This window comes from Corvus cornix, chromosome 2 (assembly GCF_000738735.6).
Source record: "Corvus cornix cornix isolate S_Up_H32 chromosome 2, ASM73873v5, whole genome shotgun sequence".
NCBI lineage: Eukaryota > Metazoa > Chordata > Aves > Passeriformes > Corvidae > Corvus > Corvus cornix.
In genome coordinates this window covers 45,125,990-45,668,222 of record NC_046333.1, presented here as the reverse complement: position 1 = coordinate 45,668,222, position 542,233 = coordinate 45,125,990, and the positions used below count along the sequence as shown (strand labels likewise).

The window sequence follows — 542,233 nt, the reverse complement described above, 5'->3', positions numbered from 1 at the left end:
CTCCCTCTCTCTCTTGGTCTCCTTCTCTCTTTTTCTTTTCATGTCTTCTCAACAGTTTAATCCGAAATCTTATAGAGGTCCTATTTTAACACCGCTGTCTCCCACATTCAAAATTACAAAGGCCCATAATGAAACTATTATCCCCCATTAGAGTTCGAAAATTGTGGATCAGTTGCAAGATCTCAATAAACAAGGGGCCCGTTATTTTCTAACAATTTTAAAAATGCAAATAAAGCTCTCTCGGGTTTTTTTCCCCCCATTGTATAGACGCTCCGTAATAGAAAAAAATAATTGTATGTCTTTCCTGGAAAGACGGAACTCCACGTCATTTGTATTTATTATTAAGAGTCAGCTGTGGTGAAATGTGATTGTAGAACTTCCTTTTTCCATTCAGAAAAAATAATCTTAGCTGCAGGAGTCCTGGATGTTTATATTCGAATTTGGATTCTCAACTTCAGCAGCGGGTTTTATTTTTTTGGTTCCTCACCAAAACTAATAGCAAATGAATAACAATAACAATAGCGTTTAAAAGAACGTGACTGCATTTTTATTTCCCCTGTAAAATTCCGCATTTGTTCACTGCCAGCATCCAAGTGGCAGGAGAGGTTGTACAGAAAGCAAGAGGTGAAATATAGCAAAAAATTAGACATTTTTCACGCGGTCACGTTGCTGATAATAACGCTGGGATATTCGACTCTTTTATCGCTGTTTTAGATCCATTTTCACCCAAAATACCTTTTTCATACGAGCCACGAAGGCGATTTCGCTTCGTCAATTTACTTTGCAAATGACTTAGGGTTTTGGTGACTTACATCTTCGGGGGCAAAAGACCCCAAACAGGGCAGAAACAGACATTCACTTAAAAATGCTGTATGAAACCAGAATTCCCAGGAACGAAGCACTGCTGGAGCGATCATGTCCCAATAAAAATGCTCTCTCTCCTCCATCCCAACATAACTGAATAAGCAGAGCTCCCATTCCGCTAGCTCCGACCCCCGGCTGCATCAGGAAGAATCCCGTCGGTTTTTAAGCGGGGGGGCATCTGCAAGCCCTGCTTCATTAGCCACGCACCACGGAGGCGGAGGAGCGGAGCCTACGCGGGAGCGGGGCAGGAATTCGCGGGTGTTGGCGATCTCTCCCGAACGGGAAGTTCAGGATCGCCTTTCCCCAGGGTTTCCTGCCGCTGTAGACCTCTCTCACGGAACCGGTGGTGGTACGAAGGCACGGAGGGGTTTTAGCACAGCGAAGAGAAAAAATTATTCAGACTTTAAAAGAAATCGTCCAAAATCAGGATGAGGCGATTCAACTGGGAATCAAAAGGGCAGAGGCAAAAGACGCCATACAGGCACGCACAGACATAGGCACTGTAAATACACTCCCCGAAATGTACACAGACCCTGCAGATAGCCCGTCAGGCCTCGTGTGTAGAGGCAAACACAAGCTCTTAAATTTGACTGCAATGCAGAGCTCTGCTCCTGCCCCAGCCGGGGATGTCTGCTTTTCTAAGGATGGCTGAAATCCGCTATCCAAACTCATCCGAGCTCCTGCTGCCCAGCCCGAAGTTTCGAAAAAGTTTTTAGGTTTTACTATTATTTTTTTAAGACAAAATTAATCATGACCGCTAAAAAATAAATAGAAATAAATGAGCAACGAGTGCGTTTTCTGTCCTTTTCCCCGCCCTGCTTTCCTCCGCCAAAGGTGCCCCGTTCCGCGGCCGCGCCGGCGCTGGCTGCCGGCGGAGGGCCCGGCGGGAGCCCGCCCATTGCCCGCGGTCGCGCTGCGAACACAAAAGGCGGCGGTGGCGGCGACTGCAGCGGGCCCGGAGAGGTCGCTGTTGCCCGTTCCGCCGCCGCGGAGAGACCGCACGGCAATCGTGATCGTAACCGAGGCCTTGCGGGCCGCGGGGCAGCCGGCGCCCCGGGCTGCCCCGGGGTAGCGGGCCCGACGGCGGAGGCACGGAGCCAGCGGAGCCCTGCGCCAGGCTCCGGCAGCCCCAGCCACCCCACCAGGGGAGCCGAGAGCCGCCGGCGGGGCTGGGCACCCCCGCCGCGAGTGGGTTCACCCGGCCGCGGGCGCTGTGCTCCGGGCCCTTGTTTTTGATGACGCCTGGAGCGGGGCAGGCAGATTTGATCTCTCCCCACCCCCTCCCCCAGGCACGCTTTCAGGTCTCTTGGTTTTTAATAAATCCAGATTGAAAAATAAAACAGCCACCCACCTCCCCCCGGCCCCCCGAGCTCGACCCACGCCGAGCGGAATGCAGAAACGCACCTGACCTTGAATGCAGCCAACGAGATATATTAAAAACCCGCAAGCAGGCAGGGACTCGCTTAGGAGCTAGCTAACCTTGAAGAACTTGTCAAGCTTCCCCCCTCGGCTGCCGTGTTTATCTGAGGAATCAAAGGAGGCTCCGCTGCAGATGGGAAACAATGGCATTGGGACTTGACGCCTACAGTTCACTTCGCGCTAAGATTTCTTCGGGCAGAAAGGACCCTCGCACCAAGCATACCTGGTGATGATATCAACTGAAGTAATTAAGGCAGTTTCGTGCTGTAGAGAGAAAGGTGGAGCCCCAACAACATGAAACTACCTAAACCACAGAGCAGTTCTCAGGCGCTAATTTTTACTTTCCCCATTGCCGTGGTCCTTAACGCAAGGATCCCGCTACGAAAATAAAACCAGAAACGTGACTAAAACATCCCTCTCGCCCTCCCGCCCACCCCGCCGGCGCCCCTCCGCGCCCCCCGGCCAGCCTCGGGTGGGTTAATGAAAACAAGAGTAAAATATAATAACAACCACCCACACACGCGCGCGCGGGCAGCTTTCGCCTTTCCATGCAGATGTAATCGGGGAAAAAAGGGCCGTGCACGACAATGTTACATCACGAAAAGCTAACGGCTCCCAAGAAGCCCGGGTTCAAAGTCTGTCCCCCCCCTCCTCCCGGCATACATATACCCTTGCAAGGAAGCATTAGCTGTCCCTTTTCTTCCAGCCTTCCTTTTGCCTTCCCTTTGTGCAAGACTCTATTAGCTAAACATGCAGCAGGGAAGAGAGGATGCGGGGAAAAAGAAAAAAAAAAAAAGGCAGCCTGTGTGAAATAAGCTCTTCCACATGCAGCCAGGTAGGGAATAGTCTTGTCTGGAGGGGCCCGCTAGCAGGGAGGCGAGGCTGGGTTCCCCCCCCTCCCCATGAGCTCACCTTTACGATTTCTTCTCGGCCCTGAGATAAAGCTAGAATTTTGTCAACGTCCTCTGGAGTTAAAGATCTCTGCACACTTGTAGGTGTTCGATTAAAAAAAAAAAAAAAAAAAAAAAAAAAGAAGAAATATATCTTTTCCCTACTCTCAAGAAATAGTAATTTGCTTCCTCAGTCTATGCAGTTCCTCAGTCAACTGAAACCACTCGTTCAAGACAGCAACAATCCAGATATACTAGCAAGTCATAAAACTGAACAAAAGCCGACAAACCTTAGAGCACCATCGCTATATGGCCCAGACAAATTACGACCGTCTAGGTAATATTTAAATAGATTCCTAAAGTAATTGCAGGGGGTTTAGGCAACTATTCCTGTTGTAAAAGTTCTCGAAGACATAAAGTAGAACCTGAGGATAAACAGTCACAAAAAGAGGTAAAATTAAAAGGATTCATTCCACGTTTTTTTTATTCTTCTATGAGAACATAAACATCGTCTTTTTCACGCACAGCAGCATTACAACAATATTAATTTATTCCGATTTAAGGTAAGAACTAGATATAGCTAGAACTAACATTTATAATAACGATAAAATGCATTTGCTTAAAACAGTATCGGCATTTTAATAATAATAGACATTTATTCATATCTGTATTTATAGCTTTTCCCCTTCTTTCTTTTTTTTAAACTTTTTAAATTTTTTCACCTATATGTTTGACCCTTTAATGCATGTAACTTCACAGTATAAAGGAAGGCGAACATATTCTCCCTCGCAATCTCAGACTCTGGCTCAGAAAGTCCATCTGATGTTCAGGATATATACTTTTCAGTGAAATTAGTGAGGAAAAAAGTGACTATTTTCTTCTCAAGGGGGAATTTCTGTGTGCTTGTCATGCGTTACCAATGGTAACGTTATATATAGACACAAAAGAAAATCACCAAATTCACATATTTAAGCAAAACTACATTAAGTAAATATCTACAACCAGCGAGAGGAATTCAGAGGTAAGTGTAATAATTTAGTCCATGAGTAAAACGAAATCTTTTATACCTTTAAAGAGAAGATATTTCATTTTCCTGGCCAAATTTAAAGCTGTAATATTGGCTTCTATGGTAAAGTGTAAAAAAAAAACCAAAAAAAGAAAAAAAGAAAAGAAAATCACTCCTAACACCCGTTCCCGAGAAACTCCTTTAAAGGATGCCTGCATTTCATTATTTTAAGTCCTGCTTTTCGAAGGAAAAAAGGGGGAGGGGGAGAAACGGCAAACAGAGAAGGGGAAAGCTTCCAATATATAGAAATATGGCAACGCTTAAATTCTTCATTGTGCAGCTACATACAGTCCAAGTTACAGCACTTATATTTTAAAAGAATGTACCTTTAGCCGAGATTGTTTACTTTTCAGAGAGACAGATGGGGGAAAACATATTTTCAGGTTCTGAAATGGTATTTTTGTGTTTCAAAGCTTAGAGGAACAAATTAGCCCCGGGAAAGGCTGAAGGAAGAGGGGAGGTTCACACACGGCATTTTGTGCTTTAGCTTGACTTTAGTCAGCCCACCCTCCAAAGTAGCTCTTAAGAGGTTAAGGACATATTGAGAGCGCCTAAAATCGTTAATCCATACAGGTGCGGATGAATACAGCCTAGGAAAATGATACTGGCTCTTTAAACCATAAAGATGTGTTTATAGGTTCATCAAGAGAAATTAAAGTTGGCTGTGAGCTCCCGAATCCTATTCTCTCTGTTCATTTTCTTCAGTTTCATTCTGCGGTTCTGAAACCAGATTTTAACTTGTCTGTCTGTGAGGTGGACTGTGCGGCTGATCTCTAGGCGACGCTCACGAGTCAGGTACATATTGAATAGAAACTCCTTTTCCAGCTCGAGAGTTTGATGCTTGGTATAGGGGCATCGTTTCTTTCTGCCACTTTTTGCCGTGAGCCAGTTTGCTGCATTTTCTCCTTTTGAATTGCCTAGTTTTGAGAAAGTAAAAAATGGACGTTACCATCGGGTAGGAGGCAAAGAGCTGTGGGGGAGAGGGTGGAAGGAGCATCTGTGCGTGTGTCTGTGTCTGTGTGCGCGGTGGGCTCGCTCCGCCAGCTGCAGAGAGTTGGAATGTGGGGTATCCTTGAGAGAACCGAGAGCTTCAAAACGGTTTCCCAAAGATTTTGGGTATGTCCGGGTAAGAACTGCCACTGCTCAAAAAACCTCCGGACAGCCTCTGGCGGGGCAGCGTGCCCCAGATTGTAGTTCATCTCCTACCCTCTCCCTGTCGGCCATTCCGAGCCCTCTGGTACTGGTGGCAGCTGGTGAAGGGCCTGCAGTCTTATTTCCTTCCCCCCAAGCACCTGCTTCCAAAAAAACAAAGCCTCCGGATCCGGACTTTGTGAGTGTGCTACGGAGGTGGAAAACAAGGTGAGCTGGGGAGCTGGAGCCTCCCTGCCTTCACCCCTGCCTTTCCGGAGAGTTTCGCCATGGCCTTCTCTTTTCCAACCATTTTGGGGAAGAAAAAATAGAGTCATAACAATAATAAAAAAGTTTCGAGGTGATTTCTATCAGTGGAACTGGCTGGGAAAGAGGTAACACCAATCCCTTGATGGCTCAGAGTGGTTAGTGGTTTGGGGTTGGCTCTCTAATGGCTTTTCGCTGACCCTTTTTTCCCCCCCTTTTCTTTAAATACTATTTTCCAACGGGTCGCCTGAAAGGAATAACAGGGCGTCTGAAATGCGGACGGAGAGAAGCTCCTGAAAAATCTGCCGTCCGAAGAAGGGGAGTTATTTTTTGCCATGGGTGCCCGAAAGGGAAATATGTAAGGAAATGTATAAATAACATCTCTGTTATCTAGTGTAGATGCTGAAGGATATTCGCTGTGCATTCATCAGTCTAATTTGATAGCAGCTCATAGATGGCACATTTCAGCGCGGCTGTTATTCCGAAAAGCATTCTGGATCGTAAAATATAACTTACCGCGTTAATAGGTTTATTTATTGGCACTGCCTATTGCTTATTTTGGATGCTTTACAAATATCTCTGTTATCTGGTAGGCACCTTCACATCACGGGGGAGAGATTGATCTTGTTTTTCTCTATGTTTAAGCAGCATGCAGGCTAAAGTTGCCCATAGCAGAGGCTCTAAGGGTTTTAAACTACAGGACGGACATTAATTTTTACGGCAACCCCATGCCCGAATATTACAAAGTTCAGAAGGTCAGTCTGAGCAGCGCTTCTTGGCAGCCCCGCGGGGCAGCTGGGATCCTCCTTTCGCATCTCAATGCCGCTATGATCCTCAACGACTATTTTTTTTCTTTCTTTTTTTTTTTTCTTTCTCTTTAATCATCACTACCACCATCACCATCATCATTCGCTTACCTACAGGCTCTTTCTCGGGAGAAGCTTTGCTGCTCTCTGACGGAGCTGGAGAGAGCTCCTCTGCGGTGGAAGATGAAGCCTGAGTCTCGTCCTCCCTCTGGGAGACGCACGCCAAGGGGCTTGGGGAGCGTTCCTCATCCTCCTTCCTCCCCGCGTCCGGGACGGGAGGCAAAGATGGAGGCGTCTGGAAGCGGCCGGGGGGCTGCGGAGGGAAAGGGGCAGCCCCGGCTGGCCCCGCGCCGTAGTTCTTGGAAGTGCCATAAGCCTGGGAGAGGCGGAAGTAGCCCGGGACGGGGACCCCGCCGCCGCTGCTGGCTGGGCTGACCTCGGCATTCAGCCGGGGGAAGGGAGCGAGGTCTGTGGCGGCCGAGCTCTTGGGGCATTTCTCTGAGTCATAGAGGCAGTAGGAACTCTCCTCCTTAATGCTTGGAGCGAAGGAGCACGAGGTGGCCTGCTGGCTCTCCGGCTCTTCCATGCGACAGGACCGGGGGGGATCTAGCCACACTTCCATCCCTGACACGTAGGAGTGCGAGCTGGGGACCATGCTTTGAGAAGTACCTTCATTGCGTTTGCTCAGAACGGGGAAAAGTCCGCAGCTTTGCAGCCCGTAGGACAGATCGGACGCCTGTGGCAGGTAGATACCACTGTTGGGATAGTAGCCGCCTCCGCCTCCGCCTCCGCCTCCTGCTCCCGCCGCTTCCCCTCTGCCCGAGCTGATCAGGGAGTCTACCAAAAAAGAGTTTGCAGCCGGGCTCTCGGAGCATGACATTGTTGTGGAATAATTTGGCGAAGGGAGCAGATAGCCCTTTCTGGCTGACATTTCTTGTGCAAAACATGCTGAATATGATGAGAGATACCCCCGCACCACGGCAGGCGCCTGCAGCCAATGGAAGCCCGGGCCTCCCCAGCAACCCCTCCCCGTCTGGTTTCGTATGCACAGAGCTGCTCTCAGGTCGACCTCTGAATTTGGAAGATAGATGTATATTAATGTGTAATATGGATTTCCATACACACAGGCGCGCGCTTCGACCACATGGACGAGCGCCTGCGTCCAGGCGGGAGCCGCGCTCCCGGGAAGGGGAAGGGGAAAGGAAAGGAGAGGGCTGTGCTGGTACTGGCTCCAAGTTTTGCTCCCCTCTTATCACACGCACCGCTATAAAATAGCCCGGCGGTCCTGATGTTTATTATACCTAGGCTGAAGCAGTGTCCAGATGAAGCTTTTACTATCGCTCCTCTCTCCCCGTGGTTGGGCTTTCCAGCAGCAATGCCTGCTCACCTCCCTGTACAGCCTATGTGTCACACGAAATTAATAAAGCCACGGCTCGCCCGGTGTTTTATGCTCAGCCTTTGCTCATTTTATTTGATTGTCTCGTTTTTTTAAGAAATAAAAGACGTGTTATTGTTTATCACGGATCATTGGAAACCGTAAAGGGGCCTGGTGCCTTCCGCGTTAAACTACCGAGGAAGGGGGCTGCTTGCAGCCTAACATCACCGCCACGACGCCAGGCTGGGCTTAATTTTCCTGGAGATAAAATGCTCGCCGCTGCGCTGAGGAATCTCTTAGGGAGCAATGCCACTCTGGGAGGATTGATTGTGCGGTTGCAGCTTCTAATGCTTTAGTTAACGCTAGATTCTTCCTGAGGTCTGATTACCATTTAAAATATAAAGCCAGACATATGTCACAGAAAGAATCCAGACTCGAGCAGTTCAAATGGATCCTCGCAGGATGCTGTGCACCGTGTTTATTGATGTGTTTATATTTGGACGATCATTTTTATATCTCCCCTCCCTCCCGCTCCATTTGGGTCTTTTCACTTTTTGCCTCTTCAAAAGCATCGTCTCCGTTAAGCAATGTACTAAATAATAGAAATAAGAGTAGCTAGATAAATACCGAGCTACTAGACAGTCCAGCCCAGTCAATATGTAATTGTGGCGGAGGTAGCAGACAGATAGCAGACAGGCAGGGACGCAGACAGAGAGACAGATAGATTTCGTAATGAAATGCTTAATGAGGACTTGCTTTCACTTCCATCATCTCCCGCTTATGCCATTTTGAAGTCGCCTTACTGCCTGGCCCGCGGAACTAAGGGCACTTTAGTTCAAGGGAAGCCTGAGGCTGCCCAGTTCACGCTGCCCACCCCTGAGGAGCATCACTCGCTCCTCTCCACGCACACCGCCTGGAGAAGCAGCCGTCGACCGCTTTCCGCTTCCAGCTGGCCGGGCGGGTGAGAGCGGCTGCCGACCGGGCGTCATCACTGCCCGGGACGAGAGGTGCTGCCGGGCACACGGCTGCCGTGTCCGGGAGGGCACTGGCGGCGGTGATGGGGCCGCTGCCTGCCGGGAAGGGTGGTGCCGGGGCGGGCGCGGCGCCCCGAATTCCCCGGGCCCTCTCCTCGGCCTTCAAAACCCCCAGGGAGCACTTTTTCCCCCTCACCCCACGGATCTGTCAAGACCCACGTGGTCTTGTCCGGCAGTGTTTGCCTGCCACGGGGTAAAGTTTTTTTTCCACAGAGTGACATTCCCTTGGAGAAATCCCTCCTTGCGGCAGGAGGGCAGTGTCCCTTGCCGCGGGGCCCTCCCCAGACTCCCTCAGCGCTCCGGGAAGCACTAGGGCAGGCAGGGGATGCTGCAACTTTGAAACACCCATAAAATCTCTGTGGAAAGGCGCCTCATTTTTTCCAACGTGATGGGGCGAGCATCACAGTACGATTTCTTTCTGACAGGCCCGTGGGATGCGGTGGCAGGGGCAGATCTCCCACCCTATAGAAACCCTTCGAGGTTTTTTTCCTTCCCACATTTTCTCCTGTAACATTGTATTTTCCCAACCCGACTAACTTCGGATGTGTTAATGTGCGATGGCCGAAGTCTTATCAGATTCCTATGAGGGCCATATCATTACTAACAAAATTAATACCGCATAAGGAACCGGTTTATTGGCTGGTATACAGGAAGGCTATTATCAATAGGCTTAGCTTCATAAATACAGATCTAAATGAAAAGAAACGTGAGCCCCAGCGCCGCCTTCCAAATACATTTCTCTACACAAGTCAGGTATAAAAATTACTCCGGGGAAGTCCGCTCTTGCGGTATGTTTATTTTGCATTTGCCAAATTAAATAGAAACGGATTGCAAATCTAAAAGCCATACGGAACCGAGGAGAAATGCTTGAAATCCTTCCAAAGCTGTTTTTAAAATAAGCAGCTCCCTTTTAAAAATTGGATTAAAGTGAAGGAAAGTACTATAAAAAGTATGCTGCAATTCTCGTCAGCCGGAATAAAATGTCTGGAAGTGCATCGAAGAGGCTTCTCCTCCCTGTGCGATCTAATGCAAGGGAATCAGACAAAAGGCACAGAGGCCGGTGAGAATTTCAGGAGGTTTTCTTTAGCTTCCCTGTTTAGGTTTTGTAGCAGTGGGCTACCCCAGCCCCGTGTCAGGTCCTGCGGGAGCTGCCGTGGGGTGCTGTGTTGACCGCAGGAAACGGTGCCGGTTTGATGGTCAAGGCACCGACTCCGTCTAGATCATGAACTCAGCTCGGCGTTGCATTATCTCTGCTTTCTTTAATCGCTAACAAGGCCAAGGCAAATAGTAACCAGCATCATCAAACCCAGTGAAGTAAAACTAATAATGTTCACTTGATTCGTAACTATAAAAGATAATGGTCAATTCTGACTGAACTGAGCTAATTTGGCATGCGCTGAGTGTAGCTACTGCATTACCAGTGCTTAACAATGTGTCCCTTGGAACTTAACCCCTATTTAAAAGAAATTTTAAAGAATATTGTAGACGCCAGGGGACGAGAATTACTTTCTTTTTAATTCTACTTCTGTAAGTAAAGCTATCCGAGGGTCTATAAAACCGAGCAAATAAAATTCTGATAAATATCAAAGCCGGCGAGAAGGTGCTTTCGTGGAGAATCTAAATTCATGGCGTACATAGACAATACTATGAAAATAAAATTTTATTGATCTAAGAAAAATATAATAGATGCATTAATAGCGTCGTTAAGACGTTTTATTGGTTGAACTAAAATTAAAAACAAAAAGGGAATAAATAAAAACCGACAGCTCAGCCTAAGCAAACTCTGACTGGAAATCTCAAAACGTATCGTGTTAAACCGTGATTTATCTTTTTATTATTGGCCCGTATAACCCAAAAGATCAGCGCTGTTAATCCAGAGACGCATTTTGCGAGCTAATTAAAATATGCTTTTATTTGTAGACACGGGCAAGCTGCAATTTGTGAAAACGTAAACGGCCTTGCAGTCTGTGCAGGAGTGCATGCGCCGCCTATCTGAGAATACAGCCGTGGACTGCATTTTATACAGCTCCAAAAATTAATGCGATCAGACTATAGTTATTTAATATTGGAACTGTCAGTTGCCTGGAACGTGTGTGTGTGCCAGACTCCTCTTTTCTCTTTTTTTTTTTTTCCCTTTTTTTCTGGATTTGCTCCAAAGAAGGCGGATTTCAGACAGGAGGTTTAGAAACTGCATCTGTGCCAAGTTAGGTGACAAATGACGGCCCCACTAATTTTATCTTTACTAGAAATTCTTTCACGCTGGTGGTGGTGCTGGGGAGGTTGGCTTGTTTTGGCGGATTATCTTGTTAAAAACTAGGCTGAGATTTAATTTTATTCCAGCCATCCAGAGGCTTGCTCTCCTAACTGTGTTTCATATTATACATGTATCGTTTTACTTATTTGGATTAGGAACATATTTTGCAAGTAATTCTGACAAGCTTCAAATTCTAGTGTGCGGCAGGACAAAATACACCCAAACCAATTCATTAGGGCTTTATTTCCTCGCCATTTTCCGGCACTGACGAAAGCAACGGGGCTTTCCATTGTTCGGAGAGCCCCAAACACCGTGCAGAAGTAACAACGGTATCGGGTTATATATGTGTGGGGAAAATATTGCACACCCAAGTCTGTCTTTTAAGTGTACCCCTTCTATTGCGAGAGATGGGCCGCACAGCTCTATTAAGCATTTGAAACTGCAGCCCTTCTCCCTTTTTGTAGCTGTTTTCCCTTTAAAGAAGATCTGGATGCATAAACAAATATCTTTTTTTGTTGTTGTTGTGGTATAGCTTGGCTCTCAGACACACACGTTGGCCAGAAGTTTCGATTTCAGAGCATTTAATGAAAAGATTGTGAGACACACCCCCCCCCAAAAAAAAAAAAAAAAAAAAAAAAAAAGACAACAAAACACAAACCCAGTGAGCTTATGAAAAAGCCTCCCAGGGGTTTGGATGTGGTATGTGAGCTGAAGTTGAGTAAACGATTAATTAAACACAGTGTAGACACTGAGCTGGCTTCCCCTCTTCCCTCCAAAACATGCAAACCCAAATAATGTGAAATAATAAACAGTTATTGTAAGAAACAAGCTTGTTTTTTTAAAATATTATGCTATGACCGCGGCCGTCAGTAAACAATTCGTAACCAGAGGGCGCTTTAACTGCTGCTGGGGTCCCTTTGATTTATTCAGCCAAGTATTGAATGGGACAGGGAAACAACAAGGGGGAAAATAAATATTTGATCAAATATGCGGAGTTAAACTTGACTGGTGTAAAATGAAATGTTGCAAAGGGACCCTCAAATCTCCCTGCTTCTCACGTGGCTTCTCGCGTCCTGGCATTGCTGAGGGGAAGTCAAAAGGGATCAACATCCCTGAGCTTTTAATGGAGCGTCTTTGATGAAATCGATAGGTTCCGATAATCATCTGAAAACTGCTCTCTGTCGACTGAGCATGTGCTTTTAACTACACTTGCAACAGTTTCCTGGAAGCACAGTTAAAAAAATACTGCAGGCAAATGGCATTATATACATAGAAGAGAAAGGACAAAATAATACTTTTCATTTTTCCGGACAGATATTTAAAACTCTGTCCTAAGAGACACGTGTATTAAAATATGTAGCCAAGCCAGTATCTCCTCCATATAATACCACCTTCCCTCCCGCCCTTCTCAAATGGAGACATAAGAAAAACATGTGAAAATTTTATGGGCATGAAAAGTAACCTGGAGTTAGGGATACTCGTAGAGAGGATAGAGTTTCAAAGCTACAATCCAGAGCAGCCCTGAGCACACGGGAATGAGTGACTATTGTTTGTTTACAGCACATGTGCAAAGAAAGAAAGAAAGAGAAAGAAAGAGAGAAAGAGAGAAAGAGAGAAAGAAAGAAAGAGAGAAAGAAAGAAAGAAAGAAAGAGAGAGAGAAAGAAAGAAGAGAGAAAGAAAGAAAGAGAGAAAGAAAGAAAGAAAGAAGAAAGAAAGAAAGAAAGAGAGAAAGAAAGAGAGAAAGAGAGAAAGAAAGAGAGAAAGAAAGAGAGAAAGAGAGAAAGAAAGAAAGAAAGAGAGAAAGAAAGAAAGAGAGAAAGAGAGAAAGAGAGAAAGAGAGAAAGAAAGAAAGGAAAGAAAGGAAGAAAGGAAGAAAGGAAGGAAGAAAGGAAGAAAGGAAGAAAGAAAGAAAGAAAGGAAGAAAGAAAGAAAGAAAGAAATAGAAAATCGAAATCTAAATCTGGTCTTGCATGAACACTGACTTAATATGCAACCACATGAACAGTTTTTAGCATAAGTATGTCAAAAGTTGTTTACCACAATCTGTGTCCAGCTGCAAGGAAGCAGACTACCCTTTAAAGTTACCAAACGACCCTAACTAAACTACAGTTCAAGACTAATAAGATCGTCAGAATTGTCTGTCATTTGCAGACTGTGTTGCCATAGATCTATTTGATTGAAGACACCTACTGTTCCACACATAAATGTCAAGTTTCATAATATTTCCAATGCTACATTTTTTTTACTTTTTTTTTTTTTAATAAGTGGAAGAAAGCTACAAGTTATTCTGAAAAAATATTTCCAGATAACGTGGATTTTCCACGCGGCTGGCCAAAACGAAGAGAAAATAAAAGGTCAACTGCAACTTAGAAAGTCCCTTCTATATTATTTCACATCCAAATCACCAACTTTTTGCATCCCTTCCCCTCCTTACAGTTCTTTTCCGCGGTGCTCAGCGGTCGGGGCAAGGGCCACCCCAGATCACAGGGTACCATTCCAGTCCCTGCACACTCCTCGCCGTTGTCCATGCCGGTAGACGTATAAAACACTTACCTTCACGCATTTCCTAACCCAAAACCCAGAGGCTTTAACTCCACCGAGAAGCCCCAGCGTCTCCCCCCTCCCCCGGCATCCCGAGCGGCTTTTTGTACAGCGGAGCCCGGTAAGTGCAATAATTACCCGTGTGGCTCCAGGGATGCAAAGTGAACAAAGGCCAAGATTTTCCTTTTTTTTTTTTTTTTTTTTTTTTTTCCCTTTTGCAGAGCTGCTCCCTTGCCCTGGGCGGCTTTGACATTGATCTGAAGATCGCCATCTTGTGGCAAAGCAGCCCCTAAACCGCGGCCGACGTCCGTCCGTCCGTCCGCCCGCCCGCCGGGGCCCCGCGGCAGGACGGCGGGAGGGCCGGCGGACAGACAGACGGCGGCGGCGGTGGCGGCGGAGAGCAATGGTCGCTCACCTCCCGGTGTAAAAACCTCTGGAAGAGCCTCCACTGCCTTTATAGCGATGCATTTGGTACAGGCGAGCGGACAAGTCACGGACAGTTTTTATGGCCGCAATGTCACAGCAACACAGAGGATGCGATTTTATTGGGCTAGGAAATCCAAACCCCGACCACAGAAACTCCATGTTTTTACTGTCTCTTGGATTGGCTCTGAATACCAGTTAATTTTTAACCAGGAAAGGAAGCTTTCAGGCTTAACTTTCATTGCCATTCAGCTCTCCATCCGTACCTCTATCCCTCTCTCACCGTCTGTCGGTCCATCTGCCTGTCTCCTTTTAACTGGCTTTCCCCCTTGCATACTAGACAAACAAACAAACAAAGTCCCCTCTTTTCCCCCTCATTTTTCAAGATTCACTTTGGGTAAACGTTGTCTGGCTGGGTGGCAGTGGTCAACAAAGGCCCAAGTCAGTAAGTCCTTCACCTCAAGGTTATGGGTGATGTCCAAGCAATACAGAAGTTCAAAGCCAGTAAACAATGCAAAAACAGAATGCACTTTCTTCTCCTGATTAGGGTTAGGGTCAACATTAAAGATTCAAACACTCTTCTCAAAACACATTCCTATCTCAGCTATTGTTTGGAGTTTGGGGTTTTCTCCCCCCTGCCCCCTCCAACTTTCTCCCTCCTGCCCTCCTCCCCCCGCTGTCCACCTCAGTCCACCCCCTCCCTGCGTTGGAGATCAAGGACAATTTCAAACAGTCCATTTCCACCACACTGCCATGCGGATTTTTTCCCGAAAGACAACAGTTTTCTTAAGGCTCCTAAATTCTGGCCACATCCATCAAACGGCTTGAACCTTCCCTTTGGTGCCAGCTTATAAAATGTGTCCCAAATGCTACTGACAAACATTTCTCCTGGACACATGTTGGTGGGGAGCAAACAGCAATGGCACATCCAACCCTCGAGCATAGGACCTTGCCCCGCCGATATTGGCAGGATAAGAAGGCCTAACATGTAGCGAGCTATGAACACACTTAATTTTCCTTTTCCTGTGACCTGCTGAAACTGTGCCCAAACAAGCCCAGGTCCACTTGTTAACTCCAGAGTAGAAGATTTAACGACGAAGTTCACAAAAGAAGAGTAATTCGCCCCAAATGGCCGAACAAGGTCATGAGGAATTTCGGGTCCCAGAGTTACGTTGGATAAAAGAACATGCAGTAACGTAACACCAGAGTAAAAATATAAAGTTTCCTTTTTTTTTTTTATTTTCCTTGTGCGCTGTTCCACTGTATACATGCAACCAAATACTTTCGCATATTAAAAGAAAACTGTATATACATATAGATGATACATACTGAAAACAGTGACGTCATATAAAGATATTGCATTTTGTGAATTGTGACAAAGAAATTACATCCATTTGGTAAAATTTATTAATCAAAAACATTCTTATCACCACTTTGTTGCACATGTAAAGAAATCCCACACCCCTTAGCCCCAAAGGAACAATTAAAAAAAAACCAAAATAAACCACCAACAAAAAAAATCAATCAGGGGAAAAAAAAAGGCATTCGAACAGAATAGGTCATGGGTTCTTTTTCTTCTTATTATTTACAAGTCTTGTAAAACACCGTTCCTGTATGAAATATACATTCAGATATTCTCAACAGCAAATTACCTCAACGATAGAACACCGTATCCTTTGTAAACTGATATAGAATTTTAAATATTTTCCTTTTTTTTCTCTTTTTTTTTTTTTAATTGCATTTTTTCACGCTTTGGTTCCTGCAGGGAAATATATATATTTATAGATATTTAAAATAAGTCCAAACAACTCTCCATTCTTTGCATATGTCGACTGGGCGACAAAGTAGCACTCGTGACATTTAAAGTAGACAACAACAAAATTACCATATTTACACTGTTTGGCTTCTGTTTAAACTCCTCACTAGTCACCTTTAAACGAACATGCAATAGAGTTATTTTAATGATCCAATGTTAGTGCATTGCACAACTCCAAGTTTCAATTAAGTGTTGTGTGGTATTTGCTAAACTGTCGTTCTCCACAGGTATTTCCTGAAGAAAGTTTGTGAGCCAGAAGCCAGAAGGTTAGTTTCCTTTATGGAGTTGTTTCTGTTAAAATGCTGAAATTCACACTTTTTTGCCGATTTATTTTTAGTATTTGTGTATGATTTGTCTCCAAAAAGATGGCAACGCATAGTCTGTTGTCATAAATAAAACAAGAGCTAATTAAATTTTTCTAATTTTATTTTTAGTGATTGTTTCTTTACGACATATGGCGAATTTATACCTGATCTTTTAAAGTAAATAATTAAGTCTTTCATTTAGGTCTTTTTTCCCTCGCCCCCATACCTTCCCACACCCCCAAAGGAAACTTTATTATAACCATCACTACATCCATATTACAGCTATTCGCGGTTGGCCCCGGGAAAGTGTAGACATGACATCCCCCCTTCCTTTAATTCTCTGTGTGTGTGTGCATGTGTGTGTGTGTGTGTGTCTCCGTCCTTCAATTCTTATTTCAAACCCATGAGCAATGGAACACTGCCTCTAACCCAGATATTTTTCTAAGGAAGAGCAAAAGATTATTTCACAGACTTTATATTCTGCAGTGGTCCTGGTTGGGTGAGCCCGACCTGGCAATCTCCAGACAGCTGTTCCACAGCAGCACAGGGGCGAGAAAGGGCCGAGGGTGGGCGAGTCCGGGGATAGAGGAGGACCGTCCCCGCCTGTGCCTGCCGAAAGCGGTGGCAGGGTGAGCCGCAGTGCCTGGAAAGGTAAGAGGTATGAATTTTGCACTCAGAGGTGACGTGCACGTTTAGAAATGGATCCCATGTGTGTCAAAATCAAATCGATTCCAGTTGATATGTAAATATATATATATAAAATTATCCTCGCAGTTCCAGAGTAGGTTTACATGTGTGTAAAACCTTAGATTCTTCTAGTCCCGTCAGATACACACCTCCTTCCTCCACGTAACCCCGTGGCTTGACCTTGTCAAGGGCGAAATCTGAATTTAATCTCATCTTGAAAAACGCTATGAGTTTTAAAGTAGCGGATTAGCTGAGTAATATTGTAATCGGTCCCTGTTAATTTTTTTTTCTTTCATTCTTCTGTTCTGAAACCATATTTTGACTTGACGGTCGGTCAGATTGAGCATTCGGGAGAGCTGGAGGCGTTTCTCTTTGTTTATGTAGACACTGAAGAAGAATTCCCTTTCTAACTCTCTAATCTGGTATTTGGTGTAAGGGCATCTCTTTTTACGCGTACGTTGTCCACCTGTGGAGCGAAAAAATGCAGAAACATTTGAGACCCGGCGGTGGCCGGCGGCGGGGGCTGAAATGGAATGGGGGGACTCTCCGGCAAAGCACGTTAACATGCAAAAGACGCGTTTTGCCCGCTCCGAGGTCGGCGTTGGTAGGTCCGGGGCTTGGCGCCAGCCCTCTGCCTTGGCGGGTGCGTGCAGCCGGGCCCGGGACCCGCCGGCACACCCCGGCTCCTGCAGCGCCGCGGCCCCGGGCAGCGTGCAGGGCGAAACCCCCGCCGAGACGCGGGGATCCGTCCTCGCTTCCTCCGCGGGGAGGGCAGCTGGAGGAAAGAGTGGTGGCGGGGGGTTCTTGCGGATTTCACGAGCCGGAGGAAAGCCTTTGTAGGCTGCTCCGCCGGGCGCCCCCACGCACGCGGAGCTGCCCAGGGAGCAGCCATCACCTGGCTGCCTGCAGCGGGCAGCGCTGCAGCGGGCGGGGGGGCCCGCGCCCAACCCTCCCCGAGCCCGTACCCGCTTGGATCTCGCCCTCATTCCCTGGCCTAATCCCGTCTCTACGTCCCGAGCAGAGGAAAAGCCCCTAAGCCCAAGGCTGAGGCGTCTCCTTCTTCCCCTAGCCGGCTATTTTCAAGCACGCTCTCCACCGCATCGAGGTATTCTCCTCTCGATTAGCCATTACGGTTTTAAAGTTCATTAAGCAGAATATAAAAGGTTTCAAGGTTCAGGAGCTCTTTACATTAAACGTAGTTGCTATCCCTTTAAAAACTTCCTTTTCTGGTACAGTTCATTGTCGAGGTATTTTTTCCCCCGGCCGTATACTAGCTTTGCCTTTTAAAAAGCCCACATAAAAAAATCAGACTTTGACAGATTGAATAACAATTGTAAGTAACAAACTGTTGGACAGAAGGCAACACGTAATTGCCACAGTGCCTTAGTAAAATGGCTTCCTTTAGACAAAAAGGCCAGCTTTAGGTTAATTTGCTTCTTTTAATATATTGCTACAGTTCAGGCGGCTACTTTATCTGTTAAACGCTATTCTAGTGCAATCGTTAAAACGGCGAAGGCTTTGAATTCAGCTCCTAACAAGACTTCTGGTGCAACACATGGCTTTTATAAAATCACTGGATTACATTGATATCAAAGGAGTCAGGATCTCCTTTTTTTGCCGAATTTACAGGCACAGAACTAACGTTATTATATTTTCAAGAGCTGACCACGGAACTCTTTTTTTATTATTATTTTTCTTTAAAAAGCAGAAAAAAGAAAAAAGGAGCAAAAAAAAGAAAAAAATTTTTTTAGGCATTCATTGCCCGGTGGGTATTTCACGGCCAATTTCAGCACTAAACACGTGATCTCGCCTTTTATAACAAAGTTTTGTTGGGGGAAATCTAAAGGCCCTTCATAAACCTTATATGCTTATAAAACAGCATATAAAAATTTAACAGCGGCGGTGCGCTAGGTTTCAAGCTGCCTTTCCTAAAAGCGCTCCGGCGCTGCCTTTATACGTACTGGAACTGCCGGATTTCTCCTCATTGTTGCCGGAAGATGACTCGGGGCTGCTGCTGCTCTCCGGCCGCCTCCTCCTCTCCTTCTCCGCCGCCGTCGCCGCCGCCCTGCTGCAGCCGCCCTCCGAACTTGAAGTTGCCGCCGCCGCCGCCCCGGCGGCCGCGGGCGCCTTCTCGCCACTCTTGTCTACCGGGTAGTCCGCCGAGGCCAGGTTTTCCGCCGTGCCATAAGCCGTCTCGAAAAATTGGTCGAAAGCCTGGGGCAGGACCCCGTTCCTGCCCACCGTGCTATAGAAATTGGAGGAGACGTTGGTGCTGGGGTGGTAGACGTTAGCTGTGTTTTTGCCGAACATCTCGCCCATGCTAGCAGTGTTGGTGGCAGGCAGGCAGTCTCTGTGCATGATCTCCTCTGCGGAGTAGCAGTGGGGCAGATTGTTCCTGGGGTGCCATTTACTGGAGGGATCAATGGCATATTCCCTGAAGGTAACTTCTCTCACAGGTTGGACCTGGGGTAGGTTGGAGGAGTAGGAGTATGTCATAGGGCGAGAAGACGGGGTTTGGGGCAAAAAAGAAGGGAGGCTGGAAAAATCAGGACCCGAGACGTAGTAAGTACAACTTGGCAAATACATGTTAGAGGAACAAGGAACACGCTCATCAAAATCCATCATTAGGGCTACCTCGGCTTCTCCGCATTAGCTGAGCTTAACATGATTCTCTAACGCAGCTGCCCCTTTGAAGCGGATCCGTGAAGTAAGAGATGGGGAGACGTAGGCTGACGTGGAGAGCTCTCCCGGCGGCGGCAGGGAGGTGCGGTCACGTGGCCCGACGTTGACATTGACGAGCGGCGGGCCCGGGCCCCGCTCCCTTTGTGGCCGTCGCGGGGGAAAGCAACAGCTCGTCGCCAGCGCCCAGGGGCGAGCCGAGCGCAGGTTGGCCGGGGGGGAGCCCTGGGGGACACACAGCCGCCCTGCCACTGCCCCAGACTTAGCCGCCCGGTCCCTGGCACCCTCTGGCTCTGGAGCAGAGAGGCTTATCAATTCCCCTCAGGGTTAGGTGAGACCTTTCTGTTTGTTTGTGGGCTTGCTGGGGCGTTCGGCGGCTCGCTGGCAGGCTACGAGAAGGAGGGCACCGTAGAGATGGACGCACGCTTTCTTCTGGAAAGCTGCTTCCGAGGAGGAAACGCTCCTGAAGAAAACGTCTTTTTTTTTCCTTTTTTTTTTTTTTTTTTTTTTTTTGGTTTGGTTTGGTTTGGGCTTTCCCTCCTCCCCCCTAAAAGAGAAAAAAGCCCTCACCATTAAGGGTTTTTTCTGGAAACCTTACTAGGAAGAATGTGCCAGGGTCAAGTCTTTACTGATTTTCATGGTGAATAGATTACATGCTTGCATTCATGTTCACTTCCGAAGCGCTTAGTGTCTTCCTTCCCTTACTTACATATTAACCTCAAATACCCCGCGCGGCTTCAGCCAAGCTTTACTGGAGGTAGTTAACAATGTCGGGTTCCCAGGACGCAGGTTTCCCTTCCTTACCCCCTCCAAATCGTCCCTTGCCTCATTCGCAACGCCAGAAAGCCAGCAAGCCCTTTAAAGTGCAGACCACGGAGCTAAAGACCGTTTGCTGATCTCTCCGCCTCAACACTGCGGCTAAATGCTTGGAAAACCAGTGGATATTTGGCTACCCCGGCTTGACAAATACTCCGAGTTTAATTGCCAGAAGCCTAGTTAAAATTACTTGACATACTGTTAACCCGTAGGAACAAACTCGCCGTACCGAGATACTTTCCTTTTAGCTTTGTGTCGTCGCTGAAGGCTGAGACCCAGGGAGACCTATTTTAAAAACCTGGTTAAACTTTCACTATTGTTGCATGAAAGGGATGATATAGAAAGCGGATTGTACAGGGCAGAGAATAAAAAGTGCTTTTCTGCCAATAAAAATGCACACCCCACCGAATGAGCAGAGCCAAAGAAAACAGAGAAATACGCCAAAGAATACAGCACCTTTTGAGGCACGGACATCCCTAAGTTCTCGGAAAAGTATTTTTTTGCTATTCTGATGCTCGATTTCAGAAAAGAAATATTTGAATTCCGGCTGGATTTCATCAAAATAGAAAAGCAGAATGGCAAAAGGCTAATTGTGAAGTCGGTACTCTGAGGAAATCAGACGTAGTTCAAGATCCGTGCCCCCGTGGACTTGGGAGGGTAGTGAAAGGGAAACGAAAATGTTAGGGAAATAATATTTGGATTTCCCCCCCTCTTCCTCTGCAGTGCTGTGGAAGTATTTATACATCCGGAGAAAGTTCTCTAGTAAATTCTGGAGATCTTCGGTATTTAAATGTCAACATCGATTTGTTTATTTATTGCTTAGCTTATCGTAACCGACCCAATAACAAATCTAATCATGTTGTGCAGAGAGAAAATATTCTCATTATGTATTTCCCCTACATTATAGTTAACTATTGCGTTTGAATTCAAGCTGTAAATTCAATATTATCAAGTAATTACTTTGTAGTGGAGTAAACTAATTTATTAGCATTAATGTTTATATGCCTTTTTCTTATTTTACAAGGGTTACCGTTCACAAATCAAATGCTCTGGACGTATCCCTGTAATGAACTCTTTATTTTGGTTTGCTGCAAGAACTTCTTATGCTTACCGCACGTCTGTGAGCTGAACTTGAAATTAATGAATTAATCTTCCAGCTTGACATATTTGCTAGAAAGTGGATGGAAAGAGATTGCATGTCGTCAAAATTGCTAGCAGAAGACTGCAATGTCGTTTAGGGATTGTAAAATGGTTGGGGGGCTTTCCTTCTCTCTCCCTCTCTTTTCTTTTCTTTTCTTTTCTTTTCTTTTCTTTTCTTTTCTTTTCTTTTCTCTTTTCTTTTCTCTTTTCTTTTTTTTTCTTTTTTCTTTTTTTTTTTTTTTTTTTTTTTTTTTTACTTGAGGTGGGGAGGGGTGTACAAGAGCTCTGGTTGGCTTTTTCCTTAACGCTGTAATTTTGCTCACATTTACTTTCCTCCTAGGTGTTTTACGGGGGGTGGTCGTGGTGGTGGTGGTGGGTGGAGTGGGCTGGGGGGTCGGAAGCCCTCTTTTGGTGTCCGAACATTGGTTATTTTCCCTGTATACCCGCACCGTTCAGTTCCGTCGATGAAAAACCTCTCCCCACACCCTGCACACACGCAGACACTCCTCCCTTCGAACAAAAAGGAATGTATAAGGATTTCAGTGACTTTGAGATAACAAAGGCGCCACCATTGCCGAGCCTCGCCCCGCCTCTGTGTGATGGCAAACAAATTCTTGCACTTGTATTAGGGCTTTTAAGGCTATAATTGAACACGGCGCGTCTAGGGGAACCGAAAACAGTTCTAGACTGACCTGCGGTTTTATAGCACTTTGGCAGTCAACTTCAGCTTGTGTCAGAGCAGACATGACAGAGCTGCCCAACACTTAATCGCGGGACGCCACCTCCTCGGACTCACTGCAGCCGCCCTCTTGCATTTCAATAAATTTCAAACCTTGGGGCTAGAAATGGGGAGCAGAGCTGGCGCAGGTTTGTATGGGGCTCTTTGCCGCTCCTCTCTGCAGCCGGGGCTGCGGCGCCGTGCGAGGCTCCGCCGTGCCAGAGGTCGGGGCTGCCTCTGCGAAACAAAGGGAAATTAAGGCAAGAAGGGCGAGAAGGCAACTGGAAATAGGAGTGTGTGTGCGTGGGTGTGCGTGTGTCTGGGCATATATGTGCTTGCACAGCATGCACACGTGCAGCCCCGATGCCTGCTTTTGAATCGCTCGAGCTCTCTCCCCCACCTCTCCCAACCAAGCAGCCTATTTCTTCAAGCGGGTTTGTAACGCAGGGGGACCCCAAAATGCCTCCGGGTGCCGCCTGCACAACAAGGGGGAAGGGTGATGCGGAAAACCGAGGGGGGCACAGTTCGTCTGGGAGCGAGTAGACACCCAAGGCACAGGCTGTTCTCTGCTTTATTTGCTGTTAAGTGAAACAAGAGATAATGTACGCTTAAAGTCCCGGAATGTGTGGGTAATTGCAGGCAGCCTGCTGTTAAGTTGCTGTGTTCAGCACAATTATCAATGTTGATTATTTGGTCTAATGTTGAATTGCTCTTTTAATACAGTAATTGGGACTTCCGCGTTGAGGAATGGGGAAAACCGAGCCTTCCCCTCGCTAACCTCACTGAGAACAACATAAACAAAGGCAGGCATTTCGTTTGGAGAAGCAAAATGCATTCGTTACGCCTTCCCATGTATTTCGACCGGATTAGAGAGGGTAAAACCGCTCTGAATTTGGAACCTCTGCTGCAAGACGGTTTTGCAAAGGAGAAGCGTGGCCAAGAGGTGGGGAGACTGTTACCCATAGCTAAGCTAAACAAAGGGAGGAGAAAAAGTTACATCTCTTCTTTGGAGGAATATAAACAGAACTAGGACGCCTCGATAGTCTAGCTCTTACATATACAGATGGCGTGCAAAGGAAAGTGTTTAACTCACTACTGCTTCTTCAAAAGGTCAAGTTCTATTGTATCTAAATTGTCTTTTTGTACCGGGCTTTGCTTGAAAAATATTTGAAGCCAACCATTTACCTTGCCAGCAGGGTGGGTGCCTCTAATTAACAGGAGAAACGTGTGCTAGAAGGAATTTGCGTCAAGAGGAGCTAATTAAAATATTACAGGATTGCTGGCTTCAATCTCTGCTGCTTCTCTCTCATAGGGAGGGTGGCCGGTATTAGGACTCGAGCAGGAGAAAATATCTAAGGAATTAGGACAGTGTTTTGTAAAATTGAGGGTTGATTACAGTCTACAAAGGCTTATTAGAAAAACGCAGCATTAGGGAATTTGAAATGTTGCTGCCAACGAAAAGCGCACCGTCTTCCCACCTTTACCAGTGCAAATAGGGGCACAAGGCGATAATTCGTCGCAAAATTTGCCAGGAGTGCAGCTTTAGAAAAGCCTGCTTATTATTTGGATTTTAAATACCTCGGGCTCAGAAATTCTCAAAAGGCGTTTCTTTTCTATTTGCCGTTTTGTCTGCTATGGAAAGAAGCTATACATACACTTCTTTTTATTTATTTATTTTTTGAAACTAAATATGTTTCCATAAGATTGAAATAGAATGAGGTGCTACAATAGCTATCTAAAAATTTTAAATAATAGATGGTTTTAATTATATATATATTTGTTTGTGTGTATATAACGGTGAGATAGAAGCCCCGTACTGTGACAACGGACAGCTACTTATTGTCCAAAACGTGAAACGGTGTGGTTGTGATTTTGCTAGGAAATTTGAGAACACATTTAAATAGAACGAGAAAATGTAAACAGGATTTAAGTCAATGTAATTCTGACTTTTTTTTTTTTTAACCACATTACATTATTTTAGAGGCTTGAACACCTCAAAAGGCTGCACTCGTCTGGGCTAGAATATGTTAGATTATTTTTTAATATCACTAGCAAAATCCTTTCCTTTCCTCTGTCACCCTCTGTGCCTTTTTCAGTTGCTGAAATTAAGAAGGTGGTTGGTTTTTTCCTTTCAAGCCTCCCGTCTAGTTTGAATATCAGGATTAAACGGCTACGGACCTACAGATGTATACCCGTTGTTGGCGACCAATCATGATATTTTGCATCCCTTTGCGCTGATGAACATCCGAGGGCTCTCTGACTCTGGTAGCTGCAAGAAGCCGAAATATTGCGGGCTTTTTTTCAGGAGAGGAAGCTACTTCCAGATAGATAACTTCATGTTTTCGGCAGCTATTCTCTTGCTCTCTAGCAGACAAACGATTTGTTGTTCTGACAGCCTCCCGGCGCCTTCCCAACGCGCGGGGAGTCTCTCACGACGTTGTGTCTCCTCACCCCCCTGTTCCCCAGCCCTGAGCTCCCAGGTCCCGGGGCGCTGAACCCCTCTAAATTGTTTATATTTACTGCTTGGAGCCTGCCCCTGAAAGACAATGCTGGCAATAAGACGGACGTAAGAAGATCTTTTCTCAGACCAACTAGTATATCAAAAATTGATTGACTGACGATGCTTCTATAAATGTCTCTTTTTCTCCCCTTGAACACCCTCGGAGGCTTTCCTGGCACATGAAAACATACACACAGTCGCTCATTTTTTTCCCCCGTCTATCCAGATACAGGTGCAAGAGGCTTCTAGCAAACTTAGTCTGCGGGAGAGGGGTGTCTAGAGCCAGCGGAGGGCTCTAAACTGCAAAAATTTCCTTCGTTATAATGCACCAGTACAGAAAAGCAGGCACTTTCCACCGACTCCCACCCAGACCCACAAAGCACCATGTGGTTAGCACCGTTTGTAGTAAGTAGGTACCAATCCCCTTTCGTGTCAGCGTATTTTATGAAGAATTAAGCACAGCGATTTAGGGGAACATCCCCAGTGGTCCCTTGAAAGCGAGGTGCTAGTAATCGACAGTTATCCCTGCGGACGGCCATATCCCAGGCGATGTTCCCGTGCAAAGTTCACCCGCAACCGGGAGTGCCGCTTTACTCTATACATTACAAAAAAAAAAAAAAAAAAAAAAAAAAAAAAGAAAGAAAAAGGAAAAAAATAAAGAAAAAGGAAAAAAAAGTCCGCCAAAACGTTCCCATGTCGACTTACATTTGAAAGTATTGCTAGAATCGATGCCTTGAACTTGACCTTAGATTTGTTAATCAAGGAAATATATTCAGTGAGAAGAAGAAGAAAAACAATCCTATCATGTTGCCTCTGGCAAACGAGCATTTTCTGCCTACCAATTCGGGATATAAACAACACACGAGAGTTGTGAGATATATAATGTGCCCTCTAGATTAAGCCCAGAACACTACAGAAAGTGAAATGCCTCAACGCCGAGACCAGCCTGTCATAGTCAGACTGTTTCTGAGATGCTGAGAGCCACACTATGCCACAGAAATTCACGTCAAGGTAATTGACTGGGATTCTAAGCTAAATTGAATTTTATAGGATATAAGATTCTCTCTAATGCACATTAAATTTTAACAATGATTTATAAAGGTATTCCAATTTTTTATTTAATTATTTTGCCCAACTCGCCAAGAAACACATCAGATTTTACTGTACCACTGCTAACTTTATAGGAGAGCCTTATTCACATATCGTGAACTAAAGACATTTCTTCATCAATGGTTTTTTTAGGGGGCGGGTACAGGAAGTATCGCTATACCGAGACTGTCAAATCAACGACTTCAAAGCTCCAACTTCATATTTTGATGGACTCTCAGAATTGTATTATAATTAAGGTACCTGTACTTGTGTAACATTTACAGGAAGCCATTTGTACAACACGCGTTTAAAGTACGTGCTGCACTTTAGGATGCAATCATATGCCCATGTACAGCTCAGCCAGCTGGTAAGGATCGTTTCTTGTCTCTTCTCTCATATGTAAAGCAAAGATACCCATTAAAAGAGCTCTTCCTCTAAGCCTAATATGGCTGCTCTTGCCTATGCCGGGGAGGAAGCCCGCTCATTGTCCCGTTTGTTTCCCTTTCCCGACTTTTCAACAAATGCTGATACTAATATCACATCTTCCAGAAATCGAGATGCATAAGCATGACAGATCCACACCGCAGAACCCGGGGGAATTTGGGTAAAACATCCCGAATGGGACCAGGCAATGTGGGGGGGTTACTCGTTCTTTCTCTTTCGGTTTTATTTGCCCATCAAGAGTTCATACAGCACGGTATTTAGAAGTCCTCACATATTTAAATGTAAACCAGCCACTAGCTGGAGACGAAACGCATCCAAGATTGCTTTGTATTAAAAAAAACCTCTTATTTTTTCTTTTTTTTTTTTTTGCCTACCCGAAGCCATCTCGAAAGCTAAAGCCAGGCTTGAAATAACCCGATCTTCCATTACTCCTCACCCAAGCCAACTACATAGGTCGTTTTATACGATCAGGAATAAATGAAAGCAATTTGCTTAGTGCGTTCGAATCAAGGCGATTACGACGAAATTCAGATTAATTAAAACTGACAGGTTACAATGCCCGGCTGGCATTTTTCTCTCTAGATACGCACAAACAATGGCGAAAAGCAGACAGGTTAAACATCCTTCCCCGTATTTCTTCCCCACACAGCCGTCCACCCTCCTCCCTGGCACTTGAATGATTAAAATGATTTCAGAGGCAAGTACACGGGAATAAAACAACCGGGGATGAAAACCAGGAGACACTTTTCCATGCAGCCTGACCCAGCTCTGCAATACAGCACGGCGCTGCACAAAGCCAAACAACCAGCAGCTCTAAGCTCTATCTGCAAGTTTGCTCTGACCCCAGCCTCTCCTGGCGCACCTTCCTGCCAAGAGCCCTCTTTGCTTCCCACCTATGCTAGAGCGGAAAGCAGCATCCCTGGGAATGGTGGAGCCGGCACCCAAGCTGGGAGAAACAGTCTTACTTTTCTCAACCGGCTCTTCGGCTCTACCAGCATCAGCTCAGGCAGCCGCCTTCCCCCAGGTCCCCGCAGGAGAAGTGGCACTTCGGCCTCACACACCGTGGGAGAAAGGGAGTGGGGTGGGTGGGTGGGCTGGAGGGGAGAGCAGGGGCCTGGGAAACTCTCCACAAAGGCTTCCCGAATGACTTTGCTCCAGTCATGCAGGGGGCTTTTTGCGAGGGTACCGGGTGGGTGTTTGCTGTTGGCTTGTTTGCTTAGTTCACCACCGAGCAGGGGGAGAGGAGAAACATTGAGCCGCTTCCAGGAAGAGCACGAAAATCTTACCCCAGCATCCAGAAGTCTCTCGCCTGTGCAAGAATATATCCCCACGGAGACTGACAGTTAGGGTCCCGCGCTGGGCTGTAGATCTCCAGATCAGTGAGGATGGATCGCATATTTTTTGGTTTCCTCTCTTACAGATTAAATATACACGGTCCACCAAATATTTCTTCTCGATTTTTCAGTGTCTTGGGTTGCTGTTGATTTGGGGGTTTATATATTTTTTTTTGTTCTAGTTGGTTTTCCTTTAGATGGAGAGAAATCTAACCACTGGGGCACATTGTCCTTCCTGCCAGCTTCAGGCAAAATGCGGCGATATCACAGGCTAATGACGATTATTGCTGTTATTATTATTATTACTGTTATAGCTATTTGTTTTGTCCTCTCTCTCTCTTCTCCCCCGCCCTCTCTGTCTCTCCCCCTCTCTCTGTTTCTCTCCTGGTCCCTTAGGATTTCCGATGGCGATTTGCACACAAGGTGATTGCAGGAGGCTAAAATGCTGTCTAATTCCACGGATTCCCGTCGCACGAGTAGGAGAAATGAAAAAAAAAAAAAAAAGAAAGAAGTCCCTGTGTTTTTGATCACGAGACACCCGGCCGTTCCTCCCCAGTACACCCCGGGTCACAGTACAGTAATGACCGTGGGTTGTGCGTTGTAGGACTTGACCTTTCCTACGTAGAAGAGGGCGCTTTACGCTAAGGGGAGGGAAGGGAGGGGAAGCGGAGGGAGGAAGAGAGATGCTCTCTTTGGGGATGTTTAATCACAGTTCAGATCTAGGAATGGGCAAAGCTTCTGCCTTGCAGTACGCCATGTTGAAGCTATTCACTGGAGAGAAAAAAAAAATTCTTTTTGGGGGTGCGGGGGCGGGAAGGAGGCCGAAGGAAGGAGGGAGGAGGATAAGACTTAATGAACGCTAGCATTTCGTACCCTAGTTCATGAATCAACTGCATTCAAGGGGGAGGGGCCCAGGGGGCAGGGAAAGGCTCACGGCGTGGCCAGAACACCCGCGGCCGGACCCCCGCAGAAGCGGCCGGGGCGCATGGGCCCGTCCCGGCACCCACCGCCCCACATTGCCCCCGTCCCGGGCGGAAAACCACCCCCTGGTTCCCTCCCCTTCTTCTTTTTGGACTCCTTTACCGGCCGAGAGCGTGCAAGGACATCTCTTCAAATCCTCATGAAAGTGCATTGAAACGCATCTAAATGTTATGAATGGCGACAAACGGCCTTTTAGCGCCTGCCAATATTTTTTTTTGTATTAAACGCTGTCTTGATTTTATTGCTAATGCTGCCCACGGAGAATGCTGAAATGCACCAGGAATGGGGTTTTATTTAGGCCGTAGATATTTTTTAAATAGCTTTAATTTATAGGCTAAAGGCCGAGATTCTTACCCGTTCTCTCAGAATTATATATATAGGTACATATATAAAGTTGTTCTAGAAGCAATGGGCGATTTTCTGAATATTTCAATATTGCGGACCACATTCTTTTCCTTTTTGCTTTAGAGGCCATTCCGGATTTTTTAGACGGGAATCTTTCTGAGCAAAAGGCAGTGGAAAAAAAAAAAAAAAAGATATAGCTTTAGAGTTATACTTGTTCTTTTTCGGAAATATGCTCCTGTCAAGGTTTATTTCCCATAGCAAACCACCTTTGCTACTGCCAAGTGCTCTAGGCGGGGATAGATTAAATACCAGATTATTCACTGGGTGGGAAAAAGTGTAACATTTGTTATACCTGTCTGTCTGCATCAAAGACATAAGGACACTTTCTGCCCATGGGAAAACGGAGGGACCCACGACGCCAAGAATTAGGCTATTATAAACTAACATTTCCAGACATTAGGAATTATAATTAAAGTCTCTGAATCCAAGACTGAAAGTGAACTACGTGGAGATTGAAGTGAAACTGATTTTTTTTTTTTTGTCTTTAATTATATTGTGCGTTTCACGCAAGGAATGAACTGCTACTCTGATATTAGTGTTCCAATAAATACAATAAATATACAGCAATAACTTGCTCCCTCTGTCTTTCGCAGCTCTCTTCACATCTGTTAAAATATTATACCTAACCTTTGATTCAAGGGAAGCTGAGAAAATAAAGACTGTACTATGTTTACATGAGTTTTGTTTTCTAATTTTGTGTTTGTTTTCCTTCCAAATCCTTCTTCCGGTGCATTTTCTTAACGTTTGCAAATTAAACTCCTTGCACATGTAACTCTACACAGCAATCCAGGCACAGTAAGTTGCCCTCCACCATTTTAAAACATTCTCTGTAACGCGGGGAATACAAATAATAATTCTCTCTGAATCGTGTGCAAGGACGGACGTCGTGAATTAATGTATCACGTTGCTTAATTATTTTCTTTGGTGATATATTCACTTGTAAAACGTATTAGGGATGTATTTTAGGACTCTGGCGGCAGATTGGTGAGAGGGGAATATGTAGTACAACAGCAATTTGTACTTGAAAATGTATGTGCCAACAGCTTTTGGACGGCAAATGAAGGCAATAAATAACATGAACACACACACACCTACATGCCCGCTCTCCCCCACGCTCCGAGGCCACATCTACCCGGCAAAGGGATGGAGGGATGGAGGCGCGGAGGCCTGCATGGCTGCAGCCGTGGGTGGGCAGACACGCGGGACGACCGAAGCGAGGGCGGGAGTGCACGCAAGGCCCGCGGAGAGGGAATCTTCCGTGACTCGGAAAACCGCAGACACCACCGTCTTGGTGCCCTGAGTCGCCGCACGGCCGCGGAGTGCTCAGCCAGGCACCTCCGCTCCCCTCACTTCCCTCTTCACTCTGCTCTGGAGAGCAAGGCACGGAGCTCCCTGTCTTTACTCACCTGACCCAGCCACTCTCGCCGCGGGATGTTTCTCGAGAGGCGCCTCGAGCCGTGCCCGACGAGGAGGCAGCGGCTCGGCGAGGAGCGGCCTCCCCGCGGGACCGGGCGCGAAGCCTCCGCCGCGGCCGCCGCACGCCCGAGGGTTTGGGAGAGACATCCCGGTGGGGTGGGGGGATCCGCCGCTGGCCTGGGATCCCGCGTCCCTGACGGGGACTCTCCACTGCAGGCCCGGAAACATGACCTGCTCGTCCTGCTAAAGCCTACGAGAGCCTCGGAGCCTCGACGCTGACTTACATGGTAACAGGGGTCGGATCCAAAATGTTACCTTACTCCTGCCAGCGATCGCGAGTCAAATGCTCCCCTTTTTACCCTGTGAAATATATATGCGGCTGAGCTATTTGAACAGTAGTGGGAATTTAAATTCGCTAATCCACAGTCAGTCTTGAAATGCTTAGCAGATTTGAACTGTAGGAACGTTCAGTATGAAAACATAATCTTCAAATGCTAGCTCCGATTAAAAGTTACCTTAAAAAAAAAAAAGTTACAGTTATACTAATGTCGGCCATGTTCTCATTGTGGGTTTCTTTCAAGACGTCCCTGAATTATATCGCTCGAGGGCATGGTCTGAAAATAGAAGGTATTCTGACTAAGGTAGGCAGGATTCAGTCCTCTGTATCACCCCCAACTCCGACCTGCAGTACATATAATTTGCCGCGTCTCATGCAATAATTACACAGGCTGAGAAATTATACAGGTTGCGAAATACAACGGAATAAACAAAATTATTCACTCGGAGCAAGAACAAGTGTAATTCACTAGTAGCCTTCTTCAGGTAATTTCTCTCCTTCGGGAGAAAGCGTCGCAGGGAGACGGTGGAAAGGCGGCTGTCCCGTGCCTGTAGCCGAGGCAGACAGCCCATGGACAGCAGGTACGGCCGGTGGGAGACAGGTCCCCGGCGCCAGCTCACAGCACCAGGCCTCCGAGCAGGGTACAGGGCTTCCCGCAGCTAGAACAGCTCCAGCACGGGAGTTTTCCGCCCGCTCCAGCTCCGCTGAAATTGACAGGCCGTGGGGCTACCGCAGAGGTCGTGGAGACTACCGGCTCCCCAGTGGCTTCCCTCGGCTGTGGGTAGCCCAAGGCCCTGCCCGCCATGGACAGGGGGTGTTGCGCCCGTGGATCTTTGCCCGTGGTCCCTCGTACGGTACCGCAGGCCACTGGAAGGCCGGGTGCTTGTCACAGGGGGCCGACAGCCTGTCACCCCAAAGCACAACCAAACTGCGTGGTCTGGAAACCGCCTGCCAATAATGTGACACTCCCAGGCTATTTTCGCAGCAGGACGGGATTTCTCGCTCAGAAATTCCCTGACCGGCCTCCGAAGGGATGCATCCGAAATTCCCACGCTCCGCGGCCGCGGGTTTCCCGCGGCCTGAGAAACCACAGCGCTTCGGAGCCCGAGAAACCACAGCGGTTCACAGCCCCTGAGCGGCCGCACACGGCGGGAAGGCTAAAATCCCGAACGTAGGGCAAAGCCCCCGACACGAAAACCTCCTGGAAAATAAATCCTGCTCCTGCAGGTAGTTTTCATGTCAGTTATTGCACGAATGTGTTACAGTCAGATCTGAGGGACGGAAATCGCTCTGCGCTGATCCCTGCAGAGGTGGGTCCTTTTGAATTTCAGAAATGTAAGGCTAGAAGCGCACAGCGAGCGCGGTATATGATACCCTCTAAATGTACCGTAAAGTTTCCCCGATAATTCTAATTAGAGCTACAGACCACCGCAGGAGACAGGCGGCTAAAGCAAACTTCTCTTTGTGCCCGACCAAAGTCGCCCGCCACTCGCTATCCGGGCCGGCCGGCGGCTCCTCGCACAGCACCAGGCACCCTTCAGCCGGGCACCGGCTGAGCACCGAGTGTCCGTCACCGCCAGAGAGAGAGAGAGAGAGAGAGCACGAGAAGCATAACCTGCTCCGCACTCTGCCTTGCAAGCCCAGACGCATTTTACCCAAATGTGCCCATTTCGGGCGGTGCGGCGGGCTCGGCGCGGGGCGCGGGCAGGATGCTGCGCGGGCGCGGCCAGGTGCGGACGCGACCCGGGGCTGGCCACGAGGTGGCGCTGTCGGCCCGCGGATGCTGCCGGCGCCAGGAGCTGTCAAAAGTCAAGGTCACAAATCGGCTTTTTCCCCTCAAGGTCAAGGTTTCGGGCCTTCCCCGTCATGTCATCGCCACGCAGCCCCCCCACCTCCCCGTCGAGGCACCGGCAGGCTGGGCAGCGTGCCCCCATCCCAAGGGTCGGCCGCCGGCCTCCATTTCCCGGCGAGGGCTGTAGCGCTGCGCTCGTATCATCCTGCTCTTCCACCCCCCGGCCCCCAGTGCGGCTGCAAAACCACTGTTTAACATTACCGAAACATTTATAGTTTAGGAACGCTGGTTATCAGGCGTGCCTGCCCGCAGATAAACACCGCCAAGAAAAATAAAACAAAATCCACCATATATACACAAGCTACATACTGAAAGACAACAGTATTACAATTATAAGACTGATACATTATATTTTTCCATGAAATGCACGTAGAAATGGAAAAAGTAAAGAGTATTTCTTTCAGATTTTATTACAGTGACTATTTTATTAACAGTATTAATACTACTATACTTCTACACGTCTTGGGTTTTCATTTTTTCAGTAGAAATATATAAAAAAAAGGGTGCATAAGTACATTTTCACAGTGCGCTGATTTTTTTTTATTTACAAGATAGCTTCTTATAGTGAATAAAAACAAAATAATGTGCTGGTTGAAATAACTGATTGGATTAAAAGGTGCTGTAAAAAGAATCCCTAAACATTCTACTGCGGCCTCATAACAGACAATAAACAAGGAGAAACGACTAATTACTTATAGATCAAATATAGATTACATAAATCAAAATACTTCTGGGAAAAAAATGTATTTCAGTTCAAAGTTCTTGGGTATTTTTTCCCAGGACATTTTTTTTTTCTACTGTAAAGAAATGCCAATGTTCAAATATTAAAAATTTCTGAGGACCTAGAATATTAATTCTTGAAGATTGTTTCAGGTTTAAAATAGGCAGAGTCCTTTAAAATGTATCTATTTTATGGTCTGTAGGAGAAAAAATAAAATTAAAATCCGTAAACAAACAAAAAACCCCAGTTTAGATGACAAGAATTCATCTGTGGAAAATAAAAAATAAAACCGAAAGACATCTCCAAGCAAATATTTTCCTTTCTATCCTCACTAATTTGCGATGTTTAAATTTACTATCAAGATAGATCCTCCACAGAGCTTTCCTTCATTACTGATGTCTCTGAAATCCTTATTCAGTACCTTCGAGGTTTATTATTACTTTTTCACAACAAATGCATTGCTTAAAAACATACAGTAATTGTAATTTTTTCACTATGGTTTACCTGAGCAGTCATTCAACATACAGTTTGGATTGCAATGGAAGAAAACCAGATCATGTGTCCACATCGACCTCCTCACGTTAACCAGCTCTCGCATCGTGGCCACGAAGTCTTCTTTCAAATAGTAAGGTCGTGGAAGTATTTACAAGTTTCTCAGAAAACCGTGTCTTAATTGAAAGTGTATCTCTCCGAGCTGGCCGTGTGGGCTTTACAGTCTGTCAGTGATACTGGCTGGCTGTTTGGGATTTCAGAACTGTCAGTTTTCACCATTTTGCTACAGCAATATTAAAAAAAAAAAAAAAAAAAAAGGAAGAAGAAAAAGAAAGAAAGGCTATAATTCCAAAGATACAGCTCTCTTGTTCTGAAAGAAGAGGTTCATTGTCTTTTCGCTTTTTAATTATTATTAATAATTACTTTAATCTGAACACACACACACAAAAAGTTCTGAAACTCTTGAATTGCTGCTTCTCCATTTTTAATCCATTAACTGGTAGTCTTCAATTTGTTGATCACTTTTTTCTCTTTGACCCTTCTGTTTTGGAACCAGATTGTGACCTGTCTCTCTGATAGATTTGTAGTCGCCGATATCCTCCTCCGCTTGTCTTTGGTTATGAATTTATTTGTAGCATATTCCCTTTCGAGTTCTTTTAACTGGACCTTTGTGTAAGGAACTCTTTTCTTTCTTCCACGTCTGTACGAGTTCGCATCCGAGGGATGAGAAACGACGTCTGGAACAGAAAAACCATGCAGGGAAGTGTTAGAAATTCGCTCGAACCAGTTAGGACATCTTCAAGTGGTACAAGGGTTAGGGTGCGAGCCCACTCCTCCTGCCCCACTCTGGTTTAGCTACTAAAGCCCGGCTCAGCACTGGGGATTCCTCTTTCCTGGCCGCCTCAGACAGCTTTTAGGCAGGGAAAGGCTCACTTCTGTCAGACAGACAAATAATAATAATCCCCATGTAGCCCGGCCAGGGACTCTGGGAAGGATCGAGAGGGGTTGCAGGGATTTACCCAGCTTGCGTGCTTCATGGTCTATGGAAAATAATACCACAGACCTTCCCGCGGCCCGTTTCAGCTGTTTCCTCTCCCGGGGCCGGCGCCGGGGCCGGCCAGGCGAGGCGGGATGTGCCGTGCGCCGGCGGGGGGCAGGGGGCGGCACCGGTGCCGTTCCAAGCGGCGCTGGGGCATGTGTGGACCGGGGCGGGATGGGACCGGGGAGAGCGGGCGGGATGGCGAAGGGTCGGCCCCGGGGGATTATCCCGGATACCCGGGAGAGTCGAGCGGGGCAGGATGAAAAGAAGGGACAGGGAGAGCCATGCAGGTGTATTACCCGGGAGGGTGGATTTCCAGAGGTGAGGCGGCTGGCTCTGCTCCTTGGGGCAGTACACTTGCCCATTCCACCCGTTCGTGATGGCCCAAGGCTGGTAGCTGTCCATGGGGAGAAGGGGGTCGTGGCGCGGCTCGCCGGGGCCGCCGATGGCGGGCACCACGGGCATATCCAGATACCCGGGCACCGGCTGGTAGGGCCCGGTGGCGTAGCCCTGGTAAAAGGCGAACTCCTTGGCCCGCGACGTGAACTCCTCGCCGGAGACCGAGGTGTCCATGTACTTGTCGGCGAAGGTGGAGGCGGGCTGGGCGCAGGACTTGATGGCGTTGTGGTGGGTCATGCGACAGGGGTAGTAGCCGCTGCCGAAGTAGCCGTAGGGCAGCGCGGCGCCAGAGGAGCTCTGCACGGCGGCCGAGCAGGGCTGCACTGCTTGACAGTGGGCTCGGCCATGCCGGCGGCGGGGGCCTCGCTGGAGGTGTAGGCGGCGGCGCTGGGGGCGGCCAGGGGCGCGGGTGAGCCATCAGGTTGGCGGCAGGGGTTGGCCGCCGCCGCCGCGCGAAGTTGCTGCCGGCGTGAAAACCCGTCCATGTTCTTATTGATCTATCCAGGCTGTTGTCGTAGAGGAACATGACGGGCTCGATCCAGCGGGGGTGGAGGAGCACGGAGGCTGTCATAGCCCGCTCCGCATTGAGACTAGTGGCTCTTTTTTAAAAGCCCCAAAGACTGAAAAAGAGATACTCATCTCCGGGACTTGACCAGGGCTGACGCGCCAGCGTCGCGCCAGGCCGGTCCTCATTGGCCCGCCCGCCCCCACGTGATATGCAAAGCAGCTGATAAACATCTGAGGGAATAAAGTGGAGATAATTAAATAACGCAATCAGCGCGCGGGGCTGGGTCCCGGGCCGGGGCGCGGGTATGGGTGCGGGCACGGCGCGGTGCCGCCGCCGCGCGGGACGAGGGCGCCGGAGGGGGGCCGCCCGTCCCTCCTCCCTCCCTCTCTCCCTCCTTCCTCCCTCTGGCCCTCCCTCGCCACCGAGGCGTGAGCTTTTTGGCCCCGTTGTTGCCTCGGCGCACCCCCCGAGGTGCGGGGCTCCCCCTGGCACCTCGCCTGATTTCTCCTTGCGCCGCTTTCCTTGAGCCCTCCCCGCCCCGAGCGCCGCGGAACCCCGGAGGCCTCCCCTCGTCTCGGGGGGAAGATGAGCCGCACCCCTTCTACCCCCTTCCTCCGCCGGTCTGAGCCACCGCCTCTCCCTGGGGAGCGCTGGCGGGGCCCCGGCCGGGTGACGCGGAGAGCCCACCGCAAGCTGCGGGAGGAGAATCGTTCCCCGGGCGCAACGCTGGGACACATAAGGCTATCGAAACGGAGCCTCCCGGGGTCTTTTTTGGGTGTTTTCCTCCTTCCTTCCCTCCCGTCGAAAGCCCAAGACCCATCTCTCCTCTCGCCACAAAGTCTCAGAAGTCAGATAAGAGGAACAGACCTGGAAATCCCTATTTTATTTATTATTATCTTTTAGGAAGGGCTTGGGAAGCGGGAGAGTTAACTGGATATTCATCGCGATACCGCTGTGTTATTTGTTGCCGTAATAATAAAACCCTGGGCCTACGATTCGACTTGAATCTTTCTCGGCTGTAAAATATCACGTCGGCTTGCATGGTGTGTGCACGGACCCACGGCGTTTTTTGTGTGTATGCGTGTGCTGGGAAAACAAAATGGATTATCGGCTGAAAAACAATTTTTTTTGGAAGGCCGTACCACTTCGCAAGTGAATGCTAGAAAAAAAGCCCCAAACAACTCCGTTCTCTTTTCGGGAATAATTTTTCATAGGGTGAAATAATTTCAATTTTTAATCCTTAACCGGCGCGGATGCTGTTCTCCCCCAAGCTTTTCGCGCACAACCTTGAACCCAGAACCCTCCATCACTGAGCTATCAATAAACTTGACCTAAAGGAGTGTTCATCTCATCGTTAACAGCTCTCAGCCCTCACGCGTGTGCACAAAACAGCCACAAATACTCCCATCCTGAAAACTAATTTTTTTCTCCCAATTGCGTGCTGCTTTGTTTTGAGTCTGACAGCTCGGCGTATTTATTATCCTATTGTGCTTTCCATTGACGTTGTAGCATTGTTTTGCCCTCATGTCTACAAGCGCAGAGCAATCCCGGGACGTACATTGTTACCGAGCAGACTTTTCCTTGCCTAGCGCAGAGCTGCCAGCCATGAGAAATAGCTCTTTGGCGCCCAAGGATATTTTTTCAAGGTGCTTTTTCCGTGCTATGAGTTGGGATACCTGAAGTCTCTGTCACCCCCTTGCTAATTTGGCAGCATTTAGCCGCTTTTTTTCTTCATTGTAGCCAGTAAAGTGTTCCCATTTTAACTTCGCACACTCTTTTCCGCATTTTTCCTCATGGCCAAAAGCAAATATTTATTCCATGCATATTTTCCCTTTTCTTTCAGGCTCCAGTTTTGAAACCTGTGGATTCCCCCGGCCAAACATTGCTTGTCTGTCTTGAATTGGGTCGGTTTGTTTCCCTCTGTTTTCTCTAGAGTGCCTCTGAAAATCGCGTTGCAGGTCGAGGGAGAAGAGGGAAGGGGAGGCAGCTCTGTGGGGCAGCGCTGTTTTACATACGGGTTAGACACGGCTAGAGGCCAAGGTCAAGTTGAAAGTTGCAGTCTAGCCAATGTGAGAACTGTCATTCACAGCCCGAAGATCTGTCTGATTTGTTAAAAAGCGGGTAGCCATGAGAACACTAATCTCTGCAGCTCCCTTCTACCCCCCCCCCACCCCCAGCCCACCCCCACTCTCCAAACTCCCCTCTCCCTCAGCCGCAGAGAGTTTTCTCGCTTATCTGCCTCGCTTTTCAAGCTCCTTTCCGTAAGGAGGGAGAAGTCATGGGAAACCGTAGCTTTCAGCCCCGGCGCTTTTCAGCCCCGGAGTAGTGTGTGTATGTGGGGTGTCAGGGCGGGGGGCAAGGGGAACCATCCGGTCTGCTGAGTTTTGGTGGTCGTTGTTTTGTTTTGTTTACCCTCCTGGGGCTGTTCCAGCTTTGTGTGCTAAAAGAAGAAGGGAGATTAGATTAGAGAGCTTACTTCTCTCCCTTCTCCGCATCTCTTACTCACTCTAGAAGTCTATTTAATAATTATGGAAGAAGGCCATGCTTTACACTGATCATAGGAGCAGTAACACAACAGTCCTCTTTCCCTGTTTGCCATGATGTGAGGAGGATTTCGGGAACGAGACTGTTTCCTCAATATAGGCAAAAATGACATCTGCAGGGTGCGTATGCACCATCAGAAAAATAGTGTTGTCGGACACGGGACTCCACGCTTTGTTTTGCCTTCCTAATTTAGATGACTTTTAGTAAATTATTGACACCGGGAGAGGAGAAAAGCCTCGTCAATTATTTTTGATGCCCTCAATACCCAATTTTCAGCTATAATTTCTTCCTGCCTTAATGGGTATCTGCCATTAAGTATTAGAAAGGAACCGTGAGGACTGAAGGCACCGGGAAGAACAGATGTTCTTCGAAAATCATGGACCTTGTAATGAACACCAGGGGTAAAAATATTCCCGAGCCTACCCCCCTTGCCTTGAACATATAGCATTCCCTACCACTTGTGGAAGAGCTTTTACTTTTCACAGTGTAAGTCTTGAGATGAGCTGGATAAATTAACCAAAACTAAGGAGTTTACTTGAAGCCACTGACTGCTTTGAACGTCTTTGGAAAACTTACTTGATGATTAAATGCTTCCATACATGCAACCGACAGACCAATCAAGGCTTCTTCCAAAATTTATTTTTTGTCTTTTTCCTGTGAAATAATGTCAGAATACAGCACATACAAGCGTATGGTAGAACCATAGCATTTCCAAGAGAACCGATGCAAACCTCCGAACTGCTTTGCATTTATATAGAGTGTGAAACAACTTGGAGAGAAATGCATCTGTTGAATCGTTTCCTCTAAAACGAGTATTAATTCCTTGGGGAGCGGGATGATGAACAACCATGATCAGCAGGAGGATTTTAGAAGGTCCTGAATATTTTCGTAGGCAGGCAAATTCTAACTGATGGTAGTCACCCATCGCGGTACACGGCCATGCTCATCTCAGGTATTACAAAATGCTTAAGAGGCATTTTTTCCCCTCGTTGCATCGAGAGTGGTCAGAAGCATTTCACCCACTTCGCAGGTGTAAGCAAGAGTGGAATTTGGCCCTTACAAGTGCTTTAAAGCAGGTCACTGTGTGTGTTCCTGACGCCGCGAAGCTAAAGATAGTCTGGCCAGTGAGGACTGCAGCAATTTGGCCTTAAACGTGAAAATATAAATTATTTTAAAACCTCTCTATGTGATAGGAATATGGCCGCTCATTCACTTCCAAAGAGAAGATTTCACCTAAGACTTATCTTAGAGAAACCAGAAGTCCTTTCAGTTGAAAGACAAGTTTTGAAAATACAGAGTTTGTCTGCTTAGTATCTAAAAAGCCTTTTTTTTCCCCCTAGACCCGTCTTTGTGTGATAACACACATGCGCACCCTCCGCAGCCCTGCCGCGGGAATGGCCGGCTGAGGGGAACGCTGATTTCTTGTAGGTTAATCACAACCTATGAATACAGAAAAAAAAAAAAAACCAAACCAAAAAAACCCAACCCCAAACTGTTGCCCAAAGAAATCCACTCTTACTTCTCCATCCACTGCTTAGAGCTAACTAATAAGCATGAAGGGGAAAAATCGTGTCTGATAGTTTAAAATATATGTTTGTCACGGAGTTAAATCCCTCTAAACCGGCTAAAATATCTTAGCTGATAATGGAAGAGCTAGAGGGTGATCTTAGCCACTAATAACAACCTCCGTCTTGCAGAACTCAGGATTCTTAGAAGAAGCGGGAGTAAAGTGATAGCGGGAGCAAGAGCCTTAATCGAATTTGATTTTCACGAGCAAATTAAATTTACCTGCCAGAAGAGTAATTTGGAGCAGTACTGTCACCGCTTGTTTCTTCCACAATTTCTAAAACATCAAGGATTGAGATAAACATTCCTGAGTCCGTTTTAAATACACTTTGTGTTTCAGGATATTCATGTGTTTCTAATGGAAGTAAGCAGCTTTACGAGCGGGTTTCGCAGGACATCTTAACTCTCTCCCTCCCACTGCGTGCTAAGGGGGGTGCTGTGATAATTACAAAAAAAGAAGAATTTGTAACAGCAAATGCAAAAGGAGAAGAGTTCGAGAAAATTTGCGAAGGCGTCCTAAAAATCCCAGGCGCACACTAGATAAGGACCTACCTATTTCAGTCGACCCAAACATTCAAACGGCACCACCTATGAAAAAGGTGTGCTCGAAAACAATGTCACTGATTTCACACGAAGTGTGGGACACGGTTAATGGAGCCGGGTCTCAGAAGATCGTTTCACTCAGTGTTTTTTTGCGGTTTGGTGTTTTGTTGTGTTTTTGTGGGTTTTTTTTTCGTATTTCAGCTTCAGAAAACATGCTGGAGGTATTTCATGTGCTTAGAAATTAAAATGGGAATGATCCTGAAATCTGTCTCGTGGACAAGGTCTCTTTTCTGATTTGTTTTCTTTGCTTTACATTTTTTTCCGTAGTATTTTCAGGGGGAGGAGGGGTGTGCGATAGTTTTCTGTTTATATTTGGCGGGTGAAAGCAGCTGAAGCCTGGCATTAGATGTTAGTAGTCCACAGAAAATATTTTACTTTAACAACCGTGTAAATGCAGTGATGAGGAGAAGCCTTTGCCGGCTCTCTGTCAGCCGCAGGCTGCTTGAACACAGTGATAAAGCCCCCCCTTACAATTTCAATTAATTTTGCCATGCAAACTGAGACGGATTTATTTGCCATCAGGTCTGGTCTCTCGCACCAAGGGTGCCGAGAAAGTCTTATTTTTCTCTTAGCAAATTCTGATAAGTGAGGAGGCCTGGCTGGCCATGTAGTAGTTTATCTGGTCGACTTCATCTTCTAGTTGAAATGTTCTGAACGTGTAACAGCAACAGATGAAAAAATTATACTCAGATTACTCTTCCTTGGTTTTCTACGGCTTATCCTTCGATTTTCGAGATTTACCATTTTGAGGATAAATTAATTTCTCCCCTTATCTACCAGTAGGTCACGAAAGAGAAAAGAAAAGAAAAAGGAAAGGAAAAGAAAAGAAAAGAAAAGAAAAGAAAAGAAAAGAAAAGAGAGAAAAAAGAAAAAAGAAAAGAAAGGTACAGTAAGCTACAATAACATATCCTCTCTATTTCTGCTGTGAGGTTGTAATAATTGCTACCACATGATCACATGGTGTATTGTTGCAGCCTGATTACAATTAAACTTATCCCTCCACCTTTTTCATTAGAGGAAGGAAAAAAAAGTTCTTCCTGAGCTTCAGGCCTACTCTGTGCTGTTTTATTTCCCTTTGAAAAGCTGTCGGAGAGAAACCGAAGTCTCTCTTCCCTTTACAATGAGAGAGAAAGCATTTCCAAAAAGCCCTGTGCACCACAACTTTCTTGTAATAGCGTGACATTTACACATTACGTTCGACCAGGGGGGCTCAGGGGCAGGAGTGGACGCTTCTCTGCAAGAAGTTGCACAGTCTTTATTTTATTTACTTTTTCTTTCCACTCTGAGCCCAAAGTCGTATCTTCACCTAGGGAGGGAAACAATGAGGATCACAGTGTTAAAGACGACTGTGCGCGGTATCTATTTAAAAAAAAAAAAAAAAAAAGGGGGGGGGGGAAGAGAGAGAAAAAATGATACAGGAAACATTGGACATGTTTGCCTTTACTGGAAGACAGCTGTTTGAGTACATTCTTCAAGACAGTTTTTGGTTCCCTTTTCAGAAGTGGTTTGAGAGATTAAAACATTGACTTGATGGAGGCAGTTTATCTCTAATGTCCGGCTCTGTCTAACAGCTCTTTTTCCTCACTTTTTCGGCCTTTTGCTCCGTTGAGAGTGTACTTACCCGGGGCTGTAATCGCGGCTCTTAAGAGACGTCTTAAGAGGTATGGGAACTCACTGCACTGACGGGAGGGAAGAATGCCTCTAGCTGGAAGGTACCTGAGCCACGAGTGGAAATCTCGCCCGCGGAGAGGGGGAAAGAAACCCCCAACACCAACAACCAAAGCCAAAACACATTGGATCTGGCAAATCCCTGGAACTCTGTCAAATGTGGTGGAGAGGGGCGGGAGCGGGGCGCTGGAGAAGTCCCGCGGGCTGCCGTCCCATTTCCCTCTGGCTCCTCCAGCAGGCCGGGTGGTTGTAGGGCCCGCCTCGGGGCTGGCCCTGCCCGCAGCCCGCGGCCCCGCAGGGAAGGCCCGTGCCGGTCTGCACACCCGCCCGGCGCTGGGCCGCGGTTCGGCGGCCGCCCAGAGGCAACACAAACACCTGTGCCGGCCACCCGGCCGGCCTGCCGGCTCCTGCCTGTGGGCAGCCCCGCGGTCCCTCCTCGGGACCTCTTCATGACTCCTTCCACCCTCTCGGGCACGGGCGGGCTGTTTTTTGGCTTTCTCTGCTCTGCGGGCGCATGGAGGGGCTTCTGCCGGCAGTGGGTGAGGAGGGAGGTGCGTGGGCCGCCAGCGCCATGGGGAACGCGCAACCCACAGGCAGCTGGCGAGCACACCTGAAACGAGTGCTGTGTCCCCTCGCCCCGGCTGGTGTGTCCGTGTGACCGCACACGTGCCTCTTGCCTTGTCACACCCTATGCTCATCCCTCCGCTCGGACTCCTGCTGGAGCAAGGAGGGGAGAGGGGTGTCCTCTCCCACCCCTAAGCGCAACCCACCTCTGGCTTGGCTACAGCCTCCTTCTTGCGTGGGTGGGACCCCGCAGGGACAGCCCTGGGGACACGTTTCACAAAAAGCAACGCACCATCTGCACGGATCTGTGATCACTGTCGAGCAGAAAGAGGCAGCTGGATTCGGCTGAGTCCTCAGCGCTGCTTAAATGACCTTCGTCCATGTCGTGGGTGCTCCCCGTACCAACCAACCACCCCCCAGCAGAACGCTACTCGATACCGTGATGTGATCCCGCCTTCTCTGATTAGCTTTACATTTCACCAAGCACACGCATTTTTGTTAAAACTTTATTTGGTAAAATCCCAGTAAACCCGGGGTCTAGAAAATGCATTCTAGTGCCTAGAATACATTTCTCAGGTATATATAATACGTGCTGTCTTTAATGACCAGAGACATTTGCTACTCTTCATGTTAGATGGAACTAATGTCTTTCTATCCATACCGTGAACACATTTTCTAAATAGGAATTATACAGTGTTTTCCTTTAAACATAACACCAGCCAAATGCAGACTAGTCGATAACTTGCATCTCTGGGTAAGCATATTACTCCCTTTTTGCTGAATCATGAATTTCCCCAAAGCTTATTGTATTTTACGTCTTCTTTAGATAAGCAGTTACATATGTGACTCTGTTGAAGGCTAAACTCCATTCTTACAAACGCGACAGCTGACTATACTTCCATGATGTTATTTACTCTGGAATCAGCTAAAAACTGAGACTCGTGGCTCACCAGGAAAGGCGGGAGGGGATTAACCCACACACAGCGGACTCCAGTGGTTCACATCTGCCCACGCCTGGACTTAGATCTTCTCATCTGGGGTTCGGACTTCATCTGAGTGCACCGGCTTGGAGCCTTGAGGATGGCCGTCAGCCAGACCACCGGCACCGTCTGGCATTACCACCCTGTCCCCCACATCCACGCGTGGGAGTGGACGTGGGGGTAAAAACTCTTCCACCCTCGCCATGGACAGAGGGACGGGGGAAGCGCGGGGATGGTTTCAGCCCAGCAGAAGCAACCCTGTTGCAGTCCTGGGAGCCCTTGGAGAGATACCCAGGGAGAAGAAGCCAGGCTGGTGCCAAGGGACTGGAGTGGAGCTGAGGGCACACGCCAAGGTTCCCACGCTCCGAAGACAATTCGCAAAGTCCCGGGAGCCAAAGTATATTTAGTCCAATAATGGCACAGAGAAAAGGGAGTGGTTTCATAGCAACCTCTCTGACATGCAAAATAATGAGCGGCTGAACAATAAAGGTTCGTTTCTGGCCAAGCATGCCCCCTGGTCTTCTAGGGCAGATACCTAAAGGAAGAAATTCCCCCGTCCCCTCGCACGCAACCCGAGGCCATTTTCCTGCAGATGTAGCTGCCCTGGTGCCAGTGAGCCAACATCCTCGCTCAGAGCCGCTTCCTTCCCATTGTGGGGAAGATACTCGCTGCCTGCCAGCAATTACCAATTGTCATGCACTTTCACAAGACCATATTTCTTCGCAATTTCTCTTGATGCGTGTGGGGACTATGTCAAACTCTCTGTCATCTCCGGTGTGGCCCGCTGCCACACCGCCCTCCTAAAAAGAAAAAGAAGAAAATAAAAAAGAGAAAATAAGAAGCCGAACACCCCCCCCCACAAACAGCTGGGTGTAACATAAAGCTACATATGATAGGTCGTGTTGCAAAGGAAACATAAAGGCTGGTGTGCCTTTGCTCACAGAAGTATCTATATCCGCCAAACGCTGTTTCTCGCTGTTGCCAGGTCAACAAATTCTCAGCCCAGGGGCTCTCCCCCAAGAAGTCCATCACGCCGTGTGGACGTGGATCCATATCTGAAACTTGTGTGTGCAGACGTGAGAAGCTGGACAGGTTGAGCGGATCAGACCATTGGTGTAGGGTCCAGAGGAACTGGGGGACATCCCACTGCCCCGGCCCGGCAGCCCACCTGCTGCTGGGGGAACACTCCACTCCAGTTCCCAAATCCGTCAGGAGGTTTTACCACAGGAGTAATGTCACTGTGAACTCATGAAGGCTTGAACAGACACGTCATCACCACTTTTTTGATGTAAGTATTTGGCAAATAAAGGAGAGGGAGCCTTTTTAATCTATTAATTTTAGTGGGATTCTAGAAGGAGGGGGGATCCGGGTCTGTGACTACTATGGGAGTCGCTAAAAGAGAGGTCAGAAGTTTATGCCGAGGTTCCTACCAAGTTTGGACAGTGTCTAGCCAATCAAGTAATCGTAATTTCATAATTACCTTTCAATCAAAGACTTATTTTCGGTAGATGGCACGACCATGGCAAGTGAAAAAAAAAATCCCCCTTAGATGGAAAGGCGAAATTATGTATGCAAGTATGCCGACCAAAGAATTAAGATTAAATTGCATTTATCGGGGGGTTGTGTGTGTTGTGGATTGTACTACTTTTTTTTAACAATAACCACAGGATCAAAACCTTAAAAACTGTGAGCAAGAATATCCTAGCTGACATAAAAGTTGCCTGTATATAAAAAGAGAATCCCATATAACTCCACAGCGGAAATCGGTTAGCAAGTATCTTCTGCCCGTTTTCAAACATCAAATGTTCTTGCCATATGTCCGTTCTTATTTGTATACCAGCTAAGAAACCTGAAACGTATATATGCGATATTAAAACAAAACATGAAAGATTTTCTCAGAAATCTGTGAGAGGAGAATGTAGGTCTGAGGCGGGGGTTGAAGGAAGTAAAAAACCCAAGCAATACTATTGCCAAAAACTTTAATATTGAACAACACAGCTGAAGCTTTTATCACGGTACGAAATTTACAGCCTAATAATTCAAACCTGTGTGTGCATTGCAAGATGTCTCTTTGCCTGGCTGGGTATCCAGAGACAGTTTTGCTTCCGAGGTGAGGAATATTCCTGTAAGCCAGGGAAGTCCTTGGGAACTGCAGGTGACTGGCAACTTGAGGGAGAGAAAGGGTAGAAAATAAGGTTATGGAAGATGATGGCTTTTTAGGATCAGAAGAGATTTCTGATATCTAGTGTGGAAATAAAAGTGTGGCATCTGTAGTCACTAAAGGAACAAAACTACGAGAAAAACCTTATCTGGTGAAAGAAAGCGTGTGGGCTGGAAGAAAACAGTTCAAGCATTCACAAGTTGGAGATCTCCGAGCATCCTCATCATTTGGGCAAATGATGGGGCTTCCCACATCTCAGCTGCAACATGATTAGGTACCAGCTGAGATGCTGGAGCGATCTGAACTCCTTAGAAGAAGAGGGAAGGTGGGATAGAAGGAGAACACCCAGTTAATAAAATATTCACCCAACTTTCCGCAAAATAGAAACAATCCTGGCACTAGGTCTCAGTGTAGATTGGAAGCGCCTGTCGTGCCCAAAGAGAAGCCACCTGTTAGACAGGGACAGCCAGGGACCTCTGGTCACGGAACGATAGGTCGCTAGTGCCAGTACATGTTCTAAACTCAAGGTCAACGCCTCTCTCTCGCCTCTCCCACCTTCCCCGGATACTCCGTCCTCTCCCCGCGGCGTAAATGAAAACATGAATTTCTGCCATGGCATTGGGGAAGCCTGGAGCCGAGATCTACGTGTGGTTTACCCATCCCCTCCCTCCTGTCTTTCCTGCGTACTCCTGCTGAGATCTGTGACCCAGAAAAGAGCAAAAAGTGTTTCGGGTAAGCTCGGGTGTTGGCCGTCCCGTCGGAGCCGCAGGTCTCAGTGCCCCGCGTGTCCCGGCTTGTTCGGGTGGCCCCGCCGGGGGCCAGGGCAGGCTCCCGTCCCCTGCTGACGATAACCATCAGGGATTTGCGAGTGTAAACAGAACCCCAGAGGCTGCGGGGGGTGGGTATCCTTGCTTGTGTTTCGAGCACCGCCCGTGCCAAAGGGAGCGAGGCACCGGGCGGAACAGCACGGCAGGTTGTGGGGTCGCCCTGTGGGGCTGAAATCGTTCAGGGGCCGGTCTCGCCGGAGCAGAACTCGGGCGGGGCCGGACTGGCACTGGGAGCCTCCAATAGGGGCGAGCGGGGGCCGCGCCGCGGGGCCGCGCCGTGGCCACTCGGCGCTCCGGTGCGGCGGCCCGGCGGACGGCACGGCGGGGCCGCGGCAGCAGCGCTCCGCGGCGGCCCGAGGACAGGAGGGGAGAGGAGAGGAGGGCAGCGGTGAGTCCGAGGAGCCGGGGTAAGCTCCTTCCCGCGGAGCGGAGCGGTCGGGCTGCAATAGCGAGGCTTTCCCACTAGGTGTCTGCGCAGCTAATGATAGGAGAAAGCTCTGTGTTTTACCGGGGTATCCCCCAGAGCCCGACCCTCCCGCCTCTTTCAAGTCTGCCACCCCCTTGAGAAATTAAATCCCTTTCCCCGCTACCAACCCGGGTTTTCTTTCTCCTCTTTGTTTCTTTTTTCTTTCAAGAGTGTACTGAAGTTTTGCCTAGAATAAAATACAGATTTCTCCACAAAGGAAGCTCTCTGGTCTGCAACTCATGCTATTGGAATCCTTTTATGACCTTTGATGTGTTTAAATAACACGGTAAAACTGTGCACACACCTCGGATTGAACTTTAATCGTCCCAAGTCAAGGACATCCAGGTGGTAAATTACTTTACTTTGACATTTCTACTTTAGAACAATATATAATCCCAGTCGCAGGTCAGAGAGACGTTTCCAGTCTTCTTATCCTTAGAAGCGCAAATATACTTTACCTACAGATATCAGAAACTCGTCTCTCCTGTTACCTTACTAAAAAAAAAAAAAAAAAAAAAAAAAAAAAAAAAAAAAAAAGTAAAAACCAGATCCAAAAATCAAGGCTCCTGGGATTCGAGTTCTATCAGATACCTCCAGACTTCCCACAGGACTGGGAAAATGTTCATCACTGTTAAGCACCGCTCTACCTCTCCTGGAATATGTTTGTGCATCATGTGCCATACAGGCATTTAGGCAAGTTTTATATATACATCTATTTATACGTATGTTCCCTTTCTGTGAACAGTGATGCTGTAACAGACTGCTTTAAAAAAATTAAAGTAATCTGCAGATTTTCTCTTTGGTCTCGGTGTGGTGTGAAAACCCAAAATAAGTTTGGTTCATCATGAACAAAATATTCTAACAAATAATGCAAATACCTTCAAGAGAAATCCAGAAAGCTAATTTTGTTCGCTGCTAGCACCTGGTTTTAAATCAGATAAATTTGGGTGAACACGTACGAAAGAGAGGAATTTGTGGGCCTTTTAATTGTCAATAAAAATTAGTGACAACTGAATTTTGCCTTGATTTTTACCAAGGGATCCCTGGTCAGCCTCATCTTATGCTTGTCTTGGAAGCTGTGGAGCACAGGGACCTAAAGCCAAGCCTTTCGCATGGAGTTTTAGGTCCTGTACTCAATCATAGGAAAGGCCTAAGCACGGGAAATCCCATCCGCCTTTGCTATTCCCTTTCATCTCCGCTTTGACCCGCTGAGACTTTACACCCACTCCTAAGAAAATTAAAATATGGTTAAATACGAGATAAATTTTAAGGGAAAACTAGCAGGAGGGAGGTGGGTTCATGCAGTTCGTTTTGAGGGGGGTGTTTTGAAACACACGAGTCCAGCTAGGTAGCACAGTATCATGGGGGAAGAGGTGAGATTTCGGCTCCACTCGGGAGCCGGGGCAAGTTCAATTCCTCGCCAACGAAGTTTTCGCGACCTTTATAGCACAAAAAAACATGAGGGTGAACGGACAGTCAGCCCTGGAGGAACGGCAGGAGGGAACCGAAAAGAGTATCGATGCTTTCCTCCTGGGGTCTGCCCCAGCCCTTTGACGGTGGAGGTTGCCACCCTCCCCACGACTCCCCGCGGGAGGAACGGCAGAGCGGAGGGCGCCGAGGGGTGGAGAGGGGCAAGGCTGCTGGCACAGAGATCTGGGGTCATGCACGGACCTTGTGACACTCCTGAGACTTTATTCTGACTATTCCAGAAGTCTGAGAGCGAAAGCAGCATTTCCGCAAAATTTTTCGGGATTTCGTGAATTTTAGGAGAGGAAGCCTCTGCTTCCATGAGTGGGCTGTGCCAGGCGGTGTTATTGCCTTATGTACTGTTGCTGTTGAGTAGAGATAAATAGGAGGGAAGGAGACACGGTCGCCATAATCGCAGCTCCCCGAAAGACAAAAGACTGTTCTTTTGTTTCATTCACTTTTTTTTTTTTAAGTCTCCGAGATTCCCGAGTCTAATTATTTAACTGTCCGTTCTCTCCTCTGCTTCTCGTTATGAGCTCAAGATGTTTAATGCTGGAGAAATACATCAGTTGTTTTATACCCGGACAGAGCCTTTACTTGTGAAACTCACTTCTGAAAAAAAAAAATCTGGAAATAATTAACTCGTACAGTTGAGAACATTATGTTGCTTTTACTGTAAACGTGTCCTTACACCTTTACAAGACGTTACAGAGGACTTACTCAACTAATTGAAACTGTTATATAGCAGCGTTATGTATTCAACATACTTGTTACATTTCATCTTTATGGACTTAAGAGTTTTATTCCTTTCACAGTGTTGTGATTTTTTTTCCCCAGCAGCCACTCGTTTAATCTGCAAGAAGGAGAGATGTTCAAAAAGCTATGAAAAGAGAAGCAATTTAGTATTATTTTCTCTATAGCAGGGTAAGACGGATCACACTGTCACGGACAGAGTATTGAAAAAAGAGAAAGCTCGGAAAACGTAATAGCCAAACATTTCTGCCTCATCCCAACACCTCTGGAAGAATTACATATATATGTACCAGCTAGTTTCTATGCTAACTGGATCGGGTGGTGGGACCTCCTGCTTCTCCTCTCCCACTTTAGCTGCACCCTTGAGGTGGGGAAGCGGGGCAGAGCCAAGCCTGGTTGGCAGCGAGATGCGCTGATCCCACTGAACACCTGCCTGGGGTGGCGGTGGGCAACTCCGCCGGCCGACCCCGAGGGTATCCCTCGCGTAGGTCTTGGGAGCAGGCACTGCAGCACGGACCGTCTGCGTGTGTGTGTGTGTCTGTGTCTGCGTCTGTGTGTATGTCTCTGTGTGTGTGCGTGTGTGCACCCGCAATGACCAGCGAGATATCGGCTGCGCGGTGTTCCACGCGCGATCCTTGCTCCCGTGTCTCCTGCCCATCCTTCCCGTCTCTCTGTCCCTTTCCCGGCGAAGGCGACTTGCTACGTTAGACAATTTACCCTTCATGCGAGTAACGAGGGAGCCCACAAGGAAGCGTTTTCATTGCTCCCACCAGTGTCCCACCTTCAGGAGCTGATGGAGACTTTTGTCCAGCCCGGAATAACCAGCACTCACATAGGCCAACACAAACGCCCGATTCACGGGGCACTGGAATACGGACCAGGATGTGGGCTGCGCTCTGAGCTCGGATTTGTGCTGAAGCCACAGTCCTGCAATTATTACGTTGCGTTATTTTCAGTGCAGAGGGCAGGGACTGCTTCAGACGCATAAATTCATCTCACGCAGAGTTCGCCCCAAAAAATTGTGTCGCGGCTGATACTTAAAGGCAGAGCCTGTCATATCAAAGAGAAGGGCAAACTGAAGAAGGGAAATCTCTGGTAGCAGAAGTTCACTTACATGAGGAAGAGATGTGCATATTATGGAGCTTATGTGTACAAGCCAACACGCTTATACACCCACAGATGTGTTTGTAGATGACAGGGGCTCTGTGTGTCTTTGAAAAGATGTCTTATGAAGAAGTGTTCTCAGGAAAATGTTGAAGTTTCAACTCTACAAGCGAGCCTTTCCGCCCAGAAACCAGTCTGCATCCCTTACTTTCCCTTGGCTGCTCGAGCCAGGAACCGCCCCGGCGAGCCGGAGGTAAACCTGCATCTATAGGCTTATCCTGGACTGTAATCCCGCGTGTTACTCGACTCCGGCGACGGGAGGGACGCGGAGCCGCTCAGGTGCCGGCAGCTCCGCCGCTCCCCGCGCAGGGCCCGGCCGCAGTGATGCGGGGACCGCGGCCGCCGAAACATGCGCGCCGCACGCATCGGCACTGTCTCCTCCTGACCAAGTGGATGTGTGATTAATGCCGACCGACGGCTGCCCCCAGCCCTGCTCCCCCTCCCATTTTCTCCTCCCTCCCGCCCCCTCCTCCCAAGGTCCTCCGCTGGTTTCAATAAAACGCAGGATCTAAGCTTTCTCTCCTTCAAATCAAAGAGGTGTTACGATTGGCGAAACGAGGGGCAGATGGGGTAATTTCAAAGATATTTCCAAGCAATATGCAGCCGAGACGCCCGGTTTCTCGGGAAGCGAATGTTGTCCAGTAAAACAATGGCAGTGAATAAATCAGTGATCGGGGTCCCTGTCGGGATCCTGGGGTGGTTTAAGCCGGGTAGGTGACTCTCCTTCCCCCATCCTTCTCCTTAGAAAGTTGATAGGAGGCGCCGGCGATTTATGCCGGGGTGGCGGAGGGGGAATAGGATGGCCAAGGCCGAGGCACCAGGGAGAGCTCTGCTTTTAGCAGAGCCGTTGTGGCAAGCGAGGCTACGGGTGGCCGGAGCGCCCGTGGGCACCGCGCCAGGCCGCGTCCACGCCGCGCCCGCCAGCTCGGAGCACGGGCAGCATCGCGGGGCTCTCCCGGCCCATCGCAGCCGCGTCAGGGCTGTGCGGGCTGGGCGGGCTGTGTTCATCCGGCTGTTTTACTGTGGCCGACGCTGCTTTTTTTTCTTTTTCTTTTTCTTTTTCTTTTTCTTTTCTTTTCTTTTTCTTTTTCTTTTTCTTTTTCTTTTTCTTTTTCTTTTTCTTTTTCTTTTTCTTTTTCTTTTTCTTTTTCTTTTTCTTTTTCTTTTTCTTTTTCTTTTTCTTTTTCTTTTTCTCTTTCTTTTTCTTTTTTTTTTCTTTTTTTTTATTTTCTTCCCCAGAAAGTTAAGAGGGTGAAAAGTAAGATTTATAGGCCTCTGTGAAAATGTGAAAATGTGAAAATTAAAACTAGTCTTTCAGGTGTAAAATGCACTCCTGAAATACAGTTTCGAGATTTATTTGCTCAGTTTTTAGTTGATAAACTCCATATTACTCCAAAGGGAAAACCTCCTCTCGCTTACTGAGTGCACAAGGCAGGATTTGCACTCGCTTGGAGGAATCATACTCTGAAAGAAGTTGTAAAGTCCTTCTGAATGCGACTTTTTTCAGCCTCGCGGCTGACTGTCCCCCTAGAACAGCATGAATTTTCTGCTGCCTTGGTTCAAGGGAAGCAATAGTTTTTACGGCCTGCACCGCGGCTGCAGCTGAAAAGTTTTTCATGAAAGACGGAGAGATTAGTGCCCCAGAGCTAGATTTTCTGCCGGAGAGCTTGGAGTTGTGAACAGTCGCGACGTTTTACTAGTCAGTATGCTTTTTACTGCAGAGCTCGACTGCTCTACCGATAGCGATTCCTGGAGGGGTATTTTTGCACTGGGTTTCATTTTTACGTGGTCACTCATTTTAAATCTTGAGGTGCTCAAAATCAGGGTATAACCGTTCAGTGAAAAATAACCCTCCTCAGCTCTCTACTGCTAATGAACAGAAATTATTCCACTTTCATCTCTCCCCTCAGAAATATTTTTACTTAGAAAGGGCTGGCTGCTAATTGGGGTGTGCAGTTGCCTTTAATCTCTAACACAGTGCTTGGAACATGCCCAGAATGAATTAAAGTAAGTCTGATACACAAGAAGAAAACATGGCTTCCCAGTAAAACTTGTTTTATGATCACAGCTTGTGTGCTACGTCAAAATGTTAAGTTTAGGCATTTAGGGCATAAAGAATAAAAACCCCTTCTGAAAGTCACTAATGCTCACATTTGGTACAGTTTTAATCTTTTCTATTAGAAGTACAAGTAAGGAATTTATTTTTTTCTAATAAACTGTGGATGAAGTATAAATTTGCATATTTACATGTAGTTTGTATGCTGAAATCATCCACTGAACCTAAGGATAAATATATGTATTTCTCCTGAACGCAGACTGTGGGAGATTTTCAGACCACCATCCCCACAGAAGTGCTCTCTCCTCTTCTACAGTACTGCTAGGAAGCAGAAAAGGCAAGTGGTGTGCATGCGTGCGTGTGTACACAAGTGTGTGTAAAGGAGGGATCTCTGCCACCCTGTTGTGCAGCTTTGGTTGAGTGAGCCGTAAATCACAGTTTCATGGTAGCTCAGCAAACTGCCAAAAAAACCCCCAAAGCCAAAAAACCCCAGAGGTGGAAGTGACTCTGATAAAGCCTGTGTCATATGGCTTGCCGTGCAAAAGTAAACACTGCACTGAAGCCCCAAAATTGCCAAACCCTGTTCTCACCAAAGAAATTTAGTTGAATTTCTATGGTAGGGAGGGCCATTGGCTAGTTTGTTTGCTTGTTTGTTCTATTTATAAACATTCCTATGGAGCTTATCCACAGAGCATCTGCATGCCCACTGGAGTCAGATCTGGTTTCCTGAGTGAAGTTGCATCCTTATTCAGTAGCAGCTTGTTGGAAATGTCTGCTAAAGAAGGAATCAACCCTCCTGCAGCGTGTGGCCCTCCTGTTAGGGACTGGAGTCTGCACTCTTCCTAGGATACTTCCACACAACAACACAAAATAGTTAAATGATCCTGAAAGCCACTCAAAATAACAAGAGCGAGGTGAAATATCTTGTGTTTGTCAAAGGATTTCAGAAAACAGGTGAAGAATTAAGATAGGACTTAATGCTATGCGTATCACATGTAAATGAAATATTCAATCTGCCATTTCATCTCTCCTGTGTGCTCAAACACCTTCAACAGTTCTTTGAACAAATATTTAGTTTCCAAGCTATAAATTCATCTTATGCAAAGAGAAAGCTTTTAGGATCTCCAGTTTAAACTCGTTTGTACCACTTGTTGTGGTGCTGAGAATTATCAAACTGGTCAGCTTACCTTTCCCACGAGTAGTAATTAAAGGAGAGTGAGGGGCTGTGAGGCGTGGAGTAAAAGAAAGAATAATAGCATTCTCAAAATTGTGAGCTCACAAGCTGCAGTTAGCATTCTTCCTAGTTTATTTCTTTCTTTAGTTATCTCCTGATTTCCTCTTTTTCCAATACCTTGGCATCAGCTCTGTCTTTACAGTAACCCTGGAACATATTAAGAGCCCTTATTAATGTAATTGTCAAAACTGTTAAGGAGAAGAGCTCTTACAGTATTCTCCAGTCTGCCAGAGGAATTATCTAAAATGAGAGCATCTGTGCCATATTCTGACATCCAAGGAAATCCCACAGAAATTGACTGGTATTTTACTACACTGCATTTGGATGAGATATGACAGGGAGAGAGTGAAGGAAGATCCTTCTGAAAGACTTCCACAGAGGTAAGTTCTCTCTGCTTCCAGACAGGAGAAAACCAGCCACGATGACAGTGAATTAGTGGCTTTTGACAGGCAGGTGAGGGGCCCCTTTCCCAGTCACAGTCTTCAGATGCGGGGGTTGAAGGGGGAACAGGAACCTTTCCCAGCGACCCTACACTACTTAGCATTTATGGATGGATAAAGCTGAACATTGGACAGGACTCCCCAAAGGAAAAGAACCTTTCAGTGTAGCCATCAACCTGTCATCACTGCAATAAAGGTGTAATGCACAGGAGTGCTGGTAAGAGCCCGGGGTTTATTTCCTGGCCCTGTCACATGACATGGGGCCAGGGTTACCAAAGGTTACCCCCTCACATGGAAAGGATCAGTGGTCATCGGCTCCAGCAGCTGCTTCTCTCTTCTCCTGTCTCAATTTTATATTCAGCTCATGCATGTGCCTTGTTAGAAATGCAAACCTGGCAACCCTGATCAGCTATAGCCATAGAGATGATGGATGAATTGCATGTTTGCCCACAGCCTGTAACACCAGCCGGGTCACGGCTGAAGTCTTGAACACCTTTCTGCATGCACCTCATGTCCCTGGAAGGGTTCCTTTTCCCAGCTGATGGAGACTTATCAGTGGGTCACTTCCCAACACTGCAATGCTTTTTCCAAACAAGTTATTTGTTGCCTTCCAAGACAGTCCCTCTGCAGTGATCTGCTTGCATTTGTGTGAAATTGAATATTTTTTGGGTGGGTGTTGCAGGGTCAGACCTTCCATGCATGTGGTACTGTGAAACCAGTGCCAGGAGTTCTGTGGGAAAGCTAGACAAAGACTTGGGCTGTATCATTCCTTGTCATGAAGTTCCTTGTTACATGAGATGTGCAAGCTCTGTTACAGCCTCTTGGCTAGCATGGCTCATGGCAGCAATGACAGGGAAGGCCTGGAATCAGGAAAATGGAGTGGGAGTAACCAGAGACTACAGAATTAATAAGAAAGTCTGTTTTCCACAAAGTGTTGGTTACGATGGCTTTGCTGTGGCTTCCTCCAGACAGACACTTGTCAGACAACACTGTCCTACCCAGGAAGTGGGTGTAGGTAAACGGCTTTCTGTGAAGCCTTGCAATAAAATCTACCACAGAACATTAGAGAGTGCAAAGCATTGGTTAGAGATCTTGGAGGTTTACATTACTTTTATAGGGAGTTTGGGTTATATTTTAGATTTACTTAGTGTTACAGAGCCAAGCAGTGGTGTCGCAGACAGAAAGTATTTGCTGCCTCTAAAGAATCAGAACTATGGCTGAGCCCTTTGATTCAGATTCCCACCCAACTGTACAAAATACCAGAAGTAGGGTGGCCAGGAATGCCTGCACTGACCATGTTCCAAGATGGGCCTGATCCTCCATATGGATCAGGAAAATCCAGACTGGCTTTGTGCAGGGGGCTAGTAGGCGGTTTCCAGTCACTCCCTCGATGTTGAGGATTATTAGGGCTAGTGATCACTTAATCATACCTTTTCATCTTTACTGTTTCTCCTTAGCACTATAAACAGGACTATGTGGAGTGTGGATAAAGCAGAGAACACCAAGATGTCCACTGCCCGGGAGAGTTTTCCAGTTACAAGCAGGAAAAGAAGAGCTAGGTGAACACTGAAAGACTTGGAAACACAAGACGGTATCTTACCTGAACAATGTCTGCTTGAGGGCTTGGAACAGAGCTGACAGCAAGACTTTTTCATGAGAAAGTCTTAAACAGATGTTTAAGCTGTAATGTTTTGGGATTTTAATTTTGATTTCCTGAGAGGGAGAAAGAAGTTGTTTCAACAAGATCAAAACAGGGGAGAAAAAAAAATTGTTACAAAATAGTAGTGCAAGAGAAAAACATGAAGCTTGCAATTAAAAAATTATTTGTTCTTCCAGTTAAAATCTGCTGTAATGAAACTGGGTTGTCTTCATTTCAGATGTTGTACAGCAGCTGTATAATTCTTGGGATGTCCCTAAGCAGATGAATTGGATTACAAACTGGATTTGTCCCTTTTCCAGACTTTTGGAGAAGTAAAGCAATCCTGATGGACAGGATAAAGGAATGGGTTGTTCTTATAATACTCAAATATCAATATGAATAACAAAGACATTGTTCTTCTTTAAAATACTACAGGCAATAGTATTCAAAGCTGGTGTTTTTGCCATAAAAAACTGATAACTGATCACTACTGCAGTCATCACCATGAAGTAACTAATATTAGCCCAATTTTATAGGCTAGGAAGTGGAGTCAGAAAGATTAGGTCTTGCCCAAGGCCACAGAGCTAGCAGCCAGGCAGGAAGAAAACTCCAGATTTCCTGGCTCCCACTCTCCTCCTAAATTTATCATCTACACTCCAATGATGTTACAACAGTGGGCTTTTTTCACTGAGATAAAAAAAATCCATTTTTCAAATGGTTAAAATATGTCATGAAGTTCCACCCAAAATCCGCATCACAGAATTGGGCACTGCTGGAATGTGATTTAGCATGTTTTAGAACAGCTTTGCAACACCCTGCACTACAGGATACAATGTGTGAATGTCTGAAGCCACAGCCTCTGCTCCCTGAACTAACCAGAACGGGCTATGTGGAAGAGATGCACTGTGAGACTGTGCAAGTCAGAAATGGTGGGAGAACAAGGGCTGCCAGAGCATGCACAACATTGAAGCAGATTTTGGGTCAAGGGATCCCTGCCTTGACTGAAGCAAAACCCCCCGTCACTTCAGCTACGGTTTTGCCCATCCAACTTCATAGGCAAAGTGACAAGTAATGGTTGGCTAAACCGTTCAATGTGTGACATGCCCATTCCTGGGCCGTTAGAAACCCAGTATATTTATTATCCTCTAGGTGATTAAACCCCTGTTTATACAGAAATGAGATACATAAGTGGGCATGAGTATATAAGCAGGAGCATGCACAGTAGGCAGCATTTCACTGAGAGATGTGTTGATAATTCGTCTTGGATTTAGTTGATGTACATGTTGTAGTAGGTTACCACTGTTTTCATTCCAGCTGTAAAAAAGGGGGATGCCCATTCCTCAGCCTGGTGTGTTAATTTAAACTGAAATCATGTTAGGTTAATTAATAACAGTAGCTGTGAGTGAAGCAGCTGAAGGTAGCTAGCTCTTCTGCCTTGTCAGCAAAGCTGTCAGAGAATTAGAGAGACTAATTAGTGTGTTCTAACAGCGGTTTCTATAATCCTATTTTCCATTTCATTGCAATGGACTAAGAGGTGCTGTGTCCATCAGTTGTGCTGTCACAGATGAGTGGTGGTAGCTTACAGCTGATCACACTATCACTGCTGAAACTTCCTGTCAGGAACACTGGGGGTGACCTGCTCTTTCCTGCTCAGGTGAGACCTCCTCGATTGCAAAAGAAATTAGTTTCAACTCTTTATATCCAGCCTCTGTGCAGAAGTGGTCTGGGTTGAGGTTTGAGATGAGAATCTACATGTAGACTTATGGTAGTCCTTTAGCTCAGCTTAGTTTCATTTAATTACATTTAGATTTAGATTAGATGAACTCAGTGCAAACCAGCAGAAGACACTCACACTGAACTAGGAAGTTGTTGAAAGGATCACACTGTGCTAATGAACATCTACTCTTGAAAGCTCATGCAAATTAAGATAGGATCTGAGTTTAAAACGCAATGGCCCTCCCAGAGTATCTCCAAATGTGAACATTCTTGTTCTGAACAAGTTTCTGTGTTCTTCCTTTGGCAGCTCAGGTTTGTCTAATCAGGAAATTAACCTTGGGCTGAGATGGGGTGTGGAACTGAGGTGAAACAACGAGTCCTGTGTGGACGTTCTTAAGCATTCCCATGTGTGAACAAGTCTTTACCCTCCAGTCATCCAAAACAGTCTGTATGTTGAGCTCTGTCACCCAAGTTCCACATATTTCAAAATGCAAATTACTCTGTGAACTTGCCTGGTTCGTAGGTCAGCTCTGTTTTGTCATGGGTAGACACCTGACAGGCAGTGCTCTGGTGTCATTATGTATGCCAACCCTCTGAAAGGTGTTGGTTAGCCCAATACATAAGGCCGTGTTGACTGGGAGGTGTACAAATCATGGGAATCGCTTTGATTAATTCCTACTATACTAAGGGTGGGCAAAGACTTCCAGATGGGATTCAGAGAGAGAAGGAAGGCTTAATCCTTTAATTAGTCCACCCAAAGTGCATCTAAAGGCTGGTACTTTCACATCGGAAACTCCAGTTCTGCAGTATTGATAAGACATTACTGGGCTTTAGGAACGATCTCTTACTAGTGTGAAGGCTTGATGCCATGGAAAATACAGCCTGTGGACAGTGCATCTGACATTCCTGTAACATTGGTGCTTCTCATCTCCCTTCATGGCTTGGAAGACACCACATTTCCATTTGGAGCATCCCTATCTCATGCATATGCTCCTACCTCAGAAATTAGGAACTGGCTTGTGTTTCAGATTGCTTTCACTGTGACACATGCAGACCTCCCTTTATCTGTCAGACATCTGAGGAAGACCCACTTGATATCTTTTGTGACATTTACCCCATGAAGATCTGTTTCGGAGATATTTCTTGTGGGGGAGGTAGAGACAGGTAATCTCTAAATGTTGTACTATCAGCAGGAAAATACTTGACATACACACAGCTAAGGAGTAAAGAGAGTAACATTCCTGTTGAAAGAGATGAGCTGAGGATTCACCCCTCCTCAAAGAACTATCAAGTTTAGGGCACTTCTTTCATGATTCTCTGTCATCATCATGATACGCATTGGTTTACCTTCAGCTCCTGATGGCTGGATTAGGACCTAAACTTTGGAAAATCAGACTCTTTGGTCCTTTTACCAGCTGCTCTTCCACTGTCCAATTTTCATGCTGATAAACCCAATTGGTTTCATCCTAATCCACACAAAGTTATAATTTCTTAGAGCTGGAACAGTTTTGACCTATGAGACTCTGGAGTGGTTATTAGATGGGATTAATGCATCTGCCATGCAAAGATTCTTTCAAGAGTGTTCAGATTTTTTTGGTTTTGAAGGTCTTTGGGTCTTTTTTACTTTTTTCTTTTTCCAGCATTCACTTTAATAGATTTTAACCCTTCATAAGATATTACTTTGTATGCACATGTGTGCATGTGAGTGTGTGCCTAACCCCCTAACCTGTGTGCAGTAATTTAAGGGGTTGGTTTACAAACCCACATTTCCAAAGCCCTCAGTCTTGCACGGATCTGGCATGGAAATCTCAGCAAGCAGCCAGAAATCAAGTCCTCTCCACTCCCACCCTTTTTATTTCTGTGAATGAGTATGTAAGAGACCAATAAATCTAGAACTGTGCAGGCGTGGAGGAAATCATAAGAGTCAGCCTGGTGATGTTACCATGGGGAGCTGTGAAATCACTGAGGATTTATACAAGCACACACGGTGATGCTGTCATTAAAAAAAAAATTAAATGGGAGGTTGGCAGTTCTGCTCTGTGCTGCATGTGGCAGCCACCTCGGACACATGGTTTGGTACCTCCCCTCTGTGCTCTGCTTGGCAATGCCAGCCCAAGGGCAGAAATTTTTCCAGCCCTACCAGTCTTCTGGAAATCAGCTTTTGCTTGGGCAGTGTAAAGAAAACATTTCTGGCTTGGTGTCTTTGGCATTTGGGGAAGGACTTATAGGAGAGAGAAGTAATTTCTGCTGCTACACCGAAATCTCATGGAGACCATAGAGGCCAGATTCTGGGCAAATGGGTACTGGGACCAGTTGCACAGCCTGGGCCTTGGACTATTGCCCTTGGTGCTCCTGGGCCAAGAGGATGCTGCTGACCAGCCAGGCAGGCCATGCATCTTGTTGAGGGTTTTGAATCCTGTCTACCTGCCCAGGGCTTCTCCCATAGCTTCAGGGGAATAGGACCTTCATATGTTTCTTTGTATTTACAGCACCAGTTGTTGTATTTTCTGCACGGGGAGTACTAGGTATCTGGACAGATATGGCCCTGGGCAGCCAGGAACATCCTCCCCTGGATGCCAGGATGGGGGACTGGTGCAGGAAATAGCTCCAGAAATGGCTGGGTGAGACAGAGACAAGGGTTGAGGAGAGAGATTTCTCTCTACCATTCCCCATCCAAAGGCCACTGCAGAGCTGGTTCTCCTCCTTCCGTGCAAGAGGGCCCCTTATGGAGGGTGAGGCCCTGGGTTCAAAGAGGATGGCTCACGCTGTAGCGCTGTGCCCGAGGCCGGGGAGGAAAGGGCCGGGAGATGCTGTGGGCTCTGGACCTCGCCCGCTCCTTCCTGGCCGGGGCCAGCAGCGCTGCCTTCAGCCCGCCTCGCCCGCCAGAGCCGCTTTCCCAGGGCGCTTCGTGAGGTGCCCGGGGGAAAAAAAACACGGCAGGGGCTTCACTGCACCCTCCGGCCTACACCCCACCAGTTTCGGGGCCGAGGGCAGGATCCGAACGATCTGGTTGTCTCTGCTGGGAGAACGGGTGAGATAATAATCTCCACGCAGTTAACATTACCTCGTCTCCCGCAAAGCCGGGCGGCTCCTTCCCGCTGCTCCGCGAGAGGTTTTCCTGCGGAGCACAGCGAGCAGCGAGCTCAACCCACTCTGCCTGGAGCCCGTTGCTGCTCGGTCGGAGTGGATTTGCGGTTTGATCTCTTAGTCCAAAATCCACGCGCGATGGGATAAGACCGCCCGTGAGGGGCAAGCTGCGAGCTCCCACCTCTCGCTTCTCCCCTCTGTAGCCCCCAGGCATGTTCCTTCCCCGCTCTGGGGGGTGATCTGGAGCACACGCTCTCAGTTTTAATCCAGTTTCCAGTGACTTTCCTGCACCCAGCCTGGATGCCAGGAAACGTTTCCCTTGCAACTTTTCGTTCTGCTTCTTCTCTCCGAGTTGTGAGGGGTCTTTTCTTTTCTTTTCTTTTCTTTTCTTTTCTTTTCTTTTCTTTTCTTTTCTTTTCTTTTCTTTTCTTTTCTTTTCTTTTCTTTTCTTTTCTTTTCTTTTCTTTTCTTTTCTTTTCTTTCTTTTCTTTTCTTTTCTTTTCTTTTCTTTTCTTTTCTTTTCTTTTCTTTTCTTTTCTTTTCTTTTCTTTTCTTTTCTTTTCTTTTCTTTCTTTTCTTTTCTTTTCTTTTTTCTTTTCTTTTTTCTTTTCTTTTCTTTTTTCTTTTCTTTTTTCTTTTCTTTTTTCTTTTCCTCTCCTCTCCTCTCCTCTCCTCTCCTCTCCTCTCCTCTCCTCTCCTCTCCTCTCCTCTCCTCTCCTCTCCTCTCCTCTCCTCTCCTCTCCTCTCCTCTCCTCTCCTCTCTCCTCTCTCCTCTCTCCTCTCTCCTCTCTCCTCTCTCCTCTCTCCTCTCTCCTCTCTCCTCTCTCCTCTCTCCTCTCTCCTCTCTCCTCTCTCCTTTCCTTTTTTTTTTCATTTTTTCCTTTTTCTCGAGAAAAACACCGATTCCGTAGGATAGGTTGAGCTTTTGCTGAAGAATTGCAGTGCCTGAAATGTCACCGCCACCCCTGAGGGTGGGCGTTGGCGACGGCGGGTCCCGTCGCCCTTCCTCCCTCGGATCGTCCCCAGCGCCCGGGGGAGCGTCCCGCTTCCTAAGGGCTCCGGGTTTGCCGTTCGCTCTCCCAAAACATGGATGCGGGCTGAATCCCGTGGTCCTCTTCTAGAGGGAAGAGGTATAGGGGGAGAATAACCGCCTTTATATTTGAGAATAACCCTCAAATATAAAGGTGTTTCAAATATAAAGGCGTTTGAAAGTTTTCCCTACGGAATCATCCCGTCACAGTGCTGTCCAGGGAAGGACGTTAATCCAGCAAAGTCATTCGTGTTTCCTACGGGGTTAGAAATATTGTAAGAAAGATGCTAAACAAGAAAGGAGCAGCTCGTGGGATTTCTTCCACATGCTTTGATTAGTAATTATACCTTACTTTTTTTTTTTTTTTTTTGGACTGCCGGTTGGCAGCAAGACCAAAAGCATTCAAAACGAGTTTTGTAGACTGGAAATGGTTACCGTGTATCCATAGTAAAAGGCATGTATGTACTGGCGCACAGATGTAGTCTTTCTGGATTTCAGCAGTTTTTTCGAAGCTGGGTTTTAATGGAAGAGCAAGAGTGGGAAGAACATAAGCAGATATGCCATAAATATGTGTTCGTGTATATATATGTATGTACATACGGGATAAGATGTACCTTATGGCATGCACCACGGATCTAAATGGGGGGAGCTTATCATGTCCTGCAAGAAGCCAACGAACGCGATTAAAGCAAAGAGGCATATTTATTTCGTTGTATTCCTCACACCTAAATCCTTGACTGCCTGTAAGAAACCTTGGTTTTCCAGAGACCATCCGAGAGCAGCAGAGAATACCAAGCTGCTCCGGCCAAGCTGCTCCCATGTGCCGCGACTTCCGCGGGTACCGCCCTAGAAGGAACTGTTTGAGTTTCTTTCTCGCCTGTTTTACCTGCAACGGTGGTTTCTCTCCCTGGGCGTGTTTTCCGAGAGTTTTAAGTTAGTCTGGGCAAAATGTTCTTGACCTCGAGGGAGGCTGATGGTGAGAATGACGTAATTTCTGAAAGCGAATTAGCCGCGGGCTGCGGAGCTGCGGAGCCGTGCCCCCGGCAGGGTAGGAGCGGGGCGGTGCTGATGCCACCCGGCCGCCTGGGAGGCCGCTGCTCCCGTGGGTTCCTCTCTGCCCGCGGGAGGCAGGCGGGGGTAATCTCCCGCAGCTCGGCACCCCTGGCAGGAGCCATCGGAAGAGCCGCCTGGTCTTCTTGCTCCTTCTCGTATACTCATTCCTGGCACAAAGGGGAAAAAAAAAAAAGGAAAAAAAACCACCGGAGGCGAAAGGGCGAGCGGTCTGGCTTGTCTCCTTTCATCTCTGCGGCCCATCAGCAGTGGGGGGCGCAAGAAGACAGCAGTTAGTGTAGGGCCGCGGTGATCACAGCCAGGGACCGCCGTCTGGGAGGGTGGGAGGGAGGGGAGATGCCGCGACTGGCGTTGCGGGGAGGATGGATGCGGCCGGCGGCGCGGACGGGAACAGGAGGCCATGCGCAGGCCTGAGCTGGCTGGGGAAGGCAGGACGCCGTCCTGCCCCGAGCCCGCACTCTCCCAGTGCTGTGTCGTGTTCCCTTCTCGTCTTTGTTGACGAGACTTGTCTGGGACTTCGGGATCAGCTCCTGAAGGAGCGTGCAGCAAGCCGGCAGAGAAACAGAGCCATAGAGCGCGGGACAGGCAGCGCAGAAAAGCGCTGGATTGAGCAGCTGGTCCCGTCTGTGTGCCATGGCTACCTGCTGCAGCCTTCACGGTACTTACGCCGTGCCCTGCGCGCTGCTGCCCTGCCCGAGAAACCAGCTCCTGCCTTTCTCTGCCGGGACTTCCCAGTACGCGCTCGTTTCCTCTTTTGGAAACAGCTAAGCCCGGACACTTGGGCTTCGCTTCTAACATTATCTTTTCTCACGCCAGTTCTCAGGCAACACTACAGGCAATCACACGAACATGTCCAGATTTTCCTCTCCACGCAATATTGATACACCCCCTATTCCCAGCAGAAACGTGATGATCTCTCAGCCTCCCTGCTGCTGCAGCGCCTTTTCCCGCTGACCAGCACACCCACCCTGCATGCCGGGCATCCCGTGCGACCAGCTGGGGAGAAATCCATCGCGCTGGGCACCCCTGCGGGCCGCGATTTTCTCTGCGATTCTGGGACCAACATGGTCAAGGTCGGGCCCACCTCGGGATCCGTGTGAAGGCACATTTTTCCTCCTTGAGCTCAGCCTTGCTAGCAGGAGGCCGGAAAGACCAGTCCTCCCAGGCAAAGAGTGTAAACAGCCCCCGTCACTGTGCCTCTGTGCCTGGGCATAGAGGGGACAGGTGAGGTGACATTGGGCATTGCTTGTATACATGTATCAAGGGGTTAATGCAGTTCTGTTACAGCGGTGGGTAACTCAGGTTGCCTCATTTCCCACTTAATCCTTTCACCATTTCTGGTCCTCAGTGACTGAAAAACTCAGCTGAAGTGTTTATCGGAAACTATTGATACTGATAGATAGGATCAGAAGTCGGTCAGCAGTTCCAGCAATATTTCTGTGTTCTTCTTAAATATGCCTCAGCTAGGAAGGGGAGGAAGAGGATAATAAAGTAATCTGCTTCCAAGGATTTTATTTGCTTTGGTATAAGTTTTTTAGACAAACTCAGAATTTTCTACATGTTCCTGGGCTGAATTCTCTGGCAGAAGCCTATGACTTGCTGTGAAAGTTTTCTACATCTGTGCTTTTGCCCTGATTGCTATCTCCCAGCCATCTGAGACATGGTACACATAGTGTGCCCAGAGCTGTGCTCTGAGAGCACGGAGGGGAACAAGGGGCCAAAGGAGAAGGATCCCCATCAGCGCAATTCATCGACTTCACTGGCTTTGCTCAGTGAGCATTGCCTGCTGCTCCATGCTCACCTTGTCTCTGTCCTTGTCCAGGGGATCATGGATTTCACAGATGGGGGATGGACAGACAGACAAACAGATGGTCAGGCACTGGGGATCCAGTACCCAGAGTGCATAGCTGGGCATTTCTGTCAGGCAGTGGTGCTGAAGCACTTGGCCACTGCTCAGGGAATCAGGGTAGAGATTTTGTTTTTGTGGGACAGATCCAGCCTGTGGATTAATGTCCTCATCCATGGGGGCCATGCACAGAGGTACAAGACAAAAATAAACTAGGCAGCCAAACCTGCTATTAGGATGCACTGTGAGAACAGATGATGCCATCTCATCTTGGCTAGCTGTAGATGAAGATTTTTGAAAGTAGGACTGGAAGTTAAGGGGTTAATATTCCACTCTTCATTCTTAAAACTACGTAAATTTTTCATTCAACCTGTCTTCCATGTCCCTATTTGAGGTTTTATATGTGTTTGTTTAGGGGAGAGTTTGAATGAGGCAGTGATGTACAGTAATTGAACCAGCATTTTGCATCAGTGCAACTGCTATTTTTAAGGACACTCAGATTCAGTGAGGAGTGAGAGAATTACCATTGAGATGCCTGTTCTGGGTGGCTGGGGTTTCCTTTTTCTTCCCTTCCCCCTTCCCCCTTCCCCTTCCCCGACCTCTTCCCCCTTTACTTCCCTTTCCCCTTTCTCTTCCCCTTCTCTTTGTGTTCCCTTCCCATTCCTCCCCTTTATTTTTTGTTCTTCTTTTCCTCCTTTTCATTTGTCTCATATACAGCTTTCTGTTCCTTGTAATTCTAGACGGAGTCTCACGACATGTGTAAAGAGAAAACAAGAGGCAACATGCCTGTTCCCATGGGGTCAAATCTGCTCCTTTTCAAATCGAAGAGGAAATCACCCTTTCATTACAAGAGACACGCTGTTGGGTCTCTGGAGTAAGAGACCCACTTCTGGCATTTCCCTAATGGCGAGAGGTCCCAGAAGATCCTGTACCCCTTGGGCACCCTTATCTCCAAAGGAACTTTCCTTAGGGATTTCTCACACCCTCCCCAGGGATGAAAAGGGCTCCCAGGATCCAGTATACAAGCTAGGACTTTTCCAACCATTTTCTCTAGGCAGAATTTCCACCTCTTAGCATCAGTCTCCAATGCTCTGAAGCACTGCTCTGCCCCTCTCCACACTTGTTCATGATGCTCCATGTAAAAATATCTTCATCCTCGTGAAAATACCAGGGTTTGGCCTATCTGGAGCAGAACCAGGCCTAACGCTGGAAAGCGACGAGGCTGCAAGAGGGCGCAGAGAGCCGCTGGTTCTGGCCGTGCGCCTCTTGCTTACGGCAGACACAGTGCACTGCAAACGCCCCTCGTTTCAACCATTTTCTTCAGGGAAGGGCCGGGAGACCTCTCTCTCGGGATATTGGCGCCTACCTGGGAGAGACAGTGGAGGAAATAGCTGGGTGTCCCGGCGTGCGGCCAGCCGTAGGGCCGGGGCGGGTACCGGCGCCCCGACGGGAGGGCGGGCAGCCTGCGGGGCGGCGTCCCGGCCAGCAGCACCGCTTCTCTCGGCCCCTTCTGGGCCTCCAGTTTGTTTTAATAAAGCAGGACACCAAAATACTAAATGCGGGGAAAGAATGTGTGTTCGCCTCTGGCATTCCTGCGATTTTCTCCTGGTAATGCCACATCCCCCCTTATGGCTCTTCTTTTGGGCACCCCCTGAAACTCCTCAGTGTTTCTGTAAGAGGTGCTTCGGCGCACCAGGTCTCAGAAGAAGCGGGGGGAAATGGCGAAAATGCACAGCACGAAGGGCTCCTAGTTCGGTTCTTGTTAAAAAGATCTTTAAGAAAAAAGTCTAGTCGTGGGAGCCACTGAAACACTGTCGATTTTCATTTACCTGAGCCTTCCTCCGAATTAAATTCACGCCATAAATACCTTTTTGTTTTCAAATCAGGGAGTTTGCTACGCAGATCGTGTTTCTACTGCTCATTTTAGCATTAAAAGATTGCCGCAGTTTTATGGCTCTCGACCAGTCTGGAAGAGATAGCAATTGAAATCGAAAGCCCGAATTCCTCACTATTTACTACTGACATAGTAAAGCAGCAGATTTAGTTTCTACGGACAAACTTGTCTTGAATGTCCTGGGAGAGGGAATCGTGCCCTTATTCGCACCTCCACACCCCCCACCCCTCCACCCCCCACCACCTCTTCCCCTACGTTTTGGTGTAACAAAGTAAAAATCTCCAGAACCTCATGCGGTGAAAATGAGGCTTTGCTTCAGACAGCCAATAGGTGAAAAAAAAAACCCAAACCAACAAACCCAACCCAAAAGAATCCGGAACAGACAGATGCCCTCCGCAGAGGTGCCGGGATCCGGAATTCAGAGGTACAGGGAGGCAGAAATGTGTCCTGGATCGGATCCTGTAAATACCATTACATGCCCTCCTAGGCACATCCCACTCACGGTTCTTGTCCTCTCTCTCCTCAACGCCACTTACGTGTTACGTGCTGTCATTGTACTAGCTTGTCTTCACGCACAAGAATAATGCGCCTATTATTCTCTTCTCTCCAAAGCTTCCACCTCTAATCATGTCGTAAAAAATAGCCTTAATAAAACAGTGATAATTACGCCATTATTGTTAACACTACTCATTAAAAATTTAAAAATAGATTTTCTGCTTTGGTCACCCATTTGAACCAGGTATCAGTTTTTGTGGCACTAAATCGTTCAACGGTATGTCAAAACCTCCTTCCTTTTTTAAAAGACAACAAGGCTTCACGGTTTTTTAGAGAAACTGATCATGGGTTCCCAGTCTTAACTGGACAGTATCGGTCAAAAGTTACTGACACCCTGTTGACCGGCTAAGCAGAATAAATATCCCGCGGGGAAGGAAAGTGTGATGTGCCTTTCTTCTGCAGGCTTAGCACTTTTAAGGAAAATGCCTGATTTATGAGCATATCCCTCTAGCAATGTTTTAATGTCCTCCTATTACTTCCTTGTTTTGGGAAGGGTGTATATGTGCTTCGTTTGTTTTTCGCGTGCGGGGCTACCTTTCAGTCAGCGTTAAGGTGGGATTCAGTGTCCTGATCTCTCCTCGGCCATATATCAGCAAAGAAAGCTGCAAACTCGGAAAAATAAATAAGCTTGAAAAGTTTTGAGCATATTTATGGCATGCTGGCTGTGACCTAGCGAGTGAGAGAGAATAGGTTTTAAATCTCGGTCTGGAACATGCAGCAAAAAACCCCTCCCACACCCATGGAGATATACTTTCCAATCTGCCTGGAAATTAATCCCAAATGAGGTAGTCTCCTTCCAAATAGGGCATGACAGATCTGAGAGAAACACTAGACAGAAGGCAGTGCGCCGGACCCCGCATTCCCGGCGAGGCAAAACTCCGCGGCGGCAGAGAGCGGGATGGGGCTCCTCGCTCCACCACACCGCGTCACCGGCTGGTTGACGTGCGAGGGACTCTTACGGCGGTACTCTTCCTGGGGAACGGAAGAAACAGACATTTGAAGAATCCTTTACTAATCGAATCTAAATCGACCCCAAAACTTCCAGTACTTTTTCTTTTCCAGTCTTAGATTCCACTCGGGCCTTTAACTCTCTGTGTTTACCCTTGGCAAATTAAAGCATGTGTATGTGTGGGGGGCGTGCGTCTGTCCATGCAGGGGTGTTCCGCAGCCAGTGCTGCTGCAGGCTGCATCAAGCCTTCCGTGGCAATGACCATCGTCTCGGGCTCAACAAAACCTCCGACCCGAGGTACAAGATGGGTGGCTTCTTGGTGGGAACGAATTAAGAATGGGGTGAGGAAGGAGGCAGCGGTGACTCGTAAACGAAGGTGATAAAACTGGGGATGGACCAGCATAATCTACAGGAATCATCCCTAAGGCTTCAGTCTGCCAGGAAGAGGATCTCCCATTAACTTCCCCACAATCGTTTCCATCGCCCACTCTGGGACCACTCCCTTGCATTCAGAATTCAGGTCCCGATTACAGTCCTATTTAAAAACAGACATGAATATCCCTCTTCTTCCTACCACCAAACTCGTTGTGATGCGGAAATCCTCCCTGTCCGCCACAGATACCGGCCAGCCTATTCCCACAGGGCTGCTTGGCCAAGCTAGGAAGGAGGCTGGAGGTGAACTTCCTCGGGAGGCTGGGGCTACCGTGGGCCCGGGGGGAGGCTGAACCTTCACACAACCCCCCGGAGGTGCCAGGAACACTAACACAGCTCCCCTACTTACTCCAACAAAGCGCAAAAACGACGCCACCAGCCGTGGGAAGCGGCACCAGCGCGACGCGGTGACAGCGCTGCCCGAGCACCCCCGCCTCGCCCTGTCTGGCCCGGCCCCAGAGTTCCGGTCCGCACCGCTCCGCGCAGCGGGATCAGCGCTGCCCTTCTGCGCTGCTCAGCACTGAAGACGGACTGCCTTACCCATCCATCCATCCATCCATCCATCCATCCATCCATCCATCCATCCTGACGTGGTCCTGCTTCCCCGACTCCGAGCTCACACAGCCAGCAGAGCCGAGACCGGCTGCGACAGGGATGGGCGGCCGGTCCTCACAGGGCACACGCCGGTCTAGAAGCTGTCAAGGAAGAGAAGGGAAAAGGAATTTAACAGTGAGTTTTCAAGAATTTCGCAAGCTGACGGAAAGCAGCACAGTCCAGAGAGTGTTACGTGCATGATGTACGTTTTCATGGAAAAATACATGCGTGTATATACAGACAGAAAGGGAGAATGGTGGCCAGAGCCCTGGAAAAATTCGTGGTTTTTCACCCTGAAAACAGTTTGCTTATTGCTAGGAGCACTCCTTAATCCATGCATCCAGCAGACCGGGAATCTTGTTTGCTTGTTTGTTTGTTTGTTTGTCTCTCTGCATCCTGCTCGCAGGGCTAGACGGAAAATCACAGCATGTTTCCTATTGCGCTGCCTGTTCCCCACCGAAGCAACGTCACCTCAGATATGCCAGTAAATTCCTTACCGGGTTGGGATTGTAATTGGTTGAATGTTTTCTGTATCCTGACCAGCCAATAACACTCTGAGAAAAAAATTTAGAACAACCTAGTTACGACAGATGGCGAAAAATGACTTGACACTACACATGTGAGGCAATATTAACTAAAGATGAGATCCTTACCGCATTCATTAGAAATATCATAATACGCCAAAAAGATTACATGTGCCGCTGTATTTATGGTACAAGGTCCCTTATTTTCAGGCAAGTGCCATCCAAATGGTTGCCCTTGTCATGTCTGTTTTAACAACATCTGCTAGCTAGCATAAGCTCTGGCCTTGATAACTTGCATTTTTCTGAGCCTGAATTATTCTTGGCAGACCTTCTTCTTGCAGTCGTCCCCCCCTCCCCCCGCCCCAAAAGCAGATAATAATTTGTGCAAAACCATTAGTTAAAAAGAAGAAAGGAGAGGAGACAAAAAACCTTCATAAAAGAACAAGAATAGTGGAAAAACGGAAACAGCAAAGGAATAAATAAGAACAAACGATAAACGGCAGATAGTCAGAATAACTACAGTTACAAGTGAAGTAGTTGTACCTTTTCATATGTAAAAAGCAACAAATATATAACCGCATTTCCAAATTTTAGACTAACATTTTAATCTCAGTAAGCAGAAAACAATGACAGTTATACCGATAGGAACCGATAATTGACCCAGAGCAAGAAATCAAATCTATTTTCACATTCAAATGACAGCAACGCATTTATCCTCAAGTTTGCAAAGGATTCTTAGAAGCCTTATATATGCAGTTAGGCGGAAGCTGATTGCCAGCAATAAATAATGCATCCAAGGAAGAGGCTTCAGTACGTATCTTCTCACTTCCAGGATGCAGCTAGGGATCTTCGCCTCAATTCTACATCAAGGTTGTGGCTTAAAGCAGTCAAAGGGCTATTTAATTGTCAGGCAAGGCTTCCCCCTGCGGAACTCTCTCCGCATGTTACAACCTCTTTGCAGCTCCATATGCATCTCTTTTTCACACTTCCCTCTCCATCTCAGGCTCCTACACCTGGTGCATCACGCATTTAGCCCATTCGCTCCGGCTCTTCCTTTCATCTTCCCAATGGCAGACGTTTCTATTTATCCACTGGCAATCAATGTGTGGCGTCACCGGTGGTACTGTAATGACGACTGCACCACTGAGGATGACAGCTTAGAAAGAAGAGGGCAATGGTGATCCCTCCCAGAGCAGCACAGCAGAGTGTAGCGCTCGCATCACAAGGTCACCCTATCTCACCGCTGGCTCCTCTGCATTGGCAGGAGAGGGTTGCTGGGTTTGTACAAGGCTGGGGCGGGAGCAGGAGGGAGGGGGGGAAGAGATCTGGATTTTTTTTCTCCCCTCCCTTAAGCAAAGCCACAATGGAAACCAGGAAGGAGATGGTGATGTTTCTGGAGGGGACTACTCTTGGCGCTCTAGTTGGCAAGAGGGTGCCTAATTTGTCCGAAGCAGTGGGGAGCCCCGCTGCGGAGTCGCAGGAGAAGATGATCCATCGGAACTGCATCAGCCCCAGACCTGGCCCCTTGTCGTCCCGGGAGAGAGGAGGAGGAGGAGGTGGCGGAGGAGAAGACGAAGAGGAGGTGGAGGTGCTGCCAGGGACAGGGACGGTGCCGGAGAGCCGCTCGGCGGCGGCAGCACTGCTTTCGGCCGGACAGCAGCCCCTCGCCCCGGAGCTCCCCTCCAGCAAAAGGGCAGCAGAGCAGCTCGGACACCGAGTCGGATTCTATGAGGAAATCGACGGTGAGCTGCACCCCGGACTGCGCCACGGGAGCGCCGAGTACCCAGCACAGCAAAGGTACCCAACTCCTTCCCATGCCTGCAGCCCCCACGCCCGCTCCGGGGCTGGGTGGCAGCACTGGTGGGGCGGGGGGCTGCCGGAGGGGGTTTTCCCCCTCGCCAGCTGAGCGAGGGGCAACCAAATCGGGTATGTGTGTGTCTGCGTGTGTGTGATTTCTTTCCTGACTGATTCCTCACCTCCCTGCCACCGGGAGACTTGTTTGGGGAGTCAGGACACGACGCCGGGCGGCCCCCGCGTCCCTGGAGGGGAGCCAGGCTTCCCGTCGTGGATGCGTCAGGTCTGCAGCTTGTCCCGTAGGATCTTTTCGGCCAAGACAACCACGCACTCTCCTCTTCAATCTATTCTATTTTGGTTTTATTCTTCCCCGTCGCCTAGACAGTGCATGCTCCAGGAAATCCCATACGATCCTCCACAGCGGCGGGTTTTTTTGTATGTGTGTCTGGGGGGGTAAGATCAAACGGGTTTTCTGGCCAAGAGCTGTTTGTGGTTTTGCAGGGTGAAATGTGCCCGGGCGAGTGCGGAAGCGCCCATAAAGACCGTAAAATCGCTCGCCGACTCATGCCAGCCCCAAGTGCGGCAGCGAGGGCCTTGTTTGCACGTTGGCTTAAAAAAAAAAAAAAAAAAAAAAAAAAAAAAGGTCCGAATTACCTTGTCACTTCTATGTCTCGGTGGCGCCAGCTCGGAAATGGTCCCAATGAATTAATTGCCTTTGGTCTCGGGGACAATGAGGGAGAGTTGCATTTGAAAGCAAATGCAGCGGACAGGCCCCTTTTCCCCCTGCCCCCACTCCCCACTCACTATTCTCACCTTCCCAGCTCGGCAAAGACGCCCCTACCCTGACAACAACCCACCTCTCCCTCCTCCCCGTCCCTCAGTCACTTCAAGAAGCCGGGAAGCGCAGAGAGCGCTGCCTGTCCTCTCTCGTCCCTTAGAGGCTCGTTGAAAATATCCCATCCTGGGCTTTGGAGGCTGAGTGGAGATCCCTAAGGCCTCGCCTTCCCCTCAGAGAGAACAGTCCCTGCCTGCTGGCTGCTCCACTCTTGGGTCCTTGCTGGCGTGGAGGAAGGGACAGCGGAGCCGTGCTATGTGGACGGCGGGCACACCTGCCTTTTCCAGGCGCTCAGGGTCGGGGATGCTGCGGCCCTCCGGTTTCCCAGTGAAGGAAGCGAGTGGGGGGCTCAGCGAGCAGACACCGCCAGTGCGGGGGGGGTGCGTCGGGAAGGGCGGGGGACAGGTGACCTCCCAGCCAGAGTGAATAAGTACCCCTCAAATCCCCTTCTCGCTGCCCTCCTCCCCGGTCCTTCTTGGATGTCAGTACCCGAGTACCCTCAATACACCGGGGCAGGCACGGAAACGCCGAATGAGGGTGGGACGGGGGCAGAAAGGCGTTCGCTGGGAGGAGGACGGCGAGCATCCCTCCATGCCCGTCCGCCTCCGAGCGTGTGTCGTTGCTCCGGACTCCCCACGCAGGGCCGTGCTCCGAGGCGTTGGCCGGCAGCCCCAGCGGCGGGGGGATCACCCCAAGGGCAGCGGAGGCAGCGGCGGCTCCCAGGGCTCGCTGGCCTGCAGCGCCAGCGACCAGATGCGCCGCTACCGCACCGCCTTCACCCGCGAGCAGATCGCCCGGCTGGAGAAGGAGTTTTACCGGGAGAATTACGTGTCCAGGCCCCGGAGATGTGAGCTGGCGGCTGCTCTAAATCTGCCAGAAACCACCATCAAGGTACACGCAGCTCGGACATGTTTCCAATTAGCACGATATAAATCTATATGGCCAAACTTCCTTGCAAAACTCGGGAAAGCACTTCGCCAACATAACCCTCCCTCTCAGCTCCCCCCGCCTCCCGCCCCTTTCCTGGCCCTGCCCGCACCCTACAGCAATGCGGGAGACGGGACACGGCTCCCGGAGCCATCCCGGCCAGCGCCGCTAATCTGACCTCTCCCTAGCAGATTATTTTTAATCCTCCCTTCGGTTCAGTCCAAATCTCACTCAGCTCTTGGGGGAGGGAAGAGGAAGCCAGTAGCAGATCTTGTTTCCATCTCGCTTTGCTTTGCCTTCTCAAAAACATTTGCACATGAAAATAAACCCGATAGCAACAATCCCAGGTAGTTTTGGATGCGAAAGGGCAGCAATGAGGCAGATCCGCCTGCTTGGCCGGGACCCAGGGACGGGGGGTGGGGGGCAGCAGGACAAGCCCTAGCAAGCAGAAAGGAAAACAAGCACCCTAAAAGGGCTGCTCCTCTGGGTCTCCCTACAGATTTTTATAGGGGCTTAACTGATCCCTCCGTACGTGATGACAACTCCCTCTGGGAGGGAGAGCTGGCGCCGGTCTCCGCTCTCCGGCAGACAGATCCGCGCCCGCCGCACCGGCCTGGGACTGGGGCCGGCGGCCAGGCGGAGCGGGGCGGCGGCGGATGACGGCTCTCGCCTCTCCTCTACCCGCAGGTTTGGTTCCAGAACCGCAGGATGAAGGACAAGAGGCAGCGCCTGGCCATGACCTGGCCTCACCCGGCCGATCCGGCGTTTTATACGTACATGATGAGCCACGCGGCAGCCACCGGGAATCTGCCGTATCCATTCCCGTCCCACCTGCCCCTGCCCTACTACTCCCACATGGGCATCGGCGCCACGTCGGCCTCTGGCGCCACCCCCTTCAGTACCCCCCTGAGGCCTCTGGACACCTTCAGGGTTCTCTCCCACCCGTACCCGAGACCAGAACTGCTGTGCGCCTTCAGACATCCCTCTCTCTACCCTGCCCCAACTCATGGACTCAGCAGCGCCGGGGGCAACCCCTGCTCTTGCCTGGCTTGCCACAGCGGCCAGTCCAACGGGCTGGCGCAGAGACCCTCCGGATCAGACTTTACCTGTTCGGCCACAACCAGGACTGACTCCTTCCTCACTTTCACGCCCTCTGTGCTGAGCAAAGCCACCTCAGTTTCCATGGACCAGAGGGAAGAAGTACCTTTAACGAGATAAACCTTTGTCTCAGGGTTATTAAACACTCGTCCCTTTCCAGGACTTCTCTTCGAGTTAATGTACCTAAGAGCCCGTGTTTATTTAATCGTGTTCTCTCCTCAGCCGTGGATACCCACAGCAGGAAAAAAAAAAAAAAAAAAAAAAGAAAAAGAAAAAAAAGAAAAAGAAAAAGAAAAAGAAAAAAAAAGAAAAAAAGAAAAAAAGAAAAAAATTTAAAAAGACTAAAAATAGCTCAGTCTTAAAAGGATTTACATTCCAAGGGGGGAAAAATAAAAGAATGAAGAAGGAAAGAAATTACTAGTGATTTATCTCTGAGAAGGAATTCAGGCACGAAGGAGGAAGAAAATCAACTCGAATGAAATATGCTCCAGCCACCTATAGAAATGTGCTGGGACATTCTTTTCCGTGGATAGACTTCTTCCCAAGGGCTGGGGCTTCTGCAGATCACAACAAACCCTATGCACAAACCTACAAGATGGAGAGGGAATATCTGAAATACTTGAAAGAAACACTATCTTGATAACAAAATGGCTTGTGCACATGAAGAAAGCAAAGATGTAATCTCTCAGTGTTCAGAAAATAAAAACAACAGGCAAACAGCAAAAAAACCCAAACAAACAAACCACCCCAAAATGTTTCCGGTTTGCACCTCGGCAGTATTATCCAGTTGTCTCTATAGAAAATAACAATGCTTTACCATAAAGAAAACCTGCCATTCTGTACATCACTTTCGTGGTTTAATTGCATTCTTTACCCTCCCTTGTCTCGTCCTTCGTTGTGAGCAGAAATCCGGCATTTCATTTCCTCTTTCATTCCAACTTTTATTTTTAAGAGGCATACTGGAACTGGCAGGGGAAAAATGCGAGCTCCTGCCTCTTTATGGGTCAGAGCTATTTGTCCTTTAAATAACAATGTCCTATTATCAGTCTCTGAAATGTGTACACACTGACGAAATTAGCAAGTGATGTATATGTAAAGAGGGTTTTTGAATATCGAATGTACAATGCTCTGTGAGCAAAGACCCCGTGCCAAACGCTAACAAGCCGCCAAGGGAAGAGATTAGGTGACAGGGAGCACAGCTCCTTCAGACAATCACCAGTCTGTAAATTAGAGCAAAGGCGATTTCCCTTCCTTTGTACCTCAGCCTTCAGTTCTCTCATTGCCTTTTCCTTGCTGAGTATTTTTTATGTTTTTATTTTATTTTTAATTAATTATTTCACGTGTTGGGTTTTGTGCTTCCTTCCCCATCCCTAATCTTTGCATTTGTGTGTGTCCTTCACACTGATTACTCTTCCTTCTTGAGGAGTATTTCTTTCACAAACTCACCCGCCGGTCTCCTATTCAAAAGGTATTTTGGAAGAAGGTAGCATCATTGCTTTTGCTTGGATTTCTGTAACTTAAAATTTAAAAAACGCGGGCACGGAGCTGGGTAGTGATTTCTTCCAAACCCGAAATTATTTATCTCATTCTGTTTTAAAATAGCCCAAAGAATACACCGCCATAATTTGTTACCATGTCGGAATAAAACTTAGTAACAACAAAAATAACAACACTAAAACCGATAATAACGACGCGTTTTAACAACCTCTCACCCATATTTTTATCGTGCTTGTTAAAAGAAAAAAAAAAAAAAAAGGTTAAAGTGTTGCTTAAGACGAATTTCACCGCGCAGTTTCTAATAGTTACAGTTCAACAAGCAGGAAAATAAATGCTGGACAGAACAAAGACGTGTTGACACCTCTGTATCTACTTTGTACTAAATTGCTGAGAAGCCTCTGGTTTATTGTCACACCGGAGACTTTTTGTCCTTAGGAGAGGGAGTGAATAGCAGCGTTTCCCTACAGCGGATGGAAAGCAGGGAAGAGACACGGGCGTGCCAGGATATATTAAAAAAAAAAAAAAATTGTTTATTACAGCTTTTAAAAACCTGATCCAAAGCCACCGTCTTTAAATCATTAAGAGCAGGTTGTTCCACCCTTTATAAATGAGATCTCCTCATGGACATGGGAAGCGATGGCCCTTTTTGGACACTCACAAGTAGATTCTCCTTTCCCGTCCCCCCACCCCCCGGAAATAACAATTGTAAACAGCGTCCAAGGGCAGAGCCGAACAACATCCGAGCTTTGCAAGCCTTTCCCCCTCCTTTACTTTGCCTTTTATCAGACAGAGGAACCAGTCCTATAAAATAGGAGCTGCCGAGCCAGTGCTTGATACAATCCCCCCAGCGACTCCGGGAGAAGGGAGCGCTGAAGAGGTCGGGGGAGGGGAGGCACAGCAGATGAGCGCTATCCGCCAAAAATGGGGTGTCCTAGATAGCTCACGACCCTTCGTTCCTCAGCCAGGCACAGTCACCTGCTGGGCCGAGAACACAGGCCAAGATCCGGCCGAGGCTGCTGCTGCGATCGCGGCACCAGTTTGCTCTTGCAAAATGACCAGTTCAGAAAATGCCATCGGCTGACGCGCAGGACAATAAATATATACATACATATATATTTTCAAATACATATATTTTATACACCTAGAAGTGTGAGAGGAAAAAAGAACATTTAAGCCTCTGATTACCACCCGTGACTGGGATATCCCCGCTTAACGAACGGGGAGCGGGGAGGCAGGGACAGGGAGCGCCCGCAGCCGGCACGGTCCCCGCTCTCCCCGCGGCTCCAGTGCCGCCACCCCGATCGCCCACTCTTGAAGGATGGTGCGGCAAAGGGAGGCTGTGAATTTCTCTGCGGTTCGGTCACAGGGCAGAGATTGCCTGCGACAGGTAAATAGGCTGCGGGTCGCAGTAATGCCAAGAGTATTTTCAGTTAATAGGGGAGGGAAAATGAGGTGTCTGGAGCGATATTGGAAAGTACAAGATCGATGATCCGTCCTCGTGTCCAATCAGCAGCCTTTAATTGACTGTATTTTCTAGGTAATTGAGCCGCTGTGCTCCTAAATTGAAGTGGAAGATATAACAATACATCTCAGTGGGAGGAATTACTCATTACTTCATAATGAAATTTTCCATTTGCTCCGTGGGGCCGATGCCCTTAACGCCTTCGCCGCCGGTGGTGGTGTCCGCGGCCCTGCGCGGGGTGTCGGCTCCGGGCACGCGTGGGGCATCGGCGGCGCGGGCAGACACAGGGCACCCAGCCGGCAGCAGGTTCTGCTTTTAGCCCCGAGGCACTGCCACCAGGCAGGCAGGTTTCCACGGCGCCGCCCTGGTCGGGGATGAGACCCTTCGAGGAATTAGGGTGAGATCCCGGGGGAGCCGGCAGTGGGCACCTGGACCCTTGTCACCAGCGGGAGCGGAGTTGTCTTCGGGTACCCCATGTGCCACATCGGGTTCGCTCCCTAGCCAGCCAAATTCAGTTCCTAAAGGCCGTCCCTCCCACACCCCCCTTGTTAGCGTTTGATTGATTGCCTTATTAAAGCGTGTTCTTGTAAGTGTGACCGAGCTGATTGCACTGCATATGTTTGGGATAATGCTCATTTTAAACAACTGAATAATAATACTACTAATAAAAAAAGGACCAGAAGAGGAGGAAGATGAGCTCTAGAGAACGGGTTAAGCCTAAACGATCCCGGGGAGCAGCGCTGTAACTCGCGCATTAAATTGTTCCTTTACTATCAAATCACTCAGTCCATCTTTGTTGTGTTTTATCTGTCACCTCCTGTACCATTAAGTGAAATAGCAACGAGACTGATGCTTACTTTCCCGTCTCAGACTATATGTTTTTATTAAGGTTGTATGATTAAACTGGATCGGATCTGCTTTCCCAGCACTATGTTTTACTTCTGCACCTAAATCATTGACAAATCGTCTCTCCATATTTCACGTTTTCTGCTGGGTTTTTCGGTCATTTGCCGGCACCTGCAGAAAAGCATGCGGCTCCTTTAGCTTTTTGGCTTGTCTATCTGAAAGACCCTTTTGTTTTCTATTATTCTGCTGCTCGCCTGGCTACTTTATTTTACTACTGAGTTTAGCCCCTGAAAACACCCTCCACCATATGTCACCCCAAGGCCCGCTGTCCTGCCTCTTACAATAGTGTCACCCTGGGGTAAAGCCCACGTCAGGATGAGCTGAAGTCTCGTTAACACAAATGGCTTCATTTAGGCGCATCAGGTTCCTGGGTGGATGTAAAGGGGGAGAGGAAAGCAGTCCCACACGCTTTTTGCTTCATCCTTCTACCCGGAGCCCCTTACATGTTGCCTGTTCCATTCAGATCTTCTTGCTTTTCCTTTTGTAAGGCGGGAGGGTCCCGTCCTGACCCTGGAGAGCTGGTACTACGGAAGGGATGCGGTTACAGTAGATCAGGGTAGATCCTCGCTGGAACTGGTCCCTGTTTTAGAAAGTTTTTCTTCTCTCTCTCAAGTAGGAGGAAGAAGAGATAGCTAGTTCAGGATCTTCTAACAAGAAAACAAATAGATCACAACCTCTGGCCTCCAGTCCACCGTTTGCTTTCCTCCCCTTCCTTTTTTGAAAAAAAACCTGAGTGTATCTACGACCAAGAATGTAGTGCAGGTTTACACTAATATTTACAAACCTCATTTTAAAGAATCTCCGTCGGTGTATTGCATGCACATATACAAGCAAAGCAAACACATAAAGTGATTTTCCCTGCTGCCCTCTCTGCAAAGAAGTGCCTGGGACTTCAGAGACAGAAATTGCCACTTAAGAACATCACATGAAAGTATTAAGTAATTATTTAAAACAAGGCTGTTTAGAAAAATATTTGTGTTTATTGCAGCTGCTCGATTGGCCTCGTTAAATCTGGGGAGCATTTAAATTGTGTTACAGTCTCATTTAAATCCAGTTTCGTTCCAGCAGGCTGCAAAGCCTGAATAGAACCAATCACTCCATAATGATGATGAATGAGAAATTAATTCAGATACAAGCAAGACAATTTAGGCCTTCATCTGTTTAAATAGCCTTCCAAGATTATTCGCAATTGCAGGTCACAGATTTAATCAATTGTCCAATCTTGTGAAAGTCATATCCTTGCATCTTCATCGAGATTATTTATAGCGCGGCAAAGCCCAGTGAAAGGTATACGCTCTTAACAGGAACAATTACTTAAAGAGAAGCGTTTGCAAAATGAAAAACAAATGCCTCCGTGGGCAGTAAATGATCAAACACTTCCTCGCTCTCCCGGCACATCCTCCCGGGCTGAGGAAGGGAACGGAGCTGCAGGTGGGGGGTAAAGAGGACCATCACCAAACTTCATCCCTGCCGTATCGGCTCTTATGCTCTTCAGCGCAACCACCCGCGCCCCTTCGTGGGCCACCCAGTCTAGTCTTCTGAGGGCGATGGCCGCAGAAAGGAGATGTTAAAAAGCAGTTTTTAATCACGCAAGAATAAGCAAACCGCGCCGCTGCTCAGCCCGGGGATGCCGAGGTCTCCTGCGGGGAGAACTGTCATTTTCTGCCTCTGACTTGCTCCTATTCGAGATATATAAATATATATGTACCAGCAGCCCTGTTTTAGGTCGAGCCCTGTGAATCCCCCAGCCCAGACTTACACACAACCGGCCTCCCCCTGGCGCGGTGCTCGCCTGGCTCGGGATGAAGCCGGCAGAGAATCACTGCACCTCTCCTGGAAACGCCGGCTCTTCTTTCGGGCTTGGACCAGCCCCACCGGGGATAACCCGAGGTCCAGAATAACTCAGGGTTAATAAAGCCTCTACGAAAGTTGAAACAGACCATTTTGGTAAAGGGGAGAATTGTTTAATTTCTTGAAAAAGAGGTGTAAAGCAGGGAAGAGACCAGACTTGTTTGTCACGGTCCCGGTGTCTAATTGCCTCTTTCCGCTTCTCACCCTTTCTCCAAACACCTCCCATGTACCTGGAGCCCTCATCCCCCTGGCACTGAAGCTCTGTCTGGGACGGCCGCTGCAGGCTCCTGCCCAGACTCCAGGGGCGATCCCGGGCTCGGAAAAACACCTGCTGCCCCGAAGAGGCTTACCCCAATGCACAGGGAATGCAGTTTGAAGGGAAAACCTGGGGCATGTTAGGGGTGGAATTCAGCCCCACGTCCTCTGTTCAAGGGACCCTGAAGGTGGGAGCTCCGAGGACTCCTGGACAGCGCGGATCCGCCGGCCCCGTGTCACTCCCGGGGACGAAGGGCTCACCGAAGAGCCCCTGGGAGCCACCACAGTTTGATCGCAGAGACGGGTGGGTTTCATGGGTGGGAGTGTGCGAGGGTCAGCACGGGTGGGTCAACACGAGGTGAGACGTCCTCCCAGTGAAGCGGGAGCCCCGAACCAATGTAGTTTTTCCGCAGGCAAAGAGCAGCGTGGGGCGCACTCGCCCACGGGCACTGGAATGCGGAAACGCGAGGGTTTTGGGCAGCGGAGGGGGCCAGAGGAGTCGTGTGGGTGCGCAGCCCGGCACGGGAACCTGGAGCAACGCCGGTGCCTAAAACAAAAGCCTGCCTACAGGACCCCCAGAGCTCCAAGGAGCCGGTCTCAGCGACAGACTTTGATGTATCGCTGTCCAATTAGTGCCTTTAATTGGTGTCCTCTGGGACAGGCAACCCGGGAGCTGAGGTGGCGAGAGCTCTCTCGGCAAGCCCTGCCCCGCCCGCTCGCAAGGTAGCAGATAAATAACGCGGCCGGGCAGTAGGAATCCTGCAACCCTCTCCCTCCGAGGAGGAGCAGGGAAACGACCAAGCAAACCCGAGGCCAGCTGCTTGCAGACCGCCCCGCGGGGCTCCGTGCCCGAGGACCCCGGTGTGCCCAGACAGGGAGCGATGTGGGGTGTAGCTGCTCCCACATTTATCCCGGCCCCGGCGATCAACGCCCCCCTCCCCGCCCGCTGCGGAGGGGGGTCACCAGCGTGGAAACGACGCTGCTTAACACATACCGCACGTTCCTTCCAATTTGGCTAATGAAGGTCGCCTGTTAAGCGTAATTTTAGAGGTTAAATGAGGCTGACTGAAGTTTTAAAGACGCTTGATAAAACGTCTTATTTGAGTGACACCAATTGTATATAAAGATGCCATTACAGCGGTCTAGATTTACCTTGGGGGAGGAGGAGGAGGAAACAAAGCAAACACTAACAGGGAGGGAGGAAAACGCTCCGCCAATTTATTCTAAACCAAAAACGCTCGGTCGAAAAAGAAATTGATCACTTCATTCATCAAATGTATAAAATACATTTCTGAGATCAGAAGGTGCTCGAAGAGGGAGAGGGAGAAAGACAGGGGGGAAAGTTCGTAGTTGACAAGAACTGTCAAAAGGAGCAAGAAGTCATTGGAAGCTCACCTTGAAGTAATTCTGGTTCTCTTCTATTTTATTCTCCTTTTTCCTTGTTTTTCTCTTTTCATTTTTTCTTTTTCTTCGGGTAGTCATAAAATGTTTTAAGAAAAAAAAAATCACCTGAAGCCAGAGGAAGATGAGATTTTTTGATTAATAAGGAAATCAATTTGGCAGAACAGAAAGGATGCTGACTTCTCAAACTCGCTCTTAGCAGAGGCGTCTCCGGGGAAGGCAAGCAGTTCGAGGCTGTTTCGGGAGCCATCAATCCCTAATACCCGGGTACACTTCAAAACTAAGCCACCAGAATTTTTACAAGAAAGCATCTCTGATCGATATTTGTAAGCTGAACTATTTTATTTGCTCTTCTGCAGTTGTGTTTTCAGTGTTAAAATATTGTCATTTCACTACATTCTTCCCAAGCAGCAATACAGGGTTACATTAGAGGCATCTTTTATGTGCAGTCCCCAGAAGCTGTGTGTATGCGGGTCATGCACTGCCACCAAAAGTCACAGACTGAAAATCCCACTTCCCCACTCCCTTTCGACTTTAGAGAGACCTTTATTTGCAACGGGATGGGTAGTCTCTATTCCTTATTTAAGGGAAAATACCCTAACAGTCTGGTCAGACAGTTTTCTCAATAGCTTGATTTCACCTTGCTAAATTTGTATTAAAGAAACATTTAGCTCTCTCTATCTTGCCTGCCTGGGAACAGATTCCAAAGGTCCTAACTTGTCTCAAAATGCATTTTTGCCTACTTAGGGGAAGTTTGCTTACTGCTGTTGCAGTGCAGGATGAAAAATGAGTTTCAAAACAAATAAAGCAACTACTGTTACTAAACCCACACAATTAATACAAATCACTCCTGGGAATTATCCTGCAATTATTCTAACGTTTACTTAAGCTTGTGTACTTCAGGGAGGGAAGTTTTCTCTAATGTGGAGAGACTGAGTCATAGGTTCCAAAATCACTTTCCATAAATGACCTGAAGTAAAATTTAATCCAAACTCAAAAGGTCTGATTTACCATATAGTAGCTATATAGTAGCACAGTCTTGCCTCCTCTTGAAACTACAAATGAAGCAGAAAATCATACAGGAAAGAGAAGAAAGGAAAAAAAAAGAGGGGGAAACCCCTAACTTTGCCAATGTTTATGCTCCCCTTTCAGCCAGGTGAAATGTGGAGTGGGATCTGTTCTAGAGGCAGCCTGTTGATCAGTGTTGGTTTGGCTCCAAAAGACGTTCTAAACTTGCTCCTGTTTCAGCGGAGATGTGGATTTGGGCAAGTGGACAAGCTTGAGTATCTGAGACATTTTCAGCCCCAAGCAGTGAATTTCAGCCCATTAACTCTGGCTCTCGAGGTACAACAAAATAGAGGCTGCATGACCCTATACGCCTCTCCCTCTTCTTTGGCAGCCACAGCTTCCCACCTGAAAGCCTGAGTGTCATTTGGGTCACGAAGGCAGGTTTTTACAGAAGAGCTGTACTGAAGCATTGAGCAAGTGAATTGTGTGTTGATGGTAAGGAGACAGCTATTCATGCATCTCTTTAGTCCCCATTTAATCTAATCTAACTTCAGATCATTACACCAGGTCCTCCTAGAAAAAAAAAAAAGCTGTAGCATCACTAATTACGATTCCTTTCTTTTGATGTCATTAGGTCAGTTGTAATCCACGTGTCTGATCCATCTACTGACTTTTTGTATTATATTCCAGCTGGCCAATTGTATCTCAAGGGCCGTGTGCGAGCATTTGTAAAATAATAGCACAAGACAGGATAAAGAACATCATGATCTCCATTTTCTGATGCTGCTCCACAGAAAGAAAGAAAGCCATGTTCACTAGTGGGAGTTTGATGTGGGTTCTCCAGATCCAAATCCAGGAATCAGAGATGCTGGCACTCTCTTTGCTGGCTCCCAGTGCTGATTCCCCTGGCATGGTCCCAGAGGGTATTCCCCACATCAACATTCCCCAGCCAAACCCAAATTGCACTTAACACCACAAAGGGGCAGTCACCAGAGGTTTGGAGGAAGTGATGATCAGCCGTATCACGAAGTTTTAGTGTGTTCAGAATCTTAAGCAATTCCTACAGCCGAGACCAATTTTTGTATTTACTCTGTCTTCAGTGACAGCCTCTTTAGCCAAAAGAAAGATATTCCAAGGTCTGACTTTAAACTTCTCAAAGCCCCGGTACGCAGTTAGAGTGACATTTCTACACTGGAATGCATGGCTTCATGGTGCTATGGCAACAACGTATCACGGGTATATAACTCCACCAAGGGCAAAATCATCTACCCTGATAGCCCCCATCACTTTTTTATGCAGGAGCATAATTCTCACAACAGCCTTTCCTTGAAAAAGTGGTTGTAAATTTGAGCAGCTGTGTGCATGTTTTTTCAGTTTGTCATAACCACCCCTTCAGCAAGGGATGGTACTTGATGTCTCCTGTAACCTGGCACAACAGTAGATATTATTAGAGTGTTGCTCTTACATCATCATATTGTAAGTGTACAAATAGTTATTCCCTAGACTTGTTAAACTTTTGCTTTATAAATGGAAAGGTTTTATCTAGAGGAACCTCAGGCTTGATCTGTACATCACAGACCATTAGATTTCTTCCAGTTAATTTTTACTGAGTGCAATATGATACATTTGACTTTCAAAGGAGGTGCTTAATGTGACCTGACTTACCAGCTTATGGAGAATCTTGGTAGTATATGCTAGCCATGATTCATTGGTTAAAACAAACAGAATAGACCTGAAAAATAAAAAAGCCTCCGTGTTTCTTTATTTCTAATAAAAATTGTTCAGTAATTTATCCTTCTGTTCTTCTCAGCTAAGTTGCTGAACTTTTATTATCCAGCATTTTCTATTCAAGAAGTTTACATATTGTAGTAAAGTACCTCTCTATCTTCACTCTGACAGCTTAAGCAAACGAAATTTGTGTGACCTGTCTGTGTGAGGCACTTTCTTCAGTTATTGAGCTCTGAGTGAGGCTTTCTCTTACACTGTCACCAATTTTACAGCCTCCTTTCTCAAAGCATGAAAGCCATAACTACCTACGCAGTATCGGGCTATTTTGCATTTGTTCCCTCAGCAGCCTGTCTTTTTATTTCTGTTTAATATTTCTTGTCCAGGCAACCAAGAACTGCAGTAGCCCAAATGCAGTTCTGCAGCACTGCCACAGGTCTGCATGTTCACACATTTCTTCACTATAACATTACTTTTTTCCACCTCTGTCTTCTAGCACATGTTCCTCGATATGTAAGGACTGGGTTCCTAAAAGTCTTATTTTGTACTTTGCAATATTTAGAATAGTTTTTTTTGTCAGCTCAAATTTCTCTGTGACATTCATGCACCTTAGCTGCAGGACTGACCTGATACCTAGAAAAAACAGATTTACTGGAGGAAAATAAAATAATAATAATTGAATAATAAAATAAAAGCCATCTGATAGTTCTGCTCTATGAACAGTCTTCCACAGACATGGTAGTAGCTATGCAGGTGCCACATACACAATATGGCAAGTGCATCTTTGACACAAATTTGATTAACATTAGGTATGTACATATTTCTGACCACCTGATTACAGCAGCCAGTAGTGCTGAACATCCCAGTCTGTGCAGAATCTTGTTAGCTACAATCCCATTTCATGGTGATGTCTATACTATTGACACTCTTTTGTGCTCTTCAAATTAGCCCATTTTTAACTTGCTTTAAACAGCTGCTGGCACCTACCTATTGAGAATACTGTAGGGATAACCTATAATACGTTAAGATTAGAATGTCTAGGGGTAAATCCCTTACAAAAGCTTAGGTTGGGACATTTATAAAGTAACCCCATAATCGCATTAAAATAAATCAGATGTGCAATGCCAAGATCTATTTTTCATAAAAACTATGTTGATTGACATATTTGGGAGAGGAATGCAAGTTATTAAATTAATATTTTGTCAGTTTCACTGTTATTTTCTCTTATTTTTAAAAGAATTTACAAATTCACTGATTATTTCTCTAACCCAGTAGATATTGCTTAATATCTTCTTTAGTTAATAATCTTCTAAAAAGTGCTTTATCTTCCTAATTTGTTATGATTACATCACCCTGATTTTCAAGTGAAGATTAAAACACTGATTTTGCCCTTCCAGCTAATATTAGATTCACACTGTTGAGAGGATTTCTTTTGGTTTTGCTATACTTCAGAATTTTCACTGCTTTTTACCCCTTTTACTGCATATTACTCCTGTATTTTTCCTGTTGTCCGTAGATTCCCTTGCCATCTTCCTGTGTTTTATAACATGTAATGTAGGCTGCTATGTAATACAGTTCCCTCTGCATGTTGTATGGCAATTTTTTACTTCAGATATTTGCCTTCATTTCACTCTCTCTGAGGACTGTTTGGAGTCAGAAACTTGCCCTCCATGTAGATATTTCTCATATGCAATGTATTTCCGGCCTCCAGCCGCCCACCAGTTTCCAGTCTAAAAATTGATACACCATAGCAAGATCCAAAAAATAATTTTTTTTCCATGCTGGACATCATGCCTTTCAAGATGTGGACTTACCCATGATTTTTAGAAATTATCAGCTGTGGTTTATTGCTAGCTGCAAGAGATAAAACAGCACACATGCTGAACTAAGTTTGTCCAGATGCTACTATTTTTATGCCTAGATATTGCAGACAAATGTTTAAGAGGTAATGCATCCCATTCTTGGGTTTGATTTGGCAGTTTTTGACACACACCTGTCAGCATCCCTGTCTTTGTTAGTTAGTACATCAATCCATATGCTTTTGAGACCAGTTGGTTGTGAGTTAGAATTACCAAGTTGGTATTCCCTCCTTCCTTTCACTGTTCACATGACTATTTCCATGTGCTGATGACTATCCTCTCACCAATAAGACTTTCCTGTTCCCTGACTGTGCTATCCATACACCTTACCACTTTTGTAAAAGAATCCAATGAATTAATTTTCTTCATATTCTTTGTTACATTGATTTAAACTTTGTTGTTTTTTGTATATTTGCAACCGGAAACATGATTGTATCTTGCAGCTGTCTACCCTGGAGTCACTGTACTATAACCCCTTTGCTGTTCTAGCTAATTCCCAGACACTCCCTCACCCATGAACAAGACACACTATTCATGCAACTTCTCTCCTATTACTACATGTTCCATTCTTCCGCTGAAGCAAAAGTTCAGCTTCAGACCAGAAGGTAAGTCCTGAGAACAATCTTTGTAACTTTTAAGTGTGGAAGAGTCTCTAAAAGGTTGGTATGGATATTCATCTAGCCATGCCTCTTTCTTTCTTCTCAAATCCCCTAAGCCTTTCTTTAACCCTCTATCACCAGTTGCAGTGAGTAACAGAGGATGATACTCACAGGATGATTTCACAAAATTTCTGCTTATGTAGTGCATTGATTCTCATTTTTTAACATGATCATCTTGGTCACTTCAATGTCTTTTTGGTTGTTTGCAACTTGACAGATAACCAATTGTGGCATTTTTACCTCTACATCCAGTTTGATACCATGCTTTGGAAAGCCTATGACATTAAGCATTTGATTTAGCAAAGGATAGCTACATCTCATAGCCCTTAGTCAATAGCTTAGGGATTTGTTGATATCACGATATTTCATGTCAGTCCTTTTCTGGCAACTTTACGTTCCCTAAAGATTTCAGTAATCTCATGTGATTTTATGCCACCATGGAGATCTTCAATGTAACATTCAGTGGTGACAAATTAGAAGTGAAGGTACATGGATGTGCTAAAATAAATCTTAAGTTGTATCTTTGAATCTGGATAGTTATTCCAGCACTTTTCTGAATATTTTCCCAATAAGTCTGCAATGTTTTCAAAGTGAAGATTGAATTCTAATGATGGATTTATGCTACATATGGTTAAAAAACCTCACTGCTTGTTACGTTCATTTGAATTACCACTATGAGCTACCACATCTCCTTGGGAATTCATGTTCAGTTATTCTCAATCTTTCAGAGATTTCAGCTGTTTCAACCACATGCTACTCCAGATCCACATCCTGTGATAAAGTCACATGTGGAAGCAAACATGGGATCATTTACCACGTGATCCAGGTAATTTAGTTAAAGTGAAAAGTCCTTAAAATATATTTATGTCCAAAGAAACCCACATTCTTTTCCAGCAATTCCTCCCCTGAAAACATTGATAAAATTAATGAGCAGTGGTGACTCATAGGAGAACTGCTGGAGGATCTGTGATAGTTCTCCCTTAGGTGAGGACTGTCTCTTCTGTTGATCTATTAGTTATCTGGCTTTCAACTTATTAAATGAGTGTTACACTCAAATAGTTTACTTTTTATATCAGAATCTGGATTAAATCAAAAGGCATTCAGAGTCTGCTAGAAAAACGCAGACATCATTGCCAGCAAAATATATTATAAAAAGAAAAAAAATGGCAAACCCTATTAAGAAGATTCCTCCTTAATAAAACAGACAAACATACTTTTTGTGACAATTAATTGTCTTGCTGTCTTGTCATTCTCTGTTGATTGCATCTTACATTACTTTTTCTATGGCTTTGCCTGGGAGCAACTATTAATTTTGACTTTGATATGCTGATTTTTTTTCCCCACCCTCTTTGAAATTGCCTCAGACTTATGAGATTTGCTACACGCTTTTATTGCACCCTGTATTCTTCCATGTCCCATGGCATTCTTTGAAAGGAAGTCTAGAATTCAATTCCATAGATAGGTTATCTACTCAATTTGATCATCTGTGTTTGCAGACTGCTCTTCAATCAAGCACACTTGGGACTTTCTATTCCACAATTTCAAACACTTCTATCTGTTAGCAGGCAGGCCAGAACAGCTTTGCCAAATGGACTAATTTTGATCTTGCTATTTGAAATGTGCAGAGCTTTGAATTTTAACTTTGGGCACAGCGTTTGCTGTGATAATGTTGCATTCAGCTCCACTGTCTATTTGGAATTCACTTTTTATCCATTTCTGTGCAGTGTTAGAAGCCAACCTGCTATAGAATATACCAGAGCAGATTCAATTAAAAGACTTCGTAAAACCTTTGTTTCATTAACACAGCTTCATCCTCCAGCTGCATTTTCCTATCAGAGACTGGTGCCAACACCTTTGCATGGCGTCAATTCTCTCCAGGGGTATTGGAAACACAGCCGGTCTTTACACCATGCTTCCCCTTGCAGTCACACATCGTTTGGGCATGTGTTTCCAATTGTATGCTTCATTCCTTCAGCGCTTATTAGATACTTGGATTAAGAAAACATGCTTTCTGCTGTGTTTCAAATACCTTTGCAACTTTGAATTTGTCTCTTGCATTAAAGTTGTGGTGGCCTAGTTATCCTTTATTTTGTCACAGATAGTTTTGTTTAGTCTGTTAGTCTGTTAACATTCAAGTGTTTTGGCTTTACCACACAGACTGACGACTTAATGGGACAGACATTTCAACAAGGAGGTAGTTTCTGCTAAACATAATTTATTTCCTTGAAAGAGCTGTTTTGTTCATGGGTTTTATTTTTGATGCTTTGTATAACACATCTAATTCCTCTTGCATTTATCTGCTTCACTTAAAATACCTACATTAAACTTTTCTGTGCTCCTAATCATTCACTAGTTCTGCATCCTTCTTTCTTCTCTTTGCAGTAGGACTTTATAGGTAAGAGAACACTACTTCTTCTCTCTCCTGTTGTATTTCCAGTGGTGTAATTTTAAAATCCCTTCTGCCCCTCATGCTAGGCCTATCTACATATCAGTAAAGGTATCTCAGGCTTAACTCTAGCGGAGCCAGTGTATCTATCCCCCAAAGAAGCTCTGTCCAGCAATTGCCTAATCCCAGAAACACTTTATTCGGCTGCTGCCAGACCCCAAACATTAACACAAAGAGAATCAAGGCAACAAAGACTAGGAATTAAGGATCCAAACAGTTTGAGAGACTAGGCTGTACAAAAATAACTATTTTTTTTCCTAAAGGAAACCCTCACACACAGGCAGAAAGAGTATATGGTGTAATCCAGTTGCTCCCCAATGGAAGACATGACTGCACAGCAGTCCGCTCCCAGGATGCAGGTTCCACTTCAGGAAGGGATGTCTCTCTGTGCTTGTGCCTTCTCCTCTGTGCCCTTGGAGAGGAAGTTGTGGTACCTAATGCCAGCTTCTGGATTCACTGCTGGGACCTGAGGTACTTCTAAATCTCCCGCTACCTTTTTTTACAGCAGCTTTGGTATGCCGTTAGTATTTGTAACAAAGCCTATGATACTAGATCTCCCTGTTCTGTCAGATGCTTGAGGTAGTTTTTTCAAAAGTGTAGTGAGGAGGTACACACCTTGAAATCACTCTTATGCCCTTCTCAGTAGATACATACTTTAGAATTTAGCAATGATTTTTTCATCCTAATCAGATTCAGTTCTCTGCAATACTCATTCATTTCCCTTAAGGAAGCCTTGAGTTTTTAGTCCAAACATTTGGGTCTAGTACAACTTTCTTCCTGTTTCTGACATTTTCATTTTAAATGGTATGCTTTTATTCATCTATCTGTAAACCTCAACATTGCACAAAACAAGGTCTGAAGTACTATTAATAAGTGCACTACCTTTCAGATCATCCCTGGAGCTTGCAGAGAATAGCAGCAACAAAGAATTTAAACCAGAGGTGGATAAAACAGAACTTGTAAGTGCACCATTTTCTGCTGCAGACACAGGTCTTCTATCATGGTAATTAGTAATAGTTGTTAATAGCAAGACCTAATTTTTAAAGAAGCAACTTCAGACAATCATGAGGAAATGAGATAAATAATCAGCTGAAACAATACAGATCAGTTGTAGCATAATTACAGAACAGCATTTAAGGACTCAGGAGATCTAATGCTTTTCTCTTCATTAATCAGAGTAAATGCAACACTACAGATTTTACTTATTCAAGGACTGTTGTGTGTGCATACACAGCACATCTCCAAGAGCAGAAGCCAAATTGTCTATGTGTAGAAGAGTCTGATTTTTTTTTTTTTTTCAGAATTCACAAGGACTTAAAAGTTCAGACAAGCTGTTTTAAAGCTACTATATAGCTTTGGTGAAATAAATAAACCTCACCTTTCAAATGTTGAGGAAGAACACTTTCAGTTCTCAAAAATCTCACCCAAACCACAAATTACACCAGAAAGAATTTCTGTAACAACATTTGCTTGTGGTACTCCCATCTGGGGAAATTCTGTATGGAAATGATGCAGCCCAGCCTGGAGACACTTAAGCAATGTAACACTTACCTGCAGTTTTGGAGCAAGAGCTGTTCTGTTGCTCATAACTGAATCAGTTGCCATCTCTGTGTATGTCAATAAAACCCTAAATATGTTTTCCTCTAAACTGTGAGCAGTTAAGCGACTGCAGGATTTGCAAGCAGCCATTAGCTGTAACATGTCCCTGAAAGACCAACCCTGCCTCCTTGAACTAGCATGGTGCAAACAGTGGTTTTCCTTGCAAGCAACTTTCACAACTGCCAGCATTTTACTTAATGGTGTCTCTGCATACCTTTTATATAGGATTTCAGCTTGATCTTATCATCTTGCAAGCACCAGAATTTAAGCGTTTTCTGCTCCCCTCCCACTTACTATAAGGGGTCTTTCACCTGTTGTGTCATAGCTGAGAAAGGCATAAGGGTCACCACAGGGGTAAACCTAACCATTCCACATTATTTGTTCCCACTTTTGACATCCCGTCCCAGCTCACAGCTTAAGCTCAGGAAAAAATGCTCCTCTCTTTTTTGGAAATCAAGTTGCTGGCCCACAGATCATATATTCTTGCAGGTAGCAGTACAATATATTTTCTAAGGAACAGATATATGCTACATATTCCCCTTTCCCACACTTACTTTTTCTCACTAGCTCCTTGCTGAAATATGTGGTCACTGATGTGAAACAGAAAATCTATGAGTGCATGATGCTCTCTAGCCATGTGTTTTATTGTAGGCTGGATGGGTCACCCTGCCTGTTACTGTGGTTGCCCAATATTTCCCATGATATGAACTTCCTTAGAGTAACTTTCAACTTTGCCAAACACCATAGAAATTTTCTATGTTGGGTGTACAGTGCATGGTGAATTTATATATACACACATATTTATGCAGAAAATAACTGTCACTTCCAAGAAGGAATATGGAGAAAAACATGGTGTTCTTCCCATGCTAAAAATTTCAGCTGACCTTTTATTTGGAAAAACATAGGTCATCTCTCCCCTATCTTGAAATCTGACAGCCTTTATTAATTTGTGGCCTTTATTCAAGGTTGCACCTTTTATCATCCCTTTGAGATGCTCCCCAAACTTGCCATCCTGCAAGTCATTGAAAAATTATGGCTCTCAAGAGGTCTGTAGGAGTATTTTAAGGCTGAGTGGGCTACAAAGCCATCATCTCTTGTTTTCTCAGTCTTTGACCCATTGAATCATGACTTCTTCCTTGGGCTGTGACACAAGAAAGTCCCTCTACCTCAGAACATTCCACAGCTTGGGAACAAAGGCACTAGCCTGAGAAGAATGAGATGGGGGGTGTAAATCTACTTAGGAGAGTAAAGCACAGGCACACACACACACACACACACACACACATATATATATATATGAAAACAGGCACTTATTTCTCAGATAAATTTTGAAATGAACTATGGCATTTTAGATTGAGACAGATCCTCTTGGTGATGGCAGAATACAACTACAACACTTTCCTGACTGAGCCTCTTAGAGGATGTGGGGACAGACAGCAGGTCCTGTTCTACTGTAGGAGTCACGTGTGATGAATTTTCAGAACTGCTGACTTGTGACAGTTCTGGGATGGAAGATGCAACTCTTGGCACTTGGGAAACTGTACAATAAAAAAAGGAAAGAACATACGGAGTTTAGAGGTTGTGCTTGGCTTCTGCCTAACTTTTACTTCAAGAAACAGTCTTTGGATGTGGCTGTAAATTTCCTGAAGATTGTTCTTGCATGGAGTTGATGCCAGACCGCTTTCCCATCTTGTAGGCCTTTCTACTGCTCAGTCTTCTGTGACACAAAACACCAACTCCACTCTTCCACCAAAGCCATCTTCAGAAGAAGACTGGCAGTCTTTCATATTGCAGGAATGTGTTCCCAAGGTCATGACCATTCCCCTGCCTCACCAGTAGGCTGAAGCAAGCTCTCACAGGGCATCTGCTTCATGACCAGGGATCTATCCCAGATGTTAGCAAGAACCATCCCAGGGTCTTCTTAATATCTATGATGGATTTCTACCATCAGATCAAAAAGTGACAGACTTTTTTGTAAGCTCTACAAGAAGGGCTACCAAGAACTTGGCTAGATGAGGTCATTGCTTGGTTATCATAATGGGCTGCTGCAGCTGTTGTGAAACTGTGGATCCTGAAGTGAGAAATATGACGGCAAAGTTCATGAATAATTCCTTCTTCATGGCAAATATTTGAATGACATGCAGTAAGTGCACTCTGAGAGCACACAGTGAGCAGTGCAAAGAAACAAAATAGTAAGTACTTGCCTTAGGTCAACAACCTCTTACCTGAATGACAAAATATTTCTGCTGAGAAAACCAGCACACAGTCACATAAGAAAGGGTAGAGTGAAACAGTGTAATATTTTGTGTTTCCTGACTTTGGTTATTTAGCCTTGCAACTTCTAAGGTGTTTCTTTAATATTCTTTAGTTCTCTTAGTTTCCAAACACTGCTTTATGCTTCTTTTGTCTTCTGTTGTTCCCACTTCCTAGGTTCTGATTTCCGTCCTCAATTGCTGTACTGAAGCTTCTTGGAGTGTGTGCTGTCTTTTCAATTAGCGTCTGTGTGGCATTTAGCACAGTGGGCAACTGAATCTGATCCCAAACACATCATTTATGTACCTTGTTTGGGTCACCTCACATCTGCTCATGTGATTTGTCTGGCCAAATGTGTAGGTGGTTCCCGTGCAGTTACAGACTGATTTGAAAATCAGTCAAGGGGCTAGACAGCACATCAGATATGATGGATCAAGAGTTCAAAGAAGGCCATAACCCAGAATCACTGCTGCTGAACCACTTTTGGAAAGCTGATCCATTCATTGCTCCATGAAAGACTGTTCCTTGTCAGAGGTTAAAGAGATAGTAAGTTTGTTTACTGGGAGAGATCAGGGAAAAGAAAAAAAAAGAAAAAAAAGAGGAACCAGTATATTGTGTCTCATATTGACAGAAAGGTAGTGAAAATGAAGTGCAGTATAAGAAAACTACCAACATGCTTCACTGCTTGTCAGAGTGAATTAAGTATACCAATAGGCCTGTGGCTGAGAAAACGAACAAACAAAATTTCCTGGGAGAAACAACTGTGAAGGCTCTGGCCTGGGATGTGAGAATTTCTTACATGTTTGTTAGAAACTGCATCTTTAGCAATAGGCAAACTCAAAAATAATGCCGAAGAAGAGAAAAAACCAGAGCCACAATCAGCTACTGAAAGATTGAAATTTGAGACAAAGTAGCACTATTTTACAACATGTATTATTTTGAGAATGTGTTCTGAAATGCTTTTGGTCTCGGTTAGACAACATTGGAAAACATGTTGGTAATGAAAGGAAGAAGAAAAGGTGCAGTAAGGTTTACAGTGGTCTACCACTTCAAGATATGCTAATAAGATGCTGGTAAGCATTAGTATTTACATGTGGTGTCTGCTATGAAGGTCAAGACAAAGAACAACAACTGAGGAATGACTGAGTGAGCAGGATTTCAAGGAGAGAAGTGAAGATGTGGGACATGTAGGGTTTGGGACTACAGGGGAAGTAAGATCTATTTTTGAAAAGAAATGATAAGTTTGACCTAGCACCCACTGAAGTCAGTGGTATAATAAAGGTGGTCAGCAGGAGTTGCAAGCCTAGTGCATAATCAAACCCAGAGAAGAGTGAACAAGAGTTGAGGAAATACTAGCAGCTCCATGGAAGGTTTCGTTATTGGTATGTACTGCTGCTAAATAAGGCAAGGATTTTATCCCCGCACTTTCCATGCATGTAGAGATGAGTTTAGGTGTATAGCTCTTCTAGTTATTGCTGACACACACTATGAACCACACAGATGAGCTCTTGGAAGCTTTTTTGGCTTTCACATAGTGATGTGATCGTCATTTTTAACAGCAAGAGTAATGCACTTCAGCATGAAAGGAGACTGACATCTGACTATGAAGTGATGATCTTTTATCTTACGATTATTTAATCAAACAAGAGAACTGAGAGTGTCAAACAAGTACCAGCAATTTATCAAGAGACAGTTGTAGAAGCAAGCATTCTCTGAATCATCAGTGTGATAATTACCACTGACATTTTCCCAAGGGGAACTGCATTTTTAATTGTTACAAATATAATCACACTTCTACAGAAAAGTGGGAACAGAATCCTTTTGAGGCCTTTTCTGGAAATAGAAATGTCTAAAGTTTCCATATGGAAAAAATTTGTGATAAGAAATTATTGTGTGCACCAGAATAAATATGTCATCACAAAGGTTAACTAAAATATCGGCTAGTGTACTCTAATTTCCAGAAGAAAATATATTTAATAAGATTCTCTGAGTTAAGTCCTGGCCCTGCTGCAGCTGCAGCTTTTTTAGCTGGGCTCCAGTTGGCTTGAGTTTTGATGATGAGGAAAACAAAATCTCTGATCCTGCTGGGTGAGCAGGAGCAGTCTCCATCCCGTGTGCACAGAGGACATAATCTTCATGGCAGCCTAGGGAAGGACTGCTTGAGTGAGAGTCCAAACACCTCTCAGGGCAAAACTCAACTCAGGCACTCACCGTGGCTGTGGGCAGCACCTCTCTGGCTGGCCCAGAACACATAACCAAAGGGACCTCCAAGGCTGGTCCTCTCCCTCAGCAACCATTACTATGACCATTCACAATGCAACCACTCTAAGCCGTTTTTTTTTTTCAAGGGGCAGATCAGAACGAATTCTTCTAGTTTTTGCTTCCCTCAGCATCTTGTTGCAGACAAAAGCCCTTAGTTACTCATGTTCCCCATTTCATTATGTCAGGTGTATAAACGGTGGGATTTTTCCTGCCAGGATGCTAGGAGAGTGAAGGTCTTCAGCATAGACATTACCTCTTCAGGTGATAAGGCTGGTCACTTTTAGCCTGCTGAAATGAACTGAGTTAATAAAGCATTTGGCCACTACTTGCCAACTACAGCATTGCCTTTATTAGTTTAGGTAGCAGTGCTGGCCTGAGGATAAGTTTTATAGGAATAGATTATCTTTCAACTGTAACAGCTGATATGGATGGAAAAAACCTGAATTTTCATCAGAGCAGCAAAACCTTTGTTTGGTCAGCTGAAATAATTTGCAAAAATCTATTTACAAAAAATTAAATCAGGTGTTTTAGGTGTTTTTATGTTCTCTGACCATAAGGGACAGAACAGCAGGGTAGAGGAAGGCTATTTAGTCCCTCCCTAGTAGCAGGTACTCCATCATATGACACAATCACCATCTTGGGCTTCCCAGCCCTTCCACTTCCCGTTCCACTCACTCAGGAGCTGTGCCTCTCCCTGTATCATGCAGGTAACAGGCTATTTTAACTAAACTGTGATTTATAGAAAGTTGCAGTCTTGCTGTTCAGAGTTGTTGATTTAGGTAACAGATGCTGAACATCAGCAGATAATACAATCTGATAAGTGATCTACACGATTTAGGATTTCAGCCTGCAAATTTATGAGGGAACAATACAAATCCAAAACTGTTCAGTTAAGAACTATTTGGTTCTACTCCTTTTTCATTAAGGACCTTAGCCCTTCTTCAATTGAAATCAATGGAAATTCAACTCTAGGTTAAGCAGACACCACTCAGTAACACTGACAGAGCAATGCCAATTTAGCTTGGGCTGCATTTATTCTCTTAGATTGCCCTTCATAGCTAAAACCAAAAGGGATGTTTATGTGCTGTGTTAAAAAAAAAAAAAGGGATTACACAGAGAAGACAGCCAACAGTAAAAATACACTAGCTAATCACTTTCTTAGGTGGTTTAAAATGGAAGAAATGGTATAACCAGAGTTTTGAATAGTTTAAAAACCCAGTTAGCTGATGAAAGCAAGATTAAAAAAAAGTTTTATATTATTGAACATGATATAAAATTTAAAATAATGCTGAATTTGCATACATTTTTACTCTAATTTTACAATTAGAGAGGGCATGTGCAAATATTTGATTAGCTATGATTTTTGCATGTATACTTTTTGCACACAACCATCTTGGAAGCTGTAGGAAAGATTTAGGTACATGGGAAAAAACCCAGCAAAATAAACCGAACCAAAGCAAACTCTAAACCAACCCCCCCAAAAACCCCAAACCCAAACAAACAAACCGCTAACCCCCTCTGCCCCAAACCAGCTATTTCTTTTTATGTGTGTGAATAGGACTTAACATTCTTGCAGGTCTGTTTTATGATGTTGATTATCACCAGGGTCACTTCAGTGTTGAACTATACCTGTACTGAAGGCTTCTTTTCCATCATCTCAGTCATTGCTGTGAAGCCATATGGATCTTTCCAAGTCCAACTTCAGCTTCTGTGACCTTGTGTTTGCTGTGGCTCTACAGCAGGCATTGGCTTGTGCTAGCAGTAACAGGGCTTTCCAGTCCAAGCAATTCACAGGTCCAAGTCTTCTGACCAGGTGAATTCATCCTGTTATCACCAAGTCCTCCTGCTAACGGAAAAGTTACAGCTTGCAAAATAGGTATTCAGAATGAGGTCAGTATTTCAAAGGGCTCACTCTATGCAAAGGTATACAGGTGATGTTAACTCTCTGCAGTAATGCATGCTACTTACATTTCACAGACTACTAAAAGCACAAAGTACTTTTAATTATGAAAATACTCTTACAATGATAAAGCCTTAAAAAAAAAAATTTAAAAACCACGAGGCCCTGAAGAATTTATCAGGAATTTTCTCACTTCAGATGAAAAGATATATTCCAACTTCATACAACCACTTCCCCTCCGTTTCTCAAGATCTTGCTTTCAGTGTAAAGTTGGAGAGATATGAGATCATTTTCCTAAAGAAAAAGAAAAATTCACTAAGCACTTCATGATGTCAGTTAATTTGACTGATTGCTCTTGATGTGATTTGACATATCAGAGCAGTGTGATTCATGAGCTAAGAGGGAAAGACTTGTTAGCAATTTGTTCCCAACTTATAATGTGACATCAGCACTTCTTGAAAGCTAATCCCACATACAGTAGGCAACCCATTTTCTAAAGATCCATCTCCATTTATATTGTTCCAGCTAATACTCTTTAGTAAGCCTTTAGACTTTGCTCTGCTTAAAATTAAAACTTTCTTTTTTTTAAAATTATGAACATTTATCTCTCATCAGAGAAGATAAGTGCCCCTTAGGAAAGACATGAGAGAAAGATTTGTGAGACCTAACAGATTTGTACAAGAGAATCATGACAGGTATTTCATAATGGAAAGATCCTCAGAAAGATAATTCTTTTGCATACAGATGAGTTTGCTACCTTAGCAGATGTTCACCTTTTAAATAAAAATAAGCATTTAAGAGATCCTCTGAAATGTCACAGTTATCCCCATTACTAAAAGATATCTTGATTTACACTATTACAGTTGTTGAAACATTCCTAAGCAATAGGTTCTGGAAGCTGTACCTTACCTGACCCGCAAGACATTTAATTATTTCCATATTTTCACTGTAGACACTGCAATTAAAATAATTCTTGACTACCTCATGGAATTTTAAACATTTTCAAGAAATGAATTCAATACAAGATCGTGTGTGTGCAATTCTGCAACTTGGTCTCCCAGCTGTGCAATAAATTGCTGGGAGGAACAATTAGTGTAGAGTCATTTGTTAGAGAATGAACCAAAAATGTATCTAAAAATGCCAGTACTAAATGTGCTGACAATTAAGAGCAAATTACTTAGCAAAGATGCCATGTGTTCATATGTTGCTTCAGCTACATGCATTTGATGTCTAGCACCACACTTTTGTTTAAGACATAATTGCACATTTTGTTCAATTTTCTATCTGTACTGAAATAAGGTGATATGGTGCCAACACTTTTTAGGCAGGACTCCCCAGTGACTCCAGTTATCACCATACCTTTTCATTCCAAGGGTGGAAATATTTTTAATTAAATGTGACGTGGGCCTTTTCCATTCATGTTGATTATTTTTCCCTTGCCCCACAGAAAGTTTTATAGGGCAACAGAATGAGAAACAGAAATGACTTAATGTGGAATTGATGTTACATGAAAAGATCTCTCAGGGGAAACTGTAAGGCTGTCATTGCCCAATCAACTAAAAACTAGATGAGACAAAGCGTTTAGTAACCCTTTGCAGAAGACATTCCTGCGTTGGTTAGGACTTTTAGGATGACCTACAGGCTCTCAAGCCCACACAATCTACTCAGGAGAATAATTTGTAGTGGGTCATTACACGTTTCAATAAAAGCACCTAGACAGACACAGAAAATTTGCTTCACAGTACACAAAAATCACTTTCCCCCTCCCCCCCCACCATACAAAGGTAATTTGATAGTATTTAAGTTCACATTTTTCAGATGTGTTTGAGTAATCAGGAACTGATTCCTTCCCCTTAAATAAGGACATAATGTATCTCTATAACTGAAATTGCTTCTTTCTTTGAATACTTGAGAACAGATAGCTCACTGAGAGAGGCCATCGACAATGTTTCACCATCAGCGTTTTACAAGATACAGCTTGATTCTTCCACAGGCTGCTAAGCGCAATGTGTTCCCATTTACCTGCACTATGGTATGAATTAACTGCATTTCAGAATGAAGCTGAAATCAAGATAGAATATGGAGATGCAAAGGAAGAACAAAAGTAAAACACACCATTCATACAAAGTCAATACAAATCCGAAACTGTGACCTAACTTTCCAAACAATACTACACTAGAAATATATCCTTCAAATCAAGAAAACTATTTGAAGAACAATACATCTGTTGCACTTTATTCACATTTCAGTCTTCTTTCAAGATAGCTTAATTCACTCCTTCCAAATCAGTTTTGGATTTGCTTGTTCTTGAGTCTGGTATTCTGCTTCCCTTGGCCAAGAAGGATTGGGTTAGAGAACACCCAGGTGAACCTGACATCCACAAGTCCATGGGCCCTGATGGGATGCATCCAAGAGTGCCAAGAGAGCTGACAGACACCACAGCTAGGCTGCTCACGGTCATCTTTGGAAGGTCATGATGATCTGGAGAGGTGCCTGAGGACTGGAAGAAAGCAAATGTTACCCCAGTCTTCCAAAAGGGCAAGAATGAGGACTCAGGAAACTACTGTCCAGTCAGCCTCACCTCAATCCCTGGAAAGGTGGTGGAGTGCCTCAGCCTGGAGTCCATCTCTATCCACATGAATGACAAGAGGATGATCAGGAGTAGTCAGCATGGATTCACTGAAGAAGGTAAATCATGCTTGATCAACCTGATTACCTTCTATGATGAAGCCAGTCCATGGATGGATGAAGGGAGAGCAGTGGATACTGTCTACCTTGACTTCAGCAAGGCTAGGATGACCCTGCTTAAGCAGGGTGCTTGGACCCGATGACCCACAGTGGTCCCTTCCAACCTTACCACTTCTGTGATTCTCTGTGATTCTGTTTTGGATAACAATAAATGGAAACTACTGCATCATACACATAAGACTGTTGTGACTTAATCACACTTCACAGTTAAAAAAGCAGGGAAGAGATCTTTTTTAGCACTTATAGCAAAGAAGCAACTTCTCTTTGTCAATCATTTTGTTGTACATTCTAAATGCTTGGGTTTTTTTAAGGTAAATTTGGACAATGGGCTGGGAATTCATTAAAAAGGATACAGAAGAACAGCCCTGGTGACAAATCTCTACAGCTTATTACTTCAAGTTATGTCCAAGTAAAAACATTTGTATTGTTCATATTGAGTAAGTATATTGCCTATAGATCTATCTAATAATTTGTAAATATCATGCATTTATAGAGAACATCAAGAATATTCTTACCTGCTGTTGTTAATTTAATCCATATTGGTAGGTCATACCATATCTTCAGATAAGATTGATTGGTAACATAATCCATAGGAGAGTTGAACCTGTTCATCACTAAATAGATTCATTTCTTCCCGCTTCCAGTTTTTTATTTCAGTTTTTAGAAGCTTCAAAGCTTTTTACCACCCTGAAAGAAATATAAGTGTCATTATCCTTATCTTCACAGGGTCTGAAATTTCCAGAAATCTTGGCAGAATAAGGAATATTGTCTTGTAGATATGTTAGTTCACACCAGTCCTCTTTCCTAATAGACTTGCATTTTGGACAGTGAAACAGAGGAATGTGGTGGGGAAATGGGATAACTAAACTTCCTTTATCTCTGAAAATTTTTTTCTGGCTAAGAAGTTGGCAATTTTAATGAATAGAGTTAGCCTTAGTCTGCCAATTGCATAAACTTCTTCTGTCCTGTTAATCCCCTCCAACCAACACTGTAACCTGCTTTTCTGCAAGGAAGTAATCTAATCCAAGTTTTTCTTTTCCCATGTAATGGGGACTTCTTTGACTTCTTGATTTTTTTCTTGCCACCCTTTCCCTTTCAACTTACTAACTTCAAGAGCACCCATCTTTCTTGGATTTTATCTTATTGTCCTTTTGTTATCTCCTTTGATCAGTTCTCATTTTCCCATTTCCCTTTCCCTGAGGACATAAGCATGCTCAGGGACAGTACTATTCCTGAAACTATAGCTGCAGCTGTCTGTGTGGATGATTTCTACTCCAGAAGTTCCCCTTCTTCTAAGCAGCCTTATGACCACTCCATGTCTTTAAACCCTTGCTTATTCTGAAGTCTTCCTTTCTTACTGTTTCCAAAGCTACCTGTTTTTCACCCTCTCCTGTCCTAGTTAATTTTGTATTCAGCCTTACTAGTCTTTTCGTTTTTCTTTTCTCCATTCTGTCTAAAATATTGCAATACAATGCAATAATCTTCTTCTGGTAATCTGCAGCAGGCAAGTAATTTCTTCTTTCTGTTGTCTATTGTCTTCCTTTCAAACCCCAAGTACATGTCAAACTCCTCATTCAAGTTTAGAGACCCTATCCCCATCTTCAGTCATGTTTCATTTCACACTCTTCTTTTCTCAACTTCTCCCATTGCAGTTCCTGTTAGCAGAGGAGGACTTGACAAAGACTTCTTTATTTTTCTTTCTTTGTGAATGCAAGTATTACGACACATTTTCTAATGCAAGGGAACACCTTCCTCTTGCCAGACTTCTCATTCTCTATTCTCCTTCAAGTTTTTTTTTTTTCTTTGAAGGATCATTTATTTCTTCTGGGCCAGCAGCCTATGGATTCTGTCTTCCCTGGGCAATTGTCTTAGATATTTTTTCTCCATTTTATTACATCTTGAAAATAGTGCTATAATTCTTTCAACAGTGCAAGACTCTGTGCCATCTTACTGTCAGGACAATACAGTGGTACCTGTTTAAATATATAATGCAATTATATTAACACACATGTTAAAATAAATCCATTTTGCCATGACTATATTCAAATTTGATCCAAATTTGCTACTTATTCCTTTTCCATTTAAAAATATTTTTCTGTGATAGCTGGCCAATAAACTTTTTCTCCTGTCAAAAATTGTGTAAATTTCAGTTTCCTCAGTTTATTGGAGAAAATATTAAGAGCTGTTTTGATTGTGATCTATAAATGGGTATGGGTATTTTAATAGAAGTGAGTTCTTTAGACCATGGCGGTATCCAACATCTGGAAGCTGAATATATACAAATTAAGACAGGAAGTAAGATTCAGTCTTTAAAGAGTGAGAGTAATTAGCCTTTGGAATAACTTTAATAGGTATACAATGAATGCTCCTCTATTTAAAACCTCTAAACCAACATTGCATATGTTCCTAAAGTACCTAGTTCAGACACAAGTTCTGAGTTTAACACAGGGTTTCCTGGATGGGTCATAATAGACCAGTCAAGATGACTGTCATCCTTAAAGTCTATGGGGAAAGGACTGCTCCCATCCAAGTAATCAAAAACATCCTTTGTTTCAGTGGGGCCAAGAGTTTAACCTGGGCATGTATGAAAAACAGGACGAGTGGTGGGCAGACAACACCCAGACCTCCTGCTGCCCTTCAGTTCTCGTGGGCTTGTGGTGGAGGCCTCAATGCCATTAACAGTTTCACATGGTTCTCACTAGAACTGATTTATCAAGTGAAACGATGGCTGTAAATGTTTTAAGTTGCACACCCTATTTTCTTGCCTTGCAGAATAGGAATGGGGTTTGAAACATGTTTTAAGATAAGCAGGTACTTTGCAGAGCTGAGGTAAAACATATTACACTCTCAGTTGGTTAACAAGGTGGTTATTTTCTTGTTAATGAAGGAGAGGAGAGGGTATTTTTATTTTGTTTGTCAGGTTAGATTTCCTGAGAGGTTACATCATGTGAAAGAAACCTTTCAACTCTTTCATGCTGCAGCAGAATTTTATGTAGTGTGTTTCTTCCCACGAGGCCAGAAACATATTTGTGAGTGCAATAACCCTGCATTGAAAGGCTCCCACCTGCCAACTCTGAAAACTAAAATTCTCTACATAGCAGCCCAGGCTTCTTGCCACAATCTCGCCTTGAAGTGTTCACTTCAAGAGGTGTTTGTTTTTCACCACATCATTGAGTAGAACACTGTTGAGCTTTTGGCCTCTTTGCTTGTACCTACCAAAGTCAAAACAGGTTGGATTTTGGGAGTGGACGCATGCAAGTCCTGATGAGTGCTGAGGAGGAGTTATTTTTATTTTAGAAACTAAAATACCTCTGAGGACCTGTGCCTTTGATTGTGGGAACTAAGCTGAAAACACTGGCCAACTAATTTAATGTACATCTCTTTGAATAGCCATCAGATGGTAGCATTATGGACGGTTATCATTAAAAAGAAAAGTAGACAATGAATGCTCTACTGAGAAATGTGTTTGAATTATTTTAATAAATTATGCAGGGTTTTTTAATGTAGGTGATCATCTGGCAAAGGTTAGGTTGAGCCCATCACTCATCTCACTTGTGACCTGTCAGGCACATTAAAATACAAACATCTACTAGTAAGAAGCTAATGCTTTAGACTAGAGCATCTCCTTACCTTCCTGCTACTCTGAGGTTCCCAAATGAAATACCAGGTCATTTTCAATAATGACCACACAATCAAATGATCAACTATAATTAAAACAAGAATTTAATAATTTTTGCCTGTGTCTGCACTCCTGCTTGCACGCTGTCCACATGCCACTATATAATTAAGCACCTAACCGCCAAACTCTCTTTCTGAGCCCAGTATTTCTCTCTTTATATTTCCCTCTCACCCATCCTGACTTGCATGTTAATATCAGATTGGAAAATGGCAGAGAACCAGGGTCTGCTCCCACAGAAGCCAACAGCAAAACTCACACTGGCTCCAAAGCTTACTTCCCCCATGTGTGCATGTTTACCTGCTCATGGCTTCATAGTATAGATAAATATTTTCCCTAAAAACTTGATTATGTCTAATTTAAAGGATAAATCCCACAATCCACAAAATGGTCTTTGTTGCATATCAGCACATTCTCTTCTCTTTAATAAAAGATTAAGGACCCATTAACCCCCAAACTCTCAAATTGCATCCAGAATAACAGCGCCTAATGCTAAAGCTGGCTTATAAAATGTGGGAGGACAGATAAACTGTCTTTTCCCCTGGGTTGTCTCTTTTTCTTTCCCTTTCCTTTTCAAATGACCCTCCCCAAATAATAGAACAGTGGTTTATGTTTCAAATGTACCATATGGCATGACGTGAGTGCAGTTTAATTACACATTAGCATATTCTTACAACAAGGGTTGGCTGTTTAAAGCAGCTTGACAAAACAGGAATTAAAAAATTTGAATCAACACTTTTGGAGTAAATCTGTTTTCGTTATTATGATCATTTATTAAAACTGTAACTGTGTGATGATCTCACTAAACTTTGACAGTGTGAGATAGTGAAACAGCAAGAAAAACTAGATCATCCTTTTTCTGGTTGGGATTTTAACTATTATATTAAGGATCACTGAAATATATGAATGACCGCAACTCACAGCTCCCTATGATTACCTGATTTTCACTCTTCCTTCAAATTTTGAGGTAAAAAATAAGTAAAACTAATGATAAGGTCAATATTCCTTTAAATTGGAAAGTGGTGAAGTTTGCTGGTCAAGATTTACCCTGCTTTTTGTCTCATTAAGAATGTTTCTTTACTGATACATTTAACCATCCTTGTGCTGTCCTCAGCACTTGTGGATGATCAATGACATCATTTGGTGTCTTAAGAAGAAGGAAGCAATTAGCAGCAAATTTATATGAAAGATTTCTCTGAACATGAACCCTCTCATACACTCTGCCTTCTCTCCTATTATTTCCTCTACTGTTGCCAAAGCATCACATTTTAAAATACCTTTTAAGCAGAACAAACTAAAAAATACCTACGCAGACTGTGTATATCGCCTACTGCCCTCAGATGGTGCTGGGAACATGCTTGTATTTGCTGAGTAAAAAACCAGTTTTGGACATTTTTGCAAATGTTTAGACATGAATTTCATGGAATTACTTGTGCTGATAATCACTCACACAAGTAATTGTTTACAGGCTCAGACCCAACATTTGTTAAGTGGTTCAGGTCTTCCCTGTACTGACATTTCAACTCCCCAGTGTTCAACAAAGTAGGGGCATTCTTCAAACACGCTCTTGCAATACTTTATCAGTGATATTTTCCTCACAGTTTGTCTTGAATTGTTTTTATTTTACTTCCCATGGGTAAAATTCTTGGTTCTCTATGGTCTGGATAAAGCCTATGTACCCCTGAAGCCTATAGAAGATGTATTATTTGGAATTCATACCGTGCATTGGCCGGGTGCTGGCTCCATGCACATGGATGAATGGCATCCATGTCAAATTGTTAATCTCCCCAGAATGCTCTCTATAGTGATAAAGACGACTCACGTTTCATGGAGATTGGTAGACCAGCAACATCTGATCAGACTTTTCCCATCATTTGTTTCAGCCACTGTAGGGCTGAATGTTATCTCTGGAGAATTTTTAAAAAATATAAAAGGAGCATTCAAGAGTTTGTCAGTTAAATGTATATCTAATCCAATTTGTGGGATAATTTCTATTTTAAGCCTGATTTTAGCCTTGGCTAATTTTCTGTAAGCAAAATAAAGGCTGCATTTTTGCATGAGATGTACAAAAATAATACACTTTCCACTGGTAAGCTGTGTGGGAAGAGGAGCACTTCTGCTGGAAGGAGTTGTGAGGTCAAGAACAGTCAGCCATTTTATCATGATCTCTTTGACAGACAATCTTGGCCCTAGTTACAGAACTTTACCATTCAAAAATCATTCTTCTCCCAATCCTGCACGTGAATGGAAATGTACAGTGCATAGTAAAGTGCATTTTTTTCCCCAAACCAAAGTGCAAATCATGTGCAGAAGTCTCCTTGAGAGTGATCTTCTCTTCTTGCCGTATGTGCTTGGGGGTACCATCCTTTCACATGATCCATGCATGGCATAATGAGCAGGGCAGAGGCAGTTTGTTAGGCAGGGATGGAGCTGATCTGTAACCACAGGACCAAGGCTCAGCCTGTGCTAGTAGAGAAAACAGAGAAGGAGGAAGAGCCTGCCTGAGGGCTGAGAAGGCACGAGGACAAAGCTTGCAGCCCTCAAGGCAGAGGTGCTGTGTTTCTCAGTAGTCTCAGTCTCACTCCTGTCCCATGGGCAGCATTCAGCCTGGGCTCTGGCATTAATCACAGACAGTAGGGCTGTTGCATTGGTCTCTGCTATTTGCTGTCCGCCTTTCCTGGTGTCTGGAGACAAATCTAGTTAAGATGTTTATCCCCACTCAACCAAAAAGTTACCCATAAAAAGTGCAAGTAAAATCCTCCATTTACATGTTTCCCCTTCGGTAGCATGACTTTGTCTCTTGCACTCTCCCTCAGAGGACAATGGCAGGAAGCACAGGGAGGATGAGCGGGTGAGGGAAGGATGGTGTTTCCCCCACCCTCTGAGAGTGGGGCAGTGCATTGCCAGATGGGGCCATATGACAGTGTGGTAGAATGGGTAGGATTTTCTGGGAGACTTTGGGAAAGGACTGTATGCTTTGGGTTATATTAGGAACAGAGCTAGAAAGGTGGTGGCAGCAAATAGTGTAGGAAAAAAATGATGGAAAGAACTTCCTGAGAGGCAAAGAAACAAAGATGGGCAACAAGACAGAGGGAGTGTGACTGTAAGTAATGTAAGAAAAGGAAGAAAAAGTGCAGGGAGGTGAAAAAGGGAAAGCTATCTTTGGATTGGGAAGATCTGTTCTCATACGGGATTAAGAACAGCTGCACAAACAAGAAGTGATGCCAGCCTTCAGTCCCATCCTCTGGCCACGTCTGCATGGCATTGACAAACCTCCCTATTCTTTTAGGTGTTCATCACCAAAATTGCTAAGATTTATGAGAAAACAGGTGTATTCGCTCTCCTTCACACCAGAGAAGAGGAAACTATTTCATACACTTGATTTATTCAGGTAGGCCAAGGTGTTGAGATCAACCAGCTGCATTACTAGTAGTTCAACTAAATGAACTCTTCTATTAGGACAGCTTTGAAAACAGACTGTGCAGCTTGGCATATTCAAAGTTTAAAGTGGGATTTCAGTTTTGCACCATACTTGTGAGAGTTTTGCTTACAACAGCAGAAATCTCACAAGGTCTGTTTTTACTGAAGGACATTAGAGGAAGTTAAATCTGAACCAGAAAATAAAATTCAGAACTGTCCAGCACCAGTTGATGCATGTCTGAATATTTGCAGAAGAAATGTCTTTGCTCCCTAAAACACAGACAAATTAAGGGTTGAAGATTTGGCTTCATCCAGTTTCTTTTAAATGTCTCTTTTGGTAAGTTATTTGGGGAGTACAGGGTTATGGACTGTATTTATAAATTCTGAGCTCTCAAACAAAGCCATAAATGTGCATTCCATAGTTCCCAGACAAAAATAAACAGAGCCTGCTATTTCTAATCCATTCCTCCTCTCCCTTGGTGCTGATTAGATTGCATATCCTGAAAGGGATGAATTCAGGCTTTTCCAAAGTTATTTCTTAGAGGTCCACTTGTGATTTAACACAAATGTTTTGTAGATTTGAAAGATATATGGCACAGCTGCTACTTCTGTGTATGACAACGTTTTTCTGAGCTCTTCAGAAGGAAAAAAATCAATGCACAGCTATCTGTTTGCCATGGGGTTCTGTGGCCTTCTTAAAGCCTGAAGAACATCTCATTCCAGAGTCTCAAATAGGGGATGATTTTGACTACACTTATCTGACACTAATTCCATGTTTAGAATATTGAGGGTTGGTATGTTTTTATCTTCTCTTTTAAAAAAGAAAACACATTTCCTGGGTCAAAATGAAATATATTGTAATGAATTCTGATAAGCCTAGAGAAGTTAAATAAATTTCAAGACTTTACAAGTAATTCAAGTATCAGTGTTTCAAATAAAATAACGTGTAAGAATTTGTTTCCGCAAAAATAAATTCCTCGTGTGACTTAGCTGAACCCATTCTACTGGCAACTGTCCATGTTTTCCCCTTAGATGTTACATTTGTGCTTCAAAACCAAGTGGCTAACACCAAGCTCTCTGATTTCTCTTTGTATTGCTGTCAGTCAGCCTATTCACATGTAAAACAACACCCCACTGCTTAACCCCTAATCTGCACTGAAATCCAGAGTAGCCGTTTCGGGTTTGATGTTTATGGCTCATCTTCACCTTGGAAAGGCTGTGGGTGGTGCCTCCACAGCCTCCTTCCTCTCAGGAGACCACCCTAAAGGATTAGTACATTAATGACCAGAGGTTTTATAAAGGCCAGTGTTTCCGGCAACCTGAAGATAAACCAGTGTTCCTGTGCCATCAGTTATCTGCCTGACTCAAGGAAAACGTGGGCATTTTGGTTTTTCCTGTTGAGCACCAGTATAGGCTAGGTTGAAGGACAAAAGCATGTCATAGTAGCAAATCCCATTAAATAATATATGGGTTCAGATAATTGAATATGCTATGGAAGTGACAAAAGCCTGAGGCTAATATGTTATGTATACAAAGGCCTCCATCTCTGTTTATTCCACACTTCCTATCTGTGATTAGACCTTCAGGGCCAAAAAATGTCAGAATTCAGTGACATTTAAAAACATGCATTGATAATAGAAGAGCATCGCTGTTGTGCTGTAATCACACAACCCCCTGATCATTACAAGCACGGGAAATTCGTGGTTAAATTGTGCTTCAAAGCAATGCAAACACATAAAGGTGCGGAAATACAGGTCTAAGTAATAGCAGCTTTGCCCTTTCCTACCAGTAGCACGATGGAAAGAAGAGTTAGGAGGAAGACAGATTTGTGTTTTCAGCGTGAGATAGATTAAACTGATTTGCGATGACATTTTTTCAGACACCTCTCTTCTTGTTAAGAGATGAATGACAGGTTTTGGTATTTAACAGCCACATTCACAAGAATGACATAAAATATTAATCTGATGCTATTGTTCCTTCTGGATTTATAACAGTTAGGTGATGTAATCATTGGTAACAACAAGTTTCCTCCAAATGCAGCCTGTTCTGGTGATTTATATTAATTTGAATTGTATTAGAAGTTTAAGATTTAAGGTTTCTTCATTATTCTGTTATTATCACCTTTGAGTCTAGAAAAACCGTACAAGTGTTCCAGCATTTTCTGATCTATTTCACTAATTAGCAACTGATTAAAAGATCTGTAGAAAATGACAACAAAAACATCCCCTTGGTAGTCTGATGGTACTACAAATGGAGGGAGGTCAACATCTGAGCTTCACTGTGAACCTGAGTGAGTAGATTTTTTTGGATGATACAGCTGCATCCTGCCTTACTGAAGGCAGTAACTACTCCAGACTGTGGGGATATTTTTCCTCATTCTCTTAAGCCTTGTTGTATAGCAGGGAAATGTCACTTCTTCACAGAGTAAAGAGGTTTTTTTAATTCATTTTTTGTGTCAGGAAACTCAAAGCAGAGGGAGTATCATGTTGTATCAAGTATCATGTAAGTATCATGTTGATATTTTTGGTGAGGTCTCTACTGCGCCGACAGCCTGTAGCATTCTTTTTCTGATGTCTCCAGAAGTTTCTATTATTGAAATGCAAGTGTTAGAAAGAGAAGGATATCTGAGCTCACTTGCAAGGAAACAAAGTAGACCTGTCTTCATACTGTCTTCTTTCAGCAGCACAGAAGGGCACAGCTCTCGTGAACTTTACACTTCCTTGTGTCCAGTGGAAACAAAGAAAGGGAGGAAAGGTTCTGGCTAACATTAGGAAACACCTTTCCACTGTGAGGGTGATTGACCACTGGCACAGTTTGCCCAGGAAGGTTGTGGCATCCCCCCTCCTTGGAGATTTTAGAAAGCTGTCTGGACATGGATCTGGGCAAGTGGCTGTGCATGGCCCTGCTTGAGCAGGGGCTGGGCCAGATGAACTCCTGAGGTGCCTTCGAACCAATTATCTGAGAAGATTTTGGCTCAGGTGTACTTATTTAGTGTTGGTCTAAGTCAGTATTTCAATCCTGTCTTATGAAATCACCTTAATTTTGAGGATAAACAATAGTTTTCATCAGAAAGTTATGTTATTTTCTAAACTAGATGATAAGACTTTTTTCTTGTTTAAATGATCAATATCAAAATTAAAGAACGAATATGAAGTTACGGCAAATCTCTCCTACACAGAGAGAATGGATGCATGGGACCTTAAAAATTTTACACAAGCAATGACTTTGTCTTCCATCTTTGAGTGCTATTGGGTTAATGCTCATGAAATGCAATGGAATCATGCATATCATTCACACCAGGGTAGATGTTGGCAGCAAGATCCACTCCAATAAATCATCTGAATGGTTTTATGTCTCTGACGGTTCAAAAAGAGTCACTGTAGTGTTCCAAACAGTGAACTCACAGAAAATCAGATTCTGGATCTTAGGTCAGTTTTCTGGGTAAATAAATTAAGAAAACTCAAAGAAAAAAATTTAATCATTTATGTGGGACTAGAACATGAAAAAGTCTGGACTACATGTACACCAAGGGACTTGATTTCAGCTGCTCTTAGCTTGTTCCATCCTTTCTTTCAGGTGTTTTACTTCCTGCACTCTAATTGACCTAGCCAAATGCTGAAAGAAAGTTCACACAGCTCAAAAATGGTCTTGTTCTTTCTTCTTCACAAGCCAGAGGACAAACTGAATAATTGTAGAGGCTTAATCCTGTGGAACTGTACTCCATTACATTTCAGCATTAGGAAATAGCTGAGAAAAATTTCCATACTGACATGTTAATAGTTCAAGACCATGAGTTTTATTAATTCAACCTAATTACATTATTCACCCTTTATCTATGCAGCAAGTCAAAATCACTGTTATGCTCCACAAAGACAAGGGTCATAATAAAACCCAAATATTAGAGGCGTTGTTTGACAAGATGCAGCTTATGACAGAAAGCGGTTTCCTTTCCTTGAAAAGAATGTCATTGTGACCATGTTCACTGATGATTAATTGTAACCACTGTGTTTTGTTTCACTTAATCCCCACTAGATAGGTTCATTGGATTTCTGCTCTCTGCATTTCTGTGTGAATGTATTTTTTACTGGACTTCTCACTCAAATATGAATGCTGAAAATCTTGCATGGATCTGTTTGGAAATGGTAGCTAGCTTTGTTGAAATGCAGAACATCACCCAGCTGGCATGGTGAAAGCAAATGACACTCAAGCTCCAGAGCCTTTGAGAGTATGCTTGAAAACCATTTCCTTTACATTTTTTAATGCTTCACAGCATTGCCTCTAATCATAACTAATGCTTACTTTGTGCCTAATGGTGCAAATACCATGTATGATGGCATTTTATCTGAGGTGGCATAAAAACAGTGCAAGAAATCATTAGAGAAAATGCTAAGCAAATGTGAAAAATCAGCAAAGTTTAAAATGAAATGTTCTCTCTTGATTTCATACATTCCTGGCATAATAATACTGTAACATATCATTATCATTAGTTGTGCTGCTTGAATTAAGGCTATATAAACCAGTTGGGTATACTCTTGTGTTGTAAGGCGTTCTTGGCAGCCTGATTCCACCACAGCTGTTTTAGCCGCACTTTTATAAGAAGCCCTGAAATGAAAGACAATATATGTAACCACCAGTTTGACCCTTTCTTCATGTTGGGTATGGGTTTACTACATAAAAACATGGAGAGAAAACTTGCATTTCCCCAGCTCTCCAAACAGAGGCCAGAAACAGTGAGAAATACACAAGTAGCAAGAGATGATCCAGAGGCTGCCTGTAAGGAGATGAAACCAAGTTTCAAACCCTGTCTACAGTAGCTATGTTAGTGTTGCAGTCGAATCAGCAGTTCTAGCTGGGAAAGGAAATATTTCATCATGATGATTTTAATTTTATTTTTCCTAATTCCAAATAGTGCTGAACTCTTACTTGAGATCAATGCAGTTGCAGGGAGCAACTGGCAGGATTGTGGCTCTGTGCATCTATTTCAGCCTTTGAAAACCATGACTGAAAGAAAAATGTACAGGCTAAATTGTATTTTCCCATCTTCTCTTTCCCCTTTTCTCCCATCAAAATAATTAAGAATATTTGCTTGTGTTCACAATGCTGTTTCGTTTCATTCAGCCATTCCATAAAGCAGGCATAGATAGCTGAGCTACTTGGAGTTCAGAGCTAAAATTCGTATCTTCTGACTATAATGCATAGTCCATCCACATATAAGCATTACAAATTCAATCTCACTTGTTATATACAAATTTAATATAGTTATAAAGATAGAAAGGTGTATATTACCAGGAGCCCCTACACCCAACCAAATAATCCTAACACCCCAAGTGGTACCATGCTTTCAAAATTGCAGATGTTGCATCATAGGCATTGTCAACGTCACAAAGCCTCTCTTCTGTGGATTGCCACTGATTTGCATTCAGATAAAAATGGTTAGGACCCACTCAGGATACCAATATTTCCTATCACTCTCCCACACAGAGGGACTGGGCATGTGCATTAATGCTCACCATACATCGCATGTACTTTTACATCGCTCAAAATAACTCTAAGTTTGGTGCAGGAACTCTGAGAGAACACTGCATTATTATGTTTCAAAAGAGTTTGCTCCCTTTCAGTGCATCTGCTGCACTCACTGAACCTGCTGGCCTAAGCATGACGGGGCGGTGAGATGCTGATTGCGGCCTCTGCGAATCAGATTGACGAGACAGCCGTAATGATCAGCCTGCCAAGCCTCACAGCTACAGTGTCAACACAGGCACGGTGCAAGGAAGCGCTCGGGACACGAACTTCAAAGTCATTCATTCGATGTTTGTGCACACCGATACATTTCTGAGTTTCAATTTCTCTTTCACAGCGCAGGACTTCATGGAGGAGAGAGGATTAAGTAAACCCAATTGCAGGCATCCTTGAAAAGCAAGTTATGGTTTTAAATTGCAGCTGTAGTTTATGTGAGGCAAGAGGTTGTTCAGAAGAAGCAGGGCCCCATTAAAAACTTCTGTGTATTTTGCAGGGGAATTTTATATTGAACAACAAAACCATTTTTTTTTTTGTGCTGACAATATCCATTGCAAAGTTTTCAGGGAGTGGTGAAGAACAAGAAGACAGAGAGGAAACAGAATCTTCAAATACATTTCCTTACTGCACACTTTCTGCTGAATTGAATTTTAATTTTATATAGAAAATGCTAGCGCCATATCTATATTCTGTTATATTCCCAGGCATTCTCTCAAAAGGAAAACCAACAGCACAATGCAAATTTTTATGCACCTAAGTGATATGTGCTCAGAATAGTGATTGGCCCCCTGTGGTATTGGGAAAAAAATGAAAATCTTTGCTAATTAGATGCCTTCATAATAAGGAAATTTAATGGTTACTGTTATGCAATCAAGAATGAGAATTTCTTCCATTACAAAGAGCTATTCTTCACTACTATGCCAGAGAAACCACTAATTTTATTTTCAGATCAATAGTTTGTGTGTTGAGTTAATAAATGTGAAATGTTAATGCAGTATCAAGCAGCAATTTAGGCCTCCGGGTCCTAGTAACACCCCTTCTAATCAGCACACTCTGCAGTGATATATAGGGTTATCTATAGGGACAGATGAATCATACAATACAGAGAGCTACTGGTAGCTCTTGTAGTGATTCCAAGCTGGACAAGCCTCTCCAAAGAGGAACTGACCATACAAGCTTTCAAAAATCTTGTTTGTCAATAAAATCCGTATAATTGTGAAACTTGTTTTCTCAAGAGGTATAATGCATATTTATTCTCTGTCTCAGGCCAGTTGAGCTAATAATGATTGCAATCAATAAGAAAGTCTTTCATGAGTATAGTTTTCTAATAGACACTTTAAGGGTCTCCAGCTATCAGATGAACCTACTTACATCTTGTGGGTAATTTACCACAGACATCTTGCAAAAATTACTAAGGGGAGTTAACACTTATTTTCACTCAAAGCTTGTGAAAACCATGCAAGATCAAGGGAAAGAAAAATATTTTATCTCTGCATTAGAATTGTAACTAGCAGGTTCAACTTTCAAAGGCCCCTCTTCACAGACTCTGAAACTACACAAGGAATGGTTGAATGCCAGCTTTCACATGCAACTCAATGTGAAAACATGAGTTTTCCTATGAAAAACAGGCAAGCAACACTGCATTGAAATTTCAGAGAACACACTTGAAAAATTGCCCTTAATTGTCTAGTGTGCTGTGCTTGCAGATGGATTCACTGCCAAGGTATATTTATGGGACATGTGAAAGTCATTGTTATTCTCTGTTTGTTCCTCTTGCCTGATTTAGTTGTTTGGGTTCTCTAACACTTTCCATATGCAAGGGATGGCAGGAGAAGGCTTTGGCATGAGGCTGTGTGAATGCCTGTAGCTCTTCTTGATAACCAGGCCCATTCTGGGGGAAAACTCTTTGGCCTTGTGAAGCCTGGGCTAGCAAGTTGTATTCTAAAATGTAACTGTGGTGTTGTGTCATAGGGCTGACAAATTTCCTGACTATTCCATGACTCTGTAATGTTTTGTTTTTTCTTTGAAGCTGTGAGTCCTAGCACCAACAGGACCTGGCTTTCCTTTAAAAAAAAAAGTACTTTCCAAATGTCTTCTTTGTGAAGGAAAACTTGAAATTGCAACTGAAAGGCAGACATGAGGAATGGAGCTTAAGTCTTTAAGTTGTTTTTAAATACCCTGATTTCTAAAAAAATGTCCTTATTTTTGGGATTATATACAATAATAGTGCTGCAAGTTCTAGCAAGCACACTTTTATTATTAACTTGCTGTTTTTATGAATAATGGTGTTTCTATCTCAATGGTTATTTTAAACTCATGCTTCAAAGCCAGCCAAGCTGGCTGAAGTATGTTCACGTTAGATTTTGTTTAAACAGTTGAAAACAGTGGTCTGTCTCAAATGTGCTACAAAGATATTATCTAGGATTTCTTGTGTAATACCTCTGTCATTTTTTTACTGAAAGATGAAATTAAAAATGTTGATAAACTGAAACAAAGGTGTAGACGTTAAACCTTCATGTGTTGCTGCTGAATGTTTTCCCCCTTACTATATGGAAAGAAAGGTAAAAAACATGTTACTTCCTTAACACAGAGAACCTGTCTTTGCAGACCTAGAGTAATGGTAAATTCATTTGGCCATTTCCATTCAAATGTGTTGAAGATTCAGTGGGATGATGCACACTTTACTCTGTAGAGAATAGTATGTGACAGCTGAATTAGCATGGAAAGAAGTTTTATTGTTGTGGGACTTTGAAGTTTAGATACAAATGGGAAAGTATTACATCATGATGTAGACAAAATCAGATGAAAACATCATGATATAGAACAAATCAGATGAAAACATAGCCCTTCTGAATATTTGGCATTCTTTTCCTAACCTGGGTAGCCGGTAAAACAGGTGCTAAAGAGAGAGAATCTTCTATATTAAACACAGTGAATATAAAGCATGTGTATGCTCACATCAGTAAAGTATGTGCAGAGAGACAGCATCAGATAAATTAAAACAAATTATCTTCTAAGTACAAGGCACTACTGCAAATTCAGTGACAGCTTTGTAAATGAGTACAATTCTAGCATTGCTACCAAAGCGGTATTTGATTTGCCTGTGGGTTATCTATTGCAGAGATTGTTGAGACCTTTCAATAGCTATAATGGAAGATTCAGTCAGTGATGTAACTTTCCCATCTGATTGACTCTATGAGTAGTCATGCAGAGTTCAGAGGTCAAATTCAAGACTTTATGGAAAACCTGAGAAATATTACCTTTCAGTTTAAGAGTCCAGGAGGAATCCAGCCATTGCAATAGTAATTTAGCATGGCAACATAATATATGTGCCGGCAGATACATTGATGTTATGCTAAAATATAGACTAATGGCAAATATTAGAAGACAGCAAAGAAATCAGTAACAACTTCCGAACAGCAAAATGCTATTGCAAATTATCCACGGAGATCTGAGGCAAATACTGCCTCTAAGCATGGCTGTCCATGCAAGAGAAGTCTTCACATTAAGAAATTATTTTTGGTTACTTACCCACTTAAAACTAATTAACACTGATCTCCAGAAGGGCTATACAGGAAACTATTCTATTATGCAGTGCCTTAGACTACACCAATAGTCACTCTCGAGGTACTCCTTCTCCTTACACCCCTTAGACTCATAATTTAAGGTCTTTCCATACCTAACAGCTGAAATGGATGAAACCTTGTTTTCCCTCAAAACATATCTGCTTCTCACTGTTGACACAGTGATCTTGATCTAGACAATTTACACTCTCATTTTAGATTATCTGTATTTTTTTGTGTGTGAGAAAAATATTTGAATGCAAGTAAGATGCTAGTTAAGTGGACTCCAACCCAAAGTATTTTTCCTGCTTTTACATAAAGACCTAGGTACTCACAGAGCTAAATATCAATTAAGCACTGATGTATAATTACTTAGAAGAGTAATTGAAAAAAAGGGATTTATTATTTATGAATTATGTAATTTTAATTATACCTAGACAATTCCTAATAGTTCCTTTGAAAGCCCATGCACTTTACTCCTGAGGAAATGAGCCTTCAAAGATGACTTTCTATAGACCCGTATGTTTAATCATTTTAAATACTGGCAGAGTTTTTCATGTCAGTAATTTGCATTAAATTTTGCAATGTCTGGGTTCATTTGAGAACTCTTTGGACCTTGTTTGCATCCACTTTGAGAGCAAGACATTTGCAATTTGATTACTATAAGACTTAGTATTATAAGCTTGCTGCATGGTGAATATTCCTGAGTATCAGTTATAAGTCCTTTAGCAAAAAATATTCCAGAAAAAGAACATTTTATAAAAAAGAACATCAAGATGTCATTGGACTTGCAGAGCAAAGTTCACTTGCATGATGATTGATGAAAGCTGTGGATAACTTTTCAGACTATGAAATAATAGCAATCTTACAGGCCAATCCTCAGAAAACTTTAGCTGATTTTTAGATTGAAAGGGATGAAGTCTGGGGCCCGGCTGCTAAGGGATTATCACTTAAGGGGGTATCCAAAGATCTGCTTAATATTTTGCGAAGTAAGTAATTTTTTGACCACCTTGGGCAGGACTTCGGCATGCCAATTCTCCATACAGGGTTGCCAGTACTCTGAGTGGCTTCTCCAGCTTCACTGCGCTGTTTATGAAATTCCTCATCTGCCTCTGCCTATAAATATACAGTCAGAGAGCAGGGAGGAAAGAGCTTCCTGCCAGACTAGGGTCAGGAACAATTGCAAGACATAACTGGGGGCTAAAGCAGGACAAGCTAGCTCATATTCCTCATATATCGTGTTTTGCCGAGGGCAGACATTCCTTGTTTAGGAAACAAAAGGTGTCATTCAACACCCCACTCTCCTGATGCAGTCACATCTGGCAATCTGTAGCTGCATGCCCTTATCACCAACTTAAAGACAGTGCTGACGTTACAGTGCTAGACATAAAGTTTGAGCAAGAAAGGAAAAAGAAAATAGCTCTTTTTCTGCACCAGCTGGAAGGAAAAATAGACCAACCATTACAAGTTTTTTATGATAAAATGTAGTACTCCTTCTTGAGACACACACTAGCAAAAAATTTCTTCTGCCCTCTCTCCCTTGATATACTTGTAGGAAAATATTTACAATGAAAATATTGCCTACTCAGTAAACTGTAATTTCACAACAAGAGCAAAGCTTCAGCAATTACTTTCCTATCAAGTAATTCTGTGGATTTATATTATCATTTAGCAGGTGGCCTGGTGACCTTCAGCCACCGGATAGTTCTAGGTGTGCTAAAGTGGTCATCCTTAAAAATACACCTTTTACCTGCTGAGAACAATATTATACTATTTATGAAACCATATAATTTCAATAGCCAAACTCAGCAAGATTTTATTGCTCTCTCTACCTGTAATTGTGGAACAGCTGACTCGTCAGTCCGTAATCATCCCTTACCATTGAACAGATTTGCTAAAACTCTCAAAGTGACTTGTTTTCTCATCCTTCCTGTAAGCACCGCCACTCCCTCACAATTCCCTCACTTTTCTGATCAGTATAAGAGTCGTCTCAAAAGATTATAATTAACCACAGTTCAGATTAATAACAGGGAAACATTCATGCAACAAACTCTTCACTGCCTTGCTGAAAGATGTGTGTTTTTAGTAATATAAAGAAAAAATGAAATTAATGAATATCCTAAAAATTATGCACATCTTAGCAATCGGTTTACCTTTTTTCTATGATGTATTAAAGTAAATATTCCTTCCAGGATGGAGACAGTTTCCTCTGTTTTACCTCATTCACTACCATAGAATACTCCTTAACAAGCTTTCATCTACCTAATAACGTTCACCTTTAAATCTTTTGATAACAAACACCATTCACTGTGGTTTGCAGTATTTATTAAAGAATCAAACGTCTGTTAAGCCACAATTTTTCCCATTTATTCCCTCTCTCTCAGTCCAGGAGTAGGGGAGAAAACTTTGCTTTCATAGTACCTGAAGCTCTGTATTAGTACATGACTGTAGTCAAGTCATGCTTCAGGGTTTTAGTGAATTAGTTGCAAGGATCATGAAGAAATACCAGCACTTTGGTATGCAACTGGAATTTGAACTTGAATTTGGGTTTTTTCCTCCTGATTAGGCATGTGCTCTGGCAATGGCTGGGTTGGGGATAGTAGGCAGAAAGGCACAGCAGTCTGAGCCTCCTTTCTCAAGCGTTTCCCAATACGGGGTGTTATGACTTACACGGAATCAAACCACTCTCCAGAGTTGGAGTGAAGGAAGGTCGGGCAGGAACCCCATTTTTTGCAACATGGAATATGGGTCACCTATCAGAATAATCTGTTACTAACAAATTCCCTGCCCCCCAGCAAGATGAGCTGTTAAATTAAAGAGCGTGGTCACATGTGCAGAGCAGTAAATTAATGCTCTTCAAAGGATAGATGATTGCAGAGTTCACCATAAATATCTCAGACTACCCATTTTCTACTAATGGCTTTCAATCAACATATGGCCAAGGAACTGAAATGCTTCAGATTCACCTAAGTCATAGGTATCAATCTGTTGACAGCTGTACTGAGCTGCCTGGCTTGTGCTCTGCAAAGTGTCAGGCTGATCAATGTGAAGGATCCCCCATGGCAAGAGGCTCTGTGACTCTGGAGGATTTGCGCAATAGAATTTTAATCTCTGGCTTACACTTGCAAGGGAAGAAAAATAGCATCACAGGGACCCACAAATGCTGCAGTAGAACTCAGCATGGATCACTCAGTAAATCCAGGATCCAGACTACAGGAAGGACTCCCGAGTAGGTCAGAGTAGGTGGTCTCCTTCATGTTGTGTTTTTTTTTTTTCAGTAGAGCATGTAGCTGTTGTATAAAAATAGATGATCATGACAGGTATTTGCCAGGATCTTCGAAGTAAGGCTCAGTTTTTACTCTGAAAGAAAGATGTAACTTTTAGAATTGTTTCCCAAGCTGCTCCTACAACAATTACTTCAAGCCTTTCTATTCCTTTTTCAAAAGCATTGCTGAGAAAATTGTTTTTTTCAGATAAGCAACATCCTGCATTGGCAGAGCATTTGAAAGGGCAGGGCTGGCCAGAGCAAGCTCCTCTGTGAATTCCTTGGCACACCTTTGCCTCTGAATGGAGTGCTAAAATCACAGCATTTTCCCTATAGCTGTATTCTATGTCAAAGTAACATCCACAGTCATTATTGTATATTCCATGCTCCTGCATCCTCCATCCCCTACTTTCTTTTGCTAAGAGGAAGGTGACATTTGACTTTTATAATTGTCATGCCTATATTTGTTTGGAAAGCAAATATTTTTTGTTTTATTCCCTTTGCAAAGGGACTTACATTTCTGTGGTACTGGCTTGTGGCATGTGGTACAGATAAACCAAGAAGAATTTTATTTGATTCATAGCTATATCTGAAGTGCTAAGAGGTGCCTGAAGGGAAAAACAGGAAGATGGAAAATACAGAGAATGGGTCAGATTCTCAGCAATTAATAATGGTCATATCCTCACTGCTTTTGAGTGACTTTTCACCATCTGAAGATTAAAAATGTTGGGAAAGACAGTTTATTAGTTATCCAGGTAAATGGAAAGAATGTTCAGAAAAAAAGGAGGACACCATTTATTTGACTTCTTCAAAACATTTTTAGGCTTTATTGTTAATAAGATTAAAAAGGAGATGAGCAATAAAGATATTGGAGCTGGGTTTATTATGAGAAAATGTACACTTCAGAAAGAGTGCTCTCCCACCACTTAGACAGAAAGTTTGTGTACACATCCTTCCATTCACATTTTTTTATTGCTGTTTGCCTAGGAGGAAAAGAAGTCCCTAGTAAAAGAATGTGAGCAGAAGTGCATTGCCTCCCCTCTCCAGGTTACTTTTGATGCACTGATTCATGTATTTCCCATAATTATGTAATTTTCTGCCAGTCATGATTGTAGACCCTTCAGTGGGTGAAACATAATACTTCCCTCGAAAATAAAGCAAGTCATCTGACAAACTGTGTTCCTCCTCTTTTGTGGGTCATTCAGTGACTTTGTTTTACTGAGGGAACAAGGGGAAGTTTATAATAGGATCAGTTTTGTTTGCAATTTGTTTCTAATAGATGCCAATAAGCCGGTTAACTAGGCTCTAGTTAATGGAAATTTTATTGTGTTTCCCCCTGCAGTGCACATGACCTTTTCTTACAAGAGTTTGTGATTTCTTGAAAACATGTATCTGCTGCCTTGCCTCGGGGTCTGCTTACAAGAGCAGGGATATGACCATAGGCTCTTCTGAACTTGTACACCAGCCCTCTGCTCTGACTAGACCAAAATACTTTGATCATCCTGTCAGTGGCAAATTTACAGCAACGTACTGGCTTTAGTTCCATGTGTATTTCTCCAAATATAATATCTCCCTCAAGAAATCAATGATAAGCTGTTAAACTAAAGAGCATGGTAACATCCACAGAGCAGTAAATTAATGGTCTTTTGTGGATAGATGGTTACAGATTTCATCATAAAAAATGGATAAAAGATTACATATCACACAGAGCGAAACTTTTAATAACTCAACATGACTTTTCTTAATGGGTTTTATTCATTTTAATCATTATAGTGTCAATGATGATTATAGTCTTATTAGATTCTGGTGATTGAGGAGCCTGTTTATGAGATATTGAAAATCTTAGTCTGTTCGGAAGTGTAGTTGCAGTCTGCGTAGGTTTGATGTGTAACTTCATCTGCAGAAGTAGGGCTTGCCAGAGAGTTTCAATTAATACTTTTACTAAATTGCTCCTGTCTGTAGTGACCTAGGTCACAGATGACTTAAAGATTCCACAACATCAGGTTCTCAAAACAGTGGACCAGCAAGAGCGTAAATCAAAAAGAGTCAAGGAACTAAAAAGGAAAGGAAAAAAGGAGGGGGAGGAGAATCATATGGCAAAAGAAACGAATCTGCTTTCCTCTCTAGTAGCCACATAAGTGTCTAGCCTTAAGTTATCACTCTAGGCTAGGTCTTCCTTCCTAGTGATGGAGCTTTTCACATAGACTTAAGCATGTATGAACACTCACAATTAGAATAACTCTTCATATCACCTAGAATATGAACAGCATAAACAAAGCTGGCGCAACAATACTGTGTAATTATCTTTGCTTTCTGAGGGAGAATTATTATAGCACTTTTTAAGAACTGTTTTTAAAAATGTAAGTCTATGGTAATTAATTTTAATGTTAACAAGAATGCACTAGACCACCTTTTTTTTTTTTTTTGGCTCTTGTTTAAAGCTTGTTAAAAGAATCCTTTTCCTTGTGAGGCCACAGATACAATCTAAACACTACGAAATAAAAATGATGCCATAAGTTTGTTTACATTTAAAATGGAATATTTTAGTAATCACATGTAGCTCTCTCTCAAGAGTGCCAACTTCCCCTTGCAAATCAAGAGCATTATGAACTATAAAAGGTTTAGATTAGAGCCACAGAGATTTATCTAAATCATACTGAATGAATGAATCCTTTGGGTTCTGAAAATCCGAGGAGCACTTCAGATGCATCCTACTTCTTAGCCTCATTCTGCCCTGTGGGCTATCCCTGACCAGCAGACCAACAGGGCTTAGGCTAGCCAGATCCCTGGAGGTGCTAGCAGGATGCTTATCCCAGTCACTGCTGCTTGTCCTCAAGTGTTACTAGAGATGGGAACTCCTATTCTAGGAGAATTGGCAGGGTATCTTCAGAGCTCACCATGTCCTTCCTCCTTCCATCCTGCTTTGCTAGGTGTGTTCCTGGTATGGCAGTAGCCAAGTCTACAGCACCTTCATCTCCTTGTCTGGCAACAGCTTCTTGGCCATGTCATGCCTCTTTCAGATCCTGAAAAAAGATGTCAGGATTTGTACTACTAAGGATTAAATTTGACCTTGCAGTGCCAACGGATGCATTATTTTTTGCTTTTTTTTTTGCTCTAAAGCACAGTCAGCAGTTTTCAAAGATGTAAAAGGCACTTTAGACAGAAAGGAAATAAACTTTTCTGTGTCCACTGGTGACAAAACAGCGAGCGTTGGGTTTAAATTGTGGCAAAGGAGGTTTAGACTAGACATCAAGAAAAAAGCAATATAGATGGCTAACAACACAGGTAGCCAGGGATTAATGGTGGCCATGTAGGGAAGTTGTGGAAACATTGTGTCTGAAAGTTGTTTTAAACTGTCAGGAGAAGAGCTAGATAATTTTCAGTCTGGTTTAGCCCCCTTTTAAAAAATGATTTCTAAGATTCTCCTTCCGCTTCAGAAGTTTACACTAGTGTAAACTTGTTTGTTTGTTGTGGGGGTTTTATTGTTTGTTTTTGTTTTTGTTTTTGTTTTGTTTTGTTTTCCATGTGGGTGGTCAGACAGTTTCTAACTTACTTAAATTTCGATTAGGTTTGAATTTTTAAATGTGAGTATTTCAGGTACTGCATTTTCTTTTCTATCTCTCTAAATCGTATCAACCATCATGAACTAGCTATAAGTATTTACTTTCTTAAATCACTGTATGTGTTACTGAATCACCATATTTACGATAAAGGATTACAATAACAATCTGATCACTCTTACATAAATGGATGCCAGAGGAAACCAACATGAATAAAAAAGTCTGGCAAAAGTCCTTTGACTCAATCAATGTGAGTCACAGAGAATGACTGGAGCTGGAAGGAAGCTCTGGGTATCATCTAGTCCAACCCCCTGGATAAAGCAGGTTCACCTAGAGCAGGTTGCACAGGATCATGTCCAGGTGGGTTTTTAATATCTCTGGGAAAGGAGATTCCACAACCTCTCTGGGTGTCATGAAGTCATAGTTCCATACAATGACCACATGGATCTATTTGCTATTCTTGATTCAATCTTCCATTATTCCATTTGCATTGCAGAGAAAATGCTCCATGTGCAGACCAAGATGATAAGTGAATGAGCGTTTGCCATGTTCTTATAGATATAGCTAGCAGATGATAAAATACTGATTAAACCCCTACAGACTCTCAAATTCCTTTTCAGCGTGCCAGGTGTCATGTATTGCATCAGATGGTTTAGAAAATGTCATTCTTAAATTGCTGTATTAGGCAACATAACATGCACATAATTGAGGTAAGGAAACAGGCCTTCAGAATTAGCATTTCTACAGCTCATTCACTTTGTTACTCTTTCTGGCTAAGCCTATTGTAAATATCTAAAAGGAGGGGCAGAATGGACAAAACATGTTTGTTTTAAAAATGTCTGGGGATTTTTAAAATTAATGTGCCAATCATTTAGTAAGCTGCAGGGCAGACTCAGTAGCTGGGACAATCCAAATAAACCCCACATGCTTCTGTTTCAGTCACCTCCCTTTCCTCGGGGCACACTATTAACTCAGAAATAGGAGACCACGGTTTAAAATAGTGCTACTTGCTTAGAGGCAGAAAACTTTCCAGCTCCATGCAGATGAAAATTTGAGAATCAGCCTCTCTCCCTCTTGATGTCTTTACCTGGACCATCTTGTATGTAGCTTCTTAGCTAACCTCACGTCTTCCTTCCTCTCTCTTCTTTGCTATTTTGCAGGAAAACTGTTACATGTTTTTAGAAAGGAGCAATAAATCTGGCCTACAGTTTGCCATCCCCTCTAAGCCCCCCACAAACGGGGCAAACAGATTTTGAGCCTTGGAAGTGCTGCACAGCTTCACCTGGGTGGGTTTGGGTCTACCCTGGGGCTTGCCAGACAGCAAGCTCCTCCTAAAACACAGATGAGAGCTGGTCTCCACTGCCTAGCTCTGGGAGTCAGGGAATGATGCTTTCGTCTGTGGTTCTCCCATTAATCAGCAAAGCAGACTGCTCCTGGCCCAGATCACCAGTAAATTACTTCCCACTGGGGTGCTGGGCTAGGCGAGAGGCGGGCTGGGGCTCCACAGGCTCCCTGGCAGCCTGCTCTGCCCGTCAGGCACAGACAGTCAATGTGCAGGGGCCACCCAGAGAGTAAATTCCTTATTCCCTGGCATGGGTGCGTGGGGCAACCTTGCCCTGTATTAGCAGGAAACACTCGGCAAATATATCAAAAGCACCAAGGCAGAAACTTGCAAACCGCAACTTCTTTATCCTTTTGGGAAAGGCTGATAGCATTTAATAGAAAACACATACCTTTCCAAACTCTCATATCAAGTTTCACAGGGATTCTTACAGACCAGGCTTCACAGGCAAGCATGGAGGTGAACACGGCTACAGGACTCTCCAGAGCAGCATGAAGGACAGCTAAGCTCCCGGCTGGCTTTAATCAACTAATGAGCTCTCAGGGTTTTGTCTCTATCAAACATTATGAGACACTACAAACTTGATGTTGTTCCTTCAGAAGATTGACTAAATTTCTCTAATGTGGACAAACATTAGATGAGAATGTGCAGGATTTGCAGGTATGCTCAAGTCTGCATATGTTACCACCTAGTGACTATTTGGGGTACATTGCAGCACTTTCTTCACAATGTGGAAATGTATTAGGAGACTTGTAATGCAAGCAAATATACGATGATTTATCAGAGTGACTGATCAATGCCGTTAAATTAATATAGTGAAGTATCAGTAGTAGGTTGGGCAATCAAAAAGAGAAAAAAGCCCTGGTTTCTTTAGAGAGATACCAAAATTACCATCTCCAAATATTTGGGCTTTTTGCATTAAGGTCAAGAAGGCTATCCTGTTTCCTGGAACTGGGCTGATAAGTTCACAGTCCCATCTTTCCTTTTTTTATTGAGGCGATAACTAATTGTTTCTGCTACATAACTTTGTCATACCTAATTGCCATTTTATTGTTCCCTAAGGTAAATTTTACTAAGACTTTTAAGAAGCTGAATTTAAAATGACTATTGCTGATTAAAAGTAGGAATTCTAGGTTGCAAAGCCTATGACAGCCTTATGCTATTTCCTGTGGCTGTATTTTAAGATAATTAAGAGCAGATCTCCCTGTACTGCATCTTTGTAAAGTAACTGCAAGTGTATTAAGGAGCAGGCCTACCTGGTAAATATTCATACTTGTTTATGAGGTGGGAAAGCTTTTCCCAAATGTTTTGTAAATTCTTGTTCACTGTCAGGTGAAGGCCAGTGACAAGGGGGGTTCCTCAGGGGTTGACATCGGGATTGGCACTGTTTAACACCTTTGTTGTTGACATGGACAGTGGGATTTCATGCACCCTCAGCAAGCTTGTCAACAATACCAAGTGGTGTGGTTGTGGCATTGGAGAGAAGGGATGGCATCCAGAGGGACCCTGACAGGCATGAGAGGTGGGCCTTTGTGAACCTCATGAAGTCCAACAAGGCCAAGTGCAAGGTCCTGCACCTGGGCTGGGGCAATCCCAAGCACAAATACAGGCTGGGCAGGGAATGGTTCAAGAGCAACCCTATGGAGAAGGACCTGGGGTTGTTGATTGACGAGAAGTGCAACATGACCCAGCATGCCAATTGTATCCTGGGCTGCATCAAGAGCAGCATGACCAACAGGTCAGGGGAGGTGATTCTCCCCCTCTGCTCTCATGAGACCCCACCTGGAGTGCTGTGTCCAGCTCTGGGCTCCCCAGCATAAAAAAAATGTGGACCTGCTGGGGTGGGTCCAGAGGAGGGCCACAAAGATGATCAGAGGGCTGGGTCATCTCTCCTGTGAAGACAGACTGAAAGAGCTGGGGTTTTTCAGCCCGGAGAACTGTTCCAGGCCAGGCTGGATGAGGCTTTGAGCAACCTGGCCTAGTGGGAGGTGTCCCTGCCCATGCCAGGAGGGTTAGAACTAGATGATATGTAAGGTACCATTCAACCAAAACCATTCTATGGTTCTATGACTCTCTTATGTATACCAGTAAAAGTTCTTCCAGTTGGCTATCACCACAATTACTTTAAATTCCTTCCCACCAAAGTGTCAGATCCGGGGATGGTATCATATCATATAGCACGCTTAATCCTACCATCTCTTCTCACTCACCTGAGCAAGGCTGATACAACTTCTAGTGGGGCTGAAAATGGCTCAGAGTGGGATCACCAATCCAGACCTTCCTATCCAGCTGGTGAGCGTTACCTTCAAACTAAAATCTCAGGGCCTGACGGTGTTGGCATCTTTCAAAATCAGGGCCATTAGCTTATAAATATAATGAGAGATTTTGCATGTTTGAAATTCTTAAACCATGAAAAAGCAGAAAGTCAGTAAGTTGGATGAAGTTACTGAGCCTGGTCACTGGGCATGGAACTTTTAGCAAAGAGTCTTACCTTTCATCAGAGATTGCCATATTTAGTCTATTTCTGCTTTTAATACAAGTGGTTTGTTTTTCAACCTGGAATCCACAGCTGAGAAAAATAAAGGTACATGCTGAAAGTTTTTGGAAAGACACTACTCAGCCTGTGAAAGAAAGTTGGCTGAAGTATCATATAAAGGAAATATTTTTATCATAATTATTATGAATTTTTTTCATTTCTATGATGTCTCTTTTTAAAGGTACTACAAACATTATTCAAAACAGGTTCCCATTACTAGGAAAGGTCAAAAATTGCAGTAGACTCACAAAGTCAGGCTAGCCATTAGCAAATAAGGGTGTATGGAAAACCCATAAAGCACCTAAAGTGCCAGCTTATGTAATGTATCTAATATAATAAACACTCTGATGGGAGTCTAGGAGTGGAAAAAATGCATTTTCTTATTATAAAATATTTGAACATAGTCAGGACTAGAAATTGATCAAACTGTATGAGCCAGAAGGCTTTGTCATGAAGCCTGAAAATCCAGGAGACCTTCAGCTTGCTGGGAGAAAGCAGTTTAGCAAACTCTGCAGGGTGAATTGTTAATGCAAACTTATATTTAGTTATCTCAGAAGTTGTGTGGGAGAGTTATTTGGCACAGCCATTGTTAGATTCTTACACTACTGTACAAACAACTGTCTGGTTTTAGATTACAACAACTATACTGTACTGGCAGTGAGACCAAGTAATGCAGGAGGAACAGAGTATATCACTCATTTCTGTTGCTCAGATGCCTTTTAAACAGGGTCCCTGAGAAAGCCAGTCATTGATGGCTAGTTGGCACTGAGTTAGACTGTTTTCCTGAGCAAGGATATTCCCACAACAGCTATAGTCACCTGGTATTGTACAAACTACCTGCTCAGAGGCGTTTGATTTGACACCCAATCGTCGTGCTATTTTTGGCACACTCCTTCCTAATTTGTGATTAACAAGGTTAGGGTGTTTTCACTTTGTAAGGACTATTTATAGCTCAAGAGGAGATTTCCTCCCATCCCTTCCCACTCCTACAGTTCATCAATAGCATGATTTTAGTCTTAGCATGTGACCACAGTTACACAGTCATGTTAAGTAATTAGAAAGAGGAGAGCTGATTATGAAATACAGAGGACTAACTAGAAATGTATGAACAATGTACTGCATTTATGCAACAGAGGAGAAGCAGATCCTGACAAGACTTTGTATGATGCTGTCACAACTAACATGCCTCCTTCAAGTGGACTATGCTGTTTAGCAGTTCCAAAACAGACTAAAGTTACATGGGATAGAAACTGTAGAATAAACCAGAACTTGAAATAATAGTAGGACTCAGTGACCCAATCATTTTGGCCCTGAATGCAATGGGAGTTTTACAGCTGAATTCAGTGGGAGCAGGAGCAAGTCTGGAAAATAGTAATCTATGATGAATTTGTAAATTCCTAGGAGAGATCAGTGTGACATAACATAGCACCCATAACAAATTAGTTGGAAGGGTATTTTAAGTGGCTTGTATATAAACTTGATTTAGGATGAAGTTATTAAAAGGACTGAATGCTGGAACAATTGTGTGCCCACTAAATTCAGAAGCAAAAAATAAATTAAAAAAAATTAGATATTTTAGTATTTATCTTAAAAATCTTAACATTTGTAAATCTTCAAATAGGGACAGAAAAAAATGGATTTAGCCTGTTTTCAGCTATGTTGTGGACCCCCTCAAAACAACGCAGCAGAGGCAGAGAGGCAGCAAACAGCTCTAACGAGAAATTACTGCAATATACAGGGGGTCATCTATGCTGATTAATGTTAGCTGTACCTTCCAACAATCAACAGTTGTATTGGGCTGAGATAGATAGCAAGTGCACATGCAAACAGCAAAAGGAACAGCTGTGATTTCAAGAAGAGGTATTGTACTTTATGGAGCTGTAGAAGCACTGTAGTTTTCCCAACTAGGGCTTTTGAAGTAAGTCATCTGGGTGAATGCAAGGTGAGAAATACATGACAGAGATATCAGCCACAGGTCCAGGAGAGCGGTTTGTATCAGGCTGCTGATATCAGTGATCCTGACCTCCTTGACAGGTCAGTTACACGTACTAAGGGTGGGATTCAAATTCTATATTGTTGCCCATCTAAAAAAGAAATGAGGTTTCTAGTCTATGCCAGCAACTGAGAAAACGTCATGCCATTGTAAAACAAGTGTGAGAAGAGGGGTGATGAAATCTACTCTGGAGGAGCTTGTCGCCTTCCAGGGACAACTGTAGGAGTCTTGACAGCTGAAATGCCAAACTTTTGGACTGCTCCTGGTGCGTGAGGCGCATCTAATGACAATGGCTGCAAAATGCCTGCCTGGAAGCTCCCTTCTTCCCCACTATGCATGCTTGTCAATTCTCATGCAGCCTTGTATTGTTAGTGGGTAACTTGAGCCTGAATATCTAGAGAGCTGGATCTGTACTTGCATCCCCAGATCCCTGCTCTGCCTGCTTTGCCAGTTGTACTGTCTTCATGCCCTCTTAACAGGCTGCATCAACCCCTTATGCTTGTCCTACTGTGCCAAACCCGTGCTGTTCTGTTGCAATTCTCATTTCCTCTGATTGTCTATAGCAGACGGGTCCATCACCAAAGCTTTGTTCGTGCTGTAGTCGGATAGACTCTTTCCCCATCATTGCCCCATAGCAGGATGTAGCAAGCCTTGCTGCAGCTGTATGTCTTTGCTGAGCCCCGAGACTGCACTTAGAATAAGCACTGGGACATCAGAATGCAAAAACTTGGTGGACAGCCCTACATGCTATTGGTAGTTTCCAGGTCTCCATCTCCCCTGAGCATGCCTCTCAGATCAGAACTCCCTTTCTTCCTCTGGGCTTTCCTCCCACATTCCTCTGCCTTCCTGGCAGTCTTCAGTCCAGCCTTCTTTCTGCCGCAGGGTCTTCACTTTATGCTCTACAGAGTTGTGGCCCAGAAACATTGGTTGCAGACTGCAGCCAACAATAAGAAGGCCATCATTTTCAGCTCTTACAAACCTATCCAATACTTGCTCCCTCTCTGTTTTGTCCTCTTACTAGATACGCCCTTTGGTACAGAGATGCAAATCTCAGCTAGCTTTGATCTCATGAATACAAATGTTGTTTTTATTAACCTTCCAAATGACTCCTGTACTGGGCACATCCTGCTTTTAGTTAGTCAAATGAAAGTAATGTTTCTGCTTGATTTCTTTTCTGTTTTCCAGATACTTGTGTTGCTTTGATATAATTTTACACAACAATGTTCTTATTTTTACATTCCTTTTTGATTAGTAGGTCTCTTACATATTATTCTCCTCCACTGATAATTCTTCACCTTTGCTCCTAGGTATAGCTGCCTACCTTTACTAAAAAGTGAAACATGGATAAGAGACACAAGCATGACCAAATGTAATGCAATGTACTTCAGGAAGTCATTACACTTGTTCATTTGAATTCTTTACTGCTTGCTTTTCTTATGAAGTATCAGGAAACATGCAGATTACCATTTGGTTTTATTACTTAAGAGTTCCAGCTACCCTTACTTTAGATTAAAGTCATTGTTGTCACAATAGCTCTTCCACTTCATCGCAAAGGATTGAGATTGCAGCCAAACGCAATCTCAATGGGTATAAATGAGTTCTGCTACATCTCCAAGACCTCCTGCCTGGATTAGGATGGGTTTTTAAGCTGGGAAATGACATATCTGAGCTGTGATCAGTTGTGCTGTCCAGGCAAGTCTATTTAAAAGCACTTTCCATTTTAAATATAGCAATAAAATACCACACTAGCAAAACTTCTTGATAAGGGTAAGAGCAATACATCCAAATCCAATCTAAATTTGACATTGCCTAGAACAAGAATTCACATTGATAAGTCAGGACTCATTTACAGGGCCATAAATGGGTGGGTAGCTATAATTTGGGTATTAAACTTGTAAAATATATTGATGGCATGCAAGGGCTAAATAAATAATTTACTACAAGAAAATTGGAAATCTTTACACAGTACTTAATTGACCAGCCACTCTCTCATGTTCTTGACAGTTTCCTATTTTGCATTTTTTAAAAAATTTTCACATACTGAAATGTTTCCCATGTGTATTTTTTTCGAACTTCAGTGGATGTTCACAAGTCACTATATTTCTGCGTGCATAGCCTGTTTCCATCTTCGTTTCATCAGTCAATTACATTCTTTTTGGCATTTTCATTTGTTTGTTTAAAAGTGACAATGAATCAAATGCCTTTTCTGGGCACAGCTCAGCTGGTGTTTTTCTTAAGATTAAAATAAAATCACCTCAATGATCAGGCTAACTTTGAATGTTAGTTAAATCCATTTCCACTGTAAAGCAGACAGAGTTAATGGGTATTCCAGTGATCATAGTAAGAGTGGGATTGGCAGCTTTATGTAAGTTTATAAAAATTCTTGTGACCACCTCACTGGCCAGTGTAACTCGGGATAGCTGCAGTGAGGCCAATGAATTTTGGCCTTAAAGGGGTTTTTCCATCCACACATATTGAAAACCTGGTGTGAGATTACATATAAGGTCTTGATTGACCCTGCCCTTCAAAGCACCCCAATTAAACCTGCTAAAGGTGTAAGATTTTATTTTTAAAACATCACACTTGCTTTTTGTTAGATTTCTATTCTGAAACCAGACCTCCATGGTGCGCTCTCCCCACCTTTTCCTGTGACCCAATGAAGAGAAGTGGGGGCTTTCATCCATCTCCCCAGCTATTGCCATTTCCTTGGGTGGCTGTGGTGTTACTGTGCATGCTGATATCCCTTTGCTGCTCATGTGGACTCTCCATGTCTCTGCTGCAGCAGTGAGAGGAAAAAAACGTTCCTTTATTTACCCTGTTAGGGATACTGTGGGATCACTGTGCAGTGGCTTTTACTGGTTAAAAATTGCAACTTCTTTTTAGATGAATCATAGATTCATAGAATCTGGGCAACCTGATCTAGTGGCCCATGGTGGGATTCCATGATAGAACAGTTTGGGTTGTAAGGGGCATTTAAACATCATGTAGTTCAATCCCTGAAATGAGCAGGGACATCTTCAACTAGATCAGGTTGCTCAGAGCCCTGTCCAACCTGACCTTGAATGTTTCCAGGGATGGGGCATCTACCACCTCTCTGAGCAATCTGTTCCAGTGCTTCACCACTCTCATTGCAAAAAAGTTTCTTCCTTATGTCTAGTCTGACTCTATACTTTTTTAGTTTCAAACCATTACCCCTGGTCCTGTTGCTATAAGGAACTAAAAAAGTTTGTCCCCATCTGTCCCATAAGTAGCCTTTAAGTACCAAAAGGTCATAATAAGGTGTTCCTGAAGCCTTCTCTTCTCTGGGCTGAACAACCCCAACTGTCTCAGCCTGTTTTCATAGAAAGGGGGAGTTCAAATTCCTCTTGCTCTTTTATGGTTCATTCTCATCTTTAGTCATCTACAGCAACCTACTGTGCAAAGAATTATGCTCTTAGACAGGCAGCAGTGGTGCTTCCTCACACAGACATCCTTGGAATTCCAATTCCAATGGAAGCGCATGCAGCAGAGGTATTTTGCTAGTATAGTCTGTACAAGTTTCCCAGGAGATACAAGGTAGAGTGCCAGAGTACTTGCAGGCATTACTGCTTCTCTGTGAGGGATTTTTTCCAAGATCAAATGGCATGATGAAACACATCCCTTACCACGCCAACTCATATACCAGACCCCAGGTGAGAAACACAGAAGTAAAGAAGTAAATCCAGAGGGAGTGCAGAAAATTTGGGGTAAGCAAAGGGACAGCTTTGCTCCAGCTGCTCTGGGTCATGGCCATCAGCTTTGCTATTGTTACAGGCACACAGAGATTCCCTTCTAATTCTGCTTTCCACCTGCCCTCTCCAATAACTTCCTTTCAAATGGGAGTTATTTTTTCTCAAAATATTTCCATTGTTTTCTGAGGAATGTCACCCCCTTCCAGCTGGGACCCTGTGCCATGGGTCAGATTGACACCACTTTGCTTAGCAGCCACATGACCATTTTGGAGCCCAGACCTAGATTCAGAGTAAAATATTTTGGGATTGAGGGGAAAGTCCTGTATTCTTTGGATGGTGACAGGGTGGGATGGTTATGTTTTTTAAAAAGGGTACAATTCAGACATAAAAAAGCCTCTTGGCTGTAGGAGAAAGGGTACACAGTGGTTGAACTTGCATTCTAGGGAGCCAGAAGGAAGAACAGCTCAGTGCTTTGCTTTACATGTGTGCAGGACGCTGCTGCCTGAGGGAGTAAGAGCCCACTTACAACCCCACATGGATTGCCCAGGCTTTGTCCAGGTGCATGAAACAAGCAGGGCCACACATCTGCTTACTTCCTCCCTGGGGATTAGAAGTTGGAGGGTGGGAAATGAACAGAGCCTGGGGTCCTTTCTCTCTGGCCAGCTCAGCTGAGATGGTGAGTGCCTGGGGGGGTTGAGGGAGGAAGGGTGCAAGGTTATTTTATTTCTGATTTAGGCCAGAGGTAAATGACTGCCTGAGGGAATAGTAGAGGAGAAGGTGTGTCGCTGAGTTACAGTGCCTCAGGGGGTTCCTGCTGCAATGGCACAACTATGTAATATGCCCCCTGGGGGATTGCATCTGAAATAAAAATGTAGCCTGTTACTTATTGGCATTAATGTTCACTTACTAATGTCTTTTATTGCTTAACTCTTCTATTTTGGCACCTGGGTAACTGCTTAGGTTCTTTTAAATTCACTGGACCAAATTCAGAGATCACATATCAAGAGATCTACATAGAGTTCACAACTGGCAGACTAGTGTGGATTGAAAGTAGTAAATTTAAGAAAGACTAGGGAGAGAGCTGTAATGAATGAAAGGATCATGGTAGATAAGATTCCTGTTCCCTGAAAATTATTTCTGAAACTGAGTAGTCTCTCAGTGAAAAAGGATTTTGACTCGGAGTCAAGAATTGCTTGTGGGCTCCTAGCACTCAAGAATCCTTTGTGCTATCTTTATAGAACTTGATAGTATAACAACTTAACTCTGCACTAATATAAAGTTCACAGACAAAACAACATGATGATAGCCTTAGATGAAGCTTTCCATGAATAATCCCAACAGTAAACCTGTCCTCAACATGAAAAGGACACCCGATATTCAGTATATTTCCGTGATCAAACCTCTACCCTCTATTTCCTTATTTAAGTACCCTGAAGCAAGTCACCACCCTGTCTGCACTCTATTCCATAATTCAGACACTAGTTTTTTTACTGGGCGTTTCTCTGGCTACATGTGGGAAAATAACTAAGAATCAGTCTTCCTCACTCAGCTCATCTTGGTGGCAATGAGCTCAATGATAGTGGCACTGGCTCAACCCCAAACACTGCCCATGCACAGCATGGGCATGGATGTTGGGGGAGTGTACTGTTTAGTTTTCTGGCCTTGGCTAGCAGACTTGTGGCTAGTTGTTTGCTACTGAGAATGCTCCTGTCAGACTTCTTTTCTCAGCCCATCACTTGGTGCCCATCATGCTTTTCCGTGTCACCTCCCACTTGTGGAATGTCTGCATTTGCTTGCTCTCTCTCACATCCCTTTCTAGTACCTCCATGTCCCGCTTTTCATCAGAATACATCCTGAAAAAATATTTCGTGCTGTCTCATCTATTTTTCTTCAGCTATGGAAGGTACATCCCTAAATCCTTTCCAAACAACCTCATTATCTGCACTGAAATGCTGTCTTGACCTTCTGTGGCCCCAAAAAGGCCACTGGACCCAGTGCCTACAATGGGCACCCCTGCTCACTCATTAGCACCTACCCATCCGGTGTTTCCTGTCTTTTAAAAGAGAGGGAAAAACAATGTTTTTACTGTTTGTACAGCTCCTTGCACAGTGGGACTGACGTCATTGCTCTAGCCATACAAATACATGTAACAGTATCTTCCCCAAAAGCCACGGCCATCTTCCATAAGATTCGAAATTACATGCTAGCCCAAGGGTCCTCCCATGCTACTGAGCCATCACACAGCAGCTGTCAAGGAGCGGGGGAAAAGGGTATATACAGGACTCCTCAGTACGGCAGCAGGAGGAGAAGAACTAGCTCTGTGTATTTAGTTACAGTTAATTATAAGTTTATGACCTTATGATGCAACTGTTGTAACCCTTGCTCAATATACTTTTGAGGCAGAGCATGCTGAACATACAGAGGGGGTGTATTTTATGGCTGTAGTGTTTGCTTGAGCTGTGCAGATAAGAGAGCTGTAGAGAGGTCTCCGTGCAGGACCAAGTGGAGCCATTTTGGCTGTTTGGTATTGACAGGGGCTGAGTGTCTCTGCCAAAAGAGTTCGTGAATTGTAGGTGTAAGCCTCACTGACCTGCCACCCCCTGCTTTCTCTGGCAGCAGGGGTTGAAGTTGGTTCTTGCACTTTAAGAGGGGAGGAAAACTAAGGGAAGGAGTAGGTGTCATTAACACACAAGGGAAACCAGAATAGGATTTTTTCCCCCTTAATCAAGGCAGCTTTGGAATTTGACATTTGTTTCACCCAAAGATTTCCAAATGCTGTACATTTTTTTCCACCCAGTTCATATATATTATGCCCATTTTATGGGTAAGCAAACTGATTCAGAAAGAGTAAATAGAGTGCCATTTGCAGGTCTATGAATAGATTCAAAGACCCTTGAAATCTTAATCCACTTGATCCCACTTAATGCCTTCAAGATGCATTAACAGGACAAAAAGAAGTTTAATTGAAGTGCATCAAACTCAGTTTAGGCACTGTAACTCTTCTACTTACAAGGGTAGCCACATAAGCAAAAATAAGGAAGCATTAGCTTCCATTTCCCTGGAAAATAAGTGAGCAGGAATGCATGCCACATCCTGGCTGGCATTTTAATCTCATCAAAGCAGAGCTCTTTCCCTACTGTGCTTTCCAAGATGCACAACGCAAATGTGGTCTGAACACAACAGAACTAATTGAACAATCACAGCAAAGGAGGTCAAAACCCAACAAACAGCGTAGCATCTAAAATGACTCTGGAGGATTTTAACAGATGGACACTTGTAAATCTAACAGGATTTCCTACTGGTGAGAATGCCTTAGGTAAAATTCAGAATGTCTCATTAAATTGTCAGCCAGCTATGAGGCATTGCTTATGTGAATATGAACAGCTCTGCAGCTTTACTGTAAATACACACAACCATGTATTAACATAGGCCTGAAAAGCAACATTTGGATGTGAGTTCAATTAGAAAGCCCGACCAAAACTGAAGAAGGATCAGATGTAATGCTTCTGGCTGGGATCCATTAGAGAGATACAGCAGGGAAGTTAAGCCAGGGGTCAGGGTTTTTCTCTCCCTGTTCTCCAAGTTGTATGGCTTTGCCTGTGTGCAGTTCCATGTAAATTTGCAAATCAGTTTGGTCTAGACTTCTCTAAGTCGTTTTGCTATTGCTTTCTTGTAACCTCCTGTGTTCTTAGGCTGTTGATGAAATGCATCAACAGACCCAGAACAGGTATAATAGCGCTCTCTGTCTCCCAAGTAGATGCTCCCATGCCAAGAATTCAAATGTAGGCTAGCACAACAACACAACAGTTACACCCTTCCATTTTTACACATTTGTTTTACATAGTGCCAGTGATCTGGATAAGGGCAATTAGTCTGTTTCTCACCAGAGAAATTAGTCTGATTGCGCCCCTTTACCTCCTCCAGCAACCCTACTGCTTATGAGATCTGTGCGCCTGTTGCTCAAATCCACATTCCTGTAGAGTCCCACTTTCTCGGTAAGAAATAGTCTCTGCTGGGTTTATTGGCATTTCTCACAGTATCTGAGTTCAAAGAAAATGATTACAAGTTAAGGCAGAGCTCTGTTCTTTAAAACACCACAGCGTATAGATCTGTTGAGTGATATATAACATAGAACAACTTCCAACTGAGGAAAGCTTAACACAGCTCGGGCTAGCTTGCTGATAGCTGCTCAGCTCCTAGAATTACTGCTTACAAACCATAAAGACCCCAGCTTGAGTTTCATGGAGGGAGGGGGGAGATGTGTGTTGTGCACACCGCAAGTACAGCCACAGGGCGGGTAACCTGCCAACTTCCTAACCTCAGCCAAAAAATCTGGCCACTGCCTGACAGTCAGAGTATGTGTATTTGCTGTCTGTCAGTGGCAGCAAAACAGCCTAAAGTCAAAAAAGAATTGTGTGAAAACACTGAGTTCAGTCGTGGGACTATTAGCGTGCGAAATCAACGGGCTTGGTGTCTGTTAAAACTGCCCTTCACTTCTGTGATATTTTTGGCAAGGAAATGGGCTGTAAATATAAACAGATCACTTCTCTCCTTACTGAAAAGCAGTCACCTCAGAGGGAGGAAGCACACCGCATGTTTATGAGAGCCACAGATTCCACACAGGATCTTAGAACTGGCATGCAGGGGTAAATTCCTGGTCGAGCTAAGAGACTTAAGGAAGGACAAGCCAACCATGAGAGAAAAACATGTGCAGTGTATCCCCATAACCACAGAATACGTCTCTGTTGGGGACTGCTTGTACTACTGAGAGTGGGGTAATTGTGCCAGGACAGGACACATGGGTCTGTGATTATTGACCAAATCCTTCAGCGCAGAACACATGCAGCACTCCCGGGCTGGAATAATAACCATGGAGTTTTATTCCCATACAGCATCTGGCTAGCGAGCCCTCATCTCCCAAACACCCTCCTTCCTCTCCAAAGTCTCTTGCATTCCAGACTGGCACTGGAGAAAGACCATCAAATGCATAGGCATAAGAACGTGTTATGGTAAGATGCCCACACTGGTATAAAACTTGATCCTGGTGTCACTGTAATTCAAGAGTAAATAGTGCACACTGCATTGTTTCACTAAATGAAGCAAATGCAATCTTCAATACAGCTTTAACAAAAAAAAAAGTCAGGTAAAATCCCCCAATTCTATGTTATATGAACACTTTCTTTACTGCAGATGATCAGAAGTGCAAATTACTTTTAATGGAAAATTGTTGTGGGGCATGAGGAACTTATTAAAAATCCATTGTTTCAAGACTATCTTCTGTAGAGATTACTAAATTTTCTTCTTTTTTTCCCATACATTTTTTTCCCATACATTTTTACATATGGTCATCTTAACTGATCACTTTTGTCTGACTTCTCTGATCACCAAGCATACACCAGTACGTTATTACTTCATCAGAAACTTAAATGATCCACACCCCCCCCCTTTTATCTTTCAATATCCATCTTATTTCTTCATACTTGTTTATAAATTGAGCTTTAAGGAAAGAAGAAGGAAAATTACTAGAATATTAAGATATCCTAAACCTTCAAAACAAGGCGGCTATAAAAACAGACATGAAGTTGGAAATCCTATATTTATTTATCCACGCCCAGTGTATGTTAGAGTTCTTAAACAGAAAAAGTAACAAATGCCTGAGAGTGGTCCTGGTTGCTGTGGTTATGAAGTTGCACTGGTAAATCAGGGGAGAATCAGGTATCAAATCTGTGCAGTGGGAGAAACCCCACCAAGAGCCCTCAGAGCTGCGGTGGTATCCTGCCCTGACATGCTGCTTCCTGAGCCTCCTTGGCAAGTGACCACACAATGTGCCTTTCTTCTACACTTTGGCAAATCAAAGAACTCTAAAAGATTTGTGAGATGTGACTCGTTGGCAAAAACCTTGTTAAGTCTTCCCTCTTATTATACACATTTCTGTGAACAGCTACTAACATTCTTCTCTCCTATAACCTCTACCAGGGTGCATGGCAGACAAGTCAGATTTACTTCTGTAATTCCCATACTCCTCCCAAGAGCCCTTTTTGATATCATCTTTGTTACTTTATATTCATCTGGTGTCAGAGTATATTTGATCAGTAATTTACCTGTACCACAATTAATAAAACGCTTTTGTACTTCAGTTTGTTTAGATGTCATGTGTAAACATGATCTGATTTTGGAAATTTCTTATTGTTCCATTTACTGAGTTACCCTGCAGCTTGCATTATTACGAGTAAAATATGAAAATGATCCTTGGATTCCTAGAATCATAAAATCAGAGTCACAGAATGGTTTGGGTTGGAAGGGACTTTTAAAGGTCATCTTGTCCAACCCCGTGCAATGACCAGGGACATCTTCAATTAGGTAAGGTTGCTCAGAATCCCATCCAACCTGGCCTTGAATGTTGCCAGGGAGGGGGCAACTGCAACCTCTCTGTAGATTCATTTCATTAAAGAACAGCTCTATGTAAGATGAAGTCTTCCTGGTGAGCATAAATGCAAAAGATTGATTTAGATTACCAGTAACAGTTTTATCTTTCCTAACAGTTCCTTTTAGATTTTGTTAATATTTCCACCATGCCTGGTCTTTGGAAGGCACTCTGTTTCTGATAAATTTGTTATTATTAATTTTATGGCTGTAGCATAAAATCTGAATCCAGATTTGACTTTCTGAGATTTTAGAGGTTCAGATTTGGACTATTATAAAAATAGGAACAATATGTGGAGCCTGGGGCAAGGCGCTGAGCCTAACATTCCTTGCAAACAAGGCAGAGGCCTTGCAAGGTGACTGGGTGAATTAGCATGGTTCCAGGTATTCATTTTCAGCTCATTTATTCAACATTTGACTACTCACAAGAAAAAATACATTGTTCATGCTCTGCAAATGAGCCACGGGAGCTTGGTTATTTTCTCTTCAGTTGTAAACATCACCAGGCCTGCAGAAAACTCCCCCCAGAGTACAAGATAGTCTGGAAGTTCTTCACTGAACTTCTGATGATCCTACTGATGATCACGTAGGAGAAGAAAGGGAGCCACCTGTGAGACAAAGCCTTTATGTTTATCTCTAACCGGTCTGTTGGCCAACAGTTGTTGGATCATCTACAGGGAGAACCTACACATTTGCTGTTTTGTTGTGAGCCACTGCCAGCTTGCTGCAACCAACTTCTGATCTGACTACCAGCCACACAGCCTTAGGGAGGGTAATGCCCCAGAAAATTAGACTCTTCTGAGAGACAGGTCTATTACCACAAGCTGGGAAGACCCAGCTTTTAGCTATTTTGTGGTGTAGGCTTACATCTGTTGGTATTGCACCATCTAGGATCTTCTGCCCAACAGACAGATTTATGGCCCTGCTGTGAGGAACGCGGGTGACTGGCTGATTTCTGATTCTCTTCTCCAAACCAGCAACCTCACTGCTAAGAGTAAAATATGACTCTTCTGACAAGTGTCCATCTATTTTCTTTGCCATCTTCTCCTTCCCTGGTATATCCCATGTGTTTGCAGTATGTCAGCCCTCATTGTAACTTCATATTCTGTCATTGAAACAAGACACACAGGTGAACAGATATATTAAAATGATGGTGGTGCATTTGGGATGTGCTGGGATGGTTTTCTGTCATGCCATTTCACATAAGGCAGGTGAGTAAGGAGAAATTAGGTTTACTTCAATCAACTTTATTTGATAAAAATAAATGCTGTGGGCAAGGTTAAATTTTGATGAGCTGTTTTTTGATTCCTAACTACATACATCAGCTCTCTAAATACTAAATAAACTCAATGACAAACTCTCATTGTGTGATTTTTTACCTTACTTGTACTAAACTAAATTATTAGTTGTCAGAAAGATAAGAGCAAAGTAAAGAGACGAAGAGAGAAACCAGCCCAAGTGGCTCATTTAAGAAAAAAAAATTAAAAAATTCTAATTTGCAATTTCTGTTCATGCATTACATTTTCCCTGAAAACTCATGGCCTAATATTAAGTACAGCAGCACCAAGGACCTGATTTACCTTGCACACCAAATATCTTTCCCACGTAAAGAAAAGAAAGCTTTTCTATAATTGAGCTCTCCACACGAAGAAAATGGAGAAGGCAGGGGAAAATAACTCCTGATGTTATTCACTTCTTAGATGCAATTTTAAAAGATTATTCAGACAACTAAAAATGCTCTTTTTTTTCATGTTTTTTTCTTTCCTTTTTGTAGTAAAATAAGCCATTCTTCTGGTGGTAAAATTCATACATAAAAAGGTAAACTCTGAAGCAACTGACTGCACTTTCAGTAAGCATATTTCTGACAATTCATTAAATACAGAAAGCTTTATCTGCCAGGAGAAATAGAATGTGGAAGCAATTTGAAGACAGTTTGAAGCAAAAAAATGCTTGTATTGGAGGAGAAGGAGAAGTGTATAAAGAACCTCACTTATACTTGAATAACAACTATTAAAAAGTCATAAGACCCTAATAGACTTTGTCTGTCCTTTTTTTTTAATCCAGTCAAGCAGCATGTCTCTGTTGTCGTTACTCATACACTGCTTTGTCAGCTCTGAAGAGAAGGAGGTATTTAGGTTGCATTTCCAACACGAATGCAGTTGCAAGGAATACATACTATGTTCACAAACCAAAACCATCTCACTTAGCTCTCCTGGACTAGGGAGCATTCTGCTGAGGGTGCTGATCCTTACAGAGCTAGAAAGCCAAGAGCAGTACCAGGCATCCTGAACCTCCACACTACCATCTTTCTTGAACATGCTGAGAAAATGTTGCTGCAGAGAGGAGTTTCAACTCCCTGCCACACTTTTCAGTGAGTAAAAGCTTCTATCTGCTCTCAAGCCACTGCTAGTGTGCATGTTAAGCAGGTCCTGCATGGTGACAGCAGACCTATTTGCTCTGAGTGTTCCAGGAATTATCAAATCTCATTGAACTGAACACGTGAGCAAAGTGTCTCTCTGTGCTAATCATAAGGTATGTGGTGGAAATTTGTAGCAAAAATATTTTGGCAATCCATTCATGCTCGTAATAATCCTTCCAAATGGCACTACTGGGAGAAGACCTGATCCTTTCTTGATATGTAGACCAACTTGGCTCTCTGATTGAATCCAGGACCAGCAGAAAACAAAATGCAGTGAGACCATGTTGGCTCCATCAGTTTTTGAACCTTGAATTAGGTGAGCTCAGCTGGGACCCAGCCCAAAATCCTTGAGGCTACTAAGGGTCCCAAAGTAATGATTACTTGAAAGTTCTTGGAGAACTTTTAATTTTCCATGTGAATCCAGTGCACTGTCTCCAAATAGGTGGGTATTATAATGCCTAATGTTTAGGCACATACCTGCAGCACCTGAGCACATCTTGTGTGGCTGGCAAAGGTTGCCAATGCTGTACTTCTGCTTGGGAATCCAGAGATTAGGGCTTTCCTCTGAGATATGAAAGACCTGAGACCAAACCATTCTTCTGCCTGCTGGGACATGAATTCACATCCTCTTTGAAAAGCCCCATTGCCCCAGGCAATGTGGGAAATTAGATTCAACCACTTCTGCTGAAGCTGCTCTGCTACATGTAGGGTAGTTAAATACTTATGCTGAGGAAGAAAGGAGAAAGAACAGCCTATGGGTGGTTGGGGCCAAGCAAAAGTACTGTTACCTGCTCCTCACAAGGTCACCATGTTCTCCTCTTCCTGGAGGTCCTTGTCTGTGCTCTGACACTGAGTGATAATTGATGCTGGGATCTCCAGGGCATCACTGGAGAGAGGTGCAGGATGTGCTGCAGACAGGTGGGTGGAGCTGGGAGGAAGAAGAGTCTCCAGCTGCTCCAAGCCCTTTATTTTTGCCTTGGGTGGCCTCTCCATTCCAAGATCTCTACGGGGAGTAACAACATTTAATCTAAAGAATATTTAATTCTAACATACAGTGATTAAGCTTCACAGAAGAAAGAAAGGCTTTCCCACCCCAGAGCTCTGTGAGAGCAGGCATGCCCTTGTGCAGTAACTGTTCAGGTCCCCTTGGGCTTAAGGCAGCAAAGGCACTAAATGTGACAGTGGCACCGAAGTCCTCTAGCAGAACCAGCTGTAATTGCCTGCTAGCTGAAAACCACACCCATGTACAGTATTTATACATATGTTTACAGCTTCCAAAGGGAAAACAAATAAAACAATTAATGTAACTTACAGAAAAAATGTGACAAAAAAAAGTCACATAAAATATTTTCTGAAGTGATTGATTTTTTTAACAGTTCAAAAATCTTGGAGGTAAGGAAGTAATTAATGAATATTTTCTTTTAAAGAAATAATTGCTGAATTTTTATTTTAGAAAAAGATGTAAAATTACCCCATGACATTAAGATAACAAAAATTCGTCCAATAAAATGACATGGTTTCTACTGTAAGAAGATTTTGCCTGAAGTGATTTTGAAGACCCTGAAATGAATACACACCGTAGTATATCCTAGTTCTGTGGGCTGTGACACGTGCATCTACAATAGCTATTGCACACAATGCATGTTTAGAATCTTATGCAGCAATTTTGCATCAAAGGAAGCACTGTCTTTGACTTCAATGGGAATTGGAGAGGCCCTTAATGAGTAGAAGAGTATATCTATATATATATATATATATAAAAGAAACAAAGCTTAGTTTAGATGTGAATCACAAGGCTGCCATTGAGTTTATGCTCAGTTTAACCTATTAAACAATGTGAGATGAGCAAAAATTACTCATTTCCATACTGCTGATTTTGCAGACTTCAGAAACCCTGAGCATGAAATAAATAACTTGCTCTTAACAACTTTCTGTGTGGATAATATATTTAAATGTAGGAAGATGTAAATGATGTATTTTTATTGCATTGCTGGTTACCTCTCTGTATCAATCCAACTAAATGCAGAAGTTTAAATTTACAAGGAACTGCCTAAAAAGATTTGTCTGTTCTTCACAAATAAAGCTGGTTGACCATGCTGTTATGGAAGGCTCCGAAGATTAAGTCAACTCTACAAATATAATCAGTACTGTATTTCCTGCATGCCTGGCCTGATTGTCTAGCTCTGTTTGTATTATAAAAATGCAGTGATAAAACTGCACAGAAGAAAAGACTGGATGTCAATGTACACAAGTCTGTGTAATATTCCTTTATGCCATTCTTTATTAGATGGGTTTCCTGTGTCAATATACTGTGGTTATTCCTAAAGTCAGGACTCTGAAAACACGAGATCACTCTAAAGGGCTTTTAGCACTTGAGAAAGGTGTAGCTGCTGGGTGGTTGTTTTTCTTTTTTGGTTTGTTTCATTTTGGTTTTGTTTGGGGTTTTTTTGTTTGTTTATTGTTGGTTCTTTTTTAAATTTTTTAAATAAATAAAATGAACATTTCTTAGAAATAATGCTTTGGGAGTTTAAAAGAGAAATTATGCATATTGTGAGACATATTAGGCAATGGCAGGAAAATCGGTGATTATGAAATTTGTTTGCTTTTCTGATGGCTAATTTGCTGATAGGATAAATTTTTATGCAATTGTCCCCAGTCTTGATAGGTAAAGCTATGGTCACTTAATGCATAGCTGCTTACCTCTGTGAAGTCTTTCAACATTTTTCTATTGCACTTGGTCTATGACCCTTTTGAACTTGAAATCTTAATACCACACATAAACCTAAACAAATAATAGAATATGCAAAAACGTCTTACCTTTTCAAATTCCTACCATGAGCCTTAGTTTGTCCATTTTCTCCCTTTTACTGCCTTTCCCTTCCAGGTTTCTTTTCTTGTATCTCTTTTTTCCTGCCATGCCCACAAAGAATTGAGAAACAAAGCTATGCTCACTTCCTGCAGACAAATAATTTCTACAAAGAGCTGAGTCCCTTGTACACGTAACCATCTTGCTCTTTCCTTTGAAACATTCCCTGTAAATGTACCTTCCTTGAAGAGCAAAACTGGGTAATCAGATTCTAAGGAGGCACAAACTGTCCGGGGCATCAGGCGACTAAGAGTACTATTGGGGAGCATTAAAATGCATGAGATTATAACTCCATGTTCTTGTAAAGATCTCTCATGCTTAGAAATGAAGCCACAAGATTTGCACAAGTTTCCATGTAATTCCTTCTGAACTTTCACTTTCTGCTGGTCATATATTCCTTTCTCCTGAGCTCCTGCACCATGAGACCTCTCTCTGTTTTGAGGCTGGTTTTCTTTGGCTTTGCCTTACTGGAAAAATGAGTCATGTCCAAGAACAGGAGCTGAGCAAAGGGGATACCTACAACAGTGCTGTTTGCTCTGTGAGTGAAGACAAATTCAAACTTGATGGGTGCACAGTACTCATCCATTCATTCATCCATTCATCCATGAGACATTGGACACTAACCATTTCATGTGGGCCAAAAACCTTTTGAGTAAACTGTGACTTCCAGAACTTTGAAAGCATTTAACTTCTTCCTGAGGTTGGAGCATAGCAATCTCCTGAGCTGGACCTGTCCTTGGACACGACCTTCTGCAGTGCCCTGCAGTTGTGCAGCAGGTGAAAGCATACACAGCAACACATCCTGCATGACCTATTATTTCTGAAAAAGTCAATGTGCAGAGGGTTAAGCTAAAAATCACAATGGATAACCAGGAAAGGAAAAAAATACTTAACGAGTTTCTAGGAACTGGGATTCAAGTCTCACTGCAAATGAGGGAGGAAAAGGGAGAGAGGGAGGGAGGAGGCATTTGTCTAAGACTACAAGAATAAATGTCCTCCAGAGCTTTCAGAATCTCCTCTCTCAATATGAATTCATTACCTTACTTACAACAAAAATATTGTATTATGACATATACCAATCTAGAAATGTAATATATCATACATGGGCCACTTTACAACCCAATCCAGTTATCTGGATCAGTGCTACAATTCATTTGGGTAAGGGCTAAATTACTTGGGAAACAGATGTCAGTTTCTTTTTAGATAGTTTTTGGGTTATTGTTCCCTGCCTGTTTAAAAATATTAAATTAGATTTTAAGATATAGCACGCTTCATTGTGATTTTAATTGTAAATCCTGTTGAATACATGTTAACTTCCTGCCTTCTTCATAAGAGAAAGAAGGAAAATAAAAATTTTCAATACAGAATTTTTTTTCCCATGTGTGATTTTAAAGCAGTGTGTATGAACGAAACCACCTCTCAAAATAAGCTTGCAAACTTATAATTACAGATAACAACAAATTTGCAAGAATCTCTCTGAAGACATGTGCAGTTAGACTGCAAACTTTGTACAGTTCTTTTTAGTAGTGACTTATTTTTTTGGAATGGATGAAGATCAGATTTGCAGCAATGGAACTCATAACAGGTATACCTCATTAAGCAAGTTTGTGCACAAAGAACACTGTGCTTTAGCTGTTGCTTTCTTAAAGTTAATTTTGTTTTCCATTTGCTTCTTATCTGATCAGCAAGAATATAATGAAACTGGCTGTATGAAAGCTTTCTGAAGGCAGGGTGCCAAGAGGAAGGAGTCAGGTTCATTTTGGTTGTGCTGAGCAATAGGACGAGAGGCAATGGGCAGAAACTGTAACACAGGAAGTTCCACCTGAACATATGTGAAAGCTTTACTGTGAGGGTTAACCTGCTCTGGAACAAGCTGCCCAGACATTGTGGAGTCTTCCTCACTGGAGATACTCAAAAGCCATCTGGACACACTCCAGAGTAGTGTGCTCTAGGGGGCCCTGCGGGAGTGAAAAGCTTGGACTACATGACCTCCAGAGGTTCCTTCCAACCTTACCCATTGTGTGAATCTGTGTGAAAGGCATGTAGCAAAAGTTCCTCTACCCCAGTGAAAAGACACAGTAAACTGGGCCAAGTGTTAAGGGCTTACTATACAAGTTTTTATCATTCTACATTGTTACTTTCAAAATCACCAGTTCTAAATTCTATCTTCTATTAACCATTCTTCTTTACTAAATTGGGTTTTTTTGAGTGTCACAGCTCTAAGTTTTTACATTCTGATCACACTATGAAATTGATTTTGTCTCTAAGTTATTGCAATCTTCAACAGATCCACCAAATAATTTTGATTCTTCTTTCTTAAAATCCCAACAAATGTTTCCATAGACTTTTATATGTTCCTTTTAAACAGAGGTGATTCTGTTTAGCAAGAACAAATGAAGTTTTGTTCACAACATGTGTCAAGACATTCAAAACATAGTCTCATGTATTTCCCACTGGAGTGACTCCATTAATATTCCACCTTAATGGTCATGTGCATATTGATGCTCCTCTGGCCAGGATTAACAAGCCTTTCTTTCCACATGCCATTTGAAGCATGTTCCTGCCATGACCTATTTGTTAATGGGATGGGAGGGCTAGCTGCAAACTGAAGCACAAGACCATTCACCAGAGCCACTGTGGTCGTGGAGTAAGCCTGTGGTCTGTCTGCCAGCCAATTTCAGTCCTTGCTGACATCAAAAAGAGGACTCCTGTGGCCTGTTGGGTGCCAGAGGCTTACTGGAGAAAATGTCTCACCTTGTCATGCCTGTCAGACAAAGAAGTTCTTGTTTTGCTTTCTTTTAGGCTAAGCCCCAATGCTACATAGTGATGCTATTCTCAAATATAAAAGCTTGAACACATATGCTGAGCCACAGGGAGGACTGTGGTTAAAAGCTCCCATACTGTCATTAGCACAGGTGCTGCTAACCCCATGTAAAGCTCACAACAGCTCATAGGTGCTGACTTTAGTCATCACTAAAACATTTGTCTTAAGCCACCTGAGGAATGAAATAAAAAGGGTGAAAAGACCTACCAGAACAAAGATAGCACTCAGAGACAAATCCAGCATGTTCTGTAGTCTGAAGTAATGGTACTTTCAACTGGTGTTGATCTCTTACATAGAAGGGCTACATCTGAGATGGGAGGGACTAGACATCAGAGGGTTACCAGGTATACTAGTTCTTTACATTATTTTAATGTAACCCAATATGTACATTTGCACATTATACAAAAATCTGCTTTATTTATTAGATGTTTGATAATCTCTCCATGTTAACCATCATTAATTTTTTTCCTCTAGGTGAAGTAGATGAGATTTTGAAGAGGAAAGTTCCAGCAGCAGAAGATAGAGTTCTCTGAAGTAACAAACCCCCGTGGTTCCTGCTGCTGCCATAGAAACAGAAATGCCACTTATACTCCTCTCCCTGCTTTGTAATGAAATATTGCCACTTGAGGGGATTTAGAAGGTTGCATGCAAAGGCTTTGATCCTGCAGGGTGCTGAACATCCCTGGTGAGGTGCTGGAACCCTGGTTCCCAAGGTATTTACATATATCACATCTATTGATTTCAAGTCCAAAGAAAGCTTGAAGTAAAAAGTCTTCTGAGGATGTGAGCTTTTTAATTCTTGCTGAAAAGGCTGAGGGTTTAGGACTTAATTCATTTCCTCTTGCTACTGTCTGGGACTTCTGCTGTTTAAACAGTGATAGGTCTGGTCTCTTCATAAGTCTGCTTGGTGTTTATCTGAGGTTAGAACAGGTCACAGAAGGCAGCCACTAATGTGGCACAGACAGATGGCAATGCAGCCCTGCACACCTTGGTTTAACTTACTATTTTCATATGCTTATTTTAATGTTATCCAATCAGGTGGCTAAAGCATGATATGTTCCCTAATTACTGGTGAAGATACCAGAAACTATCCAGAGCAAGCGGCCAAATGACTGTCTACAACTTAAATAAAATTTGGGGATTTTTTAGATCCACAAAGGGATCTAATTTTTTACAGAGGAAGGAAACTAGGGTAATAATAATTAAAGTAACATTTACTCCTTAATAAATGCCTATTTTTATACTGGTGTTAGAGGTTAATAGCACTGTTATTTACTCCTCTGCCAGAAAGTACTGAGGGATATGAAATGTAGCAGCCAATAAAGCTGAGCCGTCAGATAAATAACATTCATATTACTCTCTGACAAATTCTTTTGCTACACGGGGATATAAATAACACTAAGAAAGCAGTTCCTACATTACAAGTTTACTGATGTGTAAAATGTAATTTTAAAAAGAGCCCAAAGCACCAGGAGTGTGACTTGCTGTAACATGATCTATAGGAAGAGATACGTGGCATATCTAACACCTGTAAGGAGATGAAGCTGGGGAAGTGAGACATCTTTGTGAAAGTGGGATGCAGCCCTGAAGTGGAAAAAATAGAAAGAGCAACTCTCATTCAGAGAAGCAATGATAGCTTTATGCTTTTTGAAGCCTTGAGCAAGGCTTCAAAATAATACTGGTTATGTTTCTGTTTCTGTGTCCACAGTTCTCAGAGGGATGGATTGGCCAGGAACTGCCTGGGTCTCATAGCAAAATTGCATTGCATTTATGTTCAGAAAACAGAGGGTGTGATGAGCTCCTGATGCAACACAGGAGATTTACCTCTGAGGGTTTTCCTTTCCATAAGCACCCAGGATGGACCAGGCTGCATCTTTTCAGCAGCAAACAGCCACAAAGAGGGACCCAAGAGCACCAAATTGCCTTACCTTAGGAAGATACTTTGTTGGTTTATGCCCTTGAAAGTGAAAATAAACACTTCTTTTTGTGTTGGATTTCGGAATGACTTAGTAAGAAGAGAGATACAGGCAGGTATGTAGGTAGCCAGATAGATAGATAGATAAATAGACAGATAGATAGGTAGGTAGATAGATAGATAAACAGGCAAACAGGAATGTGTTTCCTAAACTAAACATACTGGCACTAGAATAAAATACTGGCATTAGAAAAAATGCATGAGGAAAACGGCAGCATGCATGAAATGAATGTTGGGGACAAGAAATAAATGGGGAAATGTTCGGTGTGGTCAATGCTCATGCAGACATGTTCCTTTGCACCATGTGGGATGGAAAAAGAAGGAATTGCTTCATCCAGGGGAACTGTACAATTTCTTTTAATTGCTCTGTCTCCAGTTTCTCTGCAGTCCACTTTGGAAGCCTTTCTTTGCGATGCTTTGGATATGAAACTCTGTTGCCTGAACTACTTAACATGCAGAACACTGAAATTCAGTGAAATCTTCATCTTCTTCTAATACAGACCATTAGAACTAAATTCATACCATTATGATGCAGAGGCCCTGAAGGCCATCCTGTGCACTCCTTTGCCTTCAGTCCCTGTCTGGGGAGAGCCAGAACTGGGCAGGAGGCTGGAGACCCCCTCAGACCCACCTCTTCCCTGCTGCAGAGAGCTGAGCTGTTTGTCAATCCTATAGCTCCAGAGGAGCTCTGGGGGGGTGGCTGTGCACTCTGCTGGAAGGGCTATATAGGATGATCCTGTGGGTGACTATTTCTGGCAGGTATTATTTTGGAGCTTACTGAGTAATTGCATACACACAGTCTGAGGTGGGTATTTACAGCAACTCTTGTCCTGCAATTTGCCGTGTGCTGTATTTTTTGCTGTTTTGTGCCACCAGAGACAGTTTTTATATTGTGTTGCCTATCAATAAGTACAAAATATAAAATCTGCTGTTTCCTGAAAATCTGGTTTGGGAAATGTCAGTCTTGTCTAATGTTTGCTGCAATAAATGGTCCTCTCTGCTATCACCCACCAAAGACCCCAGCGACATCTGCTCAGTGCCTGCCTTTCGTAGGGAAGAGAGAGAGGTGAAAGAAGGACAGAGAGAAAAAAGAGGGGTGGACTGTCAGCTCAGCTATTATCTTACAGCTGAGCCTGGGTATTGCTGAGGTGGATGACTGTTTGTGAATAGTCCCTGATTTTTCTTTTTTTTATGAGAGATAATAAAATGTTAGTTTAGGATTACTGTCCATTATATTAATATTTCAAAACTTCTTCAAATGTTATGTTCGTATTTTAAGTTCTATGCGTCCGGAACAATTGTATATATATCCTTTTGCTGAACTCCAAATGAACATCCTCAGAGCATTAACAAGCACACAAAGAAATAAAAATAGGAAAGACATTTCTAAACTGCCAGAAATGTTTTGGTCCAGCTAAGAAAAATTGCAGCACAAAACAAAACAGGCAGAGTGTTTAATCTGTAGCAGGATAATGACAGGAATATGCAAGTGCACTGATATTTTGGACTAAATGCGTAAGTAATACATTTCAATCAAATCTTGACACCATGGGGTCATTTAGATGTGAGTGCAAATATGTCCCTTTGGACTTTTCCTTACTAAAGGCAAAAGCATTTTTGTAATTCAAACAATGTTATATTGTCTTCTTCCAATAAAATAAAGAACTTACTCAAATTAATACTAATTAAAGATATATGGGAAAGTATGTCTGCAGCAGAGTATTGAGACCTTTCTAATTTCTTTCAAAATGTGTTTCAAACTTGGTATCTGCCATAATTGAAAGGATAAATTTTGCCAACATTATGAACATATCCATTTGGAAAGTCAAAACAAGTATGATTTAGATCTGGTTTTTGTCATAGATAAATAGTTCTTTTTGTAGCGAGCCCTGGAGTACTTAGAGCAACCCAGCAAAGTCCAATGAAGTGTCAACTCAAGCCAGGAACATTATTATTTATTGTCAGTTAGGACCTTCATCGCTTACAGACATCACTGGAAATATTACTGGTGATTGATACTGATGGCAATGATGATTACTCTTGCAATAAGCTTAATTAAAATAATGAAGTACTGTTGCACAGAACTTGGTTGTTGCCCAGGCAGGATAATGTATAAGCAGCACAAGGAAGTCATCAGCTCAGAGTGCTTCATATTTCAAGTGTGACATTGCTAGGGAAGCAAAAAAGGCATTGTGTGCCATTTCTCCACTATTTCTGCTCCATCTCCTATGTGTATGCATATACAAATAATTGCTGGAATAGACACAGCAGAGATTGCCTTTCAGATATTAATCTTGACTCTCTCCCTTAATGAAGCGTAGATTGGTCATAGTGGGGGTATTGCTGCTTTTATAAGATGCTGCAAGTCTTTGAGAAATTCTTTTTTCCATTATTCTTCACAGAGCTCTTCTCTGACCATTTGGTTGTGGCAGTTTAATTGATCTTCACCTGCCACAGTGAGTAGCCCATGCAATCAAAGGTTATAAGGGACCTGGAGGGAGGAGAGCAATATCTGGCCTCTCTTGTTCTAGGTAGTAAATGCCAAAAAAACCCCCAAGCACTAAGGTGTAACATCATCTCATTATTCTGTTCTATTCTATTAGCTGTGTATTTAAGAGCCCAGAATATAGATGTAAACTCTGAACCATCCAGGCTAGCTGAGCTGATCTCAGGCCCAAGTCTCCCACAGTACAGGAAACAGCTATAAAGATCACAGGCAGCTCCAATTTCAGAGCAGGAAGATCTGCATTTATAAAGGATTTGCATTTATACGTCCCCCCATATTAAAGGCTTTTGGAATAAGTTTAATTAAGCTGGTATACTGTATAAACATTTAGGGGCAAGTTGATTATAAGGGGTTTTATATATTATTTGTATTTCTCTTTGGTGTGGCCTAAAAATTCAAAATTAAGCAGTGATCATTTAAAAATCATTTAAAGAGTAGCACATCTGTAATATTAGGTAAGACATGGATGCTCATTTAGGAGAATATTTCACAAGAGCTTAGGAAAAAGCCTTTTCCCAGCAGGTAAAATGCAACTGTGCAATCAAATTAGGAGCCAAGTGTAGAGTTACCACCACATTGTGCCATTGAGATGGTCTAATTTTGGATATTCTGTCTCTTGTCCTTCCCTATTTCTGGGTCAAAGATCGATGATGTTTAATGTTATTTTGCCTGGAAGCTTGTACCTTGTCCCTTTGCCTGTCCATAGCTTACAAAACATGCCAAGTATCTGTTTTTCTTCCTTGCCACTTTCCACTTACTTTAATTCACTGAGCACTTCGCTTCACACTCACACCAGTATTTTGAATATAACCTTTCTCTTGAATGAGAAAATACTGTAGAGCTAAGCAGTATCTTGTATAAATTACATACCCTGCAAGTGAAGAGACAGGTGATGTCCAGATGAAGCAGAAAGGGCACAGCTTAGGCACTTGTGTTACTCATACAGACCTGCAGACTCCTCCAGCACAGTTGAGGGTGCACCCTTACCATTCCAGTTGCTCCAGCCACCAGTACCGTTCCAGTACCACCAGTGTTCTCTTGATTTATGCCAATAAATTATTTTGCCTGAATCAATTATCCTTTCTCATTAGTTAAGCCTGTGTCCTGTCTCTGTTAAGAGGAAGGAAACCACTAAAGAGATATGCAATCAGCTCAATAGTGGTGGTTGTAAAACTAGTTTCACATAAGATGATATCAGGGTTTGAATTTTCTTGTGCATACCAAGAAGGTATATTTGCCTTTTCAATGAGATGTTTTGCCTGTTAAACATCCCATAAAATGCCAGTTGCAGAGTGGGAAACCATCTGAATCCTCTCTTACAGTCGTTACAGGCAATCACAGAGATTGAGGTCTAATATTTCTTAAAGAAGGAAGAAATAGTTTGACTGACACAGATGTGTTTGCTAAGTATCCTATTTTTGATAGAGGCCAACATTTTCAGAAGGTGCATTTGACCCAATTTTGCAGCATAATAAAACACTTGTGGCTTTATGTTTTTGTATACCACCAAGAAACTGAGAAAAGGTTGCCCCATTTAGGCCATTTGACAAACTTACAGAAAATGCATTCAACGATAGTTTCTAAAGAATTATATCATGAGTGGAACAGCAGAGAGAGACCAGAAGAGAAAGAGGATGGCGTGGGTGTGCTCTGAGAGAAGAGAATTACTCAGAGGACAGAGAGAGTTTGAGATAAGCAGGAATAAGAAATCTACTTGGTGACACTAAAGAAAATCAATTGAATCAACGAAAACTTGAAAGGTTTGAACTGATACGGGGAATAAGTGGAGAAAAAAACCCAAATCAATATAAAGCAATGCAGTGCTCAAGACTAGAAATCTGTGGGACACACAAAGCAACACAGAAATGGGTGCTCAATTTTAAGTGAATGGGCTTAAGTGTTCTATTGAAAAAGAAGAAAATAGGCAACATTTAAATGTATTTCTACAAAGGAAAGTGGTGCATGTTACAAAAACTAAGACTTCAAAGAGTTTCCACAGAGAAAGTAGTCCTTCCTTCAAAAAATTCAAACACAGAAAAACTGTAAATTTTCCTTTCAGACCCCAAATGTGTGTATGCAGACATGATATTCATAACCTGAATTCCTTTCTTTCAATGTTGATTCACCAGTTTTGTTTGTAACATAGTAAAGCAAGGAGTCTCAAAACGTGCCATCATTCCTCAGAGCGAGATCCTGGTGTAAGGTCAAATATGTGTACCAGTTAGGGAGTTAAGAAGAAAAATGAAAGCATTTCAACCTAGAAGGCACCTTTGCAGTGTTCTTGTTTAATTTTTCTTGAAGTGTAAATTTTCAGTTCTGCTGAAGGGTTTTTTGTGTGAAAAAGAAGACTCTTTAGCAGAAAACTTTGAGGACAACAACCACTTTTTCCTAGGTTTGTCATATTTTTGAAAGGATTAATTAAAATACCAGATTTTCTGTCCTAAGGTATTTTTTAACACCCAGATGCAGACCACTGACATTTCATGCACACAGGTCAGTAAGAACAATATCTTACTGTTAAAAACGAACAATCTGCTACGTCTCAAAACATAATTATAAATGAAAGAATGCGTGAGAACTATCTAATCATACCTGGTTCTAATCTCACTATAGCTGTTCTGCAATCACCTGTTAGCACCATCTGAAATAGGAAAAAGGGAAAAAAAAAAAGAAGAGAACAGGGACTAGTCCAGGGACTATTATAATGTCACAGTATAAATCTTGCCAGAATTCTTTTGTTTTTCTATCACAAAGATGACATAACAGATATTGGAGAGCTTGGAAATGGCTAGGAATGATAAGGAGTATGTAAATGCTTCTTATTTTGAGAGGATTTGCGTTAAGAAGACGAATTAAACAGCTTATAACAAGATACAGCATCATGTCTAGTGTAAAGATAGACCATGCACTTTTGGTTACCCTCTATCCTAATTGAAAAATGAAAGGCAGTCAATATAATTAAAGGGCAACTTGACTTTTTAGTTCAATTTTTTTTAACGGTGCCTAGCCAGTGTGACACAGACCCTTCTTTTAACCAGGTACTTAATGTGACTGAAAAAGGACAGACCGTTTAGCTAGAAGGGCTGGCATCATCCTAAATTAAATTTTAAAAAGATTTTTTTTCCTAGCATGCAAATAAACCCTCATGCCCCAGGACAAAAGCCAGCCACAAGACGACAGAGGGCTAACGAGCAGCTTCCCTAACAGAGCAGTTATTCCAGAAGGCCCCAGCTCAGCAGTTCTTCGCTGCCTAGGAAGGCATGTTGAGTGGAAATGTTCAAAGGGGTAGAAAACAATTAGGTGTGCAACTCCCATCCAAAGCTGGGGGAGGAGGAGAGGCGAATGCCAGACTTCCACCAGGCTGTTGAAAATCTTCCCATGCCTGAAGTTAAGCATGTGCTTAAATGCGTTGGACTTTCATGGCTGAGACAGGACCCTGGATTAGAGGACTCATGGAGTGGATCAAGCACGGGGAGCCCTATGCTGCTGTACAATAAAGCTGAAGTCTCCTTTCCTGTTGTTAATCTCTTTCCTGTCTGTTAGCCTCAAGGCACAGTGAAGAGTTAATTGATTTTCATCCAGGAAAAGAGGACTTCACTGAAAAGTGCAGTCATGGAATTTTTTTATTTTATTTTAAGCACCAGGCACACCTGCCAGGCCCCCAATTATTCCTCAGGAGGAGAAAGTCTACTGTTTTTCCTGTGAGGAAACCCTCTGATCCAAGCACTTGTTGGAGGTTTTTACCTCATCTATGCACTGCGTTAATCTGTATTTCCTTTTAAAACCTGGCTGCTGGTGGAGGTTTTGGGGTAGCCTGTCCTTTTGTATAGGTGTTTAGTGGTTAAGGTATTTAACCAGGGAAAGATAAAGCCAGGGCTAGTTTCCTCCTCAGCTGGGGGTGCTAAAAGTCCAAGGAAATGTACCCTGAAGCTCTGCTGGCTGTCCATCAATGAGAGAAGCTGGGATTTTGGGCCCCTTGGGCTGGGCATCCTTCCTGGGGACTAGCCCAGAAAAGGGGAGATTCCTCCACACAGTTCCTTTTAAAAAAAACATTTTGTGGGGGACCTGACCCTGCTGCTGAGTGCTGGGGCTCTGGAATTGCTCAGCTGCCTTAGGGAGTGGAGTTGGTGCAAACATCACACCGGGCCAGAGCTACCCTCAGAGATGCACTGCATTTCTGAGGAGATTTGGAATTTGATGATTAGGAAGCACCATGAGGAACCAGGAGCTGAAAGGCTGTGTTCCCACCATTTTGTGCAGCAGCATTAGATGTAAGGTTGAGCTCCTGCACAGCCTGTTGGAGCTGCATTGGGATGTTGCCTCACAGCAAAAGCTGGACTGTTTTGGGTAAAACTGAACTGCAAGATCTTCTTTGGGAGAGCACAGAATGCTCCAGTAACTCACAGAAACCTACCTGTGCTGGTCTGAAAACTCTTCAAGTTGCCCCCCAGCCCTGACACAGACAATGTGGACATGGGTCTTCAGTAGCAAAAATTTTCCTCTACTGATCCTCTCCTTTTGTATCTCTTTACATGTAGATGAAGTCTTAAATGTTCCAAATCAGTATAATTCTTACTAAGGTAGCTTGGTCTTTTTTAATACTTTTTTTTAAGTCATGTTGAGCCACTACTGCAGTACTCTGACAGAATAGTTTTTATAGCATTACATGGGGAAATGACGCTTGTGTTGCTGAGGCTTGAAATTACAACAACAACAAAAAAGCAAGACAGCAAAAAGTGAAAAATAATTGTGCCAAATTCAAAGTTGCATAGGAGGCTATAATGGCTTTACATTTTTTTAAATACCAGAACAGGTTCTGTTATGTGTCTTGTACCCACTAATGGATTTTAACTTTATTACTATTCAGTTTTATTGGAACTAATCAGAAGACTGTAGGAATGAAAGGACTCCCACATTACTGAAACAGTTAATTTTTTTAAAGCCAGGCTACTGAAGAGCAAGTTAAAAGGGAGGAGCAGATCAAATCCATGTGTGGGTCATTTAAGAGCTCAGTCTCATTTTTGAAATATAGATTATCAAGGATAACATGAATTCAGCATTTCTATGTAATGTTTCATTCATTGATCTCTTAGGCCAGCAGCACTTGGCTGTAAAGAGATATGTAAAAATGAGTTTTAAAACTTTACCCTCTTATAATATTTTATAACCTGTCAAAAGAATCAGTTAGAGGCTTTGCCTTCTCTCAAGTTCTGATATCATGGCAGCAGATCTTCAGCAGAAATGTGTTTTTTCATACAACTAAATGGTAGTTGCCATGAAAGCACATGGCGAGTCATGACTCTGAAGAAATTCCTGGGTGAACAGTAGCAAAGGTGAAACAAATGGCTAACACCTGCCAAAACCTGCATGGAGAGTGCTGATGTCATCAGCAGTGCCATCACTTCACAGGCAAAGCCTCCGCTCAGGTCTTGACAGGTAAGGGCAGGAGGCTATGACCTTCAAATAGTCTATTTTAAGATGCATTTTCTGTGTGGCCTTTATAAGTCTCACTGAAGCCTGGGCAGGACCCAGCCTTTTACTCATCAGGTCCTTATTTATGTTTATTTATAAGCTTTTCTATGGACGTCATCTTGTTACTGTGTGAGTGCATTATGTATATTAATGGCCTTGTCCTCAAGCTTTGCTAGGAGTGATGAAAGAGCAATCCCTTGCTCTGACAACAGGGAACAGGGATGCAAGGAGGGGCGAGGTGATGGGCCAAGGTCACACACAGTGTCTCTTGTCCCCCAGCCTCAGCTTTAACTGCTGCTCTCATTTTTGGATAAGTTGTAGCTATTTACTTCGGTGGGACCTGAAGTTTTCACGACTCTCTCAGGGTTAAGTCTAAAATGTTACTGGCATATCAGTAATGGGATAGACTGACAGGTACACATGTCCACAAACTTCAGGACTGAAGCTTCATGAGCTGTTTCACAGATCTCCCCAGAGCACTGCTTGGAACTTTCTGTGAGCAATATTGAGAAAATGTCATCCAATAGACAAAAAGCCAGAGGATGAATTTCTGGCTTTGCACCATAGGCTGAGCACTGTAGGCTCAGCATGGGAGTATTGGCAATGTATTTAATTTTTTTGCGGGGTACTGTAAAACAGACATCCCGATGCTAGAGGCTTCCTCACGAAGTTTTGAACAAAACACTTAGATCAAAAGAGGTTGTTCAGATATTTGTATCCTCCATGAAAAAATTGACTTTTCAAGGTGTGGTTACCCTAGGAATTCAATGATGAAACCATCCTCTGAAGCACTGGGAATACCCAGTCAGCAACACGAAGATGCTTAATACAGTTAAGTGTAGTATTTTCCTGTATGTCAAGGCCACTGTTTTGGACAAAACTGCACGTGGAAGTAGTTAACCCACATGACAGTAAAATACTAGCCATCTATATTATGTTGACATTTAATTATCAGTCAAGAAAGATCAGAAAACACAAAGCAAATCACTGGTAGGTTGAAAAGAAAAGCATATTGCTCTCATCTCTTACAAGACTACTATGCTGTAGAATCAGAACTGAGAGCCCATGCTGACTGGCAACTGATTCAAAGTTTCTGGACACACAGCAGCTGAAATTGAAAGTAAAGCGAATGAAGGTGATGTGTTTCGCCTCAGGAAGCATGGAATTAAATTGTCTGCTGGTAGGAGGTGAGAGGAGAAAAAACTGGAAATGGAGCAGTCCCTTGTTTTGTAACAGCAACCCACAGGAAAGTGGTAGGGGGAAGGAAAGGGGGATGAAACCACAGCAAGATTTCCCTTCAGTGTACCTAGCAGGAGATTAACAGAGAATATGCTTAATTATTGCTTCCTGCCCACCTGCCTTGTTCTTTCAAGAACCAGAGCGCACTCAAACAACATTCACTCCCTTGGCAAATGCACTCCTAATGGACTTGGTTACAAATTAACCAAGTCAGTTGCTTCTTTTACCTAGAAGGATTTGCAGTTAATTCTGTCCACCTTTTTTTTCAGACCGGCTGGTGAACTTTCAATTTCCAAGGATCAGAACCTGAATGTCATGCTGGGATAAATCAGCATAACTTCTGTTCAAGGCAGTGATATTGCTTGTATTTACACCAGTCAGTCATCCATCAGTTCTGGATGATCAAATTCGCTGCCCTATTTACTGCCTTCGGTAATTCTGTGTTATCCTAGTCAGTGCTAGATTTATTTTGTTAATAATTCATGGGTTGCCTTCAACTTATGACTCTCTGTGCTACACAAATGATATGGAGTAATTAAAATACCTTTAAAGCACCTTGAGTGCTGTTGGCAGGAACAACAGCAAGTATTTAAAAGAATGTTTAATATCGTGCACTGCCGGCATGCATGCTGGGAAACAAGCTCACATCCCAGACCCTACCCTGGGCCAATCACAGGAGAATGGCTTAATTGGTTAATCATATAAATTACAGTCACTTAATCATTTTAATCACCATCAGCCAATTAGCTCGGAGTTATGGGCTCTGAGGTAACAGTTATGCAAATGTTTGCTCCACTGCAAGCTATTAACAGCCATATTTTCTATATCAAGCTGACAGTGACTGATGCGAAAAGGGAAGTGAAGAAAGTGAGCATTTGTTTAGTATAAACTTCTTCTGATTAGAATGAAGCACATTATTGGAATGGACTGAAAATGCAGCAGTTGTCTTTTTTCATCACAGAAAAACCCTTCCATTGGTTATGCTGAAGTGCGCATGCTGAGGTGCTCTCCGAGGTGTTTTTGCAGAACACTACCATGATTGCCCCCGTGTTCCACCATCACTGTCACTTTTAATGAACCACTTCAATAGCAGGATCAGCAAAAATCTCACTGGAAGTCTGCAACAGTGAGTGAGGGCTAGTTGTTTCTTGCTTATCAATGGTGGATAATTTTCCAGAACAGAGGTGTTACTGCATAACATGGTCTCCCCTGCTCTGTCTCTGCCAAAATCATCCCAGTTTTACACCCATGAAAGTAGTGGCATCCTGCTGGCTTAAGTGGAGGTAGTTGCTACTCAGAGTGAGGATCAGAATTTATCCCAGCTCTTTCCTAAAGGTGAAAAAGTGCAGATAAGATTTTTCACTATTTTATTGCTCATTTGCATTGTTCGGGTGAAATGGGGCAGCATGATAAAAACCCAGACACAGGAAATGCAGAGCAGCAGAAGTATCTCTGACAGTGCACTGGGGCTGGAATATACAAGACTTCTGTGTGATCAGATGTCTATTGGCACAGGTTCTGTTGAGGAAATATATTATTCTGACCCATTGCCAACTTGGTCTCCCTTGATAGTCATGCAGAAGATTCCTATAGTAAAACTGATATAGGGGGGGAAGTTGGAGAGGAGTGAGATATTTGTTAGCATTACTATTTTATTTTTTATATTTATCAGCCAAAAGTACACTTAGAAGTCTAGCAGATAAAGAGGGTGCAGCTGACACGATTCTCTGCAGCATTCAGAAGCTTGTCACTGAAAGAGTGGCATGTACCTCAGAGAAACACTTAGGAGTTGCAAAGACTCTAACACACATAGAAAATGCTCTTGTTGTATTTGGTGTGAGAAGCCACAAGTCGTCCATTTTCAAAATGTCTCACTACCATCAAGAAGCTGACCTACAAGATATGGAGGAAGGCTTCCATGAAACTCTACCATATTTTGATTTTTGTGTTTGATTTTTGTGTGTGTTGTTGTTTTAAGACATTTGGGGTTGCAAAGTTCCATATTTGAAGCACTTAGAGGTGTAGCTACACAGACACACATATCATTGCCACCAAGGTGATGTATTATGGCTTAAATTAAACGTGCCTGCTAAGGACATTAGTAGAAAGTATGCTATGGTTATTTGAAGCCATTTAGCCTGTTGTACTCTAGAATATTCAATTAACAAATTATTACAACATCTATTAAAAATTTATTAGTCCTTTATCGGTTACTCACAGATAGGACCGTAATGTAAAGCATGATCATTTTGGCTATTTAGATTAACAGTCAGTTTGGGGAGATGGTGCATGAGTTATGAGTCCCGTATTTCAAGACAGAGGGGCTGATCTTGTCAGCTAGAACAAAAAACCAAAACCCACACTATATTCAGAATCACACAATATTCTGGGTTCGAAGGGACCCACACGAATCATCAAGTCCAGCCCTTAAGTGAATGGCCCATACAGGGATCAAACCTGCGTGAACCTGTGACCTAGGCATTATTAGCAACATGTTCTAATCAACTGAGCTAATTTCATGGTCAAATATTAATCAACAAAGAAACAGCTAGGAGCTGAAAAGACTGTTCTCCAAGTGTTTCCTCTTTGGTGCAGAGGAGGAGGAAATAGTGTTCCTGAGTTTCAGCTCAGGCTCAGTGACACTACGAGTAAATGAGCTATGTAGTTACTCTAAGAATCCAGTGAACCAAGTGCTACAAATAGGTTGCTACTAATGAAATGCAAAAATACCTGGCAAAGTTGGGGGGAAAATTGCTGCTACAACTGCAGATGGGTGTGTACATGAAAAGTGACTCTTGATGTCAACCAGTAAAATCTATAGTAAAGGCAGCCAAGCTGAATGGCAACCACCCAGAGGGCAATCCATTTCATAATAGGTCTGTGAGCTAGGAAAATATTTGCATACAAATTTTATGGGGGAAATTGAAATTGAGATTAAAGCCTTAATCTTATAAAAAGACGAGACCAACCAGGGTACTACAGTACCTACAGAGACAGGATCTGTCTGTGGCACACCACGTAAGCACAGTGCTGCGCCGGCATGGACAGCATGGCCCCAAACAGCTCGGTGATAAACCCAGATCTAAGGATCAAACCTCATGAAGAAGACCAGGCTAGGAATGACACATCCTCTCCCTGTAACGGAATGAAACGCCTCATTTCACAGTTCCAATGCCCCAGTACTATTTAATCTTTCAACGACCTTGTTTGAGAGAAATCCTGAAAAATACTGAAGTAATACTTTTAAATTTCTGCCTTTAAGCAATATCTTACCTTTCTGTAGCACCAAGGAAGCTCCTGTTGAGTAGCAGTATCTTTCAGCTGTGTTGACAGGATCCCCTGGCCTTTGCCATGCCCTCAGCAGAGATACTTATGCCTGGTAAGCACTGCTTGCTCTGTCAAGGTCGTTCCACAGCTTCAGAGACATGCTCTGCCTGAAATAAATTAATAACAAAGCACACCTATCAATATTTATTACAATTACTCAGGCAGAATGTAAAACATAGGCTTTATCCATCAGTAGAGTGCAGTCAGACCATTGCTATGACCCCAAGACTAAGCCCCCAAAACCTTCAACCCTTGTAAATGGTGTCATGTCCCGTCAGAAGCAAGTGTTGGAGCTGCTCATCTGGTTCTGCAAGGAAGACCGAGCCAGGTAAAGAGTTCAAACAGGAGGAGATCCTCCTGCAGAGAACAGAGTTGCTAGGGCTCTAATTAGCCTTCCATTAAAACATTTCCCAATACCAAAGAGGAAGTGTGTTTGTCTAGGATATTCATTTACCCTATCAGGCTGAAATCTTCTAAAATCTTTATATGACCCACATGCCAGAAGATATCTTTATGATGGTGGTTGCACAAAACCATTGACTTCTCTAGCCTGATGCCATTCAGCTTTCAAAAATGAATACAGCTGTGATTTTGTATGTGTCCATGCACTTTTCAAAAGTCTGTAGGAGAAGAAAAACATTATTTCCTTGCTAGTTTGTTAAATGATCATCAATTGTCATATTTTGTATCTGCTACTGGAAAAAAAAAAAGGTTTTATGGATGTGTAAAAATACTTTAATGACAGGTTTTCTTCATTCCTTTACTAGAGCTACGGTTCTCCTATTCCTACATTCACTTCAGCCAAGCAGTCACAAGGAATGCCAGATCAGGCTTCCTGAAAATTAGCCTCAATTAAGCCAGGTGGCCTTTGATTGTTAACAATTGATTAGAAAAGCAAAAGACAGATTTACAGCAAATTAGTTGATACCTGAACTTTCTTCTTCTTTATTGGTAAAAGAGATCTCCTTTCTGCCTGTTGTTATTTTTGATATTCCATTAAGGTGTCTGCATTTATGTCACCATGTCTCAATAGAAAGGCTTTTTTATTCTATTGACAAATCTGTCACTTAAGGAAGAACATAATACTGCTGCTGGTTTTACTGATTAATGATAAGTTTGACCATATTACATACGATAATGATCTTAATGTATTGTCATTTAGGTACACGATGGTGCTTGGTGTTTGCTTGCAGGGAGGTCACACTGTACCACACTGTTTTTTTTGATTAGTGTGTTGAGGGTGAAGAGGTACATTGGTGCACAACCCCAGAGCAGGAACAATCTCCATTCAGGAGCAGTGCTGCGCAAATGCCTTTCTCTCGGACGTTTCTAACTTTACAAAGAACATGATGAATCTTTGACTCACCTTAAGCAATAGTGTGCCTAAGGTGTGGCCTGCATCCCAAACTCGATCAATATTTGTTTCAGGCATTGTAGTCCAGACAGGCAAGTTATCTAAGGTTGTGAATATCAGCAAACACAGGTAGATGTCTAGAGTTAAATTCAAGAAAGAGTGGCAGCCCCAGTGAAAGTTTAGGCACCTCAGGGAACAGCGTCTGAACAGGAGCTTTCTGGATATAGCTTTTGGCCTGAATTCCTGTTTGAGTTGAAGTTTGGGTGTTGGTACATCCACTAGCTGTACTACTGGTTACAGCTCAGCAGCAAGGTAGCTCTGGAAAATATCCCAACCACTTCTCATTTTAGAGGCCTTAAATATTTTTGGAAATCTGGCTCCATAATCAACCGCATAAAGAAGGATCTTAGAGCCCATCACCAAAGCGCAGGCAGTCGACACGAACAAGATTTTCTGTTGTTCTTCCTCCCCATCTCCTTGTCTCTGACATCTTCACTAGGCTGCTGAATGGCATCCAAACCTGAGAGATGAGTGCATGAAAGAAGGCTGGTCCTTGCATGGCCTGCAGTTTGAAATCAGATACCAAAATCAGGAAGGAAAACAGTCAAACCCTGTTCTTTGGTGAGAGTCAAGTACAAAAAGCCATGACCCTCCTTCAAGCACCGGTATAACCGGATGAGCCTTGTCTTGGGCTTGTCAAAGCATCAAGTGCACCCATTAGCTATTCCCCTTTTCTACAGGACATGTTTTCCCAACTGACAATGCAAAGTCAATGTATGACTGCAGATTTCTCGAAGGCACAGGGAACTGCAAACTCCGCTTTGACTGGCAGTGACTGCAGGTATGGATGTGAAAGATGTTTAAGGACCTTAGGGAAATTAAGACAAAATCACAGCTGTACTACTTAAGAAATGTAGCAATAGAAAGGACATGGTTAAATTAATAGGGGTGTTCTGTTGTTCAGATCTGGGAACATGGAATACAAGCCAGGTCTGGGCAGTGAATGTTAAAGCAGCAGTAAAATGGGCAACATTAAAAGTATAAAAGGACTATTATAAACTCCTGATTTAGCCTTCTTAATAAAAACTGAAAGCTTGCATTGCTTTCTGTAAGGGCTACTGAAAGTGTGACTGTGTTAGTACAGGTGGGGCCAGGGAGAGGGAAAGAAAGAGAAAACAGAGCATCAGGAGAAAGTGTGCTTTTATTGTCTGATTTTGGTTTTTATTAGCAAAGTTTGTAATGCAAAAAGGGTAGCTGGATTGCTCTACTTTACATAGTGAAGGAAAGCCTGAGGAGTCCGCAGAGAGAAAGAAGGAACTCATCTCTTTTAGCGTGCTCCATTTTTCATCTTTGAATTCAGAGATCTCAGGCCCCAGACAACATCTAAGGCAGAAGTTAAACTAAGGAGAGGACAGACTTTCTTCTTTTTGGTCTGGCCATAATGATGAGGTAATTTGATGTCTCTTAAAGCTTTTTGACTGTCCACTACTGTAAGCCAAATTACCTTGGACTGGTTATGGGCTAAAGAAAGCAAATTCTTAGTCCACAAGAAATATGTCTGATCCTCTGAAAGGTTCCCCATCTATGCTTCTGTTGATGGCACAAGAGCCTTCATCAGCTATTCTTCCTCATGGAAGTCCCTTAGCTATGTGCTGAACTAAGGTGCTGTGAACCTGGGGACACTGAGTGACCAAATGGGAACTTTTGGGATACTGTGAGTGGCTCTTGTCAGTGCCACTTTCACCAGAGACAGTAACCTGTTCCCCATGTGTGCTGGATTTCTAGCAGTGAGAAGCTCAAAGTGCTGAAGGCCTGACCCTACCCTGGACAGTGGCTAGAGACTTTATTATTAGCTTATGACTAAGAGAATTCTGTTCTATTTGCTTTTTTTCTCATACACCATATGTTGAATCCACTGATGAATTGTCCCCTGAAGAACTCTGCTTTTTTCCCATTGCTCTTTCTGCTTTGACTCTTTAGGATAGCTTCTAAAATAATAATGAACTAGAATTAAAATAGCTAAAAATTAAACAGATGTTGACCCTGATCTTTCAACTGTTCCTTTCAATTTTAGTTACTCTTGTTAAGACTTTTAATGAGGGACACAGACTATTTTTATTATCTTAACTAATTCCAGTAATTTTCTAATTTGTGTCATGCAACTGCTACTACTGATTAAAGCAGCTTTTTATTCTTAGAAAAAAGTAGGATAGATCTGTTTGTGACTGGCCAAGGCATTTGGTTTATTCTGGTGATCTCTGACAGAAACCAGGGTAAAATAGATCACTGAAAGACCATTTCCCACAGTTTTGAGTTAGCAATGGGTTTAGATTGACCTAAATCTTCAATAATGCAGGTGTGAATGAGGATCATTACGTATAATTAATTTTTCCTTCCTCAGTGAACGGTACAACATATTTGTCTGTATGAATGTCTGTATCTACAGGATAGGGCTTCATGAATAATTTGGCAGATCAGATTCAGAGAAATGGTGTGACTTGGTAAAGTGAAGAACAAGGTAGGAGGTATATTGAGCACCTGCCCTCCCTCACAGAGTGTTCAGCATCTTGCAGGATTAATCCCTTACTACGGGTTGTTATGATTCACATTTATAATGACTGGCTCACCCTAACAAGAAACAAGCTACGTTTCAAACTTTGATCCAAACGTAAATTGGCTGCTGGTCAATTGAACAGAAATTAGATCATCACTCACTAAGCCAAAGTCATCAACAATATGTTGATGTATTTCTCAATAGCAATTTCTCAAAATCATTCTGCAGCTGTAATCAGAGAAGGCAGCAGAGGTTTGTTTCTCTGCTGCCTTTTAGTTCTGTCCCTTTTGGGTCCAAGAGGAGACAGCTGTGGTCACGTTCTGGTGCACGATGAAAAGAATCAGGTGACAATTTGCAAAGTCTGGTTCCTGATGCTGCAATCCTTAACTTGAGCAGGGTGTCATGCCTCCTGTGCTCGGAGTAAAAGTCTGTTTTAGAGAACTAGACAAAAACACATTATCACCTGGAAGATAGACATGGACAAGGGTAGGAATTGCTGGAGAGTTAGACCCCCAGAGATTGTGAAAGAGTGGTAAGATGTTATAGGACAAAATGCCCTGATCAATCCTTGACTTTCAACAGAAGGAATTACAGACAGAAGGGGGGAATCGACATCAAGTGAGATACTAGTGCAGTAAATACAGTTAATTGTATGTCAGGAACACATTGTAAAAGGCAGGAAAAGCAGCTGTTTGATCCTGCATTCATGAGTAATACATGTCTTACAGGTCTGTGATTGTTTACTATGCATCATGTTCTCAGTATTTCCATTTTTATCTTATTCCAGATAGTTATAAATGGCTAATATTCCTACAAGTACAAAGATACAATGATGTACTTTCATCTCCTTCTGAGGAATTCATGTCATTTTAAGAATAAGAAAAATTCCTCTAACTAGATCATTTACTCCAAACCAAAAATATACCCACAACTGTAACAGACTACAAGAGTGTCAAGAGTGTCTCCCATTCCAAAGGGTGTCTGAAGATTCCTGTCAAAGATCAAAGCACTGTGCAAAGGGTTGTGTGCATGTGGGAATCTGTGTGCAGTTTATGCACTCTGCTGGATAAGAAATGCTGTGAGCATGGCTGCAAAAAAAAAAAAAATAGAGTCCCTTTCGACTGATTTGTACCACCACTGTCATCATTTAACCTTTATTTTGAACTGAAATATCAAGGATTATAGAAAGAAAAATAAATGGACAATTTTCCATAAAAGGCATTCATTTCCTGTGGTCTAGCAAAGGCTTGCACTTGAGAATGGGAAGATACTTTCAGAGCCATAAATGGTAACTGAAAACCCCAACCTGAATTTCACTGTTCCTCTGTCAACAGATAACTATGAAAACTGGTAAATATTTCTAGTAATAATCTTCAAAATTGATGATGGCTTAGTATTACTATTGGTTAGTTGATTAACTCACCTACTAGAGGTCCAAAGGTCCAACTCTGCTGATGACTCACAGAAGTGTCAGTGTGATGCCGTGTGATGCAGTTTGTTTTTCCATATGCTTTCCTGAAATCCCTAGGAAATTACTCTCACAAAAGCATATTAAAAGGTCTTTATTAATATAGCAGAGTTAATCAGAGTATAATCTAGGAAATGCCAGAAGTGCCACAACCAGTCGACTGTTATTCCTCTGAGGTGTCGCAGCCTCCACTAATAAAATATCACAACCAAAATTATAATAAAAAAGCAAACAGATTTTTTTTTGGGTCAGTCATGCTGTGCTCGCTTTGAAAATGACTGCATCGTAAGGTGAGATTTTAAAAGTTCCAAACAGAAGCAATTAAGTTGGTGAAAGAAAATATAGCTATTTGCAAATCTGCCTTCTCCTCCTTCACTCTCCAGCACAAGAGCACTCCTAAGGGACCAGTTAATTTCTGCATGAGTATGTACTGTTCTTTAGGTCACAGTACAGCAGACTGAGACACAGAAGTTCAAGCCAAAATTGTTTTGCAATTAAGAAAGTGTTGCAAGGTGAAGTTGTGAGGGGAAATAATAAAAAGGAGGTCTTTAGTATCATAATTTTTTTTTTCAGTGGGTCTGAAACATACGTTTTAAGCTAAGAGACATACTTGAGATATATAGTTTTGAATTAGGTCAGACTTAGATGTTTAAGAGAATTCATGAAAGAGGGGGAAAGCTATATACATTGCACATTGTGTAATGTTTTGGTTTAAGGGTCTCTAGTTATCAGTGAATGTCTGATGTAAATTGTTATTAGTGACATACATTAATAATAAAACCTGAGAAAACACCAATGTTTTTTAAGTAGCTCAGATTTTGAGCACTTTACAGCTAATGGAATCCCTGCCTTACAGCAAGGAATTACTCTCCAGCAGGCCAGTGAGATTTCTACACAAATTAAGACTTTTCCACTGTCATAGGGAACACTTTGGATTGAACTAGGGTCTCCTGAGTCTTAGCCCAACCTTCACAGCCCTAAGCAATTGTAGGTAAACCCCTTCACGCTAACTAAAAATAGGCTAAATACATTTTAAATGGCAAGCTTTTGAGAATTGTATTTTCTCAACAACCAGCCATGGAATACAGAACAAAGCAGAGCCCAAGTGTTAATTGCTCCCACCCCATAATTAAATGCAGACATACTGTACTCTGACTGTGATTCTTGAAAGCATGCCCACTTAGTTTTTTTCTGTGCAATAAAAAAGAACTCCATCAATATTTTGTTTGAGTAAATGCAGTTAGCAATAGCTGACGTGACAATAGGTTATTGGCATAGTTATGATCAGAAATGCCTTCATACATTAGCCACAAACTAAAAAAAAAAAGGCAGTAGTCAAGCCACTACAAATTATTCTGCTTATTAACATCCGGTATGCTCTAGAAAGCAGTGAATGCGCATGTGTTTATTTTGTTTTGGATCAGATTTAGTGCATGCCTGTCTGGATGAGCCCATGCACTTAGTTGGACAGATGCAAGCCTGTCTGGCCCAGAAGTTAAAACACGCACATCAGCACAGTACCAGGAGGAACCTCATGTGTGTTGCTTCTCTGCTGTTATGTCTTCATAGGTCTGGACCAAAGGCCAACCTCCGCACACCCGGACCTGCAGCTGAAGCCAGCGACACTCCTCCTCCACTCGTGTCCTGTGATCTGAGCTAGCACCAAAAGCTTTCTCAGTCAGGTGACTGAGCATGAGAGCCTTGTTATCCCTCTCCAAGTCTGACCTTCACTGTTGGCTTTATTTAGGAGCTAAATGAAAGTTGAATATTTATGATTTAGATGTGCCAAGATCGAGACTTTACTTTCCAATTAATTTCAAGTGGTTGGTTTAATAAACAAGAAATCCCTTCCAGAAATTGAATCAACGCGTTACATGCCTTCAGGGCTTGGACCCCCTAGGCTACCTTCTGCTTATGTTTTATTTGCATCCTGCACATTTGCTTTGTAGGTGAGTGTCTAGGTCTGCAAGGACAACCAAAGCTGAGATTTTGTATGATTACTTGTAGATGTTTAAGTCAAACATCAGATTTAATAGACTGCTGTTAAATATGGGCAATAATTTTCATTTCCTTTAGAGGGTGGGCAGCATTAGGGCATTACCCTCGTCACCACCTGTATGTTGGTAAGGTCCCCTCCTGTGGGTAGGAAGGCAGGGGTGTTGTTGCTCTCACTGGGGGGGGCACTCTGAGGAAGCCCTGGTCACATTCTTGCACTTTGGAAGTGCACTGAACCAAAATACAGATTACCTGAACCAAAATGCTCACAGTCCACCTCCTTCCCTCCCCCTTAGCACCACCTATCCTTTGGGCATTTACCATCTGTTTCCAGATTCCCATGCAGAAAGGGGTTAAAAGCATTGCTACACTTACAGCCTATGCTCAGTGGACTTCGTACCACAATGGTTTCTTCTGTGCCCCAGCAGTACTGGCTGGTAATTTGAAAGTTGCTTTATGGTCCCTGCAGAGTGAAATAAACTTGTAAGTGAGAGGTAAAGCCTTGTGCCTGAATAGTGCTATAAAGCTGTTTAACTCCAGCAAGTTATACAATCCCACATAACATCCCCTTGGGGGCTGAGTAAATTCTTGTGGGAGAGGAGGAGGAGGATCAAGATACTGTGAGGGAAATGCATGGTAGATGGTCTTCTGCCTGTGGTGTCAGGGCTTGTCCCTGTGACGCAGACCGTGCATCCATTGTTCCTCCTTCTGCAGGCCTCTTGGTTACACACCCCACTGGCAAAGCTGTTCTCTGAGATTGCAAAGAGGTCTTCTGACTTTCATTTGAACCTTCAGTGTCCGTCTAACTCTGATCTGATGACTTCCTGAGCAGGTATACCTGGGTTTTTTCCCGCCTTGGTACCCAAATATAATACAGCTAGTCAATTAATCAATGAACTTTTTCTTTCCATATCAGCACTGTACCCTACTGTCACATTTGCATTCTGTTTTACATATTTCCTTAGAAATAAGACACTAAGCCTGAGGAACCTGTGTGTGCTTTAGGGAGTCTCTGACACAATCCAAACATCTTCCTGGAAAAAAAAATAAATTGTTCCTTCCTAAATTTGTCCTGTGGTTTCAAACAAGAAATATAATTCTTTTGAAGATGTTAAATATGATGCCATTGTTAAAAGGCAGACGTGTGCTCAACCAAGAGGCAATAGCATCACTTTGAAGAGGTAAACCATCCCTGTAAACTACCTTAGAAATTTTTATTAATACCAGTAAATAATACTATTAGTTCTATATCCAAACTGTTTTAGGCCCATGGGAATACAGGGAGAGAGCTGACTTCACCAGTGAGAACTGCAGCCATTATTTTGGCAGCATTGAACCTAGATTTATGGTATTCCATTAAGAAGGAATGCATTAACTCTACAACTGTCACCACTGCATTGATGTCAAAGGAAGTGCTCTGCCTGGCTTTGCTGACTTGATTGATGGAAAATAGTATATCAGTCTGGTTGCTCTCTCTCTGATGAGAAAGGCAAGTATCCTGGACCCCTGAAGCTATAGCAGAACTCAATTTTTTTTTTTTCACTCTTGGCGAATTTTCCTGCATTCTTTGGCCCTGGCCATGGAAAAGGAAAAATAATACAGTTGACTTTTTTACATTGCCCAGAGAGGAAGCAACCCAACAGGCACAGCAACGCAGAAGAACCCGTCTTGCCTTCCAGTCTGGTTCAATTTCAAGCTTCAGCTTTGCACAAATGCAATCAAGAGTGGGCCAGACTTGAGCAGCAAACTCAAACAACTCAGCATACTTGGAGATCTCTGCAGATTGAAACTCAGACAGAATCTGGATTGCAGGACAAAGATTTCTTACCATGGATCCACTCTCCCAGCAGACTGAAAAAATATTGGCTTCATCTCTGGTGAATACTTAAAATAGCACCTATTCCTGTAGCACATTAAAAAGGCACTTATTTTTTGCAAAGCAGGGAAGTTCTTCTTTTGCTCTTGAAGAGACAGAGAATTGAGACACACAGGAAATGTCTAGTGAGTAAAATAACCAGGGACCATGCTCTGCCCCTGAGGCCAGGGAGCACAGCATGGCTCAGCTCTACATACCACACTCTCTTTTTTCCCTTCCCCACCCCCCAGACTTTGGGCGTTTGAGTTGAAATTGCCTGATGGGAATGGACCCTGGCACATGCTCTCCCCTGAAGCGTGTCTGTGTGTTGTTTGGAGGAAGGGCAATCAGCACAGCAATCCCTGTGCTTGGGAGCATGCGGGAATTACAGAGCATGGACAACTGCTGGCCTTCTGCTGCTGCCCTGCTCTGCCTGCCAGGGCAGGCACAGCAAAAGGAGCTGTGTGTCCTTTTATGGCCCCTTAAAGGATCTGGCAGAACCCCAGCATTCAAGTCCATGAATATGATCCTTGAAACTCTCATCTAAACCTATTGGCATTTCAACCTCTAGCAGCAAGCTGAACCTGGTGGGTAACATTCTGCATCTGTGAATGTATCCAGTCGCTTTGGTTGTGGAGACCCAAGATGTTCACCTTTCTGCTCTGAAAGTCTTCAACAAGATCATGGAGGGCACCACTGTCAGTCAAGTCAAAAAAGTAATGTAAAGAGAAGGTAGGATCCATTACCAGCTTGATTACATTTGCAAATAGGATCCCCAAGTGTATGCACATACATGTGCACGCACACACACACACACACACAGACAGAGGGTGTGCACATGTGCATGCACACTCCAAGAGACAGTGCCTAGTAAAGTGTCTCAGCACCATCTGCAGCAAACAGGTTCTGCAAAAACCAATGCCAACTGATGTTCCCACAGTGACACTGTGGGGGGAACTTCCCATGTCTGCCCACGTGCTCCCTTCTGTAGAAGGCTCAGTGGTTATGGTGCAGACCAAGGACTTGAAAAACCTGAATTCCTCAAACACCAAAAGGACAGGACCACAGCTAGATTATATTGCATACAGAAGAGAGAGAGGAAACAGTAAAACATATTTTTCAGAGTTTTGTTTTCACTTTGGATCAAGAAGTAAATTCATATTATGGAAGATAACATTTCATCAGCTTCTTGCCTATACACATTGATGGTTTTGATCCTATGGATGAAAAAAAATAATATAGGATGCTTTCTGTTAGATTTCTTTCTGTGTTATTATTAGAAATCCTCCCTGTAGACTTAGAACTGATGTTCTCTTTACAGAAATAATCTCTATTATTCATAATATTTTTGGCCTGAAATTAGTCCTTCCACAAAGCCTTCCCATCTCAGCTGGGAAAGATTAGTCTCTTTACTGTCTTCCCTCACTGCCCTCTTCTGTTACTCATCTGCTCGTACTTTATCTCATCCAAAAGCAAGAGGCTTACACTGAATTCATTAATCAGAGTTTCTGAAGTTAAGATGAGGGGAAATCTCACCCCTGCACATCCTCTCATCATTGCTGTGCTTATCATCCTCTTAAATTGGTTTGTCAGCCAGCCACTCACCTCAGCTGATGTTTCTTGCTATGCCAGCATTACAGTCACCAGAAGAAACAATAAATTATGGCATGTAGCGAGGTTCATATACTACTGAGCCAAAAAAATCACTCAGAATTTTGTTGCTGACATTTCCCTCACAGCATCTTGTAAAAATGGATGTTTCTAATTTAAGTTTTTACATTTTCCTTCCAATCGTTCTCATTCAAGTCTCATACTTTTATTAAACGTGAGCTATGGAGCTAACTCAGTTCACTGAGTTATTTCAGAAATTATTAACACAGATTATCCCAGAAACCATAGTATCGTGATTCTTTATCTTCTAAACTGTATTTACAAATCAGGTTTCTCTAAATAGCTCCCATGTAAGAAGTGATACTGCAGCAATTTGGTGGTGTTGCTCGAGGGCTACTTACATTCACTGCATGGGAAGTTCAATGTGAGCCATACAGAAAGGGTTATAAACATAACTGTGTACAACAAACAACGGTTTGAAAACAGATATTTTCCACAACAGGGACCAAATTTTTCCTCTATATTTGCTTGATCATCACCTTGCCCTTTCTAATACAATTAGTCATCACTGTTTTAGAGTACCAAGCAATGTGATTCAGCAACCTTCAGGCAAAACATAGCACAGATGTGTTTGGCCAATCTGCAGGCTAATTGATAATGTATCAGCTGACAGTCTGCAGGGGAACTGGCTGCAGATGTCTCTCCTTGAGGGTTGTGATGACCATTATGAGTGTATTAAGCTTTAAATTTTGTATGTTTATAAAGAACTCTGATAAGCTGATAGACATTTAAATATTCTGAAATAAATATGTTAAACACATTCCTGACTATCAGATTTTACTACCAAAATCTGCAGTTTCCAGGGCCTTCTTTTTTGCATATTCATAGAAGGTATAGATGGAAAGAAGCAGCATAAGCTTTATTTGATAATGCATGTTTTTAATTGTTTGCATAAACCCTGGTACGAAACCAAAAAACCCTGTGCAGTGACCTAACGCAGACACACTCATTTCTCTGATTTCAGACTTTCAAATAACCATTGGCAGGACTAGCAGAACACAACAAGCATCTGTGTCTCTGCTTTGGTTTCTATTGCTATGACAATTATCTGTGTGAAACTGGTTCATTACAGTAATGTGTGCTCCACCATAACAGACCTAGTCAGTTTGGTACAATGACTCTTCAGAGGATTTAGCTTTTTATTACAGTGAATCAAAACAAAAGAAGCAATCTGACTGTATGGCTGACTCTTGAGCTGAAACATGTTTTATCCATTCATTTTTCAACAGGCTTTCAAAACTGTATTGCATAAAGTTTGTTTTAGCTATCAAAAAAACTTATCGAGATGTGTTACTCATTTTAAACAAATGTTCCTATTGTAGTGTCAGATTTACATGTTTTTCTGGCTCTGACTCAGATGGATTCTTCATGGGGATCAAAGTGATAAAGTTCATTACACCAGAAAACGCACTTAGATCAACTTACAGTACTTCAATGAAAGTGAGTTTCCTTTGCTGGAACAACTTAGAGTGTATGCATATAGTCTGATGTTCCTGGTTGCAGTCTTCTGATTTTTCTCAGCCCAAATACTCTGCTTGTCTCCAGAGACACAGAAAAAGTCATGCAAATATTCCACATTTATGCCCATTATACATGGGAGGCAATGTTGCAAGTTGTAGCTTTAACAAAAATTGAAGTTATTTAGCACTCTACCAAGAGCTTGAATGCATCTTTGAGGAAGTTTTTGTTACTGTCTTCACTGGGTTCATGATTTTGGCAGCAGGCAGACACAGATTAGGTTGCATGTTTAATGAGCTATATAATTTTGGGTCTGACAGCTTTTCCTACAGAATATAGTCCTACTATTCAAACAGTACCATTCCTTTACATCTCCTCACCTACTCATAAGAATGAAAGTAAGATGGGGTAAAGAATGCTTTAAATCACTTTTAATGGGAAAATGCAGATCCATCCACTGGAACATTTTATGAGAAGATGTTATTTACGTAAATTTTAGAAAGGTTTGAGGGATCTAGAATGGAGCGGTTGGTCAGAGGGAATAGGGTAAATTGCGAACACACAGGATGAAATTCCCAAACAACCACATTTCCTGGGTTTGCCTCAGCTGTTAAAATGCGGGACCTTCTGAGCTGGCTTGAGGCCTCATTGCATTGCAAGACAAAAGCAAATGACAAACACCGGAATTTTTTTCCAGAACAGAATTGTTCTTTCTCAGCCACCCAACCCTGTATGAGTAAAACTCATCATCTTTCATTTGCACGAACTTTCTGATGTTATGCACATAATTTTGATGGACAGCATTTCTTCCTGAGTTGATTCCCATTGGTCATGATTACTAGTCAACCGTGTTTTCAAAGAGTTAAATATTTCTGCCAGCAGTTGCTTATCACAAATCTATGTATCACAAACTGTGATACAGCCATCTGAGTTATCCCCAAATTAGCTTTTTCCACCACTTTAATCTCTGGAGGGGAATTTCCTTTGACATGCCCACCTGGACAGAGCCCCTTTTACAATTGCCAGTTAGAAAGTACTTCCATTCTGTCCCCCGACAGATCCTACAGTAAATGGAAGAGATGAGGCAAAGACAAGACTTGAGGAATGCAGACTGGTCCATGCCATGATTACAGAGAGTATTGATCAACTACTATATTGCCCAGACAAGTGCCACCAGCCTGAAATGTGCTGACCTGTGCAAAGATAAGTAAAGTACTCAGCAAAATGGATTAACCCAGAGCTAGAAAGTGATGGGTTGAAGGCATGTGTTACCCTGCTAACTGTGAGTAATGGTAAATGATGCGTGGATAGTTTAGGTCTAGGCCTAAGTGCTGCCTAAGTACCTCCACAGTTTTGCTTACCAAGTGAGTCTTAAAAATCACCAGTGAGGACTTGCAGAGTTATGCTAAATATGGCTCAGTAAAGCTACAGGGTATATATCACTTTCCTCTCTCTTTCTCCTTCCAAACCGATTTCTATGTCTGGTATTAAAACAAAGCCCCAGAGAGACTACCAGGCATAAACCCCTGCTGTGCAGGGCTTACCATTAAGTCATATTGGAAAACTTAAATCCAACCCCTCTGCTCCCTCGTCTTTCACAAGCTGGGGAGAAGAAATGTATTTCAAAATGAAGGAAAATATGAGAACCTCAGGAAAACAGGTGATTTTATGAAATTTTTTACAGTGTTGAGATGAAATCTCACTGGAAATCCTTATGGAATTTCATTGCCACTAAGCCAGAATCTGAATCTTAGACAAGGTTCAGCCCTTAACTTAAAGCCCAAACCTTGACTTAAAGGTGACCTTGACTCACATCTGGTCAACAACTTCCAAATTTATGTATTAAAGAAGCCTTGAGCTGTATTTTTTTCCTTTTATTGCTGATGTGCTCCTGATTCTAAAGTTAAGAAGAGAGTGTTTTCATTTTATTATTATTATAGTACCTTACATTTATATGGTATTTTTTATCACCCAATTTCTTAAGTGCTTAGGAAACCAGACAAAATGATCTCTTAATCCACTTCTGAAAAACTAATGCACTATGGTACAACAGCTTAGTAGAGGATGTTCACAGTCTTTAATGACAACAAACAAACAAACAAACAAACAAGACCTGGGTTTTAAGTTTCACCCAAAACACAACAGCTCCACCAGTGTCCTAAACTCCAGATTGAGCTGGCAGTTCAGTTCTAACTCCAAAGAGAGACTGCCATCTACTAAATCACAGCTGCCACTCACAGCAGCACCAACACATTCCTCAGAGCCCTTCTCCTCAAGCCCTTGTCAGTCACAAATCCACTCCAACCCATGAGGTGCAATATGCCTGTGCTGGAAAGTGTACAAAAGGGTGGTAAAGGGGAGAAGAACATCAGAGAAAAGATACTTGCCACCAATCTACACTTTCTTCTTGCCAACATACAATCTACCTGTCATCTCTACTTTCAGTCATCATCCTGTTTATAAAACACACACAAAGGGACTTGCTTAAAACATAATACTACTGAGGCATAGAAGTCAAGCTGTTAATACATAAAGCTCAATCAATAAATTACATTAATTCATGTATTGATCACATAATCTATTTTAAAAATAAGCGTAACAGCCCCTCTGGCAATATAAAACATGAACAAACGTACATTTCAAATGATACCTGAGTTATCCCTTTCCCCAGAAATCCTAGGCTCATCCAATAACATTGGCAATTCACAGAGGCTGTCTATTTTTTAATGGAGTGCATCAGCAAAAATAAATTCCTGAATCGACCAGAATATTTTCATAACAAATTATCTAAAAAATATCTTTGGACTGTGCTAAAACTCAGACTTAGAACCTTAACTTTTTCAGTTACCAACCTTTTAAAAATATGCAGAGATGAAAAGCATTCCTTCAAATATTTGTATGGTATATGTGTATGGAAGTCAAATAATGTAGGAGCAGAAAGTCAAAAAAAAATTGTTATAAGGGCAGATGAAAAGACCAGCAAACAAAACCAGAACATGTTTTAAAGGACAAGTCTTGCAACTGCCAAAGCTGGAGGCTTTAACAAGGCTAACTATCAAGATGGGAAGCCTCACCTCTTATATGTCCAACTAGATGCACCTCTAGTTTTCACAAGAAGTCTTGAATTTGGCACTTCACATTGCATATGTTACTTGAATATTTTGTCTGAAAAGTGAAATCCAAGGAAAGACAGAATGAATTTTTTTTGTGCATTGTATCTGTGATGGAAAAGCAGCAGACAAAACGGAGTATTTGTTGCAAGTTTGAGACTCAGCCATTTTCCTTTTCCATGGAGGAGGCTGTAAGAACAATACAGGAACTGGGTCCACTTGCATGAACCTGGAAAGCCATGAACACTGTATCAGCCTAAGGCAGCTGCAGAGCAGGAATCCCAAGTGATAAGCAGCAGCAATGCTGGAATGCAAGAGCTAATGAATTGAGTCCATTGAGTCTCATTTAATTCCCTTCAACTTGTCATTCACTTCTCCTGTAAAGTAATTTCTTAAGAGCTTAGCTTGATCCAGAAAAATTAAAAATACAGCACTAAAATGGGAGAAAGAGTATCAAGTCAGCTTTTTCCTTAGTAAACTATGCAAAACCTTACTGTACCATTAAGGTACGCAGCCCAATTACTAAAATATGTAAAATTGAAATAATAAACATGTAGTTTGATTAGACAGGGATATAAAAGCTGTGGTAGTAAAATCAACATTTGAATCAATCAAGTTTATGAAAATTAAACTAGCAGAGCCTGCATATATTACTTAAGCATGCAAGCGTTACTAAAGCATTCAACATTTATTAGGGAAAATAGTGGAAGTTTTGTTTTCATCTAGAATGGTATCATACACAGGCATGACCCTTGTCACCTCTTCAGAGCTAAACAAGTGAGCTTATCATGCTGAGTAGTAAATGACCTTTCATTAATTTTCATTGTTGACTATTTCCCATTTAAGAGCCCCCAAACTTTCAGGACATTATTTCTGGTGCTGCATTGTATTAAAATAATCATAATTTTTACCCATGCGAACAATGACAAGCATTTTTTTCACTCACTTGGAAAGTGCAAAAGAAGGCCCACCCCGGCCAGACTGACTAATTTGGGCTGAACACAGAAATGTTGTTTCTGAGCTATGAATGCCTTTTTCTATGACAGAATGTTTCTGTAAGTGAAGTTATTCAGGTTGCTGCCCTGAAGCTTTCTCAGTTTTCAGACTTCAGCCTCTATAGGTTGCAATAGAAAAAGGAAATGCAAAATTAAAATTTTGGGTCAGTCTTTGTATTTAATTTGCAAAAATGCATTCAGAAAAATACTCATTTCGAATCTGAATGCACCAAAACAGATGGAATCTGGATAATTTCCCCCCATGTGCTCACATTTCTATCACAAGATTGTTTCATATACACAAAAGTGAAGGGTCATCTATTATGCAAATGGCAATAAGAAGAAATGCAGTATCAAGTCTGAGAACCCATCGTGTGTAACAACACCTTGAGGGCCACTGTCAATTGCTAAAAGAAAAAAAGGTGGATGCTGCCTAGGGATGCATATCTGCTCTGTTTATGGCCCTTCTGCTTCCTTTATTATCCCAAATTGACACATTTTCCTTGATCTCTTTCTGTTGCTCCAGAGATCCATTCAAAGGTTATTTTCCCAATGAGGAAGCAAAGCTTTAGGCTTTTTTTTAGGCTTTTAGACTTGTTATCCAGAGTTTAGCAACTGTAAGGCTAATTCATCCCTCTCCTTGGAGGGGAGGTATCTGCTCATCTTCTGACCACTTTAGTCTTTTTTTCAACCCTTCCCTGTGGCCCTTGGCAACAGATTTGAGTCTCTTGTCTTCATATCAGACAAGGTAGGCTATCTCCTCTCAACCCTGACAAGTGAAGTCCAATTGCTTGAGGGTTTAAAACAGTTAAAAGGGACATGGGATTTTTATTCCTTTTTTTTTTTTTTCCTTCTTAGTAGCTGCTATTAGCCTTACCCTCATGTTTCAGTGAGTTTTCTCCCAGCAGGGAAACTGCCTGCTGCAGGGTGCTTTGTTGCTTTCATAAATCTCTAATTAGGTCCCTATCTGATTTAACAAGAAGTCAATCCTGTCCCCAGTCATCTTGAAAGCTTTACAAATCTTTGCTTTTAGAAGATCCCAGTGAGGAAACAGCCTTCTACCTATCCCACAACTAATCTTTTTTACTTGCTTTGAAGGTGTTCCCTAATACCGCCTCTCTAAATAAAATTGGAGCAATTACAGAGGAAAACAATGTAACACACATTTGCTGCTCAAAGGACGTCTGTTGGGTTGTTAGGAATGGTTCCTGACTGAGGACAAGGCTTTTTAATGGCAACAACAGGGTTCATTACAATTCCACAATGCTTCAACAGTATCAGTATATTATTTGAATTTCAGAACCTTTGGGGATTTTCTTGGGATTTTTTGTTTGTCTTTAAAGGGTTAATTTACTTTAACGTTATCCAGCAACCACAATTCTAGAACTGATGAAAGAGGGACACCAGTGGAATTTGTTAACATTTTCTCCACTCAGGTGTTGGTTACTTCTTGCATAGCAGGTATACGAGAAAAATAAATGAAGCAGCCTTTCAAATGTTGGAAACAGTCTGGAAATCTAGACCAGTAGAGTACAAGCATTGATTGTGCGCCTGAGTTACACCCCTGGGCTTTTAAAAGGAAATGTAACATTTCCAGAGTCTGAAGACATTATTGCTGTACATGGAACACAGGTGGGATTAAGAACAGTTTCCCTGATAGCAAACACTGAAATAGTCATACTCACGTTACACTCCTCTACAACTTACATAGCACTTCTTTTGTAGCTTTTGACCCCAAGAGAAGCCCATCTTAACCCAGTGTTGCCTGTGAGGCCCACCTTTCTCTGCAGCTTTCAGGTCAAATGCCAGGGACCTGACTAGATTCATGCATCTATCATGAAGCCAGGCAAAGCAGGTTGTGAGAGGTGCTGAGCACCCTCCACTCACTGGACCAGGCCAGCAGAGAATGGGAAAAATGTGTACAAAACAGTGAGAGAGTATGAGAGGAGACTGCAGTAATTTCTTGGCTTGCTTTTCTTGTCATACTCTTCTGTCCACATCCATCACTTATTCCTGTGTATGACAGGAAGCAGAGCTACCTGGTGCACCTGACCCGGTACTTTTCAATTCTTACACTCTTCAAAGAGAACAATTTCATAGGAATTGTTTCACTCTAATTATATGAGCAGACATTAACATAGGAAATAAATCACAGCATTTATTTCCACGAGGTGCAAGCTTCAAACTTTTACAGATTTCTTCTCCAAGCAATTCCATAAGCACTCTTGAGTCTGATCAGCGAGGAAGGAAGAACTGGAGACACAGCTGAGAACATAATTAATGTCACTAAGAACTTCAGTTCTTGATATCATTAAGAAGATAGACCCAGAAATAATTTCTATTGCTATGACACAGCAGTAAGTGCCAAAATTCACCAGAAATGCACTTGTATCCCACATTTAGCTATCACTGGGTGTTAGTACCACAGATCATTAGTACAAAAGCTGAAAAAGCCACCCCAAATCCTAAAGGACAAATGTATTGAACAGTAATTACTGCATCTTAACAAGGCCAGAGCCTCTGTTTAATATTGAATGCAAAGAAGAAGACAAAGATCCAAAGGTGCTGTCATGCAGCCTGCAGCAATCCTGACTGTGAAACGCAGTAGCTGGGTGACTGAGCTAGCATTCTCAAGGATGAATTTGTCACTTTTTCTTGTGAACTGTTTGATGATAAATTACTGTTGCTCTCAGCAAACAGCACTTTTATTTCCCTCACTTGAATTTTTCAGGCTTCAATGTTGAAAGCTGGAGGGGAACTGGAGGTTGCATCTCTGTGGCACTACAGGACTGCCAGTCTTAAACTTGTTATAACAGGTCAGTTCTTCACCTCATCTTTTGAAAGCCAGCAGACTCACACTCCTCAGCACTGCTCTTCAGGACCTTTTTCCACACACCAAGACCATGTTTGTGCAGCAGAATGCCACTGGCATGGTTTCTCTAGGCAGGGTCAGGGAAAGAGGTGTCCTTGGCCATTGTAGCAGCACTGGCAGAAGCTCCAGAATAGGTGATGCTCCAGCAGTAAAATTACACATCTGCTGGTGTAATCTGTCTGCAGCTGCTCAAAGCACATCTTTGCCTATCATAGTGCATGCATGTTGTTGTTCTTACTGTATCACTAACATATGCCCTTGTGCATTTGGCCAAAACACTCCTGGAACTTTACCCAGGATCACATCCAGCTTTCTAATGTGCGCATATCTCTAAATATCAAAGCTAACCACCTTATCCTAAAAGTAACACTGGGACATCACCAGTGCTAAGGAGGAGCACTAAGATATTGATGTGTAAATGAGCAGACTCTCCGAAATCTCAGGTTAACTCTAATTTAAGAGCTACTTGGTAGAGAAATTATCAGACACAGCAGGTCACTTCTTTGGAGCTTGGTTTTGCATGTCAATACACAGCATGCTCCCTCCTTAAAGGTAGATGGTAACTGAAGGGGGAACATAAGGTAGCCAGGGGCTCTTTGAGGAGGGTCTTTATGAGAATAGAGACTTAATTTTTGGGGGGTATAGTGTCTGGAAAATGCCTACACATTGAACATGCAAACTAACTGTGGAATAAAAATGAGATTGTCACCTGGCACTGTTTTGGAAGTGGATCAAGTCTATTGCAAGGGGCTTTCCCGTAAGCAAGTTCTTTTGATCTAAATCAGAAGAAACAAAGTGAAAAAGCAGCTCATCAGCACACTAAAGGCTCTGGAATCCTGTGGAAAAAAACTATAGATACATTCACACGTTACAGCAATACTGATGTCATGTGTGACAGTGATGAGCTATAAAGCAGGGGGTGGAGGAATACACCCATTTGTGATCCCACATAAAACCCCCCTATGAGTGAAAGAAAACAAGCAATCTATTAAAGTATATTGGATCTATTAAAAAAATTGCATTCCACATTAAGAAAATAAAAGAAAACAGTAACATTTCTGCTGCCTGGCTCTTACCTCCTGTAGGTACACTGCATTGTTTCCAAGCAATGACAACCAAAATTGAACATTTCTCCAAAGGTCACATCTATCACAGTTTTTATTTTCTCATTTGATTCAGTGTATTAGGGTCTTGTTATTTTTTTCTATTTTACCTGTTTGGTGAAGTAAGTCATTCTTCCTCTGGAGAGAAACAAAACATTATTTATAGAGCTGAGTGAATATTTCACAGTAAATAGCTATCCAGTCAATTCAAATTTTCCCTCTGTTCGTTATTTGTTTATGATCAGTTTGCTATTTGTTATCTCAATTTAGGGATACTATTTCAGCCTACACTAATGGAAGATTTAGGCTGTCACACGCAAAATCATCGTACTTCATCAAATTACAGCAAATGAAATTATTGACAGTTAAGTTCTAAGTACATTCTTCTGCCATGAGCAGAAAAGTTTTCAGATAGGATATTACCACTACATTCAGTGTGGCCTGGCAAAGTTTGCCTTTCACCTTAATTAAGACTTTCACAAGTCACAGGGCCAACAAAAGGAAAAGATGAAATTACAGCACCCAGTAGAGGATCAGGCATAAAGTCTTTCCCTCAGTAATAAGCATTTACTTCACAGTTAAAGCTACTGCACATGAGGAAAAATTTCTGCCTTAGACCTCCATCTTCTTTTACACAGCTGGGTCGGGAACTAGCACAGTTCTTTCACCTAGAGCCTGTTTTTTGCTGGTTATTATAGCATGAATAGAACAAGTTAGTTTTATTTCAGAAGGGATAGTTTACTCTGTCATTGAGGCTTTGGAGATCTATAAAGTTGTGAAGTGGTCACTTTGTGGGCAGAATGCTACAGCGAAGCCACTACGAGGTTTCTAACCTACCATGGCGTAGAGGAGCACAAAGCCATCTCACTGCAGACTAATGTGCTTGGATGTCTGTGGGAAACACCTTGGCAGAGCATGTGCAGAGCACCAGAGCTTGGTCCCTCTTCCTCCCCAGAGAAGCTCTGCCCTTGGAAATTATGCTAATGTGTACTTTTGTACACGACAAAAAACATACTGAAAATAATCCAACAAAGAGCCATGAAGATGATGAAGAGACCTCAGTGAGAAAGGCTGAGCAAGATGGTTCAGCCTGGAGTGGGGCTAAGTGAGGGTCTTATAATGTATACAGGTACCTGAAGAGAGGGTGCAAAGAGGATGGAGCTTCTTGGCTCTTTTCAGTGGTGCCCAGTGACAGGACCAGAGGCAAGGACACAAACTGAAATACAGGAGGCTGTTTGAAATCAGGAAACATGTTTTTACTGATAACTGGCACAGGAGGTGGAGTGTCTCTCCTTGCAGATAATCAAAAGCCACCTGACATGGTCCTGGGCAACTTGCTGTAGATGGCTCTAACTGAGTAGGGGGGTAGGACAAGATGACCTGTAGAGGTTCCTTTCAACCTCAGCCATCCCGGAATTCTGTGATTCAACACAAGCCTGAAGCCACAGGGATGACAGACAGCTACTGAGCATAGCAGTGGCTGCAACTTTGAACAATGGGTAGTCCTTGTTTACCACTTGATCTATGAAAATGTTAAATAGCCCATGTTCCTAATTCTGACCCCCTGACTTCTAGATATTTAATATTTGGCTACCTTTCACCAACAAATTTGTTGATATTAACTTTCAAGTCCAGATAATTTTCCCCATTTTTGAGAGAACCTGTCATACAGTAATATAAATCAGGAGTCAGATTCACTCTTCATATACATAATTTCTTGCAAAATTATTTGATTAAATTATACAATTTGATCTTTATAAAATACCTGACACTTTTTAAAACTTGAAGATCCACAATTATATTTTAATTGTGCCCCCCCAAATTAATATGTGAGAAAAAGTCCTGTCCTACTGAAATATGTGGTAAAATTTCCGTTGACTTCAGAAACACTCAGAGTTTTGTACTTGCTTAAGGCAGAATCACATCCACGTGGCACAACAGAAGAAGGAAATAAAAATGTGTGCATGCATCAAAAGTATCTGTTACATTTTTTTCAGAAGAGCACAACAGTTCTCAGGTTTGCCATACAATGCAGCTGATGAACATGCCTAATACTATCATTTTTCCCAGAGAGGTAAGGAAGTCCACAGGAAGCAGAATTACTTTCAATATCATATGCTTTTTAGTAAATAGTTCTGTAATATTCTTTTAGTACAGTACAGTTTGGTCTTATGATATGCAGTAAATTAATAAGGCCTACACACTGATTTTTATTACTTTATGTAGAAATACCCCAGCCATCGCAATGTAATTGAGCAACTGTAAATTACTGTTAACAACTACACGAGAGAGAAGGAAGTGGAAAAGTCACCTCCACGTTGATGACTGTTTCCTATTCTTCCTTTGTGATTTCTGGAAAGAAAAGGTTTCATATAAAATAAATAAAGGTGGAGAATAATGTGTTGGAAACCCTGTATTACTATCAGGGCTACCAAAGACTTTGTAGCTCACCATCAAAGGAATTCCTTACAACTAGCAGGATTGTCAGCCTTTATGTTGTTAAAATACATTTTTCACGAATGCAAATGTATTTTGAAATCTTTTAAAATCCAGGGTCATAAAAACAATCCCCCACAGAGAACAGTTATAAAATGCAGTTAATATATCTTGTTTCCACAATAATAACCTGGCTAGCTCCATAAGAATACACAGCTGAGTGTTGCCACTCTTGTATTAGAAAAACAATTGTTGAGGCCAGAATGCTTCCCAGACTGAGTATTTATTTAAAAAAATGCAGAATATGGTCACAGACATGACATTTCACCAAGCAGAAGATACATTTCCATGTGGATCTCACTTTGGATGACATAAAGGGAATCCCTGCAGAAGCCCATAAATGTGCTTGGGTACAAAATCAATGTCAGTAAAATAGGATCAGCTCCATACTGCTGGAAGACTAAGGCTTGCAAACGTACATTGATCTGGTGAGGGACATATACTTCTCAAATGTTAAAATAATAAACTGAGGTTTACAGCTTCAGTGAAAAATCACATCTGCTGAAAGGATGCACAGGATCTGCCTACCCCAGCAGCACAGTAGGAGAAAATCTGGAAAACTACAGTTGTTTTTGAGGAGCCAGTGCTCACACTGTATGTGTTCTACATCTGGAGCTTTCCCCCAGCTGCAGTCCAGTCTGGTACTCAGAAGGCCCATGAGCAAGTCAAAGTGCCTGAGACAGACCTGGAGCACCCTCCTGCTCTTTTGCCTCATTCGAAAGGAAACCCACTCATGTACTCTGGGATCTCTCTGCAATGTGCATATAAGGATGGGAAATGGGTATGGGCAGAAAATATGCTGTAAAGCAAGTTCCTGCTCTGGACTACATCACTGCTTTAGGCACAGCCTTAGAGACTGCTATTGATGCAGCTGCTCTTGAAGGAGAGTTGAGAGGACACTTGATGCTAATTTAGTCGAAAAGCCAATTGAGGGAGCAGGAGTAAGATACCAGATGTGAAAACAACAGTGAACGTGGTGACATAAAATCCAACCTCCTTAATGACTTGAAGAGCGATTCGGGAATCACTCTTCAGATGGACTGTACAGTCTGCATAACACCTCTGTGAGCATTAAGGTTGCAAAGCTACAAGAGAAATAATGTGCTGTTCAAATGGAGCATGAGAGCCATGGTACACAAGCCACACTACTTAAAAAAGAAAAAAAAAGAAAGAAAAACTGGCTAGGGTGGATTCATACGCTGTCTTTAGGGATGAGAATGGCGATCTTCGTGGATGTTGTCTTGGGACAAAGACATGCACATTCAGATGTGACGGAATAAGTGAGGACAAGACCACATGACAGAGGGGCTGTGGGAGGAGGCAGGTGACAGACATGTTTTACAGACTGTCATCTGGAGGCAACAGTAAAAGAGAACTGTCAGAGAGGGAGAACTGAGAACCAGCAGCAAGAGCATCAACAGAAAGGTCGGGTTTATAGAGACTAAAACTGCAGGCATTCCTTCGTCCACCTTGGAGGTGACATGAAGCAGTATGAGCAGATGCAGGCATCTAAGAAGTGGCTGAAGGCAGGAGACAGTTCCAGAAAGTTCAGAAAAATGCAGGTACTGTTGGATTTGTGGGACACCTGAGGTATGAAGCCATGTGGGTCCCTGAGCCCATTGCTGCCCCTGGTTGGACACAGGGGGCTGACAGGAGTTGAAGGGAAGGCAGCAGTAGCTGTAGATCTCCAGGGTGAGGATGTCTCACCTTGGATCACAACTTTGTCCCTTCAGGTTCCACTCTTTGCCCGCAGCCATACTCAGCACTCAGGACATCAGAAAAGCAAGACCTACAGGGATTTGCAATGAATGTTGAATAGACATGGTCTAAAGTGGCTAGAGACAAAATAATTTTCTGCCAGCTATTTATATCCTTAAGCATAATGTTTTATTATGCCTTTTGGATAGCTAACTATTTTACCAAGACCTTTAAAATAATTCCAAGAATTTGACACACTGGTTTCCAAGAAGAGAGCAAAGAATTCCAAAAGGTGTTTTACATGCTGTGAAATTGCAGGTTCCTTCCTTTGTTCTAAATTTACTAGTAATTAATTTCCTCTAGCAATCCCATATTTGAATCTTGGCACTATAAACTGAGGGGCTGAACACAAGCCTTCAAAGGCAGACGGTTGATGGGCTAATGCAGAGTGCCCTGTAATAATTCAGATTTTATTTTTCTGAGGAAGTCTTTGGGTAATGTTCCTATCATAGCCTACATGAAATCTATCATCTGGCTGATGAAATAAATGATGAAAACCAAACTACAGGGAAGAATTTATAACTATATTTAGCTTGCCTGTGAAAATGATAAGTAGTTTCCTCAGTCCAGCCCTTCACCCTGTGTTGTCAGGCACAAAGGCACTGATCTATGTTTACTTTCCAATCCAAAGGGGAAACAAAACGGAAATAATGTAATCAGTGAAAAAACAGATCTGTAACATTTTTCACTGTTATTAGGGCAAGGTAGAACTACACAACTTACTTTTCTCTGTCTAATGCCAGTATTCTGTTTTAAAACACACACACCCCTACATTATGTCCTTATTTGTAGACCTGTCACCCCAAAGTTTGTGAGATCATTAATACAAAAAGAATCTAGTCTATAATTTTTAAGACCTTTACAGCTGCAGCAGGTTTGCACTGAAACTGCTTACAGTTGGTTTCAGGAATACTTTGTGTTTTCCTTCCCACTTTTCATAGATTTGTCTCCCCATGAGAAAAAATAGCAGTTTCACAACTTTCTTGATTCAAAGAAAAGCAAACTGCTAGCCAGGCTGCAATCAATTGAGAAGTAACGCACTTTAAAATGCAAAAGACACTGAAGGTAGTTGTAGCTTTGCTATACTCTAGGGTGAATCTCACCATCTGCTGCATTTGTGACTGAGACTGACCTCCCTTTGTATCAGACAAAAGTAATTGTGGGGATCAAATGAAGTTTAAACAGGGAAAAATGTGAGTGACAAATCTGCAGGCTGCACACAGTCTCTGCACACAAACCAACAAGCATCCACAAGGCATTTATTTTTATTCAAAGGTGATGAGAATTTTACAGCCTAGCGAAATCCTCTTGAGTGAACACTTCAGCTCTGGGATCCTTCTCCCGCAGAGACAAACGTCTGCTTCCCAATCCTCTCCCATGTACGCTCTTTATCCAGCCACAGCTGAAAGCCACCAATGAGCGGAGAGAAGTAACCGTTCTCCAAATTTCCAACTATGAGCTATTTTACTAATTCCCACAGCTGTTCACTAAAGGGGCTCAGCAAGCACACCAAACTGCCAGTCACCATGTGCCTATTAACATCCATGCAGAGGAACAGTGCTATTCCCAAATCGGGATCCTGCCCCTTCTCAGAAAGCAATTTTCTACTGAGATTTCTAACTAAAAGGAAACCAGTAGCCTTCCTGCAAGTAAATAGCTCGTTAAGGCTGGAAGTAGGGTTTGTGTGCAAAGACTGTCCTATGCAAATCGGAGTTGATGAGCACTTAACTAATCTGTTTACAGACCAGAGCTGCTGGGCAGGCCTCAGCGATTTTCTATCAAAGCAAAGAACCATTCTTTATGGGCATCTGGTTGTCCCTGAATTGGTAGTTTAAGCATATACCCTTGCTTCAAAGAAAGATCAAAGGATTTATTACTTCTAAATGAGTGCATTATTTCCACTTACTACTTTCTTGTTTGCAATGTGTTATTAACAGCACCATGGCAGGGTTACCTTAAGACTTGAGTTTCTCACAGATCCCTGAATGTGATTTTAGATGTTATATGTAGCCTATAATACCCAGGCTGTTACACAGATGGAGAAGGAAGTAAAATACTAGCAAACAGATTAGAGCATCCATTTGTAGAAAAGTGATTAAAAAAAATCCAACAAAGCAAACTAGCCGTATTTTAATACAAAAAAAAAGAGGCTATTTTTCGTTTTTACTGTACATTTAAACAATGAGTCTGTTTCAAAGTGACAGCCACAGGTCAGTGGACAGAGCCAGTTTTTGGCTCCTCTTCACATGAAAAGAAACCCACATTGCTCCTGCTCTCAGAAAAAAAGCAGAGATACCACAGACACGAAGTAGAACAATGATCAGTTCAATGAACAAATTCCTACTACCCCATAAATGCCTGCCATCCCCATCCTTTTGGCTTACTGTTTATGGCTTCGTTTACTTATTAAGTCTGGAAGAAACAAGGGAGACACATTCATTATGTGCTTTCTGGCACTATTGGGAGCACATGGAGAGCAAGTTAAGACCTAGCATCTTATTTGTAGGCACACTGAAGGCCTACAGTCAGCTCGGGCACAGAACTGGAAAAGGAATTTTTGGTAGGAAGTGCAGAAGTAGATTCCAGGCAGCCAGGGCCAAGGCAGACAAAGCTGCCAAAACTAGAGCCACAAGTGGCCCAGGGAGAGTTTGGAGAGGCTGGTGTGATGTTTATTGCTCAGAGAGCAGAGCTGGGTGGTGCAATGCGGGACAGGAACTGCATTCTGCAGGCCGTGACTTCAGTGGTAGTATCTATAGATGTCTGCAGACTCACTGTCTCCATCTTTATCATGGTGCCGGAGGGAGCAGATTGCAGTCCCCTTATCTGTTTTACAAGGAACCACCTTCCCCTGACAGACCCAGTAGGTCACACAGCACAGGATTCTGCTTACTTCTCTTCTTTTATAAAACACAGACTCTGCTTGCATCCACATAAACTAACACAGTTATCTACCCAGGGACAAGCAGAGGAAAAAAGTCATAGCAACAGGAGGTGGGGACAGGATCCAGTGGCTTTCCAGTGAGAGTAACGTGTTGGCATCAGGTCCTGTGACCTACCAATCTCCATTTGCTTAGTGGTGTTTTTTTTCCCCATCTCTTGACAAGGACCAGAAATCAGTTTTTCTTGAGCATGAATAGCAAATGTAGATTTAACGCAGTCAAACACAGGAAAAATATCCAACCAACTGACATACTGCAGGCTCTTGATGCCTTGCAATCACACAAGCTCTTGCTTGTATTTGAACTTTGCAAAGGTTCAAATAAAGTAGAGCTTGTATGAAAACCTTGTAAGTAGAAATGGAGAGGAATCCAAGCACATCTTAAAACCCAGTGCTGAAGCTTCAGCTTCAATCACCAGTGAGTGACTAACGTCAGTCTTTTTTGTGGACTGCAGCCCGGCTGATGCCTGACACAATTACACAACACCAAAGGGACCTCTAGGCATTGTACAAGCAGAGGAATGAGCAACAGGGCACAGACTGCCAGAAGGATGCTGTAAAACAGGTAACAGCTACCACACCCAATGCATTAACCTACTAAATACTGGTCAGTGAAAGCTTCCAGGTTCTACAGCCATGGAATAACATGACTAAAAAGCAAAAAGGGCCCACTATTGCTAGCCACAAACTAGACAGTTTGGGTACTGGAAACAGCACTGCTGGCCCAGTACTTACCCAGGAAAGCCTCTGGGATTAGGGAGCTGCAGATACCCAAACCAGCTAGCCTACAGCTGGCTCAGGTATGTCTGCAACCAGGGGTTACAGCCCAGGTGATGCAGTTAAATCAGTTGGAAGGAGACTCAGAGCAAAGCAAGCAGCTCAGAGAATCTAAGAACTATTCTTTAAGTTACTTCCCTACTGCTGTTGGTGCCCTAAGTTGCCTGCATAAATTTTTGTCATGCTCTCAAATTGGAGACAGACAGCAGCAACACTTGATTCTGGCCACATAAAGCTTACAGCTGGCCACATTTGAAGGCTACAACTTTTGTTTTACGTGTCTGGTTTCTCCTTTGAATTTCAACAAGACAAAAATACAACCAATTTATTTTCTAAAAATGCTGTAAGGACTGAAATGTATTGTAACAATATTTGCATTTCTTTCCAGAGTAGCTGCATTTCAGGTACAGGCAAACATCTTTTTATCAGTTGGATTTCAGTCAGTTTTGGCCAGTGTTCCAAGTCTTTTTGAAATCAATGAACTTCATAAAACATATGTCAGCACATTTATTATCTCCATATACAGCATTTACTCTAACAAACCAAACTCTGTGATCACTAATGGAGGCTCAGTAAAACTAGATGAAGAAACAGACTGAGTTATTTCTTACTTCAAATGAAAATCCCTCATCTTAGGGTCAAGGTCAAAAGGAAGAGCTAGGTATAAATGCAGACAGAGCCAGACGGCTTTTAATTAAACAATAGTTGTTACGAGACATTTAGTACTTCAGAAAGGTTTATCCACCTGTTCCAATTTACCCAAGTGCTCACAATCCATGATGAATGCCAAAGCCAAAAAAAATCACTGCCATATGGATGCCTAGTTCCATGTCATACAACTATTGAACATACCAGCCATAAAAATATTAATTTTCTGTCTACCCAAGAAAACTTTGTAACCATTGCTATTATTCTTATTGGAAAAAATTTAATGTGTAACTGTGCCAGCAGGCTGGACAGGTTGTGACAAAGCATATATAGAAAGCAACAAATCTTAAAAATACCAGCAGCCTTTAAAGACCGCACATCCATTATGGTGTTGCACAGAATGACAAAGACTTTCTTGCTACTGAGAGCTCCAGTTTTTCGAAAGCACCATTTATTCTAACTTAGATGTTGAACTAAACTTCTTCCACTCCTGAGTGTAATTTTTGAAGTGTCACTTTTGCAAGGCTTGCAGTAAGAGTTCTAAGAACTTGATACTGAAGTCAATGATGTCTGCAAGTCCCCCAAACTTTTAGAGGACCTTAGTAAACCTGAAGTCTAAAATAGCACAGAGAATTCTAACTCCACATGTTACATCACTGCACCAATGAAACACAACAGAAGTTTCCAGACCGCTTCAAAGTTTCCACAGCCTACTAGGTGTGGAAAAAAGGAGAAGATTATGATGATGTAAAAACAAATCAAAAGCAACAGGTATATCTACTGATGAAGTTGGTACCTTCAGACTTGTGCCTGGATAGATTTGATCTTACAAAGCAAGCTGGCAGACTAAAAGTATAGAAAGACATCTACTGCACAAATACAATAATGCTTATATGATGGCAGACCTTCTCTGCCTGCTGCAGGGGTGGCCCCAGTCCTTCAGTTCAGTAAGCCATTTGATAAAATCTCCTTGTGGTAAAGAGCTATAAGATTTAAACAACTGAAAAGACAGGCAGCTCTGTGCTCATGCAGGCAGGGACAGCAGCTATTTTATACTCCTCAGTATCTCTCTCTCTCATCCTGTGTGGGACAAGGCTGAGATGGAGACTGGCAATACAAACTTCAGCAGCTTGTGCTGGCTCCTTCCTCTCACAACCACCACCACAACTTCTCATAATCCTAATGCCAGTAATGTGGAACAGTCCCAGCCAGAGAGATGTGCTTGAGCTTCTCCACAGATGCATTACTGCAATGTAATCACGTGGGCCTTCAACACACACTGTGAAATTTTGGCAGTATTGTATTTAATGGCCAAATTCCCATTGATTAAAGCAGAGCCAGACTATCACATATAATACTTTTACTTGGTCAGAACACCTCCTCCTCCTCCTGAGGCTTGTAAGAGCCATAAATAAGGTTAAAGCAATATAGTACTCAGTGGTTTTAACAGAAGGCCTCCTCTGTTAAACAACCACCAAAAATAGTTGCTTAAGATGGGTTATACTGGATCATAAATGAGAGAAGGCTGTTGAGGACTTTTTTAAAAAAACATCACTACTTTTATTGGTTGTCAATGTTTTTCTATTAGTCAGTAAATGCATTTGATCTAGGTGAGTTTCCAAAGTAAGCATGATGGGAGGGCTAGTTTGAGATTCAAACTAATTTAAAAAGAAGTCACCTCAAGTTTCCCTTTGGGACATTTACAAAATATGCCATTAATTTGTTGCACCCAATTTGTGTGTATGTACTGGATGGTAATTAGCGTAGAAATGAAACCAATTTTACCATCTTTCTGTTCAACTCAACAAATTACAGTTTTCAACACCTGTCTCTGGCAGTGACAATCATTTTAGTATTTGCCTAATTTCCACAGAGCAGAGGTACACCCCAAGCAAAAGATACATTATAAACATATGCACATGCAAAATAGCCATAGCATGTACTATCATCACTATATGTAAACAGTCATACAAATTCCCCTGCAGAATTAGTAAAAAAAAAGTGTGTTCTAATATAAATCATATTACTGGCTTCAGGTATTGGACATCATTGAAGTTTGCAAGGCACTTTCTATAATAATATTTATTTAAAAAGTTGTTTCTGACTTTGCCAAACTAACTGCTTGTTCTAAAACTTTACATGCTGGCTGTCTGCCCTGAAGCTGGGGTTTTGTTTATTTGTTTGGTTTTTGTTTTGTTTTGTTTTGTTGTTGTTTTCTTTTGTTTGTTTGTTTTTAATTTCAGCCACAGTTCTCCTCCAAGAAGGAGACCACAGAACACTTTACTGGTTTGCCAAAATGGCATTCTGGCAGCCTTTCCTCCAACTTGAGTACCCTGTGCTTTGGAGTGAGAATTAAAAATTTGATGAGAGGTTGTGAGGGAGGAGAAATGAACCCCAGGAAGCCTAAGCTACAAGCCTTTGAGAGGAACATAAAAATAACAATGAGGTTTCCACATATTTAATAGAAGCTTTATGATTTCATAGGCTGAAAACTTCAAAAACTGTGTCTCACTGAGCATACTGTTTTCCCTCATGACTTCCAACAATTACATGTGCATATAATGTCTTCAGAAAAGAAATGATCACGCTTCCTGCAAGCCAGGCCTACAGGTAAACCCAGGGTTACCAGCAACACTTTCATAGCAAATGCTGCTACAGGCTGGGGTGAAGAGCAGAAGGAAGCGTCTCTCCGCAGTCCTGCGATGCCAGACGGATCTCCAAGCCAAATACAGAGGATACAAACTTAACCAGGACACTCCTACAATTCCTTACCTCATCCATTATAAAACCTCCAAACGAAAAAGGATCCCAATGGCGAAAACAGCCTTCACTATTTGACCCCAAACTCATAACAAGACTAGATCCACCCTTTGTATTATGTGGGGCAGGAGTCCCACAGGAAACAAACGTTGTAGCATGTGATCTTGTTGCCAAAGGTCAAACCACATTTCCAACTACAGTGCCATGTTGCACCCGAGCGGCTGTTTTTGCCGCACGTAGTTTTGTGTCTAACTTCTGAATGAATGCAATCCTGTAGACACAACACTGTTACCAAAAGAGAGAAACAATTTTTCAAAAGTACAGTTGCTCTCAGTAGTCCTGTAAACATATATGACAATAATGAATCCCAAATCCCTGAATCACCTGGAATATCAAACAGTTTTCAAAGAAAGCTGAAAGGAGAAGAGATCAACTAGTACGGTTTAATAATTTTGGCATGATGTTACTCATTTGTTGGAATATAGTGTCCAAGTTCTCTGATTATTCACAGAATTGAGCTAATTCAAGCACACAATTTTGATAACCTAATGTGCATATATAAAAGGATCCATCACACAACCAAAACAGGAATGTAGATGCATAATTAATTGATCATTAAGCCTAGAGTTTGAATGTGAGTAGTTCTAACAAAATCAGCATGAGTATTTATAAAGCCAAATATGTACCTGCACTTTGGCAAGACCAATGAGATATGAATGGTTAAGGTAATACATATGCAAATGTATTACTGTCTGCATTTCACAAGAGCTTTTGAAAGGCTTGGGTTTGCAAGATGATCTGATAATCTGTAGAAAACCCAGCAAATTAAAAAATAAGACCACTTAATACAAGTTTTGGTTAATACTGTTTTGTTAATACAAAACTGCACCAAAACAAAAAGGAAATAATCATACAGCAGGTATTTACCAGTATAGAGTTTATTTCTTTTCAAAATAATGGGGCTTGTTTAGATTTAAAATACTTTAGTAATTACCTAAAACAAATGTACTCTTTGTCAGAACTTCTGGTAAGTGCTGATCGTGAGTTCCGAAAATGCGTGACAGAATACAAGAAAATATAAAATTGTAAAATACAGTAACGGAGCTTTACAAGAGGGACACACATTCTATATTATTTGAACTAAGTCTATCAGGTAAACATGCTGTAACAGCTTTCCACTTAGAATGCGTGCCTATAAACTTAAGCTGCAACCTGAATCCCAGGAAAAATTCACTTCTGATCAACTCAAGGCTAGTAGGTTCAAAAAAAAAAAAAAAAAAAAAAAAAATCCATCTCAAAATGTGTTTTGTTTCTTCATTGAACATATATTCCCTTTTTCCATAAGGTATTAATTTAAAATTTTAATAGATCACTATATATGATAAAATTGCAATAAAACATTCTCTTATTATTCATGATTCAACTATGTTTATGGCCATAACATAAGTTATTTCATATGCAGTTGTTTAATAAAAAAAATATTTATTTATTGCATCTAGTGAAAAAAACTTTGATGGTTCTTAAAAAAAAAAACAAAACAAACGACTTGCTGTTGGCTAATTGCCAAAAAATCTCTTCCCCTGTGGCTTGCTTTTTCAAGAATTATAAAGAAACTCTGGAGTTCGTTGTGATCTAGACAGCCAAAGATGATTAGTCTGTATGGGAGCAGGATGCACACAGTACTTGATTAAACCCACAAACTTCTCAAATGAGCTATATGGATAAAAAAAAGTGATTTGTTATTGTGTCCATTTCCAAAGCACAGCTCACAAGCTTTCCTCCTCACGTAAAAACTGGAACACTGCTGAGAAGTCTTTCAGGGCATAGCCTTTGGCACACATCATCCTGTAGATCTGATGTGCCTGGGAGCCCAAAGGAACTGGTGTCTTCGTGTTGGTGGCAGAAATCTGGGCCAAGCCAAGATCCTGTGGGAGGCGAGAACAGAGAGTAAGAGGGCAGAGAGGAAGAATGGAAAGAAAGAGAAAGAGAAAGAGAAAAAGTCAGGGGAGAAACAACAAGGATATGTACAAGCCATGTACATAGAGGCTATTTGGCTTCCACTGAAACAAGATCTCTACTGCCAACAAGGACAATACTCCAGTCTTAAAATTTCAGACCTGAAAGAAGTAGGTTTTGTGTAGTTTTTATTTTTTAAGACAGTAATTCAATGTTATTCAACAGAAAAACCTCAAACTTTGCCAGGCAGACACCACCTTAAGAACAGGAGGAATTTTAAGATTCTAGATCACTATATAACCTGGTAGCAAGACTCAGACTCTTTCTCTTTTTCCTGATTGAGTATGTCATCTCTAGTAAGAAAATCTCCCAGGCTATTTGCTGCAGCATTTCATGTAGACTCTAGGAGTATAATTTAGTTCTTTTGGCAAGAGGAATTCTTTATTACTATAAACAGGTTAAAAATCAAGCAGAAGGAATTTCAAGAACAAGAAAATGGAAGCCACTTAGCAAACATACATTTACTATAATGTAAACAGTTAATAGCAAAATGAGAGGCATAGACCACTTTGTGAAAATAACTGATTAGCTGCCTAATTGGAAGGATGCATCAGAGAATTGCTTAGGGGGCAGTCCTGGGTCTGCTACAACTCAAAATTCTTCTTCACTGACTTTTTCTTTAATGACTTTCTTTAACAGAGGCATATAGAGAATAGTTCCGCTGTGTTTTTAAATACTATATTTGGGTCAACAAAAGGGAGGGAAGGTTCAAAGAGGATAAATTTGAAACATGCCCTCCAAGAGTCCTTGTTCAACTACAGTTCTTATCTGAAATAAATAGGACAGAACCCAAAGGTGAGTACCAAGTACTATGACTAACCATAGTTAGCCAGACATAGTCATCTGCCAGCCAGGCTGAAGGACATCTTGAACTCTAAGCTGAACCAGACATGAAACAACCCAGAGAAGGAAGCACTAACAAGGGCCTGGACATATATAAAAAGATCTCTTGACTACAGTAGGAAAGTAATGCCTGCACTCAAGATTGCCTTTAAGATCATGTTAATGAAATCAATGTCTGGGGTCCATATTTCAAGAAAATTGCAAAAGAACCTCTCAAGTGTTACTAGGAAATGCCTAGATTTCCTGTGCATTCAGAACTATGGTGGTTTATAGAATCTGCTGCGTGATTGATTTTTTCCTGTTTTAGTGGTTTGGGTCAGAAGGGGCCTTAAACATCACCTAGTTCCAAGCCCCTGACCATGGGCAGGGACATCTTCCACTTGACCAGGTTGCTCCAAACTCTATCCAACCTAGCCTTGAACACTTCCAGGGATGGAGCATCCACAACTTCTTTGGGCAACCTCTTCCAGTGCCTCACCACCCTCACAGTAAAGAGTTTCTTCCTAATATCTAATCTAAATCTACCCTTTTTCAGTTTGAAGCTGTTACCTCTTATCCTATCACTACATGTCCTTGCCAGAAGTCCCTCTCCAGGTCTCTTGTAGGTTTCCTATTAGTCTTGGAAGGTGCTATAAGATCTTCCCAGAGCCTTCTCTTCTCCAGGATGAACAACCCCAACTCTCTCAGCCTGTCTTCACAGGAGAGATGACCCAGCCCTCTGACAATCTTCATCACCCTCCTCTGCACTCACTCCAGCAAGTCCATGGCCTTCTTATGTGGGGGCTCCAGAGCAGGACACAGCACTCCATGTGGGGTCTCACAAGAGCAGGGCAGAGGTGGAGAATCACCTTCCTCAACCTGATGGTCATGCTGCTTTTGATGCATCCCAGGATGTGACTGGATTTCTGGGCTACAAGCACACATTGCCAGGTCACACTGAGCTTCTGGTCTTCCCACATCCCCAAGCCTTTTTCCCCAGGGCTGCTCTCAATCCATTCTTTGCCCAGCCTGTATTTGTGCTTGGGATTGCTCCAACCCAAGAGCAGCACCTTGCACTTGGCCTTGTTGAAACTCAGGAGGTTTGCAAGGACCCACCTCTCACACCTGTCAAAGTCTTTGAGTATCTCAACCTTCTCCAAATCCTGGGCAACCAAGTCCTAACCCTATATAAGGCCCTGTACCTATAGAAGCTTTTCTTGTTACCCTTGAAGTATCTGGTCAAGTTTAATTTTATCAGGGCTTTAGCTTTCCTAACCTGATTCCTGTCTGCTTGACAATTTGTCTGTATTCCTTCCAGCCTACCTGTCCTTCCTTCCAACCTCTGTAGGCTTCCTTTTTGTGACTGAATTTGTCCAGGAACTCCTTGTTCATCAGCACTGGCCTCCTGATGGTTTTGCCTGACTTCCTCCTTGTTGGGATGCATTGCTCCTGAGCTTTGAGGAGGTGATCCTTGAATATTAACCTGCTCTCTTGTTCCCCTCTTCCCTCCAGGGCCTTACCATGGTACTGTACCAAGCAGATTCTTGAAGAGGCCAAAGTTGGCTCTCCTGAAGTCCAGGATAGTGAGCTTGCTGTGCAGCCTCCTTGCTGCCCAAAGGATCTCAAACTACATCACTTCATGGTCACTGCAGCCCAGGCTGCTCTTGAGATTCACATTCCCCACCAGCCCCTCCTTGCTGATGTGAACAAGGTCCAACATAACAATCTCTCCTTGTTGGCTCCTCTATCATTTGGAGAAGGAGGTTCTCACCAACACATTCCAAGAATTTCCTAGATTGCTTATGCCCTGCTGTGTTGCCCCTCCAGCTGATACCAGTGTGGTTGAAGTCCCCCATGAGGACCAAGGCTTGTGGATGTGACATGGATCCTGTTTGTCTGTATTTGTCTCATCTGCTCAGTCTTCAGGTCAGATGGCCTGTAGAAGGTCTCCACTATAACGTCACCTGTCCCTGCCCTCCCTTTAATCCTGACCCATAAGATCTCAGTCAGCTCCTCATCCATCCCCAGGCGAAGCTCCATGCACTCCAGCTGGTCACTGACAGAGCCTGAATCCTTCCACTCCAATACCCCAGTCAGAGGAGTCATCCCACCATGTCTCTGTGATGTCAGTAAGATCACAGCCCTGCAGGCATGCACATGCAGCATTTGCACAGGCCACTTAAACTGGGCCCTGAGGAAGCCGACTTACTGGCTGGAATAGCTGTTACTCCTTTGTGCTGCTCTTCAGGTGCTCTCCTGCTGGACCTGCAGTCCTTCTCCAGGCTCTGGACAGTTATTGTTGTGACTAGCATCAAACTGGTAGGAGTGGGATGAATGCAGGTTCCCCCTCCCTCAGTAACTTCAGCTTAAAGCTCTCTTCACTGCAGCTCTGCAAGCCTGTAAACGAAGAGGCTCTTCCCCTACTCTGACAGATGGTCCCCACCTTTGATACAGAAGAACTGAGAGACTGTAGTACTGCTGAGAGCACCTTTGACTTCTCAGGGATGACTTACAAGACAGGTCTTTACTTTCTGTGTGTCTGGATTTGAATTAGCACAAGGAAATTCAAGATCTTACTCTACTCTCTAAATGTCACTTCGATCTGTAAATCGGCTCTATAAAGGTCATTCTGATACAAATCAGAATTATAGTTACTTTTCCTATTACCCTCGAATGACTTCAAGCTCTAGGAAAATGGGAAAAACACACATATCAGATGTCACAGGATCCAAAATAGTTTTCATCTGCATCAGGGCAGATAATTCCTTCTTGTCTAGCAACTCTGTTGAAAGACTGATGAGCTGACAAATCTAGGAACATTTACTTTATCCTTACATACAGTAAGACATTTCATGACATATATAAACCCTCTTTGAGAAATCTGTATCCATATTATTAATTTTATTCAAGAAAGCTTAACTCATGTAATGGAATATAAGAATGACAAAATCATCTAACTCCAAACTAGTGAAAAGTACTTGGTATTAGTAGTGGTGACTGTGATCTATTTCTCTCTGAAGGGACATTCACAGAAACAATCCCTGAAAATTCTGAATGGACTGCTAGCACAAATACAATTTTCATAGATGTCTTGCATTTTGCCAAGGACAGGGTTAATTTTTCACAGTAGCCGTGAGGGGGTGGAGCTTTGCACCATGTGGGCATGGTCAAGACCTCAAGGTTATTTGATACCATCCTATGTCATTGATGGGGTGGGGAAAGGGACTCTCTGGCTTCCTGGGAGAAAGGGGGCTCCTTTCTGGTTGTGGAAAAGTGTGGTGGGTGGGTCTGTTCACCATTGTTTTTCTTTGTCCTGGGCTTGGTGAGAATTTTGCATATAAATCACCCTCTCTTCATACACTTTTGTTATTAGCACTGTCGCTGTTACTGTTTGTGTTCTTTTCTCATGGCTGCTTCCCATAAATTGTTCTTATCTCAACCCATGATCTCTGCTTCTTGTGTCTGTGACTGGAGTGGAAGCAAGCGGCTGGCAGGGGTTTTTTTGTGGGAGTACTAAATTGGGGAATAGCATTCCTAAACCAGGGCAATAAAGTAGCTCTGTTCACTTCAGTAATGAACGTCTGGCTCCAAGATGGCTGAAACATTCAATAACATTTCAATAGTTAAATGGACAAGGACTTCTGAGTGAAGTGCAGGAAGGTTGTTTCGCTTTTTAAAAACTCCATTCTATAAATCAGAGCTTTGACAGAAAAAACCCAAGAAAATGTAAGTAAAGCTTATCTTCAGCTTCAGATCGTGAAGTATTGTGCACCTTTTCACTTGAGGTTGGAGATTCCGCAAGTGAAATAGTACAAAACACCTCTGAAAGAAATTTCCCTTTGCTGACTTACTTGGAAAAGGAAAAATGAGAGCATAGTTTATGGCTTCTCTCATACTCTTTGGAACTGACAACATCTTCCAGATGTCTCAGTGCACTGAATATTCTAACACTTTTCCTCAGCTTGGAACAGGGAAACAAATTCTCTTTCACAATTTGCTTCCACTTTGGAATTACCTGGTTCCTTACATTTATTTTGCAGTTGACGTAAATGAAACTGCCATTTGGAATAAAGCTCAAAGGCTGTCTTGACATGACTCGAGAGGAGTATGATATAAATCTAGCTCTTCTCAGGATCCAAAGTTGACATTTAATTAGCAACTGTGCTGTCAATGAAAGATGAAACTTCTGGCCTGCCAATGCCTTGAACACAAACATGGTGTGGTAAACTAAACTAGATTTTTTAAAATGCAAAATCTTTAGAGTAGGTTCACATTAAGTTGACTAAATTCTATGTTTCAGTATCAAATTTCAAGACCAAAGAGCTTTTTAGAGGTGTCTGGCAAACTTTTCTGACCTAGACACTTAAAATAAGGATCCTCTGGCTACGTTTGAGAGATCCATTGCTGACAAAATATTTTAAGAAAGCCTTTGACTTCCACCATCTCTGATATGTGAGCAAGAACTTGAAGTTCAGTAACTGTCTTTAGTGACTGTTACTGATGCGCTCCTAGATATTTTCACAGTGGAATATTTTCTCCTCAACCTCAGGATTTTACCTACCTCTTTCTCCTTTGGATACATCCTTTTTTATTTCTTAAGTGGCAAAATTGTGCTCTGCATTTCCCTTAAAAAAAGTCTCCATCTCAAACATTCACAAACTGCATAGTATGTCACACACCAGGATGAAACAGATAGTAGCAAACATCTTTCCGCAAACTAAAAAGCAGTGTCTTAGAAGGGGTCACCACTGTACCAAAGAATAGCCTGAAGATGATCAGCTGTCTTGGCTACTTATTCAAGAAATCTTCCATCTATATAGAGTAACATAGCATAGTTCAACAGGCATGGGAGAGATTTAATGTCTTTCCTTCATACTGAAGATTCTAGCCTAAAGAAGGCAGTCTTCAGGACTGTCAGGAGAGGCAAGTCAGAAGAGGTGAACAGCAATTACAAATCTCTCTGAGGAACTCTCTCTTGGTTATCATTGATGCTTTATAACCAAAAGTTGGCAGTTTCAACAGGCACAAGGCAGGGTGCTATTCCTCCAATTAAAGGAAGATCTTCCAGGGCAGTTTCCAGGGGAGATGAAGGTCCCTCTCAGAAGGAAAGATCAAAGGAAAAAACCAACCCTTTAGAAAGACACTTAAAAGTGAGGGAAGAAAATGTGTACCCCTATCACACTTATACTATGAGGTTATTCTGGACAAGATTAAGAACTATAAATCATGAGAATAGAGATTGCAGCGTGAAACATGGCCCAACAGGCAGAACAGATTCTGAAAACAGCACACAAGATGGAAACAAGCTTTGAGGCAGGGCCACGATCAGGTTGCTTATCTCTAATCAATAGCCCTGGCAAACTCTAAGCAATAACCTATCATGTTTTATAAATCTGTAATTTAAACAACAATTTATTGTCCCTGATGTTCAATGACACAAACACAATGTAAAAACTGCTACTTTTCAATATTTTAACACATCCCTCAAAGAAATTAAAGTTCCTGGTCATTGGTCCATAAACATAAAATGTAGCAGCTGTTGAGGGGTTTTGAGCCATGCGGCATTCGCAAAGTATTTTGGTGCCACCACATGCAAAATACTCTGGACCCACTCTGAAGAGAATTTGGCTAATTTCATTGAGTGTGCAAATGCACCAATTGCCCTAAACCAACTGCAAAATGAAATGAACAGTATTAGTAAGCAGCTATTATATACAGGAGCTCCAGCACTGTGGAGATTTGCATGGTAACATCTGAGTTTGTTCACCAGCTTTGAGAATGCTGTTTTAGTTTTAAATGCTACATTTCCACTGTACATGGAAGAGCTGAAAGTGGACAGAATGCCTAACCAGTTGGGAGCACTCAAAAAACTGGTATGCATAACACCTATCCTGTATGAACTCAAATGCCTCCCTCAGGATAGTATCTCCATGAAATGGATATTCAGTGTGAAATTATCTCCTGCACTTAGATGAGACATCTCTCCCAGAGCTAGTTTTATAATTTGCCTTAGGCAATCATTGTGCTCAGGGCAGAAGTAGTTCAAGAGTCAGAGTTCCATATCTCCTTCCTCCAACTGTGTGTCCTATCGGTGGGATGCAGAGCCCTGACCTCCTTGCCTACTTTCCTGTGGCCTCCAAGAGCTTTGCTCTCCTGACCACAGAGTGACTCAGGCCAGTGCTTTTCCTGGAAAAGCCAAGAACATGGCAGTAAGTGCATTCTCCTGGGACAGGGTAACAGTAGGTTTTCAACTTCCTAATACTGAGAAGGACCTAAACCCCCGATCTCCCACTTTGTGGACAAGCAATTTGGATTACTACATAATTACTCATGAGAAGCCCTTATTCTATCACCAGCTAAGACAATTCAGGAGAGCTCATAGAATGGTGCAGAAACCTGCAGGAGATCAGCCTGTGGTGTGGGTTGCTTTCTGCATTCCAGATGGCCTTAGGCAGAAGGACAAGCACACAAGCAACTAGCTTAGCAAGGAGGGGGTTGCTAGAGAGCATGTCCAGTAGCACAGTTAAAGGTATCTGGAAGAGAGTGGGCCTAAAATCTGAGATGCTTATGCCACTATCAGCACCTAATTAAGGCACCTGGATTTCCCTGAATTCTCTCTTGAACTTAGGCTCCTAAATTCTAGAGCAGTCATGCAAGAGGCACCTAAATGGCTTGCTGAATGCTCACAATAGACGCAAGTCCATTGGGATTCCTTTATTAAGGCAGAACTCAAAAAGACCATGCATATAATCTCATTGAGTGGCTCAGCAGTAATAGTGGCTAGAAAGAAGCTGAAGACCAAGGAAAAGCCCCCTGAACAACTCATTAATTCAGAGCTACAGGGGGAGCTCAGTTCCCCTCTATTCATGCCTATATATTATCCTGTAATCACAAATTTTCACTGAGAAGACCGTTTGCTAGAAGCCCAGAGAGAAGCAACTGCACATACTTGACATGCAAGTGTTATGTACCTTAGCCATGAGTGTTGTTCCAAAGCCACCTTGATAATTGTTAGCTGATGGTACTCCTTCCATCACTCCAGGAACGGGGTTGTATGTATCGCTTGACCAACAGCGACCTGAGCTCATATTTAGGATTTTGGCCAGCAGCTTTGGGTCAAGGCCTAATCTGTCAAAGGTCAAAGAAGAGAAGTGTTAATGTCAAAATGCACAAGACATGGGTGACTTGTTTTATATCTTAGGACCCTACCATCATTCCTCTCCCTTTATTATAAGTCATGAAAAATGACAGAGTATTGATATTGGGGGCAGGGATGCTGTATCTTAAATTAAAGAGCATCAATCCACCATTTAAGCAGTAGGTTTTCAGATCTTTTTTCCTTTTGCACTAAGCAAATCCTCTCCACCTAGCAATTTTAAAAGCACAAGCAAAATAAAGGTCCTCTGAGAACACCAGTTACCTTGTATTTCAATTACTAAGAGGCATTCTCTGTTCTGCTATCTACTAGGCCACATACTTGTTCTTCATATCAAAATCGTATTCTCTGAACAAAGCAAAAAATTCACAAGCAAGTGTGGCAATGTGAAAGTTGTTGTGTGGTGCATTTATATGGGAACATTAGTGCATTTCTGAAGTAAACAAGATAACACGATTCTGCTCTAATAATGTGAAAAATGCTGCTCTTCTCAAAAAAACCCACTACTGTTGTATACATCCGTGAATTCTTGTCTTTGCTATTATTAAATCTTCATTATATGCTCCTGCTTATGAGGCAAGTCTGCATTTCACTGTGACATACGTTATCTATTTGCAAACATATATTATAGTTCTGGGTCAGCTGCTGATAAGGTTACTGATCCTGATAAAACAAAGCTTGTCCAAGTAGAAACGTCATTTGTTCTACCATGGAGATGATGGCATAAACTGCTGCTCAGTGCAGACCCTGAAAATTCTTCAATATTATAAGAAATTAACCCTCTTATGAATTCAGATTTATGCTGCTAATAAGTTGTAAGTGTAATTTTACATCAATTGCATTAATACCAAGGACAACCAGCAGCAGTTTATCTGGCACTGTACAGATATTCAGCCACACTCAGGAAAAAAGAGAAAGCAAGGGAACTACCTCCAGTAACAATTCAAGATGAGAAAAGGACATTTTAAAAGGTATATATCACAACTTTCTACAAAGTTTATTTAAATAGATTTCAATGCTCTTTATGTTAGTTCTCACATCACAGACTTTTAGAGATCTTCATAGCCTAACACTGCTTTCAGGCACTATAGCACTCAAGGTTTTAATTTGTAGATGAGAAAAGCTCATTACCAATGGAACAGTTGCTAAAATGCATGTCTATCTATTCCAGTAGGCATTTTGGATTTGAAAAACTATGTTTAAGACAGTAGGCCCTACAACATGGCTCCTACTCCCACACTGTCACTGTGTCCTGCAAGTCTGCCTTCCTAATGCAAAGCAAGAACATTTCCTGTATCTCAGATATTTTTTAGCAGTACTGCTGTGCACTCTTATTTATGATTAGCTGCAGCAGCCCCTGGAATTCAGTAGAAAGTCTCCGCTGGCCTAAATGGGATCAAGCATTATGCTCCTCCCCATTTTTTTTCCAATCCTCTGATTCAACTGAATGCTTATAATGACCATGTATTTAAAAATATAAACTGTACTTTTCAGCACCAGTATGTTTTCACCATATTTGAATTGTATTTTTATTGTGCATAGTGCATTAAAATCTTCACCATAAAAGTCTTCATCAAGAGCCACTCCGAATAACGGCTTTAATTGTTGTAATAAAAAAAACCCGCACTGGGAGCATTCAAAGCCTGAGCTTTCAAATACACAGAGATTTGGGTTTTTTTCCCAAACAAATCTCTTGACTTGTCTGTTTCCTTATTATTACATCCAGGTCAATATTTTTACCAATGTAGTGCCTGCTTTTGCCATATCCAGCTGCATGTAGAGGCCTGCAATTACAGCTGTGAGTATACTGCAAGACATAGAACTTATTATTTTAAAACACATATAACCCTCCCAAAGAATGCTCTTCTTACAGTGTTCCAAACACCTCTCTGTGAAAGTCTACTTTAAAAGATATGCATGTACTATACAGATATGTAAAATACTGTCTTGCACAAGGTCTGACATATTTTTGCTCCTGGAAAAGAAAAAGGAAGATAGTGTCAGTTTGTATCCCTGCTTCTTCAAAATTCACTGCTCTTAAACACCATGCAGCTTCTCTTCAGGAGACCTGGACCTATTTTTTTTCTCCTTTGCAGCAAGTGTATCATTAATAAGAGCAAGTTAGAAGTGCTTTGCATTTCATCTTTCTGAAGATTCATCCACTGGTGCATATATAACTGACAGTTAAAATTAGACATATATTAAAATCAGTTACTGAAGAAGTCCTCTGTCTTCCACTGTGCCCAAAGCTTGTAATGGTCTGAAACCAGCCAGAATATAAAGTAATTGTCATTCAGCAAGAGTCTATCCTAGAAAGTCATGCTTCAGTGGAGAAGACTGAGTTTCCATTTGAAATCAACAAATTAATCCAAGACAGGTATCTGAAAGGGCAAGTTTAATAGGAAGCAGCTACTGGGCTCTCAACCATGATAAAATGTTATTGCTGTTTCCCTGTAAATTGGCTGGGAACATACGATACTCTCTGCATAAGAGCTCCATTGCTGTTCAGGAGATATACTGCTCAAGCTATCAAAATGATGACAGTCTGCCAGTCCCCATAACAACTTGCCATTGGACGTGGCAAGAGCTTGTGCCTGTGCGTGTGAATTTACAATTACCAAAATGTTCTTCTCCCTTATAAGCAGAAAAGAAGCCCATGTATTAACTGTACTTAGAACAAAAACAATTGCTCCCTCAAATCAATGCTTCTTCAATAACATTCCTAATGAACAGCAGAAACTAAGCAATAGATACACATACCAAAAAAAAAAAAAGGTTAAAATAGAATCCCTTCACACCACTGCTCAAAACTCAAGTTTTGCTGAGCTCTGATAAAGCCTCAGACTGAATTTTTCACACACTCCTCCAAAAGTTCAGTGTGGAAGAGACAGAAAAATTAAAATAGTGTCTCACAAGAAAGATACATCCTGGTCTCATTTTAAGGTGGAACAGCTGAAGTAGCTGAACTCTTGAGAGTTTCCCATCTCAAGGTGCTTTGGGTAAACACTATATAAAAGTACAAATATTCAAGCAGAACTTTACAGCCCTTCTACCACAGTTAAAAATGACTTTGCCATTGGTGTTTTAAACAAGGTAAGTGCTCTCCAGTGCCATTATTAACCTTCATGAGACTTAGCTATAGCCCTGTGCCAAGGACAGCAGAACTACAGTTCCTTGGAGTCCATTTTCAAGGTACTCTTTCTAAACTTTGCAATGGGGATGTGTCCAAGGCTAATTCCTCATCCTATCACACATGCACCTCTCTACACTGTCAACTCTCATTTCTGTTCCTGTCTTACATCCACAGTTCAGGGGTGCTCACAGAAAGCAGACCTAGAGACTGAGACTACGTTTAAACTCAGCATGAGAAGAAAAAGTTATTTTACCGTCTTGTCACTTTATGTAATGTAAAAAAGCAAGCAGGCACAAATCCATACAGTAAAATTACTTAGGAAGGAGATGTATTTGGAGCTTTTAGCATAAATTTGGGTGCATTCCCTCCTCATAGAAATGATTTTCTCTGCTACTGGAACTACAAAAGTGATTTTGCAGCAAGGTTATTGCCACAGAGCCCATACTGCTCTCCTGGTCCCTTATATCCCAACCACATTAAGCAACCTTGTCCTGTCTTGTGTCACCACATAAGCCCTTCCCTGAGTTTTTGCAGGCAGTTTCTGACTGGACTGCAAACTGTCTGTCAAGCAACAACTTCCATCTGACCTAAACACAAACCAGGTATCAGCAATATTTCATTTCTGAGCTTTATTTTGCTAGAAATTGTTTCACTGGAACTCAGGGCTCAGTAGAACAAAGCTACTGGCACTGAGATGATCAGCAAAATGAAAAAGAAAAATATCTTCTGTGGACAGTATCACTTAATGTTTCTATTTCTTATTTGTGCAGTTTACGTGTACTCTGTGTGTTGGTTTGACACAGTAACTCAGTATTTTGCAATATGCACGCTACAGAACTGTACAGCAAAATGTGCTCAATTCTTTTACTGACAAGTTGCACTAACATGCTAGAAAGAAAAGAAAATATAAATGACAATGTGAATTAATTTCCGCAGTGTCTGCTGCACCTTTTAACTTTTACTAGTAACATTCATAAATAATCAGGAAAGTTATGGAAAAACTGAACAGAACAAGCATTTCATTGGTCAGAACTAAGGATGGGAATTATTAAAAAATTATTTATGCATTTTAATCCAAATAACTTCCAGTGAAAATGGGCATCTTCATCAGTAAATAAAGATGATAGAGTAAAGCAAGTGAAATATAAATGCACAAATTACATGGCAATATAGCCTATTTTTCTGGGAGCTTATTGTGGAATTTTTGTTAACTAATGTTAGTTTTCTTTCCTCCTCACCACATGCTATTTGCTACTTATGTTGAAGTCTGGAAAACTATAATTTCAAATATAAAATAAATAAAACAATAGCAGATGTAATTTAAAAATCTGAAATTAGTAAAACAGTCACTCTAACTGCTTCAGAAAATGAAAATTTAGACTGCATGGTTTATGAAAACATTAGAGAAGAAGTTGGCTTATTAATAGAATTAGTATCACACTGTTTTGAAGACTTAAGTTCAGAGTCATACCAAACCATATTGGTTTATGGAAGGTGTTGTAATATGATTTTGTAGTTACATCTACTTCAGACAGGAGTATTTTGAATAATTAATTATTCAAAGTCCCTAGAACTCAATTTAAATGATGTAGCATATATACACAATGCATGACATAAAGACATTTTATATTCTTTCTAAAAGTTAAGAACACATCTAAGTTTCACAATTCCTATTCTGAATTTTTAGACTTTCAGTATCCTTTACTATTATTAAGTCGAAGTCAGACTTTCTTCACCAAATAAACATCAATCTAATAAATCAAGTTCAGTTTCCTACTCTCTTCAGAGTAGGCAGCCACACTATCCTTTGAGCTTTAGACTTGAAAAAAAAAATCCTAAATTTATTAATATAGCAAAACTTCTAGTATTTAGAATGACAACTGTAAACTTCTACATTAGAGATTTTTACACACTCCAAGTGGAAAGCTCTTACTCCAGTTATAAGCAGAAGTCATCTTCTTAAGATTTAAATCACATCAAATGAAAATCAATGCAAGGGTTCTAAATTACTTCATAAGGCTTTAAATAACCTCCTCTGCCTTAAACTTTATGCAGTTTTTGACTAAATGAGATTCTGCTTTTTCTATAATAAAAATCAGCAGCTTTCTTCTACAATAAATACAGTTCCTTCTTGATAACCTTAGGAAGTTTATATATTGTTACCTTCTCATAGGATTTTTGCTCACAAATGCTGAATATAGAGTCAGCCGAAATTTAAACTGGAAAAAGAAAAAATTCTAAACACCTTCAAGCTACAGTGACCACAGACATCAACTTGCTCTTCACAGGGCTTACATGCTCAGAATATCCCTCTTCTAAACCTCTTGATTTTTTTTTAATCATTCCTACAAATGTAGATAAAACTCTAACAAAAAATCAGTTGCATATGCTTTATTAAGTGAATCATGACTTAAAGCAGAACCCAGTGCAAGCTTTCTGGATTACACTGGATTACAAAAGTTGTAAACAATGCTACTGGTTTTATTATGGCTTGATGCAGACATGCTTCAGTATATTACAGACTCTCAATTTTAAAATGTAAATGGTACAGGATATTGATAAACCAATTAGCACTGATGCAAAGCAAATTCCTCTTTTATCTCAATTACAACATGACAACTTAATAGGTCAAGATAGTCTAACATCTGAGACAAGGGCAATTCAATAAAACAACTGCATCTTGATATGGTAATTAAGAGGAAATGTGAATCCATTACATTGTCTTGTGTATGTGTGCGTATGTAGGTGTTCTTTTTTATTTATTTAAGCATTTGATGCCCTCTTGCTGTTTTTATAGTGTATCAAATCCACATGAACACGGTTGAACCCAGTTGATACTCACCTACAATATCTGTAGTTTTAGCAGGCAAATTTTAAGGATGCAACTGTGCAGATAAATAATTCATGAAAAGCCCCTAAAAGATACACAATTGCAAGATAATCTCTTCAAACATGGGACTTCTCTGTCTATAAATTTGCAAATGATTTTGATCTGGCTAAAACAATTTATTAGAAGTTCAAATACCTTGATACTGAACTGGTACTTGCATGCACTCTATTGGAAAATAAAACAAAATGACAAAGACCACAGCAAAATAAATACATTACAATTGGAAAGTAAAAACAATTTTGCTTTAATATGATGTCACTTAAAAGTTAGATGTACCACATGCTAGAAAAGGAATGGTAGTCTCAGCATTGGCAAGAGTGTAGTGGAGCATACTGCAGCTTTTTGACGAACTAGGAGTTTTGGCAATTAGGACAAAGTGCTCTCATAAAGTCAAAGAAAGGTAGATGTTCTGTTTTATGCTTTGATCTTAATTTGATATACATACTGTAGTAGAAGTTTCACTTTACAAAATATCTTGGAACAATTTAAGAAAGTAAACAAAGCCAATCAAAGCCATATGGGAATATAATACATCAGTTTAGGATACAAACGAAAACTTACCTCTGTATTAGCTCTGGATGTTTATAATGAAAGACAAACATTATTGTACGCTGCACGACAGCAGAACAAATAAACTCTTAACTGCAGATGCAGAATGTAACAACCTATGCAGCCAATACAAGAGAATATTCCCATGCTGAAAACACCTCCTTTAGTTAAATAATCCCTTTAACCTGTTAATGGCTTTATAAGACAACTCCTGGCAAAAAGTTTACCTATGTCTTTCAATCATCATCTCAGCAGAAGTCAACCATAATACATAAAAACTGTAAACATGGAAAAAAATGCTTCAATCCACCACAAAAATCAAACAAACCTGATTCCAAGATTCATAGCCTCAGCAGTTCCAATCATACTGATGGCCAAGAGCATGTTGTTGCAGATCTTTGCAGCCTGGAAACACATAAAACCATCAATTAGTTTATGCATTTCATAGAACGAACATGTAAAAATCAACTAGGCCCAGGCCAATATGATCAAGTATGTTCTGGCAGCTCTCTTCTACAGTTAACAGAGATCTGTGATAGTACGAAGTTCATCAAAGCCGCTCTATGGCTCCTTCAGAGATTAAGAAGTACTTCTTAGTACAGTAGCACAGTTAGTACACATGGCATGCAGGGGTTCTTTGTCCTTCAGAACATACAGTAAATCTAAATTCAGATGAAACAAAATTAAAATGTCTGTGTCCTAAAAAGTATAATCTCAACAAGCCAATGTGGAGAAACACCAGTCAGATTCTGGTGCTCAGTGACACAACATACTGGAAAAAAGTGCCATGAAGTTACTTTATAAACACAAGGTTAGAAACAAGCAAACAAGTATGAAGATATAAAATCATGCATTTAGTTCTGGAGTAAAAGAGTAGGCATCAATAAATAAAAAGCCAGAAAAAGGAAAGACTGAGATAACTATTAGCCCTTCAGAAAGCGTTACCTGTCCGGTTCCAACCTCTCCACAGTAAACCACATTAGAACCCATGCATGTCAGCAACTCTTTGGCAGCATTAAATTCTTGTTCCACTCCACCAACCATGAAAGTAAGGTTCCCAGCTCGAGCAGCTCCAACACCTGAATCAAGATAACACTGGATTTAATAACACTATTAAAAAACCTCAAAACTTAGGCAGTTTCTCTTACCAGTAAGGGTCTGATGATGCAAAATTAGTATTTCACTTACAATGAAGCTCTCAAATTCTGTGTAAAAGTAAGCCTATACTCCCAGTACTCCCAGAATCAGTAATCTAAATTCTCAAACATCTGGTGGAGATAAAACCACCTTATCTTCCAGGCACACTAGCAGATAAGTCATAAGACTTGCATAAAACTGGCAGTGTAGCTTTTTGTAGTTTATACAAAGAAACAATCAACTTTTCCTGCAACTCTGCACTCAAAAAAAATTCACTGTATCTGAATTACTAAATAAAATTTCTCTTTTGTCAAACTACTCCTCACATATAACCATTAACAAACCACTGCTCAAAGTTAACTCTCTTTTATCAGGCTTTCCAAATCTAGGCTAATTTTTATCAATGCTTCCTGATTTTCACATGATTGAACAGCTAAAAGACACAGGCATATAAAATCAAGTCTTCTGAATTTCTGCAGTTTATTATGTTTCTAATCTGAAGCAAAATTCTCCTTAATCTGAGAAGCTTTAAGTTAGTTTCCCATACATAAACTTAATGCATATACAATGATGCAATTCCTATGTAAAGACAATGTAAAAATTATTCATACACATACACACACATAAATACACAAGTCCTGGTTTTATTCCTGTAGTCTGTCCTGTCTTTACCACAGTTCAGCAAGCACACAGCATTGTTCTTTGATTATACAGTTCCTAACCACAACATTGGCAAATTTTTCATGTGATATTTATTACCTCCACTCCATGAAATATTCTATTCCTTAAAAGAAGCCTAATTCTACTACGAATTACTCTTATGTCCCTAACCTCAGTATCCCCAGCATTTAATGGGTATTAACTGCTAGGAAAATTTGGCCTAAACTGATGAACAAATCAACTTCCTCACTAATTTTCACTCTGGCAAGAAGCACAGCCACTATAAATTTTCTGTGCTATGCATCAAACACTGGCTGGTTAGGGTGTACAGCTGCAGATAACAACTGACTTTCGAATTAAACATGCTCAATTAGGTACAGTGCTCTGAAGTGCTTTACCACAGCTAATGGTCAGTTTTGGACTTTGTTTACAACATCAAGGACAGTTACACTGAAGCTTCTCACACAGAAGATTTTGATGAATATTTTTTTGCTTTTCAATAAAAATTTCAATTGATGCTCTCTCTGTGTGCAACTGCTCTGTGTGGCTATGTCTACAAATGCCCCTTTCTGTATCTCCCAAGTGTTTTTCCCATCCTGTCTTTCAACATACACCATCTTTTGAAGTCACTGAAGAATTTCAGACAAATTTGACAGATCAGTCTCAAAAAGAGTAAATACCTACCAGTTATGCAAAATCAGGCAACAGTAAAGATGCTCCCAGTGATATTAGCCCAGCCTATATCAGAACTTAGAATTACAGGATTTCTGGGGTTAGAAGTGACCTCTCAAGATCATTCAACACCCATGCTCAAGGAGGGCCAGCTGAGACGTGTTGCCCAGGACCATGTCCAGTCAGCTTTCAAGTATCTCCAAGGATGGAGACTGCATAGCCTCTCTAGGCAACTTCTTCCACTGCCTACCCTCACAGTAAAAGTGTTTTCTTATGCTTCATATGGAATTTCATGGGTTTTGATTTGTGCCTCCTGTTCTGTCACTGGGCACTACTGAGAAGAGTGTAGCTCCCTCTTCTCCATTCTCTTCCATCAGGTTTTTATACACATTGATAAGATCCGCCCTGAGCCTTCCCTTCACGCTAAACAGTCGCAGTCTCTCCTCAATATGAAAGATGCTCCAGACCATTTGTTATCTTCATGGCCCTTAGCTGGACTCACTCCAGTAAATCTGTGTCTTTCTTGTGCTGTTAAGCCCAGAACTGGAGCATCCGGAAGAACTCAGACCCATAGCTTTAACAAAACCATTGGTCTATATACACACCACTTTTAAGGTACTGAAATACATACAGTGGTGAAGATCTTCCTGCCCAGGTTGAGAGATACCCAATTTGCAGCCAGTCCTTGATCTCACTTGAACAACTCCTCTCCAGGCACCTCACAGGAACTGGGCTAAGAGCAAAGCCCAAACTAACTAGCACAAACAGATCATTGTTGTCTTTTTGGCTACCAGTTCACTATGTACATGACCACAAAGATTGCTACATTAATAAACACAATGGTTTTCATTCCATTCCTCTAGCTATTTTTATTCAAACCACATAATGGCCTTTACCACTAATCCTGTGATCTGACCTGCAGCAAATTAAGTAGACAATTTAAGTCAAAGCTTACAAACAAAATCCAGTACTATCCATCACAGGTCAATAGCCTTATATCTAGATTACAGACTGCTAAATAGCTTCAGAGATTCATTTATTAGAGCAAAATTAATGCTGACAATAGTTTTCAGCTGGTTAATCTTCTGACAGCTGCACTCTCTCACTTGTTCAAACATTTCAAGAAGCAAAAATAAATTAGTTAAATAGAAAAAAAGAGCAATTTGTTGTATAATGCAGAAGGCTTGGAAAATTCTTGTTTTAAAAACAAAAACCTATTACTTCATGGTAGATTTTATCATCTAGGGTCCTTGCCAACTATCTGCTATTTTATCAGAATCAAACGAGCAACGCAACAAATTTATAAGACTTGAAATTTAAAAAAAATTGGCACGGAGTCTAGGAGTACAAGAACTGTAACTTCAGCTAAAATTAGAAATTAAAAAAAATCATTATACAAGAATGCACAGCATTATTTCACAATCACAGATTTCATACCAATCACACAAGCCAGTAAAGTATTATCAGTTTCTAACGCTAAAGAGAGCAGTGGAGATGCAGAGCAACTAATGCCATTTAAATAAGCTAATTATTATTTTTCATATTTTGATTTTTTTAAAGAAATCTTACCACCTAAGATAATGCTTTATGTACCGCTGCTGTGAGGGTCAAAGTCGTTTAGAATCTATCTGTTCTTTCTAAAATACAAAAAGTCTCTTCATGTCCTTGGGGAATGGTTTTCAGAGAAACTGCATCTATGATTAGTGTGTGTTAAGATTTCCTCCTCTGCTGCAAAGCAAGACTGCTGGAGTTTATGGCTGCGGTCTTATACTTGGCTTTTCTAGGATGATAACCCACACCTATGTGCAGAATCCCACAGAGCAGATCCCACAGAGCAGATCAGCTCCAAGTCTGTTGGTCACAACAGCACCAGAGTTTGTCCCAGCGATATAAACTGATAGGAACAGGATTGCAGAAAAATATAAGAGATCTAGCTAGTTGAGGGGACATGCAAGAAAATGACTGGGAAAAATATGGAGAGCAGTTACAGAGTAGCACTGCAGTATGGCATATCCACTTGGAGATGGGTTTCCCACTTGCCTACTAGCAGGTTTTGGATGAAGATCTGCAAAACTAAGTTTTTTTATCAAAAGAGGTATATAAAGAACTGCACTTCAAAGCATCCTGTCACATCTGGCTGTTACTGGTGGGGCAAGTTCAACCCAGGTGCTTCTCATTCAATTGCCAATGGACTGCTCAGTGAACCTGATGCAGAGCAGTTCTTAAGTTCAACATTTTAGACAAAAATAGGAATGGAGACTTAGAAGCTCTCACATGACAACAGCAACTGGTTGCAGGTACCCTGGAACAGTCTGAAGGTGACTTCAAGTTTTAGCATCCAGGCCAAGCAGCCTCATTTGATAGACACGCTGCCCTTCCATATTCACTTTCCCGTGCTTATTTAAACAGTATTTATCGTTGCTGCAAAAAGTCTTGAAATTTGCCACTGATGTTTCCAGTTCCAAAAAAAGCTCAGAAAGGTTCTGTAGCTACATCATTAAAACTGCTTCGTTTCTATCAGTTTCGTTATTATTAAGAACACAATTGGCTAGAAAAGAAATGTTAACGTTAAGGTGTTATATGAAAGTATCTGCTTTTGGTTTCAGCTTTATTATGCTTCTGTAAGAACAGAGGGCAGATGAGTTTAAAAGAAGTGATATTGTAAGGCTATGCATTACAGCACCATCACAGTGGCAATGCTGAAAACAGTAACACTGATGGAAACACAATGCACCCAAGCATATCCCTGTGCCAACATATTTAAACCACTGTTGCACTGCACCTGCAGATAAAAAAATTTATTGCTGACAAAGTTGAGACTCAAACAACACGAACTGAGCTGTTTCAGAGTCTCTAAAGGACAAGTAGGAGATGAAGGCTGTAATATCAAGAAGCTCCAGCAAAAAATAATCTATTTTGTTATTTTTCAACTCAACATTTAGTTGCAATTTTAACAACTAATTTTGTGATCTAAACTAGATTAAAAAAACCCAACCAAACAACAAGAATATTGCTAGAGTTTTAATCCTCCATCTTGTTTTACAATGTTGCACCCTCAAGCACAAGAGTTGAGGCTTTGCCTGTTACACTTTAGGAAGTGCAAGGGAACACTGGTCTTTTATTCTGATTTTTTTTTGAAAAAATGCAGTTTAAGCAACTGCAGCTGCCTCAAACAAGCAGCTTCTTGTCATGTTTGCTCTCTTTCAGATAGGCTGAGCTTGAGAGGCTGCATCTGTGTACCTTGTGTGAGTGTGTATTTTTAAGGACTAAGCATATTTTTTTAAGTACCTGCCAGCTCACACCAAATACTTTGTCTTTGCAACTCATGAAAAGTTAAAGCAAGATACACAAGGAAAGATTAACTGAAAAGGTTACTATTGTTTTGCTACACATATAAATCTAAAACCAATTAAAAGGCATGTATAGGCAAAATCAGCTATAAATCCCTACTGGAAATAAAAGGATATTTAAAACCATACTATAAATTTAAAATAACCATGAAGAGACTAGTTATTTTATAAAATATAAATAGGGTATCAGTTTTTTCTACTTGCTTCTTAGACAATGTCTGCCATCATCAATCTATTTCCAGGAAACATGTAAATGGAACAGACTCAAAAAAAACCCCACAGCACACCACCACTCCAAGAGCTTGTGTTTCTCTCTATTATAAAAATCAGCATCAAAGCTAGTGCTATGAAGCTATTCTACTGTCGTATAACTAAAACACAGTAAATCACTTAATTTGCTCAAAAGAACTTAAATGTTTTAACCAGTCTGCCATCAGCAGACATAAAGAAGAGGGCCGATGGGACCGGGCTGCAATGTGAGCCGTCTTTAAAATGCAATTGTTCTAATCATTTTCTACAGATGCAGCCTCACAAGGGGCTGCTGTCACAGGGACCATTTACGACTTGTTATGGTGTCTCTATTGTTTACCAGCGACATTCGCTAAAAAGGCGACAGCTGGGACAGAAAGCTGCTCCTCAACGAACAATATAATCCCGTGAAAGTAATCAACAAATTTAAGGGTGTTAATTAACTTTACACTTTATCATGTTCAATTAGTTGTCCTTTCTCGAAAAGATTGCCGTGCACAATCGGTTTAGAGCGTGCCATGTTTGATTTGTAAGTGATCACTGTTTCTGTTTCAAAGTCCATGTCAGATGTTCTCTTGGGTTTTGGTGACACAGATGAATGGCTCTGCACATGTTAGGGGGTGATCTGGTTTAACATAAACCAGCATAACATAACCCCTTGTTAACGTATCGCTGGCCTTTCCAAGCAGGCACAGAAACGCCCGTGCCCGCGGACGCATACATACGTGCACAAAACCCCTGCGGCAGCATGACAGTCAACGAGTCCAAGTTTCGTTTTTGCTGAAACGCAAAGACACAAATAAATGGGCAATTTTTCATCATTATATCTCAAAGCAAGACTTGTCTTTTAGGGGCACGCTTGGGATCATTTCTTCCCAGCAAGATCCCTAGTTCTGCCGCATTATGCACTAATGCACAAGTGCCTCCGTACATTTTACATAATGCACACTGCCTTTTCTAATGGCAGCTGAGCAAACGCTGGGTAGATGCACTAAGTTCTTCTGTATATCAAATTCTGAGTTTGTACTGCATTTATAATGCCAAGGATTCTAGAAGAAAGTTGAATTAATCTATTATTAAAATTTGCCATTTTACCTTTAAGGTACCATTCCTACTTGCTAATGGGACAAGGCAAAGCTCATGATGAAGCGAGAATGTACTTGGAAGTGCCCCTTAATGAAAGTCATTGCTGTTTCTCTCTTCTGACAAATAGAGCTTTGCATCACCGTACCTCATAAACTAGTGATTTTTGAGCAAAAATGGAAATGGAGGTTCAGGTCAGTGATTTCAAGATTTATACAACAAGCACTCAAATATTAATCCAGACAAAAGCACGCTTAAGGAAGTAGAAACATCTCCTTTACGGCATAATTGAATTATACAATTTGTGAGATTATGGCTGTACACAGAAAAAAACCGAGTGGATTTTTATTCTGCAGCAACAGGCAAATTAAACACACATGATCATCATTATATAAGCAGTTACATTGTACATAAAAACAAACTGCAAAAAACCCACCCACAAAACAAAACAAAATAAAAATGCAAAGAAAGCCCAATGGAAAAGTTGTTAACTCTGAAAGCTAATAATGGACTAGGTTAAATATTTAAGAGGAAATTATAGACTATATCAGAAATAGCTGAAACCACAAAACAAAGCAGTATAAAACATTAGTTTTCTGCTAGGAAGAAGATCTGCAGGGAAAAGGGAAGCGGTCGATAGATCCTTAAATTGGACGCAATAGCTGTTCTTCTATCCCAAGTTGGCAGCTGCTACATTTGCAGACCTAGTTCATTATTTACCCATAATGACCATCAAGCTCCAGTCAAAGTCAGATCACAACAACTGTCAGCAGCTCTTTTAATTAGCCTTGTTTGAATTCAGATAAATATCACAATGGCCCAGCTTCTGCTGAAAAAGCAACAAGAAGATTGCAAAGAATAAACTGCTCTGACTTCCTAACAAACAGTATTGTGAAAAAGTCCAGAGAACCGAAGTTTTTTGTTTGCTTGTTTGTTTTTTAATTAAGGAAGGGATGGTGATGTGCACATTATTATTTTTCCCTCACGTGATATTCATATTACTATCTGCAAGTCCTGTTTATAAGCAAATTCGTGCATCTCAAATGCCAACTCAAAACACTACTTCACAATCTGAAAGGTAAACTTGAAGAGATGGTTTACAGGTATTAATTAAATTTCTAACCTCTGTGAAATTATACAGTTTGAAAAACTGGATCAGAATTAAGGAATGCACATATTAACAGGATTATCCTCTCTCCTAATTTATCTCCTTCTGTTTGTTTATCCTCAGGGAACATAATCTTCTGTTGCATCAAGCCACTCTCATTCTCCCTGTGTCAGCAGCAGAATAATAATTCCCTCCTCCTCCTCCTCCACCCCCTCTCCCACAAGCACTGGCAAGAATGAAGACGAGTGGATCAGACTGTGTGCATCAGCATTAATGCTCCATGCAGCTATTTTCCTAGCAGTAGTAGACACTGAAAGAAAGATGCAAGAGAGGTGAGCAATATGCTACCTGTTCTGGGCAGCCCAGCATGAGAGGGCATAATTAAACAGATTTTGCCTCCTAGGATAATATGAAGGTAGAAGATGCAGGCAGAGACTGCTCCAAGAGCCTTTCTTCAGCACTTCACTTGCTGTCACAGTTGGGTCCCAATTTTGCTAGGTGCTGTCCAAAGACAAAGCCAGTACCAAACTCTCCAGTCCCACATGCCAGTCTGAGAAGTGCTGCTGGACATGCAAGGATCCTTGGGAGCCTCAAGGAAAACGTATTTGGGGATTTACATGAATCATAAGGATACATGCATATAAACAATAGGTACATACATGTGTTATATTAGAAGAGGATATCCCTTTTGGGAACAGAAAAAATTATGTAAACATAGTCAGAAATGGAAGGTAGAAAGTAGTGGAGGAGGAAGGATAAACAACCAATTAAACAAAATAGGCAAAATGGTCATGAGAAGCTTTATGTTTTCAAAAGAAGGCTTGAGTAGAATTGTATAGGGATTCGTACTTGAACTTGGCCATGGATGGTGAACAAAAATCTTCAGTTTGATTTAGATGTATTATAGAACGATGCCAAAACACAGAAAAGAATATGCCCTCTCAATAAATCATGCAAAAACTGACTAGAAGCTGTTGTTGAGGCAGTTTAATATGAGGGGGATGAACGAGGAAAATTTTACGAGATGGTATTAAGTAGCAACTGATGCCTCCCAAGGATCAGCCAAAGAAAATAGTTGCAAAAGGCAAATGCACACATAAGATACTTCAACTTCTTCAACAGAAATACAAGCTGAAAGGCCTGATGAAATTGTTCTGTCTGCAGCCTTTTTTTAAAAGCACTACATTTAGTTCAAGTCATTGTAATGTCAAAGAGAAATATCAAAGCACTTGAAAAGTTAGCAAGTAAAAAGGTTAACAGCACTGCAATAAGAAAGGAAATACAGTACGCTTGATTAACTTGTTTGCTTATTTTTAATACCCCAAATATTGCATTAAAAACATTTAAAAACAGTAGTTCATGACAGTTATCTTTCCCATTCTCTACCTTTAATCCATACTCCACCATAAAATCCCACACAACAGAAACACTCTTTTAGGTGTTGCTGGAGTACCAGATTTAGCTACTCCTTTACACATCCCTAACATATAGATATATGGTCCAAATCTCATCTGCAGACCTATACAGAAATATTAAAACTTAAAACCAACAGTTGCATGTATCTACAGTTGTGGACAGCGAAACTACCTGCACAGAGCTTAGCACAGCTCAAAACAAGTATTTAATTTTTTATCTGAACGTTAGCAAGAAGGCTGGATGACCAGTGACAAACAGAAGCAATACATTCCACATATACAAGATCCCAAAGTTTCAAAGCAGATTTCAGACAGTCCAAATGTAAATAAAGCACATGACACCGAGCTGTCTGATTAACTGCTGCTGGGTTCTGAGCAAGCAAGCACAGCATCAAATACATGTGAAACATCAAATAGAAAAGAAGCAAAGAAAATAGTCCTTCAAAGAAAATAAATCTTGTCCTGCACTATTGCTTGAAATTCTGGTCTTTTAGGAGAAGTCCAAAAATTAAACATGAACATGCGTGCAGCTCCTCCACTATGTGGGCCACTGTTAACCCTCCACGCGACTGAAATTCAGTAGGCATAATTCTTGTCTTCACCGATGAGGTTTCAAGTCCTAGAAATAAAACTTTATCCCAATCACATAGTGCAAAATCAAGAATAATTTTTGTCTGGTGTTAGAAAGAGGGAAGAGCTGCATTTCTAATATTATCACAACCTCGCTTTCTTGAAAAGCTTCTACTCTATGCAGAAGATCAGCAACCAGAAAATAGACTCTTGTGTGACTATGGAAGAAAAAACTCAAAGGGATAGATATTTATAATGTTCCCTTTGAAAAAGAGATGGCAAAATTCCAGAAAAGCTATTCTTATATTCATATAGTTAGTTGCTCTAACTCAAGTTCACAGACAATACCAAAGTGAACATCAAGCCTGCAGAAGCTTAATGTTTGCATGGAATATCCAAAAGCCACAAACAGATCCAACAATCCACCTTGTCATCACAGCTTTTCATCTCATCCATTCTGACTGAACAACATACATGTAAATGTATGGCCAACAAAACCAGATGCACAGCCAGTCTTGTTGATTTCTTTAAATCACAAGAAGCAGTCAGCTATAAGCCACCACGTTTGCAGATTTTGCTACTTGGACTTGAATGTCTCTGTCCGGAAAGTATAAAATACTTGCACATTCTACCTTAACTCCACAGCAAAATGCAGCTGTGCTTACATAGTGCTGTGGAATAGATATGTAAAAGATGGAAACTCTTTTATTGTAACAGCAAAACAAAAACCTTCAAGAAAAAATAAACCAGGGATATTTAATATTATTGTTTACCTGTTTCTCCAGTATTAGTACAACTTTAACAAGATATCAATCCCCTTTTACAAAAACAAATTACTTGAAACACTTTAGTACTTCATTATTTTATCATATTATTTTTCTATAGATCCTGAAAACCAACAAAACATGGCATGTTTTTTTTTTCTGAATAATGAAAGCATTAAGCACACTGCTAAAAAAGAAAAACACAGTCACACTGAGATGTACATTGAAACTGCATTACTCAACAGGTATGGGTTCATGTGCTCCTCTTGATAAAAGGTCTGCTTCTTAAAAAGCCAGCTGCAGAAGCAGGTAAATTTCTATCGATGCATTCATTAGTGTTTTCAATGTCATATAAGAAAATAAAGACAATAAACACAGAAAAATAAAACAAAAAGCATTTGAATGGGGTGGATAACATAGCATATATGTTCCTAAGCATTTCTGGTTTATCTTAAGTAGCATGTAGCAATGCCACAAGCCAATCCAAATCAGTGGGGGCATATTTACATTCACAACATTTAAAAAATATCTAGTATTTAATAGCAGGAATCTAACAAAATTTTAAAATAAAATAGAAATGTATAGCCGGAAAGAAGTGTCAGACAGGTAGTTTTAAAATAAATCAGTCTCCAGTATTTTCTCCTAGGGAGCTTCTCAGCTGAAAGTTTTAATTTTACCTGTTTTTGGTACAGTCTATGAGAGGACAACTGACAGAGGTTTACCAAATGAAATTGGAAAGAAATGCATAAATAATAGGAGTGAAGACTGCACTGAACATTTTTGAATGAACTTTTGAACTCTGTCCCTTCAAGTGTCATTGGTGGTATGAGACCAAGAATTTTTTTTACAATCTGAACCATCACCTGTGCATTGTTTCAGATATGTCTGCTCTTTTTTTCAAGCACTTTGGCATTGAATCTTGCCTCTGGATACAGTCAAGAGCCCACACAGTCTTATCTTTCAGCTGCTCCTTTAAAATATATGCTTATTTTAAAGCATGCCTAACTCTGTACCTACAAAGTAACAAATCACTTTCTGCTGCCTAATTTCAGCATAGTCAAAGTTAATTCTCAAAGCTTTAAGGCACTGAAAGGCAAAGCAATACAATAATGCAAGATTACGACAACTGCTAGAAAAACAGCCTAAATTGGAAAGATTCCATTTAAAGAATCCCTTTGTTTCAAGGCCTTTCCCAGTTCTATTTCCTGTTCAGGGATCCTCTACACATAATTCTATTATTACCTCTCTGCAAAACAGATAGTACATCTCTTTCAAAGAACTAGACTTAGCATTGCCCTTCAGCCTAAAATGCAATGTACTTTTCAGTGTTCTCAAATGTACTTGATGCCACTTATACAATGAGTTCAAACCTTGTAATTTAATTAAAAGTCATATCTCTTTATATATGAACTAATTCTGAGTTTAATATGGAAATATTTTTAAGAAGAGATACTATTTTTATTATTACATTTATTGTTTCAGGATGAGCCAATATGCAATCATATGGTTTAAATTTACAAATGTTGACATGCTCCAAATGCTGTACTTTCACAAAACAAAACACATTTTCATATTTAACTGTGCTGAACGACAACTTAAGGAGACCCACTGTAATATTTGTGAACCCCTTTTTTCTGTACTGCCTGGAAGTATTCCAACACTGCAACTTAGGCAATTTTACACAAAACCAATTTAACCTTTTTTCTGTAACGTAAAGGAATTGAAAGTCAGTACTTGGCCTGGCCTTCCATTTAAAAAACAAGAAAAGAGAAAGACTGCATTTTGCCAACGAACAGAATCAAGAGGGTAACAAAGTTAATTATTTCTCATAATCAGTAATTATGATTAGATAAGAGACTCTTTGGTAATGAACTGCTCTAATGATGGAGGACCTCCATCCTAAGAAATATAATAGTACATTAACATAACTGTGTATGCAAAGTACATAGAACTGCTGCCACAGTTAACTTGTCATTGAATGATTAAATAGGAATTCATAATTAGAAAAATCCACAGTGTAATTTATTGGCCTTCTCGACAGTTCTGGTTCATTAGAAGTTGATTACCAAATAGTGACCTCTAGCGGCCTACAGCTTTTTCATGTTACTCCGGTTCTCTTGGCACTCTTAGAAGCTATTTAACCTTAAAAAAAAAAAAAAAAAAAAAAAAAAAAAAAAAAAAAGGGCAGTTTGATGAATGTAAAATGCTTCCCTTCAAGATACCTTTTTTAAAACTTCTCTTAAAGTATAAAGTGTGCTAATTTCTTCACAAAATGGTTTCCTGTTCTGTAACCATTTATATAAATGTAAAAAAACATGCATCTATATGAAAATCCCACAACTTCTCAGTTTTAAAGTTAATACTGAGGTTAACACGGTTCTCATGGTAATTAATATTTATATACTAATTAAACATAATGTCTTCTAGGAAAAATATATAATATATTAAAACAAAATACTTTTTAGTGTCAATTATGAAGACCTTGAGAAGCTTATACTTCAAGCCAGCCTGCATATACCTTAAGGTGAAGTCCCCCTAAGCGTTGCCTTTCAACAACGGTCAGTTTTGCACTAAAATGAATTACACTGGCTCAGCTGGGGGAGGCAGAGGACAGGGAGGGAGAAAACTCCGCAGTTCTCTGCTCCAGGTAGGAGAAAAAAATCCCAACATTTCTTATTATTTGCTGGACACATACCTTGCAACACTCTTTACTCAAATGTAATTTAAGAAAAATGAAACTTAAAAGTAAGTAAGATTTGCATTTATCTGCAAAATCTTTTAAGCATTAGGGTGGAATTTTCCCTCATTCAACTTAGTTAATCCACTGTTAGGCTATTTAGACAGTGTTCTATTTTAAAATTTTCCATTATGATAGATACACTTTTTCTTGAACTAGGACAGTATCTAATTTGGTTTTTTTTAAGTATGAATGTTTCTAACAGGAAGTAGCACATCTGAAACTAATATAGAAGCCCCTGAAACACAGCATTAAATAAAAATTCATACCCAATGAACACAAGCAATTTGAATTTCCATTGTTTTCATTTTCCATCTTGCTCTTTTCCCAACACTAACACTGTAGAAATGATGCGCATGTATTTTTCTTTGTGTTTGTCTAACATGGAACTGGCTAAAAAAATTATCCCCCATTTTTGGACAGAAGCTAGGAAATAAACTGCATCGTCCTGTTTCATACATAAACAGATTTTTCAGAGAAAAGTATTCCAGTCTCCCAAATGGGGAGATGTCCATCATCCTTGCATGCTGGAAACAGCTTTAACAATTGCTATAAACAGAGAAATGGATAGCTACATGACAGAGATCTCCACCCGGATTTCCGTGTGTGTATGTGTGTGTGTACAGATGCGTGCATGCACACGCACAGGATTCTAGCTGTTTGTGGCGATGATTTAATATAGTGACTGGATAATGAGCTGTGCTCCCTGCAGCAAGTGAATCACCATTTAATGCTATTATCAACAGTTCATGACCCACCGGCATGAAATGTCAACCTGATTAATCTGAACACTACTGACCTCAGAGAGGAAAAGCTACCTTACTGTCAGAATTTAATATATAATAAAACCATACCCAGAATATAAATACCTGATCAAGCAAGGCTATTAACAGCAAATCTACTTTATTTTGCTCTACTGTTTCTTTTAAACTTGCTTGGGCATACATTAAAAAAAACCAAAAAAACCAAAAACTTTTGTCTAGTCAAGCAGGAAGCAATCCATTAGGACTTATTATTTTGATATACAGTGAAACATTTCAAAATGGCTGTCCAAATACAAACCCCATGTTGATACAAATAAGAAAAAAAATTAGCATATGCTATTATAGGACTTGCTACTGTCAATTCGTATCAGGAAATGATCAGAAATTGTTCTTGCTTTTCTAAGGTCACTGAGGCAATAAAAATACTGATTTGTAAACAGGAAACAGCTTGTATGAGTGGTGCTGCATAGGTCACAGAAGAAAGCTACCTTAGCTTTGTAAAATGAATACACTTCAAGAAGATTAGAAATTTGTGCCAGTTACATTCATGAACATAAGGCAACATCCCCCTCCCCCCACCCCCATTTTTTTACAGTTATAGCAAAGATTTTTCTTTTGTAATTCAGTTCCATGATAGGGCCCTACTCAGTAAAATTTTTATAATTTTTTTCAATTCTCATTGAAGAATAAACCAGAAAAACAAGAAAAAAGGACACGTTTTACCAGTCACAATGAGGTTAGTACAATCTTGCTATACACTCTCCATATCTTTTAAATTTAACTTAGCTAGGAGCCTTATTAAAAGATGTAAAACTTTTCAGCCAGCTTTTCAGGATTCTCTACATAACAGTATGTAAGTAATCCAGACTGAAGCTGGTAGGACTACATGGCATTTATCTGTCAAGTTATATTAACTGACGCGTAGTAACTAGTATGGTTTATCGTTAAAACATAGTACAGTTACTTTTAAAATGAAACCCACAATGGTTTCACCCCTCACTTTTTATTGTTGTCACCTGGTACTGAAAGGGCTAAGGGATTTTCAGGACAAGGGGCTGGAAGAAAACTGAGTGAAATCCCCAAAACTGCCCACATATGAATGGAATGACCGTGGGTGGGACGAGAATGAACACTCCAAGTATCGACTTATAAACACTAGCAGCCAAGGAAAGAGGAACATGTCAAACTGACTTGACTAAAACTTGGACAAAACCCTGATGTCTGAATTCCCAGTTGTGAGCTCTGCTGGAAATGTAAAGAAGGAATAAAGAAATTCTGGACACTTAGGCAGGAAAGTAATTCATGCTGCCAACACAGACACATGTTTAAGCTTTGCTTTTCCATTCAGAAATCAAACTGCTCTTGTATGCCAGTAGACTAGTAAGTGTTGGCCTGTTTTGCAAAGGCTGTCCTGTGTAGCTGCAAATACTGCTGGCTGCAGTGTGCCTGAAGGGGTAACATCTGACAGCTATTAAACCTCTTCTGCACCCCTCCTCTGAATTTCAAGGGAAAGAGGGGTTTGCCATACAGTAGCACAGCCATAGTGCTCTCACTCTTAGGAACTCCAGATATTACAGTAATAAGAAGAGTTAACACAGAGAGGCTGTATTTAGATCTCCATCAAGCACAAACTGTAAATCTGTCTGCTGGGATGTCAAAAGTATTTTCTGTTACCTGGAACTAATGACCACCTTCAAAATCTTGGTGCTCTCTTCGTCCATTGCAGATTAGCTCACTTCTGAGTCTTGCAGCTAGATTGCATCTTCTGCTCTCACAAAGCTATGCAGCCCTCTCCTGCTACAAAAAGCTGCTTTGACTCCATGATTCCTCACTGTACACTCGTTCTACGAGCCCTTTTAGAGGCTCTGTTTGCCATACACATTTTTGTTCTGTTTGAGTAAACCCCATTTCATCCCTTTTGCCTTCTGGAGAAGAATAGGAACAAAGGCATGGGAACTTGTTCTTCTCCTTTCTAAACAGCTCCTTGATACAACCAAAGCCCAGCAACTGTGCAGTCCCTTCAGACTAAGGTTGCAAGCCTCCACAGTCCTGACTGTGCTGAGTAGCTGCTCCAAGTCTCATCTTGAATCACATCGATTTCATATTTTTAAAATTTTTGATTTAGAAAAATCAGATTGCATTAGAAATGCAATGAGTCATATGCACTGAGGAAATGCAATTAATACTGAAGAAAGAAGACAAAGAACAGTCCAAACCCTCCCATTTTCAAGTATTCTCTAGAATATTTTGGCATGCATATAATTGGTTCAATAGATTCAGACTGGTTTTTCTTCCTCACTCACAAAAAAATAATGAGGAAGCAAGGACATAGAATAAAAAAATGCAATTTTCTTGCTTTCTACTGTGTTTATAGCGATCTATAAAATGCCCAAGATCATTCTGAAATGTTAGCAAAAGATAAAACAGTGGCTAGAATAATTTTTTCAAGTATGCTTTTAAAAGCTCTTAAATGAAAAGAAAAAAATAAATGTGCCTTCATAGGGAGATAACATTACAGTTTCAAATTAGCTTTTTAAGTACACAGGAATGTAGATGAAGAAAGAAGAGCACTTCCTTGACATAAAAACAGAAAATAAGGTTTTTAAGAGGTTATTCTGCAATCTTTCTGTGCTAACTCTGGTATTAAAATAGCTAATTAGGAAGCATTCTTTTTTTTGTCCCCAAATGTAACTCAGTCAGAGATTTGGGCTTTTATTCATAAAGAATGATAGGAAAACTGGGAAGGATAAGTGAACTGCAGCAGTTTATTTCAGAATACAGACTTGATTCTAATTAATTCTAATGAATTCTCCAACACCAAAGTTCTCCTAATTTTTGTATTGTGCCTATTCTCTGAGATTAATGGGGGGGATCATGTACCCAAAGTATATCTCTGGCTCCTTCTGTGTCCATTATTCAACAAACTACAGTTCCATGGGGACTTTAGTAAGGAAAAGAGAGAAAAATGATCAGGTCAGTACTTGGTATAAACTTTTTTGGCTACATATTCAGAGTATCAGCAGGAAGTCAATCTGTGCTTTCTGTACTGAGAAAGCACAAAGAAGTGGCTTTAATGGCACCGCATCTCCCTTTTCCTGGAGAGCAGGGAAAGAAGGAAGAGAGAAGATAGTTGTTTATTTAATTCTATGTAATTTCAGATAAATAACTGCTCCAAATTAGAATTTAATATTCAAAATCACGTAAGAAATTAAACTTCTGAACCAGCTACTGAGCAACTGGCATAAAAGTAAAGGCTCCACACCAGAAATTACTAAAATTGGCACAAACTACACACCAACAGTAATCAGATCTGCAAGACACAGCCTAACATTACACTCTTATCAGGGAAGGTAATTATACCTGCTACAACATCTGAAATACCAGCTCCTTAATCACTTTTGGCAAAATATATAAGGTGCACTTTGGCATTACAACAATTCATTTTGCTGTGTGCAGACTACAGTTTTTCAGACTATATTCCTTGTCTCTGTTTAGTCCCTACGGATGCGTATCTAGTACAACTCCTTGCTTTCTTTGTGTAAAATACACACACACAAAAAAAAAAAAAAAGGAAAGGAAGGGGTTCACAATCATCTACAGAAAACAAAGATACATCATTTACTTTTAAAAAGGCTATTTTCCATCTTGTGTCATGGGTTAGCTAGAACTCAACATAAGAAACAGTAAAATGATCATGCAAGCACCTCCAAAGGTTGCTAAATCTGTCTTCTTGAGGTAGCTGTTCAGTGTTTTGATTAAAGATTTGCCCTATTGTGTCAGGAGTGAACGGTCTATCAATGGTATTTCTCAGTAATATTACACTTAAATTAATGAAAAAAGTTGAATGACAAGTTGATGTCCTAAAAAGGATGTTTCTAGAATGAGATAGAAGTGCACTCAAAAGATTCCTGCTCATTTAGCTTATGGACTTACAGGGTCTATATACACATCAGAATTCAAGTACAATACCCCAAAACCATACATGTAACAAAAACTCAGGGTGGCAAGGGAAGACATTTTTGTTGCGTATGTTCTCTACGTGCCTTTTTTTTTTTTTTAATCTGATGGACACAAACCAATGACTTTCTCATTCATCACTGCTGTTAGAACAGAAATGCTTTGAGGTTCCCATTCTACAAGCCAAATCTTGTGAGGTTTATGTTGCAGCATCACAGGACTCAACAAAATTTATAACCTGTTATTTCAGCCTTCTTTGATGAACAGATATAAAAATTAATTAAAAGGTTTAATGGCATTTATTCCACTTCTTTCAAAGTAGAACCTTCTGTAAAATACTTATTTGCATGCTCAGCATTTATTACAGTCAACAAGAAAAAATACAAGTAAAAATGTCTAAAGCCTGTAAAACAGTCAAAGTGGTCTTTATTTTGACAATTTCTCTTATTCGTTTTCCATTCATGCAGAGCTCTTTTCAAAAAACAACCCTTTCTGGACAGTGCCTGAGGTGGTATCAAAATGCTCTTGATTAAAAAAACTAAACATACCTGTCCCTCCAACCTGTGAAGCTTTTTTCTTATTTTAACAGTCTAATCTACCTCTCCTTGAGACAAAAGGGAACTTACGCATCTTGTAGCATAACAAGATGGATGAAACAGATGTATTACAAGAGGACATTATACAGTTGATTCCAAACAGTGCCATAGGGGCACCAGCCTGTTAAAATCAGGGTGCAGTAGTCCAGGCGGGAATATGAGTCTGTTTACAGAGAAATGGATCCAGCATTAAAACACTGCGCTAGAGTAAACTCACAGACTGGATGAATGGGATGCCTCGTGACGCTGTTTAACACTGCACTCACCAATAGAGTCCTCTGTGCACAAGAACATCCCTTCTGCTACCAAGTAATCTGAACTGAGCTGGGTACAACATCCCCCTTCATCAAAAGAAGACTTCAGCCTGACTAAAGCCAGGTTGCAGAAGTCCAGGCAGAAAATCCCAGCCCCCCCTGTGGTGATCTTTAAGGTCCCTTCTAGCCCGAACCATTCCATAATTCTGTAACTATTCCGTAATTGACTGGTTGGGTTTACAAATGCTGAATGCTACTTCCTAGAAAGAAAGCACAGTTAGAAGGATGAGTCTAATGTTCAGCTTTGACATAGAATTTTTCAGAAAAAATGTAGAAGTTAGGGCCACTGACTTGGAACTGGACTAGTTGGATCTAGATGATCTTTAAGATTTCTCCAGTCTAAACCATTCCATGATTCTATGATTCCGTGACTGGACAGAAGCTTATGGATGACTAACCATACAAACAACCCAGAAACTGACACTTGAAGAATAGTATTAAACATGTCTCTCCTCCAGCCTTCCCCAAATTAATAGACTTGGTGAAACAATAAGATCCTTTAGAAATTAGGATGGCTAGGGGTACTATACCCAGTAAAAAACCCTACTTTTAGTTCCTTCAGTTTGGAGGGGGTCTGCATACTTTAAAAAAATTGAATGCCCACATCAGTAGCCTGTATTTTAGACAGCAGGCACCTACCTGTTTAGTCACCTTGTAAACAGGGCAAAGTAACATCACTGAGGACAGAAATAGTAAGTGGATGAGAATATGTAACTCCCGTTAGTGGGGTTTTTTTTACCGTTTTGAGAGTGGAACAACCTGGATTTTAAACTCCTGGTGAACAGGAACTTCCCCAAGTTTGCAAGGGTACAGAGTTTAAATCCAGCAGCTTAATGCTTAGTGGCTGGGGCTCAAGGATGTTAGGACCAAGCAATAGATCTAATTTTTCACATCACTTCTGGCAGGCTGACAAAGGATGAGTTTTCTAGTATTGTGGATATTCTTTTCCTACCCACACAGAGTATTTATGCACACTAATCAATTAAAACAGTTGTTGCCTCCATTGTTTCTAATGCCTTCCTTTACACTATTTCCATAAACTGCTCTGTTTAAATGAACTGCTAAATCTAGAATACGCTAGTATCAGTATCCTTGGAAGGGGCACAGGAACAAAAGCTCTATTATTTTCTCTTGTGAAAGTAATAAGCACATAAAATGTATTTCTGTTACTGACTGGGCATGCTTGGTTAGATGCAGAAATATTGGTATTGAAACTAAACATGTAGGAACTAACACCAAGTAATAGATTTCCAAACAAAATGCTGGAGAACAGGTTAGTCCCGTCCTTGTTAAAGGATGGAAAAAGCTTTCAGAAGGTTCACTCTCAGTGGTAAAGCAGCAGCTATTTAACAGAAGCAGGTTTCTGAAGCATCTTAACAACTCTCACTGGTGACTTGTTACATCTTACCACGGGTCCCTGCAGGTCCTGTACCCTGACAGGCAGAATGAAAAGATTCTCTAACGGGGCCACTGGCTGTCAGAAGCCACCAGCTGGCCTGCCAGGGCTTTGCAATTGCAGAGGCCAGCTGACAGTCTGGGTGTTGCTGACCATGCTGAGAAACGTGCCACCCAGCTGCTGTGTGGTCACGTCCATCTGGAGATCTCCAGCCAGACAAATCTCTGGGCCTGTCAGATCTCTTCAGCAAGCCTTGTTATGCAAATTCAATTACTCAAGTGTGCCCTATTACTGCTGGCTAACTGCTCCTAGAACCAATCTCACACTGACAGTCAGCTCACATTTTTACCCACCAAAAGTACCTCATTTATTCTTGCTCAACTATTCCCTTGTATCATTAAGGCAGAACAGACAGAGTCCATAGTACTGTAACCTCTCTGCAGTGGGTTACTATTCCTTGCAAAGAGCTTAGAGAGAAATTAATTTAAAAACATACAGCATCTAATCAAACATGAGTCAAAGCCACACTATCTACATAATTTACCACTAGAAATGGGAATTATAAAACTTTGATATAATGCTAGATCATCTGACTAGTACTTTAAAAGGCAAACAAATAAACATGACCCAGAATATTCAAGAAAGCAGTGAATTGCCTTTGAGGCATTTGCTTTAACACAGGGGTACAGGTAACGAAAAGCAAGATTTCTCATTTTAACTAGCATGCTGGTGTTTAGATTTGTTCAACTAGCAGGCCTGCTGTAGCAATAACCACCTGCTTCTTTCACATATTTATTTACTGAATTTAATTTAGATGTAATTCTGAGCTATTCATAGTTTCCCTTGATGCAGAGATATGAAAGATTTTATTAGAGAAGTCATTGTGTAAGCACAAGAATGTAAACTAGGAAAGTCTGGTGAAGATTTAGAAACTAAACGTTAAGCATCAGGTTGTTGATTTGTTCAGCATATAAATCAAACTTTCTACTCAAAATATCATTGTGAAATTGCATGCCTTCATTCTGAAAAGTTATTCAAAAGCTGACATAAACATTAGCAGATAAAACACTGTTAGCTAGAACAAACTGGTGTTAAGTATCTGTATCTAGCATTTAAGACAATATATTTCTATTTCTCAAACTGAAATATTTTTGGTGAAGAAGAATACTGGACAGGTTTTCTAAACTCTAAAGAATGCAACTATAGTGAGTACAAAGCTACAGCACAGTTCCCCAGCTAGATCAATATTCAGTGTGTTTTATAACCAATTCAGGTCTCAGGCCAGATGAAAACAAATCAAGCCACATCTCACTAACCTATTTCTCTTTCCCCTCATAGGAATGAAGTTGCCTTTCTAAGTGGTAATTCATCTTTTCAACCTCTTTCAACAGTGAGTTTCAGTAACGAGAGCAGGAGTGGGGGGAGATTTACTTCAAAAACTTATCATTTAAAGGTTTATAAAAGGTTCAATATCATAAAAGGTTTTCTCTTCCAAAATGACTGTTAAACAAATTTATAAAACATCAGTGTTGGAAGGCTGTGGGGAAAAATACTAAGATACAGTCATAAGACAATGGCTTGATTAATGCCCAGGAATCCAAGCTTTTGTGAAGGAAGGTGTGAGTCAAACTTTGGGACAAACTGGAAAAATGGCACAGCACATCGTGCTGGCAGAACACTTGGCATGAGTGAGGCAGATGGGAAGAGATATATTCGAGAGAGAGGTATTGTTGTGTTAAATTCTGGAAGAGGACGAGAGGTGATGCAGACTGAGATCAGAAACCAGGAAAAGGATTCCAGGAACACATTTACAGAAGACTGCAAGAAATAAAGACTTAGGTGAAAGACAATAGCAGGGAGATAAAGGATCATGAGATGCCAAGGAGAAATTAAATATGCAATTTGCCGAAGCCTGAGATAACTGAGTCATGGACCATGATCATGCCAATACTATGGGAAGATTCTCAAACAAAGCTAAGTGAAACATCTGCAGTATTTAGAACAGACCTAATTTCTTGGAAAAGAGGAAGAAAAGTCAAATATGATAGTAGGACTGGAGTGTGAAAGAAAAAAGTACTAGTGATGGGGAAGGACACGGCTGACTAAACTGTACAACAGCAAAACTATTGTAAGATTGTAAATTGGTGGGAGGGAGATGGAAAGATGTTATGTAAAACAGAGCACATGATAAAGAAAATAAGCTACATGCAAGCACATTAGAAAATGGATATTGAAATTCATAACAAAAATGTTACAAACAGAAAAAGTAATTTTGAAATAGCCTCATGTTTATTTTTCAATTTTTATAAAGGTACACAAATCCAATTAAGCAAGGTAACTTAAGCAAAAACCTAACAGCCTTACTGAAGGATCATAACAAATGATGTAAATAACCTCGAAAAGGTCAGAAAGATAATCATTCCAAAAGATTTTTTTTTTTGTTGAATTGGGCAGGGGTAGAGCAAAAAAAAACTACACTGAAAATGCACACTATCGGTACATCTGGTTTTGATTTAAAAGCATGGCTTTTGAAGGAGCTTTAAGTCTCACTCCTAATGAAGCCAGAGATATTCTTGTGAAAATCAACTGAGGGATGTGCATGGAACTCACATTCCTCTCCCCAATTCTTCCTTCTTAAGAAGGTGGCATAAAAAAGTATTTTCTAAAAAATGGAAAGCTTAGGGAAGCCTGAGAGAATACCAAATCTCAAATGAGTTTTATTCTACTTTCTATCTATGAAAAACACAGCATCCCTATTCAAGGCTAAATTAGCACTTTTGGAAAGTTCTTTTTCCTTGAAGCAACCTTGAGCTACACTTTCCAAACAAAATATTATTGACAGTTCTGATGACACCACCCTCAAGCTATTGGTATCTGACACAAGTTTGCTACAAACTGTCTCAAACAATAATGCAATTGTTGTCAGACTCAACAACAACGGACGCAGGCTATTCTTCTCTATTTATGTGACGTTAACATTTATTTCTTCATTACAAATCAAGATACAACTATATAAATGGAAGTTAAAGAAGCAATACTATCCCATGTTCCATTGGCAAAAAAGACATGAACAGCTAATCTAAAGACAGGTATTTCAATAAAATGGACACAATCTGATGTCAGCTAACTCGGTCACTTGAGATATAACTTTCAAGATGATAGGATTTCACCACTTGGTATTATCCAGTACTGATCCACCCTAATCACATCAACAAGTAATTTCACTTTCTGTATTGCTTAGCTGTGGAATTGCCAGCCAAGCTCCTAATAGTTCTGTTTCTTGATAAGAAAAAGAATATAGTTACTTCCCACCAAGAAAATTAATACAAGGAGACATTGGAGAAATAGTTCTTTTTGTTGATTCTCTTATCCATATATCTTGATCCCCTCCAGAAGTAAGAAGAGGTGCACTGCACAAGTATTTCTACACCAAGCTATAAAAGCATGGTGATTTTCCTTCAAAAACGCCAAAGAGATGGGAAACTCTGTTCATGCAATTCGCACAGAAAGTTTTATTCCTATGTTATTCAGGATTCTGCACTGATGTTTTGTATCACCTTTAAAGCTGACATGGTTCTCATTAAAACTGATTGACCAACTTAGTCTCACCTACACATATGCTCAAAAGTTCCAGTTAAGAAGAGTCAAGCAGTTCTTTTTTTCAACCCGAAATGCTGAAATACATGACAATAACATGAAAATTATTTATTTTTAACCTCTGTCATTTCGTAGGTGCCTGATGCAGTGAGGTATGAAAATGCACATGCCTCCTAAATGTTTGTTTAAATTGTGTCTAATGAAGCTGTGGGTGTTCTTGGTATATGTATATACCGACTTAGTTCTTTAATTTAATCCTAACAAGTTTGAGTTCAATGACAAATCAGTGCATTCATTTAACAGAATAACACTGCACTACAGGAGAAGAAATCTGGGTGTTAGTTTTTAGCTTGTTGCCTTAGAATTTGGCTGAATGTCCCTTTACCATCATACCTTGAGAAAAGACAAACATGATGCCAGTGTATTTTCCACTACTACCTACTTTCAGAGATTCATTTTAAAAATGAAACTCTTACTATTTTCATCCTTTTACTATTTTTCAAATTCCACTTCAACAGTCTGAAAGTCTCCCCATTTTAGCTGCATCCTTGTGAAAGCATTAAAACCAGAATACGTTAACCATAAAGCTGTGTGCCAAATCATTTATTTCTATACCGGATTTACATTTTAGTATTATTTTTTCAAACCTGCTTCTCATAAACTTTAACATTTATTTGTTTTGTAAGCTGATCCATATTGAATAGAGGCTCTCACTAATTAGCATACAAGGATATACCGTGAGTGGCTGGAAAAGAAAGGAAATAGTCTTAAGTGCATTCAGCTAATTCAAAATCAGGCAGCAATGAGGAATTAAACAAGTGTTTTTTCCTTAGTGAGTACTACTTTATATTTATCAACACTGAACTGTATTTGACTCCATGTTGTTTAATCACGCATCTTGATTTGTTGCCTTACAATTAAATTGAATGTACTTTTGCCATCATATCCCAAAAAAAGCCAATGTATTATAATATTTTCTACTCTTGAGTGACCAAAATAATTATTAAGAACCAGTAAAAGACATAACTGGCTCTTTTTTTTTTTTTTTTTTTTTTTTTTTTTCTGTCCCAGATAATGAGTTCCCAATGTAGAGATGAAATTGTCAAGGTGGGAAGGAGCTCTTACCACCCATAATATTTCTAGATTCATACAGTGGCAGGAGGTAGTAAAAGGTGCAGAACAGAAAGGAAGAACAAGATAGCTGTAGTTTTCCTGTTCTGAAAGCAGAAGCAGGTCTCAGAGAGATTAAGAGAAGTAAATCACTCATTAGATCAGAATTGGTTCACTTAGGGCCATGGCCACTGCCACTGATTAAAGAGCATTTTAAAGGGTTAAAAAAAACAACCTTTATGTCTAGTAAAGTTGCCAGAAAACATTTGGTCCTCTCCTTTTTGTAGTAATTCACTTTGGCTACCCAGCCTGGGTCATCAGGTTGCTTACTGATGCAAGCCAGGGTTTTTCTGGGCTCACTGGAATATTATTGAGAGAGAAGAGATCCTTTGCACTAAAGTTGGCTTCTGCAATGCTGTGATGCTTTTAAACATCAGCAGTTTGGTATCTGCTGTATCCCTCCCACATTCCCAGCAACCACCATAATTCTTCTCAGAGACTGTTCTTATAAAGGAATGAAGAGTAGACCAAATGTATACACAAACAGAAAGAGCAGACAACAAGTGGGCCCAGAAGAAGAGCATGTATGTGTAGACCTGAAAGCAATTCATTATTTAATTTGGTGCAAAAACCTAGCTTATCTGCTTTTATAAAATTGTATCCTTCTCTATCAAAACATGGCCAAAGGAAGAAGATAAGAGAGAAGGAATGTGCACTCTCCTTGCCTCAGCTCATTATAAGCAGAGTGCTGAATGATTTCTGTGAAAACCATTTATTTATGTACGTGAGATTAATAATGGAGACTGTAAGGTCATTCTTCAGCAACTTTCAGTTCTGAAAACTGAAGTGGTCAAGTCAGAAATATAATCAAGGCAGAAACAGAAGGATGTCTGTGACAAGTGTTCACCTTGTAAAGACACTATGACAAGCAATTTATTCCCAAACAGATGGGAGCCGTTATTTCCATATAGGAAGCTTCCATCCAAGTCACACTAAAACCCACAAATATAGTTAATCTACAAGACTTTATCAGATGTGATCCAAGAAAAAGAATAAATAATAAACACTTCCCAACATTTCACAGAATTTGCCAAAAGATTCACTGTAGGCTTGAGACTTTGGAAAGAAAAAGAAAAAAAAATTGCAGACATAGGCAATGATATGGCCTAACAGAGATACCTGTAAAATGGTGGCAATGGACAATAATTACTTGGACAGTGCAATTAGGAAAACAAAACCAAATTTTACAATTCCTCCCTCCAAAAGACAGACAAAACTCTAACACGCAAAAGAATCAAAAGTTGCTCCATCCTTTATCATTAGGTGAACGTCCACAGAACAATTTTTTCCCCACATTTTTCTCCACAAAATTTGATATTCACATTTATTGTCATTCCACCAACATAAAAAGAGCACTTAAAAAGACTAAAATGTACAAGAACATTTACCACAGGTGTGTTTCCGCAGATTTTCTGTGAATACAGACTGTACTACGATGATGGATATTTAATGCATTCTCTACTGATGTAGATCTGCCTGGTAAAACTGAACTTGACTTACTTCTGTGCCAAACTTTGATTTGTATAAATTTGACACAGCAATAGTGCACTATTACCACTGCTTTAATACTTTGTAAAAGGATGTCTCGGCAAGAAACATAAAAGTACACATATTTTTCATTGCTTTGGGCTCTGCTCTTTGATTTTACACTTATATATTATCAAGACTGGGTAATAGAAACTTCATAATCATACTGAATTATTTTCCAGTTTTTAACCTCATGCCAGTGTCACTAGATTTCTGCTGTGAGCATGTCTATAACACAATCTGCACTTTGTGTCAGACAAACGGGCCAACTACAAAAGAAATTAACTCACAAACTCTAATTGTACAACCAGAGTAACATAAAGTTCCTGCTCCTTTTTACAGCTAGCTCACTTGTTTATGTAGCACAACATACTCTGACATGCAAGTGCAACTTCAGACACAACCAAAAATACAATTAACTAAAAATGCATTTAGTTTTCTTATGATAATTATCTTGAGAAAATTGTAATTCTGATCAAGATAGAAACCATGGAAGCACAGACATTTGCACACACGGAAGCATTATTGTGAGCCACAAGTATGATTATTCCCTTAATGAAAAATTACAAATGGTAAGTCGCCCAGTTGTGAGGCTGATGCCAATTATAAACACACCTTTTCAATTTCAGTCATATTCTCTGGAACAAAAATTCCTGCAAACATAGTCTCTGAAGTTTCATATAAAAAAAAGTTTATGCTAACTAAACCTAAAAAATTTGGATTTAGTATTTATTTTTGTTGTTTGAACAAAACCTACAAGTCACACTTTGCTCTTCAAGGTTGCTTTGGCCAAACAAGCTGTTATCTGAGACCTATATTTCAACCATTTAAATAGGAAGATATAAGTGAAGTCACTACCAGTACACTCTAACTTTTCAGTCCTAACAAGTGGTATCTTCTTTATGGCAAAAGAAACTTGGTTTCTTCATTGAACCCAGCATCTGCTTTTGATGACCTGTAGAAAAGGGATTAGACTTTTGATGAACTGTAGAAAAGGGATTATGAGCCACAAAACTGAGGAGTTAGGAGACAAATACGGGGGAAAAAAATCTCCAATCTGAGGAATAAAAGATGATTGTAGTCTAGAGAGATGGCTGGAAGCAGACTTGCAAATAGGAGACTGAGAGGAGGAAAATGCAGTTACAATGAGACCCAGGAGACCCATGTCACAAATAGGAGACCCAAGGAGACCAAGGAGAGAGATTTATACAATAGGAAGTATTTCTTGCATGAGAGAACCGTTTCCCTTGAAACACTTCACTTGAAGAAGGTAAGATGATGCCATTTGGCCACCTGGTCAAGGCAAAGAAGAGTGGCCCAACAGAAGGCTATCATTAAAGAGGTCAAGAGACATGTACAATTAAACCATCAAAGTGACAGCAATACCACAGATAAGATAACACAGAAGGGAAAAAAAATAAAAAAGATGGGGGAATGGTGCATCAGAGAATTCAATTTTATGGAATGAGAGACAGGAACATTTTAATCATAATTTTCAGTCATTCTAGATAAAGAATGCTTCCTTCTGGCCCCTTGAATGCCTTCTTCTCAATTTGCTTTACCACAGGTTACAAGCAGTTTTTCCTTCCTTGCTGCTTCCACTCTGCTAGTGTGGTACAGCTTGCTGCATCAGCTTCCAAGCAAAAGGAAATCCTACAGCAGGCTTCAAAGCACGAATTACTGTATTGAATTTCTTGCTGCCTAATGCACTCCCTTAAAACATTCTGCTGAACACACAGTGGGTCATAGGTTTGGGACAGAACCACACAATGAACGATGCGCCATGCTCCTGCAATTCTCCCGAGGCCCCTACTGCAACAGGCCCCCATAATGCTGGTCTGATATGGCCCCTTTCACTAGAGCAGCCCTTTTGTCCTATCACTCTGTCATCTTGTTTATCTTGATCAAACCTCTTCTCCTAGCTGTATTAGCTGAGGGATCTATTCAGAGTAACAGCTGCTCTGGCCAGCCCCCCAAAGCTGCACTGGCTATCTAGCAATTGCAGCAAGTACAAGAGGACAATAATAGAACAAACACACTCCAGCACTCCAACCAAGGACAGAGATGGAATTGGAAATGAACGTTTTATTAATTACATATTTCCCTTCATTCTTTAGAACAACATTCTGAATCTCCTTCATACGGAACCTATTTCTCTCATGTTTAAAGACTGAAAGCTGATAGTGCTGCTCTTGGTGATAACGTAGAGTCAATGCCAAAAAACGGAACCCTCGGGAGTGTTTCCATAAAAATCTCCCCAGCCACCAGAGAAGGGAGTAGATGAACTTTGGTAAAGTCACCTTAGCTCTTACAATAAAACTATGAATTATGTAAAGAAGGGTGCTTGAGCTCTTGGTATTCTGGAAATACTGCTAAACTCAGGTACCAGAACTGGAGGCTATGTCAGATGGAATGAAGTGAAATATCCCTTAAGATTCATCACCCCAGTGAGTAACAACATTTACCCAAGCAGTACTTCTCCAGAAACATTTTCAAACCCTTAAAGTAAAGTTTTCTTTACTGGCAACTCCAAGAGTAATCTCCATATCTATGCATAGCACTTTTATTAACCTGAAGAGGCATACAGGTTCCTTCCTACAGATTTGCTGGGGAGATTATTTCCCATGACAACAAACTGTACTAATGTCATCAAACCAGATGGACATCAACTCTTTTCATCACAAGGTATGAAAAACCATCTCTATGATCTGTACTTTAGCTCTGGAGTTGGAGAAGACCCATGAATTTAATCCTTACCTCCTGACACTCTTAGGCCTTTTAGTGAATAATGAAGCACTAATCATTTAAATAAGATGTTAAATATCATTCTTTAAAACTCTCACTTAAACAGTATTTATGATCTGTAGGAAAGCCAATGGAATAGCACAGGCTGAAGCATCAGAAATATGCAAAGGGAAGCTCAGAACCACATTTTCTTTTTATTTATTCTTGACAATCACTCACCTTTCTCAAAAGGAGGTAAACTAAAACCAGTGCTCAAATCAAATACACCTGACTGAAAATGAATGCCACTAGCAACAAGTAGTTATCTGGAGAACTTGCAATCCATGGCATGAGTGCCAAGGAGGAGACAAGTGAAGGACACGGTCAGAGCTACCATATCCTTCCAAATCTCTGGAAGTAGAACATATACACCCATTGTGTGGCTAGCCAGAAACTAGAAACTAGTGCCTGTTTGCTGGGTTTCGGATGCACTGTAATAACACACTGCAGACACAAATCAGGCCAGAACTCCCATGTCACAGAGGACAGATGATGACAAAGAAAGAGCAAGGTCCATCAGAGCCACAGACAAAAAATCCCCACCACACAGCACCATGCAGAAACTCCAAACAACACCCAGACACACCTCAAAATTATGTAGTAGTGTAACACACTGTCAGCAGACAAGGCCATTCCTCTCCCAATATTACCCCACTGCATTAGTCCCTCTTGACCTAAGGTGATTTCACCATCTATACAATTTTTTTCTGGAAATATTCCTACTTGAGGATCTAGCTATCCAAGAGACATTCCCTTCCATTGATAAATACAGCCTCCAACAAGTATCATCTACCACTGACCAAAAGTAGATATATGTATGCAAATTATGGAAACTGTATGGCAGTTACTGGATTTCAATCTGGTGAAAAGAAAATTAAAGAAAGTAACAGGAAGTCACTCACTAACTACAATGCATTCCAAGCTACAATAGATTGTGTGGTTTTCCTCACATACAAATAAAAATAATCCCTTATAAACTAAGTAAGGTTCAAATAAAGACATTTCTTGTACTTGCTGTTTGCTTTAAAAGCAAAGCAGAAACAGCTCGGTTACACATAGAGGAGTTTTATACATGAAATTTACAATTTAGACCTAAGGATTTATAGCTCTTATGCTTCATGTATTGCTCATAGTCAGAAAATGGCTTGACTATCTGACCTGTAGCAAAATACATTGGTACTGGCTGGAATGATAACACATCCATGTGTGCTGCAGTGTTTCTGCTATGCACTTTTCAAAATAGGTTCTTAAAATCATTTCACTCTAGTTCAGTCAGAAATTACCAGAAACTAATTTCTGAAACCCTATTACAAGTGCTTACAGATACCTCTGAAATAGTATTTGTATCCAACTTTCATTGATTAATCAGTTCATGAAAAAAGTTGTTTCTTTGTTCATTCATTCCTAGGATACCGTAAGGTCAAATGCTTAATATCAATAATGTACTTGCATTCCAGCAGACCTCCAGGCCAATGATTTCATTTTATCTGCCCACTTCATATCTTGTAAAACTGAAAAACATCTTCAACAGAAGTTATTTTGCATTTCCACATGATATTGGCAGGATGTCAAGGACACTTCTTTTAAAAATCACTTATAATGAAAAGCACTGCAGAATAACACAATTTGATCTAATTACACTTGCTGCCAGAGAGCAAAAAACAAAAATGCAGCAAACTAAATTTCTAGGGACAGAAAACAGAGCATATTTCTTAATATCTTCATGTTAAGAGGGTTACTGAAGTATCCCTCAACATATGTAAAAATGTGGTCACAGTGCCATAAATTCAGAATGTGGGAAGTGTTGGTACTAATTACTGGTATAGAACCTTGACACTAGACATCGCAAAAACCGAGCATCAACTAGACTAGCCCTTTGACAGCAAAGAGATAATTATTAGGCTTCCACTACTAAGGAATTCCCAGGACTTATTAATGCTAGCACACACACACAAAAAAAAAACAATCCAAGAAGAATAGAAGCTTTTTTCCTTGTGATAAAATGACCCATCTCTAAGAAATCATTACAGATAGCCAAGCAATAAAAGCTCCACTTAACAAATGTTTTGTCATGGGTTTGCTATAGATGTTCTGATTATATCATCCCTTTTCATTTTCAGAGATGCATCTGAGGAGGTGACTGACTAAATATGTCAACAGTTCACTGTCGACTGCAGAGTTAGAAAAGAATTATACTGCCTAGTCACTTTTCTCTGGCTTTGGCACTATCTATCCAAATAGACAAGCCACCATACTTGTGACTGAATCCATGCAGTGAAAAGCACATGATCAAAGAAATTACAGGATCAAGTATCCATTTGTCCAAATTCTAGATCCCAAACACAACTTGACATGGAAAGCCTATTTTCAAAACTACTTAGAAAATGAGAATCTTAGGTTCAGCTACATATATCTTTGGATCACTGGCACTGTTTCATATTTTAAGACCAATTCTGAGACTCTCAGAACTGTTATGTTTAAAAGTCCAACAATACATCTAGAGTATAGTGTTTATGAAACAAGACACAGAATTTTCGTACCTGTCACACCTCAAAAATATCAGGACTGATTAAAAAAGTATATCTACAGAATTTTCATTCTTCTTTTCCCTAGAATTCTGAGATATGACTCTGGCTTCTGTATCTGACCTCTGCATGCTGGCTACAAAACCTCTTTGCTGGGAACAGAGTTTGTCACTGAAGCTGGTTAACCAGACAAGGGTGGTGGAATCTCCATCCCTGAAGATTTTCAAGACTTGGCGTAAGAAAACGACAGCCTACATCATCCAATCTTGGCAACAGTCTTTCTTCAAGGGGGAGGCTGGACTAGAGGACCTCCAGACATCCCTATAAACCAGGAATTCTCAGAAAATGAGACACCAGGACAGTATGCTCTATTTCCTTCCCAATGAGTGACAGAAACATCCCCCTTAAATAGACCAGATTTCAGAACAGCCTTGGCATGCAAGAAGCAGTCTGGAATGTGCTAATGAATCGTGCTTTCTAGATTTTCTGGTTTTGTGCAATGTTTTCTCAGGTTGTTTCTGCCCATGGCTAAGCCCCGAGGAGATCATATTCTTATCCAATAGGTCTGTAGTTTTTCTCTTAGCCAAAGCAAGTTTAGCATTAATGAAGCTATTCCTTTATGGCATAATATACTCATTCAGACAAACTCCTTCCAGAAAAACAAGATGCAAAAACGTCCCATTCTTCATTTGGTGAGAGACATAAACCCTTGGGCACTTGGAGTTAATCTGTAGAGAGCTGTCCAAGCCAGCACCCATATGCACACAGTCCCCTCTCTCCCCTGTGACTGCTTTCCTGGTTCCATTTAGTAACCCTGGATCCATCTTACCTGCATGGAAGACACTTCAGGATTCGGGGTTTTTTTGGCAGTCCACAGTCCAGCAGTGTCACACTCTTCCCCCAATACTCATAACAGCATTTTCTACTTAAATATTCTTCTTCAGAGCATACCTCTCTAGAAGAACTGCATGCTTCAGAGACTACATGAAGAAAACCATAGGAAGCAAAGCAGCATCTTCAGCCCACTGCTCTCACTTCTAGAAAAAATTTCCCCCATAAAAGTTGAGTACTCCTCGCTCCTCAAGAAATTTGATGAGAAAGTTTTAGGCTAAGCTAAGCTTTCTAGGACACTCCTATTTCTCCCTGCTTTTTGACTTCCTGCCTTCAGAGAATATTCTTCCTCCGGAACAATCGCCAACACCTTACTTGCCTATTCAGTTTTATTGGGAAGCACACAGCTTTCTATCCTCACTTTTTTCAGCATACACATCCACGGCCCCAGACATTCAAACTGGGCTGTCAGAATAAAACCACACTGTTCAGTATCTCAGTGCCATTTGGTATCTACAGCTCTATCCAAAGTATGGATGGGAAGGAACTAGGAGACAGCAACTGAGAGAAAGTACTTGTTACTCCTACTCTTTGGTACTCCTCCTGTAGATTACTCTTACTCTATTGGTCTTCAAAGGATACAGGTTATTTTCATAATACAGGACACGTGTGTGTCACTCAAAAGAAATATAAGGTTAACAGACAAACATAGACACATTCTACAGTGAGGTGAGACAGCCTAGAAAAACATAAGGAAGATTGTTAAGTATTAAATAATAAAATCTAATTCTGTGGCATAGCATGATGATTTCATGTGATTTCATCTAATGTGTAAGATGCAAATGCTGGCTAATTTTTCTTTAAAACCATCAAAATAACAAGCTTCCTACAGTCTAGCAATACAGATAAAATTTTTTTTAAGCTAAAAAGAAATGATTTTTTATCTAAAAATGTACCTGGCACTACTAAAAAACATGGAAGTGTTTATACTATATTTAAAACATGATCACCCTCATTCAACACACTTTGAGGAAATGACAAAGAATGTCATTTTTGCAAAAGAATGGTGACAAGTATTTTTTCCACTGTCCTACCATATTAATCTGAGTTTCCTATAATACTATACATTATAAATATAACAGAAGCATTATTAATATATAAATAATTTCAAAGCTGTCTCATTCTTTTGCGACCTTGTAGCACTTCAACTTTTAACCATTAAATGATTTTACACAAACACAAAATTTGAGATCGCAAAGTTACTGACAAACTGAAAATCTATTAATTCTCCTTTCTATAAAGTTTTACAGTAGCAACAAAAATTATTTCCCTACATAATCATTAATGCAATTGAAATAATTCAGCAAGAAGGTAAGGCGTATGCTACTACAATTATTCTCATTTTATGGCTTCAATACATATTTGTGTTGAAGGCTGAATGCAGTAAACACATTTGAGAATATCTTATTACCCAATAACACACAGAGTCAGCGATCTCATTGGCATTATAAAATGGTTATTTTCAGTTCTTGTTGTTGTAAGGAAATTTTGTTGTTCATTTTATTGGGCGATTTCTGATATGTAAAGTAGGGCACTGTAAGATAAGAGAAAAGAACACAGATATAAATGTGCACACACACGCTATTTAGCATGTCCTATCTACTAGCACCTGAAAAGTATATAGTCCACAGGTGAGAACTTTAAACAATTCATGTACACTATTACTTGCTTTAACCATGATTTCTGAAGTCATTAAAAAAGTCAAAGTAGGAACAAGCAAAGATGCATTTAAAATTTCAAGACTGAGTGTTTTCAGCTTGCTGGTTGTCACCTTATTTAATAGGTGTTTTATTTTTAAGAACGCAAAAAAAAAATAGCCAAAGCATTTGTATCAGCCACATTGTTCGCAAACCAGCAGAGAAATGCATGCTCTTCCAGGATGTGTATTATTCCTCCATTAGAGGAAATCCCTCACCTGTTGCTCTAACAAGTTGGTTGGTTATTTTTCAGTTTTATTAATAGAGTAATAATCTGAAACAGACAACAAAGCACACACATAAAAGATCTTGTCTGACACCTTCTCTTTTTTCCTTCTTGTCCAATGAGGTGGGCCACAAGAAGACCATGAAAGAATTAGGATTTTATTTTCCTATTGCTCTTGAATGCTCCAATAGCCATGTTTCCCTCACAGTTCAGCATTGCAACCACATGTTTCACAAACACTTCAGCCTACACCCCACTTTCCCACAAAAGAGCTTTTCTTATTAGTTACTCAGTGTCCTGGCAGGGAGAAGTTCTGCAATCTTGTCACACTTCATCCGGACAGGCACAGCCCTGAGCAAAGGTACAGGTATAACAACAGGACAAAGACTTTTGAAATGAGTAACAGGACTGACCTTTGAGAAGTTCTTACACTTCTTGAAGATACTGCTCTTACCTGTTTTCAGTCCTGATTCATTATACCTTGCAATCTCCTTATTTATCTATTTTACACCCAATTTATGAAATGATAATTCTCTAGTCCCAGAAAATGCTAAAAATAATGGTCCAAGGCATCTACTTTAAAGCTTGAGGATGCTTTTCTGAAGAAGCAGTTTAAATTTCTTCCTCTATATTTACTTCCAACCAGGTATGAGCTGGAGTATAAACCAGAGGTTAGAAGTTTCATGTGTTATCATTAGTGTGGTACCTTTACTTTGCCACTAACTAGTGTTTGTTTTTAAAAACGAAATAAAATAAAAAATCGGATTTTGTCTTTATTTTAGTAGTACATCCAGTACATCTGCTACTAATCTGAGACTTTTTTGGAATACAAAGACATTTTTCCTCCTTAAGAAAACGTCTTTCTGTATCTTTTGAAACGTCATGTAGAGTAAAACCAAAATATTACTAGGAACATATGCACATGCTTTCTACACATGTAGATGTATCTTAAAAAACCCCAATTTTTGACAAGAAAGCAGCCAAAAATTTTTCAAATTTTCTTAAGACCATGTGCTACATATTTAAGCATTTGTATTTTTACTGACTGAAGCTAAAGCTGTTCACAAACAGAAGGATGAAAAAAATAGAAGTATCTATGTAGGAAATAACTCTTATAAAGTTTAAAGCAGTAAGAACACAAATACTATAAAATCTAGCCACTCTAAAATGACTGTAGCTGTAAGTGATTACAGTAATTGAACATTATATACTCCCATTATATGCTTGTATTGAATTTGCTATTGAGTAAGTTTCTCGAACTGTTTTAAAAACAGGTAAAGCAATACACAACGTTCCCATGGTTTTGACACACTAGTTATACACACACACACACACTCAGGTCAAATGAAAAGTCTAAGAGAATTTTTGTTTTCTGAAGTCATTAAAAGACATTTTATTGTTTTGTTCTTATCCTTTCTTTCCCCATTCCCCAATTTTTATCTAGCTACCTCAAGCAATGCATAGAATCTTAAATGGATACTAATTATTCTATCTGTTTTTTTCCTTTGTCCAGACATTCTTGTTTTTCATTTCTGTGCTGTGAATCCCATAGCGGCTCTCAGCAGAAGTGGTGTCACACTGAACTGAACTATAGACAGGGAATTAAAGCTCTGTTATGGTGAAACAGGTCTAAAAGCAAACTGCTTCAACTTACAGAGATTCCTTCCTCAGCAACCATTATTTTTAATGAGGCCAGTTTACTTTAGGAATCTTGGCAAAAACCAGTCATTTACTCTAGTCCTAGAGCAATGACTGTGAACTGGGCAGACACAAAGATTACATGCGATGTAAAATCTGCATGTGCACATCATTACACAAAAAACCCATGATGTGCTGGGAAAGAGGCCTGTCAAGCTATCGTGTTTGTTAATGAAAATAACAGTTTTATTCCAAACCAGTCTACTGTATCAGATTTGATAGAACAAGTGTTAACTAAACATCATGCTTAAAAGCTTTGATGAGAAAATCTAACACGTTAAACTAAGAAACAGTTCAAGGACAGCAGGAGGCAATTCCAGAACACAGGCGCAATCTATAAAGGCAAACTACCACAGCTTTTTGATGTTAAGTAAGTAGCAATATCAGTATACAACAAAGCTTAGAGGGAGACTGTTGTATCAAGTTTAAAAGTTTAATATCCAGGGTCAAAAGCCTCAATTACCTATTCTACTACTTTTCTTAGTGAAGAAATCCGTGTTAAAGTACGATTTACTGAAAGCATTACCTAAATTACCACATGGGGTTTTGCTTATTCGCTTAGTATCTGAATTTTTAGTATCACAGTTATGCTGCATCTCAGATACTCAGACAATAGCAAAACATGTACGTTCAGATTTCGACAAGGTGGGAGGTCAGAGACACTTACTTTGAAAACATACACATTCCTAAAAATGGGTGATGCCCATTTAATGGGCGAAGTGAAAGGGCACCAGCTCAAGAGGAGTGACACTTAGTAAAACTCTGGATAAATTACTTCATTAGCACTTTACATTCATACCTTTAAGGAGAAAGCATATTCAAAAAATAGAAAATTGAGGGGAAAAATCCCCTTTAATCAAATTAGAGATTTATTATGGTTTTGTTGACAATGTTGTTACATTAAATTTGTCAAACGGGCTACATGATACACGTTAATAGCTATTTAATAAGTTCTTTAATTGGTAAAATATGACTTTCATGGGTACATGTTTTCTTTTGTCCATTTATAAGAGTATGGAGGGCATGATTAAACGGGTAATTCAAAATTGGTAATGGGAAATGGAGAAAGGATATCTTTATAATGCAAAAGATGAAAAAAACCCCAACTTTATAATTGTACTTTTTCATCTCTATCTAGAATACAGAAAGATATCTTTGCCTTCGATACAGAAAACCACACGGATTCTGTGTTCTTCTATGCCTGTCCACTCCACAGCTTTTCAGAAATTATTGTGACCTTCACTGTGGATGAATTTAAGATAATTCATGAAATAGGAACATAATTCTATTGCTATCATGTTACCAAAGCAAAAAATGTTCTGTTGATACCCTAACGTGACATCTTTAACGCTTTTACCACTGGAAAAAAAAATCTAGAATTAAATCAGTCTGGGTTTTAGGAATATTAGAAATCAAGATAAGATATTCTAAATTAAGCCCTAATATTTACGGCATATTAATGGGGTGAAGGGAGGAAATGCCTTCCATACAAATCTTTATAAATTGCCAATTTTGAGCAGACTGGGCTGCAACGCCACCTGGTGGCTTAGAAAAAATAACAGGATGCAGTTTGAACAGTGCTCAATGGCTTGGAAAATATGCAATATTCTATAAAAATGCCAACCATGGCAACAAGTTTAAGTTAATCATTTGCATTTCTTAGCTAACAAGTCTTTTTTTTATTCTGTTGCTCCCAGTGCACAGTATTTCAATTTTTAAAGTTCACATGTCGAGATCCAACTTCAACTGGAATTTTACAATTGATTTCAGTTGTGAGTTGAACTTGCTGATGAGTATATTACACTGTAAAGGGTTGCACACATACACACAGGGTCTAATTCACACTATGCCTAACATTGAATTTTTCCCTGCTTGGGGAAAAATCAAATACAGCAGAAGTCTAAAAGAAGGGTTACTGAAATGCTTTGTAAAATTACACTGTATAATTAATTCCATAGTAAGAACGTTTTTATGGTGTGTGTTGGTGACCTTTTATTACCATCAAGTTCACAATGCTGGTGGGCTGCCTTTTAATCCCTCCGCAGACAAAGGCCCTAAATAAACACAGATCCCTTCCTGGGAAAAAGTCCTCTCTGGTTAAATGGTAAGGAAATGAGTAAATCATTAGTAATCTTTAAAGCCAAAGCTATAAACTCAAGTTACCTTAAGTTAAAATGAAAGTGTCCTGCAAGATTTTCAAAGTTCTGTCACAGATAGAAATCTCCAGCTCTTGACTCCAGACTAGGCGCCAGCTGATAAACAAACAATTTAAGTCAAGAGCTGGAGAATTCCCAGCTTTTTCATTTAATGGCTTTGGCCAAGAGTATTTATTGCCTCCAGTTTTATTCTCACTTAGCTCTAAGAGGAAATTTAAACTCATCATTATCTTAAAGCCCCATATGGGCCACAGTCAGCTCACCTGATAGAGCTCCTTTTACTCTGCCTAAGTTCTACTCCCCACTAGAAGTGATGTAATAGTGTAAACTAATTAAATGTAGTTTTAGGCTGACTTTTTAATAGGCTAAATAAATTTTGTTCAATATGGTTTATATTCCCACTTGGGGCAGTAACAATTCCAAAAAGTTTAACTTTACAGTTTCCAGTCTAAACTACTAGTAGTTTACTCCATAAAGGACAACTGAAACAAACAAACAAACAGTCTTCAGAACAAGGGCAGCCAACTGTTAAAAGCAACTGCATTGAAAATTCTTTGCTATAAATTGATCCACTGGCACCAAAATGTACACAGAATTGTGAAAAAGCAGACTGCGTGACAGTTCCAATATTTCAAACAAAACATTTCAGGAATGCAAGGGCATACATATAATTAAAATCTGATGTTTAGTACTTGTTCTGTTTTTGGAATGAAAATAAACAAAGCTATGGAGCTAGAAATTAAATATTAACCAAGCATCCATGGGTAAGTCAAGATGTTGAATGTGGTGAGCAAGTCCAGCATGGAAATATTTCACTCTAACTCAACAGGAAGGTATCATCATCCTGTGCCTCAGACGCCACCTTTCTCATTCTTTTCTAAACATATATACTAGAGGAGGTTAGACTTCTTTAATACATATTCGAAGGTTTATTTCACCTCAGAGATTTTTAAATCAGTCATGATTTAAATTTAGCACTTTCCACTTCATGCCAGGCAACTCCGTCTAATAAAGCATATTTGTCATGTGTATTAGAAACTTTTCACTTAAATACATTCCACAGAAGTCAGAGATGGCAAAAACTGTGCTTAGCAAGAAGTCTGACTACCATTCCTAAAGAGTTAATAGAACTCAGACTTGAAACCAGGACGTTGTATTCCCCTCCCACCCAACCCCCTCCCCACAAAATACTTTCCTAACCTGACTTGGCTGAAAAAGCCAATTAATTGTTCCAGTGTCTGCCAAGACTTCTTATTCCTTTAAAAATGCGGATAGTGTTTGAGACAGCTGGCTATTCCAAACCCAGGTAATACCCCCAAATGTGGAAAGAATGAGGGAACGTGAATTATGATTAGTATTTTAAAGGGATTTCTAATCAAACAGACAGAGATATGTTAAACCTACTGTATTTCCAGTGTACATAATTTAGAAAGAAGAACACCATGTCTTAGATGTCTCTGCTACTCCACTGAGTACATGGAAGCATGTAAGTGCAAAGTGCATTAAAACACATGGAACTAGTTCTTCTGTCTTTGTTAGGAACTGGTAGCACAGATGCTGGTAGCACAGACATCACTGGTAGCACTGTGATGTCATGCAAAACACATACACGTCAAGCAGCCACCAAGTGACAGACAAGGACCCTTCTGAGCCTGAGACACTGCAATCCCTACAAAAATTAGTCATTTTAGGTCAAGTTAAGGTCATGGCAAAGCAGAGAAAAGAAAACTTTATGACAAACCTTATGCCAAGTATTGGGCTTAATATTAAGCGAAGAACTGTAATTAGATCCTTATTTACATTTCTATGTGAATAAGAGATCTCAAATGTAACACAGTACTAGGGAAAGCAACAAAAAAGTCCACAAAACTAATTTTGAAACATTTCTGCTCATTAAGAAGCTCAGAGTAAGAAGTTGCTGCTGACTGAGCTGTACGTGGAGTCAATTTAAGGAGGAAGGAGCAGCAGTTCTTTAAATTTTTTGACAGCATTTTAATTATCATCAATTAAATACATCAGATTTATTGTATGTCTTTCCTGTAACTTCAAATTTAAGCCACAGGTTTTATTTTTTGCAATAATCTCCCACTGAAGTTAACAGGAACACTTTTGAAAGTGAAACACTTGTACACTTTCGCAAATCCTTGTATAGTGTCCATGTACAACAAAACACAGGTTAAGTTGTGAGCCAATATTGACAATTTCTAAATACTGGGGAAAATTTCAGAGGTTTTCACAAATATATGAAAATTAAAACACAAAAAAGAAAACCAGAAGCTGGTTTTTTTTGGGAGCATGTTTACAACTTTCTGGCCATTTTTTAGTTTGTTTGCTTTTGGTTGTTTTTAAGGAAAAGAAAAATGTTGACCCATGTGCAACACTAGTGTTCATGGCTGAACTGTGACTTTTACAGCTTATTTTTTCCCTCCCAAAGCTTAATTTCCATGTTTAGTTAAATACATAAAACCTATGGAGCTCTATCATCACAGTAAGTACATATTCATTGTGACAATTAAACTTCTTGGCTTCCCTAAGAAGTATCTGATTGGAGAGGCAAAGTAATGATGGTCTGCACAAATTAGCTCCAGAGTTCTAAGGTATCCAAGCGGTATTGCCCTCCATAAACACATCAGCTTCGGGAAGCAACACACAGAGGTGACCAAGCACAGGTAGTTACCTTCTTAGTAAGAGCTGCCAGTACAGGGGCATACTCCAGTAACTCTTGACAAAGTTGCAAAGTTTCAGTGTTTCAATAACCCACACCAGCATTAGGAACAGTTAAAACTCTGTGTTAAAGCCATGCATCAATAAAAGAAACACTCCTTTCCAACTGCAATCCATGCAAGGTACTTAGAGAAAAGTACCTTTCAGTTAATAAACCTCCTCAATTCTCCTTTCCCACCAAAATACTGTATATTTTGTCATTGGAAATCCAGAGCAACACCTTGAATTTAGAAAATATGTCTTATTTCATCACTAGTGTGGAAGCTGATCGAGAATAAAGTGATAGAGATTCAAGAATGCTCACTCCCAGCTGTGGCCCCGTGAGAAACAGCAATATACCTCCTAGAGCGATGAAGGGAGAACAAAAATGGACATTATTTCTGCTTCAACTAGAAGGTTAGGAAGTGAGGGATACAATTTAAAGTGAGTCAACCATTGCTGTGCTGAAGATACAGAAATAGAGCAGTAATGAAACATAACTTGCAAAGCCTAAATACTTAGTTCTGTTTCAAGGTCATGTTTGCAGATGTGCTTTGAAAATAACCATAAAATAATTTAATTCAATACGATCTCATTTCCAAGAAAGGCAGAAAGTCATTCTACTAAGTTATATTTCAACAGGGTTTAAATAATATATCAACAAGGTTAGCTGCTGGAAATAGCAAACAATAAAACCTTGAGCTTAGGTGACACCAAATAAAAAAATCCTGTATGTTTAGTTGGGGATGAAGGATATTGCCAAATAAATAAAAGAATTAGCTTATAGTTGCATGAAAAGTCCAGTCAAATCATGCCCAGGATGTCAGCTCTACACAGCGCTTTGTAACCTTGGAGTTTGAAAGACAACAGCTCAGTAGTGTAAGACAGAGATTACCCCGCAGACACTTAGCAGACACCAAGGACACAGCTCTTCAACTTGCACTAAATTCCCATTCAACTGGATAGACTTAAGCAGATGTCTAAGCATTATGTGCTCAATTGGAGCTTTATAGATATGTTCTATTAAGGTATTTCTAATTATTTTGTTTGCCCTGACTGCATATAGCTTATAGTTCTTGATCCTTAGCAATAAAGGGATACCAGGGAAAACGTTATTAAAATATATTTTGATAGCGATCAACTAATCATGTCTTGTGACATTTGCTGTTTTTGTAGGCTTCTGTTTCCAGGGTCCAAAGCTGAAAATAGCAGGTTTTAAGTGATACCAAACTTTTAGTCTTCAGTGCTTTTAAATGTTAATACCAACAAACTAAAAATAGACTCATAAAATTTAAAATGAGTTGTCCTTAAAACATTCAAGATTTGGAATGTTTGACCTATGAATTCGTTAATCTCTGGAAATAGACAGAAGAAAGCAAGATGGAGAAGACCTTCAAATACTTCAATGGGATCTAATGTTTTATGGTGTAACAAGCTGTTTGTGTCTGCTGCCATAATTAATTACACTCATGCTTCCCTTTTATCTTTTGTTAATAAAACAGATGACAAAATATAACAAAGCATTTTCATTACTTGTCTGTCCAGTCAGTAATCTGCATGAATTACCTGAAATAAAAGATCTCAAAAGAAAGAGTACACAAGAAGCTGCCAAACCACATATTCTCTTCCTACTTTGTTTTCCATTGACTAGCTTTTTCTTGTAATTCAATAGCAAAGGAAAAAACCAACAAACACTATTGTACTTTACTGCTTCTTGTGTAATGTGGTGAAAGAACTGACTCAGAAACTTGTTTTCTATTTTCAGCTGTATTATTTGGTCTAATAAAAGCTTCTACCTCTCCATACACCATTTCCCTTCTTTTTACTCTTAAGTCACTGTGCAAAAGAACACTGGTACTTCGTTACTATGATTAGTACTGAAACATTATAGATACCTATTATTTGTGTGGCAAGAATTTAATTAGCATAATAATAGAGTACTATGGCAAGAATTTCTGACTAAAAAAAGTGTTGAAATCCTCTGTGGTTCAGCATTCAGGAGCAAGGGAAAACGGAAACTCACACCACTTTTAGAGTCTGAGAATTACTGCACCCAAGTAGTAATTTACACAGATCCCACAAGAAATGGCAGAGCCATAGGAAATGCCACTCTTAACCACATAGGGTTACATTTGACTGACAACTGCACTCAGCCCATCTTTTTCCAATTAAGCTCCATCTGCTTCCTCGGTTGGACTGGCTGGCCTAAGGCCTCTCAACAGGACACCCATTGTATGTTACTTCATCCACTTCCCCAAAAACCCTTCTCTGCCAGAAGCCTGGGGATGCTTCCTCAAAGCATGTCATTGGGCAGGGGCAGGCAAGATGGGTGGGTGGATGAGTGGAAGTGGATGCATTGCATATGAGCATTGGCAGAAACCTGAAAAAGCATGGGCTTAGTAACATCCAAGGAAGGTTTAAGTCTCTACAAAATAAAATAAAAAGCACCATTTTTCTTTCATTATATAGTCTGACCAAAAAGCTTCTGAAACCAAAATTAAATAGTGTGTTCCCTTCCACTCCCCAACATACACACTCTAAAATAAATAATGGCCAAACTGATTCAAATGAAATTCTGTAGAAGAATTTGTGCTTGGATGAAAATGGCACATTTGAGCCTGAAGCAAAAGTAAAACCGCCAAGTTATAAACCTCTCAAAGGGAGGTTTATAATGGAAATGCCAACAGACCCTTAACTATAGTGGAGCTGTTAGGTGCCAACATATAAATAATTCTAGTTTTTGCGGTCACTTACATTAAATTAGATACAGTGCAAGTAGAAACAGTAGGGTTCTGATTCAGTAAACAGTAACAGCCAAGAGTGCATGTTTGGATTTTTAGACAAGTATAGCATAGATTTGATGCTGGCTCTGAAATGGGGTCTATAAGGACATTTGGACTTTTTAAAGTAGTAAGCAAGCCATATTCTGAATTCTTGAGGGCTTGTAAAATAAAAACCTCCTTAACAAGCTTTGCTGCCTACTGTTTCAATCTTCTAAGATTCCTTTACTCCAGTAACCAAAAAAATGCTCCATTCAAGATTGGTGTAATTGTCTACTAAAGAAAACAACATACTAAGTAAATGTACATAGTCACATTTAGTGTTAAGAATTGCCAAGCATATTAATACAGTGGGAAAAAAAGTGTCAGTGACCAAACAGTAACAGATTAACCACCTTCTTCTTTAATAGGTGTGCCAGTTGTTGTAATGTTACTAATAGAAATGCTTTTCTATAGTTCAGCTTGTTCTGGAACTGGAATGATGCATTTAGGTGATCAAGTATGTTCATTTTGGTCCTGAGAGGAATTTATTGCATCGTTTCACAGCAGTTAAGTCCCATGCCTTAACACGAGTTGTTGAGGCAGTGAGGGATGCTATTAGGGCTCTCTGCAGGAACTTCCATCTTGGACAGGGTGGGAACCCTCTGAGGCAGCCAAGATTCAGGCTGAGGCTGCTAAGAGGATGCTGTATCTCAGGAAACTCTCCTGCTTGCCAAATTCACATCAGTTTCTCATTTCGTGCTTCCGCTACAAAACTCTACCACTGCCCCAGCATCACCCCTAACTCCCCGCTAATATAAATCCTAAGATGAGTATCTGCAGAAAGAGGAAAGTTAGACACACTCCTGGTTTATTCTAACTATATAGGGCTTGACTACGACAACGTTTCACATGCTGATAACCTACTGAAAATTCCTTTCTCCAGCTGTCCTTCAGCTTTTAAAAGAGGAAGGAAATTGCTGTTCTTCTTGCACATGCAACATAAAATGCCTTACTCAAGACAAAAAGCATCTAGCTCCTACCAAATACTGCTTTCAGACTACTAGCAATTGTAGCAATTCTGGGAAGTAGTTTAATCAGAAAAATGTTGGACCTCAGAAATCAACCAAGTTGAACAGCTAACTATGTATAGTCATGTGCCTCTACAGAATACCTCCATGTTAGTTTCATAATGAAATCCACAATTTTAAGCAAACCCAAGAAATCTTAACACAAATGAAACACAAGTAGTATGCTCCTCAGCCACAGCTAAAAGTCAATGTTACTTTCTTTGTACTCCCTGTGGCAAATACACCAAGAGCCACAAACAACACATTCCCACCATACATTCTCAGAAAGCAATGGAAACACGAATCGAAAACAAAATGACAGCCAAAATGCACATTTCTGACTGTGTATGGTTAAACTATACGATCACTGCGTCACTAGAATCTTACAGTTTGCAGCAACTCGTTAAATAAAGCAAATGGATAATAATTACATGTCAGATTAGTATTCCTGTCAATTTGCTAAGCTTCACATTAAAAAGAAACCCTAACCCCATTAGTTTACCAGCAGTCAAACAACATACCGGGATATTATCAAATCATTATGTGGATTTACTTAAAATACATAAAGAGTTTAATAAAGTGTGACAGTGTTTCACACTGCTTCCCCCATTTTGCCACAAATAATTTAACATTCTTCCACAACACAGAATAATTAAAACACAGCTGCTTACAGAACCAGGAAGAGAAACTGAAGGTATGGCATTGGGATAAAATTTCCATGCATTAGTCTGTTCCCATCAAGCCATCTCTTAATTTTTCTTACGAACAGATATGGTTAAAGCTGTATAAGGTTTAGGAAATTCCACACAACGTGTCCCAGCAAAACTACAGGAATTAAAATAAGAACCAAATTTTAAGGGTTAAAATTATAGGTCAAATACAGTGCAGTAAATAAATTTTTTTCCCACTTCAAGTCCTATGTTGTACTTGGCATGAAGAGAACTGTAGTTAAAAACTGTTTCTTCAGCTCTGGAGCTGCAAGACCCTCCTCTGTCCTCCGCTTTTCAGTAGACTGAAGTGGTGAGTCAACAGGACTAAATACTGTTGGACAAACTGAAAGGTGAACATTTACATAGCTTGTATGCTGACAGTTGGATTCTAAATGCTTATTAATGGTAAAAGGCAATACTCTTTCCCTTACTGTTTTATTTCATGACACAAATCATGGTTTTTTTAAATGTGGTTGAAGGAAGAAAAATTAGGAAATCTTGGTATTTCTATGTGCTCCCTGTGGATTAATCAGGAGCTGTTCTGCTAAGGACAAAAGCTCAAGCTACTGAATTGTTTCACAATGGGCAGCACTACACTAAACACTGCAAATATGGAATAATTTTTAGGTATTTGTTTCAAGTGCATAGGGACTACTTCTGCTAGAACATTCTCCCCCTGTTTAGTCACACAAGACACTTTTCAAAATATAAAAATGTTCTGAACGACAAGACAACATTCTGCAATGATCCAGTGACTTAGAATGGCTCCGGATCATAAGATAATATTGTCACAAATAAATCCAATACTTGGCCTGCTCATCACTATGACTTTAAAAATGAAACACAAGGAACCCAGAATACTAGCATCATCCAGATGGGGGTCAATAGAAGATCAGCTTTCATTCCTACTCATCCTGGATTCAGCTATTTAGGGGATCAACAAGTGATTTACTTTCAAAGGCCTGCACCACAAGACAAGGTTAGCTCTCCCTGCCTGCAAAATTTACCCCATGTGTGTTTGTTTCTTTTCTTTTTTGCTTCTTTAGTTTAAGTGTTTAAAGGGCCTTCAAAGGAGCATTCTTCAACACAGAGCCGTTAGCACAAATGTGTCCTAAGGCTTAAGATGTGTCCTAAGGTTCAGACACTTAGGATGTTAATGTTTCTTTCCACATGTCTAGTGTAAGATCTGCAGATCTCTCTTGATGAATAACAGACAAAATAAAACATGTAATTCTATGTTGGGCCACATCTTCAGTAGCCCAGTCCATTTAAATAAGTGGTGTGATTTAACCCCAGCTGGCAAAGAAGTAGTACCATGCAGTCACTCTGTCACTCACCGCTCACTCTCTCCCAGTGGGATGGAGAGGAGAAACATAAAAAAAGGTAAAATCCATGCGTTGACATAAGAACAGTTTAATAACTGAAATAAAATAGAATAATTATAACAATAATATCAATACTAGTAATAATAATAATAATAAATGGTGATGAAAAGGGAGGCAACAAAAAGAGAGAGTGAAATAAAACCCAACAAAGACAAGTAATGCACAATACAGTTGCTCCACTGACTAATGTCCAGCCCATTCTCAAGCAGCAACGAGCCCCTCCCAGGCAATTCCCCCAGTTTATATACTGAGCATGACGTTCTATGCAATGGAATATAATCCTTTGACCAGTTCAGGTCAGCTGTCCTGGCAATGCTCCTTCCTGGCTTATTGTGCACCTCGTTATTGACAGAGCATGGGAAACTGAAAGTCCTTGACTGGAAGTAAGCACTACTTAGCAAGAACTAAACATCAGTGTGTTATCAACACAATTCTCATTCTGAAGAAAACAGCGCTGTACCAGCTACTAGGAGCAAAATTAACTCTATCCCAGCTGAAGCCAGTTAGTAAGGTTTCTCTAGATTTTTTTTTTCCCCCCCAAAAATCAAGAACTCTACACACAGACTGAAAAAAATCTGTTTAAGGCAACACTGAATTACAAGTACAACTGCTTTGTATTAAGATTCAGAGAAAACTGCATCTTCTCCAGTGGCACCTCCAGTGCTCGTGGCTGGCAGGACTGTTCCCACACTGATGGCCGCTGCACAGGCACAGGGCATTCCCAGCCTACTCTGCACGGTGCCTTCGCGTTCAGACTTTCCGCTCTGTGTGCCTGGTGCTAGGCTCAGTACTGACATGTGCACCATCCACATTTAGCACAGTATGGAATTAGGACTCATATGGAGTCAGGGGATTATTAAGGTCTGGTGCTCATCATCCCCACTGTCCCAAGAGCACAGGAGTCACGCTAGGTTTTTTTGACTACATGAAAAATACACACTTTGAACAAGGCACTCCATGGAAAGAACAAAAAGAGAGAAAAAGATGTCCATGAATATTTAAAACCAAAACAAACTTTGTAGAAAGCTTCAAAGCCATCACTTCATTCCAGAAACATTCCCAAACACCACCTGCAACCCCTTAACTTTAAACATTCTCTAGGAGAAGCAATCAAAAATTAAAAAATGAAATAAAATTTACTTTTATTCCCTAGGACTTATGACAGGCTGACATTTGTAGATCTTCCCTACTCTCAGTATCTCAGAACATTTGACAGGAAGACCCTGATACTAGCATTAAAGTAACCACAAGCAAACAGAGAAGTTATTAGGAATGTGGTAACAGCTCACATGCAGCCGTGAATATTAGAACCATTTTTACTGAGAGAAGGAATGTTGGCTCTAACTCTGCACTTATTCCTTACTCTTTTTCAAAGAGTGCCACAGGGATTTCTAACTTCCATCTGGACAGTTTTCCTTTAAGTGTTTTTGAGCACCATGTGTGAGAACACAACAGGATTGTAGACATTAGAGATGGAAAAGACCGATTAGATCATGTAGCCATCCTCCTGCCTGCTGTAGAATTTTCCCTACAGAATAGTTCCTAGCACTTTGCCCAGTACAGTTTAAAGTGTGTTGAGATACTTGGCTTCGACTGTCTCCTTTGGAAATTATTCCACAGTGTATGAAGAATGTCGTTAGGACATTTTTCCTGGTAGACACGGCACGCATTTTTGTTTCCTTAATGATTTCCAGCCTATTATTCCTGGTTATATCCCATTGAGCCAGCCTGAATAACTCATCTTTACACCTTCGAATAAATGGAGACAGATATGTTTCTCTGCACATTGGTCACTATTTGGCCAGACTACACACAATTTTATTGCCAAAATATACAATATGCTTTAATAAAATCATTTATTCCACCCTTTTAGTCATTGTAGGATAATTGTCTCCACCCCAGTGAACATTTTTAGATGATACTCTCAACAATCTGTTCATTCTTCCTTACCTTCTGCTACCTTTTATTTTATTTTATAGAGAATGCAAAAGGCATAATAGACTTATAGAAGAAAAGAGCCTTGCAAAGTCAGCACGTAAGTAAATATACTACCTAACTCTTCTGAAACAGCAGCTGCTACCAACAAAGTGATATTTGCACAGGGTTTATATTTCCTCCCCTCTGTGTCAAAATATGCATTTTACCAATGTGTAAGATTCTCAAGATCTTCAGTCCTTTCCATCTTCTCTCCAACAAAAGAGCTCTATTAAACTAGCTTTATTTTGACAAAAAAGTATTGTTATATAATTTAAAACATAAGTTATTAGAAATCAGAAGCTTTTTAAGCATCTCAGATTTCAAAATATTTTTTCATCCTCATTTCAGCTTCCTTAAATCAGTTCACCTGATTCTTCCCTTTTTTGTCATCAGTTACTTCCTGCACTATTTTCCCTCATCTAAATTTCAGAATAACTCAGTGATATTTTTCACACTACCTTTAGTATTAAGGCTGTACATTGTAATTTCTACTACCATCCCGAGATCACAGACTTTGCAAAAAATTAGTATGATTAAATGCCTTCAGCAAAAAATGTAAACAGAGAAATTAAGAAACAAGTCAGGAAAGAAAAAATTACATGAAACATGTAGTGACTGAGGAAGAGCAAAGGAAGTGAGGTAAAAGTGTTATACTCAGTACCAGGAACACAGAGAACATTGTGGCCATTCTGAGCACACACATTTAGGCTTTAAAAATACAGCATAAAAACATAAATCCAGAAACAATAATGGAGCAAATACTGCTATGCCTTTAGATGTTTTTCCTCACCAACAAGAACACCTGCCATTGAGGGGGATAGGTCAGAATTATTAGTTCTAAATTCATGAACCGATGTTGGAACCCTGGGTTCAGAGAATTTCAGTCTTTCAGTGCTGACAGGCAATGATCCTCAAAAGCACACTGCATTTGACCTGAGGCCTGGGGAAAGGCTTCCCTTTTTATGTGATAGCACTGAGATTGTTGCTGTGTAATTAAAAAGAAATTTGTTATGTCACTGGGTGGAATATGTAGAGATGTAGAAAAATTAGGTTTATGGGATTTAGTAACAAGATGGAGGATTTTGGGTGTGGGTTTGTTCTTCTTTCCTCCTCCTTCACAAATTTGGGTGTTCAGATATTGTTCTGGTAGCGGTTCAAAAAACCCGCAATGCGGATCATAAATGAATAGTTACTGGGTTATAAGTAAAAATAAATTAGTTGGCATTCCATAATTGGATAGTCTGGACTTTAAATGGCCTTGGAAGTTAGAACTCGGGGACATTTTCCACCTTGTTAACTTAGAAGGCACACTCCGTGCAGCTGTGCCACAGATAAGAATTAATAAACATCAAATTAGAAGAACAACTCAGCGTCTTCAGCCTTTTAATGCCACCTCTGAGTAAAAGAACTTGTGAATCAGAGGCAAAATCAAAATACAGAAATCAACAAACCTGCTTCATCTTGATAGTGTTTCAAAGATCCTAACAGATCCAATCACTGCCTTACCAGACCAGAAAACCAAAACTATACCAAACCTCTACGCCACTGAATTCAGGAGATTCCTTATTTTATTCTTTGTGTTTATTAAAAACCACATAGATGTCTCAAATTAGAAACATTGAATTAACCCACCAACTCTTCCACTCCCATAAAGTCATAAGACTGCAGTTCTCTAAAGGTGCACAAAGCTAAAGAAACAAAGCAGACACAACTTAATGAAACCAGTTCAAGTAGCTCTACAAAGGCTCCCCAACAAAGACAGGTCTATTAAATCAGTTTAATTCTGGCAAAGATATTGATTATGCATCTTTATTACAACAGAACTTACAAGCTAAGAGATGCAATGTTTGAACTACTTGTTCCTAATTCCTATTATTTAGTCTAGTCTGAAAGTGCCTTTCAAATCATCTTTGCAAACATTAGTGTGCATAAAGTCTTAACTCTTCTGCTTCCCTTGGAAAAGACACAGCACAATGTGCCTTCAACGTTCAAGTAAGAGAAACATAATTTGCTTCTCCTGTTTCAGGAAGGTGCCCCTTTTAAAAAAGAAAAACAAACCAGCTGGAATAATGAAATCTATTGCTAAATAAAATAAAATAAAATAAAATAAAATAAAACATCTCCAGAGTGTTTCTAATCATTTTTTTTCCTTTGCTCCATATTAAGTAGAGATCTGGCCATGAAGGGAATAAGTCTGCAACGCAGCCCTCAAGGACTCACATTATACTTTACATTAACAGTGACCTGAAGTCTTAACTTGTCAGTGTTACTATTAATACTGTTTCCATCACTTAATGATTAGCTGAAGTTTATGGAAGCAGTACTGTAAGATGAAACAGTTTGAAATGACAGCTGGAATAGAAACTACAACCTCTTCTAGCCACCTCCAACGCAGTTTCTAAAAACAAAATCTTTTATTCTACTCTTTATTACCATTTTAGCATGACTACAGTTCTCTATATGACAGCTCTTACTAACAATTAGCAGTCTGACTTTTTAACTGACTACTCTCTTGTCTAAAGGACACAGTGAAGGGGAAGATCTTCTAAAGTTTCATTATCGGACCTTAAAGAACCAGATTTACAAAAGAGTTGAAAACATTTTTTTCATACCTCCAAAACCAGAAAAACAAATCAAGCTGTCACATCATTTTGTGAAGTCCCAGTAGAATGCTGTACAATGTATTTTGAGCAGATATGAAGCTGATACAATTTCAATAGTCAGTGGAAGGGGAAAAAAGTTGAAAAGGTTGTATCTGAACACTAACAATGCTTACAACAAAGAAAGAATCACATCAGAAATTAAAAAAAAAATCAGTCAATGCTCTTTAGGAAGTTATTATTTTGTATACTGAGTTAAAGAGACAGAACTATTACAGCAGTGTCAGTGAAGCCACTAGTGAAGTTTACTCTGGATTACAAGGTGAGAATCTGTATCATACTTCTACTGAAATCAGTGGGAGGACAAATTTGACACAATTCTTGAAGGCTAAATTTAGATTCTGTACTTAGCCAGTAGTATCTTGTGCCAACAGAAGTCAGTTTTAAATATACTTCTGTGATAATGTGTGCTTTAAAATACTTTTATACATACAAAGATGAAGAATCCAATCTTCACAGAGATAAATTTCCTGTCTAGATTAAAAAAAAAAACAAACCAAAAAACATGGATTTTGAAGATGTTTCCTCATTTGTCTCATGCTCACAAAGAGGTCACAAACCAGGGCAGCACTGGGAACCATGACACAACTTTCTCATGTGGACCTGCAAGAGATCCTAATCCCAGGCTAAAGCGATTGCTATCTCTAGACAGCATTAGCAGCATAATCTGCATGCAACTACTGGGATAAGAAGTATTTTCTGAAGTCACTGACTGCAAAATAATACTACCGTGACTTGGTTCATCAACTTCTACTAATGGGTCCTGACTGTAAGCTGCAAGTAAATGCTGTAGGCCAATCATATGAAGAAGACAGCACTACTAAATTGGCATGCAGGCCCATCTGAAAAAGATCAAGAGAATTCATCTTTTGAGGGCAAGGCTGCAAACAAGCCACTAAAATCTGGGCCTAATGCTATGCCCAAAGATTCTTCATTTGCAATGTCAGGGCAGGATTAAAATCACTACTATCTCTCCCCGGGGTTTACAGACCAAGCAATTTCCAAAATATTATTCAGTTTGTGAACTTGTTCACTGTGCAGATGAATGCTAACATCAGGCAACACCCAAATACCTAAAAACACAAGTGGAGTTGTCTGCCAATAACAGCTAGTAAACAGACAGCTCTAAAGAGGACAGTTCAGGCATGCTGCTTTCTCTTCCTCCTCCCTATGTCCCACAAACACTCTCCTTGAAACGCCTGCCAACTCTATTGCATTGCACAGCAACAGCATAGTGCCTGCCAATTTCTAGAGAGCCAAGCATACTTCTCCATTTAGTGTTTTGTAAGAAGGCCAACAATGCAGTCAGGACATACAAAAATACCCCAAAGACTTGATGTGCTAGGTGTTGAAAGATGGAAATAACAAAGCATAACATTAAAGGTTTTTTTCCAACAGACTTAACTTCTCCACATTTCTAGCAAGTGCCCACTTCAAACATGATTTGCACAGAGCACTCCTTGGTCTTCACAAACATATTAAGGACTAGAAAAGTTAAGTCTCAATTCTTTCCCCCTTATTCAGGATATCCCTAAATCTGTAACTGGCACTAACCACCAAGTTATTTGTATTCAGATAAACCACTAACATGAAAAAAGCCATCTGTATTCATACTAGTCAACTATATGTTATCATATTAACTGTCTTGCCCTTACCATTTTCTCAAGGAACAAAACCCCCTAAACGGCTGAAGTTCTTTCAGACTCTATCTTTTCGTTTTTTTCTTTGTAGTTATAGTCAGCCTTACAGCAAAAACTTACAGGTAAAAATAGATTACAGACATTTCTAAAAGGTAAATAATTCCCTCAGGAAAACAGTATATTTGGCAGAAAGGGATTGAAGAAAACAACATGGAAGTACATCAGAATTGCCCAACTGATAAGCAGAAAGCCATGCTGTGTTTAAAAAAAGAATCAGATAAATACATCATCTGCCCACAATACATTTTTTCTGTGGTTTTTCTTCCCAGGCTGATTAGCTCCCTGGCTAATATTTTGGCTGAGAAGTAAGAATCTTGTCTTCTGCATTATATCCTTCAGTATCACCTACCTAGATCTTCCTATTTTCTGTTCACAATAGAATTTGGATGAAAATTTTGGCTTTTAGTGTGTAGTCAAATCCTGCCTTAGTTCACAGTTGAAAACTAAAAAGATTGTTAGTTTTTACTCATCAGGAAAATAAAGAATTCTCAAAATTCCCCTTACATTAATTTTTAGAGTGGATTGTAAAAACCTCATGATTTTCCCACATAAAATGAGGTTTCCTCACCTTCTAATTCTAGGTGTTTTGGAGAAGAATTCAACAATAGAAACTATCAGTTATTTTTTTGTTTTCAAAACATTAATTTTGTTTCTGCTCTCCTTTGTCCACAAAATGAAAATACTTTCCTGCTCTATATTATTTCTTACAAGAGACTAAATACTCAGAGATCAGTAGTTAGCAACTTTTAAGAATAGACAATTATCACCCACATTCTTCAACTGTTATAAAACCGGACAAATCTGTTTTCTTTTGATAAAGAAATCCTATATTCCTCACTTCATTCTCTCCTTTTTAATTAATGAAAACCCAACAGAACTGCTTAATGACAACCAGTTTTTCCCTAACAGAAAGAAACAGATGGAGGCTGAAGGAATGTGAATAACTGCATAAAAATGCAACTTTATGAAAGAAGTTAAATTAAAAGGACCACAGTACCATATCCCAAAAAAGCTGTTTCTCCAAGTCTAACACAAAAGCATACTCCTAAGTCCTAAGAATACTCCTGTAATAACATACTTATCTGTAATGCAATTAAACAACAACAACAAAACAGAATACTGTACACATAGCAAAGAAAAGCAACTTATAGCAGTAAGGGTACAAATTGGTGACTGAAATTGCAAACAAAGAGACAACTTGTCCAATATGAGGTAAACTGCTAATGAAGACTTACCTCCAGAAACTGGGGCATCCATGAAAACTGCTCCCATTTTTTCAACAGCTTTGGCTAATTCTTTTGAAACTGCTGGATCTATAGTGCTGGAATCTATTAGCAATGAGCCTTTCTTCACTTTCCTAAAATAAAGATTTATTATTATTATTTTTATAATTACTATTATTATGAGAAGATATTTGCAACTATTACCATGGCACTGGCTTCCCTCAGCATGGTAAATGTGCAGACATTTTGTGATACTCTAGTAAACGTGAAGTTTTAAACCCTTTTGAGCAAGATCTGCTCAGTATTTATACTGCTGAGTATGTATACTACAGTTTTGAATCATTCAAAGCCCAATAAAAGCTGAACACAAAAAATGATGTTCTTCTTAAACACAATTACAAAAGAATTACACAAAAAGGATGCACTAGGAAAACCTTTCAGTATACAAGTTGAGTAGTATATAATACAAAGATCACCTAAGATGCATTCTAAGCAACTGCTGATACAGCCTAAAATTTAATATATAACAATAAAATGTTCTTTTAATATATACAGTATCTTCAGTTCTTATCAGAATGGTCTGATTGCATTCTTTTAATCATTCTACAATTTATTCTACATAAAGACCATAACCAAAACCACAGAAGCCAACTGAAGATTTTAAGTGAAGCATAGAGAAAAATGTTTTCCCACCGATAGCCAGTACATTTAGGTAGATCTGTATTCCAAACTGTAGATCACAGAAAGTTGTATATCTGATTAAAAAATTCAATAAAATTTTTGAAATTTACAAAATTTGAACTTTTTTATTGCCCTCCACAACAAAAAAGTTTATTTTTATCCCTCTTTCTATTGAACTGTATCATGATTTCTAGTCCACCTGACCAGCAATCTTAATATTGGACAATCAAAACCTAAAAAGGCATCATCATTTTTGGATAATCTACTGTACTTTTGTCTTCTATGTGTTTCTTCCTTTACCCTACCAACCTGGATAGCTGTAAGAGCCTACATGATCCTCAGAGGTATCCAGTAGCCTTAGTCACCCTGCCAGGAGCAGTGTACATGTAGCCAGAACAGACTTTTAAATTATATTTAGATTTGACTTGGCAAGTTCAAAAACTCTGAGCATTAGAATTCTGCAGACTATGGATTTAAGGCTCAGTGGAAATCCCTCCACAAAAGTTAGAAACCACTGTTTCACATTAAACAAACTCTTCAGGTGTTTTTTTGTGTAATGAACAGATAATAAGAATAGAAACCAAGGAAGTCTTGTCAGTCATTCTATGGTAATACACTTCAATACCATAAGACACAATGGCGTCTCTTCAGAACATTTAATTTATAGGATTTCAAGTTAAAGAAAAAAGTATTTGAGCAAATAATTGTTGCCAGCAAATATTGTAGTTGTACTTGAGTGTAGTACATTACATTATGGTAAAAGAACCATGCAACTGAAAAGACAGATAATAGTTAAGTTGCCTGATATGCACAAAAATCATTATTCTGCTGAAAATAAAATTAAGACTTTAGCCAAAAGCCATTCAAAAGCAAGCACTGTATAAGAGAACTCATATAATTAAAAATATCAATAGTGACAGGACAGAGAATATTGAATTCAGTGCCCTGAAGGCAGCAAGAGTTAGAACAACAGCAATCATCAGACAAACCTTGAGTATGAGTGGAAATACTCCAAACTACAAAAAAATCTTACTTTAGAATTCCATTTGCTCCTGTGTAAACTTCTTTTGCATTGGGACTAGAAGGCAGCATGGTAATAATTCTGTCTGCTCTTTCTGCTACGTCTGCTGGGGATTCTGTTACCTTTTAAAGAAAAAAACCCAAACAATATAAGCTTACACAATTCCTGAAAAAGAAATGTCAGACATGTTTGATGAGTTCAGTTTTAGTATTCACGGGTCACAACTAAGCTAGGTAAAAAATTAAAACACAAGAAAAACTCCTCTCCTAATGAAAATATTGGTTATTTGGATCCAGTAACAGAAAAAAAAAAAAAAACCCGAAAACGTTCTCCTATCATGGAAGTTCCTCCACAATATCTGCCAAGGGGGATGCTTTCATCCCATCAACCCATTCATGAATCTTCAATTCACTACAAACCCTGCATCTAAACAAAATATTTCTCTACAGTGTTTCTAAGGAGGGACAACATGAAAGGATCACAAAAATCTCACTGTTTTCCTTGTCTTCTATATGGCATTGAAAGAGAGGAAGACTGAGGAAAAAAGGAAGAAATTACTTAATGCACCTCTGAGCCTCACCTTAAAAGAAATCAGATAAACTAACTGATGTTTCTCACAATATTACAATTGGCATTTTTAAAATGGGAAATTATCAGCTCAAGCCTCCTTCACAAAAAAAATCTGAAAAATTTTCAAAATATATTATTAGGTATTAGTTGTTAAATAACCATACCTAAATTGAAAGGTATATTACTTTTCCCAAGTAACTTTCAGAGGCAGGCAGTATAGTATTTAAGATATATACACAACAAATGAAATATTGACAGCTAAGTAGTGAGTTTCACTTGGAAGGCATTTACCACTAAGACTCCTGTCCAGTACTGGTCTGAAATAATTAATTTCTTCAAAATTGCATTGTTAACACATTCATAGCCCAGGGGAAACTGCAACAAAAATACAGCTTATTCTTTTATCATTAGCCCACAAGGATCAAATCTAATTTCAGTCATTTGTAATAAATGCTAAATTTTGCCTTGAAGAACTTCTGGGATACAGCATGAGAAACTTCTTGATTTTTATTTGACTTGTGAACAAAAGAAAGGAAGACTGTATATAGTCACTGAACAAGGCTTTTGGGGAAAAAAAAGTAAAGAAACTGGCATAGATGGGACTGAGAAACATGGCAGATTTTGTTTTGAAAGAGTAAGTTAACACTGCACAAAACATCTGGCATACCACACAATTACAAAAGGAAACATGCTCTAGTCTAAAGAACAAAGGTTAGCAGGAATAAATGAGGCAATTATAAGCAGCAAACCTTCTATATCTGATTAGTTAATTTTATGACTTGCCTCCCTGGAGACCAGAGAGCCTATCTCTTTAAAAAGAAGTATGACACCTTTGGTTTAGTTCAGAGTATCTCCGGTTTGGTTCAGTCCCAATGTGTATTATTAGAGGAAGCATGAAATTGGAACCTGAATTTATATATGTCTTCTTATTTGAAACTATGATCTCCATTATTCTTAGAGGTTTGCAGGGTATCAGCTGAAGACTCAGTGGCCCATTTGCATCTTTCAACCAGAAGCTGAAAAACATACTGTACTGGACACACAACAGAAATAGCACATCAGCCTCAAATTTCTACTTGGCTACATGGACAGAAGACAGCTGGGTTTTGGTTACAGTGTTAAACAATTCTTAAGCAACACAGGTGCAAAGAAGACACAGTACCATAGTCATCTACACGGAAATTCATTTATTCTATCCGTGTCTTTCAAAATACTAACATGCCTTTTACATGAAGAAAATGAGATTTAAAATGTACACAGACTGGGACAGTACTTTTACAACCATACAAAGGAAAATCTTTCTGCTACCTTGAAGTAAGTAGCAAAACAAAGTGGGAATTAAAAGTAGGAATAGTCACTCTTGGCCTTTTGGTGCTGTTAACAAATATGAATGATATTGCCTGAAATAATCTACCTACCTGGTTCAATAAGCAGCATATAAAACTTTTTTATTTGGGACTTTGTGTCTCAGAAACAAATCTGAATGATTTGAAATCTATTATAAAACATTAAGCATTTGAAATCATTAAGAATATGTGCGTAACTTTAAAAAACAGACCAAATACTAATTGTTGATTACCAACATAGACCATACTAGCTCAGAGTAGCAGCCCACCAAGATCTGTACATGTTCTGATACTTTTTTAGTTCAAGCAAACTTTTGCAGCATGCAACTGGATAGGAGAGACTTTTCCTCATACTGCTGGTAGTTGGTTCTGCCCTTCAATATGTGTGTGCATCTGCTTGTATTTGTTCCAAACAGCTTCCCTATTTTTTTACTTATATTTACAGTAAGTAAATTAATTATTGTTTGCCTGAAATGCCATTCTTACTGTACACTATTTTTATGATGCTTTATGCACCATATGACTCCAATAACACTCTCAATCTTCTAAATCTGAGATAGGATTTAGATACAAAGACCTGTAAACTGAAGCATATATGTATGACACTCCACTGTGTGAAGCAAAAAGTGATAATTAATGACAAAAGGTAAAGACAGTAAGTAACGTGTAGAGGCAGCCTATTCACTCACAGCACTGCTCAATAGTCTCCCTTGTTGGTAGCCTTCCAACTTTCTCCAAGCTTCACCCCAAGAGGTTCCATACGCTCATGCTCAGCCAGTTTTCCTCTTACTGTTCACCATTAGCAGGCGGGTGGCCGCTTTCTGACATGTACCACCTCCCAGTTGTTTGCTTCAGTGGCTGAAGAAAGTGGAATCACAGATTGTGCAGATTTATGGCCAAACATCCCACATCCGCCATATACCTTGGTAGTAGCGCTGGCCTTAAACAACGGACATTTGACTAGGTTTACTGTCTCTTGGGGTCATTTCACCCCTGTAACACTCCTGATGGTTTTACCCTTACAGCCAGACCAAAGAGAAAGCAGCCCTTAGAGCCCAATGTTCCTTCTACAGCAGTTTCTACAAGGCCCCATGGACCCACAAGTTTTCAACTCCTGAAGAAAGTGTTGGAGTAGGATTTACACCTATAGATCAAGAAGAGAAGTTATGTTCACATATTTTCTTTAAGTGCGTTTTATTTGTATCTAAGCCTACCCATGTATTCTCTTAGTGATTTATGATCTTAAAACATACTTTTGACTTTATTTTTAAAGGCATTACAGTTCACTTTTATTATCACATGTTAAGTCTTGCAGTGAATGCCAAGGATTCTATTACAAAGACAAAAAGCTATCAACGTGGGCAGCCACAGCAAAGAGATCCCACTGCAGAACACAAATTAAAAATACAACCAACAGTCTCTCCCATTTGCTGAGTCTTACTTAAGACAGGTCCAGTTCATGCCTGAGGGTCTTGGCTGCTTTAACAAAACAAGAACAGTAGCTAGGAGAAGCAGCTGAAAAGCCTACTTTCCCACTTAAGGCCAAGATTCTGTAATTATTCAAGGGGAGCTGCAATTAATTACTAACAGGTGTGTGGAATCATTTTATCTTCTAGGAATCTTGATGTTACCTCATTATTTAAAACAGCTGCAATTAGCTCTAACAGTTTAGACTTTCAAGGCACACAGTTCCTCTGTCTAGATCTACCTATAATTCCCTTGCCACTGCTGGAAGAGTCCCTTCTATCCCCTACCTTGTTACATGAGAGGATTATTTTTGCACTGCACTCATTTTTTCTGTGTTTCAAGCACATATCCATTGCTTACAACTGTCTAAATTGTGACAGCTTTGAAGTATGTCAAAACCATTCAAATGTGTTACAGACATGTAGAAATGACACAACCACCTGAGAGCCTGAATGGGATTCTGGGGGTATTAACAGATTAAGAAAAGCAGTGGGACTGGCTGGAACAGGGCCAAGATTTTGCAGCGTATATTGCAGGAAGGTAAAGCTCCTTAATGTAATCAATTTCCTTCCCTCCTTTTTCCTTTTCATTCCTTCGTCTTCTCTCACCATATCCTTCCTCACCTCCAAGAGAATAAGGACTTAAATAATTAGATTTTTCCCCTGCCCCTGAGGACTGCACGTTGAAGCAGCAGGAAAGCATTCATATGTCCCTATAACCCTTACAGCTATGCCAGCAGGAACTTTTAGCTAGGGTCATTTAACCTGAAAAGGTCAAAGTAGGAACCAGGTGAAAAGCAGCCCATTGGCCATCTAGACCTGGGGGAGAAGGAAGCAGGAGAAAGGAGGAGGTGAAAGAACAGGCCATCAACCTACTCTCATAAAAAGTGGGGGGGAAAAGACAGCTAGAGAAGTTTGACAAGGTAGCAGTTCTGGCAAACAGCAGGAAAATTACCTGGGACAGAAGCATACCTTTGCTCTAACTGAAACCTCACAGATTCAGATTGTATTCATTGTGCTGTTTCAGTTCTGACTGCGATCTTAACCAAGAAAAAAACCCAGATGATTTACTTGCATTGCATGCAGGAACCATTCAACACACAGAGTCATTTTTGGAATAAAGAAAGTTTATTACTATACCTGAGCACCCAAGTCCTGAAATTCTTTGCAAGCTTCTGGGAAGACATCATACGCAATAACTGGATATCCATGTTTTACCAGGTTTTTTGCCATTGGATTTCCCATGTTACCCAGCCCAATGAATCCAACTGGGGTTTTGGAAGCCATAGTCCTAGAACACACTAATTTCAAAACAGTAAAGATCAATATATTTGCATTTTAGACTAACGTACAACAATGATGTAATAAAAGCTACCATGTAATCTGTTGTCAATTATTTAAACAGCTTTATGCTTAAAAACAGTGGAAATGTGAATCCTATTTTACATAATGTAAACCATAAATTATAGCTCACATTGGGCCACAAATACAATCCCACAATGATTTTTCTAAATGTCAAAGAAAATTATTGTAATTAGGAAAATGTGGTTGTTTCAAAAAATACAGTACTAAAACTAAGATCTGAGAAGAGCTCAAATGCACATTTAAAATATGCAGGATTGTCTATGTTTTATTACGTGTCTAAATTCTAAACCAGATATGCAAAGTCCAATTTTATATATATTTTAGACTCTTTACTGGCAACTTTGCTTGCAGGCATGGGATATAGCATGTGTTCTCTAGAAATGGACTGAGGCTGCCACTTTAATTCATGCAGCCCCTCACAGATTCTTCTGATCCTGCAATCAGATACAAGTCACTAACCTAAAGATGAAAAGTGTCCATACTAAATCATGGCAAATCCTTTGAGCCATGCAATCATAGTTCAAATACTGAAAACCAGAACAAAATATAGTATTAAAAAAAAATAATTACGACGTCTTTGCATGAATAACCTCTGTATTCAATTTACCATAATACCAAGACAGAACTATAAAGCCTAACCTACAACCTGTGGAAAACACTACAGTTTCAGTCAGTTACCTCCTCCCAGTAGTTAGTGAGCATCAAATTCTGGACAGGAGCAGCATTGCAGGCATTCATCTACTGCAATCACTATCTCATCACTCTGAACACTCCTAATCCAAAGGCAGCACAATTTGACAGTGACTAGATTTCTTTGCCAATTACGTTAAATACTTTCTCCTTTACGACAAAGGAAAAAGTTATGCAGAATAAACACTAAAGTATATGTCAACTAAGCGGACAGAAACAAGGCTAACTAACTACAGAAATACTGTGGCTCTGAAGTACACATACAGAAAATGTGCCTGAGCTGCATCGAGACTCTAAGAGGTCTCAATGCTTAGCAAAGAATCCTCTCTAGGCCAATAACACTTGATTAATCATTTTAAAGTCTTTATAACTTTAAGCTCCTTCTTAGCCAGCAATGGTCATGCTCTTTCATCTGCAACACTGTTTTGGATGTGCCACATTTAATAAATCAGGTTTGTTGAGAGAACTTTGGTCTGAGACAGTTTCCACAGATGCCTACAGCAATTACATAGCTAGAGAAGTAGCACAATTTAAAATAAATCTGCACTGGGAAAATGCTTAGTGAAAACTGAGATAAGTCAGGAAAAGAGCCCATTGCTTTTTTAAGAAGTGCTACATGTCAAAACTAGGGAACAAATGAACAAAGAGCCTAAACCAGCATCATCAGCCATAACAATCATCTTGGAGTCTTCTTCTCATTGTTTCTATGAGTCAGTCTTCCCCAGTCCCTCACTTGCACTTATCTAAAATCGCTCCTTTAGTTAGTCCAAAGCTTCCCACTTCCTGAGGAGCTTCAGGCCCTGGTTTTAAGCATCTTTTCTTTCTCTAGCCCTTAATACCAGTAGATCTTATTTACTTTGACTTCAGTAAAGCTTTCAGAACAGCCTCCTCTCGTATCCCAGTAGCCAAATGAAGAAAGTATGGACTGGACTGGACTGCAAAACTGCCTGAAGGAAGAAATACTGTCTGGAGCATTGAGCTTAAAAAACAGTGATAAGTAGTTCAAAGACTTGCAACAGTCTAGTTACACATGATGTTCCTCATGGGTCAGTACTAGAGCTGTTTAAAAGGTTCATCAGTGACTGATGATTGAACATAAGCACCCTCAGCAACACCACGTGTGACACCAAACTGGGGGGAATGGCTGAAAAAGGGCTGGGCAAGGCTACCATTCAGAAAGACTGGAGAAATGGAAATGGGCCTCAAGCAGTTCAACAAAGACAAATACCATGTCCTGTACTTGGGGCAGAGGATGTCATTGCAGGCTGCTGACTGGCTAGACAGGTGGCAGCTCTGCAGAACCTGTGGATTCCCATTGACTGGAAGTTGAGCGTGAGTCAGTAGTGCATTCTTGCAGTAAGAGGTTAATGACATTCTGAACTACATGAGCAAGAGCAGACCCAAGAAGTCAAAGAAACCAGTCATTCTCTACAGAGCAAATACACAAGAGATCAAACTGCAGACAGCCCAGCAAACATCAAGTAATATGACCACAGAGCAGGAGAATATGGTCTATGTCAGAGGCTAAGAGAACTGTCTTTGCTGAGCTTGGAGAAGCAAAGGCTGCAGTCTTCTACCACCTATGGATTGGGAGGGAAGAAGAGTTACAGAGCAAATGAAGCTGAACTCTTCACAGATGTGCACAACAATAGGACATGGGGCAATGGCCAAAAGCGGCAGGAAAGGAAATTCTGGTTGGAAATAAGAAAAGCATCCCTGATGTGGAAAAAAGGTTCTGCAAGCTAACAGGCAATGTAGAGAAGTTGTGGAACCTCCATCTTTGTAGCAACCTTAGAACACTACGAGCAACCTAATCTTCCCTTAAAGATTTAAGTCTTTTGGAAGCCTTGCTTCCAAACCTCGGTTTTCTTTGTTTCTGTGAATTCCAAGTAACCGTACCAGAAGAATAATTCTGACTACCATATCTAGGCTCATTTTTGTAGACTCCTGACCTTTATCCTGATTTCTTCTTTTCTCACACCATCTCACAGACATCTAACCATCACCTCAAACTGAACACCTTCAGAAAACTTTCTTGATACCTTTTTCTGCTATCAGTTCTGTCACCAGCAGTGATGCCTGTCGCTCACAACAGCCTCAAAGACCCATCCATGATCTGCTTAAATCTCACTGATTCATCCATCACATCTGAGATCTCAGCTGCTTCAGAACCTTGTCACCTGTCTCAACAGACATAATCTTGCCTTGATCTTCATGCTGGGAATTGAAAAGGACATTTTGCCCATGCTACTTTCCATCACTCCTTCTCTGCAGTCTGCCTGCTTTTTCTCTACAATGTCACGTAAGACTGCTTTGCTTTGATGCCTTTTCATGACTGTCTTGACAGTCTTCATGACATCTTAAGACTTCAGCTGGTAATTAGATTGCAGTGACGTGCCTATTGCCAACATGCACTCCTGTTGTGCCTCTAAGGCAAGCTTTTCACAAGGTAAATATCCATGAAATGAACATTCTTCTACTATAAGGTTTCCCTTAAAAACTGTCACTTTGCAATACCCCCAGAAAGGCATGGCAACAGTTAGGCTGTAATACAAGACAACTTGCTGACCAGTACTATTAAGTTTTGTGTGTTGTATTCTATTATTTCTCCTTTTGTCTGTCTCTGTTGATTTTTTTGTCTCAGTTCATGAATCAGAGACCACTTTCTGTTATGTGCTATCTACAACATATTCAAATCCATGGGAATTGGGACCTGTTAGAGAAGTAGTCCAATTCCTGAGTCAGTTTCTGGCTTTACTTTGGTTTAACTTTTCACAGCTCAGTGCCATACAAGCCACTTCAAAATTAAATAATTCGATCAACAGCTTTGAAAAATCTTCACATCTCCAGCTACTCAAACACAGGAAAACTGGTTTAGAGGACTGATTAAATTAGCTCACAGATCTAATAGAGATGATTTCAATTAAATTTGAACCAACTATGTTTAGATGTATAGCATCATTTAATGACTACTTAAGACAGTGGGGATTTGCCAAAAAGAGGATGTTTTAAAAGACAAGAACTTTCATGTTCTCCCATTAGATGAACCTCCAGAGGTTCTTTCACAGAATGTGATGTCCACCCTGCATATCTTGGCACTTTTTAGAATCTGATATGTAGCACAAACTCAGATTTGAAATAATTGTATAACTCAAACATCTAAGGATGGATATTCTGCAAACCCACATCACGTATGCTAACTAATCCCATCAATTGTATAAGCATTTGCTGAAACTGTCCCTATGATATTGAGCCCATTTCACTTCAACCATAAAATCCACAGTAACCTGCTGCAATCACATGGCTGGAAAAATGCCCAGTCCACACTCAACTTCTAAGAGAGGGCAGAACAACCAAAAATAGGAGCAACAGAATCTACTTTTAAAATAATCACTGATACCATGCACAACCAATTCTCCTTCACTGGGAACAGAACCAGCAATACAGGTTAATCAGTAAATCAAGCTAACTGTGAGCACAATAAGCTACAGCTACACTGACTCCAAAGAAATTGGCCTTTTCCCAGAAGATTCTTCATTATTCTCCTGAGGGAATATGTGTTTACAGATCCTCATGCCTATGAAAACTCAATTGATGAGGACAACCAATTACAACACTCTCACCAAATTTGGGGCTCAAGGACAATATAGATAAAACACAGATTTTCTGCTTTGAAAAGTCAGCCTATAACAGAAAAAAATTGACCTAATCTGCAATTTCACAAGAATTTTACCTTAGAAACAATTTAATTAAAAAAATCAGCAAGAGTTTATGAATATCTGAATGCCTTTTCTTGAACAAAATGCAACTGTTAGAAGAGTAACTTCAGAAATGCACAGACTGCGATCCTGTCCTTAGAATACCTGAACTGTCAATGACCCAAAACTTGTCTCTTCAAGCTTTATATAAAGACACAAAAAGCAGTTTTCTTTTTAACCTGAACGATGAAAAATTTAGATAATTTCAGATGTTTACATTTCATTTGATACTATCTCCCAAAGTAACAAGTCTTACAGTTTCAAGAACTAATTCCAGCTCCAGTGCTGCCCTGATTTCACTGCAAACACTCGAGTGCACAAGCACTACAATATGCAGAACTGAGGACATGTCTTTGTATTCAAACAAAAAGGAACTAATAGCTGGGTAGAACCACAGACTGCAGAGCTGGAAAAAGTCCAATATTCTTGTACTCTAACTGGCTAAGAACAGGAATGAGAAACAAGTAACTCTCAAAATATAATTTCAGCTATATTACTTAATTCTTGGCTTTATAAAATGTATTTTGAACCATATTCACCAAATGGCACAAGGGGTAAGAGTCCACGCAGTCCTGTCCCAGAAGAATTTCCTAATCAGAGCGGTTGCAGATCATATTAATATTCTTGATCTCTCTAGATCAGTGAAACTTCACCTCTTTTCCAAGAGGTGAGATTTAACAGGATCATCGGAAGATGCCCAGAGTAAGCTCAACTACTGAAGTTGCTGGTTTTGCTTGGGGCTTTATGAGAAAATACATATGAAGTCACTTGACAAGGAGAAAGAAACAATGATGACAATTCAATATGAGCCACTAAATGAAAGATTTTCCCACTGGTTTAGCATCTGAAGTTCTGGTACAACAACAACAGAAGACATCACCCTTTTTCTCCTTCCTGCTTTGAAAGAAAGGATCAGAGAGAACGTCTGTGTTTTGTGCAGACTTCTCTATGGAACTCATAAAACCTCTACTGAGACTAGATCCTGGGAGGGAACTAGATGAAGAAATAGAGAAGTTAGAGAGGCCAGCTGTACATGGGTAGACTCCTTCTGCTCCTAGAAGTTTTGCCAATGGAATTTAAATTGCCCCAGGGTCACTGACTTTTAAAGGTTACGCAATGATTTTGAGAAGTGCACTCTGCCAAAATAATAATTTAAGAAGATTACAATACTCTAAATTTGGCCAGCTTTACATTGAAACTTACACTTGCTTTTTCTTGCCTCCGTAAAGGTCTGCCGATCAAAACCAGACATGCTTATATAAAATTTTTCTTATCTGTACCTATACCTCATTGAATGTTTGCTAATACATTACAGACAAAACCATATAGTAAGCACTTTTCATCTAAAAAGAATATCAAGTGTACACTTGATCCCTTAATTGAGTAATGTGCTGGACTTCTGAGCAGCAGGTCTTCTGTCATAATCCTTGCTTAGTAATTAATGCTTCTCTGCACCAGAGCATAGAGTCATGCAACAGTTCAAACAAAGCTCCTGCATCAGCAAAGGTACTATTTAACCACCAAAAGTACTATTTAACTATTAACTCAATGGCTCCCTACCACTCAAACAAAACTACTTGGAAGGACATTTTTGCTCTCTAGCATGGTACTGTCTTCTTTGATGAACAGCTCCCTCAGCTGATGAATTTTCACTCACCAGAAAATCTTCTTTTCTCAGCCACCATAACTCATTAAACCCCTCTTCATTCTCCCTAGCAATCCCTAGGAGGGATTTCTCCATGTCCATCAAAAATATATTTTTAAGTAAGGTGATATAAACCCTCTCCATCAAGCACCTTTGTCAGTGCCTGCCAGCTGCAGAACACAAGACTACGTAGCCCCTGTCCAACTGGCTAAAACACAAACATACATATCCAAGACGCTCCTCCAAAATCTGCCCTCAGCTCTTTATTTTCCTCCTAGACAATTTAACAATCTCTGGTATAAACATACAGAAAAAGCAAACCATCATGGTCTGCACCAGCTGCAAAGAGCAACTGGCCAAGTAACCAAGGAGCATTCACTAAGAGAAGGAAGACAGCCTGCTTGCTAACCAAACTGTGGTGTTGGACAGCTCTGAGAGCTGGCAGAATTCCTTCACTAGGATGGCATTTCACTCAGAAGGACAGATGATGAAATCACTACTCAAAACCCAACTGTCAGACTAATCAAAACTAAAAAAAAAGAATGGCAAACTTAGTAAACTCATTAGAGATGGGGAAAGCTCAACATATAACTAAGCAATAGAGCTTAGCAGTTAAGAAGGCTTAATGCTTAGAATTTCATCCCATAAACATTTCTCAGAGTCAAGAGTACTTTCAGCACAGTCACTATTGACTAAGAGCTTAAATGCTGTGGGTGAAATTCTGTTCTGTGGATATTTCTTGGGAGAGTCACAATTTCTCCTTAGACTTAGTTACAGTTTCTTGCTCAAGTCTTCAGGCAAAGACAAACTGTATTTTTCAACTTTAAGGGCCAGTGTTGGGTTGCTTTTCATGCCTATGCTCACCACCAAGAAAAAGATCCCCACCATCTGCCCTACATTAAACATATCATTTGGATATTGACCAAGACAGTGGATTTCAAAGCTCTTACAGAAATGCCTGACAGCTACTATGCACAGAAAGTTCAAAAATCATTGAAAGCTACTGCTTTCAATTGTGGTATCACAAAAGGTACTAAACACACAAATAGGTCCCCCATATATACCTTTACTAGCATGAGACCAATATGCCTGCTGCACCTGAGCTATTAATTATCACAACATCAGAGCTGCAACTACAAAAAAATAATGCATTAGTGGAAAGGAGACAGTGGAGCAAAAAGAGCACCTAAAGATAATGTCAAAATTGTCAATTTCATTCATCTAAGTGAGGTTTAAAGGGGAATTACAAAGTTTTTAAAGTTACCTACCTAAAAGTAATTTAGTAATTCCTGAAACACATTGTTAAGTGTCAAGATTTTAGAACCATATACCATTTAAAAGAATCTATTTCTTCCACTTTGCCAGTTAAAAACCTCCACCTATGTGTTGAGAGCCTACCCACAGAGTGACATACACGACCAACAGACCGCAATCAAAATGACACTGAAAAGACTACTAAAGGTTTATTTTTAATCATTTACTTCAGCAATTATATTACTTTGAAACAGCTGTGTGATTTTTCAGGACTCTGGAAAGGGAAAATGTCTAGGTCCAGTTCTACAAATACATTCCTCCTTCACTTGCACCAACAGGACATCTGCAGTGTCTACTCCTTCCACTGCCCACGAACCAAACACAGGTGAGCACCAGTGCCCGCAGAGGCGAAACAGGAGGAAGCGCCGCTGGATCTACCTTCAGTTTAAGGAAAATAATCGGACTCAATGACGGAGAGGGCTGAACAGCCCAAAACTAGGTAACAGGTACCGCAGACGTGTCACTGCTGCCACAGGAAGCATTTGTGGGCTCTGATGATTTTCAGGCACGCTATTTTAAGCAAATGAGTGAAAACATTTATTAAGCCAAGCCGCTCCGAAGCTCCGGTGGAGCCCCGAATAAGGCGGCAGAGGCAGCGTGCCGTGCCAGCCGTGACGGCCCGGGGGGTCCGTCACCGGGGATGCCTCACGGGGAGATGGCTACGGAGCTGCACCGGGCTCGGAGGGCCCGCGGCCGCCAAGGGCAGCGCGGCAGCTGCGCGCCCCGGGAGAGGCCGGGCCTTTCCCCGCCCGGCCGGCAGAGTGGGGCCACTGCAGCCGAGGGAAGGGGCAGGTCCTTACCCATCACCCGCCGGCGCCAGCGCCACCAGCCCGCAGGTCCCCTGCGCACCACCGCCGCGGCCATGCTGCGCCCCCGTGCCGAGTGACCTCCGGCCCGCCGCCGCCCACCGCCACCGCCCGCGCGCCGCGACCGGCAGCCGCTGCAGCCAACCACGAGCGACCCTCGGCGGGGCACAAACCAATGGAAGCGCGCAGCGTCCTCCCTGCGGGCGGCCGGCCCCGCCTACCACCCCGTGACGGACAGGGCAGGGGCGAGGGGCGGGGCGGGGGCCGGGCCGGCGCTGGAGCACCTCATTGGGCGGTGGGACATCGTATCCGCTGCCCGCGGCTCCCCCCGGGAAGGCGTTTCTTTCCAGCCCTCCTTGCCTGTGCCTGCCCGCTGCCGCTTCGGCTTCCTGCTTCGCTGCTGGGGGAGGAGGCTTGGCTGAAGCGGGAGAGGAACGGAGCGCCGGCGTTTTGGCGAAGACAGCTTGTGGTACGAGACGGCGCCCTCGGGGCGAGGGAAAAAGCCGCCTTGCACTGTTTTGTCGAGTCAGGTGGCAAATAAGAATTGGCGCTTATTGAGGGTTGGAATTAGACGATATTCAAGGTTCCCTTCCAACCCAGATAATTCTGTGATTCTGTGACGGGCTTCGTCGTTGTGGGGGCTTTACCCCGGCTGGGCGCCAGGCGCCCCCCAAAGTCACTCCGTCACTGCTCCTCCTCACCTGGACAGTGGGGAGAAAATACAACGAAACGCTCGTGGGTTGAGATAAGGACAGGGAGAGAGCACTCACCAGTTATCGTCTTAGGCAAAGCAGGCTCAGCTTGGGGAAATTAATTTCATTTAATGTCACTTACCAATGACATTAAAGTAGGATAATGAGAAATAAAAAGTAAGTCTTAAAACACTTCCTCCCCACCTCTCCCTTCTCCCCGGGATCAGCTTCACTCCTGATCTTTCTACTTCCTCCTCCCTCAGCGGCACAGTGGCTTGGGGAACGGGGTCTGCAATCAGTTCTTCTCACGTTGTCTCTGCCGCTTTTTCCTCCAGGGGAGAGCTCCTCACACTCTTCCCCTGCTCCCTGACCAGAGATACTCCTCCCTGGTCTTCTCCTGTATGAGTCCTTCCCACGGGCTGTAGGTCTTCACAAACTGCTCCAGTGTAGGATCCCATCCGTAGGGTGCAGTCCTTCAGGAACAGACTGTTCCAGCGTGGGTCCCCTGTGGGGTCACAGATCCTGCCAGCAAACGTGTTCCAGCACAGGCTCCCCACGGGGTCACAGACTCCTTTGGGCACATCCCCCTTCTCTCTGCTCCACTGTGGACGTCCATGGGCTGCAGGGGGACAGCTTGTCCCACCAGACTCACCACGGGCTGCAGGGGAATCTATTTACAGAAGCCAGCCCTGTAGCCCATCCACTGGCAAAACTTTGCCACGCAAACCCAATGCAATCATGCCCAGAGAGCACTTCCCAAAGGCCTGACACAGGGTTTACCAACATCAATAAAATTAGTATTTGAACAAGGTGGCAAGAGCTGGGGTGCTCATCCTGAGCCCAGCATCTGGAGACCTGACTGGTGGCTCTGGGAGAGCTTCAGGTGGGTGTGTGAGGAAGCACACCAGGCTCTGAGGCGGGGCAGGCTGGAGGCAGGCAAGTGCTGCCTTCTCAGAGCAAAGCTTCAGCTCCAGTCCTGCAACTGCCATGTTCATCACTTTGGAACAAAATAGTTAATTTACTTTCATGTCAGAAGAACTTGCCTTACTTTGTTGTGCCAGGATGCTGGGTACTCCCTCAGTCATTAGGTTACTCTTGTTAGGTCAGAGCTTTTTTTGTAGCTGTTATGTAGTATCATTTACAGACTTCTGGGAGAGTGCAGTCGTGAGGCACAGATCTTGGGTCTCACCATGTCATGTATTCACTCAGTTATATGTTAGCACAGAAAGAATAGGCTCAATATATGAGCTTGGCTCTCCTATCAGTACCATAATGCGTATTTTTATATTTACCCCTATAAAGCAATACAGTTATATACAGTTAAATCAACCCAAGCTCAACATAAAGGAATTTTGTTGGCAGTGAAAGCGGCTGTGGTCATGTAGTAACTTTACTGTGACATGTGAGAATGCTACCACCCAGTAGGCTGATCTCATACCTTCACCCAGTTGCTTCTTTCTCTCATTGCCTCTCAGCTGAGCACTGAGACAGAATACAACTTAAGAAGAATAATCTCTGTAATTAAAGCAACGGAAAGAGACACAAACCCAGAAACTCTTTCATTTGCTAGCACTTTGATAAATACTGGAAGCTCTATAGACTCAAATATACCAATATTTTTGTAAGCTCACTCATCTCTTTCACTGTGCCATTTGAGTGCCAAATGAATAAAGCTACTGAGCTATGTTTACCTTTCTCCTCAGTGGTGAAGAGGTTGACTACCATTTTGTTCTTGAATTTTTTTTGTGAAGAGAAGAGGTGTGACTCCTCATTGAGCAGCTATGCTGGCAGAAATTTGTACTGAGGTATGGTCCAAATAAGGTCTTTGGAAGTCTTTGAAACCTGATTTTTCATATAATCACACAGAATTTTGAAAACATGGGGGGTTTTGCATTCTAGACTGCTACTTCACCACCTTACATTTTCAGTCATTGGCCCTTTACCAGACCTAGACTCCTATCAAGTCTGAACTGAGTTAGAAAAGTGATTTTCTTTTCTTTTCTTTTTTTTTTTTTTTTGGGGGGGGGAGGGGAGTTAAGCGTAGAGGAATATGTGAAGAGTCTAATGCTGTACTCAGTGTGGTCCTTTAATTCCAATATTTAACTCTGATTACAAGATGCAGCTTTACATCTATAGTTTCATCTTTCTCTACACCTTTCTCATGTCTAAGGTGGTTTTGTTTGTGTAGGTATAAATAATGCATTCTTTGTTTAGAAGGTATATGAGGAGAATAAACTGTGTACCAATATAATAAAAATACACTATAATCACTTCCAGAAAAAGTATGAGAAAGTGGAAAAAGGATAATCCTATTCATTAAAATGTAGTAGACTTAGCCTTATATTACTTTGCCAACACACTTGTGTATAAAGTCTTGTTACAGACATGACCACTGTTACCTTACTATAGCTTTTACATTGCTTTTGTACAGAATGTGCAATGAGGTTCCCAGTTTTAGACCATCAAGAAATAGCGTATATTTACTTATATTGTACCCAAATAATGCTTAGTGACATAGTAAGCCTAGATCTTTGGGTTTAAGTGACTTAAGTGACTTTTTGCCCTGTAACAAGTATGTGTAGACCTTAGGTGTACATCATTTGTGATATTGTAACATGGATGTTAAAACATGGATGAGAACTTGTCAGAGCATTCTTAATACAGAAAGCAGCTGCTATTCCACATAAATAGGTAGGTAGTTTTCTAAGTGTTGGTACAGGGTGCCCACTAAATTACAGGACATGTAAAGAAATGTAACGAAACATGTAAATAAACAGGAAAAAAATGTAAAGAAGGCTACTCCTTTCATTCTTAGTGTTGAAAATATGGCCATCTTATTTTTCTTTAAAGGTCTCAATATAAAAGGACAAAACAAAGAATTTAATAAAACCCACAACCCTAAGAACACAGAAAATTTATAGTATTTTTTGTCAATTTTCTTTTTGTTAAATATAAGATTTTTTTCCCTTAATATACACTGCGCCAAAATATGCTAAGGGTATCTAGATTCACTTCAGAGCCTGCCCCTGACTTTAACTCCACTGACATGAAATACTTACATTTGATCAGAGGTCTTTGTGTTTGTTTGCTTGTTTTGTTTTGGTTTTGTTTTGGGGTGGGGTTTTTTTGGGTTTGGTTTGATTTGGTTGGGTTTTTTTTGTTTTCCATTACTTTTGGTAGTTTTCCTTCTCAGGACATCAAGTTTTATAGTCTGGGCTGATAACTAAACAATGAATCTAGCAAGAATTACAAGCATAGGATGCCTGTAAAATGGGACCCTCATTGCAGAGTGATATTTAAATTCAGCATTAACACTGCTTAATGTAGCCAAAAGAAACTGCAGTGGATGCAACAGTACATTTGAGACTTGAATCAAAATGAATTGGTAGCCAAACTTACCGTGTTCCATTCCTCCTTCTAACCTTTCATCTTGTATTTGTTGCATTTATTTCTCTGTATCAGAGCGCTGTCATAATATTTGAAAATGCAATAAAAGCACAGTGTAGCTGCTCAGGAAGGCCTGAGCTGCAAAAAGTTGGAGCTGGGAAAGCATGCCAGAGAAATATTCTGAAGTATTTCCTCTCTGACTGGTCATTTCTGGAGACAGACTACTAGGCTAGAGGGACCTGGGGTCCAACATAAGATAACATTCTTCACGTTTGTAAATATTTGATTTGGGATTCTTGGGGCAGCATTCATTTCTTAGCTGGGCACATTTCACTAGATAATGAGCTGGAATGTGTAAGCAGCAATGCAAGTGGTTATTTTTGCCTACAGAAAAAAAGCCCTTGTGTAACTGGACCTGCTTTATTTCTTGCTGAATCATATGATATATCTTGCAGTAGTGTGCATTGAGTAATCAGCCTTGAGCTAAACATGTGCAATGTTTGGAATATTGCACATACCTAAGGGGACACAAATTCCAGGCTTCTGTGGGAATGCAGTGCCTTGGGGGAACACAGAAACTTTGTTTTGGTATGAAGATGTAGTGTCTGTTTTGTCAGAAGCACTTGTACTGTAGTTTGGAAAGCAGTTGCATCTCACTGGGACATCATGTGAATGTTAGAATGGGCAGGTTGCCACAGGGTACCAGTGCATACTTATTTGTACTAATTGATACCAAGGTCACTTAAACACTAGAGTTTTTGCCCTCTTTTTAACTCTGATAAATTCCATTAGGATGTTTAGGCTAGACTGTGCTGGCTGGGTTTCCTGGAGAGCTGAAAAGATTCAAGTACCTATTTCCTAGAAGAATTCAATTGTCCCTTTCAAATTCCCACACATGGAGAATGTAATAGAGATACTTTATCTAGCTGAATTTCATGGAACATAGTGTGGATTTTCCAAAGTTCCTGAGAAGATTTCATTCAAAGAACTAGTCTTTTTAAAAATTGCTAAATGGAATGTGTTGCAGTTCTGGTTATGAGCAACTTCAACCACTACTGTCTTTTACAAATAAATGGGATGTTTTATGTGGGTGGCTGCATATATGTCATACCATGAATAGACACAAAAAACTGATAGAACAAATGGAGAACTGACACAAAAAATTTAAAGCGTACGTTACCAGTAGAGCATCCCAGAGTAATTTTGAGTTGATTTCATTTTTGCATTTTAGCTGAAAGATATGTTTAGCATTTTTAATGGATTTAGAATCTAGCCGTGTTTATTAAATAGCTTCTTTTACAAGCTTCTTTCACAAGCTTCTTTCACATGACATAGAAATGCAAAGAGGATGATGACTTCAGTTCAGATTTAGATGAGCAGCTTCTGTAAAATCAGCTGAAGAATGAAACAATTCCAAAAGAAGTATTGCTACGTATGATAAATAGTTGGTATCGATTGTGGTGATTTTATTTTTACTTCTACCTGCAATGCACTACATATAAAACATACTGATTTATGTGGGAATTGCACAAAACAGTCACTCAACACTCTTCTGCCAGTTATTGGGTACTGAAGTAGCAAAAGAAAGCGAACATAGTAGGACAAGTGGGAAAAGCAGTGTGGAAAAGCTACATAGTATGTTGATCTCAAACCTAAGGAGTCTGAGTAAGGATTAGGTAATTGTTTCCCAGGAGAAGATGCATGCATATAAAACAGAAAAAATAGGGGTTTTCCAACCATCATATGTGTATCAGGCTAAAAGCATTAACCTCACATTAGTCTGATAAAATCCTGAACTAACCGCCCTATGATATAGAAAGAGGAAACCTGGCACTAACTCAGTCCTTGGGTTTTCCTACACCAAAGTGTAAACCCCGTTGATTCAGAAACATTTTCTTTATATGGCATGCTTCTGAGCAAAGTTTTGACTTCACCCAATGGGAGGTAATCCTGCTCCTATCAACATTCTTAAGAATTTGTTCCTGATTTTAGAGGAAGCAATATAAGGTCCCTGAAGGAGCAAGGTGCATTCCTCACCACTGGCTTGCTAGAAGAAATAGTACCCAGGAGCATAACGCACTGCAGATCAAGACAGCAATTAATTAACTTTTGATAAAGTGACACTGTTACTAAAGTAACATAAATCAACATAAAAGAAGGAACTTATTTTCTACACTTCAGCCCTACTGAAAATTTAAAATTAATACACTCCATGTAACATTTAGGAGTTCTAAATACATATCGCACCTTTGGTTTAAGTCTAGCACTATAATTTCATCATAGACAATGCATATGTATGGAACAGCTTGTTTATTATTAATTTTGGTTTAAATCTCTGTTATATATTAATGCATTTCCCGATTGAAGTTAAAAAAAAATGTGATTTTTGTTGTCTTAACAGCTACCAGCACTAATAAGAAATGAATTTACTCCGGACACCTTGATTATAACTAAGCATAATTGAAATGCAAATTTGGGCTGTTGTGTCTGCCTTTTGATAACTGATAAATTCTAGGAAAAGACACACAAGAAAAAACATAATGACAAGCTTCCAAAATCCAGAGTTGCTGATTTAGGAAACCCAGTTTTCTGAGTCAGATTTTCTCATATTATAATTTCTGTAAAATTGACAGCATGCCTATTCATGTACACAAACCGATGCTTTGATTTACAAATAAGTGGGAATAAAAATATTTTCCATTACTGATTTGTTTGAAAGAAAAGTACTTTTTGAATGTTCTTTTTCCCTAGTAACACATTACCTTCACGAAACATAAAATCAAACTTTGGTTTGTTACTACTAAAAATGAAAATAAATGTATCATAATCACTAGACGACTATAATCCTGTTATCATCTTATTAGATAAACAGTGACAATGTTGTGTTTCTAATAGCCTCTAGAGATAGCATAAATCTAGTAGGGGAATGTCAGCCTGGTCCAAGACAGATTAAATGTAGAGAACTGGAGTATAGTTCCCAGTAAACAAACACTTTGAGGTCAGGAGGTCGTACTTGCTCAGCTGTTCTTCATAAGCCCTATTGGAAATAACTTTCATACCATCACTGAATATATTCCATGCTACCTAATAATACCAAAGGCTGAGTACAGTTGTAATATAAATGATTTCTAAGTGAAATATTGGGTGTAAAATGATCAAAAAGCAATATGTAAATGGAAAATCAGGGTGATGTTAGACATGCAGTGGGTGCAATTCATAAGATTTTTGTGGGGGAAAATTCATCTCACTTGAAGGTTTGTGCAAATTCCCACTGACAAATGAGCTGATTTGGCCCCAGCAGCCCTGTGATTAATGCAACAAAAACTAAGACTAACTATATTTTAATTTAGAAAACAACTAGGAAGAATATTCAATTAACTCTCCCTTGGCAGTTGACTAATTGCAGCAGAATGGGGACCACAAGTCAACAAAGGTCTGGGAAGGAGAGAGAGAACTACAGAATAAATTTGCTTTTGGCATCTCTTCTATCAGGCAGAAAAACGCCTGGATTCTGGGAATGCTAAAATGAAGATATCAATGTGTGGATTATGATGGGTGAAGGTCTCAAATCTGGGAAGATAACTTAGTGTTTTTCAGACTCATACATCTGTCACCCAATTTTATGGAAAAGCTGCACTATTTACAGGCCATATAAGTAACAGATCCTTGTGACAAATTCAGTCAGGCCTCAGTGGAAGCATCTAAGGAGGCAGTTTCACAAAGCCTTAAAAAGTCTCCTTCAGCACATACACAGTATATTCAAAATATGCAGATATGCAGACCAAATGCTGCCCACTGACATATCCTAGCAAAGATAATGGAAATAAACACTGTAAAAACAGATTTTTACCATGGTGTTTGTGTACAAAACACTTATTACAGGCCCAACAGATCCTTTGCCATGTAGTGAACTAAAGCCATATGTCATGGCTGTAACCTTACTGTGGTTTCAAAAGAGTGAGGATTGTTACCCAAATTAATAATGTAAATTTTATTTTGATTGAAAGTTTCCAGTTCCAAAACACAACCATATGCGACCACACTTTGCACAACAAAGTATGCAAACTTGGCTACAATATAGTGTAAAATATTTATTAGCAAAAGGGAGAGCCATTTATTAAATGTTTCTTTCTGTAGAAAGTTCTAGAAATGTAAGCTCTACAGTATTTTGCCTTTTAAAAATATTTCTTATACAAGGAAATTAATTTGTGAAATAAGAAAAGGTATGAAAGTTGTGTGATTAGAATAAATTTGCATTTCTAAATGGTGATGATCAAATAACACCAGAAAGATGACATTACTTGCTGTATGTGAATTTGCACAGCAAATCCAACATAGTCTTCTCTGTAAAATGTTAATAGACACAACAGAATAATAACTCATCAGGGGGTGAATTAAAGACAAATTTTCATTTTAGCAATGTGTTTCCTACTAATTGATTTGTATGTAGCAATTGATATGTATGTAGCAATATGATCATTATTTTTTTCATAGAATTTAAGATCTCATAATGTAAGAGTTTCAGAACTCAAGCAGTAGGAGAAGGTGAGACTCAAGATCTGTTGACTGAGAAGTGTTCTGTACAAACAGCAACACAAGAGCTTTAGATGCGTCTCCAAGCTGAATGCGGGGCTATGGGGAAAGCAGCACAAGTCGATCTCTGCATCGAGACCCAGGCCAGGCACGGCCTCTTGCAAGTGCACTGCATGACCTGACAGTCTTTTTCCTTAGTGCTAGGTCAAGGCTGACAAAGAACTCCTGCATCACTCAGGTGGTACTGGTCTCAGTAGGGAATTGTGAAGCTGCACCAAGTGCACCTGGTTTGAGCACACCTGCTCAGCGAGCCAAGGAGCAAGAAAAACCAGTGTAATGGTGGAGACACAACAACTGCCTGAGCCAGGCTAGAGGAGCCAGAGACAGCATTAGTATGAGGACTCAGACATCTTTAGATCCTTTCAGAAAAACATATACCATTATGAAAAAATAGGAAAGCTGCCAAGCTTCATGCAGATACAGTATACAGACACTTCGTGCTCTGTCAGTGGTGGCAGCCAGTGCTGGAGGGGGACCCAGAAGGGGATACAAGAAGCATGCTGTAGGCTGCTGTGGAAAGTGCCTTTCTACTTTCAGTCCCTCAAGGTTAAATGCTGTGCCCCAAGGTACAAGAACTTTTAAATCTCATTGCTTGTTTGTTTCCTGCCACATGCAGTTTTCCTGCCTCTGAAAACAAAATGTTGGTCATTTGGGAGCTTCCTATTACTTTCAGATAGCAAAGATAAAAGGCCGAGAGAAACAGTAAATCTATTAAAGCATACCAAACAAAGGTATTTACCTGTTCTATATCTGCTAAGATTTCAGTGACACCTACTCAGTGGTCATTTACATGCCATTCTGTGTATGCCAGTAAGAGGTATGCTGGAGGGAAAAAAACCCCATTGCAAACATCATAAATAAGAAATGAAACACTCCCCCAGACCTGGGTCTCCAGTGCACATATATTAATTACACACCAGAGGGTAAAGCCTCAGTATGTGCAAGCATTTAATTCATTATTTGCATTTATTAAAAACATTCCTTTTCACTTTAACAATACAGTAACCCAACAGTGAAATAACAGCAATTCAAATGCAGTCATTTACAGACGTGTGGTTTCTTGTGCCCATTGTGCAGTGCAGTGCTGCCAAGTCTCACACCTTAGGAGTAAGCTCCTGCTCTCTCCTCTGTCACACACATACATGCACACACATACAAAATTTACATGTCTGCTCTCACCTATACTCTTCTGGGAAAACCCACAAATTTCATCAATCTCACTCTACAGATTTAAAAATCCTGGCAGCTTTTGAATAGCTTTTCTTCATCAGCTGCAATTAAGTGTTGGAAAAGAAATCCAAAATACACAGAGAGAAACTTTCTCCTTAATAGGAAATGTTAGCAATAGTATGGGATTTCTAATATGTTCCAAAGTTTTGCCACACCATCTTACTGGAAGGCCGAGACTGCATGCCCTGTGATTAGATTCCCTTAAATGCTGGGCAATTCAGTGTTGTCAGCCATAACATGAAACATTATTTATAACTGTTTAACTGTTTTAAGAGTATAGTTAATAGCTTTCTGTAACATGATCTTAAAGAAGTTGATTAAGTGTGCTTTACAACATGACCAGAAAGAGCTTCCGATTAGTGACATCAATATATATATTTTACATCTCACATGGCCCATACTTTTAAAACTTGGAAGTGTTGAAATAGGAGTCAAACCAAAATGAAATCAAATCATTAGAACTGAAGCGTTTCCTTACCACACTTCATCAATATCATCATGTCATGCCAATAGACTGAATATCCACAATATCAAGTACTTTCTCTGGTAATAAAACCTAGAAATACATAATTCTTCTATCACTCACGCAAAGCAAAGATGGGCCTCAGAGGGGAGGAATTCAGGGATGGTTCAAAAACTCATCATGGGTTTGGTTCAGACTGTAATACAGAAAGTAAACAAATGAAAGAAAAAAATGTTAGGCTTTGGATCTGAATAAAAGTTCACATATATCCAAGGTTAAAGAGATGACAGGGATCCAATTTTAATTTAAAGGCTCTAAATTACTGAAGGAGCTCACAGGTTTGAAAATACAGTGTAGTTTTGAAAATAATGTTTTGCAAACATCCAAGATTCTGTTCCCTGGGAGTCTGTAATTGCTCCCCGCTTCCTTTGGCAGTTCCGGTTAACTGCATGTTTTTATTCGTCATTATTACAGTTTTTATTCCTCATTCATCTCATGCCTGAGGAAGGACTAATCTCATCCTGGCAAAGTCTCAGTATAACTACAAAGCCGGGAAATTTTTGCATCCCAAACCAAATTTCAAACTTCTTTGGAATCTAGTAATGTTCAAATCCAGTTCCTGCATTCACACACACTTTTTACTTTATTTACTATTTCTATCATAACTACAATTGTAATTTGCCATTGTATATTTGTCCTCATATTTATGCACTTCAGAAATAAAGACCCTTAAAAAAGGGTTCTGCCAGCTTTTAATTTCAAAGTCAATACCCTGGTGAAATGTATTTGACATATATTCCTTGGGGATTATGCATATAGACACAAAAAGAGAGAGAACAGGGATTTTTTCAGCCTGTAGAAGAGAAGGCCTCAGGGCCTATTGCTATCTACAAACAGCTAAGCAGAGGATGTAGAAAAGATGGAACAGATGTCTTTCAGAGGTGCACAGTGAAAAAACAAGAGGCAAGAGACAAAACTGGAACATGGGAAATTCCAATTTGATATAAAGAAACATTTTTACAATGAGTGTTTTCAATCACTGAAAGAGGTTCTTTAGGTGACAGTGGAATATCTCCATCTGTGGAGACATTAGAAATGTGGCTGGGCAAGGCCCTGAGCAACATGTTCCTTTGAGCTGCTCTGGACATCCCTTTCAACAAACATGGTTTTGATTATATATATATGTATAGTATCATTTAAAAGATACTTGACATTCATAATTTCTTTTTCTTTCAAATATGCACAAATACTGGCTAAACACTGATACTACATGTTTAAAGTACATTCTGGTACACATGAAAACTGTACCGTTTTTGTGGTAAAATACTGGCTTGAACAAAACCAGTTTCCTGTTAATGAAATCAGTGGAGTTGGAAAGCTGAAAATCAAGCCAGAAGGAGATGGGATTACTGTCACCATACCTGTAATCAGCTTTTCTAATTGAATTAGTGTGTTAGTGTTAAGAGAATCTCACATCTCACAAGAGTAAGGTTTTGTTAGAAATGCTGATATCAAACATTCTTTTTGTTTTAAATATTTTGGAGAGAATGAAGGAAAGATAGAAAAATAGTGCCGGTGAGTTTTTTTGGTTTTGTTTGGGTTTTTTTGTTTGGTGGGTTTTTGTGGGTGTTTTTTTTGTTGTTGTTTGTTTGTTTGTTTTTGTTGTTGTTTTTTTTTTCCTGCTCAAGAGCAAGTTTCCTAAAAGATTTATATATATATCACATGGATGAATTTCAGGAAATAGTATCTGTATAGCAAATTCAGACTTATTAAGGCACTCAACCATTAATTCTCAGAGCCAAGTGCAAGTTTCACCAGTTCCAGTCACATTTTTCTTCATTCAGATCTTTGTACAAGGATATTGATTGTTGATTCTGGATCACTGTGCACCACTTGTGCATTTTGGTCAAGTATTTCATATCTTGACAGGGAAATAACAAAATCAGAAAAGACTCTGCACCATCTTTCTGTAAAATATCTATAAATTCTAGAGGGATAAGATTGGCATCTAAACCTAGCATGCAAAAGCATATATGAGAACACATTAAACCATATGTTTATTTTAGTCAGAAATAGTTTTATATTATGTATATATTATAGCTGTTATATATATGTGGTTAAGATAGCGAGTTTAAAAGTTTAAAAATACATTTTCCTGAAAATTGTGGATATAAGTACAAGAAAATACAAGATTACTCTTGATTTATTTGTCCTAATATTTACACTGCACATGGGAAAGCCAACATATGTAGATTGTTTTAACTCTTCCATATGCATTAAGCAATAGAAATAGTAATTGAATACTGAATTATGAGTAAACCATAACTACCTTTATTGACTGAATGAACATTTATTAAGTGAACATGGAAATACCTCCAGTTTCTTAAAAAACTCAGAACTGGGGATAAGTACTTTTAAAAATTAGAAAACAGAAGTGGGTTGGTTGGTTGTCTGTTTTTCCAGGCATTCACTTGTAAAAACTTTGTTATCTGCAAAAGAAAACCTTTATTTCAAATTTCCCGTCATATTCCCATAAACCTACATTATAATACCTTTAAATGAAAGCAAAACTACTTAGTCTCACCAATGCTGATACTCCCCAGCTGGTGACTGTAAACCCCGAGTTCTTTCTAAATTCCAGCCCACATGAGAACAGTGTCTCGTGACTCTTAAACAGCCCTTTATCACGTCATACAGAGCAGAGAGCAGCAAGGAGAAGAAATGGAGGGCTGAGATAAGAAGAAATAGCTCTTCCTGCTTCCTTACAAATATTTATTGCTGAGCAAGATATTGGTTTCATTTTCCACTACAAAAGTTTGTCTGGTCTTACAGGAGAGATTGCTCTACATACACTTCTTGTGTCTTCTAAAATGATCAGTTAGTACTATGCAGGGAATTTACTGCTTTCCAGGGAGATATGGAATATATGGTTGATGTAAGAGATTATTCATTGTGGCTACAAATCAAAGGATAACTTAGTAACCTGTGATACACCTGAAGACATTAGATTGTTTTCAGAAACAAGAAGCGCAAGTACAATGAATAACCATAATTACTTAAAGACAGTTTCTGTGCTCCAACTTAGTTTCATTTCTGTTAAGATTGACCATGAAAAAACAGGTGAACTTGTCAGAAACCTAACTCAATGATTCTAATGCCATAAATATAATATTATTTCTAATAACACTGTGTCTCTCCACATAACCTGTTTGTTTCAAATACACGTGAAAACACATACGAAATGGTAGCAGCAAAGAGTTTAAGATGATTTTGAAGACTGTAGTGGCCACCACCACTGGGTGCGCTGGGACAAATCCTGCCTGCCAGTGATGGGTACTCATCACCGCTTGCTTTTACTCAGCACTGTGACTCTGCTAAGTGCTCTATGAGCTGTTTTTGGATGAAAATTGAGTGGAGTCTGTGAAGTAGTTGCGAGCATAGTCGGAAAAGCCTTAATGCCCAAACCATTTAAATCTAGATTGTTTTAAAACTATCAGATGTGATAAAAGCTATTAATCCTGTATAAACTTGTGGCAACTAAAGTGATTAAGGTGGTGGAATCACCATCCCCTGCAAGAAACGACTCGACGTGGCATTTAGTGCCACGAGCTAGTTGACAAGGTGGTGATTGGTCACAGGTTGGACGCAATGAGCTCAAAGGTCTTTTCCAGTCTAAATGATTCTTTCCTTCCGCGGTTCTCCGAGTCGGTGTTGTGTGTGATGTAACGTCCTTTCATGGAGATCCGCCAAGGTACCCAGGCAGAACCCTGTGTAAGCGTGTACAGTCGCTCTTATCTCACCGCTCCCTTGCCCTGGGGAGACCTGCAAAGGCTGGCAGATTAACGGTGGCGACCTACAGGGTGACGGCACGCCTGTGTCTTGACGTCGGACACGGAAGAGGGGATGATTAATTCGGGTAACTGAGTGCGACAGAGGTGATGTTGTAATCACGGACAAGACGGGAGGGCACCGTGGCAGCGCCGTACAGAGGTAACAGCAGCCCGGTCGGGCACACGCCGGGCACACCGCTGTACCCGATCCCCCGAGCCCCACCGAGGGCGTGTCCCGGTGGCAGGCGGAGACCGCCACGCGCCTCTCCGGTCTCCAACCGGATCGCTGCCGGGGACCGCCCCGCGCCGGCAGGGCCGGGCTGGAAGTGACGCGGGCGGACGGGCGGAGCTGCGCGGCGCTGGTGGCGGAGGCCCGTGTTGATGTCCTCGGCGCCCTCCGCGTCTGCCTAGGTAAGAGCTGTCCGGGGCCGGGCTGGGGGGCCGGGCAGGGCTGACACGCTCTCTCCCGCCGGCTTCTGGCGGCTTCTGAGGCGGGCCGGGGCGGCCGGGTCGTGAGGCCGCGGTTCTGCGCCACCTGTCCCCGCCAGCTGTTCGGGCCGGCCGTGGTCGGCAGGGGAGCGGCGGGGCCGGGCTGCGGGAGCCGGCGGGGCTCCCCTGCCCGGGGAGGAAGGCGAAGGCCCGGAGCCAAGGTGACCGCGTCGGGCAGGTGGCGGAGCAGCGGCGGGGAAGGGGCGGGAGGCGGCGCAGTTGGGGGCCGGGGGTGTCGGGGGCTCGGGTGTCGGGGGCTCGGGACCGCAGCTGGGACTCCAGGAGGAGCTGACTGCGGAGGTGCGGCTCGTCCTGCTTTTGTTTTTCCTGCCTGACGAGCTTTTCCTCCTTTTCGCCGTCCTTTCCGCTGCGCAAAGCCAAAGGCGTCGTTCAGCCTTCCCGTGGGAAGCGCTTGTCATGTCAATAATGAAGCCTATGCGTAGTTCTTCCTCCTCCTCTCCCGTTTCCTAGCCGGTAGCTGTGAGTTAAGCAAGCAAGCACCCAGCATCCCCATAACTATCCTTGAACTGTAAGTAGATCTGAGCATCATCTAAGCTCCGGGGATTTTCCTGCTAGGCAGCAGTAATCCCAGATGATTGTGCTGGTCTGCACAAGTTAGATTTGTGAACAGTTCTGCTTTGGGCTTGGAAACCAGCCTGCCTTTACTGATTCCGCTAGGGCTAGTATTCAGCTGTGGCAGCTGACGACGAGTGTGCAGAAATGGGTATTTAATTAATTAATTTTTTTTTTTTTTTTGTAATATGTGCTTAGGCTGAACTATACAATTTTAAAAATAGAGCTATTGAAAAAAATTCAGTTGATTTTGTTATTAATGCTGTGTTTACTCTTTTTTGTATTTATTCTGTCTAATGAAAATTAAACCCACTATTTCATGTAAATGTTATTTGGTTAAGTTACTGATTTACTAAAAATGAATTTATTTGTTGCACTTGAAAATAACTACGGTTATTGTTTTTCTTTTAGAACTATAGAAATTGCTGATGCATACCATTTATAGTTCAGAGTGAATTGAGAGATGCCTTGAATGTAATCCTCTGTTTTGAGATGTGTGGGGGTTGTCAGGATTTTACTGTGCTGTAGCATTTACTCTTCTGGACTCTGAAGCTGCATAACTGATACGATTTGTTGTCTCTAGAAAACTGTGTTTTGATCTTTACTCAGTTTCTTGCTTGTGGAAGTTCTTGTTTTTCTTTATTAATCTTCACAAGCTTGGTGTTTTATCTTGTAACCTATGTTGGTCAGTGTACAAGACTGTTTTTTATTTAACATCTGATACACTGAAATATTGTCGTGGCTGCCTGTATGTACTTCCTGTGTTAGCCTAAATCGAGCTGTAGTAAGCTTAAAATATTGAGGGATTAAAACTAAAAAAAAAATCCCTGTATTTACCTTTTCCTTGTTTTGCATGATGGATACCTGTTTACTTCAGAGTGCTTTTTGTTTCAGAAAGCACAAGGTTATCGCTACTTGTTTTTTAACTGGTGAAATTTTAAAAGGCTATGGGAGATATACAAACAGCTTTTAATCCTTGAACTGCTTGAGGCTTGCTGTGCCTGTCTCTTTTTGGTTTTGGTTTCCACATGTATCTTCAAGGAAAGTAATATATTATGTCACCCACTTGGCAGTTAACCTCTTTCAAGGTGTGAATGTGCTTGGTCAGTATGAAATTACTTTCAACAGCAATTGCAAGCACAGGATAGCTCATCTTTCTAGAAATGTTAGATACATAAGGCCCTAATCCTCCTAATGTCAGATGTTTTGAACAAAATTGTGCTTGTACACTGGAATCACACACTTGAAACTTCTCAGTTGCATATATTATATTTTTGGCAGATATTGCCGACTCTGAGGAAGGGATGTTCTTGTTCGGCTTGTGAAGCATCTTGTGCTACTGTTGTTTGTAGCACTATGTATCCTGAATGAGGTGGTGACTGGAAGCACGATTAAAAGCTTTTGCAGTCGAACTGATTAGTGTTAATCCCTCCAACTGCATGCATACCTCAATGTTCCTGCTATCAATGCAGGCCATTGTTTATGGTAATGAAGCTAAACATGCAGTGTGTGTTACAGTGAGAATAGTAAAAGATGCCCACAGACTGCTGAACGGGCAGGAAAACTCTTTCGAAGAAGTATGGAAAAAAGCCAAACCAAACTAAATCGTCCTGTTCATATAAACATTCTTATTTTTAAAAAAAGGTCTTAAAATGGAACTTTGATACTTCTACTGAGAGGGGACAAAAAACTTCATGTGTAAAAATGCTGTGAAAAGCGCTCAGCACTAGAGATTTGTGAAAAGTCTAAAGCAGGGAAACTATGGAACTTTTGTTTCTCCTTCTAAACCCTGTCTAGAACCATTAAGAATCTTTCATTAAGTTAGAACCCTGCTTTGTTTTCACACCACTGCTTTTATTTTCCATATTCTGACACTGAGATATAATACTGGGGGCATTCAGCTAAGCAATGCTTTCTCTCCATCTTGATGTCATTGGTGAAATGACTGCTCTTTTATTCTGAGAGGTGGTTGTTTTGAAGTGATGCTGAGGCAGTGTGCTTTCGTGAATTTAGTCTATGGCTCTCTGTTTTTGGAAGAGGGGAACTAATAGTTAGATTTTTCTGTCATGTGTATTTCAACTAGATTAATTTTTGTAACTTAACTTGTTTTTCCACTATGTTCAAATAACAACTTTTACAATTTTGTTACAGATAATCATGTCATCCTTTCAAGAAGTTCCGTCTTCAGCTAGCACTTTGCAGACCTCCAATTTTGCGCATGTGATTTTTCAAAATGTTGCAAAAAGTTATCTTCCAAACACACATCTTGAGTGTCACTACACTCTGACCCAGTTTATCCATCCTCATCAGAAAGACTGGGTTGGTATTTTCAAGGTAAGTTATGCTTGATCTATTGTTATTTTTCAAATGTTTGCTTGCTCTCTTGCAAGTTTAAAAAGATAAATCTCAGCAACAGTAAAAGCTCTCTCATAAACTTTAAGTTGACCATCATTTAAGTGATGTATTGGTTCCTGCTGTTAAGAGTGTCAGTTTTGTAACAAAGACCAAACTGGAGATCAAAACGAAAGGAATGAGTCCAGCTGGAAGTCTTCTGGAGTAAAGGGGAAGGTTTAATGTGTACAGAATTAAATGGAGATGATTTGAGAAGAGATGTGTGGTTACAGAGTGACATTGTGAGCAGGACTGTGTGAAAAATGTGAGACAGTGCATGTGAAATGTGTGTGCAAAGAATGAAAACTAAGCTGGAGATAACCTGACCCACATCACTGACTAACTTTTGTTGCTAGAACAGGCTGAACAATATAGATCACTAAAATTATTCAAAACAGATCCTTGAAAAAAAGATATTTGGAGATATTTTTAAAGGTTAGTAAAGTTTCATTTATGGGATTAGAAATTGATTAATTTTTTTATCTACTTCTGTTTAAGACCTTGATTTGTGTATCTTTGTCAGTATGTCTCCTAATAGATGATGCTTGAATTCCTTATTTGAATTTTATTTAATAGAAGTTTTGATTCAGGCTTTAACGAAGTGATGCTTTGGCAGTGGGGAGGGGAGAAGGGTGACAGACTAATTTGTTACTGTAGGGCTTTTCACGTAGAAATGAGTCCAGTGTTTAAGAATAAATGATCTACTTCGTTGTAATCTGCAGATTGTGAGTCTTGAAGCTAAATTACTCCTCTGCAATGTAGAAATACTGTGCTCTGTAACAAAGCAGAAGCATTTTTAATGCTATGTGCAGTGACTGTATAGTCACTAAACTGTGCCCAGGGAGGCATTAGCTTACAAACAGGCACATTTCCCTAATAAGTTGTTTTTAAAAATAAGTGTATAAATGTCTTATTTGCAAAGTTTTGACAAATGATGTAACTGAGCGCACTTGAATGTTTAGTTAATGGTATTCGTGAAATGTAAAAAAACCCTCTTTATCAAAACTTTATAGAAGGTTCTGTTTATATTGCACATAAGCATCTTGAAATTACTGAAATGTGGATGTAATGGCTTTGTCTGTTGGCCTAAGTGAGGGAGGCAATCAGGGCTCTAGAATTACTAAGTAGGTAAAAGAAAAAAAAGGTTGGAAAACAGTTTTTCAGTGACTACACGAAATGCTGTGTACACTGTACAGGTATCTGATTTCATCCTGACTGTGATTATAGATTTTGTAAACCACTGAAGTTACTCTACTTTATTCCACTTTAACTAATACTTTGGCAGTCATTTGAGGAACACGTTGAACTGGCATAAGGTAGTGCTTCTGCTCAAAGAAACGTCTTTCATGCAGGGTGGCTTGTTGCTTGTGCTTCCTCTTTATGTGAAACAAGTTCTTGTGTGGTGAATCAAATCAGGGAATTGATCAAGGTTAAGACCGGTGTTTTTGTGACTAGATTTTTTAAATGGTATTCCCCAACTGAATTTCCAGTTTGCCTAATTCTCATCAGCACAAGGGAAGGAAGCATTGAAAGATGAGAAAAGAATAAAAATGGTTTTCTTTCAGTGGTTATATCAGCTTATACTAAGTGTTATGAATATACTTAGTATAGTTACAGTACACTGAGTTAAATGGAGCCAGCTGTCTAATTGTATCTGTGTCTACAAATATGTATGTGTAATGTTTGCAGTAAAACAAACTGTGAAAATGTAGTCATCTTGGGATAGATAATAGAAGTTGTACTGCACTGTGATCTGAGTGTAAAAATGAGTGACTTCTAGAGAATTGATTGTTCATGAACAAACAAGAAAGCACCTGGAAGTGGCTTGAAACCTGATGAAAGCAGGCAGGGGTTTTTTCATTTACCTCTCTTAAACACCTATGGAGGATGCAATGCAATTTTAGTAAAGTGAGTCTGTGATTGAAAAAAAAAAGGCAAAAGCAAATCTTGACTATTTATGAGAACAATAATTAATGACCTTCAGTATTGGCCTAGTATGCAATGAAAGTGGGGTTTTTGTGATAGAACTCGAAGTGTCGATTCACAGACTGTTCATGTAAAGGGAATAAAGTTCACCTTGTCTTTTTGAAGTGCCTAAGTTGCTTAGAAAACAAATCTGTTCAAGCTGGTGTCATTTAACCTTTGTCTGAAATTGCACAGAAGGTAACTAGTGTTGTAATAGTGAATAGTGCACAGATGAAAAAGGCACCTAGTTTAAAAAAAAAAAAAGTAAAAACCTCAGCAAAAGCCCCAGCAAACAGTGGTAACTTCAGAGTGGTATAGGAAATAAGTATGAAGTAAGATTGTTCCTGCACTCCGTGAACATTATGTTGGTTTTTTTTCTAATGTTGATTTTTGTTGAATTTTAGGGGTCAATGGCTTCAGCAGTATTCTGTCTTGTTTGCTCTACTGGCTAGATAAGAATTTTTTTATTGAACTGAAAAAATACCTTAGGTAAAAAATTAGGTACCTTTTTAAGTGAATAGTTTTTATTTAGGATGCAAGTGCATTTCTTCAGCAACAATGATGTCTTGAGTAAATATTGGTTATCTGTATCCTTATATTACTGCCTTTGTTTTGCTGGTCCAGCTGTTAGTGCAGCTGCACAGTGAAATGGATCAGTGGGGTGATCTGCCAGGAAAATACAGCCTCTCCTCCCCCAGCTTTTACCATCTTATTTCACAATTGGTTTGGTTCTTCAGTTTGATCATGGTGTGGTGCAATGGCCAGCTGTGCTGGCATCACTGTGATGGAAACAAGGGGACTGGGAAGCTGTATGTGGGAAGGGCTGTGCCTGCTTTATTGGCATGGCTGCTTCATGTGGAATGACAATTGAAACTTCTTTAAAACATTTTTAGAGTTCTCTTCTTAAGAGCACCTTACTTGAAGTTGTAAAACTTAAGACACTACCAATTTCTCTGCATATGCTGTAGGTGAAATGGGATTCTTTTTCTTTTGTTCCCAGCATAAATTGCTAAATGTTGAACTTTAGTAATAATGAGCGAAGGCTCTTCGTGGTGGCAGTAACAGCTTTAAAACTGTTCCCAGGAAAGTAATTTTGTGTTGTTCAGAAAAATGGAGACCCAGCATTCATAAACTGAAAGAGTCATGTTGCATATAGGAGAATTATTTCAGATATACCAGTTTTTTTACAAGCTAGATGTATCTAAATGCATACACTAATTCTGGTATTGGACATCTGGCAAAAACTGGGAGATGTGGGAAGTACAATAATGAAGATACTATGCTTTAGAGCAGAAGTTTTGCATATGCATCTTTTATTAGTTTTGTGTTTTTTTTCTTACTTGTCCCCTACAGGAGAGGACTCAAACACAGGTTTTGACTCAGTCTTACAAATCTGTTGTCTGTCATTGCTGCTATGTGTTTTTTTGCTTTTATGATATTCTGGAGAGTCATCTGTAATCAAGTGCTAAAAGATCTTGATCTGTTACATCCTTGTGTGTTACCAAGAAAAAAAAAAAAAAGGCATTTTTTCAGATAAGTACTGGTCTAGTATTTGGCATGGACATCCTGAGCCTGAGTTCCTGTTCATGCAGTTTTACGAGAACTAGAATTTGAGATCAGCTTTCCCTCTTCTGACGGTTTCTGTGCAGCGTAACCTGATGGTTCCTAGTGTGGAGTCAAAGGTGAGAAGACTTACCATCCTTGATTACCAGCCTTGATTTCACAGGAGAGCTGTATTCCTAGAGTGATCCAAGACCTCTTTATTTGTTTCTGCTCATCTCTGGTTAATCAGAATCTGCAGAGGCCTTTAGTGTAACCCAAACCTAAACCTTTGAAATGAGGAAAAGTAACTAGTGTGTGCACTGCATCTGGTTGCAAAACTGGCCTGTCTGTAGGTAGTCCTAATTTCCGGTAGGGAACTCTACATCTCATGACTGTAAAATAAAGTAATCATATGGCCGAGTGATATTTTTTGCATTATTAATACGAAAAGGCCAGATTTGCAGAAGTGTTTGGAAAACTTGCTTGGTTTCTAGGAGGCAGCGCCTGCCTCTCTGGAGCATATGTCTGCAAACAGGGCTGTCAGATGTTCAGTATACAAGAGAGGCAGATTCTCTACATCTCAAAGGCACGAGGAAGGGCTTTTATGGGCATTATAAAGATACATTGCATCAAGAGAGTAGTGTTAAAGGTGTAGGTGTTTGTGGGGTATATCATAATACTTGGTGCATTTCTGAAGATGTAATTTAGCTGAGACAGGCATGCTGGAATGACCTGCAATATCAGCAGGTAATCAGTCTTACATATGTTACACTAATGACTTCAGTCTTGCTGTGTCATTAATTAACTATTCCATCAAAACTTTTCTGTTCCTCAGTTCTAGTTGATAATAATTTTCTAAGTAATCTTCTTTACCCTTCCTCTAGGATATTGACAAGTTGTAGACATGCTTTGATACTAGCTGTCTCAGGGTATCCCTAGAGAAGAAAAGGAAATACTTTCTTAATTTCAACATTTTTAATATCCACACCTTAAAAAGGGTGAGCTGACATTCTGGTAACCTTACATATGGAAAAACTGAATAACCAGAATTGGGAAGATCTTAGTAACTTATTTGAACACAAAAAGTACCTCTTGCTCAGAGGGACTACTCAGTATTTACAAGGCCAAGCCTGAGGTACTTTTTGTGCATCAGTGCAGTACCTGTATTTACATGCAACTTAATTTCTGTCTTTTCAATGTCCTTATTTATAGCAGATCTCAGAATTAAGTTTGATGTGTGGTCAAAAACTTTTGTAACACAGTTTAATATTGTATTTAAGAAACGACTTGGTGTTTGTGTTTAAGGCAGTTTAGATATACCTTTGTATAGTACTCTGGGTTATTTAGTCTCCTTTGGACTGTAAATAACAGTACATCTTGTGTGAGTCATTTCAATATCCTGATTTTGTTGTAGATTGATAACTTAAGCAACAATTACTTGCATATATACAGATTACATTCTGAAGTACAACACACCATCTGGATGTATTTGCCACATGCATATAGAAATACCATTCTTCTGGCATGATATCATCACTGCACAGCTGGCCATGATAGATACAGGAATGTGCAGTGGGCAGTATGTCCTGTTGTTAAAATAGTTGGGAAAAGAATTACTGGAATTCAGAATGTTTTTGAGAATTGCTATATCTGTGAATTAGAGTGATTCTGTTGGTTTCTGGTTTACTTTCTTTGGAAAGTAAATAAGACTTGGCTTAAAAAAGAAGGTCCCTGGAAGCATTATTTTCTTTATGAGATGAAGAGAAGGATAATCTGGGTTTATGTGATGTTACCTTTGACAAGAAATCTTACCATTTTATTCCAAGTATCATTAATTTTCGAAAACTTCTCGGTGCGGTAGGTTGTAGAATTGGCATAACGAAGTAGTCAGTAGCTGGTAATAATTTTGAAATAAAAGATTTTGCTAATTGATAGTTCTCATGAGATGTGGTAGCGAGGAAATAGTTCACTTAAACCCCGCTTGCTCTTTTTTAATACATTTTCATGCTTATCTCCTAAAGTAAACAGGAGCTTTGTTCATCTTTGATCTGTCATCCGTTTCTTTGGACAGTAATTTACGTATGTAACAGGTTTACTTTTAGGGAATTCACATTGTTTCTATATTTATTTTGACATATACCTAATAGAGGAAGTTGATCCTATGGTCTAGGCACTCTGTCAACATCATTTTGACACATTGCTCTGAACTATGAGGTAGAAATACAACCAATAAGAGACGATCATAACTTAGGATCCTCATAGTACCTTGATACTGCAACAAATACCATAAGTTTGCAATAGTCCAAGTTAATGTACGTGTTTTGCAACATTCAGCAGAGATGGACTTCTTCAGGTCTGGGACTGGGAGAACATTTTGAGATTACAGCTTTTCATAAAGAATCTAGAGTACTTTGCAACCATCTTCTACCCAAGAATGTCTCAACCTTAGGGCTCCTGTTGTATAACTGATTTTAATCCCAGCATGAGTAGCAAGGTAATGTCTGAGGTGAAGGCTTAAGCGTCTTGGCTTGAGGTAAGTCAAGGTTGCATGTGGTATGAGGTGATCACAGACATACTAAAACCCCCAAGGTTTGACTTTGTTTACTTGTTTTGAAGTGTCTATGCCTGAATGTTGCTACCATATACTTGAATAAGTACTTTTCCTTATGTCCATGTTCTGAAATTTTTTGTACAGTTTTATTCTTTCAGAACTGCTATCTAGATACCATTATTTGCTGTGTTCAAAAGTACATTGCATCAATGGTGTGTCAGTGTTAACTCTCAGTAATTTTGGCTGGTATGAGCTTCACTGCACCCAGATGTTTTCATTTTCCTGTTAGTTGTTTTAGAAGAACTTAGTGTTTGTAGCTGCCTGTTGTAGATTATGTGCTACAGTAGCACAGGCATTGCTGTGACTTTCAAGTAACCTTACTTTAACTCAGGGTTATGGCCCAAACCAAACCTGCTTAGAGAAATCACTTCCTATGATACTGGTTTCAGTGGTGTTTTGCTTAGACACCTGTGCTGTCTGTGGTTTGGGGCAAAGTAAATGTCTCTTACCATGGGGAACATGGAAAGGCTACTGACTTACTGTTGTCAGTAGTAATTAAACTGTATAACATACATCCAGAACCTTATCTACCATCTGTAATTTTGCTTCTTTCAGAGGTAGCATGTTGTCTTCTTGCAGTACTTACGGTGCTTTGCCAGATTTCTTTCTCAGCTATGTAATTTACCTTTTAAATTAGAAAAGGGCATAATTTTTACTGTGATAAATTTTGTGGTTGGTTTTTTGTGTTTTTTTTTTTTTTTTTTTAAATTGGGTTGTAATTCGGTATCTACAGCAAAGGCCCACTGATTATGCCCAAGTTGGTTCAGCTAAACGAGTGTTCTCCTGGGTTTGCTTCTTTGGCTTGCTGATGTTGCAGATGGGTCAGGCACTGTTAATGCAGCAGAATGAACACTGCTATTCTTTCAGCTGTGTAACAGCTTTCTGATGCCAGGGAACAAAATGCCAAGTGAGCTTCCCATGCTGGTGGTCTTTCTTTAAGGCACTTTGTCTCGAGATTGAATTGACTGACTTTACTGAGGGATTGTAAAAGGAAAGAAATTTAACAAAATGGAAAATCAGAAAAATCTTATATTCTGAAACTCAAGAAATGAAAACAAATTTGGAAATAATTTTTACACTGACAGCACTGTGCAGTTGTAAGGTAGAGCTTTTGCCTTAGAAAAGCTTACATTCTGTGTAAGATGAATGAGATGAGAATTGGAGGAGATACAGTGAAATAAAATGGTTATTATTTTCCCTCAGGTTGGATAACTCATTATTGCTATACAGACAGGCACTCCCTGTTCAGGCTCCCTCCCTCATCCCCCCACTTATTTTTCTATTTGGCAAATTTTCTTCAAGGTATTTTGCTGAAACATACTGTGGGTGAAATGTAAATATGGGAAAGCTAATCTCACTGTATGACACTGCAGTAAGAAATGGGCTTACATCTGTGGGGCAGCATAGAAGACAAAAAACTTCTGTGATGATTACATGTCTATTTATTAGTAGACGGAAAACCTGTCTAGGGTGAGTATTATGGGACAGCTGAGTTGTCCCTGCTTGCGCAGCCAAATTGCAAAGTACTTGGTGCTGGACTCTTAGCCTTTACCAGGCTTCAGCTTTTCCACTGTGGCTACTGAGTTGGTTTATATGGCTGAAAAGTGTTTATGATGTCCTAAACTGAAATAAGCCTTTTTGCTCCAAAGTAGGAAATAGGCATATCATGAGTGGATTACTCTGTAATGACCTATTAAAGCTTTCCATTTTATAGAGGAAAAATTAAATAAAATGAGATTTTGGTTATACATTGTTTGTACATAATAATCTAATCTGGATATGACATTTTTTGTGGGATAAATGATATGTAGTCATATTTTGGTATAAAAACATGAGCTGAGAAGGTGAAAATACAATTTGATTTCTGGATTGTTAATCTCTTGGTTAACTTCGGGAAGGAAAGCAAGAATGTTTGCATTTATGCACAGCTATCTAACTTAAAAATGTATTTCAGAGTGGAGTTTGAGAGAATTAAATGCAGAGAATATAGAAGAATGTGTTGAATAGCAGGTTAGCAGATACTTTATGTCTAATGCAGTTATAAAATGGATTTTTTTCTTTCTGTTGGGTTCAGAAAGTTGCATCATCAAAGTCTTACGTGCACTTTGGACTGAGAAATAAGAATGCTTCAATTTTTTTGAGTTTTGAACTCCGAGCAAAATGTTTTCAGAGGTTTCAATTAATTTCTTAAAAAGTAATGGTGTCAGCACAGTCAGCACAGATGGCTACTGTGCTGGTCAGAAGATGAACCTGAGTTCAGGCTTCACAAGTGTAGTTTGACAGGTCATTCTTCATTTTCCTCCTCTGACCTTCAGAAGGTTTTGTGTTGGAGTTCTGTAATTTGCAATGTTGGTGTGCTTGAATGTGGGTTGGGGTGCTGTAATGTTTGCCATGGCCCATGCCAGGTTTTTAAGTTGAACTAATAAACTGTGGCTACTGTGCTCTTCCTGGCTCAGAGAAAGTTTCCCAGTATGTCCTATGGAAATTTCTCATTTATTTTAGATTTCTGATAGTAAGAAAGTACTGTTGTGCATCAGCTTTAGCACTTTGACTGGAACTTGGTTTCATGGTTGTAGCTGACTTTTTTTGGTTGTGTTGGGGGGTTTTTTGTTTTTTTTCCAGCTGATGTGAAGTTAACTTTAACTTTGCTTTCACATTTTGATACATAAGAATGTATTCTTCATACCAAAATAGAACTGTTAACTTCACATGAGTGTTCAACAGAAATTAAGTGTAGGTTTCCACACTTTCTCCTTGTTAGCATCTTTTAACAGCTATTAAGTTCTAATTATGAATGTAAATAAATATGCTTGCAGCTTCGTAAATTTTCATAATTTTCATAAATTTTTAGAACCTGCTTGGTAAATGAAGGAAATAAAAAATGATACAGTATAATTGAAGACTTGATTTTAAATATATTTTTATAATGGACATATTTTCTCTCAATGGCTTTTTGTCATAGTTTTGAATTTCAAATGAAGAAATGAAAGTTTCTAATCTTTCTTACAAGCATTTGTTTGTTTTCTATAATGTTTTCATGAAAAGAGATGGTCAGTGTTAGTCATATCAGCTGCTTTGGCAGTTGAAATGGTCAGACTCTTGTTCTTAGAGGCCTGATGATTTAAATAGCCATTTTCCTCCTGTCAGTGTAGTACAGGTAAGGTGTTCACATAGAATGGGTTCTTGTGGGGAATCTGGACTCCTCTTCCCTTTCAGAGACTAACTGGAAGAGAGTCCATATTATTTGTAGCAGGTTTTGTTGGTATGATCAGCAGTAAGACAAATAGTCTAGCTTTTCTGGTTCCTGTAATTAAAAATGAAACTATTTTTCCAAACTAATACGCCTGATGTTGCTGAGGATGCTGTTTGTTTTGCTTCCGAAGCTACAGGGTTTTACTTACCACGTAAACTCACTGTGGGGCTGCTGGTGACTATTCCCATCTTCTCTTCATATTTTTCATATTTTGTTGATTTCCTTTGTAGCTTTTGCCACTGGTTTTAGTTTATCTCAATTTTTATTTACTTTCCTTTAAGTGCTGTTAAATTTTATCCATACAGTTTTAGCCCTGTCTTTAGACAACTATTGGTTTTCTTTCTGAGCTGAAAGAAATCTATGTCAAAGATCACATTGAAATCGTTGCTGAGCCATCCACTGTGTGCTATAGTCTTATATCTGTGATCATATAATCGTTGCTGTAGAGAAGCTTATCACTATGTATATGTGCATAGTATATATATAGTACAGTATTTTGTAGTTTGGAACCACTGTGTATTCCATACTAGGCTTACTAAAGAGAATGTTGACGAAAGACATAAAGTACTAAAGTAAAAGTTTATTAAAACCTGTTGATAAAAAAACAGATTTTTTTTTTTTTTAATGATCTGCATCCTACGCCTAAACCACGGATTACTTAAATTTGGCTTTATTTTATTCTCAAGTTATCATTATGTGGCTTTGCTCCTTGTTTCTACCATCTAAGAAATAACACAGTGGAATTTAATGATATTTAGTGTTATGTAGGAAGGATGATGAAAAATGTTAATGAGCTAACTTGCTTTGCTGCAGAATACTCACCTTCTCCTTTTAAAGTGTATTCAGGAAGATGAGATTTGTTCATACTTCCTTCTGTGCATTGTCACATTTTGACATGTGGAACCTGTAGCAGGGAAAACCCTCATTTTCTGAAATTCTGTGCTGTGACAAGAGCTGTTGGGCAATCCACACCTGCTGATAACTTGCATGTGCCCATTAAGAAAGAACGGAATTGTCATGATCATAAGAGTGTAAGACAGGGAGTCTTGCCAGGGGAAACAGATGATGGATGACCAGAAATGTGGGGAATTGTTACAGAAAATACTTGTGGGGTAAACTTCCCAGGGTGTTTCCTGCTAGCTGCTGACGTGTCACAGTTCTCTCCTTACCAGCAGTCCATAGATTAGAGTTATACTTAAAATACAGTACCTGCTGAGAAACAGACCAGGAGAGCTGTTTGTTTTCTACATAATTACTCTTTTTGTTTGTATCAGCATGGCTAAAGTTTGAAATGACCTCAAAAAATCCTTTTGTCGATTACTGCTACAGGTAGGTTATTGATAAAAATAACTTTTTGTTTCAGATAAATCACTAAATTTACAAATGAACATGTGATATCTAAGAAAAAAAGAATTCCTGGAATAAACTGCATCAGAAATGGATTTGATCTCCTACAGGGACCATTTTCGTGTTTATGTTCACTGGAGTTTGTTTTTTCTCTACAGTTTCCAGTGTTAATTATCAGAAGGAACAATGTTATCTTAGTCAGGAAAACAGCATCAGAAGCATTGTGTGCATATTTTGGTTTTTAACAGAAATGAAAACTGGAGTAAGATGAAAAGATTATTTCAGTTCTATACAGTATTTGTTCTGGACATGATAATTTAGTTTCTTTTCTGAAACGAAAAAGATGCTGACTTTTCACTCACTAAGAACTACGTTTAGAAAGCTGTGTGCTTCAGTTTAGGGGACCATGTAATGGTATATGCTTCTCTTTTCTGAAGTAAAAGCAAGTTCAGAAAAAAAAGGGGAAGTAACATCTGAGTTGGATTTGAAGACATGACTAATGTGAAAATTTGCAAAATGTTTTTCCTGTGAACTTTTATCGAGAAAAAATTCCTTTTACCACGTCCAAGTTACTGGAAGAGTTTTCCTTGTTATTTCTGAGATATTTAAGTGTGGGAATAACAACTCCGGGAAATCTCATTTCATTGACATCTTTAAAAGCTGCTTGATAGGAAATACCCTAGAAATCTTTTTTGCTAAGAATAGGTCTAAGATGCAGTAGGTGATTCCATTCTAGTGGATGTGTTGAACACCTGCACTGCTTGTCTTTAATGCTGGTTGCCTTACAGAAGCGACTGAAAATGAGAATTTCATCTGGTTTCAAGTTTGTTAATCTGCGTTTTTTAAGAATATAAAAAAGGCTTTATTATCTTTGACATTAGTTTTTCCATACTTCTTAATATATAAGTGAAGAAGTGAATGGACATCTATGGAATAATCTATTCAGAATTTTTTTAATTAATGCTATGTATTAATTTACATACGTGAAATGTATGCCTCTATACATACATAATTGTTGTTTTGCTATTGAATTACTTTCACCTCTGATGTTCTCTTTGCCTTTGCCTATCTAAACATATTTTCCTTTTTTTAAATTCCTTTCAAAACCCAGCGATTAATGCCTTTAAAATACACTACTGCAATGTATTCTTTATAAAGGAGAACTTTGAGACTTGGAGTTTGGAAGTGTTGTCTATTGAAACAATGAAAATCATGATTACTAACTTAATCTTTTCTTGGTTGTTGTGTGGTTTTTGTGTGTGGGTATTTGTTTTTTCTTCTTCCTCTTGAAATATGTCTTACCTGATAAAAATTGGGAAACAATTTATTCCCTTTCTATTTCTTAATTCTTCCCTGTCGTATACCCAGTCACTGATAAACTGTATGACACCTGGCTTTTGGTATTTTTTTTTCATCAGTGGCATAAATCAAATGTATTTCTTCTTTTCCTCCACCATTATGCTATTAATATCCACTGCTTTGACGTAGTTGCTTTGGCTTTCTGGTTTAGTTGCATGTATTTTAAGCCTATTGGAATATACATCTTCAGAGGGTAGAATCATAGGCTCATAGAATGGTCTGGGTTGGAAGTGATGTTAAAGAACAACGTGTAGTTTCAACCCTCTTGCCAAGGGCAGGGACCCCTCTCACTAGACTTGGTTGCTCAGAGCTCCATCCAGCCTGATCTTGAACACTCCCAGAGATGGGGCCTCCACAGCTTCTCTGAGCAACCTGTGCCAGTGGCTCACTACTGTACAGAACTGCACTCTTAGGAAAACTCTGAAAGCAGATGTTTATTGAAGGTAGCAGGAAGACTGTGCTGACTTAGCTGAGTTAGGTTTTCATGCAGATCTGTTTTTTTTCTTTGCAGACATAGTGTGTATGTATGAGAGAATTAGCATTCCAGTGAAATGCTGGTCTTCGCATTGCAGAAGTTGTCAAAAAAATTCTAATGTCAATTGTGATGTTTACAGTAGCATAGAAAGCTTCCCCCCCTCCTCCCCCCCCCCCTTTTGTTTTCTGATGAACCAGCTGGACTGTGGACACAAAAGAGTCAACAATGGCAGAACCTACACTAAGAAAATCCCACTATAAAATCAAGAATTAATCTTTTTGTATTTTTAATATAGAAATGTGTATCTTTATAGAAAAAAAATTAATGTACCAAATAGTAGTTTAACATGCAGTGAAAACTGTCTGGTGTTTCACTTTATATAGACCCTTTTATTGCCTTAGACCCATTTATTGCCTTAGGTAACAAGCTTAATAAAATTAATGCTAAATCTTTGACATGCTTGTTAAAATATTCCTGATTTGTAAACATTGTTAAGTATCTTTTTATTGCATATTGAAGCAGATATATGCATGTTATAGTATGTTGTAAAGGCCAGACCATGATATCTTAACTGTGTATATCATATTCTTCTGTTTAATGTTTTCTCTTTCATTCTTTTTTTGTTGTGGTTTATTTAATTTTAGGTTGGTTGGAGTACTGCAAGAGATTATTACACGTTTCTTTGGTCACCTATGCCAGAAAATTATGTGGAAGGATCAACTGTTAACTGTGTGCTGACTTTTCAAGGTGAGTATAAGGCAGGAGTATCTATCTGTATTTTCCAGCCTACACAGCTTTTAAAATACTTAAAGTGCCGAGCATTGTATGACAGTACTAGAGTTTTAAAAAGATAAATTGGAGGAGAATTTTCAACATTTCACCGTGGGAAGTTTAGTCTTATTTTAGATATCAAGGAAATTGTAAAGGAAAGTATGTAACTTAGTATGTTTTTTACATAGTAATGGCAAATATTCATGACTGATAGAGAAGCTCTGCTGGAAACAATTAAAATACTGAAAATGACTTTGTTTAATCATCAGTAGGCTTTTTGGCATCTCTTACTGCATTGTGTCTTTACATAGTCTTTAGTCTCTGGACTTCAGACATTATTAATGTGAAGAGATTCTTGTCAAAGAATAAATAGTGTAGATAATAGTTTTGTGAGGGTTCAGAATAGTCATAGAGTTGCGTGGGACCTTTTGCTGCAAGGAATTGATGGAAATGTCTGAAGCTTTTAAGGAAAGAATAAAGAACAAACCAGAAAATGTTACACCACTGTACAAGTGTATAGTATAATTGCATTTTCAACACTGTGTGCGGGTCATATCCTCTCCCTCCCCTTTGCAATCTCAAAACCGGTCTAGTAAAGTGCAACAAAGAAGATCAAAATTAAGAAATAGCTTCTCTTTAGGGGTGTGGAATTATAAAGATGAGAGCCACACTCATTAAATAGAAAAAGGGACCATGGCTGTGGGTTGTGACCTGGCAGGTTTATGTCTGACATTAGGAAGAACATTTTTACTGAGAGGGAGTAGTGCAGCTCTTGAACAGGAATCCTTGGTTTGGAAGAATGAGAATTCCATACAGTTGTTTAGACACAGCCACAGTAGTCTCAGGCAGGTGTTGACAACAGTCTCTTGTGTGGGAAACTGGACTAAATGACCTTCCAAACTTCCTTCTGCCAGGTTTTTCAGGCTGGGAAAGGGAAATAATGTGAAGTGACTGATGCCTCTAAAAACAGCTACCCATGGCATGAGTGGATTAATATCCATTCTATATATAGAAGTAAATAGGAGCCATTGATGTAAGCTACCAAGTGACAAGTTCAAAATGGAGGTAGAGATGGTACTTTTATGACACAGTCAACATGCAGAAGTTGTTGCCACAGGACATAACACACATTTAAAATTTCACTTGAAAAGAGCACCTCCACTAAATGAATGCTTTTCTGCTTACAAACAGAATTTTATGTACCATCTTATCTTCTTTTTTACTTCCTGTACTTGGCCTTAGTCTTAAAGCATATTAAAAAAAATGAAGTCCTGAAATGATGACTGTATTAGCTTGTTGTCTTATTAAAGCTGCAAATAGTGATAGCTTTGATGAGTTCAGTTCTTTCTCTTTTGCCAGGTCTCTTTTTATTCTGCTGCTTTCGATGGTGACCATGTCCACATGGTCTGATAACCTGATAACCATTTTATAACCTTGAAGTTGATTGAAAAGTGTGTGTGCTCTGTAGAAACTGGAAGGAAATCATTAGTTTCTTTTACAGTTACCAAAGTTCACTGAATGAATGCAGTTGGGTTGGACTGAAATGAAAAGTGATCTAGAAAAGTAGGACTCTTTATGCCATTATCAGTCCTTTGTATGTAGAAATTTTACCGCACACGAAGAGACCGAGTAACTCTGCCCATCTGTTACATTCCATCCTGACAGATCTCCACTTTTATAGAGCTGCCAGATTGAATCTCCATTCAGACAGTCTCCCAGTTGTGTTTGGCAAGATATTTTAATGCTGCTGAGATCAGTAGAGCTTACAGGAGCTTAATTATCTGAGCTAAATAGTAAATGTTGTGCAGCACATTAAATGTGTTGTTTTTGTTTTTAAGGATCAAGTAGGTGTGCTGGAAGAAAATAATCAGAAATCTGTTTCTCCAGTTCATGTTAGATACAAGAAAAAAGACTTTCAGTAGTTTTAAAATCAGGTTGTCTGAACCAATATGAAAACACGCTGAAGCAGCAATGTAGATTGTTCTGCATTTATTTCTGCATAGTTTCATCTTACTTAAGCACTGAATCAGGTAAACTGAACTACAGTGCTATATAGGGAAGTGTAGCCAGGCCCAAAAGCATGAATCCTGATGTTTTGAGGTTCAGATACTATTCCCTGAGTGACTGTTAATAAAGTGTAAGACTAATGGAAACATGAAGTTCTTGATACAAGTGCTGTCTATACAGCAAATGTAATGTTTTACAATTTCTAGGAAAAGTAGCTAGGAGTACTGGGAAAGGACTTCCAGGAATATGGAATAAAAGTTGGTGAAAAGTTAATGATAAAGTTAGAAAGGGAGAAGATTGAATTGTGGTGAAAAAAGAACTGAAATGGGTGACATCACCTGTTGGACTGAACACTGGGTGAGGATTTATTATATTAGTATCATCCTCAGGCTGGCTACAGTATCTGAAAATAAGTATTCAGAATAAAACTGGCTGGCTTTCTTATCATTCAACTGGGTAAGGCATGGATCTTGAATTTACTAATAAAGGTAAAAATCTCTGTAGTTCTGGAAATGATTGTTTAACATTCATAAATCTTACTGTGTAATTCTGGGTCATGCAAGAGGCTTGAAGCTGTAGTGGGCAACAGTTCAATTGGATAGTCACACAGAAGTTCTTCTCAAATAATTTGCTTGCACAATGCACTGTTACATATCTTCCAGGAAGAGGATTTATTCTTACTTGTAAAGTCTAGAAGAATTTTTTTCAATTTTAAAAAATAAACTCTTTATTAAACTCCATGCTCTTCCCTTTCAGCTGGTGTCATCCATTCAGAGCATTTCTGTGCTTCGGCATTTGAAAATAGCAAAAATAAATTGTGTTTGTCCCACAAACCCCTGCCCCTAAACAACAAGAACAACAGCAAAACCTATGTGCAAATGGTACCTGGTAAAGTTGCAGGTGTCTTGTCATTGCATATTATTCTGTCTTTGTCTGTTGTAATTGGTTGTGTAGGTATTTCAAGGCCAAAAGATCACTTACTTTCTGTTCTGTGACTGTACAGCAGTCACACGATAATGTGGTCATGATGAACTTCATGGCATGTGATTGCTAATGATCCTGTTTCATAAGTGTATGAACAGCAGCTATTGCCCAACACTGTTTAGTCTTTGTCTTAAATACTAGTAGAAATTGCTGGGGGATGAAGATTACTAAATAGGGTGACTTTTCTTTTTGCTGTTTTGATGATACATCTATGCCTTACTGAGGCAATGAGCCTGAAATCTGTGAGTCAAACATGGTGTGGTAATCTGTCTACAAATGGAGACTTGTAAGCTTGTGTAGAATGTTTCTTCAAATATGAATTTATTTTGACAGGATATTACCTACCAAATGATGACGGAGAATTTTATCAGTTCTGTTACGTGACTTACAAAGGAGAAATCCGTGGAGCAAGCACACCTTTCCAGTTTCGTACCTCTTCTCCTGTTGAAGAATTGCTCACTATGGAGGATGAAGGAAACTCTGATATGTTAGTGGTGACCACAAAAGCCGGACTTCTTGAGGTTTGATACAAAAATTCTTAAAATGCTATTTTCTTTATACTATATACATACGATCACAGATACTGAAGAAAAAACTAGGAGGAAAAGCCTACATGTGTCTGTGTAATGTATATATTTCTTGCTTGTTCTGTAGTATTTGGTTGAAGTTCAGAAAATTTGCAGGTTAAATCAATATTTAAAAATGTATAGCAATAAGCATGGACTGGGAAATGTAAGACGTAGATATTGCCCATCTCTCACATCTGTAGTCCCCAACTAACTGGAGGGGGGGAAGATACCCTTTGTGTGAAATGGTGGTTCCTGTAAGGAAAAAGAGTTATGGAACCAGTATACTTTTATTTGTGCCCAAGTTAAGAGCCCTGGAGACTGAGCTGAATAGCTGCAGATGCCTAAGTATATTACAGTCGGTCTTGTTTTATTTAAAGCAGTTTTCTATGCGTTGTGCTCTTTGCTAGAGAGATGTGGTTAGACTTCTGTGCTTATGTCCAGAGTCAAGGTGTTTTACATTTGCTTGTTGCTGTTTGTAGGCTGAACACTATTTAAACCCAAACAAACAAAAAGGGAACCCAAACTAACTTTTGTTTGAGTTTCTTCTTGGAAAATTGCTCGGTACGGTTCCCTTACCTTGCCATCAGACATCTTATCTTGTCAGTTGCATCTAGGCACATACATGCATGTATTTGATTTATGGTTTTCAAAATTTAGGGATAAGAGACTTAGTACAGAGATACATCTGGGTATTTTTGCTTTTCAGATATGTATTCATAGTACTAAAATTAAAGAAGTTCTCAAGTATTTTTTATGTTCTTGGTTTATAGAACTGTAGAATGGTTTGGGTTGGAAGGAACCATATAAGGTCACCTACTCCAACCCGCTGCAGTGAGCAGGGACATCTTCAACTAGATCAGGTTGCTCACAACCCCATGCAGCCTGACCTTCAACTTTTCCAAGGGTGATGCATCTACCACCTCTCTGGACAACCCTTTCTAGAGTTTCACCACCGTCATCATGAAAGTTTCTTTCTTACATCTGATCTGAATCTATCCTCTTTCAGTTTAAAACCTTCACCCCTTGTTCTTTTACTACAGGTCCTACTAAATAGTTTGTGCATCTTTTTTATAAGCCCCGTTAAAGTCTTGAAAGGGCACAGGTCATGTTTCAGGGCTTTTCAGGTGTTGGAGGCGGGGTGTGTGTGTGTATTCATTTTTCTCAAGAAATTCCTCAAAATACTGCTTTAGAGAGAGTGTGTGTCTCTACACTCAGCTGTCATTTTTTCACCAAGCTGCCATCATCAGAATTAGCTCTTCCACAGTTGCTGTCACTTGGGAACAGTAAAGGCACTTCATTTAAGGAAGGAAAACTTGAGGATAAATCAGGACACTGCAAAGCATGCTATCTTATGGTAGTCTGGTACTATGTGGTTAAAGCAATTAAACTTTAGAAATTTGGGAATAAGGGGAAAACTGTAATAACCTAGCCAGGGAAAACTGGAGTAATCTGTTACCCACTTGTTTGATTAGAATGAAGGGGATAAAAATTACCAAACCCCTTTTTTTTAATTTTCTTTTTTTTTTTTTTACTTCCCCCCCCTCCCCCCCCAGTTTAAAATTGAAAAAATAATAAAAGAAAAAGAAGAGCTATTAAAGGTAACTTCTGTTCTGGAAAAGGAAACGACACAACTCAGAGATCAAGTTGAACAACTGGAAAAAGAACTTAACCATGAAAAGCAGAGATGTGAACAACTGCAAACAGAGCAAAAGGTTAGTTGTTTAACTGATTAAAGCTGACTCATAATGTCTGTAATACTGCTTTTTCAAGGACCAGTCAAACTGTGTGAAAATCAGCTATCAAACCCCCTCAGCAGTTAGATAGACATTTACACTAGAATAGGTCAGTTCCTATTAACCTCCTGCCACTATTCCTTTTATGTCGTAAAATGGCTAAAATATTTAAGGCTTTTGGTACCAGGCTTGGTAAGATAATCGATGACAACTGTTTCCAGATGTTTGACATTTAACTGTGGAATTCATAGTGGAAAGTAGTTGATAATTTAAAGTTTGCTTACATTAATTTAAAATGGAGGAAGGCTTTTCAGAAAAAGCTCCCATTAGGGAATAACTGCATAGAACACAAGCTGTTGAAAATTATAAAAGTTTTTGGTATGAAAAGCAAAGATCAAGACTTAACAGAGAGTACTTCCTGCCAAGGACTGAAAAGTAAAACTGACTTCTCTCGAAATGTCTCACCATTCAAAGGGAAAAGAAGCATAAACCTAAAAATCAGTTTAAAGTGTTCATTAATAGCAAAAATGTAAATGTAGCCTAAACCAAAGCCAGCTTAATTTGGAGTTCTGTGTGTGGTAAGGAGGAAATCTAATACTATAGAATTGGCACCAAAAAGTTGGATCTAATCTATTTTTAAGCTGCTGCTTTTTAAAAAACCCCAGCTTTTAGGAGAAGATTAAAAACATGTGGGAGGGAGGTGGTGACATGGACAAATTTGAAGTAATGAAACCTATATAATTTAGCTGCGGACAGCAGTTAATAGACTATTTCTAGGTACTAGTATGTACATGTCAACAGTCCTGTGTCATACATCTTTAAAAGGAATTTGTGAAGGGAACTTGAAAATGTTAGTGCTTTGTAGTGTACTTTTGAACAGTGGGTGAAATGGACTAGTGTTGGCTAAGGAAGAAAGAAAGGATAGATCTTATTGAGAAAAAAGATTTTCCTATTAAAGAATTATTTTAATTTAAAGTGCTTGGGAGAACTAGTACAAATCAATGAGAGAAGAATATAAATTCACATTTCATGGATTAGCAGATCATAAGTTCGGTGGATAAATCTGAATGAGCTGCACAGATACTTTTCATTGTCATTTGAGGCTCTTATTTTAAAAAAATGTTTGAAAGCAAACTGTCAGTTCCAACCCATGTTAACTTTACAATTCCATCTTAGAACAATTCGTGAAATGGAATTTTGACTGCTGTTGAGCAAGGATACAGTTAGACAGTATAAGAACAAAAATGTCTCGGTACTTTCTCACGTTTTAGAGTGAACTTCTCTAATCCAAAATAGTTTTTGCCTCTAAGATACCAGAATTTAGCAAATAGAATTTAATTTCAGGAATGTTTGGGTTTATTTTGTGGGTTTTTTCTCTCTTTTTTTTCTCTGTTACTGTTGTTCTCCTTTGGCCTTGTATTTCCATGAAGAGCTAATGCAGCGTGACAAACTTCTCACTTGTACTTAGCTACAAATAGATGTCTGATCTGAGGCTGATGCAGATCTTCACCTGGCTAAAATACTGTGGAAGTTTTCTAACTTATGCAATTATTTTTTTTCTCCAATAGACAAAAGACGGAGACTTGGATGCTCTCTTATTTTACATCTTTTATGTCCTGTTCTCTGTTTTTCACTTTTTTAAAAAAAGAAACATATCTGCTGAGCTGAAAAAGTATTCATTTGTTTATGTGTATAAGCAGAATATAAATTGGTTGTTATTCCTGAAAATTAAGTGAGCATCTACTAAATCAGGTGCAGTATGTTAACTTTTTAATCATCAGAAATTTTAATAAGCAATGCTTTACATGTGGCTCTCCAGTCTTAAAGATGACTTGCTCTCCTTGCCTCCCCACCCCAGTACACGAAATACAACAGTGGGTTGCAGGATTATGTAATTTATGTTTGCTGGGAATACATACAGTATGTTAATGGATTGATTGAAAGATTCCTGAGCAGCAGTGACGCAGCACTCAGTTGGATTTCAGTACCTAGGTTTTATTTTTCTTGTGGCTTGTTTAAAAAATAAAGCATCAACCAAAGCCAAAAATCCAAACAAAACAGCCCCACAAAACACACCCTCCCCAACTGACCTCTAAAACGAATCTTACCAAACAGCTCCTGAACACAGCCGCCAAATAATCTGGTGCACTTTGTGGGATGTGAATAGTTGTTAGTGGCAATAAACATAAGCAATGCATTAACTTGGATGTTTTTATATAAGACTACAGGGGATAATCTTTGAAGTGATAAGTAATCAGAATGTATTTGTATTTTCTGTAACAGCAGAACCTTCACAGGTACTTAGTGTGAGCCAGGTTGTTATGGCTTGGCTTACGGGTTTTTTGCCTTTGAGTGGTTGTTTTAACTAAGTATTATGGGGGCTTTTTATTTTCTTCTTTTATTTCTAGTTCTCTTTTTTTCATATGCATGTGAATTTTTAGTTATGCGCTACAAACTTTGAATGCATAAATAGGTAAAAAATGGAATTCATGAATTTAAAATTTGTATTTTTAAAAATCTTTAATTAGGAAAAGGTTTAACTATTTGGAATTCTATTTTCAAAATCTTCTAGTATACTTTAGAGCATATTGGACTAATGAACAACAATTAATAAAACAAAATAGCCCGTATAAGAAAATATAATTATTGTATATACTAGATATCATTACCTTTGTAGTTTAAGACAGCTATAATAGAAATCTATTTCTGTTCAAAGTAAAGTTACGTTGAACCTGTGTGCAATCTCTTAACAGCATACTTTTCTTTTTGTTTGTTTTTGCAAGTACTTCCATCAGGAAGTGCACAATATATTTCTGCTTGTGCAAAAAGCTCTCAAAAAACCCATAGTAGTACAAAGCACTGTGTTTAAAAAGCAGTAATTGCACGTGCTAAGGAAGTGGATGTGTCTGTTACAGACACATGTATTCAATTCTAATTGAGTGCAGAGCTCTTGGCAACTAATGTTTGCTTATTACATATGTATTGTGATAAGGGAGCCCTGGAGTTATGAACCCCTGCATACATAATACTCGTCACTTTACCTAATTTTGAAAAACCTTAGTTTCTTCAGAGAAAATAATATGGTTATCTGAGCTCTTGTGTTTTGTCTTTCGATCAAATCCATTGTTAAGCTACATTGTATTTTTGTAATTGAACAGAATGGGGATAGTGTGGTTAGGGGTTGTAGTTCATAAGTTACTTTGCTGTGGTGCAGTATAACAAATAGAAGGTGGAGAAGCTCCAAGTTCCTAATACGAAAATCATTCCTTAAAAACCAGTTCTCTTAAAAAATCCTCTTTTATTCATATGCCTTTAGACTACTTTCTTCTTTTTGGTATGGATTTTTATCAGTCCTTTATTTTCAGAAATAGCTCAGAAGTAGTTTGGATCATTGAGAAATGCTTCTGTAGAAGCATTGCTTTCTTGAAATAGACAGGATAATTGTTGACACGACAATGCCACAGCTATATCCTAATTAGTGCTTCCCTCCTACTCTTGATTAAATGACCTCTCTTCACACCTAGTTACACTTAAGAGAATTTTGGGCAGTGGAACTATTGTTTTCTCAGTGCGCTTTTTGTCTAGTTGGGGTGTTTTGTAAGTGGTTAGGGAAAATATTAGGAAGAGATAAGCTAAAAGTAGATCAGTCTTTTAAGAAAAGGATTAAAGAATCTATTCAGGTGTAATACAATCAGTGCTCCTTGAAGCTTGACTGTTGGGCTCTATGCATGTTTTCAAGTATTGAAAAGATTCCCATTTTTTTGAGTTTTAAAAATAGGTGTTTGTGGCACTTGAAATTAATGGCCACAGCAGACTACTGATTTTGGTTTGCAAAGGTGCCCTTGCTGTTCAAGAGATAAACAGTTTTGTGTTGCCTTCTTACAAGGTAGCCATGTCATTTCCTACCAAAGGTAGGAGGAATAAATGCACTCAAGACATAAAGTCATAATGTGCTATTAGAGTTCTTGAAATACATCTTCTTGTAACACGTTACTCTACTCTGAGTCACTACTTGTCCCTAAAGGCTTTTGGGTTTTTAGATTTGGTTAATTTTTTAGTGCTTTATCAATTTGTATTCAACATACGAATGATTCTGCGGACAACATTTTCTCTTGTTGTCGTTGCCAGCATCACAGAAAAAAAAAATATTTGCAAGACAAACAGCTTGGCATTAGTTGGTGTTTGCTCTCACAAGGAACACTCTCTCCAGCCCCACTTTTTTAGTGTGTACTTATGGTTTATTACCATTAAGTTGTGTTAATAACCGCACCCTTCCAAAGCTTGAGATATTGTAAGATGAGGGACAAATTCAGTCTGTATTTCTTTTAGGTTGATCTTTTCCTCTTATCTAAGGCCTGCTTAATGCAGTATGTTCTGACAAGATCAGTTTAGAGAGGGCGTAAGTGGCCTTTCCTTTTCCTGCCCCAGCATGAACACTCTCTTTAGTCTTCTGAAAAGGGCTATATTTTCAGTTAGAGGAAAACATAGTATTCCTTTGCAGCAGTTTTCATGTCAGTTAAACTGTTCCTACTTTTTTTTTTTCCCCCAGATGACATTAAAATAGTTCTTACTGAGTGTGAAGATTTAACTTAATCTGTTACTACTCTGTGTGGGAATTCAGAGTAAATGTGAAATTACTGGAAATGTTTCAGAAATGTCACATCTTCTTCTTACAACCTTCTGTTAGTGTTTCCAAGTTAATATGTTTTTACTAGGGTGATGTTCCCTGGTAGCCTACTTTTATTTAGGATCATGCTGTATATACACCTTGCAACTCTAGAAATAGAACACTGTTAAAATAATGATGTAGCTGCACACTATGATTATTTTGCTTAAGAAGAAGACACATTATACATGATTACCAGAACTGTTTCAGGTTGCTTGTAATATTTCAACTTTTCCTTTGGTTTGCTTTTGTAAACTGGTACATAATCAGTGTGTTGAATAACATTAGTATGCTGCTTTTATCTGAATATATTTTGCTTTTTAAAAAATTGAAGGAAACAAACTTTTTAAAAAGGAAATGGAACAAAAGCTTAGTATGTTTTTATTTAGAAAACAATAATAGAAATATTTTTAATCTCTATCTTAGACATTAGGAATATAAAATGTATACAGCTTTGTACATAACAAGAAGGAATACTTTTTAGTCTTTGTGTTCGCTGTTTTGTGTATGCTTAAACTGTGTGTAAGGTCTGTGGCACTTGCCTGCTGTTTTAAGATTCAATATTACTGTGCTGAAGAAGAGAAACGTGCAGCAGTCATTGTGTGTCTTTTCGTTGGTCATTCCTCTGATACTCTGCAGCCATTCAATTTTGTGAACACTGTTTTTGTGCTTTTGTAGAGAGCAGAGCTTGCAAAAGATGCTTTTGCAGTCATTGGTCTCCCTCTAGTGGGAAGAGAGCACTTCTGACCTGATTACTTTAACGTGACAGTGGTGACAAGTCTTACTCCTGTGGCAGTAGTTTCTGTCTACGTTTAGCTTGAGTCAGAAGCAACAGATTTGCAGAGTGCCTGTTCATCCTTTGATCTTGCGAACATTTGAGTAGTGTTTCTGTTATGATGCTGGCATAAACTGAGGCAGGAGTGAATTTACTGACTTGATACACTTGTTCTTTCATGCTTTTTGTAAATTTAGTTTACCATTTAACTTTATAAAAGTGGGCTTATTCATCTATCTGATGGGGAATTTTAACAAGACATCCATGTAAATTCACATTCTGCTGACAGGTTCTACCTGCACAGTAGCTTTATTTATTGGAGAATTTTATTCAAATATCAGAGATTAATTTAAGTTGGCTTTTGGTGCCATTTTATAAGGAGAGTTTCTCTGTTTAGAAAGCGAAAAAACACTGTTGTGCAGTGTGATATGTCAGCAGTACCAGTGCCTAGTTCAGCCTGTGTGCAGAGAAGTGAATCAAGTGTTTCTTCAGTGTCTCTTTAGACCAGGCTCTGTTCATACGGTTCATGTGTGCTGCATGTGTGAAAATCTGATGGTCAGGAAGATGCATTGTTTTAGGAAAAAAACCCCCCAAAATTAAGTGACAACAAGCCGTCCAAAAGGCAAAAACCCAAACAGCAACCAAAAAACTGCCCCCCAGCCCAAAAAGCAAACCTCCCCCCAGCTTCATTTAATTTTAGACACAAATTAAGTACTCAGATTTGCTCAGGTTGGCACCAGCAATTACAGCACCCTTGGGTACTATAAACATCATATGAAGAGAAAACCCTGTTTTATGGGGGGTTTTTTTGACTGTTCTGTGTATGAGTATTTCTTAAACTGGGCACTTGAAAATTATTTCAATGGAAAATTAAAGGGTAACTAGAGATATTCTATAATTCAGTTAAGTATTCATGAAAATGACTTCACCAAATCAATAGCTTATAGTGAAATTACAACATGTTTTAAGAATTAACATTCTGACATATAAATACATGTTGCAAAATCATAGCATGTGTAAATGCTTCAGCTGCCTTCTGCAAAAACTTGCATGTTTGTAATCTTCATGACAGTAATTGATTGATTGATGTAACTTAGATGAACTCTTACGGAGTTAGACCTTAGTTTTGTAGTTTTGATCTCTTTAACAATACTAGTTGAAGAATTAACAGTTAAAGTACTACCACTGTGATATCTTAGGTTTTCAAAATAGACTGACTGCAGTGTTTTTTAGAGCAATATTTCTATAACAAGTCATAGTCACAAGGATAAAAGCTTAATGTTACTGAGTTTATTTGGAATTGGTTTGCTGTTTTATTTTACTGAATGCTTAAATTTTTTTAGGAAGAAAAATTACGACTTGAGATTTGCTTTCAGATGTTTCAGGTCCTGTGTTATGTGCAGACTCAGGTTTTGCAGTGGCTGCAGTGGTGCTATGTTGTGTTCATCATTTATCCTCAGAGGTCCTTTAAACAGAATATGATGTCAGCCAAGTGTTTCACATGATTCTGTTGGAGCTGCTGTGATGTCAGTGAGATAAAGAAAAGGCTCCTGCAGATAATTCATCTAAACCCCCTAAATTCTCTGTAGGATATCAAGCATAGTGGTTCCTCTGACATTAAATTACATACAGATAAATCAATCCAGCTGAAAGATGGTGCTGCTTTTTTTTTTTTTTCTTTTTTGTTTTTAAGTAGATTGCCTTGTATTTAGTGATTTGACCTCTTCAGTGTGAGCTGCATGGCTCATTTTTAACTTTTCATCCTTCTTCATTACAGTGTATGCATTCTCTAAAAAGTAAAAAAAGGCTGCAGATACTAGCCATTAATCAAAGGTGAATGCTTTAGGTGTGGGATGACTTTGAAAAGGCTGGTAGGGAGCTCTGCATGTTATGGAAAGGGGAGATGAAGCATAAAAAGCCATGCTGCCCATTGCCGTACTGCAAGGTGGCACGTCTGGAAATAGTCTTGGGTTGTGTTTTTCAAGTATTCTGTCTGCTGGATCTCTTTTTGTGTTTGAAAAATGCGTTGTATGTGCTGATTCATAGGAAGGGATGTCTGTACCATTTTGCTTCCATTAACCAGACTCTGTTTAGCAATGTTTTACTGCTGTTTTAAAAATCCATTAGAAGTAAGAAATATGTGGGGAGAGCGTGTTGTTCTTCCTTGTTGAATGTATGGATTTTGCCATGATTTTCTCTTACAAAAATGAGAATTTAGAAACATTGTAGCTATTCCATTCTCAAATGAAAGATTATTAGTCCTTTTGCAGTAAGAATTTATTTATGGAATGGATTTTAAATGTGTTTAAAGGATGACTCCAGGCATGATCTTTGCATATCCTTTAGGTAGAGCTTATAATAGCTTTATGAGGACAGTGTTACATGGAATTACAATAAAATTATTTTTGAAATAATCAGTCTTAAATCTTCTGCCATTTTAGAATAGCAGTAAAGATTTTGGAACTCCCATATTTCTTCATGTTCCCTATCTGAAGGTACATCAAGATTTTCAAAGTGTAATTTAGATTCTAGGGAAATTCACTTGACAACTCATTGAATTTTTGTTGTTTCATTTTACTAGCGAGACTCCTAGTAGTTACAGGAATTTTTGTTTTGATAACTTCTTGTTTTGCAGCAGTAAAGCTGACTTAAGTAATTTCTGGTTTCTTATTCTTGACCCTTGGTGCAGTTTTCTTCCCACTCCCACCCTTATGGCTGTTGCAGCTCTAGGGAAGGAGATGGGGGAGCTGCATTTATAACTGGATTAAAAATAACCTAAAATTGTTGGGTGTTTTTAAACCAGTTCATTAAAATGATTCATGCTCTTGCTGTGCTTTTTTTATTCCTCTGTTAAGAAGGTGGAAGAAAATATATAATATTGGTAGATGTATCAGATAAGATAAATGAATTAAAGCAATTATTACAGAAAGTAATTACCTTTTTTGTAAGAGTCGTTGTACATTTAGTTGATGTGTTTATTATATTCTTCCCCTTCAGACTCCTTCTAAACACAGTTGACTTTACCTGTAAAATAGTCTAAGAGCACTCATTTTAAATTTTACAGGCTCTGAAACCACTGTAACCAGTGTATGGGACTAGGATTGCTACATCTAAATTGAATTGCTAAGAATTCTGTAAAATAACAAGTTGTCTCTAAAAATTAATCCTTTTTTTTTTCTTTAAAAACTGTAGGCTTTAGTTGTATCTAAACAAGTTTATTAGGTGAGAATCTGTTAAGTATGGAACTTTTACATTTTAGTACCATGTCCCTTTAGAATAACTAGCAAAGCAGCATCAATTGTAATGCTGTTTGTGGAGTGAATTTTTTTCAGGCTATTAATTCCTTTTAATATATGTTACCTTTGGCAGCCTGTTTGAACTGTTTGTACAGTTTATATATATAATGTATCAGATTAAATTCTTTTGAAGGCACTTGGGTTACAACAGTTACAGTTATACCAAAGTGGTGTTTAGAGAAAACACAGATATGCATTGAAATAGACTTTTTACTATGCTAGGCTTTCAAAACAGGGGCAAGTAATTAGTCTCCACTGCACTAGGGGAGGACAAGCAGTTACAGAGTGTGGTGTTGCTGCTGGTTATATAACAAGTTTTACTTGGAATACTGACTTTAATTAAAATATCCTGCCCTCATTACACCAAGTACGTATATTTTTGGTTGTAGGAAACTGATAGGTCTTCAGAAATAAAGACCTTAAGAAAGTTGTGGGTTATCTTCTCCAATGATGTTTTTTTAAAAAAGATGGCACATTCATGATCCCTTTAAATTCTTTTTTATATTAAGACATAAGAAAGCCATTTGGAGTTTAAATAGTTGTAATGTATTAGTTCTCTTCTTTTATATAGCCTATATAACAAAAACAAGAATCTACTTTACATGCTGGTTTAGTGTGTAGCAAGTGAACGAGTCATCAGATACATCTGCCACTCCTCAGTTCAATACTACCTACCCCTCCATGCAAAGAAAATCATAATGCTCAAACTTCTGTTTAGTTGCTTGTAAAAGTGGAGCTTAATTATACTTGTGAACAGTGTATCTTGACAATTAATGACTAAAACCAGTCCTCATTATATTTTATTGTACTTAAAACATTGTTAGTTAGGTTGGAATTCGGCCAGTAGGGGTTCTTCGTAAAGTCTGGCTGATGTGTTTCTCTTGATGGAACAGTACAGTCTTGTTATTTCAGGGCATTGAGCTTTGTTTAAAAATGAATAGATGAAGTAGTGCTTTAATCTCCCAAATCTAGAGCAGAAAGACAACTTGTACCTTAGTATCTACACAAACACTTTTAAGTCATGCTGTAGTTAGCTATGTTGGTCAGTGTGTCTTGACCTTGTTTTACACTTTGATTCGTATCACTGTCATGGTTGATAATAAGCTGAGCTTTATCGTACTTTGATATCAGAAAAAGTGGCATATTATCTCAGTGTGTGTGATCTACTTTAGTGTTACTTATTTATTTTTTCCAAAAAATAGTTATATGGGAAAAAAACCCATTTTCAGGGTTATTTAAGACAGCCTGACTTTAAATGGCCGTTTTGCTGTGGTGGAGATGGCATTCAGCTGTCCACTGCCTTAGAACAGTATGGACATTGCTATAATTAGGTAATGAATGGAATGTTTAAAGTGGTTTCCCATCTTGTATTTGTCAAGTTTTCTGACAAAGGAATCCATTTTGACTATTGTCATCATCCTCTGTCTCAGCTTCCAATATCCAAGACATAAATCCTACAATGGTTGCATCAGCTTCCTTGAGCTATGTGAGATCTTCTATATGTTCTAGCTAGGAGAATGTCATGTAGTAACCAGCTCTAAATCAGAGTTTTGTTTTGTTTTGTTTCTCCTTTTGCCTGCAGTTGTCTTTACTGTGTTTTGCTACAGTGGTGTAACTGTCTGGAAAAATGCAAGCTCTTCTTCTTTTTAAGTAAAAGCAAGTACAAAGAGAAACAAATTTCTTTGTTTTCTAAGCTAGATAGTCAGTGGTTTGTGTGCCGAAAGGAAATAGGCAAAAGATAGGAAATAATGTGTTTATCCTGTACTCTGAAGTCTTTGGTAGGCTCTGAGTAACTGAATGGTTGCTCCAAAACAAACTCCTTATTGACCCCTTATTAATAGATGAACTGTGCATAGCAATATTCAGTAGATATTTATGTATACTTGAAATGGGCTTGTTATACATTTTAAGGAAGAGAATAAATCTAATGGCCATATTTTGGCATTAATTCAAATAGCATGTTTTACTTCTGAAGAATCACATTTTTAAATGACGTCTATTTGCAATTTTTTTCAAAGGATAATATTCAGACATCAGAAGCTTTTAAAAGGGAAAATAATGATTTAAAGAAGAAGCATGAGGAGGCTGCTTCAAAAGTTCTCCAGCTTGAAGAAGATATCATGACTGTTACTCAGAAAGCCATTGCAAAAGAAACTGAGTTAGACAGGTACTTAGTCTTTTTGTTCCTTACGTTCCTTATTTTACTTTTTTTCCCCAAAGGTGTTTTTTTAGACTAACAGTTTTTAATATATGCATGGATTTTCTATATTAATAGTTCTGTACCAATACTTTTTCAATATTTTAGTCTGAAGGACAAACTGAAGAAAGTGATGCTTGAGAAGGAGCAACTTGAATGTGTGTTAAAGACAGAAAAGGATGAAAAAGAACTTTATAAGGTAACTTTATTACTTGTACCTGTATACACTGGAATGAAGTGGTTTGAAATAAAAGTAATAATGTTTTATGGAGAAGTCTAATAAATTGAATTTGTTAAGGAAAAAAGGAAATGGGTAACTTCTGTGAACATATCTTTAAGATAGTTATAGATGTTCTCATATAAAAATGAATGAGGAAAACAGCATCTGAATTCAGCCATGGTATAAAAAGGTCTATAAGAAGGAGAATGAACCACCAATTTGTTAAAGCTCAGACATAGTAACAAAAAATAATAGATTCTAGTGAGAAAATTCCTTAGTTATACAGTGCATCACCCAGTAACTGATCATCTTTAACACACTTTTTCATAACTAAAATACTTCTTAGTCATGTAAATTCTCTCTCCAGACTTTTTTTTCTAAATCCCTCTTCTTGAGCCTTGTGTAGCTTTACTGAGAAGCTTTAGTGGGTTCTGTATTGCATTTGTTTTTACTAGCATAGCTGATTTCTTTTGCTGGTATTGAAAGACACCCATATATAGAAAAAAAATACACTGCTGGCCCCCCTCCGCTCAAAGTAGAAAAAACTTTATATGCTAAAATAATGAAATCCTTAGGTTGTGTGAAACAGATCAAGTGTATTTAAAAGATTATTTTTGTTCCTAGGAAAATGTCATTATGTGATAGGCAGTATTAGATACACAACAGAGGTTCTAAAAGCATCTTTTACAAGCATGGAATCCCTTTGTAAATAATCAACACAAATCTTCTGGTCTGAGTGGGAAATACTTGAGTGCAGGAGCTGGTCTGCATTATTGTAGGCAGATTTGTTAAAAGTAGTTTGCTGTCGTTGGATATTGCTGTAGACCTGTTTGTTTAGATGACTGTGGGCAGATACTACTAGAAGTTTTATTTCTCTTTAGTTTTCTTCAAGTCATTTCTCTTTTACTTGTCCTTAGTTGTCTAGCATTTGTGAAGAGGGGAGTGAGTCCTGAACGGCTTAATTTGATGTGGAGAGAAATTAGGGCTTTAACTTCTAGCTGTAGATTGGAGCTGTTGTTAGGTGACCATGCTGAAAGAATTCCAGCCAGAAAGATTGGGCTGAAAGGCAGTGACAATATCAAATGTTTAATTTTTCTCTTTACCCCTTCTAATCTGCCTCAAGTTAGAGTAAGTTAGAATTCAGTGAGCACGTAAATAGACAGGTGAACAGTAGTTCTCCTAACGTGGAAGAAGTTTGACGTGTTTTAGCATCATTGCAGATACACTTGAAGAATACAGAAATAGAAAACACCAAACTAGTAAAAGAAATCCAGACGTTTAAGAATTTGGATGCAAACAAAGAAAGCATGATATCGTATTATAAAGAGGAGGTTGGCAGATTACAGCTATTAATAGCTGAAAAAGAAAATATGAAGAAAGCTTTTTTGCACTCCTCATCCAACAAGGTAAGCACTACTAATATAATTGGTCTGATGTGAATAAACGTATCTAATGTTGTATGTGCTTGACAAGAGAAAGGAAGTTGAAGAAATCACCAGGGTGTACGCTAAGAGGCAGGAGGATTATGATGTTCTCTGTAGATGCAGAAAATGATGAAAAGACTGAGATCTGTTCTAGTTTTGCGCCTTTTGAGCTTGTTGAGGTCTTACATAATGAACTGAGATTAACTATGTGTGAAAAGGTAATTTCTGAGTTCAGTAAAAGTGGTGTGCTCCTGAGTTGCTTCTGGCTTCACAAAAAAGGAAAGGAGGTTGAGGAGAAAGTTTGTAATGTAGTTGTGTTGAGACTGTAGAGGGTGATGGAGAAGAAAAGAGGAGACATGAAGTGGTTGCTGAAGGACTTGTTAGGTGAATGTAGTGTCAAGCTACAGTGCTGACTGAGAACTTGCGCAGTAGGGTTTCGAAGGAAGAGGTGACTTACTATGCCCTGTGGTAGCATTGTGGTTAGCAAGCAGTGTGGTGTAATAGGAGAGTGAAATTGCTGAAGAACTCGTATTTATGTTGTCCGTGGTCCACATGGGGTTATTTCAGGCTTAGTTCTAGTCGGGTATTATGGATGCATATATTGGGTTTGTGTGGGTTTTGGTAGCGGAGTGGCCTCTGTGAGAAGCTGCCAGAAGCTTCCTGTGAGAGAGCCAATATCAGCCAATGCCTGACAGAGCCAGTGCCAGCAGGCGCCAAGACGGACCCACCACTGGCCAAGGCTCAGCCTGTGGGTGATGGTGGTAGCGCCTCTGGGGTAACAGATTTAAGGAAGGGTATTGGAGAGGGGGAAACTCTGTGAGAGGAATTGCAGCTGGAGAGAAGAGTGAGAACATGAGAGAGACAGAACTCTGCAGCCATCAGGGTCAGTGAAGGAGGGGAAAAGGTTCCAGGTGCTGGAGCAGAGATTCCTGTGCAGGCCATCGTGAAGACCCTGGTGAGACAAGGCTGCCCCCTGCAGCCCATGGAGGTTAACAGTGAAGCAGACATCCACCCGTAGCCTGTGGAGGACCCCATGCCAGAGAAGGTAGATGTGCCTGAAGGAAGCTGTGACCCTGTGGGAAGCCTGCACTGGAGCAGGTTTGCTGGCAGGACCTGTGACCCCACAGGGGACCTGTGCTGGAGTTCTCCGTTCCTGAAGGACTGCACCCCATGCATGGGATCCTACACTGGAGAAGTTCATGCAGAACGTGTTGGAGAAGTTTGTAGAATAGTGTCTCCCGTGGGAGGGACCCCATACTGAAGCAGAGGAAGAGAGTGAGGAGTCCTCCCCCTGAGGAGGAAGGAGCAGCAGAGACAATGTGTGATGAACTGACTGCAGCCTCCATTCCCCATCCTGGCTATGCTGCTGAAGGAGGGGAGGTAGAGAATCTGGGAGTAAAGTTGAACCTGGAAAGAGGAAGGGGTTGGGGGCTGGATGTGTTAATACTTGGTTTTATTTCTCTTTATCCTATTCTGATTTGACTGGCAACAAATTAGATTAATTTTCCCCTCAAGTTGAGTCTGGTTTTGCCCATGACAGTCAGTAATTGCTAAGTGATCTCTCCCTGTCCTCATCACGACGCACAAGCCTTTTGTTATATTCTCCCCCTTGTCCAGTTGAGGAGGGGAGTGGTGGAGTGGCTTTGGTGGGCACCTGGCATCCAGCCAGGGTAAACCTACAATAGAATAACCATTAGGTGTTCTTTCCTGATACCTCATCATCCTGTTCCATTTCATCCAAAAGGAATGCAGTTTCTGTGCCCTGAGATTGTTCTCAGATCTACAGTGTGATAGGCAGTAATGAAATTGACTGGGAGTTTTGCTTTAAAAATTTGCTCTTGATCCAAATTAGAGAGTCAGTTTAGATACAGCCTTTGAGGCCAGCATAGAAAGGTCAGATTATGCAGGCACCTTTCTTGTGTATTTTGCCAGTCTTCTCACAGAAAAGCAACTTGGATCTCAAAAGACTAGAAATTGTTTTAAAGTAATATGAGTTATGAATATAATATTTAAGTGGAAAAGTAGTGCTGTTGAGAATGGAAAATCTTACTTTAGTCTCTCTTGTGCTGTTTTGTTTCTGAATGTGTTAAACTACTACTGTGTTTTATTTTGAAGGGAGTGGGTATGTGTCAGTACTGAAGCAACCTAATATTCGTGTCATTTATTAATCTTAAAGTGCTTGTGAGGTTTCTGGTGGGATCATTAATAGTTTTATCTCACACTGTGAAACTGTTACTGAAATATGTAACCAATGCATCATGTGCTGTAAAAATAGCTAGGAGACAGGACTTCAGGGCATCTACTAGTCTATCCATCTTCATAAATGGTTACAAAATGCATTAGTATTCCTCTGGATTTGTTAAGTGGTATTTAAAAAATTAACAAATAATGGACTAGAGATAGCTGAATTTATGTCTGGACTCAAGAATAAGACATGATTATGCCATCAGGGAGCCCAGAGGCTATATAATACTTTATATAGTAGCTTTTTTATTTAAAAAAATTGATTTTAAAATTATTTTTTGTAATCCTGGCCTTCTCTGAGGAATGAGAGGCTGGTAGTTCAGCTTGGTCAGTTGGCTCTTGGGTTGCCCTATGGTGCTGCAGCAGTGCTTAGTGCTACATGCTGCATCTTGTTCTTCATTATTGTTTGTTCTCTCTTCCCTCTGGAAAGCTTGTTGTGCAAGATCTTGGGAAACAGAGGTCTGAGAAAAACGTCCCAAAGCTGCTTTATAGTGTTTTACATCAACCAGTTGTAGGCACTGTAAAACTTCTTGCTCTCTTGTTACCTTCAGTGTGTTTCTGTAGGATGGACTTTGGTTTTGATGCTGGAGTTCTACAGTGATAAGAACAGAGGTGTGGAAAACAGACTTTTTTTGGTCATATGTTTAAAACTGAAGCTGAAATTCCAACAAAAATCCAGAATAGAGAAAATAATTATATTTAAGTTTGCCTTTATTTTATAGTGAAATAAGTTTGCACATCATCATTGGCAAAGAAGACAAGTGGGGAAAATGGTACTTGTGTACTGACTTCTTGATTTAGTAGTTTTGCTAAAGCCACCAGGAAAACTTGGTTTTTCTTTCAGATGTTTCTAATCCCTATACCAGCCTTTATTTAAGCTTTGAATTAAAAAATGATGAATTCTCTTCCATCTCTTCTCTTTCCTAGGATGAGGCAAGTATTTTGAAAGAGCAGCTTCGAAAAGCTGAAGATCAGATTCAGGCTAGCAAACAAGAAGCTGTTTTAATGTCAAAGGAGCTGAGTGATGCAGTAAATGTGCGGGATAAGACAATGGCAGATCTTCACAGTGCACGTCTGGAAAATGAAAAATTTAAAAAGCAACTTGCTGAAGCTTTAGCTGAACTTATAAAAATCACGACTTTGAAAAATGAACAGGTAAATTGTCAGTATTTAGTATTGAAGTCTATCTGTATTTATAAAATCTGTATTTATAAAATCTGTCAGAGCTGGCTTTACTGAAGATGGGGAATAAAAATAGGTTTCTGGATGATTAGTGCAAATAATTATCAAATTCTCTTTCAGCGTTCAATATACTACCTTAAATCAAGTGCATGTTACCTGATTTGGAGGTTTAGTAAGAAAGGAGATTTCTGCTATTACTCACATCTACTACCCACATTATTTTCACGGAATAATGCAGTATTTATCTGTGTTATTTTGAATCCTGTCCCTGTCTTAATTCTGTCAAGTGAGCCACAATAGCATTAAAAATTAATTCAAATAAGAAAATTTATTGGTAGAAACTTGGGTTGTTTTATAATGTTCTTTCCTCATCAGTAGATTCTCTCTGAATTCTTAAAAATCCTTCCAGTATTTGTGATCCAAATTGATTTGCTTTAAGTACTTACAAGTATAAAAATATTAATGTAATGGAAACTGTCTTGACCTTAGTCTTGGATAATAATATAGTGAGCAAATATATGTTTCATCATTTTGATTTAAGGGAGCTTTATACTGGGTCTTCTGTGACTGCAACTGTACTGGATTAATTTGCTACTAGGATTACTGTAATGGTGTAACTGAAGAAAATATATTGAGCTGAACAGCAATTAAAATAGTACTGTAAATAAAAAATGAATGTTACAACACCCAAAAGAAATATTTAAAATATCAAAGAATTGCATGTTTTTTCCCTAAGAGTTTCAATTGTATACAATGTGTTTTGAAATGCATCATAAAAGAAGTGGCAAATCATGTGAATGACTCAAGTTACCAGAAAGTATCTGACCATGTCCTGTGTCTAGTTGCCAGATGTGGTTTGTGTAGCTTGTGTGTCAGTGTTGTGGCTCAATGGAACCACTCCCAGGTGAAATACAGTGAGTGTGAGGGAATACAGTTGTGGACTGTGCACTTTTGCTGCGTGGCCATACTTGTCTATAGGATAGCTGGAACACCCCCTGGAAGGTGTTCAGACTTTTCCTGTATGTTCAGGCTTTAGATACACATTAATCAGCCCATAAAATAAGAATCTCCTTTACCTGCCTCTGGTATTATACCAGTGACTGTTTGCATCCCACAGTGTGTCCTGCTTGGAATGAAGTTCAGCACAGATTCTGCCTCTCTCTGTGCTCTACTGCTTGCTCTATTCCTTTCCTTCCCACAAAGAAAATAGGAGCTTCAGTACTTACATGGAGCATTATGCTTTTTTAATTGAAAAAAGGCTTTTTGGGAAATAGTGGTATTTGAACAAAAGGGAGAAAAATTTCTTCTTTTTTTTAAAGGAAGCTTCAAATGCAGTGGAGCAGGAACTGCGCAGAGAAGTTGAAGATCTGAAGCTTCGCCTACAAATGGCTGCTGACCATTACAAGGAAAAATTCAAAGAATGTCAAAAACTTCAAAAACAAGTAAACAAGTTTACAGAACAGGCAGTAAGTAGAATGGGATAAATTGCACTTGCTTTTTTGGTAGCATTTCATCAACAATTTAATTTCATTCTGTGAAAACTAATGCTTTTGAAAAGGATTAAAATGTGTGGTAAGCAGTGATTCTACCATTTTCTTTCACAAACCTAAATTATGTCTGTGATTCTTTTTAGATAGTTGTCCAAACCAAGCAAAGAATTTATAGTAGCTGATGTTATGTACAAGCCTGATAGACTTCGGATGAACCTATAAGCATTACACTGTTCAAGGAAGAATTTGAAACTGAAGCTGGGAAAATCCATAATTACTGCCCCTATCCAGTACCACCACAAAAAAGCCCAACAAAAAACCCCAAGCCCAAAAGCGGGGGAAATAGAGAACTTGAAGTAGGATTTAAAGGCGAAGTGGGAAAGAAGTTTCCGCAACACAGTATGGAGTTGTATTCCATACGTATTTTGTAATCTTACCACTCTTCCAAGATCTGTTTCATAAATAAATGAATCTTTTTCAGTGATGATACAAGTCTTAGGCCACCTAGTAACTGAACCTGTCAGCCATTTTTAAACAGATTTGAGAGCAGAGTTCTTCAGAATTTTGTAAAAATTGGAGTTGGAGAGGAGCTCGAAGAGGGAAAAGGCCTATGTGCAATGGCAAGATGTGCAAATATGAATTCTTAAGAAAACCAGACTTAAGTATTTCTCTTATCCACAGAACATTGCATAAAAAAGTCATCTTTTCATCCAGAAGGTCAGTGGTGAATGAGGTGTCATATCAGAACATCTATGGCTTTTCCTTAAAAATCTTCCACATCTTTGGCAATGTTGTACATCTTACAGCAAACACCAGATTTCATTGCTTTCACTCCAGAAGTCCAGCAGACATTCCTAAAACAGACTCTATTTTTCTAATGGAGTATTAGAATTAATTAATTTAAATGTAACTGATTCTCTAGAAAATGAGATTTTTCTAATAATTTGCTTAGAAATTACTCTTTCTAGGGAAAAAGACCTTCATCAAGTAAGGTGATAAAAATCATAGTCTGAAGCAATTTCAGTGTTAGTACAATTAAACGTTTTTGCATATTTATTATTACCTACTGTTTAAATGAGCAGTTCTGTCTAGTCCAATTTTGGAGCAAATGATAGTGCAAGATACATTACTTTGTGCTTTGGCTTTCATTTAATCAAGTACCAAAACAAAATTTCTTTTCACAAAGAAAACTGCAGGGCATCAACAGAAACTGACAGATGCATCTAACATTGAGACAGCTACTGCCATCCTTACAGACAAAAAGTTGTCTGCATCTCCAGGTACCAACAATTTAAATTTTGTCTGTCTTTATAAGCCTGAAAGTGTTGTCTATGTGAAGTAGTCACTAATAGTATTTTTAGTATAAAGTAGGTGGACTTGTTCTGTTTAATTAAAGCATTAATTAGAGATGTGAAGACTGATCTAAATATTTTGTCTCTTACCAAGTGGTAACATTCATAAATAAATTCATGTATCAATTTAGTTGCTATTTACTAATGTCAGTAGAACTGAACTCTTGAATTTCTGCTTTATGGTTAACAGAGATGGTTTTGCCAAGCTAATAAACAGTTTATTAAAAAAACCTTACTCAAATTTTCAAATTGAGTATAATAGCACAGTAATTTTGCAGTCAAGTTATGATGACCATCCACTATAACATTCTACTGTAAAATCAAATCTGCTGAAAAGTTCTGATTATGTGATTGGAAGGTCAAGTCAGCTGACTATTTTCATGAATTATAGGCAGTAGTGGTTTATTAGAAAATGTTTATAATTATTGTGAACTATTAAGTTACTGCAAAAATAATATTCTCAAACTTCAATATGTAATAAGTTAAAACTAAAGAAGAAACCCTTCACTATGAGGCTGGTGAGGCATTGGAACAGGCTTCCCAAAGGAGTTACGAATGCCCCATGCCTTGGGGTGCTCAAGGCCAGGTTGGATGGAGCTCTGAGCAACCTGGTCTAGTGGAAGGTGTCCCTGCCCATGGCAGGGGGATTGGAGCTGGAGGGTCTTTAAGGTCCCTTCCAACCCAAACCATTTTGTGACTTTTTTATTCAGTTTAAATTGATAAATGCCCATAAATGCTGAATAGTTTTCTCTGTGTTACTTTATAATTGACAGATTCTTGTTATATGTAAAGACCATCGGGTGTAATTTCTGTCGGTTTCCTCCTGTCTATGGTAAATACAAGTGTTTCTTAAAACATACAATCCCAGCAAGCTCAGCGATAGTGTGTGATGAAGTAGTTTGCTGAGGTACTTCATGTTTTTATGTGAGAATAGAATATTTAGAATGATAGCACACATATTCTGGTGTTTACTTGGTTTTCTTTCTTGGGAGAGTACTACATGTGTGTGTATTTATGTTCATCTTCAGCATGTGACAGAACTGAACACAGATGTGCCACTATGGTTGCTGATCTTACATAGCACATAATGCTGATTGCTTCTGGTTTGGATAACATGGAGCGCTCTGTTTTTGATGCACTCTCAAATCTGGGCTGTCATCTCTTATACAAACTTTATTTATGGAACAAAAAAAATCAATGTTCTTGTTTTTTCTTCAATGTTCACAGTTAGCCCCATTTCATCTGACATAGTTTCGGAATCCGTGGTAAAGGAGCAAGTGCGTGAAATGAATAAAGAGATTGCTGAGAAAACAGAGAAGTATAAGAAATGCAAGCAAATGTTGGCTGTAAGTAAACAGCTGCTTCGGAAAGCTGAACAAAAAGTAGCTTTAGGTGCTAAGCCTTAAAAACACAAGGCCTACCCAGCTGAGTTGCCTTCATTTTTTGTGTGATACAGTCTGATTATGGTAGAAGTCTTAACATTAGAAAACACTCTTTTGTTCAGTCAGCTCTTGACTGTGTACGGTTTTAGAGGGTTCAGATAAGGAAGACCAAGATACAGTAAAACAAATGTGCACATGCTTGAGGTTTTAAATACTTTTCTGTTCTTACATTAAGTATAATTGCTTTTATAAATCAAGTACAGCAGGTTGCTGTAAGCCAGCTGATGTTTGGTACAAGTGTGGCAGTGTTGATCTGGTACGCTGTCCTAAGCGTAGCAACTTCCCCTACCTGCCTGTCATGGCTTTTGCAGTGCTTTCACACCTGAGTGGGTGCTGCCAACTAGCTTGGGCTCAGTCACACATAAAGGTGTTTATTTGGTTGTCTCGACCAAAGTTGGCACTGGTAGTGCTGTAGCCACAGTAGTGATGCTCTTTAAATATTAGTACCTGTCAGTCATAACTTGACTTTCATTTAACCAGTTTGGATGTGTGGATGATGATGGAGTATTACATCAGTGGCACTGGTGTAAAGCTGACAACAGTTTAAGAAATCCTTTCTGAGTGTTGTCTTGTCTGTCTTAATTTTGTTTCTTTTATTTATCACAGTGATACTGTTCTAATAGTTTTTCCAGGATGTAATAACTGTCCTATAATTCTGCTCATAACCCTGTCCATGGAGAGCCTGCACTGGCTTCTGCTGGCTGTTTATTCCATAGTGATTTTTGAAGAAAGCTTTGCCTTTGACCTTCTGTATGAAAGATACTTAGGTTATAAAAATCACTTGAGGAAAAGTTTTGTATTGAAGTGAGATACTTGAAAGAATAATCATTGTTAGTAGTATTAGGGTACAAAGAAACTTGAAGCTGTTAAACTAAAGAGGAATATCAGCTTGTTGAAAACTCAAGGAAAGAAATGCCTCTTGAACATCATTTATGCAGTGTTCTGTGGTCCTGACCTCTTCAAAGTCTTGAGTCAGGCTTGGAGAAGCCATTTGTAAATGATCTCGTTTCAAAAGAATGGAGTTTAACACAGTGACATTGTTGGGGGTGGGAGGGAAAATCTCATAAGATTGTAAATATTTCATGCCGTGGTATAAACTGCTTTAGGATGAGAAGATGAAATGCAGTGTTTATGCTGATGAACTAGCTAAACTGGAGCTGAAGTGGAAAGAACAAGTGAAAATCAACGAGGGTATAAAATTACAGCTGGCAGCAATGGAGGATCAGTATAAAGTAAGTTACAGGTTTTGTTTATGACAATGACTCGTTACGTGTTCTTAACATGGTTGCTTATTTCTGATGGTTCAAGTAATGAAGAGCTTTAATAGGGAAAGTGCACTAAATATATTTTTGCTGTAAATAGAAATTCTGCACTTGAAGAAACAATACAGTCTTGTAATGCTTCTTTTAAAGTAAGAGAGGTTTGCTAAGATCTACTACCAGCTGGCTATCAGTCTTTTAATACTGTGGATTTAGACAAACCCCTAAGTGATGTAATCTTGTATTATGGGAAAAAAGGGCAAGGGATTTCTAATTTCCTGCTGTTTGCTGTAATACTAACAGGAAGATTGATTGGTGTGTTTGTCTAAAATCTTCATACTGCATATTGCATTACTAGTATAGTAATGTCTAATGCATTTTATCTGAAGTCAGTAGAGAGGAGTGATCCATTGTTTTTAAAATCATGCAAGAATTTAATTTGGAGAACCTCAGGTATAGTCTTGGTAGAGTGACATTCACCAGAAAGTCAAGCGTAATGGGCAGCTTTAGCTTACAAGGGGGCCTTAATCTTTGAGGTTATGTGATAGTAATGCTTATGTTGAATTAGCTTCTTAGGTCAGTAGGGGTGAGATAAGAGCAACAAATGTCCAATGAGACTAGCTTTTCTGCTGGTTCTCAGTCTAATGGTGATAATGCAGTTGACTCTGTCAACTCTGTTGCCTCTGTCAACAACCTCTGCCTGTTTTTGCCCATTGTGATGAAAAATGATTAAACTGAACTGTGACTGTATTGATTCTACTAGGACCCCCTTTTTATTGGTAATTACAGCAATTTTTCTTTATAAAATCCTGAATTACTCTACAGTTTATTTTAGCACTCCATAGGCCATCTTTTTCCGACACTTTCTGAAGCTCTAATTTCAATTTTATAAAATGCATGACTCTTTCCAGTTTATTTTACTAATTAGCAGTGATCAGTTGCCATGCATAATTTAATGTGAAAAAAGTTTAACTTCTCAACAGCAGATGTAACAAATAATTGGTTCAACAATTGAAAGCATTTTGCTGGCAATTAGAAAATTACTGTCTTTCAGGAGGGTGCAGGTGGTAGAGAAAAAGTGAGTTGTTCTTCCCAGTCAGGAGATTTTGCTCCATTGACCTAAACTAGGAGAAGGAATTTCGGAACTGAAAAAAAAAAGATAAGCAGTTATGCCAAGCCTTGAGTTTAGATATTAGAAAAACAGGGGAAGGGGCAGTCTTTAAAGGAACCAGAATACAAATAAAATAGTCCTTTGTAGAGAGAGATTATTTAAATCATCATTTTGAAGGCAGGAAGAATTGTGTAATGTGTCAGTTGCACCTCCTCCCAGAGCACCCAATAGAGACACAAGGTAGATGTTTGTGAAACAAATTAAATGTCTTTGAGGCAGGAGTAGCTTTTGGTTCTCTCAAGTTCTGTGGTGGGACAGAAACAATGCCAGGAGATTTCTTCAAAAACAATGAGATGAGGCTTGCAAACCTTCCGGTGTGTCTGGGCAGTGGTGCCCCTCCTGCCATTGGTGGCACTGATACTACTCCTCATTTCTAACATAGAATTTTATACCATTCCACAACTGTTTACTGAAAACTGGCAAGAAAAGGCTGCTAGTGTACTGCTGTTGTCCAGCAGATAAAACTTCATGAGAGTTGTTGGGTTGGAGTTTTAGTAGCACTACGTGCTGCATGTAACTGTAGTAGACAAAACTGTTTTCATCTGAAAGATTAAGTTAATCAGGAACTTTGTTTTCACAATGTAACATGCAGGGAAATAGTTTCCATTCACTAATGCAAGAATCTTAATCTTCTTTTCATATAGATTCAGCTGGCAGAAAAAGAGAGACGAATAAAGGACCTGGCATCACAGTTGGAACTCTTGACCAGTGAGAAGGTATTGTCAAAAATTTTGGAATATTAATGCTAATGTAGAAGTACCTCTGATGTATTATATGGCAATTAATCAAAGCTAGGTTTTACTGAAAAGTGAAATAATAAAGTGTCTTTATTACATTCAGATAGTACTGCATGATACTGTGCAAAGTTAGGATTTTTCTTTGAAACTTTATTTGATAACTTTACAATTCCAGTATAGATACAATTCCAGAAGAGATACTTAGTAAAATCAGGCATTTTAATACTGAGAAACCGAAACAAAACTAAACTTTCAGATTAAGCTAGTTAATTTTTTGGGTGAAATTCTCGATTGTCAAATAGTTGGTATTTAATTTATCTTCTTTTTAAACCAAGGATATAATTTTTAATAGATCTCTCAAATTTTTCTAGTTCAAAAGAAATCAAATTAAAATTTGAGTTTTGGTGAGGCTAGTTTAGGTGGAGGGAGTAATTTTAAACACCACACATAAGAACAACTACTGTAATAATAATAATAATGTATGAAGCTTATAAAATTTTTAAACTTTGTCTACCAAATTTATAGATATTTACATTACATACAGAAGAATCAAAGTGCCTTGCTAGACTGGAATCACGATTTAATAGTTTATCAGTGCTTGTTTATAAATGTCACCAAGCATAGCTTGCTAAAAATGTTCATTTGCTGTCTCTTCAAAACTATAAAACTACAAAATCACTTTTTTTCCTATTTTATTTACATACTTAGATAGCCTTTGATATTTTTCTAGGTGTTTTTTTTAATCAGTCTCTACCCTTGCTGTCCAACTTCTGGCTAAGGCTGTTTTGCAGTACCTCTTTACCCTCAGGTTTATTTACATTCTGTTTTAATTGTATGTAATATGAAAATTAAAGTAGTAATGCTACTGCCTCTTGTTTTGAACTGCTTCTGTATTCCAGAAGAAGTCAGTTTTAAAAAGGAAAATCTTAGATTTCATTGCTAATTAATTGTTCCTGCTTTGTATTGAGTAAAGATGAATTACTTAGATTTTACACACGCACTAAAACATGCAATCCTAGTTTTTTAATCCTACCTGTTTTAATCACATGTTCCTTTCAGTTTATAAATCTAAAGTAACACTGGCATAGCTTTATATTGTATCTAGAGGAGGGATGCCATCCACTATATGAGGTCTTTTTGCATTTGAGTAGTGTTTTGTTTTCAGGGTAGTTATTGATTTTTGCATTTTTCTCTTCAAGAGGTTAATCTGAAGTTCACCTGTTTGCAAGAAAAAAATATTGAATTGTTCCTTTTAGTAGCAGACTTTTTATTTCTTATGGAGTTGAACTGGTAATTGAAGCTTTGGTTTTACGTTTCAATTTAAAGTCTTTTGGGGAAAAGATACACTTCAGTCTTTGAGGGTTTTATTAATATCAGCAAATATTAAACATGAACCCAGAGAACCCAGAAGAAAATACTAATCAGAAAGAACATTATTGGAAAGCATGTCTCCCTTAACAGTCCCTATTTTTTAATTATTGTTTTCATATTTACGTCTCAGAATTTTTTGCTTGGTTCTGAATTTAAATGGCATATGTCTTTTGATAGTCTTGGCATACTGCTCTCTATCCCTTAACCCACTTTGTTGAGTGGAATTATGAGAAAGATTTTTATTGGGATAAGTTACAGCTGGTGCATTGACCACACTTAAGTCACTTTAATTAGTGTCTTTTAACATATATACTGGCTTAGAGTTTTAATGGTTTCTAAGTTATAAAACCCCTTTATAGTTTGTAATTACCATCATAAGTATGGTTGATATGTAAGAATCTAGAATTTTAAGTATATTAATTTTTTGAAGAGTTCTGAGCATTTTCGATACAAATATTTGCTGTTAAATATCAGAAGGGATCCAGTGCTATGTATTTACTAGTTCTCTAAGAGTCTGCCACTCAGGGATTCATGTGGAATTATGTCAAGTATGTACCAAGATGTGCTCCACATACTAAAATGCTACATTCTTGAATGGTATGGTATGATATGAAAAAAAGAATTATTTTATTTTTAATTGTAACTTAAAAAAATTTTTCTCACTGCGTATTATCTTCAGTTGTTATTGTTAATCTACCCATTTTTACTGATTGAGCTAATTTATCTTCATTGTAAAAAAAATGCAGATACTTGAAAAACATGGCAGTTCTGTTTATGTAATTAGAACTAACTGACAACAAACCAAGAAAAAATAGTGTCTCTTTAAAAGATCTTCTTTGTATTTTCTTTTCTTCATTGACTGTTTTTGGTGTTTTGGTATACTTGGCATAAGATCAAAATGAAATGACAGTAGGAAGGTTAGCAATTTTTTCTTTTAAAAACATGTTTCATAAACATTTCAAATTTTGCTAGGGCTCCATAGGTTAATTACATTTCGAACTCTGCATAATTTAGGAACTTGGCAGGACACCAGGAGATCAAGCTGGAAGGATGATGGAAGGACAGACTTCACAGCAGACATTACATTTTCGCAACCCATATTCAGAGGAAAATGGACCGGTTCCTGCAGTGCCAAGCAGACTACCAGTATTGCAATATGGAAACCCTTATGCAATTCAGGAAAGAAGAGGTAAGTAAATTTCACACTCCCCCAATATAATTTCTCTCTCGCTGTTTCAAAAGCAATGCTTCATTTTATTCAGGTTAAGTACCAACAGCCTTCAGACTGGTTTACAGAGCCTTTTCTGACTGATGAACATCAGTAAAGGGCCTTTATTTTATGATGAGAGTCAGTAAGGTAAATAAAGTTTTAAACACCTCTGGAGGAAGCTGATTCTCTCCTATTGTTTTATATAATCTAAACCGAAAATGTGTTTAACTCTTGATTTTTAAAGGTAAGGTAGCACATTTGTAATCTCAAAATACAAACTACTGAACGAAGATGTCCTAATTAATTTTTCTTCAGATGGAGCAGATGGTGCTTTTAATCCTGATGAGATCCAAAGACCACCTGTTAGAAGTTCCTTTTGGGAGCTAGAAGACAATGTCGTGTGTAGCCAGCCTTCACGCAATCTCAGTCGGCCTGATGGTTTAGAAGATCCTGAGGATGGCAATGCAAGTTACTTTTCTTATTATTTATTTTCTTTTATACATTTACTGATGAGTTACCAAGAGTTTCACATAGGTTTTCCATATCTGATAGGCCTGATTTATTGTTATGTAAATTTGCAATTGATTTTTCTTTTCCCTGAAACATTTTTTGGTGAATTTTGCTTGCTTTGAAGGAGAAAACCCTGCATATCTATTGATGTTAATATACTTGTTCCCCTAATCTCTTGAGTTACTGTCAGCTTGTTTTGGTATTAGGACACTAGCTTCTTAATCTTTTTAAGTATTAAAGTAAAAAAAACCCCAGGTAATCTCAACTCATGATTTTTCTCTCCTGTGTGGTAGAATGAGAGCTCAAAATGTAGCCACATCTCACTCATTTTATAATAGCAATGTAGGAACTTAAGTGGAACAGAACAAATAAAAATATAAAGGATTCAGATACCAGTATTTTCAGTTAAATGCTAACTGTAAATTGGTATCCTACTAGATACATTATTCTAATATATTAATCTTTCATTCTGTCTTCTGCAAATGTGCATTTATTAATTTCCATTTTGAATGCTTTTTGCTGTTGGACATGTATTTGGAAGAGCTTAATTGACTGTTACTAAAGCTGATTAAACTGAAAGGGATACAATTCCACTGATTTTTTTTTTTTTTTTTTGGGCTTTGTATGTTTCAAGTTTCTGGTTAGCTTTTCTTTTTAGTACAGTTAACTTGCACATTCTGGTATAAAAAAATGGCTTCTGTAATAAATTGGACTGTATGTCTTCATTTGAACAGGAACAGACCTATTACTCTTCTTTATTCCAAGTACTCTTGCACCTTCAAAAATATTAAACAAGAAATACCTTTCTGCAAAGTATTGTGCTCTTTGCAAGTACAATGGTATCATGACCTGTTTCTCATTTAGTCTAGTTTGCCACATTTAATTGCTATTAACCTTTGCAGAAACTGATCAGTGTTCAGACAGGCATGATTTTAGCCCTGGTGCTCAGCACCTATAATGGAGAAAAATGTATTTCTCCCTCCTGCCTTTTGCTCCCAATGTCCATTACTGTGAATAATTAGAAAACCTGTCAGAGATTTTGCAGCCTGTTCAAGATCTCAAATGTGAGCTTAATGCTGTCCCCACCTTTACTTCACATTTTGCATATTTAATCTGATCATTCTTGACGTAGCTCTTACATCTGACACGCTCTTCTCTTCTTTAGTCATCTGCTGCAGTTTAATTAGCAGGGTGTTCTCTCTGATCTATGTGCTTTGCCCTCTTGCAAACCCAAGAGAAACAGTGCTAGAGTCTTGTGCTCGTTTGCAGAGACAGCTTGGATTTTTGTAATGAGGTGGAATATAACAGGCTTAAATAAAGTTCAGCTTGAGAAAAGGTGCCTTTAAATCAAATAACTTGTATCTTTATTTTTTATTTGCGGTTGAGAATCAGTTGCTTGCTCCTCACCCAGATAGACTTTATGTATAGTGTACAAATTTATATGGAAATGAGAAGCTGCAGGAATCTTTCTAGGGAGACTTAGTAATATGCCAAAGACAAAACAGTTCTGAGGCAGGATGTAAATAAATAACCTGGGAAAACTTCCACATACGTAGGGGATTCATTATAAAGAAGAGTCTGTCATTTGTGCAGAAGAAACAGCAAATATAAAATGATAAATATGAAGAGATTACCACTTCTTGGACTGTTTTTAAAATAAGCTATTTAAGATGTCGTTCTCTGCATTTTTTCAATCAGCAGCATGCAGAGCCTTCTGCTGGAGGAGGATTCCCTCCCAGAAGAAGAGGATTGGTGGGCTTGCTGCTTTGTTTGAAATACTACTGTTGTATGGACTTCTGCTGTCCTCCTGTCCTCATTCCTATTTACTACACATTATATTAGTTTAAGAAATAAAGGGTGTTGTAGTCACTTCCACCTCTTTATGGCTAAAAGATCTGTTACCTTAGATAAATAAAGGAGACATGTTCATCATCAGAGGTAAACCACTACCAAAACAGCCATGAAGTGGTGGAAGTGACTACAACACCCTTAATTTCTCAAACTAATACAACACAAGATACTCAAATCCCTCGGAATTTTTGTGCTGTTGTGTTCCAATTTGGTTTCTCCCAAAATTTGGTTCCTTAGAAACAGGCACTTCCACATGTTTGGTTGACATAAGAACCCATTAGTTTTGTATGACTGGGAAGACTTTACAGGATTCTTGCACCTTTGACTTTAGGAACTTGGAGGCCAATTAAACAGTGATTTCTGAGAGGGATAAGCTGATCTGTGTTAGTAGTGCCAGCTGAACACGTGCACAGTGGTGATTTTGTGTGGAGTGGCTGACTTGCCACAAGTTCCTGCCATCATCTACTCAACACTAACTTTCCATTTCTTGTGCTGCTGTAATTGACCAAGATGGAATTGTTGGCAGCAAAGAATTCCTAGCAGTAAGGGAGAGATCCATAAACAAAATGTATATATATGTATATATTTTATATATATAAAACTAAAGTATGAGTTTTAGCAGTGTAGTCCTGATTACAGTTGGCAGCAAGCCCAGAATAACCATCCTGAGACTATTAAACAATGTTTTAGTCACAGTAAGTATGTGGGGGATGGGGAATATAACTCTTGGCAACTGAGCACCGGGTCAGGATATTTTTTCAGATGACTCCAAAATGGCCTTTCTTCTAGCAAAAACCCCCACAATGCATTATTTGCATGATCTGACCCTGGCAGCCAATTACTGTCTTTTGTATAGGGAGGACATAAAAGGAGCAATTGGTATCCGGGTGTCTCTTGGGAGAGCAGACTGCTTGCAGAGAGGTTGAGAGGCCTAGAGGAATGAGTTTGATTTCACTCCTACAGCAGAACTGAATCACAGAAATAAAATGGATGTGCCCTTATTCCCAGTGTACCCACACTGCACGTCAGCCCTGTGTCTGTTCGTGTGTTGTTTAAGGCCTTGGATGGGTTCCTTACTGCTGCATGTTAAAATGATCTGTAGCACTTGGGGATGGGACTGTTCAAGTCTGTGGTTTTGTACTGTGTCACATAGCTTTCTAATTTCTGTTTGACAATCCTGGAACTGCTTACAGTTGTAATTATGAAAGCAGTACTTGAGACAGAATTGGTTGGTTTTGGTACAGCTAATCGAGTTGCACTTCATGTCTGGCTTTCCCTTCTTCCTCTAGTGGCAAACCCCCTTTTTTACCATGCTTTAGTGTATAATACTGTATTTATCTTTATGATTCACTTAATCTAAGGAACTCATTGTGGCAGTTTTTTAAAGAGCCAGAGTTACAGTCCAGTGATGATAGTTAAGTCATGATGTTAAAGGCATCCTCTATAATTTATTCACCTAATTATTCAGGCTTCTGAGTTTAGGAGGCCTGGCACTTGTTATGCCAGAGGACCACAGTGCCAGCCTGTGGGTACATGGTACCAGTCTCTTTTCATAAGAACCTGAGGCCGTGTACCCACTGTGTTACTTCACTGCAGGACACTGTAGAGGTCTCAGACTAAGAATGTGCAGCCATGTCCATGTCCCTGGTCATCAGTATGGACTGCAAGAAAGGTGGCCTTGGATCTACATGAAGGGCAGATGAAACTCTCTCAAGTTATGGGTGTGGGCTTTCATTGAAATAACTTGGATGACTCAACCACATAGTCTTGAAGTAAGCTGATGCCTTTGCTTAAAATACAGCATAGGCAGAGCCACTGAGGGCTGGTGTCCCAGCAGTTGTTGTCCAACTCTCTGTAAAGCAGCTTCAACTACCACCTCATTTTGTCTTTTGAGCTGTCAAGGATGGTTCTTTCCACCAGGGGAGAGTGATGGGTGTTTAAATGTCAGGTTGAAAAGCTCATGTAACCTCATTTATAAGAATAAAGAATGGATTGCTGGATGGTACTGGGCACTAAGTGGCAGTGAACCACTGAAACATGATGATCCGTCCTCCCCCCATAAAGTGCTCTGTTTTACATGGAACACTTAGGAGTTTTGTCCATCAGTAATGACAGAAATAGACAGCTGTTGGAGTCCAATACAATGTCACCTTCTCTGTTTTCCAGAGGTTCCGAGTTACCCCAGAGCACTGTGTGAGAATTTTTAGTTCTGGGTGACTGTATAGTGTTTACTGTCACTTGTAATTAGAATAGCTGGGAAGTCCTCTCAGACTAAGATAAAGTTCTCATGGTTCCTGTTTGACCATGCCTTGGTTACACAGTAATCTCTGTAACATCTCTGTGAGGACAGCTCAACACAGAGACATTTGCATTCTTCTTGTGTGGGTTAGGCATCCCAGAAGGTTAAGAACTGATCTCTGAGACTTGGCCAAGAGCAAAAGTACACTGAAGAGACAAATGTTCCGTATCTTAACAGGGTAATATCAGTACATACTTAGTATTGACATTCTTGTGCAGGGCCTGGGTCAGAAGCTGCTGTAAGGAACACACAGTATGAATTTCACAATTACGGGAACTGGGCCACGAGAAAGCTGTAGCCGTAGGACATTCCAAAGGCTTTACATGTGCTTGCCTTCTGTTGGAAGAGAGTTCTGCAGGGCAGCCATGTAGGACAGTGCAGGTGCACTTGTGCAGAGGAAGGCATTGTCCTCTTTTTCAGATGTTTCTCAAAAAGGAACAAGGAGGAATGTTTTATTTGTATGTGGTGGGTACTACACTTGCCAGAAGCTGAAAGAGAGGGCGAAAGATGTAAACAATTTTATCTTATCAAGTGACCAGCAGTAAGACAAATGGCTTTAAAAAAAAAGGGAGGAGAGGGAGAGGGGTTATACTGAAGAAATTAACTTAAGTGTTAATTTGGCCAGTGTTTGTAGTTGAACTGTTTTATTGATGGAAGACGCATATTAATTTTCTTGCTTAAGTCCTGGTGTGTGTCAGTCTGGTATTCAGCGAATTTGTTGTGGTTTTGGCATTATATAAGCTGTAGCACTGTAGCTCAAGAGTACTTTAAATAGTTTTTCTTTCTTAATACATCCATCCTATCTCTCTCGTGGCAAAAGGAACAACTGATGTTTTAAAACTCATATGCCCTTTTTACTGCAGGTGCAAACAGGTTAGACTGCAAGATTATGTTTGTTTCCAGCATCTGTCATAGCAGGCCCCACTGCCTGCTTAATGGAAATGTTAAATGGTTGAAACTAAACAGGTGTTGTCAGAAGAAGAATACTGAGGAAATTTTCCCATCCTTCCCTGTTTCCATTAATGCTTCATAAGGGGTTACATAAAGTACGTGAGCATAAAACTGAAATATTTTTCCATATGCATATGAGTTACCTGTATAAAACATACAGTACGGGTGCTGTTATATGTGCTCCTTCACACGTCCTTTTTTGTAGATCAGCTAAATAATTCCTTACTCTTGCTTGTAAGGCATCTTTGAGATAAAAAGGAAAATGAGGTAGGAGTTGGAGTTCCAAAAATCTTGGAATGTACTTGTATTTCCATCTTGAAGTTACTCCATTTTGTGCTGTATTATCGAATTGCAGAATAGAGCCAAGATGCACAAAAGTAAAACTTGTGCTGCACAAATTACGGAGTGAACATAAATTTCATCTGGGTTTGTTTGGTAACAAAAATGCGTATTGAGGAGAAAAAAAAGCTGTTTATAGGGGTTATTCTTTAAAATACTTTCTCTTTTCAACAGGATGATGACAACACCGTACCTTCTGCTCCTGATCCTCCAAGTCTTCTCTTGCGTGAGCGGGGCACAGGTTTCTGCTTTGATTCCAGGTAGATGTTATCTTTTATTGGTCTTTGAGGGCATGGAGAGGTTTCTGTAGAACTAGTCAAGGGGGGGGGGGGTGGAGGTGAAAAGCTGCCAAGCATTTTCAATGGATGTTTGGTTTACAATTAACTGGCAGAGAATATGCCGTGAGACTGGGCAGGGTGTTCGTGCTATTCCTTACATTGATGGAATTTGGACAATTTTTTAGTAAATGAATGAATAACTTTTGTTTTTTCTCCTCTCTTGCCAACCTAATTGTGAACCTAAGTTTAGAGCTTTTATAAAGTGTTATGTTTGCTAAGAGCAAGCATTTATGAGCAGAGAGAGTGGTTTCCCATGAAACTGTTTGGCCATTAAGGCATTCAGTAGATTTGTGTTCAGTGGTAGCTGGAATAAGGTCAAAATTATGTTGCTTTTAAAATGCCAGGTTATTTTGGAATTTGTGTGTAAAACTGCTCTGACTGTATCGAGTGCTTTGGCAAAAACATTTAAATGAACTGGATGATACTTAGATACAAAGTCCACTCAAATTTAAGTTGGTAGTAAAGTTCTTAATGTTGGTGGCAGCAGGACCCTGCTTTTAGTTTGCATTAACAGAATAAGTAGAAATAAACTGTTCCCTTTTTTTTCTCTCTCCGCCTCCTCGTGAAGCTTTGATGTGCACAAGAAATGCCCTCTCTGCGACGTGGTGTTTCCCCCGAACTACGACCAGAGCAAGTTTGAGGAGCACGTTGAGAGCCACTGGAAGGTGTGTCCCATGTGCAGCGAGCAGTTCCCACCTGACTACGACCAGCAAGGCTTTGAGAGGCACGTCCAGACGCACTTTGATCAGAACGTATTAAATTTTGATTAAATACTTTGTTTTGCAGTGTAGCTTAAAACCCCACCACTCTGAGTAGTCCACCTCCGGAACAAAAGCAGTGCAGCTTTCTGTAACAGTGCAAACTTCTGATTAAAAGCTCATGTACTCTAATGGGAGCCGTGGCTCTAAGCTGCTATGGGGTTCTTTTCTCTCTCTGCCTGACATTGTACTAAGGAGACCCACAGCCTCCCACCTTGTTGTGTATGTAGCTATTTATTCCCCTACTTAGTGGAATTTCTTCCCCTACTTAGTGGAATGCCTAAGGACACAGGAATGACTGGGCCTCAGAAAAAATGAGACTGGCTTCATGGTGTTCTTCAGCTACACTTAAAAAAGGTCACCAAACACCTGTGGTTTCTCTTAACATTGACAACTGAGGCACAATTAAAAATGTAATAAGCAGGTGTTTCTCCTAGCAAATCCATGTAGTTTTTCTCTGAGTAACACTTAAATTGGAAAGCTACATTACTTACCCTATGAAAATATAGTTTTCTAGTACATTTCTGAGATGTAGATGCATGTACTGTGAGATTCCAGGCTTGCAACAAAAGGAATGGCAAATACTTCAGTTTCACAACTAGAATGTTTGCCTTAAGGGGTAACGTTAAATGAGGTACGTTATACTTTAAGGCAGTGGTTTTGAGTTGAAAGAAACTGCTGTGCTTAAATGCCTAAAAGTAATTGTTTAAAAAAGTCACTGCCATTATGTTGCCGTTTTATTCAGTAGAAAATATTGTTCTATTTTCTCAACAGTGGATTGTGTTCCTTCTGGCTTTTAAAACCTTTTGCGTTTTAACTTTATGTATTTCTTTCCAATAAGTAAAAACGTGTGTATATCTAAACATTTTATATTTACTTTAACTGTATTAAGTAAATTTGCTTCCCACTTGTTGTACAGTAGTCTTGTTACATTAAAAGCAGAATTATTCATGGAGTCAGTGGTCTATTTTTCCTGCTGCCCATTTTGAAATTAAACAGAACGTAGATTTTACTTAGGAGTGAATATGACTCAGCATTGTATGACAGAGAAGGGGCTGGTTGTTCCTCACATCTATTTATGTTCTTTCTTTGAGAGGGAGACTCTGGGATTAAGGCTTGGAGTAGCTTCTGTTGTCTGCAGTTCTCTCATGATATCCAGTTAATGCAGGAGTTACTAAAAACTGCATGACATGGAGGAATTGCTGTGTTCTGGGCAGCAGCAACTCATCAGTGCTCGTGTGCCAGTTGCAGTCTAAAGAGGGGGCCTGAGGTAGAGCATGGAAGTACTGAATGCGCATCTTTTGTCAAGTTGCTTTTCTTACTGCAACTCAACAGCAGATGAAAACAGAACAGGCTCCAAGAGTTTGATGATACCAAAGTAAAATAAACAAATTAAAGACTATACACAGCCCAAGAACTTGACTCTTCGGTTAGGAATGACAATAGAGCAGTCTTTTTAGGTCAGAGGCAGTTTATTTTAAATGTGATTTGATTTACATTTATAAGCAGCTTTCCTGACAGGAATTCTTTAAGTTGCCTTCAGTTCTAAAACAAACCTCTGTCACTTTCAAACTTAAAGTACTTTGTCCCCAACAAAACATATGAAAATATAATTTAAAGCACACTTTTCACAGACACAGTACAATACATTCACTATACACAGTATAACAAAATAGTCCCATCTTTACCTGTTAATAATACTGTCACAATGAATAGGTAAATAGAAACTGGAATTTAATTTTTATAGTTGAAAGGAATTTACATGCAACAATGACGTTTTACAACTGTTTAGCTGTTGAACGAACTCGCCCAGCCTGTAGTTCTTGCACTAGGAGCAGAGCCAAAATGTGTTTGTTGGCCAGATCTGTTGCCAAAGCTGCAGAAGGTGGGAAGTGGCCACCCGGGGCCTTGTGTGTACCAGTAACTCTCATGTCTGGATCATCCTCTAAACCCGGCTGTCACGGTCACCTCTCTGGGATCTGAGAGAGGGATGTTTCACTTCACTTCGGCTGTTCTAAACGCTCATTAGGATGATTCTTACGTTTTTTTAATGAGATTTATACTCTGCTGGAGAATAGGTAATTGTCATCCTTAAAAAGTTTTCCTTTAAAGCTTTGGAAACAAAACAGGGAAAGCTCATTCCTCCTTTATGTGAGCTTTCTTTTGCACTTAAAAGAACAGGAACCAAGCCAAGGCGATGACTGTGTTAACACTGGGAGTTCCTCCCTCACCCTTGCCAGGCAAAGGAGTGTTCAAGGCCGGGGCTGGTGGAAGGTGCCCACCCTCTGCTCCCAGCCAGCTGAACTCCAGGAATAGCACTTGTGAGAAGAATGCTCAAGGCAGGATGGCAAGCAACAAATGTTCAGGTATGGTCCAGACACGAAGCACTCTCATGTTGGCTTTTAAGTCAGTCTCTGACCACCTGCTGCAAGAAGCACTTAATCTTCAGTAAGGCTCAAATGTCAGTATTTCAGCAAAATTAATTGTAAAGCTAAACAGACACTTCCATATGGAATGTGGTGACCTACAATGAGAAGCAAAAAATGCACAAAGAAAATCTCAAAACAATGAATGTGAGGGAGAGGCATTAGAACTCCCTCAGCACAACTAACGGACCTCCTTAAACCATGCGCTGAATTTCTCATTTTTATTTGCAACCGCAGCACATGCTTGTACAGTAGTTGCAAGAATTGGCAACACATAAAACATTAAATCTGTTGGCAATAGAGAACTACAAAGTGCTTCAAAACTTCATCTGAGATGAAGATAATTGTTTCTCACACACACATAAATTTGCACTTAAGTATTTCCAAGTGTCTTTCTAACAGATAGTTCAGGGGTAAATATTTAGTTGGACTGGGATATTGGTCCTCAAAAGTTTGATGGGCATGAACATAATATGACATCTTGTACAGAGAAAAAAATGTAATTGCTAACACTAAAGTGATTGTTTACTAGTTTGAATGGCAAGGTTTTCAGCATTTCAAGAGGGAGAAAAAAAAAAGATTTGCAAGATAATATAAAATACAGCAAGCACACCTTTTTATGTATGTTATTTAAGTATGAAAATATTTTTAGCATATTATGTTAAACATTCTTTCTTATTTATATTTCCATTACCTAAAAGACTTGCTACTCCACTGATAACTCCGTTATGTAAGGCATGTTAACTATAGTTTGACGAGGGCGGTACTGTTTTGGTTTTGCACACACATTGACAGATGCATCAAAAGTCTTCATCATGTTACAATCTTGAAAGGATGTCAGTGCCAAGCTCTCCTCCTCACGCTCCTGTCCCACACGTCAGTACAACTAAATACACAATGTCCCCCTAGTTCCTTTTTTTGTATTTTTGGAGAAAAATGTTCTGAAGAACCTATAGCTTTTATAGCACCTTATCTCAAAGTAATGAAAATGGGTATGATGGTAACATGTGCAAATGTACAAAATCATTAACTCTACAAAGATACATCATTCCAAAATTACAGAAAATTTTAAAGCATGCATTTAATTTTTTTAAAGGGTTGCTGAGTGCTTCCCCTGAAAAAGGTGGCTGTTCTCAAAATCAGCAACTGCTGGTGAGGATTTCTTGGCACATTTGTGACCAGCATGTTATTGCTGCATCTTCCTGATGATCTCAGCAGACACGGGGGGATGGAAATTGATTGTGTGGTGCCGCAGGCCCTGAGCTGTCTTGTAACTCTTTCCACAGCGACATTTGAATGGTTTGCGTACGCGGATTTGTGTTCTGTGGCCGTTCTTGGCATGGTACTTGATACCGTTCACATTCTGTGAGGGAGAAGGGATATTGTCAGTGCTTGGCCAGGTGGACATGGGCTCTGCTTCCAGTTAAAAACTGAAAATGGATCAGCGTCATGAGCAAGATCCTATAAATTGCCATGAGCTCCTGCTGGGTGTTACACATGGGCTGTGCTTCCAAGGTACCAAGTGGGACAAGGAGAATAATCTGTGGGGTTCTCAAAACTCACCTACCTGGGTAATCCTGATTTCTATCTCCCAGTATACGTCACTTCCCAAAGAATACCAATTAATGGGCTCACACATGGTTGCTCTTTGCATCCTGACATCTTTTTCATATAGCACTGACAAATCTTATTCAGAGGTTCATTTACAAGCAAACAAAGAATTGGCATGAAGACTCGGGTCACACCTCTTTAAAGAGCTGAGACTCCCCCTATGGTGGGTCTGTTCTGTTTTGTGTCATTGTTTCTAGATACGTCTTTAAGCTCCAGCAAATTCTGATCGTTTACACATTGCCTCCAAAGAATTAACTGCAGGGAATGCTTAACTCAAAGACTTACACAGGACACTTAGAAAATAATTCAGAGAAGCTCTCTTCAAAATAACTATTGTTTGGGAATACTCCACAGCTAAAACTGGAGAGCTGATCCCCACTAGTGCAAAACACAACAACACAACACACACCCTGTTACACTGGCAAGGGCAGGAAACAGGCCACACTTCTGCCACATCAACCAAAAACCTTACTAAACATAAATCAAAGTAATGTCCCTGTCTTCCTTTACACATATTTCTGGCAAAGATGGAAGAAGCTGTTGTGATCTCAGCAGCTGTTGTGATATTGTGCTATGTAGTATACCGAAGTCTCTCATCTGTTCCACTAAAAGAGCTTGGATTTTTGGATGAGTAAACAAAGGCATACTGTCTTTCATTTGAGCTTCTCCTAGGATGATACCAAAGAAGACAGCATTTGTGACCAAAAAAAACAGCTCAAGGCTCTCCTGTGTTCTCTCTAAAGTTTCCAGATATGTATCTCAGTATTTTTTTTAAGATTAAAAAAAAAAAAAGCTAAAATCAACAGCCTGGATATTAAACAACCCCCTCCATTAGGTCTTAGGGATTTTGTCTTTGCTGAACCACTGCCTGGTGTTACACGTAACAGAAAGTCCCCTTGGCTCTTTAAACAACAAGTTTTATCAATGTGCAGCTTACAGTAAGTGGAAGCTCCAGCTTGGAACTCACAGAAAAAAAGAGTCTCAAATATCCACCCTGGAAAAGGGGTGCAAGACTGCAAGCAACTGCTCTGCCCACAGATTCATGCTCCTCTCCTCCAGAGCATCCAGGCACTGAATCCTCACCTGAGGTTGCAAATCCAGCCTCTGAATTGTCCTTTACACCCTTAAAAATGCTGGACAACCCGTGCATAGTTGTCTCCTGAGATGTGGGAGCTGAGAATACCCCATCTCCGACACCAACCAGACACAGGAACACGAGCCATCAGGGCAGAGTTTGTCTGGGTGCAGAGCACTCAGAAGAGGCAGAAAGCTGTACCACCACAACTCCAAAAGCCAATCAAAGCTACACATCAGCCTCAAGAGCAGTCAAGTGAATTCTCTGCAAGTAATCTGAGATCCTGGGGTAGCTTTTGGATCATCTTGCACCTAGTTTCAACCTCCAGCACCCACAGAACTGTTGGGGTGCGGGGGCTGGGACTGCCACTGGATGGCATGAGGACTTCATAAGGCATCTGCCATCATCTGTGTACCTTTAAGGACCTATGCCTTGAAAAGAGGAGAAAATCTGGGTGTGACCTGCTAAACTTTTGCTACCGCAGTGAAATTTTAAAAACATGCCCTGTTATCTATAATAACAATATTTTCTTTAAAAAACCCTGTTCCTGTTTAAACTTTTAATTTTTCTAAGAAACCACTTCTGGATGCTTTTGAGCTGCTGTGAATTGCTACAGATGCCGTAAATCTGCAATCACAAATACCCTCACTATGCCATGATCTCATCCAGATTTTTTAATGATCCATCAGCCCCAGTACACCCCAGGCTTTGGTGAAGGGGGGGGGGAAGTATTTTCAGGCAGAAAAATTTAAGGAGATTCTAAAGCAGAAACCTACGTGGGATGAATTAGGCCATGGAAGGTTTGAAAAACAGTAACCACGCATAGCATGAGGAGCTTGTGTAACGTGAAATTTGACCTGTACTTCTGTCTAAAAGGAAACTGGTGTTAGAATTACAGCGACTCTTCGGCACTTTTTCCACTGCTGCAATGTAAACACTTTGTTGTACGTCTGGGCTCAGTTTGCTGAGGTACAGCAAAAGCCACGGCCAAACTCGTACATCACTTTTATTGCTCTGGTTACTTAGGTTGCTCACTATTTACTCTCACAGATGATTGAGGAAGAAGATGGCAGTAGAAGGGCACTCTAAAAATCTGGAACAGGAGGAAACAATTATTAACCTGGGACCAGATCAGGAGGCGATAGAGAAGTTTAGACTGGCACTACCTGGTTTGCACGGACACAAAGGCCCTTGTTGGGCAGGGCCCCTTTTGCACGGCAGGACTCACAAAGGCACTACACTGCAGAGAACTTGGCAGCCCCACTTCAAGTAGGAAAAGACACCTCAAAAGGATGGTTTGAGTGATTTCTTGTTTCAGCCTTGGACATTTATACATGCTTTTGTAATCTTGGCTCTTCATCCTGAAGTTTTCTTTGTGGGTCTGGTTCCTCTGTTTGACTTGCAAGCTCTGGCTTGCTCCTTTCTTTCAAGTAAATTCCCTTGTTTCCCTCTCACTTCAATATTCTCCTTCCCTAAGCTCTGCTGGGTCTCACCACTCATAGGTCAGCCTTCCTGGGGGTTTGTGCCACCTGACAGGACCCTCATCCTTACACCTGCCAGACAGACGAGCCCAATGCCTCGGCAGCCTTGGGAGGTTTCACTTTTCCTCTTGCCCAAGGCCAAAGAAAAGTCACAGATATAAGCTACATTCTGTATGCACTGAAATCTATTCTTTTTATTACTAAATTTGCACAAACTAGAAAATTCAAGACAAATACTCTAGGGTTTTCTCTATGCTAGCATATATGCATTATTTTTGGGGTCTGTTGTATCTGCTATGTCTCAAACATCATTTGCTCTTTGGATGTTGCCTGAGTAAGTTTATCTACATCTTATATGCATTTCCAATGTCCTTCTCCAGACCTGGAGACCACTCAAGGGGTATTAAATAAAAGGAAAACTAATCAACACCTTCATAAATCCCATTTTAGCTCCTACAGGTGGCATTTTGCAAAGCACATTAACTACTTGATATCCATACACTTCTTGACAGGGCATCTGAATTTGGATGTAAATCCAAAGTCTGGTGAGGGTGAACCCCACAGAAAAAAGGATAATACCTTTGGGTTCCTTTGAATAACACAGATGATTTTCTAAAAATCAAATTTCAGGCACCAAAGATGAATCACAGGAAGAAAAAAATATCCATAAACAGAAAACTATAAAGTAATTGTAACTTCATTTCTAGCTCAGTAAGCAAAATTAGAGAAGAAAGCAAGCTTCAGAACTTCAAAGACTTGTGTTTAAAGCATCTAGAAGTCAGTGTGTTTCACATTGATTTAGATGTTTCTGACTATCCCACAAAGAAATTTACATGTAATTTAAAGAAAAATATTTCCCCCAGGATCTGTGGCTTCTCAAGAAAATCTATGTCATATTATACAGAGTACCAATACCTATTACAAGCAAACAATTTTTAAAAATAAAAGTTCCTGAGGAACAACGAAATGCTTATGAGTATTTGCACTGCCTATGGGAAAGCGCCAGGAGACAGCAGCTGGGCAGGAGGCCAGCAGGGGCTTCTGATACACATCTGGGCTTGTGTATAAACATGTTCTCCTTACAGTTTCCATTGTCTGCCCCAGCCCATTCCTTGGGAGTATTTGTTGTACTCATTCTTGTCTTATTTACCTTTCCATAATGACTTTTCAGTGCAGAGGCCGTCTCTTATCCTTGAACATTGTTTGCAAAAAGGTGCCCCATCCCTACTGGGTCCTTTAAGCAGTACTGTAATACAAATAAAATCTCTAAAAATACCATTCTGCTTCTCAAACTTACGTCACCTAAGGCCAGACAAAAGAAAACTGTATATCCTCCTTTCCTCCTCTCTCCCTAAAGGAATGCATCCTTTCTCAGCCGTAAAGTGAGCCTGGCAGTTACTGTATGTGCATGTCTGTGTTCCTGTTTGGAGCACTATAATTGTTTTACAGTCCTGACTGTGATTATCCAGTACCCACCAGAAAATCCCAGGGCTTTGATCACAGGACTCCCTACCCAGACTCTGCAAATAATTCGTCGGACGAGTGGGTTAAGCAGAAGGAAGATAAAGAGGAAACAAGAAACACAGCTGACACAAAGCTAAAAGGAAGGAAACAAAGATAAAAATGCAAAAAGAAAAAAAATAGGCTGAAAATAAAAAAGGGAGGAAACAGAGCCCAGAGAAAAGAGAATGAGGTGAGGCAGAATTTAAGGAAATGTGTTTTCCTACGAGGACTAAACATAGGTGAGTCTCTTAGGAGAATACGGTACTTTTTATTTGCTGCTGCTCCCTGTCAGCCCCTCTAAGGGTCATTAACTTCTTCCCCCGGCTGCTCTACCATTAATGGTGTACAAGATACCCCTTATAGACAGTCCTCCTGCATTTGAGATGAAGGTAGTGAGATAGCAGAAGCAGGCACAAACAGCTTGCTCATTTGGGCAATAAAAAGACAGAGGGCTGGCAGTCAAACAGAGAACAGACAGGATATAGCAAATTACAGGGTTCTCCTTCCAGCCTTTGCCATTAAGTGAATGTTTTCTGCAATGCATAGATGCCCTCTGGGCACATGACTTCTAAAAATCACCATGGCTTGTTTGCTTCCTGAGCTAGGGATTTAGCTTTTTATACCATACCCTCTGTCTGGCACAGCTCCTACCACACACAAGGAAAGTACTGATCATCAATAATGTGAGTTTATCTGCAAAGTAATACTTGCAAGTAGTCCAAAACCATCTTTCCCTGTGCCCTGGCCCTGGAAATGGTGTTCAGTTTTTCCAGTAACTGGAGAATAAACACTACATAGTTCAGGATAATCTCAGCAAAAAGAGTTGTATGTCACTAAGAAAACAGCACACTGCTTCCCTGTCCATGTCTTATGAAATAGTGTTGTCAGGGTTAAGTGGTCTGTACAGGAACCTGAGTCTTGTGATTTGCTGCTGTGGGAGCTGCTGCAGCATCACTGAAACAGATTTTCATCCACTACATGGTTTCATGCACAGTTTCTCCATTCTTGCCACAACTGTTTTATCTCAAATGCTATTTGGCCTTCCTATATTTCTATTTCATATTTCTGTTCCCTTTTAAGTCCCTACTTATCAGTTATTTAAAGGACAAGCCATAAAATACAATTAGTGAAAAACCAAGCCAGGCACCATGGTTTTTCTAGGGTGTAGGGTCAGCAGTTGGATTTTCCAGTAGTTCATGCAAAAACTCTAGAAAATGACTTAGAGGAAGTGTGCCAACACGCTACTTCCATTCCCAAATGTGAATGGTTAAAGAACACCATACTGAAGTGCAAGATGTTCAACACAATTTCATGTCTCTGCACTGATGCACGTGAAGCAACACTCCTGGTAACATCCTGGCATGTTCTACATCGGCCAGCTCAAGGTTCCAGTTTAGAAATCCTCCACTCACATAAAGAGACAAAAATTTCTCATGATGGAGAGCACGTAAAGAGTGGGGTGGGGTAGGGGGGCCAGGGAATTGTTTCCCAGGTGTCATGCAGAGGGATGCAAGCCCTGCACATGTGGTCACTGACAACTGTGCAGGCAGGTCACGGGAACTTGGACCCAGGACAGAATGATGCCAGAATTTCTCCAAGACTCAGTCTTCCCGAGGTGAATTCTGGCCTGCACGATGTTAACCACTACATTCCACACATCATCTTTATCAGAAAATGCACCCTGGGCACCATCTCACTAAAGAGGAGGTGATATCTCTAGCAGTTAAGCTGAAGGAATTCTTTCTGGCACAGATAGACAGAAGCTTTTTATTTCACGTTTCTGAAAGGGACACAAGAGCTTATTTTGCTTGTAGTAAGAGATTATTTTGCTCCTGCATTCTGCAGTTAATTTGTCTAAATAACACAAAGCTCGTTAAAATGTGTAAAGCAAAAGAGTTGCTGTATGTAATCTCTCTTGACAGACAGACATCCCTTGTAAAACTGATAAACTTGGCTGTGCTTGAGAGGAAACCAGTGAAAAAAATATTCTGCTAAAATGTCACAAAAATAATTGTGAAAAGTCTATTAAATGAGAATACTGCAAACTGATTTTAGAGGCTTCCCCCACCACCTACACCAGCAGGAAATGAGGTAGGTCTGCACTACTACTTACCTTATATCTTTTTTTACATCCAGGAACAGGACAGGCAAAAGGTTTCTCATCCCCTCCGTTCATGCACATTGAACTAAGGATAGCTTCAGAGCTGATAGCACTTTCTGTAGTCCAGGACTCATCACTGTCTGATTCTTCATAGTCTACTTCCTCCTCATCATATTCACTACCTAGAAAAGCAGAATAGTCAGATAAAACAAGAATAAATAAGAGCACAGCAAGATAACTCATTCTGCATTTATTACATCAGCTACAATGACTTGTAATTTCCCCACTTTTGTCTTTTCTGGAAGACAGTTATTTTAAATTTTATAACCCTATCTTTCTTGTAGTTATTTATTCCTTCATAAAGACACCAGTGGTTCTTTTTCTAATAACCAGGACAGGCATTATTAATATATCTTCATAAACTGTTAACTGCATGGCACAGAAAGTTCAAAGGACTGATTTTAAAATGCAGTTTCATTGCTTCTCAAACACCAGGATTCTTCCGTCTTTCCCAGTGCCCAAACAGAAAATGTGCTCCCTCCCCTCCTCCAATTAAAGCTAATTTTAAGGCATTTCTTTATGCAATACAATACTGAAGAGTGTAATTCTACAGATCATAAACAGTGTAAAATAATATGTTGACAAGTCCTAATGCATTTACTAGCCCTTTGGAATTAATAGGAATTATAGCACAACATTAATAAGAATTATATTGTTGCAATTATAGTTGTGAAATTCATTCCCTCAGGTGTGGGTATAAATTGCATTGTGTGGCTGCCCTGAACAGACCACATTATGTTCCAGATATGCTACGACAGCCATCTGAGCAGCTGGTGCTGAGTTTATTTATTATTTTTAATTGCAATAACTATTAATGAAATCCTCTGAAGAAGTTAAATGTGAAACAAGAGAAATTAGAAAAGCAGAATTCCAACTGTAAAAATACAGTTGAAAAAAGAAAAGCAGGGGAGGGAAGAGCCACAGCTGATTAAAAAGAAAATATATGCACAGAGGGAGAGAGGGAAAGCTGAGGGAAACTTCTGTGGTGTCAGCAGGAGGTGGTGCTGTGCTTCTCCTCCCCTTTCTTCTTTCCCTTTCCCAGCTCTGCTAAATTTTATCCTTTCTGCTGAAAGACAATTTGGCTCCAAGTGCTGGAATAGCTCCCGCTATTAAAGACAGTTATGTGACACTTGCATGGCTCTTCCCTCATGTGCCCTTTCAGTGCACGGCTCTGAGCAGCTCTACCCGCTGAGGGGAAAATGCAGACAGATGCCTCATGAAGTGACCTGAATTCACAGGGAAAATCCATCCTGCAAAGTACAGTGGGTTCTTAGCGGTGTTTCTGCTTCTGGTGAAACTCCCCACTTACTGTCTCTTTGGACTCCCCCCTTCCCCAGCATTGCCAGTCAGACTCAGCACTGAGTAACAACACGTGGCAGCTGGTAGCTGCCAGCACCCAGGGCTCCTGAGCTTTGGTCAGGACAGATGTCAGGCTGTCCATGTTTCTTTCCCGTGGCTCCCATCTGCACAGGGTGGTGTGCAGATGAGGACAGAGGGATGGTTTCCCACCAGCGACAACTGTCGACATGAGCGCATGCACAGGCCCTGCAGCACATCTGGAAAACTCTGCCCTGCTGACTGCGGCTCCTCATCCCACTCTGAATGAGTGAGAGCCAAAGAAAGCATTATTGACCTCTTAAAATATTTCTGAACTCTAGGAACAGTTAACCTAAAATGAAGTTAAGAGTTGTTATAGTTTAATTAACTAATAAAAAAATGGAGGCAGAACCACAACTCTGCTTCTACGATTTCCTGCCCGTGATTGTATCTTGATGGAAAAAATTCCTCAAGCTGTTCCTTTCAAACCTTTTAGCTCAGTGGGGTTTTTTTAAAGCAAATGAAACAGAAAACCCTATTGTAAATACACATAGGCACTCCTAGGATGACAAAATACACTATTTCTAAACAATGATACCAACAATTTCTGCCTTTATAATCACCCCCCTTGTGAGCCCCCTTAAGAGCGTGTGATTTCCGCCCAAATAGGATTTTGTACTCCTGAAGAAAACGTCATTTGAGACTGTATGGCATCTCGTAGGGACACCACTCCTTCTAGTGATGATAAGGAGTATGCTTTCATAAAGCAACAATCAGTGCTCTTTAAAACTTAATATACAATACAATGTATAAAAGAAGAGATACACAGAACAGTGGGGAGAAGCTGCAGTCAGTACTATTATGCATTTCCTTAGGTTTTCCTAAAGAGATTAAGGGGTGCTCTTTGAATTTTTCTAGTAACTTTGTACAGTAAGATCCAATTCTGTAAAAATGTTTGTCTGTACTTCACTCAAAGGCAGTCTCAGTGAAGGAGAGAGACAGACGAGACCAAACTGTGTGTGTAAGCATCTCTGAGATCAGACCATTCTTACGGTTTTCTTTTCATTGGCTTACCTGAAAAAAAATGCAAGATTTGGTCTAGTACACTCAAAACAGTTCTTTAACCAGTATAAGCAAATGCTCCATTGTCTTAAATTTTTAAATTCAGATGTCACTGCAGATTTTACAAATACAATAAGCTTTTTCATATGAATGACCATATAAATAGGTGTTTCTTCTTGCTCATAACAGTAATACTAAAGGTGCCGTATGACTTCATATGAAGCTGGAACTGCAGTCTATCACTGCTTTTATCTAAAAGTGTCTACTGAACTCAACTGCTTCTACTCTCTTAAAAAAATAAAATCCAAAAGCCATTAGAAATCCCAAAATGTATTTAAAAGGATCTTAATGTAAGGAAAATGCAAAAAAATTTACTGCCTTGAAAAAAAATCATTAGCAATAAAAATTCAACCTTAAAATAATTATGTTGTTTCAGTTGTTATAGAAAAACAACACCGATTTAGTCATGCTTTTAACTGATTCTGCCTCAGAATTTAATTTCCTCAGTTGTCAGTGTCTAAGAGCAGCAACCCATGTGGTGCCTCACTGACTGCGTGCAACACATCAGAGAGGGGGGAAATAAAACAAGAGGGAAAACAAAAAGCACAACGCGCAGGTTGGCGCTGCCATTATAAACAGCCCCTGGATGAGGTATTTTAATTAAGTGGTGCAGGGCTGAGCACGGTTTCTCTGCGAGGCCGTTCCCAGCCGGAGCAGGAGGCGCTGGCCCTGGGTTCCACATCAGGTGTACAAACTGCAACCTGAGCCCGGCTCCTCGGGCAGCGCTCCCGGGGACCAGCAGCGCGCTGAGGGGAAGTGCACGGCAGCGCACTTTGATTGAGACAGACTTAGTTAATTGCTTGCCTTTTTTTTTTTTTTTCTCCTCCTAAAAACTTGGCTGGTGTTTCAAAATTATATCTGTAAATATTTACTTTTTTAAAGGAAAAAAAAAAAAATTAAGCACCTTTGCATCCAACCTATGGCCTGTTCCAGGGTGTAACAACTGCGTGACTTTGGGCATTGAGCTGAGCCCTTCCTGTAGCACAGGTGCCAATGGCTTCACCCTTTCTCCTCACACTTGGGAAGTGGACTGAATGTTCCCCCCCCAGGTATTCAAAGGAAAAATATCAGAATTATGCTTCAGAAGTCTAAATAGCAAAAAAAACCTCCCCCAAAACTCAACGACACAGTGCTCAAAGACAAAGCATCTAAATATCTGGCTGATAGAGAAGCACATGCTTTCAGCAAGGCACTGTACAAACATACAATGTTATTACCATAACTAAATACTAGTTCTATCATAGCAAAAAACCTGCTCTCTATCTCTTTCCTCTGGCAATACTTTTTCTGAGGCTCCTTGCTAGCTCATTACTCTTTAACATAATAACCAGTTTTATCATCTGGCTTTCATCCAGAGACCCTACACAGTTCTACCTTGGCCTAACCTAAACCACTGCTTTCTTATCCAAATAACTCAGTAACATCTTCTTAATACTGCACGCACCCTCGCATGCAATATTCCCTCAGTCCTGGCCCACAAAGCCATTTCCCCACTCCTCGCTCCAGTGGCCTTGCCAAAAGACTCACTTCATCTGTGCTGCCCCCAGCAGATCAAAAAATGACACAAAACAAAGGCAAGGAAAGAGTGGCAAGTTTAGTTTTTTTTTCTTCCCTGCAATTTTCCATGCTGAGACAATGCCACTACTCCTCAAAGGGGAGGTGGACTCCACTAGGCACAACTCACACAGGATGTCATATTGGAGCCAGGTATCACATAAAATTACCTGTTATGAGAAGCCACAAAACATACTGGGTCACAAAGAGTTCCAGCAAGTTCTTTCTCTTGTAATTTTCACACTGCATTTAAAGAACCCATCACAAATGAAGAGGCTGTCTATGTCACAGCCAAAAGTAAAGACACGCACGAAAAGGGATTATGATTACTGCCTGTAAGGTAAGAAGCCTTTGTTGTTTGACAAAAAGCAAAGCCGACCATAAAGACTTGGTCTACACCTCTGCTGCCAGTCAGTTTTGCTATCAAAATCAGTGAGAATGTCACTTAATCCTACAGCAAAGATCTCACCTCTTCGATGCCCATCTACTACTTTTTTGTTTTCCAGTAGATGAAGTCAGTAATTTAAAGAGCTCAGAAATGCTTTGCAGAGAGCTAATTCATTTGACATTCTGGAATAGACAACATCCCAGCTACACTGCTGAAAATCTGAGGCTTTATCTTTTATGTTTCTGGGGTTTATTCTGTATTCACACCACTGCAGCCACGATAAATTCTGCCTTTTGCTTGAGTGAATTCATTCTATCGTGAGATTTAGAGGGTTTTCCCCTGAACTTTAAATGAATCTTTGTTCTAGCAGGTGCACAGCATTTGTTGTTACATTGCTTTTCAAATCCAAAGACTTCTCTGCTGTGCCTTTAAATATAAAAAAGACAAAGCTGATTAAAACCAGCACAAGCTGTGTGTGCCATTTTAATGAGTAGGATCTATCTTGACCTCTGATCAAAAACATTATGAGTTCTTCCTTTCTCCTCCCATGAAGAAAAACAAACCCAAAACATCCTTGCCAATTATTTTTGTGACCAGAAAGGATACATTTAAGTAACAATGAATAACTATGAGCAAATAGCTTACTGCAGTGGGAACCAACATTACTAGTGTCATTGAAAGTTCATGGTAATTCCAAGGATTTCTCATAAAAATTCAGCTTCACACTTTGTCCCGTGCGGGACTTGCAGTTTGTATTTCATAGAAACAGTTTTATGAGAGCACTTCTTATGTTAAGAACTTTGCATTCCCATATACTGCGACAGTTTTCTTGATAAAAAAAGTGAATTGTTAATACTATGTGAATTTTGGGTTAACACTAAAGCACATTTATGGATTTGTTAGACTTCTTCCCTCTGTGCCCATGGATGCACACAGCCTCCTCCATACTTGAAAGCAGGGGCAGTGTCCCTACAGCTGATACTCATTGCTGATCTAAAGACATATCAAGTCATTCAAAATGAAATATTCTTCCTTTATATAAAGAACAGGAAATAAATGCTAGGGGCAATGAAATACAAAACAGTTAAATAACAGCTGCTATGCAAGTCTTTAGTCTAGAAGCTGTAGCAGGACTCTCTCAGCTGAGAGCTGGTATGGGTAGCAGAGTGCACTGGCTCTGTGAACTCCAGCAACAAATGTCAGACACTAGATCATCCAGCCAGACTAAGCCAGGGTCTTTGCTAGCTTGCTTGTTTTAGTGGGTGGGGGGAGAGGGGACTCAGAGGACAGAAAGCAGTTTTCAGCCTTTGTGAAAAGCCTGCTCAGATTAATTTCTTAGATCTTCAAAAACACTTTTACCATTCATGTCCACAAAGATGATGTAGACACAACTGAAGAAAACCCAGAGAAGTTTAACAGAGCACTTTGCAGTGCTACAGACACTGGCATTTTAGACAGTAAGGGCAATTCCAGTGTTTGGATTAAGCACCTAAATACAGCAAGCACTAGGTTCGCCTCAGTGAAGGCTGGAGCCTTCTCCAGCACATGGGCACAAGCACATGCAGTTGAGTTCTTGTTCTTCTCCCAGCAAATATTTCTGATCCTCACTTCTGGGTGAGGAGAGGCAATTCTGTTCTCAAAGCCAACTGCATAGTTGGAACTTTGCTGTCACTGGCGGGAGCTGATTGAGATGGTTATGGTTTGTCAAATGGGCACTTGCCAGGGCTGGCAGAGGCCTCCATCCCTCTTCACAATCACAACAGAGCCACCAAAATAGTAATTATGACTTATTACTGCCTTGGGGGCGCAGGGTTGTCCCGCTGGCCGCTGCCAGCCCTGCACAGCGTGTCCCGCAGGCTCTGTGGGCTGTGGCCACCGCTGCTGGCCTGCTCACGCCAGGAGCACTCCCTCATCCTGCCTTCAGCTGTCACCACTGCCAGCAGCATCCTCTTTCCCACGACACTAGTCAGAGCAGGCTTTGGCCAGAACAATGTCTTCTGGAGAAACCAGCCTTCCTCTTCTCTTTTCCAGTCCTCGCCTAGCTCAGATCAAGTGTCAAGCGCTAAATAACGAGCTGTTAGGACGTATTACTGCCCAGAAGAACTAATCTTCTATTGTCTCTGGCTGAAGCAAGGCTCAGCTAATGAATGAGCACCAAGAGAATTTCAAAAATGTACCTTCTCATGTAATCATGTGAACTTGGATTCAAATACAAAGAACAATACGGTTTTTATCATTATTTTTAGGCACAAGGCACTTAAAAGCACTAGAGAAAATAAGTTAGACAAAAAAACCCCGAAAACCAAAATCTTTTTCATGTTTGTTCGCATCATTTAAAGACTAGCTGTCAGACCACACTTTCAGACCTCCACTGCTATACCAAAAGAGGGAACATTTAAGCAACTAAGGTTATGGGTAGGTGTTTCTGGACATCTTCTCCCCTCTCTCACAGTCAAACGGCAACTGTAACTTGCACCGTCACAGAGATGGTCTGAAAAGATCCCTCCCGCAGCTGTTTTGGAGGGCGGTACTTCAAACAGGATGAACCCACACATAGTTACACACCCAGTCCATGGAGCACACTAGTGTTTTAAATGAAATGGTAGATAGGTCAATTCCAACATCTCACACCAACTGCAGTTTTCATATCAATGCTCTCAGTGTAAGCTCATGCTGAATTTTAAGTGACTGAAAATGTATCCCATTACAAGGTTTGAATTCACTTTGGAAAGCATGCAGACACTCCTACAGGTAGAACACAAACCTGAACACATTGTATTTTGGTATAGAATGATTTTGGCTGAGCTAACCTATATGGGAAATCAACCTAAAATGTTGGAGGCTAAGCTAAAATGATAAAGGTACAAAATAAACATAAAGTTTTTTATTTAAAGTGCTACAAGTATGACATTAGTGCTACATATTCTTATTCACTGTCTGCAAAATGGAGAAGTATTTACACATGAGATCTGCTCTCCATTTTGGGTTACTAGAGAAACAGAACTAACACACTCAGGTTAAAAAGAAGAAATAGTCCTCCAGAGCCAACACTGGGGTTGGTGGAGCAGCTGGACTCTGGCCTTAGGAGCAACTCTGTGCCATTTTCTTTCGTGGTATTTCTGTATCTTGATACTGGTACAGCAAAGAACAGTCCTTAAAACTAAACCACTGTAAATCCCAATCCAAAGTTTATAAATCCACTTGCACACCTATATAAGCAGATATGTTACAACTTATTGAAAGTATAAATGCAAATAAAACATACATGTAATAAGATAAATAAAAGAAAAAAACCACCCCCCACTTCCAATTACTTGTGGAACAGCAACTAATCACAAAAACATGCATGTAAAGAACTGATTCTGGAAAAAACAGTCAACTGATACCACGGCATGTGTTTTGTAGAGCAGGACTTTCTGAGAACGCTGCAGAGGTGCTAAAGCAAATTGTTATAATGTCACTGCACAATGTGCTGTTGAGGTTTTATGGTCACACTGCGCCAATAGTCTCGGGAAGTTATTTTGCATTCTTATATAAACTTTTTCCCTCAATCCTGCTTTCCACAAAAAAGGGCTTTCAATAATGTACAATCTTGTGTTTATACACAGTACAGGAAAAACATGATAAACCCAAGAACACAATCTCTACTTTAAACATATTTTAAAAGTAGATTTCTACAACTTCATGTAAACAAGAATAAGCTGTTAAACACTCACCAAAAAAGAGCATAACCTTCCTGTAATTAAATGGCAGTGTTTTACATGGCACTTTTTAAAAATCATGAAAATAAAAAAGTAAATAAATAAATCAATCCAGCAGACCCCTCCCAACTTGAGGCTTAACCTGCAAATTAATGTAACAGTAATAAAACCTATGCCAGCTGGAATCCTTTCTTTTTCTGGCTTTGGCATGAGAAGCAAGAGCAGGTATATGTTTGAAGAAAAACAAAGTAGGACATTTTCCACCTTTAGTCACAGGATGTTAACTGAACTCTGGCAAATGTTTAAAGATATTCTCAAAATGTTCAAGAAAGAATTAAAACCAGTTGGGGCTGAGAAAAAGAAACAATCCATCCTTCCTCCCCCCCTTCTCTCCCCTCAAACATCTGTTCCAGACTTATACTCCAAAAACCACAGTGAAGAACAGCCATAATTAATGTCATTTTGGCTTTTTAGTTGCTAGGCCTGCATTCCAAGGTTAGAAATACAAAAATACAAGTTCAGGGCACTATTACTGTACTTAAGGACTCTCCTGATGCATGTAACAAAAAAGCAGTTTTTCTTTTCTCTTCTTTACCCCTTTTTATAAAAAAAGAGAAGAAAAAATAGAAACGGTACCAGGAAACAGTTCCATGTTGAAGATAAAGGATTACAATAAAAAGTACCTACATAAATGAACTACACTTTATGAAGCCATGAAAATACATTTGAGACACATTTTATACATGCTTTACAGCTGCACAAAAGCTATCCAGCCACTTACAATACAGGTCATAAAACTTCTAATGCACACAGTCCCTACCCACCCCGACTGCCGTGTGCTCTGCCTTCACCAGCGCGCAAATCCGGCACGGACGCACCGAGCTACGACCAGGCTCCCACCCAAGGCATTGCTATCACTGTCAGGTAGCCTGCACTGCACAAGGAGTGCTGCTGATTTCAGCAGGATCCAGCTGGGCAGGGATTTCCAAGATGCTCCTGGGCCTCCTTAGGCCCCCCTGTGTGAATGGGCTGCATTCATGCATGTTAACCCCAGCTCAGCGCATGGAGGACCAGGGTGAGGAGGAGCTGTCGAGGTGCAAGACAACTCATTGCCTTTTCAGCAGCTTTGGGCTGAGGAAATTTCATGTTTATGAGGCCCAAGAGGGTTGCAAACCCCTGGCCAGCAACAAAGGAGGCAATGGCAGATTCTCCACTTCAATGCACTGAAGGGCAGGAGGATTTAATCTGTATGAAAATACACTGACCACTTCTCTCTGTCTGCTTTTGAAGCTCTGACCATCTAGATTTAAGAAACACCATTAGCATGATTTGAGAGCTAGCCCTAAGACTCAGAATTACCAGTAAGGGCTAAAATGGCTATCGACTACTGAGCAAGAATCAAGGCTTTTGTCATTCTAACTACAGAAAAAATCTACAGGAAAGATCTGTTTTTTATTAATCCTACTTTGTATTTCTCAGAAAGTAATGCACCCAGGCATAAGAACACATAAGAATTCAGTGGGGAGTCATGTCTCCTCTCTCATTTTTAAAGACAAAGATTCTGATAAAATAAAGTGTGCACTGTGCCTGTTATGCTGTCACAAACCTTTCTTTGAGGCTACCACTGTTTCAAACATATGTTACCACGTGTGAATTTTTTCAGGTGACATACCACTGGGCTGAAATCAAAGTCCTTTTCAAATTGTTATTTTCCATTGCTCCTTGGCTTCTTGTATCCTTTGACATTAGAGGCAGAAGTGCTCAGAAATTGTTGTGAATGGCACTGTCTGACTATATATGGAAAAACCTTACAAGAGGGAGCCTATGCTAGCAAGACAAAGCACTACCCACTACCCTTCAGCAAGAATTAGGGTGGTGTCTTCCACCTGCCAGGCTAAAAAGACAAGAGGATCTTGTGGTTTTAGGGGTCAGCAAATGTTTCATGGTTTTTAGCTCACTTGAAATACACAAAAGCTACAAAGAACCCTGTTTTTCCTAAAATGTTACATAATTTTGAGGATCTTGTACTGGCAAACATTGACTCATGATACACCATTTCCCCTGTGAAATAAACCTCTCTGGGTTATAAGTCATCGAGTGTGAAATGGCATGTTAGTCCTTGCTTTTTATTACTTTTGATTTGCTTTGGCTATAATGCAAGGAAAACTCAAACATTTGCCTAAGTTTCATCATATTCAGCACACTGAAGTGCTGCCTAAACAAGCCTGGTTTTTTTCTGCTAAACCATAACACTGCTGTCAGTGTGCAGACATAGAGCAATTTTTTCAGTCCTCAAGGTACTACAGTGGTACAGATAAATCCCATTCAATCTCACAGTGTAATATATATATATGTATATGTGTAAGTATATATGTGCATATATATATATATATACACACACACACACAATTTAAATAAACACCTAAAACCTCCATGTGGCCGCTACTGTTTCTAACTTGGAGAAAAACATTTGTGTTTTCAGTTAGGAATTTTCAAGATAATTAGCAGATTACTTACAAAGCTAAATAGCAAATAAATAAATAAAAATCCTTTCACCAATTGGCCCTTGCAGTATAAACACACAAACATGAATGCCATCATTGTTACCCAGAACCCCTGAAGTAACTTTTTGAGTGTCACACTATTCCTATGTTAAACCAGTTATGCCACAAGCTGTGAAAGGCAGGCATAATGTGCTTTCTACAAAATAAGTATTTTTTACACATTTGGAGGAAGAAATGGGTCTATGTGTAACGGGTGTGCTTGTACACAAAAATCCCTATCCTATCACAAATTAACACAGAGATAATCTTTACTTTTAAGCTTATTGTACATTTTTTGTTCTTGACACTGTTAAAAATGGTTTGCCAGGGTAGACTACTATGATGGGGATTATAAAACAGTTCCTGTGCTTGGAAGTACTTTAATCTACAAGCCATGTTTCTATTGCTGCTTTGTAGCTCAAACCCCAAAACTAGTGATGATTTTATGAGTTGCTATAGTCTAGACAACTTGGTTACTTTTCAATTAAATTGTTCCTTGGGGAGAGTACTGTGAAAATTCCCATACAATTAATTACAGGTATGTGCAATTAAAATACAATTCTACAGCACAGTAGCTTTACAATTGCCGGTGCAATTTATGTCTGTATCAAACAAGAATGCTCTGAAGGGGCTGAGAAGATGAAGTACAACAAGCAGGAGATTACATGTAAAGCTACCTGTAGTGAATGAGATGAAATAAAAGGTAGTGTTAAATTTTTGTGTGCCTTTTTCTCTGGTAAGATTCAGAATTCTACTAGAAAGCACAAAATCTGACAACTGAGTTAATCTTCCCAGAACATACTGTTATAGCAAACAGGTCTCAACACATTTTTACTGCCAAGTTAAAGAGCAAATGAGAAATTTAACAGAATTATAATGGAAATGCACCCACATAAAGCAGGAAAATGAAGAAAAACAGAAAATGAAGCGAAAAGCTGAGAGGAATAATGATTAAAAAAGGTCAACATGTATTTCCCCTCACAGCACAGCCCCATTTTTCCCCATCAGTTATGTTCATATTAGTCTTACTTTCCTCTATATACACTTAAAAATGCCCTTGGTAACCTTAAAAGCAATTTAAATGGTTAGAAGCACCACTTTCAAATATCATTTCGCGAATGCAGTACAGGCCTTTCTGTACTTAGGTTGTAAGACTTAGGTTATAAGTTAGTTTAGGATGGAGTTAAACAAAGCACTAAGCAGGGGAGGTTATCATAGCATGTCTCTTTATGCAAACATAGAAAAGATTAGTTCCAGGAGAATCTCCATAATTTTGTTCCATCTTCACAAGTTTACAGGATCAGGGGAATGCCAAACCTCTGAAAAATTACGACACTCAAGGGTCATGTCAGCTTGTCTTGCACAGCCCTGCAGAAATACTTTGGGATCTGTACCCAAAGCCACAGGACTATGAAAGAACTGTAGTCATGGACTTGCAGCCCTGTACTCCTCGCAGCCTTAACCAACACTCCTCATTCACCTGGTAATGCAAACAGGGCTGGGGTTTGCGAGTCCTTAGGACTCTGGTTTTGCCTAGGAGATAAAAAAAGACACCAGGGCCTCCCTTGTAAGAGATACAGCCATCAAAGTGGGCCAGCTCCCGTCCTTCCTTCTTTTAGGGTCCAGCCAAACTGCAGAGCAGGTACCCAGGTAATCCCACAGCTAGAGGTCAAAAAATGTGCAGGTTTGACCAAGTTAATGTTCTTGGTCTTCAAGATAATTTCCAGCTGTTTGATTTGGTGCTACAAGTTAGTCCAAGTCATGATAACACTGTTGCTGTGCCTGTAATATGGAGTTATCTCTGCTCCGTAGATACTTCAAGCCTAAGTCTCAGTATGTTCTGGGAATGTAATTCTTTTGGTTTGGTTTAGCCACTGAGTAACCAGTTTTACTACATAGTCTTGTCTCTCTAAGGAAGCAAGACAGTCACCTGACAGTTGATGACTGCTAGGAAAAAAAAAAATTGATTTCTGAGGCACTTAGCCAAGCACAGTGATGAGCACTTGAACATTTTTCACTTTGGATTACTGAAGAAGGTGCTGAATATGTACAAGTTTAAAGTCTGGCTCCCTAAAATGGGATGTGACATCTAGCTCTGAAAAAACATCTAGCTGTGGGAACAAATCCCACCTGTTCTAAGAAAACCCCTATAGGAAATAATTGCACTTCTACTTACTGTTTTTCATTGTTACTAGAAACCTTCTATTATAGCTTTATTCCTTAAGGCAGAAACTAGAAACTACCACAGATTTCTCTTATTACTCATGCTTAGTCACGACCTCAGCCAAAAGCCTGTGTTAAAATCTCATACCATGTCTAAGCACACACATATACTACAGTTAAGTCACACATTGATCAACTGTTTCGCACAGTGTCATTCATTGTTTTTTAAATTATTTTTTACCAGAACACCCATAAAGCTCTGTTAGAATAGGTGCCTCAGGCTGCTAAATGCTGGGCAATTATATGTACATATTAGTTAGTGTGCAGCATTAATATAGGGCCCCAAACCCGCAATTACATGGAACCATTTTGGCTCCAATAAAGAAAGTTCTCTTCCACCATCTACACAGAAATGTGAAATCCTAGCACCATTGAAGGACCTCAGAAGGAGATTTTGTCAGAGACCACAATTCAGTTTCCACAAGATACTTTAACATAGATTTTATCATACCTTGCAGGCCTGAAATATCAAATGTATTCAAACATTCATTATGCTGGAAAACTGAATTTGGTCTTCATTTTGTGAAGTATGGCTTACTTATTTGCCCATAGTGTTTATCCAAGAGTGAGTCCATATATCTAATTTTTAATAAAAACATAGCATAAAAGTTCTTCAGTTTCTGAGCAGGCAATTAAACAAGTAGAAAATTTTGAAAAGTAATGAGATGGTTCCTCAGACATCTGAGAGCGTTTTTTTGAGCTGCAATAGAGCTTGGTTGATTCATGCTTTACTATGCCGGACACCCCGTAAGTCAAACACACAAAAATGTAACACTCTCAGCCCACTTCTCAGCAACAATTTAATACAAGAGCCCTGGGATTGGATTTCATATTTCTACTTTTCATTATTTTTTCAATTACATCTGTATGATACTACACTACTTTAACATAAAGTGTAATAATTAAATTTAACCATTTACAGTATGCTAAGAGGTGAAGAATTTTTGAAGTTAATGGCTAAAGCTGGGACTACATAAATTCTTGAGCTTGCAACTCTGCAAGTGCTGAATACTTCATTCCAGTCTGACAAAGCACTTGTTATGTGCTCAAAGTCAGGCAGCATTTACCTCCTTGGTATTAGGTGCTTAACATTAATCACGTGCTTAAAGCGCATGTGACCTGAATTACTTGTAGCATTATTTTCAAAATGCCATCAAGGTGTACTTGTTTCCACTTGCTTGTCCTTCCAGGTCTGATTTCAAGATCCCTTAAGATCTTAATCAAGGAATATTTTGCAGTGCACTTCCCTTAAAAAAACAAGCCCACCACGAAAGAGCAGTATCTCTCTAGCTGTAGCAATACTGAGTAAATCTTCATTGCCCAAAGAGAAAGGCGTTGCAGATTATCAACCGAATAGCAGATTTAATGGCTCATGGCCTACTCTGATTCAACCTAACATGGAGTTCAGAAATGCCACCTGCTGACAGCAGCCAAACAGATTCTGCTATAAATAGCAGTTCTGCAACAAATTCAGCTTAATTTGGCTACATATTATTAGCATATCCATCAACACAGAAGTTCTGAGCGCCTAACTCCTCCTCCTCCAAGTCTCCAATTAATTCGTGGGGGGAACACCCCTGTTGTTTTACATTTCTGCTGTTCACTCTAAACTCACAAAGTAGTTCAGTTGAGCAGATCTCTTTTTCTTGCTGGATTCTGTTTAATGTGCTGTTACAGCACTCTGTGCAACAGCTGTCTGTGCAATTTGATTACTTCATTGTTGAAAGCCTGACATATGGAAACTCTACTGAAATGTTAGCTGCTTTGATACCTATGAAGAGGAATGAGCTTTTACATTACAACAACGCATTTTTTAAACAACTAAAAGTAAAAAAATTAAACACACATTTAGAATCTAAACCATATTAGTTTCCAGCATGCCTGTTACTCTATTTCAATGCCCACTTCCAAAGGCTGGTTACTATTGTGGTTTTGGTTGCTATTACCAGCAAACAATGGTGTGGTTTTCTTTCAGCTTTTGCATTCTTGGAAAAGAAAAGGGAACAGATTCAAGAGGAGGCCTGTGGGATTCCTTCATGAGTTATACATGAAGGCAAATGCTAGACAGCAGAATTACAGGAATGATATCTCATGTCATTGAGATAACAGTACATGAGATAACAAGGTTTATTGGGAAAAGTCACTAACTGCCACACAGTATTTCACTTCTCAAAATCAAAGCTTCCACAACAGACAAGTCCTTAATGGACCAGAAGAAAGCTGAATCCTTACAAATCAATTTCTGAGTCCCAACTGCCTTTGGTAGGTAGAGAAAGGAGCCCCTTTGTTGTAATATGCAGACTTTCCTCCCCTGTAAATTAGTCACCCATAGAGGGAACAATGATGCTCTAAATTATTTCATCATCAGCAAGCAAGAACTCTCATTAACACAGAAGGAAGCTGTAATGTTTTGGTCACTGTTTTGCCAGTAGTAGCATTTGAATCCTGAACAAAATCCATCCTGATCAGAGAAGAGATTAATAGTCTGAGTTGTTAGGATCTATTAATTTTATTGAGTAAAAATTTATATGTACCTTTTAGAAGATATTCCCTAATGATATAAATGGGACATGATTCTCTTTAATTTAGTTACCTAAACCTGAATCAAACACAAATATATTTAAAATTATTGCAAATATTTAATAATGCAATCACTCCAGCTATAAAAAGTACTCTTAATTACACCAGGCTCTGAAAAAAAGACACTAGGGGAAGACTGATTTTCTTCCTTTTGATTGAAAATTAATTGAATTTCACTTTCTGTTACAGAATGACATATTCTATTAAGTCATGTTTCACCACTAGTATGATTTATTAGACAAAAATTGGCCCGTTTCACACAGTGTGTTCTAACTGACTGAAATAGTGCAGCTTTAGGATTACTGACAAAGCTACAACGTGATCTTGATTTCAGTTTTAGAATATGCTCTATATATCTACAAAACTACTCATTTACTATAAATCTACTAAAGCATCATTCAGATAGTATCCTCAGATGGTAAATGTAATAATTTCTACATCAACAGTAAAAATTTGATAACCTCAGTCATATTTTTTTTCAAATCTTACAACATTACTTTGCTAAATTTTTAGGCATATTTGAATAAATATCACTGTTTAGATCTTAGTTTTCTTAAACGCTAAGGCAAATCCTACAAAGTATTTTTTTCCTCCAGATTAAAATGATTTATTACTTTCAAGTTTTACCAGAAAGAAAGAAAAAAAAATTGACAAGTTAGGTATTTTCTGTGGGTAGAAAACAGTGTCACTTTCATAAATACTGAGACTGGACTGGTGGAAATTTCAAGGAAGTCTGACATATTTATGAAAGGTAAAAACTTTCAAATGCAATCAATCAAAAATGACTGAACAAATATGACTCCCCAGAAAGGCATTTATCCTAATTAATAAGACAAACCAATAGTTAGTCACCTACTCAAATGACAACTGTAAATCAAAATGAAACCTGCCAATTCTCTCATGGGGTCAGCCTATGACCACCCATGAAAACTGCACACTTTCATCTCCTTCCCAAGTGGAAGGACTGAGAAATGGCCACAGCTGTTCCAGGCAACCACAGCATCCTCAACACTTCGTGCCAGGACTGGCTGCCATCCACTGCTCCAAATGATCAGGCAGTAAATAGGTCCATAAACCCATTAAAACAGCATAAATGTTATAACTTGTAATCTATTAAAATAAAAAATAAACAGGAAAGGATATCTGAGAGCCAGCTTCTTCCGAGCAAAATGTAATGCTAATTATGAGGTTTTCAAGTACTCAAGCTTTTCTTTTTTCCTTTTTTTTTTTTTTTTTTGTGCAGGGGAAGGTTGGGGAGCAAAAGACTTAGGGCTGAACTATTAAAAAGCCAGTTGGTGGTATTAAACTCTTGCTTTAGGGTTTATAAGAAGGCAAAAAAATTCACTCCAGGCTGAAATTTATTATTCTGGGCCTGGAATAGTTTAAAAAAAAAAAATCAAAAAAAAGCAGTCATAAATATAGAAGAAAATAATAAACAAACACAAAACAGTGGTTTCAGATGATTTTTGGCATTCCTTCAATGCAGAAGTGGCTTTTTTTTTAAGTCAGAGATTCATCACTATGAATTACTTTTCTAACTAAAATAGGGAAAAAGGTTATTTTAATAATTAATTCCCAGTAAGTTACTATCACTGAACCTCTTTTAAAGCTTTTCAGTATGAAGAGATATCACAGTTTTCAAAGGAATGTCAATGCTCTGACTTACACCAAAAGCCAGGAGGTTAGGGGTGGAAATTTCATCAGTGAGCCACATAGATGCATGAAAGCATTAAAAAAATTAACAACGTATGTTAAGGATGCAATGCCAGCCATATTTTTATCCATAACTAGATTTCATTAGTTTTGTGGGTTTAAAATTGACATTTAAAAATAAAAGCAGCATAAGTTTTTGTGACTTAACTGAGTGCTCCTTAAATAAAGAGATATTTCAGTGTTTGGAGACTGTTAACATCTTTCCAAAATAAGCTGTGTGCTGGTGCTACTTTGCTCTATTTCCCTATCACCCTAAGGAGCCTTTATTCCTGATGGAAGCCATTTCTTTTGCTAAATCCTGCCTGTGAACTCTAACAAGACCATTTAAGCCCTACTAAACAAAGTCTCCCGGGAGACACTATTGTTAAAATAGAAACTGGAACAAATTTTTAAAGTGAACTTTCTGCAATCATTAGAGGATGCAGGTCTTAAGAAGAAGAGAAGACTTGTTATAGGAGAGGGAACAAAAAGCCAAATGTAAGCAGAGAGCATATGCCAGCCACCCTGAGGGAACAGAGGGGAGGTATAGAAAATTAACTACTGCATTTCTACTTCCCACCAAAACCACTAACGGGCCATTTTAGGGGACTAACACATACAGAGCCTGAGGATAAATACATGTCTAGCTCATTACCTGAGAAGAGCCTTAAAGAGCACACTTCTTTGCTGAATATTTCTGCTTCTCTGTGAATAATCTCATTTACCAAGAACAAGGAGGTGCTTACACATGCACACGCAACATTGACAGCATCGATGTGTGTCAGGCTGGACGCTGCTCAGCTCTGTCTGAGAACGAGGCCCCGTAGCCTTTTGGCACAGATTTTTACTGTAAAACTTAACAAACATTCTCTGCAGCCAAAACACCTTGAACCGCTTCTTATCAGGTTTCACAAGCTAAGGGGGTTTGAGTCTGGTCAATACATAGATGAGAGATCATTACAAGAAATTGCACTTTGCTGAAAATTTATAGCAGTAGCTTAAAACCATCAGGAAGTGGTGAGACATCGCTGTGAGGACATGCACACAGGTAGCTGGGATCCAGGCAGCTCCTGGTTTCACCCAAGGCAAGACTAACACACCTGGGAAAGCCAAGATGAGCAGCATATGAAGAGGGAGGACAGTACATGCAAAAGAGGATTCAAAAAAACTAGTGTGGTTTTTGCTTTCTACATTGAACAAGAATGGGAAAAAGCCACATGTGATAGACACTCTCTGCTGAGGAACATGTGTATTTGTATGCCACCTCACCAGCCTGTAGGGCATGATTCCTCTCTGGCATCTGACGTGGCACCACCTTGTGCAGTGACAGTAATGCCAGGCATAAGCCCTCAGGAACTACCCAACAGCTGAGACAGGAGATAATAAAAGGGAAACAGCCATTCTGGAAATTTCATGAACGAGCTGGGTCAAAGCAATCCTATTTTATTTTTGACAAAGTATAGGTCTAAAGGAGGATGAGGACAAGGATTATATTTGTATTATAACGAATACAGGACATAAGGTACCCTAAGGGAAAACAGCCTCTTTGTTTTCTCAAGCTACCACAACATACACGTTTACCTACATTCAAAGACGAATTAACAAGAGTTTTCTCCGAGTACAAATCAAACAGGACTGCATGGAAGGAATACAGCAATACTCTTCATTCTCACTGGATGCAGTGGAGGGTATGCCTGTAGGGCTTGAAAGCTGTGCAGGCACTATGAGGCTGAAATGTAGGACAATTTACATACTCTAAATGGTTTCCCTGAAACAGATCTTGCCTATCCTTGGTTGCATCACCTTGCTAGTCAACTGTCATATATACTTGCCCTTGAGGGAAAAAGATTTGCATTGGCCAATAAAAGACGTGAGCTGCATATCTAAAACGAGTCTGCAACCCCTACTGTGCTGCCTCTCCAGGCACTGCACCCACAGAAAGAGAAACTCATGCCATGGCATGACTCTGAGTACCTCATCTATCTAAGTTAGGAAAAAATCCTACACCAAGTAAACACTGGGAAAAAACCTGCAGTTATCAGAAAAATCTCAATGCTTACTTTAGGTCCAGAAAAACTTTCAAGATGAGAAAAATGGAAATTCCGGGCTGAGGCTGCTGAAATGCAATGCAGTTAATAGTAAATTCAAAAAAAAGTCTTAAAGAAAGAATGTATGTTTTTTGCTACTAGGATGTTACAAACCCTAGCTTTGGAACAGGGTCCAAAAGGGAACTTGGAACAGAGGGTGCAGAAAGTGGAAGCAGGTGTTATTTATAACCTGGCAGGCAGGACTTGGAGAAATGCAGCCATAACAAGCTGATTCTCTTAACTGCAGGTAAAACAACATTCTGACAAACTTTAAAAGTTTGGAAAATATATAAATAATAAAAGTATTTTGGAAGACAGATGCTGGCTTTTTTTCTTTAGTATTTGATGGAACTTGTTTCAAAGAGTATGTAACTAGCCAGTATTCCTGACAGATGTGCAAACTTATACTACCTGACCACATCATGAATTAGCCTTCTCAGGAGGAGCTGTACAAAAAGTAAACAAAAGAAAGAAGAAACACCTTGCCATCTGTAGGATGTCAAGGAAACGAATCAGTTTGTTTCAAATAGGAGATAATTAAGGAAATGTAAAATTTTCTGAATTACATTAGGACTTTATAATTTAGCTTTTCTCAGCGTGCTTCCCTTTTTCATAACCAGGGACATACTGAACAACCACTTCATTTTACAACTTGCAGACAGAACATCACAAGGACTGCTACAACTTTTCCATTTAATCATTAATACTAATGAATGAAATAGCCTATAAAAAAACCACGTGGTGTAACAGTTTTTCAAGGCAGTGATGCTCATGTGATTTCCTGCTACGGAGAATATATTGAACCTATTTATTACAGAATAGAATAGCCCTATTATATGCATTTACCTTTTTAGATGAAAATACTGGTATTTAGTCTGAAGTGTATCAGAATTGTCTGACAAGATCTCTATCTAAAGTAAATCACACTGACTTAGGCCAAGAGTGTGGTTCAGCAAAGCCAGTAATTTTCAGTTACTCTAATTAGTGCAAAAAGATTCTCCGGACTTTTATACCTTGGAAAACCACTGGAATATTAGCTTTTGAAGAAAATATAGATCCCTTTTTAAATTTATTTCTTTTCGTGAACATAGCTTCCTAATGAAAGTAATTTCTACATGATGACAGCAGCAGAACATTCCTCCCTGACTACTTACTTATCTAAGAATTCCACTTTGCCCTCCACCAAAAAAGAACTGGGGGAGGAAGGGAAGATACTGAGACCATTTTTTTTCCAATCTTTAGCTGATACTGTACCATAGGCAGAGCCCTCCTATTGATACATAAGGGGTCTTTTACACATTGGGTGTTTCTGGTAAGGTTAGTTTCTTCATGTAATAATTTCAGCTGCAACATTTAAAGTTAGTGCCCTTCTCTGCTTTAGCAAAGAATTTGGAAAAAGATGCCCTAACAGATTTTAGGGAATGCAAACCAATTGTAAAATAGCCCAAAGCTTTTCTGTTTTATTTTTTGGGGCACTTCTTCCTCATGCCTCAATATGTCTCCTGTTCTCTAAATGCCATGTAACAAAACTGCTCCCTTTATTTGGGATGAATCAAAGAGTAGGTGCTTACCTGTAGGAGTACTGCTGCGAAATGAAGAGGAGGGAGTGATTGGAGGGGTGACTGGAGGAGTAAGGCTTCCACTGCTGTGACGAGGTGGAGTAGATACATTCCCACGGGATACCGTACTTGATAAAGTCAAAGAGAGTTTCGGCTGAATCTTTTTCTTCAAAGACTCCTGCTCACGTCGAGCTGCATCAGTCATAAATCTAGAGCAAGGACAATCATGAGGATGAGAGCTTTGAACCACTTTCCACCAGCAATCTTTAGGTAAAGGCAAAGGGTTTTTTGCCCTCAGTGACCCAACGGAGTTTCAAACTCAGTCATAACAAGTTCCTCTGCAGCACACAAATTTAAAGAATACAAACTTCTCCGTCGATAACTTTATGTGTTCAAGATCTGGGCCATTTCCTTCTGATTTCAATAAAACTTACATTAGATACTTGCATCATGTGCTAACACACAAGTGTTTTTTAAATTCCAACCAGACCTCAGCATTACAAACAGTAATATAATGACTGTACTCAGTCCTTTAGAGTAACTACATTCATTCTGTGAAAAAGTAGCTGGGAAAAATGTTAGCAGCAAACAACCTTCAATCTGAAGGTCAAAGGAATAGAATTAATTACTTTGTGTAGATATGTAATTTTCAATAGGATAATCACATCCTTTTACTAAAGGTTTTAGACAACGTTGCCTGGCATAAAAGATGTCTAATTGCAATTCCTCAAACTGGAGTTCCCAGCTCCTGAAAACCAAATGAGGTCTCTCTGTAGAGCTCTGTACAGGCTGCTGAAGGCCGCATGCAATTCGAGGTTCATCTCTGTGGGGTGCTGAGAGGTAACCCCAGCAGCATGATGCAAGGTGTGCACCAGTAGCGCTGTAATTCCAGCAGTGCAACTTTTTGCATGTGATATCTCATCTGGAATAAAAAGAGCTTTTTTCACTTTTATTTTGATTCCTTTCAAAAAGGTAGAATTGAACTGAAAAAGACCACTTTTACTCCAAGTACATACAAAGAGTTCAGAAGACCTGAAGCTGCTTTGTGCTGACATTCAAAGCATTGCTGCTGGCACCTGTATTAACTCCCACTTGAAAAGGCTGGGGGTCCCCCCAACAGGATCTCTGCAAGTCAGACTTAATGACTTAGCATTGGAGAGACATTTTAATCGTTTGTCTTTCCCCTTCACTGCATATGGATATACATTAATAATTATGGATATCTGGAAGGATTCCTAACACAGGCTAAAGTAACTCACCTTATCCGTACAGCCCTCTGTCCTTGAGGCTGAAGTACAAACTACACCAACCAGTGAATAAAAACAACATGCACTAGCACACGATACAGAATAAAAAGTTAAGTTACACAAGACAAGCATTTGTCTGACCATAGTCTCAAAAAACTATAGCATAAAATTTTAGGTACCATTAGAGCAATAAAGATGTATCCTGTCTGTCCATACCATGAAGGCATTAATAAGTGGATCTCTGCCATGATAAGTAACATCAACACACAGACATTAATAAACAGGTATGTGACATGACATCTTATCTTCTTTGAACTGAGAGAACAATACATCATGTCAAGCCCAGATATGGCATTTTTATGAAGTTAATATTTTAAATGCAGATATCCACAGTAACAGTTGAGTGTTAAATTTCTCTTCTTCAAACAAGGGTGCAGATGATGTTGACAAAACAGTCCTCAAATGGAAGCCTACATTTCATTCAAGAAAATAAAAGGATCTTAATAAAGTTGGCATTCAGTACCTATTTGCTTTCCTCTAACTAGGAAATGTCTAATTCACTATTTTTGCAATTTGTACTATGATGTATGCTTGCTTCTGGATGGGAAGCCTTATTCCTTAAGAAAATATTATGGTAACATTATAAATCCTTGAAAATTTGGAGGATAACTTCAACTGTGAGATATTAAAAGCAGCAGCACGAAAGTTGCTCTTTAGTAAACTCAGCCACAAATAACAATGTTAAAATAATATTGAGTTATAACCACTCTGGTTGAAGTCCATAAAACTCAGGAAAATGTGAACTTATAACTGAAACTTCTCCCTGTCCTCTTAACTCATTCCCATTTGGGCTAAGCATGTAAAGCATATTCCAAAATGTCATTTGTTGTCTACACTGAGAACCTGAGAGAAATGGAAGGCAGAGTCTGTTGAGAAGTTTAGTTTCCAATATCTCACATATGGAATTAACCTTTTCAGATCCAAATAGTCCCATACATGTTTGCTGAAGCACTGGCAGTGCTGTGGTTTTGAAAACGAAACTTGTTTAAATGGATTAAAAGAAAACATTCTTCAGTATTTTAACGGAAATGCAGTATCATACATGTGTCTGACTATGGCAGTGTTCTTCAAAGCTTAAAATATAAGCACTTTAATGATGGATATAGAATGACATTATAAAATGACATTTTAATTTTAATTTCAAAATTAAAGACTAAGTCTTTAATTTTCATGTTGGAAGTACATTACGGTTGCAACATCAAGTGTTCACGAATGAAACATGCTGGAATTAGGGTTGGATACTGGTCTCTAAATTACATGGCTGAATAAAATTTTCCCTGCCTCATTTAAATGCACAAGATATCTGGGAAACAGGAAATGAACTGTAACTAAAAAAGGCTGCTCCAAGACCACTTAGGTTAAGTCCCATCTTCTTGATAGTCTGTCTCACCATCTTCAAACACATCTCTTTGCTGAGCAAAGCTACCTCTGCTTTTTTCAAATAATTATCTACATAACCCTGCCCCTCTAGTTCCACCACTGTGCAGATTTCAGTCACCTTCCCTATTGCATATGATTTTGTGTACACCTCATAAGCCTCTCTCCCTCAAACCAATACATCACATAGGTGCAGTGAAACAAGGAGGATCATTCAGCTCCCAGCCACTCATTAACCCTGTTCTGAAAAGCATAAGGTTTGAGTGCTTTCTTGCCAACGGTTCATAACATCAGGCAGGAATGAACTCTTTCTAAAGAAATCTCTTCTACACGCATTTTTTCTTTCCTTACCCTTTCAACCTTCCTAATTATTCAACTCCCTGCTCCAAAACACGTGGGTGCAGTGATTTCTGAATCCAGTGCTTGCAGCAACTTTAATAAACATGAGCAAAATATAGTTTTTCCCCCCTTCTCATTCCATGGAATGGTTCAAGTATTTTTATTGAAACTTTCCCAAGAAATTCAGCCTGAAGGAGACACCCAGCATGGAAAATTTCAGCCCAAACAGATGAATGCTGGCAACGTAAGCAACTGAAACAGTCTTATAATGGAAAGTGTTGCACAACCTTTCATATAGGTGGTAATATAATACAAACAGCGTTAGCTCTTGTTACCAACACAGAAAGTCACAAAAAAGCAGAGGCTATGCTCAAGTTAAAAAAACCATTTTAGAATCAAACCTTTTCCAGTATTTCTAAGACTTGTTACCCCCATAAGCATTGGAGTCCAGAATGAACAGAACACACTCTTAGAAATTTCCTGGTGCTATTAGCATGCACTGCTTCATGATCATGCCCCAGTGTGACTCACATGATGATGTCAGAGTTGGTTTATCATAAAACCTGTGCTACGCACAATGCTAAGACAGTTTAAGAGCTCCGGACTCATACACCTAGACTGAGGGTAAGGGCTATAAAAATGAGCTGCAGATAAACTGAAAGGGAAAAAAAGAACCTGGGTTGCACTCCAGAACGTATATTCTTAATAGTTCTTATCAGGGCATGAAGTACCCTTTCCTCCTCTTCCTCACTGCTAGATCTTGCTGATGCAGGAAGTCAGCCCTGCTTGGGCCAGCTCTGTTGCCGTGTCCACAGACATTCACACTGACAGTAAAAAAGGTGCATCACAGCTACCTGGTTGGATTTGAGTATTAATTTGCTACATTTCGTTTCTTCATGATCTAGTCTCTAAAACATACACCAACAGAGGACACGTCACAATCACAAGCCTACTGTTCTCCAGTTACCGCGTGCACTGTTAGGAGAAAGGAGGGGGATTATTCTGAGTTTGCATAACAAGCAGATTACACCACACCAAGACTCAACCCCAGGATTGCTCCACAACATTGTCCAGCTGCACACAAGCTTAAAAAAATGTACAGCACTACCTGACAGTAACAAATATACCCTGTCCTGTGCCTTACCACTGACAACTAGTACTAGCCCACAACAGGAAAAGATAGCAGAACAGAATTAGTTCTGACCTTTTTCATTACCAGATAATTATGGAAAAACATTGATAGTAGCATTCAGGTCATATTCACGTTTGCCTAATTTGGCTAACCTGCCCTGGGAAAGCCTGTCACCTTTACGAGAACACGAGAACGTGCTGAGCTTCCATCGCTTATTTTTCAACAGATTGCTCCTTAGCCTGACACTTGCTCAACTTCAAGGTTGGAAAGAGAAGAAAAAAAATCCATGGTGCTCTATTACAGATTTGTCCTGCCTTCTGGTAGTATTGTATTTAAATAAAAAGTGGTCAGGCTTACTTGACAGATAGGGCACACACTAGCTTGCTACCTACTAAATTACATACATACACGAAAGCCACGCATTAATTCTCTTGCTACTCTTTACACCCATTAGACTAAGGTCCTTAGGGTACCTGTTTTTCCCCTCAGTCTTTTCCCATTTTTGCTTCAAGATGTTTATGCTATTCTTTGCCAGTGCTGTAGCAAGAAAAATAATGAGGTGGGGATGGTAATTTGAGCTTTCAGTCTTCCTCATCACAGTAGCAATGTTTAGGAAAAAAAAAAGGCTAGGATGGAAAGTACTTCCAGTTGTATGGTATTTTAAAACTTCGGGAGATCTCTACTTTGAAGAGGGATTAGGAGAATCCACTTCTCAAGGGATGACCCCATTTCAGTAGGATGGGAATCAGTGGACTCCTCAAGTCAGGAGCTGTCCTCCATACCTTTTGCTTTGTCTTTTCTTGTAAAAGCAGCAAAGTGGTTTGACTTAACCAATGCCAGAAGGAAGAGACAACTGTTAAGGTGAACTGCTATTGGGTTAAGGAGAAGTCTGGTGAAATCTAAATTGTGGGAGTTCAGTAGTACTTTTTCACAGACAAGTTCACAGACTTGGGCTGTCTTGTCTCCTGGAAAGGACGAAAAGCTTTTCTCAGTTGAACTTGGACAACACTGGGCCAAAAGAAAGACAGTCAATATACCCAGTAATGTCTTGCCACACTATTTATGTGATAATGAGGAAAGAAATATATGAGCAAGTTTTAGACCATCCATTAGCTCAAATAATTTGATGAACACCCTTGAGCACTTGGACATACCATTCTTTGTAGTGTGGGGAAAACAGAAGTATTCTGCAGCTCTTTACAGACCTTCTGCTTCACAGAAACTAGCAACAAATTTTTTTCTTTAGAGATCTTTCATTATAGTTTTAAAAAAACCCTAAAAAGAAACATTAGTGTGAAAAAGCCCCATTAAAACCATGCATAATCCCCCACATGCCTCCACACTATTTAGATTACAGAGTATCTGCATAGTACTGAAGCATATGATTCATACAAAATCCCCTTTGGATTGTCTTGCTTTTTTTCTAATTTCACAAAAACCATAACAAGTGGGGAAGAAACAGCCCAAAATAATAATCCCCTCCCAATTAGTCTCTCAAACCTGTATCGGATTTCACAACAGGCACTAACCAGATCAAACAGATCATTAAAGGGCATTTCTAAGTTTTTGGAAAGAACTCTTCCAGCCCAGTATTCATGGCAGAAACACCACACATCTGTGCTGGACTTCAGCATGCTCATTCACTGAGATGAGGTCTTAAAAGGGAATTCAGTGTTCATTCTCAGTGCCAGTTGTATTCAGACTCATCTATTGAAAGCTTTTCCTATGTTCTAAATAAGGAATATTTATGAAAAACTGATGAGTATCTTAGGACAGATTCAGATTTCTTTTTATTATTAGCCTTAGGGATAATTCATTGCCGGTACAAGTGTTTCATTTCCATTATTCAACCAGTTCTCTCAAGATGTAAAACTTACTGCTATGAAATCAGCTATAGAGTAATACATATTTTTCTGAATATTTGCATCTTAAGCCAATGTAGTAGAGATTATTAGGCTGCACATGTATCTTAAAAAATTTAAATTCCATTTCTGCCTCATCACTGAAAGACTCGAACACAACATGCAGTCACACTCACTGCTGTCAGTAGACTTAAGGCTGCAACCTTAGGAAATCTGCTAAATATGAGCAAGCGTTCAGTGGGTTTACTTTAGTTGTCTGCTCTTCACACATTCTTAAAAGCTACAATAAGACACAATAAAACATTCACCAAGGAGATATTTTGCGCTTCTAGCACGGAAAATTGATTCAGAAGATTGAGTAATTTCATATCGAAATGTGTAAGTGGAGCTAATAGACAGTGATATGCCAAATAATCTATTACCACTCAAATAGAATAAAAAGAAACCATTCCAAACCATCTAATTGCCTACAGGAAAGCGTGTGTTTACACCTCAACTCATTGTTAATCAATACAAGGCAGTGTTAAAAGCAATGGAAAGAAGTCTAGTATCTCTCTTGATTTTGGGAATACACAAAAACATCAGTGTGCATTACACTTCATACTTCGGTTAACAGAAATACCAAATACTGAACATAAGCCCTAGCTTTCCATTTTATAATTATTTACTATATTATATGTAATATAATAAAAGCCTATGGTATTAAATACATGAATTTTAATATTTTCTTTTTGGAAAGGGGCTCTTTTTCATCTTCTTTTTGGCTTTCTTTATTCTGTTTTCTTTTTCTTCTGTTTTTTTCTGCTTACATTTGTTTTCCTATACCTACTTTTCAAGAAGGACCAAAATAAGATTTAATTTAAAATTAAAACCAAGCAAACACAAATCAGTTTTGTATGTTCAGCCCATCACAAAAATAGCTGTTTACCTAAAATTCAAATGTAGGGATTATATTTTTGGTTTTTGTTTATTTTTTAAATGACATGGTACTTTTGCCCTTTCTTTCTTGAATTTAGGTAATACAGAAAATGAAAAATTGAGGACTTTTTTATTTTATTTTATATTTTAATTGAGGACTGCATTTTATTTTATATTCTTTTTAAATTGTCAAAAAAAATACACACTGGATAGATAACATTAGAACAGTAACATAATCAGGGCAGATACAGTCTTATTTTAGATATTCCATTCATAATAAAAATTCATTACTTATTCCCTCACCTGATGACAGGAACTCAAGGAGAAGCCCATGCTGTCTTTCTGACATTGTTAAAATAAACAAATGACATTTCAATGTTTAAAAGGAACAAAATCAGAGCTCACCAAAATTCAAGAGAGCAACAGTAATTTCCAAAACATTAGAAACATACTGCTAGTTTTCTTCCTTTCCCTTCCCACCCCCTCCCCAGTTTTTTCCATCCTATCTTGAAGTAAATGAGTGAATTTCAGAAAGGAGCTATAACTTAGGTGCATCTTCAAAATTCTGTAATCTCCATGGAGTGAGAGACAATAGTTGAACAAAAGAGATACTTGAAGGAGGCAATTTGCAGGAAGGCACCAATCACTTGATATTGTTTGGCGTGATATTTTCACCTCTCCTACAAATGCAGAAGAGTTTAAAAAGTCACGCTAACTCTCACATCTGATGAAAATGCTCAGTATGCTGTGTTCTGCCTTGACATAAACTTATTTCTTATCAAACTCATTCCAGAGTTTTGCCATTGGTGAAAAGGACCATTTGGATGGTGTAAACTACTTGCTGACTTTCTTGCAGTTGGGACAGATTTTTAAGATGCTGCAGCAAACCCCTGCCTTTAGCATGATGTAGCAGTTCTCATTTCAGAAATCTTCCTCCCTGCACTCACGACGTGGCTTATTGGGACATACATCAGCCTTGGCTTTGCTTGCAGCCACTAACGAACAAACCAGCCCTTGCCTGCTGCTAACAACAGATACTTTATGCATTATTGCCTAATTAATCGTTGAATATAACATCATGAATCCTCACATTCCAGTTCATACCCTTTTTAGTATACAGGAATAACGTAATGTCACATAGCCATAAAATGTTACAGAGACCGTAATGAGAATCTTAGCAGGCATAAATACTGTGACATGAAAAACAACTTCTTCATTTAAAGTATTTTTTAAACCACATAATTTAAAAAATGCACCCTGACAGTTTTTAAATTTCTATCATAGCAACAAAACCCCCGAATTAATTTTCTTAGTATGACTGAAGACAATCTCAGATGAAAGAATAGTGATAGCATCTTTTCAGTAATATTTTAACGTAACCTATCAGTCATTAAATTTAAATATTTTACATATTGTTATTTCACATTTTATGACTTGCTAGACTAAGCTTTCACATGAATGAAATACAAAATTCTTGAAAGCAGAGTAAAAATTTAACTTTTACTTTAGTGAAAGTACAGGGGTAATAAATTGTGTTTGCCTTCTTATTTGTAGAAATTATAAACTTTAATAAATTACTAATGTCTTTGGAGAAAATGGAATTAAGCTGCTCATAGAATAAAAAATAAAGAGTCTGTATGTCCTAAATTTGACTCTAATCTCAAAATAGTTCTTATGTGGGACTAGGTAGCGTATCAGCCCTGCTCTGGCTCTCTGCACAGGCTCCAGTATTGTCAAACTGCCTAGCTCTGGTAGCATGTTTTACATTCAGATGTGCTTAACGTAAAATATAATATTTTTTTCCATTACTGGTCCACCCTCCTTCCTTCCTGAAGAGCTTATTGTAACTATTTATGTAAAAACAATTTCTTTCAGTCAGCCCTACAGAGAAGTAGATCTGTGTACACATGACACACACTTTTTACTGTCGGACTTGGTTTCGTTTTATTGATGCCTCAAGGACTTCAAGAAGCAGGGAGCTGCAATGTTGGACATTTTATTCTTGTAATGTTCCATTCATGTCCGGCTATTCTTGTGTCATTCTGTACTGAGTTCTCCTGAGAATTCAAGTCAACACCCAAAGACAGATTCATTATGCAAGAATTTAGAAAACAGATATTATCACAAAGCGTTGCTTATAAACACTCCAAGGATGTCTAATATCAATCTGCATAAATAAACCAATCTTCAGTGTTTTACACAGTATTAGTCAAACACATTAACCAACACATTTTTCAGTCTTTCAGAAATGTATCGCATATACAATGTCTGCCCTGGCTCCTCCAGGCTGTAAGCAATCCGGAATATCCATTCAACAAAAAGATGGCAAAAAGAAACTGGTAGTAAGCTGCATAATAATGAATTCCTAAAACCTACAGATGCTGTTTTTCTTTCAGAAACAGACACCACAAAGTCACTCACAATGCATTCACTGTTTGATTTTATTTTTAAAGGAACTAAATCCATTTGTGAAAACACTGATACAGAACATGATTCTTCAGTTGAGAAAGAGCATTCAGCTCAAAGATGTTCTCCCAAGCTTAAAATGTAAGTGAAGATTTAGATGGAGAAGCATTTTTTGAAACTGATTTATGAATCTGTATTCAGAGGACTGGGTGGGGTAAAGCTTATAATGGAAAATTGCAGCAATCTTAACATTAGGAATGTGAAATGTCTGGTCTTAATAAACCAAGTTTTCAGGCATCGTGAGTTGTTTGAAAGGACGATAGCAACTTACAAACAATTGAGCCCTGCTAAAATGGCAAACTGAACATTCCCCATTCTTCAGACTCTGCTGCAATGAGTCACAAGTCTATAAAACAGCTGACATGAAAGATTCCTTCTTGAAGGTAACAAAGTTCCTTCCTGATGAACAAAGTTCTATCCTGGTGAAGACAGACAAGGAAAAGTGGAGAAGGAAGAAGATAACCATCACATGTGTGTTTGCTCTTTCATACAAACAGAACAATGAACTCTCATTTCTGTAATTATGTGCTATTTAAAAAAAAATGTACTTTTCTACACTTTAAGCTGATTTGACTGACAAAGTTAACAGTTCGTTATGTAATCACTGTTTTAGCAGCTTGGGGAAGGGGAAGTACCTAAGAACTAAGAATAACTCCTGAGGTCCCATTATTTAGCTGTGAGGTATAAAAGCAGAACACTGATTTGCATTTTGAAGTTTTGTCCCTCTTAGTCTCACGGTGTGCTACTGCACCAGACCCAGGCACGTATGGGAATGCAGCAAATCCCCCAGTTTTGCTCAGTCTAACAGGAAACCATTCCCTCGCATCCCTCACTGGCAGCCACCCTCCCACCTCCAGCTCGAGTGATCTGATGAAGCCAGCGAAACCCTGCTAGGATGCGGAAGAAAAGGACTGACATCTGAATAACTAACAATGCACTGCCTCTCAGGCAGACAGCAGGGAAGTTCCTTCAGCCCTGTTTGATCTGCTTTGCTGGCATTATTGCAGAAAGCCGGTTTTTCATTAGGTAAGAAAAAAAAAAACCAACTCCAAAGTTGTGATGCAGCCTAAGTGAGGTTAAAAATGCACCCTAACACAATGAATGAAGAGAAAATAGATGGTGTAATACAGAAAGGCCCAAGAGTTGCAAGTGGAAAAAAGTATAAATTACTATTTTAATTAATTTCCTAATGTAAAACACAGCTGTAGTAATGTTGGCAAATATCACCTGCCTGTTTTAAGTTTGTTAAATGAAATCATGCTCTTTAATTGGGTCTTAATGTACAAAAGTATGTTTTATTTACTTTTTATTACAATATCAGTATTTTAACTTTCAGTTTGCTTGTGCAAAAGCTTTATAAATTACTTGAATCACTTAAATCTGAATACTATAATCTGCAGTTACAATGTACCAGTTTGAGTTTCAACAATTAAATGCCTTTTTTGTGGACTCCCGCTGCTATGTGAACTAGCTGTAGGCTATTAAAATAATGAGTCCGGACTGAGTCATCTGATCTCAGCCTTGGTGCAAAGCCTGAGGAAAAGGACTTAGCCCACAATTCCTAGTCTGTTTACCAGACTAAGACCAGACTGTTGGAAGCGTTACCCCAGCGCTCCCTTCCCCCCCCGCCCCCCGCCCGCCATGGCCGGGGGAAACGCGGTGTCACAGAGCCCTCTGCAGGCAGCGGCCACCGCCCGCACCACCTCACATCCCTTGTCCCGTCCCGCTGCCCCGCATCACCGCCCATTCCCATCACCGCCCATCCTTCCTCCCATCCCGCTGCCCCGCATCACCGCCATCCCCATCACCTCACATCCCTCATCCCTGCCCGCATCACCGCTCATCCTTCCTCCCATCCCGCTGCCCCGCATCACCGCTCATCCCCATCACCTCACATCCCTCATCCCTGCCCGCTGCCCCACATCACCGCCCATCACCTCACATCCCTCATCCCTGCCCGCTGCCCTGCACGACTGCCCATCCCTCGTCCCATCCTGCTGCCCTGCATCACCACCTATCCCCATCCCAGCTACCCGTCCTGCCCTACCGCCCCAGAACAAGTTGCCTACATACTCGCCCCTGTATTAAGCATGGCCTCTTCCAGAAGGGCCCAGAAAGGCCTGTAGGCCAAGGCAAGGTGGGATCACAGGATGGTGGAAAACCCACACCAACAGCATCTGCGAATTTAGGGTGCCCTGAAGATCTCACTTTGAAAATGTGTGGATTTATGATGCCAGGTGACACAAGGGAAGGGAACTCAGTGGACTAGATAGGTTTCCTCAGCTTGCATGCCACAAAACTACCACAGATTTGGCCACATGAAGGATGCTTTAGACAATTTGGCTGCATTAAACTCCATAAATGTGAAACTCTCTGTCAGTGACAGTAATGAGGAACAAAACCTCAGTCTTCCCCTGCTTCACAGAATGGATGAGGTTGGAAGGGATCATCTGGTCCAATCTCCCTGCTTAAGCAGGGTCATCCTACAGCACACAGCACAGAATGGTGTCCAGACATTTCTTGGGCATCTCCAGTAAGGGAGACTCCGCCACCTGGCAACCTCCTTGGCCAATCTGTTCCAGCGCTCAGTCACTCACAGTAAAGTTCTTCCTCGTATTCAGGTGGTATTTCCTGTACATCAGTTTCTGCCCATTGCCCCTTGTCCTAAACCCTCCACCTTCAGAGAAACACCACCTGCAGCACCTGACACAAAGAACAGGAAAATGAAAACCATCTGACCTCTCACACCCTCCAGAGGAATCCAAAAGCACTGTCATTCACTTTATTTTCAACAACACAAAATGCATCTTCCTACAATGTCAGTGTATAAAGTACAGAAACACATGGCACGTGCACATGGTGCTGCCTAAAGCAATACCTATCTCAGCTCGAACTGCAGCTGGTATCCAGGGACTGCTGTAATCTGCACTAGTTTTAAGTTGGTTTGTGTGCCAAAACATATAATTTATCTATCTCCTTGATCTTTCTGCAGTTTTTGATGCTGTATGAATAGATGAAGGGAAAATAATTAAATGGAGCACTTTCTCTAATGACTTTCCACAGCTTTTTTAGTAATTTACCATCACCATCTACACTTACCACTCTGGAAAAGATCTGACCTCTACCTTTTACACTTTCATTCTTTACACTTCAATCATGTTTACATATATTATCCATACTAGAATTTCTGCCTTGTTCTCCAGCAGCTTTTCCTCCAATTTAGGTCTTCTGTCCTGATTAAGAATCCATATCCTGAATTTAAGTAGCACTGTATTGCTTCTTGCACATGTGTTCATCTATATCTACACACACAGAGATTCATGGATACACGTATACACGTGTCTATTACATGCATACATATTAATTAAATTTACATTTGTATATTAAATACATATGTGTATTCTTTTTCATTTTAACAGCCAAGTGAAAGCAGTTCTTTTGAAGGCCAAAATAATTAAATAATGAAGTTTAAAAAATGCGTGGTCAAGATAATATGACTTTTGGAGAGCTGTTACTCAGGCAGCACATACCTAACAGGATTCAGCACACACAACAGAATTAGCAATTTGTGTGATTCCTGATGGTTCTCTAAGGTAAGCCCTGATGAAAGAATCTGTTTTGAGAAGAGGACCACAGCACTTATATAAAGACAGAAAATGTTCTAACCTGTCCTGTAATTTTCAATTTTTGAAACATTGTTTAAACGCTTGACAAGTTTGCAAATACACCTGGAGAATATCTTAAAAGCGCAAAACCCAGAAAGTAAGAATAGAGAAATGTAACTATTAATCAAGATTCAAAATAACCATAATGAAGTGTGGTAGTGTCTGACACGATTTTTGAATTTCTGAAGTTGTCAATACTGAAGCACAATGCCATGGATGAAAAACATTGACCAGCATCCCTTTCTAGTTCTGACACTGTTGCCAAACAGAGGGAATGCGGCAGAGAAATTTTAGCAACAGCCTCAAAACACCACTACCACTGTCTCCATTCTTCAGCCAGTGCCTAAGCCTCTATGCTACAGTATCTTGCAACACATACTCAAATTTCAGACTTATTTCAACAACCTGCAAAAAGCTAGTCTAAGAAATTCTTTAAATGCAAATTTCTGCTCATCCTATGTAGATCCTAAACAACACCAACAACCTCAGTGCAAATATTAGCCACGTTTAATAGCTGGCCTGACCAGCTACAGGGACTTCAAACCTCTGGCCCTCTCAGCACAGTGGTTCCCACAAGTGCATACTTAGCGGTTCCTCGATGGTCTAAAAAATTATATTAAACAGCAGTTCATTAGAAGCCAGAGGGTAAAATTTGGTGTTTTATGGCCTAAGAAAACACTGAGTGTTGACTCTGGTCTGCAAAACTGCCATGCTAGAGAACCACTGTCTGGGCTGAAAGGCACATGGCCAAGGTTTGTTCCCACTTCTGGCCTGAGCATCAGACATGAACCTGTATGAGGGCATTTCTCAGCTGTTCGTCTCACCTAAAATGCTGACCTGGGCCAGGTGGCCCCCCCTTGGCAAGCGGCAGTTCTCTCACATCAGCAACACCATGTAGAAAGAGAGAGCTAAAAGGCAGACAATTAAATAACTTCTTGTTGCTTGCTTGTCACAAAAACTTCACCAACTTTCCTTTACATATTAACACAGTACTCTCTTTGGAGATGAGGACTTAAAAAAAATCTTTGGCATATTGATTTCCAGATTTAATTTTGCTCACAGGGGCTAAAAATCTATTAAACCTTCCCACTCTCCTTTCTGCTCTGTCCACTTTCCAAGTCTGTTTTGGCATATTCCTACCACATAAACTAACCACCAAATACCAAGAGACTAAAGAGATACATGTCCTTTTCTATTTCCCCAAAACCTATGTCAAGCACCAGAGGAGACATTTTAAAATCAATAGAGCTGGGAAACACCTATGGACTGCTGTTAATATAAATCAGTAATAGCTACCCTTAATGCTTTTCATCCATCAGTCAACATCTGCGGTAAAAAGCTTAAACACTTTCAGTATAATGCACTGACACAAAATACTGTTTCTTACAAATCTTTAAACAAGATTTTTTAATCTTTGAATAATTCAATCCTCAAAAATGTTTTAGCTATTTCTAAGGCCAGCTCCTTAAAATCGATTTTTTCCTTCATTTCTGTATTTATCAATCAAACAAATTCTAAAGGCTGTTTCATGAACAGGATCAAGGTAGAGCTCAGATCATGGTTCAGAATGGATTTCCAAAACCCATTTTATATAAATATTATGAAGTACAATGATAATAAATATCACACAAATTTTCCTGGAGCTGACTTCCTAGAAATGCTGAAAGATAGCTCTACTCAGTCTTTCACAGTGGAGGGGGGACAAAGAAACTTTTCAAAGGAAGAAGAATTTTTTGTTTAACACCTGCAAATGCAAAAGCTGTGTGATGATCCACCTCCCCTCAATCATTATCTTTTTCCTTCAATGCTAGTGTCCTTTTCCTATCCAAACTAATTTTATAAAATATCTTTTCATTCAAGGAAGCCAACTTTTACTTGAACTGTCAATTCTTTATAATAAACTCTCAGCAGGACTAAACAATATAGGAATGGTACTTTGCAACAAATTTTACTCAAGAACTTTTAAGGCTGCTGGGATTTTTTGGATGCTCAGGTAGCCTTGCCCCTTGATGCAGACTGCTTTCGCTGAAGCAAAGAACTCTGAAATTGCCCTTGAATAGCATTTTCCTATATGAGTTGCATGCAAACTCTCACATATAATCAACTGAAATACTTAAAACTCCTCTCCACCCCCTGAGTAACTCATGTCTGTCATGGTGCATTAATTGAGAGGAAAAAGCGAGAAAACCCTATATGCAGGGTCCATACCTATTTTAAAATGGGAGGCTCATAAAGGCCTGAATTTTAAAAGGCAAAATTTGAATTTAATAAAACTTATTAATTTTAATGACAAATATGAAAATGAGAGTAATCAAAGTAATTAAATTAAAAAAAAATTACAGTGATTTTGGTATTTGTCTGAAAGCTCTATTTGTCCCTTAAAAACAAACAGATCCAGTCACTTTTCAAAAGCTGTTGAGTAATTACTTCAAAGCTGTCAAACACTCGACTCAGGTAACCCTAAATAAGATTTTCAGATTTATCAGAAATTAGGATGGATATTGCTGAACATACTCCTGAGCTGAAGCATTCTTTATCATAGCAGCATCAAAAGACTAAATAGATACCATATTTTTATTTGCTTTTGCTGCAAATTTATGTAAAGCCCCGAAAAGTAAAAAAAAAAAAAAAAGAAAAAACCAAACCACCACTGAGAAATGTGTACTTACAGTAAAAAACATGTGACATTTAGCACCAGAAGTTATCCCTCCCTCACCCCCAAGTTAACTCCTTCTCCCTTGGGTAATAAACTTCACAGTGGTAACAGCTGATCTGCTAGCAGGGGTGACATATCAGCCACTTGCTGGAGCTGCTCAGCACCATTTTTATCCTCCTCTCCCACGGACACTGGAGAAATTGAAAACACTTGCACGAGGTGCTCAGCAACTTACAAAATCAAATACCAACGTCAGCGAGCTTCAGCACTGCTTGTATCCAGCAATGCAGTGAAATGAAACCATCAGGGTCACCCCGGCACTTGAGTGGGAGCCAAGGTAAGTGGAGTAAGATGGGAGTGCTGACACAAAAGGACTTGATACTGAGGGTGTTCACATTATTGTCAGCAGCAACTCAAAACAGTGTATGGCAACCTGACAGGACAAGAAGCTGCAAAGATGGATCAGAATGTGCAGACTGGGCAGGATAGAGAAGTTAGGAGGAGTTAAGGTCCTTAAGGACAAAGTCCCATGGTAACAGACAAGGAGGGCTAGTTAAAACTCAGCTACTGCAGGGGAAGCTCAGTGATAAGAAATAAATAGATAAAATGACATTCTGATTCCAATGAGCTGTCCCTTTATACCTGTCCCTCAATTATCAGGATTAGTAAGGCATTGCCCAAATCTCTAGTTAAAATCTACAGCATGTCTGTGAGCACCCACGAACTCAGTGAGAAAACTCTCTGGACCATGATCACTTGGTTCTCCCAGTACCTTTCCAGCTGGAGGGGAGCATCTCTGATCTGCTACTGCACAACTGAAGGAACATTTTGGTACACTGTGTGCCTCAGTGTACCGGACTGCCAAGGGAATGGCAGCTGCCCAAGAGCTGGCTCAGCATGTGGGGCTGCAGGCTACAGACTGCTCCCCCAGATTCACAGGCTTATTGCTGCAAATTCTTATGCTCCAGAGTGTAATTTCAACATCAATGCTTTCCTCATTTAGAACATGGGAGAGGACAGGTGATAAGGATTAAGAGAAAATAACATTTGAGTATTTTCAGCCCAGCAAGGAAAGCCACACCACAGTCTCATGATTTAATGGCAGAAACATGAACATGAAAAAGAATAAAATTTAAAGCAAACTCTGAGAGAAAAGAACCAAACCCCCTGAACACCAGCCCTCCTGTCCCCCAACCCACAGAACTGATGTAAGAGTGGAGGAGGGAAGCTACTCACAGTAATATTGGCAGTGATGAGCAGGCAAGAGCTAATGGAAGAAACAGAACACTTCAATCAGCCATGACATCAGGCTGTCAAAAACAATCTGGCTGTTATCACATTAAAAATCCATTCAAGTAAACAAATCAAAAATAAAGATCAGAACAGAAAGCTCAAGACTCAGTTTACCAATGGATTAACAACTATCATTAGCTGGAAACACTCTAAAAAACCGATCTATGCAAGCTAAAATATTATTATCCAAAATAACTGGTTTACTACCGTGAATGCCGCCTCTCTGCCAAAATCTAGTGCTAAACCAGATAGACATGTTCTGTTCATTTTCTTTCTGAGAGTTAATGCAGTGGTTGACTTCTCTTCTTAAGCCTTTGGCTATCACAGCAAATTAGAAACTGGAAAGTAACTCTTCATAATTTTTGCCCATTAAAAAAAGGAGTCTTCTCCAGAGCACACAAACACCACAACAACCACAAAAACTCTTAAACTTTTCAAAGAGTAAATTATTGATCTCTGTGGATTATAAACATACATAAAGGCCCTTGAATTTAAATAAACAGAGGGGCAACATTATCTAATGGATGGGAATTGGAAACATTCTGGCTTCAAATTAAAAAACCCAACACCTAGTTAACAATAAGGAAGATTTACCAAGTGAAATTAAGTCTTTCATTTGGCTTCAGACCAATACTGGGTGTTTTTCTAGAATATACTCATTACATCAAATTACATGTTACAGAGTTCAGGCTACACTCACTCCTGCTGCAAAAGAGTACAATTCCTTTGCAGATGTGGTGAGGGCACTTCCTTGCCTGTGTTATGTCTAGGTAACCATAAGGATCCATTCTGTACTATCAAAAACTTTGTAAAGCTTGATACAGATATAACTGATCAGGGGCCTGTTCACAGCTTTTAACTGTGCATATCTCTCATCAGCCATTTGAGAGAGCTGATACTCCATGAGGTGAGCAGGAAAGAACTACTGCATGTTTGGGAAGAACTGCCTTCCATTAGCTACTGAGAGCAAGTTAATCTCTCCAAGTCCCCACCAAATCATCTCCATGCAACACACATAAACATTCTCATCTACCTCTCCAGCCCACTGTACTTCACTCACCTAATCCTGCTGGTTTACTCCACTGATATTGCCCTTGATGTAGAGAGAAGGGATTAATTTGACTAGTCTGAACTATCTCCTTGAGAAGCACCTCTCTCCTTCACCGATTAAAGAGGGAGGCAGTTCAGCCTTCCCTGGGCAGTCTAATCCCTATTTTCTGTGAACACCTTCTCAGTATCAACTACCAGATACTTATCAACAAGATACCACTGACCAGACTAGCGATCTTTCACATCATGGTTCATTTTATTCTTTACATTAGCAGGCCCCTCCACATCCCCTCCAATTTTTACTACAAAATTTTAAGTCAATCTGCCAGGAAAATTACATAGCAGAGGTAAGGTAGGAAAGGGAAACCTGAATTTCACAAATAATTTTTCAGCTAAAGTATACAGAGGACAAGCAGCATGTGTCACCACTCTTAGGAATCCACAGAGTTGGCCTCTCAGGTATGTGTTGCTGGAACACAGCTTATCCCATGAGACCAAAAGTAAAAACTACCTTCCTACTACTAGATACTTAGGGAAAAGTACTTATGTAACTGTACAAGATAAGGCCACATGTCTGTGCTTCAGGCAAATTTCAGAGAGCTTCCCTTAGCACAGTAGACATACAGTAAGAATTTTTGTTCCAATTTGCTAAATAGAAGACCACAGAAGATGTATCATATCAATACTACAGTTGTCTTCATATAGTGGTTCTACGTTGTCATCAAAAGACTCTGCTGTCATTGTAAGAACTAAATTTAAAAATTAAGCAGTGGAAAAGTTTTTAGGTGCAAACCCCAGCCTTTTATGAAATATGAAGAATAGTTGCTTCTGTGGTGGTTTTGTTCCACTTTTCTTTTTCTTTCAATTGAAAACCTGGGGATAATCAAGATAAAAGCTCAAAAATACCATAAAGTTTGAGCTCTCTATATGTCCTATTTATTTCCACTCTGGAATAAAATGCTTTCAAGTATTCTGCCTATTTCACCATGTTGTTCTGAGTTTTGCAATTCTTAGTCAAGGAAATGAACATCACTAAGAAACTAGTAACTACATGTGGGAATAAACAGCTGAATCAGAATGTACTTTTCCCACTCCTCTGTCATCATCGTCCAGGAACTGATGAAACAGCCCACAATTGGTTTCTTTGTTGGGATAATCATCACTTTTGGGTCTACAAGATACGATCTCACTGTATTCTTTAAAAAAAAAAAAAAAAAAAATTAAAACTAGGACATGCAGAGCTCTCATGAGTGCAGGGGGGAGAACTAACTTGAAATTTGGTATAAAGGTCAAGCTGAATCGGGAAAATTATGAGTTTCTTCTCACATACACAAGTGAAACAGGGGTACACCTCTTACAGTGTGAGAGATGCTGGTGCAGAGAAAGAAGCAACTAATTTCATGTTCACTGGAGGAAACCTCTGCTGATATCTCAAACAAAACTAGTTTCTATTTTATTTACTTGCAGGTGAGACTGCAATACAAGAATGTGTCTAAATCTCTCTTCTCTTCTTGTTGAACTCAAGTAGGGAATTCTCTTTCCATTGTTAATGGGATTATCTATATATTTAACGGTTAAATAGACTTTCCTCAGGTTTTTCATAAGTTTAAGGCTCTCTGTTTTCACTTAGAAAACAGTCTTCTGCCAATATTTTTTGGTACATTTGCAACTGCTGAACAATGATGTGAAAATGTAATTGCTAACATGCCTTAAGACTAGAATAAATACATGATTAATATTATTTTCTTTAGGTATAGTAATATTTTTCTTAACATTTACAGAAATCTTGAATCATGGCACATTAATGAATTTTATTAGATTTCACAAGTTGCAGAAGATGTCTTCTATCAAACTAAGTCCAAATTTATTGCTGACAATCCTTTGCAATTTATGCTCTGATGAGAAATAAAACAATTCTAACGCAGGCTGCTCTAAGTACATTTTAGCCTAATCCACTACATCATATTTTATTTGGCTCTCAAGTTTTAAGCGTTTACACTTTCAGGACATGATTATTCTCATACGTTATAAATTGCATCTGGAGCTAGGCAACAGTATATCCGTTTTCAGATCCTAAGTTCCTTCTCCACTTGTCCACGTGGTCCTCCACTTAGCCAAAAACATTGCAGGGCCCTCGCCATTGCCTGAATAATTGGGCTGGCTAAACCAAAATCCATTTTAAAAAAACCCAAACCCATTCATTCTTAAGGATTCCCCAAGTGCTTTTAAGAAAAATAAGAAACAGCTTTACATGGGGAATGTATAACTTGTCTTGTAAACTCTCTCAGCCAGTGCACATAGGAAAACAACACAGGAAAGGTAAGAACACAGTCTCCGGCTGTCTCTGTCCTCCCCATTTTCATCTCTCAAGAGCATCCTAAAACCATGTAACGACACCTCAACTCTCAAATAATTCTAAACAGCCTCTGTGCAATTTCAGGTGAAAATCTGAAAAAAACATAACAAAATCAAGCTATTTTTATGCACTGTATTAGTTTTACTGGTTTTTTTATCCTTCGGCATCTTTATTATCGGCCACAGCCTTGTGATAACTGGCACTCTGCTTTGCAAATGAGACAGACAAGGTGAACGCTTGCAAAAAGCCACTAAAGAGCTGGAAACAAGGTATAGGGTTCTGTAGCCATTCTTACATTGTTTCACTTTGCCAGTCCAAAAGAAAACTCCAAAATTACATGCTCCTATAAGCTGTTCTTGCACTGTAATGCTGTCTTTGCGTAAGGTTGAACTGTGGAAATTTAAAATTTTACTAATGCCTCCCATTGCATGGACCTGCTATTTCTTCATAATGAAGCAGCCAAAATGAATGACATTTTAAATGTCAGGTCCCAAACTCAGTCCCTGCAGATGCAGTGTCAGTACCATGGAGCTATTCTTCTGAAAAGCATCAGGCTACAAGAAGCTTCCCCCAGGTGTGGACAGAATCCAGAAACCAGTGGTTGCCCCACCAGTAACTTGTGTGTTATGAGGAGTGGAAGACAGATGTCTATACCATGTCCAGGCACCTCACATGGATGTGGAAATACAGAATAAGTAACACTAACCAAATTATGTGTATCTGCTAGCATAGCTTTGCTGCAATTCAGTAGTTATATTTAGGTTGGTGACATTAAAAAACACAGAAAACTTCTCCATGATGTGTTTGGGATTCCAAATATGATGAAGCTAAGTCTGCTTGCCTGCATTTCAAAGCTAATGCTGAATTTTAGTATGTTTATGGTTTCCAGAAAATCAGGCTCATTGTCGAGTATGCTTTGGATCCAGCTAAGAGATAATACTTGAAGATAATACTTTTCCTGGACATCACCTTTTTCGAACTACTTCCACCTCAGTAAAAACTAATAGAAGCCTCTGCTGGTAGGCTTAAATGGATAATCCAAGGGTCTCTTATCCAGCCCCCACACACCCCTTGGCACTGTGGTTTATGCAAGGTGCTCAGCTGCCCAGGCAGGGAAATGTCTTTTTAATAAAGTGCAATGGTTCTATATCTTAAAAGAGTGCAGTAAAGGGATCCAGTAAAAGAAAAAAAAATAAAGAGAGAGAGAGAGAGGAAAATAAAATACCCAGCATTATGTTATCAATATTAAGTGTCAGAAGTCAATGACACTATTACTGAATAATTACTGAAAAATAATTATTGACATATAAATACTTTCAGTGTCACAACATGTTATTTTAATGGTTCTGAGAAATCCTTAAAAACATTATTGCTGATTATCCCTCTTCAGCAGCTCTCCCTGGATGCAGCCTCGGACTCTCCTGCCATCCCTGCGGAGGTGATGGTTTTGCAATCCCCTCGCCTGGCCCAACTCCTCACAAGGCAAATGGTTCCACCTTTCATTCCACACCAGCCTGCCTGTTCTCACCACTGTCTCTTCGCAGCAGAAGTGTTTGTGTGCTTGTGGGCAAGCTGGAACATGGACCTGGTCCAAGTGAAAGCTAACCCAACCAAAACCACGTCAGAACCACAAAGTCAGCACACAAAGGAAACAGGCAGCCTGAACAGGGAGAGGCAATCATCCCTTTCTCCAGCAGCACCGAGTTATGCCAAATGAAAGTGTTGACAAATTTAGACTGACTTGCCTCATCACAGACACTTTCCACATATTCCTCAAATTAATTTTTTTGCATGACAAGTCTTTCCATTGCCTGTTCCCATTTTCTAGTTCAGACACTGGGCTGGACGTACACCATGGGAGCAACTTCTGAGATACATTTGAGAAAAGGAAAGGACTTCAACTGTGCAAAAACCGAAATGCTATTTGTCACCACGTCATTTCCCAATTGTGAGTCCACTACCCATCTAGCTTAAATTAAAAAGTTCTGTAAAGAACAGAAGTAATGAAGCTGGATTTCCTAAGGACATACAAACCACTTCCTTCAACTTCCTACTGCAATAAACACCAGCTCCTCCTGTGTCTTCTGTAATTCCCTCCTCTCGTCTTCATTTTCCTGTGACCCACTCCCCTCCACATTTAGACCCAGATCTTCTTTCATAGTGTTTATAGTTGTTTCAACCACAACTGTAACCTCAGACAAATGTCTACATATTCACTGTAACCCACTGACTTTCAATAGCTACAAAGTTCTCTGAAAATGAGGCCCATGCAAAGGCATATATGCAGTTGGGTCCTTCAACCCTCTAGTCACTTAGGAATCCTTATACGAACTCCTGACTCCTGGTATTGAACCCACCAACCTCAGACAGTACCCCTGGGAAACCTTCTGAGGATAGGCTGGGGTTTGCACTCAAGCCAGACCTTGGCAGCACGTAGGGAAAAGTTTAAACCTGTGCAACTTTCAGCTGCAGAACTGGAGTGTGACCCTACCTAGGAGAAATGGTTGAGGCATACCATGCCTGAATCCCCCACCATGTTTCCCACCTCTGTGATGGAAAAAATCAAAAGTTTGGGCAGGACAGAAAAGTCCAACTGGATTTTTTCTTTGAGGAAGCTGACCCTGGAGCCAAGCAGACACTTAAGATGAGCGAGCATGCACTGTCCCTTAGCAGGTCACACGTGTCACTCCTCAGAACCACACAGTTTACAGGTGGTGGAACTTGGAGGCACCAGGGGACACAGAGAAGACTGTGGCTTAGCCACACCATACTACACACATCTACACATCACCTTGGAGAACACTGTCCTTATCTCTGCCTTTCAGGTACTTCTAAAGTGGTACTAGATAACCAAATCCGGTAAGTAAGTTTAGTGGTATATTGTTATTCATATGTAGGTGTAGAATTCTTACACTGAGAGATAACAAATTAATAAATCCCTCCCCCAACTTTTCTACCAAATTGTTATTTAAAAAGACATTTCCGTAGTTCAAAAAAAAAAATCAATACACTACTGCTACACTTTAGTACTTATTATCTAACATGCAATTTCAAGGGCAAATTTTTTAATGGAGCATTTAAGATGCTTTCTTAGGAAGTCTGGGTCTTTGATGTTAAATTTATGATTAGTCATTGCTTGACAATTGTAATTAATATGCTAGGTGATTTTCTGACTTGCTGTTCTCCAAGAGATGTTATTATTTGTAGTCTGTCAGTGTAACACACAAATTATGAGCTATGTTCACCCGTAATAAACTGAAATGAAACTTCAAAAATGACATTTATGAAGAAAAATGACAAAGTCCTTTCCACCATGAGAATGGGCATATCACACAGTCTGAAACAGACTCGGAACAGAAAAAAGTTTAAGTTATGTATTTTGAAATACCTGTCTGCCAAAAATAATTACATGCTTAAGAATAGATTACTCTTTAGCTGCAAGGTCTTATAAACTGGCCAATGTCATGCACGATCAAGGAGGAATTTTACACACACTGTAATTTTTTTTTGCCTGCTGAACACTACCATGCAGTCATTTTTCAAGACAGTGAAGCATATTAGTACATCAAGAAAGATCTTCTAAAGGAATGAAAAAAATTACCTCCCTGAAACAGAGCATGAACTATTCAAAAGAAAATGCCCATGCACATAAGAGATTTCATCATCTTCTGAAAAAAAAAATTTAAAAATCAACCTAGCCTTGTCTTTTCATTAGAAAGCTATACTGAAGTTTAATTTTTAGATATTGTATAATATGAAATTTCAAACCAGAATGAATCAAGGCAAAACCAGAACCTATTTAAACCAGACACTTGCCAACCATGCACCTTGATGATCTAGACAGGAAAAGCATTGTGTGGAAGAACATGCCCAAACTTTTACTAGGTATAATTTGCAAGTCTAAACTAGCCAAACATTCTTCAAAGCTGTTGTCCATTGTGTTTACAAAAAAAAGGTGTGCATATGCTAGGCAAATGCATTTAGAAATCCTAAACCTTCAAGGGCTTTTACATAATGCAAGTAAATGGAGAATAGGCCCTATGTACTTTGCCAGGTAATAAACAAAGAGCTTTCATTAAAAACTTTTTTTAAAAGCCATAGAAACAAAAAACCAAATGACATGCCTGAAGTAAGTGCCATGAGTCTATGTTACCGGAAATGTCTAGGTATGCTAAGTATCCCCATATTCCACTAACTTCAAGTGAGAATCCAGAGGAAGCAATTGCAGCTCTGAGGTTCCTCTGCAGAGCACTCCTGCTAGTGAGGGAAATGCTCTGGAGTCTGGGTGTCCCCAGCCCTAACACACTGCAAGGGCAGAGGAGAGAAACAGAACCAGCTGTGCTAAGCATATACTAGCAGATATATACACGGAGAAAGGCATCCTTTAAAACAAAGGGTGAATCCTGGTTCCCCCCTGCCAGTGTGGGTCATCCACAGGTGACCTGTGCAGATCAGCAGGAGTTTTGCTTGAGCTGAAGTGTGGATGTACTCAATCACTGTATGCACCTTTAGCTGTAATGTAGTAGTGTGGTGTTTTAAATTTCTGAGTAAAAAAAAAATCTGTAACATGGATTGGAAAAAAACCCACAGTTTTAGGCAGACCTAGGCAATTCAGAATACCTTTAACTTAAATAAGTACTCAAATAGTGACAGCTTAAAAAAGCCTAAACCACAAACCTAAACTGAAAAGACCAAAGTGAAAACTAAACCAACTTTTGTCCTTCGCATATTTCAGCCTGAAATAAGCAAAACCACCAAAGTATAGCCTTAAGTTTTCTGCCAATTTTTTGGTTTGCTCCCATAAGAAAACCGAACTTTAATACTTCCAAGTTTTAAACTAATCAGAACATTTTGACAATTTTAGTTTGGAAAATATGAAGCATACACAGTTCCAGGGAATGACCTTGTAGGGCATTTTGTTTTGTTTACACTATGCAACCAACTTTGCCTCATTCATTTACATCCAAGCAAGGAAGTCTGTTACTGCTATCCCTCACTGTCTATACGTTACTCTTTCCCTTGCTCCTCACGTGCAACCCACAGGGCATAAGTACAAAACAAAAATATCCATCTCAAAGGAAGTTCTGGGCAAACTGCAGGCTGAACCCACAGCATCTCTCCTCTTAATTCTTGTACTGTTCTTTGCTAGCCCACAATCTTGGGGTTACATTATTTGCCCAGGTTGTGCAGACTAAAATAGGAGTGATAAAACCCCTGCAGTTACAGATGCCAAAAGAATTACTATAAATACCAGGGCAGTAAAAGTTTAACCAAACAGTCTCAGATTAACAAATACGTCTGCAGCTTTACTACTACTGATAGCATTATTGGTACTGTAACTATATAATTATTTTTTCCTGGTTTTAAAAGGTTTAGACTTTGAATTAGCACAGCCAATGCATTCAGCCTACAAAAACATGTCTGTCCAGATTGAGGATATTTTTTTGCACACTTGTGGACAAGATGTTGGCTTCATTTTACAACCAACATCTTGTCCACATCAGGGGAGCGTTCTCACACAGACATGCATACCATGTGGGCTACCTGCTGAGTTTTGGCAAGCTTGGCAGACTGCAGAGCATAAAGGGTAGGCAGTTGTAGTGGAAAAAACCTTCATGGGAATTTTTTTTTTTATGTTGTGAAAAAAGAAATAGGAAAAAAAAGCAAACTGTTTCCCAATGAACCACACTGTGAGCTGGCATAAGGAAGATAAGGGCAGGAAATTGGATGTAAAACTAGTGCATAGGTCCTCTAACAGAGGAGGCACTCTGCAAGTTGCCAATGTGACATACACATTTCTTTTCTAAAATTCAGCCACTTTTTTCTTTTTAATTAGCCATATGGAAAGTTGAAAGACTTGTGAACTTACAGCATCAATCCCACATGTTGAACTTAATTTTGGAGAGGTTTTACTCGATCTTGTGTCTTTAATTTATTTTTATACTCACATTTATACACCGTTAGACAAAATAACACACGTAGAGCAAGACACGCCTTATGAGCATAGTTCAGCATTACTTAGTTGTTATATAAAAGTGTTAAAGTGTTTCAAATTAGGAAATGAAGTGCACCCTACAAGTGGTTATGTTTTAGTGTTCCACCTTGGTAAATTTTATAAATATTGGTGTAGCCAACTATTCTCAGTTTTCTGGTATGATCTAGAAAGCAAAGCAGAATAAAAACGATTGAAGCACTAAAAACAGCCACTGCCAAAAGAAAAAATGCAACAGCACCACCTAAGGCCCATCTAAGACAGCGCAAAAAGTCACGGAGGTGTTACAGATCCCTTATTCATATTTATACAGCTGCAACATGCATTATAAAATTGTAGCATGGTATTTCTTCATGCCTCGAGTGTTGGCTAGCCAATTTCTTATAGCTATTTATTCACATTTGGACTTCCATACAGTTCACAGTACTGTGTGAATCAAAGGTTCAAATGTTAAATACATTTATACCCCTCATTTTTCCACTCTGAAATTAAGTGATATTGTATTTCAAACACATAATGGGAAAGAAAATTCTTAAACCATTTTAAACTATTGTGACGAATCATCTAGCCTAGTTGCCACTGGCAAAGTTTTGGAGCACGCAACTGCCCCCTGGTGCAGAATTTTTATTTTCTACAGTAACTGAGGCATCAAGGTAACTACAACTTCAAGTGAAGAACTTTCTTCCAGTTTCCAGCCTCAGAAGATCCATGAACAAATTTATAAACATTTGTTCTGCTAGCTATGTGATTCTTTACTTTGGATAGTTCCCTTCTCTCCTTGTTTACTCTTCATACAACATTTATGAAAGCTAAGCTGTTCTCTCCTAGCCTTGGCTACCCTCTAAAGGAGAGCTAACCTTCTCTGACACGACTTTATTCCCTTTGCTATGCACCCTTTTCTGCCCTACACCCCATCCCAAACAAGTCACAATGCTCACTGCACCAGCACTGGTCTCACCTCTCCTGGAAGTAGCTCTTCCAACACAATCCCATTTGGCCTTTTATGACTTGCCCATTTACATCAGTTGCTATAGTATAGGATGACTGAACAGTGTTCAGTAATATGATTAAAGTCTGCTTCTAGTGAGGAATACAAGTATGCTCAAGTTGCTTTTTATTTTTCTCTTATTATTTTATAAGGAATTAATTAATCATAACCTATGGTACTACATAAGTTTAAGACTTTGTCAGTTAATCAGCGAGACCACTACAGAAGACAGACAAATGTTATCTCTTCCTCTGACCTGTTTCTTCCCTTGTGTCTAAATTAACACATTACCAAACTAAGTGACCTTTCTTAAAAACATGCATGTAAATGATGTACCTATTTTCAGAGAGTCCTGCTAACATAAGAGCTGTATAATTAGTAGACAATCACAGTGAAAAGGGAGGATGACACTGCATTTTCTGCCAATATTTGTACAGAAGAGATTACGTGTGTCACTCAGCTTGTCAGCTGTGGAACCTGATGTGGTCAGAAACAGCACTTACTGAGGAGCTGGCTGTATGCAGAAAGCAAAGTCACTGAGGACATCTCTCCACACCTCTGCTGAGGTAGGCGCATGTAACTCACCGCCACAGGAGTTACAGGCCCCTGGTCAGAGACCACAGTTCTAGGAGCTGTTGGGAGGGGGAGAAAGGGTGCCTTAAAAAGATGCCCAGGACACAGGTGTTTAGATCAAGCAAGTTGGATCTATTAGCTTTCTTCATTGCTCAGGCACTCAGCAACCCTTTCTGCCTGCTCTCCTTTATCCTTACCTGACAGATCCAGACCTAGGAAACAGCAGCCCAGAGGTTTTGCAGGGTTCAGAGCTGCCAGGCTTCCAGGGAGTGGCCTCCCTTCTTTTTCCTATTTTATTCCAGGCACAACTCCAGCTACTGTCCCTTGTAGTTAGACTGTGAAAGGAGCTGTTTGAAAGTAAATTCCTAAATAATGCCCTCTGAGCAGATGCGATTCCCAACCTGCCTGCAAACACAGCTCCTTCACTGTGCAGAATTTAAGCTCACACCTCCCCAGGATTTGTTTATGTTATTAACACAAAATTATTAATACATTAACAACGTTAATTGGACAACTCTACCCCAGACTTGGGCAGGGTAGTCTGCTGGGTCCATAAAAGCTGTATCTTAACTTAGTAGTCCTCAGCACTCATTGCACTTGGACAAGAGTAAGGAACTATTTACATACTGCAGTCAACCCACTGCTCTGCTCTCCTGGCTGGCCTTCAATTTGAGCCTTAATATCCTGTGGCCCCAGCATTACAGTCTCTCACACAGTGTGTTGTTCCTCCCCAGCAAGGCTGAATGCTATAGTAATACACACTTCTGTCCCCTGCTACTTAAGTGAGCTAGCAGGACAATTTATTACTGAGAAAATTAATGATGGTGATAATAATAGTAGTAGTAGTAGCAGTAATAATAATAATAATAATAATAATAATGACATTCATACAAGCAACACAAAAGGGTTCAATTTTTCATTGGTTACAATCAGATATTTCAAAAGATTAAAGACTAAAGCTTTCATTAGGTATACCATAAAAAACAGTGTCGTGGAAGTTTCATTTCCAGTGCCTGCTATGAGAGACCTGCTGGATAAAAGAGAGATTTTTTTGTTCCCCAAAAACAAGATGCTTCATTATTGGGTTCATCTACCAAAATTAATCGTTTTTGTGACTTCAACAGGAAACATTTTCTAACTCTGCCTTAGAGTCAATATTGAGGAATTTTGCAATTTCTGAGCCTATGAAACAGGCAGAAAATCTCTTGAAAATCACAGTCATGCATATCTGTTTAGAAAAAAATCTATACTCAAAGGTTACTAAAGAACCTAAAGAATTTTAGTTATTGAAAATTATCTACTTACTTTCTGGAAATGAAATAATACTTAAAAATATTTTACTATTTTTTTTACAGTTACAATTAGAATATATATATATTCCTAAGATTATGTAACATATTACTTTTTATAGTATCTTTCATCCATGCTTCATTCTCTCAATTTCAATTGAACAAATTTCACAGTAATTGCTCTCCTTAGGCAGATGTACTAGAGTCCTATCATTATAAAGAAGGACCACAAACTCTATTTCCAGAACCAAAATAATGAGTTAACCACAGATGCTGCCAAGAGAAAAGTGGAAACATCTCTACATGAAATCCCACTCAACATGAAATATTCAATAGCAGAAAGCAAATCAAAAAGCAACTCTAACATGCAAGGCTGCTAGTATCTCAAAGCTCTCATTTTTCCAGCTAAGACTTCACAGTATTCAGTTGTAGATATTTCAGTAATAACTAACTACTTATTCAAAGTTCTTACAGGGATAAATAGTAAGCTATGGTCTTGTAGAAGAAAAGGAAGGCAACATAACCAACACACCACCTAAACATGGCTGCTAAAGGTGCTTTGTATTGCTAAAGAGCTACAGGATGGCTAACTAAGAAACTGTACTCTAAAGGTAGCTACTGCATTTCAGCATCTCTTGAAATTTCTTTTTGAACACAAAATACATTTATTAATTATTCTTCTTCACAGTAGCTTGTTTTTCAAGGAAACATACTATGTGCATAAATGCTATGTTCTCATTTGATTTTGTATCCTTAAAAAACTATAGGTGAATATGGAAGTGCTGAATCCTTAACATACTAGCTTATAAATGGCTTTCAAAAACCATTTTTAGTTGCATATTTTAATAAATAGGTTTCTTTAATTAAATGAAAGTGCCATAAACTGTCCATGTGTGAATCAAAAGCAAGAACTGCGCTAAATTAAAAATGCAGTATCTTACTAATGCTAACAAATTAGGACTGCCTTCAGGACAGAGTATTTTGTCCTTTAACATATCAAATTCTTATGGCAATGATAGGAATGGAACAGCTGCTAAATCAGCTTTTCAAAATCAGTATTTTCTTCCAATCAATCTGAAATTTAAAATTTAAACAGGTCCTAAGTACAGATACTCCTACACAGCATTACCTCCTTTTATAAAAAAGCTCATTTTAGAGATATGATGTTTTGCCAATATCACATGAAATTAGCATGAGAAGTATTGGAAGAAAACGTTTCCTAAGTACAACTTGGCCTGTAATTTCTTTTTCTTTTTTTTTTTGTATGGCCGCACTTAATCTTTATTCTTCCATAATCAGTATTTATTGTGTGACCCTGACAGCTTGCTACTGCTGTGATAGATTATCTGACTCAAGTCAGATTAAAAATGCAACCCTGAATTCTAATTATCTTGGCAGATCCGCTTAGTAACGGCGTTTCTTGTCAATTCTGGACTCACAGCATGGGTGTCAATTGCAACAAACGCCCCAGCCCCTCTCTGAAGCAGGCTCCCCAGAACGCCTTCGTATCTGCCATATGTAAATCTCAGATGCTCTGTACCCTTGGTGACCTTTTATTAGCAAACTGACAAAATGATAAAGCTAGTCATGGCAAAACTCCCACTACTGCACAATTATCTGCTACAGTTCCAGTCCGTGGGAGATCAACAAGACATTGTTAATTGTGATGCATTTCATTGACTTTCCCTGCTAACAGACCCTACAGGTCACCCGAACGGATAGGGTTAGGCTTTTTTTTTTTCACATCAGAAGAGGATGGCAATGTAATTTTGACCCACAGGAGAGTTTCCATCCTTTGTTTTTCCTCTTCAGTAAGATGCCTATAATTTGTTTTTAAAGAGACTCATGAAATTATTTATGTGTATTTTTAACACACACAGACACATATGTATGTATGTATTTAAAAAAAAAGTTTTAGAAAAGAATGATCCGATTCAAGAACTTACAAAACTGAGATACGCCCCACAGACGAGCACCAGTCTGAAACCAGAGAGAACTCCCTCCCATTGCCTCACCATGCTGCAAACCTTCATCAGAACTTAAACCCTACAGGTAAGGACTGGATTCACACTCCAGGACATCCATCTTTGGCAACTTACTGAGGCACACAAAAATAACATAGGTAGATTCCCAAAGGATGAAAAACAAATAACCTTTTCATCCACAAAAAATTATCCAATGGAGTCAGGATTCCACAAAACACTTCTGCCTGTACACGAAGGTATTTTGTAAATAAACACAGTTCACTCTTGAGAATCTTCCTGCAAACTTATGACATCTTACAGTGTCCCCATTAAAAATTTATACACATATAATGCTAACAAGTAAGGTAGAGAGAGAAAGAAGCTGAAAATTATTCAGCATGGTTCAGTCTTCCTGCTCCCTCAGAGCTTTCCAGGGACCCCTATATCAGAGTATCATTCAAAAAGTTTACAACACACCCTCATATGTTGCACTAGAGATTTAAAACGGGAAAAGGCTGCTGTGATTTTGGCAGTAGTCACTCCATTCCAGCCACCTTCTGGCTGGCTCAAGTTGATAGAAGTATCAGGCTCTGCAGGACACAGTATCAGTCAAAACCCTGCCACTTATGAAACTGACCCACACTTGCTTTGCAATGGGGTTTATTTCTCCAAGCACAGCTTGGCCACTAAAATGACTTAGGGTTTTCTCAATTGCACGCGAGCTATTCGGACAGTGCACGCACAGCTACAACTCCTATTGTAGTCTTATTACCAAGGCTGTTTGACCAGTATGAGAAAGAACTACACCATGATGATGTGGGGCATGTGTGGAAGATATTCTTATCTGACTGACAACTGGTATTCCTGTGTCATCAGCTCCTGCAAAAGAGGTGTGTGCACCATGGAGAAGAGAAAAATAAGAGGGGAAAAAAAAGCAGTTCAATCAATTCCCATGATGCACTTCCTAATCTAAACTGAATAAAATTAATGTCTTCTTGAAGAAAGGGAAAGACTGATGAATTCTCTGAACTGATTTCAAAGTGAATGATAAAGAGGTAGACTGTGATATCCTTTCTTACCCTAAACAGAAGCAAGTGAGAAAAACGGCTTACAGGGCAGGCAGGAAACAAGAAAAAAAAAGACCCAAAAATGTGGATACAGAATACTTCACTCAAGAAGTGGAATTCAGAAAAGATCCTGGCACAAGAAAAGCCCTTTACTGCATTTTTGTCTGCAGTCATATTTGGAACGGTCGCTGTGTCCAAGGTAATTCTCATCTCGGCAACCGTGTTCTCTGCCTGGGTTGTTCTTTCCTTGTTTAATTTTGAGCTCACAAACCACTTATGGCACCAGCAACTCCAGTATTGAACACCATAATGGACTGACAACCAACACTGACACTCATGAAGCAATCCTAAAATACCGCCCAGTCTTGCAAATTATTTTACAGTTAAGTTCCTTGCTCAGTTAAATGATTCCAAGTGCTGTGAAACAAATCCATCTTACTATATATGAAAAACTTGCAAAGATTGTATCAGTTTATAAATGAAGAAGATGGAACAAATTCAAATGTCTATATCAAGTTGCATAAAATTCTTCCAATAACATATCCTCCGAAACAGTCCCACAGAAGAGGGGAATATTTGGTTCAGACACGATGGCTCTCTGAAGTGAAACAAGAAATTGGAAATTCCAGCTGCAACTGGGATGAAATAACTCAAAAAATATTGGAAAAAAAGTACAAAAAGCTTTGAAAGAAGGTATTCCAGCATGGCATTATTTCTTCTTTCTTAAGTGAGTTCAGTGTAACAACCTGATCTTTGTGCCAACAACTTGTCAAATTAGTACAGCAAACAATGAAATCAGGTTTTTCACAAGTTGCACACGGCCTGATTTTCTTTCAGGCTGCACTTTAACCTTTAGCAATCACCCTTAAAGAGTACTCTTTGTTTCCTTATAAAGAAAATGTTCTTGATTGCTCTTTAATGGCTGTCTAATGGCTTCCTTTGCTGAATTATAAGCTGTTTTCTGTAGCTTTAGAGGCTGAATACCACCTGGGAGATTCACACCATTTTGGCTTCTGACTTTAACCTGGAATTTCTCTTTGTTCTTTGGAAGCTGATCTAGTTACTGTGGAAATTTCACAAAACTTCCATTCGCTCCGGTATAGCTGACCCAAGAATATTAGATACTAAAAAACCATTCAGTAAGAGAAAAAAATCAAAATCATATAACTAGTCATTGAAATTATATGAGTCTGGAAGTTTACCACCATAGATCTGACTAAACATACTATGCTGTTCCCACTCCTCTTGTGCTTACACACATTTCAAAGAAATAATGAAAATGCTTTTGATTCACATCCACACACAGTGAAGAGAAAAATTTGTGCAGCTAACTGTAGTTCCATCAATTAAAGTATTTCTACTGTCAGGCCACACTCAAATAAGGTTTCAATTTGTATTCCCTCAAATATGAGATTACTGTAACCATGTTTGGCATCCAGAAGTGCAGATCTGTCCAGAAAATACCATGCTGTTCCCCTCGCTGCTTGATTTATTTTTCATAAACAATATGCTGTATACATCCAACATGGTTTGTATTCCACAAAATGCATCTCAGGCAACAAAATCTACAGTGTCGGCTCTGCAGGGCGAGTTCTTCATTTAGACTTCAACCCTATTAGCACAGCTCCAATGGCTCTCCAACACAGCATCTGTGCTCTTACATGAGAAGCAGAGAAGGGAGGGGGACTCCTCAGCTGCAGAAGTGAAAGCCAAAAGAGCCAGTACTGAAGGAAGGCAGTCCTTTCTGGTTTACTGCTTCCTTTCCCCTCAGTAGCACAGCACATATATAAAAGTTTGCCTTTGACCCAACTCCTCCCATGCTGCTGTAAGACCACACACCCTCGCCTGTAGCTTGTGGATAGGATCCTATTTCTGCCAAGGGATGGGGTGGCTACATAGCAAAGTTTAAAAAAAAAAGTTTTATAGCAAAATGCTGCATTTGTTAAGCTCACATGCCTGGGAGAACATATGGCTCTTAATCCTTCATGTTTTTTTAAACTATTAGTGATATAGTTATTAAAATACTTAGTGGTCACATCTGTAATTGAGATGAATTTCACCGAAGGCATAAACTGACCCGGTTACGTGAGCTGCTGTTACAGCAAACTCTCAGAGGCACTACCCTAAGAACATTCCTCGTGTGAACCTGGGTTGGTCGCAACTGAGTATTGGGTGACAGCTACTCCAACTTCTGGTGTTTAAGTCAGACACACATGACAGACAACTAGGCATCTACACCTGTCTGTAGCTCCTTTTTTTCATTTTGTTTTGGGCTTTCTTTTGTTATTTAGTACAGCACTGGTACTACAGATCATTGCGACGACTGAGGGCTTAGGAAATGCTACGTCCTAGAAAAGAACTGTTAATGGAAAGAAAGCATGTTAGCCCAGAGCAAGCAACACATCAGAGCAGCAACAGGTTAATCACACAGCTGGTGTTGCATTTAATATGATGGCAGGCAGCAGGTTGAATGAATCCATTAAACCCATCTACACAACACTTGTGAGGACAGATCTGGAAGAGTATGTCCACTTCTGCAACCCCAGCAAAGAGGGTCAGAGATAGATGATCAGCAGCAAAGCACTAAGATGCCTGAGGCTGCACCTCAGGATCTGAGATGCAAGATCTGAAGAAGCTGAGCAAGCGGGCTGATTTTGTCTAGCCAGGTTGAAACCAGGCTCTCCTCAGAGATGTGTACACATCAAAAGGGTGAAAGCCAATGGGTAAAAGTTTTTTAGCACAGAAAAATCTCAATTTTATATAAACAAAAAAGGTTTCACAAGAGCACCTTGGCACTGGAAAAGGCTGCCTAAAGAGACAAGCTCCCTAATTAATCTCATCTAACTTTGAGGTTAACCCTATTTAGGGCCAGGGGCTGAATGACAAAACCTCTTGGGATCCTTTCCAACCTACATTATGCAGCGTCTACAAGAAGGCAGAAATGCATCCTTCCCTAGAGGAAAAAGACCTTGTCTTTGCATCTCCCTCCCAATAACAACATTTATTTATTCAATACTGGATCTCATCTTAAAACCAAGATATTGGAACTCAAGTGCCTAAAATACAGATCAGTGATTAAAGAATAGTCCTAGAAAATACTTTAAAACTTCCACTGTATTCTTCAGCATGTCAAGAGCCCCAGCTTCCTGCTAATGTTTGTGCAATAGGATTATCCAGGCTCTATCAATTACTCTATCAAAACAGAGCTCCTCTTTGATGTTAAGTACCTTAAGATCCCCATATGGAAGGCAAAAAAAGTTTAGCTCACTCTGCTAATGTAAAATGTTACCTAGTAAGAGACAAGTGCACATTATTTTCTTAGCACTGTACTCCTCCTCTGCGGTTTCATTATGTGACATTTTCATTCATTCCAATATAAAGCTAGTTTCAGAGTATTCGGAGTTGTAACACACAGACACATTAATCACCAGCCTAATACATGTCCTGTGTAGTAGCTTTATTATCTTTTCAAAGCAGAGCTGTAAAAACAGAGAAACTGTGATCTTTTATGCTATCCTTTAATAAAGTTATTTTAAAATGCTATAAAAATTGTTTCAGTTTTTTTTTCCAAGCTACAGCTTAATGCAACTAACTCTTGTACATCCAAAACAGTAAAGTCTGAATAAGTAGTTTTAAAAGTCCCTGTGGACTTGTAATCTAGCAAGAGTGAAGAACTCTAACCACTAGAGACAGAAATCGGAAGGAATCCTGAGTTTCAAGTTACAGAATATGCCTTTTCTTTTGTCATTCTGACCGGGCACTGCCTTGCAAAGTAATCTCACTTCTGTGATAAATTTTAAATGTCTATTCCTGTATGCCAATATTTACATATTCAGAGCAAGGGTGGGCTGCATTTTTTTCCCTTCCTTCTTCAGGCTCAGTATCAGCCTACCTCCTGATCCACTTAAATTAGTGAGTATTTTTCAGTCACCAAAATTGTGTCAATGTAACAGAGCCTTAGTAGACCTGTGCCCCCTTTCACGCAAGACATGAAATGGACCAGACACTGAGGGCAAAGCAACTTGTCTTCTGCCAAGACAAATAGCAGGGACTTGAATGCCACAGCACCTTGCCCTTCACGGAGTGAATGTGCGTCCAACAACACAGGCTGACACCATTCCCTTCACTCCCTGCTCATCCTTCTGCAGATGAATGAGAATACATCCACATATTTCTGCCTTTCAAAAATACCACTTTTTAAAGATAGACCCAAAACTTCGACTCAGATTGGAACAAAGCCAAAGTGTTATAAAAGTCTGTGTCTGTAATAAGAACAAATTGATGGCAGGCTTCAACACTGTCTGCTCATTATATGCCACTGTCTCCTCTGTGGTCTCCTCGAGTGGTGGCAATGCACACTAATTGAAGAGAAAATAGTATATTTCAGCTATGTGCAACTTTTACACCTATGCCTCAGGCAAGCCAACACTTCTGGGCAGAAATCTGCAAGAACCATGCAATTCCCCTGGTGGGAAACACAGATGCGATAATTGCATGAACTGAAGTCAGGCTTGAAAAAAAAGTGTTTCTAAATAAATAAGGATGATTCATTGGCATAAACCCAGTTCTACTGCAACAGAGTTTTAGCAATCCGGCAGGAAAACCACTCCTCAGTTCTGTATGAAACAACCACCCACCCACTCCTCGTGTTGCAGGGTAGGGCTCTGGCCAGCACACTGGTGGGCTTTGTGCAGCTACTAACCCAAAGCAGGAGATGCTTCTGCCATTTTCTTAATGTTCTCAATATTTCTCAGCTTTTTACCCCAGTGAAAACTAAAATTAGAATGGTGAATCACAGAATAAAACTTGCACCTCATCAAGTATAATTTTAAATCAATGGGTGTCTCTCTCAATATCCCTAGGCTCAAGAAGTTTCCTTAAGAAGATCCAATAGGAAACTACAGGCTTTTGTAGTAAGTTAGGGTTTGGGCAAAACTAGGGTCTTCGTAAAAAACTGACGGAGGTGAAAAACATTTATAATTTTTCTCAGGGAAGACAAGGACACACATTACTCTGGAGCAGTACAAGGCTCTTGGCCTGAATTAACCACCAGGAGGTATTTTGAGACAGATCAGCTACCACAGCCTGCGACCAAAGCTGTCTCAATGGTGGCCAAGTGGAAATGATGGCTGTTTTCTTATAGTACTGCACTCCAAAAAGCAAGTGTTCCTCCGAAATCACCAAGGAGCTGAGGCTGTTAGGCATTCTCTGGAAAGCAGCAGTTTCATGTTATTGCCATTCATGAGGCAGATCCCCCTGTCCCCCTTCTCTCTACTTCCCCCTTTGGGTTTTTTTTTTGGGTTTTTTTTTTTAGATCAGAGCTATTCTGAACTTTGAAATGAAAACCATTTATCAAAACAAGGACAAAATTTAACTCATACTTTATTGAACCCTTTAATTGGCGGGAAAAAGATGAATTAGTTCACTTCTATTTTTACATCTGGTAGAAAGTATGGAATTCAGGTATTCTTTGCCAAGTTTTGATGAGAAATGATTTTTTCACATCCAAGTAATAGATGACTAGGGAAATGGAGTGGCTTAAAATGCAAATGTGGGGATATTAATTATTGTTGTTATTGGGACATTTATGAGAATAGTGTGGCACTATTTTAGAACTAGTAATGTCTAATCTTTTAAAACTACTGTAACAAAAATAGAACTAGAATAAAACCAAGCATTAAAACATGAATTCCCATAATGTTTTAGTTTGTTTTGTCTGAAAATTTATTTGATGTCTGGAAATGCCTGGTGCACGTATTCAATATTTTATAACTTAATCTGTTCAACAAGAACGGCCGTATTTTAACAAGGTGAAACAATTTCACAATTAAAGCACTGCCTGCTTCATCAGTAGTAAAGAGCTCACGGAAAAATATCTCATCTTTATAAGGCAGAGACTCATAATTTAACTGCTGAGAACAAATGAAGAGTCTAATTCTCATTTTGCTGCTTTAGTGGTAGCATGTGGTGATAGCAAAGTATTAGCATAAGCCAGAACTTGCTCCCACTTTTCTTTCCAGGCATGTAACAAATATCTGATGGCTATGCAAATTTCACCCAAAGCAAAGTTGTCCCAGCTGGCAAGCCATACATTAAAAGGTAAATTACACAAAGCTGAGGCCATCTGGACTAAAATATTCTCCTGTCAATAGTGTTTTAAGCTCACCAACTCCACACAATGAAGGACAATATATTACATATGTATTTGAGGTGTGGGTTTTTTACCAAGCACTATTTTAAAAAGCCCAGAAGTTAAAAGATAAGAATAGACTACAAACTAATTTTGATATTTTCTTGGAATGTAATTTTTAAAGCTTATATAGCTTAATTTTAGTTGTATTATATACATGCATTTAAGTTAATAAATGCCCATTTTCTGACAAATGGCAAGTCCAGGAAGCCAACAGATCCAACCTATTACGTAAATGCCAAGCAAAAAGAACTTGAAATTTGAAAGAAGTCTATCAGCATCTGTGCTTTCACAAGGCTGCCAGCACTGCATGTTTCCATGCAGAATTTAACTAGAAAGTAGCCCTTGACAGAGCACCTTGATAGTCCTGTTTCTTGTGTGGTTAAACCAGAATTTTAAATCACAAGATGTGTACGAAAATAACGGTTGAGGGCAGAAAAACTAACCAAACCTTTCTAAACTACAGCAGAGTCATCACTTACGTTAGGGAAAATGTCTGCATTTAGTTCACATTAAATTGCCCATCTTGTCCAGTCTTGAAAAACTAATCTCTATGTTACACATTATGGAATTTAAAGTAACATCTGTGTCTTTGAAATTAAATTAACATAATTCTATTTGATTAGCTTATTAACTGTAATTCTCAATATGCTCTAGGAACAGACACCAGCTAGAGGGATGCAGCTGACACCACCACCTGTCTGATATAAAGTACTTTTTATCATAGACATGGAGGGATCTGTCAGCAGTCAGCCAAAGCATCAGACAGATTAGGAAGTGACACAGGGACAGAAAAATGACTTGCCTTGGATCGCAAAGCAGGTAATTGATGGAATGGGGAACAGAACCTGTGCATTTTGGCTCACAGCTTCATACCTTTGCTAATGGCTTTCCCAAAAATCAAATGATGCAAGGAAAGAGCAGTTTGTAACTTGTACTACATTTAATACGGACAGTATTTGAGGAAAAATACATTTAAGTATTTTACATGTTACTGGTAACATTTATTATACTCATTCTCTAATTTCCACAGAAAACATCTCCTGTTTCATCCCCACACAGGATAATAAGATCTGAAAGTGTATGTTCATACTTAGTCTCAAGGTTATAATGCATGAACAGAGGTACAGAATGAATATGGCCTTCTCGTAGATTCCATTCTCATTCCTTTTTCCTACCTGGCGTGATCCTATGCTCGTCTTCATAGCAATGAGTCCTTGATATCCTGTCACCATCTTTTAACCTACATGACACCTCTTAAATCACAAAGCTTCTGACCACATCAAATATAAGTCTTTAGCTCTGTCACTATTGCTTCAATGCACTGAGAAATAGAAATGCTCTGAAGTTACTAAGGGAAAAATAAAACTACCACAGAAGCATAGTCTGAGCTGCATTAATTTAATCTTCACAGGAAATCAGGGGGGTTGTGGTGGTGGTGGGGGTAGAGAAAAAAAGACCACAAATATGCAGTCAGGCAGCAGGAGCTATAAGGGTACTGATGGCCAGTTCTTACAACTCTGAGCTGCTTTGACTGAATTGCTCCTCAGGGATTACCTGGTTTTGTTCTCAAAGCTGCATCACAGACACAGCAATGAAATGATACCTTCTGTGAACTGTTGCTCTTGTAAAAGCCTTGCCAATATGCTGTCTTTCTCTATGTACAGTTTTTAGGAAAGTAAATGCTAATGTAATTATCTAGCCAAGTCTTCAGCATCTGTCGCTTGAAAACTGAGGTTATAGTTCAGATACTGCGGCTAATTGTTAAAAGTTAGCAGAAAACTTTTGGCTACAAAGGAAATCGGCACACAGACCCAGCCTGAAGACCCACTGTTCAATAATGATAACATTCGTCCCTTTAGATATTGTTCTCTGTCATGGCTCCCATGGACCCTCAGTCCCAATCTCAGCTCCATAGACTTTGCCTGCCTTACCTGCAACACACAGCATCATCAGGAAGACAGCTGCCAAAGACACATAACAGGAAGATTTAATCTGGGAAGTTTCTTGGATATCTGGCTGGTAGTTCTTGTTCCAAGTTCCTCCTAAAACAACTTCTACCTTACACTGCTCTTTACAACTCCCACTGATCCAAAGCCAGCATTACAGCAAAGCATTTAATTTCTCATAGATATTTACTGAATTCCCCAAGGACAAACCAGGAGTTCTGGGAAGTACTGTGAGAAATATTAGAGCACCAAACACAAGGCCACAGGGAGTTTTCCATTAGATGATATGGACAGAAAACAAATTGCCTATCACCAGCAAAAGTAATGGAAACCTGCTTCCTCTGAACTCTTGTGTGCTAAGGCTGCTCCAGAGCTGCACTGCCAAACAGCATTTAGCACCTGAGTCCTTTCCCTCAGTACCCAGAGCATTAATTTGGGTCTTTCTTGTCCAGCCAAAAACTTATTAGATGAAGATTAGATTAATTTATCTAACTTTTAAGACGTCTACCCTACTGCTAAGCTTAGTAAAAAATGGCCAGCATGTTCCACAACTCTGACTGGCAGGAAGTATGGTGGAATCCCAGAAACCAGGCTTCCTGCATGTGTCTTGGGAGATCGCTTTTTATTTATCACTGGATTTTCTTTTGCCAAATGTATTTCCACACTGGAACTAAATCCAAAGTTCAGCATCTTCAAGTGCTAGCTAATTTATTTCAGCATTGTTGACAGAGAAATAAAAAGGGATCTGTTTGTTAGTGGCACTACCTCAGAAGAAAGATATCAAGTCCTATTCAAACATGCATCCATCAAACTTCTCCTGTGATACAATGCTCACAAGATAGAGCTGCAAGCACCAGTATCAGCAAGTATCTTCTGAGGATTAGCAAACAAAGCTTTTAAGTGACCCCCAGCAGCCAGATGATTTTATTACCAGAGACAATTCAAAGTAGAAAGCTTTCCTTTCACCTCTACTCATCAGGATCCAGAAGTAACCCTTCAATAACCCTTCTCTAACTGTTGAATGAGATACTGGCCCCCACCCATCACACTGAAGAACCCTTCCCGGACTCAGTTTGTGTATTGTGTCCCTTGAATTCTCCTTTCTTTATATGTTTCCGTCATCCTATAACTCAGCTGACCCAGGTTTTTACTCCCCTCAAATACTTCCAGGCCACAATTAGAAGTTTTCCCTTGTGTTTCCCTGACTAAAAGAAATTGTCCACAGAACTCCCACGCTTGTACCCACAAGGTGAAGCCATCCTCACTTTTGCTCATTGGTCCCTCCTTGTCCACCCTTCGCTGTCAACAAAAGACCCACCATGCATGCACAGTCCAATCCTGTCACTTGTACTGTAGCTCAATAATGACCAAGGGGGAGTTTATCAAGAGTGATGGGAGATCTGGCCTACATCTACATTTCTCCTTTGTGCTTTTGGGAGCACAAAAATCTCTTGCTTTCTGTCTCATTTCTCCTTGATGGTAGTGTCAAACCACTTACTACACTTGACCTTTTGTATCACTTGACATAGGCCCCAGTTCCCTTTCACTGAGGTTAGAGCAAGCAACAACCAGCTTTTACTGAAGTCACCAGCAATGTGAAGTGACTGAACGCTGAAACCATATGAAACCAATACATTTCTTGCGGTTCTTTCAATGCACAGTAAGTGAGCACAGATCGGCTGCAAATTCAACCCAGACTTAGAAACCTCAGCAAACGTTCCTATGAACTTGATCCAGCCTTCAGGTTTGTTTCATCCAGTTTCGGGTTTCATCGTGAAAGTTTCACTGTGCCCTACATGCTGCCCCAATAAACCATGCCTCAAACAAAATAAGGACATCAGCAAAAATGAAGAACTCACCAGATAGCAATGTTTTAGTTTTATACCATATGTAAGAACATGCACTGACAAGCAGTATGTATACAATTACTGCTCTTGCAAATCAAAAATTGTTCATGGTAATGGACTTCTACTTTACTACAATTTTTGCCAAGAAACTATTTTGAAGAAATGTGGATGGAATACCCCTGTGAGATAGTTCTTCTCTTTCCCCATCACAATAATTTACTAAGAAACTAAGCCTTTTCATCACAACCTGTGCACAAACCCTCCAGCATGCTTTTTAGACATTCAGGATGTGAAATAATGAAGTCCAAACTTTACTGAAGCAGTATTTTCTGTCTGCATTTACCATCCCTGAGGCAGCAATGGGAAAGAAAGAATAATAATGAGGAAACTGAACATCTTCTACAGATCACATGAATACAAAGCCAAAATGCATTTAATTGCCTAGCTCATTGAAAGTACAGCATCTTTTCCGACAAAGCTGGTACTACTGGCAATGTTTTCTCACTTCTCAATCATATTAAACCAATAATTAAAATTTTTTTTAAAAAGTCTCGACTTGCTATACCTTTAGGAAGGCATGTAGATTGTAATTTTATACTGCATTTCATGTAAGCACAATTTTTAAAATTTCTTAGTCTGAAATTAAAGCAAAATCCATGTTACACTAAGTTTTGGGAAGTATTTAATTGCTCCACAAAAATATTGTTAAAGAAAAAAAGATTCATAGTATTACATCAGGTAGGAAGACAGTAAACTCTGACCTCTTACAAGCAACCAAGCCACTCCTCATTTATACACACGTGATTTGTAAAAGTATTCAATTAGAAACTGTGACAGACAGTTTCCTATAACAGCTTTCGAGTCAATGTAGTAGTCAAGGACTCTTACTGGACTGAACCCAAGTCTAAAGCAAAATCCCTACTCTAACTGAAAGGGATGCAGGTTGCTTTCCAGTAAAGCAGTGGTGCCGTCTACAATCCCCAGCCTAGCTGGGCTGAGTTATGCTGTTCTAACTGAGCCAGATGGGTGGAATCAAAACTACCAGCAAGATTAAAACATATGATGCAAATGAAGGATTATGTGCACAGGACCTTAGGTGCCAATAAGAATAAATGAGGTTGCACTACACGAAGCATGTAAGAAAAATTAGAAGTTCTTTACCTATTGATTGTATGTTTCTTTTACTAGCACGAAGAAGAGTACATTAATTTTACATAACTGCACTACAGGTTTCCACAAACTTTTTTCCAGCTTTCTGCATTAAATGGCAAAAAACAGAAGCCAACAAAACAGGGCAACCTCTAGAAGCATAATGACAAAGTACTGGGAAAAAGAAATCAGTAGAAAAAATTAAGGGACTATACTTTACGTGGGAAAATTAATGGGAACAGGATATCTAAGTACTCCCCTGTGTGTTCTTGAAAACCCCCGCAAAATGTCATTTTTCAGTATATTTAGCAGATTATGAGAATTACATTTAGCAAGAGGAATGGTAAATTTTAAATGGTAACACTCTTGGTTTTCTTTTTATTAAAGAACTGCTACATTGCAAATTCAGGACATTTCTACAATCTCAACACTGGTAACAGTATTTCTGTAGTTGGTCAGATCTCAAAGATCACATTAAAAGCATAAGCTCAAAGTTTTTGTGCTGGAAATATTCAAACCAGGCTTTTATACCCAAGCTCTGTGGTTAAAAAGTTAGCATCAGCCCTGGTAATCCTCTACATGGAAGACAGGAACTGTTCAGCTACCTCTTGCAAACAGCACTGCCCAACTAACCTGGTTTAAATTGCTTCACAACTTCTCATAATTACTGACTTTTTAGAAATGGCAGGTGAGCAAATGAAATAAGAAATAGTAGAGAGGGAAGTCACACATAAATGCCTCGACTCCTCTTGAACGGGGATGTTTTGGGCTGGGTTTCTTAACACTTTATTAAGCACAGGTCACATTGGAAGCTACTGCAGGGAAGGAAACTGCTTTCAACAAATACTCGAGTTTTGTTGAATTTACTTTACATTGTGTGTAGCAGCAATGGAACTTACTATCACAAATTGTTACCACCACCACAGGAGTTATAGGTGAACTGGATGTTAAGAGGAATGGTCCTGCTATCCACGCTATAAAAGCAAGGGATAAATCCAACCTATTCCCAGCTCAAAAGCTCTTGTAAAAGGTTCATTTGAGGCACATGGTCAGTCCCCAATGCCAATGGTGGCAGATATGAAATGTTACTTATATGCAGCTTTGGAACAAGTCACCTTTTTTGCACCACCATCCAGAACCCACAACCCACAACTACATCCCTCTCTGTTACGGTGTCTTTCTCATACATTACAAAAGCTACTCTAATTAGAAATTACTAGATATTAAACAGTCATGCAAGGCAAACCCACAGCAATTCCTCTATAAATCAAGGAAAAATCAGCAGTTTCTACCCCTGTGGCCCATCTACACCTGTAGATGGAATTACTTCTGTAATTATTTCCATCTCTGCCTGTATCCTCATATACCACTTGGGTAAAAACTTGTGCCTGATTTAAAAAAACAACAAAACTCCACAAACACTCAACACTAACAATGAAAGAAAACTTCTCTCAATTCTCTGAAAAATTGGAACAAGATATCTAGTGTCTGCAAAACTGTATTGCTTCGGGGAAACCAAGACTCAGAAAGTACTAAATCAACCTGACTAACCGTACTATAACTGAGCCAAATTAATTAAATAAAGCCTGCTTTTAATAGCGTTTGTTTGCCGAGCCAAGCAAGCATTTTGAGTGTTTCAGGTCACCATAATCCAACATAAGTTACTTAAACAATGTGTAACATGTAACATACACAACTATTGTTAAAGTGCTTTGAATTAGACTTTAGACTTTCAGAGGTCAAAGATATGCACCTCTATTCCCAAACACATTCAACAGCTGCACATCAGAAAAGCGCCATGTCTTTGCACCAGTTTCAGGGTTTTACTTCTGCTTTGTCATGCAAATCCTCGCTTTTACAGCCTTGTAAATTGCCTTCATTATTTGAGTTGTGGACAAGAAGTTTCAGAAAAATCCAAGGGCAAGATCATAGCACTCTCTTCTCTGTTTTTACATTCGTAACAAAAATCCAGTCAGCCCCATGGTTTTGCCTATGTCTCTACACTGTCGAAAATTATTTTCTGATTATGTGATACCATACTATCTTGGCAAAATAAGGTAGATTAAAACAAAATCACAGATGATGTGCCAGGGCTTCCTCCTCTCAGCACTTTACAAGTTTATGAGAGCAGCCTCAAAGGAAAAACAAAAGCCAAAGAAAAGAGCAGTCAAACTTCACTAATTCCTTACCATAACACATCCTCCCTGCTCTCTTTCATGCTTCTGTTTCATATCCACCAGTAGCTTTCAGATGGCTTCAGTTTTGACCTTCATTCTGTTCTAGCATAAAGCCTAGTCAGGATTCCAGTGCACAACACAGGTTCCTTTCAGCTCTGTATTGAAGGTGCTTAAAGACTGCTATAACCTGTGCTATTCCAGTCATAGACCTAGGAGAACCATCGTCCAAAAGCATTTTTCTGGTGGACTCCAAAATTCCCTTGCTGGCCTGCTAAATGCACCCTCAGCCTCAATAAGAGAAGAAACCAACTCTGTCAAGCTCTCCACCTGGTCTCCATTTCTTGGGACACTGGAGTATTACAGAGGAAGAGGTGGGATAAGGAATGCATCTTTGCAGGATATAAAATTTTCTCTCTGGCTCAGAATCAAACTGAGAGGTCAACCCAACCGCAAACGTACTTAATGAAAATTAAGGCTGAGACTAACACTTCGGAGTAGGTTTTATGTAGCAGAAGATGACATCAACATTCTTTCCTCACAAGCCAAGGTCTCCAGCACTAAGAATATTCTCTCATCTGCACTTTATCTCTAGTCTAGGCTACAGGCTGTCCTAAAGCATGACTTGGACAGCCTTGGTATGCAACCTCCAAATTGTGGCCCTGCTTCTGAGTGTCTACAAGAATATACAAACTTTCTGCTGCAACTCCATTTGCTTCGTGGCCTTTATGTTTATAGGCCCCATCTCTCACTGAACACTAGCAAGATTTTGCAAATGACATGCAAGAGCCCTTACCTGGAAGTGTTATATGCAAAAATGAGAATGAAGGAGAAGGGAGGGAAACATCAAGCATCTACAGATACCTTGGGAATTATGGATGTAGTTTGTTGCATTTTAATAAATTATTGGGATAGTCACTACAGGAATGAACCTAAGAATACACAATGTGCTCATATAACTAAAAGCTAATACAGGAAAAAAAAGTAATTTTTGTAATTTTGTAATTTAAAAAGTAAGAATTTGCATTTTGAACTACGACATTTATTTGAAAATATAATTTTAAGTCTTTCTGTAGATTAATCCTATGCGTGCTTTTTTGCAACAAATCTAAGTAGGCAGCTTTACAATGAAATATTGTTACTTTTTAAAAATCAGTGAAATTAGACAAAGAAGTACAATTACTTTTGTACAGAAGGTCAGTGATAAGTAAACTCTAGTTTCATAAAAAAATTAGTCAATGAAAATTACCAGCAGCTGGTCTGGGCTGTCTTAGGATTCCGGAGATGGCAAGTTGGCCAATCTGCAAGTCATCACATGTAGCTAAGATTGTCACAACAAGCTTTTAGCAAAACACTGGACAGCGTGAACCTTTCCTAAGAAGTTATCTACTCAGTCTGTAATTTTCTCTTGTGCATGTAATGTTTTGTTGCTGTTGTTGATGGTGATTTAAAGAAAATAAGTTTATCGGGATAGGAGGTAACTAGCTGTATATGTCAGCTGTTTTTCTAAATGGTAAAGTCAGGAAGAACAGCCACTCCTTTCAGCCATTTTAACTCAGATTGTACTTGAAAAGAAAACTGATCACAATTGTAAAATTTTTGCTCATTCTTCACTTGTAAATCAAAGCATAATAGTTTCTACAAGTTCTTATTTCTGCAGAGGATCTGAAGCTGGCACATTAATGTGTTTTCCAAACAGCTCTGCAAATATGTTAAGTAACAACAATATAAAGAATGAATATATGTTATTACCAGAGTCTAGTAAGAATTAGGACCTTACTGTGGTATGACACAGAGAAATAGATACTGAGAGCCTTATTAGCCCACACAGCTGACAGCAAAATACCTGAATATGGTACATATGGTTTTTTGTACAGCCAACACACAGTCCTTCTGAGAACATCACTACTGCTTAGGATAAAATTTAAACATCACAGAAGTGAAATGCCCTCCTTGTTAAAGCAAGGGAAACCAAAGTATTTCTCCTTCCCTTTCCCTAAATGCAGTGACTTGTGCAAGAGACCTATGCAGAAAGCATAGGTATTAAATTGAATTATTAAATTATTAAATTCTTATGGTATTAAATTGAAACAGAACCGGCCAAGACAAAAAACAGTGCCTGGAAGACAAAATGGTTTTGTCATCAATTTTGGCATGCCACATTGACAAAAGATGAAGAAATACCAATAGAGACAAGAATCCTGAAAATCTTGGGGATTTACACTGACGGCTCTAGTGCTTGGTAACTAAAACACACACAGAGGTGTGCACACAGTCACTTGCAAGGAATGATGCTGACTTGGCAATGCTTCTTTCACTTGAGATTCACAGGATGGAAATTGTTCTGTCCCTGAGTCTTACACAGAAAAATTACCATAAGAAACCTAATTCCCTCTTAATTAAAACAAACAAAAAAATCAACCCGACAACTAAGATGCATTTTTTTCAGTGTCCTACATTTAACTTCACCACGTCATTTTTATTTCAAGGCATGGCATTAAGGCTTTTCCTTAAAATACCAATCTGCTTTTTGATCTTTACTGCTGACATGAAATAGAAGAGCTGTACATTATATAAATCTTGAAGCTTTGCTTAGCTTGAAACTGGTAAAGAACGAAAGAGAAAACAAAGCCATCTGCATAAATCCTTCCAAACCAAAAGGCATTCCCCTTACCCTAGCTATCATTCATTTCTGCACATCTTGTTTGAATTACCATCTGAAGTTTTTCTTGTTCCATCTCCAGAACAAGTCAAATAGCAGAGCATAAAGATATGGCTATATGAATAAAACCATATGATCTACTTGGTCACTGTTAACTTAAAAATAGGCTTACACATAAAAATATTATCTGGCAATTGATGTGTTACTTTGATCCCTTTCTTTCTGTATCCTGTCACATGCATTCAATTCAGCAGCTACTGGAAGCATTAGCATGCACCTTCAATGTAATAAGAACCAAGAATCCAAGGGAATTGCTGCACTTTTACAAAGTTGTGATATTCAATTCAAATGAGACAGTATCATGTTACAGGAAGGAAAAGTTAAATTTTAAGACAAAGAGGAAGAACTGTGGTACTAGGCACTATAAAATGCAGCAAGTCTGAACAGGTGGTACAGCAATAGTTAACAGATTCAGGGGCTCAGATGTTCCTGTGCAGAAAAACTGATCTACAGTAGAACTTCTGAAAAGTCTCCCTTGTCTCTACCTTTCTGTTTCTGAATCATAACATGAGATTTTAAACAGTGTATGATATAAAAAAAAAAAAAAGTTAGGATGGCTCTTTGTTACCTTTTTTTAGATTTCACCTTTTTTCATGCAGAAAGTAAAATTAACTATTTTGACATCAATGATCAATTTTAAGGGGTTTTATATATTTATTGGTAGCATGTCTCAATTATCTATTATGTACCACCAATGATACAACTTCAAAGTGGAGATATCGGGCCTGAATTAATTAGAAAGAACTGAAGTCTAATCTACTGCTTATCCGGTGAATGATGCAGGGAATAGTTATTTTAGAGAAAAATGCTCACCATTTCAGAATGGTTTCACTTTGCATATGCCTTCTGCAAAAGTATTTATTATGAAGGCAAACAAGGAGAAACAAACATACTTCTCTCCTGCCTCACAACTCTCATTCCAAACTGTGCCCCAACAGCCATTACAGTGACAGTTCACAGACATCAGAAGGCAAGGAGGAGAAATGCCAGGAAGAGAAGCTAATCAAGGATTGAAACACTCTTAGGGAATCAAAGGGGAGAAAACTCAGTCTTGGTCTTCCACAAATTACTCAAAACAACTTAATGCTCATGCTCATAGAAAAAAGGAAGCAAGAGAATTTTCACTGCTGCTGAGAAAATGTTCGACAGAGCACTTTGGTGGCACATCCAGTCACGGGGTATGACCTCCGAGAGGCTACAGCCTTTCACTGGCTTCTTGTTCAACTACTGCTGATAGTTTACCCCAGGAAAATCTCTCAGAGCAGAACCACAGGAAAAGTGCAATGTGTTGTAGTATCATGTGGTTTGGATGCTCTGCTAAGAAACTGACGCCTAAAGATTTTTAGCTTTTTCATATATTTGTAGCTTTGTAGATTTTTAATATATAGTTATATAGTTTTTAGCACTTTCTCACCCTTTCTCACACTTTAGAACAATAGCTAACCCTTTCTAACACATTCTTGAAATTCTGTTTAGTCTTACTCTCAAGAGGAGAATTTGTAACATGGACATTTTGTTTTACACCAGCACCTGAGAGATGTAACAAGATAAAGGGCAAAGAACCCGCTGGAACAACTCCAAGGGGCAGACCCAAGGGTGGGTTTCTAGGGAACCTGGTCCCTTTATTGGATGTACCCGGTAGACATACTAATTAATTAACTGTACAAAAATCACAGAAATCCTCTGTAATGTGTGAATGTTCCTATATTTTGCACACCTGAAAACTTTCATTAAAGAACTACTTTTTATATAACCACTTCAATATTGTTTGCAAGAGCTCTTCTTCTGATTCCAGGCAACAGAAGCCCACAGATGTAGTCAAAGTGCATTGCCTCAAATCCAAAAACATCCTTCCTATTACTGCATTAGTAACATAGTGCATACTAAACATATCACTACCTAAAAATTTGCCACTTTTTGAAATAACTTTCAAATGATCATTAAATCCTATGGTGCTGGCTGTTTGTTTTACTCCCGGAAAAAACAGGTAATAGCAGTAGAACCAGAATTAGTGAGCTGGACAAGACACAGGGACAGTTTGCGATGGCCAGAACTTTACATGCAATTAATTTCTTACACAAATGCATATGCTCACAGAAATGATTGATTTTACGTCTCACGGTATTAAAACAAGGAGGCAGAGTAAAGAAATCTTTTCTGCAGAAGTCAATGACAGTTGAACTGAAAGGGAAGTGGAGGGAGAAAAGATGCCTGAAGCCTATAGGAATTTATAATGATAACAGTGAGGCAAAACCTTGCTAGTTAAAAATAAAATCTGGAGGGAGGAGTGAAAATGTTAGACTAGTTCAGAGATGTGTAAGGATAATCTTGGGCTCTAGGTCTAAGAAAGCCATCCAGTTTTGATCACAGGTTTCATTTGTGCTCCCAGTTGTGCATGAGAATTAACTTTATAGACATTCAACAGCCTCATTCAACAGACTGCCCAGAGGCAACACCAAAAACGTTCGCACCAGTGTGCTGTAACTGCTTGCAGGATCGATGCTTAAAACATATTTTATTATATATCCCTTCTTCTATGACCTCAATTATGAATAGAAAAACACTATTAAAAAGAACCTGGGGTTAACATAATTAAAGTATTTTGGTAGATTTTGATAGATTTTAAGATTACAACAGTCTTTATTTTCAAAAATTCCCTAATACAGGCATTATGCAATTTGCAGTAGAAACAGTATATAATTATGACTGCTTAGTTTCAGTTGTAGGTGCATACTAGTTTTCTTTTTTTCCCATCAGGATGAAATTTCTTTAAGCAAAACAATAACTGCATAAAAAAAAATGTATTTCATCGATACTGTGTTAAATAAAGAATTAATTGTCCTTTTTATGGTATGTGCTTCCAATAATACAAGTTACTGTGGCACTTCCCACCCTTCATATTCAAGGTGAAAGGAATTGACTCCAATAATTTATGCTTTTTTCCTGTTTCTGGTACTTAGAATCTCAAAGTTGAAGTACCCCCATTAAAACTTAATTGTAAAGAATTTTTCATTCACTAAGTTGGGAATAAAAGCTTTTTTATTATGAACAATTTTTAATATTACCTTTTCACATGAAGGAATTATTTGTATGCCTCTGTTGTCTTCTCACTTGTGCTAGTAATACTGGTATGTTTGTTTTGCTGTTTTTCAGAAAGCCCAAGCATTCCCATAACAGCTGCCTTCCTCAGTAACAGGTAACCAGCAGTATCCACATTCAACAAACTTTCAAATATGAGAATACTGAGAAGTCTCTCTCCATTAGACTGCACCAGTCTAAAAGCCTTGGCTGTATGCTGCAGTGCCAGGTAATACAGCAACCTCAAGAGCCATCACCTCTAAGGACCTGGACTAACACACTCAGAGGCACAAACAGTGCTACGCAGTTTCCAATAAGCATCGAGCAAAATTCATAGTCATGTTTATTAACTTAAAGCTACAAAACCTGCATCTAATTTCAATGCAATACAAAATATAAAGGTGTCTTGACCCATCTACAAAGGAAATACCTCTAGAAAGTACTGGAGGATGTTGGCCCAAGTGCTCATTTGCAACTACTCCTGACAGATCACAGCCAGTATTCCATTCTTGTAGTAGCACCATTGAACTCCTTGCAGACAAACCTCTCCTGTATTTATAGGACGGAAACAGATTAACTGCATCTGCTTTGGCTGTAGTGTGTCTTTTATTGATTCCAATTCTGACTTCTAAGAAACCAAACCAGAAGAAAGCAGGGAACAGCCATCAATACTGGGGACTGCACTAAGGCTACACTAAACGTTGTCTGAGAAAGGGATTTGTGGCAATTCAGTCAGTGTCTGATGGAAGTGTTTGATGTAGAAGTAACAAACCATTATGACCCATAATTTATATTTTGTCCACGAGTTTTAAAAGGAACGTTATCTGTCTACATGAGGATCACACACTATGGAAGCAGCATCTGTGCGTAGTTACTGAAAGCTGTAGTGGCAGTAAATCTCCAGCAGAGAAAGAGATGGAGCCTTACAGATTTAGACATCCACAATCTGAGGGCTGTCTCAGAACTTCAGAGCTCAAACAGTATTGCCATAATAATATGCCTGAGAAAATAACCAGGGATAGAAGGGAAATGGAAACAAGAGCATGTTTCAAGTTGTAAACAGAGACTACAGTACCCTTCCCTCTCTACTATCTGTTTTAGTGATACTTTATCCTCCCAGCTTTTAAGCCAGACAACCCAGATTTATGCTTCGTTTTAGTTCATAATAGCCAGCATACAACAGGGCAATGGGCAGAGCATAAAGCACACCCATTTAATCTTTCTACCACAACATATATTTAGTGTACATCTTACCATACAATTCTGGCAGTCCCTGAGAATCAGACGTCCCTATTTTCCCAGGCTCCGTGAGACCGTATGGCCCACACAGAACATATTGAATATACAAACTTGCAGAGGAAGATTGTTTTAAGGTCTGTAATTCACAGCAGGAACTCAGCTAAGTTCAGTTCCACTTGGAAGCCATAAAAACATGGGTTTAAAAAAAGTGCAGCAGTATCTGGTGTTTGATATCTAACAGTGTGCAACATGTTTATGACATGTATTAGGCTACAAAATCTGAGTTCATAGTCTGGGACAACAAAGCAGAACTCAGCTCTGGCATATGTAGTGGGAAATAGAAAGGCATGTCTTGTAGTGTAATTGTAATGGATATTGCTGCTCCCTCAAGAGCTTGAGTTGCATAGAGCAGGTGGTTCAATGATAGATACTAGCACTTTGGAAAAAAATTAAAATACACTTAAAAGAGCAACTAAATAGCAGCTGGTTCAAGCACAAGTCAATTCAGATTCGGTTTTACCATACAAACAACACAGTTCGGTTCTTCAGAATTATTTTCCAGAAATGACCGGGTAAGAAAGTTTGGACAAAATATGTCGTAAATAAAACTGTCTCAGTCACACAGAACTCAGTTTAAAGGGTACCAAAATAATGAAATCTAAAGGAGGTAGCATTTTCAAACTACTTTAAAAGTAGTTTGATTCCAAACTGGATGATCAAGTCCCACTGTCTTAAAACAACTCCCACGATCAAGTATGTGGTCTTAAAACAGCTTTTCCCTCATTGAAAAAAACCCAAAACCTTTCCCCTCTCTCACACTGAGTAAAATAACCACAGAAGCAAAAAGAGAAAACGCCCAAGTATATGATGGAAAGAGGGAAACATACCAACATGCACAACAGCATACCAAGCCTACATATTGGAAAAAAAAAAGTTTTACACATTAAATGAGATCAACAGAACTAAGTGTTAAAAAGGGTCATGGCTAATTTTGAAATATGCTTTAAAGAGTCGGACTGTCTCCAGGAAGAACAAGAGTTACTTGCCAAGTAGGAAATCATGTCAATACTGGCTATTCTTAATCATCATAGTCTCATGTAGTGGAGAAAATGTAGTCATTTCACCAAGTGAACACCACTTCTTACTTTCATACTTCTAAGTATTCTTTCCCCACATGCCCACTGACACTTTTTTGCTACAGCAAACATTATAGGAAGTCAATCTCAGGATTCTGTGTTTTTAGACGTTTGTTGGCTTTTGCTTTTGTTTTGCTTTTTCCCATTTTTAAAATGAAGTAGAATTAGAAAGAAAAACTTTGCATGACCCATGAGAGAGTTTGAATCAACTCAGGCTATCCTGAACTAAATCCTGGGTTAATCTTCCAGGGTTGCGAGTTTGTATCTCATCCTCTAGACAGCAAAAATAAAAAAGCAAACTGGTATTCCATATATAAAAAGCAATAATCCCATAACAAGTATTTTCCAAGGAGTGCATTTCAAAAACACAACTAACTGGAACTTTAAACCTCAGTATACCTGATCAAAAAACCCACTATGATGTAAAAGAAGGCAAAATAATCCCAGAACAGCAGCATATTGATTAACCTAGAACAGGAAAAAGGGTTTTAAATAAAGAATTACACTGCTTGCACAGTGCTCATTTAGGATGAGAAGACAGCCTGGCAAACATCCCGAGAAAGGGGCACTGCAACTGCACAAAACCTCGCCACCTTTCCCTTCCGAGGAGCCTGCTCCATGGGTCACTGTCCTCCCAGAGGAAAAGTAATCTGAGCTACCTCCACTGAATTCTTCTAAGTGCTTAGGTGAGTGGGAAAATAACGAGCAGCTCTCAGGCTGCTCTTTACCACAACACAGCCTGAGACACCAGCAGCCCTTCCATTCTTCCATGGTGGAGGACCCTGGAGGTTTCAGTACCGCCATCAGTCAATAACTGAAAAGCTGAGGCTCTGTTACTTAGAAAAGTACTTTAAAAATGGTTTAATTTCTTAATTGCCTTCAGGTTTTAGGTTATACAGGGCTGGTAAACAAGATTTTTAAAGATATATATTGTGGTTGAAAAGCTTTTGAAGTTCTGTAAAAAATCCACTTTTATATTGAACTATTATCAGATAGAACTTTTTTCCAATCAAAAGTGAAATCTTTCTCCAGTCACTTGTGAGAAGTACAATAAAATAGAAAACTAAGCCAAGACAAATTATCTTGTTTTGAATGAGATTTAGCTAAAACATAAAAAGCTAAAACCTCATTCCCTAAGTATTTGAGCAGTGCAGCTGAAGGGCTGTTTGTGCCCTATGCAGAAGTGATTAAAAATTTAGCTAAATTTTAATTCAACTGTTTTTCCAAAACAGGTGTTATGATAGTGTCATATCCAATGAAGCAAAACAGAGTGCATCCATAAGCATGCCATTTTGGTAGAATATATATTGTGCAAACCAAGGTCAGTTGTACCTGAAAAATAACCACACTTACCTGTTAATGTAACTTAGAGCAACATAGGTTGGCTGCTGAAGTTCTTGTTTCTCTAATACACGTGGGTCTGTATCTGGAATAAAAAAATACATGCACAGAATTAAGCTTTCTGTTTTACACTGAAATTAGGGGACTGAATGCTGCAAAGTAACGTAAGCGGACACAAGAGATATGAAATAGCTCAACCCAGCTGATCCACAGAGTACACTTAGCAAAGCTCAACCACTTGCTCATTCATTCATAAACACAGTATTGCATTACTTTACACAAGAATTTGAAACATCAACAGGGATGTAATTTCCAACTGTCACACAAGCTTTCACAATCCCCCTCGTAAATATTAGTTTTCACTGCTTTCCATGATTTATAGTGTTAAATGGATCAAGCTTTCTTCTTTTTTAATGTAGCTATTTCTAAATATGGTTGACACATTTTAAGATGTTCCAAGAGTGATTAGATCTCTTCTGGGCCTTGAGACTTTTCTTCTGCATCTCTGAGTTTTGTTCTCTCCCTTCTCTACATCTTATTTTCTGAAGCTCTGAATCAGAAAAGTCATACAAAAATGCTCTTGAAGCAAAATGCTTGCCAAGTAGAGCATTGCCCACCAAAAGCCCTGAAGCATACACATCCAAATTCCCTCGAGTGCTAACTTTCTCACTCAAATGAAAAAATATGTTTTCAATCATTGTTTCCATTGTCCTTTGCAGTTAAGTTGTGCTTTCATCTAACAATGGAGTTTTGGTTTAAATTTCTGAAACCAAAGCCAAGGGAGTATGTCCATAGTTTAGACAGTTTTCTTATACCAAACCCCAGGATTACATTGAAGTTTCAAATACAACTTTGCCCTGCATAGTTGAGAGGCATCTTTAGGAGCTGAGCATAAACAGTCTTCAAAAGTTCCCAATGGAAACCGTGCATCCTGCCTGTGCAGATTACTACGTAGTCATTAACAACATGTTTTATGCATTACTTTAAAAGCAATTCTGGGTGTAACTTCTGCATTTTAACTATCAAGAATAAAAACTGCCTTTACCAAATGGTTCCCCATAGCACTGATGCTATCCATCTTTTATTTCTGAGAACCATCTACTTTGTGTTTGGCGAAGACGGGAGGGCGTGGGGCACTCCAATCAAACCCCATATTTTGGATTGTTATTGCTTCCTCCTACAGCTTTAAGCACTGTTAACGTTTTAAAACTCATTATCTTGATAAGCACATTAGTTTGACTTGATCAGTCAAACTTTTGGTGGTTTTTGTGGGGTTTAAAACACGATACAATTATTTTGAAATCTGTCTCTACGGCCGTGCCTTAAGGAAGATTCTGAACTCAACTGAATAGGGACTGTGCTCAAGGCCACAGTCACGCCGCTGCTGAAGCAGATAATGTCTTTATTCAGGGAGATGGGAATCCCCTGTCTGCCTCTCAAAGCTTAGACTGATCCTAATCTTTCTCCTTACATTTGCTCCTGCACAGCTTAGGCTGCAGGATTTGCTAACATGCCTTTATCAATGTGTCCCTAAAGAGATAAGTAATTCCAAGAAAGTTCGGAGAAGATGGATAAAAGTACAAACGCCAATCCAACCAGCAACCCCAAGCCTGCTATTCTTAAGAGGAACAGATCTTGCTGGTGCCTGGGGAAATTCTGCTGTAATTGCCAGCACATCACGCTCCATATGAAGCTAACCAAAGACAGCAAAGCATCAGCTACCCTCCATGCTGTCTAATTCACTTCTGAGGAAGTTAGGTTCACACAACACACAAAGATCTTTTACTTGCCTTTGTTTCTATAAACCCACCATCACTTAGCAGGCCAAGCATACAACTACTGTCACAGTGAGCTCTCTTAGATTTACACCTCAGTGGTGCGTGGCCTACCATGAAACTGTCTTGATCCAGAATGTCTCCAGGGTATTAATCCCAGCCAGTACTATCTGAGAACTGCCTCAACCCAAGTTCAAGCATCTGTGGTTAAATGACTATGTCTTTGCTAATCCAGTTCTAAATGGGATTAACCTCCACCTATAAACAACAGTTTCTGTGACTGAAGGAGACAAAATCAGGGCTGGTTTACATCAGAGTGCTGCACATTATCTGTGGGAGAAGACAAGGAAAAGCTCTAATGGAGAGTCCACCACCCTTTTGCAGCTCGCCAGTGGCTCACCATAACACCAGCTGAGGATGAAAATACAAAGACAAATACCAAAAGCCTCGTAACTTTTGCAGAAGTGTGTTATCAAAGCACAGAGCAATTTGCCTGCTGGCACCTGGAAAAAGCAGACTCCTGTCTCTCAGTAGGTGCTGCCTGACACACAAGGAACACAATGCAGATTCTATTCTATCTATCTATCCTTTCCCCCTCCACATATCAGACTTCATGTGTTTTTCAAGTCAATTATGCTGTATATACCAATTTCACAAAATAATCCAAGCTATAGTAAAAAATCTTGTAAGAATTTAGCACTCAAAATGCTTGACACATTTTTATTCCTCTTGCAACCAGCTGCTGGGTTGCCAGTCATGAGAATGCTGCATTCACTTCTGCACTGCAGCAGGAACTACACAGAACACTGCTGGGTATTATTTCTCTTCCTCAGCTATAATATAAAAAAACCCACAGAAACTTGTTCTGGGGCCACAGCAAGGCCCTCAGAGAAGAGCAGAAAAGAAGAGAAACCAGACCAGCTGTGCCACAGGTGGCAGCAGACATGGGGCCCTGGCACAGTCCTTCTCCAACTGGGGGGGGGGGCATGAAGGGCCACACTGGCAGCCCCTCTGCATCCACCTAAAACATGCATGGCTGTGCTATCCAGACACATGCACATTTGGCCCACCACTGCCAGCTTTTTTCTCGCTCTAAAAATGCCACCAGTACATTCCTTTCTGCCTCCTTTCCCTCTTCCTCTGCCCAGCCTCAGCCAGGGCATTTCCTCTCTCCTGCCCCTTCCTAACTCCAATTTTTCCTATACATCCTGCACTCCATTGCTCTCTCCTGCTCTCACTGTTATGCTCCCCTCTCAAAATGTCCCAACATAAGAACAAGTTAAAACTTACATGGAGATGTCTATAGCCACTTGTTCAGTCTTGTATCACTCTTGTACCATTTAAACATAGATGCAATTCATTCCCTGGACTGCCCTCTTCCCTTCTTCCCTTCGGCCCCTGCCTTCCCCCTTTATTGTATTTTACTTCCAATTTAGGCAGACTCTGCTTACATTCCTGATTTTACTTAGCACACTTTTGAGCACAGAGTGAATATACATTAACTACTACACAACCCTCTCAGACTTGATACAAAAAAAAAAAAAAAAAAAAACAGTAAAAAGCATTTTTTTCTTCCTTTTTTAAGGAATAGCAAGTACGGCTACAGTGAGATCAAGTAGCAGTATTCTCTGATGCTGAATCTTCTAGTCTGGACTTCCAGCACTCTGCTTTTCTCAGGCCTAAGCACATTCATACAGACAACTAGGGATGTTTTCTAATACCGCACATGCTGCCCCACTGACCAGGATGTTATGCATCAGCCAACGCTCTCACTTAATCTGACTCAGGAACAAGGAGGAGGGGAGACAAAAATCTGTTGTCAATCTCACAAAAATGGTCCTGTATAACGTTACATGTTTAGTCAATGTTTCTTCAAACTCACATAGACCAGTCAAAGTCAGCCAAAAGTAGCCTAAATAGTTTCCAAACACACACCTATAATGGATTAAACACTCACAGATGACAAATTTTTCTTGAAAATATTTAAGCAATATAACCTAGGGCTGATCTGAGTTTCCTTTCTTGTAAGAAAAATATCCAGCACACACACAAAAATGACTCCAGAACTTGAGGGGACTGGTTGATTAACATTACTTTAACTAGTTACTCTCACTTCTTGAATTAACAAGGGCTACCCATGACTCACTATTTCACTGGTTTTGCAGTTACACTTTAAATCTGGTAGAACGAATTGCCACCCACTGTACATTAGCTGCCTTCATTACTTGTCTCTTCTTATAAATATTATGTGCCACTGATTTCCTTCCACAGTGGGAAGAATTATTTTCTGTAATGCTGTGAGTGTTTTTTTAGCTATGTCCTCCTCATTTACTATGGTGCTAGATTTTGAAAACCCTCCTTTTTTTTTCTTTTTCTTTAATGAAATTTTATTAAAATAAAATTTTTATCTTATATGAACTACCCCAGAATTTTGTTCTGCATCCCACCACCTCACTATTAAAAGACTGAAGTGTGGATGCTAACATCCATAAGAGAGAGTTACTCAGTCATCTACAGGATTAGACCCCTCCAATTTTCTCACATCCACTACCTGTTCCATACTAGACAACTAGACAAGTAGTATGAGTGTATAATTAAGGCTGAGAGACCATAAATTGCACTGCATCATCTTTGAACTGTTCACACAAAACCAGGCATTTTCTGTGAAGTATGTTCTAACAAAATAAATCACTGACTACTGAAGCATGCTACGATTACTAAATCACCTCACTACAAAGACACAACTTGCAGCTTGAAAGCACTGCAAAATCCTAACCTGGCAAAGTATTTTAAAGAGAGCAAGTAATAAAAAAAGGCATACACATCCTGTATAAGCACAATCTTAAATTATATAACTTGGTTCTACATTAATATTTCTGCACAAAATACATGCCACATCTTCATTGTATATAATAGAGCAATATGTTTTTACCCTAAAAGATACAAGAAAGTTATCAGAAGCAACTTCACTTTCATAAGAGCCCTGATTTTAAATCACTGTGAAAGATCACTTTTCACCTTACAAAATGCTAACAAATTCCAGTGGCATTATTTTACAACCACAAGCTTTCTTCTTACGGGGACCAGGAAAGGTCACTACCACTAGCAATGTGGTGAAGATAGTCTCAGAAGAAAAATAATGACCTGAAGGAGGTAAAAATTATACTGCTCTTTAACATCTTGAATATGAACTGGCCAGTGCTGTTTTTATCTCACCCTACACCATCTAACAAGCAGAGGTTGAGGTCAAGATTGACGGAAGTCCAGGTGCCTAAAGAAGGACACATGAATCCCGGCTCACTTACAAATGCAGTGACTGGATTGTCAAAAACTTTTGGTAGCTGTAATCCTCCAACAGATTTCACAGACCAGCAACCTGAGCAGCTTCTTTATGGCTGATAATTATCCTTTTATCTTTCTTTGTCATAGGGGGTACTATGCTAATTGAGTGTGGGGGCAATTATTAGGGAATAAATGTCAGTCTAACAAACAAGGTCTCTCAGTGAGCTCCAGTGAGCCTCTGGTGAGGTGAGAAGTGCAAGACATTTCACTGATGTTGCAGATATACTTTTTGGAGGGAAGGGTTTAGAGACGTCCATATCTTAAAAAGACTTAGGTTTGAAAAACATGTCTTCTGTAAGTCATACCAATCTTACACAAAACAGTTACAAGAAAAGCAAAAAAGGCAAAAAACCACTTCCCTTGCCAACCCAAGGGTGTTATTTCCATTTCTGTTTAATCTCTAAAAGAGTAACAAAATGCCTTTAATGCTATGAAAATAATGCCCCTGCAAAGGATTTTAAAAGTATTAAAGTACATATTTGTAAGGACCATAGGACCTCTCTCCCAAGTCACTTGGAGATGTTTATGATAATCTCACCTCTTTGTGCAAGATCACACTGGGGTAATCTGCCAACACAGAGGTCCCCCAGACTCAAACCTGACTTTGCCAGAACATCCATACATATGTTCCGCTCGCCCACCAGCAGGTTTGCAGAGTGCCTGTCTTGTGTTTCACTTGGCCTTGAAACGGGCTGATATAAGTCAGCTCAGCTAGTTAATTAAAACCTACACTTCCCTTGAAACTAGCTCACTTCACTAATGATGCCAAGGCAAATATTTCTGTTGGCTACCTCAAAAGTCTGCAATTGTTCCTATGTGGATGTAGCTTAAAACGCCAGAAATAGATAAATTCAACGTTACTGGAAATTGCTCCCCATCTAAAACCTCCATGACAAGGAAAACATTATGAATGTCACAGTATCAATTCCAAATGTAGCATTATTTGGGTCTTCTTATAAATAAAAGAAAAAAAACATCTCAGACAACTGTGGTTTTACAGATATTAACACAGTGCCTTCATTATATCGTTAATAGAAAAAAAATTCCCATCTTCAAAAAGAAGATTATGCTTTTCACTTCAAAGACAGAACATTGGAGGATAAATACAATTCTGCAAGAGTTTTAAATCTAGAATTCATAAACATCTTTAGTATTTAAGCACAAGTTCTTTCCAAGATCAAGGTGTTGACTGCCACAGAGACGGACTTAACCAAAATGTGTGAAACAGATCAGATACCAAACTTTCATATTTCCACGATAAGCTCTCATAGATGACTTAGCTCTCTAAATAGAGGACTAAGAAAGCTACATTCAGGCAAGTACAAACAAGAAAACACTGTACTTATGTCAACTTTCACAGTTTCAGTGAATGCTAGAGGCCCCAGAATACATTTTAGTACAAAATTCTGCCTGCTTGGTCTATCCCAGAGCTGCAAAAATTTCTCAGTTAGCTGCAAAAAGTTTATTTCCACCATCAAATTGTACTTAAGTGCACAAAGCCATGAAAAAACAAACCCGTAAAGACACTGGTCATATCAGTATTACAAGGAGGTCATGAAACTGCAGCATTTTTGGCCTGCTGGGGGACAGCTCTGTCAGCCTGGCACTCTGCTGCTGCTCAAACCAAGCCTGTGGACTTCCCACACAGCAACTGAGTGATTGCAATTGCTGCATTACAGCAGGAGAATACCATAGTCTGAAGACAAGGTAGAACATGAGAAGTCACAGCCCAAAAGCTGAACTACTGTGGACTTCTCCTAAAGCCTTCAAGCACAGAAAGGTTATCATTAATCTTAATAACTGCAAGTTACATATTACACATGTAGACAAGTGGTTAGCAAAAGGAAATGTCAAACAGAAGGTTTATTTAAATGGAGGCTGCCTCTGTGAAAAAAACATGAACAAGTATAAATTGGGAATGAACACACAGGCAGCTGTAAGGCAAAACAGCAGCTGCTGACTTAACACCCTGGATTAGCACACACTGCCTTCTTCATGTTGGTGAACCTCCCAAGGAAGTGAGGCAGTCCTTGTGGAGTTCCCAAGGAAAATGGTAATTTGTAAAAAAACTGCCTCTTCATTGGAAAGACACCATGATCCCAGGGACAGCACTCCAGCATTTTAGCATGACTGAGTGTTAACGAATGCAGAACCTCTAAGATGCAATCAGAGGAAATCACTACGAGAGGGACCATATAAAAAGAGGGGTCAGAGAAATTCAAAAGCAGAAAATAGTTGAAAACTAAAGCACAAAAACCTCCAAGAACACCACAACCAACAGCATCCATTCACTAACTCAGACTAACACAAATGAAATTCCATTTTGCAACACAACCTCTGAGAGACACGAGAACTCAGAGCTTTGTCATATGATAAAATGGTATCTTTCTGGGTGATAAAATAATATATGGTATTTCAGATAACCTGCAAAGAAACAAATATGTGCTTTGATCTTACAGCAGAACAGAATTTTTTATATAATACTGTTCTGGAGCAATCTTGTTTCATCCTTGCAAGCTGCCACTATTTAATTCAGACTGTTAACTTTTAAAAGTAATGGCCATCCTTATCTTGTCCAGCCAAACAGGTTCTGATTACAGCTTCGCATGTACTAATTTAATACACAGTTACTAAAAGTATTTTAGCAACATAACTGAGATGATCACTTGACACTTTCCATTTTTAATTTAAAAATGGAATAGCCAAGTAAAGACACAGAAGAACTTGCAAAGCTGAAAAATATCTTTCATTGAAAAAAAAATTGTAATATAACCATATACAAGAAATGGTTATTTCAGATATGGACAATAGAAAAGAAAGAATGTGTGGAGTCCAGTCAAAGATCCGGAATCTTTTAAATCTTCTAATTTCTGCAATTAAGTTAATTATTGCACAATAGTAAGTGACCACAGTGCTCCTCAGTTGCTGAAAGCAATCTTTGGATCTGTCATGCTGTCTTCAAATAGGTAATTAAAGTGAAAAATGAGTGTGCACATAACTTTCCAGTACCATATATTACATAGAAATAACACAAATAAGAACTGAAGTTCTTAAACCAAATACTTGATCAACTTAGGCATGTCTTTATCTGTTTATTTGAACATATCTTACTTTGCTACTCTTGAAATCCTTATTACAGACAATCTACTGCTATAAGAAGAGTTTTCCCCTACCATAAATTAATTAAACTTTCCATTTCTCTGTCCTCAAAATAATTTGCATTAACTGAGGCTGAGTAGTATAAAACATTCTAGCTGTGGGCTTTCCTGGCCCCTTTTAAAGTGGTGCTGACTGGAGATACAGCCCAGCCCATGAGGGCCCTCTCAGACCTCTGGCACACCTGAACAACAGGCTGGCACCCACAGTCTGCAGTTGCCTCTGGCAGAAGGAATGGCACGCAATCAACCTATTTTTAAGTCCTCTCCTGCTATGACCTTCTCCTCTAAAAACCCAACCAAATCTCCAGCTGCAGCTACAAGACAGAGAGCTGTGTACGAGGGTATAACCATAACTCTTTCAGAAAATATTACTGTGCACTGTGATTGAAGACACCCTCAATCTCAGTAGCTCGTGTCTCAGCATAAAAAGAGTAATGCTGTAAATCAGCTACTTAATTTCTATTCAAACAGAACATAATTGCTGGTAACTGGCTGAAAAGCAACAAATGCCAAAAGACATCTTTGTGATCTTTCAGATGTAATGAACAAGCACACTTCATGTGCCATGATGCTTTTCCACTTATTATGTTAATTAGTTTTTATTTGAAACACACAATTATTGCTGCAACCAAATGCAATCATTAATGCATGTATTTGATAGGCAAAATATTAATGAATCAAATCAACAGGAAATAAGCAGCGCTGGAAAGGTCCCTTGGAGAAGGGAAAAAACCTCCAAGACTGCTGCAATTTAATTTTACTTTTTAAATACTCAGTTTTTAAGCATTTGAAATGTTAACATCTTGCTTGCAATTTCTAAGTGCAAATATACTTAATGAAGCTTGACATAGAGAAAAATTAGAATGACATTTTCAGAGAACTTAACAATATTTAATTCAAGTCAAATAACCTTATGATATGTAGTGGAGAGTAAATAAAAGGTCCATTTGCACTTAACAGTCAAGGACACAAGACATAACATTTATCATTAGTAATCTCTAAAATTATCCCATTTCAGTAATTAAATGAGCATTTTTATTCCTCACCACACTATGATGTCTCTTTCAGCTGAGAGTTTTAAAAACTCACGTACTGTGGAAATGCATTCACCCAGATTGGGGAAAGTCCCCAAAATCAATTAAAAGAAAACTTAATTCATGATTTAAGGATATTATTCTACACTGAAGCAATGATCAAACCACTTTCATGACCTGCAGCACTGCCCCCAAACGCACACACCAGCACAGTGGTCTCTTTAATCACTTCTGTGGGCCCCAACTACGCTTGGTGCTCTCTGCACCAGCGGGAACAGCACGGATACATAGGAAAAGCCCCCCAGCCAGGACACAGTGAGAGCATGAAAAGGACTTCTCTGGCTGGTGGAGTTGTATTGCCTCCCCAGATGACTCCTGATGCCAGCAAAACCCCTCTGCCTGCATGGCTGTGACTCCCTGGAGGGGATTGGACATACTCCCTGGTAGGGGGCTGCCTACTGGGGGAAAGCATGTGTCATTCCCTGAGCTATCAGGCTGGAGAGAGTGGAGGAAAAGGGGTGGAGGGTGCTTTCCAACGCAAACCCAGCCTTGCATGCAGAATTTCTAGGTATTCAGTCAAAAACCTCAATTTCCAGCATTCACATATTTCTCCCCTCTCTAAAGTCATACACATCATTACCCAGTACACCTGGAAGCGACAAAAAAAAAAAAAAAAGAATGAGGAGCATTCATCCTGCACTTAGTATTTCGCCAAAATTATGAGGAAATAAATTTTTAGAGTTGATAATTGATTGATTGAGGGTTGAATTCTGTGGGTTTCTATGAGAACCCAGGCCTGGTTTGGGCAAATCCATTGGGAAGTTTGGCCTTTTTTGGGCAAAACTTGGTAACTAGTAATAGAAGAATAATCTTTACATAAACCACAAGGCTCTGGTTTTTCAATGTGAGCTGAGTACATGCTTAAGACTGTATTTTAGGATAAACAGTTTAGCATAAAGGAAGCAGTTATTTCAAAACAGCTAGTTTTCCTACTAAGAAAATCGAAAATTTATAGGTTTGTGTTTGGCCTTCACATTAATATTACTCAAATACTCAAACCCTTGTTCTCATCTAGTTTTAATAATGAAAACCTAGCTAAACATTCAAAAATAAATAAAACCTAGTATTACTTTAAATAAAACTTAAAAATATATATATCTTGACAGTTCTGATGCTTGAGGGTTTTATTTCCCAAAGTAGTAATGATCTCCAGGAGTTAAAATAATATGATTATATCCCAACTGCATGACCAGCTAAACCACAACTGAACTGCAGTGGCACATATTTCATTTGCAATGTCAGAGGATCTCCATTTCAGACTATCAACACAGCCCTAAATTTCCAAGTGTCACTGGAAACAGGCCACCTTTAATTTTGGTTGGAAACGCTAAAATGAACTGCTGTAAGCAGCACAGCTAGTATTTTGCCAGTTCAACCTCTTCATCTTTACCAGGAATGAAAAAGGAAAGCTTTTTACTCTCAGTTACATACTGTGTCTTCGCTCCTCTGCAAGCAGTGGTTCAGGGATTTTTTTGGTTTATTTTAAGGGAGGACTGTATGAGAAGGAAACAAAACTTATTTTTCCTGTGAGTCACTAAAATTACTATAAGCAGCTTATCTTCTGGGCTACTACCTTGCAATCCTGTAAGAGACAGGATTCCTCATCTTCACTTTCTGCAGATAGGAAAAGGAAGTGCACAAAATCAAGCTATTTCTTGTAAGGAAGAAGGAAATGGCATAATTACCTAGCATTACTCAAAAGAAGCTCCAGAAGACAGCAACCATGCCAGGTGGAGCACGGATGGGAACCAGATGTGTTAGAACACCAGATGCTCACATAACCTTTATTTCCCGAAATGTTTTTTTCCAAAATTCATTTGGACATACTGGGTCTGACACAATTTTATTATTTTATTTCACTGGGAATAATTTCACCACCAATATGCCTCATCCAAGACTACGAACAACTCCAGATTTTTCACCACAGCTACACATGAAACATCCAGCAACAAGCCTATCCTGCAGGTAGAAACACACAAAACCATATATCACGTATCAATATATTTCCCAAAGGGAGTGAGGGTGTGGTGCAGGGGTGTTCCTCTCTCTAACAGGAAAATACCAGCACTGAAAAGAGTGCAAAAATGTGAACTTAATACTCTGAGATGAGAAATCTATTTCTCTGCAAACAAACTGCCAGTAAACTTAAATAAAATAGTTATCCCCAAACAGCACCTTTTCGAAACCTAAGACTCAATTACTGGGATAACAGGGACTGGCATATGAGAAAATTTTTAAGTGCCGTTAACTATCAACCTTGAGCAACAAGACTATTTTGTTTGCCCTTAAGTATTAACGGTGGAGCAGAACCTCTGCAGTTTTGTAGCTTTGATATCTGTTTTTGAAAGAGAATTTCAAATTGTCTTGACAACTAAGAAGGTGAAATAGATTATTTCATACACTGAAGTTAGTGAATTGGTTCCAGTATCTCCAGCCACTGGGAAGCCAAGTGTAGCAAGGGCTTTGGTGCCCTCCACTGAATGACATCTGGCTATCTCAGTCCAGCTCTTAAGACAGGATTTTGCAGAGCAGGGAGTGGGTGAAGCCTCACAGCTCCACTGAAAGTGGATCCTGTCATGTGCTCTCTCACCTGAATGGTCTGAACCCATGCAGCCCAAAGATAAAGCTAAAGTTTTACCCTCACGCAACCACTCATGAACTGAAGCTTGCAGAGGGATGAGGGAAGGTATTTTCTGTCCTGGGAGATGCTGTGCAAGTTTATTGGTAAGAAAACTTCCAAGTTTTCAGTGCATTTTCTACCACTGAGGGTGGATGCCACAGCCTCAGCCTGCCTCTACATCCCTGATGGACGGTGTTTCACCTCCCCTCACCACTTCTCACCATTTGTGTTCTCCTCACAAGGCACTGGCGGCAGCCACGGTGTTCCCCCATCATTTCTGGTAGGCTCATAGCCCCTCAGGTGCTCTGCACCAGAGGTGATGGAAAGGGTGATAGGGAGGCACCATAACAGCAACAATATCAATAATCTGCTCCTCTCAGGGGAAGCCAGAGCCGTGGGTCAGACCAAGCGACTGAGAGGAAACCAGAGCAGGACACTTGTCATGAAGGTGGGGCACACACACACCTTTGGCTTCCCTGTTGAACATGTCAGGTTCAATGGCGCACCCTCATAGAAGGGCCATGCAGCAGCCTCAGCCTTTATTGCCACTCAGTACCACTAAAACACCCCTTTGGAACCTACAACATTATCCACCATTTAAATACCAACTGCATCACTCCTCTGTAGCCATTTCTTTACAGTCACTTTTATGGAAGGGCACTGAGAAAGATTTTTTTTATTTCTAGAGCTCTGGTGTAGAGAAAACACAAATCAGATTGGACTAAGCTAAGCCTTAGTGCCTGAGAAACAAAACATAAAGCAAGGGAAAAAAATCAAACCAAAAGATGAATGGTCAGTTTAAAATAGAAAATAAATAAAAATAAATAAAATAAAAAATGGATTTATATAAGCCTAAAAATATTGACATTAAGCAGAGATTTAAGGAAATAGATGAGCTTAATAATCAAAGATGATCTAAAACCATAGTATGTTCTTACACGTTCTAGTTTTACTTTATTATCCCAATCAAAACCATGCAGCATCGAACAAAACACAGAAACCCTACAACCCCCCCCAACAAGCAATCAAAAAACCCCCAAACCCCAACAACAACAAAAAAACCCCCAAAAACCAACCAAACAAAAAACCCCCCCAAAACCCAACTGCCCCCCCCAAACCAAAATGAAAAAAAATTTCCTGATGTGAACACATAGGAAATACAGTAAGTTACCAATTCCTTCAAAATTCTTATGCTGTCTTTGCCCTCACATAGAATTTGATTATAGAATTATTAATCAAATACTCACACCAGTGAATACAAAGCTAGCTTACCATAATAAAAAAAAAAAAAAAAAAAGTCTTTACAATTATGACAACAGGAAGACTATTCACTATAAAAGCTTACAAAAATTACATGCCATTCTTTGGCTTCTTTTGCCTGACATTCATGTAAGCTAAAGTGTCTGTACTTCCTTAATGTTTGATGTAATAGAAAGCAACAGAAGGGCTGCACTTTCTGCAGGTGAAAGTGGTGCTCCAGGTTCACACAAGTCAAGCTCAGGCAGGCTTTCTCAGCAGAGAAAGCTCATTTTATGCTCAAGAACATCTAAGGGGATCAAGCAATCTAATGAATGCACAGGTATGTCAGAAATCAGTTTTAATTAAGGTAAGCAAAAAGATATGAAAAGAGAAAATTTCCTACAAGCAGTAAAATTTCTCCTTGCATTGAATTATCTGTATCTGTTCACACATTTTTGCATGTGAGTTTGAAATGTTGTTTATTTCTGATGTAATAGTGCAGACAAGCAATGCCTCACTCCTAGTTCAGGGCAACTTTGAAAGGTGGTACAACCCTGTTGCAAAACAGTGTTAAGTTTATTGTATTTACAAGTCTGTAGTCATTTGAAAAATGGACTATTCAGAATTTCCAGAACACCAGTTATTTTGCTATTCTTATGTATTATAAGTAATTAGAATCAGGAAGAACTTAGAAACAGGTAGGGAGGAAAGGAAGGGAGGACATTCAAGCAAGGCCTTCTCAGATCACGATACTAAAATATCTACTGGATATATGCACACCTTTCAGGGTAACTCAAAAAAGGATGCACATTCTTCTGAACAATCCAGCTGCTAATTTTACAGTTAGCTGCTGACAAAGAAAATTACTTCCTAAAGTGATGGTATAATACCTTCTAAATTCTACTATTGTTACTACTAAACAGCAATTAATTAACCATTAGGAGTTGATAGCACTACCCATTATTACAGCAATAAATCTTAATATGATTTTTATTCTCCACTGTTCCTCCTCTGATCAACACCCAAGTGTGAAACAAAAAGCACAACATACATTTACCAAAATTAAGGGATATGATACAAGGAAGACAGTAGATAAAGGTTCTGATGCTGAATTTAAGGACGATTTAAACTCTGATTAATTTGTCTCAATATTTATTCAGCTATGCTGTCACTTACACAGTTGGGAGTTATTTTTAAACACAATTTTTAAAAATTCTCTAAAGAACATTAAATAATTTGGCCTCAAAAGACTATCAGTCTATAGAAAAAGACACTTTCAACTTTAAAAAACCCCATATTTCAATAATGACCTTATAAGTAAAATTGAACAAAACATCAGAAAAATAACATCACCTTTCCAAGTACGTTACTACTTGCAACAGCAGGTGCTTCCTATTTTTAGTCTGTTTCACTCTTTTCAAGAAATGGTTTTAGAAGTTTAACAAAACCCTTTAAAACATTTCCATTGAAGGCTTGTTTAAAAAGTTGTGGCCTGTTAAAGGGTATTTGTTCAGAGGAAGAGTTTCTTTGGTTTGCTGTTTCTAAGCAAACTAATAAAAGAACCCAAGTGGCAACAAAATACTTCTCCAGGTTCAACAGACACCTGCGTACTACCATCAGGACAATATAACTGCATTCCTGCCAGGATTAGTTCACAATATTTAACTAAAATTGCTTTGAACTCTTTTTATATTCAGGACTAACATGGTGTGCAAGTATGGTGGTTGGATTACAAGAGAAACTAAGACCACCAGCAATAATGCTCCCCTCCTCCAAAGCATTTTCCCTGTCTCTCCAATAAGTATTTTCTATTCCCTGCTCCTGTCTCTACTACGGCTATGTGAATTATCTCCCTCTCCATTCAGTTTGGATTTCAGCAAGGTCTAATATTCATTCCTTAATGCAGTGTCAGTGTGCTCACCCCTTGCTCTACAGAGTGGTGTTGATTTGCAGTGAGAAGCAGAGAAATGCCTTGTAACTCCTCCATAATTTATTCTAGCTCTAAAGTTTTCCACTGCAGTCAGAAGACTACCTAATAGCCTAGTCAAAATGAAGACAAACATCTTCTATGACAGAAAACTGTGGGGAAGGTGGCATGAATTAAAGAGTATGAAAATAAACACCTTAAACAAACCACCTCAGCAGGAGACCGAGATTGTCTGGCAATGAACTGCAGACAAGATGCTTAGAAAAGCCCCATAACAAAGAAAAAGCTGCATATTGTTCGAGGGTTCCCATGTCAGCACCACCCCTGAAGCCAGAAACATTAATAACTGCTCTTTCGTTTTTATTCTTTCTGGGGAGGAGAAGAGTTGAAATCAAAACAAACAAATAAAAGTATATAAAGATGATTTCTTTCACTGCTAGTTGAAATTTGCCCATGCCAAGTACTAATGTACAATCCTGGGGTTGAAAGTTTCTTGTTTTTATTTTGAAAGGGGCAATGGAGTCCTACAATTTGGTTGAATTGTAAAAAGCTTAAGACACTCCTTCCCAGAGGCTGTCCACTGCATCAGCTCAGCAGCCAAGCTTACCAGTTTGATGAGGTAATTGCTTACATCGTTTCCTAACTAGATTTACCTTTTTCTTCCTTACACACTTGGAAAAAACTTTAATAAATTGATTATCAATGAAATGTACCAGACTGACAGCTGTCAAAAATGCTCTCTGCATTGCCTTGATAAGCAGAAATTTACTATGAGGAGTCAAAATGTAAGTTTTTCTACTGTTGTATCCCTGGGGTAAAGACTGATTCCCAGCGTGGAAGTACAGGCATATTGTTCCAATACAGGATGAGACCCAAGTACTCTGACTACCCTTTGCAATCTGACCTCAATGGAAAGAAATCCAGTGGACTGTGGAAGGAAGGCACAGGAAGGTACAACATGCTCTAAGATCCATCAGGATAAATCATCAGTGGACCAGGACAGAGATAGATGGCAGGAGGCAGACTGCCCTACAGTCATGTTGCAGCCTGAGGTAGTGTCTGCTGGAAACACAATAGTCCATTCTCCATGTCCATGCAATAAATGGCCTTCTCTCTGCAGCTACCAGTTAAGATTATAAATCAGTATGTTTTGCAATATTAAAAGCCACTCCAGCTGCAAAGGAACCAAGATCATAAATTCTTTTCAATGCACTTTTGAACAGCTTCAGACAGTAGCGAGGCTTTCCTGGGAACACTAGACAACTGTAAAATAGCTGCTTCAAATTAAGATTCTTTTATAGGAGATGGGAAGGACCCGTATGAACTAATTATTTAACAGATCAAGCCACCAAGACCCATGAGGAAAAAATTCAGCTCTTAACAGTAGGTTTTAACTGTTTCTTGAACCCCTACATGGTGTTTTTGAATTAAGTCAAAAATCTGAGTCGAAGAACATCTCCAGACCTCATCTCCCTGTTGCTATTAATGCACGTCAAGTTAACAGCGGGGTTAGAGCTTGAGGTATTTGTCAAAAGCATGAGCATGCTAACTAGAGGTCTGGGGAACCCACACACTAGCTCTTCCTCAAACAGGCATGAAAAAAGGTCTTTGCTAATCAGTTTTTTCTCTCATATAAAATCAATGGCTCTTCATCTCCAGCTGATCACTTAATTTACCAAAAAGGAAATCAGACTATTTTTTCTATTACTCAACAACAGCTATAGTTCCCCTCATGTGTTGCCCATGCAAATTATCTCTCTGCTATTCATCAGACCTGGTTATTTGACGGCAGGTTTGGGGAAGGGGAAGGAAACATTGTAGTATCTCCCATGACCAGTAAAGGAACTTCAGGATTCTCTGGCAAACGATGATCAGTAGCCGCTCAGAGGTTTCACTGAGACTTGCTTGGGCTCTGCACGTGAGAGGAAGAGCAGGCTATGAAATCTGAACGGATGCCATCAGCAAAAACGCACCATCCTTTAAATCCAGTTTGGTCCAACGTGAACAAAGAAGGGAGCCTACCAGCTAGCACATCATCTGGAATGGTGGACATGGAGACAGTAACAAGCGATGCCATGTTTCTGCAAGACAGGACGCTTAAAGAAGTCAAGCAGGGCCAGGAGTCAGACTGGATGATCCTGACGGGTCCCTTCCAACTCAACATATTCTATGATTCTATCCTTTTCTGCTTCATACAGTAAGTCTGGACACAGTCCTGGTCTCCAGCACAAGCAATGTGTCCTAGGTCTTGTTTTCTGTCCAGCTTCTTTCCTCCACGTTTAAAGCCACTATGAAAAAGAACTGTCACAAAGCAACTTGAAAAAGCATTGCATAGTAAGTATTTTTAGCCCACTATCAGTAACGGTAAAGCTTATCTTAAAGAAAATTATTAAGTACCAAAGTTAATTTTGGTCCCAGTTTTAAGTAAGAGAGTGAATATTCTACACTGGCTAGGATCAAAGGCCTCAAGGTCAATTTCCAGCTCAGTCACAGACTGCTTAACAGTCCTGACACTCATTTCTTTGCTCAATTCACATTATTTTTACTTTTTTGCACTTCAAACCTTCTTCTGCTTGCTGTGCATAAAATTAAAGAAGATTCCTTAGGCTACATTGTATTTGCTGGTGCAAGTATCTACAGATAGTGAGATGTGAACATAATTGTACTTCAAAACCTTCCCATAGACACATTTTTTCTTCTCCATAGTTGCAACAGAAACAAAGTGCCATTTGCCTTCATTATTACCAGTAGCTGCAATGAGGTCTCCCTGGAGCTTTCTCTTCTCCAGGCTGAGAGAATGGCTGTGCCATCAGCTTCATGTCATCTGCAAACTTGCTGAGTGTGCTTGATCACACTCTCTGTCATTGATATATTAAAGAGCACGAGCTCCAGGACAGAGCCCTGAGGGACACCACCCATCAGCAGCCTCAAACTGGACATAGAGACATTGACCACAGCTCTCTGGCTGCATCAGTGTACCAAGTAAACTAAGGACTCAGGCTGTAAGGTATACAACACTGAGGAGAAAACACAAGAGAATGTATGTAACTCTAGTCACTGCATGAATCCAAATATTCAATCACTCACAAGTGCTTGGAGCCACTAAAACAGAGTAATCAGGGTGGGTGGAGAGGATGACACCCAAAACCACCAATACCACCCCGAAAATAAGAAAGAAGCACTCAGTTTGAGTCCACTGTCACATTCCTGGCAAAATGTCTGCTGAAGCACTGCAGAGAATTTTATAGGCCTGGAGGAGACACTGAAGAAATACAAACATATCAATGAATACCAGCAGTAAGAGATAAACAGTTTCAAATGCTTCGTAGAACTAGAATCACTTTGCAGCCAGATTCATTGCCAAGATGAAGTCTTGGAAGGCTTCTGTCAGACTATTTCCAATTACAGTGTTTTATGAAAACACAGGGGATACAGTACGCCTTGATGAGAAAAACCAGTGTATATATAGGCTCATCATCCTCAAGCAGAAAGCACTGAGGTAAGTACTAGTTGTTATGGATACGTCTGCATAAGTAATGGGTGTTACTGCATCTAACCTTAGGGTTTCATTTATTTTATATTGGAGGGTGTGGGTGTGTGTAGAGAGATTTATAGTTTGTTATAAACACTCATCTGCCACAAAATCCTAAAGTGCTCTTACACTGACTGAAAAAAATACCTTCAAGCAATGAGTTTAATGTAAATTCAGGGGAATCAAGTATCTTTAGAAGACTTTGAAAAATGCACTGCTGATTGTTCTTTTAATCAGCTTGTGTATTGCTCAGAAATTCTTTGCTAAGCAATGCTTCTCACTGGGTATGCACAATTAAATGTGAATAGATTTCATGACACAACAGATACACAAATCATTTGTGTGTTCCTTGTGTCAACTGACCTCTTGGTCTAAGAGCTGTTTTTCTGATGACTGATGCTATAGTGGGGGGAAAAAAAACCCCACCCAACCATCTTTGATGACCTTACAGTTACTACAAGAGGCACACACAGGGTAGAAATACCATCATACTCTATACCTTTTTCTTTGGATGCATACAAGACAGAAGGAAAGATTCTAAGGACCAGAAAAATCAACTATCAGACAGAATTCTAAATCAGTTTTGGCACTTACACCTAGTAATACAAAATGAACATTTGAAACCAGGTTTAGAGTTTTTTGTTTGTGTTGGGTTTTTAAAAATAAATTTTAATTTCAGTTAGAAAACACAGTATTACTAATTAGAGAGAGTCTGTGTTCTAAGCCCTTCTGTAGGTAAACCTAACAGAAAGTCAGTTCATCTGATTTGTATTTTTAAATGAAAAATTCTTTCTTTCTTTCTTTGTCCTAATTAGGTACTACTAATAAAAACAAATAATTGTACAAATGTACACACACATACACAGAGATATATACACACCCCAGTTTGATAGATCTGGAAATCAGTCAAACAAAAAATCAGTCCTAAATTCTTCAGCCAACTTCACAAGTTGCACCTATCAAAACTGCAAAGAGTTTGGAAGCTGTGAGCCTACAAATCTCCTAGACCATGACTTGAAAAGCAGTATACTAAATTCAAACCTTGGCCTGTTTCCTTGGACCTCCATTCTCCTTTAAACCCAGTCTTGGAAAGCTTTGCCTCCTCTCCTTCTCTCCTCACCTGTCAGCAGTCCCTAAAGGCAGTTTGTGCTCACTCTCATTTTTGGTCAGAGAAACAAGAAAGCTTTCAGGTCTCCCTTCCAAAGGACTTCAGCAGCCTACCTAAAGAGTTGCAAGGAAGTCATCTTTCAAACTCCTTAACAAACAGCCTCTGACAAACTCAAAGAATTCTTAGAAACTTTTGCTTCTTTACAGTCTCATTACAAACATCTACTATGCTAAAATAATGAACAATTTCCAGAGATTGTAACCTTGCCACATCTGAACAGTTTTCACTAAAAAGAATCCACTTTCCCCTCTCTTAAGTTCTAAAACTTGCTCCAAAGCAGAGATGTGGATCATCTGAATGAAGCAGGTATTATTTCTTTAGGCTATCTTTTCACTAGAGAAACACAGTTTTTCCCAATTTTCTTTAAAAACCACATGAAACTTTTTATTAAAAATCACAAAGAATGTGTCCAAAAGCTGGCATTGAGCACAAAAAATGCCACTCCGAATGGTTTAGATGTGGAAAGGATATAATTAAAAACACTTTTGAAATAGAAAGTGGTAGTTCATTGAGAGGTCTTACTACAATTTCTTTACAGATCTTGGTAGTTTCCTGGTTTAAGTTGTCAGCTGAACAGGTACAGAAGAAGGAACTATCATAAACAAAAAGCCTTAATGACAAAACAAGAGCATCCTGAAAACAAACACAGAAGGAGATACTATCTAGCATAACCTTTCTTTCTTCTGCTCTTCTAAGCATTTCTTTAACCCCTTTCCTTTACTTTGAAACAAGAGTGGAGAGAAAATCTGCCAGGTAACTTTGCATCTTATCTATTTAATCAATGTCAACTTCTGAAAGGGAAAACGAAATCCTTCCCAGTTCAGAATTTCCCAGCTTAGTGGGTGCCAGCCCTCTGGCACCATCAGCATTTATTTCCTGTTCCATTTTCAAATTTCCTTCAACTTTTTGATTGCTCCTTATGTTTGTTTTTTGTAAGACCCACAATTTCAGCTACCTCCATACACACCATTGGACACATTCTTTGAAGCACAGAGTTAAAAACCAGCATCAGTTCAGATCAAAAGGACAGCCAGTTCTTAGAGGCACATATTTTCTGATCTCATCTCATGATTACTTTGTCATCACAATCAGCTGCACTACTACTTCTGCAGTATCAGGATCAGCTGAACTACTTTTAATATAAGTCCTGCTGTTTTTAAAGCTTTAATGATGTTCCCAAATAATTTGCCACAGAACAGAATTTACCATGATCCACCTATATATGGAAAGGATGACTGAAATGAAATAATGAAAGAGAACACACGGAAAAAATTAAAATCAAACTAATATGGAAGTTATTTGAATGGGATTTTTAGCTGCATGAAGAGATTTAGTTAGGGACTATACTATATCTGTAATTCCGAAATTACGGCTCGTTCTTCAGAAAAGAACTCAACTTCAGCATATCACTTAAGTCAGCCAGTCAAATCTGTAGCAAAGAAAGATTTTTGTTTTCCAAAAGTCATTGCTTTAGTTAATAAAGAAGGCTTTTAACAGCTAGTTTGGTTGTATCTTTTAACAACTTATTTTTAAATCATCTTTAAAATGCATACAGCTCCTAAAACTAGCTCAAGAGCATGAAGAAATTTTAAGTTAGGGATGCCAGCCTACTGAAACTAACTGAACTGCTGGAAACACCAGTCTCAAAAGACTTGCATTTTCCAGGTGGCAGTGAATTCTTCAACTCTTCTCATGGTGACTAACATGGAGGTTTCCCACATTCTCAGCAATATCAGGCCACACCATACGGAACTTTTTACTTCACTGGATAAGCAGCAGCATTTCTTCCCCCTCCCCCCCAGATTCTGGGAGAAATCCCAGTTTCAGGAATTGGTACATTCGGCGTGACTGCTGCACTCTCACTATGCCTGAACTTCATGGACCCCATGAGCTACTGGCATTTGGCTCCAAGCTCGACCAGAAAATACTGCTGTATGTGAGAACTGCTATAACTCTTGTTTATTTTGCCTATCCTGGCACGTTCTCTGCCTGTCTCATTCTCCCCGCTCCAACCTGCTTCTAACAGCTATGCAGCAATTTAACTTCAGAGGAAATCTGAAGATCACAATAAAGCATCTCCAATAACAAAATTCAGGTCTGTATTTGACCTGCCAAACAAACAGGTTCTTTCACCAAAAGACAAGCCAGACATTTGAACTCTCAAGCAGTGCCAGGACAGAGAGCAGCTTGCCAGTTCAGATGAGCAGCCAGTCTCTTAGGACCTTAGAGATAAACCAGACAAAATGCTAGACAGGAACAAAATGTACAGTAACAGTACACAAAAGCTGGAGTCTAGGATAAGAATACAAACAGAGGGGAAATAATTTTGCAAAGCCAAGTTTAACTCATAAAACTAAATTTGAAGCATAAGATTTTATCCTTCACTCTTTGTCACTTCTGGGAATCTCAGAGTACACCATACCAACTCAAGACTACAGAACAAATTATGGAAAATATTGTTTGTACTTTGATACTTTCCCCATCACCAGTTTGGAAAGAAAGTATTATGCAAATTTCATTTCTAGCATGCTATAGATAGGAGTAAATTTCTGCTTGTCAGACTGTCTCCATCTTTGTTGCTGTTTCCTGCCTAGTATGTGAGAGAGTAAGCAATGCTACTAAAACCAAAATAAGAGAAAAAAAGAAAATAAGAGAGATAAGAAAGGCACAGGTATCTACAAAACCATTTTCCAGGTAATTTAGTTAGTTATTAAGACTGATTTGTTTTAAATGCTCTAGCCTCTAGCATAAGCTTAGAAGAACAAATGGCTTGATCTTGCAACCTTTCTTCACACAGCTTAATCTTACTGCCTTTGAGGAGTAACGTACATGATAAGAGGGCAAACAATGGAGAACCTGAGATCAAACAACTTAGATTAACAGATACCGAAGTGAAAACAGTGTTAGAAGAACTAAGTCTATCTGGTTAAGACCTAGGTGCAAATAAGACTCCCAGTATTTATTTTTAAAATTCTTGTAATTCATTACACTCATCTTTTGGGCTGTTAGGCCACGATGATGGTGCTGGCAGCAGAACACAGAAGATGAAGTTAGAGAACACTCTTTATCAGATGCTCCCACTCTGAAATAATCACAGCAGCAGTGGCAGACATAGGCTGCCCTGGGAAATCAGGCACTGCCTTCCACTACCTGCAAGCCTGGCGGCACCGCAGCACATTGCCAGCGGCGTAGTAAAGTTCAACTCTTGAAACAGCTGCCACAGTGCAAAATAGGTAGACTGCACTGGGCCACAGTTACAGAAACAGAGCAGAGATTTTACTTTTCAAAATACTACTGCTGTCACACAAAATGACTCTGGGGTCAGAACTCTCCAGCAAAGCAGTCAAAAATGAAAGCAATTAATTTGTCGTTACTGAGTTTATCAGCCAGAATAAAATGAAGTGTGCAAGAACTGTACCTTATGAAGCCTCAGATAAATGGTAATTTGCTCTGTGAAAAGTTCATGAGGCAAAAACAAGACCTTTGATACACAATACAGCGTGGCTAAGAGAGGACAAGGGTGGCAGTGCCTGTGAGAACAAGCTTCCTTCTGTGTCAGAATTCAAAGTTTCAACAAGATGAAAGTGAAATTTTTAATGTGTCTGCTTATGTTTGTGCTAAGTTAAAGGTGATGCAGATGAAAACTTGCAAGAAAATGGCAGCATGACATTATTAAAGAACAGGAAACCAGGAGCCCAAAAAATAACATCAAGAACACGATCATGCAAGACAACAGTGGGGTAATACAAGCCCTGAGATATATGAGCATGCCCATATATCTTGTGAGCTCATCAGCTATCATGACCTTGATTTTTGCACAAGGTGTTTTGTTCCATTTTCATACTTTCCACTAATTTTCCACTTCCTATGTATTCAACAGAACTACTTCTTTGGAATAGAATCCATATATTCCCTCCATGTGGTTCAGGATAGCATGTCACAGCTGCCTAAACTCCTGGCATGGCCTTACACCTTTCAGTACAGGATTATGACATCTTTCAGCAAAGCATTTTTGAGTTTAAATGGTTTGTCTCAAGGCTCTCAGCAGGGAACTGCAGGGTTTCATGAATCATTGCAAAGATGGAAATACCTGCTGTCAACAAACAATCAGACCGCAACTGTTTCACATAAAACCAGAGGACAAATGTCTCTGGAATGGTCCCACTTTGCATTGCTTTACCAGTGGCTCAGAAAGCAAACAGCTGTGGGGAAGTCACAAGACCACACACTCTGGATGAATAAAGTGTTTTCACTATGATTGCTTATGTGTTCATAAAGTTCACTTCGGTTTTCACTATTAGGGCCATTGATCTGATTTCCATTAGACATCTTGCTATCTATGTCCTGCTCCACATCCATGTGACACAGGCCTAACTTCCACATAGCCAAAATATGCCATATAAACAACCACTCATTCCAGCTTGTTTCTTTTCATTATGAAGATAGCTGCAAATGGGCATGTTCCACCAACCTCTCTTTGCACTGGACATTGCCTGAGAGACTGGAGAGCACCAAAGCAGAGGAACTCCCCAGAGACCACAAGCAAGGATGTCTCCATGGTGACAGCATGTTTTAGATGTGTTAAACATGATTACTGCATATTATTTTAGAAGGATGAAGACAAAGACATCATCAAGATAGGGAGACAGCAATGAGGTATTTCAATAATTTTTAATACCTTTAAAAATACATACTAATTTGACTGCACTAAGACTCAACAGAAATGCAACTGATGGAGCACCAGAAAAAAGGCACTTCCAGTTTTCATGGGACTAGCAATGGAAACCGGTGATGATGTTTTGACAAGAGAAGCACTTAGGTGCTTTATTAATCAGCTTTTGAAACATGAATTTTAACACTTTGGAGGAAAAAAAAATTGTTTTAATGAACTCAGCAATGAAAGATGAAGACTGTTCATGTGATTACCCATTTTTCTGTGTTGCATTTCAAAAAGCATATATATGATACAGACCTAGTGATGGCTAGAGTATGTCCCAGAGGTAACTTCTTCATGGAAACATCTTTCAGGGAAGAAGTGACAACATTCTGTGTTGTATTAGCAGAGAATGGCAAATACTAGTCTATGCAACTGGCAATGGTTTTTTTTTCTGGATTTTTTTTCACGCTCTTCCTCCTCCTTCCCCCTTTATATTCCTAGATTTATTTTCTTTTACAGTTCACATGCCAAGGTCCTATATAAGTCTCAAAACTGTAGACAAAACTCTCAATTCCAGAGTAATGCAAAAGACTATTGAGAAAAAAATTTTCTTTGTAGTTCTTCCATAACTTACATATATACATATTTAGTAAGTTTCAAATATGAAAAAACTTCATTAACCTTTTCCAAAGTCATGCAGAGGTAATATTACGTGAAATAGTTTTCCTCCTTTATATGGGGTTTCTTTTAAAATAAATACCTCAAATACCTGAAGTGGAGACTTCAGCAATGAACAAACACGACCAGTTCTACAAACACCATCTGTTCTCCTTCTTAGGGCTGAGAAAACCTTTTAGGGTGCTCAACGGACTTAATTTTTAAGAATCGTGATGAAGCAATAACCCACTGTCTGTACAGTGTATTCTTAGGAGGAGATGAAATCTCTGTTCTACACAGATTACACAGAAATGCACATTATAAACTACATCGTTGTAATTTAATGGAACTAGGAGCCACATCACAGACACATTCTCACTGTGTGTATAAAGGAACTGGTTTCATCTCTAAGAAAATAATATAGTTACATAAATACATTATACGGTACCCAAGGTTAAAACAATTTCCATTTCCAAAGTAGGACATTCTCAAACAAAGCATTACAACTTTCTTGACAGCATTTCTTTAAAAAACATTGCTCTACATTAGAGCTCAAGACTCCATATTGAATCAGGGCAGACAGTTGTTAAAAGGACACAAGGTCAGACAATTCGACATTTGCTGTACAAGCCACAGAAGAAAACAAAAACAAAAACTACTGCCTTTTACTCACAGATCCCTTTGTTCACTCCCCTATCCTCATCCACTAGCACAACAACTTCACATTTTCAGGCTGAGTTGTAATGGACTCAAGACAACTATTATAGTATTAAAGTAAATTTATAGCTTTTTTTCTGTTGTATTACACAACACAGGACAAAATAATACAAACATTTATTTCCTGGAGATGATGTTACAGAAGTGAAGCTATGGTAACAGATGAGTAAGGTCTTTCTTTCCAGTTTAATCCCATACCTGCTACTCTGACACACAAAAATTCCAGCAAATCTATCACCTAAAAAATGAACTGTCCCCAAGAAGTCTGGTTTGAAATACAAAAGTCAGCAAGTGCTTTTTTATCAGCTTGGGATCATGCCTCAGGAGACTTATATAGCTATTAAGTCTCTCTTCAGGTGCCCAAGGAAGTTAGAAATTCAAATGGCTTTTCAAGAAGAACAAACACATACTCCAAACCTATTAAAACAATTTAGTGAGCACTAAATACAGTAATTCCCTGTTGCAATTATATTAATGATGGTGCAAGGGAACTTCACATCAAGAAGTCTCAGAAAAGCCTAATAGTAGTTAAATATGGTGGAAGGCTACTAAAGGCAATCTGCATTTATTTTATTTAAACCAGCTGCATAAAAGTTCTGAAGGAATAAGATACAGTTATTACCATAAGTAGTACTAGAAGTTGCTCAGATTCGATTTGTAGCCATTTTAAACTGAAACATTTACACTCAAGAGCCAAATAGAAGATGTAATTGTCACAGTTCAGCTTTATTTATTTATTTAAGGTCATCCAGCATTCTGGTGAAAGTTAACGTTTTTAAAGAGACTATTCTCAAGTAAAACATGAATGTATTTTTCCTTTAAGAGTAAAACAATCAGCACAGCAGGTTTTAATAAAGTGGTTTACAGTCCCCTACCCAGAACTCTCCAAATACAAGCATCACAAATAATATCTGTTTTCAGATATCAACAGGCTAAGAAATGCTAGTTGTAATTACAAACTTTATGAAGTCGACAAACACATTCATAGTAACAACCACTCCTTACCCCCATGAACTGTCATAAACCCAGGCTCAACCTAATGGATTCAGCTCTTCTGTAACCACACTCTAGCAGTTGTCAAGAGGTTGTTCTGCAAATTCTTTTTAGAAAACTAATTAAACAGCATCAATCTAGCAAGTAATTGTAATCTACGGATTTTACAATAACTTGAATGAGGAAAGTGTAAATTGAAAAGTGATAGCCCTATTACCAAATTAAGAAATACTATAACCAGTAATCTCACTTTGCAGACTCCCAGCAATTATATAGGAAGAGCCATGATTTGTTTCCAAGTTCTGTGTCAAATGTGGGCCAGCATAGTTGTATCCCTCAATAACAGAATTTCATAGCCCTTGAAATTCACTAAACACCAAATTCACATTCATTCATTCAGTCATCACCTCTCAAAAGAACCTCCTCAGTACTTATAGAGTGGTCTTTCTGGAGTAAAACTTACCTGGCCTGAACCCACAACCTGATCTTCTAAGCTGAGTTTTGGGTTAGACTGTTTTATGTGCACAGTGACAAGTCAAACCAACTTCCCTTAGATTTGCTGTATATCACTTACACCTTCTGTCTCCAGTGTTTCACAGTACTACCTCTGCTGTCCTCAGACTCTTCCCTGCCAGTGTCAATGAATGCACTGTAAATCCCATGTATGCTATCCTCGGTTTTCACACATATCCCAGGACATCCCATTGCTTTAAATACGCAATCCTCTTCCTGTTACTGGCTGGGCAGGAACAGCCTTCTTCGAGCTCCAGCCACATCAACCAACTGCAAAATAAAGGGAAACTCCACAGTTCTTCCTCTCACTTACTCTGTAGAAGCAATAATCCCCCCAGTCCCAAAAGCTGCATAAAGTTTCTGGAAACCTGTTATCACTGAGATTTTAACTCCACAGTGGAATCGTAGCATGGATCCGCCAACACATTCAAAAGCTATTAGAAGGAGATACAGTGGTATTTAAATGTTGTTCTGAGCAAACCTAAGAAAATAACCAACTTCTGTCATCTTCCAGGAAGGGCTGGGTAAGAGTTACTGTAATCACTTGTGTGCCTACATTTTAAAAAAATAAAAAAATTTGTTAAGCATGTTACTACCTCCATGGTGTATTAATTCCTCTAGCCATAACCTTTGTAGAGAATGAAGAAGCAATGGTCATTTGACCTAATGTGGCTTCCCCTCTTCTACTCCCCCATAACCCATTGCAGCATAATTGTAAAGACAAAAGCAGCAACATTCAAAACCTTAAAAACTGCAATAGCCTGCTCTGGCAGCCTCTACTTTCCTAAGCGTGTTTGCAGCAGCATGACTGCCATCCTGGGAAAGGTTTTCCATATGTTTGCAGTACTGTGGAAGCCTCCCTACCTAGCAGTGCACACATGGTAGCATTCTATTTTTCACCATGTTACAGATGCAGCAAGACCACCCTTCCTTTTTTAAGCAAACAGGACAGAATGTTGAAGTGACACTGAAATTGAGAAATTGTTCCAGTTATTATCTGTTTTCAGCCACATTCTCTCGCTGTCATCATATACCTGCTTCACTTCTGTAACCACAGAACAAAGCTCTAATGACAAAAAATGCTACTTGGTTGCAAATCACTTGTAGTAATTCAGCCTCTTGGTGCTGGGATGTGAAACTGCAGATGGGGGACAAACACTCATGACACACATGCCAAACTTACAAAGCTGCATATGATTCCAATAGCCCTGGCATGCTTCCAGCTGTGCTGGGTTACAGAATGACATGGGAAGCCACCAGATTGTTACTGAGACACCAAAGACAGAGCAATTTCAAAATAGAACGGGGGAAAGGGTGGAAGCTGAACACCTAGACTATGTCAAGGGTTATAGGGTATTTATGCTACAAGCTGTAGCAGGATTTTTCCATTTTGCCTCTCTTGCTTCCGCAATATTGAAGCAATACAGTAAGAAAAAAATACCAAGCTCTTTTTCATAACCTTAAATAAGTGATGAAAGCTGTGAGACGAGGGATCATGATGCAAGTTTTAAAATTAAGGTCTTGCCTACTCTATCAGACCACAGCAAGAAAGAACTAGTGAAGCAAAGAAATTGCAATATAAAGAAACAGCAGAGTGAATTACAATTAAACTCTGTTTCACTGCTTTCTTCTTCTTTCTGAATCTAATTCTTAATCAACATTTTGGGAAAGCAATGTGTGTTAATGGTTCAAAAATTTAGATCCTAAGGTGAAGAACAAGATCTTGCAGTCAAAATTTGAATCCCATAACAGGCTCTCCATTAGGACTCTACCTAATATCGTCCCACCAGCACTATATGAGGCAGCAAAAGCCATTACATCTAAAATAAGATACCTGGAAGACTAATTATTCCACCTAACTCTCAAGGCAAACTCCTTTATGTTCTCAATTAAGAACTTGAGGCAGAGAACACTTAAAACTATGTTCAATCGTTTCTTTAACATTCAATGCTTCAAGATCTATGACAGGTACTACAGTTTTAAAGCTGAAATTGAACCAATAGTTCATAAAATGAAGCATTCAGAACAAACCAGGGTTTCTTTCATCTTCTGGTGGTTTGCTATATACTGATTCTGGCAATGCTGTTCAATAGCAAAGTGCTGATAAAAAGACTTGCAGAGAATCACTCTACCCTGCAATACACATGAATGAACCCTCTATTATTTCCATTTGAAATCTGATTAAAACTCTTAATTTTGATGATTTATTACATTCCTTCACTGATTTTTCTGGACAGAACTACTGATGAGCAGCTGTTTGCCAGCACTGAAGCTTTCAGTTAGTTCAACAGATATGCTTCAGCTACTTCTAACAAACTCATTCTTACAGTGTCAACCTTTATTGTTTTAGCTGCAGACAAACAAAATTCAGCCTTGTGGTCTAGGTAAGTTTGTTTAGAACACAGACCAATGGCTATTTCCATGTCTGGTCAATTAAACTGTTCTGCTGAGTCTGGAAACAACAACATGTAGAGAGTGAAGTCTCTTAGCTGAGGTGAAATGGTCTTTTATAATTCATATGATGTAATCGTCATCATTACCTTCTCTCAGCAGACTGCAAAACTAAGATGTCAACATGAAAGAAAGTACAGGAGTACAAGGAAGATAAGAAAAAGATTATCCAGTGAGACATGACTTCTGGAAATTAGAAAACTGTGGTTCAATCCTCATCTGCCCATTCTAAACATCTAGGACAAACTTCTTATATTTGCCCTGCTTCAAAAATGTCCTAAATGATAGCTATCCTATTCAAAACACTCTGAGTTTATGAGAGGATGGATGGAGAGCATATTATACAAGAAGCTGCTGTTAGGAGACAAATATGTCAGCTCCACTTTTATCAGCTCTTGGCACTACTGGCTGTATCTTCCGAGCATAGTTTTTTCACATATACCATGCTCATACTTTCCCTCAGAAAAAGGGAGAACAGGACACAGCAAAGATGCTGAATAGAGAAAATGGGGGGGGGAGTTGAGAGATCAAATGGGGTTTCCTCATACTGCCCTCTAACCTGCTCTGACAGAGAACTGGCTTGCTTTTTTCCTTTTAAATACAGGTAAATCTGGAGATATTCAACAGGAAATGCAATGTCGGTTTCAGCATCAGCAGCACCCAAATCCCAAATTTCCCCTTTAGCTCTGAAAGATATCTTCTGATAAAGGTTACAAGCCAACAGCCAGAGAAGGACAAAGGTCTGTTTATTAATGCAATAAAAATATACTAACTCTGCGTGTCATACTGCAGTAATGGGCACTGAAACACTGTTTTCCTACCTAAAAGAAAAGTGTTCTCTTTTAGCATTACTGACAGCAATCGTACACCAAAAGAAAACACTGCAGCCTTGTCACCACTTAGCTCACACACCACCAAAGACATCTTTATCAATTTGGATACATTCTTCCAAATTACTGTCAGAGGTTACTCTGTTTAATACATGAGAAGTAGTGGGATATAAACATTTATAATGCACAGCCTACATAGTCTATTTCTGCTTTTTTTGTACTGGACTTCTGCTACCAGTGGTACTCACACTGGAAACTTGGCATCGAAATCACAATGTTTACAATCTGATTTATTCTGAGGCAGTGCATAGAAACTCCTCAAAGAGAGTTTGGTGAGAATTTCATTTGAAGCAGCCATTCAAAATATATTGCTCATGCTAGAGCTGTAACAGCAGCCACGAGAAATATACAAACACAAAGCTCACGGTTTTTTGTGAACATTTAAAGTTTAAAAAAATCCTCCTTTTTTCTATTAATTTAAAATGCAACATAAGAGAATGATATAACTCTGATATTTCTGCTTTGAATTGAGATTGGTTGAAACCAGCCAGTGTATTTAAAAGTTGGAAGTGGAAGGAGAAAAAGAAAAGGAGAAAACATGTGATTTGCCTTCCTTCCTAGAAACCAGAAAACAAGAAACATAAGAGAACTCTAAGAGTCAGTTAATGTCATCTTGGCCAAAACAGGGAGAAAAGTTTGAAACAGGCTTCTCAGAAGTACCACAAAGAATAACTAAGATGAGTAAATTCTGTTCTTGTACAGCCATAAATTAGCTAAACCCAAATTAGTTCATGTTTTTCTAACTTCAAACTGTTGAGCTGCATCTTTCCAAGAGGAGAAGAGGATCATCTTGTTCCCAGAGACGAGTTCCTGATGTTATCAACCCTCAGCAAGGAAGGCAAATTTGCACTAGTTACAACATCCTAGTTCAAGGGCTGGAGCTTTCACAGCATCTGCCTTAAATGCCTGAAAGTCGGACATGGCCAAACAACCTGATGAACTGTCGTGCTTACCTATCTTATATCCTTCCAAAAAGGGCAGATCAACTTTACAAAAATGGTCTTTTTGACCTGCTAGTGAAAATAATTGGAACAAACCATTGGTTCTGGACTTCCACATCTATTGTAATCTTAGAGCCAGCAGCATCAAGGTGATCATGAATCACCCTGTGGGTTAAATCTAATTTACTTTGTTCTACATTTCTGCCCTCTGTGCCCTGCCACATGCTGACTTGGGCAGGCTGCTGTATGCACTTGAGCTGAGCCCAACTAAAGCTACCTGAAACTTCATTACACACTACTGTACCTGCACTGTAGCAAACTCCATTCCCCTTTTTCCATCACCACTTCCCAACCCAGTTGCCTTGTTAGTTCAGTAACAGCTTCATGGCAGGAATACAACATTCTGGGGTAAAACTCATTTTCACAGGATGACACTCTAATGGGGGACATGAGGTTTCTCTGCACCTCAGTTTGTACAAGGTACAACTCCTCCCAGTACAACAGCAACAAGAAGGTGGAAAGGGTAGAAATACTGCAACTGGGATTACGTGAAGTGTTAGTCTGGGACAAAATTCACAGTTGGTTGCTTCTGTCCAGGAGAAAACCACAAAATTTCATTCACTGAGGACTTCACATTTGGCAATCTGTGCTTGCACAGTTCCAGTATAGGTTTGCAAAACATTTTGAAATGTTTCTATCTAGAGTGTAACCAGATTTTTAAAACATTGTTTTCATCAGAAGACTGTACTTCTGCGTACTAATTTTTATTGCCAGTTTCACTTACATACATAAAACAGAAATGCCACCAAAGCCCAATGAAAACATGTATGAAATTTCCCTATGAAGGTCATTGTGCAATGAAAAAGGGTTATAAATGACACAGTCCATCAACATTTAAAGCCTGCAAATAAGAACAATTAAGATCAACTACAAAAGGGAAGTTAAACAAAAATCACAGGGAAAGGAATCACACCTTCAATTGATTTAAGAGGGCAGTAGAAACCCTGGCATGTGATTTACTGGCAGAAACTAAACACTCTAGTGTGGGCTAGTTGTAAAGAAAAAATATTGTCATTTTTTTTCCAGTTTGAAGTCTAGTGCACTGAATCTTAAGAAAGTACAGGTTCACCCAAAGTGCAGGCTTCTTTTGATGTTAAAGGGGAAAAATTAGCCTCCTCCATATCTTCTATATTAAAAGTTCATTGAAGGAAGGCTAAACATTTCATTTACTGGGATGGTTCTGGTTTTTGTCATTTTTGCATAGTTAACAAGATCATAATTCACATAGGTCACACATTGTAAATATCCTCACTATATTGTTTTTCTTTTCTCTATAATTAGACCACCTTTTGTTACCAAGAATCCTATAAACTGTTTAACTGTGAATGGTTGTAAACTGCTCGTATTAAAAATTAGGCATCTCCTCCTCCCAGCTTTGTGCAGTGAGAACTGCATCCAAAAAAACCCCCCAACTATGGCATATAAAATCAACATTACATCTCTGACACCTCTTTCTGCAGGGATTTGACCCACATTACATCATCTGCAAACTTTATACAGCTTCTGTCTTTTCCTCCATCCACACAAATTACTCTTGCCTAGGCATCTACCAACAAAGGGAGACATACAAGCTTACTGGCATGAGAACAGATTCAACCAGTTCAGCTGCTGTGGAAAATAAAATCACTCAATCTTCACCAGAGCTGCAGGAAGGACACCACAGCAGCTATTCCAGTGGCTTCTTGGAGGCAAATGCAAAAAGTGCCCAAGACCCGCCTGCTCAGCCAGCACACACCAGCAGCCAGGGAGCCCGAGAGAAAAGACAAGGTTTCCCAAGAGCCAAAACATCTCAGCGTTGCTCTGCTCTTCCTTGTGCTATTCTTTTTTTTTTTTTTTTTTTTTTTTTTAATTAAGGTGCTTTCCCTAACTAGAAACAAAGGTAGTCCTTCAGGGAATTACGGCCCCATTTCTGAATGACCTGAGCCACTGCTGCCCCCCACAGGTATTTCCAAGGTTTTATTCAGTGTGTTTGCTTCCTGCTTCTGGTCATCCTCAACTCCTTGAAATCAAGCAGCAGCCACAGCACTCGGTATTCTTTTGTATTACAAGTTACAGTGTATATTTATTGGAGTAAGTAGAGTCATAAGACCAAGGCAGAATTATTTTAGCTTATGGGTATTAAAACCCCATGAACTGATAAGGTTCATTGAAGCCATTAGTAGGATTAATAGAGCCTACCAGCCAATTTTCAAGCAGGCTCCTTATGAAGGGTACAGTCCTCTTAAGAACACAGATTCTATGCAAAGAATAGTTTTAACTGCTTACAGCTGTCATAATCTGAATTGTTTTCTACAGTGTCAGTAGTGATCAACAGGCAAAAGCAACAGGCTCACAAAAATTCTCAGATACCTGCTGTGCTTATTCTCAGGCCAAAAGGACAAGAATAGGGAATGTATGTCATTCTGGGAAACACAGCACCTTCCAGGTTATTTTTTTTTTTCCTACCTCATCTGCAAAGAAAAGAGAACCTCATCTGAAGAGAAAAGAGAAAGGGGAAAAAAAGAAAAATTTGTTGAAGAAATCTGTGTGGATGACCCCATCATTCACCCGCCTATTGGAGATTAAATTATTTTCCTGCAGTTAAACATGGATTTGTTGTTTTCCTTTAACTGCGATTTTGACAACAGCTGCTGTTTGACATACTCTTCATAAATTCTGATGCTGTGAGTAAATGTTTTCCAACAGCACACAGTGAACTCTCATCCACTATTTAATGGTAGTCTTAAACCCCCCACATTTCTGCCCAAAAGGGTGGATTTTGAATTAACAAAGCATAGCCATTATATTCCAAAGAAAAATACACTTGACGAAGCAACTTCAGCTCTCTTAGATTTTGGGTCATTTGGTCAAAGAGAGATTATGAATTTCCACAGCTCACCAGGAAGAGCTGCAGGGTTGCAGGCTGCTTTTCTTTTTCCTGGTGGCACTGTTAATGCTACAGCTAAGACAGCTATAAAGGAAGGTGAAGACAGACAGGATTGTACAATGGAAGATGATCTGAATTCCCGTAATTAGGCGGGGCAGTGGTGAGGACCCAAGCCAAACCACTCAAAACCTGAAGAATCTATTTCAGATGAAACAGTAATATCACTCAGAAGTAGAATGTAATAGAACAGAAAATAGTAATAATAGATCAAAAAAAGATGCTAAATCCTTGAGGAGATTATAGTCTCAATTAAGCAGTATAGGAACAGCATAAATTTCCAGTAAGTACCTCTATGCTCTGTAAATTTGCTCAGGACTTTGCCGTAACAGAACACACAGAGGAAAAAGCCACACATTGCAATTAAGTGGCTGCTTCCCAGCACATTTCACTGAAGGAGTCAAACAGCTCCTGTGACCACTGTGGGTGCCGATACCAGACAACACATCCCCTGAGCTAACAAAAGTATTTAAAATAGGTGCCAAGTTGCTGCCTTTCCTGGTATCACAAAACAACTGTGAAGCTCAGTCCAACATTCATTTGTAAACTTCAAAGAATATTTTTAAAGCATTTCATTATCCAATTAACAAAAATTCTGAGTTTCCCCACTTCCTGTTCTCTACCATATTTCAGAGTTAAGAAAAAAAAAATGAGGAAAAAAAAGGTCCTATAAAAATAAAATAGTATTTGATACACTACCATCATTATAATAACTAAAAGAAAACAATCTCTACTGCAAACTACTTTCCACTTGTAATAAAAACCTTGGTTTTCTCCTTTTAACCCCCATTAAAAGATCAGAGGGAATGCTGACATACAAGATTTGGCAGGCACACAAGAAAGTCTGGATACCCCATCAGACATCTCTTGTTCTAAAACACTAGACATCAAGTAAAAAATGAATCTTGGCCTGGTATCAGACCTTAATAGTAATATACGGTAATTTAGCTCTTCATAAATGAAAACGTTCAACCCTTTTACATTTTACCTTCAGCAGAAGTGAAGAGAAAGGGAAGAGTAATTTAATATTGAAAAACAGCTTGCTAAACGGGTAATCTCATTATGAGACTCCTTTCATCTTGCTCGGAGCACCAATATGGTTTATGGATAAGAAACCTGTATTTGGATATAGTGATTTACATCAATGTCTAAATTAACATTATTTCCCTTGAATCTTGGTTCATATCCCACTTTCAGTTATACTCTTTTGCCAGGTTCTTTTCTCCTGGTACTTTTTTCCCCCCAGTCTCCTCCTTCTTATAAGAGAGAAGTATTTTCTAATGATAAATATGCTTCACCCTAGTCTGTCATAGAGTATGAAATATTTTTTGTATAATCAGAAGAAACATCCCAACTAGAAGCTGGTAAATCACCTTTACCTTTGGTATAGTGCAAATCTTAATACCAATACTGTAAATCATATCAGCACTGAGAGAAGGCCAGCTTGCTAACGTGATTAACAACGGTCACATATTACTAGCCTTGGAAATTCAAATTATTCTGAATTCCCATTCAAATTAGTTCCATCAAGCCTTATGCTGTGCTCTTAATTTATTCTGATATAAAAGAAACCCCCAAAGCCCCTCAAGAAAACCAGGAACCATGAAGTTAAATAAAAGCACCCACAATCACTCCAGCCCTAGATAACAGCCCTATGGATGATTCTGTTGGTAGAATACCAACAGTGCATTTCCTTAATGGTTTGGAAATCTAAGGTCTTAATTGATTCAAGAAGAGAATCTGTGGCCATTCCTATGGAAGTAGAAAATACAGTCTTGAGCTCTTCCAAGCCATGACCACCATATCAGCCGTGAATTTATAGCATTGAGGTACCTTACACCATCACCCACTCCTCACACATGGAGATGTCTGCCTTTCAGGCTCAGGTAGGTGTAGGGGTAGCTGTGAAGGAAATCAGATCTGACAAAAAATAATCTTTTTTTCCCCCAGAAGTAACTCTAAAGACAAAACCAAGATGTTACAGTCTGGTTAGACTTAATGCTGGAAGTCATTGCTGAACAAACATAGCAGTTGTATTCCTCCCACAGAGAAGTCCCTAACTTACTAAAAATGTATGCAAATACAGACACCTTGAATTTATTACAATCCTGCAATAACCTTAAAAACTTTGTTTGGCAGGTAATCCTAGAAAGACTTGTTATCTCCAGAAAAATAATACTTTAATATAAAGTGGACTTTCATCTTTCAATACTGTAAAAAATGTGGACCATTTGACAGTTATTCCAATACTGGTATTAACAATGGCAAAACAATAATCCCAAATAAAGTCACTGAATTTAAAAAGAAATTACTGCATTGGTATTAAACACAGTCCTTTCTTATACATGGGATTACCATACTGCATATAAGTGCTACAATACATTCCTTTGCAAAGCACGTACAGAATGGGAGTGTTTATTATGGACATTTTCAAGAGCACAACAGTAATTACATTCCAAGAACTCAATAAAATCAACAGGAATTGACATTTAGCTACCATGTGTATCTCAAAAAATAGTCATCCATCACAATGTAAACTTGGGAAGATAGTAACTTCCAAGTATTACCACCAATTTAATATTGCATTAATTAGCTACCAATGTTGTTTGCCATAACTGAAACTTTCATTTCATGATGAAAGACAAGTTTTTATATTTTGCATAGTCTTCGTAAGAGATTGCTAGTACTGCAAATCATAAGGTACTGGAGATACCTCAAAAGTAGTGGAGACAATTTTGAAAGACTGCAAGAACAACTCTTAATTGGAAGTCTCTCAGCAATATGGTCAATAAGCAAACAGTCAGGATAGGGTTACTGAAACAATTAAAAACCCTGGCAATAATTAGATTTGCACACTGCCCAAATTTAGAACACACAGAGAGAACCAGTGTTACTAAGTTCTACTGTGAAAAGCAAGAAACTATGTTTTGTTTGCTAAATACTTAGAAGCACAAGAGCAAAACATGCATTATGAAATATTAAGAGGTATTTTCTCAGATTCCAGGTCTAATTTCCCTTCAAAGCATTCATAAGGGAGATTCCAACCGGCCAGCCCAAAGGGGTTCAGTTGAAAATAGCATCATACAACTAAAAGAAGTGTTCTACAAAGAAGGAATCTGCTGCTTCTTGTGAGCAGTAGAATTATCCCAAGACATGCACGCCTTATTTATTTTGGGCAAAACTTGCCCTAAATCACAAGTGTAGACATGTTTAATGTTTCCCCTTCTTCCTGCTGTACTGCTGCACACTAGAAAGCTACAAAGGGTACCTAAGAAACTTTTAATGAGGTACTACAGTAATATGGGGTTGCACACCCTGCCCTACTGCAGATGTATTACTATCCAAAGACTTAGAATAGCTGTAAATGAACTATAGTTGGAAGGTGGATGTTCTCAGGATTCATGTAAGCCCCATTCAGAGAGCCTCACTGCTTTTACCTCTTACAACACAGATCAGCTCTTAAAGAAGGGCGTGAGGTATCTTGAAAGAACATCACAGCTCCCATCACTCCAGCACATAACAGGGGATGGATTTGCTTGGTATTTCAAATATTATAGTTATCCATGTACTGACAGCATCCAGGAGAGGGCAGGAAGGGAGGGAATTTCCTTCTAGGACTAAGTGTAGAAAGCTAGGAGCAGTTGCAAGATATTCACAGACACAGTCAAACAGAGGAGGAATTTGAACTATTTGGCAGTCACTGCTCAAGAGAGAGCCAAACTGAGAGAATAAAAGTAGTATTTTGCAGGGCTCAGATGCAGTTGCAGCACAAAAGAAGAAACCTGCAAGAACTCGTTTTGTACTTGCATCGTTAAATGTAAAAGTAATACTTCAAGTAAATATTATAGAGAAATATTAGGAGCACTTAAGATTACAACAGACTACAGGCTTGAACATTACATATCTAATATAGAAAAACTGTAATTGGTTCAGACATATTACACAAGAAGTTGCTGTAATATTTCACAAACGTGAAATTGCAACAAAAAAATCAGTCTACAAATTACAGAGATCTTAATAATCACTGCAGTTGTGAACAGGATTAAAATAATGTGATTTATTTACTAAGGTCCCCAAATATGACTCCCTGACCATTCACCTCTGCTAATGAGAACGAGAAAAACATGGAGGTTAATTTAGAAGCATTCATGTACCAAAGGCTGCAAATGCTGCTAAATTTTTTGCTTTGAAGCAAATAGAATGAGAAGAAAAATCCCTCCTTCTCAAGATAGCACAAGTGGAATTACACTACCAGTACTTTAAATAGTAATAGGATTAAGTTTGGGTGGTGTACAAAATAACACAAAAGGCACAGAACAAGCACATGCAGAGAATTAAAAATATCAAAAATATCTTCACCAAATACGGCCAAAAAAACCTTGAACAATTACTTGTGTGTTGTGTAGATACTTAAAGTACATTTATTTCTGGCTGTATGGCTGGCTATATAGAAAAAAAAGTATACCTTTTGCTCATCTATCAGCTAGCAGGAAAACAAAGAACTTCCCCCCTGCCCAATATAATTCATATATATTATTTTATGCTATCTATCTAAAAATAATAGTCATTTTTTAAATAAAGGAAAATACATCTGGAATTTCAGCTATGCAAGCAGTTTCTAAATATTTAGAGAAAAATCAGAGGAACAGATTACTGCTATTATTTGTGTGTGAACAACCAGATTTTACAGCTGCCTAAGTTAGCTCCCTACAAATTCTGATCACAATTTTTTCTCAATGGCACTTGTTAAACCTGCATTTATTTTCAGTAAACGAGCACCTTCTTTTACATGGCTGTTACATTACCCCAGCAATCACACCATCAAGCATTGTTGAGATACAAAATACCAAACACTAAGTAAGAAATACATGCAACACAAACATGGCCTTGAAATTCTATTTGCATGCTTTTGTAAACATTACTGTTCTCTATGACAGCTCTTAAGTAAGTCCACTATCACTATTAACTAATGTACTCAGTGACCAAAATTCAGTCTTTAATATGGTGACTTTGTCAGGAAAAGGGAAAAAAAAAATCATGAACAGACTTATTTCTCAGCAACAATTAAGAGTATTTTAGAGTAAAATGGAATACAGAAGAATACCAATATATCCCATTCATGATCTACCTTCTTTAGGTTTTTATGATCTTTTTGAGGCTCTTATACAGGAAAAAAAACCCCTCTGCTCCTTCTCTCTAGGCATAAACTAGACTGTCAAGCATAGGTACCTCGACCTACTCTTCCTTAATGAAATTGGTTTCGGTGGTTTTTTTTTTTTTTTTGTTTTTGTCCATTTGTTTTGGTTGGTTGGTTTTTGTTTGGTTTTTTTGTTGTTGTTGTTGTTGTTTGTTTGGTTTTTTGTTTGGTTTTCTCTTCAAGAACAATTATTTTCTTCTGCACAAAATAACTGGCACATTGATGCTTGTCAGAGTAATTTTGGATCCATATTTTGGTTAAGTAGGGCATCAATAATCATAGTGCTCATTTTGTCAGAGCTAAGTCAAGCCACATGTTACCCACTTGCAAAACTTGACCAAAAAGAAAAAAAAAAAGGGGGGGGGGTGAGGGGCAGGGGGGGGAAAGAAAAAAAGAAAGCAGCATTGTATATTTATTTCTGCCATTAATCATCTTTCTCCAGTGGGTTCAAATGAACCCCCACTGAGCTTTTTTTTCTTCCTTTTTAGTCAGTGTACAGTTTAGACTACAGTATTAGTATTTTTTGCTAGCTACTTGTTCATGTCTATACATGAAGTTTATGCTCACCTATACGTTAATATGATCGAACAACACCAGACTTAAAATTAAGGCTTTGATTAAGTTTTATCTTTTTTGGAGGGATGTGAGTAAGTCAAGTCATATTTTGATTAGAGTGTTTCTTCAGGGGAATTCTAGGGAATGTCTAGGGAAAGTCAATGGGAACTGCAGGTGCTTGTCAATGCAAGGAAAAAAATAAATTGAAATTAAAAAATCACTTCAAGTATAACACATTCTCCAGATTCCCCTACAATATCAGTCTAACCTCACCTTTCCAATCCTAAATCCACCACAATAGGATAGATGTTTCTAATTGTTTGGGAGATATTGTGCACACGTATTTTGTAGTACTTTGCATGTTATTGAGATAAATCCAGCAATTTAAAGCTGCAGAATAGGTTTTCTCTTCAAAGGATGGATTTCTGTTAAGTCCTTATCTGCATATAGATGTTTATTTATGATCCTATTACCTGCAAAATTGTGACCATCACTTTTCAAATATTCCTTAGGGTTTCAATTGTGAGAGTTAACAGGCAAGAACAAAATCAGTATTTTAAATAGCCTGTGTTGAAATTTTATGCCTACTATGAATTGTGCTCTAAGAAGTGCCCCAAAATAATCAGGAAAAGAATCCTCATCTGAGGTGCAAAACTACTTCTAGAGAAAAAACAGCCCCCTGACCCCAAGTCCTTCATCCCACAGTCCCTGTCAAACAGCATAGCAGCTTTCCCTGTGATAATATATGAACAGGAAACTTCAAAGCAGCATCACAGCTTTGAAACTGTAGTTTAAGGGTAAAAGATGACTGCTTAAAAGGACAAGAAGTTTTCAGTAGTACTAAGCAGAACAATAGGTTAAGGTTGGCAATCAATGGTTTGAGTGCTAACCTGACACAAAATCCTAAAACAAATTAACACCACACACAGCCAAACACAATTCAACACCAAATTCTAAGCAGTCTTACAATTTCACCTGAATAAATACACTTTAAAGAAGCAGAAACCTCCTGTCCACATCCACCGTTCTGTCTTTCTTCCTAATCTAAAGAGGTCAAAAGGAATGGATGAAACCACAGAAGACTCCAGTTATTCCAAAGCAGTATACAGCTGGTGTACATATTAGTACTATTAAAAATAAAAACAACAACAACAAAAGGCTACCACAGCTTATTTTTGTTTAAAAGAGATGTGATGCAGTGAAGTAACAATTAAGCAGTTCAATGGGAGGTATCTGTTTTAGCACGATGCTGTATTCACTGGATACCCAAGAAAGAAAACCCAAGCACCTAATAACACATTTATCCTCTCAGAAGTATTTTTCAAATTAATATGTAAATAAATATTTTTAAAATACAGACATGTTGTGACATCAAGTATCCATCTTTTTAGTGAAGGTTTCACTATTAAAAATCACCAGAGAACTTTCTCCCCAGGTAACAGTTACCACTAAATACTGCACAAGTTATGACAGTGCTTTTCCTCTTTTAATTTCTTTTCTGTTACCATGTTTACCAGAAGTTCTCACAAAGGGCAAATCATATTTCACACCAGTAAGGAGTATTCACTTCCAGATCCCATAGCAATGCTCTCCCACGAAAGCACACGTTCACACAGGTTTGTGAAAGACCTTATACATATTTATCTCCATACAATCTATTTTTGGAGTTACACCAATACGCATGCTTTTTATTGCCTTGAAGGTTATCTTTCCTTCTGAATTTCTTTCAAGTGTCTTTATCGCTTCAGTGCATCTTGGCAAGCCTGCTACTTCCTGGTATTTTGAAATACCTTTGGAGTTTGAAGACTCCAAAGTTGGGAGATTTTTATAACATTTAACAAAGGAGCATATCTTTAATTAACATCTATCTATTTTTTCATGACTGGAGTAAACTTTGTTATAAATAATGTACTTCTCTGCACTCTAGTTTTTAAACTGATTTCACAACAGTTGTCATGAAATGCATGTCCTATACTTTTTGAGCGACATCTTTCAACACCACAGATCTCCTTAACATAAACACTGCCAATACACTCAGTATCATTTTTTGGAACGTGCCTATTGTGTATACTTCTTCTAGTATTTTCTGCTTATTCTAGGTTGAAGTTTACCTTGAAACATTCTGGTCTTTTAAACAGGGTACTGCTAGGCACTGACTGATAATGTTTTGGTACCTTCTTGCAGAAATGCAATTATTTGACATCATTACCCAATTTCCTCTTGAAATGCTAAAAAGAGACACCAAGAGAAATAAACACTTTCCAGGAAGTCTTTGACCCATCTCAGCTATCAAACATTTTAGAGGCATCCTCTAAACTACCACTTATTCCAATTCCATCTGATTCTGCCCCATTTACTGACAGTAGTGTTAATTCTGCTCTAGCATGGAATGTGACAAGAAAGCAAATAAAAAAGTATCTCCTGTTCTTGCTAACAGCTTCCCTACCAATTAGAGATGCTGGGTAAACAGGAAAACATTATACACCTAGGCTTATTCAACTTCAGGCTTTATTATTTTAATTGGTTTATTAACTGATCCTGCTCAGTGTTACCTTGGTTTTGATCCCTGGCATTTTACACACAAAATAACCATCATGTCTTTGACTTGAATATGGGACTTTGCTTCCAAGTATCAGGATGTCTTTCCCATTCAGATCTCTACTGCTACAACCTTCCCTGCTTCTTCTCTCCTGTAACTCCTAAGCTTTGTTCCCTGCCCCACAGTCAGGTTGCTTCTCTTTCAGTCCAAAGAAGCATTTTCAATGCAAAAAGGTCAGCTTTCATCCACTAGAGCGGAGTTCCAAATGCTCATGCAAGATACATGGTAAAGGTACATTACACAAGCCTTCCCTTGCTCTTTTCAGAGAGGGAAGAAAAGATTGAAACTCTCTAAATGGAAGTGCTTGAGGGACCCTAATAAGCCACACTGAACCACCATACATTATGCAATAGGAACTTTTCCTACCATAAAATTAGTATTCGCAGTCAGCTACATGCACAAAACCATAGACACTCCCCAATGTTTTGAAGTCCACATTGGTCTTCCAGGGTCAATATGCCTGATGGACTGTGTCTTCATAAATACAGATGCATACACTACCTCTGAGGTTGGTGATCACAGAAATACTGCGTGCAAGAATGTACCATCAATCCAGAATTTGAAAGACTTCTTTAGTATCCTTCCCAAAGTTAAAACTGAAGACACTCACCATAGAGTAGACCCTGTAAAAGAAAAAAACCCCAAACCCTCAACCTGTAGATTATGAAGCCTAATGACCATAGATCTTTATTTTCATAAGATTAACACTAAATCTAAGTATTTTCTCATGGGACTGCATTTTCCCCTTTTAAATTTTCCCCCACAACTTTCTGGTTTAAGTCTGCTAAAAGTTACTGCTTCTGATTTACGGTTTTATTTCTTAGACTTGTACCAATCTTATTTTTATTATCTATTTATTGTTATTTACCTAATTTAATTCTCTTATTGGTTTACCATTGGTAAGAATACATGCCTGATCTTCTGATTTTTACAATTTTATTTTGATAGCTGATAAATTACTTTTGTGTTATCCAGCCAGTGTTCAGAGCAGCTTATAGTGTGATCTCACATGATCATAATCTTATATCCTACCCTGCCTGCATTCTGTGTCTCAGTGCCCCATATGTACAGGTACATATAAAACACAGAATTTCACACTATCTCTTGACTAGGTAAAAAATTCTCTGTTTGTGGATATATATCTGCACATGCAGGAGCATTCTTTCACATGCAAATGACCTTTATAAAGCCCCATGTTTTCAGGACACCCTAAGAGATTAACGGGGTTGCAGAGAGAATTTTAGGCATGAGGACACAGCATTTCTGTGGCACAGGGAGCTGAACAAAGTGTATAATGAAAATTTGGAACCTTGGAAAATACAGATGGAGGCTTTTGTCTTTAGTGTTCCAGTAACATCCAGCTTTTGTAGAGTTCCAGTTTTTGAAACTTACAGTTCAAACATTGTCTATGCATGCATGTGGAGAAGGCCAATACATTAGATATTACAGTTTCACAGACAGAGTGCACAGGAGTGCTAAGGAGAAGGGCTTTGCCCTGCAAATGCTAAATCACTCGTGCTTGTAACTCCTGCAGATGCTCAAGTCAAGCTACACAACAGCTGGAGCACAGAATTACAGAGCACTCTTGTGCACAAGATGTAAGGCACAGTCAGATTTCCTGCTACTGCAGAAAAGGCAATGTTAAATGTAATGTAAAGCTATTCCCTATATCCTCCGTAAAATATAGCTCCTGCTTAGTCTGTATTAACTGCTGTCAAGTTCAGCACAGGGGATTAGAGAGGACAGTCAACCATTTCACATGGGGGCACGCATGTCAGACAGGAGCCATCCCTCGTATGAGAGTAAAGCCCTGTACCAGCATTCATCATCTCCTGGCTGATAGTAAGCAAACTACCCCAAGCCATATATCACATTTTGCAAGGAAGAGACTTTGCTTTCCTGTCTTAACTTGCTAAGAGGCATAGAGGGCTGCCTCCTCTGACACCCTCTTACTTTCTGCTGCTCAGGAAAGCATCCCATCTCGGCATCAGACAAGCAGCAGTTTGGCAGCCAGCCCTCTGCTGCACAACTCCTACTGAGAAAGAGTTGTGACAGCAAAATCTGAATATATTTCTCTGTAGAGCTCCAATAGTGTATTTGCTTTGCAGTGTTGAAGAACTGATAACTTGACATGTCAAAGCCATTTTACTACTCTGCAGCTTCCAAATATTTTTTCCCTGCAATTCTTTTTCATTTTTTTGTGCCCTCGCTCCTGCCCTGCAAATATTCTAATCCACAGGGACAGGACTTAGGGCTGATTAAAGTGTTTGCAAGTGATGACAAAAATATGTTCAAATGGCACACAGCTTGTAGGGACAGATCTGCAACAGAGAAGGAAAATAATTTAGGAGCACAACCAGCTTTAAATTTGCAGTAGAATCATTACCTTCACCATCCTCAATCCATCAGGAAAGCAAATAGTTGTAATTTCAGACGGGACATAGCTCTTGCATATTTAAAATACTTAGTAATTAATCAAGTGAAGGAAGTCCAATCAAATGCAGTACTTTTTTTCCTTCCACAGAAATGAAACAGATTTAAACATAATCCTTGTCTAAAATTCATCCAGGTCTTTAATATTTGTTTAAATTATATTAGTCTTTAAAGAAAAATCTGACTCCTACAGTTTAAAAAATAGCTGCTTTAGACAGATTTAATGAACTTTTACTACATACTTCTTCTTTGCCTTTTTTTTAAATGTGCGATTGATAGCACTTTTTCAATCTGGGCACTGTGCCTGTGGGCAGTGTGCTGGCTTCAACAGTTCTCCAGCTACTACAGCCCTGTGCTAGGCACTGTGCCAGACAATGCCTTATCCAGAAGAATTAAAAATGAGCTATTGACTGCACTTTTATTATTGCTCAAGCTAGGCCACAGTACTGGGTTTAAGACAATCCTGTGGTACAGGCTGACACATAGTTCTTGCAAAGGACAGGCTCTCTGCAATGAAAAGCAAACCAGCCATGCTTCACGAGCTCTGGTGAGGCTCAAAAGCTACCCACAAACTCATCTCTGTTGGCAGAAGAAATTTTGACTGAGATGAAAATGTGAATGAACGCTAGAGGATCAGTATGGAGAGGAACATTTCTTGAGAAGCCAATTCTTTGATATTTAAAACAGCATTAATTCCTCTGGAATACTTCCCTGTACTTAAGAGTGCAGCCTACCTCTCCATCACACCAGATGACAAAATATGGCCACTGAAGTCACTGCATAACCTTTCCATCACCTGAGTCTCTCCAGAACATTTAATAGGAATATCACCTATCTGAGAGCTTCATCCCAATGGCAAACTTGGTTACAACTGGCCAAAAGATGAGACAGGACCTCAGGTGAATAGCTAGTGCACTCATCTGCCAAAAGGATCAGCTTTATTATTCCTTGCAGTTGCTTGAACAACCTCCAGAAAAAGAGATACTCTCAAACTATTTTCATCACACCCAAATACTTCTTAGCGCAAATTCAGTTGGTCCAAATATACATTTGGAGGGATTAAAGGGACACAAATTCCTCCCTGATTCTTACAAAGCATTATGTCTGACCCACTGGCTGCTCTTCTGGGAGCTGGGACTAAGCTCAGCTGGCCCACTTCTTTTGTTGACTCGAAACTGGACTTAACCATTTCAGCTCACACCTTCCCAGCACCACTAACAGCAGTGAAAACAGACTCTCCTCTCTAATTCATACTGAAGGGGGAAGAGGCCCAACACCACTGGAAAGGGTCAGGAATTAGTTACCACCAGAAAAGGTGGCAGAAGGAACTAACGGTAGAGAGAAGCTTACTGATTTGCTCCCTTTACTAACTCACACTTCCTGCTCCATTGAAGACAAAAGCACAAAACGACCATTTGATCCAGATGCATGTTCTCCATAACCTAGTCTGCCTGTCACCATTTGCTTGGAGCCAATTCCCTTCTGGTTTGGCATTCCTCTAATAGTACATTTGTCTACACCACGACACTCTCTTAAGAAGCTGTGTGAAAAGGCTTAGCATGGGGAAGACAAGGAAGAAATAAGAGATGCTCCTTGTGAAGAAGCAGCAGACATTAGCCAAGAACAAACATCCAAGTTCATTGTTACTCTCTCTGTTATTTGAGGGTTTGTCCAGGATCTTCTGAGAATGTTTGTAAGATAGCCAGTATGTAATTTCTCCTTTCAGCCTTTTAAGAGGTAGGCAGAAAGTCTGGCTTTTTTCTAATTTACACACACACATATATACATTTGTAAAAAATTCCTGAAATGAGTGACATTTACTTAGAAATCACAAAGGACTTCCCTTTCCAACTCATCATGACAAAGAATCAAGCCTTGGAAATGTCTTTATGCAGTAATCTCTAAACACAAAAGTTTTCATGCTAACAATCATAACTCACAATAAGACAATCCTATCTTTTTAAGCCGCTAATGCTATTGATTTAACCAAAGAAATAGCAAAGCACAATTTGGTCTATCAAATCCCACACAAACGACTTCGTAGTTGGCTTTCTGCTGCCTTTCCCATCCTCATCTGAAAACTGGGGAGGCATCAGAGCATATAACTTACTTTTTTGTTCTTTTAGGTAGACCTTGAAAGTCAGACTATGCAAAGGACCATCTTGTCTTCCCTGCCCCAAAACCAAATCGATGGGAAAAACCCCAACCTAATAGAGTTTACAAAAAAAAAAAAAAAGTTTCACGATCTTTGTTTATACTTTTGTTTTCTACTTTGCAACTTAGTGAGGCTCAAAACAACTGAGCTACTTTACCAGTAGAGGAAAAGTAGGGAAATAAATGAAACATCCAGCTGAGGACTATCCCTCAGGAAAGCAGTAATTCCAGGGAAGTCAATTCTAACAGCGAGCGACGGAAGAAGCAAAAAGCAAACTTGAAAATTCTAATTAAACAAAGGAGAAGAAAAAAAAAAAAAAAAGATGAGCCTGCAAGTTTTCCATCCCTTTGCTTTCGATATCAGTGAATCACACCCAGTATGGAAATTAACTCAAGCTGAGACTTCAGTAGAAACAGTACCTCATTGCAGCACTGCCTGTTTTCTAGCATTTTTTTCTACAGACTTCATGTGTTCTGATCTGTACTGATGTTCCCCTTTCTTTAACCAGCCAAATCTGGAAAACCTAGTGATGAACCACTTACGAATTTACCTAATCTAGGGTTTATGTAAAGACAGAGGCACTTCTGACATTTAAAAATGCATTTTAAGCCTTAATTTGACAATAAATGCTTTGAACCATGAGTATTAACAATGCCATAAAGACAAAGCTAACAGATAAAGTAACAGTGAGCTAGTAAGAAATGGGAGTATTTCTCCTGGTATAAAAACTCCCCAAAATCCCAACAAAAAGAATCCACCCTCACATAATGTGTGGGAATGACAGATCCGCTCTGACTAAAAAGACAAAGTTGACGTGCCTAAAGTACATGTTTAGGATCCTAGACTTGGCTTAACTCAAACAACTTTGATTGGATGGGGTCCCTCAACAGTATTAAAACTGCTCTAATTGCATTCTTCAAGCCAGCTGAAAGCTGACAGCTTCCGCTCTCCCACTCGCTATCAGGGCACATCAAGGACTTCTGTTATGAGAGGAGCACCTGGTCTAAATTTATTTCAACGGCCCAGAGCAAAAAGGGAAGGTGCTTAATGTTCAGCCACAATGGTGACATTTTTACGATACATCCAAAGTTCAGAAACAAACAAATGAAGGATTTGAAAGGCGCACGAACAGAAAGGGTGACAATAAAAATTCAACATTAATATATCAATTTTAAAACACATACCACCCATATACTTGAGGGCAAGGCCAAAAGTTCGAAGCAGAGAAAAGAAGAAATCTGCAGAGCTAGCTTGGAAGAAAAAAAAATTAATTCTCTGTAACTGTTTGAAAGAAATGTTGACCTTTTATTGAAAATGACACATTTCATTCCATCCTATTTTAGATGACTACAAGTAGCGCCAGTCATTCCAGCCGAAAGTGGTGGCACATTTCAGCTTTAGCAGAATAACAAGTGATAGGGCCAGAAAATTTCTCTACATTTTATGTTAAATTATCTGGTTCGTGCCCCTCCCCCTGCCCCATGGTGAAAATCAAATTAATTGGAGGAGCAGGAGGAAATGCACACAGGCTAATACTATAAGATCTTCAGATCAGCAGAGATGAGTGAATAATTATTGAGAAATTTATCATAGTGTTAAAGAGGCTTTAATAAATGTTTCTCAATTTATTTGAAAAATACCATTGCTATTTTCAATCGAACCTTTATGAACATCACACTCTTGTTCAACTCAAAATTAGGCCAGCCTTATTTCTGCAGCTACAACTAGGCTACAATTACAGTAATTATGTAAATTTATAGAAGATTTCTCATGTACAGAATGACTGAAGATTGGACAATTTTAGAAATTGAAATGCTGAAATTGCTCCACAGTAGTCAATGCATATCCACACAGTAAAGCACAAATGACAGAAAATCTCACATCTATGCAATGACATAGGAAGCATCAATTAACTCTTTATAAATAACAACGTTTAGGAACAATTTTAAATGTGTGTTACAAAAACAGGAAATCAATTATTCCACATTAATCAGTTCTGTAGTATATATAATAAAGACCTGAGTTCTGTGCCTTGAAAATGTCTATATAGGTATAAGAATATACTGAAAGAAAGTAAATTCTTAAATCAGTATATTGGCTTTTGTTTTGCAGCAGAAAGCTTATATTCTCTCCTTACTTTAGAGTCAGTATACATGGCCAGATCTGCTGCCACATATGAAGTTATTAGCATGCCCACATGTGGTATTTTTCTTTACTAAATAGACAAAAGTGTAATTTAGTAACTGACTGAGAGAATCTGCAGTACAATCTAAAGTACTAATAAAAGATGTCTTTCAAGAAAGACTGAAATACATAACTACACAGGAAAAGTCACACCATCTTTAAAAATGAATTCCAAGTAACTTATGGAACAGTTAATACTGCAATTTCTTGCAATTTCATGCTGCAGCTCTGCCTTCAACTTCCCCTGTATTCTGCAGGGCAAATTAGAGAACAATACCCAAGCACACTTTTCTTGATGGTATCTGCTGATACCAATCATTAGTATTGACTAGTTGTGACTATTGTGCTTGATCAGGCACATACTTCTCAGAAATATTCTCCTTCTGCTTGCTTCCTATTAACTGGGACAAGCTTCCTTAAGGTCTTTCTCCAGAACTGCCTGATTTTAAGAAATACCACATTTCCTTATTTTACTTACTGAACACTTACATTGACTTTTTCAGATAGCAATTTTCAGTGCACTAACAGATATTTTCTTTTCACTAAGCAAGTAATGTTTGTTATTAAAAAGCTGTCTGTAACAGGATTTAGTGATCTTTAAAAATCCAAATCCCACCCCCACTTTTCCCAAAATTTGCTAGCGAAATAAACTTTTCTTTAAAAGAAAACAAAAGCAAAGAAAAATAGGAAAGAGGTGTAGAAGAAACACATGCATAGTGGAAGAAAGAGTTAACAAAATCTGCAGTGTGCCTCAAAATGAGCTATAAAAGTTCCGTAATGAACCTGCTAGTCCTGAACTATCTCTCAGGCGCATTCACTTATATTTCTTTATGCTGCCATCTCTCACCGCAAGTATAACAAGAGAGTTAAAATGTAATTTTACATGTAGGTATATCACCTCAAATTAGCAACATAAAATTACTGACATTTATTCTAAAGAAAGCCCTACTGGCTGGAGGTAAAATGCTGAACTAGCATCTGTCAGTACTGCTAATTGAGGTAAGGTTGGGAACTATAAAGTACTATTAAAGGAGTAAAATAATACCAAATGGAAACGCTGAAAAGGTACACTACCCTTCTGACACTCTAAATTATTATCCCGATTAAAGTAGCTACTATGTTTGACTCCTAAAAGTGCCATGAACAGTAACGTCCTTCAGAATTGCAAGGAACATTTTTATGGGCCACAGTACCTGTAAAAAAAAAAACACATTAAAAAATTCTTGCAATATAATATCTGTATGTTTGATGTATTTTTAATGAAGTATTACATCTCCTGTATTTTTAAAAAGCATCTGTCTTTTTTAGAAAGTGCGACATTTTCATAGCTCCAGCTTCAGCATTTTCACCCTGTCCTCTTCAGGCTAAGCCTTGAGCAGATCTTTAGACCACAAGCTACTTGCAAGGCTCTTGGCATCATCTTATGAATGATGATTGACAACAGGATAAAATACAACACTGGACCAAAAGGTACAACAGTTAAATCTAGAGAAGTATTAATGAAACTTATCCAACTTTATCTTTTTTTATTGTTTCTCCTTTGACACCACAGTGTAGAGTTCTGCATATTCATTTGGGAACACGCAGCAAATTTTACTACAGCATCTAGAAGTCTTTAAGTAAATTCAGTTTGTCGAACAGGCATTTCTGCTTCCTCTTTCAGGAGGAATAGCCAGGGAAGAGAATCCAATTTGTTGCTAGGCACAGCTTTTAGAAAATTCAGAGACTTACAAAACAGCAGTAGCCATGGTACAAAATAAAGGCAATATGGAGAACATTCAAAGACGAGAAGAACTATTTTTCATTTACTTCTGTGTGAGTAAGTGTGATAGGTAAATTTATTTGCAGATACCTGTTCTTTGAGAAATATGCCTGATGGCCACACAGTCACAACAGTATGTCTACTCTGTTTGAAAAATATGAAGCTGTATTAGGTTAAAAGCAATCATTTATGGCCAAATCCTATGGGATTTCCTGTTGTACAGACTTCTTGCATGAGGAACAAAATATGGTATATATTTCTGACTTGCTAAGAACTTTCATAATAAGACTAGTTATCAAAGGAAAATTCATGCCTGCCCTTTCACCCCCACAGATAAACTGAAAAATTCCAACCGATTTAATTAACATTTGGACATACTAAAATGAAGCCAAATAGAACATACTTTAAACTGAAAACAATTTCCAGGCTGAGCCGTATGAAACTTACGTAGGTCATACACAGAATCTTTAACCTCACAAAGTTCAACAATGGGAAGTACAACGTCCTACATCTGGGAAAGAACAACCCTATGCACCAATAATGTGCTGGGGGTCACTCAGTTGGAAAGCACCTTGGCAAATAAGGACCTGGGGGTTCTGGTGGACACCAAGTTGAACATGAGCCAACAGTGTGCCCTTGTGGTGAAGAAGGCCAATGGTATCCTGAGCTGCATTAGACTTGCCAGAGGTGTTGAGTAGAGGTTCTTCTCCACTCAGTACTGGTGAGGACACAGTTGGAGTGCTGTGTCCAGTTCTGGGCTCCCCAGTACAAGTGAGACATGGACATACTGGGAAGAGTCCTAAAAAACATCCACCAAGATGACAAAGGAACTGGAACGTCTCTCCTATGAGGAAGGGCCGAGAGCTGGGACTGTTCAGCCTGGAGAAGAAAAGGCTCAGGAAAGTCTCATCAGTGTGTACAAATGTCTAAAGGGAGGGTGCCAAGAGAACAGAGGCAGGCTTTTTTCAGTGGTGCCCACCAACAGGACCAGAGGTAAAAAAACGAAGGAGACTCTTGTCTGAACAGCTGGAAACACTTCTTCATCATGAGGGTGGACTGAGCACTGGCAGAGGTTGCCAAGAGAAGTTGTGGAATCTCCATCTTTGCAGATATTCAGAAGCTATCTGGACAACGTCTCTAAGTGACTGCTCTAAGTGACCATCTTTGAGCAAGGGAGTTGGACCAGATGACCAACTTGCAGAGGTCCCTTCCAACCTCAACCCCCCTGAAGTTCTGTAAAAGAAGCTCCCCAATTTCTGTGTGCATTTTATAGTCACCAAGGAAGTATTTTTCGTATCCTAAATGGTGAGTTTTTGTGTGGCAGACCGCATGCATGCACACATGCATGTATGTATTACACACAGGTGTCCTTACTCCTTTGAAAGGACAGAGAATTGGTACTTAACATTTTTACTGCCTCAAGAATTCCACATCCCAAGACCGTGCAAAAAAATACCTAGCTTGAAAAGTCACGGTGAATCTACTACATATGGACAGTTTTTAAGAGGGGAAAAGGACACAGTTTTTCTTGAGTTAAGAATGTCAGAATAGTCCATCAAGTTAATTAAGGTGTTACCTGCTGTAAAAAAAGTCCCCAGTTTCACAAAAAGAATAAAGAAAAGCCTCAAAAGCCACCAAAGTTCTCCCTGGTATTTTGTCAGCATTCAAGTGACATCCACAGATTTAACTGAAATGCACCAGTTAACTGGGGCATTAAAGGAACCTCTGCAAAGCTGGACAGTTTGTAAAGTTCATTAGCACCCAGATTACTTTCCTACAGACTCTTTGAGCCCCTCAAAATCATCTGAAAGATCATTAGATTCTGACACGCTGTTCTTATATATCTAAATGACCTTTCGGATATGCTTTTCAGGTTCTCACCGTTAACACTGCATGCCAAATGTCACCAAAATTTTTTTAAGTTAAGTGTCACCAGGAGACATTTTGACAGGCCATTTTGTTGCTAGATATAGCAACAGAACTATGTTACACTGAGGGTGAGGGACTGAAAGGGAGAAAAAGCATCTGATCCCTAGCTTATGGAGGAAGGAGAGGCCGCTACTCCAAGCAGCTCAAAGCTCCTGGAATCCTCGGTCACGGGGCATTTTAAAGAGATCAAGGAAGCTGGAGAAGATAGGCAGCATGGGCTGCACTACAGGGTAGTTCCCCAGTCTTAAGCACCACCTAGGTTCCCAAGCAGGGCCGGCTTTTCTCAGTGACCAGTTTGAACAAAACGCAGACTGACAGTCTGTTTTCCCAAACCTCACACATGCTTTGGCATAAGATGATTGAACAATCTCATCTCTTCTGAGAAGCAGGCTCAGCTTACATCTCATCACATGTGCAAAAATGGGGCACCCACCACATCATGCACCAAGATAGCTCACATTGCCAGGATGAATATATGACTTTCCTGCAAGCCCACTGTATCTCTAGGTGCAAAGAAAGCATGCAAACTAATGCTTTAAGAGGATTAGGGAAGAGAAGAGGGAGGGTCAGGGGACACATTTTTATGGGAGAAGGGGAAAAATGCACTGTTTTGTCTGTACCAGATGAGTGTCCTTCTTTTGACTTGCCAGTCTTTGCCTTCCAAAGAACTCCATGGCAGTAAGACGATCCAGTTCAAACAAACATCAGAACAAGTCTGCCACATTATCTGAGTCAATCAGTACAAGTGAAAACCATTAGAAACTGCATGTGAGTGAGCAAACAAGCATCAAAAGACAGGAGTTCATGCACCTTCCACTTCAGAGAAAGCCAAGAACAATTTTCAATAAAAGCAGCTCCTAGTAACTTCCAGAAAACTGAAAAATATCTATTAATTACTCAGTAACTGAAAGAGAAGAAGGCCTTGGGTCACACACACTTTCTAATGCATGTCTCCTATCCCTCTGAAACTGTCTTTTTGCCAGCATTATCTGGTGCACCATGAGCACTCAGGACTGTAGACTTATGTGGTAGGAGGGAATGAAATTTCCCCATCCTAAGGAGTAGGGCTGCGTCTTCCAACGTTCTCCAGCAACATCTGGAGACGTTCATCTGACTACCACCAACATTACAGGAAGCTCACTGCACAGAACTAGTGTTGGAAAACCATGGAATTCCAGTGAAGTCAGACTTCTCAGAGCCACACAATTCACAATGTTAACTTGTTATTAGACAAAGAGCTTACCAGTGGAATTTTAACAAACAGGTAAAGAACAATTGTGACCAGCCTGCTGAACAAGCCACATAAAGCCTTTTTTTTTTTTTTACAAACAAGCAGAACATAATATCACAGGACTTGCATGAAACTTCACATCACACACACACTGAACACATGAACTAGACAGTGGGGTGTAGGGGGGTGTGTGTCTGCTCTACATGCTACCCAAAAAAAAGCAGACCACCTGCAGCTTAGTCAGGAGGAGACTTCAAAAATACAGATGATAAAAGGAACTGAGAGGGTGGTAAAAAGTAACCAGCTTCTCCAAATAAATGTTCTCCACAGCTGTAAACTAGATTTTGAGCTCCTGGGGAAGCAGGAACAAATCCTCAGATAAAAAAAATGTCACACCGACTTAATTAATAGATATGTGGGAGCAAAGAAAGGCTGACATTTCTATAGCAACAGAATTAATGGTGCAAGGAAGTATTTAATTCCAAATTTTCAATTAAGGTTTCTGGCTTTCACTGGGGTTTTCTTGGTGGTTTTTTTTGGTTGGTTGGTTGGTTTAGGGGCTTTTTGTTACAATGCAAACTAGGATATTCGTCAGGGTTTGGGAGTACATAGATTTGAGAACTCAAGCAATAATGTAAGTGTAAATCAGCAAAACCAGCTTGACTTTATTCCATCTACAAGCTTTCCCCACCCAGAAAAGTTTCCAGAAACATGAGCTGAACCTTGAAGTTTGTTAGATGCTCTTTCCCAGGCCTTTATAAACGAAAAGCAATAAAACGTTGCAGGCAAAGCATTCTGATCTTAAGACACCATGTACAGTACTTATAGCAACCACCCTATGGAAGTCTTGTTATTGCTGCCTATTAAAAAAGAAATCTGAAAACCAGAAAGTTAAAGCCTTGCTGCTGTGGAGTAAAAGAATGGTCTTTTTATGGTGTGCTACTGCTGCCTTAAGGGGTAAATCCTGTTTAGGGCAAACCCTAGAAACAAAAAAGCCCATCATTGCTGTTGTATTAAACAGATCCCTCTTTTTGCTGATTTTATGGCACACATAGAGCAAAAAACCTCCTTATCAGAACAAATGCTCAACTACTTACTTGGAGCCAATTAAAACTGATTGTAAGATGACTTTTAAATTAAGGCTTTCAAGATATTCAACCAGCCAAGTAAACTGTGAAAGCCGGATGCTCACCCTCAAAAGTTTAGTGCTAGCGTCCCACCACCCACTCCCTCTTGTTTCATAAATGAAGTTATTTAAGATTCCAGGTCCCTTCTTTGATATATGCAAGCTGCTTTTTGGGAGGATTGGTCTTTTTATTTGCAGATAGAGTGGGGGTAAGAGGAGGAGGAAGGGAGAGAGAGGGGAGAATCAAAGCTACACAGCTTCAATTTGTATTACAAATGGAAAACTTGTAGGCTCCTAAAAATCCCAGTCATTAGGAATTTTACGCCAAAAACCTAAAAGCGAACAAAGTGGAGAGGTAATATCAGTAAATCAAGTGGAGGTATTCATCTGAGGTTAACTTGAACCTTTAAATAAAAAGAAGCTTAGCTCAATTCTTTTCAAAAGCTGTAGAGTGTCGAAGCAGTGGGACTTTTAGCAATAGAAACAACCCTCATCTTAGGCTCATCTAGATTTTTGTAAAGGTACTTAGAGAAAGAAATTAATTCCTCCTCAGCTATTTCTATCTATAATTCATAAAAATGATAGCTAGCCAGACATTTAATTTTGTTTTAACCAGCAATGGGAAAGATGCAATGAAGTTTTCCTTCCTTTTTCCATCAGTCTTTGAAAAGCAGTAACATGCACAGCAAGGAAAGATTAATAAAACTTAAGACACATTAACTAATTCAATGGTAGTAAGCTAGTTTTACCCTACTTGTAATTACAGCCCCATTGGGAAGATATGTCACATATTAAGGTCCAAACATTATCTACTATATCACCAGGCTGGAATATGGAAACAGACGTTACCAGTGTTTTCAGTTCTCTTTGATATCCAAACACTAACTTTACAATGTGCAAAAGCTAGAAAAAAGCTCAAGCCTGACCTCAATGTGTATTTTTTTAAAACACCCTCAAAACACAGAAAAAAAATAATATTGAATTAATGACTAAGAAAAAGCATTTAAGAGGATTCAAAGTCTACTGTAAATTTAAGAAAATCCACATCTTATAGAGTTGTTTGCCACCAACAGCACAGAAACCTTTGTACAACTGTTCTACTACATTAGACAAAAGAAACACAAAACATTACCTGCTAGAGGCTTACTTCAGTAATCTCAAAGTATTAAAAAAATGTGTTTTAAGGTAATACATCAGAGGCTTAAAACAAGCTTTAACCAATTAATCCTTTTTAAAAAGATCACACATGGATCACGTGGTATTTTGGTCACAGAAGTCTATATATATTTACTGAAGTTAACTTATGCCAGGTGAGGTTCACACCCAAATCCCTGTATTTAACTGAATATGTTTTTAATGCTCTTGCCCTTGACCTTCATGCTCCGTTGCAGCAATTGTATTTTATCTATAAATTGGTGTTTAGTGTTGGTTTATGTTATGGATAAAAAACTTCAAGGTATTAATACTACAAGCTTTTTTAAAAAAAGTTCTTGCACATGTTTTAAAAATATTTATGACAGAAGTATATTCATGTATGTGTGTGCATACACATACAGATACCCACACAGAGCCTGACTTCCACTAGGGAGCAAAAGGCAGCAACCTTTCATCTCAAAAGTGAAGTCATTTCTCAGCTACAGAAATAACACACACACATGGAAAAATTAGCAAGTCTGGGGGTTTTGCCTTTGTTCAACTGTTTGTTTGTTTGTTTTTTAAGTATATCTGCATTTTCAATGACTTGCTTACAGTCTAGAAGCCTATGGTATAAATTTCATTCCAGAGTGAATTTTTATGATGGAGTTATAAACTACTAAAGAAACAGGGTTTACAATGGAAGTGCTGACATAACTAACTATGGCAGCACTAGCAGTGCCTCTGTAATCAAGGCACATTATATTTATGAGGTAGGTAAAAGTCTGTAACCATCAATCACTGGAATCATATTGACAGATTCTAAGTTTGAGGTCCAACAGAATTAATACATTCAGTTTCTCACACCATTGATATGAAGAGGAGAATTTGCAGGCACTTTTACGGGCTTAGGCTTTGACATCTTTACAGAAATCAGTGAGGGGCTGTCTTGCTGAAACATTTCATTAAACTGCGGCCTCAGCATTTCTAGGTTTTGCACCAACCTTTCACAAAATGCTGGAGAAGTAGATTGTCCAGAAACCAAATGTGACCTTATTCACATAAGCATGCTTCATGAGCTGGTCATTGCCAACATTAATTCTATGTATATCCACCAGACATTTAAAGTCATACGTAAGAATGATTAATCACCCAAAGAATATCCAACTCCTAAATTATAACTCAACATCCCTATATAAAACAATCTAAAATGTCAGCACCTCTGTCTTTATGATATCACACCGTTCCAATAATTCTGTTTTACAAGTAAATTCCTATTATACGTTAATAAGTGCTGTTGGTGGCTAAACTTCATGCCTTTGAGTAATGACCAGGTTGAAGGCAATTAGGCCGGCCAGGTGCAGCTGGGTTAGGTACTAATAAAAAGTTTTTAAATTTTACTATTTCCGTTTGGATTTTGGGGATGCATTCCAATCTGCCCAAATTAGGGAGGAAATTGTTTCCATGTTTTCAGCTGTTCCATGGTCTGACTATTACTGACCGATAACCTGCACAGACTTTTTTTTTTACTTGCATACATACACATTCACGGGAGCAACGTCTTTATTTTTCAACTTGTCAGAGCAGTGCAATGGGAAAACTAAGAAACTATTATATAAGTTTGCAGAAAGAGTTTCCAATTCAGTTGCAAGGGTAGCTGGCCTTGAGTGAAACTTTTCTGAAATCAGAAAATCTGGGTTGGTATTCAAAGTCTTTATATATAAATGTAGGATAAGAATTAAAATGCAGCCATGTTATTCACCATTCTTCCTGAAGTCTAGACTGTTGTATGTTTTCCATAACAAGTTAATTTTTTTTAATTACCTGACAACTTATGATTGGTTTTTTTTTTTAATCAAGCTGTCTTAACCCCATTTGTACTGATTCTAAAAGCCATGGTTTTATTGAGATGCATGTAGGAAAATGGTGCTAATGCCTGTGGTTTTAGTCAGAGGAGGAAGGCTTTCTGAAGTGACACTACTGCAGGCAGCATGCAAGAGTCTTCTGTGTGTGTACACACGAACACTGACGTGCACTGTCCTGCCCTCTTACATGTGTTCATGCGTGACTCTTCCTCCAAAACTCAGCCTGAAGTTGAGCACAGAGAGCAACACACAGGCTGATTCCAGAGGCGTCAGGAAATTTCCACGCCTTCTCACCAGGATTTCCCCAGTAGGCAGTGGTATTGCCATGGACCTGGAGAACTGGGGGACCAAAAATTATCGTGTCCCGCCCACCCCCCCCCCGAAAAGTCTTGAGATTTTGTATGGCCCCGAGCTTCTCGCCCATATTATAAACTCATTCTCTCTCATGAGGATTTACTTTTGGAAAATGGGAACCATGGACATAGGTACATTTTACATTCTCACAGCAGCACTGGTTAATTTTAATTTTCTACTTGTAAACCATACAGAGATAGCACTTGGTTCGGGAAGGTCCTGAGCCACAAATTGCAGGTGACTTTCTCCAGCAGGATCCACAAAAGCTTTCCCCATTCCTACTGTCCAGAAAAGCATCCCCAATGAAGCCTGTGACAAAACGCTGCTTAACAGGGACCTTGGGTCTGACTGACTTCAGCCACTTCTGATGAAAGCTCACAGCGAAGCGACGATGCTGAGAACACATTGCACCAGTGACTGCAGAGACACACTTCTCTGCTTCCCAATGCCCCCAGTTCAGTGTAACAGGCTCTTCAATCAACAGATTTGTATTCTGAACTCTTTTTAAGTCCCACTCAGAAATTTAACCTCAACAACCTATAAAAGTCTAATAGCATTTACAAAAAGGCATCACTGGACAGGATTTCAACACAACTAAGATGCAACCTCTGCTCATTCTGAAGCTTTTGCACAGATCTGAGCTTAGAGAAAAAAAAAAAAATGGATTTTTGAAACCAGAACAAAAGTAAAATTCTATGTGCCAATTAAACCCCCCCATAATTAATTCCTATGACTCTATAATCTGAAGTTAAACATGGCATACTTTCACCTGTTTGAAGGCATTGCTTTGCAGGCAAAATGAAATAGCAGTGCAGCATGCAGACAGGGACATAAAAGGTATCTCAAAGAAAATTACTTGCTTTGCTTCCACAAGTGAGCAGTGAACTGAGAAGAGCAACTTGTAGGTACATATTTAAATATGCAGAAAACTGCTCTGAATCACACTCTTTGCTACAACTGCCTGGCCTTTCAAGGGATTAGCGAAGTGCCACACACAGAGCCAAACCTCATCATAAAATGTAGGTAGAAAGACACAGGATATTAAAACAAAGCTCACTAAAAAATGCCAAAGCCCTTGCTTTCGTGAGTATCCATAGGAACAGATTCTTAGAATCTGCAGTATCTCACAATTTCTTGGCTCTAAAGCATTGCCATTTGATTTTAAATGTTTTTGATTCATGATGTTCAAGACAAAGATAATCTAATAATGATTACACACGTAAAATAGGAACAATCATGAAAATCTGCAAAAAACCCCATACCTGTTTTTAAATAGCATCCTATTTTGAAATGATTATATTTGATTTTCCAGTAAGTCAGTTTAACAACACAAGTGATTGTGTGATACAAGTGATCCTCAAAACCCTCCCCTGTAACTCTGCACATTTTAAAACTCAGTTGCTTAGTCAGACTTAGTCAGTTAAGTTTCATGAAAATAAATCATGTTATAATAATAATAATAATAAAGGTATCAGTTTGCAGACAGTTTTCTCAATTACTTAAGTAAATCTCAAAATCAGCCATACTGAACAGCACAGGAAGGAAGACGGTTTCCAATTTAAATAGTCTCAAAGGTAGTTACAGTAATTAGAGGAAGTAAGACTACAGAGAAACCCACCATACATTTGGCTCTGTTCGTGAACAAACTGGAGGCATTTTAAGGCTTTTCATATGGCACCATACCTAACTGCCCAGTCTGCCTTCTCCTACCAGTCCTAAAACTGGACTGTAAATAGAGCGTTGGGGTTTTTTAATGAATAATTACCTATTATTTTTAGAAGCCTCACAGAAAATTGGAATCTGGTCAGCATCAGCACGTAAACAGAACTGCAATTTCCAAAAGAGAGTTAACATAATTAGGGACCAGAGTATCTAGCAGCACTTTGAAAGCTAATATATGATATTATACAAAAATATATAGTTATTATAAAACATCTATTACATGAAATTAAAAACTTGCAATGTACGGCAGCAGTGAAATCACGGGGCGGGAGGAGGCACGCCAGGAGCAGCGCCGGGCCATCCCCTGCCCTGCAGCGCCCTCTGCTGCTGCAACCAAGGAAGCGCAGCCGCTCCGCGCTCCCGGCAAGAGAGACCCCAACACGGGGGTCAGGATCCCTTCATCCAGGATCCCTTCGTCCGGGATCCTGCACCCTCTGGGCAACCACACGTGCACACATTTAATTCAAGGAGCGTTAACTGTGGGAAAAGAACTAAACAGCACAAGGTGTCGCCCGAACAAAATCCCACCAGGAAATATAAACCTGCAAAACAACTGGTTCCCTGAGAAAGGATAATCCAGCAAATTATCCCAGAATATAAAAATATACAACGAGGGAAGGTCAAGAAGTGTATTTCCACCTGTTCACAAGACTCCATGTCCGATATTTCTTTCAGTTTTTGGAAGCTACAAAGAATGCTAACACCCATAGCCTTAACCACAGAAATTTAGGAATGCATTATTTTAATGCCAGTCATGTTGCGATCCCTCCCTCCCCCAATAAAAAAATTAAAAAACGAGCAATACAGACAGATGGATGCTTTCAACAGGATACTCTCACCAGGACAAGAGATTCTTTCAAAACAACAGAAAAGGACAATAAGAAATTGCCCGATTCCAAATTGAAAATATCATCAAAGCTCCTTCTGAAAACCCTTCGGAGTAGTTTGAAAGACTTGATTAAGCAGTCCACATGCAGTGTGCTTCCCTCACCGACTCACTGTGGCTATGTAGGTTTGCTTTGCTTTGCCTTTTTACTCCACAGACACATGCCACATCTTGAGGAAAAAATCCAGACATGGCTCTGCAGTCCCATGTGCCCATGTCACCACTCGAGCACTGCTGTGGATGAGGCTGCGCACACTCCGCTAACCGCACTTCCATGCTGAAACTCAGGAGCACCCAGCACTGGTGCTTTAGCCCCTAAATTACAGGGCAACACCGTGCTTTGCTCGAGGATTCAGAGCTGCACAATTCCCAGATTGTACAGACAATCTGCAGGCAAGATGAAGTCAGCCCCAGTGCTCATATAAACACATCCAGCCACATAAAGTTTTGTCCCAGGATTGCTATTGGGAACTCCCTCCACCCTCCACAATGAACATGGAATGTCAGCAATATTTTGGGCCACTAACTACAAGACAGACATTGACATGCTGGTGGTTGTCCAGTGAAGGGCAACAAACATGCTGAAGGGTCTGAAGCACAAATTTTATTAGCAGTGTTTGAGGGAGCTGGAACAGTTTAGCCTGGAGAAGAGGAGGCTCAGGGGGACAATCTTACTCTCTCTACAACTACGCAAAAGGACACTGTAGCCAGGTTGGGGGTCAGCCTCTTCTCCCAAGTAACAAGTGACAGGATGAGAAGAAATGACCTCAAGTTACATGGGGAAGTTCAGATTGGATATTAGCAGAAGTTTCTTCACTGAAAGCATTGTCAAGCACAAGAACAGACTGCCCAGGGAAGTGGTGGAGTCATGATCCCAGGAAGTTCTAAAAGACATGCAGATGTGGCACTTAGGGACATTGTTTAGAGCTGGACTTGGCAGTCCTGGTTAAGGGCTGGACTCCATCTCAAGGGTCTTTCCCAATCTAAATGATCAACATTTGAACACTTTAAAAACCCAAAAGGTCTAATGTAACTTTCTTCCTGTGTCTCTCAAGTTTTCTGTAGCTGTGTGGGAAGGTCATATATTTTTTCAACATTAAGCCAAGTTTTGCTACCAATGCTGGAGCAGAGGTGTTAGACATTAATCTTCAGATGGCTACAAATGACTTTAGAAGGCTAAGCTTAATACAATGAACAAGCATTTAAAGAATAGTATCTCTAAATTTAGTTACAACAGACAATTCTCAAATGACAAATCATATGCACTTGAAGCTGCAAGCAGGTGAAGGTATTTAAGGTATTGGGAATAATGAAACTGCTCAACTTGAATCAAAATCATTTAAGTATTTTCAATATTAGTTCTCTCCTACACTAAACAAAAATGCACTTCCTTTCCTTTCCTAAGCCATGTGCATCTAGTGGAACACGAAACATGTCTTTCAATTACTGCCAAAAGTAATTTCATTTAGTGACTCTTCCACTTCAGTAAAATATGTTCCAGTATTTTCAAGTTACGTTTTTTTCTTTTAAAATTATTATTTTCAATTTTATTATTTTAATGGTTCTTCAAAATTCCAGCCAGAAAAAACGTGACGGAATCTTTGTAAAGCAGACAAACTGCTAGTGATGTCATATGAATTTCAGTCACTGTATTAGTATTTTATAACTGAACATCCAGGCAGTTCAGTAACAGAACAAAAAATTTTAATAGAATGAAAAAAGAAAGGAAAAAAAGATTCCTTTCTAAAATGACCATTAAAGAATTACAAAGAATACTGTTAACTTAAGTGGGTTGCTGAAAAGCAAAAATAAGTAAAATACAAGAATCCATCATTATGAAAAAGCACATGTTTTGATCTATCAGGCATGAAAAAACATGTTTTTAAGATAACACTTTGCAGAACTGTGCAAAAAGTTCCCCTTCTGAGCAACAAGGTGCAACATCCAGCACACTGGTAGGGGCCACCAACCCACGCTAAGCAGAGCAATAGCCTGGAGAGGAAGGCAATGATTGGAGACACATGGTCATACTTCACTGAAACACGTTATCCTAAAAAGCACAGGAAGAGATTTTTGTTTTCCTCAGAGGATAGCAAATGTGGGGAAGAAGCTCTGTGTAATTCCTTTTCTCCTCTCCCACAAAGCTGAAGCTATCAGCAACATATGAAGACAATCCAACATTGCACATGAAGAATAATATTTCAAAAGTAGGAGCTGCAAGCTGTGTTCTTAAGCTTTTAACTTAATAAAACTAATGCTGTGATAGCTACAACCATTAGAGAAGGAACTTAATTAGAATAGATTTCAACTTGAAATACAAAAGCTGAGAACTGACAGATTATTCTCCACTGCTCAGGATGACTATCAGACCGGCAAACACTTGTTCTCCCAGCATGCTCTATTCTTTGGCAGGAGTGTTTTCATATTCCACCACCTTTTACTCTAGTCAAAGACACTACTGTTAAGGTATTTGGGGAAGAGTTTCACTTCATCCACAAAAAACCCAAACCAAACCCACAGCAGGCAAGATGTTTCTCTCTTACTTTTAGTACATCACCTTACTGTTCATGGCATGGAAGAAGTCAAAAATAGGCTGATGGTTGTGCTGTAAATGCTTTACCACCATGGGTCTTTCCCTCTCTGTCCTCAAAGTGGCAGTAACTTTGCTATGAAGAGAATTAAATGCAGTGGAATGAAAGCAATAATAAGACCAGTATAATGCTTAATTTAAAATAATTTATTAAAAAAAAAAAAAGCATTGCATGTGTCCCTCGCCCCAAGCACCTTATGTCCTCCATGTGAATGTCAGAGCCAACCAGGTGTCACTACAGTTATGCTGGCCACCAGAGATGGGATTACAAGGTATGTGGACATGGCCAAGCAAAATATGACCTTGCTAGCTGAGGTAGCAAGCCATGAAAAGCCGGAGGCACCAGCCTCTGCATGCCTGAGAAGGCTCCGAGAGCACCCAGAGGAATTGCTGCACAGAAATCTTTTTCTCCACAGCACTGGTGGTTTTTATACCAAAGGAGGATGGATCAAAATTGTATTCAGCCACATTATTCACACAATACTATTTACTTCCTGATTCCATTAGATTTTGAAAGTGCCTTAATTCACACTAAATGGTCCAAAACTCAGATGCATAGTATTTCAACCCCAAAATCTCTAAAGCTGCAGGTAATTCTCCCCATACCTGCAGAAGTGCAAAGTTTTGCTTTTTTGAAAGGAAGCTGTTCAAAAGCTAACTGGAAGTATAGAGAAAGCACTTTAAAGTATGAACATGGCACAATTTTATCTAGGACTTTTTTCTATGCTGTTTAGGAGGATATATGAAATCTTTATTTCCACACACTTCCGTAAAGATTAAACACACAAGTTGAGGAGACAGAGCATTGATTATTCACCTGCTTCTAAACACCTTAGCTTTCTGAAAAGCTTCTCTTAAAACGACCCACCTGACCTTCATGTCTGAAGCTGTAAGAACAGGGCTACCTGTGCTCTACAGCTTAAAAATTACATACTTCATTGAGATGAACTTGGAATCCACCATGATTAGACTGCAGTTTAAGCTGATGAAAAAGGCTTTTCATTACATTCAACACTTCAACTGAAAATCAGGATTTTTTTTCTAGTTCCAAGTGTAAATTCATGAGCTGAATCTACTTGTTATTATAAGAGGCCCATTATTAGTTTGTGTGTATTTGCCAGACCTGCTGCAGCTGAGCATCTACTTTGACAGCACTTTGGCGAAAAAGATATTAAAAAATCCCAAAGAAGTCACAGAAAATGGGGAAAGGGAGATGGAGGAAGGAGACATGGGGGTAAGGAGGTAGTGTGGCAATTTAAATAAGCTTAAATCATTTAAAATGTCATGAGCCTTTCACAATACTCCATCATTATCAAAACAGTATTAATTAGTAATGTTTTGAAACAAGGAAAAACAGAACAACAACCAAACAAAACCAAAACAGAAACCCCCCCATCTTTTAACTCTCAGAAACTTTCTTTTATTTTGCTGCCCAATTAAGTTAGAGTTCAAGTAACATGCCCAACATCTGTTCACAGGATATTTTTTAAAATGAGAATTATAAATCACTCAAACAAAAGGTTTAAAAGAAATCAATAAAATTTTCAAAAAAATTCAAATGGCAATAAGGCAAAACTTGAAATAGAAAAAAATCTTCATACAAATCCCTTAACAAAACATCTGTTGGTTTTCTGGGGCAGTTATTTGATATTTGTTCTGGTTTTCTTTTTAAAAGAATGCATGTGAGTTTCTAAGGATTAAAAATATTTAACAGTGACACAGAAATCAGTCTTATTAATTCCATTGGGGATGGTATTTTTAAGTTTCTTTTTTTTAAACAATGTCTGGACTAGCCAAGCCATTTCACATGACATCCATTAGTAGAAATAAATTTAAAAGACATTAATCCTAATTTAGTTGAAAAATAAATAATCTTCAAGTATTTTCAGAAAGTAATGGGGCAGACAAACATGTCTGTCTGGGGCTACAGAAGAGAACTGGGCCTATGTAAAGAACATTTATTCCCCTGGCATGTGAAGGAGAAAGTTTTTTTATCACCTCTTTAATTTTCACAGCTACAGTAAGATTTTGGCAGTGGGACACATGGCTGCTCTTAACTCCAGAATTATAAACATGAAGAGATTTTAAAACCACACCTTCTTAAAGCTGACAAATACTGTAAGAGTTCTCTTCGCTCTCTTCACGCTGCACATAAAACAGTCCAAAGCATTCATGTTCTTTGACACTGATATGAAGTGAAGAAGTGGGATTGCATTTGCAGTAGAGAGAAAGCAGTGAGCACAGACAGGAGCACACAGGCCACAGAGTGACTGCCAATTCCTGTCCAGTCCAGCATGCCACACTGGATCAGGGATTAAACACAAAGACAGGAGCAGTGTGACAAACCACCCCATGTGGCCCGACACAACTGAGAGCTTCTCCTGTATCAACATGCATGGATATTGCCAAGAGATGGTGTGGTGGAAACTCTGCAGAAAGCTATTTCGTTTTAGAAATACTCTTCTCCAAAGCAGTACTCAGGAAATTTCTTTTGGAAACCCTCCTGATTGCTATAGATACAGCAGCTCGATTCATTGGAGACGTGGAAGGAATTGGCCTGCAGCAGTATCTCAGGCCTTTGTTTCATGTTGGCTCATGAAACTTCTTTTCAACAAGTCAAAGAACATAGAAGTTTTAAAAAATCTCAAACAACGCATTTAAAGAAAAGTAGCACAGGTAATTAATGTATTAACCTGACCCTGGCATTGACAAAAGCAGCATTCTGTATGAAAAAAATATCAAGAAAGATAATATAACTAATGCCAATCAACATGGGCTTAAGGACTACTGAATAGCTGTCCAACTGCTTTGAGAGTAAATTTCCTTAGATAAAGGCAGTGATTTAAGTCACAAATGAAATTCCACAGTAGGTTCTTCTGCTGATATCCAGGTATGTACAACAGGGAGTACAAAATGAAAACCAGCAACCCCAAAAAGTATCCTCCAACAGCAAGCAGCTTTGTCCTAAGGGCTGTATATTGAAAGGTGCTCATCTCTCTTGCCTGAACAAACAGAAGTGAAGATCTGATGGCACAGATATTGTCCTAAGTCAGACATACTGAACACTGCAGCAGTCAAAGTAAAACCTTCCACAAGCAGTGCCAAAACAGCCTGCACAAGTCTGGCACCACCAAAATGCAGTCGCCTGTTGGGTAAGTGCCTAAACACCAAATACAATGTTTTCCACACCCACAATTTGCATGTCCCCTCCTCCTCCCCAAGGGGTGGGGATGGATTGCAGTTCTTTTTGAACAAGGAGCCCGTGAGACCAGACTCACCAATTCTCTTCTAGTACATGAAGCAAAGTGGCTGCTCTCCTTGGCAGCAGCCAAGGCAGGGATGGACAGCCTGAGCCAAGGGGCTGACTACTCTGCCTGCTCCTTGTCTTGTCACAGCCAAGGCAGGCACAGACATCCCACACAGCTCAGCCAGGAGCTCCTGGCCATCACCAGCACGGAACACAGCCACTGAGGACTCTGCTCCAGGCACCAGCACAGAGGGAAGGGAAACAAAGCTCTTCCTGGGTAAGAAACTAAAACCACATTATTTCTCTATCAAAGGCAACCAAGGTGCCTAAAACCACTTGCTTCACCCTGCTGCTGTCAGCCTGCAATTCTTCATTCTCTCTCACACACACATCCCCTTTTCACCTGCAAAAAACTAACTGCCCATCATGAAATCTTAAATCTTCTACCCTAACATTTGGCAATGCTAGTTACTCAGCTAACATCTTACCACAGCATATATAAATTTTTAAATAGAGTTTTAAACTCAAACATTCACTTCACTAACTGAACAAACAGAAGGAGAGTTGCAAGTGTGAAATGGTTCTTGTAAGCGAGGAGTCATCACAAGCAGATGGGCTTCAAGCAGTATTACTGCCACGCCAGACCCTAGACATATATTATGTGACTTCTAAAGGTTTACATTATTAAGAAAGTTACTACTGACATATTTGTTGAGGATACAAATCCTGAGATACAGAGAGAAATGGCACAATGTTGCTGATGGGAATCAGCGTGAAAAAAACTAAAACTGGCTAAAAGTCACCTTTGGAAAGCCTGCAACACTAACAACATGGTGGAGAGGGAAGTATTTTTTTAAAGACTAAGGAATCAAGGTGGATAAGCTACTGGGTGGTGCAGTGGGAAGGCTGTAACAGAAAAAAAATATCAAATTTTAATTCACAGGAGTTCAAATTCTTAATAAAGTACATGATTTTTATAGCAAGAATAAACCATTGGAAGACCTTAGCGAGTATTAAGACGACTAGATATTAGAAATATTAAGCTCAAAATCAGAAGATACATGCTTTCAGAAAAGTATTAGGGTAAAGAAGTCCTGTAATCAGTGCTGTGCAAGAGGCTCAGAGCAGATCAACATTGTGAAGTTCTCTGGTCTGCAAATCAAATATTGGTACCAGTATTCTGTTAGTTTGGTTTTGGTTTTTTTAAATAAAAATTTCAAACTTGAAACAGCTGCTACAGTCAAGGGATGAACAGACAGCTGGCTAATACTAGTCTGAAGCCTAAACATCAATCACAGCTGTACACAGTCACTTTTATCTGTGCCTCTGAGTTGGGATTATCTACAGAAGCATGTCAAACATAGCTGAAACTCCTGCTGCTCAAACACACTATCAAGCCAAGGAAATTCTTACCCCACAACTCATTTCTCCAGAGCATGGGGTCAGCCTTGCAAGAGCTGAGACTTCCCTTATGCAACAGGAATCCAAAACCAGCAAATAAATGAATCAATAAAAAAGGCTTTGCAAATTTTAAAGCAAACCTGACAGATTAGGAAATCCCACTGAACAGTGCAATATTATTTGCCATCAACTTGCAACAGGCGATGGTTTCCCTTGACGTGAGATATCACCACAACAAAAAGAGTCAGAAGAACCCACATCACACAGGCACGAACCTCTTCCTGCCTCACTCTAAGCAGGCAAAACCCATCCAACCTCACCACACTTCTGAGCCATTCCCATGTCATTGATGACATGTGAATGTCTGCACACAAGACAGCAGTACCTGATTGCAAATGTTTATCTTTCCCCCTGTGCATTCCCACACATACTCTGCACACACTGTTTACACCTCTCTTTCCACAGAAGTCGTCTCACTCCTACGAATTTGGGAGTGAGTGAAGTTAAAGCTCTAAACAGATGGTACAGATTTTGCTGCTTGATATTCACATAAAGACATTTCAGTCTATCATTTTCTCAAAATCAGGCAGGGTTTGTTTTTGTTTTTGTAATATGCTGTAAAGCTCTGTCGATCTTCATTATGGACATGGTTTAATGGTGGAGTTGTCAGTGCCAACTAAATAGACTTGATGATCTTGCAGGTTTTTTCCAATGTATATTATAATTCTATGTGGGTGAGAAAGATTGTCGAGATTGCTAGCAGCTCAGCTTTGCCAAAGTGAAAAACCGTAACCATAAAAAGGAAAAATCCTCCAGAGATGCACCTTTGCTTGTTCACTTTGACAGCTGTCACTGATAACAGTATTCAAACAGTGTAGATGCTGAGGCTGGGAACCCTTCTGATTTCCATGCCAGGTTACACACAGCAAGCAAGTCCCAAAGCAGCACCTATCCCCTAGCAATATTTGAGGAGTAGCTAATGTTTGTACAGAAGACCACTTCAAGCCAGAACATGGCAAACCTGGAGTCTTAACACACACAACAACCACAGCCAAGGGTCTTCTGGGCACTGAGTCTTGCTGTAGTCCTGTGTGGAGCAGGGTTACCATCCGCTTCTCCTGCCAACCCAGTGACAAACTTACCAAGTATCTTCTGCAGTCTTGCCTATACAAGAACTTCAGGATGAGCAAGCTGTTCCCAAATCTATAGCCACAGATAGAGTAACAGGAAACAAGGCATTAACACGGCCTCTGAAACAAGGCTCTAAGTTAAGAACATCATCATCACCATCGTTATTATTGTTACTATTCCCTGGACATACTGGATAAACTAAGAATACCACCAAGGTCTGTTTTAAGATGCTCATTTTGGGATTAAAGTCAGGACATGGACTCCCACCGATACTTCTTTAAAAGTTACATTACTGCCAGCTAAATTTGTCGTATCAACCATCAGTCAGTTCAGGTAATCCAAATGAGCATCAATACCTAGATCAGCACTTTCTTGAGAACCAGATGTGAATTTGTTTTGTCGCAATCAAGTGGCCGTGGAGTTCTAAGAGCACATATTGAAAATACAATGACTGGCGTAAAATAATCATTCAAAGACAAGAGTAACGTGCGAAGCGCAACACCAAGAACAATGTTGCTTTCATGCCAAATGAAGACTGATCTTGGTGAAGAAAAAGTGCTTTTTTTGTCTGCCTGTACTGAAAACGTTCCTGGTACCCAGAGTCACAACACTTCTCACCCTGGGCTTCCAAGGAAATGCTCGTTGGCAGCATTCCATCTGATGTACGAGACTTGGATGCCAACCAAACATCCTCAGAGCTGAACCTTTGACAGTTACACTTCAACAGGAGCCTGGTGCATGTCTGAGTGCACACGAAAATGCAGTCTGTGGGTGTACCTGGGCATTCTCAGTTGGCCCAAATGCAGAGCAAGGAGCCAAATAAGAAGTGAGAGACACCACTAACAAGAGAAGTACCTGAAAGGACTATGTGGCTCTCAGAGTGCCAGCCTGAGAAAGGTCAGCTGCTTCAACACCAATGGTCATCAACAGTGGGTTGAATATACCAACTTAGCTCTTTGGTAATAGTGTTGATTAGGAAGAGAGCTAAGCATGGCAAAAGCTGAAATATAGGCATGCCCACTCCAGCTCTTGAATGATGAAGAAATCTTCCCCTTAATCAGCAATGATGGTAAGACTACTGAAAAACAAAGGGATTTGTTTTCCACATAGGAAAAAACCACAGAAGACACAGTTCAAAGAGGTGAAACACTGTAAAGGGCATAAAAGGCAAGTGAAGTCAGGTGTTATTCATGTTTGCCTGCACGGTAGATCACCTCAGTGCAATAGAGGGAACTTTGCAAATTGTACCAAAATCCCAGGTAGCTGCTTCCTCTGTAACCAGGGAAGAACTAGAAACACCAGCTGGCAAGAAGGAGGGGAAAAAAAAAAATAGAGACTTTTAACCCATACCTGGGGGAATCGAGCCTAAGAATCTTAATTGACTCAATTAAATCTGCAGAGAACACAGATACTGTAAATATTAGAACTAGCTTGAAAAAAAGGAAGGAAAAAACCCTCCAAGGCAAAACATTCTTTTATTCTATGATCTCCATTGTGCCATGCAATTCAGAAGACAGAGGTTTGCCCCAGGGCTATATTAAGGGTTATGCTTTGTGGTTTACAATTTTGATATGCCATTTCTGAGGTTTCTCAAGATATCTCATGGGAGAACAGGATTACGGAGTATGACAGAAACACTTGTTCTATTACAGGAGTTCAAATCTGAAGAAGAACACGTAATATATTGAACTGTCAATCCATCTGCCCATTTTTTCCTGTAAAGCAGGCACAGGAAAGCAGAGCCTTTACCTTGTTTTTTAAGCTACATGTTGTGATTCTGTTTAATAAACTCCATGAAGCTTTTCTCCTTAGAATGTTATCAGTGTAACTAAAGAACTGGGGAGTGGTGTGTCATTTTAGTGGTGGTATCACAGCTACATAAACCCTACCACAATGATGGTACTTGCCCTTCTGACCAAGTCTAGCAGAGAAACACCTCATGAAATGGCATCACAGCCACAGGAGACAGAAAGTAGTAAGGGACCCAGCTATTCCATTTGAAAGTGCATCCTCACGCCACACATTAGCTGGGGAATTTTAAAATTTCAGCTCCAAAAACATACACTGAAGCCATGACAGAATTTATGAATACTCAACTAAATATTGCAAGTGTCAGCCCACTCAACAACAGAAGGAAAGACCTGAGTTTAAAGAAAGGGATTTAAGACCCATGTGTAGTTTATGAACTGTACTGTGAAAGTTTAGCCTCAAAAAAACCTGTCATCTAAAACAGATGTTGCCTTTGCAATGCTCAATTTATGATAAATTGTTTTAATATTTATACCTAGCACAGGCACTGCAATAAATCAGACAAGGGCAAAATATAACGAGCATTCCAAAGTACAGAAATTACACACTCCCGCTCTGTGAGACGCGTTTGTTTGGAAAGCTAAGGGAATAAATCTCTAACGGTGTTTTTCTTTACTTGCCGCCTCACGAACTACGAAGCCAAAAAGCGAAAACCAAATTACTGTCGGCCACAGCTAAGCGCTGGGCGAGCAGCCTCCCGCCGGGCAGCTGGGAAGCGAGCTCCCGGCTTTGGGCGCGGGGCGGGAGCTGGAGCTGGAGCGGGACCTGCTCCGGGCCGGGCCGGGCGCTGCCCTCGGCCGCCACGCGGGGGCGCCCCCGCCGCGCCGGCAGCGCCCCGGGAAAGGGACGGCCAAGGGAAACGGGGGGAAAGGGACACAGGTGAGCACGATAATCGCGACACGCCGCTGGAAGGGCGCGTCACCAGGCGGTACTGCAAACTACTCAAGGGCCACTGCTGAGGACACGGAGTTGGGAGGAGCTGCCCCCCTAGAAGGCGAAGAGCTCATGCAAAGCGAGCTTGGCAATGAGGGCTGTACAGTCACCCGCCGTTTAATAAGCCTGTTTTGCTGTCAAGAGGCTTCACCTCCATCCCCTTCCCCATCGCTCCACAGAAGTTCAGATGCTGCCAGCGACTGTCAAGTGGGCAGCTTTGGCACCACGTGCTGCACGGAGAGGATACAGCTATGGATCAGCACATTAAATAGTGTAAGCTGCAAAGAAGCTTGTTGTAGTACGTGGTGCTCATAACACCGACATGGTCCGTTCAATCCCCGTATGAGCCGTGCACTCAAGAGCTGGACTTGATGATCCTTGAGGGTCCCTTCCAACTCAGAGTATTCTGTGAGTCTGCATATGTAAAAGATCTAAAACACTAGTTTCTGCCTGAAATATCTTGCTGGTAAGGAGGGCAGCTACCCCAGCAGGACGGCAGAGCCTTCACCTCCCCACATCAAATGGGACCTGAATTATTTCACATTGAACTATTCACATTCACATCACACCCACAGCAGCACTGAAATGTTTCCAACAAGCTGGACTCTGGGCAAGAAAGTGGGTAGCTTCCCAAGCTACCCACTGGGCACACAGGGTCAGAAAAAACAGTAGAAAGTAATGAGAATGGAGAAAATAGCTGAGACAGCTTCAGAATCTACTAGTAATTTGAAGAAGTTCCTCACTTTTCAGTAGTGTCATCACAACCGTGGAGACGGCCAGGCTGGCTCTGCTTTTGGTTCACAGTGGCCATCTCATGCTAACTTTACTGGGCATTTGCAACAGGACCTACAGTCCAGACAGCCAGGGAGCCACAGCAAGTAGGGGAAGCTCCTAGCTTTTAAATTTAGGGATTTTTTTTTACTTTAACTGTTCCTTTAAACAGATTTCTACTGGCAATATTCTACAATCAGATTTTAAAAATAATTAAGAAATCCAGCCACAAACTGAACATCATTATCCCCCAATAAAAGAAGGCTTACATGCTGTTGGAAGCCACACTGACAAGCAGGGACTTTACATTCTAGGTGCAATTTGCAATGGCCTTTCTCAATGACAACACAAATGAGCACAGAAGGATCAGAATAAAAGCAGCAATGAAGTCAAAGCACTGAAGAATCCCCTACAGTTCAGTTTTCTGCAGCCCACTTGCATGGTTTTGCAACTCCTCTCATCATTCCTGCTCTACACAAGCGGCAGCAACAATGACCCACCAACTGAATGAACCAAAGCACTAATTTTGCCTCTGTTCATCTAAAAAACACCCCAAAATTGAAGTCTACATTCCATTTGTTATCTGTGCCATTTAACCACTGAAGGTTCTCCACCACAGGGCAGTGTTTTATGGACAAGCCTGTGCTACAGGTAACATTTGCTGCAGAGCAACTCAGTTTAAAATGTGAGCAGCCTGCCTGAGGAAACAGAAGAGATACCACAGCTGACATGTCACCTTGATAACCCACTGTCTGCTGGTGCCATGGGGACTGGAGAGGGCACTGTGCTTCTAGCTGCTTTTGGCATCACCACAGGTACAACCAACACCAACAAAACTGAAATCCACTCATAAAAATTGAAACAGACACCAGGCATGGGAGAGTACTGCCAGAATGAAATCAGAAAAAAATCTCAGTCTAGATGTAAAACCTGTTCAAGTAAGTAATCTTTATGAAACTGCAGGTGTTCCTGTATTACATTATTTGCTAGAGCAAGCAGGCAGTACATTTTGTGCCATGCTGCTACCAGTTTGAAGAACACTTCAGTTTAGAACAACAAGAGCTAGTATCAAAGCTTGGGAATTCCTTGAGACTGGAATTTTGCTTTTGCATTCAAAATTAGCTGCAAAAGGCAGCCCCAGGTGCAGACACAGAGAGGTCTGAGGGATGTGTTTTAAGGCAAGAGGTACAATACACTAAAAGATCATCTTCACCAATTTAGACAGCGACTTCAGTTTGGATACTACCCCAACAACCTCACCTGAACTCAGCGTTCCCTTTGAGGAAGCTGGACCTACATGAGTTCCCAAGGTCCCTTCCAGTATAAAGGACTGAGTGATCTTAATAGCCTGTGATGATCCAGTGGGGACAGCTTGAGGGGAGGCAGCTAACACACTTCCCCAACACCAGACAATAGGGCATACAACCAATCCTCACGGGTTCCCAATCTCCTAGGTGCCTTAGAGTTCACTGGCTCTCTCCAGGCACGGCACAGGCCAGGAAGCCCAACCAGCCTAACATACTTTTCTTGACTTCGCAAGATCCCAAACTTGGTTCCCAGAGGCAGCAAGCAGCCTAGGGCGAGATGTCATCTCTGCAACTCAGCTCAGCAGCTTTGGACACAATCAGCCTTAAAAGGTCTAGAAGTGGTATCTGTGCCAAAGACTTGGAGGTCACAGAGGTCTAGCCCAGAGAAGGTGCAGAAACTTCAGGAGTCAGGAGAGAGGATGCAGAGTAAAAAGCTCTACCACCAGCTTCCTGGGAGTACTCTTTCAGCAGACAACAAGCTTTACCTGGTGCTTCTGGGCTGAAGCAAAATGTTTGGAGAGTCAATCCAGAAGTAAACACCATCAAAAGGAGATAACTCTGACAGGACTCTTATTCTCTTTAAGGCCCCAACTAACTGCTTCACAGGCAGTTTGTACACGTGGCACAGCTGGCAGTTTAGCAGATACTCTCCTTAAACATCTGAAAACCAGTCCAAGGAGGGAAGAGTTTATGTGGCTAGTTCAAGGACAGAAAGTGATGGTGCCAATGCAGATGACTCCCATATGCCTGAGATCAGAATCTCCTATATATTCTCATACATAAGAACTAGACTCCAGAGTGAGGATTGTTTGCATTTTTCTGCTGGGCTGGAGATGGAAGGCATCCCAGTAGAAGACAACCGAGTAGTTGAAATTTCATTGACACGAGAGTTGTGCCAGCTCCAACACCAGTATTTCAATAATCCTCTTTTTTCCAGTTCATTCAGGAGGCACACAAGTAGCTGGTTGTAGAGGGAACAAAAAAACTTGACTCATCATCACCCTAACCAAGCATTAGAAAAGTGAGGCAGTAAAGTCATGAGATGATGTCTGGCACACTGCTGGAGTCCAGTTCATTTCCATAGCCAAGATCAGAAGAAAAACACTTTGTCCCATAGTGGTAAGCATCAAAACACAGGGAGCAGCCAGTCTAGAATCCAGAAGGTTATACAGGAGACAAGCTGCTGGACTATGCCTACCCCTGCTTCTGCTCCTCGAAGTGATCATCACCACTGACTGGACACCATACTGGGGCCTCCAGCCACAGAGTCATATAGCACAAGTCCCTCCCCTCAAAGCCTGGACAGTAACTACTGCTAGTTCATTAATTAAATAATTTGTAGGGACACACATTCTGTAAAAGAGTTGTGGTTTGTCATTCATTCTCACACTTCATGTTTCTGCCATCCTTTTACACACTAGGACCAACTGTGCAACTCAAGTGCATCAACAAGGTAGAAGGGAAAGGGAACTGTCCCTCTCCACCAATGCAGAGGCAGGGCAGGCAGCAGCCCTCCTCACGCAAGAGAGCTCCCAACAGAGCAGGTAATTGAAAAGGCTGCCTTTTCTGCTACATGGGTATGAAAATACAATTCTGTCTCTCCCTTACACACATGCTATGGAGTGTTTTACCTTTACAGTATGCTTTCAGACAGCCTCATATAGGAGCTGGATATAAAAATACTGTTAAATAATCATTTTCCTAGCAGGGTGCCCAAAGTCACTCTCTTGGAAATACAGCAAGAGAATGACAAATAATGATTTAGCAAAATCAAGTTCAGCAACCAGCTCAACCTCTTTGTTCCTCTTAGAAAAGAAGTTCAGATTATAATTAGAGCTCCTACAAAGGAACAAATATAATGATGCTGACTTAACATAGCATTATGTCATAACACACATACACACACATCTAGCATTAAAACGTAAGTTGGCAGAATATACTTCTGAATGAAACTGAAAAAATTGCGTTTTGAGTAATATCTTAGGGAGCCAAAGTCAAATACACAAGTGTTTGAATACAGCAAACACCTGGTGAATAGTGTTTTGCAACTTCATGAAAAGAAAGAACAAGAAGTCCTCTTTCTGTCCACTCCCCCTTTTTTTTTTGAGCCTAGTCTCAGTCCTCACAAAGAAATTATCAGCCATTTTCAAGAATTTGTGCTGCCTTCTGAGGAAAAAGCTGCAGTATCACAAGAAGCCCAAGCAGATTATTAAACCTATCAACTGAACATTAGTAGAACTGATATAATTTTCATTGTCATCTCATCCACACATGGAATTACATCATTATAATGAAGCCAACATACCTGCCTTCAGTAACCAGCCTTCTTCCCCTCCCATAAACTGAAGACCTTGGGGAAGCACAACCTGCCTATAGTATTAATAGTGTATATGAGAGCTTTGGAGAGGTCAGCTCTAGGCTTTATTGAGATTTAAGAGATTTCTCTTTTCTTTCTGCACACCCCGAAATAGCCATGAAGATGAATTCTACAGACTTCTACTTCTAACAGAAATATTGATGTTGTCCCATCAGAGTTAGGGAGGGTAAACTGTGTCTTTCATACCCATTAAGCTGCAACATTTCATGGGGACAGAAGCTGGAAATCCCTTTGCTTTCGTGTTAAGACTATGGTGCAACCATTCAAACAAAATATGCTGGAAATCCCAAGCTGTACACAGTTCCATGATATATTTGAATTACTGTTAACAATTCATCACCAAGCAATATGAATAAGGCTACACAATGATGTTTATCTACAATGAAGAGGCTTAACATAATAGAATACTCTGATGAGATACAAAGATTGCATACTCATAAAAATATAAATAAAAATTGTTCCCCCCACATTTAAAGTACTGTTATAGTAAATCCAATAGGTCATTACTCTTGAAAAAATGATGACTGCAGTAAACATTCAAGACTGATTTTTTGCGCTGCATTAGGAGTCCCTTTGGCTTTCCACTGTTGCTATGCTTTTATTCACTCAGTGAAAGGATACCCACAAAAGAAATTAGCTTTACTAAAGTCATGTAAATTTCTGGCTGCCAGCAGGTAGCACAACTGAGCCATCACGGGAAACTCTCGTGAAGGAGATGCATACAAACACTGGGAAACTTAACACAATGAACACAACTATACATTAGGCACAGGGAGAAAGTAAATCCCTTAGCATCACTTGACAGTAAGCAACCTCAATAATACAAGGAGAGTTCTTTGAGAATAAAATAAAGCCGCAAGTAATAAAACAAATGGCTCTACAAGTATATAGTAATAGAGAGTCATTGAAATACATGTACCAAGTCCTGGGCTTCCTTCCCAAAGATAACCCACAGTGAACACATCAGTGAAAGCACTGCTCTATACTCAGAAAAAGAGCTGTAAAGAGGTTCCGAGATTGTACTTAGATCAACCTTAAAAAAAAATTGAACAGGGAGACTTTCCTACTAATACAAAAATTAAGAGGTGAACTAGTAAGCTCACCTAGTTAATGAGACCCTGCTGGGTCAAGTAACCTATCTAAAGAAGAAGATTATAACACAATTCGCATTTGTGCATTCATTATTAGGTTATTCTCTCCCTTCCCAGAAAAGCAGTGGGCAACAGACAAACTGAAGTATGACAAAAAATACAATCCAGGACCCAGAATAAAAGCTTGGCATGTAGAATTATCAGACAAGAACATTTTTTGTGCATTTCCATGGCTGCAAAATCAGACAGCGCTTCAGTCTCTAGTGTAACACTGTTCAGGGATAAAACAAAACAAAATCCCACACCTGTTAACAGAAGTATAAATGAGTTGTAAGCATCTACTTAGCACAAACTAGTAGCACACCATGACCTTTCAATACGTAACTACATCCTACAGATCACAGATTCAATGGACAGCATCCCAAAAGGCAACTGCATATGCTTTTTGAGTATTCTACATAAAACATGGGAGCAGTGGAAGGCATTAAAGTTTCCTGGAAAATAACAGTCATTTAAAGTGATACTTGAACAGAACTACACCTTTGTCAAGTGATAGCTCCTGCTTTTTGTTATGCATCCTACCTGAGACCCTGTTCATACCTTAAGGCTCTAAGGTTTCCTACTCGAAGATAACTGTTTACAGGAAGTTTCCTGTTGACAGCCCTAAGTGCATTGTCTCCACCATGACTTCATACTACGAAAGATAAATGACATTATGTCTTGAAGAGAGAGGAGGCAGGACTGAGACACAAAAGGTCTCACCTGCGCATGCACACCATGCTGTACCCCAGCCTCCACAGCAAAGTCCTCCATATTCTGCTCAGATTTGCTCAGTTTCCTTCCTAGAGCCAGAGGTTCCAAGAGCTGCTGAAGAAATGCATGTTCACAGCTACCAACACTCTACCAACACATGAAAATTAGGAGTATGCAAATGAGAATTAGCTGCCTGAGCTCTCTTTCCAACCACACTGCACCCCAGAGGCAAATATTTTATTAACTTTTTTAAAGACATATAAAATGAGTTGTGAGAAAAAGCTATTTTAATCAGTATTTTCCAGTAAGGAAAGCAACAGGTGCCAAGAACTGAAGGAAACCCACATCTGCTCCACTGTGACCGTAGGCCCTCCCTGACCAGATTTTATAATACGTATTTTGCACATGCATGGATTACTTAGAATCTGAGGAATGCAGCCCATACCACTGGGAGACCATAAAAATATAAGGAATCTGCAGTCTTTCCTGCAGCACGGATCTGGAATGCCTGTACTGTTTAAGCAGTATTACAATAATAGTAGCCCCAAAACTACTGTCAGTATGATTAATGCCAGTAGCTTTCTTACCCTCGGCAGAAAGCTGTGAGGTTTGCATGTCGCACTGAGACTTCTAACTCTGCATACAGGGTAGAAGCCCACCTGCCTCCTTCACTTGACCATGAAGGTTGAAAGATAAGAATAAGCACTGCTTTTGGGAGGGATTAAAAGGGGATAATATCAGGCCAGCCCTCTTCCTGGGTTTGCAGAAGTCTGGGTGCCCAGGGATGCTCGTGAACTACTGACATGAGTAACAGCTGCTATCTTTGTCTAGAGAGCTCACCGGCCTCTAACTCACTGCCCTGTGAAAAGCTCTGGGGTACATGAAGTGAGAAGGACAGTAATCTAAGGTAAAATTGTACTCTGTCTGGTTCAGCTGGGTGGGGAGGCAAGAGAGCCTCTATTTGGCCTTGTTAAGGAGCTACATTCCTTCAACTGCCTTGTAGCAAGTTTCAGGGGATAGCCACATTTATATGCGCCACACAGATAATGCACTTGAAATGCTTTGGGACTGATATGAATAGGAACTATTCTTCCCTTTAATTAGCATTTTTGCCAGATGAACACTGCTGCGAAGTGCCAAGCTGTGGAGTCCTCCTACAAGTTCCAAGAGATACACAACTGACAGCCACAGCATATCCAAAATTGGAAGATTTCCTTTTGCACCTACAATTTGTTTTGCCCACTTGAATGAAAATAACAGAGTTATCAAAATGATCACCCAAGATAAGGACAAAACCAGTGTACTATGCAAACCCAGAGAGGTTACACATAAAACTCTGCTAAATTCTTGGGCAGTTGCATGACGTTCTTTGAATGGTGACTAACATTATAATAAACATTGACCACAGAAAAGGAAATGCATTAGTGTACTTCCAAAGAGATAGCTGGTCATAAAGATACAGAATTTATGGATTTTTTAAAAAGTCAAACAGCTGATCCTACTTCTGATCACACACACAGAAAGCAGTCATGGGTGACTGCTAGACCATTTACAAGAGAATTTCTCCAAAACTTCACCTTAAGTTATAACCAGTAGGAAAACTATAAATCTAGAAATACAGTGAAGATATAAATTATACTGTTTCAGTGTTGGTGTTCTTGTATTACCAGATGAATTGCCAAAAGAAAGACAGTATGGATTAAGAGAGAAAAAAATACAAAAACATTGGCTTGTTTCCTAGCAACAGCTCAGCTAAAATTACTTAACATTTCTACTCAATCAAATGTAAATTTGACTATGTTATCCCTTAAATGTTGATTATAACAGGCCTTTTCAAATGCAAATTCAGTGTGTAAAGTGAATGTAAACGTTGACAAAGCTGACACCAAAATCTCCTGATTAACATCATTTGCATGTACACAGCAACATTATTACAAACCTTCTAAAGACAGAAGGAAATGAAAATTGGAGAGAGAATCACCTTCTGCATCATCTCATTCTTTCCTGCTTTAAAAGCAAAACAGACAAAAATATAAAGCCTTTTGGACTGCATGCAAAATTCCAACAGTTTAAAAGTGCAGCACAATAAGCTGTACCTGAATGCTATTCCTTGTGTTACTAGCAAATACAATGGAGTGAAAAGCTCTGGTTTATTTCTAAGTTGCAGAACTTGAGAATTACATGTAGCACAGGCAGACTGTAAAGATTGTAATACCATGTAGCCGTTGGCAGCTTGCAAGTTTTCTTGCCTCTTTTACCTGCAATTCTTGCAAGAGAAAAACAGGAGGAAGGGAGGGAAATGAATATGTGTTACTCCTGAAGTCTGCAAGTTTGTTCTTTGCACAGTTAATCAACTTTGGGATTCAAACACCTTAGTTATGCTTACATTCATGCAGGGCCAGATTATTTTTGCCTAAAACATGTAGAAGAGGCTTCAAAGAGGATGTTAACAGGTTTCTTCTTGTTGCAGCATGTCACAATAAGGGTATTAAAGTATACTATTTTACAATAACGTGCACTACATCAGGTTCATTTACCACTAGTTAACCAAAAGTCAACGGGAAGCTGAGAACAGATGCAGTGTTCCTTCAGCACAAAGCAAGTAGCCAGACTTAACCTCTTAAACTATTTTCTAGTAGAAAACACCACCCCTTCCTTCTTAATCATCTCAAGAAGGACACTGGGCTGAAACACAAGATGTTACATCTACAGACACCACACAGACTTATCTTTGGCAATAGAGATTTTTTTTTTTCCATATTGATGCAGACAGGTGCCTTGATAGCTCGCTGTGATACACACTTCCTCGTCCAGCACATTGACACAATGAGAATTCACACAGCATCAGCTACATCAGTGCAAAATGAACAATTTAGCATTCACCAGCTACCTCCTTATCTTTCATGGTGCTATGTTTTTAAAGAAAAGCAGAAACACTTTCTTCCTCCACTGCACAGTTTCTTAATAGAGTTTTTACAGGCCTGTTGATGATTATCTTTTCTACCCTGGATTAGAGCTGCTACTGAAAGTATTTTAGACAGGACATACGCCACTCCCCTTACACTCCCAAGTTGCAAATTTTAGCCATGTCAGACGCTAAAAGTTTGAAGGCTTTTTAAGAAATCAATGAGCACAACAGATGAGTATTGGGAAGGCACAATGAGTAAAATGTTTACATCCATATTAAGTGCAAATCTTACCCGTCTCAAAAAGCCAGTCCCATCTCAAAATCATGGTTCTTGGACAGAGCTGAAAGTGAGTTTTGGACTTGGCCTAGGGGGTAGGAAGGGAGAGAAACCCAGGAAGATAGAGGCAAGAATACTTCATCCTCCTGTGCCAACTCCTGCCTGCTACCCCACTGCTTAAAAATTTCTATGTGCCAGACAAGGTTCAAACTCATTTTTGAAACATGTTTGAAACAGAGTCCAGTTTTAAAGGCAGGGCTCATTTCTGGAGATGCAGTCTGATGACATATGAGCTGGTTTTCTTCAGCAAAGCCTAAAGCAGCAGGATCTCTATACCTTACCTCGCAGATCCTCGACCCTTATGCTACACATTTGCTGCTCCATTCAAGTCCAGCTTCTGATAGGAGAAACAAGGAGATCCAGACTTTTGTGAAAATCTTGAGAAACTATTTTATTTTTGTTTGGAAACTTTCCAGAGGCACTTTTAGTGCCATTTAGTATATACACATGAAAATTAATACTGTTCTCTCTTTATTAATACATTCTTTCAAGTGACTTTTACAGTCTGGAAGCAAAGGTCAGTTACACTGAGTTCCAATAATCCACTGCACTAAAAAGTAACTTTATTTGACCATATGTTACTATAATTAAAGATACAGGAAAATATTCTTTGATGTTATGACTGTCTTGGACTAGATGGATAACAATCCTATTTTTACAAATGATGATTCTAGTTGGAACCCTAAAAAAAAAAAAATCTGAAATACCTACAGCATTGACTTCATGATTTACCATTAAAAATACCACCAGGGTATGTGATATGGCAGCTGTGTGTTGAAAGATCACTACCTAACTGGACTCTCACCTCAGAACCCTGACATAAGAGGCTGGGAGCTCATGACAGTGACTGAAAGACATGAAGCAGTAGTTGTTGAACCAACAAGGCATCTGTAATTAGGAACTAAAATAAATGACTCTCATGCAGCATACAAGTTCCTGGAGAAAAGGCTCATTAACATGAGAAACATTTACTACAGAACAAAACTATGTAAACAAAAGAAAGAGAAGACTCGCACAAAAAGTTATCTGTTATCCTACACCATGTGGGGTATCACTGCCAATAAAGTTCCAGAGACAAAGACTTTAAACAACTGAAACTTAAAAATCAGCTAAAATTAGTCAAATGAAGACAAGGAACCAACTAGCAGCCTTTACTTCTGTACAGAGACTACAACAGAAAGGAATAGTCTCATAGGAATTCTCAAAGGAATTGTTCAGCCTCAGTTGAGGTGCTATGGGCACTCCTAAAAATTGAGAGTACACTTATTCAAACTTCATGATGTACTAGGATCCCCATACTTGAGAAAAATTAAAATGCCCTAAATTAACCAATGGCACTACTTTTACAGGAAAAAAAAAACCCAAAAATTTATTCTGAATGAAGCACACCTGAAGTCATGTAACTGGCTTTCAAATATGCTTAGTGGGAGAATTCAATTCAGTATACTTCCAACAATGACAGACATCAAAGTTCAATTAAGAAAGGTTTTATTACCACTCATCACACCCTTAAAGACCAGAGCAGGTGAAGTTAAGTGTTCCTCCCTGAGCTTCATACGCAGCAGAGAAGTGCAAAAAACAGGGTAAGCTTGCTGCTGAAACAGGAAAGAGGAAAACTATAAAAGGAAAGATGAGAAGAAGAACTAGCTCAGATTTAGACGGGGTATTTGAATAAGACTTGGAAACATCACAGAAAATTGGTTTTTAAACACTTTGTATTCTTAATAGAAGACCGTATCAGCTTACTCATCTGGTAGGCAAACCTCTCTAGACTTAAGAGAAGCAAAAAATAAAAAAATCCCACACACCTCTGAATGTGTGTGCTGCTCAGGAACAGAACGGTGACACAGAAGCATTGTCCTGCCTCATGATGGAGACAACCTCAGAGAGTCACCATTCATGCTCTCAACAAAAGGTTGGGAATATGTGGGATTAGGAGGGGCTGAACTTAAAGTAAATACTCATGAGCAGTCCTCATGTCATTTTTTAACTCTATATGCTGGCCTTCAGCCAGACCACAATAAGGTTCGATTTACAGAAAGACAAACTACAGTACATCTATAGTCTGTGGTTTCTGCCATGGCTTCTTTTACGAGCAGAAGATAAACTACCTGATTTAAGACTAAGTAGCTTCAGTAACTTTCAATTAACCAAATACTACAAATACACCCCTTTCCAGCTACCCCATCTAAGAAAGGCAAATGCTTATCCTGCATTTATCTTAGTGTGCATAAGCATAAGCACACTACAAGAGTACAAGGACAGGAAATATTACAGTAATTAAGGGACAAGCTGCTCCCAGTGCCTACTTTGATCCTCAACAACGTGACAACTGAACTTGACACTACTTTCTGGGTGAAAAAGCAATTCATTCAGGAATCAGAGAATGGTTTGGGTTGGAAGGGACCTTAAAGACCATCTAGGTGTCCCACCACAAGCACAGATGCCTTCCACTAGACCAGGTTGCTCAAAGCCCTTCCTGACCTTCTTGAACATCACAAAGTTTGCACAGGCCCACCTCTGAGGCCTGTCAAGGTCACTGGATGCCATTCCCTCCTTCCAGTGTGTCAGTGCGATGAAGCCAACTACGGTCTGGAGTGGCTGCAATTCCTTTGTGCTGCTCTTCAGGACCTCTCCTGCTGAGCTGCAATCCATCTCCAGGCTCTGGGCATCTTTTGCTGGTGCTGGCACCAAACTGGTAGGAGTAGGATGGATGGAGGTTCCCCTCCCCCAGCAACTTTCATTTAAAGCCCTCTTCACATCTTTTAAGACATCTCTGTTTTAAAAGAACTAGCTAATCTGTTCTTACTAGCAAATGTAATCCTTTACCCCAGCATCAAAGACTCCATTTAGCTCAGTTCTTGAAGTTTATAAAGAACTGAGCGGATACATGAGGCATGGAAATTAAAAACAAAATAGAAGAGAGGAAGCAGGCTTGCTAACTGCAGGAAATAAGATTTTTTCTACAATCTCAGCCCCACCACGACTTATGTTTTATTCATCAATTCTACTTATAGTTTTTCTCTTTAGGCAAAGACAACCTGGCAGCACCACATTTTTGTTACTCCAAGTCAAATATAATCCCAGATCATTAAAAAAAGAGATAAAATACTCCTCAGAGAGTCAGGAACAGCACCTTGTTACCCATCTAGGGCGTCCATCTCTTGCTCACATTCCTAGGGTTATTTTTGGCACAGTGTACTGGTCCAAGCACACACAATGGAAGCCAAATCCTAACGCTTCAGAAAAGAGACAGAGAGCGAGGCAGTTTACTTTTGCTGATCTCTAACTCACAGCCATTTTTGCACTTCTCTGAGACGCCATCATCCCTCTTGAAATTGTGCATCCCTGCCGTCAGCACACTCCTGCCTACTCTGACAGTCTCAGGAATTTTACTCACGACATAAAATACTCTTCTGCTCTTCACAGAACTGGTGTGCTGTAACTTCTCTCTCCTACTCTCCACCTCCTTCAAGGCATGACTTTTGGAAATTTTTTTTTTTTTCAAGCCAGATGCAAGTACTACTATTGCATATCTTACAGCAGCTTCTGGTTATCAATGCCAAAAAGTCAATGATTTACTGCCAAATCCATGGAGCTACAAGTAAGAATGTATAAGAGAGTCATCAAGTCCTACTGTAGCCATGTGATGCATAGTAAAGTTGTTACGCATTTGTCACATCAAAAGCTCTACCCAGATAAACCTTAGAATAGGAAAATTTAAAAAGGAAAAAATTGAAACTAAATACAAATATAGGAACTTGAAAAGCACCAAAAAATAAACAGAGCAACTAATGAAAATAATAGTCAGAAATGGTCTCACAGACACTGCTCTGAAATTAAAGCTCACAGGCACAAGACAAAGCTTAGAAGTTAAGATACATGGCTGCTGGGATAAATATCTATGGCTCTCCTCACCTGCCCACATATTTGGACCATTTAAGATTTTCTCCTTCAGAACCAGTGTGATAGTTATCAACCCGAGATAGCTGTCAAGCCTAAGCAGCATGATTTGAATTACAGAGAAAAATAATGTCAAGAGTATAGTTATTATATCCATTAATTAAAAAAAAAAAAAAAAAGAAATAAAAAGGCCATCAGGAATAGAAGGTATTTAGCTACTCTCTCTAGAGTAAACCCCATTTTGAATTCTGTGATCTTAAACAGGAAATTGCACTTCAGTCTCCTACCCAAACCAAAACATCTATTTACATGTCACATATTTACATGTAGACAAAAACTATAAACATCCTTCATGCATGTGTACATTTGGGTTTATATATTTATGTATAGCCTTATTTATGAGGCTAGATCTTCTGATATTCTCACTGGGATCTTTGCAGCAGAGAAATCAGCCATGTTCCATCCAAAAGTGTCACTGATCATCCAAAGGTTTTGCTTCTGAGACGTGCAAATTACACGCACAAATCCTTCATGCCCACACATCTCCCTGGCATCTTGCAACAATCCTGTAAGAAGGAGAAGATCCAGCCCTGCCACTAGCCCAGAACTGGTTTCACCTCTCCAGTTTGGTTCTCCTCCTCCATGGTTTGCTGAGCCATCTAATCCTTGCACTTCTAAATGGAAATAACACATTGCCAAACACTAATACTTACTATTACAGTCAACCAATTAAACTGTAATTCTACCATTGTTATCCACCAACACTCTTCCTGCTTAAGTGCAAGGTATGTTTACTTTATTACTGAGGAGCTCAAACATTTTCTTTCACAATAATGTATTCTCTTCCTCCTCCTACCTAAGCCAAAGAGAATGCCCATGAATCAGACCAATAACTAGAACCATGTTTTCACTTCTACACTGACATGGACAGAAGCAGAAAAACTGAGAATTAGTGTTTTCACCAGTTTTAGGGTCCATTAAAAGATTCCGCAAAAAAGGGAAAGATGGCAGAGATTACAAAAAACAACCAAAAAAGACCCAACAATGGATGTGTTTCTGCATCCCAAACACACCACCACCACACAGAGTTGACATTTTATTATCTTCTCTTTTACAGTATCACTGCTGAAGCTAGAAGTTTGAGATCTGCTAAACCAAATGAAATGGCCACAAAGGAAGAAATCAGATGGCAAAACAAGTAACACAGATCTTATAAAACCTCAGACCCATTAGCACTGCATAGATAAAAATATTTTGGATTTTATTCCAATCTGCTCTGCAAAGAGCCTTTTCCTTACCCCACTAAACAGAATCTGCACCAGTAATGCTGGTTCACAGTTACATAGAGACAAAAATATGCAAATTCCACTTCTACACTGTATTTAATAAACAGATTCATTTCCTCTGTAGTCCATATATACACAGAAAAGTGTTGGCTACCTCTCACAGACAATGCTTTATCTGTTCACTTACAGTCAGCTAAAGCAGTGGGAAATAGCAAATAAAAATACAGGACTCCTAATCCTCAATGCAGCTCAACTGCTTTTAAAACTAGATGCAGAGAAGTTATGGAAGTTGGAAACGACGCAGAAATCTCTATCTAGTGGTAATGCACTGGTGGTTTTTAGAGCTCATTTTTGGCACCTTTACTTTTTCAGGAACACTGCCTATATGATGAAAAGGAAAACTTAATCCCGACACCTTGTATTCACAGCTAAATATGGAGTGCAGTGCTGGTAACCCACACTCAGGAAACATGGAACACTGTTTTCATTATCCTATAACCAGTTCAAAATAGCATCATTAAGCTGGCACCACAAGTGTACATCACCAGAAAAAGACTGTATTTATTTGAAAATCTTTACTCTGCACCAGAGGACCTCTGCATATGCTGCTCCCTCAAAACTTGAACAGATAGGAATCAGCCAACCACATATATGCACTCAGCATGAGACTTGCAGATCACAAAATGTGTAGGAACTTGCTGCTTCTCAGGAAACCTCCACAACTGATTCTCAAATTCAAGCCCAAATGTTAGAATACCACAGAATACCACTGTACTGCTTACCTAACTCCTTAAACTGGGACCATCAGAGTGCAGATCTGAGCACTTGAAGGAAATTGGCAAACATGCGCTTAGCAGCATATCTTATTATTACTACATTTTTGTAGCAGGTAAACATACAGATGCTTCTCTGTTCTCCTCCAAGAAAGATATCTGCTGAATTCTGCATCTGCCCGAGGCAGCCAAAGTTTTATTCAAGCCATTCTCATAAGGTCACATTATTGTGACACATTCTAAGCATCAGAAACAAAATTACATCTAGACAAGTTCCTGCTACATTAACAACTACAACAAATCACTAGGAATGCATGTTCTTAAACATGTTCCCCAGCACAGCTCTCTGCTCTCCTCTGTGCCGTCTCCAGAAACAGCATCCAGAAAGGGAGGATGGAGCTGCCTCTACTCAGATATACCTCTTGCTACCATGTCTTCTCTTTCCTCAGGCCACGAGGTGGGAAGAGCTGCCATGCTCACTTTAGTCTGTAGAAGTACTACATGTTAGTACCATGGATCAGTTTTGTTTTACTAAACCATATATGTCAATTATAAAAACCACACAGGACCAAAATGAGACACCACAAAAGACCACCAGTTTTCAGAAGGTGAAGAGATCAGCACTTTCTAAATATCAACCCATCTACAAAAGTATTTATGATGATTATGTAAAACTAGGGTTGTTGTTGTCCCCCAAACCACTGGTTTTCCCCTCTCAGAGTAAAGAAAACTGTGTATCTACAGACACATAAAAGTGAGAGTGTTACAAACACAGCAATATAACAGTTGCACTTTGCTTAGGGAAGGACAGCCCTGCAATCACCTACACAACCAGACGCACCAAACTGTGCCTGTATCTCAGCATCAGCTGGTCTCTCTTGCCCATATGATGTCTCACCATAAGGTATCACATGGGCAAGCTGTGTTTCATGGAACTCACATGGACATATGCTCAACCAGAAGTATGTTCTGCCCATGTAAACTTGTACTGCTTAGGACATGACTACTCAGTAGCTCTTTTGTTTGTAGGAATCTTTTTCCACATCCTAACGCACAATGACACCACATTGACTAGTAGACAGCAACAAGACAGGAGACTGTGAGACTTCAACTTTATCTTCCTAGTAATCAACAACATATGTTACTCCACTGCACTGCGAGGACACAGAGACAAAGCAGCTCCTCTGCTACGATCTAAGACACTTTGGGGCTCAAAATACATAACACAGAACAGTTGGGGCTCAAAATACATAACACAGAACAGTTCAACATGTTTTCAAATGGGAGCTGTCTCAGACACTTGTGAAATAAAAGTCTCTCTTGGAAAGGAATCCATATCAGGTTTGCATCAACCCAAATTCAAGCATGAAACCTTCTGGTAATGGTCTTAATGCTTATATTCTGCTCTTCATAAAATGTCGGTGGGGGAAAAAAAACACAGACCAAGCTCAAAACAATGAATTTGCTTTCTTGAGTGCTTATCATCAGCCCTGCCTACTGGACTCTAAAAATTGCCATCATGCAAGATGTTTGATTGCTTAACACCAGAGGTTCAAAGGTGGGAAACTTCAATGGACTCACAGTGAGGAAATCAGCTTAAGTCCACATAAACAGGCTGCCTCCCAGACAAGCTATCATTAAGAAGTCTGCTCTCCTAAGCTACCTACCCACAACCAGGTAGAAAGCAACCAAAGGGCACACAGAAAGGAAGACCTTTATGATCTTGAAAAGAAAGCTGTTCTACTGTGAAACCACTGGTAATGGAAGGGGGGGGAGGGGGGGAAGGGGGAGAGAAATAAATAAAAAGAAAAAGGACAAAAAAAAAGAAAGAAAAAAAAAGAAAAAAAGAAAAAAATCAGTTCTGCTACAATAGCAATAAAATAATGTTTGTTTCAGAAGGATGGGCTACCAGCCCCAACGTGTAACAAATCCCAGGACTCCAAAAAGGATGGCCTCAGAACTGACCTTAAAAGAAAGGCTACAGTATTACAGAAGAACAGGTGTGTCATATCTGAGAAGGAGATTGCTCACTTCTTTAGCAGGAGTGCTTCAGCGCATGCATTCAGTTACAGAACCCGTCCTTTGGACTGAGCATTCAGTGCTCAGTAACCTGAGCAGGAAAGCTAAGCAAAAGAATTCAACTCCCAGATCCATAAAATTCTGCTTCAAAAATACAGGGGAGTCATCCACATCTAGATCATTAATGCAGCTCTTAAGGAACATGATCTACACAAAATGAGTTAAAAATCAGCAGTGTGACAGGTCACCTGCAAGGTGGGAAATTCAAAAGAGGTACTGAGATAGCTTGAAAAGGCTGCTACAATAACCCATAGAAATTACCTGATATGAGGAGGTATTTAGTAATAAAAACAAGAGAGGTTTTCAGGATAAATTAGATAAGGACTTTGCAGGCAGTGAACTAGGGATACTTAAAACGTCCATTAAGAGCTCTGAATCTCATCAAGTACATGCCTCAAGCAGACTGCCTGAACAACTCCAAGCATTCAACCTCAAAGTGAGTCAGGAGAAAGAGAGTGGCCTGTATACTTGCTCCAGAATTAGAGATGTGTCTGACTAGCAAGAAAAAACATGGTTTCTTTTCAGGCAGGTAACTGTCCAGCTTACAAGATTCAAAACCCCCAACCAAGACCTCATTTTAGAAGGTAGACTCCTTTGTTTTTCACATACTCCTTTTCGTCCTTGCTTCAATTTCAGATTTCTTCATCTTTACTCCTTGCTATACTCTGCTTCTTTACTATCTCAGAAAGGTACCTTCTGTATTTATATGGTTAATACAGAGGCCTGAACAACACAAGTACAGTATATCCTATTACGCCTGTGTTCAGTGTCCTGTTCCTAAGCTACACCTGTTCTACAGAGCACCAAAAAGAAATAAATTAGAACAATCAGTATTCACAAGGAAAGAAGGCTTTGAGACTTTACAGGACAAAGTGGTTCAGTGATTCCAGGACAGAAAAGCAGCAGCTGTGAGAAAGACTCCAATCAACCACTCATCTGTGGAGCAACAGGAGAAGGGAACAGAATGAACAATCAGAAGGTGAGCAGCAGGTGAGCACAGACACTGGATGGAGATTTTTGAACTTTTTTTTTTTAAGCAGTAACAAACAGTAGGCAATTTCTGATTTCCCTACAAAGCCTAAATCAGGTACCCACCAACTCTACCACAGAATGCACATGTAACACCTTTCTAGGCGGGTACATTCTATGCAAAGGGTAAAACCACTTTGGGGCACCAAGCCCCACACATGGGGTCTGTGTGTACATGCAACAGAATGCGCTGCTGAGCCTAACTGCTTATCAAAAGCTAAACACTGCTGGAGCAGAGTTTCCTCCATGTAGGTATGGGATTTATAATCCCTTTCCTTAAACCATCAGTCAGGGCTTGGCAGGTAAGAAAAAGTGGCAGGTGATGAGAGGGGCTTAATTTTCCTAGTTTAGTAACCAAAGCTAGTACAGAACAGAAGAAAGATATAAAGGTCCAACTTTGCTTCACAGGTCGACACAGACATAAAAAAATTAATTCCAACCCTGGGTTTGTATGATGTTTTTTCAATCGTGAAAGGATGACTAATCCCTCACAAGTGTCTCACCAAAGTACAGATACTGGCATGTTTGGGTTTTTAATTCTTACCTCTGCCTTGGACCAATTTGCCAAGACTGAATTAGTATGTGGGCTCTTCCTAACCTCCTCCCTTCAGTTCTCTCTTCTTCTCCTAACTACCTGCAGCTCTGCAGGCTTCTGAAAGAAACATGAACCTGGTCTTCCATTACAATTAATATTTTTAAATTACATGCAGAAAGATCAGCATGAATTATTGTTCCTAATTATCAATATAGCAAGTCTAATGGCACACAATGAGTGTATAATAAATTTAAAATCATTTAACTACACAAGTTGACAATACTTTCAGGAAAGCTGTATACTCAATTCCGTGCCATGGTTCTAGCCACACAACACCAACGAGATTATGAGCAAATACTAACAGGCTTTCAATATGTATGCACACCTGCTACTACAGAACAAGCAATTGCAAAACTGTGTGTTTGGGCTCAACCTTGAATTCATGAGGTATCAAGTGTTTTTAGTAGCCACTTACACCATTGCAGGCAAAACTCCAATCCTTTCCATTATTAAGGCATTGTGCTTTGTGGGACAGAGAAAAGGGATTTAGTTTCCAAATGCAGATGTTACAGCTCCCATATAGGCAGGGTCAGAGAAGAGGCATTCCCTCATTTCCAGAAAGCTTGGTGGTAGTAAGCAATCCTGTGGCTGCAACACTATGCCAGTAGCAAGAACAGAAGGGTTCACTAACTGTACACCTACTACATTTCTGAGGGCAGTGGGATCAAGCAAAACTAGGGTGACAATGCTACAGGAACTACACTTCCTATATAAAAAAGAAACAAAGGAAGAAGTCAGGTCACCACTGAGAAAAAATGCAGCTATCAATTAACCCAGTATATCTCCAGAACATTCATTAAGTTTGTAAGTGCATGTTCATTTTTATTATGCTTCAATATTTGAAATGCATTTGAGGCCATACATACAATCCAGGTATAGCAAGAGCAGATGTAGAACCTCTTGCCCATCTCTTTCACAATGATTCCTAACTCAGAGTTATGAAAATTGCTGCAGAAGTAAAATTCTTCAGGTAAAGGCTGCTCATGGGCAATTTTTTTTTTTTTTAGATTTCATTAAAATCCAACCACTTAATATTAAAGTACCAGAGTGCAACCCAAAATATCCACAGAAGACAAAAGCAACAAATACCTTTTTCCCATCCTGTGCATTCAATTATCGTTACATACCTGAACAAGCTCTTGGTATTTACCCTGGCTCTGGAAGCAGGTTAAGCAAGCCACTAAAACTCTGTGGCATAAACTATGTCCCAGCTCACAGTATCCAACATAGACTTTATCTCCCTACTCAATCTGGTCTAAAGAGAGCCCTGCTAACTGTCAGCAAAGATTAAGTACTTGCTTTGTTCTGATGGCAGGCTCTTCACAATCACTCAAAAAAAAAAAAAAAAACAAACCTGCCAGGAAGAAAGGGCTTACTCTGGTCACATGAAATAAGAACACTAGGTACAGGTAGCTAACCCTCTAGATAGCTCTCCTAAGACAGAGACCAAAGTCTGGAACCCCTGTCAAGCATGGCTGCTGAAGATAAAGTGTGAGGACTGATACAGCTACAGCGTCAACATCTCCCATCTATAAGAGAGTATTTAGTCAATTTATGAGATTTTCTAAGGTAAAAAGAAAATACAGTTATTACCAATGCTACAACCGTGTGCAGAGTCCTACAACACAGCTAGAAAGCCTCTCTGAAGCACAGCAAGTGCTCACAATGAGCCCAGGAAGATGAAGACTCCCTAGAGAAGTCCTGTGAAATGAAAGTACATACAAAATACTCCATGTAACATTATCTTCCCACCCTCTTCACTCACCACACCACTACCTTGCCTCATGGAGCACAGAGCACTTATAACTCCAGTAAGGACCACAGTCTTCCTACCTAGTTCCTCCCTGGAAGGATCTGCAACCATGGATTTTATTTTAAACACTTCTAAGTTTTCCTTTTTCCTCCAAATATAACAGTAGTTACAAGCAATTTTTAGTGAGTTTGTTACTGTCAGCTGCCTGGTCCACCCTGCCACATCCATGGCACTCTGTATTTGATGAATAACCCTCAGCCTGGGCACACAGAGCAGCATACTTCCAAGCCTCTTCCCCTTTCTGTGCTGCCACTGCTGTGGAAATACATCACTCCCCCATCCACAAATCCATCTTCTTCACATTAACATACTTATTAAGTGAGCAGGAAGCTCTTGCAATATGGCCCAAACTAATTTATTTGGAGTTTGCCTCTGTGGGCTTTTCACACATCTTTCTCCATAATCTACTCTAAGCAAGAGGAAAAAAATAAGTACAGACAATGAAAACCTGATGCCTCAGGAGGAAGGCTCTGCAGATACCCACAGAACAGGATAAACAGAAAAGCTCCCTAGTCCCAACTGAAATAGAGATGAGTATGTGCGTTATTTTCTGTTATTTTCTGCATCAAAACGGAGATCTTAGCAACTCTCACATCACCCAATTAACACAGTGTAACTATCAGGTAGCAGACACTCCTCAACTCAAAAGCAAGTTATAGAAGCTGTAACACTTCTCCAACATATTGCTACAAAAACATCTAAACTTCAAGGGCTTCCCTAAAAGTTTGTCATCAGAATTACTTGTATCAATGTCAGTTCCTTGATCTGAACACAAAGGAAGCAAGGGTAGACCTCAGTAATCTGGTATGCAGCTTTCATACCAGAAAACATGGCAAACATCTGAAGTCTACATGAAGCCTTCAAATGAATTTTGAGGTCACTTCCACAGTACTAATATATACACTCTGATGAGCACACACAGCAGGATTACCTCACAATAAATAACTGAAATAATTAAATAGTGTTCTTTTTGACACTGAATGACCATAAGGGGCTGAGTTAACATTCAGGTATCCATGGCAGTCTCATACAGCAGTGAAACCAGATCTCTTGCATCTCAAATGTACCACCTCCCTGTTTTCTATCTGGATAATTCCCAGGAAGTAAGACAGTGACTACATTACACACTGCTGGAGAAACAGGTGATAGGTCCTTTCCACTTCATACTGGGGTATTCAGAGGGTCAAATTTTATTCACAGACTATTTACTATCTGTCGAAATATGTTGGGCAAAAAAATTAATTTCCATAAGGAACAGAAACAGTTGCAGCTTACTCAAGCTTGACAAAGTACTTGGAGCAGGTATCTCAGGAGTGTCCAAATATTTTCTAAAGCTATAAAAAGATTTTGTTGGACCAGTTTCAGCAATGCCAGTATTTCAAAATGAAAGTGCTCAGCTTTTCGCAAAAAAGTCTTAATAAATAAGATGGCCTTTGTTAGCGCACAGTGAAATCTTTCTCAAAATCAGAAGAAATGTTTCAAAATTCATCCACAATTAAGTTCTAATCTCTTTGTCCATAAAGAACTGACCAACTTGGCTTCAAAATCCCATGCAATTTTTCCTTTAAGCTGATGAAATTTCTTCTTCTATGTCTACTCCATCCTTTGTAACACAAAACAGAACATTAAAAAGATACAAATAACACTTGTATTTAAGTCAGTTCAGTCTTTAATGAACAGTATCTGAAATGAAACTGCACATTAGTAATGTACTGCATCTGTGCACTTATCAGAGACACAATCAACAAGTGCAGTGTCATCAGCATCTCTGGTGAAAAAATCCATTCCCCTTGTTTATGACAGCACAAAGCTAAGAAGGAGCCTTGTAAGAATTCAGGGAACACAAATATTAATAGCAAAGAAAAAAATCATTAAACCATAAACTGGAATATTTCTTCTATCCTACAGCTCTGAATATTGGTCCATCATCTCGTAACTAAAGTGTAATAAACCTTATGTACTCTCCCACAGCATTTCTAAAAGTCTCAAGATAGAATTAGACACTGAGTAACAGGAATTGGTTGTTTAATTTTTAATGTGAAGTTATTCACTGAGACAGTCCTTTAAAACCAAGGACTCTATTGTTAAACACAGCTGATTTATCAAATCAATTCTCTAATTGTCGCCATTTCAAATTAACACTAAAATCTTTGTCTCTGCCTTTCTCAAAGTGTACAGAGAAGCTATTTTCTTAGATGGTTATCATCCAAATTTTGAATAACTGGTGCTTACTAGAGATAAATAAAATTAATTCTCGGTGAAAAACAGCTTATTCAAGAAAAAGAATTATAAATAAAGAAAAAAAATAGCACATTCAGGAGCAACATAAAATGTATACTGCAAGCAGCAGGCCTGTAGTGCTTCTTTCTTCTGCATTAAAGTATTCTGCAGCTGGACACAAAATATTTCTGATTACTTGTTTGCATTTGCATTATATTCTAGAAGAGGAAGAAATGGTAGGTAAGATTGTCTCAGATTAAACAGATGTTTCTTCATCTTCTGGCATCACCCCTTCCTCAAATTATTTTTTACTATACAATTATTATTTTTTATTATACAATTTCTTATTCCTCAAGAAATGATCAAGTGAAAAAAAGAAAATTTGACTGGCAGCCACCTGATTATTTACAGTTCTCATAAGAACTGGAGACTAGCTATGAAAACATCCTCTCAAAGTCTTAAGTGCAGACATGATAATCATTATAAATTTCACCACAAAGGTAAATATGCCCTACACAAGTGAAGTGTAATGCCACTGCTACAAGTTACCTGATGTTTCTTCAGGTTTTCATTTTCCAGCTCTTGTGTAGATCTGCTGGCGTATAACAGGAGCAATCCCTGCCAGTCATATGGATACAGCACTGCAATGGGCCTCACCCAAAGCCACTCCAGCAAGCAGAGGAAAAAGGAAAGATCCCTATCAGCTTTATGTGAGACCTTCAATCTTAAAAATGAAAAATCAGTTTGCAGCATGTTCACAGATGTTTGCTTTCAGTCCTTTCCTCCTAGAAAATATATGACTCAGGCTTTACACCAGTAAACACTTTATATCTTATACTCCATGTACTCGGTAACATCAGAACAAGAAAAAATTTCACGTCAGAAATATCAAAAAATTAGTCAAAGTTTAGTTTTAGCCAAAGTTTAATGACAATTCCATTTTCCTCCACATGATTAATATATTCTAGAATTTGTTACAAGAGTTGCATTTACATTTCATCACAATTTATATTCAAACCTGAAGAGCAAAAGAAGCCATATTCATAAGTGTTAAGTAATCCAAAAACCTGCTCTGCTCAGGATTACATGTGGGGGGGAAAAAAGTGCTGATTAGAACTTTTAGTCAAAAAAAGACTTTATTTGATAGAAAAGCCTTCCTGAGATAGAAGGGCCTTCCTCACCACACCAACTTACATAGCAAATAACCAACATCCTTGGAAAATAGATCCTTCCACCTCACTGTGAAATGCATTTTAAATAAAAAACAAAAAAACTACAGTAGCAGAAATACTGGGCAGAAGATGAAGTTTAGCTAAATGTAGCCATAAATGTAGAAAGTTGGTTTTCATGAACAATAATTACCACTCCTGCTGAGGTAAATACACATAATTGTTCGTTTATTTTGCAAGGACATACATTCATGCACATTACTGGCAACTAAGTATGGGTCTGTCCTCTCATTTCCAGATGCTGATGACAGCATTCCACGTACCTAGCTGCCACATCACTCCTGGTGTAAAAAGCCTTAGGTTAAGATCTACCACCTTTTCAAAACAGCCAGTCTCAACTGCAAATGTTAAATTACACACTGAGCAAATGCTAAGAGAAACTTACATGATGGCAGCCACTTAAACGATGTTCACAGTCTTGTGAAGAGCTCAGCTTTAACGAACACCATCTGTCATACAGACTTAGGTTTTCCAGGCCTTCCATAGGTGCTGGTGTGTAGCCCTTAATCCTCATCTTCAGCAACATACAACAGTTGCATCTTCTTATGCTTGTTTTACACAACACGGTGTTGGCTCCAATATAGAAGCTGTCACCTCTGTCAGACTGCACTTTATCCAAGCTGCTGTTGGAAGTTCTGGGCAACACAGCAGTGGGGAGCAAAGCCCACATTTTAGCAATACCAAATGCCATTTTAGCATGTGCTCACAGCCAGCTCATCATTCAACACCTTTAGTTATCAGAGTGAGGATATAACAACATTATTAGCATGTCTGAGAAAATACTGAAAGGGACAACTTTAGGAAAGCTACACACATTCAGCCAATGGCTTATTCAACTACTTGAGCTCTTTGCTGGGGAATCTGGCCCCTTGACTGCATAATACTAAGAACTGAAGTCACTGAAGGCAGCAGATGTCAAAGCTACCACCAGACACGGAAATTCATAAGCTTCTTTCTCCCTCCATATGACCTGAACTTTCCAGATGGGTAGTATTTAATATGCAAGGTTTTGGTCTGTCCTCTGCAATTATTCTTTTATGGAGGAAGTTTTATTTTTCCTGCTAATCCTACCACTTATGAAAGCAGCTGCCTGCTCCCACAGCAAGTCCTGTTCTGTTGCAGGACCCATCCTAGTATTTGGGAATCAGTCAAGCTTGATGAAAAGCTCCCAGTTCCAACAGCAATACTACAAAAATACCCCATTGGAAGCTATCTAACACTGGGACTTCTTGCAAAGCTGTGATGAAACGTTCAGCGACAGACAATCATCTTTTTGTGCAGTTACTGTATAAGCAGATGGTCTTTTTTTTCTCCCTTCAAATTCTAGTAGTTTCAGTCCAATACAATTATCAAACTCTATTTCCAGATAAGAGCATCTCCAGATTTATCTTTTGTATCTCTTCCTATCCATTCTCCACCTCTTCCAGCCCACCACCACATGCTTGGACACTCATTTCATTCACACCTATTTCCTCAATGCTTGATGAGCCTCAGGAGAAGCAGGATTGCTCATACCAGCCACAGAGCTACACAGGTTCATACACCATGTCAGCACTTGTCATGAACCAAGTGAACACATTGCCTCACACAAACAGCAACCTCACCTGATTTAAAAGTATTTTACTACAATTAAAATAAATAAATGTTGCCAAAACCTGATTAAGAGATTCAGTTCAAATATTAGTCCTTCAGCATCAGAATAAACTTTGTCTTAGCAAATAAGGAGCTACCTGACTCACCACTCTAAAGGGCGAAGTTCAACTGTGGGTAGATTGAGGGAGAAACAAGTCATGGGAAAGGGGAAAAGAGCACCCACCACCTCAAAAAAAAAAAAAAAAAAAAAAAAAAAAAAAAAAAAAAAAAGAAACCTTACCAAAGGTGTGGCCCTCTGGACTTCTATGAACAGCTCAAAATGCCCCAGAAGACTTAAATGTATTTTCAGAAACACTCCGTGGAACCAGAGGTGCTGGTCCCAACATCATAGCCAAAGACACTATGGGACTGCAGAAATGCAATAAAGTTTGCCATGTTGCCACAGATGAATAGTTTCAATAGGCAGTTCAAAATTAGTGGGTTTGGAACTCTTTTTCCTCCTCTCTTGACATTACTAAGGGCAATTGAGTCCATTCCATTTGACAGTCTGAATCTGGCTAATTGTAGTAAATTTGGCCTTTTGCTCCTGGACTAGAGATGTCAGAAAAGTCAGCCAAACTACCTGCAAGGGATCAGAGCAGACAAAACTGAGAGGCAGGGAGACAGCCTAGCAAGGAAGACCAAAAGCCCCCCTTCTCGGCACACTTGCAGAGAAGGTAACAGCACTTCAGGTTGCTTGGACAACGTGCTGGTAGAAAAAGCTGACAGAGAAGCATTTACAAATCGGCAGTTTTAAATCAACATCCATTTCCAGCTGTGAGCCGCAGAAAACGTGAAGACACTGTTTAGTAGTATTGCTATGGACTGCAGAACACAGTCTCACTGCACAGGACACCAGTAGAGCCTGGCCTGCCTAATGAAAGATCCCAGACCAGTGCTTCCGAGCTTCTTCATGTGTCTTTGATCAAAACCCACAAAGCAGTGGATGTGCACCCAGCACCATCCTGGAGTTGAATCCTTCATCCAATGGCCACAACTCTCCCAGATTATATACACTGATACTTTTTCAAGTAACTGGTAGCTTCCCACTTGGTCACTAAGATGTAGGTGGGAAAAAAAAAAAATCATACCACTGTACACTGAATTATTTCATTACAATATCATTATTCATTAGTATTATGAAAAAAGAAAGCAACTGCAGAATTGCTCAGAAATGCCTCCAGAATGCCATAACAGTGTTTCACAGAACAGGTAAGGCTGGAAGGGACCACATTGGGTCATTTGATCCAATCTCCCTGCTCAGGCAGGGTCATCCTAGAGCACATGGCACAAGATTGCGTCCAGATGGTTCTTGAGTATCTCCAGTGATGGAGACTCCACAATCACTCTGAGCATCCTGTTCCAATGAGCAGCCACCCACACGACAGAAGTACTTCCTCAGGTTCAGGTGGAAATTCCTGTGCATCACTTTATTCCCATTGTCTCTTGTCCTACTTCCTTATATTAAGCTGAGGTTTTTTCCAAAGGCTGACCAAAAAAAAAATTCCTTTGATAAGTGTTTGCTCCCACTTTTCAGATACACAGTGGGGCTCTGAAAAACAACCACATTCCTACCAGCGCTCCACTGATGGTGTGAACAATTAACCCATCCTGTGAAATGTGGCAGAGCAGCAGCACTGCAGCAGCCAGACCACCTAGAGCCTGTGCCATATATGCCTCCCCACACACAGCTATCTGCAGCATCAAGTTTGTTATCTGTGCTGTAACACCGCCTGCCCAGCAATCACCCACTTCAATTTAAACTAATAATGGAATATAACTCAATTCAGGTTTCTTTATTCCTGCAGCACACATTGAATGTCCAAAGCAATCTATTTTTACGTGGCATGTTACTATTCATTTCATATGCCAAAACATAGTCAATTTTTAAAGCAACACATTTCAGCACACATTTCTAGGCCTGTATGATGGCAAAAGCTGGACATTGTTTGCATCATCTTACTGAGAAAGTAATTCCAACATAAGGTCCTATTCAGACATTTGGTCCTTTATTTCCCAGTTGCTTTCAGAAAGGTTTATCACCTTTTGGCTGAGTGCTTATCTGGTGAGTTTTCATAGATTACCATCCTTTAGGCTGTGGCAGGAGTTCCTCACACACACCAAACCATAGAGTTGAGCCTTCATGTAAGAACTGGGATTCATACTTGGTGTCACTGGTTCAACTCCCTACTGATTTTCCCAGTGTCTCATACAGGTAACAATATTGCCACATCTGGTACTCACAAACAGGTCAAGTTCAACCTGCTATCATGCAGAGGTGAAACATTAAAAATGAAGCATGAGCAACCTCATGTCCTACCCCACCAGTTTGTACTCAAATCAGCTGCTTGTGTGACGCTATGTGCAGAGCCTCAGATGCGTGTCCTGGAAGTCTTGGCAAATTATACACTTAAATATAAAATTATTTAAAAAATACAGTATTTCAGCATAAAGTTCTCTTCTCTGCAAAGAAGTCTCAGAACTGCTGACTGGGACTCAAACAGCAACTCACAGACCACATGGGCAGGACCGTATCTTCTCTGACACCCTGTGCGCTGTGGCACCTACGGGCTGATAATCCACTCAAGGGACACATAAGATGACTAACAAACTTTCATTTTGGGGAACTATTTCCTCTAAGCTTTTCTGGCGTAATGTGATGCATGGTATAGGAAAAGCTAAGAATCTGAGACTAAAAAAAAAAAAAAAAAACGCAACAATATCACAATGGTAATGCCTGCACCATGTCGAGTCATAAATTACACAGTTTTGTGGTATGTGGTTTTGTTACCTCATACTAGGCATCGTGATAATTATGAGAACCACACCTTTCATCTTGCTGACCTATAATGCTACATTAATGTAACGTTACACTCGCAATTTAAGCTTCAGTGCTTTTTTTCAGGTATTCAGGCAGGCTTATTAAAACTTTAATAAACTGAAATGCATGGTAGCTTCATCGTTCGGTAGCAGCTTTTTCCTCATACTTCTAGTGAAACACTTGGGTCCCTAGGTACTTAAAACTTCTGTATTTTTTCCCCTAGTTTTAAAACTTGGTCTGCTTCAAAGAACTAGCTCGTTTTTGACAGTTTAAGGGCTGCATTTTATTAGCAAAAAGAGAAAGTCGGGAAGATGCAGATGGGAAGCAAGCAGCGCAGCAGCCAAGGCAGCACACCTGCCGAGGCGGGAAGGTGCGGGGAGGCGGCAATGCCGTGCCCGGCTGGGGATGAGATGCTTCGCCGGCAGACCTTGCACTCCAGCACGCCTGAGGCCCAGCCGGGCGCGGGCAGGCCGGTCCCGCCGGAGGGGGGAGAGGGAAAGTTGGCGCCCGCGGCCGGCCGGGAGCCACACCGCCCCCTCCTCCCCTGGGCGCCGCCCGCGCCGCCGAGGGGCGGCCCCGGCGCCCCTGCGCACGCTCCCGCCCGCCGCCCATGAGGCGCCCGCGCCGGGAAGGCACTGACGAGTCATCGCCCCGCCGCGTCCCCGCCCCCGCGGCCCTGGCGGGACGGGCGGCTTCGGGGAGCGGGGGGCGGCGGCTTCGGGGGGAGCCTGCAGGTGATGCTCCGGCGCGGCCAGGCCTGGGCTCCGCGGCTCGGGGTAGCGGGTCCCGCCCGGCACGGCCACCTTCTTCTCCCACCCGCCCGGCCCCGGGGGCTGCGCCGGCCCCGCCGCCGGGCGCTCCCTCCACGCCCACCGCGCCGCCGGCCCCGGGCTCCCGCACGCCGGTGCCTCCGCCGAGAGGCGCCTCCCGCGCTGCGGCGGCCGGAGCGCGACCCGTGCTCCCCGCCACACCTAGCAACAGCGCTGACAGGACGCAGTGGCGGCGGCAGGAGGAGGAGGAGGAGGAGGAAGCGGAATGGCTGCCGCGGCGGCGGCTCCCTCCCTCCCCGGAGCCCTGACAGCCAGCGCCGGGGCGGAAGCAGCAGGCGGCGTGCTGTGCCCGTCCTCCTCCTCCACCGCCGCCTCCTCCTCCGGGCTCCTGCGCTCCCTCCTGCCAATGCAAACTAACTCCCCCTCGCCAGGGCCGGCGGGCTGCACGCCTCCCCCGCACCCACCCATGCCGCCGCGCCGCACGCCGCCGCCTCCCCGAAGAGCGCTCCACGTCGCCCGCAGGAACCGCTCCTGCCACTCTTCGCCCGCCGACCTTCCCCCCCGGCGGCCGCCGCGCCCCGGCTCCCGCTGCACCTTGTGCCCCCCACCCCGCCCCGCGCCGCCGCCGCCGCACACGCGGCCCCCGCGCCCCCCGCCCGCCCTGCCCTGCCCCGGCCGCGGCCCCGCGGGCACTCACCGATGTGGTTGTCTTCGATGTGCTCGATGAGCTCTGCCAGGGTTGGGAAGTGGAGCCCGCAGCCCCCGAACCTGCAGGCGTTGGAGAAGAAGGAGGCGGCGGCGATGCCTGTCATGGTGTTACATCGAGATCCCCCTGCGGTGCCTGCTCTGCCAGGGCCGGCGGCGGCAGGGCGGGGAGAGGCGGGGGCAGGGGGGGAACGGGACGGAGAGAGAGAGATGGGGAGCGAGAGAGAGGGTGGGGGTGGGGAGGAGGAGGAGGTGGTGGTGGTGGCGGCGGCGGCGGCGGCAGCAGCAGCAGCGTCGGGAGCGGCGGAGGGGAGGGACGGGCTGGGTGGGGGGAGATGAGGCAGCCGCAGCTGGGAGGAGGGACCAGCGCGGCTCTGTAACAGCTGTGCTGCCCCGGCGGCGGCCGCCGGCGGCGGGAGGAGCAGGGCACCCGCGCCGCCCTCCGCCGCCGGGGGACACCCGCGCCGCCTCGTCCGGCCCCGCGCGGGGCTGGGGGGGAGCGGGGAGAACTTTCCCCCTCAGCCTCTCGGAGGCAGCGGCGGGGCCGGGGGCTGCTCCTGTGGCCAGCGGGGCGAGGGGAGATGCTCCGGGGCAGTTGCTGCGGCCGGGAAGGTGGCGCCCGCCCCAGGGGGCTCACCCAGCCGCCGGGAGTTGGCTGCTAACGCGGCCGTCACCTCCACCCTCCCGGGGCGGGGAGCAACCAGCCCTCGCCGAGATCGCTAAACTGAGGGGCAGTCGCTCCTTCTCCGGGGGGGGGACCGAGGCCGCCAAACCCAACCTTCACCTGCTCGGCGACGAGCCGCAGGCCCCGGGCACCTGCTCGGAGTACCGGGGTGTCCCCGCCGCCGGCTGGGCTACGGCCCCCCTTCCCCCTGAGCTGCCGGTCACAGATCCCCGTGCCAGATCCTCCCCGTCTTCGCCTCCCGCTGAGGCAGTCAGGAGTGTGAGGCTGCGGCTCTGGGGAGAAAAGTTAAGCAGGAGTCGCACACACGTCGCTACCAAATCCTATTTTGACTTTGTCTCCAGAAAGCTATTCAGCAGAGAGGCTGACTGATTAATTGATTTTAAGGAAGGTCTCCCTAGACTCAAATTCGCAGACAGCTTTATTTAAAATTAAAGGGAAAAAAAAAAAAAAAAAGAAAAACAGATCACTTGTCAGGAAGGCTCTCCTTCCCCCTCCCCCCCCTTCTGTTTTATAATAATCTTTTTTCTTTAATTATAAAGTTCTACAATATTGTTCATAATTCTGAGCAAAAGTGGGGCTAAAAAAAGCCTCAGAATCTGCATGAGACTTTGAATCGTATGGACATAGGTGGTTCTACTGATCCTGCTGACAGATTACAGTCCCAAGATGTTACCTCTGTAACATCAAGCATGTGCACAAGAATAAGCCTAGCCCTTGCATATCTTATTACCTGTATTGCAGGTAAGTATGTTCCTAGTGTTGCTGTGGGAGCCAAAGAATAGCAAATCCTAAAAATGCAGTAGAATGGTTAGTGAATGAAAAAATTAGTGTTTGCCCATTTCCTTAAAGGACAAAAACTCTTGGAGCTAGTTCCTGGTGTCCTGTATTTCAGAGAACCCATCATTTGTGTTGAGAAAACAAGCTTTATCTTGCAGTTTGTTTCAGTCATTTTCTTACATCTTCACTTTAATATTTTTCTGATGTTTTGCCCTCATCCACTTGTATTTTTCTTGATGTGTAAACCCACTCCTTTTAGTTTACATCAAAGCAAACAAAGCAAAGAAAAAACCTTTCCAGAAAAACACCATGTGGAGAGAAGCCTTCTCTTACTTCAACGCTCCACCCAAGCTGGAGTTTGTAAATAGAGTTTGCATAGCCATGAGATGCTGAAACACAGAACTATAACAATATTGTAGATTTTACGCTTAAAAAAAGAATGGTAACATGGACACGGGGTAGTTCGCAGTGTGTTTTCAAGGTTCGCTGCGGTCAGCATTATAGTTTAGAGGGTTGGAAAACTGCTGCCTTTAGGCATTTCATGGAAATGCATAATTCTTTTGGATAATACAGAGGCACATCTGTCATTTGGTCCACCTGTTTCAAGTATAGCAACTTCACATTTTACTATTCTAATTTCTCCACTGTCCTGGTGTTATCAAAGGAACTTGCTCACTGTGAGTTGACTTAGTGAAGGAGGAGTTGTTCCTACCTAAGATGGTATTTCTGGAAACTCATGCCACACAAGCTGCTGTTGTGAATAATACCACAAAATCAGGTTTGTGCATGTGCCCTTGTGACCAAGACATAAACCAAGAAGAGAAGTGAAAAAGGAAGATAAGCATCTTCCCCAATAAATTGCAGTTTTAGAGACTAATTTGTAGAATCAAACACATAGGCCTTTTTAAACATGTGAGTAAAAATTATCTTGGTGTCAATCACAAGCATAATTCAAATAGAACTTTTCTAAGGCAGTAAATCAAGATTAATCAGAATGAGTATTAAATACAAGAATTCCATGTGGCTAATCTATCAAGGCCAACAGATACGTGATTTAGTCTGTTATGAAACAAAACTGTGATGGACATCGGGTTGTTATTAATAACTTTTAATAGCTATTAACAAAGATCACTGTTCACCTACAAAGAAATCAAAGTACATTTGTAGCTGACAAGTAATAAACATTCATGGTTAACCACCTGCTAGTAACATACAATGTAATGATTGCTTTCTGATGTGTGAACTTGTCCAGTTAGCTGCAGGTCTCTTTTCATTAATTGTTTGCTAAACTCTTGGGATTTTTGAGACCCTTTGAGGTAGGGAGTGAACTTAACTCTTGCAGCAGTCAAGAAGAGCTGGAAAGCCAGGTGTTTCTGGTGTCCCGTAGGGGTTCCATTCAGTATCTTTTGATGAAATTGCTCCTATTCCGTAGGGCCTGTTTTTGTACATATTCAACTTTGACAGCTTTGGTAGAAGTTAGGATAGCTAAACCACTTCATATGTTGTTTCCTATGATTTGGAACACTCTCCCTGTTCTTCCATAGAGATGGAAGGGATTTCTTCCCAACATAGTAAAGGAATTTCTGCACCTGGTTTTGGTGCCCAGACTCATGATAGACAGGCATGAACAGACCCAGTGAAGAATGCCCCCAACATTAACTCTTCCCATCCCTGATTCACTGTTGTTGTCATGTTACCATCTGTGTATTACGAAGTACATGATGTCCTGATAATAGGTGGTGCTTGTAGAACGAACACCCACTCTTCCTCATGTACTTGTTGTTCTTTTCTCTAGTACCTGGGAGGTGGAGTAGTTTTACCAAACTTCTTATCAGTAGTTTATCTGATCCAATATGTTTTGAAGTTCTTTATTATGAATGATCACAATGTGACGAGTGTTTTTCGTCACAGGTCAGTGTTGGGACTGGCACTGTCTAACATCTTTGTTGGCAACATGGGCAGTGGGATTGAGGGCACCTTCAGCAAGTTTGCCAATGACACGCTGGAGGGAAAGTTCACC

At 40.3% G+C, this 542,233-nt stretch overlaps 7 protein-coding genes and 1 long non-coding RNA gene across 12 annotated transcripts; 2 read left to right on the top strand and 6 right to left on the bottom strand.

The window, feature by feature from the left end:
- Positions 1–3,875: 3,875 nt before the first annotated feature.
- HOXA10 (homeobox A10) lies at positions 3,876–7,396 on the bottom strand. The gene is made up of 2 exons (XM_010399003.2): positions 6,552–7,396; positions 3,876–5,156 (listed from the first exon to the last, which is right to left on the bottom strand). Exons 1-2 carry the CDS (start codon positions 7,369–7,371, stop codon positions 4,882–4,884), a joined length of 1,095 nt encoding a protein of 364 aa, XP_010397305.1. The 5' UTR covers positions 7,372–7,396; the 3' UTR covers positions 3,876–4,881.
- Positions 7,397–15,284: 7,888 nt separating this feature from the next.
- HOXA11 (homeobox A11) lies at positions 15,285–19,501 on the bottom strand. Its single transcript, XM_010399002.4, has 2 exons — positions 18,838–19,501; positions 15,285–17,342 (listed from the first exon to the last, which is right to left on the bottom strand). Exons 1-2 carry the CDS (start codon positions 19,499–19,501, stop codon positions 17,110–17,112), a joined length of 897 nt encoding a protein of 298 aa, XP_010397304.1. The 3' UTR covers positions 15,285–17,109.
- A 13,538-nt stretch (positions 19,502–33,039) lies between these two features.
- Positions 33,040–35,860, bottom strand: HOXA13 (homeobox A13). Its single transcript, XM_039549513.1, is given in 4 exon segments — positions 33,040–34,537; positions 35,139–35,558; positions 35,561–35,737; positions 35,740–35,860. Coding segments are annotated over 4 exon segments (912 nt in total). The 5' UTR covers positions 35,810–35,860; the 3' UTR covers positions 33,040–34,292.
- Positions 35,861–70,673: 34,813 nt separating this feature from the next.
- EVX1 (even-skipped homeobox 1) lies at positions 70,674–74,350 on the top strand. The gene is given in 5 exon segments (XM_039550022.1): positions 70,674–71,244; positions 71,246–71,373; positions 72,847–72,896; positions 72,899–73,096; positions 73,820–74,350. Coding segments are annotated over 5 exon segments (1,401 nt in total). The 5' UTR covers positions 70,674–70,750.
- Positions 74,351–96,948: 22,598 nt separating this feature from the next.
- LOC109144458 lies at positions 96,949–169,902 on the bottom strand. The gene is made up of 8 exons (XR_002045251.3): positions 169,441–169,902; positions 167,026–168,726; positions 163,061–163,610; positions 161,641–161,801; positions 142,274–142,488; positions 100,577–100,748; positions 99,895–100,193; positions 96,949–99,813 (listed from the first exon to the last, which is right to left on the bottom strand). It is a non-coding gene; the product is annotated as an uncharacterized LOC109144458 (long non-coding RNA).
- Positions 169,903–194,425: 24,523 nt separating this feature from the next.
- Positions 194,426–280,066, bottom strand: HIBADH (3-hydroxyisobutyrate dehydrogenase). Its single transcript, XM_010399001.3, has 8 exons — positions 279,959–280,066; positions 271,527–271,687; positions 267,017–267,126; positions 265,315–265,436; positions 211,018–211,151; positions 210,401–210,477; positions 203,316–203,472; positions 194,426–195,431 (listed from the first exon to the last, which is right to left on the bottom strand). Exons 1-8 carry the CDS (start codon positions 280,020–280,022, stop codon positions 195,273–195,275), a joined length of 984 nt encoding a protein of 327 aa, XP_010397303.1. The 5' UTR covers positions 280,023–280,066; the 3' UTR covers positions 194,426–195,272.
- A 14,210-nt stretch (positions 280,067–294,276) lies between these two features.
- TAX1BP1 (Tax1 binding protein 1) lies at positions 294,277–350,265 on the top strand. Of its 5 annotated transcripts, XM_039548999.1 has the most exons (19): positions 294,277–294,570; positions 295,026–295,177; positions 297,373–297,555; positions 310,809–310,911; positions 314,260–314,447; positions 316,049–316,207; positions 326,984–327,132; positions 327,271–327,361; positions 328,603–328,788; positions 331,978–332,205; positions 333,552–333,698; positions 334,909–335,002; positions 336,302–336,420; positions 337,623–337,748; positions 339,591–339,662; positions 342,069–342,243; positions 342,580–342,728; positions 348,389–348,474; positions 349,121–350,265. In XM_039548999.1, exons 3-19 carry the CDS (start codon positions 297,379–297,381, stop codon positions 349,320–349,322), a joined length of 2,451 nt encoding a protein of 816 aa, XP_039404933.1. In that variant the 5' UTR covers positions 294,277–294,570; positions 295,026–295,177; positions 297,373–297,378; the 3' UTR covers positions 349,323–350,265. The 5 variants fall into 5 exon arrangements, with proteins under 5 accessions (XP_039404933.1, XP_039404932.1, XP_039404935.1 ...); XM_039548998.1 differs by lacking the exon at positions 295,026–295,177; XM_039549000.1 differs by lacking the exons at positions 295,026–295,177; positions 328,603–328,788 and having other exon boundaries at positions 294,281–294,570.
- A 496-nt stretch (positions 350,266–350,761) lies between these two features.
- JAZF1 (JAZF zinc finger 1) lies at positions 350,762–538,961 on the bottom strand. Its single transcript, XM_039549724.1, has 5 exons — positions 538,744–538,961; positions 435,465–435,537; positions 380,346–380,542; positions 359,520–359,689; positions 350,762–353,099 (listed from the first exon to the last, which is right to left on the bottom strand). The coding sequence occupies exons 1-5, from the start codon at positions 538,856–538,858 to the stop codon at positions 352,923–352,925; spliced, it is 732 nt and encodes a 243-aa protein (XP_039405658.1). The 5' UTR covers positions 538,859–538,961; the 3' UTR covers positions 350,762–352,922.
- Between the last annotated feature and the right edge of the window lie 3,272 nt (positions 538,962–542,233).

Bases quoted from the DNA above. Each gene is read 5' to 3' on its own strand.
- HOXA10 (XM_010399003.2), bottom strand. From the start codon at position 7,371: ATGTCAGCCAGAAAGGGCTATCTGCTCCCTTCGCCAAATTATTCCACA. The intron at 5,157-6,551 runs GTAAGCGAATGA...TCTCAAAACTAG, and splicing joins TCCCGAGAAAGAGCCTGTAG to GCAATTCAAAAGGAGAAAAT.
- HOXA11 (XM_010399002.4), bottom strand. From the start codon at position 19,501: ATGATGGATTTTGATGAGCGTGTTCCTTGTTCCTCTAACATGTATTTG. The intron at 17,343-18,837 runs GTACGTATAAAG...TTCGCTCCACAG, and splicing joins GGAGAAATCCGGCAGTTCCA to GTGGACAACGTACGCGTAAA.
- HIBADH (XM_010399001.3), bottom strand. From the start codon at position 280,022: ATGGCCGCGGCGGTGGTGCGCAGGGGACCTGCGGGCTGGTGGCGCTGG. The intron at 267,127-271,526 runs GTATAGTAATAA...TTTCTTTAAAAG, and splicing joins TTCAGGACTTGGGTGCTCAG to GTAACAGAATCCCCAGCAGA. The intron at 211,152-265,314 runs GTAAGTCTTCAT...ATCTTGATTCAG, and splicing joins GGATGCCCCAGTTTCTGGAG to GTGTTGGAGCTGCTCGAGCT.
- TAX1BP1 (XM_039548998.1), top strand. From the start codon at position 297,379: ATGTCATCCTTTCAAGAAGTTCCGTCTTCAGCTAGCACTTTGCAGACC. The intron at 339,663-342,068 runs GTATTGTCAAAA...TGCATAATTTAG, and splicing joins AACTCTTGACCAGTGAGAAG to GAACTTGGCAGGACACCAGG. The intron at 348,475-349,120 runs GTAGATGTTATC...CTCCTCGTGAAG, and splicing joins GGTTTCTGCTTTGATTCCAG to CTTTGATGTGCACAAGAAAT.
- JAZF1 (XM_039549724.1), bottom strand. From the start codon at position 538,858: ATGACAGGCATCGCCGCCGCCTCCTTCTTCTCCAACGCCTGCAGGTTC. The intron at 435,538-538,743 runs GTGAGTGCCCGC...TTTTTATTCCAG, and splicing joins CATCGAAGACAACCACATCG to ATACAGACCCACGTGTATTA. The intron at 380,543-435,464 runs GTAAGTGTGGTT...TCCTTGCTCTAG, and splicing joins GCTCTAAGTTACATTAACAG to ATTTATGACTGATGCAGCTC.